The following is a 543748-nucleotide window of genomic DNA, read 5'->3' as shown; positions in this document are numbered from 1 at the left end:
GCAGAAGTCAAATAAGCTTCAGTTTCACCCTGTTGGCCACAGTCTTGATGTGGTGACAGCTGAAATCTTTGTAAGTTATTTTTCAGTAATCTCAGTGAGCTTTAAAACATTTGGGATCTGCAGCCTTTCACCCGTAGTGAACAGAACTACCCGTGCGTCTGATTTTCACGTCCATGCAAGTAATGTTCAAATAATTCTACCAGTTTGTTGGAATTATATCAGTAGTTTCATTTAAACCTGTAATTGTATGGCAGTTGCATCTGATTAACCAAACAGAGGTGGTTTTACGCAGAGAGAAAGAGAAATTCTTATTGCTTTTCTCCCGTGGAGCAATGTATATTAAAGGAGGATTGTCTTCCATTCTAGGGAAAAGAAAAAAAAAATGTTTAAATGTCAATGAGAGGAATGTTGAGGCAAAATGCCTTCCAAAATTCTCTCTGCAGACTCAAAAGGTGAGAATTTAACCTCTAATTTTACATATATTTAGAGTGAAGCTCTGGACAAAACAGTACTGTGACACAGCCTGTCAATGAGGTGTGGTCTGAACACCCAGTAGGGGTAAGGCATTTGGCTAAGGCATAACTATGGAGCCTGAGAGAGTTTTTCAATACCCATTTCTGAAATAATTTTCTAGGTCAAACCCCTTAACAAGTCTGTATCTCAGTCCCTTCACTGGTAAAATATGGATCATATTCCCCAATTGCATGACAAGTTAAATATCACATCATCCTTAACATTATAAATGCTTGCAATCATTCACTGTGAGATCATACGGTCTTGCAAGATAAAACATAATCCAAATACAAGGTAATAAAAGTCAAAGCCTTCCATGCAGTGCTAGGAATACTCCATACGACTCATTTGGAATAAATTTCCATTCCAACCTATTTCAAACATACTGTTATGCCATCTGAAGTTTCTCATGACAGTATTAATCTCCTGGCTTGATGCTACAAGGGCTTCTTGTCTAGAAGAGGGAACCTGTTGATTGTCAGGTCTATTAATCCAGTGTAGCATTCATGGCAAGGGTTTATTTTACATGGACAGATTTGGTTGTTACGGCAGCAGAGTTTGTTTGCTGTTGTCTTTCTGTGTTGTAGTTTTATGTTAGGTGGTGAACCATAAAATATTTCTGGACTTTCAGCTATATATTTTAAAGTTATTTGAGTTCTCTGAATCTTTTAAAGTAAGATGATTTTTCTCTAAGATGTCATGACATCACTTTTTTGAAGTTTTCAACTTTTCCTTTTTTAATTTTTTAATAACAAACGTAACAGGAGATTAAAAGCAAATTTCATTTGTGCGTTTTATTTTTAAATAATGTTTCTGTGTGGTGCTTTTGCAGAGGGCCTAGATATATACATTTTGTATATTATGTCCTTGCAGAATTCCCATTGTGTGGGTACATAGGGAGAAGAAATGGAGCATAGAGGACAGATTTACATTACTCTTTATTTTGTTCAGAGTTTTATCAACTTGTTTTTAGCTGCAATGCACATAACTCCATTTTATATGTCAGAAACATTTTGTTAAAGTCAAGTTCCACTAATTGTCTTGCATACTAAATTAGACAATAATCTTTCTTTCACTAACACAATTCTTTCTAACCCAGTGACCCAGACCCCAGTGAGTTTCCTTAAACTCAGAAACACGATTTCACAGAACAGTCTGTACATTGGTGCTAGTTCTACCTTTTGTTAATTGTTTTCCTTTTGTATGGTATTTTCATCTGTTTGGTTGCATATTCTTTCTGTTTGTTTGCTTCTGTTTCAAAGCAAACCTAAGATAATAATAATTTATAGTTTATCAACATGCCCTAGATGGTTTCTCATCTTCCTTTCATAAACTTTTCAAAGGAATTTTAAAATAAATTTGTTATAGAAAAATAAAATTTCAGGGCATCATCCTACATCATATGTAGATTTAAACTACATTTACCCAACTTGAATGAGCAGTGTAACAACAGGCAGAAGATATTTCATTGTAAATTGGAAGGAAATAAATGGAAGCTAATTGATTTATAAAATAAATTATTGGAATGATTTTTGAATAAATTATGAGCAAGTATAAGGGAGCTTATAAATAAACCCCATATTCCTTTAGATATTTCCAACAGGCTAATCTTAGGAATCAGCGTATCAGTAAACAAGTGCAAGGATGCTGTAACATTGCATGGATAGAGATCACCTGATGTTCTTGGCACTTACCAAATGTTATTTAATTTATGGAGACTAAATTTCAGCACAGACAGGACTGCACTTTGCATAGTGACAAAAGCCCAATGTGCCATTCCAGAAAAGATGCATTTTTAGACATTTGGGGAAACTGCAATTAGCCTCCCGCTCACTGGAGGTCAGGAAATCTTAAAGCTCATGGCAGTACTACAAAGCAGTTTGGTATTGGATCAGCCTTTCAAGAAAAGTTGAAACAGTAGGAGGTATCAGGGAGATTGGAATAGCCCCCTTTAAATCGGATTCTACTGCATAAATTTGCTGAACAAATTTTCACCAGTTTATCTGAAATTCTCTGTATTGATTTAAGTCACGCTCCAGTAAATGTTCAGCATGACTTCAATGGATGAGTGAGTTTACATTTCGGGTTGCTCAGTTTAGTAGCAGGCAGTGCTTCTAATCCCTGTGGAGCTGCTATTAGCCATTGCTTGACCTGAAATTCACATGAACTGGCTTTAATTCCGAGCCTGGGCTGCTCTGCATGGTTTGCTGCTTTGGGCTGGATTTGGTTTAAATTTTGACCAGTCACTCAAGCCAGTTTTTCTTGAGTTTTTCTTCTTACTCTTGAGAAAATCTGTCTTTAACAGTACTTTCAAGCAGTCCTTCATGATCATGCTATTTCTTATACTTATTGTCTTTAGGGGAGGGCCAGAGTGGTAGGGAGGGCCAGGTACAAGAGGATGGGCAGAGGGAAGCAAGAGAGTGCTTTCTGTGTGGCCTCTAACATCAACATGTTTTGTTCCTTGCCTATGAGGAATACTCTGAGTGTCCAGACAGTGTGTAATTAAATTCCAAAGTTACTGGAGGGAACATTCCACATGCTTTTAATAATGACCCTTAGAAATTTAATGTGACCTTTTTTTTTGGTATCATTTGGGATCTGGCAGTCTAACTTTTGATTAGACTGCAGAAGGGTTGCATTTTATATTAGAAAAAAAGTCTGTCCGTATTTGGCTTGCAGAAAAGTACCTGAAAGCTGTGTGCAATCCTCAGTAAGGAAAAATTTTTTTGAATGCAATGTTTAACAAGCAAATACATTTCCTTTGCTTTTTTAACAAGGGGAACATTGCTGTGAGTTAAAAGTCTGAGATATTTTCTGGAATAGGGGCTATTTCTCTATGTTTTTATTGCAGTTTTCTTTGTATTATCTTACTGGGAACTAGTAGGTGATGGGTCAAAACTGTGATTTGCAAGATCTTTTAGCTTTAGAAAGTCCTATTCAGTATTCCCCACGTGTGAAAATCTCACTAGCTGGCACTACAAGGGCAGAATCTTAATGCAGTTCTTCGGGTTTGTTCTGTAGAGCCTTGGTTTGATGTGGCCTCTGCCTTTTTACCAGCTAATCAAGGTCCACTGGGACTGGAGATGGGTAAGTAGCTATTCCACTTATCTTGTACATGTCCATATCCAAAGATACATGGTTACTTACCACGGAGATGGACAGGAAATAACAGTGAGGGGGAAGATCTTTACCTCATTAGTAACATTGCATTTCCTATAGTGAGTATTTTTCATATATTAAAAGTTAATAAGACGGTGTTGGCTTACAAGACTTAAAGAGAGATGCATTACTAAGGTATTTTAAAGCATATCCAGAACTCTACATACTTTTTCTGTGTCAAACAGTAGTATTTTTTATTCCTTGTTTAAAGTCTTAATGCCTGCAGCTACCAGAAGAAAATTAATGTTTTATATTATATTGGTTACTGCAGTTACACTTTGAGGCCCCAGTCTTGACTGGGGCTTTGGGATAGTAGGTGTGGCACAACACACTTAGCAGGATATATCCTCTCAAAAGACACTGAAATGTGCCTGGACAAGACTCACCGAAGTCCTGATGCATCCCTTTTACAGATAAGGAATTGACAGGTTTAATTATGCACTAAATTATTAACTAAGTTACAAGAGAAGTGAATAAAGTCTTCTTTGGAGAAGGCTCTGTTTATCATTCCTATAGGTATTGTGTATGTTTTGCAGTGGGCACACTGTCAAGCAAAGCTAAGTTTAACACACACATAAAAGGTACTTTGTTGGCATCTTTTCCTTGCCATTATATCAAAATTACCGTAGCTCAGCTGCCGTGGCTTCAAATTGCTTCTTCCATATATGAATAGAGTGCTGCTTGTAAGAACAGATAAGAACCATGAATATATTTGGCACTAAGTAATAGTTAATATTTTCATCCTTTTATAAATAACTCTCTTGCATTCTTCTCTCAAGTTTACACATATACCTGGATGAGGTTCTGTTTAGCATATGTGTTTTCTCCATTGTTTAGAGAAAATACATAGGAGAACTTTTCAATTAACTGCACATACTCCAAGAGTTATAAAGGTCAGTCACTTCTCAGGAAGCTTTGGAACTCCGGTAAAATGCTTCCACATATTTATGTATCTGATAATATGAAGCAAAAAAATAGAATAACAATGATATTGAGAAAGAGAATTGCTCAGAGAGTAAAAATATAAGGAAAAATCCAGTCATGAAAGTAACCGGCATTGTCTCAAGCCCAGCCCCGTGTGGCAGACCCACAGTCTTTGCACATTGACTGCATTGCAGACTTCCTCTGTGCAAAAGGTAATTTTTGGGGAAGTTTGTGAGGAAAATCCTGTGTTATATTCAGAGTATGATCAGCTGATGCTGTTTATATCTGTCAGTACTTAGCATTAAACGTACTTCTTGAAACTAGCTGGACTGTGCTCGTGCTCCTTGCACAGCATCTGACTATTCAGTAAGCAGCTGTAATTGCTGTGAGGGTGATGACACTACTCCCCTAACTGTCTCTCTTGCATAAAACATGGAGTAGAGACTAAGATATATCTCTAGTTATGTAGGTGAGTTTAGGTAGTTGGGCGTAGAGGCAATAGAGCCAATTTGTGCAAAACTTCAGCAGACAGATCAAGTCCCCTGGACAAATTTCTGATGAGATTTAAGATATCTATTGTAGCCTGTAGAGATGTTACTTTCACTGTTTTGAGATACACCTAGAAACTTTTGATTTTGATGCAATGTTTTTAATACTCAACAAAAAATAGCACTAAACTGATTTACTGAAAAAGGCTTTCTTATGCAATACTCATCAAATGTACAAGGACTGTAATTTAACCTTTTCTTCTTTGTGTTGACATTGTATCTTGCCTTGTTTTTACACAGTTCAGTGGAAGTTATGCTTGCAGCAGAATGCAGACTCTTTCTATGTCAGTTTTGAAACATTTTCACTAGGCAAAGCAGTTTGAGTCGTGAGAACAGGAGATACAGGCTCACTACCAAAGCAGCTTTACACAGACATTTAATTTCTTTTCTTTATTTTTAATTGTTTGGCCTGCAGGAAAGTACAGAAATAGCTGAAATATTTATTTTATCACCATGTTTTTCTGATAACACTTGCTATAAACCAATTTTTTAAAGGTTTCAAGAGAATCCGATTAATTAGATGCATATTTTCTGCTGTATGCAACAGATCACACCCAGCTGCACAGCTTTTCTCAGGTAAGTGAGCTATTATATATACCCCTTTCTCTTCCCTTCCCCATCTCCCTTAATTAATAAAGAAAACAAGACATCTATCTGCATGAGACTTGTTTTAAACTCAGTACATATGTCCATGGAAAATATAAAGATCTGGTTACTAGGATTTATCCACTGGGGCCAGACAGCACAGATAGCTCTAATAATGAATTTGAAATAGGATTTTCTTACTACTCTGAAAAAAAAAAAAATCCTCAGACTCAAAGATAAATCAAAGGAAAGTGGTGCCCCAGTGGACCAGACAACCCATTGGCAGCACAGTCACATGAAAGCCTCAGAGGTCACTACTTCAGTATCAGCAAAGCTATTTGTGGAGCTCACTGTGGAGTTTCACATCGTGGCTAAATCAGAATACTTAATAATCTGGCACCCAAATTTCACATGTTGCCAGGCTCAGTCCTTATGTATAAGAGCCTTCCTTTCACTGCTTTGGAATCTACCCCTTGAGTCGTAAAACATGGATACACAGTCCTATGTTTTGACAACTTAGAAAAAGTTAATTTGGAACCAACTTTAAGAGACTAACTGTGTTGACGTACAGGTAGGTGAATTTTATTGCAAAAAACTCATGATGGCTAAATCTACAGCAGATATTCAGAAATGAGAAGAAAAAGATTAATTGTAATGAAATCTTAGTTATGTGCTTTTTTTCCCAGCCAATGATACAACTAGGGCCATTATAGAATTTTCCTCAGAAGCCAACATGTTTAGATCATTAATTGTTTATGAGTAAAGTATCTGCTTTGCATGAATTTTCTTTTTTTTTTCTTTTTTTTTTTTTCCTTAGGATTCTTTGGTTTCTTTCGGGGGAATGGAAATGTAGGTCAGACACTTGAACCCATTCCCACACACATTCCCTCTTCTACCCATCCATAAATTTTGATTTTGGAAAGTCACAGTGGGGTTTCCTGAAATTTCTGAACTTGTGTCTCTTGTCCCTGTTCTAATGTAAAAAGAGTCTCCCCAGCCAATCCATATCTCCCAGAGGACAAAAATGCTGGAGTGATGGCCTGTCCTCACTGTGAAAAGAGGCTGTGGTGCAGTGCAGGAGATGTAGTTCGACAGGAATGTTCAATCTATACAGGAGATCAGGAGCCAAGAAATACTTGAATACAGCTCCCACGGCTAAGCAGGGCTCTGAGCACCTCACTTAATCTCCAGTGTGACCACTCCCCACCTGTAAATTGACATACACTTCCTTGTTTCACAAAGGCTTCAAGAGGATAAAAATCTGTGAAAGTTATGAGATTCTCAGATACTGTGATAAGTCCCAGGATAAACAAATGTTGAATGCAAAACAGCAGCTTACATGGTACATATTCAAGGGCATGTGGAATGAATTAGAAAGATGAAGAGAGGGAGCAAAAGAATGAGAATGGGAAGAAGCAGAAGGGAGGAAAGATAGACAGTAACAATGCAAGTCAGGCAGCGTGACTGGAAGCTATGGGAGAGTTAGGCAGAGTCCTGCACACTTTGAGTTCATGCTGCAAACAATCTTGTAAGTGTATCTAAAGCAAACTGAGCCAAGGGCTTACTAAATGGGTTTTTTGCAAAATTTTAATGCTGACATTTTTGTGAAGTGGCCAAAAGTAACTCCCAAAGAAGGGATCTTACTGTCTGCATTTAGAGCATGAGTGGACATATTAAACCTAGGTTTTATTTAATACCTCACAATAGTCTTTTTTGGAGGGAGAGCAATATAAGCAGGTTAAAAAAATTAATTTTGTGTACTGTGCCCTGCCAGTGGTTTGAGGGAAGAGGCATGTCTGGATACAGACATATGCACATCTGTAAATAAATAGGCAATAAGACCATACACTCTTCCTTAGCTGCCCTTTCCCATTCTTTTTTTTTTTTTCAGTGAGAGTCCATATTATGAAACTGTACTTCATTCTGGGAACAGATTAATGGATTATTTTTCTGACAATGGAATATAAAGATTAACCATTCACTCATTAAAAAAATCCATTTTTAGAACTGCACATTAAGCAACGTGGACTGGTTAGTTAGAGAAACTGCTGCTCCTTTTCAAAGAACTGAAGAGCGTGGTCAGTAAAGAAGAGAAAAAGCTATTTGGCATTGCAAGAAAGAAGTGACAAAATCCAGAGAAGAAAATGTAGGATTCATGTATAAGAAAGCTCTAAAGACAGTGATGCCAGGTGGATGATTTTATCTTACCTACTGGAAAGCTTACTGTTGGGATAAAGAGTTTATGTCCTTTTTGTTCCAGAACATATTGGTTGTGATATATTCCTGTGCAGAAGGATAAAACTCCCAGTTAAGCTTTCCAAAAAGGACTTAAGCAATGCACAGTAATTTATAGTGGCTTTCTGCACTAGAGGTTGTCAAAATTGCCACTGGTCATACCAGTGACAAGCCTCTGCTCGAGTGCAGTGACACAACAGTGGCTGCAGATTAGGTGTGCTGATATTGCAAAACATCTTTCAGCAGCAAGGAATGAAATGGCTTAATGTTAAATGGAAGGACCCGAGACAAATAGTTCCTCATGATTTGCTGAGGAATGTCTCAACTCAGAGTCACTCTAAGGTAATGAATGCTCATACAGTTTAAACTGAACCGGGCTGCCTCAGAAGCAGATGAATAGTTTTGTATTTTGTGCTCTTTGCAGTGATACACTTTCTACTGAAAACAATTGGTATTAAGAAATAACTCGCTTAGGTACTTCTCTGTGTCCACTTTGCATATACATGCATCGTAGGCATCTTTCTCCCAACAATACTCAAAGTCTCCTTGATACTTATAATCTTCAGAAGCAAATTTTAAAATGCAATTTAGATGCTGTTTGAAATCCTGTTAAGCACTTCATTTGCATGTGTGTGTCTAGATACCATTTAAAATCTGATGTTAGACTAGATCTATGTGACGCTTAAAATAGAACTTCAAAAATGTAGTTTTTATAGTCTGATCTTCATGAAAATGTCATATTTTAAAATTCTATAGGCAGAACTGGTATGATAAAAACAAACCACAGCTGAAAATAGTGACAAAAAGGGAAGGTTAGACTTCGTGTTGTACTTTGAAGATTCTCTGTCATGGGAGGTAAGATTATAAGCCTGCTGAAACTGATATAAGTACCCTCTTTGATTTCAGTGGGCTTCACCTCACACTCCTCAATGAAGTATACCCAGATGGCCTTACACACTGTTTACTGCATTTTATTTGAATGATAGTGAAAACTAATGCAAGTGTCAAGAGAAAAACAGCTAAAAATGAAACAGGTAATACAGACCCGCTGAACAACGGATGAAGGAGGTAGCCAAGTACCCAGAGGGCTTTGATATTATTTGAATAAACATATTTAAATGAATGAAATGTATCTCAGGTGTGTACGAGAAGTCCAGAATGCCAACGGAGGGTTTTAATCATAGATAAATTTCAAAACACAATATTCTGGAATTTGTCATCAAAATCCTTTGATACAGAAATTTATAGGTTCTAAATGGCACAATGCATTTTCTCATCACATGAAGGCAATACAATAAGGGATATACCTTCCTATACCTTATGACTTCTCTTCCTCACATCTGTTTTACACAGTGGTTTTAATTTTAGGATTTCATCACCACCACTGTTCCCCCTTTCTTCCTGAAGCAGGCAGTGGAAGATCACTGCCATCTACAGATAGAAGATAGTATCACTAATATTAAATTGTTGGAACCGTTTCATATTGGAACATTCTTCTCTCTTTCCCTTGAGCACTTCTCTGCTCAACCTCTCCTCCCTCTTAGGAAACCCCACAAAGTCACCCAACACACACTTGTCTCTGTGGCACCTTGATCATAATCACCTTCATTAAAGGAAAAGCATAATACTTTCAGAATCTTGGAAGCCCTGTAATGTTATAAGTCAAAGTTGGAGGGGAAAAAAAAAAGCAGGACTCACAAATGTGCTTTCCATTACCTAGTATATATGTCAAAATTTAGTATACATGTCAAAATTATAAATGGCTTCTTACAGATTTCTCAGATAGCAGCTGAGAGAAATAACAAACTCTGTGGACAGTTGTTCAGATGGATTGAGTAAGTGGGTACTTGCTTTCCATGTATCAGTGCTTGGGTCATAGTTTCAAGATGACCCATCAGAAAAACAAGCAAGTATGGCACTGTAGGAAGAGCAGAGCTATAGATTAATCTCAATTTAATCCCTGTCTTTTATTTTCTTCCTCCAAAGAAGGGAGTAAGAAAAGAAGAGTGATAAAACTTCATGCTATTTTTATTTATTGCAGAAGAACCACATATCTGCAATCTATCAAAACCGATTACAATTAACATAACTTTAAAAAGGAAAAATAATAAAATTCATCATTTCTCTCCTTTATCTTCTGTATTCAGATAGAAAGTTTTTAATTGTAAGGAAAACTTTTATCAAACAAGTCAGATAACATCCATTATTAATATACAATAGCATTCACTATTTTTTAATCTCTTCCAATACAGGCTGTTCCACTGAATCCTTTCTGACAATATTAAAAAATATTAGGCAGATTAGGCAAATTAAAAGCAGTCTGGTGTCTCCATTAAGTGATTTGTCAGCTTGAATACCATTTCTGCTGTGTTATACTTGACATAGGAAAGAAAATGGCAGGTGGACCCAAAAAGAACCTGAGTATTTACTGCTGAAATATCTAAGTTAGGATTGGGCTCACTGAAATTATTTTTAGCTATGACTTGAGAATTTATGTCTGCAGAGATCATGCAGCTGGAATAGTTAGGAAAAAAAAATAAGGGATAAGTTAAATGCAGTAGAGTTAAAGTAATGTGTGACTGCAGGGGCTTTCAGCTGCTGTCTGCCCAAATAGTCTTCTTCATGCACTGGAGAAATGCTTCTTATTTGCTTCCCCAGGTGAAAGAAATTCCCTGGCTTGTTTCCCCTGCTGTCTGTATATCATCCTAGCAGCCAGAGTAGAATTTTGCTTTCATTTGGGAGTCCAATACACCATTATAATATGATTGCTTCAAGGAACATATTCTGGTACAACCTGTACTAGCAACACCAAACAACTGTAAGTCTACTGGTGGAGAAGTCCAAGCAATAAAAGTAACAGCCAATCTGGTCTGATCATAGGGAAAGAGAGGTCTCTGACTCTGAAAACCTTTACCATCATTTTTTGCATGACGAGTTTCATCTTTATAATCCTGTGCCCACTAAATTGCAGAAGAATATGTCTGGTTTTCTTTAAAACTTCTGACAATTCAAACCCAGTTTATAAGAGTAGCTTTCAAAAAATACAGGCTGAAAGTTTGGGCCCCACTGAAGTCAGTGGCAAAAGCCCTGTCAGCTTCAGTCAGGTCAGAATTTCATTCATGATATTGATTCAGCTGCTACCTTTAAATACAAGAGTTTTAAGGTTGTTTCTGTCAATGTCAGGTGTGTTTATTATTTTAAGCTACACAATTTCTTTAGAAAAGTAAACATCTGAGTACCTTTACATTTCAACGAGCAAGATGGGAAGACTGACAGGAGGCATGTCTCTGTTTCACGCATTTTTAACATATAATTAATTGAAATGGTTTTCTGGTAACTATGGAATCAAAGCTGCTTTTCCCCCCTCTCTCAAAGGGCGTTTCTGTACGTAACCAGGAGGTGGCATTCCTGGGTAACAGTTAAAGGATTTCATATACACTATTTCTTCTTTGCATATGAGGGAGAAAAAGGTTTCTTACTATAGTGGCAGTTACTCAATTAACTGAGGCTTAAACTAATACAATAAATTTGATTTATGTATTCTGTGTTTTACAAGGAGTGGCAGAGTTATCCAGTAGTACACATTAATCTTCATGACAAGACAGCAGGGATCTGGCAAGTTGTATTCATCTTCCTGTAAAGTATTTGATAGTAAAAGTCCTTGTCTTCAGTTACATCATTTTGTTGCCCCAAATAAGCTGGTTTCCAATAATTCACTGACCACAATAATACCCACTATAATACTGTTACAAGAACAGTTAAGAAATTTAAGGAAAGAGACCAACTGAATCTTATCCAGTCAATGAATCTTAATCAGATTTTTCAAAGTCTGATCATTCCCATTTGTGATCCAGTTGGTCTATGGAGTATTGCCATATTTAACATCTGTGTCACATCATGCCTTTCCTGTTGCCTCATTGATCAACAGACAACATATGATGTTTCCCAGATGTTCAAACATGGCAGATCCCAAAAGACCTATTAAATTACACTAAAAGCAAAACAACATCTATGTTGTAAAAATTTTGTTAAAATTAGGTATGCCTGAATATTCACAAACTTGCTACAAGATACTTACTGATATTCAAATTGCTTTTAAACATCAGTCAGACTCTTTGAAATGTTCACATTGTGCATTATGTAAGGACTTGGTGTCTCAGAGTTGATACAACTTTCTACTCTGCAACACAAGTTAACATATAATTAAGCATATTTATACATGGAAAAGATAAACCACTAGATTTTTTACTTTATTTTACTATTTGTCTCCTCTTATTACATGCAATCTGTGTTCTTGCAGATTTTTACTCAGATTTCTTGCTGATTATATTTTTTATTCTCTGATAAAGCTGAATAAATAATTATTCTCAAGAGCTTCTGCACTGCATTCCAGGTGTGGCCTTTTTCCACTGAAAAGGATCATTATAAAGACCAAGACTTACTAAAATGTTACTTAAACCTTTGTTTTATACCTGAGTAACAGTTAAATTAAGTTCTAGATTGGATTTCAAAGTGATCCAGTTTACAGCATCATGGTACAACATTCTGCTTTGAAACAGAGTGATACAGTAGTTTTACCATGAGCATGAGTATCCTTTACACCTTTCTGAAGCTAGTGTTTACTATTCTAACAACTTTGCAACTTCAGATTTTGTGCTGGCATTGTCAGCAATAAGAATGCCAGCATTTTCTGATGAACAGCTGTGTGCAGAAAATCAGTACCTTGATTTTGTTACCTGTGAAATAGCAGCACAGAACTCAGGTGCAGTTTGTTTAAATCAGAGAAACATTTCAGAGAATGTTTCAGAGAAATGTTTCTGCACATTTCTACATTGACTCATTTAGAGTTGCTTTTGCCTTATCTTTAATAAGAAGGAACATAGCTATTTTAGAAAGGCCAGCAAAAAGAGGAATGTTCCTTATGTGGTTATTGCTGATACATCTACATTTGGTTTTCTCTTAAATAAGTTTTTAAAAGAGGTTGATTTTTCTTTCCCAGTGAAGAGGTTAAGAATTTTCAGTTTAGAAACGGACACATATTTCTTTTTGTTATTTTCCAATAGAAAAAGGGTTCTTTTTCCTTATCCTTAGTGAAAACATTTGTGGGTCCATTTAACAACCCTGCCTTTTCTCGTGGATTTGTTACCTTGCTGTACCTCCATGAACCAGCTCCACTTGGAACCAACCCCCCTCCCTTCCCTGGTGAGACTCCAACTCCCACAGTGCAGCTGCTGCTCCCTGAGCAGCCCCACATGGAGACCCCAGCACAGCACCCCCGTGGCCACAGGTGCATTTAAGTGATGGTTTTTTCCTATTTGGTCAGAAAACGGAAATATTTCCATTTAGGGCAATAGACCTACCCAAAAGGAAACATCTTACAGTTTTTTTCAGTCGTTTATCAAGTTAGAAATCTCAAGTGTGGAGGAAATAAAAATGCTCTGGGTATCCAGGATTAGCAGTAACTAATACTCCAGTGTTTCCAGATTTGTCTCCACTGTGGAGTAATTTTGGACAGTTGCATCTTTATTGTAATTTACACATGCAGCTCATTTTTGTTGAACAGTCTAGAGTTGTCTGAGAGCACCGAATGCCTAGGTATATGCTAATAGTAAAAACTGCTACCAAAACCAACATAGGCACCTAAAAGCTACAAGATCTCCAAGTTGGAGCTGTTCAGGAGTCCATCCACATGATATATTTTGGAAGATTAGGATTGAAATTTTTTACATGCTTCAGCGTGACAGAGCTGCATACACAAAAACGTAGGTTGTTGAGTTTTCAAAACCAGAATATCTTATAGTATACACATATCTCACTTTTAAAAAATATCTATATCTAGATTTTAAGTTGACCTAAGTTGTTTATATGTCTTTTTAAAAGAAATATGTAATTAGAGCAATCTTTATTATTTAATGGCATAAGACCTAATAAACTTTTGTTATTGACACTTGCAGAACAACAGCCAGAGATTTAGGAAAGTGAGGACAGAAGGTATGTGCAGGATCACAGGGAGGCATGTGGAATACAAATACAAGGAGACAAGAGAAGCACAAAGATCTGGAGGACAGTAAAGCAACACATATGGAAAGTCAGCTTGAGAAGAACAATCACATATGCCAGAAATAATTCACTGGCTACATGTAGTTAGAAGGTCTGGGGAGCAAACATAAGCATCCTAAACAACTGCAGTAGGTTAGCCAGAGTGTCTGCCGGCCCCAGGGCCACATATTCCCACTCTGACTGCCAGCAGTGTCCATTTGGAACAGGGAGCTTTCCAAGTTTTGGCCAGTGCTGGCTGTTTAGAGAAGGTTGTCTGTTCCTTTCCGTTTCTTCTGATTTCTTATGTAATCTATACTGCAATGCAAAGTCCTGTCAGAAATACCTGAGCCAGTTTATCTGCACAGAATGTGCTGATACGCAGAATTGCTTGGTTATGTTCTAGAAACAAAAACATAGTGTTAACCTACTCCCGTACATGATCATATTTTCATATCACCAACTTTTTTTTTTTTATTTTAAATAATTATTTAAGTTCATAGAAAGGGTGCTGAAACAGCCTCATGAGATGTACTTACTGTCTCAGGCATATTTTTTAGAAGGATTTTCTTTTGACTTTGTTATTGAGGTAGTTTGCTGTTGGCATTGTTTTCACAATGTCAGCTTCCAGGTGTGTCCTGTAACATCAAACCTAGGAGCTGACACCAGGAAATTAGCTAAATCAGTCCCAAATCCAGTGTTGCAGTCCTTTGGATTTCACTCTGGAACGCTATGTTATACATTAGTTCATTTACTTGTGTCAATACTCAAGTTCCAGTGTCAATTTAGTTTAGTAATCTCCTCTTTTTTTTTTCTTGAATTGTCAAACCAGATGAACCCCCACAATCTTTTATCTGAGCCTGCTTTATTTTTAAAACTTTCTCCAAGTTTGCACTTGTAGAGTGGGACATGGGCCAACTGTTCTTTCAAATGGCATAGTTTCAGAACGCTTGTTTTCTAAACACTAGTTTTCCAATATGTTCTTTTCCAGTGATCAAAAAACCACAGCCTATGATTACAGTTTTGACAACTAACATGAAAACTAACCAGGTAATCTGCACTGTCATTAGATATCTATAGTCCTTACAGACCATTGTCTGTAAGGACAATGTGTCTGAGAGTCTTGTTCTCTGTTGTTTGTAGTTACTCTTGTCCTGGATCAGCTGAGTACATTCAAGGTCTCCTAATGCCATGTATAGAAATTTATTTCATCATAAACTTATGTACGGTAACTTATTTATTCCTTAAGGCTTAAATATTCAAGATAAGTGCTTTACTGAGGTAGTCAGCATGGCCCAGAATCAAATACAATACAATTTCATCACAAAGTCATCTTTCCTCCCCTTTTTGACATTTACTTTTATGGCAGTAACCACAAAATATCCAGATTGCGTTTCACCAACATGTAGTTGCCTACAAATTCCTACAATTGCCATGTAGGCAATGTAGTTGGCTTCAAATTCCAAGTAATTTCAACTGCTAAGATGCATCTGGATAATTTTTTAAATATTTCTAGTTTTCATTCTGCTGAAAATCTAATACTTCATATGGCTGTTATTGCAATTTCAGCTGTTAAACATAAGATGATTTGTTGATTGAAAACCAAACACCTACAAGGTTGTTTGCCACATCTTCATATTGAGTTTCTGCTGATAGTGTTTTTTACATAGTATTATCCACACTGAAATGCAAGTGAATTATAAATTTAACCATTTATCCAGTTTAACCATTTGTGTTGTTTGAATTTCACAGAACCAATTTGCAAGCCCTGTTCTCCCATATAAGTAGGAAATGCATATTTTTTAGTCACTGCATTGATCTGAGCCCAGTTAGGAGCTCTCAGTTTGTACAAGTTTCACTGTCCATTTTAGCACACTCAATTCAGTAACATGTTGGAGCCATGATCTGTTGCTCTCATGCACTTTGAGATTTTCTAAGGAGTGGGACTGTAGTTATTGTTTAAATATCCAGACATTTAGAACTTTTGCTGTGAAAGTCCCCTTTTTCCCAGGCTCTATGAAACATTTTTCATTCTGCTCTTGTAATATTATCTCCTGGCCTGTCTTCTGCTTGTAACATTTATTTTTAATAGAAGCTTTGTTTTTTTTCCCATCATGTCAGCTTTTGTCTGAACCACTTCCCATACTTTTTGTACTATTTCTCATTTCTCTCATTTTATAGACTGAATCAGTAACTTCTCATAAAACTTAAGGATTATCATCCAGCAAATTACAATCCTTTTTTTCCATAAAATCTAACTATGTGATTATAAATCCTTTAGAAATCCCTAGCCACTGTGTATTACTGGATACAAGCTATAACTTTTGCTTATATCTGAATTGAATACTAGTGTCTTTTTCAGGGTGCCTCCACCAAATCATTAACACCTGGACTATTCAGGTTGGATCACTAATTAGGTTTTCTCCTTGTCTGTATCATTGAGCAATTAGGCTATGAAGTGAAATTTCCACACGGCATTTCCCACTTGCAAATTCTTGTATCACTTCAGCAGAGACAACATGGCTGCTATCCTTGGGTTACAAGCAGGATTTAAAAAAAAAAAAAAAAAAGGAAGTTGTAGACATACAGCTTTACTCAAGTTCTTTATCTAATCCAATTTTACAGCTAACAGCCACGGCGACTCCATAATCCATTCATTCCTCTCCACAGTGATTTATTTCGAACTCCTTCCTTCTTTGCTTCTGGTCCACCCATTCTTAAGGCCAAAGATTAGCCAAAGCCGCCTTCTCTCCCTAATTCTCTGGAACAGTAAGAGCTTACTTTAATACCTCTTACAGATCTCCAGTATCTTTGTTTAGGGCCTTATTTGCACACCTGAGATCTCTACAAATGTGTCACTGTTGTAAGCCATATCCACTTTGGCCTGCACAGTTAACATCGTGCTGCCAGTTTCAAATCGGAAGAGAAATTGGTGCTGAAATCAGGTGTCTGTGGTGTGATCCTGTTTACTTGTAAGGAGGCTGAGAATGCTCTTTCTCTACACGCAGATGGCATCAGATAGCATGGTGGTGGCAGGATTGTTTTCAAACATTTCCGAAAACCTGGAAGGGCTTCACCTTGCAGTTTGTTTTCCGGAGGGAATGCTGACTGGTACTGTCCTCTTTGCTTTCTCTTCTTCCTCTCCTGCACAGAGAGTCCTTTGTCAAGTAACAGCCAGTTCCTTAACTCAGTAATGTGTTTGTCTTTGCACTTTGTTTCACAGTGGTATAATAATTGTTTCTGACAGGTGCAGACAGTGATTCCTTTCTCCCAAATTACAGTATGACAATCACTCTGAAAGTTCTTGTATTTTTTGCCTCTTTGCTATTGTAAAGAAGTAACAGTAACACACCCTGGAAATGCCTTTCTCTCCCAACCCAATAAAAATGCAGTAAGCGTGACAGTGAGTAACAGAGAGCCCTGCTGCAGCCAGCAAGGCTTATCTCTAAACTGCTTCCCGGGTCCCTGCACAAGTTTCAGCTGAATCATAACTCCAGAGTGTCCTTAGAGCCAGGATGGAGCAGCATATCACAGAGCTTATCTTCCCCACAATCTAAGCGTCGCCTGGAAGTGCTTTACCACGCAGGCAGAACCACATCTCTTATTTATATCGGCACATTCCTGATACGCAGTCATGTTTCAGTATACGATCAATCTATCCATCTCATAACAACCAGACAAACAACTAACCCGTCCTTTCAGCAGAGCTATTTCTAGTCCATCTGCTCCTCCAAGTGGGAGACTGCGTTTTGGAACCTCGAGCAGGACCAATGCAGCAATGGAATCACACTACCGAGTGTAATTTGTTCCGACGCACAGCGCTAACCAGTCACGTTCTGGACCACTGCAAAAGCTTTTGTGTTTTAAAAGCTGCAATTAAATTACCGCCTACAATAACAGACCTGAGGTTAACGAGCTCAGCTAGAGATGCTACATTGAACCACAAGAAGTGACACGAATAAAGAGAAATGTTGAGCCTCGTTAGAAGTAAGACAGGTGGAGGCAGCCTCTGGCAGCCCGTGGGTGCCGGTGCCGGTGCCGGTGCCCTCCCAGGCAGGGATGCCCCGGCCGAGCCCCCCCCGCCGTCTCCAAGCGACAGCGCAGCGTGGGCGTTTGCCAGCGCCTCATTTGCATAGCACCGCAAAGTGTCCAATGGGCGGGCGGCTCCGGCGCTCTCATTTGCATGTACCGCGGCGCCGGCCAATGGGGCGGCGCCGGCCGGGCCCGGGAGGGCGATGCTCGGCGCGGCGCGGGCGGCGCAGCGAGAGGCCGGGCCGGCCGCGGGGACCTGCCGCGACCTGCCGGCCCTCGGCCCGGGGGCCGCGGGGGAACATGTCGGTGGCGGGGCTCAAGAAGCAGTTTCACAAAGCCAGCCAGGTAAGGGCGGCGGTGGCAGAGCTCTCCCGGGCGGGCGGCAGAGCCCCGAGCGCGGGTAGAGCCCCCGGCGGGCTCCGCTGTTGGTGGGTGTCTCGCCCAGCGCCCGCTCCCGCGCGGCGCGTTCCTGGACCTGCGGCGGCATCATCTCGGGAAGGGTCTCCTTCGGCGTTACCGCCGGGTCCTTGGCTTGTGGTGTTGCCTCTGAGCCTCTTGTGTTGATCCTCACAGGAGAGGGTTGCCCGTTCCCTTCTCTTGCTTGAGGCTTGGGGTCTTCTAGTTATTAGTGTTCGTTGTTTAGTGCTGCATTCGTGATCATGCTTTGAGGCCTCAGTTAAAGCTGCAGCCTGTAGGATAGCAGCTTTCCCCTAAATAGTTCATTGTGTTGATCTTCCACAAAGCGCTGGTTTATTATCCTACCTGGAATGCCACGTATTTGTCCTGCAGAGGGTATCAGATGTTTCTAGAGTTTTCCCTCTTTTTCTAGATGCTTTTCCAGGATGACCCTTCATCTTCTCCTGACCCCATTAACTCTTTTGTAATGTGCTTCGCTTTAATAGTATAGCTGATTTCTTTTAAGAGAGGAGCTCCTTTCTGTCAAGCAGGTGAACTGGCTGAACTCCATGGCACAAGAGTGCCCCACAGGGCTCAGGAAGTGGCCACAGTAGGATTCTTCCACTGAAGGTGTTTAGAAGCCTCAGCTGCTTTGCCGGCTTGTTCCAAGCCAAAGAGATCTGTGTTTCTGCTGTCTGTCATTAACGGTAGTGGTAATATTGAAATTAGTGTATTCAGGCAAATCCAGTAACTGCTCTTGTCTTGATGAGAGTGGAAGAAATAAAGGTTCATTGAGTGCTTAGCTGTCATCTTTCTAGGTCTTCCTTCAGATGTGCAGCTTGTCAGCAGCCCAAGTGCAGAATGTTCACTTTGTTTGGATATAGAGATGCTAAATATTTGTATCTAATGTTTCAGTAGTGTGCTTGCTTCATGGAATGTACTGATCCTGAGAAATGTCATGCAACTGTATCTTTTAGTTAACTTTCACTGTTCCTTTGAGAAAATGCTGGACTTGCAGGGTAAACAAATCCAAGGACAATGTATTCAAAGTTTTGGCTTGTTTTGCATCTGACTTATGTGGGTAAGTGATGAAGCCTTTGCTATGGTGAGCGTGTAACTCAAGAATCAGAAGGTATTTAACTGAGGGAGTTAGAGAGGTAACCACAACAAGTGCCATCTTGTCTAGCAGCTGGTAACAGTGCAAGTTACTTAATCCTGCCTAGATGTCAGGTAAACACTAACAAAACAAAGGAGGGTTGGAATCTGATAAAGTTAGTAGTACTGGCAAAAAGGAACAGTAGAATAGATTGGATTGGACTGTGCATTTATTGAAAAGTTGTGGTATGATTTTCAGTGTTCGTTACAGTAAGGAATTCTGATGCACAGTCATGGAATATTCTTCTCTGGATGGGTCAAAGGTAAAGTTTCCACTTATTTTTGATGGCAGGACTGAGCAAGGAATTAAAATCAGTTGATTTAAAAAGCCTTTCTTTAGGGAAAGAAATAATCTTTAAATACTCTTTAGGAAATTAACATACAGGAATAGGATACTGGAATTTAATTTTTTTTTTTTTTTTTTTTGTACCTGTGGTAACATAAGACACTTCTTGAGAGCTCATTCTGGAAGAATTCAGATAAGATGTTGGGCAAAACAGTAGTGGGAAAATAACAGAAGAAATAGCATATATATATGTATTAGGTCAAAATATCCAGGTCTAAATAACGGAAATATTTATCTCTTACACACAGAGACACAGTCATGTGCAGACATGTGAAGTCATTGAACTAATAAAAATAAGGTGGAACTTGCAAAATGGAAATATTGGGACTCCATCTTTTAGTGGAATTCTTTTACAAACTGCTAATCCAAGCAAATGCAGAGTGTAAAAAAGTATTTTTCAAAGATGGCTTGTTAAATCTCCAAGTGGATCACTGAAGGAGACATAGACCTTTGTGTATTGAATGGATGGGAGATGCCAAGGAAAAACTGTTAACAGCACTGAGATAGGCATTGCTTGGGGAAAGAATGAAATTAATTCCTTTAGTGTTCCCAAAGGAGAATGGGGGCAGATGACAAAAACTGGCTAATGTCCCAGAGGACACTGAGGAATACTGGAGGGAATGAGACTTGTGCCAGGACATGTGATTAAGGAATAAGAGTGATATTTGAATGCTGACAGAACCTAATGACAAAAAATCTGAAGGGTGAAGAAGGTGGATTAAAACAGTCTGTGTTTCATAGTTTATTCAGAAATGTGAATAAATATCAAAAAAGTGACAGATCTATATGTTTTCAAAAGATAGTATTTCCATGCTAAAATAGACTTCTGGTCAGCTGAAATAAACCACAGTTCTAAGTGAGATATAGAGTAGTATGGATGTATAGTCATAAAAAGGTAAATTAAAGTAAAATAAATGGAGTTATAGAATAACTCTATTTACTCTTAGTAAGCCACTGAACTGTTGCAGAACTTTTTTGCACCAGAAATGCATTTCAGTTTTTTTTCTGTAAATAGCCTGCCTCTTCTGTGTGTCTTTATGTACAGCTTTAGTATTGACTAGCAGTGATCACCTTTGTGTGTAGGCTTAAATTTGAAGTTGTGAGAATCCAGGAGAAAAGCAAGGAATACTTAGGATTTTATACATGCATTGGAGGTTTCTGGGACGTTTGTCTGGTGCCTGTCAGCTTGGTTTCTCTGAAGTTACAGTTAAGTAAATGAATGTTTGCTTTATAAAAGGTCAGCAGCTAACTTTTCATGGTCGCTAAAGACCTTGCCAAAGTCAGGCATGACACACTGTTGCAAACTTGGTTGGTGTAGTAAAAAGTCACCATGGTTCTGTTTGTAATCTAGTAATTCACAAGATGTGTTCTTGTTGGTTTCCCCCTAGAATTTTTTTACCCAACTGTATTTTTTTTTTCACTGAAAATAGCATGTGTGTATTGGTTTTCACCTCAGTGTCTGGTAGTGAGATCTAGAAGACAACTCTTGTGTTATGATCATTTGCTGGAATTACTGCAGTCAGGTCTGCACCCCAGAGTGAGTCATGTTTTAGCTGTTTTTCTATACATTCCAGTATATAAAACTGCAGTGCTGTGCATTATCTGTACCCTAATGATTGCTTCCTCTGGTGTCACAGAACTAATAGACACAAAGCTCATACGTAACTTAAAGTTTATGTATCTTTTACATAGTGATAATACCCTTCCAGTCCATTAGTGTTTTCTTTGCAATGCTTTTTATTTAGGTTGGAAGTTTTAAATTGTAGTTCTTTAAATTGAAAGTGGACTGGCATAAGGATCACTTCCATTCTGTTCATTTAATATCAGCAATGATCCCTTGACTATAATACATTTGGCTGATAAAATACCAAGCAGAACTCGTGTGGTGTCTGACCACATCTCACTGGCTGATAAGCGAGGGCAGACTGTTCCTCAGGGCTGATTAAATCGTGTGCAAGTCTGGTGGAATTCAGCTTTTCTTTTCTCTTCTCAGGTTTTTTTTTTAAATATAGTTTCAAATATAATTATTTTTAATTAACCTTCAGGAAGTACTGTTCATGAATTCGTGTCCTGTCACTGTCAGCCTCTGGCACATCTGATCTCTTTTCCTGTTTTCAGTTTGAAACCTTTTGATGTAGGTGTGTGTTATCTCTGCCTGCTGTTTTTGTAGGCCTTGTTCTCATGGTGGTTGTGCATGTGGGATAACCCAGATGGTGGGAGGACTGCATCTTCTGGTGTGTACTGGGAGTATTTTTAGAGTGGTGTTTCTGTTTAGAAAAGCAGGAAGCCTAAAGAGTGAAGAAGAAAGCCTTAATATGTGTCAGATGCTTTTGTAATTTCTGCTGTGCTCTGAAACTGCAGCCAGTTTAGGATCTCTGTGTAAAGATGTATGATTTTTCACAGTATTTGGAGGCTGGTGAGCTCAGAACCTTTCTGCCTTAGGGTGTTTTGAAAGCTCAGCCATGGTACTGGCATAGAAAATCTGCTGTTGACTTTGAATTCACATGCTTTTTATGTATTTTTTTAATTAATTGTAGCTGAAGGCTGTGTATAGCAGCAGTCTCATTCTCAACAGCTTATTCATATTGTGTTTCACAGGCTTAAATTCTCAGAGACAGTGGAAAGTAATGCTTTTCTGAGGAAACACATGACTGCCAATTATTGTGAATATCTTACTTGTGATGTGGTCATCAACAGCTACTGTAGCCTATGCAGGCTGATTTCTTAAACCTTCTCCTATTGTAAGGGAAGAAAGAGAGGCTCCAAGAGAGTGTGAATCAGGAGCTGGCTCTATTGTCTATACATAGAGCCCAAGGGGGAGCAGATTTTCTAACCAAACAACCAAAATCTGTTACTACTTTTTTGCTTTCTGAAAGTGATTTAACCTAGTGTAGTAAAATATGTGCTCTGTGCTTTCATTTCTTCCATATCCTGAATAACATTTGTCTTCTCAGGCACTGCTTTTTTTTTAGCAATTTTTTAAAAGCCTTTTTTCTATTTTTTAATGTTTTTTAAACTTTTGGCTATCACCAACAGTTGCAGGGGTACTGCTTCTTATCTTCCAGATTTCTGCTTTTGCTCCATTGATTTATGTGGCATTTTGGTCCAATCTGTTGGAATGAAGACCACATCAGATTCAAGACAACCTTGTTCCCAGATAGAAGTCATGTGATTGGATTTTGTTGTTGGGTTGTTTGGGGCTTTTTGTGCTCTCTTGACTATTTTTCTTTTCTCTTATGTAGTAGAAACCAGCCTAGACATAATATTTAAGCCTTTTTTAAAGTCCTCGTTGACATGAAGTTAATACACAAAAACTTTAATTACACAAGTGCTTGCTAGCAAAGGAAGTACTTTGGTAAACTGTATACAAAGAGAACCTGAATTTGACAGTATGATGTGAAAAGAAACTTTTATTGACTACATGCAGATATATTTATTTCCTCGGACTATAAGCTGTTATCTTACAGTCTGTTAGAGAGACTGTGCTTTCACATCCAGTCTGAATTGGGCATGATGAATCCATGACATTAGTAGAGAGAGAGCGCTTCTATCCTGTTCCTTGTTTTTATTAGATAATTGAATTTACTCGTCTGCAAATCTTACAGAATTGTGGAGGTAGGACAGTGGTCAAAAGGACATTAGAATTTAGTTTCTTGTCTGATATGTTTTGAAATGAATATTTCCCCTATGTGTTTCGAGAGTAAATCCTCAACCACTGGCAAGGACAAAAGATAACATCCCTCTATGTATATGTAGATATCTAATGAGACAGCATTGTTTGTCTTTATCTGTGTCACGGCTGGAGACTGTTGTTACTCAGTCAAGTAATTATAAAATTATAATGTAGATTATACACTGTTCATCTAAAATTCCTAAAATGACACGAGGAGAAGCTGAGGGTTTGTGTAAAATTATTGGTGTAAGGGAAATGCGGCCCTGTGGCAAAGATCAGCAGGGATTTGGTGGGGAGGGTGTGCAGTAATGGCACAGTCATTTGCAATTCAACCCCTCTTCCTTTGGCATTAGTAGCACTGACTCACTTTTGAATCAGTGGGCTGACGTGTGGTTGTGCAGCCCACCCTTCTTACACTGAAGCTTGTTTCAGGAGACCAGTGCTGGGCTAAGAGCTGGGAAATAGGAAGGCAGTTCCTGGTGGCATAAAGCTGATCTTCAATAGTAAAAAAAATATCTGATGGAGTTGGGAGGAGGGGAAAACTAGCTCTCAAGTTTTACGTTTACAGTCACATCTACAACTATATTTGTCCCTTGCTGAGGTAGCTTGCCAGCAGGGCATAACTGCAGCAAAAAGAACCTGTGAGTGCTTCAGTCAGCACAGGTACAAATTAGCAGAAGATGGTGGTCATGTGCTCTGCAGCCTTTAACAGCACAGCTCTCAAAGCTTATGAGGGATCGTAATTCAGTAAATTGGGAATCTAGCAGAGATGCAGCTACGATTTGGAAGGAGGTTATTTATATTTTACACATAAAATATTTATATATAGAAGTCCGAATGTTATTGCAGTAGAAAATAGCGTGGCATAATAGAAGGGAAGCTGAACTTTCTCCTTGAACTCATCTCCTTTTATAGATTGTTGGCTTTGCTGAAGAGTTTTGCACAGGCATCCTGAAAGTTCGAGTGAGAGCTGGCACTCCATGCCAAACTCCTGCTGCTGCCTGAGTCACTGCGGCACATGCTGGGTAATACATTGCAGTGCAGTCTCCTGAGAATCCTGCAATGCTGAAAAACAAATAGCCAAGTGAAGCACAGCAGCAGCACTGCATTGAAGTTTTCTTCGGCATCACTTGCTAAGAGTTACTTAAAGTTGCTTAGAACAGATATATTTCTACCAAGAAGCTGCATTCCTCTATAGAATTTGGGACAGATTTTATGATACAGGTATAGGAGGACAAATTCTGCTCAGTTATACTGATAGAAATCCTGGATGACTCAATGAAGGTCTCCTGTATAGGTGTGTGCAGCATACTTGTGTAACTGAGAGCAGAATATGGTCCACTCAGTCCAAGTGCTTGGCTTGCTTCCTGTTAAGACAAGAAAGATGTATATACTCAGTGGCAGAATACAGCTGCAGTTCCAGAACAAACTATTGCTGAAGAATAGAAGTGTTCTTAACATAACATTTTGTCTGTTGTGCCATCCAAACACCAACACTTTCTGTAACACATGTAATTCCAGTTATAAAATGAGTCCCATTCTTCATAGCTTCTGGTAAGACCCATGTAAAACCCAAAGTTGGTCTTATAATGATATTGTTAATAACAAACTGCTCCTGTTTATGTTAATGCCCCTTTCACCCCAGTTTATTGCAGTAGTCTGATTCTATATTGTGCTGAGTTCTCATTGTTGGTCTCTTTCCTGTTCCTGGAAAGGAAGGCACAGCTGGAGTTTTATGCCTAGTTGAGAGTTGAAGGTGCAGGTTTTAACAATGTTTTTAACAAGCCCACTGTCAGATTGCACCTTGAATTCTATTTTCTAGAGCCCTAGTGTCCTATCAGTGTGTACATGTTTCTGTTATCGAAGTTACTAAGAATTATATGCATTGAGGAGAGAATATATAATTTTCTGCAACATCTCAGATATCAGCAACTGTGTATGTGAAACACAAAAATAACTTGGCCTTACATGCTTTCTATTCAAAGGACAATGCCAAGCCTCTGATGAGAATCAATTCTGTTTCTGTACTACCCTAATTAAATTACATTTTTGATACTGTACTTGTGTTTAATGAACTGTAATGACTACAGTGAAATTAGCCTGGTTAAGAACTGAACATGACTTAAGAATCCAGGACTCAAAGAAAATCAAGGGGTTCTAAAATTCTGTTTTCTATGATCGGCAGTGTTTCTGTTCCTGTGTAGACAGGTTACAGATCTAAGGTGAAAAAGTGGGGAAAATATTTTTAATATTTTTTTAACTAAGCAAAAAAGAGATAAAATAATGAAACCAAGTATCAATGTTCCTAGATAGTAACAGCCCCTTTATTCCCTTGTGAGAGCATTGCAAATGCAAGTAGGTCTCACTGCTCCCATTCTTTTTCAGTGGCAGAACCAAAAGCAGATTATGTGTTTTCAGACTATAGATGCTATGTCCAGTCACTATATTGTTCGTGGGTTTTTAAAAATTTATTGTGCATAAGATGTATGGATAAATGGAAAATGAAGATATGAGTTTGGGTTAAAGTTTCCATATCAATGAGATTTGATTCCACTGACTGCAGCAGGGCTGAACATGCTATTTTCAATTAACTTTACTGTATTTAATACTGCTTTAGAATGGGCAAGGAGTGTTTTAGAAACTGGGATTTTCAGGCAATGGTATCTCCTTGCCTGAAAGGAGATTTCAGGAAGAGAATAATAAGTGTGTGTGGGAAATTTACTTAGTGCCATAAACAAAATGTAGTATTGGAGGTCAGAAAGTCAGTGTTTTGATTCAAAATTATGCATTTCCCTTTTGCAGTCCTGTTGAGAGAGCTAGAAAGTGAAATTTGGTGCCTGTGCCGTCTGTGTGGTCAGAGGATGCCACAAACATGGGAATGCTGTGTCCTCCTTTCCTGCAGAGAATGCAGCACCTGTCACCTTGGCATCTGGGTCACAATAGATGTGTGCATGGTGAGAGGGGAAGAAGACCCATTAAATGAGTAAATTTCTAATCAAGGACTATAAATTTCATCAACTCAGAACCAGCAGTTCCAGTCTGCTCTTTAGAAATTCCTTTCAGAGAAAATAATAAGATTTTTAAAGACATCAGGATGAATTCTGTGTTTGGTGTGAGCTGCTTGGATGTCTGCCTGAGGCACTGGAACATAGCAACTGTTACTTACCTTTAGGATTAACTGTTTATCATTATATGGCTTTAGTTTATGAATAATCCCTACTTGCTTTTTTCCCCCTGTAAGTTCTAGTAACCACTGGATTCAAAGGGCCATATCCACTGCTTTGTTTTGTATGGAGAACACAGGAACCAGGGCATTTTCACTGTGAGTTTGATGATTTAGGGTTTCCCTTCAGTGATCTCTTCAGCTATGGTTAAAGGTTCCTGTTTCATGGCACTTGGCTTGTTCTGCTACTGATGGATGCACTGCCTTCCTTTGTAGGAATTTCTTGCTGCAAAGCCACGTGCCCACACAGGAGGACAGAGCTGTTTGACCTCATTTGCACTTTAGACCTCACTGGGGAATTCTGTTCTGTGCATAAATCATACTTGGGATTTTTTTTCAGGTTTCTGTCATTTGTTTAATTTGATGACAATGGAAGTCAGTTGTGTGTGCATGGTGAGGGAAGTTCTTTTCTGTCCCCGTGGATGAAGTCAGCAGTGCATTTCTGCAGTGCTGCTCTTACTACTAGAAAGAATTGTACCCTGTGGAGACTCAGGATAGTGTGTGCCTTTCTTAGAGGAAGCCCTATTACCCCAACTGCATTTGAGTTTGTGGTGTTGCTGTAACAATGTCTTGCTGCCTAAAACCACTGGTATGTTTTGAAATGGAGTTACGAAAATGAGGCAAAAATGTACAATGACTTCCTCTCCAAACTAGTAGTGGTGAACAAAGTGATGAAATAATATTTTTGTTCTCCACTTTTCACTGTGTTACATGGAGTTTTTCTATTAAGTGACTGAAAGGAGCATGGATTATTAGAAACTTTCAGGTACACAGGAGTGTTTGTTTGTTCCATTTGGGTTTTGCGACTCCTGAAGAGCACAGGTTACATTAGCAGAGCAAAAAATATCTTAAGTCCTTTCTTTTTTCCCATGGGTAATGTTGCTAAGGGCCTCTCACGGATCCCAGAGAAGTCAGTAATGCTGCAGAGCTGCTGGGAGCACACTGATGGATTTTTAAAAATATTTGGGTAATGAGACTGTAAAACCATTAAAAAATTGTATTTGCAGTAGAGCCAGGAACAGGAAGCACATTGCTTCACAGTGCTCTGATGCTGAGTGTGAACTTAGACTTGGGAAAACTGAACTAAAATGGCTTAAAAAAAAAAATAGACAAGAAACCTTTCAAGCAGTGCAGACAAAATTCTTGCTGATACAGAGGGCAAGTGTGCACTCCGTGTACAGCAGGACCAGGTGGATTGCCTTGAGTAGCAAGTAACAGGGAGTGTGACTGTGTGGCAGAAGAATGTGGGTGTTTCACACTGTACCAAAAGCAGAGGCAACTACTGGAGTGGCTGCTCATATAAGTAGGAATGATGGCACTTAAATCAAAATAATATGCAGTAAAAAGTAAGGGTAAGAGAAGAAGTTCTCAGTCCATTTTATGGTGGCTTAAAATCCACATGGCTAGTGTAAGTGCTAAAAAATGTAAGCAGCAATTTAATAACATTGAAGGACAAAATTTTAACTTGATTATGTAGAATGGAATTGTGTAAGAATTACTGTGTGATGAAAACTAGTTTCTGAAAGAGCAATAAACATTATTTGTCACTTTTCATGCATACAAGGTAGACTTGCTGATAAACATGCTGAAATGTTTATGAGAAGTAGTATCCTGATGTGGGGAGAAGTTAATTCTAAACCAAATCAACTTAAAATTATGATTTTTGATGTCGGTGTGTCTTGCTTTATACAACTTCTGTTGACAGTCTTGTTCTGCTTCCCCTGCACAGCTCTCCTGGGGCTCTGTAATGGATGATCTTGACCACATCTTTTTGCTGATAATGGATTCACTAAAACTGTCACTTTAGCCTGTGGCACTGCCAAGGAACTTTAGATAAATATGTAGTTCTGTAGTAACTTTTAAAAACTAAAAAATAATACTGAATATTTGGAACATATCCTTTAGTGTTAACAGCTCTTGAACTGTGACAAATATAAGAATATTTGACCCAAATACATAAACTTTGAGCTTAAAGCTGTAAATCACTATTAAAAATGTCCACATCTTGTCTATGTTGTTTTTCCTGTAGTTGGCCTGCACTGATGCTTAAAAGTATTTGCCAGATAATTACTAGGATGCAGATTTACTGCTTGTGATGTTGAATGTATAATGAATAGGTCTGACTTCAGTGGAGATGAGGAAAGTATATTCTGGCTTTACAGAAGTCAGAATTACGTTAGCCCTGACTTTTTCCTGACCTTTCACAGGACTCTCTGACATCAGTTGTTAATAAGTGATCTTTTTAGTCTTGCATGTGGGTATTGAGGGTGTGTAGGTGCTTGGTGTCCTAATTATGTATTCAGCCTAAAAAAAAAAAAAATTGAACTTTTAAGTTTTAGATCGCAGCTGATTTTTATTGAAATGGGTTTTCAGTAAAGCTGTGGAATAAGCAGAAAATTCTGGTCATGGAGTTGCAGGATGGCAATTGTATAGTCATGGAATATGCAATGCAGTTAAGTGTTTTCAAGAAGAAAAAGTATTTACATGTTTTATGAATTTTAATTCCATATTCTGCACAGGCAGGCTGTGATTTATGTGTTGGTTGATCTCACTTGTTTGAAGAAGTAGGATTTAATTTTTTTGTTTTGAATGATGAAAAGAGATAACAATAGCATGTTACTCTAACAGAAAAATGTTGCAATTGGCTATTCTGCAACAACTCTAACCAAGTCAGACTTCATACAGGACCCAGCTGCAGAGTCACACACTGGGATGTGGTTCCATGAAGTCTTGAAATACACAGCTTCACATCAGTGACAGCTCTGGGACTGCTGATGTGTTGAAAGCTGGTGAGACCCTCCTGAGGTCAGGCCTGTGCTACAATCAGTGATGTATTTAATGTCAACTTTTGCAAGAGCCAGCGGGAGCCACCTTCTTGAATAAGCTCGAGTAATTTAACCTGAGAAAAGAGTGAAGGATCCACTTTCTGGGTTTAATTCCAGAGTATTGTGCTGGAACTGGTCACATAATGTTCTGGGAACATGAAGTGCAATCGATTCCTCTTAGGAGCTATGAATCAGAGTAGTGCTCTCATCCAGAATTATGACTGACAATATGCCAACATTTTCTAGAACGAGGCAAAGCACAGCTTTTCACTAGGCTGAGTGGCAGTTGTAGTTGTCACATGAAGACAACAGAAATGAAGAGGTATTGATGGACAAAGTAAAACTGGCTTAGGGCAGAGAGGTCATTACTGAAGTCAGACTACCTCAGTGGGTGGTTAGAGTGGTTTTTTACACACCCCTTCCCACTGCATGTGCAAGTACAATGTTAATGCAATCAGCTTTAACAGCTGGATGCCCTCATACAGGGGATGCAGTTCATGGCAACTTGCATCACCCTCAGTCTAGGCTATGGTGGCCTCACTCTACCCTCAGAGAAAGGTCCTGCTCACTTCCTTGAGTCAGCTCTGGGTGCCTATGTGATCACACACTGAGCTGTTAGAGGCAGCTTATCCATCTGAAAACTAACCCAGCTCAAATGTGTGAGTAGCTTTCAGGTGGATTAACTCACTGGAGCAGCTCACAGTGTAGGCACACAAGAGCGGCTATCAGTGCGTGGGAAGTGGAGGGAATGTCTCCACAGGGATGAAAAAGATTTAGAGAAGGCTAAGCAGCTATGCAAAAATACCTGAATGAATATTAGAATGCTTTGTTCACAGAGTAGAATAAGCTATGCTTTGTAAGAGTTGTATCTCATTGATATTCTGAATGATTAGCCAACAAGGAATCTCTGATACCAGCTCCCCCTGTGGTTAGTGGTGACTGTTGTGATTATGATAATCATTTGAGGGCAAATAAAGGAGTCAAAAAGATGTCTCTGTATTCCAGCAAGTCTGGAGTCCCAGCGGGACAAATGAGTGGTTTAAGTGAAATGGTGATCAACATGGATGTAAATAAAAAGAATGTTCCTGGTGAAAGCAGCACCTCAAGCCATGTAACCTACAATTCCTTTGAGTGGTAGGGCTTACACAGCACCATCTGAGAGGCTTCAGTCTGACATCAGTGGAAGACTGAGAAGGCTGTTGAAGGAGGGAGGAAACAACATTTTCCTCAGGGAAGGAAAGAATGCCTTTATTTCAACTGAGAGGAGTGTAAGGGGAAGGAAGTTCTGCTCAACTGGAGTAAGGACTAGTGTGACAAATGATGTAGAACAGAAACACAAGTTAAGGTGAAGGTATAAAAGGATGTTAAAGGTAGCAAGAGATAAGCTAACACAGTAAAGAATAAATGTGTAACTTCTCTTGTTCTCTCAATACTCTGGGTAAAACAGAACATTGTAGGGGACTTCTTTGACAATTACTTATTAACATCTGTGAAAGAAACCTTTAAATTCAGTCATGAGAACCATCCAATGTAGAAACATCTTAAATCACACAGGAGTAAGGAGTAAGAAGACAATGTGAAAGGTTCTCATATTACTTGGAAAGGAGGTGTGTAAAGGTGTTATTTAAATGTCTGATTTTAAGTGTTTTGGTTTACAGCTTAATCACTCTTTCTCATCTCTGCAGTGGGTATATATGAGTATCTCAAAAGGAAGCCACGCCTTCCTTACAAGCACAGAGAACAACTTCAGAAAGAGGGATTGTTTTAAGGCCAGATCAGGATGATATTACTGCCAAGTGAATTTTTGCACTGGGAACTTTGTGCAGGGAGGAAGAAGTGTTAATGTGAGAACAGCCAGTGAGAACACACAGTGTGTAACTTGTCATTCACAGCTCTAGCTCCTCTCCATGCAGAGAAAAGGGGGTAAAATATTGCCCAGTTGTACCTGAAACAAGCTGCCAGAAGAGAGGCAGGGAATGGTTCATGCAGGGTGTGTATCCAGCACTGAGTCTTGCTGCTCATCCTGGTCACCCCGAGAAGAAAGGACTGTGGATGCACCCACTGCTGCCACTTGCCTGCAGTGCTCAGGCACATTCTGTCTCACTATATTGGCTGGATAAGCAAGTGCCAAACAGATCATAGTTTGGAATAAAAATCCCGAGGTTTTGCTTTTCAAAGAAATTCAGAATGTTTTCTTTAACAAATTTTGGAACAGAGTAAGAAGTCAGTGAAATTGAAAAGCAAAGGAGGATGTTAATTACAGATATTTTTTTATGGCCCTTTTTGACTTTACACTTCTGGTTTTAGGGTATTCTAACATTCACAAGCAAGATTTTAGACAGATTAGGGAACAATATTTTAGATTTGAAAAATGAAATATGGAAGTAAAAGTTTGATTCTGTCTGTGTGGAGCTTTATGGTTTCAGGTATGTCATTGTTCTTGGCTACTTGAAATCTCACATCAATGAATTTGAATTACTGTCAGAGACTTTAGTGTAATCAGGTTTTCTTATTAAAAGCACTTGTATCTGCTCTTCTGAAAAGTGGACGGTCTTGAGTCTGACACTATTACAGTCTTTTAAGTAGGCTTGCAGAGCAAATAATGTGTCTGCATCTAAAAATTTAGATAGGTTATTTTATTACATTTGAATACTTACAAATATGTTTTCCTTTAGAGAGATGTACAGTAATGATTACTTCCAATTCACTAATTTAGAAATGCATGTGTAGGCATCAGTGTTGAGTTCTTTGGAAAACAGTGGAGGTTTGTCAGGAGAGCGTTCAAGGTTTTGCAAGACAAAGTAGTTTTTGTTGTACAATGCATGTGCTAAAGAATAGCTTTAGCAGACAAGTTTGACTAAAATACTCAGTAATAGTGTGATGTGTCACTGCCTGGTGCGAAATGAGTCACTCTCTATAGAAATGCAAAATCACATTATAGAGTCCAGAGTCTTGTACATCATTCATATATGGACAAGACTGTCCTTTGTCCATGGTACTGTTTTTCTTCAATATCTGTATGCATTTAATTTAAGCCTGTAGGCAGCATTGCATTGGTGTGCATACCATCTCATGCTAATGATGTGATTTGTTACCATTTGCCTTAGTTTTTTATGGGTTCAGTGTCCTACGGTCCCTTTTCACTGTTTTTTTTAGGTTTGATTGAAGAGGAGGTATAGTTAGCAAACTGGAGAGGCTCTTTGGTCATATATTGAAATACTGGCCTCAGAGCAATATTTATTTGGGCTTGTTTCAGAACAATTGTTTATGTTCTGACTGAACAGTTGCAATGAGTAGGAAAGGTCATGTAGTGGGACTTGGAAAGATCATGGCTTGAAGTCATCAAAGGGCAATGTGAAACCTTTCTATGCAGAGAACCAGAACAAGTCTGCAGAAAGTATGAGTAGTAGTTACTGGAGCTCCATGGTTTATGCAATGGCATGGAGTTGAAGGCTTTATTTAGGAATAGGATTTTACTTACTGGAAGGTGTCTGGATTTGGCCACAAGGAAGTTGGATTTATAGGCAAGGAGGAGTAGGTGGCATGTAGATAACTTTGCAAAACTACAAGTTTGCAATGAGGTGGATGCAGTTTCTGGAATGTACTTCTCATTGGTTTTGCTGCCTCCAAAGTTCAGTAGCTGCCAAGGGCATCAAGAATAAGAGCACTGTAGTTTAGAAATGCTTATGTGAAGCCCTTGTTTCTCGCTTTCTCATCCCACTGGCATGGTCAAACAGTTAAAGTGAAAATTGCAGTGTTAGTGGGTGCACTCAGAAATCCTGTCTGGATATGTGGGATGTTAAGTGTGATATGGATTTCCAGTTTAAAGCATTTGAGATGGTGGATCACCATGCCCAAAGGAAAGACTTTATATCACAATCACAATGTGTCTCAGAATTACAGCACTAGAAGCAGTGGCTGTGCCCAAGTTCAGCTGGTTTAAGAGCCTACAGGACCTAGAGGTGAAAGTCCATCTTCAGGATAATGGTATTACTGCAGAAGATTGCCTGGGTAAGTTAATAACAGGCTCCATTAATCACTGGGTAGTCCAGCTCATTTGTGAGAGACTGTGGGGGAGCAATGGGAGAAGAACTGTGTTTGAGTTGTTCTTTACTGGAGTTCAAGTCCTTTGACCAGAAGGACTTGGAGTAGCAAATGCCAGGCCACTGCCATTGAGATGTTGTTCTAGGTCTCTGTGGCTGGAATCAAGCTTCTGCTTTATGACAGCTGCTCTTTTTTCCTTTAAATGTACAACACACATTTCCTCTCACATTGTTCAGTGGCTAATGTTTGAGCTCTCTGTTAGTGGTTAAAAAGAATAAGGAATGCATGTAATTAGGAAGCTGAGAAAGCTGCCCTGTGTTAGGGGAAAGAAATAAAAGACACTTTTACAACTGCGGTTGAGGGTCTTGCCATAATTATCTGCATGTGATTACTGATTACTTAATATTTTTCTGTCAAAAAGCTTAGTAAGGAAAATTATCTCAAACAAATACTGTATGCATTATAGGAGAAAGAATGTAGCATTTTAGGTTTAGAAGTGCTGGAAACATGTTCATTTAAACATTTTCTGCTAGAATAACAGTAAACATTCTGTATGCTTCTAGTTCATGTATTTATTCTTACCTGGTAGAGCTGTAGGATCTCATCTGGAACTTAAAAAGTGTTTTACTGCTGACAGATCTGAAGGCAGGAGAAGACTCGAGTTTAATGAGTTTAATGACTTGAAGAGTTTAATACATTCTGGTGACAATTTGTCTGAGTGACCGACTTCTGACCAAAGACCTTCACTCTTGCAGGTGGTTTAGAACCAAGGTGTGTTGCATTTTCTGAGCTGGCACTGCAGTACTTTATAAGCCCTTTGGCAAGTAGGTGTTCACAGTAAGTGGTGTGGTGATGCTGATCTGTTGTGTTCTGCAGTTCCAGTGGCCACGATCTGTGGGAAAGGGCTTTTGCAATTTAAAGCCAGAAGGTCAAACGTAGTGAAATGTGGAGTCATGAAGGGTACAGAACTATGTGATAGAAAGCAAAGCTGATAGAAGGTTTTCAAGGAAATGTTTATTGCAACTTTCCTTGAAAGCAAAGATAGGTTTTATCTCTTTCTAGCTGTTTTCCTTCCTCTCCTTTTGTTATTATCTGTTTCTCAAAATAACAGCAAGTACAGGATCTTCTCTGGGATGTTCTCTACAACATTTCTGCCCCAGGACTCTTCATTCTTTCAACCTTGAGCTGAAATTATAAATTAACATGATAAACCAGTCTTGTACTTTGATAAAAGAACATGAGGGTGTACCAATAAATGACTCCTGAACAGAGTACTGAAAAGAAAAATAGTGTATGCATCTCTTGCTGGGAACAGAAAGCAGAGACTAGCAGGGAAAAAGGAAGGAGGAGCTGGCTTGTGACAGAGAATATTTAAGATAGAAGGTTGAATCAATTATTATCATCTGTAGATGCACAAAGTAACTGATCATTCTAAAATGTTTTGTTTCCTGCCTAAGTATCATTTTTCTGAACAATTTATTAAACCACTGCTCCAAGCTATGGGAATTTTTTTTTTTTTCAACACTTACATAGCAAAATGGAACCATATCTTGACTGCTCTTTGTCCCTCTGAGTTGGGCTTAGCACTGGAAATAACATCATGATTAGACCTTTTCCTGGCAAATTAGCTTTCAGTGGTATAATTATGAATTGTTTCATAGGACCAATATATACTGATGGCAAGGCCAGATGGAACTCAAGTCCCTCTTTATTCCATCCTCATCCCACTGTGATGAGGAAAATGACTTTAGTGGAAAAACCATTTCTTTTGAAATTACCGTGGTTGAGCAGTGTCAATATTTTGCATGTGAGAGGTGCTTTAGCATCAATGGAAAATGGGCTCTAGATGGTTTTAAATCTAAAATCACAATATCAGGGAATCTGTTTCATGAAACCAGTTATTTGAAGAGCTATTCATGGAAGAAAATTAATAAGGAAGTTTGATGGAAGAAAATGGAAGAAATTACCCCTCTTTTCTCTCCCTCTCAGGAGCTCTGAGCTACTTGCTGGCAGCTGCTGGAGGCTGCCAGCTCAAATGCGACTGCTCTTTTTTTTTTCCTTTGTCTTTTTTATTTTTCCTTTGTGCATGTGTGATTTGCTCAGGTTTTGAGCAGGGCCATACATACAGCATAGGTGGAGAGAAGTGTGTGCTAGGACAAAATAGCAGAAACTGAAACATAAAGCAAAGAGGGGTAAGTGATAACGAGGGTTGAGGCAACTGAGAGGAAATCAAACGAAACGGAAGCAGGGGTAGTGAAAAGAGACTAAATTGAAAAACAAGTGCAAGGGTACCAGTGTTTAACAAACGAGGAGAAAACATTTCTCAAGGTGCATTTCTCAAGCTGCCTTTCTGTGAGAAAGAAAAATCTACAAAGCTTAGATGAAATACTCAAGAGATGGGCAAAAGTGGCAGCTCTGCACTTGTGTGCTGTAAGGTGAGGTGAGCACACACAGAGGGCTGCCAGGAAAACCTGACGCAGGAGGTGAGTGCCTTGATAGAGCTGAGTGCCCCTGGCACAGAGCTGTGTAATACAATCGCTGTCAGTGCTGAAGTGATTGCCTTGCACTCCCCTCCCCTGCTTCTTGTTTCAGTTTTTGAGCACTGAGCCAAACTCCCCTAATTCTCGATCTGGTGAAGACGATGATCCTCTAACAAAGAGCAGGCTTTGTGCCTGGTATGGGAACTGTGGCATTGATTTAACCTCGATGGGACAGAGGAGCATCAGTTTTGCTGTCTCTTTCCCAGGGAGGCAGGCAGTGTTTATACTTCAGCCTTGCACCGAGCACTTCAGCAATCTTTTAGTTGTCACTAGGGCTCTGGGAACCCAGCTGGTGGTGGCTGCTTAGGGAATGCACTAAATTGCTACGTCGCCTCTTATCAGGGACATGTTCCATTCCTGCACCTCTTTTCCAGTGTCAGAACCGTGTTGGCTGTCGGAGGATGACTGGTGCAGCTACAGGCCACCTCTCATCAAAAGCTCTGAAAGTGGGATCCTCAGGCTGAAAGGAGAAATTGCAGCAAGCCTCTTCTGAAAGTAGAGCTAAATTGGAAAAGATTCACAAATGAAGTACAGAATTTAAAGTGCTAATGTTTTAAATAGGACTCAAAATTAAATTATTCTGAAGCTTTCAATGTGCTGCCCTTTCAAAAGCAGTAATTTCTGCCATGGTTTCCTTTACGCTTCCTTTTTGCAAACTCTGGCACTGGTGATACAGGTAAGAGAAGTGCCAGCTTGAGCTAATTTTACAAGTGCAGAGGAGTGGGGTTTAAGAAGTAACAAAAGGAGGTGGGTAGGGGACTCCTGGAAGAAATTACTGAATTCATTGCAGAAAAAAGAATGCTGTAAAATATGGGTCTTCTGTGTGTAATGTAATATTATTTCATGTACCTTTTGGGCAGGTGGCTACCTTTGAAAATAATCATGCAGTGTTTCTTTGCAAAAGTGTATCTGTCCATTTGAACTGGCAAAGTGCTGCCAAGACAGGAGCTGTCAATCTGAGCTTTGTTGTGCGAGTCTGCCTTCTTTCTGGAGTATTCAACTTTTTGTGTACTTTTTAAGCACACAGCTTATTTTTGTGAGAAAAGTATTTACTGATTGTCAGAATTCTTAATGCCATTTGAAATGTATTAGGCCACAGTGCTGTGGATCTTTCTATATGCGTGGTAGTTTGCAAGGAAGTGTTGGGTCCAGACATGCACAGGTAACTCTGTAGTCAAGCAGTAGTTTAAATATTGGTAAATTCTGAAGTGTTTCCTGGGTGATAATTGTAGACCATACACAGAAGCTGTCCTAAACTGCATGTGTGTCCTAAGGCATATGATGGTTCTGTATTTTGGATGTATAGATGGTTTAATAAAATACCTACCACCTATCTGGTCGTTATTTATGAATGTAAATAACAGAAGCCTTTGCTGTGTTGTGCTACAAGAAACACAAGGACAAAATATTGCTTGAAAAGCAGGCATTAAGTAATACTAATGTACTAGTAGTTAGTTTAGCTGCTATCAGCTGTTTAGGACTAGAACCTGAAATTAAACAGAGCTCATATCTTGGCAGTGTAGAGTCCTGTCTGCTTCTCTGATGAGTCTCTTGGGTTAGACTCTTAAGAAGTATTTACATGCCTAGAGATTTAGATAAACACTTGGTGGGGTGTTCAGAAGCATCCAGGTCTTTAATACCTCTTGGCTGGCTTAAGGGGATATGGGGATGTGTGTACACACATGTGCATGCATATAAAAGCTGTTGATTAACTCTATTATTTTGAAGCAAAATCATATAAAATTTAATAGGAGATAGCATTCCATCCTAGTCTGCTGAGCCACTGAGTTACTTCACAAATACTGCTATGCTTGTATCTTCTTTTCCTATAAATTCTAGCTTTATTCTTGTTTTCTCTTACTTGCTTGTATTTGTTGAATCATAGGGAAAAAGTTACTAATCCTTGTACCTGCTGACCTGCATGGAAGAGTATCCTGTGATACATATCAGCAGATTTAATTGCATGATGTTGTTAGGTGTTATTATTGTTATTGGTAAGACAACAATTTTGGAAATTCCAACTTAGTGTGGTTTTGTTGCTGAGTTCTGACAGGTTTACATTTAAAAAAGGAAAAAGAAAAGCTATAAATGACTGAAAAAGCATAAAAGTGACTGAACTAGGCAATATTTTGTAAAATATCGTCCTTATGTTTCTAATTGTCCATTGATCTCCCAATCAGCACAAGAGAGCAAGTTGTTTATATTTAGTTGTGTAATCTGTATTTTGAAATGTTTCCTCGCTGTATGTGATGCGATTTATGATCCTTATGGACGTTCTCAACTTCTTTAATAATACTCCTGTGGAAAACTATTTCTGTCGAATCAGGACTGCACTGGATATTGCAACACCCTGTTATTTTCTTTAAATTTAGTTTTAGCACAGTTTATTCAGTTAGTCCAGGATCTGTTATTAAAAAAAAAAAGTGAACAGGATTCTTCGGGGCAAAGAGTGTGGGACTGTGGGGATTGTGGGATTCTCATTTCAGAGTTACCAGTTGTTTACTGTGTGGCCAAGGACAAGTCAGTTTAACCCAAGATCAGTCAAGTATTTAGTCTTCCAGTTCCTCCCCTAAGTTACTGGCATATTGGGAGCTTGGCTGTGTGGTTCAGTCTGTACGAATTTGTTCCTCATGTTTCCTGTGGTATCCAAAGCTATAGCAGTGGCTAATAAATAGCTCTTGCTGAGAGCAGAAAGTCTGGAATCCAGACGTGTGAACAAACAGTATCAGCAACACAAGTAGCAGGGGTTTGCTTTTGAGACCTTTGGAGTCAAACTGTCTGTTGCATTGTGAGGATAAAATATTCTGAAATATGCTAAGACCTTTTAAAGGGTATGCTTACCTAGAGTAAGAGACAGCACCCTTCTCAATGTACAGACTTCTTTATAAATCTAGATTACACAGTCTATATTTGCACATACTTTGGCTGGATTTTGTTAATAAGGTTAATTTAAAAGGCTGCATGATTGTGTGCAGACTGGATCAGCTGGGTACAGGATTTGGAGTGTTGACCAAGCAACAGCAGGTGCCCAGCATTCCTGACCCTACTTAAAATTCTCTTTCTGGCATAGCCTTACTTGTAGAACAACTTGAAGCAGTATCAGAGCTAGAATGTAATGTCTGATGTTTCTGTTACTGAATTAATAAAAGAAAAAACCCAAGCCCTAAATTCTGGCAAAAAATTGCATACAAGAAATATAGTAGAAAGAACACAGAAATCATATGGGGTAAAACCTGAGTATTGCTGTCAAAGAAAGGAGATTTAATTTTTTTAAAACAGATACAGCAAGTAACAAATTGATTAATAAATGATATTTCACTGGGTATTATTGTTGACTTTTATAAGCTGCAGGACCATGACTGGCATAGTGGCCTGTTTTTACAGATGACTTAGTTGTTTAATGCTAGACACTACCTTGCTTCATCTTATCAGTGGCAGACCTTTTCTCAGAGCAAAAGGCACTGCTCTACCTTTTGCTACTTACTTGAGAGATGAGTTTTTAAAGCTCATACACAGAATCTTATAATCTGTCAAGACCTTTTATGTACTCATGTCTGTTTCTTTTTTTTCCTTCTTTTTCTTGAAAGAGCAGGAATCAAAAAAAATTTAATGCATCCAGAGTTATGTCACCAGAAGGAATTGGAAGGATGCTTGGAACTTACAGCACTGGTCAAACACCCCCATCATGGACATTGTTGGCAGATCTTTTGTGGGTTTTTTATGGCTTTGTCAAAATGACTGCCTTTCTCCTTGGAAAAAATTCTGTTGTGATAATACTCCCAAGTGGCAAAATCTTCTGTTTAGACTATGTAAAATCAGGTTATTCAACTAGTAACGCGAAATCTTTTTTTCTTCTATCTTTTTTTTGATTGTGTGAGTCCTTCCTGAAGAAAAGAAGGCATTCTTCAACCAGTAACCTCCTTTGTCATGTTCCTGGGCTCTGTGCCTTTTCCTTTTCCTTTGATGTGGTTTCCCAAGCAGAGGCTGTAAAGTTGATGAAATACATTTTGACATGTGCCTTGGTGTCTTCAGCAGTCCTTATTCATACAAACTGATTTAAGTTCGGAGAGATCCCACTAATTGGTACAGCAGAACTGTTTATAAAAGAGTTGACAGCAGCAGAAATTCTTGTCTGCATAGGTATGAGTCTCTAACACCATTGGTCTGAAGGCAGAACCTCTGGTTGATCAGTTGGTGAGGGGCTTTTGCTAAAAGACAGGCGTCTGGGATTGTCCCTGGGAGGTGTATCTGGAGTGCCTGCTGACACTCCTCCATCAGCAGGGAGTTCTGTCGTTGCTCAAATGTTCCTTGTATGTACCAGTGCTTTCCCCATCCCAGAATACATGGATTGCACTATTTGAGCTTCCTTTCTAAATCAAACTAAGCTGCCACTCCTGAACCCTTGCCAGAGCTGATCTGTGGCAGCTCAGCAGCTGTGGCTGTTCATTGATTCAGTGTGGTGGCTGCAGAGCTTACGGTCCATGGTGTGAATGGGCATTTTTCTCTGGATGAGCATATGGGGAGTTTTGATGGACTGGGTCCCTTCCTGCTGATACTGGCAGCTCTAGGCTTGACTGTAGCTGTCTCAGCTGATTGCCTGGCTGGACTTCTCTACACTTTGGGTCATGCTCAGCTGTGGAGTGTTTGCTCCATGTCAGAAAGTAGGCTGGATAATAATGCCTTACATAGATCTGCACATGACCCATTAACAGTGACGTGCTCGATGCTGAGTTCATGTTACACTGGCAGCTCCCAGAACATCTCTATGTGGGAAGGATGTGTTTGGGGACACCCTCACATCCACTTCCCAGACAAGCCACATTGAAACATCTTCCTCTTCTATTCCTCTTTAGCTGGTGTATCCTTTTATAGCTCAGTTCATCTGTCTCCCTAAAAATAATCTACTGTGATCTTGTTGCTCCTGTTTGCCTGAGAAGTTACAAGTAATGAAATAAAGGGTTCATAAATATTAGTAAGATAGGAATGTTCTTCATGAATATAAACACTCTGGCAGAACTTTCATGCATTTCTTTAACTTTGTTTGTATGATTCAGAGATCTTTTGGTAGAAAAAGTATGTTTTACTTCTTGAGAAACAGGCCCTTGAGATTCTTGGTGTCCTTTAGATGGCCTGGGGATTTTTTTTTTGTTATGTAAATGGAATTTCCTTCCAAAAACTGGGCTCTGAAAATGAGATGGGGCTCAGTGTTTATATTTCATAAGTTATGTGAAATTTTTTGAATTAAAAAATATTTAAGAAATATGTAATATTTATCTTGGTGTGTCCTTAAATGTAACACATTTCTACATCTATTTAATTTTTTTCGTATTTTACAAAAATTAAAGTCTTTTTGGTATTTTGATTTTGTCGGCTGCTGGGACAGGATTTGCTCTCGGATCCATCAGAAATCCCTAAGGAAGTTGATAGTGTGAGAATAGTCAGGAGCTGTCTTTGAAGTACGGGCATATCCTACAGCTCTTACTTTATGTTTCTACTTTAAACATATGAGAATAAACACCTTCAGTGAAACACTAGGATATAAATTACTATGGCCATGGATGTAGTTTTCTGGATTTCTGGTTCAGCTGCTTGTGATGGGTAATGAATTATGGGAGAAACATGCAATTTTTCCAACACTTCATCTCCCTGCATTTTTGTGGAAGTGTGCTCTGCCATGGGTACTGCCAGACTGCTGCTTGAATTTTTTTATTCTCAATATGATTATAATTTTAATGTATTTATACCTCCCCAAAATTCCAAAATATTATATTAAATTTTATGATGATGCCTAAATTGTTGGCAAAAAAAAAAAGCTCCACTTTCTTAAATACTCATGTACAAGTGTTGTTAAATTCAAAGGTATTTTATACCACTCATGTAGCCATGGAAACAATAACAAGTATTTGATTTTTAGGGCGCAGCTTCTTGCACACCATAATTTTGAATAAATAGCAGTAGGACTCAATTCAGCTGCTTGATTAATTTTTTCAAAAAAAAACCAAAACAAAACCAGTTCCCTCTGCTGCTGTCAGAAATCTTTTGTACCCTTTTTCCAAGTGCTTTGGGAAAATCTGTGCCTCTGCTGGCTGGAAGTTCAGTAGAAGAAAAAGTTACAAAGTGCTCTGTGAAGGTGATGACCCCCCTGAGCTTGACACCGTGAGGTGCTGAGCACTCCAGGCTTGATCCAGCAAAGCACTTTAGCACCTACTGAGATGACCTTAAATGTTTTGCTGGAGATGAGCCAGTGTTCTGTATTTGCATGACTGAAACATCTGCACTTTGTGGTGGACCCTTTATTTTTTTTGGGGGGGGGGGGGGATTAAATCTTTTTTTCTTTAAAGTACATCAGAGCAAGAGAATTTTTGTTTTCTTTGAAAACACAGCATACTGAGGTAACTAAAGAGTTCCTGACATCGTTTAGTGCTTAACCTCTAAATTAAGGGGCTTGGATTTTCACCAAAGCATTAGGATAGTGTGAGCTGTGTCAATATAATGAAAAGAACAGGTCCAAGTACTGGTACACTATTATAGTTTGGCTTTTTTCCTTATTGTTGTAGGGTTTTTTTAAAGAAGCCTGAGAAAAATCTCTTCTTGGGTATATATTACCCATTTGAATTTGCACATGATTTTGCAGTTTTAATGGCTCTGACATCCTTGTCTCTGCACAGCTCTGACCTCTGTCTTAGGACATTCTTGGTGCAGGAGGAGAGACCTGAAGAGGTGGCCATTCTCACACATGGCTGGTTTCACCACCCTCTGCAGCTGTTCCAGGGGCCAAGTGCTGTGTTTCTTTAGTCTTTTGTTTAGATCTGCATTTGAAAATGTGCATCCTAGTTTAGTTTCTCAGTGTGGAGCACTTAAATTTTCTTCTGACCATTCAGACCTTTATTAGATCTCTAGAACTCAGTGACGGGGGTACCTGTTAGCTGCCCATTCACCTGGTCAATAAAGCAGAACATTTTATTCTTTTTTTGAAGAATAGTTTTCTATCACAGTGGCAAACTTTGTGCAACTGGCTCTGCAAGTGTGTGCACCTTTAAAGGTGCACTAAGATGCAAGACACTGAGTAAGCTGTGTTGTAGGTTCAAGTTTTTGGGGGCCTGCACTACCTGAACTAGTAGTAACCTTTTGGGGTTACTACTTTTATATGAAATATATAAATCAGGAAAGGAGAAAAACTACTGATATACATAGCACTGTAGTAGAACTTAGAAGCACAAAAGAGGGAGTGACAGGTATTTGAAGTTAAACTGCTTCTGATCTAGAACAGAGGCTGACATTTTGGTCTCCAGTCTCATAGAGCATTCTGGAGAAGGACAAAGAAGAAAGTCTGTCCCTCCCGTCAGGAGGGTGAACACTGCAAGGAGATTCTTACCAACCACCTTATTCTTCCCTTTGTTTATGACAGGCTTAAATAAGATTTTTCAGAAAGCTGTTAGTGTTGTCACATTGCATTAAATCCTTTGTATGTAATGATTTAAGACAAAAACAAACAATTACATGGCTACAGGGAAATCACTGGAGGTTTTAATAATTTATTAAGAGAAGCATTAACTATTATGTTTTAACCATACTGGAATGTAGTATTTGTACTAAATACTGTATTTAAGATGTATTTAATACATTTGTGCAGTTTGGCCCAGTTATGTTTCTGTGGGAAAAGAAGCCAAACAGTTACATTATTTCCTGGCTTTCCATGTGTTAACTTTGGGATGAATCTATTAGTTTTCCCAGTTGATTGCTTACTTCCTTTTCTGAGAGAGGGAAATAAATTTAAATTATTTTCATAGCTTTCTCTTTTTTGTTAAAAGATTTTTCCTAAAATCTAGGCTTTGTCTCATGGGTTTGACAGTGTGCATATTTATGACAAATACAGAAATTTTCCATCCCATTAAAGTTTCAACAGATAATTTCAGCAGATACTCCTTCAGGACAAAATTAATGCTGTAACTTCGTGAAGAGTCATTAAAAGGTCTTAAGGCTTTAATAGAATATGATACCTTTCATTCAGTCATTAACTATTATGGGATGATTTCCTGGCCAGGAACGAGCAAAAGGGTTTTGGTGGCCAGTCACTTCTTTCAACAGTAGCTGAATAACAGCAAAAAACTGTGATGGTTCAATCCCAGTTAATGGCTGTTGCAAAAGAGAGGCAAAACAAGTGAAACAGAAGGTCAGAGCATGTGTGAAAGTATTGGCTGGCAGGAATCCTATTGACTTGTATTATAAAATACCCAGTGGATATATATAAAAAAAAATAGGGTAATTGTTTTGAGAGTTTTATCAGCTCTCTGTTGATCTGGGATATTTTTGGCAGTTTCTCATGTTCAGTAACCTTCCATACTGAAATATGAAAAAGTACTGTAATTCAGTGTATATGATGTACAAAACACTAGTAAACCAGCATTTTTCTGAAGATTTTTTTCTATAATCCATACGAGAACAGAAAATGTACAATTCCTGTGCAATAAGAAGGATAAATCTTAACATACATTAAATAAAAATACCAAAAAAATACATAAAAGCTTCAGGCTTTTTTAATTTAGAGTTTCAGTGAGCCATAGATTTTTGCTTTAAACTATAGATAGTTTGTGTGCTGTGTTCATGCTTAATTACAACAGAACACATCAAAAGAAAATTATATTGTCTGAAACAAATTAGAATAACAAAGAACTAGCATGAGAACAAAATCTCAATATTAGGTTTATAGAAAAGATGTTTTCTCAGAGAATTTTTTTTAATATAAATTCCTTTACAGATAAGTATTTAGTCTTTTAAGACTGTGTAACAAAACTACAAATTGCATTTTGAACTGTAGCTGGATATGAAGAATTAAAATAGAAATCACAATATCTGGAGGGTTTTCTTTCAAAGCCTATTTGTTTTATTCTAGAATTTTCTTCCTATAAAATTCCACGTAAGCCCACCAGGGACTTTCAGATTGCTTATAATACAATGCCCTATTTTATTTGTCAATATTAAAAAGAAGGGTAGGATCTAGGAAGAAGTAACAAGCAAGGAGTATTTGTGTACAAACTGCAACCCTTTTTCAGGCAAAAAGGTCTTATATAGAGCATGCAAGTTTTACAATAGAAGGTAGTTTGCTATCATGTGTAACTACAAATAAGAGGCTGATTTGGAAGTGTTTTCATGTTCATAATTTAGGATTTGGGTTTTTTTCTCCCCACTAACTCTAGTACATCAAGTGGGATGGAGGGAATTGTACAGACACCTGAGAGGAGGAAATCCTTCCATTTCACAGCTATTCTCTGGGTGTAGATTTTGATCCAGAGGAAACCTAATCAGGTCCAGCAGAAATATAACTAATGAAGGGCTTTAGCTGCTGACCTGGCAGAGGAATAGTAAAGTAATGGTGGCTCCCATTGTGGGAACTGGGTATTTTCAGAGTCCCAAATTCTAGCTCTGGCCCTGTCTAGTGAAAAGGTGCTGAATCCATGGCACCCAGCTTCTGAATTTGGAGATGAAGGATTCCTCCTTGGCAAGTAATTCCAAGCTCCACTGGAGTACATGCCCTGTGTGATGGTGGCCATTTTGTCCTCGATTAGCTGACTCATAAAACCTGATAGATATTGCCATGTAATTACACAGCCCCACAGTTGGGCATCTCTATTTATGTTCAAAGCATTTTGCAGCTTGATATAATGCATGTGAATGATGCTCAGCAGCTAGTCAGGGAACTAAAACCCAGCAGCTGTCTCCTTTGTGCATCCATTTTCAATAATTAATTGAGTATTCTGTGAGTTTTAATTGTGAGAGGGGTGATGCTAGTTTTACAACTCCTAAATTCAGTATGATTAGAACAAAAGCTTTTGTGTTTCTAAATGCAAGACTAGTACAGCTGATCCTGATTAAACCAATATGAAATAAACTGTAGTGGTGTAAAATTTAATTATAGCCATTAGAACTTTATACCTGTTTTACTGTTGGGAGCTCAGACAGTATATAGGCTGTAAGGAATCATTTTATGGTATCTCTCTTGGCACCAAGGTAGTCTGCCTTTTCAAAGGACATTATTGCTCAGAGTAAATATCGTTGAAGTGTCCTTGGGCTAGAAATTGCAGTATCATTAATGTTTGCATAGAACAGGGAAAGTGTGTGAATAAACCTTTTTCATGTGGTCCATCTTTTTGCTCCCAAATGTAGGTGTGTGTTAGGTTGTCTTCAGAGCCTGAATGAAACTGTGTCTGCAGATCCTGTGTCTGGCTCTGTGGAGTTGCATTCACAAGTTACTATAAATACAAATTTAGAATGGGAGTCAAGGGCCTTCAGAGAATATCTGCTCCACTTGAAGCAGGTCCTGTTAGAGCAGGTTGTTCAGGGCTTTGTCCAACCAAGGCTTGGAATGTTTTCAAGTACTGGAGCTCCATAGCTTCTCTGGACAACTCGTTCCAGTGTTTGCCCACCCTCTTGGTGATTTTTTTTCTTCTTTTTTCCTTTTTAACGGGTCCAAATTTCTTGTTTTCCAACTTAATGACTACTGCTTTTTGTTCTTCCAGAATATTCAGGCTTCATCTTTTCATACACTCGCACTAGGCAGACAAACCCACTTCACAAACCACTCAGCTCTGTTTGTATGCCCTGTGCTCCATTCCCCTGAGCATATCAGTGACCCTGCACCAAATTCACCCAGAATGTCAGTGTCTGGTACTGGGGAGCCCAAACTGGACACTTGCAGCAGATCTGGTCTCACAAGTGGTAAATAGAGGGGAATTACCCCTTCTCTGGACCTGCTGTCTGTGACGTTGCCAATAAGGGCCAGTATGGGGTTGGCTTACTGCACCTCAAGGGCACAATTCTGACTTAGGTTCACCTTGTTTTCCAAGGTGCTACTCTGCAGAGCTGTTTCATAGCCAGTTGGCCTTCAGCCTGTACTCTGCATGGGGATAATCTGTGCAGGTGCAGGACTTTACATTCGTGTTTGAGCTTCATGATGTTCTGTCAGCCCATTTTTCCAGCCTGTCAAGGCCCTTATGAGGAACAGACAAACCATCCAGTGTATCAATTACTCACCCCAAGGTGGTGTCTTCCAGACTGTCAAGGAGTGTACTCTATCCCATCATCCAAGTTGTAAATTGAATTACTTCATTAATCACTGCAGATTGTAGATGCAGAATCTACATTCTGGATCTAACTTAGATGCCTTCCTTACAGTGATTCCCTTGCAAGAAGTGACTCAGTGTTTCTGCAAATATTTTCTCCCTCAGTGAGTGACATTGAATTTTATACTTTCAAAGCATAGGGAAGAGTTTTGCGACGTTTCAGAAGAGAAACCAAAACTAAAGCTGGGTGGCAGCCTTTGGGCAGAGGCACAGGGGGCGGGCAGGGCGCTGCCCTGTGCCAAGGGGCATGTGTTGGCACTGGGAGTGCAGGCTCACACCTGGATCAGCAGCTGCAGTCCTGGAAAAACAGCACCACCACAGTGTGCCTGAGCTTCAGACTGTTCTTCAAGGGAGATGTGTGTGACCATGTATGGCCATCAGTAACCCAGTGAGAGCTAAGGGATGCCAGTCAATAAATAGTGTGTGCCCTGATACATTCACTGAAAACACACCAACTCCCAGTGTATCTGATGAGAAATTGCATTTTTCAGAGCATCTTTTGTCAGCAATAAGCCAGTGGCATTTTTTTTTTCTCTGTGGCATTACTGTTAGTGTGTGAGTTTTCAGCTCGTCTACTTGCGTTGCTTGTTGTAACATTCAGATCTGTTCTCTCCCAGTGTGGAACAGTTCATTGTTTTAGTCATTTGGGGCAGTAATTTATTATTGATTATGCTTTCACAGTCGAACAATCACATTACTTTATTAAATCTATTCTTCATCAGCACATAAATGGATTATTTGTAATGAGACAGCTATGGGTTGCTACTGAATGTGGGTTTTGCATCTTCAGCCTGAGAATGGTAATTCCCTCCCTGCACTCAGCCTTTGGAAAGGGATCACCATGAGAGGTTTCGGGAAACCACAAATATTTGCATTGCCTGCTGGAGAAAGAAAACATGTGTGAGTGAGGCTATGGAAAATGGCATTGATTATTTTAGGAATTAACAGTACACAGAAAGGAGACAGAAACTGCCAGTGTAGAGGAGCTGCACAATTCATGATAGGCTGCTTTTTGTGCAGCCTTGTCATGGCTCTTTCTCCATCTGCTCAAGGGCTCCTCAGACGCTCCTGCAGAGAGCAGGGCAGTGCCCCCCTCAATGCCTGGCCTCGGGTTACTTCTCTGCTGTGATGTCTTACAGCAGAAAGATGATGACCCTCAGGAACTCACTGGTTGTTGGGCTTCTTTGGCTGTTTTATCTGCTTTTGTGCTTGTTCTGTCAGTGTTCTGGAAGAGAAATAATCCTGACAAGTGTGTGTGCTGTTTGGCATATTAAGAATAAAGATTGTGAGTGCTGCTGTAAAGCCAATAGAAATAATTAGCTGTATGTCTCTCTTTGAACTCACATTTTCCCTTAAGCAGGACTGTTCTGACTGTGTGGTAGCAGTGATATCGGTGCAAGGTCAGCTGCCTCTGAACTCCCAGTTCTGCTTTCTCAGCTCCTTGCTGGATTTTGGCAGGGCAGTGCACTCCCTGCACACCTATGCAGTGCAGGCAGTGGCTGAGAACAGGGAGCCATTGCACTACAGAGCCCTGACCCATTTTCAGATTATGCAAGCCTCCAGGGCCCTTCTAATTCAGCGAGATGAATTCCCTTTTAGAAGATCCTGAGGACAGACAAAACACTTCATTGGGGGCAGGTTTGGGGAACATCAGCAGTCAGTGAGTTAGGCCTGGATTTCACATTGTGCTGTTAAAGATTCAGTGATGAAAGCCAGTTAAAACAGAGAAATGTTTAGTATTTTTGCAGGAATTATCCTAGGAATTTATGTTTAATGTTTGTTGAGTGTGTGTTAAACCAGTGTTTAGTGGAGTGATCCTTTCAAAGGTTGTTTCACACTGAGTGAGGATCAGGCGCTTTTCGTGCTGTTGCAGCACAGGTACAGTGCACTGCAAGAAGCAGATGGCTGAGTTCTGCCTGAGGGCTTATTCCCAGCCATGATTTACTCAGTGAGGACCAAACTCAGGTCAGACAGCCTGGAGTTCTCACACAAAAGTTGGGATAACTTTTCAGCCATTTCAGATTTACTGAAATCCGTGTAAAACTGATGCTTTGAGTTTTTGATGAACGCAAGACATTCATAAAGATGCTGAGTCACACAGGTGAGTCACAATGCAGCATTTTTCATGAGTCTGTTCTTTCCACAGAATTGCACACAACTCCCACTAGCAGGAATGGGAATTGTATTTCTGAACCTACTGGCATATAAGACCAGAAGGTTCTTGGAAATACAGAGCTGGAGAGACACACTTGAAAGGATTACTCTGGATTTACCTGCAGTCAGACTCTGGTTCCTGTGCCAAAGTCTGCAGTGTAGGTTATGCCTCTAGAGTACAGACTGTTTTAGCATGAGAAATAATTTTCTGTTTGCCTGTTCTAAATTCATATCAGGTACCTTTGTTTCTCTTGAAGTGACTTCTTCACTTCCAAGACTGTTTACTTTTGTCTTGCATAGTTGTCTCAAATGGTTGCTGCTTATTTTCTGATCTGGAGTCAATTCCTGTGACTCTCAGTGATATTTATTCTGTAATTAATACCTTTTTTCCCCAAATTTATCTTTTTACAGTTATTCAGTGAAAAAATAAGTGGAGCAGAAGGAACAAAGTTAGATGAGGAATTTCAAGAGATGGAAAGGGTAAGGAAAGTTACATTATGGTTTTCAGTATTAAGCTATTGCAGAATCAAAAATGTTTCACTTTTCAAGTGATGGAATGGTACTGTAGATTTAGCTGGGGGGGAAACCCCACGATGTGCTTCCAAACAGAAATACATAAGGATAAATGAAAATTTATCTTTGAGCCTTGTCAGCTCAGCCAAGGGAGAAGAGACATCCTCAAAAGCTGTTTGAGCAGAGGAACAGGTTCCACTGACACCTGTCAGCAGTGAAGAGAAGCTCCTCCATGAATGGTGCAGAGTATCAGGAGGCACCTTTTTTTTCTGTCTGGGAAATTAGAGAAATCTTCAGTGTTAGTGAGTCTTTGTATCTGTCACAAAGTCTTCCCATCTGATACTATTCATTATAAAAATCTAACTACTTAGGTGAGATTTTTCTCTTCATATAAAATTACGTTTCTTAGTATAAATCCTTTTTCAGAAATTTATATGAACTATGGAAATTGAGATGTTTGCCATCCACTTTTTAGTTATTTTGCAAATTAAACAATGCTACTGCCAGTTTCTGCTTTTACAGCTTTTATGTGCTTTTTTTTTTTAGTTGCCATTGCCTTTCTGTGTCTTTTTTCATGTTCACAGTAGACCTAGGTCACAGCTTTTATTGTTGGGAGATTGAGAAAAGAGGTCTTGAATTTGTCATCCAAACAGGCTTCTAAGTTCCAGTATCTTTGGCTATGGAATAATTATTTCCTTTCCCTACATTGTAAGGGTAAAAATATGCAGGCCTGAGGGGAGGAAAAGGGGAACAAACCAGAAATGTGATTTTTTTTTTTTTGTTTGCATTTCATAAACTATTAAATGGGAAGACAGTGCAAACTACTGCTTTAAATGACCCCAGCCCCAAGACTGTGAGGGATATATTCACTCTTTGTCATATGTGGAGAAAAGCAGTCTTAGAAGCAACTATTGAGCTGGCAGGAAAATTGTAATCTAAAATGTGTAAGCAGTCAAGACTGATGGGCTGGAAAGGCAAACCCACATTTTGATGTAAACTTTCTCTTGTTCTCAGTACTACCTGCCAATCATTGGGGGTTTTTTTGCAAAATTCTGTCATAACTGTGAAATGGATATTTATGTTAAGCTACAATATTTGTTTTATTTTAAATAACATTTCATAATCAGCTAGAATAGTATATTATGTCCAATAGAATGATCAACTTTCTCGTATGCAGTTTGCTTTTTGCTAACTGTTACTTTTCTGTTTCAGAAAATTGATGTTACTAATAAAGCTGTAACAGAGCTTCTGTCCAAATCCACGGAGTATCTTCAGCCAAATCCAGGTAGGACAGGTCCTGGATTTTGATGAACATTGTTTTATTACTTGGAAATTAATTCTAGGCAAATAAAAGCTAATTAGGTCATCATGGTGAGGCTTCTCTCTGGAGTTCTGCAAAGTTCTTCTAAGGAAGTGAGGGAGAGAGAGCAGGAGATTGGCTTTGGCTGTGCTTGTATCTACTCTGTGTTGGCTTTCTGCAGTATTTCTAATCAAGGAGCTCACAGGCAGGACTATTCAAAGGAATGTGAGTGTTGGTGAATATCCACAGATGACAACAACCACTCCCACTGTGTATTTGCCTGAAGTAATGATGCTCTTTCAGCTGGGAGTAAAAACCATTTTCATATGACCCATGTTGTTGAATGGAATCTTATTCCAACTTTCGACTACCAAGTACTGACAACAAAAACCTTACCAACCTGCACACCAGCTTAGTGACTTGCTTTGCGACTTTGCTTGTTAAATGATTAGTTTTAAAAGTGGTTTTATTCACTTTTTTTTAATGTCCTCCTTAGCATACAGAGCCAAGCTGGGAATGCTGAACACTATGTCAAAGATCAGAGGCCAAGTTAAAACCACAGGCTATCCCCAGACAGAGGGACTCCTGGGAGACTGCATGATACGGTATGGCAGAGAGCTGGGCGATGAGTCTATGTTTGGTGAGTTTGTGAATCTCCTCTGTGAATACTTCTGCATAAAGTTCTTTGCAAAATGTTACTCAGTGACATAACCTGTGTAAATAGCTGCTGCAGGTAAGAGGGAAAGTTTAAGTACAGGGATCAGGGGATGATTGATATAGTTAAGAAACATGATGCTTCTGCACATTTATCCACCTCTGTTGCAGGTGGGTTTGCTAACATTGACAACTGGTGCTGTCTGATCATCCCTATTATTACCATAACCATTTTATTTTCTAAGTTGCCAAACCTAAGTAATTTAGGGTGATTCTTAGATGCAGTGTATTTCTTTTAACCTTTAAATAAAAATGGTTATGCTATATTTGAGAAGTAAACTAAGGGAAACATTTCTTGTAGAAAAAAATAAACAGTGACTTTAGATAATTTTTTTTTTTTTTAAATAATGACCTGGGCAAATACAGTAGGGAAAACAGTAATTTTTTTTCCTTTGATGCCCTTCATGGAAAAAAAAGGTAATTCAGAACAAAAACTTTCCAGATCTAGTTTTCTGTATGGAACAAGCATAGCTTGAATTATTTTTTTTTACTCTTCAAGAGCCTCTGGCAGATACAAAGATACCTATTTGAAATGGGTATTGCATTAGACAGATTTTCTGCTTTTGCATATCTGGAGTTATAAGTAGCTTATTCTTTACCATAGGCCTTGCACTACTGGATGCTGGGGAGAGCATGAAGCAAATGGCAGAAGTGAAGGACTCGCTTGATATCAATGTCAAACAAAATTTTATTGATCCTCTACAGTTATTGCAGGACAAAGATTTAAAAGAGATTGGGGTAAGTTTTCCAGGGCAAATCTTCACTTATGAATAATGAGAGTCAATCAAACTCTACTTTCCTGAGATTTTTCTTGAAAGCAATAAGGCCAATAAATTTCACTGCATATAAGTTTCTCTCTCTGGCAAAACAGTGATGAAATCCACTTAAAATCAATGCCTGGCTATTTCTCACTTGTCTAACCTACTCCATTTGTTATATTGCTTGTAGAATCAGTACAAGGATAGTGAAAAGAATGATATTCTTTGTTTTTCTGCTATTTTATTTTAACCAACATTTTTATTAAATCTTATGAACATGTGAGTGGGCTGTGATTTACTGCTAGTGATTATCCTATCTTACCATCTCTGTCAGCCTAAAGCTGTTTTATAATAGAGAATGAATATAACTGTTAGAAAAGGCTATTCAGGGCAATCACAGAATGTTCTGAAAAGTGTCATAAAATGTTGAAGTGCCATATGCCACTATAGGAAAAATATAGGACACTAAGGAACACATTTTTAACCTTTAGAGTTAAGGTTTTCAGTGTTTTTGTTTACAATGTGACAATTCAAAGAAAGCCAGGCAGTCTTTGTTTGAGTCTGTTGATTCCAATGGAGTTGAGTAATAAGCAAGTTAAAATGATGAAATGCAGAAATGAAAGTTATTTTATTTGTTTACACATAAATGTATGTGGAAAGCATAGCAAAAAGATACTAATAATGTCTTGATGTCTCTAACTGTCTCCCATGATACATAACTGTTTTCACTTGTGGTTCTTCTGAACTGATGAAAAGAAGTTGTTTGACGTTAGTTTTAATGAGCATTTTGTACTGTCACTTTGAGTCCATTCTCCAAGTCTGTCAGTCCCGTGATTTTTGGCAACAGAAAAACTTGTGTAGGTAGATGGAAGTGTCAAGTTGATACCTAACAAGGAGAGCAAGAATACAAGATTTATTGAAGCACTGCTTATGATGGGAAAATAACCCTTTAACCTTTAGCAGTCGTATTGCAAGCAATTCAGGGCATAAAATTGAATTACATGTAGATTAGGGTGACACACACATATTTAGGTGGATCCTGCTTCTCATTCAGAGAATCTGAGGTGTTGCATATTTAGTGAACTCCATGAGGTGGTTGTCTAAGATTAGCAAATCAAAATAGCCAATACCCCACGTGGTAACAAATGGCTGTTTATTAAAATTTCATTCAGCCCTTGACTTAGCTGATGCTGCCTTGGATCAAAGGGATGGGTTGTAATAATCTCTGAGACTTGTATTTCTCTGAGTCTGCATATATTTGCATCCTTAACTGAAATTTCCTGTGTTTGTTTGGGCATGTCCCGTTTGGTCCTTCTCATAAATTAGCATCCTTCTCTAATTTAGCATCACCTGAAGAAACTGGAAGGACGTCGTTTGGATTACGATTATAAAAAGAAGCGTTTTGGAAAGATCCCGGATGAAGAAGTGAGACAAGCAGTAGAAAAATTTGAAGAGTCAAAGGAACTGGCTGAAAGAAGCATGTTCAATTTCTTAGAAAATGATGTAAGTCTGTCCTGCATTTTTGTTTGCTGCAGTACATCCAGGAGGGCAAATGTGTGGGACTGGATAAAGCCTGTCCCATCCTTCACAGAAGGTAAGGTCTGAGAACAGAAAGTGCCTCTTCCCGCTTTTAATCTCCTGTCAGAGAAGAACATAATGCACAGCATAAATGGGAGAACTCAAGAATTCAGGAATTTCTTCTGGAGATACAGTGGCTCAGACAAGGTTGCCACAGAACTAGCTGCGAGTAGAATGCAGTTTGGTCAGTGAGAGGGTGAAAGTTGGAAGATTAGCATAGTCATAGACCTGCTGCTGAAACTATGAGCAAGGGTGTATACCCTTTATGAATATTAGATCACTTACAGCCAAAAATTTGCTGCTGTTTTGGAGTCTCTGAATGATTTTACCTCTGAAAATCATTATTGTTACTATTTGGCTCTGAAAATTACTCCATAGAGTGAGTTTGTGGCTTGGGCTCAGGTATGTGGACTTTGGCTCAGTGTCCAAGTCCATCATAAATGATGTCTAAATAAGGAGCAGCTGTGGTCATTCAGGATAATCCTCTCTTCTGTCCACACACAGACGAATAGCAGGATGTGCTTTCTCCCGTGTAATCATGGAATTGTAGGAAAAGAGAACTGGACCCATTTGGGCCTATTCCAAAGCTTTCTCTTTTCCTTTAGGTGCAGCATTACAGAAAACGCACTTACAAAATTAAGAAGTGTGCTGTCTGAGCAAACTGCAACAAAGAGGAACTGTTAAGTGAGAATATTTAACTGCAAGCAGCCTCTCCCTCTATGCACACCCAGCTATAAACTAGTGTGTAGCTCCTAAACTGTTTGTAAATGGGACACATTTGTTCCAGCAGGGTATAGTGTAAGGCAGTAAAGCCTCTTGCTGCTTCACCAGTGCAAGTTATATGAGGGCAGCAAAAACTGTAATGTGCTCCATCAACAATTCCAGCACTGTCCCACTGTTGGCTCTGCCAATTGCCTGGTTGCAGTGTATATGTGTTTTACAATTCTGCCTTCCATCAGCAGCTGAGAAATGTTTCAGAGAGTGTTTATCATTAGTCAAAGCACCAAACTGAGGGTAAAACAGTACAGGAGTTCAGCTGGTTTAGCTCAGCCACTAGAGAACTTATGAGTTACGCTTTCTAGTATAACTTACTCTGCCTTTGGGAGGGTGTGAACTGGATGTCCCTCTGAGGTTTTTTCCATACCCATTTCCTATTGTTTCTCTTTAAAGAAAACTCTGTGCTCTTTCCCTTCCATTTTCCATGCTGACTCAATCTGTCTGTCTTCCTCAAACTTCTCATTACAGCCTTGTGGTCTAACCCCAGTCTAACTGGGTTTGCAGAGATCTTAACTGCAATCACTTCCTTATGATCCTTTCCAGTTCCCCAGGTGTCTCCCTCTCTTGGTCTTCTTGCCACGCAGTCTCTGCTCTCTGAGGTCTGGTTCCCAGCCACCTTGCCAGGTGCCTTTTCCAGACTCAATCCTGATCCACATCTTTCTCAGGTTTTTGCACAGCTAGTTCCAGACCTCCCACATAGACACTGTTGCAGGCACTTCTTATCAGATCCATCTTCCTGCCTTTCCCACTCAACCAGTCCCAGGCTCATCTTCCTAAGTGGCTTTTAGTCCCTCAAGTTTCTCTGGCTCTTTCCCAGTTTCTCTCTCTCTCTTCTAATACACAATTCCATATTTCTTCTGGCTCGTAGTTTTTCTTGTTCGGACAGTCTTTTTCTCTGACCACCCCATCCAAACCCCAGGCACTTTATGTGTTGTCCTCAGCTGTTTATATTACTCTCTTCTGACTGTGATGGAATTATATCAGCTGTTGGTTTGGTTCTGTGCATTTTATTTCTGTGTGCTGTGTGACAGTGTTTGGCTCTCTTGGAGTCCTGGCAGAATTTCTAATGGTCTTTTTAACTGAGTAAAAGCAGACAAAGGATAGCACAAAATTGTCATGGATCCATAAAACATTTGTAGAAAGCTTACTCAGATATTTTCTTGTGATCCAGTGTCTGAAGAAATCATGACAGAATGGAAACATGTTAGACTTCCTGGGGTCTGTCTTCTTAATGTTGTCTTAAAGGAAGAGGACAAATCTATTACTGCTCCATCCCCTCATACAGCTTGAACTTTTCTGCTTGTCTTAGGAGAATGAGATTATTTGTTACCTCATAAATAAAAATATTTTGAATTTTTTTTTTCTTCTTCATATTCTCCCTTTCCTCCACATTCATATTTTTGAACGATTGGCTGATGCTTTTAAAATCCAAATAGGTAAATCAGGTTTCATTTATCGGTTTATAAATGCTGCCATCTAGTGAGGTAAGTTCAGATCATTTCAGAACTGTAGTTTATAAACATTGCTAATCAACACTAATGGGTCTGAGTCACAAGAGCTGTCACGGTGTAATTTCTTCCAACATTCTGATCAGAAAAGCCCTATTTTCACCTGCTAAGGGGTCATGTCCTGTTAAATGTTTCGGGCTTGGGTGTTGACAGACAGCTGGCTTGGAAGTTGAAAGCAGAAGGGATTTGCACATTGTGAGAGGAAATGACTCAAGGACCCAGCCCTGAGTTAGTGAACTAGAAGTTACACCTCAGTTTTGTTCAGTTTCCAACTGGCAGTTTCTTTGACAGACTCACGTGCTCTTTTCCAACAGCCTCCACAAGGTACCGTGGTCTTTTGAGATACCAGGTCTGTTTTGAATGATCTGTTCATTTATCCTTCAGCTGAATGTACTGCAGGCTCCTTACAACTATTTTCCTCTCTGTATTTCAGATAGAACAAGTCAGCCAGTTGGCTGTGTTTGTAGAAGCAGCACTAGATTACCATAAACAATCCACAGAAATCTTGGAGGATCTGCAGAGCAAGCTGCAAAACCGGTAAGACTGAACCCCTCAGAAAGTTTTGATCCTCTTTTGCAGCCGAGGTTCACAACTGTGGAAGGTCACTGAAGCAGGAGATCCTGTAGCACCAGCTCACAGATGCACATTTGCTGTGCTTTGTGCTGTGCTGAACTCCACTGCTTTCAACTGCTGCCACCTGGCAGGTTTTTGCTGTGCTGGGAGACTTTAATGCAATGCAGGATCTGCCCAGGGAGCTCTGAGTGTGTGCAGTGTGTCTCACATCTGCGGAGGTTAATGAGGACAGCCTCCCTTTGTTTGGAAGTTTATTTCAACTTGCATACCTGGAGTTGTGTTTTGGAGGCTTTGCTGAGGAGTTGGCCTCTTTTCGTTGAGATTAAAGGTAGAACAACATTCTGCAGCACAGTGAGGAACCAGCCAGCTGGCTCGGAACACAGCTGTGCTGTAACACACGTGTGAAAGGCCCAGGTACTTTGTGTCATCCTGGGAGAAGTTAAAAATGCTGCTGCCATTAATGTGTTCTTGGAGAACCAGAGACCTAAGTGTCACCGTAGCAAAGGCAGAGTCGAGATAAGTGTCTAGGGCTTTCAGATCAGGGTGGGCACAGTGGCTGTGAGCATTGACATGAGGGTATCTGTGTCTGCAGACACCCTGCACCATCCCAGCTGGAGGGGGCAGGGAGACAAGGAGTTCTCAGCTCAGCCACATGCACATACAGGAAGGGGTATTGAGGCAGCTGTGGTGGCCAAATGGTTGTTTCCCATTTTCTCTAATGAAAAGGCAGTGTGTGAGATGCAGTGTCTGGGCCTCTGTCCTGGCTGTGTTTCTGCATGTGCCATTTGCAGTTGAGCTTTCCAGAGAGCTCATTTCTGCAACTTGTGCTGAACTCAGTGGCAGCCGTGGGTGCTTATCACTTCTCAAACTCAGACTGTTAAGTTTTATGCCTCTGTCAGCAGGACTGAAGTATTAAATAAAATTCTTCAAATAAAACAGGGACTTGTTGAAATTCAAGTATTGCATTAGAATTGAGGAGCCTTTACTAAAAACACATACTCTCCCCAAAAAACCCAACCCAACCAACCAAAAAACCCACCACAATAAAACCAAAACCAGCAGGAGGTTTTTTTACCCCACCTTTCAAACAGCAAAGCACTGAACCTGAGCTTAAGTTCTGCTAGTACTTCTTCCTTCAAGGTCAGTCTCTTGCCACTCTTCTCTCTGTTACAGAATAAATGTAGCATCTAGTCGGCCTAAACGTGAATTTAAGCCAAAGCCTGTAATAACTACAACTCTGGAAATTGGTGATAATCAGCAGCACAATGGGATTGCCTATAGTTCTTCCATAAAAACATCAGGTAAGTCTGTCACCACAGAATTACTGTGTCTATAGATGTTTTGCCAGGGTATTGCTTGAGGTATTCCTTGTACCATGAGAACAGTGGATCCATGAGACATCAATATTCATGCATTTGACTCCAGTTTGTTCCCCGGATTTGGAAATGGAATTGTGAAGCAGTGTTCCTCTCAACAGCCTCTCACCCATCTGAAATTTAGGTGTGGCATTCTGCTTGGTCTTTTATGTTCCCTGTATTGCCACTGAGGGTGGGAGGAGAGAGGGAGAGGCACTTGCAGAAAACAGTTAATTTCTTGCAGAGACAGATGCCTGTGGTGGGTGTGTTTGATCACTGTCTGGAGTATCTCCAGGTGCTAATTTTTCTCCACAGTCTGAGACCATAAATGATCAGTACAGGATATTAAATATTAGCTATGTAAAATTCAGAGAGATGACTCCCACCCTTACTGATTTTATTAACATTTTTTACTTTACTGCCCTCTAAATTATATGTGCATTAATGAACTGAAGTAGGTGTGGTGGTGTGGGCATAGGATCCCTCCTTGATTAGGCCCTGATTCCAGAAAAAAAAAATCAACTGTTGAAAATTGTATGAATAGTAATAATTAGTAAGGTTACACTACTCATTAAAATAGCTTTTCTTCATCTCATGAATAAAATTATTTTGTCCTATCTCCTTAATGACTGCAGTGCATGATGAAAGTTAAAAGACCAAACCAATAAAAAAACCAACCAAACAAAAAACTCAAAACACAGAAAACAACAATATGCAAAGAAAAGACAACCAAAAAAAGCCAAATTTTTCTATAAACATTTTTTGTAAAGAAAATAGAGGGGATGTAGGAAGCCAAAGGTTCCCTTCTCTGCTTGGCATGGTACTTAGGATCTTTTTCTGGATGTTTTTCTTTTTATTTTTTTTCCTACCTCTCCATTTTTCTTCTTCCCTCCAGTCTTGTTTCTTTTTAAAGGTTGTTGAGAGAGAAATGAGAGAACTAAAAGTGAAAGAATAAAGCTTGGAGCTGTAACTTCATGCTCCTTCTAATGTCTCTTTAATTTTCTTTGCACTGTGCTACAAGAGGAAGCTATTACACAATCCCATACTGAAGGGGATTTGCAGCAGTTTGGCAGCATAAATCCACCCAGCAAGATCTGATTCCTTGATTTGTTTGAAGCTCCCCTTGCTGCCTGAATGCTAAGAGTAGTTTTTGTGTTGCTGTCAAAAGTGGGCTGGAGGGAGACAACCCCCTCTGCACATTCTCCCAGGTCAGACCACTGGTTCCTAAGACATGTGATCCAAGGACACATTTCATTCAAAGCACTGGAGATGTTTGCATTGATCAATAACTTCCTGGTTATTTTATGAAAGTAGCAAAACCATAGCAACTTTATTAAAAATTCAGCATACAATTTCTAGGCCCCAATCAATTACTTATCAAGTTATCATAGCTTTTATTTTGTTCTGTTTTGCATGTGCAGTGGAGAAAGGAGATTCAGATTCAGCATTTGTATATAAACTAGTGTGTCAAACCACATTACAGTGGTTTATCATTGCCATCAAGTAATTGATCCAAGATGTCCTTTAAGGGTAATCAATCCTGCCTTTGGGAGGAAGACAGATGATGAATTCTCAAGGTTCCTTCCAGCCCACTTAGTTAAAGAAAAATCCCAGTTTTAATGAGCTGAAATTCAGTGAAAACTGAATAATAAATGAGCACTGACCACTAAGATAAGGAAGGAGTGAGCCACTTCCACTCATTGGCTCCATTCATGGACTGTTGCATGAACTGTTTGCATATCATTAAATGAAGGGTTGTCACTTACTGCTTCAGTCTCTCAGGGCTGTCAGAATGCAAAAGAACTAAAACAAAGATGAAAGAGATTAAAAGGAGAAATGGGATATTTGTAACAATTCTTGCCATTCTTAGTGTTGCTAATAACAGCAGAAAGACCATGTGTCACTTTTTTTCTCCTGAATAAAGTGTGAGTGCTGTGCTTACCTCCCCAGCAGGTACAATCACCAGTGAAATCACTGTTTATTCTCTTCTCTTTTCCTCTTCCTACTCAAAATTTTTCCATATAGATTTCTGTGGAAGTGCTGTGGGGTCAATATGCCCAGCTCATAAATGGGGAAACCTTTCTGTCCCTTTTTAAAATCAGGATCATGAAACAGATTAGATTTAGGTCTGTGATTTAGAGATGTGAACCAGGCAACTTTAAGCAAAACTGCTAAATGTCTTAAGGTCTCCCTATGGTAGGGGGATAGTATGACAATCATCCTCTTTTCCTGTAGAAAACTGACCTCTTCATCCTACACAAACAAGTATTTTCATGCTTAGTTTTTTCTGTTTACACACTGACCCTCTCAAAATATAGATGTTTAATTTCTCTGATACTGTCACTCAAGGTAAGTAGTATTGTGGTGTTAGAGAACCCCTGGAGATCGACAGGTCAGTTCAAAGTAAGCCATGATACTTTCACACAACTGCCACATTACAGATCTGAGCATGGAACTGACTTTTTCTGTGTTTCACAACAGTGTTTCAAGTTAAGTATCAGCTTCTTGGGGCAGAAACTGTATTTTCCTTTTTATGGTCTCTAACACATGGGGATTATTTACTACTAATGACTTGCACACATTTGCAGGGCTAGATTCACATAAACCTAATTTTTATGTTGTGATTTATTTGGCTGCTTTGAGTAAGCACAGATAAAAAAAAAATCTGTATTTTAGTTCTAATTCTTTGTTATCCTCATTAATCGTCTGCAGCTGTGAGCATCATCTGGCTCATTTTAGAACTCTGTAATTGCTGTATTACATCATGCCTTTCACTTGTTTTGTTTGTCAGGTTTGACTCTGATATGAAGTAAATGGATCTGGTTGCCACGTGCTGAAATTTAACATAAGCATCTAAGTGTTTACTCACTTCAGCTACAAGGGAGGCTGGGATTAATTATGTTAGGAAGCTTCCAGTTTGCAATTATTAAAGTACAGTCTTGCTATCTTATGTATACAACATGGTATAGAGGACAGAGTAGATGCAGGTACAGGCAGTAACCCCCTTTGGGGAAAACAAGCAAGTAAAAAACCAGTCTGTCATTGAATGGCATTCTGGCTTCATCCTGTAACACTCCAGAAATCACAGACAATTTCTTGCTTAACCTGGTGTTTGCTGTCCAGGCCTGAGTGGTGTGAAAGTTAATGACAATTCTTTTTTGAACATGACAGGAAAGTGTGACAGTTTTAACTCCACAACTAGAGAAATAAAGGAGATGTGTTTGGAGTTGCAAATCAACATAAATCCTGTTTGCAGAAATACAAGAGTGCAATTTCTTTAGCTGAAACCTCTGCAATGTATGTGCAAGTGTTTAATAGACAGCAAAAGGCTGGAGTGGTGCCAGCAGCTCTGTGATGTTAACCAGTGTGTGTTGCAGACTGTCAGGCAACACTGCTCCTGTTACCTTTGTCAGGGAAGCTTTGTCTCATTGGATTATACAGTAGCAGCAGCTGCCTGACTCTAATGAAGACTTTGACTGATCCTACAGCCTGGAGTGTAACCGGTTGTGCTGGCTGTGTCCATTATTTGAAAATCTTTCCAGGCTGCCAGACATCTTTTCAGTTCTTTGGAGCTTAAAATGAACCAAATGTGATCCATCTCATATCAGGTACCTTACTGTCAGAAATTAACAGGCCTGCAATAATAAATTAGCCCCATTGGAGCAGCTGGTGAAAGCGAGGAACTCTGTCAATTATTCTGAGTGCTGCCTTCTGCTGTTGACAGTTCCAGAGAGCTGGTACCAGTTCTACCTTGGCAAAGGCTGAAAATAGCTGAGCTATTTTTAACACAATCAGTCCTCTTGTGGTTTTAAACACAGTCCATTTTTGCTGGGCAACTGACTCCTCTTTATTTCTGCTTGGACTGTTTCAGCAAAAATAGGAGAACCAGGCTTTCCCCTGTACCAGTGTATTAGACCAGCCCTAATTTAGTTTGTCTCTGTAAAACTACCCTGAGCCTTCCACAGGCAGAGGACGAGTCTGGCTCTGTGACAGTGCTGCTCTGGGGAGGTTTGCTGAGCGGGATCTCTGCTGGCAATTCTCTCCCGTTGTTTTAAATAAAAGCTCTCTTCTGTCGCTATAAACCATAAAACATACCCACAAAATAGAAAAGTAATTCCTACTTGCCAGTTTTATAACACCAGATATTGCCCCAGTTGTATTATTGTCAATTAAAAAGATGCTTTCACCTGTCTGTTCTCACTAACTGATCACCAGAATAGTTCTCACCTGGTTTCCTTAAGAGACCTTCTCCTAATTCCTTTATCTAGAAAATGCTGAAAAGTTTCTTTTTAATAGTTTTCTGTGTATTACCATGATTAACAGATTAAAATGCATTTTTGCCACCTTAGCTACTCTATCTGTATTGCATTACTAGTTGTATGCTGATTTACCCAGTAAAAAATGATTCCTCAAGGGGATTGCATGATTAGCCTGTGGGATAGCTGGGGGAGAGAGTCCAGACTGGTATATTGGAAAATTGTTGCAATGTTCCAAATAAGACAACCTAAACAACTTACATTAGCAGTTAAACCTCTTAAATATTAAGTTCTAGTGTTCTAGAGGTGTCATGCTGCCAGGTGTTGCACTGCTGCTTACATGGCAACAGCATGAAATCTTTTCTCCTATTCTTCCTTTATAAATGTATTTTAAATTGCCAGACTTTCACTTGGATATACTAATATGTTTTTAAAAAATATGTTATGGCTGAACTTCAGTTGAACCTCTGGCTATCCTTGGCCATGGAGCTAAGCTTTACAATTTGAACATTAGATTAAATTTCATTAGAATAAGTTATTATTCGTAAATATGAATTAATATATTACATATATATCTTTACCACAAATCCAAGACAATGAACAGAATGCCTTTATAAAAGGTAACTGCATTTACAAGGTTAGCTTCTTTTGCTAATGGTGGTTCTGTTTTATACTTTATATTGTAGAATATACTTTATATTATACTTTATATTTACTTGTCTTCCTGTAAATAGATGTACTTACTATTACATTTGCATATGGTACCACTAATATTTTAAAAGAGTGATTTGGAATGAAGATCTTTATAGCAGGGCAAACACTTTAAGTCACAAAAACGGCCAGATCCTGTATTGGAAAACTGTTTTCATCCCTAAAATAGTTTGACAGGCACCGTTGTTCCCAGCATAACCTTTGCTGTAGTTCAGAGGGACGTGTACAACAAAGGATTTGAGCCCATGAACTCGGGGAGCAGTAGCCCAGAAGTGCCTGTCACTGCTCAGGTGAGGTGAGGGTGGAAGCCTTGCTCCTGCAAAGGCACAAGGAGTGTGACAATCCGGGTGGCTGCCTGCAGGCTGCAGGTGTGTGCAGGGAGAGCCCCTGCCCCCGTGGTATCCACACAGGAGCACTGGGCTGGTCTGCAATTTGTTTAAATGATTCCTTGTCATTTCCCCTGTTGACTGTTCTACTTCCTCAGCTCCTGCCCTTCCCATCCCTCTGTGGCAGCTGCTCCAGAGACCACACTGGTTTTGACAACTGATTACTCAAACCTTCAGTTTGAGATAAACATCCTTTTCAAAGGGAAGGCAGCTAGGAATGAAAATGGAGTAGCATCTGTACTTAAGGGAGGAACAGAATTACACTTTAAACTTACTGTAACTAGTCTTGTATTCTATATGCAGAAGCACCAGATGTTAGTGGGTAAAAGCAATGGAAAATCCTATCAACAGGACAGCAGAGCTACATTTTTGACCCCTTGTTTCATGCTCAGTGACTGGTGGGATGCTGTGAAGCTTGATTAATATGGTTGTTCTTTCTGTCACTGGGGCAGGTTCTTCTGTGCACATGGATCAGCCTTGCTGCCAAGCTCTCTACGACTTTGAGCCAGAAAATGAAGGCGAGCTTGGGTTTAAGGAAGGGGACATCATAACTCTGACCAATCAGATTGATGAGAATTGGTATGAGGGGATGTTAAATGGAGAGTCTGGCTTCTTCCCCATTAATTATGTTGAAGTGATAGTTCCCTTGCCTCAGTGATTGTGTCATTTGAGCTGTGAACATGATTTCATGACTGAAATGGATTCACAAATGTTCTGTCAGTGTGGCATTCTGTGAAAGCCTTGCTATTTGACTGACTTACTGACTTTTGTATGCGTCTTTTTAAAATGTATTTATTTTATATTCAAAAAAATTTCACCTTCCCTGATTTGTCAACCTGCAAAAAAACCCATACCTAGTTTTTTTGCTTTGTGCCTTGAAGATCACTGTATGAAGTGTTTACTGGTAGCTCACTGTTGCTCAAAAAATGCATTTCCTCGCTATTATTGTATGTGGATTTTTTTTTTACCTTTGGCTGCAATGATTTTACTATTGAAAACCATTTTTAAAAATACTGTTAGTGAAGCTAACTGTAACCAGTTCCTCAGTTACTGATGTCATTGAGCTCTTTTCATCTATCACACTGTAATTTATTGTGAACAAGTTAATACATCTTTCACATTGTATGTTGACAAAAGGCAAAGTGGTTGTTGTCAATATGATGATGATGTTGTACTAAGTACAAGTTCTCAGCATTGAAAATTCCTATAATTTACTGACCAAACTGAATAAATATTTCTGTGGGATAAGAAGAGTGGCTGCTGCTTCTATACCTATAGTTCTGGCACTTGTTTTTGAACTGGAGGTCACTTTTGTTGAATATATGAGCTTTCGGTGACAAAAACAATGCTACATTAAAAATGCACGAATAAAGACAAAGTATTAGTTTTATAACACCTCAGGCACTGAATTCTAATCATCTTGCCACCTCTCTACTGATTGTTTAGCATTTATAATGTCTAACTTTTTTTTTTCTAGGAGGAGGATAAGAGACAAATTCCTTGGAACTAAGTACAAACTGCTTCTAGTTCCACAGAGGTTGTATAGAACATGTAGAACACCTGTGAGAGAAATAGGTATCCCTGGTGCCTACTGCAAACAAATGAAAAATCAAAGCACTTCTACTTTTTATGTTTAGTTGAAAGGGATGGAAAGGAGAAAAAAGAGAAAATTAGGTGGTGAGGGAAAGATGTGATAACTAAAGATATGCTAAAAAAAAAAGCCTCAAAATTAAGGACAAATTTAGGTATCTTAAGTACTTAAGAACTAAATTAAGTTAGAATCACTGTGTTTCTCTATTAGCCATCTCTTGCATATTTAGTGATGGAGTAGCGACCAAATCAAGTCAGCAGCCCCAGAGGAAGGTGTGGTATTTTGCCAATTGCTCTCCATACAAGATAAATTGATGAGAAGAGAGCTGAACTCTTTTATGGGCAAACTGTCTTGAATCCACCTTCAGAGTTTCACTCTGTAGCCGGTTCTGTAGTGCAGTTGAAACAGCATTCCCCAGAGAGGAAAGAATTCCATGTGTATAACAGGTGCAGTCCCTTTTCCTTTTAAGAAGGATAAATGGCCCCCACCTGGCTCTCAAACCCATGGCTTTCTGATTTCCCTCACCTGGTCTAGACTTGTGCAATGGTCACAAAAGAAGAGGAGGGTTATCCTTCAGAGCTTCTGCTGGAGCCTGCTCCTTCAGGCACATCATTTCTGAATTACTAGTTACTAGAGCAACAACATGGAAAGAAAATTGCCCTGGCTGGTTTTTGAATGAAAGTAGCTATGAAGTTCTGAATATAAAATGCTTGAGACAACTTACACAGGTTCAAGTCTTTGGGATTCACAGCTGCTTTTGCTTTTCCTCCATTATAAGAGAGATCTCACCTACCTTACCTTTCCCGTACAGGCAAGAAATGAGGAATTGAAATCTCCCTTTTACCTCAACAGAATTCCCTAAAGGAAAGAATTATATATGCACAAATGTACATGCACAGATATATATATTTGAATTCTCAATACACTTTTCAATAGACAGCTTGCCATTTAGTATAGAGCTCCTGGACAGCTGCAAGAGATGCCTCATTAGAAGCAGAGAGTGCAAAATTAGTAACCTGGAAACAAATCAAAAGCTGTACACTGTTAGCAATTAGGGTTTCCTATGGTCTATGTACTTTACCCACTGTCATTAAGGTTTGCTGTCAGGAAGACAGTTTGCACAGTAGGATCCATTGCATAGCAGAGAATTGATTCTTCTATTTGTGCCTTTATAAAAAGTTGCATGCTAAGGAAAAGCAACAAACTACCCTGTAGACTGTGAATTGAGTAAACGGAAGCAGAACTTGTTTCCTGGACTGTTGCTCTTCCCTATCAACACTTGTGTACTACTTTAGCTCTTCCATGGCAGTTGCTTAACACCATCCCTCCCTTGTGCAGTAAAAAGGTTTTATTTGACATGCTGGAGATTCCTCTTAAATCAAGCTTTATTTGAAATATAATATAAACAGGAGAGCAGAGTACAGTTCTGAAGGTTTCTTCACTCTGCAGTCCCTAAACTTACCAGTTTATTCCTTTGAAGTCTTTTGAACCACTCAACTGAAATCAATGAATAAACAGACCTTTATTATTTAATTTGCAAATATTCAAATCCCAGACTTATATACATGACTTTTATATCCAAGACTTTTATATACATGAAAAATATCTTTAATAGTTAAAAAAGTTTTAAGAAATCAAGACAAATACAGCAATGTTATAGCAGCAGCTATTTCTATGGTTTCAGGTGGAACAAGAATTTGGATCTGCTACAATGCAAGTATTAAACCAACATCTACTCTTGATGTCTCAAAACTAGAACTTTCAAATAATGTAAAAGCTTAAGTTAGCATAAGCACCTTAACACCTACATCCTAAAACACCAAGGTCTTGAGTCTGGAACTGAGTCCTTTGGCAAGATAAAAGACAGTCAAAACACTATTCCAGCATCTAGATAAATCTGCAGGCTCAGCTACTCCCCCCTCCTGCTCTAAAGTAGAAGTGTACTTCCAGTGGCTCATCCAGGCCCTTCCTTTCCCCCTCAGGGCCAGCAGGTAAGTTCAGTGAAGAGAGGCAAGGAGTGACTGACTGCAGTGCCCCCAGAAGCTGAGTGCCTGGTTCTGAGGGTTACAGGACAGGCTTTTCATGGACCCAGAGCTATCAGTGATAGCACACTGACCAGTAGTCAAGTATTCCCCCAACTGGCCATTGGACACACCCCCAGTGCTGCAGACTGCAGAGAGTCAGTACATAAGCACTCTAAAAGCAGCTGTTTCAATGCATTTTTCACTACAGTTGGTGCTTTCTGGTTTTCATGTTTGTTTTAGCATGTTTTTCTTTCTAGCCCCTTAGAAAGTTGTTGTTGGGACTATTCAAACAGTGCCAACAACACTAGTCACAGTACCTGCCCTGTTGGAATGAGATGCTTTTTCACATTTACAGGATACATTTGTCCAAGTTAAGGTTGGCACAGCTATGCTGTGATATTCTGTGTCTAGGAATATACAATACTGAAACTGGGGGATTTCCAGGTGCTAGAATATAGAAACAGTATGTGTATTACCAGGCACAAATACTTTTTACAACTTGCTTTTAATTTTAAAAAGTGTTTCACTCCAGCAAGTGCTGTAGAGCAGTTTTCATATATTTCTGCATCAGGACCTGAGCAGGAAACATTTCAGACACTCATAACTCTTCAGGACAATGTTTTAACTTGCTCAAGGGGCAAGCCAGGGTGTGATCTGTCCCATTTCCCACTCAGGCTTAAAAGAGAAATTACCTTTGGAGAAACACCATATCAAAATATTGAGGCAGCCTCATGTTCATTGTCAAGTATTTAACATCCTTCTAGAGCACATTGAGAAGCTTTGTAAACTGTGTACCCTCCTCTCTTTCAGCAGGTCATGGAAACCAGATCCCTGTATAAAAGTAAAAATAAGTTCACATGGAGCTTGCATTCTACTGCTCTTTGTAACAGTGAATCCGAGGACAGGGTCCAGTATCAGAAGGTAGGAAATTCCATCATGTTCTAGACAATGTTTCTTACGAAGACATCAGGTGTGATGTGAATTCCAAGTTTCAGATATTGCAGAAGATACCAAAACACGTACAGTCTATGTCACTTGGGACTCAGAGATGTTTTCAGATGATTGTCTCTTTGTCCACATTACATGAGAGAACAGCTGGGATCCTCATTTTGCTGCAGCAAGAAAACATGAAGACATTAGCCTAATTAGCATGTGTACAAACTTCTTATTTCTTGCTGGTTACCTACTTGATCCTCATATAGCCATGGAGGGGTTTTAGTGTTCTGTAGATTTAGTTACTTAATAAAGCAAAGCAGATTTTCAAGAGAGGCAGTACATGAACTGTACTAGATGGTTTGTGGGTGGGGAGAAAGACTACAAACTTGTAAGAATTTGAGGCCATGCAATACATGAGCCTGTGCCTTCCTTCATGAAAGGCTGTCAAGCTCACTACCTCAGTTCTCAAGCATCAGAACTTCACTGGCATGCAGATTCATGCTGCCCTAGTTAGGATGGTAAAAGCAGAAGCAAAAGGTATGAAAACCCTGCCTTCTTTTAAAGCACAGCATGCATTCTTCTCATCATTTTACTGCATGCAAGAAGTTAACTGTTGTTTACTAAGCTGCCACTTCAGTACCACCAATGCAGCAGAAGCACACAGGTACTAATGTCAAAAGTTTAACAGGAGTTCAGCAGACAGGAAAGATATTAACATTTGATTGGAAGTATTAGAATTGATTCTTTACCATAAATGTCACACAACTGTATTGTAAAGTTGCTGATAAAACAGATTAGAGGTGTAAGGAAAAAAGTTACTTTTGCTTTCCCTCATTGAATACCAAACAAGCTATATCAGTGAACTCAAAAAAACCCACCTTTTAAAATAAAAAGCAGCCACCCTGGAGGAGAAGCACTACTCTAAATATGAAAAGAAGCTTGTTTTGGTAAATCTCTTCATGACCCTAAAGCTTCCTTCAACCATTTTGGTGTGTGCTGTGCATTAAGAGCCTAAAGGGCAGAACAGCATTATGGAACCTCTCTCAATAGCCTCATTAACAGGGTATCACCATCTTCAGTGACAGACTGAAAATATTACAAGAATGTGCATGCAAGTCAGGAGATTGATAAACATCCTTTAAGCCACATGGTATTGTAGGAACATATTTACCCAAATTTTCTGTTTGAAAAGATAAGAAAAAGAAACAAGCAGCAGGCAGTAATTGCTTGTTCTTGGGAACATTTTCTTAAGAAAGACAGCATGAAGGTGTTTTTGAGTTAGTGCAATAAGTCTTAAAGCTCCCACCACCATTTCCTAAATATTTTCATAATATATCTGTCTGAAAACTAAGAGGCAAATCCTCCTTTTAACTGTGTAGGATCAGTTTTAGGAAGAACTGTGGTAACTTAACATGTGTCAGCAGGAGGGAGGTTTTAGCTGGGCACAACCTTGCACTTCATGCCTTGAAGTCTGTACTAGCAAAGGGGACATAATGCTATTTCAGGTCAAGACACAAACCAATTTGGGTCAAGGACAGTTATAATTGTTCAGTTATAACCAATTTAAAGCCCTCATATTAGTTGTTTTAGACAACTTCAGCAATTAAAGATACCTCACTACCAGTATATCAAAGTGCAGTAGGAGCATCCAACATATATCAGAGGAGACTTGTAATATGGTTAATCAAGAGCCATTTGAAGGGGCTGTGGAGTCTTGCACAGGGCATTACAACATGTAAGTTTGTAGCCAGGGTTTGTAAGTATATTCAACTTAAATGCACACTGAAGTTATCTTAAGAGCAAGTCAGGGACACTGGAGTGTCAGATAAGTCACTTCATCTCACAAAAATAATGTTTGCATTCTGTTTGTGGGATAACAGCTTCAGAGTTAACACATAGTCAGATATTCAGATGAAATAGACATTAAAGGTTGTACCTTTCAGTGTGTCAGTAATAAGGTATTAAATATCTTAATGCATACTCAGCCAGAGAATAAGCAAAACATCAACTGCATTTCTGATGCAAAGCCATGCAAGCTACATCCTATGTGGGACAAGAGCTTGCAGCACCACTAATGAAGCAAGTTTTCCATGAGATGACAGGCATGATTCTCACCATCTCACCTGCTTAAGGATGCTCACAGGAACCACTATCATGAAACCAAACAACATTTCTTTTTTCTTCTTCTTTTGGTCTGACATCAAGAAAAACATTAATAGTTGAAGGATATGAATAGTACTTAAAGAAGTATTTTGATTTAGTATGGAAAAGAAGTGGCCATTGACTGACTCTGCTGATGGCATGCATTTAAACTTCAGGCAACTTACCTGAGATGCAAACTCCACTTCACTTCCAGTTATTTCTTCATAATCATCATCTTGCTCACTGCTTTCTTCTCCTCTGGGTACAAATGTTATCTTCCTCTCTGCGAGTTCCTAGAATACAATTGAATTGCCACCAAGGATCCTCGCAGATTAAGCACAAACAAATTTAGTATTAGGACAGTAGAAGCTATTTACTATTTCACTTACCTCACCATCATCTGTGATAAGTGTAACATCAATACTATCCCCAGTTCCCCAAGACCTCTGAGACTTCCAGACCAGATCACTTGGACCTGGGCTTACACCAGCAGCTGCACCCCAGATCTGCAATACATTTAGAGTGAGCTTCTGAAGAATCTTTGTAGTTAGAGGAGGATTCAGTCTAATACACGTAACTATCAAGTACTGCAATACCAAAGACGTCCAGTAACAGAAACTGAATCACTGTGATCCCTGGCAAGATCCCTGGCAAGTATTCTTAGGAATACTAAGAATGATGGTAAAGCTTTTTTTTTAACTGAAAACTAAAACACTTAGTGCAGAAAAGGCTGTTAACAGCTTCTACCTGCTGCAGAGGTAGCCCCGCTTGGCATGCGTAACATTTGAGTCACAGAGCCAAGCCATAGTCACAGACATGCTTGGGGCAGCAACTTGTGTGTACAAGAGCCTCTCTCCTGGTCACTCACAGATCTCTTGAGCAAGCTCCTACACAGTTTGGAGCAGCAAGTGTAGAGTTTGGCTCTTTATCGCTATCTAAATGTACTTAACAGTGCAATTTTAGAGCTAATGTTTAGCTTAGTACAATACTATACTTGGGGAACCCTGAGAATATACTACAGTACAATGATTCTGTTCACAATTAGAGCACATTCCAATCTGGGATGATCCAGGTTTCATCCAAGCTTTAAAGAAAATTTAATTGGCATTTCAGATCAAGTTGCTGCAAGGATTTTCCCCCATCTCCCTCACTACATAAAATAAGAACTTTAGTCCTTCAGGCACTTAAAGTATCAGTTTAGTTTTCCATATTACAGGAATCTCTATTGACAACTAAGACAGGAACAGAGCTGAGAAAGTTTGACAAAACCACTACCTACTGTAACTATTTGGCCTGCCTGAAGAGTGAACTGCGAAGGAAACTTGTAAGTAACATCTGACACACTTCCAATATGTCGTCTCAGCACCCATCCATGGAGTGATTGATCCTGTGGGACAAGAAATTTCACTCAGCACTGCAGATCAACACCATGTGATGCAAATGCAAGGTTCTTTCCAGACTCATGGGTCAGTTTTAATCCCACTCCTGTAGCATACAAGAAAGTGACCAATTTTGAGGAAGCAGGCAAGTTTCCATTACAGCCTCCCTATGTTTTCTCCTTGTATTTTAGGATTCTCCTTAGTCCCATAAGTTAGGCCACACCTATTCTTGCCTTCCATTGAAGGGGGGTCATGATGCTCTTTACCAGGTAGATTCTGATAAATGAAGTTTATCAGAACTGTGCCCACCTACCCAACTTGAGCCAGATATACATATAAAATACACAGCCTGTGAAGTTTTAAGGCATCTCAGACTGAAGAGGCTAGACTACAAGCCACATGTTTTGAAGCCCTGATGATTAATTCTAATAGCTCTGGCTTTGCAAACTAAACTAGTCAAAGAACTACCTAATTGGTCAGATAAATCCTCCACATGGATTAGATATCATCATCTCTATTCAATCTTTTAGCTGGTTTAAGTATTTTTAAGCAATAAGAGACTGTCATGATCCAATTTACTAAGCACCCTATTTAGTTCATCAAGGATAAGTAGTACTTCTGATAGTGCTAGCCTGAATCTGATGACAAACAGCTGAAGGTGTTAGATTTCTGCATAAGAGAACTCATTGCACCTCCACCCAAAAGCACCTCCCAGACAGCCCTGTGAACAGAACACCCGCAGTACCAAAGAAGTCAGTCTCTAGTCTGTCATTAAGCTACAAGTCATTCACAGTCACACTTGGCAATGAAGGCCATGAAAGCAAAAGTACCTCATCAGAGTTGTTTTTAACCCTGACAAATTTCCCATCTGCATCGATCTCTTCAATGGATACATTTCCAGAAGCTGAGGCATGCTGAACAGTCTTAAATGCAGCAGCACACTCTCTCTTTTTGGATTCTTTCACTTTCCTTTTCTTCCCATGCAGAAACCTCCGTCCTTTGCTTGTTGTTGGAGTTGCCATGCTGCGTGAAGATGGAGTGGGTGACAGCCTTAGCCTAGAGGAGAGTCAGATAACATTCACTTGACTGTCTGACATGCTTGATTTCTTGTCAGTCCTATCCTCCTACTATAACCAAGACTAACAGCTTCCTCTATCCAAGCTTTCCATGAATATAAGATTTTCTTTTTATTGGCAAGAGTAGCTAAGGCTTGTTAAGTCTGGAAGACAGCTCCAGCCCTGAAGTCCAGAGCAAGCTTATACTGATAAGAAAAGATTCCCAACTGCAGTAAGTATTCCTTTAAAGTCTCTACAGACACAGTCTTCAGTAAAAGTAATTTTAAGGGGTTTGACCCTTCTTATTGAGAGTTCATGTCTCTATAGGCAAGAGAGATATCATGTCTGGATAGATGGCAGTTGATACAGTTTCTCAGTTTCATTCATGGAACTTGAGCACTGTCTTTGATATATCTTTAAGATGTAGCAGAAAACTTTGAGGAAGTGGAGGAACGTCTAATGGACCTTTGAATTTTATCAGTTGGGTTTATCAAGCTACTTCATCTTACTACACCATGTGTTAGATGTGGGATATAAATACCATCTACAGAAGATTGTGCTTCATTAACTAAGTTACTGCACTAATGACATACTTAATGTTTGTGTCTTATCTCCTCCATGTTCTGAAGGTATACAGTTCGTGTAGATGTCCTGAATGAAGCAAGTCCTCATATGAAGATCTTGTCATAGCCTACCTCTGTTCCTCTCCTTCCAGCATCTTTCTGTAGGCATTTATTTCCAAATCCAGAGCCAGTTTCACATCTAAGAGATGCTCATATTCTTCCAGCTGTTCTTGTGCCTGCCTCTGAGCTTGTGCCATTTCTTCCTCCTTTTCAGCCATGTGCCTTCGATGGAGATCACGATCATAATCCAGCAAGTCCTGTAGCTCCTTTATCCTGCTCTCCAAAGCAACATTCTAAAATGAACAGAATGTAAAAAAAACCCCCACAACTAAGGATTAGAGAGAAGAGGCCAATATTTTCGATTGAATATCTAAATTAAAATAATTCTAAGGTTATACAAATAAAGACAGCACCTGGCTTTGATACTGATTAACTTGAGATACCAGAGTATCAATTCTCTTCTTTGTTTCCAGCAGCTCCTCCCGAGCAGCACTGGCAGACTCACTATTTCTTCTTGCAGTTAGCTGGGCATTCTCCATCTGCAGATAAGTCACTGTTAGTAATCAGTTGCACATTACCATATATTTTAAATACAGAAGGAAACCCAAGTAATTTTCACCTGTTACATCTGGAAATAGTTTTGTTTTACTTAAGTGTGCAGATATGAATGAAATCCAGCTCCAAGGTTTTCACTGCTTTCCAAGGAGGCTTACACAAGTTTGACATTTATGTCAGAAAAAGTCAGCAATAAGCAGGTAGTGAAAATGGCTGGATTAGCATATTTCAGTTAGAGATGCACGAAGTCTTTGTATAGACATTAAGTAAATTAATTCTCCAGAAGAACAATGGAGAATATATTTAGAAGCTGCTTGTCAGAGCATAGGGCTGCAGGACATTGGGTGTGCATATCAAACTATTATTGCTCTTCCCCAAAAGGTCTGTTACTAAAGAGTTCCTGCATCATTATAAGCAGCATTGAATTGCTCTACAAATAGCTCAATCTTGAGATTTTCCAAGAAAGGATAAAGTGCTCCTACAAGAGGCACTCAGAATTTCCAGTCAAAACAGAAACAGAAGCATCCAAAGGAATTCACTGAATTGGCACATAAGTTAGAGCATAGAAAAAGTTAGGCTTTATTCAAGACTGAAATCGCTTTATACACACCTTGGTCCCAAATTTGTCAGAAGTCTCAAATATAATCAGCTATTCCTAGTCACTTCCCAAAGGGACAGTATTTATGCTTGAACCAGTTTGGTTTGGGACCAAAAGTTTGCAGAAATCCTAAATTTGACACTGCTTTGAAATTTGAACTTATGCCAAGAAGCTCCACACTGAACGCAAGGGATCCATTGGATAAGCTGTTCTTGCTAGCATGACTTTAATTGTGTCAAGGTGCAGAGAACTTCAGCTTTGTTTTACTGTCATCTTTACAAACTCACCTTTGCACTGAATGTTCGCTCCAGCTCCTCTTTGTATCCTTGAATTTGTTCTTCGTGTTGTCTTCTGATCTCCTGCAGAGCTTCTGAGAGCTTACTCTCAAATTCTCTCTGACGGCCAGATTCTACTTCTGCTACCCTGCTCTCATGGACTCTTTTTGTCTCCTTGAGCTTCTAGAAGGAGAAGAAATTTTACAGAGAATAAACAAGCCAATACAGTTTGAGACTCGAAGTGTACCAGCTTCATGACTCCTTCACTCCTGAAGCACATTTCTCACTGAGTACACAGTAATTCATCTTGATTCCTATCTTAGATGTTCATCCATTAGGTCTGGCATGCCCACCTTGCTAGCTGCCTCACTATTGTTTTGCCATCTCACTGCCAACATTGCTCAAACTAATAAAAGTAATAATTCATATTTAATTGTAAGACTTAATTCTTTGCACTAGATAGATTGTTTATTTTACTTTGAACACATGCAGATACACTTCAGTTTCTTCAAGCACTGTTACTTCACCTATTCTTGTTTTATTCAAAAAGTCGTAGCAGTTGGTTAGAGAAATTAGAATTCTATCACTTAAACCACACACTTCAAGATTCCTACCAGCAAGAAGGAAGCTGGTTTACATTCACATGTTTCTTAGTTCTATGTACTGACTTCTCTCACAAAGGTTACCAGACACCGTTAAGAAGTGTTAAGGAAGTTGGGAACACAAGTTGCTTATTAAAGCAGATTTAATTTCTTCGCTTATTTCAGGCTTCAAGCAAACATCTGGAATAATTTAACAGTAACTGTAATATATGCACTTTCACAAAATAGTATACTGGGATTGTAGTTCAGAAGAGCAGCCTGAGAAAATTCTCTCATATTCCAGATATCTATTGGTACTATCCCAGTTAACATGAGGTTGTATACTTCCTTGAAGTCTTCCTAGTTAGGTGGATTCAATTAGGTGATGGGCTGCCATAGGTTGGCTCAGCTGGTTACCTTTTTAAGCATTAAGCCCATCTTAACCTTACTTTTAAGTGCATCCATGGATACTTAAAAAAAAAATTGCTGGTTTATAAGCTAAAACATACATCTTCATGAAGGCGCTTCTGGAACGTCATTTCTTCCTGCAAAGTTTTCATATGATTTTCTAGGTCCACCCTCCTCAACATTTCACTGTGGAGATGCTTTGTGGTATCTTCCAGTGACAGATTCAGCTAGAAAGGACAGACGACAGAGTTATCAAAATTAAGAGGTCATGTTTTCAAATTAAGGCAGCCAATTTGTTACAGATCATTCAACTTCACTCCCACAGCAACCAAAACACGCTGCTTGAGTGAAGTGGGTTATTCTGTTTAAGTTCTTATTTCAGTGGGATCCAGAATATTACCAACAGATAGAATCCTATTGAATTTTTATGCAGACCAGATTTCCCACAAGGCAAATGCAGAGCAGCCCTTAATGCCACCAGCTAAGTTTGACTCCTCAAAGTAGACTTCTGATCAATTGTACCATCCATATACATTCCTCCCCTTTTACAACAGCAGATATTTAGAACTTCTTCCTAACTCATCATATAATTTCTTTGACACTTAATGAAGTAAAATCCTCCAGATATAGCCTACCTACACTGACATGCTATTATACACTTCCAGTGTTGGAGTATGTTGCTTTAATGATACAATGCTGTTTGTTTTGTTGGGTTTTTTAAAGTTTTCATCCTTACAAATTTGAAATTAGCTTATTCAATGAACACATTAAAGCATGAAGATACTAAAGCTATGCTCTTATAAGTGCATTGATAGAGTAGCAACTCGAGCAGAGTTCATTTTAGTTGCACAAAAGCCTACAAAAAAAGAGTAGTCAGAACTTATTCTACCTAGATTTTAAGCATAAGGAAGCAGGGGTTCTCAAGGGCTCCCTTCCTTGACACATTACAGAATTCTTCAGGGATTACAGCAGTATTACAAATTTCAACTTGTTTTGACCTTAGAACAAGAAACATTACATACTGTGGTCACAGAATTTAAGGTGCATGCAACAGGTGGAAGTTTTAAGGAACTATCAGTAGCAATTGCTTTCAGCAAGATTGTGGAAATCTTTTTGCCTACTCTTCACTGCCATAGTTAATGGGCTTTCCCTGCTTTTAGATATCAAAAAGTAATTGGGGAAAACCAAGCAAAAACTGCAGGAATAGCAGCAAAGTTTAAATTCCAAGAGCAAGTCTTACCGTGAGTACTTCCTCCTTTAAGTCACGGAGCTCACTCTCCAAAGTGCGGTTCTCGCTCAGGGCTGTGGCTAAGTCAGCTTCCTTCGCGATCAGCTGGGCATCGAGGTCTCTCAGACGAGCCTGGGCCAGGTTCAAATCACTTTCTTTTTTGGAATTCCTGCAAGTGAAAGTTTTATACTGGTAAGTTGCAGCTGGTGAGGAAGGGTTTGTTTTCAACGTGTTTCAACGTGTTTGCCTTCAGAGGGGTCTGTGGTGAAACAGAGGGGAGGTTAATCGTGCTCACGGTGAGAGCACAGGTGAGCTGTAAAACAAACCGGACAGGCCCCTCGGACAAGCATCATTTGTTTAACCGGCAAGATTCCTGACCCATTTTCCAGCTCGTTCTGCGCGAATCCTATCCGGAAGCCAGCTATTTTCCACGGCATTCCCAACGGGAAAGGGAAGGGACGGCACAGGCCTCCAGCTCCACAGGGAGGGATGGTCACGCTCCGTGACCGAGCCTTCACGGACACTCCCCCGCAGCAAGGGCCGCCACCAGCCCGCCGGGAAGGCGCCTCACGGCACCGGGGGCTCCGACCCCGCACGGCCCTGGCCGGGGAGACCCGCAGGGGCTGAGGCGGCCGGGCCGGTCACACACGGGGCGAAGCGCCCCCTCCTCCGCGGGCTGTGGCTGCCGGGGGTGCCGCTCCTCCTCCCCGCAGCACAGAGGGAGCTTTGTCCCCCGGAGGCCACCGGCCAGCCCTGGGAGCTGCCCCGCTGGAGCTTTGCCTCCTGCAGCCCCTCAGCGAGGCTCGACAGCCGCCCTCCCTCACAGCACCCCTGCAAGGGACTGCCCTCCCTCGGGAAGGACACGCACTCCTCCCTCCACCGTGGAGATGCAGGGGAAGAGCAACTTTGCCTTGGGAAGAGGCATCTCCAGACCAATGCCCAGGCACTGCACCTCGGGTACCGCCTGCATGGCCAACAGGGTTATGTTGCCAGTTTTGCTTGGCACCACGGCAGCAAAGTGTTGGGCCCACAGCGAGTTCTGTCAAAGAACACAGTGATAACTCCCCACACTACTCCAACTTTTAAACTCCTTTGCAGTTGCCCTGCCCACTATCCAGAGTCTTGAGTTCCTGCTCAAAACTCAGACTTGAGCTTGCAAAGAGTAAAGGCCTCAATCTGTTTTGGCAAAATCTCTTCTGCCAAGTGGCAAAGTTGTGCTAGTTCATACAATGAGTTTTCCAGTGGATAACAGAGCAGAGTTGGAGAGAGTCCAAAGCAATTCTGCAGGACTGATCAGCTCTAGAAAGCCTGGACTGCAAGGAAAGATTGGAAAAAACTTAGGGTTGTTTAGTCTAGAGAACAGAAAAGTGACAGGAGACAGAACAGCCTTTACATACATGAAGGGAATCTATTTTCCATGTCTGCTGTAGAACAGATGGAAAGCTGCAAGTTTAAATTGCAGGGAGGAATATTCGGGTTAGATGTTAGGGGGAAAAAACTAACAGTAGTTCAACATGGAAGCACATTGCTTGGGGGGGATATTCTGGAATCTCCATCATCTGGAATTTAAAATAAGAGTTACACAAAATCTGCTAGAAGGGATGCAGGTATGGCTGCTTCCAACACAGGCCTGGGGCATCTGGTTACATCAAGTTCTTGTTCAAGGCCTTTTCTAGTTCTCCTCTACAGAGACCTTTGTTCATTGTGCTTTGCTAGCAGAGGTTATTTAGTCTTTACTCAGACTCTAGGAGGAAAGTAGCTCTACTAACTATGAAAAACAGATAATGTGCTATAGTTTTAGTATTTACAGGTTTCTTTCTTTTCTAGGTATTCACCTTCCTTTTGGGTCTCTCCTACCACTTACTGTATTATATATGATAGTAAGTATATCAATAACACTACATAGTAATAATATTGACTGTTTCATCCTACAATAATATAAATTTCATTCTGCAATCAAAGTGTTTACAAAACTGAAATTCCATTACTATCTGTGTTTTAGCAGTCCACTTTCCCAGAGTAAGCCTCTGACAGCCAGGCTGAGGTTTCCTAGATTCTTTCCTGACAAATATTTTCAAAGAAACCAGGACTGAGTCATTTCGTCTTTAAGAACAATAATTTAAAGAGTCTGACTTTGACAAGAGCTTTTATTATCCTTTTAAACCAAGTTTGGGGTTCTGAACACCACTTTATACCATCATGCAGAAAGCAGTGACAGTTACAGTACTCTGCACTATTCCATATACCAACCATTCTAGAACTAAGTGTGAGTTACTGACTATCAATTACAAGTAAAAACTTTGAGGCACTGCCAATCACATTCTCTGTAAGTCAGGATGTCACATATGCTTGATCTGAAGAATTTAAATAATTTTACCAGAATATTTCAGGTATGTGTTCAGACTCCAGTTTGTCAAGACCAGAGGACGTCAACAGCATGTACAGAATTCATTCTTATGGCCTCAGCTGCTACTCCATGTGTGTCAGTTCAGCAGTAAAATGCACATCTATACTCCCTGATGCAGAAAGGAACTGGTCTTGTCTCTCTCTGCTGTGTTACTGTAGTTGCTTTGACCTTCCTCAGGCTCTGAATTCAACCAACTGATATGCTTATCTACAACTCCTCCCCCCCAAACATCCTTGGCCTACTTCCAGTCACCACTGTAAGTAGTAAGAAAAAAACTGAAATGCAGTAAGTCATCACAAACTTTGAGTCTCTCAACTTGTGATTAGTCAGAGCCAATATTTAATGCTGTTGGGAAATTATCTGGTGACATTCCATACCATAAGAGTTAAACAGCCACCAGGTTATTTAAAGGGTGTATATATTAAGGGCACGATACCCTCAAAGTTTGTTCCAAGTCATCTGAGACATCTGCAGTTGGGCAGCCCAGATACAACACACATCAATATTAGGACCTCAGTCTAGTCTTTTCAGAAACCAGTATGTACTGGATATCATTTCCCATGGGATGTAAATTTAACCACTTCTAAGACCTAGTTAAAGTAAAGAAAAAACAACAGTCTAGAGGACTGCATACCTGCCAAGTCTAAAGCTTTATAAACAAAGTCAAAGTTATACAAACACAAAGAGTAGCAGAAGAGTTTTAGAACAGGCATTACCCCTCTCCTCACTGTCCAGACAAGTGGCTGGTTAGATTTATGAAACAGATCTGTGAGCCAAAACCCAGCATGACTGAGACAAGCCCAACAACAACTATGCAGATGAAAACAGAAGCTTAGAGTAAAAACACACTTTATTCCCAAGCAGAACAGCTACTGAGCCTATGAGGGGGCAGTACTTGCTCCATACAGGCATTAAAAGAAGAAGCTAGTGCCTAAGTTTGCTATGATTACATGTTTATAACAAGATGTTGGAGGCTTGTGGACACCCAAATTATTACAAGTCTGTAGGTGATTTAGGGGTACAATGGGTCATTAAAGTAATTAGCAGTGCTAGTATGCTGTATACATCCATAAAGGAAGCTTGTTGGGATTGGACACTTGTTTCCTCCTCTTCACTACACTCCTCTTCCCTCCTTCAAGAGGATGTGATTGCACTTATATTGGGCCACCCCTTTGTTCCAGGCTAGGCAAGACTAGACAACAAGATGATTCCAGGCTCAGGATACACATCTTACAAGAAAGTCTAGCTGAAACAGCAGGCAGCTTGTCCCAGTAGCATGTAAATCCAGACCCAAAAGCCACTAGGAAAACTCCTATGAAGTACCAACCTGGACCAGGTAAGCTATACTGCTCCCAGGACTGCCCTCTCTGGACAATGCCTGAGCAAAACAGCCCAAAAGAGATGTGCATTAACTCCATACAAATACTCCTTCCACTGCTTCCATAACTTTCTAGATACTTTCCAGCATCTTGAGCATTTGTAAACACAGGTGTGGTGCCAAACCCATGCAGCTTTACATTCATACTCTATAAGAGCACCCAGCACCCCAAATTTTGACAGAGCCCCATGCCCAACCCAGGTGCCATGCCACCCCATAGCACCACCAGAGGAGGCACTCCCAGTAGTGTCCCTACAGCTCACCTTCAGAACAGGAATCCAGATGTCTCCTAACCCAAGACACTCCAACCTCAGAGAGCCTTTGGGGTGTCACCCCTGCACGACCCATACACCCAACATCCCTGTGCACTCCCCCTACAACACACAGCTCTTGCCAGCAGCATCCCCTTCCCCTCATCCCGCAGGAGCCCCGAAGGGCCGGCTCTCCGGGGTGTCCCCAGGCAGGGAGGCCTGCTCGGGGCCGGGGCACCGACCGGACGTGCAGCTGCCGGTGATCCTCGCCGATCTTGCCCAGCTCCACCTGCAGCGTGGCCCGCTCGATGGCGATGTCGTCCAGCGCCCGGCGGGCGTCGGCCAGCTCCGCCTGGTAGTGCAGCCGCAGGCAGTCCAGCTCCCGGTCGGTGCCCGCCTCCTGCTCGCTCAGTCGCAGCTGCAGCGCCGAGTTGTCGGCCTCCAGCGCCCGCACCCGCTCGATGTAGGCGGCCAGGCGGTCATTGAGCTGCTGCAGCTCCTCCTTCTCCTGCAGCCGGCTCAGCCGCGCCGGGCTCAGCGGCGTCTCCGCGGCGCGGCCACCCCTGGCCGGCGTGGGGGGGAACTCCGTGGCCATGGCAGCTCCTGCCCGGGCCCCGCCGCCGCCGGGACCGCCCCGCGCAGGACACCCAGCGCCCGCCGCCGCCCCGGTATAAATAGCCGCCAAATAGCCGGCAGCTGCCGCCGGCCCGCGGAGAGGGTGGGCGGCTTAAAGGGCTCGGGCTGTGCCCCGCGGCCGCGGCGGCCCGGACGATCAGGATCTCCTGTAGAAAACCGACTTTTTTCTTTTTTTTTTTTTTTTTTTTTTTTTTTCCTCCTTCTCTTCCCTGCTTTATCTTTTACACGTGCCTTGCTGCATCTCATCAGTCCAATGGTGCTGCCCGGAGAGGGCGGAGGAAGGAAAAGCCTACCCAGCGTTCTCACAGACCTGTGCAAGCGGTCGGGGTGAAAACAAAATCGCAGGTTTAGGAAGATGCATGACAGCTGCAGTGATGCTCATACTCCAGCATGATGCTGCGTCAGTGCTCTGCCTGTTCTATCTGTTTTGTTTTTTGAAAGTGTTCAGCTGATGAAAATAACCTTTTTGTTCTGCTCTTGGTGATCATTTTTAGCTTTCCTGTCAGCCATCCCAGTGTGATAGAACACAGGTGGAAGGAGGACCTGCGTGAAGACAACTGTGTGAAGCAGTCTGCAAAGCCTTACACTAATTACATTTTATGAAAATCAGCGTTCAGTACTGATTGCTTCAACAATCAGGTTGCTTCAGCACTTCTTTAGTAAGTGATATGTACAGTGATAGTTGTCAGTTTCCTCCAGTAGCTAATTTATTTACGCTTGTTCGCTTACATTTTGGAGAGCAGATGCTGTAGAGATCTCATTCAGTATGAGCACCAAAATCTCTGAACATTACTCTAACTGTTAATTATTACGTTTGTTGTGGCAGTTACAAGAAATGTCACTTGAGAGCTTAGCTTAGGTTAATGTTATTTCCTACACGTAAAAATGACCTTGACATCCTCTTGGAGCTCTTCAGATAGCTTTTTAGATAGGTTTTATGAAGGTCGTAGGCATAAAATCAAGCTTCACTTTATAGGTGGGCAGGCAGGTAATATTGGAGACCAACATAGCTGGGCCCAAGGCTGTAGCTGGGGATTTTAGAATAAGGTGATGTATACCCCTGGATACAAAGTTACAAAGGAGATAAGGACAAAGAGGGAGGTATGAATGCTCATCAGGGGTTATTCTTCAGATCATCTTTACACATTTGTTTAAAAAGCAAAACATAATTTCAAGATTCTAAAGCTACGTGCAGCACAGTAATGACACATGGCCAGACTGAGCTCCTCTGGTTCTCGTCCTAGCAACACCACCAGGAAATTCTTTTCTGCAGAGTAGTTCCAGTGTTTTATTTTGATATAATGAGTACTTGTTTGTCCTTTATTGCCAATAGAAAGCTCAATTCAAGAAAAATAAAAACTATGATTTAAATCTGAACATGTAGCCCTAAGACCAAGATGTACATCTGAGGGTTTATTTCAGCTTTGAAACCTCAGTCCTCATCAAAGAATGTGATCGTTTGTTGTTGCCACACTTGATCGTTGCATGTTACTGGCCAGCTGTTCAAATACATTGTATGGTTTTGGAACAGATGCGGAACAAAGCAAGAAATCTGCTATTCTAAGAATATTTTCCTTGCCTGCCAAGGTTTTATAATAGTGCAAACAGAAACAGCTAAAAGAAATAGTTCAAAAATAGTCTGAGCTAGTTTTATCTTTTGGATTCTTTACCTACCCTTCCTGTGTGAGAACAGAAGGTGGCAACTTAAGGAGAGCATAGTGGAAGCCTGTTGCTGACTCTTCTTTCTGATATTTTTTGTGACTCTTTCTTTGATAGTCTGTACTGGTTAGACCACAAGCATAGCTGTAGAATTCCTGCAGGGATAAGCCTCTCCCATCTTTTTCTACTGATTCAAGGATAAAGATATTAGGAATGTTTCAGGATTAAGAGATAGGGAGGGTATCAGGAAAAATTGTGGGAAAAGGTATATGTCCTAGACTAAAACACCATAAAAGCTATTCTACAAATAGTCCTTTTACAGGAAAAAGGAAATATGTGAGATTTAAACAGTATTAACAGGTGCCATAAAGTTGGAATTAAAAAAAAGTGGATTTTTTCAAGTATTTTAATAAAGCTCTTGATATTGAGTTGGTGAAATTAGGCAAAAAAAAAGAATACAGCAATGCAGTGATACAATTAATCCCATGAAAAAGTCAGGTGAACTTTTTGCTATCCTTTTCCTTAGGTATCTGCTAACTGATTCCAGGCATGTGTAAGCAGTGTGTCTCTATTGCTCCCAAAGTGTTGCCAGCTGGGGCTCTGGGTGGACTAACATACCTTTACGACCTTGACCAGCTTCAGCTGAGGCTTCTGCCCACGCTGCTTCCTGTGGGTGCTGGAGCTCCATTTAAGCTCTGGCCTGGCTCTCCTGCAGGTTTGCTGAGCTGTGGTCTCTGGTAGCCTGTGGGCTGGTGTTTTTTCTGGCTTGATTTTGTTCCTGCCTGGTTACTGCAACTTTGCCTGGACTCTGCACACTCTGACTGTCATCTCTAGCTCCCCGTGTATTTTGCCTAGAAGCAGTGGGACAGGCTGCAGCTTGTGTGGCCCCTGCCCTGCCAGCCTGGCTACCTGACTGGGTTCTCTGTCCACCAGGAAGAAGCTGGACCTTGCCACTCCTTGGATGACAGTTTGTTAGAGCAATGACTGCTGAATACTTAGGTAAGGCCAAGTTTGTTGATAGTAATATCTCTTTCTAGACTCTTCTGTGACTTGATACAAAATGCTTGAATTCATATATACTTTTCAAGGGTTAAATGCAGTTGAAGCTCTGCGTAGTAAGTGGACTGGCTTGACTATTGTGACAATATTGTGCTGACAAATATAGGCATAGATGCAGAATTAGCATAAGCAACAAAAAATTTCATAGCATTTAGAACAACTTTTCTCTGGAAGCTGTTCTCTTCTGGAAGTCATGAGGGTTGTTTCCTACCCATTGGAAACAAAGCAAGGTATCACTGGACAGCCTTTATAACAGTTCAAGAAAATGATACGTAAAGCAGCAATATTGTTTCAAATGATATTACTCTGAGGCATTGGAAGGTATCAATAAATACTTTGCTAAGCAGTCTATTTACAGACAGCTGTTAGTGACTCACATGATCAGAGATAATGAAGACAAAAGGAGTTCTGTTGGCCTGATAATGGTTGCCATAGTACTACAGTAGGTATGGGGGCTCCATGAGAAAATTAGAGATTACCCCCTGAAAAGGTTAAAGGGCAGTTTCTGTTTCTGTGTCATTGGTGATGGTACACAGAGATGGGAAAGCCTTTGGAGAACATGTAACTGCACAGGTGATCCTCCTGTGTAGTACTCCAGCATAGGGCCCTACTTGCCTTATAGTGGGTTTTACCTGTGTTGGAACAGCCTTTTATAAGTTAGTAACTTATAAAAGGAAAGAAATGAATTTATTTGTGGCTTTACCAGGTGCAAAAGTAAACAATAGACTGTGTTTGGTAAAACATGAAATGTAGAAAATACATGTGGTAACAGCATTTTGTAGGTGATATTGGACAAGATTCTGGCTTAGGTTGTCCTGGTTTCCAGTTGCCAGTGACCAAATTCTCCTCTTGGGTACAAACACAGAGGAGCTGTTACTATGCATAGTCTGTACTGATACTGCTGTGACCAGCGTCTGGCTCGCTGTCTGAAGATGCGCCCTCTCTTCCAGCTTTATGTAGCACACATTCATCTTCATAACCCACATTGTCTGTGTCACTGGTATCCCTCCCAATGATGTATCATGTATTTCTTCCAACATTTTCTTTTTTTTAGTCCTTTACCCTGTTTGCTCCTTTCTTCTGTTCTCTTCTGTTTCTATATTGCTGTGCGTCTTTGGATGCTCATGTAGTGACACGTACAAGTCATCTTGTGAGACACAGGTCACCTACTTTGCTCTTGCTTTTCCCCAGTGAGCCATTACAGTGAGGGCAGTAATTGTCCTGCTGACCTTTGTCTATTGCTCATGACTTGCAGTATAATTGATTTCCTCAGATCCCCTGTTTATTCACCAAATGTTGCCTCTTTCACAAAGCACTCAATACTGTTTTATTTTTAACAATCACACAAGTAAGGGCCATCACAGAATGAGGAAAACAGATCATTGTCACTGTTGCATGAGAAGAAAATGCCAGACAAGTTCAGGAATTCAATATGGCATATCCACAGTCTCAGTGGGGTTGTGTTATTATAAACTAGGAAGAAAGTCTGTTAAAGAACACATTGCTATGTCTACATAAACTGAGGCTATTTTACCTCTACAATTATTTTTTTGTTTTACCTTTTCTGCATTCAACCTTTATTAATACAAATTCACATATTCTAATTATGCCCAACATAATCACCTAGATCCTTTTGAAAATATATGCTGCAAAACCACAAAATGACAATGTAAATGTATTATAAGTTTATCTTGAATGCCTATTCCAACTTTTTAGTTAGGGCTATGAACTGTGAACTACAACAGAAAGTTTGTGCCATTTGAATCAAGATGGGTTTGTTCTGCTCCTACTGTACAGGATCATAAATATGGTCCAGAAGTTGTAAATGAGCCACAAGTTGTTTTGCTTGAGGATAAAAACAAATTTGAGAGAAAAGAAAGGACAAATATTTACTCGAATACTTGAAATAGTGACCATTTGTATATATTGTTATTAGTTAATTCTAAAGTAATTTGAACACAAACTGAGAGGAAGGCAGTAGTTTTCTTCTATAATGTTTAGGTCTATACATAAGTAGTTTTTCTTTCTGTAAGCCTCAAGAATTTTTTTCTACTTGCTATATTGATGGAGCTGATTCCAAAGCCCAGGGCAAGGATCTACATGGAATGCAATGGGTTCCATAACACCAAGAAATGAAAGCCACAGCTCTGTGGCTGAACTTTATACTAATAGAGGCTTTCCTCTTTATAGGGTATAACATACTAGTGAAGTGTGACAGTGTGTGATTGCTCTCTACCCCGGAGAGCTTGTTATTTCAGAGTAAACAAGCACCCTGTGCAAATACAATGCAGGGCCAAAGAACTGATTAGACCGTGTCAGGGTTCTCATGACTTGTTACAGGAAATTTAACATTTTGCTTTCATTAGTCAATCAGGTGCAGCTCTATTACTGATAACTTTAAGGCCTTGAACCAAAATGCAGTTTCTACACAGGGCCTCAGCAGGATACTTCCAGTTTTGTTATTCATTAGTCAGAATGCTGATTTATGAGCCAAAAGTTGTTCTGCACTGTTCCAGTGGATTTTAAATTTGTAGTTTAGCCAAACATATTTTTTCCTTAGTAGTACAGACTTTTGTTGTGATGAAAGAATGGCCTTCATGATCATCAGATTTGTGTAGTTGAATTTGCTTTGAGGGAATATTTATATATACGTGGAATCTGCTGAAAAAGTATGTCTACCTGCATTTCAGGACAAAGCTAAATAGAGAAATGTGGGTTTTCTCTTTAGATGTGAAGGTTTTCTGTTAATGTTTAGAGAGTGAAATCTAGTGGTTATCATGTGATTTAACAGAGGTTTCTTGTTTGCCAGACCAGAGATTTAATTTTCTTCAGTTTGGCCCTTAGCTATATCTTTCAAAATCTTTTTTTCTCTGCCACTTCTGCCTGCACTGTTGAGTGTAAATTGAAATTTTCTGTTACATTTGAACATAAATCAAGAAATTACAAAACACTTCATGGCTATGTTTCATAGTGAAGACACATGGTATTAAGCCTGTGTAAAACAAAGGATAACACCATCATATTTCCAACCATCTTCCTCATGAGAGCCTATGCCAGCTGTCCAGATGGATGAGATTACAATTGTGTTCAAAGAAATAATAAGTGTAAATGTCCATATTTCACAATTTTATGAACAGTAAGGGCTTTACAGTTGTCGTATTTAATGTAATTTAAATGATGCATCACCTAGAGAGCAGCAAAAGCAAAGCATATATGGAATAAAGAAGCATTTCTTATAACAAGAGACAATACATCTGAACTCTGAGTGTTAAAAGCATTGCTACAGACTCCTATTCAAAAGTCTTACGCTGATTCTGCAGAGCTAATGTGGCATGAGTGGGAATTAGAAGACTGTGTGGTAAAAACCACTAATAAGGTAATACATAAAGCACTTGACACTGGCCCAGGGATGTGCAAACATGATATAATAGGCAAAGAACAAAAGCCCCTGTCTTGAAAAATTATAATCCATACAGACAAGGCAGAGTGAGCAGAAGAGAAATCTAATGTTTCCTTAGAAGAAGATTTATTTTAAACTTGACTGGTCAATTAGTTTTTGCAGAATTGCTGACAAACTTCTCCAGGGGTGAAAATTAGGCATCTAGAGCCTAAGTTTATGGCCTTTTAACGTTAGGGTGTGTATTGAAGGGGTTTGCCATGGAGTTGCAGGTACTGTGAATTTTGAAGTGGTTGTTGTCAATCCCATCTTACCTGAGTTTCATTCAGTTTTTGCAGAAGGGTTTATAGAGACCTCCAATAGTAGTCAAAATTTCAAAGCTTTCAGATTAACTGGAAGTCTAAAACCAAAAGAGTAAAGTGGCAGGAGTGTGGAGTGAGGCTGAGGTAAAGAAAATAAATTGGATAAAGGAGAACACAAATCACCATTTAATGAGAATGAGTTTCACATAGGAAAATGCTGTCCAAAACCCTGCATAGTTTGTAATAGGTGGCTAAGGCTATTTTTATGCTCTGAATACTGTCATTTTTTGTGTGCCCATCTTCCTTGCGAAAAACATGATTTCAGTGTAAGAAAAAAAACAGATGGTGGATTGTGGGGGAGAATGGGATTAACAACACCTAAATCATTTCAGCAGCTGGGGCAAGATGTTGCTGACTGCTACTTTATGAGGTAGGTAGCAGAAGGCACTTGTGTTATTTACCGTAATGCTGGTTTTGAAATCTCCTTGGAAGGTAGTGCTGGTTTTGAAATGTCCCTAGGGAGTTGTGTTGTGGGTCCTTAACTCCATTTTCTTACATACTGTATAAATTCAGATATAGAACCTCTAACCTGGGACCAAGATTACAAAGAATTAAGTGTGTGTATGTGTAAACAGAAGGCTCACTTCAGTTGCTGGATTTGTGACCTAATCTAGGCTACTTTCTAGTACACAACTTTTCTACATTCAAATTCATTGCAGATGAGCAAATGTTTCTACTTGTGTGTGCAATGTTCAATTATCCTTTATTTTTAGGATTGCACACAACCAACTGATCTGAATAAAATGACCAAGAGCAGCATTGAAGGAGTGTATCAGAGTAAGCTGGAAGGAGAAAGAGAACACAGAGATGCGTAGCAGAAAAAAGGGAAAAAGAATGAAATGCTGACCAGCATTCCAATTGGGAAACTTTGTTAGAATCTTGGAGCCAAACCTTTCCATGTAATCCATGGCTAATACCAGTGCTAGGAATATAGCCAGGGCTATTTTGTCTAAATATGCCCATCTAGCAAACAAATTAATAGTTCTGCAGCTTTTGCTTCAGGGATCCAAGAGACTGCTTTGCTATTGAAGGGTGAATGATTGTGAGAGAAGAGATAATCTAAATGAGGATGGTGCCAACTGTGTTCAGTCCTAAGTAGATGTCAGGTCTTGAGGGTCAGCTTCATCCTGTAGTTGTGAATCCCTGTGGGACAGGAAAATGGATTTTCTCCATCAGATGATCTAATGGCTAAATTCTGGCTTTAAAATCACCTGTGATCAGGTCTGAAGCATATGCTGACTGCAGAAGTATGTCTTTTTGGAAGATAACAAATTGCAGGGTGTAATTGAAGTCACAGTGAGAGGACTAAGGGTTTAAGTAACTGTAGCAACTGAAATGGACAGAAAGCCAAGCTTTCCAGAAAGTTGATACACTTTTAGCTGACCAGTGTTAGAAAAAGAGAAGATAGAATTTTTAGCAGCACTCTTGCCTGTTCCACAGCTTATTATCATGATAATGTACAGACTGGGAGGAACAGCTTTCCTCAGCTGTCAGGGTGAACCCGAGACGGAGCAGCCTGTGAGTTACAGTGGCACGGATGAGGCAGCCCGGGCAGGTGGGTGTCCCTGCGAGGTCTGTGATGTCCCAGCGAGCCCTCGCGCTGCTCCCGGCCGGTAGAGCGGCTCTCCCGCAGGCTGTCAGCTCCAGGTCTCTGGCAGGCTGGTTTCAGCAGGGGGCACTCTGTTCCTAACGATAGAGGAGGCGCCTTCCCGTGCTGGTGAGAAACCTAAACAGATTGGAAAAGTTTCCAGTGCAACATACTTGAACAAACTCTTCATCGGTTATGTTTAGTTCACTGGAGCATATTTTTAACTTCAGTGGCAGGGATCAGAGCCCTTTCTTTACGTGGTGCTCGTAGCGGACTCGACGAAAAGCTTGGGATATCAGTGGAAGCCGTAGCGCAAAGGTAGAGGATTTTGGCGTTCCTGTTTAACAGCTCGAAGCTCAGAGGGAGAACGAGAGCAAATCTGTCGTGCGAGACATACTCGTCAGATTTACAGTAGGAAACCTAAAAATATCGTAGAGGGCAGCATGATTAAAGACCTCCTCGGTGTGCGAGCAGATTTGCAGCTGTATTGTGAGAGTTACTTGGAGATGAGACACAGGATGGTTGCGGTTTTGGAAGCTGCTTTGCATCAGATTCGGAGGCTGACTTCACGGTAGCTTTTGCCCCTCGGGGGAAGACGAACCACTTGGTCCCGGGGCTGCCGGGGTCTCGGCCCTCGACATCGGCGCGTCGCCAGTGCCTCCGCGGCCGGGGGTGGGGGGGGACGGACCCCCTTGGCCGCCCGCCCGGCCGCGCTGGCCGGGGAGGCAGAGACTGTGCGGGGGGCGCGGAGCGGGAGCCGGGCCGGGCCGCGGCCCCGCGCCGCAGGTGGAGGCGCCCGGGCTCCTCCGGCCGGGGCCGGGCGGGCGGGGGCGGCCCGCTGCCAGCAGCCTGTAGGACCTTGGCTGGGGCGCGGCGGTGGGCTGGAGCCTGGCGTGAGGGAGGGGCCGCCGCCGGCGGGGCAGGATGCTGCATCCCCGGGGCCGTGACAGCCGAGGCTCTGCCGTCCGCCGGCCGTGCCCGGCCCACTCCCCGCCGCGCCGCTCCAGGTGGGTGAGCTCGGGGATGGCCCTGGGGCAGGGCAGCCTCTCCCGACCCGCTGTCCTCGGCGAGGCACGGTCGGGATCGGCCCGAGCTGGGGCGGCCGCGGTGCTGGGCGAGGGTCGCCCTAGAGGGGTCTCCGGGAGGGCGAAGCGACGCGGGTGCTTCTGCAGCCCTTGGGCAGCCCAGGCACCGGCACCTGGGAAGTACCGCAGCCCGGCGAGTTGGGCCAGCTGGGGCTCTCGGCAGTGCCCAGCCAAGGGGGGGAAAATAAGAATTTTATTTATTGCCATAGCTGATTGAAACTTTTCAATGGCAAAAGCATCCAGGAGTGCTAAAGATTTTAGGAGGGAGGGGAACTTTTAAGGTTTTGTTTGTTTGTTTGGGGTTTTTTGGAGGGAGGGAATAAAATACTTCTTTCTGTAAGGAATCTTAATTATGTTCAGTTGACAGGTGCAAGGACTGTTTGGATAGATGGTTTTCCTTTGGGATGTCTGACCTTTTAGGAGGGAGTGCTTAATTTGAAGGAGAAGTTTGCATTCGCTGTGGGGCTTGGCAAACCAGTGAGGGGGTGGGAGTGTTTTTTGTGTGTGCATGTGTATTGGGGTGTGTGTGAAATTTGCACTATTTTGACATCACTGTGGTCTAAGGCAATAAGATGCATTGACACTAGGAATTAGCACATGTAGCAGTGTTATTAAATGTTGGGGGTTTTGTTGGCAATTTTAAATTGAAGTTTTAGTAAAAGTGACGGACAATTTCATGTTGGCCTTGTAATCATGATGATCACTAAAATTGGTGGAACCTTTTTTTTATTTTAATTTTGCCCTGATTGCTTAGTCTCTGAGCTAAAGGCAGTGCAAATGACTGCTGAAATCCCAGGGCTGAGCGCTCAGCTTTGAGTGGGTGAAAGTGCTGGAAAGTACATCAGAAACCCTATGCTTCTTGGATTCTACCTTCTAGAGATCAAGATGGGAGGGGTTCCCAGTTTGATAAATTCTCCTACATCCAGGAGACAATCAAGTTTGTCCACGACTGCCAGCTTCCCCAAACCTTTCGTTTTCCCCCTTTTCTGTTCCCTAATTGGAACTGCCTCGCCCTGCAGGCTGTGCTCATGGCATGCGCTGCGCCTGCTCCTCTGGCCAGCGCAGCACTCCGGTGTTTGCATTGCATTGCTTCCAACGGCCGGCCCAGTTTGCTTTAGTCATTGAAATTCTGGCCGAGCCCACTTGATTTTGTTTGTAATTTGAACCAATTTCTCTCAGCAGAGCCCCAAGGCATGAGGATGGCCAGCCCTAAAGCCACCGGGCTCTCCTGGGAGTTCACTTGGCTTGCTATTGCCCTCTATGCTCATCTACAGGTAGGTAATGAACTTTTTGCTGTTGTCATGCGTGGTCCTTTATCAGGTGATGTTACTGCACACTTTGATTTCTGTTTGTAAACAGAAAACTGCTGAAGGAGCTGCACTGTGATTAAAAGACTCCCAATGAGGTTTTCCTTTCACTGAACTTTCAAAGTCATCCATGTGGAAAATTAATATTTTTTCTCTTACTAGTAATATTGTACCTGACTTTACAAATGGGGACCAAAGGGAGACCTTGCCAGATGTGTGATGCCATGGGTCTTTCTAGGCATCACAGCTGCTCTTTGGCCCTAAGAGTTTAGCACCTGATAAATGCTGAGATATTGTAAGTGACAAGGGTTTGGAAGTCTGCAGAAGGTGGTCCAAAAAGGTTTGTGCTTTAAGTGTTCAGTGAGTACAGGAACCATGGAGGAAAACCATAGCTGCCAACTGATCTATTGCCTGACACATGAGCCTAATCAGTTCCAAGAAGTGAGTATTTCAAGAAATATGGTGTGCTGGCATGCAGCAGAGATGTTATTATAGTATGTCATTCTCTGTACTGATAGTTCCCACAGCACAGAGTGTTTCAAGGATTCTTCAATCTTAAATACACCAAAATCCAGAAATCCTTAGAAAATGATGACTGAATAAACTGGAGAATATTTTTTTTTTTTATAAACAGCATCGGTTTTTTAAGCATTGTAGGAGTTTTTGACAAAAAAAATAAAGTCTTTATATGAAATTAATGTTTCTGTTTACTGCAGTAGTGTTTGCTGCAATAGTGTTGTGTACTGTTTGTACTATTGCAATGCTGAGAAATGGTGGTTAAAACTGGAACCTGATGTGCTGGGCAGCATATAAACATACCTCCTGAAGAATTTCGAATTGAAGAGCAATACAACAGGCAAAAGTAAATTCAAAAGGAGTATGAAGAACTGAGAAGACTGTATTAAGACAACTTAGTAAGCTATGATGAATTTAGGGTGGACTTTGAGGTTTAAGGTAGTGGGAATGGGGCTCCAACCCACCTCAGTAGCACTGCTGAGCATGCTGTGTGCTCTGAGTTGTTTGGCAGCTGATGAACACCTCCTTAATTTGTCTTATGGTTGCAGCAAGTCATGAAAATACATCGATTACTTGAGTAAAGGGCTTACCATGAAAGTAAAAGTTTACATTTGTATTAATTGTGCAGTAAAACAGTGCATTCAGCACATGTCCAAGCAGACGGGGCTGTAGTGGAATCTGCTTCTTGCCTGCATGTTTCTTATCCAAGGACAAAAAAGCTACTGATTTGCTGTGCTTGTTCAGCTTGTATTTTTGTGTGCAAGGAGATGAGTGATGCTGCAATAACCAGCCCTATAAAACACTCAGAAAGTAGTATATGAAGTTCCCTTAATAGTTCTGTTCAAGATAAGAATAGAAGCTCAGAGAAGGGAAATGTCAAATTCATGTTTGGGCCTCTTGGTTGTGAAGGGACCATTTTTTTTCTTTTACAGTATTTTTCTTGTATTTTTTCTTTTGTATTTTTCTTATTGTAGAACTGGAACCAGTAGTGGCATAGTTTCCTCTTCTCCACGAATGGTTTGGCATAGCTTCACTTATTTCTTTATAATAAAAACAACCCAAACACATTGTAGTAATCAATAGGCTATTGTGAGTAGCTTTATGAACATTTCAGGTCAATTTTTATGGTCTTGATTGTCCTTTAAAATATTGTAATCTGTTTGGCATATTTGAGTCATTAGCACTTAAGCCCCATCTTGTAAGAGGCCTTACTGCTCCTAAGTTTTAGGTGTTTTATCACAATTTTAGGCACATTAAAGATCTCTCATATTATTTAACATAATATTTTCGGTATCCAATAACCATTAATTCTTTAATTGGTTGCTTGGGGCCGTACTATATGGACCACACACAGTCACTTTACCCTAATATTGTACCATAACTTCCACTTGTGTTGGTTTTGGCTATTAAAGTGCTTATGTCTGGAGCTAATCAATTAGAAACAATTGGATGCTGGGCAGGGTCACAAGCCTGTACCATATCACTTCTGTGCAGTTGATTCATTTCATCCTGCCTGAGGCAGGTACGGAATAAAATAATGACCGTTTTAAAAGAATGTGGTGGAGATGTGGTATGAATGTAATGCAAAGAAAACTTTAACATGAGAAGTTGTGGAAAAGAGGTAGCTGTTCCTGAGAAGAAATGGAAGTTAACTTTGGTTATAGGAGCCCTTTCCGATTCTTCACAGCATGTTAATAAGCACAGCGTGGTGTTTAGGTGGGCTCCAAACTGAACTCTGCCCTTACAAATGGGGAATGTCTCAAATTTGACAAAATTAGTTTGTCAAGGGCAGATTAGTTGCTATACTGCTAGGTAAGTAAAGTTTCCTAGGATAACCCAGGGAATTGTTTAGCCCTGGGCATGGCTGAGCTGCCCGTTTGTTAAATCTGCTCTGTGACCAAGAGCAGTGACATAAATCACTCAGGAAGAGATCACTTATAGGTAAGCCTTACCTGTGTTCTTTTCAAGTATAGAGCTGACTTTTTCTTGAATGTGCCAATATAATTGAAATTATTGGAACTGCATTATTCTAAAGCTAATGGTCATACAAGCAAATTGTCTGTATGTTTTTCATAAAAAAAAAAGTACTCCTCCATCAAATGGTAGCAGCAACGTGGAATAATTCATTGTTTCTAAAGATTTAAATAATTACTCTATCCACAGAAGTTACTGTATTCTACAGATTATGTGTATTTGGGAATGTCAGCTATATCCTTAGCCTTGTATTTATTGCTAAATATTGTGTAAAAGGCTCATTTTTTTTCTTACATTGTAGCAGGATAGCTATCAATACTACAGATTTTAGGAGATGGTTAAGCTAACAAAGTAGAAGTATCCAAATCCAGTTTTGCTGTTTTGAAGTGGTGTCTTGCATACATATTGGTTCATATTTGTGATTGAAAAGGCAGAATGCTCAGCCTAGTAACCACTCTTTCTTAATCCAGTGATAACATTTTATTACACCATTTTATTGCATCAGCTAGATACTCTTATATTTGTTATTAAGTGTATGTAGGACTGTATATCTTTATATTCTTACTAATGGATTACTGGCAGGGAGAAATGATGGCTAGCAGATTTATATAGGCAAATGTATATCATCAAGAATTTTACACGTGGATTCATTTTAGATTTATTCTCTGGTTCGTTGTTTTCAAAACAGGAAATTTTCTTAGGTTCCTCCAGTCCAAATCAAACCCTCTACAAGTCAGTACATTTTGCCTCCAAAGACTGTGGGATTGATAATGTCTGCAGAGGGAATAACAGCAAAGACACCATGTCTGGATGTTTAAGAAGCATTAGCTCTGGGTTTCTATGGAAGGGAAAGTTTCATAGGTCACATATTCATTGAATAAGCTGTTGGTTGCTTCCATGATTTATGTTGCTGCAATCCCTGCCTGCATTATCATTTTTTCTAACTATCTGTGATATTCTGGATATGAAGGACATAAATGCTGAAAACATTATTGTACTCACAATAATTCTGCCATAACCAACCTGCCAAAAACTACCAACATAGTAAATGTCTTCAAGGCTGAGATTTGCAAGGCCAAAAATCTGATGTCCATTATATGACATAGTGGACTTGGAGAACATCTCTGTGGAAAACCTTTGGATTGTTCTTTTACAGTTGCTGAATGTATTGCACACTGATATGCAGAAAATACATGGTGAACTACATGCCATACGATAGTGAGGATCTTTAAGACTCCAGTAACTTTGACAGAAATATCAGGGTTAGATTTGCAGGTTCTGAGTTAAGTCTGAAGCTGTTTTCCATTTCTGTAGGCAGGTTGCAATTCTGCACCCATCTGGAGTTTTGCCATCAGCCTCAAAAGACCTGTGGTTTTATTCTTAGTTTGAAGATTAAGATGCTGCTTCTAAAGACAAATAACTCATCTGAGACTCTGTAGAAATATTCTGACTTAAAATATTAATTGCTATTGACAAGGTTGCAACTCAGTGACAGCATTACCAGAGAACTTATGTTTAAGTTTCTGAACTTGCTCTAAATTTAGGACTGATAATGATTGCTCAGCCAGTGCTCTTAGAATCTGAACTGCTATTACCCCCAATTTACAATCCAAAAGAATTGAATTGCCTAAAAAATGACTGTGTGTGCCTTGTGACTTGAGACACAAACTGTGTATGAATACTTAGTTTTTAATATGTACTCATAAGTTAAAGTCAGCTATGGGAGATGACCAACAGTACAGATGTCCTCAATGAAGGCATCCTTTTACTATCTCATTTATTTGCTACTATGATAATTTCTGATGAAGTTACCTAAAAGTTGGACAGAGATTCTCAAATCAGTTGTGTGTAGAGCTGCAAATTGCTATTTCCCAAACCAGATATCAAAGAGTCTGGCATGCTCAGAGAAGCCTCAAGTGTAAGAATAATCTCTGACAGCTGCCAGTGGCTTCTAATTTCTCTTGAAAGAGTAGTCAAGAAATGAGGGAATAGCTCTAGGATGATCTTTGATTTTAGAAGATTCTTGAACACTTAGTCACTGATAATTACTCATTGAGGTCTGCTTGGTGCAGTTGGATCTTTCATATTCCTTACCAAATTTGGGGCACAAACAGCACTGAGATGGCAGTTTTGCACAGTACATGAAATTCCATTCCTGCCTTTGCATCACAGAAAATGTACACAATTGATTGTGGTAATATTAAACCCCTTTTACTATTAATCCAGAATTCAAAATTCAGCCATCCAAAATAATGATTTTTACTTCAAAAGAATATACATTTAAAAATCTGAGTCCTTTTAATTTGCTTTTACTTCTAGAACCTGTAGGGTTTGCATATTTATCTGCAGTTTTGGGGTTTGAAGGTTTTCTTTAAACATTTCTCTGTACTCATCTGAATCCCCAGGAGCTATGATGTGGCTTGCCATGAAGTAGTAAAATATAGTAATTTCAGTGATAGTGGGGGCAGATTATAATTGTTTTTTGCCATACTTGTTTGTGTTGTAAGGGTATGCAAGAAGTCGTGGGCATGAGTTATATCATACTGTGCAAATGTTGTACTTTACTGTCCAGTGAGTGTATTAAGGTTTTATACAGTTGATAATACTGGTGATAGTTTTGTGGCTGTGAGCAGTCCAACATAGTCACTCTTGAACAATCCCAGTGTAATTTTTATTAGGCAAAATCCCTGTAAAGCAGAGAGAGTTCGTGCATGATGAAAGAATGGGGGTTTTTTTGAAGTACAGTTTGTTAGTGAGCACAGCATTCCAGAAAGGACACTGGATATAGCCATGGCAACTCTGGAGAGACTACAAAGGCCCACATAGGAACTGTAAAGCACTGCAGTTCTGATATGTCCCATGCACTCACTTTATTGTCAGTGATAGACAATAATTCCTTTAGGTTTTGAGAGCATGCATGTAACTTTCTTTCCTATAAGGGAGAACTTGTTATTAGATGAAGTTATAGACCATCAAGTGCTCTGGAATTTAAGGGTCAGATTTTCAAAATGTCCTCTCTCCAGCCTGTAGGAGGAAGGATGGTTCTATGAACTCCTTTTTTGATGGTCATCAACTATGCAAGGGTGCTAAATCAGTGCAGATAGAGCAGCATTTTCAGAAGGGTTTGTGTTTTGATGACTTTCAGTAAGACTTGAGATGTTAAACACAAACACTGTTAAGTACTCAGATGCATTTGTAGGTGCTTAGCTGGATTTTTCAAAAGTAATAAGATAAATTTCAATTAATCTAATGGAAGCCAGGCATTAGGTGCCTTAGGCACTTCCAAAAGTCTGGCTAAGTATTTCTCATCACATTTAGCTAGTTAAACCAAAACTTCCACCCTTATAATTCTTTTGAAAGAATAGGTTCCTGGTGTGTGAATTCTAGTCCTTGTGTGTGTGTGTATATATTTGATAATATCTGAGAAGTGCAAGTACAAGCATCACATGTTTATAAAGGGAGGGCAGTTTTTTGAGAACTTGGCCTAATAAATCCCTTCCAGACAGCATATTACATAAAGTGTTTAGCAACAATGTTATTTCTGTTTCTAATTTTGTATTTATTAGATTTAACATCATTATGGAGAGAAAATGAAAACAGTATTCTCAGTCTGTTTTGAGAAATGTGGTTTCCAAGAATTGTCTGTTTGTCATGCTTCTGGATGCATTAGAAACACAGTGAATGCAAGTCAGCTCAACTAAATTGTGAAACAATATTAAAACTACAGTTATGATTGCAGTTACTAGATTGTTGTTCTATGCTAACTGTTGTCATTTGTGTCATGGTGGGAGGTCCCAACTGGTTAATGAGGCTGATTTGTAGCATTAAGTAAGTGGAACATTTGTTTATATGTAGAGTCATGTATTTCTGTACTTATGTAATGTTGGTTTTTTTCTGTCATCAGGTGCTTTGCCAAAAATTGAAGCTGCTTAAAATTTATAGGATACAGTCTCCTGTTAGTGCATGCAGGCAGAACGGGGTAACATTTGCAGTGTGTGTACGTGGAAGGACCTGCAGAGGCTCCCTGTGCAGCAGATGAGGGTGTAAAGAGGAGAGCTTTAGCTGCCTCATCTCCTGCCCTTTAGAATCATAGAAGTAAGATGGAGACACCTGCACTGTCACAGAATGCAAAGAATAAGGAATTGTTTTCTCAAGCTTTATTTGGCAATAAGTATTTCCTGGCCTGCACCTTGCTGAAGCTCTGAGAAGATTGCAGAAACTGGCTTTATTCCCAGCTGGCTGATTCAGCGAGAGATTAACCAGCTCCAAAATATCCCCCCTTTTGTTGCAATTTCCCAGCTTGTATACGTGGCTGCTCCAGGCCATCTACTGGGATGGGGAAATGTGAAAGTACTGGTTCTGATAAATTCAGGTTTGCCTCTTCTGATGGGAATTTTCCTTGCTGTCTGGGCTACTGCAGCATTTGTTGGTGTAGCAGTGATGCAGAAGCACAAGCTCAGTGCTCTCTGTAGCTGTATAACCATTGAAATATGCTAAGATATGATTTCACTTCCTCTCCCAAGAGTCTGCTCTTATTAGATGTTTTCAAGGTCTCCCTACTCATTTGGTGTTTTGTTTTCTTGAGTCTCCAAATACTTTAAACTGTTATGTTAACTAACATGGATGTTGGCTGACCAACCCAGTAGCATAGTAGTGTCTTGAGTATTGTCTGCTTGGTAGATGATGTTCTAGTTGGAAACCGCCAGGTACATGCAACATGATACAGATTCTTTCAACTGATCTCATCAGCACTTTTGTTGAAAGCAGACAAGGGAATACATCTATCACTGGAGAGATGGGCTGTGTGTGCTGTTTGCTGTGTAGGGGGTTTTTCTAAAGCCACTAGCTGATAAGACTGCTTGAACAGGCTCTGGTTTTGTCCCCTGATTTTTTAACTTTATTTATATGACCATAAGGTGCTTTACGTGACTAACAGTTATGTTTCCTCTAGACTGGTGATTCTCAGGTAGGTCTTTTCATAGAAAACCAGCTGAGACCTTGGCAGCAGTTAACAGTGCTAATTGAATGGTAGGAAATACTGTGAAAGGAAGACGTAAAACAAAGCAAAGAGTATCATCCTTTCACTGTAAGCATTCCTGGTTTGCCCTCACTTGTGTACTATATATAGTTCAGATCCCTATATTAATGTGGTGGAAAGGCTGGGCAGGAATCAGCTGGTAACTTGTTTCTTTCAGCATAAAAAACTGCCATTATATAAAACTACTAGAAGGGAGATTGAAAACAGTGCAAGGTGGTTGTCCTCCATGTAATGATATTTAGCACTCCTTGCCGTGGTTCTTTAGTAGAAGGTTACAAGGATTTCAGGGGAGACAGGATGAGTATTGGGAAAAAGAAAAGTGAGTCCACAAAAGTGTTCCAGAGAAGTATTGTGAATTCTTTTTTCTGGATATGCTTTTTGTGTGTCCAGTTATTGGTTGCTGTTGGAAGCTGATAGTTCTTGGTCTGAACCAGTTCAGCTCTTATGTTATTTTGGTGTTCCTCAGGGCTACACTTGAGGATCATTGAACTAGAACCAATCCTAGACCTACTGTCACTTATGACTCATTTAAATAACTAATGAAGAAATAAATGCTCTGAACTCCAGAATTATCTGGAGGTTTGTCCTGGACACATAAGAACTCGCTCCAAACCTGCATAGGTGCCTACATTCTGAGCTTCTTCATGTTTGCCTGAAATATGTTTTATTTTTATGTTGTTATTAAATTTTCTCATACAAACATTTTTAGGATATGTCTGGTACTGGTACATTTTCAAATTTTAGAATGATTTTTTTTTTTTAAGTATGCAAGGAAATTTAGGCTTCATTGTTGGAGTAGCTTCTTATTTTTAAACAAACACTAGTATTTCCTTGAGTAAGATAAATAGAGAAATGGCTTGTGATATTTCACTAAATATGGCTTGGCTTAAATTCCACTTTCATTATGTGATCAGTCCTTCTGTAAAACACAAATATTCCAGGCGTTTTCCCTGAATGAGAGAGCACTTGCCTTCACCCCACTGTGAAACTGCACACCCAAATGCTTTTCCCGTTTCCTCTTCCTCTCTCTTTCAGTTAAATTTGGAACACAATAGCTTGGTTAAAACTATAAGGAAAAACCTCCAGAACACTATCTTAATGTATGGGGGTTCACCATACAGCTGTTTATCTCCTGCTAAGAGGAAACTAGGAATGTATTTTTAATGCCAGGAGCTGGGCTTAAAATGCCATTACTTATCTGGTGGGAATAGATTTGAAAATTAGTAAGCAATTAGATCAGTAGGCAAATACATTTTACTGAGTGCTGTAAGTCTCATGGGCCTTTCAAATATCCTGTTAACATCACCTGTTCTTAACAGGCAGCCTTTTAAAGCTTTTCCCTTAGCAGTGTGACTATGAAAGGGAAAAATTACTTTATATTTTTAGGTTTTATTTATGAGTTAATTTTAATTAAAACCCCCCCAACGTTCCTGGTTTCTCCAAGGGAAACAGAGATATACTGGGAACAGTAAGCTTTTCTTGGAGAAAATTTCTTCCTGTAGATAACTATCTTGAGAAAGGCCTTAGCTGGGATAACAGAATGTGTGGGTCTTGTTCTGATCTTTTGAACTTGCTTGAATTATGTCCTTAGCAAACACCAATGATGTATTTGTTTATAATTGATTGTTTTTCTTGCTGAATTTAGACCTCTATGAGCCATCTGTCATATGTCACATAGACACCACTATTTAGAAATGGGGGAAATGCAGGAATTCTAGACCTTTTTTTTTACTGTTTCAAATGTTAAGGCCAGTCCTTGAGAACACAGAGAAAAAGACCTTATCCTGTTCAACAGTAGTGTGGGAGTGTCCCATCATTCATTGTCTGCCAAAAGTTAACTTTGAATCTGTGGCAATGTGAGAACTCATATTCCAGGCACTACAAAACCTCAGTTCTGAAGAAGATGCAGGCTGGGGAGCTCTGTGGACTTCGTTAAGTTGCTGTGCTACAAGTGAGACCTTATTTTTTAGGATTCAGGCTTTCTACTTCAACAGTACAATATCCTACACTTAAGTAACAAGTGAAGTCTGCAGGCACTTTGCCTGAGATATCAGTGGGAGTTTTTCTGGAGTAAGACCTGCCCATAGCAAGCTAACTGAGGCTGAATTTTATTAGTGCTAACTAGTTGGTTATCCTATTTCCTGTTATGTGGTGTGAATCATTCCATCTCTTCTTCATGTAACTGCTATGGACAGATGGCATTTGAAGCTGTGTCTGCAGCTGTTTTCTAGAAAATTGGCTGTATTTGTCTCTCTGGAAAAAAACCCAAACAATAATAAAGATGATTTGCCTGTTGCTTATAAAACTTGCAATAGTTGAAGTGATTTCCATTTTTTTTACATGTTCCTTTTTTATTGTGTGTCACTGAAGACCATTTTATCAGGTGTTCCAGTCCATCCCTGTTGGCAGGAATTTCTCTGAACTGCTGCAGAGGGAAACATCAAAACTGGTCCTTAGAGCATGTACACTGTTTTTTTCAGGGGAACTGAAGCAGAACATGGGAATCTATTTTTTAAAAATCCATGTCCCTATTTTGTCAGAATTATTCTATTCAAAAGATGCCTTTCAGCCTTTTAAGGGGTTGCACTCTTGGCTGCATGGTGCAGTTCTGAGGACGAGAGCAGAGGGAAACACAAGCACACCACCAATAAGGAAGACAGAGTTGATTTCTACATGTAGCATTTTGTCTGTGCATATGAAAATTGACATCATGGTGTTGGAATGTTGACTGTGTTTTGCAGTTTGCTAGCTGCACTTACTGGAAAGCATGTGTTTCAAAGGGAGTTTTCAATTTTTATAAGTCTTTGCTTCCATAATAGCCCAGTCTTATTTTGAATATAGACTTCAGCTATGAATAAAATTTAACTCATGATGTAAGATTCCTCTGGCATGACTGGGAAGGAATTATGGAATTGTTAACCAGTAATGTTCATGTCTGGATCAGAATTGTCAAAGCCAACGTGTAGGTTCCACTATTACCACTCAGCATGGTCTTATTCTGTTCAAGAATGCCTTACTGTGAGAGTAAGGGTACTGAGTTCTGAGATTCTCTCAAGAAAAGCTGCCATAAGCATGTGGAAAGCTTAGTTGACTGCACAAAACCACCCCGTTGTGGGAAATTTTCACTAACGTGCTTTTTTAGCTCCAGATGAGTCTGAAAGAAGAGAGCTGAGGAGTGAAGAAAACAGTCTAGCAGCAATGAAGAAGTGGTACTAGCCCTTCAGCTAGAGAGTAATCATCCAGATAAAATTGGCAAAATTCAATTACATTATCTTTCAGTAATGGGCTGGCCTCTCTCTTCGACCTTCATAATCCAATTAATTTTCCCAGACTTTCAGTGTTATATACTCTGTAGAAAGTTGGCAACCCAAGTTTCCCATGTCATCAACTCTATCCAGTCTCCTGAGAAAGAGTTTTCTAGTACAACATCCTTGCACCTGCTAGTTCTTCCCCAGCTCTTCTCAAAACCAGACTGCTCTGAACACCTTCATGAAATTCTTCCATGTTACTGAAACAATTTACTGATTTTAATAATGTGATTCCCTAGCTGATTGGAAACAGATCCAGTTCCATTAGCCTGTGCTTGTGATGGAGGACCCTGTTCTTTTGATATTTTCAGTGTCTAAGATGGATGGGTTTGAAAGAGTTAGACATCTGTATTATTGTGAGAAATTACATCTGCATCTTCAAGTACCTAGTACCTGTCAGAGTGTATGCTTTTGTAGAGAAAAGTTAGCACATTGTTTCACAAGGAGCATTTAACAAACCTAGAAAAATACAACTCCCCCTTTTTGGTGGTGCTGTGCAGTGCTGAAAGTCTCAATTCATTGCTGAAGTTTTAAACTTTGTTCCTGTGTGCATGCTATATGGAAATCTGTGTGTAGCAGAGGTGATTGCACTATCAAAGTCTCTGGCAAACTGAGGTTGTCTTTAGTTAAGTTTCAGTTTGAATTGTTAGATGGTTGCAGGTTCTTGATGGACCCTTCCCTACATATAAGTTACAGGGCTGCTGCATAAAACAATGATTTACTCTGGCATTATGTTTAGTTGAGATATTAGACACAATCAGAGCCTTTTGCACAGCTAAATGAGAACATGGGTCAAGAAAAATGAGGAATGATGCTTCATGTTGAAGCATCTATGTTGAAGGCTGATGTATTTTACTAGGTTGAATACCTGCTTGAACAGGGGCTTGCAGTGGCATGATTGGTCTTGTAAAATATGGGCCTGCTTGCCTGATCTATTTTTTGTGTTGGAATTGACTTTTTTAATAAAGTAGCTTAGAAGAAAATCCTGTTCCAAATTGTATAACTGACTTTAGATAGGTCAGAAATAATATATGGAGCACTTGAGTTGAAATAAAATTTAGATTTGTGGGGACATGCTTGATTCTAATGGATCTTGCTTTCAGAATCTGTTATTACTCTCTGGAGGCATTTGCATTAAAACTTGTCAAGTTCTGTTCACTGATACTTGTTAAGTTCTCCTCAGCTTTTCGAATACTGGTGTAGCTCATCTACACCCCTTTTTCTATCTGGAGGGCTTTCCTGGCAGCCAGTGCAGTTTGTGTGGGCTGTTAGTACCAGAGGATCTGTGCTGTAGTAGTGATTTCCCCCTCTGTGGATTGCATGAGGGTTGATGTGGTACCAGCTCTTCCCAAGGCTCTGGAGCTGCAAAGGCCTCTCAGTGGGATCAGTCCTGGCTGTTACAGGGGGCACATAAGAGCTCACATTTTTTAGAGATGCGTAGACTGAATCACAAGGCTCTCACCTGTTAGTTTCCTATATCTTGATGGTGTTTACTTTTTTAATTTACCAACTGCGAAAAATTTAATGATTATTCTTAATATTTCATCGTAACATTTCCATGTAACCAGCTATATTTACATCTCAAATGTGCAGTTATTAATTATCATAATAGCTACCTATGACTTTTATTGGTTATTTCTAGAATCTGATTTCAAGTATAGCAAGATCTGTGCAAGCTTTGTTGTTAGGGATGAAACTTAAACTTTATTGGGATTGAATGTTTAATAGTATAATTTGCTGCACATGTTGCAAATACAGGCTTCTATGAATAGGTCCTCTGTAAAAAAAAAGGCATGTGATAAGTTATGTATGGACTTAAATCCAATATGTTGTTATCTTTAACTAAAGGAAAGTATAAGAAGAGATTTACAAAGAAGGGTTTATTCTATTAACTTCAATTTCTTTAAAACCTTTCTCAACTGAAGTTGAATTTGATATCTATGTTTCGACTTTGTTTAAAATGTGCTGTACATAACTTTCTCTGTTCCTTGAATATTATTCTGAAAATAGTACAAATTGACATTTTTCTTATACATGAGAAAAATATGATGATTAGTAGTAAGGGGATTATTTATTTAAGTGGAGTGCCTTGATTTTTTTGTTTGTCCACTCAGAGTAGACTTGAGGATTTAAGTGCAAGGTTTTCTGTTACATTGCTAGAATTTTTTATGTAATTTTTATACCTTGTAAAGAACTGGGAGAAAGACTCTTCCTTCAGGCCCCAGCCTCCCAGAAAGAAGTAATATAGAACACATTAATTTAGAATAGGCATTTGTTCGGTTTCTTATGGCTTTTAGGCATTTTGGAATGATTCTGTGTTTGTAAATGTCAGGAATGAAGAGTTTTGGCCTATTTGAGATTTGGGGACCATATTAAATCTTCTTGGCATAGGCATTTTGACTTGGAATTTAATTATTGTCCCATACTTCCCTTTAAAGTGTGTAGCTACTTCTCTGAGAGTTTTATATAAATAGAAAATCAGGATTTTTGTTGAGAAATAGGTTGTGGGGTTTTTTAATAGAACAATTTGCAGTCAGTCCCTTTGTCTCTTATTAAAGCTGGAGTAACACAAAATGAGGGAAATCACTACATGCACCATCCGAACTTTAAGAAAAAAGGAGCAGATAGGGAAGGGACAAATCTCATTCAGCCATTTTTGAGTGGTTTTCTGCAAGAGGGTAAGAAATTTTACGCCTTGTGTGGATGTGTAGGATTTTCTTCAGCCTTTTTACCTGGAATTACAGAAAGCTTGTGTAAAGGTAGAGAATAATTATGACCTGAGTCAGGCTAGCAAGTTGGCTTTTTTTCACTATAGTCAGGATAAAAGAACAACTCTCTTGGCCAAAAGGACTGGGCTCTGAAATAGAGATGTTCTGGACTGATAATTCCAAGTACAGCCAAACTTGCAGAGAAATACACAGGTAAAGATTGATATTTGGGTCTCGTTATTTAAAATGGATGCTGTTTAGGCTTTTTATAATAGTCTTTTACTCTGTGTAGGGTGCAGAGGAAGCCAGGCCTGTAAAAAGTGCAAATGAAAATAGGATTACTGCCACAGATAACTTCAGCACAGCTTAACAGTGAGAGTGAGACTGTCTTATTGTTTCCAATTTGCAAAGCAGTGGAAAATGTGAAGAAATGTATAATTAGGTGGGATAAAAACAGATCATCTGAATCAGTAAGATCACAGTATTTCACACCACTGCAAATTCACTAGATTGTGAAGGTTCTGCCTGTGATTGTAGTCTGAGAAGTCACAGATATACAGGGCAAAAGGAATCTCCTGCAATTAAAAGGGCGGATGAATTTATTTCCCTGCCTTTGCACAGTCCATTGTTCTTGGATTCTGTCTGTATTTTGAAAAGTCTTAGAATGCTAAAGACAAACATATGAGAATCTGGAACCATGCTAAAGCTTTAGATACTGAACTGTTAGGGTTGGCCTCCAAGCTCACATTAGCTTGTACTGGCAAACTAAGAGCTGACTGCGGATAAGAAAATTCAGGGGAGGTTATTGCCACAGATCCTTCCAAAAGTGCTCAGGAATAGTTGAAAAATATTCTGTAGGAATAGTGCCCTTCTGTAAATCTTTAAAATTAAACTGTACTGTCAAGAATTCTGTTTAGCCTTACCTACAAGTGGTGGTGGTAAAAGAACAGCTGCTAGACATAGAAGAGTAGATGATTTTGCACCACTGGTTAGACATGAGGCAGGTATTGAGGACTCCACATTTCCCCCTGCTCTTGCTGTTTTTAAAAGTAGTGAGCAGAGTATCACTTGTCCTACAAGAGGCATGACAGCTTTTCAGCTTGTCAAAAGACAAGGTCAAGTGGACAATCCAAGATTGCGTGTACTGTTTTGGAATTCAGTATATCAAAGATGCTTTTGAAAAGTTTTTCCTTAGTAGTCATCCTACATCTGACAAAAATAGTGGTATTTTCCACTAGACTAAAGCAGGGGAGGCCTGAACGACTTGCCATCTAAAGAGTGTCTCTGGCACTTAGAGCTGATTGCTCATTTTGCATGCAAGACAAATGTGTTAAGAGATTTGATTGTATCAGCAGCAATAATGAGAATCGGCCCCTCCACAACCTTTCCTGTAGTGGTCAAGGTAGGAGGGCTTTTCAGTAGCTTAACTACAGCCTCTGCTTTCTGTTCAGTTGTGTATCTGAGTTTTAGTTGCAGGTAGATTCAGTGAAATGCCAGGAATTAGGTACCTGCTGAAAATTTATCACCTCCTACAGTTAGATTCTTCAAACTGCTGGTAAAGAGAAGGAAACGACCATTTATCTTATCCATCTGCTCTGCCATCATAAACTCCAGTGTGATATTCTGAAGGAGTAAAATTATTCTGTTAAATTTCCTGTAGAAAGATAATCATTACTGGAAAGCAGTGCATGACTTATGACATGTCTCAGTTCATCTGTCCTGGGAGCTATCCATCGGACGGACACATCTGCTTCTGTACACCCACACAGGATGGGAAGATATTCCTCCACAGGAAGGTCTTCCGTTCCCTCAGCGTGCAGGTGGTATGTATTGGCAAGTCACATATGTGGATGTGGTAGCCAAGTTCCCAGAGTAATGCACAGAGAGTGAAGCAATTCACTCAACTCCAGCTGCTTGAATGAGAATGCAAGAGGAGCAGGTAGGAATACAATCACATGGACCATCTTTCAATGTTCCCTCTGTGATAACTGTTATAATCACTTATACTTGCTACTGGCTGCATTTGAAATATTGACCATTAGAAGAGTTAAAATGGTATGTTGGTGAGATCAGTCACAGAGAAGACACTTGGTGCTAAAAATACTTAAAGAACATGCAGAGCATTTAATAGGGCATCATACATTTTTAAATTCCAAAACATTAGACAGTGTTTTGCCTTTGAATAACAGATGTTCTTCAGTGCTGTCCGTTTTTTTTTTAAATCCTTTTCCTGTTCATTGAATGTCTTTCTGTAATCACATGGATCCTTTTAAAATTGCCTAATGAAATTTGTTCACTGGACATGGAAGACGGGTGGTAAAGTTGTAGTGTTGGAAAATATCCTGATAAGAGCAGGCACCCTGTTCCGAATTAGCAGTTTCTATTTTCATTTTATTTCTGACTTGCTCAGCTGTGTCTTTTAACATTTCAGCAATTGTGGTTCATTCAGAGGATTTATTTCATTCTTTCCAGCAGCAGAGCCTGTGTTTATCTTTTCTCACCTCAGTAAGAGCCCTTTCCCCTTCAGCATATCAGTCCTCCAGCATTACTGTACACATCGAATAGAAGAACAAAAATGAGTCATTAAACTAATGACCATTAGTCTTAACAGTTGTCAGAGAACAGATGCCTGCAGCATCTGTCATGGGAGCTTTTAATTGCTCTGGGGTTTGCTGCTGAAGCAGAGTTATCTAAGTAGTGGGTTATTAGTGAGTATACATGTGAAATGCTGTTAGTAAATGCTGGCAAATGAACTGGGACCAGGAAGGGGACAATCTTTGGATTAGTGGTGGGTCTTCTTTCATAGTTGTATTATTTCCTTTTTGTTCAGATACTGACTTTTTCTAGTTAGCATTTAATTTTTAATGTGGGTAGTGTGTCTGGCTCAGTACAACACAGAGTTAAAACTTTGCCCTGCTTGAGATGCTTTCACTGGCAAGAGAGAAAGACAAAATACACTTGAACAACCATCCTCTCTTCCCCCGAAAAATGAGAGGAAACTGGAAAATGGATGGATGGTAAATATCAAGGTTGGCATCACTGGACTGAGAGAGCAGTTAAGCTGAGATTTAAATGTGGCAAATTAGAGTGCTTGGAGAAGTGAGTAGCAGTGTTAGAGCAGCGGACCTCGGTCTAGGAAAGCATTTCAGCAGCAGCACATCAGGTGGGAATGATGAAGATACTGGAAGACATTGGCAATAATCTCAAAGTGGCAGGTGAACAATAAGACAAAAGTAATTTTTTAGGGAAAAGGATTTACTGGGAAGTAGTGTGCTTTGCCTAGTGACTGGTTTATCAGTATTCCTGACACCTGTAAAGCACTAAAAGCTTAAAACCTCTAGAGTATTTGCAGAAATGCATTTGAGACTTAGAGACTGCGTGCTACAAACAGTTTCTTTAGGGAATTTCTTTTTAAAATCATGCTGAAACAGGTGTGCACACGTGGAGGGTGCTTGGCTGAAAGGCATTCACCTCATGTGCCTTATTAATAACCTTAAACCAACATTCCTACAGCAGAGCCATGACAATTTAACTGCTTCCTTATTGTGAGAATGTGCCTGACTGAGGCAAAATGCAAGGCTGCTCAGTCTAAAAACCCTGCAAAGGGACTTATTGCAATGGAGAAAGAAAAGCAGACGAAGAACTTGGGTTAATATCACTAAAATTATCAGAAGCTGTGGAAACTAACAGTGGAAAAATCACGTTTTCCTCACCATGTGTTAGATGCATTCATGTGCTGAGCTGTTGTAAATCATGTCAGCCTGGGAGTGAACATCTGGCTGTGGCATTCTCTACAGTCTGGTTTCTCTCAGGTGAGAAAGGATTCCTCAGCTAGAGGTAACAGGGAGGAGAACCATTTTGATTATTTACACTCTTATTCAGGGTGGTCTGTCTTTTGTAACTCTGGGATACACCCCCCTCCCCAACCCCTCTTTGAAGAAATGCTGAGAAGATGGTAGCAGGTGCTCTTGGGGCTCTGCTGGTGAAGTGGATGAAGAGCAGTGTTAGCACAAGCTCTCCTGGGGTACTTACAGGACCATCCATTGAGAAGGTTTGTGATGGTTTGTGATTATCAGAAACTTTCTGTTTTCCTGATCTGTCAAAGTTGTTTAGTTGCATCCTTTTTGGGTTTTGCTACTTGAGTTTTGGGCTATTTGATCTGCGAAATGGTTGCACCAAAGATGTTTTTTCCCATTAAGAAATTATTCCAGTTCTTGGTGGCTGAGAGTTTGCCTGTTTCCAGGTCTTTCTCTTATGAGAATTTGTAGTCATTTACAGTAGCAGAGCAATTCCATCCATTTCATCTACCTGTTTCGTTCTTGACAAACACCACGCTGTTGCTGATGACAACATTGTATAAACAGTATGCAATGAAGAAAAATCACTAGTGCTAGGGCAACCTTTTTTTGGGGCCGAATACTTGCCAGTTTTTCCCTGGCACCTGAATCAGAAGCAGATGTACAGAGGCTGAGGGCAGGGAGAAAACTCTGTGTTTAGCAATCAAAGGCATGGCAGTGCCCTGCAATGTATGATAAAGAATCACTGTTCAGCCTTCCCCACATGACAAAAGTCTCTGGTTTTAATTGCACTGAGAACAACTTTAATGTCAAAATCTTCACTATTTAGCTCTGAAGTATATAGTGGTCTAGTTGTTGGGTTTTTTCCCTAAGTGCCGTGGTTTTAATACCATTCCATCACCCCACACATTTCCCTTCTTTGTGTTTTCATTATGCAACAGGAATTCTCTTAAAAGTCTGGATCTGCCACTAGTTCTAGCAGGTGTTTAGCTTCTGACTGCCAGAGGTTTTTTCTTTATGCAGCTTATGGATGAGAATTTCACTGCCCTTAGGCACCATTTCAACTGAAGTATATGAAAAGCATGTTACTGTGTCAGTTCAAATTATATCATTATTAAAGAAAAAACTAAAAAGGAAATTAAATATAAATAATCATACTAACATAACATAACATTAATAACATTAAGGTCATAATTTAAATTAAAAAGAATTGGGAAAATCTGAGTCAGGAGTCCCATGTCATTCTCAGCCAGACTCTCCTGAGAGCAGCCATTGTAAATGAGGATAATGACAACTTTGAGACATATGAGATCTCTTGATGAATGATACTATAATAATACAGTATATAAGAACTAAGTGTATTTTTTAGCTCTGTGTATTATACTGTGTAGGAACTAAGTATTGTATGAAGTCCTGTCTCGTACTTCCCCTCATCATTAGCCTATTTACCTCATAGTGACTAACACTTTTTTGCAGTACCCAGCAGTGTCCTAGACCCCATTCTGCTCACATATAAATATATGAATTGCTAGCCACCTGTGTTACCTTTCTTGGGGTGTTTAGATCTGCATGTGGAATGGTTGCTCATATCTAACTGCGGGTGTTGTTCCTTAAATCCTGAATCCTGCTGTCACACCAGTGTGGGCATGTCACTGTGACCAGGTGAAAACAAGGAAGCATTTTGCAAATGCTTGGCAGAATTGCTAACAAAATGGTGCCATGAAGTTGCACCTGCCCAGAATTCTTGCTTTATGTTAGTTTTTAGGAAGCTTTTTGTTTAGATGAAATATTTGGTTACCTGGGAGCACTCACACCTTCCTTATGACCTTTCTTTAGCGTTATTAGAGCAGTTACCCGGTCTGAATACTGGGGAAGGGGATGAGAAGGAAGTAATTTTTTAGGAAAGGGTGATGTTGCTCTTGCAAACCTATTGGGTGCTGTGTATCCCACTAGGAAAGGATTAGGCCCCTGCAGCCCATAGCCTGCTACAGCTTCTTGTTCATCTCATGAGAATTGTCATTTTTTTGTGGTGTCATGGAATAATCCCAAGGTCTCTGTTAATGCATGGCCTGCCAAAGCTATTAAGGTGTCTTGACCCTCCATGATGGAGGCTCCTACCACTCAGTAAAGAAATGACACTATATCCTTTCTCATTTCATTTTGTTTGCTCCTTAAGCAACGAGAATCGTCATTCAGTGCATGTGTTGATTTGTTGGGCTTTATAATCCCACTGCCTCTGAAAATGATCCTACATAGCCTTCAACTATGCTTTTTTTCCTTGCCTTTTGTAAATAAATCTAAAGATTATGCTTCAAGTCTCCCCCAGTGTGTTGTTGGACCTGTAATCATGGTCATAGACAAGTAAGACTGTCTGCTTCCTGCAAATGAATGCAATTGTCAGCAGCTTGCCAGTTTAACAACAACAAAAAGAAATCTTTCACCACATGGTGTTTGTGATAAAGGACTCTAACAAAATGTCCTGGTTTTGGCTGGGTGGAGGTAATGTCTACCTGGTATAGTGCTGTATTTTGAATTTAGGATGAGAATAATGTCGATGTTTTAGTTGTTGCTGACCAGTGCTTTCACTAAGTCAAAGACTTTTCAGCTTCTCATACTGCCCTGCCAGCGATGAGGCTGGGGGTACACAAGAAGCTGGGAGAGGGCACAGCCAGGACAAGTGACTGCAGCTGTTTTGTGCACCCTTTTATCATCATCATTACAATTGTTTTCTTTACCTTTTCTCTCCTATTAAACTGCCTTTATCTCAAGCAAAGAGTTTTACCTTTTTCCCAATTTTCTCCCTCATCCCCGTGTGGGGGTGAGTGAGGGAGTGGCTGTGTGGTATTTACCTGCCTGTTGGGTTAAATCACAACACAGAACTTTAAAAAAATATTACAGATTATCCTGGTTTCTTTGCTAAGGTTTCTGGTAGTACTTTTGTAGCACTTTTTTTTTTTTCTGTGGAGATCGTAAGAACCCTTAGAAACTTTCAGTGAATAAAAGATGGAGTTCCATGAGAATGTGCTCCAATAATGCTGAATGGACTTGTTTTATGACAAGATTTTTACCAATTAGTAGGTAACTAGATAAAGAATAAAAAGAGGGTTTTGTCTGAAATATTGGAACATATGGTGAAAGGAGGGATAAAAAGCCTTTTTAGACTTCACTCACCTATGTCTTTCTTGCAAGACTTTAAAAAGAGGTTTTAATGAAATAGTATTTTCTGTCTTATTTCTAGATATTCCTTGCCTTTCACTGTTTTTAGCACAGCGGAGAATAGATAAAGAGGAACTTAGTACAGATTCAATCTTAAACCACAAAAAAACCCACAAGCTTTGAGGAACATGCAGGTAGAATCTTCCCTCACCAGTATAGTATATGCTTTATCTATATGCTATAAAATTTCTTTTATGTTGTATCTAGGCATTGCTGTGCCCATTCCCCAAAGGCTAAACTAGAGACTATTAGGGAAATAATTGGGTATTGCATATTTTGAAAGCAGAATCTGATCCACAGTCACTAACTTTCTGACAATAATTGGAAATGAACTGCTCTAGGGTTATCTCATCTGAGTGCTGAATTTTTCCCTTTGGCTCTTATTTATACAAAACTAGAGAGAATTGAGTATGCAGTGTTATTCACAGACCTAATAAGTGGGATATTGTAAGGGATGTTGTCCTGCTGCAGATATATTTGGGCCCTGGTTCTGTAAGGATGATGGTGGGAACTTTGCCATTGATATCACTGGGAGCAACTTCAGTCTGTTACTGTGGCTCATTTTAGAGGAAATATTAGGCACTCCAAACAAATCCTTTGCAGAGAGGGTAGAGTCTGCTGAACACAGAGTTTAGAAGAAGCTTCATTGGAAGAAGGAAAACTCCAGGGTTCATATTTCTTTTAGAAATATGAAACAGAGTTGATATTTAAGCTGGGTTTTGAAAGTAAATGAGATTTTGGCTAAACAGTACAGCAGCCTTTCAGTGAAACGTTTAATCTTTTAGCCAGACAATAACAAGAGAAAACATAAGTAGTTGTTGATAAATATCCAAAAGCTTAATCATTGGTATAAATTTTTGAAGGCACAGAAAAAGATTTCAAAATATGTTGATCTCAGCCTGCAGCCCAAGCTATGCAAAAAAAAAAATGTATTTACATTTAATCAAGAAATATCCTTTTGAAAAGACTGGAAGATAATATCTTAATTTAAAACCAAAATTATCTCCATTATTCTTCCTGTTTCAGTGTTAGCTTAAAGTTGTACAAACCCACAGCCTGAAGGAAGGTTTAGACTGAGCACTATTGTTCTGGTGACGTGATGTTAAGCACATTCCAGTCAGTGGAATGACTCAGAGTGCTTGAATGGGTGCAGGATGGTTTGAACAGCAGAGGTGATGTAGGCAGTTGCTTTCTTGCAGCTGTGAATATGATTATAGTTACAGCTGAAATTCAGTTTTCAGTAGTAGACACTATTGAAACAATAGCTGAACTATCAGTTTCCAAATTGCTTTCTGACAGCATTTTACTGTGTTGTAAATAGGTGTGTTATGCAAAATACCTAAGAATTGTCTTTTGCTTATCTTTGTATTTATCTTCAACCTACAGGCACATTTTCCCAAGCTTGTGTCATTTCTTCATGTTCTAACAGGTCTAGAATGAGAGATGCGAGGAAAAATCATTAGATTTGAGCTTAAATCAGACATGTCTTCAGTCTGCTTTTGACTAACACAGATTATGCCACATGGAACAACAATCTTTGAGTCTCACTCTTGAGTTCTGTCTCCGGAAGAACTTTTGATTCAGTTTTTCAGGTTGCCTCCTTGTCTCACTTGTTATTTCCCTGATAAAATCTGACAGTCAAATTCAGTGTTTCAGGGTTCTTTGATGAAGAAGTGCTTGGCTTCAGTTCAGCCAAGTCCTCTTCCATTTTTTAGGAGACATGACATTTATACTTTTAATTCTGATTTCAAAAATGCTGGCCTCTTAGTTTAATATTAATAATTAACTCGTTGGCCTGGTCTGCAGAAATGCTGAGCTGCTGGCAGCTTCTGTGGAAACTCCCTTCACTTGCAGGGTCTTTAAATGTTTCAGAACGTCCAGCGTTAGGAAGCTGGTTTTGTAGGTCTTGGCCATGACAAAAGCTAATCTGAGTCTTACTAGATATTTATTCGTCAGAATTGCTTGCTCTGGAGATACCTGAAGTTCTGAACTGTTAATGTGACACTGTTTATCTGCTAACACGCTTTTTGATGTTGTGATGAAGCTGGAGTGCTGTGCTCTATCTTACATTTTGGTATTGGAGTCCTTGAAAATCCATTAAACTGAACTGCTATTTAGCTGGTATATTACTTCCCTGGGGCATAAATCATGTGCTGCAGCAGCTTAGGAGGCAGATATTTAACTTGAATTAAATGGGAAGGCACACATTTTGGTATATGATTGGACTTGCTGTGCATATTAATCTGACAAACATGTATTTACAAGTCATTAAAAATGCACGTAGTTTTTCTCATTTTATTTGCTTTTCCCATCTTTTTTCCCTACAACAGCGATTTTGGAAATGAACACTCTCAAGATCCTGCCCATTTTCCGCTTCCAGCAAGAACTAATAAAAGAGCCACAAAAGTATGGAAAGCAAACTGCCTTCACTGTGCTGGTCTTTTCTTTATAGAATTTACTTTGGGCAGGATAGTGCAGTTGTTCATAGCTATAAAGGTTTAGGTGGCTAGATCTTTTATCTTTCTTTCCTGTTCCTCTCTTTAAAAACAAGATTTTGAGGCAGTTTCAGGAGGAGCATGGCATTTTGTCATCTTTAGCATTTGAAACAGTCTTGTAGCTTTCATCTTCATTTCCCCAAACAGTTTGTTCTCATTATGCTCCCAATGTTAGCAAGTACACAGGCTTACTTAGGGAATGACTGATTTGAGTCTAAGTAATGTTGATTTATGTTAAGAGTACATAACAGCAGAGTTCTTACTTTTTGTGGTTCTTGGTGCCAAGAAACTCTAAAATTAATTCCTTTGTACCTGAAAGATTACTGTTCTATTTCTAATTATGTTCCAGTCATTTCTTTGAGACATTCCATTTGTTTTCTCATCTTCTTGACCTTCACAGCTCACATTTAGCAGAAATCTCTCTTTCTAAAGCTGCTGCTGTTTATATATAAATATGGAACAATTACTTTCCAGTCTACTGGTGACTGTGATTAAATAGAATGGTGGCATGTTATTATGAGGTTTGCTTGAACTTTGTCTTAGCCTTTGTATCAAGCTATCTACAAGAATTGTAGACTAAACTACATTTTTAATTTATCTGAAATTACAATAACATTTTAAATCCTTGGATTAAATTGTGAATCTGTAACTTGGAAGGAATGACCAGTGATTAATATTTGTAATTTTTAGTCATAGGAAAACTCTCACTTGATAATGACAAGTGAGCTGGATGGCAATAGTTAATGTGAGTCCTGGGTATGAAGGAAAAAAAGAGCAGTTAAAGTTCTTTGCGTTGTGTGGTGGTTTCAGAATGTGCTAATGGGGATTCCTTTGGGGTCAAAGTGAACCAGAAGTTGTGCCCCAGCAGCACACCTACTGTGCTCAGCCACTAAGAGATCCTCAGTCAGCAGGATCAACTAAAGCTAGTTGAAAATAAGCCTCTCTCCTTCACATGTGCTGTGTGTGGGCATTCAGTCCTACCCAGCCACACTCCTTGCTAACGTCAGCAGGGGCTGGGGTGCACTCAGTAACCGTCCCTTTTACTCTCATTAATAAAATAGAAAATCCTCAAATCCAGCAACTCCAGCTCAGGCAGATGCTTCCAGTCAGTGACATACAGAGCAGTGAAATGGGGCAGCAGGAAAAACGACAACCTGCAGCTCTCGTGCAGGTGGAAGGAGCTCTGAAAACCAGAGGTTTGGATACAGGCTGTTCATTGTGCCTTCTGCAGTTGAAAGTGGAAGAGTAATTTGGATTTTAAGCACTCAGGTGGGGAGTGATGAGTGAGGAAGAAATCACAGCTTGAGATCAAAGCTGTGCTCAAAGCATAAGCCTTTGAATAAATCAGTACCATTTCACACTTCCCAGGACCTACCTGCTTATCAGGAGAGTTCTCCTTGATCGCACAGGTAGAATGATGTAGCATGGAAGACCTTATTTTTCCAGTTTCTGACTAATAAGTTACATGTTCTAATCAGCTAGACAGATTTTCAAATACTGATCTGTTTCCAACTTACAAATTTTCTCTTTTTGTCAGTAGGTAGTGCATACTTTCTTGCTACGTGATATATTATTTTCAATGAATTTTATGTAGTGATTATTATTGTATCTGGCTTGGATATATTATCACCTTCTACTGTCTTCATACGCTTAAGAAGATCATAAAAGCTGATTTAAAATGTCTGTTCTAAATCTTGAGTGTACTTGTAACTTGACACATTTAACTTAAAGCTATTGAGATTAAACTGGCCGTTAAACGGACCTAAAACACTATCATGAAATGTAGTTGTTTTCTGAAATTTGCACTTACAGTCTTTACTTTAAAACATGAATTTATATCAGATTAGCTAAGTCATTCAGAGATGATCCCAAATATATGTAAAACCACAGACTGCTGAAATTTGAATTAGGTTTAAGCCAAAGTGCCTATAGAAATATAAAAGCCTCATAAGGAACACTGGTAGATTCATCAGTGGGGAATAAAATGGACTAAGTGGAAACATTACATTTTGTGTTCAGTACCATGTATGAACGAAAGTGCATCGGGCACATGCAGCTTCTTTGAAGGTACTTGTATCTAGAAGGGAAAAAAATGTTTAACTGCTGCTTTGGTGAGTGGATACGAAAGAGTTCTTTGAGATTTGAAGCTTTAAATTTTTTATAATTAACTTTTTGGTTTGGGTTGTTTATCAGATGTGATTACTTGGCTTCAACATAAATTTGCCATGACAACTTATAGTGTGTTCTTAGTAGTGTTTTGGGGTTTTTTTAATTAATTGCCTTATGCATTCTTTGTTACTTGAGTTATACTAGATAGGCAGCAGTACCTTTTGCTGCAGTTGGTAGATCAGTTTCCATTGAAACCTCCTGTGTAACTTTATAAAACATCCTTCTTTTACACTGAGTTTTTCCATGCTTGGAAGCTAGAATTTTGCTTGCCTGCATCTAGCAAGCATTCTCCTGCTTCTCCAGTGCACAGCTGCTCATTAGCTGTTAACAAGAAAATTGAATGTGTTAAAAGCCCTTAGTTTTTCTTGTCATGTTTATCAAATTGTTATTTCAGCTTCAAATATTGGCATCATTTATATTCAGAGCATAATGGTGGTTAATGTCCAAAGACTTCCTATTTTCCTTGTTAACTTATAAAGATGAGAAATACAAGGAAGTTAATTGCTACATATCCTACTGACAAATTTGTTTATAGGAAATTAGGCAGCAGTGTGATATATTCATTTACCTAAGAAATATGTGGTGGGCTAATTTTGATTCTCTTCTGTCTGTAATTTAGGCAGCTCTTTCAAAAATATTGTTATAAATCTAACTCTTCACAGTATTTTCTTCTGAAGTATTTTACAAATATAAACTAAACTTTACAATACACCATTAACACAAGAGATAGAAATGACAAATAGTTTAACCCAGGCCACTTGAGATTTGGAATGCATCTCTCCTATCCATTACCTTGTGCTGAAGTCATAGGATTACATCATTGCCATATTCCCTTGCAGAGGATCTGTCGATAGCCCATTGAAACCACTGAGGGAAAATGCCAGGTTGTGTCAGCCCAGTTTATGTCTGGGTTGTCCTTCACGTGTCAGGGCTCACAATGGTTGCAGCCAGCTTGGGTTCAGTGGGAGGTGTGGCTGTGGACCTCTTATGGGGAAACTGTTGTTATCAAATGAAGATTTATTCTCCATATTTTATCATTTAATTATGCAAAAATAAAGTCTGTTAGCTAAAGTGTGAAAGTGAAACCTGTGCTGCGGTAAACTTTATAGAAATGTCATGATAATATGATGTGAATGTGAATTACTCTTATGTAGGCCTGGTGAAAAAAATCCTCTTTAAAATCTTGTTCAGTCTTGCATGCTGAAATATGACCTTTACCCTAGTCTAGACATGTCTTTTGCAAGCTATTTCTAGTTTATATGAAAATTGCTTGATTCAAAACAAGTATGTTAATCTGATGCTGTCACGAGTGATGGGGTTTGCAGTGTGAGGAGCTGACAGCTTCTTTGGGGAACAGGGTAAACAAAAGCACTGTAAACTTCTCCAGACCCATCCTGGGAATGAGGTGCCATCTGCTTTATAGGAGATAAGTTGTGAGCTTCAGAAAGTGAATTTACTGCAAGAGACAAGCTGCAGAAGGTCTTGCCTTCCTTTTCCACCACAAACTGCTGAAATTATGTTGATTGCTTTTGAAATCTCTAGTTATCTGGAATTATTACACACCTATGTTTGGTACAGTTCTAGCCAAGAGCCTAGAAAATGGGCGATGGCAATTGCTAGCTTTCATGTAAAATTACTGTGCATATGTCAAAATATACTGTTTAATTAAACCCCTATGAATTAAGTTGACTCACTGGGAAATGCCCAGCAGTAACTTGTACATTTTGGGCCGCCTTTTCTTTCCTGAAAGGTTTCAACTTTTTGGAAGGTAATCTTCATCTCCTTGCCCTGTCCTCCCTACCACAGCTGAACTCAATATTTGGCATTCAAAAGATAGTTGCTTATTTTCTGTAGTATGCAAACCAGTTGGCTTCTCAGGGCAGAGTTACAGTGCAGAAGAATAAGGACAGAAGAGTGTGCAGTACATTTGCTACGTGTCAGGGATGCTTCAGACCTAAAGTGTAATGACAGGGTGTTCATCCAGTATGTTTTCAGTGTGCTAAGCACATTTCAGGTGTCTTATGAACATGAGTAGATCAGCTAAGCAAAAGCTATTTCTCTAATGAGGGCCTAGGTGACAGACAACCCAGCTGGAGGTACTGTGATTCTGACAGAATTAGCTCCTCTGTAGCTCGAAATGGATCCTGTTAGTCTATGATTCTATGTCTTTGTATCTTCCTTTGTAAAAATAAATACACTGTATTTACCCAAAAGCCTGTTATCTGCAGCAGCCAGTAACTCTCTGGTGAAGTGTATAAAGAATAAGAAAGTATAATGTTGCTTCTGCAATGTCTTTGAGCAGTGATGGTTGATTTGCCAGAGATGTTCTCTTTTAGTTTAATAGGTGATTCTGCTGTTGAGGCATCTTGCCTGATTTTGGACCCTTGTATTTGGCATGTCCTCATCACAGATCTCTGCAGCAAAGTATCCACTCAGAAATACCGTGCCTGAAAACACAGCACTTCCCCCCCTCCCTCCCCCCCAAGGAATTCATGTCTAGTCTTTGTAATTATATTCATAGAGTTTTTAAAGAACTTTACTTGTGTTTGTTGTAGCTGTAACGTGACCTTTCTGAATTTCTTGCAGACAAGAGCAGAGCAATCCCAAGGTGCATACTTCTTGCCTGAGTTTGCACTTTCTCCACAGGGGAGTTTTCTTGAGGATACCACGGGGGAACAGTTCCTCACTTACCGTTATGATGACCAGGTCAGTATCCCATATGTGAAAATGATAGAGATTGTCACATTCATGGAATTCTGAGATCCCAGGTTACTGTGAAACGGATTAAGATACAGAGAGTGTGTTTATCTTTTAAAGGCATGTCAGATTGAAAGCAAAGTGAATGATAACAGACTGCACAAAGTGAAAATTAAGGCACTTAATTGCAAAAATAATAAATAAAAGCACTTGTTGAAAATATTAATAGGATTTAGTAGAGAAAAAATCGGCAGTGTTTTAGTGATGTGTTGATGCTTACAGTTACTTCTGCAAAATGTGGAATTGGAGGTGGTTGTCTTTTCTGTGAATTGTTTGACTTATCCTAAGTTGTTCTATTTCATGGAAAAATCAGTGTGAGGCAGATCTTGCATTTTCCAGCTTTTGAAAAGTCAGCACATTATATTAGTTCATGAAGTTTTCATAAGGGAAGATTGGGTGAATTATAAAAAAACAAATGGGAAGTGTAATAATGGATGGAGCAGTGTTTAGAAAGCAACAAATTATGTTTTTTAAAGTTAAAACTCTTTAATGCTTTCTCCAGACCCATAGAAACATTATGTTAAACATGGAATATAGATATAAATGTAAAGAAAGCAACATGAAAGAAATGCTGTTAATCTTGGCAAGGGATCTAAAGTAAACCTAGGAAATGTGTGGTGTGCTGTGGAAATTTACTCATAACACAATGTGTTCCAGCAGTCAGTTGAATTTCACATCAAAACTGTCTGAATTACATTCATAGACACTTACAGTGCGTTTCTTAATGTAAGAGGAGGGAATTAGTTAGGAAACACTCCCTGTAGAAGTGAGAGAAGAGCCAAACTTTCCCTGCAGTGCAAGGTATGGTTCTGCCAGTGATGGGCAGTTTTATTTTGAAAGATGGTCTCCTTGCAGGAGCTGCTTTGAGAAAATAGTTTGCTCATCACTACTCTAAAGAGAAGGGAGAACTAAGATGAGTTTATTCAAGCTGAGAATCTTCTTAGGAAGTCAAAAGGAAGCAGAGAAGATACAACAGAAAGCATGCTGAGCTACTGTGACCTATTTGAATTTAGTTTAAATGTTTACAATAATTCATATTTTTGCTACCCTAGAGGGTCTTGATTATCAACAGAAAGGTACTTGGATAAGATGTTACCTGGACCAAACACCTGGGAAAGCAATAACTTACAGGACAGTAAAATGCAGCTGCAACTCAGGCTGCATTTAATGACAGTAGTTGAAAAAGACTATAAAGGTTATACACTTTGATCAAAATAGTTTCTATTTAATGGAGCACATTTTAGAGATGATGATAAATCAAATATAACAGAGACTTGGAGTCTTTGACTAGACTGTTTGGACTATATGAATACATAGCTGATTAAAAAACAAACAAATTGAATCCTCCTTAAAAAAAATCCTCAAATATCAGCATAGTTCTATACAGAAGCCATTTCCAAGCTCAATTCCATTTGATGGAAAGAATTCCCCTTGATGGAAAGCTTTCCATTAATTCCACTGGGATCTGAGTTGGATCTAGGATATGGCCAGCTTCTGTTCTATCAAAAATGTGATTTAGTTTTGAGGCCTGCTCTTCCCAGACACTTAGTGAGCAGTATGAAATTAAGTTTGAATTCTTGGAATTGGAAATGCTGCTGGAACATCAAAATATTGAAAATAAAAGCAACTGTATTAGTAGTAGTTTTTGTGAAAGGAAATTGAGTCCCTAAGCATTATTTATTAAAAATTATAAATACTTTGAATGCAGATGGGAACTGATCTATATCTTTAGCTTACCTTCCTGTGAGTAAACCAGAAATTCATTGGTAAATAGAAAGATTATTCTCCTTGGTTTTCTAGGGCATTATTCTTAGGCTTGTAATAACCTGCAGTTCTAATTATAGTTTTGATGAAATGTTAACCCAAAACTCATTTTTATCATGTGATAAAACTTGGCCAGAAAACTTGAATTTTTCTTGGTTTTTTTTTTTTTTTTTGTTTCATTCTACTCTTTCTTTTGACCTTTACTCCTATGAATGGAAGGAAGTCTTAAATCAGAGAGTGAAAATCCTTCATCAGATGATCTCTTGAATCTTTATAAGCTGGTATGGATAGGTTTGATACATGGTAACTGTGATAAGGATATGCAGGTGAATAGAAAGAGAGGAATTTATGTACAATGAAAACCCATTTTTAACCTATTCAACACAGAAATTGAGTCATTACAGGAAGGTTGCCACATAAATAAAAAATGCAGCGGCATCTTCTCACAGACCTTAATTCCTTAATTCAGTTTTAGCAATTCACTTTCTATCTTGTCCTACTGTTAAGGGATGCTGGCCTGTGGGAAATACACTCCTTCCTTTTCCCTGAACACCAGAACTGTCCTTTGGGCATCCCTACAGGGTCCTGGTGTTCCTATACATCCAAAGTTACATTAGTGTTGTTGAAAATTGGAAAAGTAAAACAACCTTATGCACTTGACTCGGACAAAACAGGAGATGAGTCTGATCTGATCTCCCATGGAAATGATACCTCCTCCTGTGTCCAGGGAAGGGAGCAGAGAGGTTCCTGAGACTGTGGCATGGAGGTGGCAGAAGAGGGTGGGTCACAACCTCTGTTCTTTTGGTTAACCAGTGTTGAGACACTTGCAGGAAGAGCGATCCTTCTGTATCTTCCCAAGTGTGCCCTTTTCTCCCTTGCACCGTTCCTTATATCCAAGCCAATGAAATTTCCAGTTTGTTGGGATAGATGGATATTATTTTTATGTAGCAGCATCCTCATTGTCATGATCCAAGATTAGTTTCCTTACATCTTCCAAAGGCAGGAATGTTTCAAAGGGGTTTTCTTTGGCTATTGTGTGTGATATTTTTCAAGCAGGGAGCCAGTTTAATCAGGATCATTCATTCCTTTGTTAGTAAGTAATCTCAGTAAAATAGAACTAGCTGTTACTTAAATATTCAAAAGTATTTGCTATCTGAAACGACAGACTTGCAGTTTGAAATGGAAGATGAGTAAATATTAATGGGAACATACTGTACTCTGCTCTAGCACAGCAAAATTACATATGGATTCATGTTGTACATGCAAGATAGTACATTTTGTTCTGGTTTAATCTGGCAGAACTGTGCTCTCATTTTTGTACAGGATTGCACTAACCCCTTTGCATATTCTGTTGCTATGTGTGTACTTTAGAATTACATGCAGATGAAATTCTTTGGCCAGATATTTTCAAAATTCACTGAATATCTTTTTTTATCACTCCTGTGACTATAGAAGGAAATACCTTATAAGACCTGATCAGTGCAGATGTCACCCCTGATTCACTGGGGTGACATCTGCACTGAATATAGTGCATTATAGTTTTGATGCATTTACTGCTTTATCTTCGGAGAAAAAGAAAAAAAAGTGATTCAAAGCAAATACTTTTCCAGGATCTGAAAGAAGAGAAATGTTTAAATTGAACATTTTCTTATGGATCCTGCATTGGTCACCAAGTCATGTCTTGTATCACTGCACTGCATCCTACATTTCTAAAATTCTACCGAGTCAATGCAGTCTAAATCTGACTTGGTACCAGATAGGTTTTGATGCATAGCCAAAGATGACAGTTGCTGTTAGAACACTAAGATTGAAAAAATATGCCCCTCTCCTATCATTCATGAATGAGTTTGAAATAAATACATAAGTAATAGCTCTTTCTCAAATTTTGAGATACAAGTTGAACCTTGCCATAAGAAATAGTTTCCTGGTTTTCTTGCTGATTTCTTTTGGCTTTTCACCTTTTAATCTACTACAAGGAATTTTTTTCTTTTCCAGAATACTAGTAGTACTGGAAAGCTTTCTTGCAGAAATAAAATGTTCTTGTTTTCTGACACTTAAGGTATTGCTTCCAAGTATTAAAACCATTCCATATGACGGACCACCAACAAGGACAGCAGTGAAAACTTCGTTGGGCTGACTGTGTTTGAAGTACATTTCCACTTTGATTGGCTGGCTGAAAGAGTGCTCTTGGAGGGGTGGGTAAAAAAAAGGAAAGAAGAAAGAAAAGGAGTTTATCTTTGAAGTGAGAAAATGTTTGCTTGACCAGTTAGCTTTCTACTTGACCTTGCTTCTTCTAAATTTTATGATGTCTACCAGTTTAAACTCACAACAAGGATAGCCTGAATTAGATATATGGCACTAAGCAGACCTATTCTGGCAAAGAAATCTAGTGTTTCTAAACAAATACTAATGAAAATCTGCACTGTCAGACTTATGAGTGTTTTAGCTATGTGAGGTAAGGTAGAAAACAGTGACTCTGTTTCAAGTAGATGGGCAAGTTGTAATACACAGGCTGCAGCTGTTACAGTCCTTTTAATAACTATTCTTTCTTTGGGTTGACTAGAAAGGTCTGTTATAAAGTGAATGCCAAAATTGGGAGAATGAATATTCTGATAAATGCCTCGTTTTCCACAAAGAGAAATATTCTGGCTTGGTTTCTGCTTTTAAGGGGGAAAGCAGCATGGCATTACAGTGTTAACTAAAAAAAAGGCAGAGAAAAAGTCCCCCGGGTAGATGGAGCTCGTTAGCCCTGTAAGGCCATCCATCTAAGAGAAGGTCACTCTATACAAACCTACGTCCTGAGGACCTCACTGCCACTGTCCAAGCTTGCTCGGCCCCGGCAGATGAACCTCAGGATTAAAGGGTGGGCTCAGCTCAGCACACACTGTGTCTCACCTAAAAAATCCACTGCGCAGGCTCGAAGGGCAAAGACCCTTCCCAAATCTTCGTTCGCGAAGACTGGCCATACATACAAAAAAAAGGCAGTAAAACCCAGGATCTGAATGACTTCAAGAATTAATATAGAAATAAATTGATGGAACCCATTATTCCACCTTTTTATTTGTAGTCAGACAGCAATAACTGTTTGTGTTTGTTCTGTAAGTTTTTTGTGTCATACCAAGGAAACTATTACGTGGACAGAAGTTGTCTTACGAGTCCAGCTGGACTGACAGGCATTTTTCCCCAATTTCTCTCACCTACTTCCCAATTCCACCTGCTGCTGATTGCCATCCTCCCTACTCTGCCTCTGGAACTGTGAGTCACAGCTTGGTTTTGAGTATCAGCTGCTTGCTGGCTTCTGCCCCCAGTCTGAGCCTTTTTATTCCATTGCCAACTAGTTTGCATCTAAATCACCAGAGAAATGGAGTGACACCTTTTCAGGCTCAGAGATGAGTCATGTAAGGGACAAACTTATTTCAAATTAACACATCAGTGTTAATTTTTAAGAATTCTAATTCTGAGAAGGGAGTAAGATCTGTAGTTAGTGCATGCTTGCTACCCATGTACATAAAACTCCAGTACTCTTCTTTTGAGGAACCTGAAACTTCTGTTATTCTCTGGCATGACGTTTTTGTTGATACCCTGAAAAAGCATCCAGAACTATTAAAAAGACTTAAGATCTTGAATCTCAATGTCTAGCTCTTCACTTAGAGATTATTTTTTGAATAAACAAACTGTTTTCAAGTGGGCATAAACTATTTCAGGCATTTTTCTACAGTGAAAACATTCCACTAACGAGCACTTAGTGGTTTCATTTGTGTATTTGGAGAGTGAACTGATAAACTTAATTTTATCCAAGCACCAGAAGTGCAACTGGTGATATGTGGCTATGTGAATTTCAGCATTGTGTTAGAAATATTGCCTTTCTACTGAGTAAAGGAGTCCTCACTCAGCTGATATTAGAACACCACAAATTTCACTGACTTGAATCCTGCAAGTTGTTCCGTTCTCTTAGCTGGGACATCTTGTGTAAGTAACAAATTATGAGGTCAGGTTTGTGGTACTCCATACTAATCCTACAGATGTTCATAACGAGTTTTAAATCACATTCAAAGAGTTTACAGCCACGTGTTTGTAAGGTTGTGTGAAGATAAAAAGCATCATTTGGTGTTTCTGCAGAAATTTAACTGAAGGTGATGTTAGGTTAGATTTTTAATTTTTTTTTTATATCTTTATATTTTTGTTCCCAGGTTTAATTTGGGCCTCTCTATTTTTAAGGGTGATTTTGTTTTGCTTTTTTGGGTAAGGAAATTAGTTCCATAATCAAGCGAAATGTGTTTCTGATTAGAAGTGGAAGGGGGGAAAGGGATTCAGGGATTAAGACCAAATGAAAACCACTTACAATTTCAGGCAAAACTACTCTTACAGAAACTGGTACTGCATAAGTCAGGCATGATCCTGTTCAAACAATACTTTTGTTTTGGCTAATTGCTGGCTGGAAGTGTGTGGCTAGCATATGCCCAAGTAATTATATCATTACTTGTGTGTGATAGGTTGCTTGGTGAACTGAAAACTGTTTTAACATACTTTTGTTTGCTGGCAAACTGAATGGGGAACTGGCACTTTTTAAAGCACCAACTACCATTTTAAACTCAGGGTTTTGTTCTTCAGGGAAAATAGTGGAAGTGCTGTGTGTAAGAATTACAGACTTTCTTGTTTTCTATTACAGCATTAATCCCAACGCTGCCAAAGGTCTCTGTGTGTAAATCATACTTACAGAAGCCAGTAGGTCTTCACCTTGTGCAGTACAAGAGCCTTCACAGGGAATCTGTAATAATATAGTTTCTGCAGAAAACACATTTTATATCATTTCAGTTTGGATCAAATACATTCTACGAGGCTGTAATCCTATTCCACCAAATTCTGTGGTGAAACTCCTTGGCCTGGGTCCTTAGTCCTTCTGTGGCTGTGATAATTCTGGCCTCAGCGGCTGGCAGAGGATTCACAAGTAGCAGAAGCAGCCCCTCATTTGTAAGGTTCTCCCCCAAAATGATTTCTCAAGGAAGAAAGGAGAATGGATCTAAGCTTTCAGGGGTTTCTCTTATTCTTGCTCCCCTGGCAGCTGGACAGATACTGAGGCTGCTCCAGAGGGTGATAAAGGGCTATGCATGTACTTATTTTCTACCTTTTTTCTTAGGCATATTTTTCAGGCCACAGATTCATGTTTATTCAGTATGAGGTTGCTCTATAGCAAAACAAAAAACTCTTTAAGTGCTTTGCTTTTATAGTGTCTCTACTGTGCTCATTTTTCATGAAAGACTGAATTTTTTAAACTCATGTTCAGTGTTTCATGTTCTGAGGTTTTCAACATCAGGTTTTCTCATACATATTTTTCAGTTTTTAGCAACTGTCTTAAAGTATTTTTATTTTCTTTCTCCAAGGAGCAGGCAGAAGGATGCGTACTTGGGCAAATACTGTACTGTAAAGTCTTTAGCTCAATTCTGCTGCACTGAACTAGTAACAGGACACCTGATGAAATGAATTAACAATATACAATATACATTCTTTACAGGAGATCAGTGATTAAATAATGAGAGGTTGATACAATGCAAGTGAATTTACCACTGACCTCTTCATGCCCCCAGTGCACCCCCAGCAGTTGGCACATGTGCTTATCCAAGAATTTTGACATTGATAAAGGCTTAGCTTCAGACTTCTAAATTAAGACTGAAAGGTCTAGAGGTAGCAGAATTGATCTCACACAGCTCTGATGTTCCACTGCTCTCATCTATCAATAAGAGTTCATTGAGATACAGTAGAGAAGTGCTTCTAAATCAAAAAGATACATTTCAAGTACTGCGGGAAATGCAATGCTTGGAACTGGGCAGTCATTCTTCAGATAGACATGGATGAAAGGATGTTTTAGGCTGATAAAGTCCAGTGGCTCATTAATCAGTTTGTTTACACAACACAAGTACATTTTGGAACTATATCCTTTCATTGGTCTCAGTCAAGGCAAGAGCAGATTTGGTTTAGTTTTTTGATAATACAGCTAAATTTATTGAACTTCTTGATGTTTGAGCTTCTCTTAAATTTTGGACAGATGAGAAGATAGAATTGTATTGCTGAATTTTTCATGAAGGATGGATGTGATGTATTTGATTTTTTTTTTTTTTTCCTTCTGTGCCATTTCTGCCACAGATAACATTTAAAGACCCATGAGAGTTTATAGCAGCTTATCCCTCTTAACATGGAAAGCCTTAGTGCAGAAATGAAGGAAACACCAGTTTATAGTGTCTCTGGAATAATGATTAGTAAAATGCCTGCTTGACAAAATGATTCTTTCTGTGTAAGGTGTTTCTGATAGAATTATGTTGTTTGCAAGGCAGTGGATAGTTTAAATGGAATTTACATTGTAGAGCATGTGGATAAACATCCCTCACGTGCTTGACAGTCATCCTTCCAGACCTGTCCAGCATGGGAGGAAGATTTATGGATGGCACAATGACCTTTTTAGTAGAGATGTACTTGAACCTAAATTTCTTCCAATTCGTATAGCACTAATGTGGAAGAGGCAGGGGAAAATCTTTTAAAAATCTGCATATCTTGGCTTTGTTTCTAGAAATACTTAAAACTGTGCTTGATTTCATTAACACTTGCATAATGAACTAGCCTTGGGACAGCTAAAGAACAATCTCTGTACCACTTCAAACAGTTATTTTACTTTACACTGTTTCAAAATAAGTGTCAGCATTGCTAGTAAACCTAATTTATTTCTACTATTAAACTTCAAAAGCTATTTCTCACAAGGAAGAAAATTACATACATTAATTACCAATTTTGGCAGTAACAGCAAAAATGGTAAATGTAAGTTCTTGAAAGGATCACTGCTGACAACTGTATTTATTATTTTCAGGGCTTAGAATGTGTTACAGGTTGTGATACTGTAGGATCTGAATCATGTTAATGCTCCTAATGTGAAACAAACTATGCCAGGCTTCACAACACACATTAATAATGTGCTTTTGATATAATGACAAAATAAGGGGACTGCCTCTTGTATTTCCCAGCTTTCAGCAACAGTCTCTTTTGATACCTCATTCAATAAAACTGTGTTTATGTGATCCAGCATAGCCAGGAAGGGTGGGAGCTCTTCTTTAGTGACTGGATTCTAAATCTTCATTGCTGTTTCATAAATAACTTGCTCAGTTTGTGAGGGGGAGTTATGCCTTTGTTACTTGGGTATGTTAAGAAACTGCTAAGGTAATGATTGGTGAAAAGGAAAGTAAGTCAAGCATATCTGAACAGAGGAAAATGGCATTATTCAGTGTTTTTGTCACAGAAATCAGAACTGATTTACAGAGCAGATTGTAGATGGGCAGGAATGATTGACCTTCAGGATCAGAACGATTCTAGGTAGCAAAAACACTACAAGAAATTTTCTAATCTTTTTAAACCATTACCCCCAAGAAAGCACTGAAAGTTTGGGTCAAAATTCCAGCATGCAGGATATCCTGTGAATGCCAATAGATTCTTTTTTTTTTTTTTTGGGTATCTGAAACTATTTACAGAAATAAGGGCTCTCATGTGATTTGAGGCAACAGTTGAAGGTGCTTCCTTGAGTCTTTTTTGCGGTCTTTGGTAAACTTGAATGCTATACTTGAACATTAGCCTTCAGTACTTTAATGTGCTTGACACAAATTGTAGGTTCCATGTTTTGTGGGGTGATTGGCAAATCAGACATTCTCCCCACACACACTTTTACTATAGACAGGCAACTGTTGTGCTGATTCTTGGTCTAGAAGGAAAGGCAGTGAGACCTCAGAGAACTGGAAACAATCTGGACTTTTTTTAATACTCTAAGACTATAAAAGTAGACCTCTTGCCACTTGAGCCTATGTAATCTAGCTTTATAAAATTATCTCATTGCTAGTAAATTTTTTGTTTGTGTTATTATGCTATGAGATATTTTCATGCTTTGATGGTGTAAGCCTTTCTTCAGTTAACATTTTTATGTTGCATAAGAGAAAAAGGACTTTTAAAAAGGCACCAAACCTTTAACTGATTTACAGGTTCATGAAGCAGACTAGAGTATTTACACATGGGTGAGAAAAATTAGTTGTAATAGGCTGCTGTATGATGTGGGATGTTTTTGTAGTTTTTAAAATAGCCCCTGGGAGATGGTTGCAATTGTAAATACAAGATATGTTCTCTTTTACCTGATTATTTAGGCTTTGGTCCAAAAATCATAGTAATTTCAATAGGCTTTGGATCAGTCCTTCATTTTTTAATGCAAAAGGAGATTTGCCATTGGTTCCAGACAGATTGGATTCAGGTACCCCAGAAGAAATACTATAGACTGTTCAACCAGGCCATTACTGGGAAATGGGATAGATGCTACAGAGCACAAGCATCACTGCAGCCTTGGTGTTCTGCAAAAAGACAAGTACAATGTTATTTGGGTTTTTACTGAATTTTCTGTGGTATATACAAGCAAACCTACTTACCACGAGTGTTGAAATGAATCCTGTGTTTAAAATATTTGATCTGTTTCATTAATTGTGTTGTACTGAAATCACCTAAAAAATACTGACAAATTGTGGTTTACTACTCCATTCTCATGCCCAATCTTTGCTAAAAATATGCACATCTGCTTATATATGTAGCATATAAGTCACTGATCTTCCTTTGTATAAGTAATATAGTTGTATATGGCATAAATCTGAAGAAACAAGGCGTTTTCTTTCAGACAGCTCAAATAATGCCTTATAACATCAACACAACATATGGCAAAATACCTTTTTTTTTTTTTTTTACTGTTTGGGAAAAAGTACTTAGCATGCATCAGTTTTACTTACAATAAATACAGTGCATTGGCTTGAATGTTTTTTGATATTAATAGATGATGTAAAATATTCAAATATGAGAATATAATACATGAAATTTTACCACCTTTGAGGGCTGACTTCAGTTTTAACTATTCAGGGCGAAGCATTCTAATGTATGAATCGGAATTATATCCTAAGTCTCTTATTAAAGTACTAGGGGTAAGTTTTAAACTCGTCCTGCCCTTTTTATTCCTTTTGAAAAAGATTTTGTTCTTTTTCTGCAGGTATTTTTATGCTTTACAGTGAACTTGCCAGTTAATGTTCATTCTTATCCTGCTTCTTCAATATTGAGGCTATAGGATAGTCTGTTTTTCTCATACTTTCAGTTCTGCATTCTAATGAATGTGAGTCAAAGAAAAGGAGGGTGAAAATATTTCTTATGAATAGTCCTTTTTCTATGCATTTATGTGACTTCCTTTTAATGAAGGCTATTGCCCCAAAATAAGTTTCAAAAAGGATGTCTTTTGGGTGTCAAAGGAGGTTATCATCCTTCCAAGATGTAATTTTAATTGAAAAGATCTCCTGTGCTTTGCTATACGAGAGACCAAGGTCCTGCATACTGAAGGGAGGCTTTGCTGGCAGCGCCACGGAGACTTCCTGAGAATTGGTTCCACATATGTTTGTTAATATTTTGGTGAGTGTGGACAGAAAATTTGGAACACTGTCTAGAGCAGATAGGACAGATGACTTCTTGCACAGACCTTACAGTCTAGGGCCCAAACACTTATGCACATGCATAACTTAATTCTTGTGAGGACTCCCATCTACGTCAGAACTACCCACATGAGTAACGATGCACATGTGCAAATGTGTCGGCAGGATCAGGACCTCATTTCCAGCCCTGCTCTTTGAAATTCCACGGTTAAACTGCTGTAAGGACCCCAAAGAGAGAGAGCACCTCCAGGGAAGATCTGAATATCTCCTGTTCATATTGCAGTGAGTGGAAGTTGAAATCATTTGTTGTAATACGATGGGGCCAACAGGTCTTCCTCTTCCATAGCTCAGATGTGCACTGATTTAATAACTCTCCCTACTCCAGCCTTGTCATAAAGCTTACCATGAATTGCAGTCAGTCTAGTTTACATTTTAACCACTACTTTTTCATAAATGAGGGACTTGAAACCATTTTTGCAGATTGACGACATCAGAAGATTTTCCAACTTAATGAAAAAATCCAAATGACCACATAATATTTTCAAAGAACAGGCTGATGGAGGCTGGCCTGTTGTCAGAAAAATAGTGTATGAATTAACTCTGCTACGTTATGATTTAATTTAAAATTAACTTACGGTTTGTTGACAACATTCATATTTTATAGAATAGGTGTAGGGTGCAAGCTTTCTGTATTTCCTACCATGAAGAAAAAAAACCCATTAACTCTGACATCTGTTTTTAGCACTTTCCTTCATATTTTTGGATGAATGCCTGGCAAAAGCTGGAAAGCGACTAAGAGATCAACCAAAGATGGCCTAAGGGCCTGTTCCCAGCTGGTACGACATCTGGAATGTTATATAGAGTGGATAAATTCAGAGTTGTAGTTTAATAAGATTGGTATTCAAGCGTTCGGCCTACAGCAAAGGAAAGGACAGTGAAGCTGACAGCCTGCATGGTGCATGATATGTCAAGGTGTCTGAAATATAATTTGCTGGGTTTTCACTTTCATTTTGGCAGATCCCTTATGCTTATGTATAAACTTTCATCTAGTATTGTTTTGAACCCTTTAAAAAATAAAGGGTGAAGTCATATTGGTATTATATCCAGAATCTTATCTTTTCTCTAAGCTTAGAGTATGTCTGGGTTTCTTTCTTTTTTTCCTAGGAAAAAAGTGCTAAAGACAGATTTTTATGAGCTGACTAGAAATAACTTAAGCTGCTACCTTTGCAAATTTTAAATATATGCAGTCTTTTATAGTGAAGATTTTACAGAATCATAAAGTATTCAGGAATCTGGACTTGTGCTCTATGGAACCATACTTGCAAGATTTATGTCTCAGAGGGCCTGGGGTTTTTTTCTGTTTAGGGTTTAATTAATCTTTGGACTGCCTAATCTCCAAACTGTAATTAGATGTGTTGCTCGACCAGCCCAGCAAAGTTACAGGAAGGGATCAGGGCAGGGCTGCCTCCTTACAGCAGCTCTGAGCACGGTGATGCTGGGTCACAGAATGAGCTGAAGGTGATTTCTGTTCGCAGCCCTGCAGCTGCACTAACCAGACAGTGTGCTTGTAGGTCCCTCTACTTTTGGATTGCATTTGTGTGTCCCAGTATAAGGCTAAACCTTGCAGATGTTTTGCAGTGCAGCCCAGAAGAGGATAAAGGCTGTGTGCCATGTCCTGCAAGGTTCAAACCTCAGGTGACTGAAGACAGTGATGCAAAGGAATTTGCTGAAGCATCTCTGTGTGGGGCTGTGCTGTTCTGCACGTGGTCCCTTTCTGTTTTATGGCACTATGGGCTTCTCTCTTTGATCTACTTCTTTCCTGTAGGATGCTGAACAGGGGGAGTCTGTGAGATTGCACTTCTGATCTGGGACAGGACTGGCAAGGGAGCGTGCAGTGGAGGAGGGCGTAGGGTGTGAATTGTGACTGGGCTGTTATCTAAGGCCTTATTCCTCTGTTTTTTTAAAAAGGACTTGGTTGATAATTCCTCAGCACATTGGTAATTTCTATATTATTTATTGCTATGCAGCATCTTGTAGATGAAGACAAGGTACTTGAATGTGATTTGGCAGGAGACCAACAGAGTGCAGGAGGAGGTGGACCTAGAGAGAGAGTAGAGATGACTTTTGCAGCTGCACTTTGGTAGAGGTTTGGGTCTGGAGGTGGGAAGGCCAGATCTGAAATGACTGCAGCTGGCGAGGAGAAAACTGATTTGTCTGCAGGGTAGTGTCAATAATTGCTGTTTAGCTGTTGGGGATGTCAACAAAATCTTGCTATAAACTTGTGTGTGTAGTACAACTGAAGCTTAAGATCATACAAAGCAAGAACAGCAAAGCCTGTTCATTCTTTGATAACACAATATGCAAATATTTAGTTGTTATAAGTAGCAAAACAGGGAAAAAAAGGAGTGATTACCTTGCAAATCTTGTGACTGTCTCCTTCTTGCCTTGTCTTGTGCTCAGTCAAACTTGCTCTGTCTTAGTGAGTTTGGGGATAGCTAGGGTACTACATTACCCTGGTATACAAAATAATGGTAACAAAATCTAATTCTAGGTAGTCCTTACAAAGGTAACATACTTGAACAGATACTCTTGGGAGAAGATTGTGGTACCTCCCATCACAGAATGCAAAGTGTTTATGTCTGCTTTATTCTTTTCCATTTGGTTTGATTCCACTTCTGTAGTATCTGCTGTTACAATACTTTCCATCTAGTAGTGCTCTGAGTATAGTGTAATATTTTTCCGTATATTTATTGGTTATAGAATATTTACAGTTGACTCAAAATTCTTCAAACTGAATATCATGAATATTACTTTGCCTTTGGAGTTGCATATTTTGATCTTAGTTCTCCCCTGATTCTTCTGCTCTTCTGCCCAAACAGACCCTGTCATGTACTTACATAGACAAGTCTTTCACAGGTGCTCCAGTAGCCTAATGGGTCTTCCCAATCTCAGGCAGCTGTTTTCCTACTAGAATAATTTTCACTTTTTTCCAGCCTATGGGTAATGCATTTAGAACAACAAAGTGGCCACCTAAACAAACACTGTGTTAAAGTGAAATGTGATGTTAGCACCACAGTTTTGAGTGATTTATACAGTAACATGTTGCTCAGTCTCACATTACTGTTAATTTAAAACTGGAATAATCTGATGAAAACAAGCCAACAAATATATAATGGGATTGGAAATGGGAGAGGAGGCTCTACTGACAACTTTAAGACAGGTAACTGTCTGCATAAACTGTTGTTTGTAGTGCAGACCAAAGTTGTTATGTTCCTGTTATCTGTACAGTTAGAGATTAGGTGAATAATATTAAACCATATGGAATAGATATTAGTTTACATAAATGGTGTGGATTTAGTTGGAGGAGTATTTTCAGACTGAAATGAAGGATGTGCTTCATTCTTGGTTGGAATTTAATAATCATGTTAAAACAGCTGTGTGCTTTCTAGAAGAGACCTGTGGTTATTATCAACACTATGTGTCTATTAAAGACCATTTTGTATACAATTTTGTTACATTTTATACTTTGGGTATAAACTGTTAGTACCAGGAACAGAAGGATTTTCTCTTTCATACACTCCCTGTGTAACTTCCCTGTGTAACTTCTTTGGTAAATGAGTTTACACCATGCAATATTAATATGTTTCTACACCTAAATAGTTTGTCCCTGCAATGACAGAAAGTATTTTTTTTATACCCCTTTGTATTCACGGCACACACTTCTGCAGATGTCGTTACTTTGAAGTGAAAACACTCTCCTATTTCTTAGGGAATACTTGCTTATTTTTGAATGAAACAATGCTACTAGCAATCATGTAAACCACTCTGTAAATGGAATTTTACCAGATTATGATGTGTACTTTTGCCTTCAGGAGGTTGATTATTATTTGTTATAATTCAAGAAGGTGTCAAAACTCCAAGAGCTTCAATGCAGTCACATTGGAGGGATCTTATAAGAATTCTGTATAGAACTTTGAAAGAACTGCAAATGAAATCATAGCTCTGATAGCAGGAATTTTTAACAAGTCTATCAAAACAAGGGTGGTACCAAGTGGCTGGGGAATAGCTAATGCAATACTGAAATATACAGAAGGGAAAGAGCCAGGAAACTCTGACCGTGTCTGTCTGATCTGAAGTGTATAAGGCTTTGGAATGCTTTTAGAGGAAGGAATAATTAATAACAGAAAGGTAAATGAAAACTAAAAAAAATGGATTTATCTGAAAGATCAAACCTATCTTAACTCATTTAATACTTTTGATGGGGTTGGTTTTTTCCTTTGTTTTGTTTTGATTTGGGATTTTTTCCTTAAATGAGAGGAATATAAGAGACCTCATTTATCTGGACTTCGGTAAAGCAATTTGATATGATGCCACACTGAATATTACCTTCGAGGAGATGTAGTATGATGTGTGAAGTGGGAAATGAATAAGGAATGGGAGAGAAAGATGATAACTGATGGTGCTGAAAGAGGAATACTAGTCTAGAAAGAAATTACACACTGGGTTGCTCTGGGACTGGAGCTGCTTAATGTTTTGTTAATGACTGGGACAAAAAAAAGATTAAGATTGGGCTCATTACACTTCATATAAATGAAGATAAGATAGAGTTGGGAGGAACTGTCACCACAGAGGAGTATGAGAACAGTACAGTAATAACTGGATGATTTTGAAGATGGGAGTAACGAAATCAAGTGCATTGTCATGCACATAGAGACCATCAGGAAATACTTCTTTGCGGAGTTAATAAATGGAAACAAGGTAGTGTAGAACTCTGTTCTACCTTACTAGTATTGCTGAGGTCTAATGTGGAAAATAACATTCAGAAAACAACAGGAAAAGTTTATCAACCTGATTGGGAACTGAACAGCTTATTTTATAATAAGTTTATTTTTTATAGTGGCTGAAGAAAGGTGTTGATGACGTGACTGCTGCCTGTCACTGTATGAGGCTAGAAAAGGAGCAGCAGTGGTATTTCAAGACACTATGGGCACACCAATAAGTGTATTGGCCTTCAGATACTCTTACTGTGGAAATTAGAGGGAGGGTTTCTGGCCATAGTGTGAGTAAAGTTCTGAGGTAGCTGCCCAGCAGCAGTATTGAGGGGGAACAAACTGATGTCCTTCATTAGGATACACAATCTTTTACAGAAATGTGATGCTGTCACAAGTCTGTACTTGGAGCCTCAGGAGCTCCATTCCAGAACTGCATTTTTTGGAGTACCAGTTGTGGGAGAATACATGCCATACTGGCCGTGCACACATATTTGAGTTATTTAATGCATTGGCAGACAGAAATGGTATCTCCAATATTTAACTAGTTTGTGCACATGTTATTTTGAGTGCTTTTATAAATATTTAGTAACTGATATACAAAATTAACAGTAGATTCAGGGACATTCCTAGCCTGTATTACTTGCTGAAGTATTTGTACTTTGTTCGTTTGGATTTTTATTTCCTTATTAAAGTAATTTTTCTTAGCAACCTTTATAGTTATTAACCTCTGTTTAAAATAAAATTCCTTCCATTAACCCAGAATTTCATGGATGACATGCAGAGATGAAGAAAATTTCCAACTGGTTTTGCCAGTGAGCAGGAATGCATATGCATCCATATACTGTTCAAGTTAGCTTGGCAATAGCACTGTAACTTTATAGGTTTATATGCTTATACTAGGATAGTTCCTGCTGTTTTAAGTATTGTCCAGAGGGTATAATTTCTTAAATGAAAATTGTTTGAAACCATTCATTTTTTGTGTGACAAGTGAAGGTATCAATTACTTATTGCCTGTATGGAATAAGAAATGTTAACAAAACTCAACTTCTGAACCTCCTGATTGGTAAATTCTTGGCCGCCGTGTTAAAAGATCATTGTTGTGAATCAAGAAAATGCTCTGTTTTACTCTTTCAATGTCACACACAGGACACAAAAATAGGAGAGCAATAAAAAGGAGAAGGTATTTGAGAATATGTACAATGTATTACAATTTAATTCCAGTTGTCATTAAGCATGGTATTATGGCAGATCTACCCACTCCCTCCTTTTGTCCATCTCTGTGCTTTTGTCTGGCCTTATGTTTTCTGCCTAAAGATTTGGTGCCAAACTACTGAAAGCAGAAGGACTGGGGTTTCACTGTGGGAATTCTTCTGCTTACTTCAATGAGTCTCATTTTAAATCATGATACAGCTTTCTCTTTCTTTACATAAAGGTGTGACATTTTATAGCTCACACATTGAAGGCCGTTGCACTGAAACTTTGATGTGTGTAGTGAGAGCAGGATTGTGCCCTCAGGATTCTAGAAACACAGAGAATTGAATGTAGATCCATTTTAACTCATTTCTGCCTCTGAGACTGAAAGAAGAATGGGGCACTGCTGATTTCCAGTGCAATTAGGCTCTATCTTACACATGATACTTTTTGAAGGATCTGGTTGATATAATGAAAGATTTATATCAGTTATGAGCTGTGTACTTTAAATCTTCTGCCCCATGTATCGTATGGTTGAATTTCACGTTTCCCTTAAGCCTAGGATTTTCATCCAGAGGGTCTCCAGGCTTTTCTTGGCCTTTCTAAGGTGTAGTTAAACACCAAGCTTCAGTCAGGAGGGTGACAGCTTATAGCTGTGAAACAGTAAAGTTTAGCTGTGTGTCAGTTGAACCTGACTTTTTGTAGAGAGTGATTGAAACTGTTCAAATATTTCTGCTGACATGAACTTGCTGGAGCCTGGACAATGGTTTTGTCTCATAGCAAAAGCCTTTCAGTTCTTTGGAGAGAAATTTTGAACAGTTTTTTTGAGGTGGAAGAGTTCCTTTGTAACACTGTGCAGGGAAACAGTGTTAGGTAGACCATGCAGAATTACCAGACAGGTACGTCCCATGCCTGAGTTGTTAGTTCTACTTTACCTGGCAATATTTTGGCCTAAAATCATAAATAAAATAAAAGGTGACACAGAAGCATGGAAGCAAAAAACTTTTGTTTATCTTAGAGGTATTTCCAATCAGTTGCCCTCAAATAGTTCTGGGAGTGATTTTGCTATTCCACATTTCTGCCAAGCAGAGAATCATATGAAAATAAACAAATTTTATTAGTCTGAATGCTTTAATATAACTTTTTAGTCGTTAAAATAACATTTGTAATTTTTTTCTGAAAATACTTACTTTTTTAATAATTTGTTAACTTACTCAGAAATGTACTGGCATGTGCAACACTTACCTTTCTGAAGAAAAAGGGTTGATCCACTTGACACAAGTAGCAAAGCTCCTCTGCACAACCTTACAAATCTTCACTTTGTAGATAAGGTCATTCGAGGATATTTTGTGGTTGCTCACATTTGAGCAGAAATCACTATTAACGTTGAATTGAGATAAGAGTTTGCCAGCCATAAAATGAATGGCTTAAAAATTGGCCAGCTATTATGACTACTTTTTATCTGTGGCCTGAACAAGGAGGATGTTTGAGACATCCTCTGTGTGTTTTGAGATAGTGGCCAGGACTCTGATAGGTGGTGGCTCTGAATGGACAGAACAATTAGGGAGCCCCACTGCTGTTTGGGTCTGGGTGACTTCTCTGGCTTTCAGGGTCTATCTGTTTAACTCCATTTTTAGTCTGGTTTCTTAATAAGACTTAGTTTCCCTCATGTATTCAGCATCATTGAGACAGAACTTTGAGAGTTGGATCCCTTGTCATATGAGAAAAACTAAGATTTCCAAATTTAGACCCAGACAATGGTAAAGTCTATTCTGCATGTTTTGGCTTTGCAGGGCTTCAGGGCAAGGGAAGATTTGTTAATCCGTATCTTCTCTCTGTAATTAGTGCTTTTGTAAAGTGCTGTAAGATACTGGGTTGGGTGGTGCTTCACAAAGCTAATAGATTTCTTACATCATTACAGAACACTTAAAGCATTCCCTGAACATGCCCTCTGAAGAGTTCTATAGGTGTATGCCCCACTAAACAAAAATACGGACAATGAAACTGGTTTCTGTAAATTTGTTATTTTGGCATTATTTCAAGATTTTTAGTAGGCTGTATCGTGAGAATACAAACTTCAGTGTATGTTACTCATAAATCTGGAAGCGCTGTGGTTTCTAAACAGCAGAGTAATGGACTTGGGAGGTCTTTAACTTTTCTGAAACTGGTATTTTAAAAGCTTCATGTGTATTTTGGTTGGGATTTTTTATGAAACTATATCAGATTGGTGCTAGATGTCAGTTAGAAATGGACATGGCCTTTAACACATCCCCTCCAACCAAAGTATGGTCTGATAACCAGAGAGTAGAAGTATCCTTGAGAAGAGTCAATCTACTTGGATACTAAGTTCACTGCAGGCTTGTGTTAGGAGTCCTTGATGGAAGACCAGAGGCAGGAAATGTGTGTGTGTGTGTTTAGGGATTTGCAGCAGTTTCAATGACAAATGTTTTTGTACTGCTCTTTTAAAAGACCTTTCTTTAATGCACATCTAGAAATGCAACTCATTGACTTTGATAGCTTTGTTTAGAGGATCCTTCCTTTCTTGAAAGATTATGAATTCATGGCAAACCTAAAATGGGGGGAGACTGTCTTTTCTTACTACTACGTGTTCATAGTAGCAAGCTTTTGTGGGGTACAGGGGATTACAGGGTAAGTTTTTGAGCTTGTTTTTGAACCAGTGTTACAAAGCAGAGTGCATATAATTGCTCAGGATTTCGTTTTAAATAAAATATTTTTCTTATCTCTGTAATTTTTTTTTTTTAAGCTATCACTTGGAGATAGTCTGGCTTCAGTTGGAAATAAAAATTTACTTCAAGGCAATAGTTGTTAATATATTTGTTCAAAGCCACTCGCTAATGGGTTTCAGTTTGATTTATAAAACAGTTCTCTCTTATCGTACAAACTTTAATAGTTAGCTTTTGTTCATGGAGAACTGAGGGAGTGAAGTCAGTTTTCACTGAGACAACACTACTGAAATAACAAAATGAACAAGCTATGACTGAAAAGAGCCTTAAATATAAATGTTGTGATTGTGACAGGGCTAATGTTTGAATTTATGAAAGAATTTAGATAAGTAATATGATGTAATGCTTTCAGAATTTAAAAGAAAATAATTTTTTTTCTTAGATAAAAGGATTCTGAGTAATTGGTTTGAATATGTGAACAAGAACTTACAAAGTTTATATATGAAGAGTAGTAGAACCCAATGTGGCAATTTTAAATGCTGAGTTGGGGAAGTACTCAGTGTGCGCAGGCTCAGCACAACTAAGGAAGTTTGCAGCCATTGGGGCTTTGATGACTGTGGTGCATTTCTGGATGCACAGATTATTTTCATGCTTGGTTTTCACTTGACAGTGGGATTGCAATGGTTTTCAGGTGTACACCTCCCCTCTCTAACTAAAAACCACTCAATTTGGCTTTTATTCAGTGGGGTGGATATTGGAGACTAAATGGAAGCACAAGTCGATGCAGAATGTTACTCTCAGGTCACCCACACTGCAGTGTACTGTGCATAGAAGGTTAACAGGCTGAGTTGGTTTCCTGGCCTTTGAGTTCTAAAGTCCATGTTCACAGGTTTGTAGAGGGTGGCTGCAGTTGGGATCAGCTCTAATCCAGCAGATAAGATCAGCTGCAATGCTGCTGTGGGCTGCACTGCATTTTGGATGTTAAAGACATGGAGGTTTCAGTGGAGAGTTCTCAACTGCTTTTTGCTATGAAAGGTGGTTTGAAGCTTATGAATAATCTGTGTGTGATAGATGGCTTGAGTAGGTTTCACTGGGTGGTGGTATCAGCTTGAGTAGATTCATATAATTTGCATATGTTCATGGTCTACATAAGAATAAGACTGCTAAAGATATCAAACCCCCAGAAATAACATCTAAGCTGCTATTTTTCTGCTTTCATAGGAAGAATTTAATACTGAGGTCCGTGGTAATAACCTTTAAAAAATCTGCCTATAGTTGATTGTGAAAGTGCTTTAAATAGCTACGTTGACACTAATAGTAAATATTGTCATGGTCATAAAATTGGTCCTGGTATTTTCGGAGACAGCAACGTATTTCTTCAAATTTTTATTCAGTCAAAATTTCTCTGAATAGCACAGGATGTTACTCAAGACTTTGGAGTGAAAGGAAGGAGTCATGGATCTTTCAGCACTGGTGACTCTGCTTTTGGAATAGTTGAGATTGTATGTAGTTACCCCCACTTGGTCCAAGGAGAGGTTGAGTTCTTGCTGCTTGCAAATGAAATACTTTTATCTACATTGATATTTAAGTAGGTGTTGAAATAAAGATTAACACAAGCAGGGTGGAAATGGCACCTCTTCCTGTAGGACAGGAATAGTTCCATAGCAGTAGGACTAGGGAGCTGATACTGGGGTTCCCAGCCTATAGGGTGGGTGTTGATGCTCCTGCTAGAACAAAAATACCCATTGAAATTCGTGGGAGCTCATATTAAAGACGGAAGTATACAGATCTGTATTTTTTGATACAGCAGGATTGACAGAGTTTCCTGCAATACAATATGAGAAGAAAGGCAAAACTGTTTCTCTTCTGAAGTCTATCGACTATAGAGGCTGGAGAACTGTGGTGCTAGTACACCTGTAAAAGTACATTTCAGGGAAAGGAAAAAGATGTAATCTTTAAAAAATGAGTAGGTTTTGTGGTACCTTTCAAAGGGACAATGGAACAGACTGACAGGAAAAAAATACAAACCATGTATTGCACCTAACTGCTGAAAAAAGTGGATTTTTTCAGTGTCTGGGATGACTCATACAGTGATAGGGATTAGAGTCTTTATTTTCCAGCATTATTGGTTCAAAGTGAGTAGCAATACTGTAGTTCTCTGAAAGAATTGGAGGACAATGAAATAGTGATTTCTGTCACCTTACATGCTATAAAAAGAATCAATTCTACATGATTTATATCATCTTGCATTTTGTAGATTTCTAAGTTAAAATAAATATACGTAAATATATATTCTGTTTGAAATTTGAATTTGCCAAGATTCTTTAGTATCCTTTACTCTTTTTATGTTTTCCTTGTTTATGGTGAAGGGTGAGGTAACATAATTGACTTCAGTTTATGGCATCAAAATCTCCTCATCTTATCTTTCCCTTTGGAGAAGAGTTTATGGTTTGTGTCTTAGACTCACAGACATATAAAAATGTAGTAACACTTTTGGTTCACTTCATGGAGCTCATGCACTGAGAGGCACACCCTCTACTCTAACAGATATCTATAACAGATCCCCACTCTGGCTGGGGATTCCCACTAGACATAGAGATAATAGACCCATAATGTGTAGGTGTGACAATGGAACAGAACGAAGGCAAAAGATCTCCTTGAGTCAGGTGATTCTGTGCATAGTGTGGAAAATTCTTGAATATTTTTACTTCATGGAGAAAGGACCCTTTGCTGGTATTCTGTCCTGGCTTACTGGAGTATCTCTCATAGGAGGCCTGACGCTAGGCAGGGCTGAATGCCTTCTCCAAATTCAGAGATGAAATGTGCTCATGTTTCACTCCTACTTTATTTTTATATATGACGTTATGTGGCTTCATAGGAGAAAACAAAGCAGGAACCATCACTGGAAACCTTTTTTAAATAAACTTTGTCCATGATGTCATAATTCACTTACTGGGGGGGTTTGAGAAATTAAAAACAAAACTAATGCCTAAAAATGCCTTTTCTGATGTGTGGGCAGTGATGTGATGAGAGCATAGTTTTTTTTGAAGTAATTTATCATGTAGTAATTGTCATCATTCCCATGCTACATTTTTCTCTATAAGATTAGGAAGCAATGGCATTCTTTATGCTTAATGGCACAAACAATTATAGTACTGACTTGGCACTGGTTTGCTGCTTTGGCTGGCCCTGATGCTGCTGGTTTTTAAATTGGCTGCAAAACAGCCCGTGGGACCGATGTATAATCGGTCGTCTGTTGGCGCGTGGTTCTGGATAACATTTTTCCTTTGACTCATCTCTGATTGCAGGGAGTTTGCTGTAGCATATTGGAGAGTATGGCTGTATGCAAGTTCCTTATGAGCTATATGCAAAGTCCCATTTATGGTAAAAGCAAATTGTTTCACATATAACAGGAAAATATGCACCATCTCAATTTATTGTTTCATTGCTCCTTGGGCTTTCTGTTGGAATTTAGCATTATAAACTATTTCTGATGTTCCAAGTTCAAAATATGTGTGACTGAGTTTGGCCAAATAGTGCTTATACTCTGCTTAGACGTTATGCTGCAGAAATTAAGGTTGAACCAAACTGAGCATCACTGTAGTGCTCTTTTGTGGCTGAAATGACATCAGCCTCTGTGAGTGTTTCTTGGGGAACGTAGTAAGAGCTGAAACAAGGAAATAGGAGGAGACAGGCCCGATCATTAATATTGTAGTGCCTTCCTTTGTGTAGTGTATTTAAGATTCCCCATAGGCAGAGACCTTTGGGGGATGGAGAGTTGATCAGTTTTGGCGATAGCATTGACTTGAGATAGTTGCTGATGGAGTTATGGAGCAGTTCAGTGTTCCCATTCAGCTGTCTCAGTGCTGCTCCCTGAAGTGGGCATGGCTTTATATGCTTCTGCTAGACCAACATTTATGCCCTTGAACTGTCTGTGTGTGATTAGAAGCCACATGGTGGCTTGTCAGACCTGTGGAAAGCACAGTGCCAATAGCAATAAGTATATTAATACTTAAAGCATAGTGAAAAAGACTATTTATTTCTGTGCTGGAGGTATGCAGGGCTTACCTCTAAGATGTAGGGCTGCATTTTGGGAATACTGCACCCTGACTTGGAGATCAGTATTCATGTTGTGTATTTTCTGAGGAAAAACTCAAAAATTTTATGCAGAATTGGAAGAAGTCAGAGGACAGATGCTGGTAGAGGCACAACATCAATCTATACAGTCAGCAGTCATAATGTCTTTTCAGTTGTAATTTTGTTACTCTGCACTTTGACTCCTGTCCCATGATATCTCCTGCCTGAACATGTGCAAAACTGGCTGACTTGGGCTGAGAAGCACAGTCTGCGTGTACCTATTGACATTCCAGGAAAAAAATTTCCTCTTCTCTTTCTATGATAACTTCAGTCAAGTTTTTAAAACCTTTAAAGAGTTGTTAATATGGTGGGAAAGATGGCTTTCTATTTGTACTCACTAACTTATCAGCTTCTCCAAACATACACCTACTTTTCCCTTTTTGAGTTTTTGTTTGCCCTGATAATGTGCTCTGCATCCATGCTGGGCTTACCAAGGAGGCTGGTTATGTTTTTTCTTTCTTGCTGTCTGACTTCTGCTGTATTTTAAAGTATTTTTTCACCAGTTTTAGGTGTTGATTTCTGTCAACTTAATTTTAATGAGTCTCATGTGAATATATTATGTCATTTTTTTTGAAACTTGTGCGGGTTTTTGTAGTGCATGCTTACTGCAGACACAATTAAAACCAAGCAAATAAAAACCTTTCAAATTTGAAGGATTAATTGTTTTTCAAGTTAATAATACTATATATTATTTTATGTTTGGAATAGCCCAGCTGGTATTACAGAGTGAAGGGGGTTGAATTAATGATATATTGCAGAGTGTTTAGGCAACCACATAATGGCTGAGGAGGTTCTGTGATCTCTGCTGTATCCAGAACTGTTCAGGCTCTTTGCACAGAGATGTCTGTATTGAGGCATAATGATTCCAAAGTAGCAATCACTGCAAAATGAAAAGATAGCCCTTTAGCATTATTTGGGTAGATACTTCTGGTAGATACTATGTGGACTGAGCTGTTACTACAGCCTGGAAGTTGTAACATGCACCACTATTTAAACCATGCTGTGTATTAACCAGCTTATTCTATCCGTTTTCTCCGAAGTGCAAGAGGAGCCAAGAAAAGTTTCATTAAAGAAATGATCCAACTAATTTAAGCTGGTGGTGGAAGGAACTACTGTGAAGTAATAATTTGGCTTTGGTTTGCTTTACAGTAGTACCTCCTGGAACGACCTGCTGTCAGGTTCTGCAGGAGCTACAACTGCTGGTGGCCATGTGATAAGTACTTTATTATAACTGAGTGGCAATGATGGAAGAATCAGTGTTTCTAATGTGTGCTTATTATTTTAACTCTCCAAGTGCCTTCCAGCACATGAACTGTTTCTGGTGCTGTCACACTGCCCACTAGAGCAACAGCTCTTTAATGATCTGAACAGAAATCATTCTGCCAGCTCGGTGCCAGAGGAGACTGTTCAACGTGGTTGCCTTCACCACTCTCTGACGTGGTGGGACAATGCTTTCTTGCAGTCAGGGATGTTTAAGATTTGAATCAGATCAGGACATTCTTGAAAGCAAAATGCAGGAAACCTTAATTTTTGCTTTTGAGACCAGAGATCAGGTTTCAGGTTTCTCTTCTAAAATATGCCTGAAGCATGTTGTTGTAGTTACTTTCATGTTAGTAAATGACAGTATTTTCAGAAGACCACAAAATTCTGAGGATACTGGAGGGGGGAAGCCCCAGTTCACATAAGATTTATTCCCAGTCAGAGTGCCTCTTCCTGCTAGCTGCTCCTTGATCTGACCCCAGGACAAGGCACAAATTGCATGTTAGTGGAATAGTTGTGCACCTCATCTCTTCTGCAAACACCTCCCATAATCCTCTGGTAACTGCTGAAATAGCTGGAGTAAAAGCTGCATCACTGCTGTGCTTAGGAAACCCTTGTTCCTACTAGTGACCCCCACATTGCTCAGTTGTAGAATTGAGCCCATATTTCTGTTTGTCCTTTCATCTGCACTGTTTTCATCTTCTATTGATGAAATGGGCTATAGCTGAAACTGTATTTCTATCTGGAATGCTGTTTAATTAGAATAAATGATCTTACGTGTATGTAAGGTTATTTTTCTTTAATAAATCTTTTCTCCATGTGTATATTCTATGACAAAACTAATTAGGAACGACAAACCTGTAATTCAATAGGTTAGAGGGGAAAAAATTTGTAGTGCCTCTTGTACTGCTTTTCATACCCAAATTGTGGACACTGTGGGTTCTTTGTTTGCTCTGTCACCTTGAAGTTCAGCTTACCAAATTTAGCTCAGCACTCTTGTGTTTTTGTAATTGTGCTGTTGGCCATCTCAGGGTTCTTATTTCAATTACGTTTTTATCACACCGGTTCTTTTTTATTAAGTAACCCTCCTTATAAAAGTTCATTTTAATTAACTCAAGTAATAAAGAAGTTATGAAAGCTGTAACTGAGATACGATAATGTAAATTTTCACCAAAATGTGCATCCGAAAGAAGAATGGAAAGTTTATTTCTCTTGCTATTTAATTAAAAGTTAAGAATCAGATATACAAGGGGAAAAAATATAAAATGCTTAATAGAGTTAAAATGCAATATTTTCTACTCTCTTCATACTTTTTTTTTAAAGTTATATAACTTTCCCCATCCGGTTTTTTGTTCTTGTCTGAAGTGATGCATCACACCTGTTGCTGAAGCCTAGGGACAGCTGTTTCTCATTTTTTCCTTTTAAGGAACAAATGCTGCTGTCATTGGAGTCAGTTGTGAAACTTGTAGGGACTTTCTGGTGTAGGTTTTTTGGGAGTCTTAGTCTAATTACACCATCATTTTCCTGGGCCCTTCATTATTCCTGCAAGCTTTAACAGCCATTGCCTTGCTGTGATACTCTGACCCAGACACTCCTCTGTCTCTTCTGTAGACAGTAAAGAGCTGTTGTTTACTGTTTTAAATACCTGTGTTCTTCTCCATCTTCTCACCGCTCACAATGGAAGATAGTTCAGTTTTTTATATAATACCCCTGATTTCCTTCGCTGTTCCCACATATCAGATCTAGGTAATTCAGAATGACACTGGAGTTGTTACTGCTCACCCACGTTTTCTAGCAGAAAGATGCTGTGTAGTGGTGGATGAGCAGGAGGAGCCCAGTGTTGTAAAAGAGATGCTCTCTCTGCTCTGCAAACAGCATTAGGCCAAAAGAGCTCCTGTGTCCTTGTGCCAGGACTGATAGTCTTCCCTCCCCTTGAGTTTCTTCAAGCCTTTTTTCCCCTCTGCCAAGAGCACCTTTGTACATTCCTCTGGAAGTACAGTTCTTATGATGAGACCAAGATACTTTTCATACTTATGCCTTAAAATCTCATGCAGGTAGTAAATCAGTTCAGCTACTCCAGTAAATTTCTCTGGAGAGAAGCCAAGGGAAGGAATCAACATGGTTTATAAACTTTCAAAATACATAGTAAGGGCTCTTTCCCTTAACTTGGTGATTTACTTCTATTCATTGTTAATAAGTTAATATAGAGAAACATTGGTTTTGGTGCCAAAAATCATCAGGAACATAACCCAGAGCAATTTTTAAGGGCACAGCTTTTAAACAAGCTTCTGGAAGAAGCATTATTTGACAGCACACAAGTGAAATAGCCCAGTTTGTTATTTTAATCTCATATCTCCACTTCTGGTGTTCTGTCTTGTGGATGATTTGCATTCTGCTGAGGCTTTGGCTGATGAGTTACCATAAATGGCTCAAAACCAGATTTGTCCACTTATACACAGCAATTTTGGTATGTAATTAGAATAAAGCCAGGGCAACTTTCTGAAATACCTCTATTCACCTGATTAAACTTGGAGTCATTGTTTGTGAAATAAAACAGTTGGTTTTTTAGAAGTCCGTGGGGTTTTTTTCCTCCATGAAAGATAGAAGTCACTGTTCTGTGAAGCAGGCAGTTCTTGAAAAAGAATTTTTATTTTTTTCTTTAATTTAGGTAAACTTGAGAAGTTGGAATTAACTATTTCTTGTATGTATGTTTTAAAAATAAGCGGTCCCAAAATATGCTTTGAAGAGTAGTGATAATTGTTGTAAATCAGAAAAAAAGGAAGGTTAGATTTTGCTCTGTGCTTATTTTGCTATCTAGGGAGAAACTTCATAGGCAATTGTATGACAATCCCAATGATTTTTCATTGCAAACTGAATAGTGTACTCGTACAATTTATCCTGTGAATGAAGAAAGCTTAGTAGCAACTTTGGAAATTGATGCAGAGGCTCAGCTGAAATTTTGAAAAAGGGGAAATTGTTAGAAGAGGAAATAATTGACATTTATTGTATAAAACCAGAAAAGTTTGTTTTCAAATTACGTGGCTATGCTGCATATAAGACAGCACATGGTTGTTTCCTGGTCTTTGCAAGGTAGCATTTGCTTTTCTTTTTTCTCCCTCAGTGTGAATATGTGGAATATTGGAGACTACATGAAGTGACTTTAAAGATTAAGAGACATATGTCAAGATGTCTTAAGAGACATATTGAATTTTAATCATAACTTGTACCAGAGAACAAATATTTGTAATAACTTCTAGCCTTGAGATCCCAATGATGTATCCATCTTGATATTAAACAAATCTAGAAATACACATTTATTTCTTAAAAATATATTACTTGTTTTACTAGAGTAATATAGCCACACACCAGAGTATTCCTTTACGTTCTAAGACAATGAGATAAATATTCTGAACTAAAAAAAACAAACACAAAAAGACTGAAAAACAAAACAAGAAATGCAGCTGAATGTTTTCTGCATTAGTTTGAAACACAATCACCTATTTTTTTGTGCTGCAGTTTACAGCCAGGCTTAATGAAGTCTGGACTGACATTGACCTGCATCAGTGTTTCCCCATGTAATGTTTCCAGTTATTATCTGTACAAGTGGAATCAGACTGATTTTATTGTAGTCAGACTGGTTTTACTGTATCTCAATGAGTTGACTTTCTTCACAGCAATCAAATTTTGTTCCCATTGTACCAAATATAAATTCTATCACTGAATCCACAGAGAGCAGGAATGGCCTAAATGTTGTTCTGGAGAAGATCCACCTTCCGTTATGTAAAATGGAAGAGGTAGTTTTTCTATTGAGTTTTAAGGGAATCTGTCCATACTGGTATGTGACATCTGCCAATAGTCCAGTGTCTTCAGGGACTACAATGCCTTCCCCATCAATGGCTGTGTGGCAGCCTTCTGTTTCTGACAAGGATTCTAGAATAATTCAGATACAAGAGAGTAAGGAAACAAATGCAAGACCTTTGGTATCACCAAAGAATATCTGAGAGAAAAAGTCATCAAATAGTCTTTAATTCTGGAGTGGTGCCTTAGATTACTCACCCTCTAGTGTGCTGGGTTTGAAATGCAGTCATGCTGCTCTTGATACTGTCTTGATTTCTTGATTGGAAACTAATATATTCTAGGTGTATGCAGAGTAAGAAAGCAAATACCTTTTTGGAGTAGTTTACCCTTGTCAAATGAAAAGAATATGCAGCAAACTAGTTCAACAATGTAGCCCCTGATCTGTGGCTCACAGCACAAGCACAGGAAGGATTAGTAGAGGCTTTTCTCACTGAGCCTTTCCCAGGAAAAGTGTCACTAGGGTATTACAGCACCTACCTCACACACAGAGAAAACAGTTGTTTTTTTCACCATCTTGCAAGACAATCATGGTGCTTTATTCTTTACCAGTTTGCCCCAAAATGTGCTGTTTGCCAAAGGCCTCCAGATGGGTTAAGCAGTATGGTCTAAGGGGCTGCAAATCTCTCTCACCTCATTATTATTGCAGAGTAAGATGTGTCTGAGGGAGAGCAGACATAGCTATCCTTTGAGTATGGTGTCTGAGAAATCTCCTTTTTTGGGCTAGGATCAGGTCTTCTCCTGACCCAGCAGCACAAGTTAGTGAAGACTGAAAAACAGAACAGCCAGGGCTTTTCCATGCAAAAGGCTTTCTACTGTCTCCTTGTTTTCCTACTATTCTGGTGAGGCCTCATAACAAAGTTAGTGACAGCTGCTTGTGTGCCAGCCCTCATTTATGGGTAAACTGGTATTGTATCACTATATGAAATCTAAAAAGTGTTTTCTCCACAGCCCAACAGCTCTGCTCCAGAGTTGTGTGAGCTTGCTCACATTGGCCGCAGGGTAGCAGTCCATGATTGGAGTGCTGAAAAAGGAATGTCAGAATAATTCATTTTCAGAAAACGCAGATTAATCCAAAACGAATCAAGTTCATGGAATTGAAATCTAGGTAGCAGATAAACTGATAGAAATTTCCGGTGGGATTCCAGTCTCTGTGGGAGGTTGCTGTACATTATAGCCATATATAAATGCTTTTTTTTGTCAGAAAAGCACATAAAAAAGAGGGTTGAAAACAGTTTGAAGAAAATAAGAAACATCTGTCTTCCTCCTAACCCTTTTTTGTGTAGGTTATTAGCCATTTCCTTCCGAAAACAAATTGCCATATTTTAATATTATTTTTTTTGTGTATGTGTGTTTAATATGGAAAAGCACTGTCCAACTGCAAGCTGTTCTTGCATTTAAATTTTTTTTTGTGCATGATAGCAGCCTTTGGAGATAAAGAATGAAGACAAGAAGATTACTCTTTAAGGATTATAACCACACTCTGGATCTCCAACTAGGTTACTCATGAAAGCTTTCTTCAAATTTCTTCTCCAGCTATATGCTTATTGACTATTTCACCTGCAGTTAAATTTTCCCCTTTAGCTAATGTTCATCTTGGAACAGGTGGAGGATGTTGCTGGAACATGTCTGAAGGCAAATGAGAAAAGCAATGAGGCCAGTCCACTCTTTGCAGCTCCCCAAAAGAAGTATTACGCACTTTGCTTTTGTGCCTTGATTTGTGAGACCTTGTGATTTGACTGTTTGGAGTGGTAAAACTCAATAATTTAAAGTACAACAGGGTTTGCATTGTGTGGAATGGACTGCCCGTGTTAGCTGTAAAGAATATATAGCAGTATATTATTTAGTGTCTTAATAGCATCTTTCTCTCAGAGGTTATTAGCCAGACTGTCTCCAGCTGTCTGTTTACTTAGATGAATGTTACATCCACATTAACTTTTGAAACACAAACCTGCCGTCTATGTTTGTCAGGATTAGTTGGATATAATCTCAATTATTAGTTGGCAAACTGAGTCAGGAAGTTATTTATCCAAATGCTTGTAGCTGCTCCTCATCAGACGTGGAAGTGGGTGCCTGGATCCCAGATCTGTTCTAGCCACTTGTCCATGCTGCATGTATGTTGTCACCTTTAGGCAGCTTCTCTTCACCGAGATATTTGAGCTTTACTATGCTTCGGTGCCCTCTACTGCTCCGTTAAAATACTGCTGTCTCCGTGCTGTCCGAGAAGAATGGATAACTTTGTTGTACTTCTTTTCCTATGGGCTAATTGGCCCAGTAGTTCCCCTGGTGAGAAGTTCCTAGCAATGATGAGTAGAGTAATGGACATAGACTGTGCTGAAAACTATCTTTTCTGAAGACATTTTTTTCACTTCTGAAGCTGTGACATGATTCAGACCGAAATCATGTGGTTTTCTTGTTTTATGGCAAAGGTAGATTTATATATATATGTGCATATATAAATGTACAAGCAGTTCTTATTGCTGCTTTCTGGAGTTTCTGCACATACAACACATAGGATTCAGAAGTACAAAGCTATTTCAGGTTCCACTGAAATTAGGAGCTATGAATTTTGATTTGGGAGCTTCTCAAAGTCAGCTATCAATTAAATTGTAGATTCTTAATCTTTTCCTGTGGTTTTTGTGGGGTTTGATTTTTTTGATGTGTCCTTCTTTCCTTGAATGCTTTTTGCTTTATGCTGGCTACCTTGGTAGATCTACCCTCTGATTACTCCTGTTCTCTGAAAGAAGTCCTAAGTCTGTAAGCCATTGACCAACACTTTTGCTGCACTCAGGGCTTGTTGTTACTGTATGGTTCAAGCTGCAGCGATCTTTTTGTTGCAGATCCCTCTATGGATGAAGATTCCTTGCTGCAGTTTTAACTTCTTCAGTGGTTCTTTCTAGCTCTCAGAAATACCCCCATTAAAATGTTACGTTAGACTTGGTTTTCTGTATTCTTAAGATATCCACAGATGTTGAAAGATAAAGTATTATCACATGATGTTTTTACCTTACGTATGTTCAGTTCATCCAGTTGACCTTTGCATCGAGCCAAGCAGTCATTCTTTGCATGAAAAATGTGCACCCAGTGTCTCATTTGAATTTGTTGAATTTCAACTTCTAATGGCTGGTTCCAGTTATAGCCTTCTACAATTCATAGATATAAATAAGCTCCCAGTAACAGTTATTTGCTCATGGGAGGATATTTGGAATACTATAATCCTACATTCTCTCTGTTTGTGAGGGTCCATTGTCTGAGGCTTTAGGCCATTTTTATTATCTTTTGGACCTTCAACTTTTCAACAATTTTTAAAAATATGGCAACCAAAATTGTGGAGGACACTTCAAAATCAATTTCACCATCTTTAAGTGCAGTTATAATTATTTTCTTATGATTAGTGACTACTGAGTGATCATGTTACTTTTTTAATTTATTGATTAGTAATTGCACCTACTTTCTAATTCCCTTTGTTGATTCTGTTATGAAAGTTACTTGAAATCTGCCACACATTTATGTTCATTTAACATATGCATTATTGATTGTATAAATCTTGGTTTTGAAATTATATGTGCCAGATGAAATACCTTGCAAAAGCTGAGTAGTTTTATAACTATGATTTAACCTTTTCAGCCACACGTGGTAGCACAGTGTGGCATCAGGTTTATTTGACAGGACTGCCTCTCCATTGGTGTGCATAACAAAGTTTTCTTGGTTCTCTGCTTATGCTCTTCTGTTTGTGAGAAGCACATGATTTCCCTTATCTGTATGGAACCATTACCTTGGCACAGAGAGCGAATGCAATTTATAATTCCATTTTTAAGATGGGCTGTCAGCAAATCCTGTCCTGACCACTCTTGAGAGTATCATATACAAAAAAATAATTGTTCCTAGATTTGTGATTGATGTAGCAGAACTGATAAAAGTTACATTGTTTAAAAGTGTTTATAAATCACCCTGTCCATACATTCATTTCCTGTAATCTGTCATTATGGTTTCAAACATAATTGTGAGAGACACAAAACTGGCTTCGTAACACTCTGGAATGAGGTTTGCTTCCATTTGGTCTACATTGAAAGGTGGCTCAAAGCAAAAATTATAATCCTGGAATACCATGTACGTTACAACAGGATATCTTTGCTCTGTGGTTTTGAATTACTGAAGGGCGTAGTCCGTCTTCTGAGTTTTTCCCCAAGCATTGCTGGGATTTATGCAGAGTAACTGGGCCAGTTACAGGGATTGCTTGGCAGAGAGGACCATGGGGGTTTTTTAAATACAATTCTTTTTCTCACTTGGGAGGTTAACATTATGACAGACTGGGTTTACAGTCGGTGTTGATTGGGGATTTTGGCTCTGTCTGACACAGATGGGCTACTAGAGCGCTGTGTGGTATGATCACAGGAGCAAAGCTCTCTGCTCTGTTCATGAAGATGCTTCCCAGTTTCTCAGCTAGGCCTAGAAGTTGAATGAGGGAGAGTTATTGCAGCAAGAGTGTAATCTGAAGCACTCTCTTTGTGCACAGGTGTTTGCATTGTGAGGGATGGAAAAATAGCTTTGGAGAAGCAGCCTGAGTTTTATTACCTTTTAGTTCTTTGTCAAACTCAGCCAGGAGCATGATGGAGGCAGTGGTTTACTCTGTTACGTTGTGCCCCTACTCTAGTGGCTTGCTAAAATTGGAGAACAGGTAAAGCACAATCATCTTCTGAACTCTGTCACTCGAGTACCCCACATGACTGCTGGCGACATTACCAGCCTTCAAACTGCACTGGTTTTCTTCCAGTGCATTATATTCCTTTAAAGAAGCAAGATAATGCACACAATATTGTTCTCTGAAGCTGCCACACATTCTTCCGGAAGTATTAACTGTCTACACATCCTATCCAATTTTTCTTAGTCACGAGTCTTAAGAAATCCATCCTTTGCCCAGCTTCAGCTTCATCAAGTTATATGAGCCTCCTCTTCTGTATTGTGGACAAGGATCACTTTTGAATTCCATACTGTAAAAACAGGAAAGTGGTTTTTTTTCTTTTTGCTTTTTTTATTTAGTACTCTTCCTTTCTCTGGATAAATTGTCAGCTCTCTCACTTTGTGTAGAGTTTGTACTGACAGACTGAAGTCTTTTACTGACATCTGTGTCAGTTAAGTAAAATGCTTCATTATTGCAAACTTGTTTGTAAGGAGCAGATTTGAATGAGTTCATAACTGTAAATACAAAAAAATGTGGCATTTAAGAGACAGATGCAAAGTATCTGTTCTGGGAGATTTGATTATTAGCTTGTGTTCTGAATTAGGGTTTTGTGATATAATAAAAACCGTTAGCTGTGCAATTGAAAAGTGTCCCTTAAGTCCAACTCAGGATGTGCTTCTTTCTCCCTATCTGAAAAATTGGGAAGAAATAACATATTTGAGTTCCATCGCTCAGTAAAGCAGGAAAAGTAAATTATATTGCTGCTGTTATAAGAGGTCAGAGTAGCTGCTCAGCCCATCCTTCTTTTCAGGAAATCAATGCTTTATTCCTGTTTTCCAAAAGAGAATTTATTAGCTGCTTCAGTTGTTGTATTTGTGCATTGTATCAAAATATGCTTGGTGTGATGGTACATTCCAATGCTTTTCTATTTGTCAATCCCTTTATTAGCATTTTAGAGTTACAATTTTAGCAGAGATTTCCTTTAAAAACATGATCAGTTTTGCTATTAGCTGAGGAACTTTCCCTTACTTGAAGAAACTGCCAGTAGCATCTAAAGTTATCTACCAGCAAAGGTGTATTTTCCCTTAATGCATCTCTAACTTAGATTTGTATTCATTTTGTGTTTATGAGGAAACACTTGAGATCTGCTTTTAATTACTGGATAGGATTTACAAATCAGAAATGTAAACACAAACACGCAGCTTTTTAATCATATGTAAGTCACCTTTCAAAAACTGTCAAGGAATCATATTTTTAGAAGCCTATTATTTGTGTAGACACAAGTAATGCAATAGCTCTGTCAGTCTTTGAGGTTATGAACATGCTTACGATGAGAATATTCTTGGCATAAGTCAGGAGTATTATATAATAAGGAAACAATGTCTTTTTATACTTTTCTTCCAAAACATTCCCTAGTGAGAACTAGGCGAAAAAAACCCCATAGGATTGCCTATGAATAGATCTCCTTGCAACATGATAACTTCAGCCAAATTACACAAAGTAGATTTAAAATCCCTCTCATGTTTTCATAGTTATATTTTTAAAACCCTTTATTGGCATCTAATGTGAATTCTGATTGTATAACTATAAGACCCAGACCAACAATGCATAGATGTATTAAACTGTCCCTCTGGCTGTATGGATGTATAAAAGGCAGGAGACCCAATTGTCAAAAGCAATAAACTCTTTGAATGACATGAAATAAAAGCAGTAGGACTAATCCTACTTTACGTGGTGCCCCAGAATGTGCACAAAAGCAGTGCTGAGGCTGAGGAAAATGTCTTTGGCTCAGTAGTGCTAGAGGTCTGTGACTGTGTACAACACAGAAATAAAGCCTAACAAAAGGTCAGATCCTCTAATGCAGCCTTCAGAAAGGTCAGAGACCTGCTGTACCAAGAGGTGTCAGAAAGGGAGGGGAGGATTTGGCCTCTGCAACAGTTCACATTTAGAAAATATGCGAGTGGTAGATGGTCACCCCTCTTCACTCCTTTTGCTTCCCCTGAGACTCTTGCAGCTCTTTGCAGCACAGAACACAGCCCAGCCTTCTATGTGACCACTTACAAATACTGAGAACTGAGGTGAAGCAAAACGAAGATGAATGTGGATGTAGCAGCTGTTGTCTGTGTTAGTGATGCTTCCTAGTGTTTTAGGAGGAGTTTCTAAAGAAAGCTGCCAATCCACGGTGGCCAGGAGGATGAAAAAATATCTGTGCAATAGGTGGTATTTATAGTGCAAATGAGGATTTGAGAGTTAAATTAATGATCTAAATCGGGCAGGAACAGTTCATCAGCAAGCTTAAAAGCCCCAAAAGAGAAGTAGTTTTTGGGTATGTGATATATCTGTCTCCAGACAGACCATCTGGGAGTAGGTATATATAGCCAGCCTCCAGAAGACAATGGAATGGTCTTGAGTAATCCAAGCTGCTTTTCTATTAAATAGGAAACACAAAGTTGATTTGTGATAAAAGAGTAGAGCAAAACAGTAGTTAGAGATGATTTTTGAAGGATGATACCTAATGTGGGAAGATACTGTGAAATAGTGTGTTTTGGGAGAGACTTCCCTCTGGCAGGCATAAACCAGGACACGTGTCTTGGAAATAACAGATAACTGAGAGATGGACCTTGTCTCCAAACAAAGTATGAGACATTCCAAGGTGTGTGGATTAAAATAGAGGTAGACATTTCCTTATTTTTATTTTCTGAATCTTGATTGCTTCTTTAGAGTAGCTGTATCATAGCTCTTCTTCTCTGCTCCTGCGGTGTCTGGTATAGATCAAACAGAAGATGGTTCTGGAAGAAACCATGGTCAGTACCTTGGCTCCAAGGCAGGATCAACTCCAAGTGAACTTTTCCTGATGGGTATTTGTCTAGCTTGTTTTGAAATGTATTTGTTGATCAGGATTGAAAAGCCTTCCCAACCCAGGATTTACTTATCACTGTAGTCCCTTATTGTTCAGTTATTCTTATCTGGCTGCTGCTCTGGCATTGAGCACACGAAGGGGAAAGGAGAATGAGATCACAGGCCAAATTTATACTTGGACCATTAGCCATTTGTCTTCTCTACAAAAGCTGAGAAGCTTGTTCTTTATTTTTCAACTCATGAGATGCTACTGAGATAATTTTTAACAGAGTTGAATGATGTGCATGGAAAAAACATGGAAGATAGTTACAGATGTAGTGCTCAGTGAGGGGAAAAAAATTGGGTGATCTCCCTTTGTGCTCAGCAACGTAAATATGATATACTGATTATATTGTGTTCTTTGAGTAGACTGATAAATGGTGAGCAAGATCTTTTCTCAAGGAAAAAAAAAGCCTCCTTCGAGGATCTATTTTCAGAAAAGTAAGTTACGCCATAAAATGTGGAAAATTGAAAAGTATTTGGAATCTGACAGTGGGTAAACTAGTTTAAATCTGTTAGCTGTGTGTGATGGACTGCATAGCTCATTGATCCCCTAGCACTCTGGAAAGTTTCACTTAATTAATATAGCTTTACATATTTCAGTGGAAAAAAAAGGTGTGTAAACAAGCAGGAATTAGTTTCAGGCTTTCAAAATAAATTTCTATATGGAATACAGGAAAAGACATAAAAAATATCTTTCTGTCATGCCAAAAAAAGGAACTTTACTATATTAAAGATGTTGAAAAAAAAACCCCAAACATTTAAAATGTATGTGTGGTGGGGAAAAAAAAAGATGGTGTTCTTAAGTGGATCTTTTTTGAGGGTTTTTGAAGAAGCATAGTTCTGGAGTCTGAGCAAATACCTGCTCCATAGCCAGAACACTGATAAAGGGAGATTGGTAAAAGAAATAAAGTTGAGAAAAGTATGTAGGAGTTTTTTCCCCTCTTCTTTGATCTTTATCTGCCCATATGTGTAAGAAATCACATCCACATCTGTAGTTTGGCTGTAGCTGACATGGAATTCACGGGGTTCTTATAGGTCCTGTACAAAACCCAACAAAGTGAGTGAGATACTTTCTATCAATTTCAATGGCTTTTAAATCAAGCTTTATGCAGTAAGTGCCTGATAGTGATATTTTGGTTATCTTTCATTTATTAGAGTATAAGGAAGAATTAAAAACAAAAAAGGGCTTTGTTGGTTAATTTATTTACAGAAAAATTCCTTAAGTCCAAATGCTAATATCCCTTTTAAAAATAATAAAAACCCCCAAAAACCGAAACACACCACAAAAAAACCCTAAAAACTCCTCCCTTCTCCAAATCCTTTAAATACAGGCAACCAGGGAATTTTATAAATAGATATTCTTACCTTTACTACAAAAAATTCATGCGGAAGTCCTATCTTGGAATAAGCTATTCATTAGTTGGCTTGGCAGAAGGAATACAATCCAAATGAATGAGCTGCCAAGAGTATTTTTAGTGGTTTTATATGTTGCCCATTCAAATCTTGGAAAATTTCTTTAGAAAATTGGACAAACTGACCACTCATTTTTATGGGCTTTCACAAGATCTAAAAGTGAAAAACAACTATTTTATTTAGCATCTGTTAATGGAGGTTTCAGGCTACAGAACTTGAGAAAGTACTGCTGGGAAGCTAATACAATAACCATAAAATACTGGACTGATAATAGGAAACACTGGCACTGAACAGATATGGAAAGAGTCATTCTAATATTCCATATCCAGGCCTGTGACCCTGTGCCGAGTGCTGAAGATACTGTAGGGAAACACACACAGTAGTAGAGATCTGGAATGAAATCAGAGTCAAAGTCAAGATAGATGAAATTGTCTTTCTCTCCCATGAATACTATTCGTTGGATAATTCTCTCTTTGGAGAATTAAAAGCCAGGAACTTGGACACAGAAGAGAAAGCAAGTTGTGCTAACATTTTTCCAAATGGAGAAATATGTCCTTACCCCACATATGTAATTAAGCCCTCATCTTCCTTTATTTGAAGTCAGTGGCTTTTTCTTTTTCTGTTGCTTCTTGGAGAATTGGATCTAGACCTGTGCTGCCATTGTAACTGTTCCCTTGACAGGTTTTTTTCCTCCCCAGGCTGGAAGCTAGAAAATCAATAAAAGGAAAACTATTCACCAGATATCAAATGAGTTTCAGTGGATTATATTTTATTTGACTCAAAGTGGAAAGGAATGACAAGAGAATATTACATTTTTAATCCCACATAAAATACATTTCTGGGAAACTGTTCTCTGCACATGAAGCTTTTTTTTTTTCTCAGCAACTCTGTCTTTTTTTAACCTGTACAAAATTTATATCCAAAATCTACCCTCAGAAGATGTTTTGGCATGCAACTTCTGCATATTGAGATCATCTGCAAGATGAGATATAGGTAGGACATTTTAATTTTTTGTTTTTAAATTATCTAAAAAAAAACTTCCTGAAGACTTTGAGTGTGTTTTGCTGTCGGAGAGGGAACAGAGCTGGAGGAAGCTTGAGATGACAGAATTAGTACAATCTTTTGACTATGAATAACCAGTGATCAAACAAAAGTTACATGCATGGCAGAGCAGAAGCAGCTTGAGGACACACTTCACCAGTGCAGGTATCCCCTGTGGAACGTTCCCAACATCTCCAAGTGAGGCTGCCCTTGTGTAAAGAGACCCCTTCCAAACAATGAATGAAACTGTTCTTCAAGGGCAGGAAATCAGCTGGAGCCTGTGGAGCTGAGCAAACTTAAATATTAAATTTATCTCTAAGTTAAGCATAAGTAATAAAAAGAAACACTGAAATTGTATTTTGATTTTGGATCAGTTATGCCATTGCTTAACATCACCCACAGATCAGCTCGTGGTCAAGGAGGCAAGAACTGTTTTCTCTGAGAAGAAAACTCATCTGGTTAAATTTGATTTATGCCACAGTAAAGAGGCACTGTAGTCAGGCTGACAAGTTTTAGAGTTTCTTTGGGCAGAATTAATTTCAGTCAGACTGCTTCTCAGTTATAGGCTTAATAAGTCTTCTCCTTTGATGTATTTAAGATGGCTCTACACTAAGTGATATCTACATTAAAAATCAGGGGTAAGAAATATATTAACATGAAATAATTCCTTTGAAATTCAAAATTTATAAATGTAGTTGTTCTACATTTATAAAAACAAAAATTAGGATTCTCATACTTGCTGTCAGCTAACAGTGTGGATTTAATGTTTTTCCTTTTGACATTTGTTCTGTTGCCAGGCTGTATCTGCTTATGGTCTGTGATCTGCTTTGCATTACTTTTACAGAAATATTACCATTAAAAGTGCTACATGTAGTATTAAATAGCAGGGTGAGTCAGGAGGCAAGAGTCGAATCACTTGTTCACAAATGAGGAGTTTGAATGCCTCATCTCAGTGAGAGGGTATAAATACCTATAACCAAATCATCAGTCTGGCACTAGGAATAATCTTGGCACTAAATTGAGGCAGGCAAGAGTGCAATATCCCAATACCCAGGGTTATGAATATTGCAGATTATGGATAGACAAAATGCACAAGAAAGACTTTCCTCTGCTGGCTGCTCTTGCCACAGTTTATTCTTCTGACAGTATTTCCCCTATAAACTCCTTTTATTCATAGGTTTGGCAGTTAGCCATAAAATTTTGCTTCTAGCTGGAACTTGGCAGACAGTGTCTCAAGTCAGGAAAATTATTTTAAACAAATTTTCAAAATATATGTGTTAAGGCTCTTTTAAATGTTAGAGGTGCAGTAATTTTTTTCTGAGAAAAAGGATTGGTTTCAATGGGATTTTTTCACTTTAAATTCTTGAAACATTTTCTTAAAAACGAAAAAAGATTGTTGTAACCAATTAGCGAAAAGATGACTTTTCTTTCAAAAGCATGTGTATAAAGGTACTGTACGTAAGTGTCAATGGCTGGTGTATTTTGAAATGATGGCTTTTAGAGTATTGCTTTAAATTAAATATGTAATGTATCATTGTGACAGGACAAAGCTTGTTTATGATGTTAGAAACTGTGAGGAAAATAGCATGCAATATATATGTAATTTTAAAAGCCCATATTCCCTCTTTATTTACTTTTCCATAACCCGTCTGTGGGTTTTGTACACAGGATTCTTGGAAAATCAACCCTTTAACAAGTTCAACGCAATGCAGTAATTAATGAGGTTGTGGGAGCAAATGGATCTGTTGGATGATCAGAACATATTCCAATTATGTGTGCATGTCATGTGAGCAGAGGAGCCTCTCTCATACTTCAGGGTTTGCAGGGGTAATGTGGGCAAGTACCACCTGGACCACCACAAAGCATCGGGAGCAAAGTTTGATGGTGATTGTGGTAACAGCTCCTGGCTTTGTGTCAGGGTCTGTTCTACATGTTCTTGCAGCTTACCTTTAGGCTGGGAAACAAGAAGTCCCACCCTGTGCTCTCCCCTGCCGCTTTTCTCCTATAGTAAACTGTAAGTTTGCTACCTTGTTGGTTAATTTTAATCTAGAGATTCAGCCATTGATAGCGTTCCTGCTGTAGCTCTCCTTACCCTGGAACGACTCCCTCAATTACTGTCAAGGGGGTCTCCATCAAATGAACACATCAAGAAGGATATGAGGAGTTCTAAACTGGCACAGGTATTTTATCAAGAAGAGATGAGTCTATGATAGGTACCTGACTCTTAGGAGAAATTATTAGGGTTTCTCTTTGGTTCGTATTGGTTTTTTACATGGGAAGCGTGATTTAAAAGCATTGAGAAATACATAATATCTGAAGTATGATTACAATTTCATATGGCATCAGGATATGGGAAAAAACCCTGAAAAATAACCTCAACAGGAAAGGTTTTGTATATTTTGACAGTGGCACCAATGTGCCACTGTATGATCTTTGAAAGCTGATGGAATCTGCTACTTTCCCAGGCATAATGCTCATCCTTTCATCTGTGTTACTCCTCTCTTTCCACTGCATGTACTGAAATGATGCAGTTTTCAACTTTTGAAACCAGTTTTAAAAATTGCATGGTAAAGTATTTAAAAGCACCTTTATTTGAATGTTTGCAAATACATTTAATAAGTTAATTCAAAAAAATAATGCCAGATATATTTCCCAGAAATTGGAATCTCCTTTTCTATTATGCACCTGAGGAATTGTGCACATTGGACTCTGGCTGACCCATCACACTGTTTGTGCTGGATGAGGAACATGTGGTGTGTTGTGTGAAGGTGGAAAAATCCAGTGTGTCCAGGTGCAAATTTTGAATATGCATTCAGTAAAGCTTTCATGAATTCTTACTACTTTTATGGACTCCTGGAAATATATGGAATGTTGTTAATGCAAATTTATAAGTAGGTCCAGAGATAATTAACATATCAAAATGTCTTGAAGATTGTCTTCCCCTTCACACTTTGTACCTGCTGTGGATACCCATAGTAGAAAGGACAATGTTTATAGTTGAAAAACAGGTGGAAGAGCTCTATAAGAGGCAAGAAAATCTGCTTTTGGGCACTGAGATATAATTCTCAGCTGTGCTACTCTCACAATGCACTTCATCCTCTTCTTCCTGAGATCAGGTTCTCATCTGTAAAATGGACATAATGCATAACCTTAAAAGCTGCAAAGAAAAAGTGTAAGACTGCTTATTGCATTTTCAATGTGAAAATGTTCTCATTATGTCTATGCCAAATTTTCTTTGCACAACCAAATGCAAGGACTGAGTATTTAAATACCATATAGTGGAGAATATTTTCTAATTTATTATAATTTTTGAATTATTTTCATACATAGTAGTTTATAACTTCTAAGTTGTTCCATGGGAATGTTAATATAATCAGTGATATTTTAAAAAGGAATATCATATTTCTAATAAACTTTTTAAAGCATCCCATTCCTTCTTTTTTGCTTATTTTAAAATTCTGCCTTTATCTGAAGTCCAGGCAAGTGTTTGCCTCAGGCTGGCTACTGAGAAGGTGGGCAGTGTGCTACACTTTATATTGCTTTCTTGGTTATGTTTCCTTTCAGAACTTCTGTGTGTTTTCCAAGATCTGTGGCTTTTGAGCTGTTTGCCAGCTACACATGCAAATCTTCAAGTTTTAATTCTCCAGGCCACTTAGAAATGGAGGGAATTGGAGTGATGCTAAGCATTTCTCAGTGTAGTTTCCATTTCAGATGTGGCAGATTCAGAGGAATGGATATGTATTGAGAGTTCAAATTTATATATTTCCATCTACATATTCACATGTACTTTTAAATCTTGGAAGACAACGAAATACTGGAAATTCAGGGAGAAGTTTTTCATATTCTTGATCCTGGTCAGCTGTCCTGGATGGCTGGACCTAAAAGCATTAAAGACTTGGACTGCCTGCCTGCCTGAATATCACTAAAGTTAATCAGTAGTCTTCCTCCCTATTCTCAGGACCTAATATCTTCTCTGTGTTCTAATACAGGAGAATGTGGAATAGTATTTGCCACTGCAGATAAGGCAGAAACAGAGCTCATATGGCTCTAGTTGGGCAAGCACAAATGAAGACTTGGGCAGCTAAGTCTGGATTTTCAGGTGCACTGTCCATGATGTAATGCATCAGTATTTGCAGGACATGCTTGTCAGGGTTTTAAAAAGGGTTTCTCTTTTTGCTAGACATTTTTCTGCAAAATACTAATTTATGGAGTATCATCCAAGAAAACAAAACAGTTTCCTATTGTTCAGAGGAGAGGACAGAAACAAGGGCTTCTCTTGTCAGAGTCAGCAATGGGATAAAAATATACCCTGGAACTCTGGTGTAAGTCTTCAAAACCTGTCAGCAGTGAGTAAAACAGAATTTGTGTGGAGTTTTTGTAGACTCATCTGAATAATGTAATTAACTCAGAAATTGAAAAATAACAACTTAATTATGCTTTAAGTACTTCAAGGCTGATTCCTTTTACCAGGAAGATATAGATGCTGTCCTCAGCTGTTGTTAGATGCAGAATAACTGGAGGAGTCAGGTTTACTAATGCAGTTGCTTTCTGCTTGGAGTAGTGAGGGTGGGAACCCACGATTCCCTTCTCCATGCCCGCAAATTCCATGTTTCCTCTGTTACTGCTCACAAAGAAGGAAGGAGGTGATGCAGACTCTTTTCAGTGCCAAAAGCCTCAACTAGCTCATAGGTGCCAAACAGCCAAGCAACATTTCATCCCTTCCTGGATGCCAGAAGCCTCAACTATCCCAGCTCCACCTGCCAAAACCTCCAGCTCTGTCCTGACTCCTGCAGTGCAGGCCTGTGTTGTCAGTATGAAATTTTGCAACACACTGACAATGGAAAAATCTGGATGCAGTATAATAGTGAAAAGCATGCCGAGATTCGCTTTTAGTTTAGTATGAAAATGAATTACACTGTAAATATTTCCTGTGTTTGACACTTGGGCATGGTTCATTTTCCAAAACTTGAATTTATTCAAAACTTCTGCAGAATTCAGCACCAAGCACTCTGAATACATCTGAGCCCCCATATGTATTTTTTCATGTAGCTGAACAAGTCCATCATTTGCCTTTTGACTAATTTCTTTCTGGTGATTTGCCTTATTGCTGAGCTTTACCAGTTTAGGTTTCTGAAATGTTGTTATGGGGCGCGGGTTCCATTTTGCAGCCAGTTTGTAGTGTGTGAACACCCCTACACAGTGGCAAGGAATAGTTAATGTGGCTGAAATAATGTTAGTAATTTCAAAATTAATTACTGCTAAACATCTGCTTAAAATAGTTGCATTTACTCCCAGGTGTTTTTTATCAATAACAGTGCATTATTTTTTCTCCAGGATTTTTTAATTCCAGATAGGTCCTTTTTAACATACAGAATAATATATAATTTACTTTGTTACGGATAAGTAAAAGATTTATTAAACTGAATGACATATACAGTGCACAATTAGGTAATACATTATGAACTCAACAATAGTAGAAATATATCAGGAAATGTCCTGAAATCTCTTGTAATGAAACAAGTGGAAGTTTTTAAGCTAAAACCAGGCAATGCAAAATCTCATTAATTCTTATTTGTCCGGAAATATGTTTTGACTGTTCTTCTATTTAGTTGCTGCCATGACTGAAATAGCTTTTCCTAAATCTGTAACCTGCATTCTACACCTTACTTAGATTGTACAAAATAGAGGTGTAAATCATTTTTGTATGTGACCTTAGCAGTGAAAGAGATTTCTAGTACAGTTTGTCAAAAAGCTCTAGGCATAACAGCCAGAGTTAAAAGTGAAGGATACAGTTCTGAGGCTCAATAGCATATCCAGTGATTATCTGCAGGTAAATACTTGTTCTTGCAGTTATGCACCCTGCTCATGGATACAGTCAACAGTGCAATTTGATACCTCTTCCACCAAGTGTAGTGTCTGGAAAGAAGAATCTGGGAAATGCATCACAGAGCTACTCAAGCAGGATGTTTTCCCTTCAGTGCCATAATTCCTTGTGCTACCTCTGTTTGGAGTCGTTGTAGGTATGAGGAGAAACAAATGGCACAGTGCAGTGCTGTGCATGAAAATTAGTGAAGAGCAACATAACATTATGTTTTGGAAGACTCCAAAGTCAGGATAGTGTTAATAGTATTTATGGGTTGTGAGAGTGGGAAGAAGCAACAAAAAGGAAATGCTTCATCTCTGTTCAAAAATACCATCAAGGATGAAATTTACTCCTGGGAGAAGGGCCAGTACTGAACTTTGAGCATTGCTTAATTTGGGCCTTTAGCAGTACTGAAGTTGTGTTTATACCCTTCAATAGGCTCTTTCCCTTGGATGAGTTTAATCTGAAGAATCTAAATCCTGTACAGAGAAATTTAGTTAAAGCGATGTGTTGTTAAATAGCAATATGCTATAGCTGTGCCAGTGTAACTCCTTTTGGGGATTCTCTTTTGGAGTTTGGCATCCCTTTGTGAATTAATGTAAACCGCTTTGATAAGAAGTCATGAGAAAAAGCAAAGCACACTTACCCAGAGAGCTGCACTGACACTGGCATCGTAGCAGATGTGTTGGTAAATATTCTTGCATATCCAAGTCCTTATTTGTAATGACAAAGTCTTATTTTGTGATACACGTCACTCTAACCTTTTTGAGCAGAGCATTTTGTATATCCCTCCAGCCCGAGGCATGATCTGCATCACATTGGTATATCTGCTGCCCAGAGGTTGCTTTGAATCTCTTCTAGAACCTGACAGAATTGGGCACCCTGCTCTGGGGAAGTGCTCAGGAGCGTGTCACAGGGCAGGACTGGTGTTGTGATAAGTACAGAGCAGAGGGACTGTCACTTGGGGACTCTTGCAGATAAACCTCTGTGTTGGATCTTAAGTTTTTTTCATTACACACACTGTTACAATAATTACCATGTGTCACATGCTATGTGGTTGCCTTATGTTTGTATTTAAAGCAAAAAAATATGCTAAAAACTCTGCAAAACAAACATTTAAGGTATCTGGTGTCTGTTGAGAAGCTGAATCTTTGTTACACTGAATGCTAAACATTTACATATCCAAGCCTTATGTAATGGATGTCTGAATAATAATAAAACTGCATAAACTGACCTTAGTTCTCTGGCACCACTTCTCCTTTGAAGTCTGCATGACCAAATTCAAGACAATTATGTCATCCTTCATAACAGCCAAACAAAAGTTTGGCCAAATAATTTTTTTTTTCCTCCACTTAACAGCACTGTGTTTGATTTTTGTAATGTGTGTCAGTGTAGCTGTTGTTATTTACTGGCTGTTACAAGTGACAGTAAAAATCCCCTTGTTTTCGATTAATGATCAGCCCTGGTAACATCTGGATTTCATTTATTTTACCTCAGTGCCCACTTCTGTTATACTCGGTTACTTTTAGTAGTACATTGCAAGGCAAGTACGGCCTGAAAACACACTCACATAAATAATTTGCAGAACATGGTGTTACAGTACGTGCCCATATGTGGCAGAAGCAAAACAGAGCCCTGGACAGAAGGCAAACTGGCACTAACACTTTCCCCTCTGTCCAAATCTACCAGTGCCACACTTCAGTGAAGTTCTCTGTGGACAAGGCTGTCTCTGTCAGTAAAGGGTTGTCAGCAGAGACTCAGATTGCACATTACGGGGCCTCAGACCTTGAGGAAACCTTGGCAGGCTGTCATCTCAGTCTTTGAGGCTCTGTCTGTGTCACCAAGTGCTTCAAAACTTGGAGTTTATTTTCCCCTACCCCCTGATTCAAGTGATCCTTGCCCAGGTCCCTGTGTAGTGTTGTAACTTTTTTGCTTTCAGAATGGATTACAGATTAGGATGAAATATTTTGAATCTACGTTTATCATATAAACTGGATTAATTTCTGCAGAAAACCTTGTATAGGTTTTAGCTATTGCTGTGTTTGCATATAACCCTGTTTGCATGTGGTACAACTCCCACTAGCAGAGCTGGATCCAGTGGAAGTGTGCTGCCTCTTCCCATCCAGTTCTATGAAAAGAGCAGCAAACCATCTAGGTTGTGTTTATAGCTGGTTTAAGTTATTTTGTCTGGGTTCACTACAGCACTTGTGGCTTCATCTTTACATTGTGGGTGCCTGTGCACATCCACACACACGTTTATGTTGGTTTATGCTGGTAGATACTTTCACAGTGAATATGCAAAATGCACGTGTTGCACTTCATCTGTTGCAAAATAAAACCACTAAAGGAAAAGCACTATTCTGATATGGTTCAAAGCTTCACTGCTGACCCATATCAGAATTATGACTGAAGACAATAAAACCATGACAAACTGAAGTTAAGAAGCAAGCCGTGAATGAGGTCCTGACGTACAGTAATACTCTTTTGTGTCCAGTTGCAATTAACTCTCAATTTCTAAACGAGTTTTCAAAGTTTTGTTGGTTTAAATCATGGTGTTGATGATATTTTTTTAAATTTTACTTCAATTTGGTACCATGGTGTAGACAAATGTAATATGTAGAGTTTATGAAACCAGACAGCTAGTAAATCAGTATTATTTTGCTAGTAAATTACTAAACCAGTGCAAGCTGCTTTTAACTCTTTCCCATGGGACAAATAGCTTGATCTAGCTGGAGTTTAAATCAACACTGTGGGCACTGAATTAGTCAATGATTCTGAAGAAGGCTTTGTTGGCATAAAGTTCTGCTTTGATCATCATAGTATTTACGGCTTTTTAATTAGATACAGTTCAGAACAATGGCTTTTATCAAAGCAGTTTGGGAAGTGAACAATTGGACTTTGTTTAAGGCTTTAGATGACATTCTGTCTGTTAATATCATGTGGCTGGTTTTAATACAATGATGAAGTTAGGATTATTTTAGGCATTGTCACTGCTTTGTCAAAAGAAACTAGCTATTCTGAAAAAGAGTGACATGTATTGCTTTTTTAATATAGTAAGTTTAATAATTTCTCAACATATTAAAACTCAACTGTTTGCCTTGGGCTTGCAGAAGGCAAACTAATTTTGCATCCATAAATTTGAAACATGTGATTCTTGCTCATCTTGACTTATTTTCATGTGCTGAGTGACTTGTTGAGCTCTTTTTGTTCAAAATTGAAGGCAGTTGTTCCATTTTCAGTGTCAGACATTTCAGAGTTGGCTTCTGATATAAAGTAACTCCAGCACCGGTGTGAAAATTACTCAGGGATCTTGGCAGAGCTGGGCTTGATCATTTTTGGAATGGTAGATTGGCCTAAGTTCACTTTTAAAGCTTTACAGTAAGTGTTTGTAAAATTGGTAAACTTATGAGAGCAAGAAAGTTAAGGAGCCACTGAAGCATTTAGACCAGCTTCTGCAATTCAGTGTTCAATTGGAGATGCTTATTGTCTAACTAGCAACTTTTTTTCTTTTTTTCAACAAGCTGACCACTGATTTCAATGAGAATAAAAAATTGGCTGTAAATAGTTATTTCATTAAAGCTTGGATTAGATCTTCATGTTCTCTCATTTGCAATGCTATTGGGGCAGAGTAAATATTGGTCAGTGTTCTCGGTCACCTGAGACAAATGACTCACTGCCTCACTTTTATCCACAATTTGACTTTGATAATGATGCCAAAAGCCATTACTTTATGTTAGTGGTAGCTTTATGTGCAAACTCTCCCCTCAGTGGTTAGAGAAATGGGTGCAATATAGGATTCTGAAAATCTTAATTTCTTTATAACAGGCCCATCGTATGCTTGACACCTCTCAAAGAATCAGTGCTTGACATTTTGGTAGAAAATCTACACATGCTTTTTCAAAAGAAATTTTAAAGGTTGCAGGGACAGAGGAATGAATGTAGGGTGTAACTGGAACAGCTGCTGTACAGTTGTAGTGAAATCAAAGAAATCTTGGGGAACTCCTGAATCTTGGCTTTTTTTATATTTTGTTCATGAAGAAAATCATAAACCAAAAGTGTTGTGTTAAAGCGGGACATTATTAAATAATTTGATGTATATTACTTTTTTGATATTGAGCTATTTTGTGAAGCTACCATGTTCTAGGATGTTTTGAGAATTTTCTCTGAGAAATGTCGATTTTCTTAAACAGTGTACATGGCAAATGAAAAAAGACATTTTTATGGGGTCAAGCAGAATTTTGGGCTTTGTCACAAATCTTCCATTTTTATATCTATGGTGCCTGGTATGAATGCTTTTGAAGCCTCTGTAAGTGAGCTTAAGCATCAATCAGTGTTTAATTGCTGTAGCCCAATAATCTCTAAGCCTTTTTCCCTGATCTCTTGCAACTTAACAGCACTTTTCATAATGAGGTTTTATTCTTGGTTTGCTTCCCTGATTGTAATTCTGGGCATATGCTTTACAAAAGATTTGAGGGGCTTAAGTTCTGTCTTACTGCTGAGAGCAGGTACACCTGAGGAGACAGAGAGACTTCAGTCCTGGATATGAAATTTGTTTGGTCAGGATTTTGGAAAGTCCAGCAGCCTGCTCAGGACATGGTGCCTGCTTGAGATCAGTTGTGTGGTTCCTACACAGCACGTTGGACATACAGAGGTTGGGAATGGCAGCGTGTTTAGGCACAGCAGCTTTTTGGCAGAAGTCAATTCACCAAAAACACTGTATCTTCAAAGACTCTGCTTTTTCCCCATGTAATTATTAAATATTAAAACAGTAAATTTTAGATACTCTAAATAAGCAGCAAAGGAATTTAATTGGTACTGTTAATGCCAAGCAGTAAAACAAATACCGAATAATTTTTTTTTCTTCTTTCCATCTTCCTTTTGTTTTTCTTCAGAACTCCAGAACTACCCGCTCAGATGAAGACAAGGAAGGTGCCTGGGATGCCTGGGGTGCCTGGAGTGATTGCTCACGGACCTGTGGAGGGGGAGCCTCCTACTCCCTGAGGAGATGTTTAAATGGCAGGTAAGCCACATGCTTATGTGTATATATATTCATTCTTCTGCAGCTCTGCCAGATTTCCTAATCCTCTGCTGGTCACTTCTCTTTCTGAAACCAAGTGCTGTGTACAGATAGATCAAGTATTAAAAAATACTGTTTTTAATATATGTTTGTAGTAGATAAATAGCTTAGGCTTCAGCTGTTATAGAACTTTTAAACATGTTACGAAATGTGTTTGTGGAATAGCAGGAGTGGTTTATTTAGAACAGTCAAATACAGAGAGGAGTCCCCATCACTGTAAATAAAGCAAATGGTGAGTTACTTGCATACATATTTACCTCAGTAGTAAAGCTGGACTAAAGCAGGACTTGTTGCTACAGTCCTAAAAGTAAGAGTAATGCACCAGGCCTGTAGTCAGGCAAGAAGAGATCCCAGCCAGCTTAGAGGCATCTCTGCTGGCATCCATAATTGCTTGTTTTGCTTGAATTATTCTTAAACATTTTTAAAACTGCTGATTATGTTTAAAGTTATGTTTCATTGAGATTTTTTAGGTTAAATGCAGCATCAGCCAGAAATTCAGATTTTCTTCAAGGCTTGTAGTATGTCATGTGCTATTTAAGTGCAAACTGTATGAAATACAGAGCTAAAGATGATTGAATAAAGCATTACCTGTTTCTTTTAGTGCAAAATGCACAAAGATCTTTGAGAAAAGTAATAGTTCCAGCAAGAAACTTCAATATTCTACCAGTGTATTAGGGACTGTGAAATGAGCTCAATAAATTCTAGCAGTATAAATTCCACTGTGGTTTTATTAATATTTTTTAAGTGTTCCCATGTGAAAAACATGTGTTTTCCATACCTTGACAAATGCATAGTTTAAAAGTTTTTTTCTGTGTTTGATTGTAGCAATTTCCAGGAAATGCACAATTGTGAAACAGAGTTTTCACGTTTGTATGTATCGTAAATGTTTTTAACTTGCACTCTGTGACACAATCAGTCTTGCAAAAGATAGGAAATTTGAGACTTGTAATATCTTGAGCTTGAAGAGTTGTACCTTCAACTGAGCTGGTTGAATTCTTACTCGAGGCATCAATTGGTTTTTCCTTTTCAAATGCTATTTTTTAATCCCTCTCACATTTTATAGAAAAAAATTTAATGTTTGCCATTGATTTTCATGCAAGATTTGGAAAATTTAGTCCTAGAGCTGTAAATTACCAGCTATACATTCTCACATTCTTTAATGTAAGGCAGGTCTTTCTGGTATGAAGGGATTATTCCAAAACACTATTCCTAATTTTAAAGACATCACTAATTATAATTTATTGTCCAGTCATTTGAAATATGTTCTTTCAAGGGCCTGATTTTGCCAGTCTTGAGATGAGGAATATCTTACACTGTGCAAAGTGCTCATTCCTTATTGAGCAGTTTGGCAGAGTGTGTCCCTAAAAAAAGTGTGAAACCCAACCCCCCTATATTTATGAGACCATAATAAATAACCATGACTCTATTATGTGCCTGTTATTTCAGCTATTAACAAAAGACCGAGGATCTGAATTGCCTGGATTTCAGGATTCACAAGCATCGGGCACCTTAGAAATGCTTGCAATCCATGATAATTATATTTAATTTAGAATTATTAATTAGATATTCTGATCTCCTTTTCCCTCTACATTACATCCCATTTATTGTAAATAACTTTGCTGCAATCAGCACAGTTCAGCTTAGAGATGCCTTGTAAAATCTTTTTCCCAAAATAAATGTGTTTTTCATAAGGTTTGCAGTAAATTGGGCTTACAGGGAAAGTCACACATATTTGCTGAAGAGAGACAGCAGTGTAACCTGTTGAATCCCCAGACCCCCTTTGTATTTAAACTTTGTATTTTGAGCTCAAATTATGGTAGGGCAGTAGCAATAAAAGTCTAATTTTCAAGAGAATAACTAGCTGTAAAACAGGTTCTGTTTGGCTATTATACAGTGTAACCATTTTTACTCTCTCTTTTAGGAACTGTGAAGGTCGGAATATTCGATACAAAACCTGCAGTAGTAATGTGAGTCTGGCCTTTAATCCTGTTTTACTTATTCAAACAATGTGTTAAAGTTTAAGAAATGCTGCTTCTTATTTAAAACCTTATGGTGCATAATTTTCTTTCCATCATTATTACAAGTTTTAAACATTTCAGTCTGCATGACACCATGAGGTCTCAGACTTCCCAAATGGACATTTTCTTTTGAAATTGCAGTGCCAATTGTGATTTAGGGTGTTTCATATCACTTCTTGGGAGAGTTACACGTTTTGGAGGATTAACAAATCAATTCTCATCTTAAACTAGCAAGTGCTTTTCCTGGGGGTACTGTCTTTTAGATGAAGCATTAAACTGAGCTCTGGATTGTTTGTGATCATTAATGGTATGGTGGCACTCTTTGTGTCAGCAAAGAGGTTAATTGCCTAGATCCCTTTCAGATCTTAAATAGCATAATTAGTCCTTATATTCCCTTTAACACTCCACTCCTCAGTATTGGATGACTTTTACACCACAGCCACAGTTTCTGCTGGCAGAAGCTAGTGGAAGTGATTAATGAATCAGACCCAGTGCATGCAGAAATCATATTCTAGAGGCAAACCCTGTTCCTTGCCCTTTCAGAAGAAAAGACTCAGCAACTGGGTGCACAGTGGCTCGAGCTCATGAATAAAAATGCTACCTGCAAAAAATACCACGATCTTTAAAAGCTGTGTGATAAGCTAAATTACAGCCAGTCAGGATGTAAGCAGTGAACAGACTGCCCCTGTAAAATCTATTTGCTGCATTGCTTCACTAAATATCTAGTTGTAGGCACTGTATGCAGTAATGTACCTCTGCCTGCCGGCTCCTGTGCACTACAGCTTCCTGCAATAGTACAGACAAATTATCAGAGTGCACCTTGGTCCTTCAGTAAAAGGACTGTAGAACTACCCAGTGTACAGAAAAGGGAACATGGTGACATCAGTTTAGGCATATTTTCTGCCCCAAGTCTGCATATTTAAGCAGAGATCTACATACTTTTAATACATTTGTGGACACTCTTCATTTTAAGGTTTGTGCAGTAAAACTCTGATGGAAATGAAGACCTTTTATGCTTCAGCATAGAGAAAATTAAGATGATTTCCATATCCTCTCTGAACTCCCAGGGAGTTTATCTGAAGTCACTGTAGCCTGTTTTTTAACTTTAGGGCTTATTTTAAAGTGATAAGTGGCAGACGTCTTGTATGTGAATCTGTTTGAATTTATGATGATTCAAATGTTAATTTCCAGACAGGAAACTGCCTTTTACAGTTCTGCTTTTGGGGCATGTCTGAAAGGGATCAGGTTTCCATTTCAGTTCAGATACAGTCAGAGTCTCTCAGGAATGGTTTTTCCTAGATTACGGATCAGATAATGAAGAACTGCCAAAAAAAGGTATATTTAATGAGATTTCCACTGTTAATAGAGTTGATCTTTGAGATTGGCGTCACTGAATTCAAACCCGGTCTTAAATCTGACTTAACCTTGAAACAGGGCCTTACACCTGATGTAAACCTGCGACTACTAGGCCAGTTTAGTTTCAAACTATATAATTTTCCCCAAAGCATTACTCCTAATGAGTGCTTCTCACTTTAGGAGTAAAATTTTAGTTTGAAAATTAAGAGTTTATACTAGCTTCTTTCCATATTAGTAGGTATTACTGGTAACCACATGAGACATTCAGTATAAATACACGGTGTAAAGCTGTCTGCAAATGTAATTTTGCTACATGATACATTACACCACTAACATCTATATTGGGGAGTACAAATGAAGCACAGCTTAATATGTGTGTCATTCTAATGAAAAGAACAAGAATCATTTTACCAGAAAATTGGTTTCATCTGGATTTGTAATAGAATAGTAGTAAGTTCATTGAACTCAAGCATGGTTCCAGAATAATATTAGTGATATTTCAATCAAAAAATTAATTCAAGATCTTAGCAACAAAATAATTGCTCAGATTAAGGCATATATATAGCCTGCTTATCTTTCTATCATAACTGAGGTGCCAGGTGCATGATTTCCTAAAACTGCATGTATGCTTTCAGCCTACAGAAACTTTGGAGAAATAAACTATTCATTGTATGTTACTCAATGAGATTTTTAGCCTTTCTTGCACCCCTTTTTTTATATCTCAATTTTTATATGTAGTGTTACATTCTAATGCTATGATGTGCACTATGTGGAAGTGTTTAAGTTAATCCTTTAGGGTCCTATTCATAGAACAAGTTATTTGGGCCATTTCCCCATAAATTTCACATTCTTATGTGCCGAAAAGTCACTTATACATTTGCCAGTGATTCCTCTACAGTAAGAAAAACCACTGTTTTGTAGAAGATATCCCCATGTTTAATTCCATTATAAACATTTATTATATGCAGATAATGCTCACACTTGTTCAACATATTAATCTATAATTGCTCCAGCATCCACCTAACCAGTTAACTTATTCTATTCAGAAGAACTTGGCTGAACCGTGTCTGCTTTAGGCTATAATATTTCACCTGGAGTTACATAGTTTCTAATCTGTTCATTTATTTATTTTATATTTATAATGCTGATGCACCGTATGGCTCCCTTGGCAGGGGTGGTTTCTAGCTCAGGTATCTTGATTTTACTTAGAAGTGACCTGAAAATTGTGTAGGAAAAACATAGAAACTGAAGCTAATTTCAAAAAGAAAACAAAACAATGACTTCATCAGTTTTGGCTGGGTTTCAACAAAATGAGATTCAAAGAATAAAACTAGACAAAGGGCTAGACTTTCTTTGGTGTCATCATTTTTACTGGGAATTTTCTTGCCTTGTCTATTGTGCTTTTTTTCAGTGGAGTAATTGTTGGCAAGAGTCACAGGGTCTGATGCAACCTTCATATTTTGTACATGAACATTGCCTACAAAGATACAGATTTCCCAGGTTAGCTTTGTTTTCGAAGGCTGAGAGCGCTCACTGCCAAAACTCAAAGATACATTCCGTAAGAAGCCAGTCCTTGAATGCAGTAGTTTTTAATCATCTATCACAAAACGAATGGGAATATATATATGTGTGTTTTTAATCTGCATGGTAGTCATGTCTGAAGCATCATTTTCAGTTCTGTCTGTCTAATGTGTTCATAAGTCATGTCATAAATACACTTCATTCCACTGCAAGGTCTGGATGCGATTATTTTTGCCAACATTTCCATGTCTTAGAACTCATAGATATGTCTTCAGCTCCTTATGTAGTAGTGTATGAACCTGAGAATGGCCTGGCAATGGTTCATTGGATTGAGTGTAAAACAAAAGCTATTGCTGAAATGAAGAAATCTGAAAAAATCCTGAATTGAGTAGCAAAAGTATTTAACAAATAAGAAAAGATGTGGAATATTTAGAGGAAAGAGGGAATGGTGGAATGACTTGATGTCTGAAATAGATTAAGAACAAAAAGACACACAAACAGGATGAGGGTTGGGGCCCATGTATCATTGTCTGGTTGTATGACCTTGCCCACTTCCTGAACATGTTTCGCCCTTGCCTACCACTCACATCTTTCCTCCACCTTTTCCTTTCTATTTTTTAAACACCCTCTCACTTTTCTGACCCACTCTAATGGAATTAAGCTGATGTTTGCAAGTCCTCTTTTTGTCTTGATTACATTCCTTTCTGTGCTTAGTCGTCTTTCTGTTTAAAATCCTTTCTTTATACAAATATTTATTGTTCCCAGGAAGACTGGGATCTGAACTTGGTTTCCATCCAAATTCTGATATAATGCAAATGATAATAATTTCAGCCCTTTGATATCCCTCTGTGATGCTCTTTTTATGCTCCTGCTTTTGAACAGAGCTCGAACATAAAGCAGGTGGAGCTGGCATGTGAATCGAGCTGCCATAATCACTTTGGGTTCTTTGAAGATGCCAAAAGAGAATAGGGAGATGAGAATTCACTTGCTCTCAAGCAGCCAGGAAGTGAGTGGAAGGAAGGAGCTGCATTGTGTTGAATCAATGAGAAACATACAGTAACCATCGATTGACATCCTGACATCGTGGTGTTTGTGTCTTGGCATTGCATCAACACCCAGTGATAATAGATTGTAACAACAGCCTGTCAAAGCTCAGCTGAAGGCCATCACTCTGCCTGTTTTACAGATCACTCTTTAATTCTTTGTGATGAAAATGTTGCTGTGCATGGCTGAATAACTCTACTCCTACATATTGCTACTACTTTACTTGAATCTAACTTCCAATTATTATTTTTTATCCTTAACTGCTTTTCTATTTGCATTGGTGGAAGGGAACCATGTGGTATCCATATGAACTCTGAACTCCTCTCTGCTTTTTAGACTTGCTATTGTGGAAAATGAGAGGTGACAGATGAGTCAGAGCCCAGTTCTGCTCTCATTTACACCAGTGCAAACTTGGTGAATTTCTTGGGAGTGACACCACAGTAAATATGTGTGGCTTCTCTCAGTATCTGCTTGATGTTTTTAGAAGCTCTCACATGTGGGATTTTGCTGAGGTAAAACACTCAGAGAATTACAGTAACTGTAATTTCTCTGTCTTATTCCATCATTGTATAGTTCCAAAAACTATGGCTCAAACTAGCATTATCCCAGATTAAAAATAATAGATTTATTAGTATCATTCCGAGTTATTCTCACTGTAAGGTGAGTGAAAAGCGTTGCTGGAAAAGCTCAGTGAATTTGTTCAGTGCTCAGCTGCAAAACCTCCACTTGTTGGTCAGAAGATAGAATACTGACTTTTAGAAGGTATTTTATATAGACTGCAACCAAGTCAGAGACAGTTCTAGGTTAATCTTTGCTATGGTGAAAAAAAAAACCCAAACTGAGCACCAGGCCACTGGACTGAAATCCAAACCTTTCTCCTGTATGTTTTAATCTCAGTCCTGTATAATACACTTACTATTTCATGAGCTTTTTTTTCAGGGAAGGTTCAGTTCACTGATAAGGTTGAAGCTGAGTTTGGGATCAGTGTTGTTAACTAATACTTACTAATAAGTTCCATGAGTTCGGCTGACACATCACAATCTTTCAGTCTTCAATCCAATGAAAACAAAACTTTGTTAAAATCAGCCTCACATCTGGCTTATATGTGCAGTTGGAATTCTTGGAAGAATATCCTTTCGGTCTGGCATATGGACTCTTTGACACTGGACATACTTTCAAATGAAGTCTGTAGTGAGGAATTGTTTGACACTCCAACTCCTTTGCCAGTACTTTACCAAAGTTATTTTCAAATCAATCAGTATTCATCTTCGTTCCTGTCACCATAGTTTAATATTAACATCATTATTTGGGTGCAATGCTTTATGTAGAAAAAATATTTTAGAACATTTTATTTCAAACAGTTCTCATATTTGGTCTTTCAGCTGTGTAGGTGCTGTGGGGGAAAAGGTACGGAACTGTCTCATTAGAACAGGGAGTATATAATCAGTAGTTTCCAATTTGAATTGTATTTTTATTTCAACAAAGTAAGCCTTACTGCTTCCATGAGGTGAAGGTATTTTGTAATTAGACTAAAGGATTAAGCGCTGAAAGTTCTGGTGTCTCCTCCTAATGCTCTTGTCCCTTTTCCAAGCAATAATGAACAATTAATTAGACAAATTTTATTTCTTTATTTATAAGTAGCATTAATACCTCTTTCATTAGTCTGACATATGCACTGATGAACAAGTATAAAGCCTTCAGAATTCCTTTAGTGAGAAAAGCTATTGAAAAGAGAAATATTAAATATGAGACATCTCATTGTAGTCACTTAAAATATATAGATTTCTTTAGAAGCTAATTCATGCTACAGAACCAGACTTTATCTGTACTACATAGTGTCATAAAAATTAGCATTTTGAATTATCCTCTCATATAGTTATGTTGTTGTTACTGGAATATATGTCATATTCTGTACTTGCACTGCAAGCCATGGATTAAGCAACATAAATTGTTTTAATATACACAGTAAAACTTTGCAATGTGGCATATTTGTCATAGCAGACCAGTTCTTGAACCAAACCTGCCTGAATAGCTTCTGTGTAATTCATCAGATAAGTCCACTGCAAGTGCGAAGTATTCCTTTCTTTAAAAAAAAAATGTTTCTTTTCTTTTGTTTTTTTTTTTTTTTTTCAGGACTGCCCTTCAGATGTAGGTGACTTCAGGGCACAACAGTGCTCAGCCTACAATGATGTCAAATACCAGGGACACTTGTATGAGTGGATCCCTGTGTATAATGATCCTACTGCACCGTGTGCCCTGAAATGTCAAGCTCTGGGGAAGAACTTGGTTGTGGAGCTTGCCCCAAAAGTGCTCGATGGTACTCGTTGCAATATTGAATCCTTGGATATGTGCATCAGTGGAATATGCCAGGTATGTTCATGGTGTAAATCAAAACATGACCTTTGTTATGAGGCACTTTGCTCATGAGTGGGCGCTTTCAGGTTATTTTTCATCTTTATGTATCAGTTTACTTTGGACATATCTGCCAGTACTGCCAAATGGATTGTAGATTACTTACCTTTTCCTGCACACAGAACTTCCTGACTGCTTTAGCCATGGATATTTTTATATATAAATAAAAGGTCAATAAAATTAATTTGCTCTTCTATTTATGCATGTAAAAATTAAATTGGTTGTTGTGGCTATAGCTTTCTAACCTTTAGTATGTCTGTCAGGGTGTGATGGAATTGCATAGCCTTCCATTTCATTTAATTCCTTCTCTGAGTCTTATGTGAACTCTGTTAAAGAGAATATTGGATGTTTTGTGGATCCAGCCCAGAATGGCAGGCGTGAGTGTATATATCTGCCTTCTTGTATGGGGTGAGTGAATATATGTTTTAATTGAATGAATTGACTTAATATCTTTTTACTGGTAATCTATATTTCTGGATATATTTATTATTTACTACAACTATGTTATTGACTTTACATAGTTGGTGTAAAAGCAGAGAGTTAAAATATTTGAGGCTTGCCAGCTTTGCCCATGTCTCACTGGCAAAGCAATATTGCAATCTTTTTTTATGAACAGAGCAATTTATAGAGAATGGATATGTTATTGCAATTAGTTTTCTTTCTCTGCAAGTGGTTGTTGCTCTGTTAAATGTCTGAACTGTGCATGACTCAAAAATGCAGGATATGGCCCAGTGAGAGAAATAGCTCTGTTATAGGGGAAAATTTGACACATTTGGCAGAAGACTGGTGCATGGATTATAGCAACATTAATATATGATCTGGACCTTGCTGTGGGTTTTATGTGACTTCCATGTGTACTGCAGTTCCAATACCAGTCGTGTCAACACACAGTGCATCTGCTGCCTCTGGAACAGAAGAATTCCTTACAGAGAGACTGCATTCATTGATAGTACTTTAAAGTAGGATATACCTCTGTAAACATTGGAAACACTTGCAAATGATATATTTCTTTTGCAATGTTCTTAGTGATGTCTCCTCTCCTGATAGAAGCTTTCACCCAGGAGAGTGTCACGGCCTCTTCTGGTTACATCTGCAGCAGCCTTTGCTGTCTGTGCCCATCACAGCATGAGTTGGATCTGACAGAGCTCTGGGTTTTTCAAAGGCTTGTTAGACTCTTGCTCAGAGTGCTGTGGGGTTTCCAGTGTCTCCCACAATGACCTCAGACACCTGCCATCTTTCACACGTGGCATAAAATTCACTACGCCTAGAAGGGATCCAATTTTGTGAAGAACAGTTGAGAGGTATATTTTAAAGGGCTACCTTTAATGTCTCTCCTTAGCATTTTGTAGTATTCATATGCATATCTGATATCAAATGCTTGGAAATTTAAATAATCCATTTTTAGACTAAATGAAGTAGTGGAGGAAGAAATTAATCATTCCACAAACGGGAACTGGAACACTTACACTGATGAGAATCAATTTCTTTTCTCCTTCTCCCACTTTTATTTTTTTCATTATTTCTTCTAATTTCACAAAAATATTTTTCAATGTGAGATAAATCTTCAGAGGAAAAAAACCCAACAAATGGGTTTAGAATGTGTCCTGTACTGTGACTTATGCAATTTAATTAATTTGTCATTTAAAGTTACAAACAGGTGTCTTCACTTTCTTTAAATCACTGGCTATTGAAAATTTCTGCTTTTTAAAGTATATATTTGATAATTTATTGTTGGATAATTTTATTGAGGTAAAAATTTGAATTCAATGAATTGAAATGAAAGGTCATTTGAATAACTGTTTTCTGTATGCAAACTCTTTTAGGGTCAGAGCGAAAGGTTTCTTCTGAAAGGGGCTGTGGGAGGCAGGGACTTGATTAGAAACCGACACAGAGTTTTGTGCTACTCCTGTTTGAGCAGGAAAAGAAAACAAATTGACATCTGATCTTTTCTGGAAAAATACGGTTATTTAGTCAACTGCTGTTAAAAGCGAGACAGTAAAGTCGTGATTCTCCACAATTGTTGCTGTAAGATCCATCTGTTGGGTTCTGACATATAATTGGCACAGCCTGCAAATAACTTGGCAAGTGTTTTTACAGTTAACTCATCTAAATGAGCACATCATACTGCTGATGTGGGTATCTTCACTTTTATGCCTGGGAGCACCAAAGAGTTAGTATAAGGAGAGTGGTGCTGGTTTTACTCATTTATTGTCTCAAAGTTGACTCAACACCCCCTCCTCCCCAGCATGATATCACTTTCATTTCTGTTCTGCTTCTTGGTAAGGTAGGGCTGCATCACTAATTCTGCCTCTTATTCAGACTCTCACCTTGGCAGCATATGAATTTACAAGCATGGCGAGTTCCTGTTGTCCAGCTTCTGATTCTTTGCATTTCCCTTATCAAGCAAAATGAAACTAAATAAGCTCTGTCGAAGAAAATGGGGAGATGACAAAGCTGCTCTCTGGACAGGAGGTGTGAGGCTTTACGAGAAGTGAAATCTGAAGATGATGGAGCAGGGAACTTGTGAATGTTAATAAGATATTTTTGAGTTGCTTGAGGCTTAACTCAGTCAAACCATTTGATCATGTTTGAGTTTGCTACTGCCCTGTTTCTGTTACCAACACAAATATCTGGGACTGTTGTGTTAAATGGGGACAGGTCAAAACTGCACTGCCAGGAGTATTTTCACACTTAACTTCTGATATTTTTTCAAGTTTCTGCACAACTCCCCAAACGTTTTTTCATATAATATGTTCCTGCTGTGCCCATCTGGATGTGGGTGGAGACATTCAAAAACATCTGCATGTCAGACATGTGTGGGCAACATTTACCCAGTTACTCCTTCTGCTTTGGGGCCCTGCCTCTCCTTGGGTTTTGGTTTTAATTCATGTAGACCTGCTTTTTTGTACCAGAATGCAGAATGGAGTATTACTTGTGCCAGTACCTGAAATGGTTACAGTGATAATTTTCCTAATATGGAGTAATGTGTTTGGACAATAAATACACACATCACCCAAAAAATCTGGAGTCCTAAGGAGCAGCCTGAGTAGTTCTGTCCTAGGCTGTCACAATTAGGTCAAAGATGATGTAAATCCTGCAGTGAACTTTCCATTTAGTGTCAGCAAGTTGCTTGTGTTCCAAAAAAGGCAGACACTACTCTGTGCTTTGTAGCATATGGCATAAATCTAGCTGACATCAAAACACATCCCACATGTCAAGTGGAGTCCCATCAACTTCTGCCATGCTAGTTCTCTTCTGTCACATGTCATCATATGGCGAGTAGGTATCACTCACCACCAAAGAACTCTTACACTTGATGTAAATATCTGTCAGAGTTTTCATTGAAAACAGTTTCTGTAAGCTCTTGGAAGACTGTTGCACTTTTGTAAGCTTTGCTTGTGCTTTAAACTTAAAATTACAGCAGATTACTAATTTCTTCTGAATCATGACTCCTTTTTTTCTGTGAGTTGCTTTCTCAAAGTGGTTGTTTAAGGTGTTTTATATACTTTCTCTTTCAGTTCTTTCAGATACGTTTTCTTGTCTGTAAATATGTTAAAGGACTGCCCAAGATGCACAGGAGATTTGGTTGTGCAGGGACTTAGAAAGGAAAGTTTTCTTTCCATCCGATGTTACTGGAGGCATGAAGCTGTGTTTCTAACACATGTTAGTCTGAGTAGTTAATTTCTGTTAAAAAAAGCACTTTTTTTTCCAAAATGAACATTCACAGTCTTCATTTAATATTTAAAGAGCAGGAAAAAATGTCTGTGTTACCTTTTTGTCCTTTTTAGCCTTTAAACCTTGATTAAGTGATTCATAGGAAGAATTGATTTTGAGGTAGCTCTGTGGCAAGCCAGCCTTTATACCAAACCTGGCATTCTTTCTTGGGTACCACTAATTAGCAAATGGACAGTGTAAAGTACATTTTGGAGCGTGGAAGAATCCCTACATAGACACCTATACTCGGTCTACATGTTACTGCACCAGAGCTGGGAGACTGGACCCTATCCAGAAAGACTGTGGGAGTTACTCATGTAGATCCAACAAAACTTTCTGGCTCTCAGAGCTGCCTATGAAAATCTTCATGTGACCACGTACACGTGACATAGGTCATAAAACTGGGGACAGCGGGGAGCTCCAGCTGCAGTTCAGCTGGGAGATGTTGGTGGCTCTCCAGAATTCCCACTGGAGTATGGGGCTGAGCTAAGCATGGGTTACCACATTCTATGTGACCTGGCAGTGTCACCCCCTGGAGCCTCAGTAGGTTGATTTCCTCGCCCGACGGAATCTCTTGGCACTGTCCAAGCCAGCAGATCATGGAGCTGCCCTTCAAGGGCTGCACCTGCCCCCCTTTTAATGTCACTGTCCACCTTGGTGTAGTGATTCCCTTGCAATGACAACTCAGAGGTGTGGTTTTACTGCTGGTAATACAGGGATACTCTCAGACACTGAAATGGTCCTTGGAATCACTTATTTGTATTTTGCAGCTGCCCAGTGCTGCTAGAAGCTGATGTTTCTTTTCAGGTCTTGTCTTATTCTCTCTCCTACTGTTTCTTATGAAGAAGTATTCCCTACAGAGTTTCTTACTGTGTAAGTTTATCCTTTCTTGTCAGATGAGTAATGACTTTTTTTCTAATCTCCAGTTTCTTATCTATATTTCTCTTTTCATAAATGATTCTCTCTGCCAAGTTTTGTTTTGTTTTGTTTAAGTGAGCTTTGTACAAATGTGACTTTACTTCCCAGGCTAGCAAGGTCCTAAATCATGTGAGCAGTGATAGCAGAAAAACTCATGATTTGGATGTCATCTTGAACTAGAGCCTTAGCAACCTTCAAATCCCCCAGTACTAACTTCACCAAGCAAGGCAGACTTGTCTGGACCCAGCCAGAAAAGGAGCAAAGTAATCTGATTTCGTATATTGATTGCTTTTTCAAAAGCATTCTCACAAACAAGAAGTCCAGTGGGAATGTGTCCTATCCTCTGACTGTGTGTATGTGTGTTTTTTAAAATGGAGACCATGTGGGAAAGGGTACTTGCTCCTACCGGGTGGTCCCATAATCTCTTAGCTCCTCTAACATGTGACAGATCCTGTAGTAAGAGTTAAAGGTTTTGGAAACGCTGTTTTATTTGATGGAAGTGGATTTACAGAGCTGTGGAACACTCTTTAGCCTTTTGCCTTCAGATATAAAATGTTAGCAGAAATATGTGGAAAGTCTTTTTAGGAGCCCTTTAGTATGCAGTGAATTTTATGCACTGTATTTTTTTTATTTTCTGGTTTAGTTTTTCTTTTATTGCTTTACATTCTTTTCCTCTCTGTGGATGGCTCAGGAATTTGAACATCATGGAGTGTTTCCTCATGCCCATCATTCTGACTTACTTTACGCCTCTGTGCTGGGGTTTGCATTTTGACACACTTTGTCTTTACTTCCTGATTTCTTATCTGTGAGCAATGAAAATCCTCACACAGAGGAAGTTTTCTTACTCCCACCACTGCTACTGCTCATTCATCTTGGCAACTGAGATCGTGGCTTCGATTGCTGTGAAGGGATGGGCTGGGACGCTCGCTGTTGGTCCTGAGCACATACACAACGTCCCTGAAGGGGCTTTATTCTGTTTATTAACACATGCTGAAGCCTGTGTCAGCTTGTCTGGGCCAATTCTGTCCTGTGCTGGTTTGATTCCAGAGATGTGAGAACTCTCTACCACAATCAGGCCTTTGTTAGCTCAGACATAACTGAAGAGTTATGAGACAGGACCATATGAGGACAAAATCATGACTCAGACCAAGATAAATCTTCAGTGAGGGTAAACCAGAGTTTGAAAGCAGTGCTTGAAAGCTAAGATTCACACAACTTTTAAAAGTAAATAAAAAAAAAAGGAAAGAAAGAAGTTACTTGCCTAATGGGAGGGATGCTCTGGGAGCTCTCCCTCTGCTTGTCAGAATCAATTACTTGTGGATGATGAGCATGGGAAAGAGACAGTGGGAGTTTTTTCTTTATATTCTCTCTGGGGACACATTTATTTTGTGTAGAAAGAAAGTGCAAGCTGAAGTTATCACAAAGCAAAGGATGTGAGCAGAGATTGCAAAATAATGAATAGATGGGCTTCGAATGGCAACAAGGTTTTACAGCAGGGAAAAGATACATGGAAAATACTAATTACAGGATTTTCACATGACAGGGTTTTTACTCGTGCTTTTATTGCCATTTATTCCCAAAGCCACATTTAAAATTAATTATTTGTTGTGCAGGTACAGACATTTCTGGCATCTGCCTGTGCTGTGATTCTGTGCTAAGACAGAGCAGGCAAAAATGCAGCAAATAGCTGACATTGATGCAGTGATATCTGTGCTGTGATAGCACATGCAACTGTGCAGTAAAACATAGCTGTAATTTCTCTGAGTTTTGGATTTTGCAGTGTGTCTGTGTTTTTGGAAATAGAAATCCCTTTTCTCTGAGCAAGACCCTGAGGATCTTAATTTTCCCTGTTGAGTGATTCTAATAAACTGCAAGAGAGATTTATCTTTTTGAGCATGGAAGGGTTTTTTACTATTTTCTTCTTTTACCAGTAAATGTTGAAATAAAACATGTGTCCTTTCCTAGTCAAGTCACAAGACTTGGAGAAGATATTTCTGCCAGAAGTAATTCTGAGGTTATCTTGTATTTTGTGCAATGCTGATAACCTTTAAAAGTATGTAGATGTTTTTGTTCCATTTTAATCTTAGTTCTCATCTCTTGTAAGGCTGAAATATATAATTTTGTTATTAAAGCCCAAATACTGCCATCCTGGTGGCAGAGCAGTCAGAGCACTTCATTGGATCTGTTTGGTGTAACAGCCTACTTTCATTCTATATTTTGCACATCTTGACAAATTTTGAAGGCAGTGGAAACCCACTTGCACAAAGGCCACAAAACCTTTGCTCAGCTGAAATACAGTATTTCTTCGACATTTTAAGCACACTGGGCACTTCCACATAAATGATTTGCTGGGTTTTCTGCTTCAGCTGAATTTCAGTAAATACCATCTGTATGTTTGTAAAATCCCACTAGCAGGTTATTCCATGAGTGCACGTGATTGTGCATCCTTGGAAATAGCCAGGCCAATGGAAGCACACAAATGTCAATATACCCAGAGTAGCCTTCAAGTGGGTTTTCCTGAGCACTGGGGGGATTTGCTCAGCAACTCTAGAAAGATGGTAATTATGTCATATTGAGATGTTGTTGAATTTATTTTCTGTTTTCATTTTATTAAACCAAATCGTATTAATAAAGGGCATCACTCCCTGATGAGCTGCCAGTCCCTCAAGTAAACATAGAACACTGCAAAACTTAGTTTAACTTATCATTTTAATGAAATCGCTGATAAATGAGAGTCTATATCAATAACAAATTTATTAGTCAAAGTAGAAAATTATTTAATATTTAATATACACAGTGCTGAATATTGAAATGGTGTGTCTGCTAAAGAGCTTAGTCTAAGGCCTGGTAGGTATAGAAATAATGGCACTAGTGCAACTTCAGTTTTAATGTTTCATAGAATTTATGTATCTGTCATAAATAAAAATAGCAGTGATTTATTCTTTTGTGGCCACTTCTGTTAGGAGAACTCAGCATGTTTGTTTTTTCTGGCTGTACCTGGATCTTTGGCTCCAGAGGACCATAGAAAGGGGAAACCCATTTCTAAGGAAAAATATGGTATATAATTATCTATCTTGCTGTATACAATTTCATGCTTTTGACAGTAATAATGACACTTAACACTTAGATGGTGACAGTTATGCACAGATCTCCGAGTTTACTCATGTTTCAGACAAGCATTTTTATTCCATAAGGGGTAGGTATATCTTTGCTTCTTTATTTGAAGTCTATCATCTTGAGTTGTTAGCATCCCAGAAGCATTTTTAGTAATTGAAATATAACATTTTTATAATTCACAACTCACTTCTGTGGAATGAATTCCCTGAAAAAATGGTACTGTGCCTGTTTTGGGAGTGCCTGCAGCTGGAAGTGAGTGGTCAGTTGAGGTAATAGCACAGTTCAGGAGGTCTAAAGCAATGGTCTAACTAGCAAAAGCTGAAATTTTAAAAGCTGATCCTCCATCGGGCTCTGCATTGGCAGTTCTGGTCCCTGTTTTTACTTATGTTTATTAAGAGAAGTCTGAAGAGAGGGCTGGGGTTTTCCATGCTTTTCACTATGGTGCTTTTTTGTTGTATTTGAATCGCACTTAAAGTTCTGTCTCCTTTAGCCCTGTCCATTTTCTCATCATAGTTAATTATAAACATCTTAAGAAAGGAAGATTCTTGAATTTAACAGATTATACTCGGACCTTCACAAATTGAAATTCACATGCTACATTAATTTCTTTGTTTAAGTCTAATTCCTCAGCTGGAACCCTACTATGTGAATATGACCTCAACAAACAGCTGTGGGAGCTTCTGAGTGATTTTTTGGATTCGTATTTGCAAAACTATTTGTGACGTTCCATAGTCACTTCTACCATATCAGCAGCAATTTCATTCTTGTCTTTCATCTATATTACTGTATTTTATACCCTGACCTTTTGCTCTTCCTTTGCCTTTCTGAACCTACATGAACTATTCTAAGCATGGTAGAAAGCATTTAACACCCTTCAGTATTGTCTTTCACAATAGCACTGCCATGATAACTTTTAGAAGTTTGTTGAAGCAGACAAGCATTTTGTTCACTGCTTAACCAGATGCTTTCTATTCAAGCTGCTTGTGAGAAAACAGTATTCTTCTTTGTCATATTTCTTTTTTTTCCTTTATAAGAATATAGGCAAATAACATGTTCAGGCTGTGTCCAAAAATAATAATGGATCAGACACCTGTTTCTGAAAATAATCTTGCCATATCCAAATTCACAGGTACCCCATCACGGACAGCTTTTTAAATGCACATAGTGCCCATTTCCTCAATGCTCTTTGTATCTTAAATTTCTACTTATAATTTATTTTGTTACATATTGTCCAGTATTCTCCCTGCTGTCTGAGGAGCTCACTTATAACCTAGTCATTACAATACCTGTATAATTTTTTGGAATTATGGTATTTATAATTACAGATTTCTTAAATTCACAGGGTCCCAATCCTTGTTGGGACTTGTTTCATTTATTCAGCCTATGTTAAGATCACCTAATATAATTTCTGACTATGCCCTAAAAGCCTGCAGATGTTTTCCCAGTCTGCCTGTAATATTTAGAGTTGATCCTTTTGCTCTGTAAACAGTGAGCAATGTGAGGTAAATTAACCCTAACAGATGCCTTAATTGTGAAAATCATCAGCCTCTTTGGCTGGCTGAGGTGCTGCGTGAGCAGAGGAAGGCTGTTGCCATTTATCATTTTTTTGTCCTTGTTGCAGCTTTGTTTGCAAATACAAATGTACTGTCTTCAAAATGTTTCATCAAACACTATGTTTTTCCAATACTTATTGGCTAAAACATGAATATCTTAAATTTATAATATTTGGTGTCACAATACTGTATGTGTTGGAGACCCAGTTTCCTAAGTTATACCTTGCAGCTTCCTCCTGTTTTGGTGATATCTGTGGTTGTCCAGCTTATCTGAGAAATACCCTATCAGGGATTTACAAACAGATAAAAAAGGCTAGCTGTGGGCACTCAGCTTTGAAATAAGTGCCATCCTAATGTTCACACCATTCTTGAATTAGCTCTAAATTTGATGTTTATCACATGAAAATCTGCGGAATATTTAGGTGCTTCAAGTTAAACAAAATCTGAAATTCTGTGCTCACTTCAGGCCAAAATTGTGATAATAATTTGAATTGTTTTCTAAATTGTGTTCCATGATATCATTTCTCATATTCCTAACAGTGATGTAAACATAATCTGGGAAGGAAGTCCACACAGGGTGAATGCATCTTGCTGAACACACCACCTTTGCTGGCAGGGGAGCTGTAAAGCTTTTCCCACATCCAAGTTCCTTGCAGTTAGCACTCCTGTTTTATTTCTGTGGCATTTGCGTATTATTAAAAAATAAGCAATAATACTTTATGAAACAATAGTCTAAAGTATGCTGCTGTGCTGATTATCCTTCTTCTTTCATTCCATGTTGGACACAATAGTGCTTTGTGTTTGCACAGTTGTGTAATTTTTGTTACATGCAATGAGAGTTTGTTTTCATAGGGACTGTGTGCAAGAGCTCAGTGTGGATGTTTGTTATTATCATATTGGACTCTAATGGGCTGGTGTTGCAAGTGCTGTTCTTGCTCAGTGCTCTCCTCCCAACAAAGACTTGCAGGATCTGTAGACTAAAAATATGCAACAACTTAAACTAACAAAAGTAGCACTTTTTCACACAGAGTATCCCAACATGCAGCTTAATTTTTCCTTTGAAATTAATTGATGAATGAATAAACAGGTTTTTAATAATTAGGAAATGAGATTACAGCATGGAATGGAAATGTGTTTGAGAGATCTAGGGAGAGATTACACTTGCAGTAGTTTAACAATTTGTGCTATTAGTATCTTTGTGTATCTTTTTACAACTAAGTTTCTGTTAAAATGATTTATTGTTGTTGTTAGACTGCTTATTTCTTTTTAAAACGAATTAGGATTTAGGATGAAGATCCCCTTCATTTGCAGGAATAAAATAATTTCCAGCTGCTAATGTAGATTTCTGTGGTAAATCTGAAGCCTTGAGTAAGGCAATATCTCTCAACTGAAGTACCATGAACTGTCCTTCTTAATGTCCTCCTCTAAAGGGAGTGCAGGATGTAGGGAATTGGGAAAATAAGGAAAAGGGCAGAAGGGGGAGGTGGCGCTGCTTTGTTTCCTTTTCTATAGACACGTGAAACTTTGAGATTACATTTCTCTGTGTTTGGCAGTGGATGTGCATGATTTGTGTGTGTCTGTGTGTGAGTGTTAACTCAGACTGGAAGACCCAACCCTGCCTCTTGTGTGTGGACTCGATCCTCCTCTCTCCAAGGGGGATCGTGTGTCAGTTTTGGCACAGCACAGATGCAGTGGATCTTGGCAGCTCAGACTGCCCCTTCCAAGCATTTTTATATAGGAAGAGGCGTGTGCTGGCCAGTTTCAGAATTCTAGCACTGCTTTTAACTGTGAGTTTCCAGAGTACTTTCTATCCGTTTGTCAGTTTGGAGTTTGGTTAAACACACACATCCGTGACAAATTAACTGCCCTTCTCAGGAATATGTGGATGTAAGAGGCTATAGGCTGACTTGAGGAAACTCGAAGCTGGAGATGAGCTTTTTACCACATTGCTCAGCATTTGGTACTTCCTGAAAATTTCTTCTATGGAATGGTGAAGAGTAAAATAGGTGAGACCAAATATTTACCTTCCATTCCTCAGGAAGGTGCTTTTAGTCAGTTTTGTCTATTCTTTTTTGTCTTCCCATTCTCATCCTTCTTGTGTAGTGGCTGGTATGAAGAAAAGCAAAAACGTGGAAAAATGTTTTCATTATAATTTGGAGAGTTTTCAGTTGACAGTTCTTCAAAAACTTTGCTTTTCAAATTTTTGGCAATGTTCAAGTTTGGGTGTTTTTATAAAAATCATTGGAAAGTTTTATAGATTGGGTCTCACATTCATAAACCAAAAAAGTCGAAAGTGAGAACTGAATCATCCAGGTTCCTTAAAACCTGGTTAGCAAATGTTTATGTGATTGACATTGATGAGAATGGCAAAGAGGAGATCTACGTGAGTGCCAGCTAATTTTTTAATGGCCAAGACACTGGAATATTAGCACTGCCCACAACTCCTTGTCTAGGAAGCTGAAGGCTGAGTGCCCTTTAAATTTTTAACTTGGGTTATTTCATTGCATTTATCCTTTCTCAGACATAATTAAACAGGTGATGAAAAGCAAATTGTAAATAACATAGTTATCCCTTGTGTTGGAAAGAATAATGCTCAATGGTATTCATTCACACAAGTAGTGGGAAACGGATTCATGTATTTCCTATGCTTGAATAACTTAATATATCAGTTGTTGTGGTTCATCATTAAAATCATGGAATGGCAGTGTGCTTTTAAAATCCTAAATAGCAAGATATGCTTTGATAGAATGAGGCCAACTCATAAAATCAAAAGGATAACATAATAAATAAAATTCCAGAAACCTGAGCATGTCTACTACAGCTTTGCCCTCCTTCTGACTGTGGTGTTGATGTTGGCAGGCAGTAGGCTGTGATCGACAACTTGGGAGCAATGCCAAGGAAGACAACTGTGGAATCTGTGCAGGAGATGGTTCAACATGCAGGCTTGTGAGGGGACAAGCTAAGGCACATGTCTCACCAGAAAAAAGTAGGTTGCAAATTGATCCTATGATAATTTGTCCTTGACTTTGTTTTCTGCTTGTATATTAGCATGCATATTGCAGAGTGACCTTTTAACTGTGTACTTGTTTGCAATTTTACAAAGCTACTTATTCTAAAGTCTGTGCTAGATTAGCCTATTGAAATTCCATGAGGGATACCACACATTAGGGTATAGCTAGGAAAGAATTTGAGATATGCATTTTTTTCCTAGAGCTACTCAATTCTTTCTATCAGGAATAACCATCAAGATGCACATCTTATTTTAGAGGGTATCCTCATGTTGCAGTATATGTGATGCTGCAGCAATGTTTTTAAATCATGGAAACATCTTATAGATGGTTTTATGGAAATTGTGGCCTGTGCATGAAAGTGCCTGCTTTTCAAATTAACTTTGCTTTTTCTTTTCTTTTCTTTTCTTTTTTTTTTTTTTTTTTGTGTCTGAAGACAGTTGAACTTCAGGGGCAAGTTAACTACTTATATGGTACAAAAAGCACAAAGTGAAAGGGAATAATACTTCCGTCTCTTTTTTGTGTGTTTGGCTCAAATTTTACCATTCTTTTTCAAAATAGTTAACATCTTACTACGAGTAACTCTGTAGATCCCAGTAGTATTGAAAATATAAAAGAGGAGGGGTATCAGAATTAGACCTTTAACTGGAGTCTTAAGAGTCTGGCTATTTGGATAAATGGGCAAAGTTTGTCACACAGAGGCTCACCTCTGACACTTGTGCTTCCCACCACCATAGATGATGCTCCCTGGAATTTCACAGCATGTGTCCCATGTGTTTATCATATGGGATAGTTGCCTCACATCATGTTTTGGACCTCACAATATGTATTTGTCATGTGCAGTTGTCACATGGGGATGGGCCCTTTGGGGTTTAGTACCTTCCTGCAAAGTCACAAGATGCAAGGGTGCACTTACAGTCAGTATGCAGAGTTTCACTTGTGGTGTTTTGGCTCAGGTAAGAGCTGGCTACAATTGGCATCATTTGGTGGAAGGTCTACCATTGCCTTGAAGAATGCCTGTGGTTCATTGTTTCCTCTGTCATAATTCAGTTCTTGAAGATTTCTTTAAATTTAAAGATCAAAAAAGATTATTCTGAGGAAAGATGTCAGTTATGCCAAGTTTTGGTTTTGTCTTGCACTGCAGGAAGGTGGATGATGTGAATTAATTACCATTAACATAAGCCAAACAGTACACATGTTACTAAAGTCAGAAGATTTGATGTTTTCCTTGGTATTGTGACAGTGCCAAAATCTTTTTTTGGGTCAAGTTGTTCAACACTATGGAAGCAGTTCCATATAATTGTCCTGTGTGTGAAAATAAAGCCATCCTTTCTTTGTCCTAATGTATTAGTGAAGGTAGATATAGTTATTTGGAAGCTTTCAGAACTAGTGTTAGGAAGTAAAATATCGACACATGACAGACATATATTTAAGAGGGAGATTAAGTTTGTGAGCAGGATGTGAATTTTACTATTCAATGAAGCAAATTAAAGAACTGGAAGGGAAGCAAGAGCCAAAGATTTTATTATAAAAAAGAGACATAATGGAAAATAAAAGTGCCTGGTTATCTTAGTCCTTACTTTAGACAAAGAAATTTAGGCATTGATGGCAAATGATTTCTCATAAAGGACTCACTTTGTTTTATTATCTTTTTTATATGTTTTTACATTAAATGAATGTCTTTGATCAGAAAGCTAAACAGCACTGAAAGGGAGCTTACTGTTTTGCAAATATGAAATGAATGGTCATTTCAAAGGTTCTTTATTTTTTCCACCAACACTTAATTGCCTTTGAAAGACAAAGCAAGTTAAACTTCTGCCAGCAAGCCAGATTCTAACATTCTGGTAAAATGATTAAAGGTTTGACTAATGATATTCAAACAAAAAGTGTAATAGGTTGTAAAATGTACTGTCCCATTGGGAAGTGAGATATCATGGACCTGATGTTTCTAGTACTATAGGCATGGAACTCCCATTAACTCCACTGCCCTTTTTGCACATGGAAAAAGTGTAGGATTGGGCCCTGATCTCTGCTTTCTGCACTATTATTGGCAAGAAACAGTAGGAAAGTGTTCTGATTCTGATATCAATGAAGAAGAAAAGAGACTGGTTCAGAAATTTACAGGGAGTGAAGTTGAAGGCACGGACTTGTCCTAATCTGATTTTACTTAATTCCCAAACTGCAAGATACTTGCAAGTTTTACCTCTCTTAACTTTTTGCTAAAAAGCTTCTTACAAGAGTTTTCACTGTTGATGGCTTTGTAACTGTTTGAATTTCCTCTTACCATGTGCTTTATTTCCTGTGGCACTTGTGTAACTAACCATTGGTCACTTTTTGTCAAATGTTTGTATACCATCATCCCCAAGCATACTTAAGCAGAAACCTAATTTCACTTTGGTCATTTATCTAAAGAGAGGCCTTTGGCCCAGCTACCTCTTGAATGTCATCAGCTGGCTCAGTTTTGTGACAACTTGCTGCCTCACGTTTTCTCCCCTCTTTGAAATCAATATATGTGGAGCTAGCAACCCCAGTTGTCAAGATTGCCTGATACTTCACCTTACATGACGGATTATTTGCCAAAATTCAACACTTGTGTCAGAAACTTTTCATGCCAGGTAAATGTTTTGGAGAAAATTCAGCCAAAACAACTCAGCATATTCCAAGGACACAGCGGAGAAAAATATGTTTTTTCCCACTGTCAAAACATTCTTGAAACCTTTTCTTTAATATGTCTTAACATCCCCCATTGTTGGACTTGATCGCAGATCAGGGATTTGAAATTTGGCAGGCAGTGGTCTTCTGGTCATGGACAAGTCTTTTGCAATGTCTGTGAACATCAACACATATTTTATGACAATCTTTTAAAAAACAAAAAAACCTCTACCTTTTCTTGCAGTTTCTGTAGATGCTTCTTGAATGTTAACAGCTGACATTTCTGAAAACTAATCCTTGTAAGTGTTCTCTAGCTTGTTACAAGTCCCAACTGCATACAGATCATATGTGTGCAGCTTCCTTAGAATAAATTAACATTATTAACAGAAATGAGCTGTTAAAAATTTTCCATGAGGTTGCTCTTGCTTTTCTGCTTTACTGCAGTGTAGAACAGGTATCATGGGTTGAACTCTACGATGTCTACCTCACATTCAGGCATTCAAAAGAGATTTTATGGAGAACTTCTAACTCTTCTGGGCTTCAAACTTATGACCAGGGCTGAGGAGATCACATAAGGAGAGGGAAAGACAAGATGAGACTGGCTGAACAGAAAGATTTGACATTAGTTCATACGCTGAAGGAAAGACAGATGTGAAAAGGTGGGTGGAGGATACAGGCCTGGCTGTACAGAAACACTGAGTCAAGGAAAATAGGAAGAGAAGACGACTGAGATTAGATAAGGAATTGCAGTGGGAGATGGAGTCAAAAACACTTGGAGAGGAAGGGTAAAAATCAACTATGTGTAAAGCCAGGAGAGGGAGTTGGGACTGATTTGGCATGAAAACTGTGTGTGTGGAAGGATAGATGCCAACACATTAGCATTTCATTTTGGATAAGGAGTGTGTTTTTTAAAGCAAATTTTGTCAAGGTCCTAACACGCTGCTCATCAGTTCACATCATGGAGTGGTCTTGGAGAGGATAAATTCGGATTGTGTTGATGAAGCTAAACCAGAAGATGTGTCCCAGAAAAGCACCTGATATTCTCCAATAGCTACTGACTTATACAGTCCATGGATCAGGCTGGAGTTAGTCCCAGTGAAGCACCTGCAATGTGTGCAGTGTGGATGCTGGGTCTTCAGCACCAGCTGTTTCAGTCTGCACATCCCTTTAGTTTGATTGCTTTACTTGGGGCTGTTATAGCTAATATGAAGCCTCCTTCTTTACTTTACTGATCTCTCTAGTCTTACTTGAAGAAATTCCTGTGTAAGAACACTGGCTATTTCATTACTAATTTTGCACTGCATTTTCTTGAGATCCATTCTTTTGATGGGCTGCTTACTGTACGTCTTTGTATGTTTTCTCCAGTGCATACAAAGTGGAGGTGTCCAGAAGTAGTAAGTATGTGACTGAGTTGAGGCCTTACTGTCTCAAAAGCAGGTTACAAGACCTTAGAAGTACTTGCTCAGCAATGCAGAGAAGTGGCACTCAGCTGAAGAGGCAGCTTTGAGTCATAAGGCCGGTGCACAGAGGGATAGAGGTACAGGGAAGTGGGAGAGTATGAGACTGGAGAGGGAAGGGCTCAGAGGACAGAAGGGATGTGCCCATACACATTTTACAATGTGACTTTTAATGTTAAGATATATAACTGCTGCTTTCAGTAGCACATACTTACCTAGTTCAGGTATCTATTAAAGAGCACCTGTTTGCCTTTGCCCAGATTGTTGTCAGTCGTAGGTCAGCACATATCCCAGCAGCAGTGGCTTCTGAAATCATGCCTCATGCTAGAGTAGATGAGGGAAGCTATGGCAATAAAACTCCAAATATTTTGAGCTTTTTAGTTCCCGTGTGCTGGTAGTTGTTCCTGGATTATTGTTATTTGTATTTTTCGATCAGAACTGGGGAACTAGCAAATAAGGACTGAGCAAATACATGGAAAGAAACAGTTTTTATAGACCTGAAATAAACCCTCTGGCCTGCTGAATGAGGAGAGAGGGAAAAATCCCAACTGGCCCATATGTGAAACAGTAAATGGGTCCACCATGGCCCACATGGAAAAATAAATAAAACCTGCTGAATTGGATTGAGTTTAGGAATGTGGCTCCTTTATTTTGATCCTAGGGATTAGCTCCCAGTCTTACCATAGCAGGGAGTCTGATCTTACTCTCATTGAGATCCAAAATCTAAATCCACATTAACACCGTAGAACCAGGATCAAACCTTGACATCTAAAGTAAAAGCAATCCAGGAGCTTAATCAGCAAGTGCTGTGTGTAGTGTGTGTGCTGAGAGTCCCTGGGTAAGAGCAGAAAGCCCATTTCAAGCAGGTGCTGGAGAAAGATGACTCACATGCCACTGGAATCCCTTCTGTGGAAGCAGTGTTAGAATAAAGACACAATATCTCACCTGTTTCTGAGTTTTTAAGGTGAGCCTTAATCTGAGCTCAGATTTTAGTCTAGTGTTTTTGCATGTTCCGGGTGATTTTGGGCTTATTCGTTTTCAGCTTTAGAAAAAGGTCAGCAATTAACTTCCAAAGAGACAGAAATAGTATAAGGGAAAGAAAAGATAATTGAAAATTCTAAGTATAGATTTCAGGGTAGCGATTTCCCTTTGTTTTTGTAAGAGTTCACTGCTTTTAACTGTGTAGATCCTACTGATTTAGTGGAAAATGTACAGCGTAACCATTTTTAAATGGGTTTACAGAGCCTTGTGTTTCTTTAAGAATATGAATTATATTCAACTGAGAATTGGAGACTTTTGGAATATATAGTTTTGGAGCCAGACCTGGACAAGCATAACTACTGTTTTATCAGAACTTAAAGCTGTCCTTATAGAAGGAGGAGTCCCTTAGGGTTGCTTATGTCCCTTTTTCTTCCAAACCCTCATCTTTGTTCAGAATTCCAAAAATCTCACTTTTAGTTTTTCCTGTAATTTACTTATTCTCATGGAAAGACTGCCCTAAGTCATAATTTTCTCAGTCAGGTTACAAAAATCTACTGTCAGACTTCTCGACAGGTCTGTGGGGCTGCAGAGGTTGAATGTTGCTGTGGCAGTGAACTTAGTCATCTCCTCTAATGCAAATAAAATGCTTTCTGGTAATATTGTCTCTGCTGCAGAGAAACACCAAATTTAGCACCCCCATGAGACTTTTGGACCATATCAGAGAGTGCTTCGGTGAGGGTGGAATGTCTGTAGTACTGCTAAAGGAATGTGAAGCATCCTGAAAAGGGATCAGCAGGGTCTGCTGAGGCGAGCAGAGCTCTCTGTGAGGAGGTGCAGGAAGCACAGCAGGACGACCCTGGTTGTTCTCAGGAGTATCAATCCTACACACGTCTGCACATTTGTAAACCTGGGCTGTGTCTGTGCAGCATGGACTGCCCTTGGTTCCACTTCAGAACAGCGGTTGCATGTGTTCAGAACTGGTCATAATCAGACTTTTATTTGAGGTTTTGCGCTGTGACTGCTCGTTGGTTGTCGGGATGGGATACGATCCTGACCAAGTAAGGACATATGGGCCCCTCAAACCTGCTTTCTCTCAAATACTGTAGAGCACATGTGAATTCAGTAGTTATTTCCTAACGTTAAAGATATACACACCCACTACCTTCTGGCTATCTCTAGCAATTCATCTGATGAAAAACCAAGATGCAAAAAGATATTAAGTGGTTCAGTAGTTAACATTTTTTTCCAGGACTCCTTAGCTGCATTATTGTTCTTACTGTAGTATTTTTCACCCTGGTGAAATACTGAAGTATGAAATTAATAAAGCTCATATTTTATTACATCCAAAATAAATTGTTGTATTTAAATGTCCTTCCTAGAAATTGACGATATAAAAACTGTAACATAAGAAGGTGTTTATTTCAGAAAGAATAATTGCAGCATTTGCTTGAAGTATCCTGAACATTTGGCAGGATTTCATACTTATGCTAAGGAGATGTAAACCAGAAGCTGATAATTTAGCATCTACTATAAAGGGGTCTGGTTTAAAGTGGAAAGAAACATTTTTCAACTATTTTTTAGTTAACACTAAACTCAACTGTTCTTCCTCTAAATATCGTATGAGTAATTCTGGCCCCAGTGTATCACTGACCTTCAAATCACGTTAGTTTCTGAATTTGCAAAAATGAACTTCTGCACCAGCCACTGGATGTGTGTTGGTGCCATCACTGAGCAGAGCATCTTGTGTGGGCTGTACCTGCAGCGGGCACATGTTTGCAGGTCCTGCCTTGCAGGAGATGTACAGTTGGGTGACGATGGAAATGGGACACAGCACATTGGTACTTTGCCCCTTGGATGTTTCCCTCTTCCTTTTGTGGATATCCCTGTGCGTACCCTTTCCTGCGAGCGCTGCTTTTGTTGGCATGAGAGACTCTAGTCTATTGATTTGACTGTTAACTCGGTTTTCTTGGGCAAATCACAGATTTCCTACATTTGAAATGGAAACTAATAACTTTCTGCCTTTGTAAAATGCACTGAAGTAAGTGTGTTGCACTTTTATGTATGAAGAAGCCTTTCAGGCAGCCAAAAGCTGTTTTGTATTGACATGTCCTGTTCAGGGCTGGTTTGGTTTATAGTTAATTTTAAATTGAGGCTCTTACTGGAAGAAATGATCTTATATGGTAAGTTAGATGCAGACACTCTTTTATAACATATCCCTTATAGCTATTATATATTTGCTCTTAACTGGTCTGTAATTGGTTAAGGGTTAGTGTTAAGTAGATGATTTATTTCCTGTAAGTCCTGCCACTTATTAAAGTTGTGACCTGCAGCAGGAAATGAGGTGTGGGCAAAATGAGACTGAACAGCTGCAGATTTTTGCAAGGGGTAAGGACTACTTAGCAGATTCCTTATGTCAATTCAGTGATTAGGAAATAAAACTAGGACAACAGAGTGTAAATATGTTCCTAATACACAACTGACATTTCATTTGTTATTGTTAATAGCAAATCATTTTCCAAGAGCAAGAAAGATTTGCAGGTCCATTTGTAGGTCTGAACAGTTGCAGAACATAGCAAACAGACTCAGTATACTGTACTTAATAAAATAACATACTGTTTTTAATAGAAAAATTGTGAAACCTGTGAAATATTTTCTTGGACACATTTGACAGTTTTCAGTGTAGTTACGTGATGTACAAATTCCCTGATGAAAGATAACTTCTAATACAGTTGTTTAATTTTCCTAGGGGAAGAAACCGTGATTGCTGTTCCACATGGGAGTCGCAGTGTGAGAATTACCCTGAAAGGACCAGCACACCTTGGTATGACTGAGCTGTTTTATGTATTTATACATAGGCAGGAGATAAAAACAGAACCTTGTATCTGAACTAATCCAAACTGTGGGAATATGGGTAAGATCATGACCTCGATACCTTGATTCCTCTTTCCATCTTTAATATCCAGCCTGGAGATAGTCCTAGAGAACGCTGGAAAGTCTGCCTAGTAAAAAGAAATAGTATGCACACTGGTGGTTTCTAAACTTAGCTAAACCAAGTAATTCCTATATAAGATGTCTCAAATACATTACACTCTTGAGCAACATGCAAAAAAATTACTTCCAAAGGGTTTTGTGTGGAATCGATAACACTGGTATAACTCGGCACCAGATTTCTGTTGAATCATCTGAGAATAGTGTAAATATTCCAGGTGAGGTCACACTTGGTCAGTGAGTGGTTTTCAAGGCTGAATAATCCAGGTACAAGTGAAGTACAAAGTGAAATAACTTCCAAATATACCAGTGACATCAACAGTGTATAAAGCTGAACTTATATTGAAATAAATAATATTCCTTTATTACCGTTGTAAAGGATGTAGGAAGGAGTGATCCTGACCAGTTCAGGTCAGGACTCTTGGTCTTAAGTAGTTCTGCAGAAGGAAGTTGTTGTTGCAGTTTTGTATGAGGAAAAAGTACTAGATTCAGTGGCTCCTGGGGGATTTCTGGAAAGCTCCTGAGGAATGCAGCAGCAACACGGTAACTAAGCACAGAGCGCTCCTGGCTTCCTACCCAGGGTGGTTCCATAAAGAAGCTGTGGCTTGGCATCACCTTTGTCAGTTGGCTCTCCAGCTGGATGAGAATTGTGAAATGTTCCTTTAACCACTTCCCCCAGCACATCTGTTTGCAAATCTGGGAGGATTTAGACTTTTTTAACCTAAAATTAAAATGACAGAGGTGAAAAACAACGGGGAGAGCTGGTGTGGGGAGAGGGGTGGCAATCGCTTCTGGTTTCATAGCCAGGTCTTGAAGAACCCTTCTTGGGGTGTGCTTTGGGACAACTTGTTTCTCCACCTTTCCATGTGTGTTTGTGGGTGTTTATTGCTTAACAGAAAATATCGAATGATCCTTTGTCTGCAAATTCATTGAATTCTGTGTGGATGTGCTGGTATAACTAAGGGCAGAATTTAAAAAAAAAACACACCTACAATTACAGGTTCCCTTTGTCAGAGATGTTCTTCCTGACTTGCAAGGAGTTGAATTTAACAGGTGAAGCAGGGACTACTTATTGTTAAAATTTATACTGCCTCCTGTTGCCAATATGCATTTGTTCTTCAGCAGCACCAGCAAACACTCGAAGAGCACTATGGAGTGTCTGGCACTTTTCCCTTTATCTTGTGTTCTGTTGTGCTTCATCCTGGGTTTATGATCTGCTCTTGTTCCAGGGAAACACAGCTGCTGGACTAATCAAAAATGGAAATGTAGTTGGAGATGTAGCATATAATGGATTTGAAACAAATGCTCTGAGCACTGTTTTGCAATCAGCAGTTACTGTTTGAGTAACAACTGCATTTCTTTGGTTAGAAAGTGTTTTATTTGTCTGTATGGGCACTTTAAAACAGACAACAGATTCATCAGAAAGCAAAGATGTTACTTTGTATTTTTTACAAACAGGTCCCTTCTGTACTTCTGTCTGCTTGGGTTTTGTGAAAGATTTGGTGGAAAATAACCAAGTAATTAGCACAAAAATGGGTCTGAATAAAATGTTTCATTGTGTTGGTTTTGTTTTTGATTTGGACTGTATTATGGCTCTTCTAGCAGCTGTTTTAAAAGCATTAAAATCAAAAGAAAGACTGAAAGTTCCCTGAAATTAATCCTCCAGCAGAAGAAACAGGAAAACCAGAAGCTAATATTTTTACAAGTGGCTAATGCTAGATAACTGAGTTCATGAACTTAGAGAGGTTATACACCACTAAAGGGAACTGATTTTTGTCATTTTTTTCTCTGTTCACAGTGATTTGCATTAGGTGACAGTGTTTAGCTGAGCATCTGTGCACTGCTCTGTTTTTGATGGATGCTGAGAGGAAGACAGTGCTGCTTGCATTTTAAAAAGAATGAATGTTTTGTTTTGGGCCCCTCTATTGTGCTGTCTACAAATTAATCACATGGAAAAGAAACAGCTTTTGGGTAGCAACTTGACTTGCTTCTTATTGCACTTTGAGCAGGAGCTATTTCCCTGGGAATTCTTCCATACATCTCTCTACACAGTGAGGTATCTGCAGTGGGTTCCTCACTCCATGCTGCCCTACTCCTTCCTACCACCAAGAGTATGGGAGCTTTTTCGTTGTAGGGCTTCCATGCACAGTTGGGCAAAGCATTTTTCCAAGGGGAAACATTCCTTTTGTTGAGGTAAGGGAAGTAACACGCAGACACGGTTACAGGTCTTTGGCACCAGTGATTGTCCTCTTAGGCACAGAAACAGGTGAGCACTCCAGAGAATTTCCTGTCCATGTGACTCTGCACATCTGGAGTCCTAAAGACCACTCAAGGAAATGTTTCCCTAACTTAGGATGGGGAAGCTTACTGCTGAAGTCAAACTCCCCAGCTCTCTAGGATAACAGGACCCTGTAAAACAAATTAATATTTGGTGAATTCTTTTCTAAACCTTGTCTATAAAAGAGTTGATGAAACCTTTGTTCTCAGTTACTGCTCCAAAACCAATGAAGTAGTTTTTTGGGAAGGAATTGCTCCCTGATAAGAATCATTATGTTCTGGATGTGTTAAATATACTAGATGCTTCGTTTCGCTCTGTTTTAGAAGCCTGTGATGACAAGCACTAGACACTACTGAGCAGGAGTGTATTGCATGAGAGGTTATCTGTTGTGCTGTGGAACAGCTCCTCATCTCCCTGTGTGACACACTTCTGGGAAAATCCGAGCAGCTGTTCTAAGCTTCAGTGGTGTGACCTCCAGAGTTAGCGACCATCACTCTGTAGCTAGACTTTGCAAATAAACACATGCTTTGGATCCACATCTAGCGTAGCTCTGATGTAAACATATGTCAGCTCTCAGGGAGTTATTGTGTTGTTGGTTGCTGAACAATATTCTTGGTTTCTGCTTAGGAAAACATGATTTTTTTTTTTTTTTAATTAAGAAAACTAGCAAAAAGACTGTAAGGAAATGCAGCTCAGGACACCAAATTAACATTTTTAATGAGTTTTTGCACCAGCTGGATGTCCCACTTTGTAATCTTAAATGGTAGTTTTAAAGGGGTCCTGTACTCCTGAGTATCCTACTGACTTTATGTGGAATTGGAAGTACTTGAGATTTGCTGATTTTACTCTTATTCAGCAAAATGAGAGGATAACAGACACCATGCATTATTACTCACTGTTAAGCAGTGTAAATTTTAGGCCAAAACTTGCAGAAGCCTAATCCAAGAATGCTGAGTTACAGATATTTTAACAGGTTATTTTTTAATGCAACTAGGAAAGAAAACTTCCATGAAAGTGACAAACAAAATTATGTAGTAATCATCTAAATACTTGTTTTTTCTGTGATTTATTTATATCTATTTTTTCCTAATGGAAATGCGTTGGACAGTGGGGCACATTGATTTCCAGAGATTTATTTTTTCTCTTTGACAAAGTACATTTGATTCACCACTAGATTCATACCTCATGATCAACATAAAGTCATTTCCTAGAAACATATCCTTCCTTAAACTTCCTTCCAGCCATGTATGTGATCTTTGTTATACCTGTGAGCATAGTGGAACCTAATGCTTAGAAGCTTGGGTTAATGTTGGTAAGGAAATTTAATTTATTCTATCATTTCCTTCCTTGCTTTGTTGGGGGTACTCCAGAATGCATGTTTATTTAAAAAATATGAAGGAAGAAAACAGTAATGATGGACTACAGCATTCAGAGTATGTTTTCAGTGCAGGTAAAACCAGATGCTTTTAACCTAATCTAGCCTGACTTTGGTAACTCTGTTTAAAGTACCAAAAAAGGCAAGGTAGTGGGAGAAAGAAAGTATTTATAGCTCATCAAAAGGTTCCTTTTAGCTTGCCTTGAGCTCATCTGAGATTCATGCCTTTCCCATGCAGTGCTCTGGTAGATTGTAACCAGACCAGTGTATTTGAAATCATGTATCTTGCTGTGCCTCTATGCTGTATTATGCAGAGCCCAAAATTCTGCCTTTGTTATGAATATCTTCCTTTAGCTTTGTCCACTCACAGTTCAGTCAGTTTGCTGGAAGTGATTTAATCCTAAAATGCTTCATCTGTCTTCTGGAGGTTGTGGACTGTTAGTTTAATCTGTTTCCAAGGAGTGCAGAACAATTCAAAAAGGGTTTGCATCACCACCTGTTCTGGGAAAGGGCCATCCCTCCCTCTGGGATGGCAGCTGCCCACCTCCTGGCCCTGCTTTTTCCTCACTTGGGAAATATTCAGAGTGGAGTTAATGACCTTGGTACAGTGATACAGGTATTGAATTGAGTGTCAGATGAGTTTGGCACCATTCAGGCTTCTGTGGAGACTGTTGAGATTGCTTGGCTTTTGAGTTGCATGAAAGTATGGGTTATTTTTCTGTATATTGATTCTATCAGTTTTGAGTTTCTTTCAGCTTTTCCTACTGAATCTGTTGGTTACACCAAGTGCTACAAAGCACCTGGTGTAGGAAAAGCTTTCTCACAAGTGCTTCTGGTATGAAAGAATAGTGTGTTCAGACAGATATTCCTCTGCTGACATGTCTTGCAGTTGATATATCAGACTATAACCCGAAGCAGCTAATATTCTCACAGATACTCTGGGTGCTTTTAATGCACATAGATACCTGTCACTTGCAAGGCAAAGTTATAAACATTACTTTGTGACTTCCTTGAAAACAAAAACATCCTGTTTAAGTTTACCAATTGCATGTTTCTTCTTTAGTTATAGAATCAAAAACGCTACAAGGAGAAAAGGGAGAGCACAGTTTCAATGCTCCTGGAACATATGTCATTGAAAATACAACTGTTGAATTTCAGAAGAGTACAGACAGGGAAATCATAAAGATCCAGGGACCTCTTGGAGCAGATTTCATTATCAAGGTGGGATGTGTGTATGTGCAAACTTACAAAGTATGTGCAGCAGGGTGGGTGGGTGTCCATCAGGTTGTAGCAGTGCAACAAAATCTTTTAGCTGGGAATTAAGGAATCCTAATTACAGTCCAGAGTTCATTTATGCTAAGTAAATCCAAACAATTTAAAATGTTACAAGATTAATGTCTTTCCTGTGGTGGGAAGTACCACGGGGTCTTTCATGGTAAAAATGGCCAGGATTTTTGTTTTAGTATTACTGAAAGAATATCAGCGTGACCCTGTGCAGGGGATTGAGTTAATCCAATTGCAGACTGCCACCTACTGAACCTGAGCATTGCTTCCAGCAGTGCCCTACGATCTCCCTCAGACATTGCTGATCCAGCCACTGACCATTTCTAATCCTTTTAAATTTCTTTCTACCCAGACCACATACCAATGGCTTGCATCACACATTAAGATATTTATATGCAGAAACATATCAATATTTGACAACCAAAGGAAGACACTCATGCAGTATGCCATTGGGAATGACAAATATTTCAATATTATCACACTACTTGGCTTTATTGGTTATTTTGCAGAAATAGGATTTCAGTAGTTTTCCTTTTGCACCTTCAGTATCCCATGTGCAGTCAGACTTGCCTGGCTGTGAATCAGTGTGCTTGGATCACTTAGAGACTTCTCTCTGCAGCCAATTTTAAAAGTTTTGCTAAAAAAGAAATAAAACCAAAGAATACCGTTGGGAACTCTGCCATTCCAGGATAGATGATTGAGTAGTCACATTAGTACCTTGAATAATGTGGGGGGAAAAGAAGCAAGATTCAAATGCTTAGCTATTGAGAACTTAAACTTAATGGTTACTGTAGACTTTCTAGAGATTTTATGCTTGTTACCATCTTACTCTCTGCACTGCTGTTATGTATAAACTATGTTTTGAAATGACATGAACTATTGAGTACAGTGCACAAATGTGTTTTAATGGAAATTTCTTCAGACCAGGTACTCTGGATCAAAAGAGAGCGTGGTTCAGTTCTTTTTCTATCAACCTATCAGTCATCAGTGGAGACAAACAGAATTCTTCCCCTGCACAGTGACATGTGGAGGAGGTAAGTAATGGCAATTCTTCAGGAGTGATAACAACTGAAGATCAAAAATATCTGATTTACAACCTTTACTCTGCGTTTTTATTGATTAAATGTTTGTGTTTCTTTGCACACTGGTAATTCTTCAGCAGAATAAATTACAGAGTAGAAGGTAAGTAGGTTGGTTAAGCCAGGGTCAGCATAGGGTTTTTTATATGTTATGTTGCTTGAAGTCATGTTCTTCCATAAACAATGTTCATTTGAGTAAGAATGTTGACTAAGAAATAAGGATGTGACATTGAAAATGGAAAATCGCAATCCATAAAGGATATTTCAGGAAAGTAAGCAAAGAAACAAACTGAGATATTTTAAAATAAGAATAATCAAGAAATGGAGGAAGACGGTATTCCTGGCCTCAGTAGTAGACATGAGGGAGAGTTTTAAAACGTTTTGTTGAGAAATTAATTACATAGAAAGCAGAATAAGTAAATAGAATTTAAAGAACAGCTACTATCAATACCTTTGGTCTTAGACATTTGGTCCTAATGGTAGTTAGAGCAGCATGTGGTGCACTGTAGCAGCTACTCCTGGTTTAAACACTGCAGCTTAGATGAAGTGTAGCTCAGCTCTGCTACAGCTCATCCAGCCCAGCCCACTGCTTGTTATGTCTGGTTCTGCAAAACTAGCGTGACCTCATGGTAGGAGGGGTGTGTGACACTGCAGATAACTATTTCCCTTCAGCCAGCATTACCCAGGTCACCTGCAAAACAGACCAGGATGCGAGTGATACTGATGTAGGGATTTTCTGGAGAGTGCAAATATGGTTTAAATAGTTACTTGGGACATGAATAAAGAGAGTGAGAGATGCTTAAAGTACAAGCAGAGTCTGGGGATCTTTTGATGGACCATCCGTTTTGGCACTTGCACCTCCCTGTAATCTGAAATGCAGACAATATATGTGGATAATATGTAGTCCCACAGGAAACTACTGTATCTTACGAGATACTTGGCCTCATGAAGTGTGATTCTTGCTGGAGCTGTGAGTGGCAATACATATCCTCTGATGATTCCATCGCACTGTGTTTATAATTTTTTTCCTTAACCTATCTGACAAGGGAAGAAGTATAAAGCCTCACAGTTACTTTTGAGGACTACATGTAAACACTGGATAACTCAAGGGACATATTTACCTTCAAAGGTATTGGCTCAAATCCAACCTTATTCAGACCAGTGTTATGGTTTGAAAATTATAGCTACATGTCAATCTCTTTGAAATTATCCAGGGTTTTCAAAGCCCTACTTTGTAGCTGCCTACAGTATGAAACTGGTACCTTTATCAGTGGGGCTTGGCAGTCCTCAGGGGGAACAGGGACTGAAGAAGCATGAAAACTAAGCTAGTCATGAAAGTAGTAGTGTTAGGAACAGCATATTACAGAGGCTTGCAGGAAAGTTGTATTGCAGCTGCCTGGCTTTAACCTGTTATCTGAAAGTGGGTTTAGTGTCCAGATTGTCTCTTTGGCATTTTGTACTGTCAGTAAAAAAAGAAGTTCCTCACAACAGAGAGTTGACATCAGAATCCATTCCTCACTTACTTCTTGCTGCTTCTGCCTTTAGTTCTCTAACCTCCCTGTGTTGGAAGGGGCATCTCAGAAAGCACAGTCAAGCTTTAATGAGCAAGAATGGCTAAAAATTGTGTTTCTTCTGTTTGCAAGTGGTATATCTTCTGGGTCCTTTCAGTACTTACAAGATCTGGAACATAGATGCTTTGAGCACTGGAACTGCTTAGTTCTTTATGGTTATCACTCTCATGCATGAAGACACTGGATCAGCCAAGAGACACACAACTGAAGCCATAGATATACAATACTTAGCATTTTTGGTAGACACTGGGACTTATGCTGTTAGTTTATTGAGACTATTTGATTTTAATTCTTGTGGTTTCAAACTTTTTTTCTTTGCACATACCAGAACATCCTCCTCCTCTCCTCGGTTTTAGTCCAAGTAAGCTTTTTTGAATGAGTCTTTTTTTCTTAGCCAAAAAAGAATCTAGTGGTTTATAAAATTCAGATCCCTTCTTATAACCAGTATCCACCAGAATTTTTTATTTTTTTTTTACCCAAGTAGTTCAAGTTTTCTTTTGTTGGCTCTTCAACTAGGAATGTTCTTGAAGCTATTTCTTGGTTTTCTGCAGTTTCTTAGCAATGTTTTTGGATCTCATCTTCAATTCCTCTGGCTTTCTGTTTTAAGTATTTATTTTTTTTAGCATGAATGACTGTGTAATATAGCTCTCCAACATACATGGTAACTCCTCCTCAGGGGAGGGAAGTTATAAGTTGTAGAACATGTACTGGAACCATATGGCTTTGTAGGTTTGCCTTGTGACAGGTGAGCTGGTGCAGTACATATATTCTTGTGTAATGTGACAATATGTATGTCTTTACTCTTATACTTAGAATACTATTAGAATAAAATGCCAAAATCTCATCTAGTGTTAAGACAGGTTAATATAATTGTTATGCTGAATTGCCTTAAATGAAAGTCTGGTCCTTCATGCTCCTACTTGCTGTTTCCTTGTTTAAAAGCAAGCAGAAAAAGAGTAATCCAGAAAATTAATTCAACGGGCATCACATTATTGAGAGCAGGGGGACAAGGCTGTTTAAATTTCTCTCCGTTACAAGATTTAACTTTGCTTCTGCAATAGGTTATCAGCTTAATTCAGCTGAGTGTGTGGACATTCGTCTGAAGCGTGTTGTTCCTGACCACTATTGTCATTATCATCCAGAAAACAAGAAACCAAAGCCCAAGCTAAAAGAATGCAACATGGATCCCTGCCCCTCTAGGTCTGTATGACAAATAAATCTGTGTGTGATATAGTCAGTTACTAAGGAACAGGCAATTGTATTTACTTGATTTCAGTTCTTTTCCTCTTGAGGGCTACTTAATCTTGGTTGATTATTGCACGTGTTAAAGGCTGATTCCACTGCCAATAGATTTGAGGCACTTCTTCAGTGTAGCAGAATAGAACACTTTGCTTATACAGAGATACTGCAGATATCAATTTGTTCGAGGGCTAATTCTGCGTTGTCTTTTGCTGAGTAGTACAGCACTAATATGAGGATTTTGTGAGGTTGTGTGAGGAGGACAGATTGCTTGCCTACTTTTGGATTTTTTGATGCTGCCATTCAGGATTTCTCAACAGCCAGACAGGAGCTCCACTCAGCGCACAAGTTTTGCACATGGTTTAACTTGGTTCATTCATTTACCTACCATAAACATTTGATTCTTCATTGGTACGGTAGAGTTGACACTTCAAGAATCAAAGCTTGGGGCTACTTGTTTGGATTTTTTTAAAGCAGGAATTAAAAAAAAAAAATCTTTCCAAGAAAATGTCCTTGTGGTACAAATGCCCCAGGATATTAATGCCGAATTATAAAGGCTGTAGTACACATAAATTGTATTGAATTGCACTGCAGTATTTAAAACTAACTTTTGGATTGTCTGGTGAGGTTTCCTGGCTGTGCTAAAGAATCTTAAAATAACATCACAGTATCAAGTCCCAGAACCTTGCATTAACATGCCAGCTGGCTGAGCCAGAGTTATATGCAAGAAGAAAAGGAAACACTCTCAATGGATTTCATTTCCTATAGCTAAACTGTCCATTTCCTTTCATTTCTGTTGAACATAATTGTTGATAGTGACCTCTAACATTTATAGATGTGTAGACTTTCAAGATTTTTTTTTTCCTGGAGAGTTGATCTCTGTATGGAGCAGAAGGACTTCAATAATGCTTAATGGCAAAGGGTGCCAAATGTTCCATAGCTGGAATGGGAAAATTAGGGAAAGAAAGGGTGTAATTATATTTTAACTTGCAAATTTAGTTTATACAGCCAGGAAAAGGGAAGTACTACTGGATATAATACCATATTTCTTAGCATTGGGAGTAAGGCTTTATGCTGTGTGGTTCAAATAAAAACAGCTCTAGAAGGGTCCTAAGCACCATTCAGGACCTATCTAGGATAAATCTTGTGATGTATTTGTTTCACTGGCACTCATGTTCCTCAGCAGTCTTTGTTACAGATATAAGTAAATATTTTCTTGTTAATAAAGTGGCACAGACCTAAAGGAACACTGATAATAAATTTCTCTGCTGAGAGCTTGCTCATTTAATATTTTATGGTGGTATGAAATATAGAAACTGTATGGTGAATAGTCCTCTATCCATACAGGAAAGGTAAGATCATACAAGTCATTGTTTGACATCAGGCTAATGTGTAATGAAGTAAGATTCCTTCATTTCTCACTGGGAATTGCTTACTTAAGGCATGATCACATAAAAGCCTGTACTTGATGTACAGTTTCGGGTATGAGAAATAATGATGCAATATTTATTTTTTTTTGACAGTGATGGATTTAAAGAAATCATGCCCTATGATCACTTCCAGCCACTCCCTCGGTATGTATAAGCAGCACATGTGTCAGCATCAGCACAATTTTCACTGCAAAGACACTACTTGAATACTAAGATAATGAAACATCTTCTGACTTTTTGCTACACAGGAGAGCAAGTTTAAAACAGTCCTGTAAACATTTCTGAAACCTGTGATTCATTCAGTATGTTCTGGATGATTAGCTTAGCAGTAAGAGGTTAATATGCTCTTCTTGAAAATACCAATGTGAAGTCTTAAAATAAAAGAGTTGTCCCCCTAAGCCACCTTCTGCTATAGTGCTGAGAAGAGCATGTTCTTTAAATTGCATATGTGAGTTCTTGTCTTGAAAGGTTTTTACTTTAAAGCTGTATGCAATTTTTTAGGACAGATCTCCTAGACAGGACTCCAGAATTTCTTTTTTCCTTGAGAGGTCTGATTCTTCTGGGTTTTTTTATATCTATAGTCTATTGACATCAAGACTGACATGTCACTTTCAAGGTACTGATTTATCTGAATATGTCTTGTCAAAAATGAAGTCATCAGAGCACAGCTTGTTGCCTTTTTTTGTTGTTGATTTTTTTTTTTTACCTGAAGCAATTACAAGGATTTAGAACTTCTCTGGAAACCTTACATGTTTTGTAAAGAATGTTAGGACTAAAAAGCATCGAGCCACATTTATTGTTAATGTAGTTGGTGAAGTTAGATGCATATTTATCTGAGCTGAACCTCTGCTTTACTAGGTCATGAAATGAATAATGTGTATTTTTCTAAAGAGGTAAAGATATGAAGTAATAAGAATGAAATCATAGACTTGCATGGCTCAGTGGAGCTACTGATTACAGCTGATATAAATGTCATAGTTTATTTCTGTAGCCATTTGTCCTTGTGGATCTGCTGTCCTGTGATGTACTTTGGCTTCAATACGTAGACTGAACTTTTTTTTCCTCTACAGCTTTATCCTGTAAAGTTCTCTAATTGTATTCGGTGCCTCTCCCCTTCCATTTCTTTTGCCAATTCCTTTGTACTTCAGATCTCTTCTGTAGCTCAGCACAATGTATTTACATGAGTACTTCATCTTCTGAACCGCTTAGGGCTTGGAGACCACTCGGAAGAGAAATTTGATCCCCCTTTCTGTGCTTTACTGTGCTCAGCACGTTTGCATGACACTGTGGTGAGATAGATTATGTCTGCGATAAAGCTGTGGGCAGGTTCTCTTATTTCAAACTCTAAGAACTACAGACAGAGCCCACCTCATTTCAGCACCTCGGCGTGTCCTGTCAGAAGGTATCATGGTCTTCCTGTGAGATGCTTCAAAGTAAGGACTGTAAAATAGCAGGCGGCCAAGCAGGGCTCAGAGTTGGTGCCAGCAGGAACGAGAGAGGAAACAGGCTGTGTTCTGCTGGGAGGGCTCATAAGGAAACACAACAAAGATGTAGAAACAGCTTTTCTTACAGGAATTTCTGAAAGAAAACAGCAGCTGAAGCAGACGGTTTGTTTACCTGCATCATGAGGCGACTCTGGTCCAATGCAGACGTAGGTCTTGCTCCCACGTAGCAGGATTTGTCTGTGCTGTTCCCTGTCAAGTAACTGGAATGCATTAGCCTGTGCTGGTTCTGCTGGACTTCTTCCACCTTTTCTTTTTGCTTTTTCTTTTTGCTTTTTCTTTTCTTACCTGTTTCTTACATGCTGACCCAGGATTGGTCTTGCAAAGCGGGCGGAAAACCAAAGCACTGTAGATACGCTGGAGCAAAGCTGTGCAGGCTCTTTCACCTCGCCCAGCAGTCCAACATCACACCTCCTACATAACACGAGGGCCATGTGGAGGGCAGCTCTGCAGTCCCGTGGTGTTTACCACTGCTTTCCCATTCACACGAGGAAGTTGTGGGAAAGTCGTGGTGCGCACCACAAAATCTTGAAAGGGTTCTCCTGTGGCTAGAGTTGTAAATGCCCCACTGAAATATTTTTACAGATGGAGAATTCTTTTGAAATAAATAGAAAAATTTCCCAGGATGAAAATTTTCTTTTAAAGCTTTTGGAATGCCTCCATTTGTTTCAGACTTGTTGGACTGTTGAGGATCCCCTGACAGCTGTGGGTTCTGGAAAGTATCTCCTTGACTGCTTGCCCAAGACCCCCCTTTTCCCCAGTAGCCACGGACCTCACTCCATCTTGAAAATGCTTGTGGGAGTATGGGGTCTGGAGTGTGTTTGAAACTGATGAGATAAAGAAAAACAACTATAAAACTTCATGCTATAAACACTTGCAAGCCTTGTGTTACACATAGCACAGTGAGCCTTACCTATATAAATCCATGAGCTGCTAATTCATTAAATAGTTAATTGCTCTTTGGTTCCTGAGATTTTTAAAGAAAATGAGTTAACACTGGCCATTCATTTAAGTCAAAGAACAGTATAACTGTTGCTCTTCAAACGGGTTTTGTATTTGTGATATGTTATCAGTATCTCAGCATACAGCTTTATTCAGAATTCTTTTGAATATATACTTCCATGGCTTGCTGTGCGTTTATATATACTCATGAGTATATATACTCATTCTTCCGCTGAGTTTAAGCATGATTAATATATTTTTTGTAGGCAGCTTAATGAATTGTTTAAAATAGGAAGTGTCCTTGATTTACCTGCTGCATCATAAAAAGTATGTAGTAGTTGCTTAAATTTACCTTTGATTTATAGGCTTTTGCTTCATCAACTCTGATATTATGACTTTCTTTATGATAGCCAAGTTACTCTTGATTAATTGATTTTGGTGGGATATTGTAGTACTTGCTGAGTCCATTGTTCATAATGGATATAATTATTTTCATGATCCTTTCTGAGCCCCTGCAGTTGTAATAGAAATAAGTTTTAACTGACAGGACATTGATGAACCATAAGATGTGATGCGGGACTCAATCATTTCCCAAGCCTTGGCTTTGATTTGGGTGGATGGTGAAAAGAAAGCAGGAGATAAGAGGTGAAGGGTGAGGAAAAATTGCGTGGGGGTCATTGGAACCTATAGAAAAATACTATGATAGAAGCTTGTTATCTCTAAATGTGTCAGGGGCAGGATATTATTGAAGTTAGGTTTTTTTGAGAGGTGGCTGCTTAAATGTACATTCATGCTAAGGTCCAGAGATAAATGAAACTGAGTTTGTAGCCTAAAAACCTCCAGATAATTCTCACTTCAGGTGGTGCAACATTTGCTGTTTTTATTGTAGTTAGGTCAAAGATTGTGGATAGATGTCCATTTTGAAGAGTTTCCTTTCCAAAAGGTTGTTTATTATCCCTCTGTTGGAGGCTACTATCCCACAGCTCTGCTGGTTCACAGGTTTTTCTTAATCTTAAATTTTCCTTAATCTGTGCATTGCCCTGCTTCGGGAGGAATCAGCTTGATTAGCCAAAACAGCTGGAATGGATGAGCAGCTGCCTTTTTGCTTGAAGCAAGCTGGAAAGTGGGAATACAAGGTCATTCAATGGCATTTTAATGAGGGTGGAAAACTCTTGCAGAACTGCAGTGATGACCAGCCAAATGATGCCTGTCACAATTTCTTCACAGTCCTTATGGACCAAGGCAGTTTGATATGAAATGTTCGGGTTTACCCAAAGTGTTGGAGTTCCCATTAAAATTACTTCCTGAACAGATTTTTTTAAGGGTAATCTGAATGATGTGGGCAGTGGTGAGCAACTGTGGATAGTAACACCCTGAGTCAGGACAGCCAGATCTGTCTTTGTCTTTGGACTTCATAGGATCTCAAAGTACCTGGGCTTCTTGGCCTCTGACATTGGTAATAAGGGTCTATATGACCATGTAAATTAAATAAAAAATATTCTTCTTAGGTGATCTAGACTATTTAGAAGTAAATTCATTCCAGTAGTCCAGCTCAGTATATTAATGGTCTTTAACTTGTGTACAAAAATAAGATTTTCAGTTATTTTTGGAAATAACTTAAATTTGTATTTTTGTCTTTCTTCTGATTTTGCACATGAATTTGAGCCTGGAATATTGCAATGTAGCTCTGTGATTCAATATATATGTGTGTGGTGAGAATCCAGCAAACAAACTATTAGTGGGTTTTAATTGACACTACGGATGGACTCAGTATTTTGCTCTTTTAATAGAGGTTACTGGAATAAAAAAGAGCCTTATTTTTAATATATCTGAGTTCTTTTTCCAGGTGGGAACATAATCCATGGACTGCATGTTCAGTTTCCTGTGGAGGTGGTATTCAGAGAAGAAGTTTTGTGTGTGTAGAGGAGACCATTCATGGAGAGATACTGCAAGTGGAAGAATGGAAATGCATGTATGCCCCAAAGCCCAAAGTCATTCAGACCTGCAATCTGTTCGATTGTCCAAAGTGGGTGGCAATGGAATGGTCTCAAGTAAGTTGAAAAGTAATTTGGACCTTTATTCTTTCTTTTCTAAAGGAAGCCTCCAGTCTTGTGTTACCATGTGTTTATGAGCACAGTGCTATTAAGAAAGTATAGCCCTGAAAGATAATTCATAGTTCTTGCTAGGAGACATTTGCATTAAGCAATTCTGCCTGATAATCAAAACGTTCACATGTCCGTGTGGAGGAAAATGCATGTAGAATTCTTTATGCCTTTTGAATTGCTGCTTTATATGGAGGAGAAGTTAGAGACAGAGGTGAGGTCCCTCTGCAATCAGGTCATTTATGTCTCAGTTCTTGATAAATGTGGTATTTCACTGGATATAAGAACTAAAGGCACGTCTGTCTTAGGGGCTGGCAAGTCTGCAAGGGTGATTTTCCAGCATTCTTGCCTTTCATTACAGTAACAAGAGCATAAGCCAACTTGTCCTGGCTGTGGTTATCTGATACAGCCAGATAGCTCAGCACTCCTATAATTCCTTAGTTCATCCAAATGACATCACTGACACAGAGTGTAGAAACTGCAGCACGCCTGACCCAGCTTTAACTGCAAATGACCACTGTGAGAGGGTGTATTCTCAGTGCACAGCCATCTCTGGTTCAGACTGTTGCCAATCAGATAAGCTTTATAGAACCCCAAGAAATCACTTGCATTCCCAAAACTTAGACTTTTTTTTTCCAGCATCAGCCTTTTCTTTACTCGCTTAGCAATGCGGGGACAAATTCATGCGTCTCCGTGGAAAAACTTAAGTGAGCACGTCGTCAGCACTTGTAATTTCCTTTTTAAGAGTATTTGTAAATACAATAAAGAAATAGGTTGAGGTGGTTGTGTTGTCTCCTGCAGTGCACAGTGACCTGTGGCCGAGGCTTGCGGTACCGAGTGGTGCTGTGCATTGACCACCGTGGGCAGCACGTCGGGGGCTGTAACCCACAACTTAAACTGCACATAAAAGAGGAGTGCATCGTGCCAATACCGTGTTACAAGCCAAAAGGTAACTGGAATTTTGTCTGGGTCTGTTATTGTTTTACATTTTTGTTCAGAGAATTAAAAGCCCCTGGTAACCTTTTTCAGAAATGCCAGAAGCTGGAATTTACTAGGACTTATTTCAGCCTTGGCAGAAACAAGCACTTTAATTATTGGTGCTAGGAGAAGTGCCCTGCTGTTATTTTTTGCTGATAATGTGGCCAGACTGTCATGAGGTGAACATGCAAACTGAATCTATACAGTCTGGTCAACTTGGGAAAACCAGAATAAATGAGGTTAACACGGGGAGGAGGAATTGTTCAATAATACTTAAAATGAAACTCCATATGTATCACCTGGGATCTTGTTTGTTTGCTCTTGTTAAATGTGTCAGCTTTCTCAGTGGGCCTCAGCAGCTCATTAAGTTGTAATCAAACTGGTTTCCTTCTCCCTTCTCCATTTCTGCATATTTAAAATAAAGAATGTAGCTCAAACATCACGAAGAAATTATCTAGTAAATGTTGTTCTATTATCCATTTTTATCTTTATTCAAAAGCATTAGATCAATAGGCAATATGAAGGTGAATAATGCTAACATCTACATTTTGCTTTGATATTGGAGGAATTACTGAATGTTTTGGGGGGGGTTTTCTTCTACCAGAAAAAAGTCCTGTGGAAGCAAAATTGCCATGGTTTAAACAGGCCCACGAAATGGAAGAGACCGTAACAGTCTCAGAAGAGCCAACGTAAGTACATTGTCTTTTACGGTGAAGGAACATTCCCAGTGTGTTTTGCAGATATCTGGAATGACTGTTGCTGTGCAGTTTGCTGTGACCGTTGACCCTCTTTGGGAGATGAGTTGTGTTGTGAGCTGTTCCTAATTTTCCATCTCAATTGCTTCTGGAGCTCCTGTTCTGTATGACGCGGAGCTACACTGTTACGGTGTCCTGATATCATTCGAGCAATTCAAAGGGATCCTAACTGAGCCTAATTAAACCTTAATTAATGCACGTGGAAACATTTCAGCACATATAAATTAAATAAATGCAGTTGTTCTATTCCGGTCGTAGCTGTTACCTCAAGAATGTAGTGGTTGTATTAAAACTTAAGAGGTACTTTGTAGGCTTGCCAGGATTTCCTTGGGGGGTGAGACCAATGCATAAAGCAAGTGAGAAAAACCTGCTGATCTCTGAGCTTAGCTAATCTGTGGGGGTAAGTTGTGCTATTTTACATGTGTATATGTGTGAAATGACATCTGGATTTTGTGAGTCCCCTTAAAAACTGATGAGCGTGAACCTTGCAAGTTCTAAGGATGAAAGCATAACTTAAATCCAGCTACACTTGTTCCTGACTCTCTTATGTTAGGACATCCATACAGTTGCTTATATCCCCTGTGTACATTTCATACATACATACATATGTATATGTAATATATTAATATGTAGTATTTAATTTTCTATAAGGTTTTCATGAGAGATTTTGAACAGTATTTTGTTGTGCTCTGCAGAATTCTACACTCTTTTGTAATAATGTCAGTTTGAAATAGTTTAGGTGATCTTACTGAAGTTCCTTTGGATTTATATTTCTCTGAGAGCGGAGTGTGCCCTATGCTTATTTTTCTTCTTCCATCGAGCTATTCCTGGTTTTTGGCACACATGTAGCAACAGGTGCGATCATGAGTAATAAAATCTTTACACCTGCACTGACTCACAGAAGAAACCTCTTGCCAAACAGGTGTTTATATAGTTATGGTGACTGTACTTTAAACTTTTCACTGCACTAGCCTCTCAAGTCAAGTGTCAGCCTACTGTGAGCAGTTATTTCACTCTCCAAATTGGTGGCCCTGAATGCAGGCAGGGTAGTAGCAAAGACATAAAAATAAAGTGTGATTGTCGAAAGGGGTGATGCAACCAAATGTGCCTGTTGAATGTCAGCATAGCAGAATAGAGGTGTATGAGGCCACTTCTAAAGAGTGTTCAGCACGAAGCTATAAAGAAAATTATCTCTAGCATTACAAAATCCTGCTGTGGCAACTGTGAGCTAATGCATTTTCTAGGTTTTTAGGGTCCTTCAGCATCAGTCTGACAGAACAAGCAAGGAGGACTGGCAAGGACACAGCATCTGTTTAGAGTGTATATAGAATATAACAGAAATGAGCTGGAAACTTTGTCATGGGTTCCCTTGTACCTTGTCCTGACAAAGGAAGCAGTAATTCATCCTTCCTAGTTATGACAGGTGTATTCCACTGCAGCCTCACCATGTGAATGGATCCACGTGTTCGAGTTCCCAGAGTGTTGTCACACCTGTGCAGTTCTGCAGTTTCCTGAATCTTTTTTCTTCTTCACTTATTCTGGAGACTGAGATGTTTTTCATCTTCCGTTAATGATCCTCATCCTGTCCTGAGACCTTCCTTCACATTTTCCAGAAGCATCTTCATCTAAGTCTAAAAGGTTCCTCCAACCACTTCTTGCCGATGACTCCTCTCGGCCATCCCCTCTTTCCTGAGGTGTTGCTGAGGTGCTGTGCTTTCCTAGTCTGGGCATTCTGGGCTCTCCTGGGACCCAGCTCTAACACTGCAGCCAGATTCCCCATTAGTTTAATTTTGCCTGTATTCTGCTGCCAACTGCTCTTACTTTAGTCTTCTAAGGAAGCTGGCAGGTAAGGGGAAATGAGAAATAACTGGTCCCTGACTTCATTCCTTTTTGCAGATTTTCTGTTGGCCATGTGGACAATGGTTTGCAACCAGAGAGTTTCTCCATCGATGCCTTAAACCTTGTGCTCTAACTGCTCTAGTCTTTTCCAGTTAGAGACAGATTTTTGGGTCATGGATTAGGTTTTAGAAACTGTAGCAGTAAGTTACTTTTCTCAGAATAAATTATAACAAGATTTTCCTCTGGTTTGGATCTGTTGAATTTTGTTTTCCGTAATTTACACATGACACAGCGATAACTCATAGCCCACCTCTGCCTAGCAGGACACTTATGATTTCCTTGGTAAAATGCCATCACTTTTAATTTTAGTTATTCTCTTGTCGTGCAAACTTAAACCACAATATGAAGTCTCAACTTCTAATACATCCTTTTACTACAACCGTCATTCTCTGCTTTTGTGTGATATTTTAGTTGATAATGAATAAGAGAATAAATGCAGCTGTGTTTTAGAACCCACAAGTGATGGATATGCCAAAAGTAGCTTGTGGAAGATAAATATTTCTGCCGCTGTGGTCTACCACGGCTGGTGTCCTGAATTTACATAGAGGGGGAACGTTCAAAAGCTTCTTTTTTTATTATTAGCAAAATAAAAAATGACTGTCCTTAAAGTGAGGCCAAGAAAAATGTAGGTCTGACCTTTTTAGTTTTTAGTTGTGGAATGTGATGACAGTTGATACCAATCATTATTTTAAATGTTCTTCCCTCGAGCCTTTTTAGTTACAGTGGGATTCACAGAGAAGATCAAGCAAGTTCTTGCATCCTTTTTATTAGTCCTAAGTTATAGAAACAGACACCTCAACTGCTTTTCAATGTCATGGTTTAGGACAAAGCTGAAATGGTTTCCAAAACTGATACTTTTTTTCAGTAATATGAGCTAAAAAGTGATCACTGGGCTTGTGGAGTTGTACTCCCTGGATGTGAAATGCAGTGTCTCTCACAATGGTTCACGCTCATTGTATTGGAGTCATTTTCACAGAAATGTCCTCGCTATGCCTTTGGCGACAGAGAATTACCCATTTTTCACAGCTCCTTCTCTGAAAATGGGCTGGTGATTTTGTGAAATACATTAGACTAAATGTTGATAAAACCAGCAGTGTGACTGTTTAGAGCAGTGGTGGTGCTCTAGGGAGGGGCAGGTTGTCAGTGTTGTGGAAGTTCTGCCCCAGTAACAGCCAGCATTTCAGATAATTCAAACTTTTATCCAGGCCCCTTGGTGCACTAGAACTGGAAATAAGAGCAGCCCTCTTTTTTTTTTTCAGGATTTAGGCATTTCCTGTCTTTACTGAAAGCAAGAACTACAGGCATGAGGGGGAAAAAAAAAAAAAGAAACACCCTGTTTTCGAAGTCTTTTGAAAGCTGCAGAGAGCTCCACTGAGTTCAGTTTTCAGTTCAGATTTGGTTTGGTTGTGTTGGGCTACTCTGTCCCAGTTTTATCATCAGTAGTTTAGGTCACTGCTTCATTTCCCAGGTCATCCTGCTTGGGCTTTTACAGCTTGCACCAGGTGAATGCACATTCTCATTAGCCTTAGGCTGGTAACACTGCAGCCTGACATACCCTCCACTGCATCTGTACTGTGTTCATTATTTATACCCGCACAAACAGAAGTATTTTAGTTCTGTATTGCACTGGGAAAAATGACTGAACAAAAAGGCTGGTTTTTGAAAAGTTGAACCTGCTAAAATTTGCATTTTTCCATGCTTTTCCTTTTTTTTTTTTAATCAGGTGTCTCATCTGCAAACTTAAAGATCTCAGAAAATTTTCGTTTACCACTGTCCTACTCATTATAAATTCCCAATGATCTGCAAGGCATTGCAGTACAAGTACTCTGATGCTTCTTAATCCGTACCTGAGATAACTGAGTGTGTGCCCACTGCAGGCAGACTGAGTTTACTTCAGGGAAGTATTGTGCCCTAAGCATTGCCACATGTATGCTGTGAATGCCACTGAGTGAAAAATACATCACTTCTGAGGCTGGTGGTGTTGACTTTAATGACCTGTCACAGGCTTTGCTTTTGCATGTTAAATATGAAGTAAAAATTAAAAAAATCATATGCCTAAACTAAAAATTCAGATAAAATTCAGTTCTCTCATTGTCCAGTCAGTTCCTACTCTAATTTTTTATTGGCAATCTTCATTGGCTTCTATTGAAGGTATTTAGTGTGACTTTAACATGATCATCCTTGGAGTAGTTCTATAATTTAGGATTTCAATAGTCATGTGACTGGTTTAGCAAATGCCAAGGTAGAATAGAAAGTGTTTTGTGCGTTGCATTTTTATCTTGCGCTTCACTGAAAACATATCAGACACTAATATTCAACAGGAAAAGCTCAATTATAATATAGCCTTGCTAGAAATAAAAGAAAAAAACTCTTAGAATTTTCTGAGTTTCTTTATAAATCAATTGGTTGCTGAATGAAGTGATTGCTAAGGTTCAAAACTTCTTTTAATTTTTACAGGATTTCAAAAGAACGTATTGTACATTATTGTGGAATGTTTTAATGCACTCAACTAGCAGTACGCAAAACTAACACTTATTTCTGGTATGCTGCTGTCATGCTTTTACCAAAACAACTTATGCTTTCAGACTGCAGACTCCTAGGTGTGGTTAGAACACCAACCAACTCTTTTCAACTATAAATGTCCATCAGTTTTATTTTTTCAATTAGGTACATAGCTACAAATGGACTTCGATTTTTGGGGTTTTTTTTTTACACAGAAGGAGAAGAAAGTAATCACTCTGTGAAGCCTGTGCACACTGGCCTTGATCCAATAAAGCACTTAAGCACAAGTTTCCCTCTGAACACATTATCGTCCCATTGACTTCAAAGCACAGCTAATATGCCTGAAGTTAGGCACATGCTTAAGTGTTTCATTGGATGAGGGTGCTTTTGCCACGCAAGCCTTAGGTAGTTTGCATGGGTGTCTTTGAAAAGACAGCTGAAAAGACAGTCTTTGAAAAGTCTGCTGTTTCAGGGTTAAGCTGATTCTATCTGCTGGAGTGAGAGAAAGCCTTTCTTTGCAGCTTTTCCCATTAGAACTTGCTATCCAAGAGCATCTGGACATTGACCCCCAGCAGCTGTGCCCTTGGACTCAGTGGGCTGTTGGGTTGTGCCAGTAGGGCATTTGCTCGGATTTGAGCACTGTATGACACAGCCATCCATCATTTTGATAGTACTCTTCCAATAAAAATCAGTATGGTCATCTACTTGGAAGGTAGTCAGATCTGTGAAGGATGAGCACTTGCAGTTCTCCTCGGTGTGAAGAGGAGCTGGAGACAGTGTGCCCTTTACTGAGGTCTGTTGAGGACTATTTAGCTCTAACGAAAATCCTGAGACTGTTCAAAGAAACGTTGATGGGCTTTTATATATTTATCTTTGTAGTAGAGTTGTATATGTATTTCTTTAACATCCCCTTAAAGAATAACCAGTTAACCTTGTAACCCTATTGGAAATGGGAATAGTCTTTTCCCCCAGAGAAAGTCTGTCTTGGGGTCTGTCCCAGTCACAGCCTGGGTGACTATCCCAAGGACTGAGTTGGAGCATCCTTACAGGCTATCCACCCATCTGTTCTCCTTTCTCCTGTTTGATTCTTCCTCTGTGTACACTGGCAAGAAGTTATTGGCGCAAGATGATAAACTGTCCACAGAATCAACCACACTGTTGACATTTTTCTGTGCTTGCTGTGTATGCAGAGCATAAATACTGATTTTTGTCTTACACAACTGTTCTTATATTTGTAAGGGCAGCTTTCCTGCAGTAAAGGAAAGATAATTCTTAATCCGAGATAAGGGGAAAATCTTTGAATACTAATTTGAATCTTTCCTCCCAAATGCATTTTTAACATTTGTCAAATATATCCTCCTGTATCTCCTGCTGGTGTTTTAATCATCAGCTGCATTTGGACACATAATAAAGAGCAACTACAGCCTTTTGAAACAAAATGTCAACTCTGTATTTGATTTCTTACAAAATATACCCCAGAGCCACCCAGCATGACTTTTATTAATGAAACTCAACCCCTTGACTCTTTTGCCATTTTGAAAATTACTGTCAGTGGCCCTCGAAGTCAGGGAATATTATAACAAAATCACAATCTGTAAAATAAGATTTTACTGTAGTTCATCAGGAGCATAAATGCTTTCTAATAAAACTGATGGATTATAGACTGTTCTGGTCAGACTTTATGGAAGATGAGAGGCTGCTTCCAAGATTGAAGAGCAGCCTGTGGTGGTGGGCATTGGAGGTAGCTGGATTTGAAAAGTGCTTCTCTTCTCTCTCATTGCTAATTATTAGTAAAACATAAGGTGAGGGCCTCTCAGATTTAAGCAGACTGCAAATATACTTTTGGCATATGCCCAAGTCTGTGTACCTGGGGAGCTATTTTATGTTGTATAGAAATATCTTCACAAGTTTCCCTTTTTTAGCACTGAAGGAGACTGAGAAGGAGACTTAGGTGATATCCTTTTTTCCTCAAAAAAGGGTACAGCTTTTCCCTGTTCCTCGTGATTCTTTCCTAGATTTTCTGTGAATTTTGGTAAATGGCTTGGAATGGGAGGCAAGTGAAAGACTGAAGACACTTGACTCTGCATTCTATTTAAGCATCAAATAGTATAATGTATTGTCTGCTCTGTGTATAAATACACAGTGCACACAGAGACACAATTACATGGAATAAAATGACAGTGTTTCTGCTGCACTGTGATTGTTTGCAGGTTTATTCCTGAGCCCTGGTCCCCGTGCAGTGCCACGTGTGGCAGTGGTGTACAGGTGCGGGACGTGAAGTGCCGAATTCTTCTCGCGTTCACTCAGACCGAGGTTGAACTGCCTGAGGAGGAGTGTGAAGATGAGAAGCCACCAACAGAACGAGTCTGTCACCAGGTGTCCTGTGACAGTGATCCTGTCCCCTACATACCAGAATTTTCACATGCTGAGGATGGCAATGTGATTTACGACTGGGAATACATTGGGTTTACTCCTTGTTCAGCCACGTGCCTTGGAGGTACCTTTATTTATTTATTTATCCTGAGTTGTAAGAATTTGGCATTGTTTGATATTGCTGGGTCTTCTGTTAGGGTTACCCTAAAGTAGCTACGTTGATCTGTAGGAAAACATGCAGCTACAAGCTTTAACATATTTCTTGGCTATCCATAGAGTATTTCAAACTACTGTGTTTCATTTATCAAACACTGACTTTATTTGGTTAAGTGACTTGTTTTAGTCTTGCTGCTGCAGGAGCCTCTGCCAGGCAGTCAGTGGTACCAGCATGTTTGATGCATCAGTGCTGGGAATATTTTAGATGATCTGTCCTTTCCTAGGAACTGAAAGTGATGATTACAGAGGTAAAATTCCCACGTTTATTCTTCATCTTCTGAAATGCTGTCATTTTCTGCAGTAAAGTAGGAATACAAAGTTTTAATTAGGGAGACTTGCTTTCAGCCTTATGAGCACGAAGATGAAACAGGAGTTAGTTTTGGTCTTGGTGCTCTCTATCCCTCCACAGGAACTCTGTGCCATACATCTGTCTGCAAGTAGTTAGGCACATTCCTTTTTGGATGTAATCGAATCTCCTTGTCGTCCTAAGTACATGTTACTAGACAAGGTTGCTACTACATACTGTACTTTGGGACCAAACACAAGTGAGTTATGAAGTGTTAAGTGGAGGCAGTGGAATTGTGAACACACCTATATATGACAGGACTGCTGACATCAGTGGGAAGTGAAGACAGTTGTACCCACAGAAGAAATAAAAAATGTAGAAAAGGGAAGAACAGAAACAATTGGAAGCAGAGAGCTAGATAGAGCTCACAGACAGCAGCCTCTTTTGTGCTGTTCACCAGTTCAAACCTGGAAGACAGAAGCTGGGAGGGATGCCCCAGAATGGGATCAACAGCATGGTAAGTGATGGATAGTGCCTCCTTTATCAGTTACTACTGCTGTTTACTGAGGGGGTTGATCCATAGGAGTAACAGCACATGTGATCGTAAAAGCTGTAACATCCCATCCCCTGCACTACCTGCAGTGGGCATTATGACTGGCAAGGGAGGAGAGATTGTAGTCCAATTAAGTAAATATGGAGATGGAAGTGACAGCTATTGTGACTCTTTTTTTAAAGAGAGAAATGTTTTTAGAAATAAAGAAATAAGGAGGTGTTCTAAAACTCCAAAGTTTTTCAACTTTGAGGACATCATCAGATAGCTAGGTTGAAATAATCTCTAGTCTTTTCCTGCTGTTGCACATGTGCATGTTTACAGTGCCTGCATCTTCATGGGTGTTTGTCCATGCATAAAGCATCCACTTGCCCTTGATGTGCAAGCTGATAGTAATTTAAGGAGCCTGTACTGAATACAGTAGTTTCATCTGAGGGAACTTCAAAATTACTGATGAGCAGAATCTCATGTTGACTTCTGACCCTTTCATGAATTTGGTAGGTTCTCTGACCTAGAATTGTCCTGTAGGTGTTCATAGTAATCTAAACCATTTGTTTGACATGCAGTAGAAATTTCCCACTTGAAGAAGTTTGAAAGACAATATCTGTTTGTGTTCTTAAGGCTTCTGTGGTGTCATTGGTACTGTGTCTAGACATTTTCCTTATGTGATGCTCCGGGGAAATGTGGGAAGTTGTCAGGGTGTTTTATCAATGAACAGCTTCAGCAGCCCCTGTGCTGCTATGCTAGTTAGGTACCAGTGATTTTTTTCCTTCTATCAGTTCTGGTCTTCTGGCTGCCTTGGCAGAGGCTTTCAAACAGACCAAAAATTACCTGCCGATAAATAGTTTTAAGGGAACCAGACATCTCTTCTGTTTCCAACTTATTGCAATGTACTGACTAATGATCTCACTGTCTACTATTTTTCCATTGTGTAGTTCAAAGGAGCTGATCCATTTCTGCTAAGTTTTATGTTCAAATTTCATTTCAATTAGATGAACTCTTTCGTTACAAGAAATAAATGTTGTCTGAGTTTGGAATATCCCAGTGTAATGTAAATTATATTAGGTACTTTTTCTCTAGTATGTACATATCTAGCAGTGGCTATTAAAATAAATTCCTGTGGATTTCTGTATCCTCAGAACTCCCTACACCCATTTCTTGGTGCTTAACTCTCTCTGAATGAGGGAAAAGTCTGCAGGGTCTGTGTAGGCTGGAAGCTTTATAGCCACTATTTGAGCAAGGTCCGAATCTCTGTTTCAGAGCTTGTCACTTGCACCTTTTTTTTAATCCTCATACAGACTAGACTTGTAATTCAAAGTCTTCTCTGGTCTCTCTGCGAAGCAGACGAAAAACTGCAGATGGAAACACTGGGGTTTTTCAGGTATTAGAGTTACAGAGCAATCTGCAAGGCAATATCAAACATCATCTTTCCAGTTCCAGAGCAGTAGTAACATGAGTCTTGGGTCATTTTTGTGCTTTCTTCACCAAACGTGTGTGCACAGCACTTGGAGTGCCATACAACTTGCAGCTTTCCAGAACAGCTGTTGTGTTATGGCTGTTAGCATAATTAATGCTTCTTTCATCACTTTTCATGAGTGCAAATGGAAGTTGCTGGATCCTGTTTGTCATAAGGCAGATATCACCTTTAATATTCATAGGAAGCTCTGTAACCATCCTGAAAGCTAAAGACCTGTTTTTCCTTCAGTGCCTAAAGAAATCCCAAACTGAAAGTAAGCCAACTATGTGCTTGGGGATCTCAGGATTTGCCTTTATTTTTCCAGAATGTTTTCGGGAGGTTCTTCAGTTTTGTTTTTGTTTTCTTTTAAATCTGAATAATTTTGGCCCTAGTGTGAGAGCCCCCAACATAAGTTTTATTTCTCATAATATCTTCAGTAGAAAATTGTTACAAGAATAAAGAGTACACCTGAAATGTTTTTGTTGTCTTGTATAGTATTTATTTAGTTTTGTCAATCATTTAACTACTCAACGGTATTTTAAAGGGATGTTTTCCATTTTAAAAAAAATCACTGAATATTTTCTTGTTTAAATATACCTCCGCAAGAGGCGGATTTTGGTTGTTAAAAGCAATTGTTATTATTTATACTCCATGTGCTTTAGAAATTATGATTTGAGCCCCCTTAAGTAATTACACTGGCCTAAAAATAATGAGATTAAATAATAAATAACATAGGCACTTCCTATTATTTCCTCTGTGGTCTGTGGCTTTGGAAACTTTAGGGTGCAGTCAAGTTGTGCTTTTGGGCTTTTGTCTGGACCATAAGGGCTAAAAGTTTACCATTTTATTTATGAGAAACCTGAGATTCTTAGAAAATTAATGGATTCTAGCCAAATTTAAGGGCTCTAAGAAAAACAATGACCTTTCTGAGACTCACATATAAAGCTGAGAGCATTTGCTCTCAACTTGTGTTGTAGTCAATTTGATAACTGTTACTCCTATCACTGGTTTCATTAATGGCAGATCCTGTTTACTCTTTTACAGAAGTTTAAAACAGATTTACAGAGAGGCTCAGGGATTGACATTTCTTCAGCTGTTAGTACATATTATTAAGCAGTCACCAAACTGAAACTATCTGTCCTTCCTCTTTCAGGTATAGAGAATAGATCCACCCTCTTACCTTTTGCACAGCAACTTTCGACCCCTGTTTTCTTTGTACTCTAAAAGAGGCAGAAACAAAAATTCTGGGCTTTTTTCAGGCATTTTGATCTTTTAACACAGCTTCGTGCACTGTGTATTTCAATGCACAGAAAAGATTGTAAAAGAATGTAAATGTATGTGGTTTGAATGCTGGGTTAAAATAGAAAATATTCTATTTCACGGAATAGTAGGGTAATTACTACAATAATGCATCAGATTACTGTAAAAATACTTAATGCTCCCTGCTGCATACATAATGTTTTAGTTAAATTATCTACTGTGTTTATATTATAAGCCAAGAAAGTCATACATATAAAACTTTGCTTGTTTGAATAATAGATTTTTCCACTTTCCAATTGATGTAGAGTAAGAAATTTATCAGTGATTGAAGTTCCCAACTGATGGAAAATTATAGTTTGGGGTGAGAAATCTGATTAATTGTGAAGACATTCAAGCAAATGTAACATCAAATAAGTGCAGCTATTTATTGAATAAAGCTCTCGAACTGAGAACTAAGCAACAGGAAGGGAGTGTTCAGTAGGTATTTAACAGCTCTTTAGTGTCTGTTTTGTACTTCCAGCATCAAAACAAGGTGTAAGTTTTCTTTCAATTAGGCCGCTGTGGGAAAGAATTGCTACTGCAGTTTGTGCTCTCTGCTTGACTCAGATGAAATGCACACCACATATCAACATTTCCTTCTCGTAATACAATTAAAGCTGCGCAGGTCGTGCTACAAGGCAGGAATGGCTTAATGAACTCCAGGTGGCAATTTGCAGTGAAAGCCCATCAGCTGGTATGACGTGCCTTTTGTTCATTTGGCTGGCCAATTTAGCTTATATAACACCAAGATAAAAAGTTCCCCCGGGATTATTGCCAATTTAGATGGTCTGAAAGGTATCTTGCTTCATTCCCCTCCTTTGTGTGACATATTAAGAAGATACTACCTACTGCAACCTGTTCCAGAGCAGCAGCATCACCTTAGAGTGCAGTTTTCCCACAGGATCACAGTGAGGTCAGCAAAGCTGAAGGTTGGTCACAAAGGGTAGATTTTGACCTAAAATGGAGATTATATGGATGCTTGACATGGTCTTGATTGCTCTTTGGCTAGTTCCATTCTGTTTCTACTGGAACACAGTTTCTAAATTCTTACTTCCCTCCTGTAGGCAGTTGAATTTGTATTTCCTGTGTAAGGGGAAAGGGAAGCTGCTCCTGTTTAAACAAACACATGGGGATTGACTGGACAGAAAATATTTGATTCTCCTCGTTGTCAGTGTGCAATAGAAAAAAAAATTATGTTTATAGGTTTGTCATCTTTGGGCATTTTCATGTCTGCATTATGGTCATGGTATTTGTTGTTAAGTATTTATTCTCAGTCTCGCTAGTAAAATAGTTTTTCCACAGTTTGTGTGTTCTACTTAAATGTAATTATCAATACTTTGATACAAGAGAACTGAACGGGTTGTCAATCATATTTAAGGTCAGGTCTTTTGTTCTATAAAAATTCATCACTTTGTAGATGTAGTCAAAACATTTATATAACAAGATCTTTCTGAACTGAAAATGAGTCCCAGAGGGGATCTCTCGGTGTACCAGAGAGCCTGAAAGAAATTGGAACCCATGTTATTCTGAAAATCACTGCTGGTTTACCCCTGCTGAAGTGTCTGAAGTAGCTGGACTGGCTCAAGTGTTGCAGGGAGGGATTGTGGCCTGGGCTGGCTGATACACTGGACTAAGTCAGAATTATTTATAGACAGAAGGAACAACTTTGGTTTATGAAAAGAATGACAGTGCTCGTGTACAGGAAAGAAATATGGGCCATTGGCATGGAGGCAGAACTTTGAGTGTGGGGTATTTCATGGAGCCCGCTGGAATCAGAATGGCTGATGGTCAGCGGTGACAAGAAACTGCTCATTGTGCATATTTGACACAGAATCAGGAATAGTTGTAGCAGCTTTTGTGGTGTTGTTTTGAGGTAATGTCATAGGCGATACTATGAAGTGGTTAGTGAAGGTTTCCAGTTAAAAATACAGCTCTCTTTGAAACCTTAGGAACTGGTCATAAGAAAAGAAGTATAACCTGCTGCTGAAAATAAGTTCCTTACAAAATCACTGGAGATAAGTGAAAGATAAGAATGAAATGGATTTAAATTCTCTGAAACTGTAACTCTTTTTACCTGGAAACCACAAAATAGGCATATTTTATTATTTCAGTGCTTTTTTTGTTCTGTAAGGTTATGATCATTAGCATTGCCTATATAGAACATCCCAGATACACAGAATACCCCAGGCACATCACAACCATCTTGTATTTCATGTGCATGTGAGTGAGCTTTGAAATTGAGCAAGGTTTTCATACTAAAAAATACGATATAGAAAATTGGATAATTACGCAGGTTTAAAATAGAAGTAGTTCACAAAATGTGTATTCACTAAGCTGACTTGTTCTAAAGGAAACTTAGATTACATTTCATTTTGACTCATAGAAATTTGAGTATTAGTAATCTTTCATGCTTCAGTAATAAGATCCAGGTAGCTGCAGATCAGAAGGTGCCAAGAATGGTCACGAGTGAGGAAAGCTCTAGGCTGGGTCAGATTTGCTGCCTTCAGCAAAACTGTTGCATCTCTTGGCCACTGTGAGAATGGCTGACTAAACACAGAACCTTTCTCCTGACTAGAGTTTTGCAGGTTTTCTGCAATTTTTAATAACAGGTTTGCAGATCTTTAGCTTAAAGGCAAGTTAAGTGAGAAGGAATCGCTTTTACCCTGATTTTGGCAGTGAAAGTAGTAGTTGGCTTAGGATCATTACAGAACCAGCAGATGTAGCCTCTGATAGTGTCTTGACAGACAAACCTATTTTCTGTTGTTTTTCAGAGAGATAAAATGTCAAATCAAGCCTTTTAAATATCACAAAAGTAAAGTTCAAGATATAATTCACAAATATCTTTTGAGCATTAAATACGTAAACCTTCTCTCTGTGTTCCTTTCTGAGATGTTACTTTTAAGCCTTCTATCTAGTTCAGTGTTCTGAGCTTTTTTACTGAGTATTATTCAAGAGTGAGATTTACAGGAATCTCTTCCACCTTCACTGTTTCATGAGCATTTTCCTTTTGAATTCAGGAACACAGGAAGCCATTGCAATGTGTCTGCACGTAGAGACAAAACAAGGTGTCAACGAAACCTTGTGTGACAATTCCAAGAGACCACCACCAATGACTCGTACTTGCAACATGAAGCTTTGCCCTCCGAGGTACGTTGTAATAATGAAACCATGTCGTGGCAAAGAAGTGGTTAATATGACTTACATAAACATTGGCTTTCTCAGAAAAAGTTCAGATTGCAGAACTGTGGTCATGCTTTGGGATGAAATTTCACTACTTCTGTTTTAAACGAGGTTTTGGGATTGGGGTGTTTTTTTGGTCTTGTTCACTCCTTTTCCACTCTTCACGTCCCACTAATAAAATAGGGGACATTTTCTGAAATAAATCTCTTCCGTGTTGAATATTTGCCAGAGTTGGAGAAACAGCCTTAACTCTTCTAGTGGTAGAAAGAAAATTTTGAGGATATTTCATGAAGAAACGGAATATTTACTTTCTGTCCTTACCAAATGATGAAAAAATTAATTCAGGATTAAAATGTACCTTCATTTAATGCTTCTTTAGTAGCCCCACAAAGTTCTTATGGCTTCTTATGTTTATTTGGAGATTCTGGGGAAAGAAGAAACCCATTCCAAATTCAAGAAAACCTCTAGTTCATTTGGTCACTTGAAAGGGCCATATGTGAAATTTTGACGTGTGCTGCCTTATTTACCCACTTTTGATCTCTGACATCCCTGATCCTTTGCATATTGTTCTATGTGTTTGCAGAAACCTGCTCTTGCTAAATAAATGTAGGCAAGAAGTTAACAGGAACAGGATGTTTTGTAGAAAACATATACACATTTAAAGGAAGTTTTGCAAATCTATTTACATATTTACGTTTATAAATGTAAACGTCAGCAGGTTGCCAACAGGCTGCTTTTTTAGAGGAGCACTCCGAAAGGAGATGTCAGAATTTGTCTGAAAATTACTCTTTATTAGTTAATAACTTCTGCATTTGCTTGTTACCTGCAAGTTTTTAAATCCAATTTATAATCCTATGTTTCAGCCAAACTGAAGGGGTGTTTTAGCCATCGATCAATAACTGTGCCTGCAGTTGTGTTTTTTTGCTAGGCCCTGTTTGGGCAGGATTACTCTTTCCCCAGTCTGAGGTGTGTTGCTGAAAGGTGATCCTTTGGCTGTGTTGTTGGAATAGGTGGCAAAGCGGCCCCTGGAGACGCTGCTCGGCGACCTGTGGCGTTGGGATACAGACACGAGACGTGTCCTGCCAGCAGCCTGGAGGATCTGCTGTTGCTGCTGAAGAGTGCAAAGACCAAAAGCCTCATTCATTACAAGCTTGTAACCAGATTGATTGTCCTCCTGTTTGGCACGTTGAGGAATGGCAGCAGGTATGACTGGGTTACGGAAGAAGTTTAAATGTGCTCCTCTGGACAGGGACTTGAAACGCTCTAGTACAGAAGGCAGTTCCCCACCTTCTGTATGAAAGTGTTTCAACTTATGTCCTTAGAACAAACTAACCCAGGGTCAAAAGTGCTGCTTTTGACTGTTGTGGTGCCAGTGGGTCGTCACAGGATGTCCTTTTTTAAGATTTCAGAAGGATATCAGTTACTCCAGGCATCATCTCTCTCTCTATGCTCTACGAATACAATAACCTGCTTTTTTCTTCTTTTTCCTTGTAACTTTTTTCTTTTTTCTCTTTTCTCTGGTTTTTTTTTTTTTTTGGTGTCTCAAGGGCAGTTTCCTAAGCTCCCACCAGATGTATTAACTGGTGAGGGACATAGGCATATCTGTGTGTAAGATGCATGTTCTTCTTCAAGATTTGTACTACTTGCTTGCATCTAGGTAGTAGATTTGATTTTTGAGCTCAAGTTCTCATCATTCTAATATATTAAATATTTTAACAGAAGAATTTTTTGTGCTGCTCGATTTTTTTAATTGAAAGTAGATGTTATTTTTCGAGGGGGGAGGGTGAAACTTGCAGTGTTTGAATACCACAGCAGTGTGATGGTGAGCACAGATGTCCATGCAGGAGTACGTGCTATGTTTTGTTCTTCTCCTCAGTGTTCACGTACTTGTGGAGGAGGGATTCAGACCCGCAAAGTGTACTGTAAGCAGCTGTTGACAGATGGAAGTTTCCTGAAACACTCTGATGACACCTGCCAGGAACCTAAATTGCCAACTAGTAAACCATGTGCAAAAACTGACTGTCCTCCTCAGCTGGTCTTTGGAGAATGGTCCAAGGTGAGCAAACCTCAGCAATGGTGAACCAAAACCCTCAACGGCAACGTGAGCCCTAAAGATTTCTGCTTGGGTGAATAAGCTGTTTGGAGCAATAAATTGACAGGGCAGCTGAAGGTTTCACAAGGCATGTGCCTGCACTAAACTGTTCATGCAGTTGCTGTTCATCCATGCCTACAAATCAGACTGATCACAGCCGCTGCCCTGAGTGGTGTTTCAGTGGCTGAAGGACAGAGTGTAAAGCACAGCATTCATTCTACCAGACGTGTTTACCTATCAGTTATTTCATGAGACAACTTCCAAAAAGCAAATCTTTGCATTATTCTGGAATGTGTCCTCCTCCTTTCACATTTAATGCAAGCTTGCTACCACTTCCCATTCAAGAAGATTTAGAAAAGTGAATTTAGAAGCTGCAATTACAGGTCAAGGCAATATGAGATCAGAGAGAGGGCTGAGAGATTTGACAAAGCCTGTTTTAGAACCTGCTGAATTGTTCCTCTCATACTAGATCTCATTACTCTGTTCTGCCCGTGGTTGGACATAAAGAAATACTGGTCTGTTATTTTAATTCCTGAGTTGCTTGCTGGAAAAACTTTTTTTATTCATATTGTCTGGAAAAGTGGAAGTAGTCTAATAACTATATAACACAAGGATTCATATGAAGCAGAGCACGTGCACTCCCTCTCAGAACTAAAAATTAAAAAACCCCACAACAAAACAAGCTAGTTTAAAATTAGCATGTGTGGCGTGGGACACCAAGCTTAGCTTGTCTGTATCCTTCCTTTCACAGTGCTCAGTAAGCTGCGGTGTTGGAATCCAGAGAAGGAAACTTGCCTGCCAAAACCTAACAGCAAAGGGCCAATATGTCACATTAAATGGATCAATGTGTAGTGGTCTGTCTCCTTCACTGCTTGTAAGGTCTTGTCAGATGAATGCCTGCAACAGTAAGTATGTTACTTTCTCTAGTTTCTTGCTGATTTGGAATGATCTATTTAAAAAGAGAAATCTGTATACATGTAAATTCACTCATGTGCCTACACTTACACAACATTACTAATCTGGCACAAACTGTCATAATTGCTAGGCCAGTAATAACATGATTTCTTTTTCCCTGCTAGTTAGAAACATAGGTTATTGTCTCAAGAAGCAGTTTTTGAATACATTTTAAGGTACATAGCTCTCACCTTCATATTTACCCATATTTGATCTGATTTTTCCTTTATCATTTACTCTATTCCAACTAAAAAAAAAAATCCATAAATTGACTATAAATTACAAAAGGCATTAGAAAAGATAAGAATCCAGTTCTGCCTTGTCTTTTCACTGTACATTTGTATTACACTGGACATTTCGCTTAGCATGGTGGAATTCAAAACCTGAAACTCTGTACCAGTGATTTTCAGTATAATTTCTATCTTTCCTTGTAGAAATTGGAGTCCCAGTCTCATGAGCTTTGCAGGAAGTAAGGACAGTACAGGAACTTCTCAAGTAATCCAATATTTTGTTGCTGTCTATATAAAACCTTTTTAGAAAGATTGTCAATAGAAATTGTACAATTTGGGCACAGTTGGGTTATGATACTAATGGTAGTTGCACTAATTGCATGTGTGTAACACCAGTGGAAATACCTCACTGATACAGAGTATGTTCAGTTACAGACACTAATTTGGAATAGACAGTTCTAAATGCAGGTTCCTTGTGTCTGAACCTGTGCTCCTTTTCCTTTATAAAGGAGAGCATTGGTTTGCAGGTTTGGGGAGCAGGGTGCTGAGAAGAAAGGAAGAACACAGAAGGAAGTTGAGGGAAAACCAAAAGCCTTCATCAATGGCCTGATTTTTGCTCACAGATCAGATAGATATGTTTTGACCCAACTCATAGTGCTCTCAAGAAATAGCTACTTTATACATTTTGAAGCTTTGCTTTAAGCATTATTCACAAAACAAAATAAGAAATAGAATAATTACTGATTCATACATAATATGAAACTTCTTTTCCTGGCCTGCATTTCAGATTAACATGCCAAAATCCTGAGATTCAAAACTCCACTTTAAATAAAGCCCTGTGGACTTTCAGGAATGTCCTTGGCATAAGGTTTAATAAAATATTTTGAGCTGCATATCTATCTGAATTTAATTAATTGTGGATAGTTGAATGGCAGTGTAGCTGATTTGCAAATTGCTTAGCTCAGACTGATATAAAAGTTACAATGTCAGCTTCCACCACGAGAGCAGGACAGTGGACTGCAGAGGGAAGCCGTCAAACTGGATGGGTGCAAATTGAAGTCACAAAGAGAATCACTGTCATCTCCTTCCACGTCCACAGCCCTTTGGAGTGAAGGAGCCCTCGCAGCTCAGATTTGCCTGGCAATTCTCCTGTCAGGAGGGCAGGGGAAGGTGTGAGGCATGTCTGTACCCATAGCTCCAGTTTGGCTCTTGCAGAAGGAGCCAGGGCAGGAGCAGCAGCAGGCTTTGGATTCACAGGAACATACAGGAGGGGCATCTCCTCCTCCTGCAGCTGTGGGTTCAGGTTGCCTTGAGGTTGGAGTGAGTAGAAGGCAGGAACAGAGGATGACCTTAGGATGGGCAGGCAGTGAGCTCAGTGAGCTCTACACGGAGTGATGTGGGCTGAGTGAGGAGCAGTGTGGGGTGGGGTGTGGGGGTGTGTGCTGTTGGGTGTTCTTGCCTTTGTGAGTGGTTTCTGAATGTGCCTCCTTGAGATGGTGCTTCTGTGGCTCTAATGAATGCCTTCTTTTTTACTCTCTCATGACAGTGCCGAGTCATTTTAGACTTATACCCTGAGACTAGTAATCATAGCTGTTTTCTGGCTTAATAGTGCTTATTAAGTAGAAACATTCCTGACTCTCGGCTCTGAGAAATAGGAAATAACAGCAGTCTAGCCCTGAGGTCACCAGGACCTGAAACCCAGCTGAAGCTGTTCAGGACTGTTGGAGGTCACAGATGCAGATGGATTTGTATCAGGTGCTAATGAGGTCCAATGGCTCCAGCAAGCAGGATTTACCTTTACTCTCGCCCTCTGTTACCTCAGCAGCTGCAAGATTGGATGACACTAAGGATCCAGAGAATGCACACTTATGTAGCCTCATACAGTCATATGACCTTATTTATTTGTATGGCCTGCCATCCACAACTCTGAACTTTGTTTCACACCGAGCCTTGCTCACCAGTCACCAGTAAAACTAAACACACCCTTTAGCGTTGAACTGCTAATGAGAGTTAGTGGTCTGTCTTTTTTTAAAAAATGAAATGGATGAGACTTGTTAACATATTTATAAGTATGCACTGGGTTTAATTCCATGTTGGAATAACTAGTGTAAACAGACCACAGCCTGAAGTATTTTAATTTGTGTGTTTAAAGTTACACTTACTGTGTCTGCAAGTTGGATTTTGGAAATGGAAGATCTAATACTGGAATGCTTCCCTGAAAGTAAATATTTGGGGTCCAATAACTTATTAAAAACAGGACGCTACTTTAATAATTTTTGTATACTGAGTGCCTAGAGCAATTTATTTGTTGTACCACGTGAAATGGTTGAGGGAGCCATGTATCTGGATAACAAATCCCAATTTAAAAGCTGTGTAATTTTGAAACCATGATATCCCCACAGGTCTGAACTCATTACCCAAAACATTGAAAATAACCATTTTGTTTTATAAGCATGAGAATGTACTCTAGGGTGTAGTTCCTACAGTGTACACACTTATTGAATGCTTGAAGCATTTAGCTTTTCACCTATTTCTTCACAATGTATTTGAAGCACATATAAGAGGCATGCAGCTTTTCAAATATCATTTGTGTGCCATCAATGTAGTTGTCTTTATATTTAAGTACCTACCAAATGGAATAGTAGTACTGATTTCAGATGCAGACATGCTGAGAAGTGTTTTGATCTGTGTGTCCATTTCCTGGCTCATCAGCTCATTCTGCAGGCTCTGAGTTTTCTCTCTGTCACATACCAAAAGGCTGGGTCACCAAACACAATTGGGTTGTTTTCTAGCACCAACATCAGTGTTTCCTGACTCTTCCCATCTGGCCAATGTCACCTTGCATGGAAGAGCTCAGAAGTTCATGCCCTTGCTCCACACCTCCTCCTGCAGTGCTTTGTTCCCTACCTGCCCGGTGCTCTCAGTCAGATTAGTTCTGCTGATCAAAGCAGGGCACAGTGGTTGCCAGCAGTGAGTCAGCACAGTGGTATCCAAAACATTGCAGTCCCCAGTGTACCTACCCAGGCACTGCTGGGAAAGCCTTTTTGGTGGTATTCATCCAGGCAGCTCCCTAGAAACCTTCCAGCATCCCGGTGCCTGCAGTACAGTGGAGGAGGAGCTTTGTAATACCCGGTGTCTCCATACCCAGCCTGCATGAAGCTTTGTGCTGTTATTGCCTGCTTTTGTCAGTCCATCTGATTTCTGTATTCAGCCTCTCAAATTTTTGCCTTATTTCTCTATTTCCTTGCTTCCCCCCCTCCTTTCTTGGCACAACAGTGTGAGCAAGTCATCTTTCAACCCAAAGAAATTACCCTCAGCCAGTGATTACAGGGCGGCTTTGCCTTCTGCATGTACTGTGTCTTCATTGACTGTTTCTGTCACCTCCTGCATCGCTATCAGTTTGACTTGACTCAGACAACCAGCAGGGCCAGCCAACAATTTGAATCACAGTCAAGGGGAACCTTGCTTTCTGGATAGGTTTTGTTTCATTTAGGTCATTCTGCACTCAACAGTGCTCAAATGTGGGGAAACAGATAATGTGTTCACGTTTTTTTTGATTCAGTTTTTTCATTCCCATCATGCCTAGCCTTTCTGAGGCAGCAATAGGAAGTATATAGGTAATAAAACCATAATAGGATCATATATGGAATAATATATAATACACGTATATATACATTTACGTATGTGTGCACCATCTACATCCTTCATATAGGTATATGTTGCCTGTATCCTTTCATTGTTAAGAGATTTGGGAAAGAAGCAATAGAATTCTTGGCTGGAGCAGCGGAATGTTATGGTTTCGTATTGTTCATATTTTTGCATTTTTGAGACTCAGATAAAAGCTCTGCATGTTGCAGTCTGACCTGAACAAAGTCAGGAAAAGCTCTGTGAAGTATTCTGTGAAAAGCAGATTTTATAAGCATGACTGCCAATGATTAGATGCTTTTCAACACTTTGTTTTCTTGCAGAGATTAAACCTAAGCTTCCAGGAAAGTTTTCTACCCATGGACCTCAGATTGTCAGTATTCATCGAGTCTATATTCAAACAAGACAAGAGAAGCGCATTAATTTTACCATAGGGAGCCGAGCCTACTTACTTCCCAAAACATCTGTTGTAATTAAGTGCCCTGTACGAAGGTTCCAGAAATCACTTATCCGTTGGGAGAAAGATGGACAAGTCTTACAAAACTCCAAAAGACTTGGCATCACTAAGTCAGGCTCGCTGAAAATACACTGTCTGGAAGCTACTGATATTGGTGTGTACAGGTGTATTGCAGGCTCTGTGCATGAAACTTTTGTCCTCAAACTCATTGGTACTGACAACAGACTGATAGAACCACCAGCCCTTAGAAAACATGCCAGTGAGACCAGTAATGCAGATCACAACGAGGCCAACAGCTTTGGGGCCAAATGGCATAAAATGAGCAAAATGTGGCAAATGTGGAGTAAGAAGAACGAGCTCTATCTGGGTGACAGGCAAGTAAACGATCAGCCGTTCCTTCGAACCCTCGAAAGCTTTGGGAGTAATTCAGCAGAAGATTTCAGCTCCCGTGAGTTCAAGAGCAAGCGCCTGGAGGCGGCGGTTCTGCAGGGCGCCTACAGCATGGACACCGTGCAGTTTGAGGAGCTGATGAGGAACATGAGTCAGCTCATTGAAACGGGAGAAGTCAGCGATGACTTGGCATCCCAGGTCATTTACCAGTTGATTGCTGAGTTATCTAGGCCTCCACAACCAACTACCGAAAAGTGGAAGGGGGCCCAGGATGAGAAACTTGCCTCAAAACTCGCAGGCAAATCGCCAAATGAATCTGAGCGTTTCGGCACAAAAACAGTTGATAAGTTAATGTTTGACCAGAAGGTTCCAGTTATTATGAGGCAAAAGGAAATTCCTCAAGTTTCCCTCAACAAAACAGTAACCGTAAGAATTGGAAATACAGTTTTTCTGACCGAGAATACTGGGACTGTCAATCTACTGTGTGAAACAGCTGGTACTAGTGAAGTGAAGTATACTTGGACAAAAGATGGCGAGACATTAAAAGCCTCTGAGAAGTAAGTAAATAGCTTCTCTTTTACTTTTGACTGACTTATGTCCCTTTTGACTGTGAAAATCCCCCCTGCTGTGCAATATTAGAACATATCTCATAAAAATGAAATAAGCATGACCGCTGGGCCTTCCATCTTTTTAGTAAAGTAATTTATTTTTGTTCTTTCAAGTGTCTGTCACGTTGTTTGGCTTTACTAACATCCAAGGGTTTGTCCTTTCCCTGATGTTACGTGAGAGGATAGACTTTTTTTACAAGGTGAAGTGTTTTGGATGTCCTGATTTTGTGATGTGCCTTAAGCATTTTATCTGTGTCAGAAAAAGGGCAGATTTATCCTCAAATTAGGAAGCCTGTTGGATTTGTTCAAATACCAAATACAGTGGGAACACATTAAAAACATCTGCCATGGTATAGATGAAAATAAGTCTTAGCTCCTAACCATTTTAAGAAAGAAAAATATCGCTGGTATCCTCACCATCCTTCAACACAGTAAATGTTTAGGTATAACTGGAACTACATAACTTCAATTGAAAAAGAAAAAATGAGCTTCTGTGGATTTTTTTTTTTCAATAGTTTAAAATGTTTCTGTTGAGGTCAGTGAAATACAAAGCAATAAAGAACCTATATTACCATCATGTTTGAGAACTATACCTGAAGAACAAATACATCAAGAGTGTGTAATAGTCAGATATTTGCTCAAGACTGAGCAAATACTTCTACTTCATTGCTGATAAATTAGAATCTCACCTGATAATATTAACATTAACTTCGTGTGTGAGCCTCTTGGAATTACAGTTAGCTCTTGAGTAATGAAAAAAACGATTCTGAAATGATAAAGGCGCTTTTGGATATTTCTCAACATACTTAACTGATTAAATGCACTGCCAAGAAAAATATACTTCTGCAGAGCTATCAATTAAAGCAAAGACACCAAAACCAAGCCATTTTGAAAAGTGAAAATGTTTTTGGAACCATGTAGCTCCCACCAGTTCTATTTATTTTATGAAATACGCATAATTTTCCATTAATTTATTGCAAATGATCCTTTGATTTTTTTGGATATGATGGTGTTTTGTTTATTCACAAGTATGTTTGCTTCCTAATTTTAGCTCAGACTGATATTCTTTCACTTAAGGCATATATTAGCAAAGTAGGTTTATTTCCTATTTTTTTTCCATTAAGATTTCTTGTACACAAATCTACATATATGTGTGTGGACTCAAAAGCCAGTGACATCAATAGTGTTGCATCTGAAAAAGAGTGCAAGGATGTAAATGGCTGTTTATGTTTCAGGTTTGTAAAGAGTGATGTACTTGAACCATGCACGAGGGGGTTTGTTTTTCTGAGATGCAAGTATTTTTAATTTTATTTTTTGTGAATCTGTTTTGTAAGTGTACTCAGTGAGGGAAAATACCAGATCTGCAGGGTTTTTTAGATTCAGTGAGTATAGGGTAAGTCATGAACTTTAGCACTGAGAAAGGTAACAAGAGAGAAATATTTTTATTTTCAGACTCCTCCCCAGCTTGTGATGCTCTCTCTAATATTTTACCCCTCAGAGGGCAGGCCAGGTATTCAAGACACCTGTGAGGTTTTGGTGAAATATTTTAGCTTCAATGAGGGTATTAAAAAAAGCCCCAACAATCCCAACCCCACAGTAATTTGAACTTGGACCATATACCTTTGAGTGTCCCAGTCCTGCTGAAAACCAAGCTTGCTGTGGAGAGATCGATTCCTTGCCAAGCCTAATACTTTTAGTTGTGGTATTCTGATTTATTCATGCTGTTGTTCCCAAGGGATCCTGGTTTGTAGTAGCAAACCCACTGTCCTTTCAAGGCCTGCAACTAGGACACAGCTTTGTGGAAGAAGGAGATCTGAAGAATCTTCCATGTGTGTATCCCTGAGCATCTCCCATCTGTCACCAAGGAGGAGGCAGATCTGTTACTGTGTGTCCTGCTCTAGAACAATAAACTCCTAAAAAGGACTTTTGCTGCTGTATCTGTAAGTCTTGCAAGAACATTCAGCGGGGTTTGACCCAGGGTAATAACCCCTGTATTTCCTTGATTATTCTGCAGAGTGATCCTGGACACCATTGGAAAAGTGCAGGTTCGGAATCCTACCCAAAGGGAACTTGGCACATATGGATGTCTGGTTGTTAATGACTTTGGGTTTGATATAGAAACATCAGTGCTACTGCGTGCAGGTAAGACTGTAGCATCTGCAGAACTGAGCTTTTATATATATATATATACATGTGTATATATACGTGTGTGTGTATAAATATAAATATATAAGAAATCATCCCCACTGCCATGTGAAATAGTTTATTTTATTGGCAATCCATGAAACTCTGCCTGATTTAACAGGCATCAATAAGATGGTCTTGTTGCTCTAAGTGCTCTAAAACCACAACAGGTGTGAGTTCAGTCTGTCCATATCTATCCCACCTGTATTTTCTGGCTGCTGCTTTGCAAAGTGAATTCTGTTCCAAACATAATGAATTCAAATACAGGATCTATATTTATAAGCCAAATAAAGCTTTTAAAATTTATTATCCCTTTAATTTCAAAGAGATTCCTGTCATCTTGTCCTCTGTGTTAAATGTGACAAATCTGGAAGCCAGAAGTTTCTCAGCAGTTGTTGGAGATACAATCATGGCAAGAATTGGAGCAAATATTATGATTGAGTGTCCAGTGAAAGGTAAGCAAAGAACTGCACTGACATTCCTTGTAATGTTGGAATCGGAAGTTTACCTTATATCTTGAAATAAATTACCAGTGAAGGCAGAAAATCATTGATCATTAGTCTTTTTTTATTAAGCATGTCACCCACACCAGACTTATTTCTTTTCTGCCTGTCACTTCAATTTACACACATATGTTCAGAGTTTCCTTTAAAACTGCTTTTCTTTTTATGAACTGGTCTAGGCCTCCACTGTGGAGCTTAAAAGCCCACCAGAGTGCAGGCCTATCTTGCTGCAATAGCAAGCATGGCCAGCTGACTTGCTCATCAGAGAACTTTCCTTATCCCTGTTTGAGATGCACATATGTCTAGACTATTGTTAAAACTGAAAATGAAATCTCCAGCCATAGCTTAATAGAACTTAAAACCTGACAGTGAAGTAAACTTACCTTTTAGAGCCATCAGTCTGCAGCTGCAGCAAGAAAACAAAGAACAGTGCTGAGCTGTGAGAGCATACAGATATTTTTCTAGCTCAGCATCTGTGGAGGAGCATTAATGTTGGTCAGAACTTATGTGCATTAAGCAGTTCACTGCTTCATTTCATTTTCCAGTCCTTTATGCTGGAAAGGTAGATATTTTCCCTTTAATCTTATCATTGCTGTCTTTTAAGTTTAAAGGGTAAGATTTAACTCACTGCGGCAATATTCTGTCAAATATTTAATAAGCTGAGCTCAGCCTTTTGTGAAGATGATGTGTGAAAGTGCTGATAATCACAAACATTGCAACTGAGTGCAAAGAGCAGCCTCAGAGCAGCCAGAGTGCCGCTCACATTTGTGCTGCTGGGAGGTGCAGATCAGAAGGGTGTTGATACTGAACCAGGGTAGTGATAGAAATATATGTATGCAAATAGCTCTGCACACAATAGTGGCGCCAGGCTGACATATATTAGGACATGTGGCTCTGCTATTCACCGTTGTACCAAGGCTAATTCTTTGATGAAGTAATATTTTCCAACTATAGTTTGGCAACTCCATGTATAACTGACCTACATCTCAAATTCAGCAGAGAGTTCATGTCACACTGTTAATATTAATATGGTTAGGATGGGTAAGCAGTTAGCAATTTAAATATAAATTAATATTTTCACATGGGACTGTAGATTTCCAAATGCTTCAGAATTGTGTATATTCGTGAGCCAAACTTTAGTTATGCTGAGACAACAGTGTTGACTTAAAAAATGATTTATCTAATTGCTTTATTTCCTGTCATTGCCAAGGAAGTAAGTATTGCTGTTTGTGAATAAAATAGAACTTGTATGTCTTAAAATGTCACTAAGTCTAGAAGCAGAAAAACTTTTGCAATGATGTAAGAAGATTTTTCCTGTTCTCCTTTCCTTTAATAAAAAGTAATAAACCACTGACTTCAGAAGATTGAACTTAATAGCACCTTATGCTAATACATTTGTCTAATAGATGGGACCCAAAAATGTGTCCATTTGCAGAGCAGGAGGATGAGAACTTTGTTGTGAATGCTGACAAAGCATCATGTGAATGATCAGACAAACAAGAGTTTGAATAAGAAAAGAATACTAATATTTCTATGCACTCCAAAAGTTCCTGCAAACAGGCAGTGTGAATGTTCAAGAGCCTTTTATCATTGTCATACATGTTGATTTACAGGAATGATCTCTTGCATCCTTGGAGGAATAGCCCACTGCAAATCCTTGCAAGTAATATCTGGAGTAAAAGTGCCATTGGACAGTGATCAAACGTGACTGTTTGTCAGCTGAGGATCTCTTAGAGTCACCTGTAAAAGTAATTGTAAGAGCCTTTCTTTTAGTGTCAGGGAGACCTTGACTAGATCTGGAGCACTTCTTTCTCACTGCCCTTCCTCCGGATTGCTCAGAGACAGGGATGTGTTTTCTCTGTGGATGACGACTTCTCTGCCTGTCCCAAGTCTTTGTGTTCTCCGTGTTCTGCTCCGTGCTTGTTCAGGGTCCTTCTACACAGACATTACTCATGCAGATTTCTCTGTGGTGTCATGCAGATACATTTGATCTTTTGGCCTCTCGCTATCCCACAAAACAGTTCTCCACAAGATGAACCATCTAATGAATAAGGTTGTCTGTGTGTGTGAAGAGTATTAGTGTCATGCCAGTAGCAGAATTCTTAACTTACTTTTGAATTTCTTGGCTGCAGTGACTTCTGAAGGTTGTTTTGTTTTTTTCTGCAGGATAAATAACCTAAAGTACTTTTTAGAGTTGTTCAATCCCTAGTTTCCTCTGGGAATAAATCTACACATTGAAGATGTAAAGATTAATATTCTGTGTGGTGTTGGCCTGTTGAGTAAAGGGTTTTTCTCTTTTTCATTGTTACTGATTTGATTCTTTTGTCCTTTTGAAAGCTTTTCTTGCACACTCCAAAAATCACATTGAGATTGAAAAAAGCCTTTGAAATGCTGAAGAGCAGTGTATCCTAATAAACAGAAGAGCATCAAAGAACAGACTTAGGAAAGTTAGCTGAACTGCTGAAGCTGATGGTATCGCTTTCTTTTCTCTTTTCAGTTTATAACTAAACTATTTTTCCACTAATTATAATAAACTCACTTTTATAGCTCCCACACGAGCATACACTAGGAGATATTCATGGCAGTCTGGATAGATTCATATTCCATTCTTACAGCCAAGAGCTTTTCAATCAACACACATGGTATAAATATCAATACTGATTGCTCCAAATTGCTCTTGGATAACATTTATTGTATTTGCAGAAAAGATCACTTTGTGATTATTGCGAAAATAAACTAAAACTGTCAGACTCCATTTATTGTAAAACCTTTGAAAGTTCTAAGTTGAAGTAAAATAGGGGAGAAAGTGGAATTACGTATAAAATGTTCGTTGTCTGCCACTTGCTGGTGAGAGAGTGGAAGTGACACACACTGAGCTGAGGTTGTTTATACTTTACATTGCAGCTCTGAAATATCTTGGCACAGAGGCCTTGAAGAGCAGAAACCCCATCTTCATCCAAATTCTGCATTCCTATGAATATATTTTGGCACTCTAATAATAACATACTGGTAAAAAATTGTGAGAAATACACAAAACCTGTTGTGTCTTTTTGCACAGAAGTTTCACAAAGGTGGACTAACTACTTGGTGTCAGTATTGGAACTTGAAACAGGTCCAGAAAAATCAAGATTTTGATTTTCCATCTGTTCCTTCATTTACCCACACTATTCCAAATGTAACTTTGATGCTATTCTTTGTCTTCTATGCTTAACCCCTAAGAAGACACCAGTGAAGAAATATAACAGTTTAATACGTAGGATTCTGGCTCTTCATTTCTTTTAGGTTTTTTGTGTGTTCTAAAAGATATTAATAATAGATTCCAAAAGTTTGAAGGGGTGAGTAGAGGTTTATTTTTTGAGGAAGGAATGACAGTATTTATAATATAAGGAATATATTTTCCTTTTATACTTTTTAAAGTAAGTGCATCTACTTTAGAGTTTTTGTTCAGATCAGACATAAGTGGGAAGGACTGACAGATGTACTTCAGAAGCTTAATTGTGCTTTGCTATGTGTTTTTTAACAGTCTGAGAACCTGAAAACTCAATCCCTTTGGATATACCTAAACTGAAGGGTGTACCTGGGGACTATGCCTGTCATTTTCCCATTATTAATGGACAGTATGTCCAAGGGTCCAGGCAAGATTCACCAAGTGGTCCAAAGCAATCCTCATCCCAACACTCATCAAGAGTGCTTTGGGACCTCGGTACCTACTGTGTCTCTTTAAAAGCACATTCCTAAGGTCCTTCACTACTTTCTGATGTAGATGTAGCCTACAGACTTCAGGGAGGAGGGGGGAAAACACAAATTGAAATGGTTTACAGCATTGCTTTTTTTTTCTCACACAGCTTTGCTGATTGGGGGAATTTCCTTTAAATTCCTAGTTCATGGGGGGTTAAGATGGGTTGCGTCAGAGTAAAATTTCAAATGCTTCCTACTTCAATTTGCAAAAAAACTGTCAAGAAGTTCCCTAGGCAAAGTTTAACATAATCTAATAGTGTAAAGGAAGAGGCAAGCTCACTGGTTAGCACCTGATTGAATGACTGAGAGGAATAAGTGGTCAAATTTACTGTGGAGAGAGGGTAGGGTGCCCCAAAGACTGTTCTAGTGTTTGTGATTCTCAGCATTTTTGTAGAAGTTCTCAAAAAGAATGTGAGCAGTTAGTTGACTACAGCTTTAAAGAATGAAGATTTATACAGGCTAATTGGATCTAAAGCTCTGCAAAGAGTTGCAGCAGGATCACACAAGTCATGCTTAATAGCTAAATGAGGGCAAAGGGTGTTCTGAATTGATATTGCAGAATAAATGTACACATAGAGCAAGTAATTCTAAAGACAGACATACAGACGTGTCTGTACCCGAAGACTGTCACTCAGAGAAAGATGTGTGGAGTCACGGTGGGTAGTTCCATGGGAACACCAGCACACTTGATGGGTGCTGGTCATAAAGGCAGATCAAAGCTAATGACAGAGGAAGGGATGGAAGAATAGAGAATATAAACTGGTCATTGCTTAAAGCTCTGGTGAATTCTGTTTGCAGCTTGTTAATCTCATCTCAAAAACTATATATTAGTGCTGGACAAGGCAGAGAGGAGAGCACTATCGGAGAAAATAGGCTTGATGGTCTGAGGGCTACTTCTGGTCCTGTAACATAGGAAGGTATATTGAGGAGGGGTCATTCAATAAGTGCCATGACTTTTGTACTCTGCCTACACATCCCCAGGTGCCCATCAATGGACAATAAGTGCTTTTAATTGGACTTCAGGTCTAACTGAGGGTAGCAATTCCTCTGTAGTTCTTTAATTTCTGATGAAATTATATTTTCCAAGTCCCTGCATGTGTATGTACTTTATGATGATAAATGTCTGAGTCCTTGGTGATATAGCACTGTTATTCAGTAAAGTGAAAGTATAATTTCCACAGTTGGGCAAAACAGTCTCTGCTAACAGTGCTGGATTGTGGAACTGCCCTAATGAACACCAACCAAGTCGTTGTTGGGGGTCGACTACAGAATTCAGTCTAGCAATCATTAGTTGCCTTGCTTTAAGTGCCTAATTTTGAAAAATATTAGCCTTAAACTTCTGCAGCTGGAAAAAAGATCAAGTTCTCTTTGAGATGACAGCCAGAGAACTAAACAGAACCCGACAGAGCTGTAGTAAGAGTGGGACAAGAAGGGGTCTTGTTGGGGAACCCCTCTAAGGAGGTCACCAGATGTCGGTAAGAATATCTAAATCCTGCCAGATGCTGCTACCACCTAGGAAGAGGGGCTGGTAGGAAGCAGGAGAGGTAATAGCTTTGAAAGATTGTGAGAGAAGGGGCAGTGTCAGAGGGCAGGTTGGGGGATCACACCGAGTGCCAGAATGTCTCATGCTGGTGCTCTATCCAAGGCTGTTATTCCTGGTGAAGTGGGCAAGATTCATACTGGTAATTTCAGTACCAGCAGGTTTTAGGCTTTTTAGGGTTCACTAGAAGTTGATTGTCCGACCATAATTCAGGTGAATATGAAGGCAGTTTATGAGAGAAAATATGAAGACATTTCAGTCAAAGCAATTGCTTTGTAAGTGCACTGGAGGTGTTAGTGAGTGTAGGATAAATAATACTCAGATGACATTCATTGTGTGTATTGCTGACACAGAAGTGTTTCCTCTGAAAATTGACATGCAAATTTAGCCTCTGAAATTAGGTAAACTTTTAGTGAAGTGCAGCAAAATATGCTTTGTGCCAGCACAGTTCTGCCTTGCTCTTGAATGGGAAATACAGAATACTTTATGAGATTCTACATAGCTGGGGGAAAAATTTTTGAAGACATATCCAATGTTTTAGAGCAACTAGTTAGTAGGCCAAGATTTTTATGGTGTGTAATATTTCACAGGGCTTTCAAGGTTGGAGGAAATTTGTTTTTGAACACTGAATATTTTAAGGGCACCCTATAGTGCAGATTCCTTTTTTTTCCCCCTTCTTTTAAACACGTGTTTTGCAGTCCTATCCGGAGCTGGACTTTTTTTCCATAACATTTGCTGTCCCAGGGCCACTCATGACTTTTTTCATGGAACATTGAGTATCGTAGATCTGCTCCAGTGCTAGTGGAAAATAACCTGTGTTTGAGGTCAGAAAAATAGATTAAGCTAATTTTAAAGTTTTATAGCCACTTAGGTCTATAGTAGAAATTTTTAAGAGGATTTAGATCAGTTGCAACAGTAAGATTTGCATTTTTAAGTTTTTTCTAAGACTAAGAAGGCCTGAGTTCAGGAATGCATCTTTGTCAGTGAAGGACAATAACAGCCATCTTTAATTTTGAGTATGTGTTTAATTGCATTCCCTGATAGGAATGGATTTAGTCTTATGCCTAAGTGCTTTCCTGGCTTGGAGCTGTAGAATATGATTGTTTGATTCTGTTATTATCTGAATCCAGTGATAGATCTCCCATTTGAATCACTGAGATCTATATTGCACTCAGGGACTCTGAACCTTTGGCATTTTGGGGAGTTGGTACCTTTGGGATCATACTCAGCTGCATCTCTGTGGAGATGGAGTAGAAAGGAAACAAAGGTGGCCACAGGCTATTTCCTACTTCTTCCCCTTTCCATTCTGTCTGGGCATCAAACCATGAATTCTTCGGCTTAAAAGTCTTCTTGCTACAATTCTGTGATGGAAAAGGCTCTCAAAGACAGGGTGAAAGTTATTTTTGTTCATTTAAAGTCCCTGTGGAAATCAACCTGTGTGTAAGGGAGAGTTAACCATCCACAGTAGAATTCAACCTTGTGCACAAGACAAACTCCTCTATGAAGTCCTAAAAATATGTCCCAAAGCTTAAATATAATTTCAGGTCCTTTAAGAAAATGAAAGAAAACAAAAACTTGGGTTTGGCTTATTTTTGCCTAGTTTAGTTTCTACTTGCATAAGAAAACAGTACTTAAAACTCTTAAGGTTTTATTTACACGAGTACTAAAGGGTAAAGAAGAGGTTTTAGACCTTTACTTACCTAGAGGAAAAAAAGTTTTTTTATTGTTTTGATGGTATGCTTGAACTCTGTCCTGCAGTTTCTCTGTAGGAAAATTGGTGTTTTTCACAGTGCTACTGTAAGAGTCTTGTCACAAGAAGAATGTGGGAATTGTGTACTTTGCCTGTTTTCTCACAAGAGCTGCTGGATGACACTTAGCTCAGTGTGCAGTGCTGCATTCCAGTAGGGAAGGAAAAATCTTATCTCGGGAGCAGTAAACATGGAGTCTAATTTCTAAAGGAGAAGCACTGAAAATCTGCACGATGGAAGTTTTTTCCACCTGAAGTGTGCTAATGGTGACTGGGGCTGTGCTCTGTGGTGGGTTATGAGATGGAGTTTAATGCGAAGCACTGTTAAACTAAAAGGTAAATGCAAACCTAAAAATATTTTTTGTAAGTGTCCTCCAACAGTAAGAGTTTCTCCTGATAGGAATGCTAGAAACGAGAGTATAAACAAGAACTCTGTTTCTCATGAGAGTTACGGCACTAAAGGATTTTTCACTGGGTGTATGAACACACAGATAAACTTGAAGCATCCAGAGACCTTGAAATGCATGTACTGCTTTGCCGAGGAGTGCAAAGGAGTTGGACTACAGGGGTCTCTCTTCTCTAGCTTTCTCTCTTTAATCCATTTTTAGGGTGTCTCTTAGGAGATGTGATAGCACTGTACCATCAGCCTTTTTTTTTAACTGATGTCTCTCTGGATGCACAACTCTGAAAGATTCATGTTGCGTTTATGCCCTGGAGTTTTGGGTTCCCCTGAAAGGTTAGAGGCCCCTGATTTCTGATGTACAGCTGTGTCCTAACTGCAGAGTGTGCAGAGTCCTGTCCCCCTCTCATCCCTTCATGCTCTACTCCAGCCTGTAGTCAGTCCCCAAACTCTTGTCTGAAAGGAATCTTCCTGTTATTCCTTAGCTCAGGGCTCAAGCTGAGGATTTGCTTTAATACTCTTAATGACAACCTAACCAAAAGCCCATGAAAAGGTCACAGAAGGAGCTTAATTGCAAATACCAGTTGTTTTTAAGAAGATAATCCAACATCTCTCAGTCTCACTTTCATAGTGATACTGTTTTTCTTATCCATGTGATAAAAAGTTTTTGGGAAAAAAATAGAACCATGAAGTGCAAAATCTTGCAGGGTCCTCAAAATTATTGTGAAGAGGCCAGCTCAGAGGGGCTCAGCACACAATTATTAGCTCCTGGATAAAAATCTTCACGATAGTTTTGGCTAAAATACCATGGAGGAGTGTTGTAATTATCTCCACTACGATTTTCAGCTCAAACAGCTCACCTTTATGGATGTACCCTGGAGGTATCCAGGTAACATCAACTCCACTTCAAAATGACAGCATGTGATAACTGTGTATAAAGCATTAGTGTTGGTTTTTTCTGTGATTTAACTGATCATTTTCCATGGGTTCCCCACACACAGGCTCTTTACCTGTAAGTGCCAGCACCCCGAAGATCACTTGGGTGGATTCACTGTGCATGACAGATGGACTGGCTGCTGGGCTGTTGTGCAGGGCTCTGGCTGCACTTCTGCTCCTCAGACCTCGAGTTTATGTTTATGTGCTCGCATTACTCACTTGAGTAAGGGCCTGATTTACTCGTGTGTGTGTGGTATTACTCGCTTGTTTCCCCTAAAGAGAAACATATACAGCTCTTTGGAGAAACAAAGAGGAATCGTTTGCTATAACTTGAGTGTGAGGTATGTGACAGATAGGCAATTTTGAACTTAAAATGAGTGGCAAAGCTATTCTGCAGATTTCTGCAAACTGAACTCCAGGTTTTAAAAGGCTCTACATATCTCTGAATGGGACATGGCTAGAAGAATAGAGACATGGCTATTTTTCTGGGATAAACTCTAGGATACAAACCATGTTTGGAAGAAAAATATTTTACTTTAGTTAAATCCCTGGAATGAGCTCCATTTCTAAATGCTGCTGTTGTGAGAGCAGAGGGAGGACTGTATCCTGGGGTGATACTGGGCTGATGTTTGATAGACACTCAGGTTGAAAGTTTAAATTTGAACCATTCCAAACATTTTTGTGTTTTGTGGAATTTGACTTTAAACCTTTTACTTTAGTCCCATCTCAACTGTGCTGCTTCTGGCTTCTTTTTGGCTCTGATTGCTCTGCTGGGTTTTGGTGCCGGTGAGGTTAGTCTGGCTGCAAACCTCTAGGCCTTAGATTTAAACAGCTCAGCATCCTCATACCACCTCCTCAGCCCATCTGCATAGTAACTATATACTCCTGAATGGCCATGGAAAGTACACTGTAAAGGAAAAATATGTCTGAGAATGATACACTTTAGCCAGAAAGCTGGGGTAAAATGGAAAAAAGACCCTTAAAACAAGACCTTGTCCTAATTCCAAAAGGATTTTTCAAAGTGGCATAAAGCTTTTTCTGGAAACTTGAAAAATAGCCTGGGTTTTGGACCCCTGTGCACTCTGCAGATCTGTACTTTGTTTTATGCAGCTTCCTTCAGTAAAATACAAATCTACATGGGTTTAAAAGCACCGAACAGCTGCTAAATTGTCTAGAATAAAATCTGTGATTGTGCAGAAGAGTGTTTCTCTCTGCTGCCTTTCTAGACAAAATGGTGAGGGGAGCTTTTTCCTTCTGTGAAATAGCAGATTCCAAAAAATATGTCTGGTTCCTATTACAGCAAAGGAAAAACTTGAGGTGTGCGTTGGAAGTGCTAAGCCAGTGATTGAAATGCTAAAGTTGTTCCTAAAGGCCATTCCACATCATGAAGACATCATCTGTAAAGTAATACTGCACAATGATCTGTGAAGAGAGGAGTCTGAATTAGCATTGGATATGGCTGGAACTTCCAAATGTCCAAAATTTGGGTCGACTTCTGTAGCAGAACCTGTTTTGGTAGTCTTCAGTGAGCACTGACCATTGTATTTAGCAAGAAAAAGAGTTCAAATGAAAGACAGTTTATCTGCTCTGACTTGTCTGTTGCCTGCACCTTTGTGCACCTCTGCAGCTGCTCACTGTGCCACGTACATCAGCCTACCCAGTGACTTCCCGAGGATTTTGGAACATGGAAAGAGTATTTCTGCTGCAGCAGCTCAACCAGAGCACAAGCAATGAGGTGTCTGATTTGCCAACCAGCAAAATATCTTTTTAAAGGCAAACGTTTGAGGAATGTAAAACAGTAGAAGTCCTCCCACTGGTACCGTGCCAGTGGAAAAATCATCTCATTAAAAATAAGTGTCCAGAGTACTTTGTTGATTAAAATTTAAAATGACAAGTTATCTGCAAATGCTGAGGTTCTCACAGCTCAAGAGTTACAGCAGGAATGATGATAGACCTTTGGTTTTCTATGCCACGATAACCGAGATTGCTTAACAGCTGAGCCCCTCTTCTTTTCTCTTTACACTGTTGTTACTTGGTGTATAGATCACATCTGCAACTTGGAGAGGTTTTCAGGAGTTTTTTGGCATAAATTGACCACATGTATTTTCTAATCTAATTGATAAATACATCCTTTTTTTTATCTTTAATAGAAATATTTTTCCCCATTTATTTTTTCTTTCTTTTTGATCAGAAATTGAATATTCATTTCTTCCTTCATGTATTTTGAGAGACAAGTTGAATGTAAAGGGTCTGTGCAGATCTTTGCATCAGCTGGTCCTGACTGGGTTTAATGGTCTCACATCTTGTTCAGCAGCAAGACACGTGAGCACATTGCTTTTGTAGAACTGGTAGCAGTTTTTAAAGCTGTCTGTGAGCTTGGCTTTGCAGTACTTTAATTTAAACCTTTATTCTTAGTGGGATGCTGAATTACTAGGAAGGCTCACAACTGAGAAGTTTTCTTGTGAGTGTAAAAAGTGCTTGTTTTGCTGCAATGTTGTTATTTTGGTTTTCCCCCCTGTGAAATGACAGTGGAAACCCGGGATTCTTGGATGTCACAGTATCAGTTAGCAATATAAACCCTACGGTTTATCTCTCACAATAAATGCCTTAATTACTTGCATTTTAAAGGTGTTCCGCAACCAAACGTAACATGGTTGAAGAAGAAAGACGTTCTACAAATCAATTCTTTCTTGGTTTTGAATGGCTCTTTATTTCTGAGGAATGTTTCCTATGAAGATGCAGGAATATACACCTGCAGAGCAACTAATGCTCTCGGAAAAGCTGAAGCTGCATCTGTTCTCCAAATAACTGGTAAGTGCTAAATGAGAATTCCTTACTGATAACAACAGGGAGACACTTTATAATCAGAATTTAACAATAAAATAGTTGGGGGGATACTTAGCACTTTATTAGGAATTTGGAATTTTTGATTGCATCTGACTCCCTGGGATCTGTTCTTTATTTTGTGTTTCCTGTAATATGGATCTATGTACAGACAGTTTGACTCTTCACTTCAAGGTTATTTCATCTTCTTGCTTCCAGGCAACAAATATCAGCCCTTAAACCAGCTGACACATTAGAAATTAAATCCACTGTCATCTTACATTGTTCCTCGTACTTTTATCTAGGGAAACAGGGCAGGCTTGAGTATTAAGAAAATCTGCAGGGAAATGCAGGAAAATGAAAGCAAAGACTGGTTTTGGGATTTGGTTTTTGTTTTGTTTGCTGTATTGGGGTTTTTAATTATAGAGGCCAATAAAACGTAGAGACATGGAAATAAAAAATCTGAACATGAACTGCTGACTCTCAGAATAGAAAATGTAAAGAAAAACTCCATATATAATACCCTATTGTAAGTAGATTAATAATGTAATACTGTATAATAAAGTCTTGCCTTGCAAATCAGTAAATGGATCATTTGGCTCTAGAGATGAGCTTTCTCACTATTTTGCTGTACAAAGAGCAGCACAGCTCCCCATGGCCAATCCTGCTACAAAGCTCTTTTTCTTGGGCACACACAGAGGGCAGGTTGGACATGTTTGGGTCTGTTGGCCGAGGAGGATGTTCCAGGGGCATAATATGAGTCTCTGTGTGAGGATGAGTGTAGGCTGAAGCTGCCTTCCTGGTTTCAGTTTTCCTGGAGTACATGAAAACTTGGGATGTTCCAGAGAGGATTATTATTACAACGACGTGACTGGAAGATTGCTCACAGGAGTCTGAACTTTGTTTCTATTCCTGGTCACGTGACATTAGTTTAAATAAATCTGGAGCAGGTAGGAGAGGGCCAAATTCTGCAAGTTTTTGGCTGTGCAGGACTGCGGTGAAATGGGAGGACTTCTGCTGTCAGGATTTGCAGATTGCACCGGCTCAGTGTTGTCTAAAACAACATCACTTCGGTTTTTGGTCTTGGCTACAGCATTTACTACCTGACCAAGGGCAGTCCAGCAGTAGCACAAAGTCTGTGCAGCCTTTCCAATAAAAGTTCCTAAGGCCTGACATGGCAACCAGTTTTTTGCCTGTCGGACTGGCATCACTCTGGTTTTGTGAACACTCGTTTTGTCCCAGTGTTTACAGACAAGCAGGAGGCTTCATACAGACATTACACACTGAGGAAAAGGGTTTAACCCGTGTAAAATAACCCACAGAAGTTAGAATGTAGCAGAAGATTTAAACTCTTCTGGAGGAAGAGTCATGGATATTATGTACATTCATTAAAAGAGAAGTGTTGTCTAAGTGGTAAGAACTGTGTGTTACTGACAGATTGCCCACATTTTTGGCAGTTATTCTGCCCACATATGAGAGAAAGGAGGAGTTGCTATAGTGATAGGCATTTGGTTCTGCATACGTTATGCTATCTGTGTGCATAATGAGATTTTAAAAGATTTTCTTCTTTTTTTCTGTTGTAGCACTTTGTCTGAATTCCATCTAATAGAACAGAGGAACTACCCTGAGAGAATTCCTCTGAGAGAATTATTTTTCTTATAATTTCTGTATGTTAGTGGCTTGTAATCAAACAATAAATAACATTGGCATGAAAACCAGGAAATGCATCCTGTAAATCTTGTTTTTACACTAAGTGTTACAGGCCTATTTTTCTGATAAATTCAATAAATTTGATTAATGTAGAAACTTGCATAAACAAGTAATTTCTATGTTTCCCTGCTTACATATCTGAAGTTTATTTGCTATATGGACATAAATGAAGTTGATCCTAAAGAATTGCAAAGTGCTACTATCCTGCTTCATAACTAGCATGCTGGATATTTTGATAATTTTTTTTTTTAGCATCCTGATTTAATTCTTGGTAAGGAGAGATCTTATGCATTGTGTTACAGAACAAAGATTTACAGAGAGTAGCACTCAATTATCAAAGGGAAGCAGAAGAAGGCGTATCATAATGGCATCTGGAATTGGTACAAATGTCACTGTGGTACCTGGAGATCCACTAAGAATAGGTGTGTTGTCTTTTCTACTTTGTCATTTATATTATTTATTTATTTATCTCATAAGTTGGAGGGGGCCCCATGGAAAAAGTGAGTGTAATTCCCAAGAATCCAGGTTTGGTGACCACCTAGATTTCCTAGCTCTGCCTCAGCTTTCTGTTATCATGGAGGAAGCCTTAGAGTAAGACACACGGTAATTTTTTTATTCAGCTTTCCAAAAAATATTTTACAAGGGTGACCTTTTAGACATCTTGAGGTGACTCATTGTGACACTAAAGCTGCATAATTACTCTTTGAGCTTCACTTGAAAAAAATGGGAGAGGATTCAGCTGGGCTCTAGAAATGTTTGGGGTTTTTTTCCCCCTGTCTAAATGAAGACCTCCGTTTGCATTCCTGCTTGTGCCCATGGAATAAAAATGCAGCAATTTCATTCAATGTGTTTATGATTCCTTTCACCAAACAGATAAAAACTCTTTAATTACAGACTTATTTGCATATTGTAGAGTCTGAGATTAAATCTTTGCTCTATTTAAATAATTGCTCCCCCCATCCACTTTATTTGTATACAAGTTAAGTTTATAAGAACCTACTGAAAGGGAAAATATAAAGAAGTGTGGTAAGTGTTACCACAGACCTGATATCCCTCCAGGAGCAGTCAGGATTTTGGGCCATAGTTTGGACTTCAGTGAATTTATGCATATGCTTTTTTTGTAATTAGAATGGTAACGTCTTTTATGAAGAATCACACAGTCATACATCCTTGTTCACAGTGTGAACTAGAAAAAGTGTGTCTAGAAAAACCTGCTAAAATCCTGTTGATTTTTAGGTTGCCCGGTGCTGCCCAGCTACAGACACACAGTCCACTGGCTTTTTGGAGATAGTCCAGTTGAGGAAGTAAAGACCTTGGAATACCGAACCCTGGTTGGGGGTCGTATCCTAGAGGTGAACACCAACTCTGGTCAATTTGCTGGACAATTCCAATGTTGGACTTCAGCTAGTGCAAAACTAATGTCAGTTTGGGTAAATGTCAAGAAGGAAGGTTTGTTGAAAATTATATGACAAATTCTTGAATTTTAAAATATATTCTTTCACTCTGTAGAGACTGTCCTGAAAACTAACCTGCTTTTGTGCATTGAAAGTAATTCACAAATACATGTTTAACTTCACATATGTGGATAGTCCCATTTAGTCAATAGACAATGCCTGTACTCAGAGTTGGATATGGGAATTAATGTGTATCCAAATATCACGTGGGGGTTGTGATTTCTTACTTGTGTATCTGAGAAGCTGAGAGAATGGGTTTTTCTGCTTAAACATTTTTAAGTCAGGCAGGCATTTCTCCTTCAACAAATGATACAAATTGCTGCTGTGATAGCCCACCAAACTGAAACAAAACTGACTTTGAGGTTATCTTTGGAAATACCTTCATTATGATCAAAATAATTTTAATATAATTGCCATAATCCAGCATCATTACAATCAATATGGTAGTGATCTTACTGCAGTCACCCTTAAACACATCAGCGTACCGGGGCACACTGCACACTCACTGATTTCCATGTTAAGTTTTCAAGAATATCTTGTAATGTTCTCCAGTGTAATGCACTTGCATAAAACCACATTAGTAGGTTATAAAATGTACAACTGAGGATTATAGATGAAGTTGAGAAGAATCTTATGTATGCACCAGCAAGACAATTGTCTGTATCTGCAAACATGTTATAAAGCTTTAAACATTTAAAATACTTTAGAAATTAATTACATTGTCTTTTTAAAAGCCCAGTTATAGTTAGGAACTTAGATCCTCCTAAGAGTCTGGCAGCAAAGCATCAAGCTCCCTTTGACATTAAAAAAAAAATAAAATTCTGACCAGTCAATTCCCAGGGAATGCAAATCAGATTTAAAAACAAGTGTCTGTTGAAATTCAAAGGTTCTGTATGTGTTTTTTCTCTTAACCTATGAAGATGGTTTGGCTTATGGTGCAAAGGACTCAGGCAGTAGGATCAGATCCCCTACATTGTGTATGAGGGCATTCTCAGTGACTGTTTCACGGGTGAGGATGGTTCTGGTATGTCTGGGGTTAGAGAGTCAGTTACATTTGCAGAGTAATTTCACTTAAACATATCTATGATCAAAAAATTTATTTTAAAAATAAAAATTAAGTAAAAGTATTAATGAACTGAGTCAGAAAATATTCTAGTAGAATTTATCAAAAAATAAGTCCAGTCCTCCTTGATCCTAATCTAGAGCTCACTACAGTTAGAATTTCTGAACAGGTCTAGCCAGGTCCTGAACTCTTCACCTGCCTTAGTGTTGTCCAATCCCCTTTCCCAGCCAGGTTGCTCAGTATTTTGAGGTGATTCCATTTTGTAGTTGTGAGCTTTAACTCTGATTGACACTTACGTATGTGTTTCATCATGACAGTACCAATGCATTTGTGAGACTGCATAATCTCCTTTGGTGGTTTTTGCACAGTAGGCATATTGAGGGCACTTCTGAGCAGTATCATCCTAGTTAAACAAACAATACAGTCTCTCCATCATAGCTGCAGTCAGTAAATTTAACTATTTCTACTTTGAAAAAGGCCCTTCTGTATTATTTTAAGAAACCCAGAAGTAATAAGGAAACATTGAAAAACAATAAGTTAAAGAATTCATTATGTGCTGGAAGAGTGAGCCTGTGGACACAGCTGGTAGCTATCAATTATTCTTGGTTATTATAGAAAAACCTGACTCCTTCTGTGATCACATAAAGATCTGTCAATATTGCATAGTACTTCATCTTTTACCAAGTGTCAAAAAAAAATTTTGGAGGAAGGGGTAAGTGTGGAATTGTGACTAAATATAAAGGTAGTAATTGTCAGAAGTGATCGGTTTTTAATATAAAACGCTCTTTAAAACAAATTCCTTTTTTCATCTTGCCAGATGCCTCAGTAGCAAATTACTTTTGCATTAAGTACTTCTCTGTAGTTTAGTACAGGATTTTCTTAAATCCTGAAATTATGTGAGGTGTCTGGAGTAAGATGAGTTCTCTTCAGAATAAACTTATTGTAGAACAGCAGGAAATCTAGAGAGCCTGATTTATAGTTTCCTCTTTTTAATGCTCATTTTATAAAAATGTTATGAAAGTTTTAAAAGAAGCTCCTCAGTTCCTACTGTGAGCTGGGTTCTGCCCTTCATATGCACATATGCTGATCCCATTTGCTTTTTAGAGAGCTTCATGCTCATAGGTAAGGGCTGAACTTGAGGGGAAGCTGAGTAGGACTAAATTCTACTTTGGCTCACGATCCCTTTTCATAATGCTGAAATATTTGCTTGTCTACAGAGGATGCAGTATCTGTCCAGCCTACAGTGTGCTGCCAAATTAATCAAAATGTGACACAGTTACAAGGTACAGTGCCTCTCTCACACTGCTTCCAATTGCATTTCTTAGATTATGCATGGGAATATGCTGAGTGGAGTCCTTGCTCTGCGAGCTGTGGGCATTCAGGAACCCGCTCCAGAGGGCTACAGTGCATGAATGCAGAGAAACAGAAAGTAAACGAATCCCAGTGCAGAGAGCTGCAAAAGCCAGTGATTATTCACCAGTCCTGCAACACAGAGGACTGCCCTGCCAGGTAACCTCCTTTGTACTCTATTTCCATGTGCTCTATGTGTATTAAAATGCACTCACAACCTCCTGAAACTGTGTTTTTCTGTGAAATTTCTGTGTTCATGCTCCAAGTCTGAAGTTTGGGGTTTATTTCATGAACCCTGAAGCATGAGAGATGTGGATCCACTAGCAAGAAGGGAAACATTTGATTCAGCTGAATAAGATCAGAGTGGGTCTTCATGCTGCTGCAGCAAGTCTTGCTGCTGTCACACCTCAAAAGCTAAGCTGGAGATCTTTCTGAGACACTGTGATGTGTTACTTCTGTGGAATCTGTGCCACCCTACGGAGAGAAAACTCTTGGTGTTTAGAGCAGCCAGGATACCTTGTGTTCACCTGCTCTCAGTTGTGCCAGCAGAGCTCTGAGTAGGATGTTTGCTGTGGAATGCTTCATTTCTCTCTAATACCCATCAGTACAGTGCTCCTTGCATGCCCTTCCCTGCCAGTTTTCTCACCAGATCAGCTGGGGTACCTTGTGATCATGGGGCTGAAAATATTTATATCGCAGACAAGTACACCTCAGCAACCAACGGCCAAAACCTTACCTCGAGACTACTTGAGTTGCACTGAGCATTCTGGCCCAACAAGATGTTGCTCTAGGTCATTAGCAGGAAACCCTACAGGAGTCCTCAAAACAAGTGCTTTCTGTTGCTTTAAGGAATTGACCATCACTGTCAGCAAAGTAAAAATCCGTGAGGGATGCACACACTTTGGAGTTGTCCCTCACTGAAAATTGTTGGGAGGGAAGTGTTAAAACCTTAACTGACATTGTGGGAGTGAATCTTGCCAGTATGTTCTAACTCTGTTCTAAATAGAGAAAACATAGCAACAGATTTATATCAGAAGAAATTTGTTTATATTTCGTTATTAGCAGCCAAAAAACAGATCATCTTAAATAGTGAGACTGAACTCCAGCCAGCCCGTAGAAAGCAAACATTTTGCCAGTGGAAAGATACTGAAATGGAACCAATAGTTTGAAACACAGATTAAGTTACAGGTTTCCCTCTCAAACTCCAGCCTTTTGGAGCAGATGGCAGGAGGATACAACAGGACCTGGTGCTCCCCTGAGCAAGGTCATGCCTTTCAGTGAATTGCAGGGTGTGACTTAATCACTGGACCCAGGGTATTCACAACAAAAACAATTCAGTTGTTTCATGTGGCTAAACAGAATGGGCACTGAATCGTCTTTTAAAATACTTTGATTTTTTCTGCTTTTATTTTGGCTTATGTATTCACCAGTGGAAGGGAATTGTGTGTATAGTAACATAATTAGCTCTGCCTTGAGTTACACATGTATGCTAACATAGACATTGCTTCTCTTTTATGAAGCATTCCATGCTTTCTATACAGGAGCATCCCAGATACCTGAAAAGTACAGAAAATAACCATGTGTCTGGTGCCTATAACTTCTCCTCTCCCTGTGATTACTGGCCTGGGAGGGAAGTGCAAAATGTCCAGACTTCCCTTCCCATTTCCACACTTACTGATTTCTGCACAACCTTCTCATCCCAAGGCAGCTCTTTAGAAAGTACCCATAGAATTATTAAGACTTTAAACATACAGTCAGTGCCATGGGCCCTTTTTATTCAGTGTTTTTCATGTGTTTAATGACTTCTTTCTGTCACAGCAGAGAAGTACAGTTAAGCAAATATAAGGGTTTGAGTGTGTAATTAACTTGTGCTTTGCTGTGCATGTGCTGCACCAAATGTTTGCAAAAATACTTGCACTTTAAAAGAGAGAGAAATGCAAGGGTGCAGCCTGTAAAAGATTAATCTTCCTTGAAGGGTATAGGCTGCTTGACTGTAAGAAAATTAAGTAATTGCTGAAGAGAACAGAACATTTTTCCTGTTATCACAGTTGTGCTACACATAAAGTCCCATTCTGTATTTCTAGCCTAGATCTATGAAAAGATTAAGTAAATACATTGTATTACCACCTTCTGCCTACCCAGTATTGTTCCTAGCTGCCAAGACAGACTAAATCTTTGCAACTTCTGATCAATAAGTAACAAGTTCTGCTTGAGCCATCATCTAGGGAGATCTCCATGCAATAAATTTGGATGAGTCATGACACTTGTCACCTTAGTAGTAAATAAATTGGTACCATTCATTTTATAAGTTATGGAAAAGTACACTGTCCTTCCTTCTGAAATGTCACATCCAGCGGGGTCTGTAGGGCTTACCTAGCATGGTAACAGGCAGTGTAATTTCTGTTAGTATATATGCTAAGTCATCAGTTAACCACATTTATAAGATCTTGCTTAACTGAATAAGCTGATTCTAAGTGTTCTCACATCCAAAACTTGCAATGACAGATTCTTTTGATTTTTTATTTGCCAGCAATTGCTGTGAGCTACCAGCAAGTTTGCACTAATTGCTATAAATTTGTCTGTGCCTCCTGTAGGTGGGTGGCTGGTCCGTGGTCTGAGTGCTCTGCATCTTGTGGCAATGGATTCCGCCATCGACAACTGACGTGTCAACAGCTAAAAGCCAACGGCAGCGTGCTGGCATTGCTGCCAGGAGCTTGTACACACAGGGATCGGCCTGTGGGACGGAAACCCTGCACGGGCCACTCGTGTTCAGTGGGGCCAATACAGACAAAGGGACAGGTAACTTACAGCACCTGTCTTGAAACTCCATATATTATAAAGGTGTGTCAGTGTCATAACGCCGTCGGCTGAACATCCGTCCTCTTGCACAAGGGAGGAGCTCTGTGGCAGTAGCTGTAATTACCTTTCAGAACCAGTCAATTAGAAATCCTGGTTTGGGTTTTTTGTTTGTTTGGGGGTTTTGGTTTTTGGTTGGTTGGTTGGTTTTTTTGGTTTTGTGTATGTGTGGTTTGGTTTGTTTTTTTTTTTTCATTTTGTGATATCTGAGCAACTTTTATTTGTTGAAGACTTGACCCAAAACCAGAGTATCAGCTTCAGTATATTTTACAAGCTAAGCCATTATGATATATTTCATTTTCCAAGCTAGTATATTGCTTTTATTGCAGTCTTATAAGAACACAGTTTGCATAGCTGTACTTGTGAAGTCCCTGAAAAAGACGTATAAATGTGCTTCAACAGCAGTTGCCACAATATTTAGTGCATAGAACATTTTTCCTGTATTTTCTGTTTCTTCCTTTATGCAGTAAATTTGTGTTCATATTGATACAATTTTTATAATTATTAACATTAAATGGCAATACTATTTACTATTTGATGTGAAAAGTTATGACTTAGAATTACTGATGCCACATTCCCGATACAGGTTTCAGCAAAGCAAGTTTGTGATTGTCAGAGGTACAAAAAGAATGTTGTAGCAGTAGGGTTATGACCTCATGAGAGCAGACAATGGATTTAGCTTTAGAAATAAGCAGGAAAGTCAGTGTCCTGGTGAAATTCTACGCAGAGAATCCAAAACATCTAGGCTTTATCTGAACTGAGGTGTGATAGGGCTGAAGAAGGAGAAACACGGAGCAAGAATTATGGCTGGGCTGTGTAGCTGTAGTTGGGTAGCTACCTAGAAGGGTAATTCTGTTGTTATTAATTGGGTTGTTTCTTTTTCTCTCCCCTCACCCTTTTCTCTCCATTTTCAGTGTTCTGGTCGCTGTGTAGGTCGCCCTGTAGGTTTACAGCATCGTCATTTTATATGTCAACTTCGTAATGGATCTTTGGTGCCAAACTCTTTTTGTGATGAAAGAAAGAGGTAAACAGTTTGACAGAGTTACAAGTTAGATTCTTTAGATGATCAAATTAAAAGTACAGGATTGTCAGTGCAGTATAAATATGCAAATTCTTTCATACCAAGTACAAGGAAGGGAGGTAGTAACAGTTATCCCTTTGTAGATACTGGATGAATTCAGGAACCCCTGAGTGCAGAGGTTATGCACTAAGAACTTGGAGCATCCAGTATGCAGTTTTCAGGGTCAGTTAAGTTTCCCTAAAGGTAAAACACTTTTTCTATTCCAGGATTGAGAAACTGATTTAAAGAAACAGGGCCTTATCCTTTGTTCCCTTATGAGTGAGAAGGCGTGATGAATGGGCACAAAATGAAATCCAGGGAATTCAACTTAAATATAAGAAAAAACTGGAACAGGTACCCAGAAAAGTTGTGGAGCCTCTATTCTTGGAGATATTCAAAACACAGAGATGATCTTGAGCATCCTGGTCTAGTAGGCTGTGCTATGAGCAGGAGGTGTGGGCTAATCAGTTCCAGTCACCCCTTCCAGCATCGGGTATATCATTCTGTGAATAAGGGTTTAGCAAAAAAGCAAAGATTTAACTGCCACTTTTTTCCCTCCACAGGCCTCCTGTCAGAAGAAACTGTTCTTCAGAGGCATGTGATGTCTATTGGAGGACAGGCCCTTGGAGGCCTTGCAGTGTGGACTGTGGGAGAGGATTTCAGTCAAGACGAGTGTACTGCGTACACAGACAGAGTAATAAACCTGTGGCTGATCAGCATTGTGGATGGAGGAAGAGACCAGTGACCTGGCAACACTGCAATGTCACATCCTGTGGCAGTATGTAAATGTTTATTTAAATATGAGCATAGTAATAGTTTGTAGCAGTTATATTAGAAAGTGACTCACAGTCGTACACTAATGATTCTGCAAGCATTTGATTGTACATCAAAGGTAAAACTATCCTCTCCAAGGAGCACTTCATAATCCTGGGGTTACTTTTCTCTAAGTAGGCCAGTTTGATATTAAAGCCTCAAAAGCACTTTTAGAAACAGGATATTTAGGAAGTTGTTTTTTTGCAAACTTCCCTACATGACTGTGCCAGTTGTGACTCACAGGTCTCTGAGCAAGCTGTTAATTCCTCCAAGATGGGTTTAGTGTTCTGAAGCAGACAATAAGTAAATGAATGCAGTGAGATCACACCTCTTGTGACCTTGTTTAGCTTTGAATTCACTGTTGCCAGGAATGCACAGTGAAATAATTACAAAGCTACTAGGAATCCATCAGTTGTTTACAAGTACAGTGACAAGTTCTGCTGTTTCTCTTTTGTTCATTATAAAGCCTTGTAATATCTAAATATATTTTTCAGAAGGCGAATGCAAGGATACAACTCACTACTGTACATTTGTAAAGCAACTAAAGTTGTGCTTGATAGACACCTACAAACAAAGATGTTGTCAATCATGTCAAGAAATGTAAGTCCTCTATGGCAAGTTCATGATGCTGCAGTGAAGAGATGAGAAGAGAGGTCCATTAATCTAACATGCTCGAAGTATATACTTGTAAAAGAGACATTAGTTGTAACAATTAAATGGAAACGTGGGACTAATGAAAAAAACAGTATTACAGATTGATGTGCTGGACGGGATATTTTTTCTGGGAACTTTTATTATTCACTCTTTGCAATGGAACTTTTAATGTTTTAAACATTTTCGTTTCTGGATTAGCAAGATAATATCATGGCATCTGTAAAATTTTACAGGCCATCACATTATAATTTTATCAGGGGGAAAAAAGCATTACCTAAAAACACCAGATAGGGCTTACTGTCCTTAACTTAAGAAAAAATGTCGCAAAAATACTTTGAGAAATTTTGCAGCAACTATTGACCCCTAGGTTTTCAATTTTTTTATTATATTTAACACAATTTTTAAATTTATAGAAGCTGTGGCTTGTAGTTGTAAAATTTTTGGCAGCAACCTCATTTTCATAAACAGCTTGAGCTGAAGGGTTGATCTCACAGGATACATTTTACTGATATTAGCTGTGAGAAGGATGCACAGAAGTACATTCAGTTTTTCATGCTTGTACTTATGTGTATGCAATAAAAGACACTATAGATGCTAGTACAATTTTCAAAGCTGTTTTGAATAAATGAGGTGTCATTTTTTATTGTTTCTATTGTAATTCCAGTCTCTGAAGTACAATTTAAGTTCTGGCACGATTACACTTCAGTACTGATAATAAATTAGACAGAAGACTTCCTTGTCAGAGCTCTGAAGGAAACTGTGATCACTGTTCTCTTGCACATCAAGTCAAATGGGGAGCCAATAACTGGCCAAACACGGCTGTCAGATTTCCTGTCTTGAGTAATCATTTTATTTTTCTCCATTAATGGGGAAAAATATCCAAGGAGGAATTACTAATTATGAAGATAAACAAGTGAAAGAAGTCTATTTTGAGCAGTTTTCCATCAAGATGACTTTTCATCATGACCATTGACCATCTGAGTCTTTTGCAAGTTGATAAATTCTTATTATGATATTCCTGGCTAAATTATTTTCCATATTGCAGATTGTCTGATTTGGGCTGTAAGCAGAGGGAACCCCACAGGAGACAGAAAGTAATGTTTTTTTTCTTTTGTAGTTTCCAAACTACTGCTCATATTGGAGGCCTGAGTGCTTGCATTGACTTGGCTCTTGTGTTACACCACTGAGCTGTTCCAAGCTGGTGAGCGGGTGTGCTGTTAGAGCAGTTCCTACACAGCATTCCTGCACAGGGTTTGCATCACTGAAAATTAGGTTAGCACTACTGTATAGAAAATGTTTAAGGTGGACTGTTGAGTCCAGGGCTGACTGCAAGGAGAGGATATTCCTGATCATTACCTTTAAAATCAGCAATGGGTCTTGATTGTTTAAGCCGTTTTTTTAAATTAAAATAAAACATTTGTAAGATACTTTTGTAGATATTTATTGTCTGATTTAAAAGTGCAATATTTTGTTTTGTACAGTGTTTAATAAAGATTTTTGGACGTATATTTTTTCTTATTATCAAAATTTCTTATTCATGTTTTCCCTTTATATTTAAAGTTTTCAAATGTTAACACATAGCATTTTTTGTTGCGTTAACTCTGATTAAGTATGCATGCTATACAGAAGCAGTGCTGTAAATGTTTCTTATTGCAGTTGGCATGACATTCCTCTGTAGATTATTTTATTGCTTCTCCAGTAACTGAAGATTTTAGCTTTCTTGAACGTAGTTTTGATATTTCCGAAATAAAGTATAGTTTGATTATTCAACACTGTGGTTACCCAGAGATTGTTTATTACTATTATTTTCATGGTAGCCATGCTTTCATTCTTTGTTATTTTATCAACTTACTATGTCCATAATTCTGGGATTTTTTCAGAGCCTCAGTTTGTATTTTTAACAGCTTATCAGACAGATTCTCGGCTTCACTACAGTCTGGTTTGCACTACTATTAAGAGATAACATAGATGTAACCTGAGTGAAAAAGAAGGAAGAGAATTTGCCAAAATTCAAACAAGTCAGCTCTGATTCACTGAAATCTAGAATCAGGATTCTGTAAAAGGTGGAATAAAGTTACATTTCTCTGCTGGGCCTTCACCAAGCAGGGTTCATTTAGATCCTACAGAACAGCTCCATGTTTTATATTTAGTGAGTGGTGAGAATAGCTACATGAAAAAGTTGTTTCAGAATATCCAATATAGGTAATAGTCGTTAGAAAGAAGAGTCTCATAAACAGTATGAACAATAAAAGCCTTAAAAAAATTTTATTAAATAGAAAATAAATGTCTAGCAGTGGATGGTGGTGTTCCATACTTATCCTAGATGGTAATATCAGCAAAGGTGCACAGGTCTGTTTAATTTTCCTTTGGTTCAGCAGTGCATTCCCTTTTTGCAGTCTTGAAAACGAAGTCAAGATTCTGTGCAGCCTGCTGCTGTATGGCAGAGTGCATGGAAAGCTCTTCTAGAATAGCAACTGAATCCATGAATAACTTAGCTTTTACATCTTGGTTTAGCATGACATCATAAAATGTTTTTTAACAGCTGTTATTTTGGAAAAATATTAGTTTTCCAGCCTGCTCTTCATTTGATCTGCATTGCAATAATATGTTGCTTATGAAAAAGTTGATGTCAAGTATTGAATACTGTCTGAAGGTTTATAGTATCATTTGATGCTTTTTCTGGAAGCACCATCAATATGTTGTGGCTCTTTCAACTGTAAAGTAATAATGACTTCTCTCTTTCGCTATTAAACTTAGGAGAAACCATTAAGGACAAAATGAAAGGCAATATGCCCCTCCACCCTAAAAGCCTTTAAACACATCTGCAGAGGAACTCTTAAATGTGTCTGAATATGCCCTCCACTTCCTCTCAGAATTTTTGTACCGTGCTGGTAGGTGGCAGCAAATTACTTTCTGTAACTTAGGGGAGGGAAGTGACTTCAGAACTGAAAAAACAGCTGTGTAAATTAAAAAAAGCATCTGGGCTCACTCACAGACTCAGAGGAAGAGCCACTTGGATCAGAACATGCAGGCACACGTAACTTCATGGATTCAGGTTGCATTTCTCCCTCCCTAGAAAAGAGAGCTGGAAGGCATTAGGAGCTTCTGTAAACTGCTCAAGAGGTACCAAGGTTGTGTGTAGGATATGGACCTGAGTAGATGTAACTGTGCAAAGGTTTGACTTTGTTGTTTCCTCAGCTGTGGCCAGACAGAGATTGACTAAAAGGAGTGTTCGTAAGTTTTTCTTCTGTGGTAAAGGCAGATGACAACGAGCTGGACTTTGTCCTACTTTTAGGATCTCACAGATTTACATTGTCCTTGTTCATTCACAATCTGAGGGACGTGAATAATCTTCAGAGAGAAAAGTATAACAATTGCTGTTTCATTAACAGAATAAGTCATATTACAAAACACAGTATGAAAAAAGAATTGTCTGAAAGTGACTGATGCTCTAATGATGTCTGGATCTCTCTCATGCAATGCTTTTGTGCACAGCTGATATGTTCAGTTCAGCTTTCTTGCTTTCATATGACCAAGTTCCTGCTTTAAAAATGTTTCTATCGTTGCTCTTAGCCCTTTTATGACTGATTTTGTTTATGAAGTACAGGCACATAATTCTGCAGAACTTCGTTCTACACCAATAGGTGTAAGATATGCAATACTGAGAAAAAAAATCATACTGGAGTACTGTGATAGAGCACGATAATACAGTTAATCATAGAACAATTAATTCGTTCATTTAGATTCCCCCAAATCAGCTAAGGATATATAGAGAAAATATTGAATATCTCATACAGAAGCATAGTCATATAAAATGTCTGTAAAAAATTTGGTTTCAGCATATTTGGAACAAGCAATTCTTTGAAGAGCAGACAGACTGAAGCCAGGCTGTCTACACATTTTTGCATCTTGGCTGATATTTCTTTTTTTAACTGAGTTTACACTATTTTCTGTTATTTCTACTTACACCTGTACAGTTTTCTGCCATTTTTTCCTTCAGACTGCCTCTGCAGTGAACTCTGGCAGTGATAACCGGCTGTTTAGCTTTAAAAATCAGAGAGCAGGATCAAAGTACAGCAGATGTTAACCTTTTGAGCCTGATTCTCTCTGCTTCCCCACCATCTACATTAGAAACTCAAAAAAAAAAAAAAAATCTATGCAATCTCATTGTGAAATTTGATTGAATTTGTACACTGGGTTTAAAAATTACTTAACTGCTGAGGACACATGCACTGAGGGTTTCAGTGTGGCCAGAGCTTTGCATCAGTTTTGTTACTTTAGGAAGTAAGGCTGAAAGAGCATGATCAGGGAAATAAGAAAACAGAGTCTAATGATCTGCTTTTGGTGTTTGAATGGTTTCAACTACACGTACAGAAAAAGACCAAGGTTACTACTTGTTGATTGCTACCAGAAATTACAGTGTGACCTTTATACTCACTTTAAAATGGAATGAAGGAAAAGTAACTATGACTAAAGCTAAACCCAGGTTTTTAGAAATGCCTAGGGTGTCATGGCATTCTATCTTGTGATTTGGGCAGCAAAATGTAAAGAAAAAGACTTTACCGGATTATTGAGATTATTACTGATTACTTAGATCATTATAGATAGCAGTATTTGCTTTCTGTAAAGGACATTACCATCAAAAGACACTTTCTATTTCACAAATACAATTATTTGGTTGCAGAAAATCTGGAAGAATTAAATGTGCAATACATATGCTTGAGATGGAGCATAATGATATCTGAGAATTCAAGGAAATCAGAATGTACAATCAAAAAAAGGACAGATACTATGTAAGATGTAGTATTCCTGGAGCATTTGGCAAACCTTTATTGGTCTTGTAATAAACTTCTGGTTTTGCTTTGATTTTCTTCAAACTTCTAAAAGCAAAATTTGCGTTATTTAATTTGCTTTCAGTGTTATTTAAAGAAAAAATGAACAAGTTGGATTCCGATTTTTTCACCAGGGTGCTTGAAATATTGCACTTCAGTATTATGTCACAGCTACTTCATTTGGAATAGGATTACAATTTGGCTCGGAGGGTTCTGGACTCAACCGGCGGAAGAATTGGTGACCCTGAGAATCTGTGTTCACATAGACATAACCCAGGTTCGAGGGATGATGTGCGGGGCAGATCTCTGTTTTCTTTGGAGTATAATCTATGCGATACATAGTTTCATCTTGAAAAGGAACTGCATTAAGACCTACAGCATGTACAGGTTTGCAACTTTGAGCTGGAGTGCCCTGATGTGGTATGTAGTGAGATCTGAATGTTGTTAAATCGGCAAATTTTCCCGTGGGTCTTTGAATTTCTTGTTCTTTCTTAATAAGCCCTCGCGGGGAGATACTCCAAGGTTTAAAGTCTTCTCTTGTAGTAGTGTTCCCTTGAAAAGGGGCGCTGATTCTTCTTCCATGAGGTGGTCTTATGGGGGCAGCAGGAGAAATCTTATGTGAAATGTAGTCAAGACGGTTCGTGGAGTTAAGATCCATCTTGTCTGTGGGTGGAACGTACTCTCTGGGTTTGCGGAACTCAGGCAAGGAAACCAGCACTGGCTGATAACGATCCTGGAATTCGGTGGTTCCATTAAAAGGAGCATCAGATCCAACTTTTCTGTGTTCGGGCTTGCAGCTTTTTGCCTGTTGCCCAGGTATCCCTTTGAAATCTCTCTGGTGGGTTGTGAGATCTTCAAAGGGTTGGTCGCATGGCTTGTACTCTTCCTTTGGTCTTACGAATCGTGGTTCCATCTCATGAACAACATAAGCAGTGCGATGGATGGTGTTCCCGTCGAAAGGCCCATCTGGCAGCTTGGCTGCAGAAGGTTTAAAACTTTCAGGGGGATTCGGTTCCCTAGGAATGTAGTCATCTTGAAACGTGGAAGGATTTCCAAACCTCTCTGTAGGTGGCTGGTACGTCCGCTCCACCTTACAAGATTCCGTTCTTTGAGCTTCCCATAACCTATAGTCATCTGTAAGGCAAAACCAAAATTCCACCATACAGGTGTTCTTAAGACTATTCCTTTAAAATTAAGACAAATTCTTCTGGTATTAAATCTTGCAAAACAAAGAAAATGGATGTAAGTGAGAATGATAATTTTATCTGCATGTTTGTGATATGGCAAAACTGTCTTCTGTTATAGTGTGTAATTAAAACAGAATTGTACACGATGCCTTGTTTTGACTGTTTTCTCAAGGAAAAAAAATGTTGCATGTGCTTATTTAGTGTGTGCTTTATACAGAAAATAGCCCTATACAGGTTTTATGTACAATATCTTCCATTTTACTTAGAAGTTTATGCAAGTATACAAGAGTGAAAGGAACCTTATAGGTCAATGGGTCATGTTCACTACTGCTTGATAGAATCATCTCTTAATTTCCATATCAACATTACATCCTTTTAAAGCTTCTTGGGATTTTTGTTTTCTTTGCCAGACTGTTCTGCTATAATTACAAAACTTACCAAACTTACTGCCCAGTCTGAACTTCTTCACAGGCATTTGAAATCAGTTTTTTGTGTTACAATTCCTGTACTAACTTTGAGTGTTTTTTCACTCCTTTGTCCTTACTCCCTGTTTCATGTTGCTAACATGCATTTTAAATTTTAAAAAACAATTGCATGCTGTTTAAGTTGTGTGCTGGGACAAGGCTAATTTATTCATTATTTGCTAACTTACTACTTATGTGCATGCTAAATAGAAATATTTACATTTCCTTGTAACTATTTACAATTAATAAATATAAATAAAATGTATTTACATAAATGCATTTCTGTCTAGCAGAGGCCTAAGCTTGAAGAAGCTAGTGCAGTATAACTGATTTTAAAGAGACTGTTTTCCCACATTTTATCCTTCCAGCTCTTCTGTCACTGCACTCTCTCCTCTGCTCATTTCACACCAAGAATTCTAATCTCCTGTTTTAATACCCATATCTGATCCTTATTATTTCAACTATCTCTTCGATACCAATGGTATCGTAACGTGGAACATCTTGATTTTCAGTAGATTGTATCTTGTAATTTATTTCTACTTACTTTTAACTGGCTAAAATGCAGTACATGTAACAAATTCAGTAACACATGTATAAAATTCTCTAGTGGTGTAAAGTATATCAAGGTCACTTCCCAGAATGACATAAAAGGAGATTTAGCTCCTTTCTGCTGACTGTTGTAATAGAATAGTTTGTGTCAAGACAGATCCTTACTAGGATGATATATACACAAGCTATAACATACACAAGCAGAAATCCAAAATCCACTTTTGACCTACTCTGTGGCAAAATATGTCACATGAACTAAAACTACCTGAAAGATGTATTGCACTCTAATTACAATCCACTTTTGCCTGATAGCCTAACCAAGTGTACGTTAGAATTTCCTTCTAGCCAAGAAAACCTCAGAGAGGGCTTTTTGTTTAGAACCAATGAACGTCACCCCTGAACAACTGGAGTGCTCAGCATTTTAAGGCATTATGACCTGCTTTCTGTTATGTCTTACTCTGTCCCAAACTAACAAATCCAGTTTCTAATGTAGATTATTCAGAATACTCCCTTCATCTTGGTTATTTCTCTTTCTGTAGGTGGCATATCTTATTACCTCGATAGGTTGGTATGGTGTCCAATTTTGCATCTGTAGTGTGTTTTCTCTCTCGAGGTCTTGCTAATGTCACTGGTCCTACTTTATGAGGATTATAATCTCTCTGGTATATGGTCCCCAGGTCAATCTTTCCCGACTTTGGTCTGTACTCTGCTGGTGCCCGAAAAGGTCTCTTCACAACATCATATGGTAAATAATCAGTTCTGAAGTGGGGAAAAAGAAAAGACTGGTTTAAAAAACTACTTTTTTTTCCTGAAGAAGTCAGGTTTTTTCCACTGTATGGAAAAATGACAGCTTAAGATGTTTACTCTGAAAAATCATCCTGATGTCATATGTTAGAGGGGTAGCACAGAGGGAAGCAAACTATAGTACATAAATTCAAGGGGCTCTGATGCATGATAAAGCCTTTATTCAAAGGTAGATGGTGAAGCAACTTTTTCAACACTCTGAATCTCATACACGGTTTAAAAATATTATTTAAAATATCTGAAAGGAGACTTTAAAAGTTGCTGTAATTTTGCAAAGAAATGATCCAGAAAGCAGAAGCAGAGCAAAGCTCAAACTACTATGAGGGGTAGCATTTACTAATGGCATGAGGAGAATGGAATATAATCAGAAACGTAATTCCACTGTTTTTATATGGGCACATTACATTAAAAGGGTGTATATTACATATACAGGTGTCTAAATAGTCCATACAGTACATGACAAATCTGGCAGAATGGCATTTGGGTTTTTTATTTATGCCTCTTTTTTAATAAACAAAGAAGTTTCACCCATTGCCCTCATAGCTTAAAAGAAAAATAATAATGGAAAAAGTAAAGGCTGGTGTGCCTGTCACATCACTAACAATGAATAAGAGATGTCTTTTTCTCTTTGAAAGATGCTCTTTAATTCTGTAAGCTTAACATCAGAGTCTGTGCACTGACAGAACTCCTAAACCTGTTTACAGCTTGCTTTCTTGAAACTAATAATTTAGAACTATGAATTAAAAAAAAAATCCTTTTTCTTAAGATTTCATTTTCCCACTATCTCAGATTCCACATGTGTATTACAGGAAGTTCCCCAGCTTGCCAGCTTGTCAGGCTCCACAAGACCTAGATTTCCTAAAGAGGCTGAAAACAAATACAAAAATTTTACATTATCTTTACAGGCTAAAGGATGCTGTAAATAACACAAATCTTTCTGTACGTGCGCTTTGCTATTTTTTACAACCTTTCTGTGGCAGCTGTACTTCTGTACTCAAAATCTACACCTTATATATGCAAAAAGCGTAAAGGATGCAACGGTTGCATTTTGAGAAGGCAGCAATGCCATGTTTAGTTCCCCCCTTAAAAAAAGAAAGAATGAAAAACCTCACGGAGTAGTGGTAAAACGCGTTGCCTCAAAATATTTACTTAAATATGGAGATTCCATCCATTTTGCCGCGGTGCTGTTGGAACTCAGGTTTCGGCTTACAGCTGCTGGGCGGGCAGATGTTGCCATAGCCGGGGTAGTTGTCCACATACTCGGTTCTGTGGCTCGGTGGCAGCCCATCGTCGTAAATCTTCGTGCGTTTATGGCAGCAGCGATGGCGCCTGGGCAAAACACACCGGGTGAGATCGTTCTGAATTGTTTCATTGCAGGGGAAACTCCACCTGGGAGTCTACTGGGAGTGAACAACAAATGGGGGAGATCGAACAGCGTCAGTAGGTTTGGTTTAAAATCTTAGTTCTGAGTGAGAAAACCGCAAAATGTTGATGGCTGATGGCCCAGGTGCCAGAGCACAGTACACTAATACATCAATAAAAACAGGATCAGATGTGAGTCAGTCCTTGGTACAGAGTACAAGGGATGGACAGAGTTGAACTCAGCCCTCTCAATGATGCTACCACCAGGACGGCTTTCCTCTCTTTTCTTTAATCTTTATCGATATTATTAGTTTTACTTGTAAAGATCACTAACTACATTTCTTGTCTCATATTGCCTCTTTTTTACTGTATTCCCTTATCACTTGCCTTTTTACTTCTGTAGGTCTCACCTATTTTCACCGCTATCGTTAATACTTTCTGACTAATATTTTAGTGGTGTGGAATCTCTGGTGTTCTGCAGACCATTTCTGACTTTTGACCCTTTTTTTCTCCAAGGACTGACTGAATTCTATCCAAAATCCATGTTTATTTAGAAATAAACATCTCTTTTTCTTAATAGGTTTTATTTCAATTACACCTGCTTGTCATCGATGCCTAAATCAATGACACTGTTGTGCTCAAAGGTATACCATGACAGTTCTTTACTTACACCTTGTTGTTTTGCATAAATGACTCATAAAATTAAAATTTACATGTTATTATTGTTTTGAAAATCTTGTTATATTCATTCTAATTTGCATAAACCCCATCTCTCTGGCTGAAGTGATTGTTGTTTGAGCTCTCCCTCAAGGAAATATGTAACAAAAGATCTTCCTCCTTCTGGCTGACAACTTGCAATACTGGTTCAGATAATAGCAAAGGGAAAAAACAATAAATAATTTTTCAAATAAAAAGTATTGTAAAATTCTGTACGTGAAAAGCAAAAATATCTAAAAACCCAGAAGGGTAAAAGTGTACAGCTCTGACTGAGTACAAATAAATTCAAGTCTCAGGAAGGTAGATATCCAAGGAATAGCTCAAAGGTATGTGGAGAAATTTAGCTAGCACTCACTACCAAAAAGAAAAACAATAAATTAAAGCAAGATAAAATGGAATACAGAAACAGACACGAAAGACTCCTGTTGGGAAAATGGAAAAATGAAAATGGAAAAACCACTACAAGAAGTTATCTGAGACTGGAGATCCTAAAGCTGGGATTAGTTTTGCTGCCTGAATTTGCCAGCTCAGTAGTTCAAAAAATGAGAAATGAAGTAGCCCTGTCTAAGAATCCAGATCCTTTCAAAGCCCAAGGTCCTTACTCCTTTTCAATCAAGTCAAGTAACAACTGAGAGACGTTTTCAGAACATAGAAGGAAAAGGAAAAAGGAAGAAGAGGGCAAGAACAGGAAAGGTAAGAAAACAAGGAGGTAAGTGTGTGCTATTTCTCAGCACAGTGTTTGCTTGTCATTACATTTGTCATGAAACTCAGTTTTCACCTTTGTAATGTTTTTTTCAGAAAGTATAAACAGCATATGCTGTGTCACAGAGCTTCTAAAAGTAACAGCTATGCAGAAACAAAAAACATTGAATGCTTTGAAAGCTAGTTGAAATATAGGTTATCAAATTATAATGTTCTTCATGTATTTTTTTGGCATAAAATTCAAAGGAGTTTGAAACAAACACTGCAAAAACTTCACTATGACAATCTTCAGTTTGCCATATGCTGATCCAGACCAGTCATCAAACAAAAACGCCTCCTCTGCTCTGGTGTCACCAGTCTTTAAGGACTTAACTCTGAATATTTGCAAAGCAAGGTTGTCAGTATTGCTAAATGGACGTGCTACAAACAGAAACAGACACCAGAAAAATAATTACTTGCAGAGTAAGCCTGTAGTTCTTGGTAGATTTAACCCAGAGGTGGAAGTTATCTACTCTCTCTCCAAGAAAAGAGATTTTTGCAATTTTATTAGAATTCATTGCTGATCTAAAAATGTCCTTCATCCCAGCCATTTCTAGTACATGAAATAATTCTGAGCAGACTCTATGTACAGAATTACTTTAAATCAGATGAGACTGCTCAGGAAGATCCTCCATCCTACTCTGTGTTGAGAAAGTACTTTCAGTGGGCCTAAATGGCAACGTAAAATTACCTTAATATCAATGTGAATTTGCCTTGGAGAAGAGATCAGGGTATTTTTGGTAAACCAATAAATCTACTTCAGGATGTTGTCCAGCAGCTAAAGTGAAAGTTTTCATTTAGATAATAACTCTATATATCTACAAATCGTCAGAGAAGACAGATTGCAGCTCTGATAAATGAAATATGTTTGGCCAGAACTCCTTGAAACACTGATTATTTTTAACTTCTTGTTCCTCGTATTTATCTTAATTTCAACCCCAGAGTTACTGATAATTCAAACTGATTTGGTGAGAATGTGCCTTTTCCCATGACTGACTGGTGCCTGCTTTGATGGATTATTATTCTTTCTCTTCTTTGAGGGAGACCAGCTAACTTGTGGCTTGCATAAAGTCTGAATAGAATCTCAGCTAACTAGAAGTGACAGTATATGAGCTCTCTAGTGCCAAATGCTGTTGTTCTGGTTATTTTAATAGAATGGTGGTGCATTTCACTTATTTAGGGCCTGGCATACATACATTTGTTTTTATGCAATGTTAGACAGACCCTTGAAATTTTCCCACAAATCTTTTCCTCCCAGAGAACTAGACTAATAATGAGAAAAGTGTAATGTTTATCATAATAAAAAACTTATTAACCCCCCCCTTCCAACTCAAAGCTTTTATTTTTTAGCTGCCAGTACACGTGCTGTGGTCTGAAAGACAGAAATGATGGATGGACACTATTTTTGGGAGTCATCTACTTTCCTAATGTTGACAGGAGATCTGGTCGGTTTTATTGGGGTTTTGTGTTATTTCCATGTGGTCAGTAGGATGGGTTCTTTTAGAGATATTTTAGAGAGATCTTCCTCTTTCCTTCTAACTTACATTTATTCCAGAATCTAGATTTTTATGATAATGATAACAAAAGCACAGTAAGTGAGGGGTAGCTGACAGATTGAGAAGATAAAGCAGTAGTTTATTTTTGTACCTCTAAACTAAATTTTTATGCTTTTGTAAGCACCTTTCATGTATCTTTTATGCTTTTGTATGCATCTTTGTATACATCTTATGTATCTTTTATAGCAGACAAATACTATTCTTGAGTGCAGAGAGGTCATCTCCCACAGAGGCTTTTTTCTTCTTTGGAAGCCAGATTTTACATCCTGCATTAGAGAAAGCAGAATAAAGTTCTGTTGTACTGGCTTTTCTCCCTGTATTTATAAGTTTTTTTAGTGTTTTTTTTTTTCTTCTGGGGAAAGCTAGGAAAGATTGTTTCCTGTTATTTTATTATTTAGAATTAAGCAGTAATTTTATGTCCACAAAATTTTCTGCAAATAGCTAAATGATAACTTGTACAAAACATTAGATCTTTATATTTGCTTTGAAATCTCTTCTAGGATGTTTATGCATTCCAATATCCAGGTAACACTGCCAAGTGACCAGCCTTCCCCTAAAAACAGAAACACTATACACTGAAGCAAACACAATGTGCTGCCTAAACTAATAATGGCTTAAGATTCTATTGACTGTAAAAACTTCAGTGATGTTTGTTTTAAACCACAAGCTTTCTGCATGTTTAATTCAATTATTTGTATTATTAAACTAGGTTTTTGGATTGAGAATTTTCAGTTGAGTTGAACCTTAATTTGTGCTCTCTCATTGTGTTATCTCACCATCTTTATACTTGAGCCTAAGCCAGTTTTGTTATCTCATCATGAAAACAATGCTTTCCAACTCTTCATTAATCTAGAACTTTTGAAACAATTTTATGGGGCAAAATTCGCCAGAGTCTCAGCCAAAAATAACGTGAGGAGCTTTGCTCACTGCCTGCCTCTGATCTCTGTCTACAGATTAGAAAAAAGGTGGCTCATGAACAGATAGACAGACTTCCCCCACAGAAACATATTAGGAGTGTGTCTGCTATACAGACCTTGATATGAAACCTGTAGTTCATGGTACCCTTTGCAGCCATAGGGTTGGCCCTGTACTCAAAAAAAAAATTGAGCACACTCTTGGGATCTTACTATGATTCTTCTTGTATGTAGTTGTTAGATCTTTTTTTAATACTGAAGACTGAATCTTTGTATCCTATGATGATTATTTTTCTGGTTTTGGTTTGGTTGTTTGGGCTTTTTTTACGAAGAAATTAGGAGAAGAAATTGAAAATATTAACAGTTGTGACTGAAACCTATAAACATATAGCTGAATTTTGTGAGGTTTAAGTCCCTTATTTTTTTTGGAAACCTGACTTGTGAATTTTTTTCCCTATCTTTTACCCCTACCTGATTTAAATGTAAACATACTGCTTCATATTTACTGAGAAGATCCCTTTCTAGGAAAGAGGGAAGCCAGAAACTGTTGAAATGGGGCTGTTACTCATTTCCCACCTTCCCACTGCTAAAAATATTAGCTGTGACCAGGCAAGGGACCCCCATGTAACACAGGGTGTGTAAGGGGAGGTGAGATCAAGAGTGACTTTTTGGGGTGGGCCCGGAGTGCTGAGTAGCCCCAGTGCCACCTCCTGGGGGAGGACCCCCACCCTGCTGGGGCCCTGAGGCCCCAACACCCTCCCCACTCCCTGGTGGCCTGGGGCACTGCTCACACAATCAGCCAGGTTGGAAAAGACCTCTGAGTCATCAAGTCCAACCTGTGGCCAAACATCACCATGTAAACTAAACTGTGACACCAAGTGCCACCTCCAGCCTTTCCTTAAACACCTCTGGGGACAGTGCATAAACTGCCTCCCTGGGCAGTTCATTCCAATGTCTAGTCATCCCTTCTGTGAAGAAATTCCTCCTAATGTCCAACCTAAACCTCCCCTGGCACAGCTTAGGGCTGTGTCCTCTTATCCTGTCACTTGTTGCCTGGGAGAAGGGAATGTCCCCACCTGGCTACAATCTCCTTTCAGGGAGTTGTACAGAGTGATAAGGTCACCTTGAGCCTCCCTTTCTCCAGGAAAAACAACCCCAGCTTCCTCAGCTGCTCCTCATGGGACTTGTGCTCCAGACCCTTCACCAGCCTCATTGCCCTTCTCTGGACTCCCTTCCAGCACCTCAGTGTCCTTCCTGAATTGAGGGGCCCAGAACTGGACACAGCACTTGATGTGTGACCTCACCAGTGCCGAGTCCCTGGTCCTGCTGGCCACACTATTCCTGACACGGGCCAGGTGCCACTGGCCTTCTTGACCACCTGGGCACACTCTGGCTCATGATCAGACGCTGTCAAACAGCACCCCCAGGTCCTTTTCTGCTGGGCCACTTTCCAGCCGCTCTGCCGCAAGCTTGCAGCGCTCCATGGGGTTGTTGTGACCCAAGGACAGGACCCGGCACTTGGCCTTGCTGAACATCACACCGTCGGTCTCGACCCATCGCTCCAGCCCGTCCAGGTCCCTCCGCAGAGCCTTCCTGCCCTTCCAGCAGATCGTGGTGCCGTCCGCGAATCTGCTGGGAGCGGAACCTACTCACCCGCAGGAGCAGATCTCACACAGGCAGCGCGGCGGCCCCATCCCCGCTGCGGCCGCCCCGGCCGGTAACCAAGGACGCCGCGTCCCGTGGCAACGGCGGCACCGCGGGAGCGGCCCCGGCCCGGCTTCCGTCCGGCGTCACGGGGCGGGATCGGGAGCGGCGCCGGGACGGGTTTCCGGGAGCGGCGCCGGAGCGAGCGCAGGTGAGTGTTCCCCGCTCCGGGAGGGGCGCGGGGGCAGCGGGGTTGGCTCGTCGCTTTCCCCGCCCCGGCCCCAGCGCAGCCCTCGCCCCAGGGCGGTCTGTGCCCCCCTCCCGAGGCACTGCGGGGCCGGGGAAGCCCCGGGGGCAGCGCGGCGGTGCCCGCTGGAAGGGGCGGCAGGGGAGGGCGAACCGCGGCCAGAGGGTGACCCGTGAGGTTTGTGCCTGTCCAGGCGGCTCAGTGTTTGTCCCCAACCAAACCTGACCCAGTCCAACCTCCTGCTCCGGGCTAAAGTCCAAACAGGCCCGTGCTCTCCGAGTTTCAGGTGTCCGAGGTGCGGTGCAGGTGGTGGCGCAGGGACGTGACGCGCTCCACGGGGTTTCCGCGATGAGCAGCGCTAATCACAGTTGATGTAATTAAAAAAAATCCAAAGCGTTTTCTCAGGTTGACTCCTAAATAAAATACTCTCCTCCGCTCACAGAATTAGCCGACCATGGTGCTCACCAGCGTGGAAAAGATGGTTGGCCTCCAGAAGAAGACGTCCGGCATCAGGAATATCTGTATATTAGCCCACGTGGATCATGGTAAGGGAGGTGTTTGTGGCTGGCAGAGACCCCCAGAGGAAACTTGTGTGTGTTGGAACGGTGGTGAGATGTTTTGGTCACTGTTTGAAAGCAGTAGGTTTTCATGGGTTTAGTTTTAAACTGTCTTAAACCTGATTCAGGGATGTAAATTTGCTTTATGCACCTTTTTCTTGGCCTGGTACAGCTTATCTTTAAGAACTTAAGAGAGCATTATACTGTAATAGTTTGGAATGGTTGAAACTGAATGTTTTCTACTTCTGTGATGGTGAATGTCAGCATGAAATATATGCTTGCAAGGTAGGCTGGTTTTTTTCTATGTTTACTTACTCCAACAAGTTTGTTATATAGGTGGAAATAATAAACACTTCTTTTATAACACAAATGTTTTTTCTAACTGCCTGCTATACTGAGGTTTTGATGTACTGTTTGTTATTTCAATTGCTTTTCCGGTCATGACAGGTAAGCTTGCATCCAGTCTTCAAAAACATGCATGTGTACCTAACAGGTGAAGCTGAATAATTGCATTTGGTTTTTTGAAAGTTAATTTATACTTTTGTGGCACTTAAAAGCCACTATTAGTGTTGATGTTTTAGAATACTGCGTGTTGTTGGCATTCATAATATTGTTGCATCTTTTGCCATTGTTTATATTCATTTAATCTGAGTAATTTATTTTTCTTTTCAGGCAAAACTACTCTAGCTGATTGTCTTATTTCTAGCAATGGAATAATCTCCAGCCGCTTGGCAGGAAAGGTAGAGTTATCCTGTCTTTTTTAATGAAATTCTGGGGTATGCATGCTGGGATTGTAAATCTGTGATGATTAAGAAAATTCCAATTCTAGACTTGCTAAACCTTGTTTTCTTGCGCTCATAGTCTTTGGCAGTTGATAAGAAATTGTGGAGATAATTCTACAGACTCATCACCTGTTCTTTTGGTTTTGTACTCAGCTGAGATATCTAGACAGTAGAGAAGATGAGCAGATCCGAGGAATAACAATGAAATCTAGTGCAATTTCACTGCACTTTGTGAAAGGTAATTTTTTTATGCTGGCAAATGTGATTTGTAATACATACTTTTGTTAGTTTTCCCTGTCTCCTTGTTGTTGCTGTTATGAACTTTTTGTGTGCAGCTTTTACTTTTGTATTTTTCTCTTTTGTGGGCTTTTTGTGTTTAGGCCATTTAGGAATTTGTGGATTCTGCAGAGACTTAATCATGCATTCAACAGCCAGCCAAGATAATTGAGTTTCAACTCAGCATTAGGAAAGCTATCTTCAATCCTATCTCTGAGTGGAAGCTATAAAAATAGTTACCTTTACCTCTTTATTTTAGATCTAAATACTTAAATTTTAATCTTAAATCTTGAATTAATGGCACTTAAAGGCAAGAACTTCTTTCAAAAAAACAAGTTCTAGTACAGTCTTTACTACTATGTCAAGTTGCCTGTTACACTGTGCTGTAAAGGTTTTTTTGTAATTCATGTCATGACAGTTACAAATAATAGCTGAAGCAGTATAACTAGGTGGCTGAAAGAAATATTTTTTGAAAACTGTTCTGAAATGTTGATTTATTGTTTGATCCTAGGTGATCAGGAGTACCTCATTAATTTAATAGACTCCCCAGGGCACGTGGATTTTTCTTCAGAAGTATCTACTGCTGTCCGACTCTGTGATGGTTGCATCATAGTGGTGGATGCTGTTGAAGGAGTCTGTCCACAGGTGAAATAAAGTGTATTAAACAGAGGAAGAGGGTAGGGAAGACAATAAGTGAAGTGTGTTATATAGAAATGAAAGATGAGCTGTTTAAGAAAGTTTTGTAAAACTTTTAATAAATGACAGTGCACTTGAGGTATGAAAGTAGTTGTGCTGAAAAGCTGAACAATGCTGGTGAGTGGGTGTAATGATGCGGGGTTGAAACAGTGAGTATGCAATTTTTCAGGTGATGGAATATTTGTATAGAGAATTCTTTAAAGAAGTAATTTCATATATTTACGTGGACTTCTAGGGTTTTGAAAGTGAAAAAATAGGCAAAATAAAACTGAGATAGCCATGAAAAAAAAAGCATGCTTTTCTAAATAGGGGGTTTTTTTGTTATTGTGGGTGTTTTTGCCATGAAATTCTGCCATTCTACAGAATTCTTCAATAACTAACAGTATACACCATCGGAGTCAGATTTCTGGTTTGTGTGTCAACCTGTCCTTTACTATATGTTTATTAAATATTAGGATTATATTTTTTATTTTTTAATATTCTATCTTTTTTTGTGGTGTCAAGCTTTCTGTAATGGATATTTTTTAAAACTCTTTCCTTCTTAGACTCAAGCAGTCCTGCGACAAGCATGGCTGGAAAATATACGCCCAGTGTTGGTGATTAACAAAATCGATCGCTTGATTGTGGAGCTGAAGCTCACCCCTCAGGAGGCATACTTGCACCTTAAGAATATCTTAGAACAGGTATTCAGGCCATAGTGCCATGTTCACACAGCAGATTTTATTTGCACTACAACGTTTAGTCTAATTTTAAACATTGGGATACATCTTATTTCTAATAGGTTTCGAGGTTCGTTCAGAAAGCCTGTGACAGAGAAAAGAGTGTTAAATGCCTCTTGACAGGTCATCAGGAAGAGTCTTCTTTTTTAGAAATAATATGCTGAATGTTTTGTTTTTCCTGTTAAATTGCTTAAGTTTCTTTGGAGGTAGACGAATTATCTCTTTGGACTGCTCCTGATATGGATGGGTTTATGTGGGAATAAAGTTGATTTATCTTTTGAGTTTTAAGTTAAGTTGCCCTCAAACTTTTTTCCCCCCCAGAGTTTACTTTTAAGCACTTTTCTGCCTGGCTTCCCTTTGCCCTCTGCTGTTTGTTGCCAGTAACAAGTTTCTGTTTCACCATTCCTTGTTCTGAGAGGCCAAGTGTGTTACACATGATCCTCTTTGTCTGATTCAGTCCTGGTGTGGCGAACTTTGACTTGAAAACTACGTGGTGTTTATGTCTCATATGGTGTTAGTCTCATAAACTTCTGTTGTCTTCAAATGTGCAAAATTAGATACACAATGTCTGTGTTTTAAATTGCCAGATGAATCATAGGCAATGCTATCTTGTTAACAAAACCTCTCTTTTTATTTTTTGGAGGGTGGGGGAATTGCATTTGAGTTGCAAGGGTTATGAAAGAGTGAATGAATCTAAAGATGTTTTTACATAATCTTCTGTAGATCAATGCAGTCACTGGAGCACTCTTTACCTCCAAAGTGTTAGAAGAAAGAGCTGAGAAAGAAACAGAAAGTGAAAGTGTTTCAGACACTGCACCAGGAGATCAGATTTATGACTGGAGCACTGGATTGGAAGATACTGATGATTCACATCTGTATTTTTCACCAGAACATGGAAATGTGGTGTTTGCCAGTGCAATTGATGGCTGGGGTTTTGGGTAAGTCTGGGATTTCTTTTTTTTCTTTTTTTTTTTTTTCACTTGATTACTGCAGTTGCTCCATATTTGTAAAGATGTTTTTTAGATTTTTCTGTGACATGCAACTGTATATAAATCAATTCTAATAGATTAACACTGAACAGCTGAAAGTACTACCAGCATTGTCTCTGTGACAGGGACCTCTGTTTTAGACAGCAGTTGCTGGGCCCACTGTGATGTCCAGCTTAGCCTGGTAAACTCAGTATTTTTATCAGTTGCTGGCATTTGATGGACTGTGATAGACGAGGCCAAAAACTGCAGCAGTGCAGGAGCTATTGCACAAGTAGATTAGTTTGGGAGGGCAACAGGTGTGTGAAGGTTGCACATGTTCTGGTTGCCACGAGGTGGAGTCGTTGTCTACATCATGAAAATGTAATTAGAGAGCTCCACTCAGTAATACAGTGAATGTCTTGAATATTGCAGAACCTTTAGAAAAATCTTCTCCAGGATTTTTAAGTCAAAGTCAAACTCTTAAATAAGGTGCCATGCGTAGCTTGTTGTTTAACACAAACATTTCTTGTCACTTCAGAGGAAAGGGAAAATAAAATCAGCTATTTTAGTTTAGTTATCTGTCACGAGTAATAGCAATTTATAAAAAGAAAAATCAGAGAAGTGTGTAAAGAAGTTGAAAACAAATTTTCCAATTCTGACATGCTTTTAAGTCTGAAAGAGATCTTTCATAGAGGATATATGTGAGGGGAGGCCTTTCCATTTCTGAAGGCTAGAGGGAGTTTTCTGATACCTGTGTTTTACACATTAACACATCTCATGGTAAGTTCTCTATTCCCATATGGTTCCCACAGTTACTTTCCTGTTTATGATGTGCAGGGAAACACTATTTTGGTACCTGTAGGCTTTAACTTTCCTGACTGGTAACTTTTCATTGAAATTTCATGGAGAAAATGGATTATGATAACAAACTATTCTTACACAGAGTATTCAGGCTGAAATTGTTAAGCACTTGTTTTAGTAGAGTACTCTGCTGTTTTTCTCCTGGATGGATAAAGAATGGACAATATGCAGCTTATTTTTGTTTTGTTTACTGATAAAGACTGTGCAAGGGCATACATGAAAGCAAAAAGCTAAGTTTTTGTTTTGAGAAGTTCAAATTTGGCCTGTGTTTTGCGTTTAGTATTCTAAGTGTGCCATAAGGGAATGTTAAACATTAAGAATAATGATTCTTCAAGGAAATGGTACAGTGGAGTACATTGTTACAATAAGTAGAAATATAAGCTCAAAAACAATTTAGAAACTGTTTTTTTGGATCAAGCTAGTTGATATTTGCAAGTAAATGATCAACTATTAAGATTTTATGGGTTACAGAACTACATTCTGATATAATCATGTGGTCATAAACACCCTGTGATCGCCTTTGTAATGAGAAAGCACGTATGTTGTTCTTAAGTGGTAGGTGAAAATAATGGTTATTTTTGTAAAAGTGAGGTTTAGATAGCTATTTTCCTTTCATTGTTTCCTTTTTCCCGATAATTTCTCTGCATATAGAATTAAATTTCATACAGATATGTCTGAAAATTGAGTTCTTTCTCTAGCTCAGAATTTCAGCAGAAGCTCTTGGTGTATGTTGGTACTGATATTTCTGCAGAGTGGAATGTGTGATAGATGATTAATGCTCCATGCAAGGGTAATCTGAAGTGGAATCATAACTGGTCAAGCTTTAGTTGTTTCTTTGTATTTGCTATGTCCCTGCCACTTGAAATGTTTGTCAAGTGCCTTGAACCTTACTTGCAGAGTTATTATAAGGCTGAAATCTAAATATTTGTTGTCATTTAGCTTCAGATGGGAGAAAGAAATGGGCTAGATATGACTTGTCCTCTTTTTATGATTGGTACATTGATATACTAAAGAGGGTTGGTGGGCCTTCTGTTTATTCTTTGCCAATACTAAACTGATTCAGGATGAACTTAAAAAACTTACAACGGTTTTTATTAAATATGGAACAAAAAATCGTGTTTGTTAAGATTCTCCAAATTTAAACCCTCTTCTGCTTTATATATCTTAAAACACTTTTAAGATTGCATTAATTGAACTATTCATGTACAAAATTATATCTCAGCCAAAAATATTTGTGCATCTAACTTAGGTAAGTGGTGTTACTGTTCTGCTGCTGGGTCTGGATCAAACTGTTCCCAGATTACACATTAGAAGATTATGTTAATCTAGTTTCTATCCAATAAAACGTTCCTACATCTTAGACAAATGACAGGAGTTCAATCTGCCAGATTTCTTATGCATAGCAGTCCTAATTCTCGATTCCTCCCTCACATCCTGAAGTGTTTTTAATGTATTTGTGGAAGGTGAATGAAGATTGTTGGTTTTCTGATACTGTTGTGTTTCTTACAATGAACTGGCAGACCCTGGCTCTTATAAATTATATAATGCAGGGGGGGAAAAAAAGAACACTTTTCTTAATTAGTTTCAAGAGATACTTGTGGACTGGCAGCAGTACTGTGTGGTGAAATATGGATCAGTGGAGCATGTTCTTAATCATGGAAAGCCTTGACTGCTGTTATATGGTTGTGGGTTCTTTTCCTGAAGGTATTATGACTTGTCATAGAAAAAAAAAATAGATTATTGGGCAGTGCCAGTCTCATCCAATGTAGTAAGTGCATGTGTTTTTCTCATAATCCTCAGGTGCTGAAAAATGCTATAAATGTCTATACAGGAGCTGTTGGTGCACGAATCTTGAATGTTCTCCCTGTATTGAGAGTTTAGGATAATTTCTGGAAAAGAAATCTCTTTGAGCTTAGTTGAGAACTCACAGCTCATGTCTTGCTGACATGGGCAGGCCTTTTTTTAGGTGTGTAGAAACTTAAGAATTCTGGATTCCAAAGAAAATATTGTCAAATAACATTATTCTGTAAATAGGATTGTTGCAATGATAAACATGTATTTTTCTTTTTCCTGTGTGCACAGGGAGCAAATATTCTGGTCACAGACTATATTTAAATGTGTTGTGGGACATCTTTCATAGAATAAGTTTGAGAGTCACCACATAAGTATTTGTAACTTTTGTATTATGCTTTTGAGTTTTTGCTGAGGGAATAGTACACAAATGTTTATTTCAAATAAACAAGTGCAGCCTTGAAGCTGACTTGAACCAAAACAAAGCCATTCAAATACTGCTCATGTTTTTGACCTGTTAGGACTAAATATTTTTGCAGGTGTAACTGTTAAACAATGCAAACTAAAGTGAGAACAATTGGAGAAGTGGGAGTAAAAGAAGGATTTGAGATTTTTGTGTGATTTTCATGCAAGCTGTCTGTCTGTTGTTTGGGCTGATAAGAACATGTAAACAGCATTGCACTTCTGTCAAGGTATATTTTGTTTCCTTTCAGCATTGAGCATTTTGCCAAACTGTACAGCCAAAAGATTGGAATCAAGCCTGCAGTACTTCTGAAGACTTTATGGGGAGATTATTATCTAAATACAAAAGCAAAGAAGATAATGAAAGGTGATCAGGTAAGGAGGTTGTCAAAAATATTACCTGATTTTTATTTTGGGACTTGTTTTTAGTTTTACATTCTATTCCTCATAGTGTGTTGTGAAAATTGACCTCAGTACCTGTTCACTCAGTGTCACTGCAGGTATAAAGTCACTAGGATAGCCTTGCATCAACCCTTGGAGCAGAGAACATTCCAAAACTGACTATTCAGATGCTACATGGAGAAAATCTCATCTTTCAGGGAGTTTCCTTATTGTCATTTAATCATGATTTTTTTTGGTGTTTACCTAGGTGAGGATTAATAGTTATAAATAGTTATAAATGTATAAATAGTTATGAAAAGAGGGATAACCAACCTCAAGGTAGTTATGTGCCATATTTATCAGGTCCTTTTTCTAAAATTGGAGCCCTTGTCCTCTACTTCTTAATTTTGTGGTTTTGTGCCTTATAGCATTTTTATAAGACAGACTGTTGAAGTAGTGATCTTTTGTGGAAACAGATAACTGTCCTGATTTTGAATAAAGATTTTACATACTCCTTAGGAAAAGTGCAGTCTTAAGCCTATTGTAAAAGTGAGGAATTGCTGGTAATGAGCTGTATGTTTGTCTTCTACCAGTCAAAAGGAAAGAAACCTTTGTTTGTGCAGTTGGTGCTGGACAACATATGGAGTCTGTATGAAGCTGTTATGAAAAGGTGAGAAGATTTATAAAGTTTTCATGACGTCTCTTTCCGTGTGCTGTGGTATTTTTTTTTTTTTAAATAGTCACAGATTATAGATATTTGTTACATATTGCTACTCTGTTTTATATCTATTTATTATTTTCCTTACAGGGACAAAGAAAAAATAGAAAAGATAGTCACCTCTTTAGGACTGAAAATTGGTCCACGGGAGTCACGGCACGCGGACCCTAAAGTTCAGCTTAATGCCATTTGTAGCCAGTGGCTGCCAATATCTGATGCAGTCCTCTGTATCCTTAGGAAAGATACTATTTTTGGTTTTATTGGCAGTTCTCAGACTTCAAAGTGCGCTCACATATTTCAGTGTGTGATTTGGTATGATGTGTTCCCTTTTTTTATGTCTGTGCCTATGGTATCTGCACCTGTTTTCTTGCTTCTAACATTGCAACTTACATATCTGCAGTTATTCTTATATTTCTACCAACTTCATGCTTTTGCATGCATGCTGTCTTTAGGAAGCTAAATTATTAAACTGGAGGTAATAAAACAATATACTTTCATTATATAGTTTTATATACAAATGTCAGTGATTTTCCTGAAGGAGGAACCGATCTCCTGTTTATAGAAGTGTCATAGGTCTTCTGTCTGTGAGGTTCTGTAAATGTCTGGTGTTATGTTTTAGGTATACAATTTCTTAATCCAAAATCAACCTTTGTTGTTTGTCTACTGTGCTCATCATTTATAATATAATAGGTATTATATTATAGTAGATGTGCACAAATTATTGATGTATAAATACTAATTAGTTCTATTAGTTCTATAAATACTATTAGTTCATGCCCCAGTTGTGCTGTTCTTAATGTCCCAGTTGCACGTAGGGTGGGCCACTCCTTCTTAACTCTCCATTCTGCCCTTGATAAGTGGCAAAAAATTGTTGCTGATTTGAGAGGAACCTGTATGCACTGTGACAGACAGAGCTGGATTTTGGATCTGTTGTTGCTGGCAGTAAGTGCATGAGGCTGAATTAAAGCATTGAAAGCATTTGTTTTGCTTTTATTTGCATTCAATAAGGAAATATAAATATGTATCCTTAGCAATGTGTTTTAGCCATGGTGTGTAATAAAGTTCCCAGTCCTCTTGACATCACGGCAGAGAGAGTGGAAAAGCTGATGTGTGTTGGAGCTAGAACATTTGATTCTTTGCCACCAGAAACTCAGGAACTGAAAAGTGGTGAGTAGGTGTTCTCCCATTAACAGGAAGGTCACTTCTGTCTTGGTGGTTTTGCCTTTGGATCTTAAGATGTGTAGTAGTCTCTACTTAAATTTATTATTATTTTACTTGTAATGTCTTTTTCAATGTTTGTCACTGACATGTCATAGTCTAATTTGATAAGATTATATTTACATATTTTTCTTCAATCCCATATATTCATGGTTTTTCAACAGCTCAAGCTGCAGGTGATGTAAAGCTAGGGTTTTACAAGGAGATGAGGTTAATATTTGGTTTTGGTTCTAATAGTAGAATTGAAAATGTAATTGAGAATTGAATATTTTACTAACTTCAATATTAAAATCATTAATTTTTAGCCAGTAGTGATTTGAATTTAGTTTTAATTTTTGCAAGTGTACTGATCAGCTTCTGGTAATTGGATATTAATTGCAGAATAGTATTTTGAGGAGAACTTCAAGAAATCTAAGAGGATGAGATGTTAATTAAAGGTGAGGTGTGAATGTCAGATTGACAGACTGTTAGGAGGTGTTTTCCCATGGTGAGGAAAGGGGCTTTTCATCCTTTATTGAACATTTAAAAGCATGGTGTTCTCCAAACAGTATTCAATACTGTGTCAATGTAAGTTAATTGGAAGAAGTTTGCCTCTAAACTTGGATCTTACTGCTCTTGGTTATGAAAAAGTAGTGTACTTCCACATTTGGTGAGCATCTTGCTAATTTGGAGTAGTAGTTTTGTGCTTTTGTTTGCCTGAGGACTTTGCTATGCAGTCTTTTCACATATCAGATGAAAGGGAGAAATGTAGGAGAAGATGATTCAGTTTCTACGTTGTTAGAAATTTTGAATGGAATTGTGTCTGGTTTGAATTTCATAATGTGCTCCAAGTTTGGATGAAAAAATAATTTATGGGAATTTCCTAAGTATTTGCTAAGTTTTGTGCAGATCTTTCATCCTTTGAGGCATATCTGTGCTTGCAGGGATGTTGGTAGGATTTCATGAGCACGTGGGCATTTGCAGGACTTCCTCCTTTTGTTTGAAAGGAGGGAGGGTACTTTGAGGTACTGAATAGACAGTTCAGTCTTAACTTTAAGCTGCTCTCTGGTTTTCATTCTAATCTAAATCAGCTGGTAAACTCAGGTTTAAATATCAAAGCAATACCTTTAGTTGGAGTGTATGTAGTTTGTTATCAAGCGTTGCATTTTTGCAGTTGTGCTCATTTTATTGTGAAACACACTTGAAGATACAGGCAGTGTTATCAAATGATTAGGCCAGAGTAATTTTCTACTTTTTCCTGTTAATTTGTCTGTAGCATATTACCCATTGTAATAGAAAATGAACAGTAATGCCTGTAAAATTAAGGTAAAGCCATGATCTGTTCATACTTTTGGGGGAAAAAAGTGAAAATAACTTTTTTTGTGTTTCTTCAGCTTTTATGAAATGCAGTAGTGAAGGGACAGCCCCAGTTATTGTCTTTGTTTCCAAAATGTTTCCTGTTGATTCAAAAGCATTACCACAGAATAAACCAAGGTAAGAAAATGTAGCATTTAACTTTCTGACCTACATTAGATACTTCTAGGAAAAAAAATCATGTTGAAAGTGTGGGTAAGTTGTTTTAGACCTGAGAAAATAATGGATTCTTGAGATTCAATAAAGTTTTTTCCTCAAGTAAAGATTTTCTGAATGACTTTAAAAGATGTTTTTTTAAATCATATTAGTTTTAGAAGGTACAACAAATCTATTGGAGAATAGTACTGTTGTCCAAATATATCATCTTACTGCATGCACTGTGTGCTGTTTCAGGATGTTTGGTGGAAATGATTGAGTTGTAATCCTTCCTTAGTTTTTCAGTGAGGTTGTGTTGGCATGACTATAACAGCTTGTGTTGTACCAAGAAACACTTCCCATCAAATTGGGTATAATATCTCAGTGATCATCCAGTTCATTGCAAGTGCAAAATAAAATGGGTTAATTAAAGTAGTCCAAACCTTGACTAACTCTGTTCAATGCCCTGAAAGGCACTAATGCACTTCAAAAGGTTTTCTTCTGGGAGGTTTGGGAGACTGTTTTGTTACAGCTTTTTATTGCTTAATAACCATATTATTTTCTCTGAGGAGTAGATCCTTCTTGATTTCATTTCCCTGGCACACTCAAGTGTACTACTTTTAGCTGAAGTCATCTGGGGTTTTTTTCAGAAGAAGTGTACTTTTCTAAGGACTTTATAAGAATATTCATCTTAATCTTTCATCTTTCTAAGCCTCTGGAGCATTTTCAGTAGGCAACTTTTGTATTAACTGGCAATGTTGTGTTTTTCTGGGATTGTTACTGTACAGTGAAGTAATACAGAAAATATAAGTTTTTCTGCTGAATTGGACTGAATGTGACTGTTAAATCGTTGTGCAAAAAAATGGTACTGCTACAATAGTAATATTTGAAAGCTTTACTACTATCCTAGGTTTTTCACACGCTTCCTAGATTTATTTTAGTTTTTTCTTGCTGAGCTTGTCTACAAATGTTCCTCCAAAAATCTTTCTTGCACTGAGTTGAGGGAAAAGATGCATTGCACTTCTGGATTGAGCAGACACTAGATGGTGCAGTTTTGCTGAGTATCTGAAACATGAGTTCTTCTCAGGTCCTGGTGTGGCACAGCAGCGCCATTCCTGCTTTGTCTCCCCTCCTGGATACCTACTCTAGTTATCAGAGAAGAGTACACTGAGGCCATCACTTTCTGGCTGTTCTATCACTAATAACGACTTGGTTTTTTATTTGTTGGGAAGATTGAGAGTCTTTTGAGGTCATGAGAATGTGACATAGGGGCAAAGTTGGCTTTTACATGCATCAGACACTGAATTTTTCAAGATTTTAGTTACTTTCCCTTCTCCCTGTTTATTCAGTATGTTGAAAATTGTAGTGTCTTGCTATGTAGTTATTTTGAAAAGTATTTCTTGCTGGGCTTCGTATTAAGTTACTCTAGCAGTTACTAGTTGGCTAATGTGAAAATGAAATCACCTGAGTGTTTTCCTTTGAGATAACCAATCATGAGCAGTACCGTGTGATTTTTGTGGATTAGGTACTATTAATGATTTTGTTTTGAGGTGACAGTTGGATTCCATTATTTGAAAAACAGTAGTATAAATAAATGTGTATTTTTTGATATTTTATGTGCTAAGATTCTACAGATCAGCAGTTCTTGAAGAAATCTGAAAAGGGGGTTAGTTCTAAAGAGTCGGAGGTATCTCCATGAAGCAAAATCTGAGTGTTTTAAAAGCACAGCACTGTGTAGATGTGGTTCCTGAGCACACTGTGTGCTATTCACAATTACACAGTGAAGACTGTACTTAACAGAATTGAGTGATGGTTGAGTGGAGCAAGAGAGATGCAGTATTTAAACTGACATTCCATGAGGGTGCTCCATAAGAGTGTCTGAACATAGGGAGGAACAAAGAATATCTCCACTATATTTGTTACCGGTGGTTTCATGTTTACCTATTAAAGAACGTGAATAAATGTTGTATGTTTTATTTATTGTTAAATTTGAGGAGACATAACTGTTCTTGTGTATCTTGATGTTTGACTACTGGACTGATCTGCTAGGGTTATTTGCATGCCTTGGGGGTGGGGGAGGGATTAATTTAAGCATGTGAAAGCATGTAAAAAATCTGAGAGTTTTTGTTTTTTTGCAAGACTTGTACTTTTCTAAGGTTTTTGTAACTTTCTTAGAAGATGCAAGTTGACTTTGCAGCAGTTTTTTATAGTTTGCCTTATTTCTGCCATCTGCTTGTAATAAACTGGGAAAAAGAAAAAGCTCTTCTAAGTCCAGGGTGTACAGTAAATGATAACAAAGGATGGATTTTTAATTAAAACAACCTCCTTTGAGACTGCTGTTGGCAACTAATATCTCCTAGAAGGTGACCTTAAAATTAATAGATTCTACATTAAAACTGCTATGATTTTACTTTTACTGGTAAAATAGTAAAGTTTATCAGCTGTTATTACACTAGAATACATGGGAAAATAATTTGTTGTCAAGTTGGCAGCTTGGATTTATCTTTCTTTGGAAAGGACTGAAAATTGACTTTTTGTATGGTACCAGTATGTCCTGAGTTTTTATCAGGTTTTCTAAAGAAACGAGAATTGTGCGAATATGTTTTGTCTTCCAGTTTCTTCTTTCTGAACTTCTGAAATTACTCCCTAATTCCAACCAAATCAAAGATGTAAACTGACGGTTGAGCAGAGTAAACAAATGAGGACTCCTCCTTCACTTTAGATGTTAAAATATCTAAAACCCAAACCAGTAGGAAACAGGCCCATATTGGCTTCTCTTGGAGCTGCTGGCTTTGTGTTAGGAGTCCATGGTTGTTTGTGTTGCTTATTCTTAAGTATTGCTGTGTGTAGAATTAGGTGTTCATTCATCATATGCTGTCTCTTTCTCTCATTCCCACTAGTGTTTTATGTTGAACTGCAGTCTAACACAGAATGGTTGAATGTAGGTGTATAAATAAAAGGTGAACTTGGCATTTAGATACAGGGTCTAAATGTTCCAGTTTTCCTGAGGTTCTGAATTCTGTCTTTATCTAAACCAGTGTAAAAGAGAAATATTTAGTAGTTAGTTGTGATTGCTTTAGAGTGTTGCTAGGTGTATTAAATGTAAAATGCTAAGAAAATATAAATTGAATATCAGATGTTATGATGAAATCTGCTAACTTCATAAAGCTTTATGTATAAATGTCACAGTGATGTGATGCCATGTCAGCAATAGGAGGCAAATCTTTTATGTTACTTCAAGGCCATCTTACAATCCTGCTGAATAATGTAAATAAATAGAGTACACTGAAGAAATTCCATTTCTGCTTTCTAGTGGTAATAAAGAAAAGTCTATTGAACAGATAAGCTGGTGTACTAAAATTATATTTCATTACTGCAGTGGGGGATATAAAACCTATAATACCTGTACCATTTTCCTCCAGATAATATGAAAGGTTCTTTCTCAGTCAGCTTGAAATCAGGACTGTTTTTTTTTCTTAGGTGTCACCAGGAAACAGACACTTTCCTGTACAATTCTGCATGAAATTATGATGATAGTTGTTTCTCTGTTTTATGCTTCAGCTTAATTGAATGTCTTAAACCAAGATGGTAGTGTATTTCTTTTCTTTGCTTTCTAATGTTTCCTAAAAACTGTATTGGAAAAAAAAAATCCTGTAATTTTCACCAAACCTTCAGCTGAAATATCATTACATTGTCTTGATCCTAATGAGAACATTTATAAAGCTCCAAGCTGTGTAAGGAATTACTGTCTTCTTGCAAGTAAATTAACTTATATGTTTAAAGGCAATATGATTGCAGTGACTTCAATGTGACCTGAACCCATCAGCTTCTGTTTTCAGTAATAATTTGTTCTAAATAGTAGTTTGTGCATTAGAAATGAGTCATCTGAATAGGCTGTCAGATTTGCAGGTTAACGTCTGAATTTGGCACACAGTTATGTAATTAATAGACTAATATATGCTTTTCAAAAATTAAAACCCCTATTACTGTTATCATGAAAAAGATTTCAGTGTAACAGTATACAGCTGAATCTGGCTAAGACCTCTGGAATTGATCCAAGGAAGAAATATGTAGTAATGGTTGAAATTTGGATCTCCGGGCATAATTTGGTTTGTGTAATGGTAAGATTAAGAGAGAAAAGCTTGTAACATTGTGGAAGAGTTTTGCTTCAACTTTATTCTTTTTTTTTATTGCACATTTAGCATGTGGAATAAATCAAAGGTCCATATATCATTCTAGAGTGTTTTTCAAGGCAGTATATGACAGCTTGGTATTGATATCTTATTCCATTACATATCTCAGAATGAATGAAAGCTGCTATGTAATATAATACAAAAGAGTTGTTGAGTGTTCCCTGTTGCAGGAGCTCTGGAAGATTGTTGTATGAAATTTTATGTAAATTCTGATTTGGATAACTTTCACTTGTTTGCACATTTGTTTCTACTGTGAATTGCATAGCACTTCCAGTTGCAACAGAAACAATAGTAAATGATCTTGGTAGATGTACATTAGTTTGTGAATGGAAATAGTTCCATAGACATTAAGTAGTTTAATACAGAAAGTAACAAACTTCAGAAGAATTAGCAAGACCACTGGACACAGGCTGTGCAAATAAACTGCATTTGACAGAGCTGTCCTTAGGGATGCTGTTGACAGAATTCTTTGAGTGCCAGATGAGTGGAACAGCAGCCGATGATTTCGCTAGAACTTAATTCTGAAGAGCAGAGCCATGAAGAGTAATCTGGAGGATTCTCTTTAAATTACTTGGATTTAAAGATGTTATCAGAAGTTACTCCCTTCACACCTTGTGAAGTCAAGTCACGTGTCCATGAGCTTGTGGAATTTAAACTGGTAAAACTGAGTGGAGAGAGGGTATTCTCAGCACTTCAGAAACATTGTCCATGGCACGGGAGATGCATCACAGACACTTGTTGGCAGTACTATTAATCCTTTGGAAATCAGTTGATGTTCTGACTGTGGTGGTTCCTTTTTAAAATGGTCTGAAGGTTAAAAAACATAACACTTCAATAATCAGAGGCAAATTTACCTTTGGGGGGTTTGTTTTGATGATTCACTCTGAATTTTTGAACTGTTTTGGACTGAAATCTCTCTTTGATAATGTGAAGGAGTAGAAAAGCTATCATGTTCAGAGGACTGATTGCATGAAGTTTAGTTGTCATTCAGTTTGAACTAAATACTTTATCCTGGGGGAATGAGGGAATCACAGAAGTAGCTGGCAGTAGCTTGCTTACATTACCTGGAAACTGATGGATTTGATCAACAATCTACTGAATGTCAGTAGTATGTATATTATACTCTTTCTCACATTATTATTTCCATAGCTTTTCTGTACCATGTGTTTGAGGTTAAGATGAGTTAGTAATATGTGGTCACCCATCTATGTCAGCTTCATTACTTGTACCAGCTTCCCATGTCTGGAGGCAGGGAATCTCTTCTTTCTCTTTCTGCTCCTGAATTTTCATTTGCTGTTTTTTGTGGGACTGCATGGTCCCTTTTTTTTCCTGCCGGTGTTAGGAGGCTATAGATCCTTTCTTGTGGAGTGAAAAAGGGGAAGGGAAGAAAAAGAAGAGACAGTCTTTCTTTTGGTTTGGGCAGCATTTGTTGAAAATTGATTTTGTCTCTGATTGGTTTTGTCAACTGGAGAAATTGAATAAATCAGGGTATAATTTAAAACTGGTTTTGTTGCAGATCCAGTGCCTTATGTGCATTAATCTTGTTCTGTGTTCTGCCTGAGTGTGTTACAACTCTATATAAGGATTTATTTGACAACATTATCTTTTTTTAGTTTCTAATGATACTACTGGGAGTGACTAATTTTATAGAAATTGATGCTGACAGAAACCAGGATGGAAGTTTAGGTTGTACCTACTAGCTAAAGTCCCACCTACACTCAGTCTGCTTTTTCATCAAATTGAGAATATAATTAACTGTGATTATATGTACTGCAACTGAAACCGGTGCATTCTAAATTTTAAGGTACCTTTAATATTTGTGGTTAGGGCTACCTGATACCTAAATATACTGATATTTTTAAGAATACCCTGTAAAGGGGAAAATGCAAACTTCTTTTTTTTTACTCTCAGTATTATTTACACAAATGAAAAGTATTTTTGGGCAATCAGATGTGTTGGAATGTGTATGTATGTCCTCATGTGTATACTATGCCATCATATATAGACTGCATTTATGACACCCTTGGCTGTCTCATCTGTATTTTCCCTATCAGTTTCTCTCCTCTTGGAATTTTTCTGACATTCCAAACCCTTAAATAACTTTGAACAGCTGCCTTCAGGAAAAAAAAAATAATGAAAAAGTTTTCATGTCCACCATCTACTTTGCGTTTTGTATTGTTAAGCCTTGCTCTCTTTTGCAATTAAGTAAACAGGCCAAACAGTAATATCACAGTATCTGCAATTTCAGAGTTACATATTCTTAATTCTGTCACAATGATTACTTAAGAAACAATTGGAAAAAAAAAAAAAAGAAAAACCCCCAAGTTGCTAAGAAGTTTGAAGTGGTGATTTTGTTTTGCTTTCTCCTTTTCTATGTGATGTCAGAACTCAGAACCAGGTTGATTTCTAAAAGTCTGTGCTCCAAATTCTTACATTTTATTCTGGCGGCCTCTCTTAGGCAATTTCTAGAGAGATTTTTAACGTATGTATAATTTTCTTATTCTTTTGAATTGGACATTTGGATTCAAGATAAGCCTGATAACTGTTCAGTGATTTCCCCAAGTTCTAAGAGAAATTTTGATAAAATGAAGGGTTTCAATTTTTAAATTAAGTCTCTTGCAGAATGTGTTATATGCAGTAAAGCATCCAGATTGTAATATTAAAAAAAGTCTTACTGGCAGTGAGTTGATCTCAGCCACATAATCTGTTCAAGGCTTCCTGCCCCTAATTAATCCACTTAAGAGCAGAGTAAGTGTCCTGTAACTACTTCTACTGACTACACATAAAAACTTTGACCTGTCAATAATGGGTTGTTTCCCTATTTAGGAGTGTGTAATAGTTGATATGGCAAAGTGAGTCAATGTTTTTGTGCTTTTTTTGGTGGAGATCATATTTACGTGGCTGTTCTGTAAACAGCTTCCTGTGGTTTTCTTCCTCTTATCATTCGTTATACTACCATTGCTATTCAGGAGATCTTGGCCTGTTTTTGTAAGTGTGGAAATTAAAGAGGGGAAGTGACTTGTCCAAGGCTACTAAACAAGCTAAAACTACTAATAGGAAAATCCTAAACCATCTAAACACTAAGAACTGTTGTTCTTACCTCCCTCATGTGAGCAAATGCAGGACACATTGTGTAAGTAGGGTTTTGCTGGGGGATTATGGTCACCTTCTTGAGTTGAAGTTGAGATCTAAGACTTGGTAATTTGTTTGTCCCATTGTGTTGTAGAAATGCATGTTTTTTGATAGAAAGACTTCTGTTTCCTCTCAAGTTAGAGTTGATTAAGAATATTCATATAATATGAAAAAGTATATTGGTTATTATTTTGGAAAGAATTATTTATTACTGCTTGAAAGCAATATATATGTCAATTACTCCCAATGCAAAAAACCCCAAACTAACATTGAAAGCTTTCTAGTTCCATTAGTAAATGGTATCTACGTGACTTAATTATTTTTCCCTCTTTTAAACCACAGAGCTAAAGATTACTTTTTAATGTAGGCACATAACAGCATGTTACTTGAGAAACAGTTGATACTGAAATTAGTAAGCAGGGTAGATTATTCTTAAGAGCATCTGTAATGATGATAGCAGGAGCACAGGTTCACCTCTTTTGCATGGGAAATTAGTAAAAACAGAGAAATAACTGGAAAGAAAAGATGACTGGTACTTGAAATCAGTTTCTTGCTCTGGAGTTCATTAAAATGGAAGATAACCTTATATCACAGATTTTTATTTAGGGCCAAATACAAAAATTAAGGGACAATTTCAGGCAATACTGTTAGATTTCAAATGTATGTTATGAATATGACTTTGCTGTTTAAAATGCTTTTATTTAATAACAAGTCTCTTTATATTGCCTTATGTAAGAATGATAATGTAATTCTTTATCTTTTATTATTTATTGATTTAAATCTTACTTTAAAGCTCTCTGCTTTAAAGCAGGGTGTACCAGTGAGTAGATAGATGCATCAGAATGTTAAAATTATTTTTTGTTGTTGTCTGGTTTAAGTGTTTTGTCCTTAATAAAGTTACTCACTATAGAAGGTAGGTTTAGCAAGCAGACTTTTCCCTGCATTTGAACACTTGCTGTAAAGATTGCCTGAGAATAATAAAGATACTACAAGTAATTAAAAATGGCAGTATTTGATCTCTTTTGGAAGAAAAGTCTGGGGTTTTTTCTAATTACCTTGATATGGATAAACTGAGATTAGTATGCTGTATTTGTCGTGTGAGCAGTCATTCTAGTTCAGGGTAACATATAGCAGGACATGGTGTAAAAAGCAGTTTTGGAAATTGTCTTGGATTTTTGTCTGAAAAAGTGAGAATTCACATGGTGAAGGAAACTTGATTTATTTTAGCAGAATAACAAAGTGGCCTCTTTCTAAATATGGCAGAGAAAGAGTTTTGCTAATTTTAGCTGACTTAAAATCTATACTGTCATGGGGGCAAGAGGCATTCTGTGTGAGTTTTTACTTTTGCCAAATATAGTATTCTCATTATTGTTATTTGTTTTAGAATAAATTACTTTTCCAAATACTGATGTTTTAAAATACAATGTAGGCCATTAACTCAAGAAGAAATCGCTCATCGGCGTGAACTTGCGAAACGAAGGCACGCAGAGAAACTGGCAGCAAGTCAAGGGAAGGAGCTGCCAGAAGAGCCCCCAAGTGAAAATTCATCTGAAGTAGCTGGGAATACCAGTGATAAAAAAGGTGGGTGGTGCCCTGCTACCTATTTTTCCTGGAGGGTGTTTAATAGTAGTGTCTTGGTGTTGCCAAGGGGCTGTGTACATCCACACTGTGAATCATCCACATGCCACTCCAGAGTTAACTACATGGAACTGGACAACGAGTGAGGAAGGATTTGTAGGGAAGCTGATAGTTCATAAATGGTATAATAGTGCCATGGATACAAGTTCCTATAGCCTAAAAATGTGCTTGGTCTTGGTACTTTGAGTCAGTGAAGAGAGATGATGCTTGAAGGAGATGCTCTGCTGAAAGTTAAATAATTTTGAGCCCCAAATGAACAGCCTAATAGTAAATGGTACAAAAGCAGTGTATGAACCACAGGAGTGGATTATGAGTTACAGTGGTGGGGGTTGGTCTTTTTTCCCAAGTAACGGGGAATGTTAGGAATAGGACAAGAGAAAATGGCCTCAAATTGTGCCAGGGAAGGTTTAGAGGAAACATTTCTTGACCAAAAGTGGTGTAAAACATTTGAACAGGATGCCCAGGGAAGTGGTTGAGACACCATCCATGGGGATATTTAAAAGATGTGGCACTTTAGGGGCATAGTTTAGTGGTGGACTGGGCAGAGCTGGGTTAAGGGTTGGATTTCATGATCTTAAAGGTCCGTTTTAACCTAAACGATTCTATGATTTGCCAGATGTGATAATATAATATGTAGCTGATTTTTTTCTCTTCAGATGATGAAGCAGAAACTGTTTTTATATTTAATATATTTTTTCTAACTTTGGTTAGGTGAAGAGCAACAGCTCACTGGTCAAGGAGACAGCATGACCTCGAAGGCAGTGAAAGAGGAAGCAGAAAACAAGGAATCTTTCATTGCATTTGCCAGAGTGTTCAGTGGTGTGGCAAAAAGAGGGCAAAAAATCTTCGTTTTAGGACCAAAATATGATCCTGCTGAGTCCTTGCATAAGGTAAGAGGTGACAGTGAACTGTTACAATAGCTTGGGATTCTTCTGAAGCATTGATGACTGAACTTCTTACATGTTGCTCACTCAAAAAATAAAAAAAAAAGTTCAAGTAAAATGTTCCAAAAAGTATGGAAGTAATTTAGGTAATTTTGCTAATAACTGATTGTGAGTGTAAGCTCATTATAAACCTTAACATTTCGGAAATACTTTTTAGTAGTGTTGTATTAGCTTACCATAAATCCAGTATGTATATATTTTGATTTAAAAAAAAAAAAAGAAGTGAAGGATAAAGCAATGCTTTTAGGGAACAGAAGATGCATAATAGTATTGAAAAAAATACTGTTAAATGTTTTGAGATTGTGATCAAAGAAGTTCATTGCTTTTGAATTTAATTCAAAACATTTGTTTTATCAGAGATAATGAAAACTGGGATGGGGTAGTACACGCCTAAAATTCACCAAAGAAAGCATTATTTTTTAATCTTCATTGTGGCATTTGCTCATTTACCACGAACTGGATTTTTGGAGGTATATGTTGATTTTTAATATTTAACTTTTGCAATGAAAATTCTTTAGAATGTGCTTTTTTAGCTTTGGAATGCAAGGAGATTTTGTGGAAGAAGCTTTTGTAAGTGACAAATATCTGATCTCTGGTTGTTCTACTCTGTGTAGCTGTCAGCCCAGTGTTCTCCTACCAGTGATCTACCAGTAGTACCTCATATGACTTGCTGTACACTGGAGAATCTCTACTTACTTATGGGAAGAGAACTTGAAGACCTTGAAGAAGTACCAGCAGGAAACGTTCTGGGTAAGATGTGACTTGTATTTAATTTCCTAGAGCTTGAATCCTTGTATCAGCCAATATACACTGAAATTGGTTAGATGTGATTAATAAATAGGAAAACCTATATCTTATGAATATTTTTAGGGATGTCGTGCGTGCAGAAAAAGGAAGGCACTTTAATTAAATGAGGATTTCTTTGAATAGGAGAAAATTAGGGATTACATTAGTGTACTGTCTTCAGATTGGATTGTTGCCAGGTAAGCATTGCTGCCAGGAATTGCTGAAGGCAGTAGTAAGTTCTCATATTTTCTAAATCTCAAGGATTATTTCTGTTTTCCTGATAGTGGAAATTCTATAATGTGACTTTTCGAATGATGTGGCTGATTGTGAGTTTTCTTTATGGGTCTGCTTGAACTATGGTGCTAAAAATTTCTTCCTTAACGACTGTGGCAAATTTTTCACTTTCTCCGTGAACAAGGTTCTAGTGATGTCATCATAATGACTGAGTTATGCTCTTTTGTGCCAGATTCTGAGCTGCTTTGCTGTAGAGTATGAATAGCATTCTTTGCTGGTTTTGTCCTTCATTTATCTTTTTTAATATCAAAACTTACTGTTTAGAATTTAGGAAGTGTAAACTCTAAAAATTACTTGGTTCTTCTTTTTTGTTTTTCATTGTGTGAAATGAAAATTTTTTAACTACAGCAAAATATGGAATTATTTTCGTATCTGTTGTATGATTTTTAGAAATTTATGGCAAATATATAGTAAATGAAAAATAGGTCTACTCTGTCAGGATTGGATTTTGTTAGTTTAGGCAGGTAACCATACTGATCACTTGTATCATGGGCCCAGCATTCAGAACATAAGCAGCTGGTGAATTAGTTTTATTTGGAAGCTTGGTATTTTAAAATTTTGAATTACACCTTACTGTTGTCTGATTGTAGTTGACCATTTGCAATATCAAAATGTATTAAGTATATGGTCTCTTTACTTCAAGAAATTATTAAGAAAAGAAACCCACCCCAAAACACTCTGGAGTACAAGTGAAAGGATATGGTTTTCATGTTTAGCAGACAATAAATACTCCTGGAGCTGCCTCCTGCAGAGAAAAATATATTGTGAGAATTTTATTATGTCTTTAGTGTGAAGAGTTGGATCAAATTTCTGTTTTGTACCCATCTAATTCTGCCAAAAAGTTGTGAGTAGTGCTGAAGGTTGCTCTTCAGTGGGATCTAACTTTTCCATAAAAATAATTACTTGAGTGATAAGAGTCATATTTAGAAGAATTCATTAGAATTTTAAGATCAGAATTCAGTCAGAGCTCTTAGCCAGACTGTGTTTGGTATTTCATCTTTTTTCATCAGATTACTGTAAAGTGATCACACAAAACAGGTCTTCATTTTTACCTGAAACATGCAAGTTCAAGTATATATGTTGGATTTTTTTAAGTCTGATTGCTAAAGATTTTTTTAAAAACTAAAAATCCTAAATACCTTTCCTTTGTTTCTCCCATTTCCCTGTAAAGCTGCATTGTTAATTTACATAAATTCAATAAACACTTTTACTAATTTGATGATGATTTATCACACTCAGGAGAAAATGCAAGACATTTATATGAATATGTAACAATGGTGATGCAAGACTTTTATTAGTCCAGTTAGTAACAATGATTTCTGTTTCAAAGGGCATTTATCTTCCAGCTTTAAAGCATACAGCAGTGATTTCTCTCCAGCCATATAAGGAAATTGCTTGTGGATTATCTAGAAAATTAAGGAAACTTTGCTGAAAGCTCTGTGGTTTTACTCTGTATAATTAAATTATTGCCATAAGGAATACACAGTTAGTCATGACTGCCTATTTCTGCTTTAAGACTTGTGGTATAAAGTTTCTTTCAGGTTTTTTTTTTCTTCAGGGTTTGGGGGGTTTTTTGCTATTATTTTTAGGTTGTTTCTTACAAGGAGGAATCTGCTTGGTCCTAGTGAGCAGCCTTTTTATCCTTTATACTGGCTTATGCAAAGGTTTAATGATCAAACACATGGTTGTTTTACTGAAGATGGAAAGATTTCATTCCCTGTTCCTTCTGTTCAATTAATATTTCCTTAAAACACTACTCTCCTTTTAATTGATAAAAATATGAGATTGCAAAATATTTTAAGAGGTAAAGGTAATGAAACAAACTGTGTTTGAACTGCAAAGCTGTGACACAAACAGAATTCAAAAATACCCAGCTGAAAAGTGTCGCTGTGTTCTTGTCTAACATGTAACCATTCTGGAAAGCTTTGGGAAGTTATTTTCTGGTATTATTCTGAGTTCCTGGAAGTAAGGAGAGACAAATTGCTTTGCATTAGTTAATTTGTATTGCAAGTTTGCAGCACAACTGTTTTGTCAAAAGTATTTGTCAAGAAGCTTTAAGCAGTGTGTCATTTTCAAGTAGTATGGCAAATACAAAATAGTGCCTCCTTCCACATAGCTGTTTGTACTTCAGAATTTTTCTTTACAATCTTTTGACTACTGTGCATTTTTTGTAAGCCTTGAGTAGGAGGTGAAATATGATTTAAAGCAAATGGAAAAGTTCTTGGGGACCAAAGATAATTAAGTCTTTGTAATAAAACTTCTTTTAAAAGTTATTTGTCAGAATATTCTTTGAAAAGAGTAAAATTCTTGTGTCAGACAAAACCCGCTTGGTTTGTAGAATTTGTGATTTAGAAGGACAATTGATTTTTCTGAGAACTAAGAAGGACTATGTGAACGAAGTGCTGTCTGAGGAGAAAGTACTCTCTCATTTTTCACCTTTTTTTTTCCCCTGCACTTCTGTTCGAGGTCCTGTGCCAGCAGACAGGATATTATACTTATTAACTGGCACTGTTATGGTCGTTTTGTAGTCTTTTGAGTGAGCAGAGACCTTGCAGGAGGTGAATCTAGTTAGTGAAGCAGCAGATACCGTTGTATGAGATTAGGTATGTGCCCTCAGATTCCAAATGCCACGTAGTGAGTTGAAACTGCTGAATGAAAACATGATAGTCACTGGAATAGGCCATGGATGTATCTTGAGGTTTAATTTGGAAAAATGTTGAAGTGCTGATCCAAAACTAAATCATGTGTCTCGATGCACTGTTTCAGGACCAGCTTATGTTTCCTCTGTCGTGTCACAGGCCTTTCCAAGGTGTGCAGCTGCTGAATTTGAACCTCCCTGTGGCCATGAGCTCTGAGAGCTCTGGGAGTGAGAGCCTGGTCTTGCAAATGGTCCTCCTGCTTGTCCTGGTTGCAGTGCTGGCTGCCTTTGTGTCACTCTGTCAGCTTCTGTAATGCCTTCACTTGGGCTGAGACCTTATTGCCTTAACAGAAACAACAAATTCTAACTAGGTATACCAAAATCATGCTTACATTCCAAATATAGAAGTGCTCTGTACTTGCAGACATTTAATGTCACAAGTAGGTATGCCATCTAAATCCCTATCTCAAAATCAGTTGATTTTTGGTACCAAGACATCCAGGGCATAGTTTGTGCTCCCCTTTTGAAAACTGCTTGAATACTCATTGGAAAGAAGGTCCTTTATCCTAGACCTTGGACACAAGTCTGTGTGCTGTTTTGACAATATTGTTCTTCTGTGACTTTAAGGAGAGAAAAGGTACTTAAATATTAAATTCCAAAAACTGCTTGACTGATATATTGTTGCCTGTTCTTTGTGACACTGTAATTAACAGACCTGTGTTTGCATAATCAAGTCTATGCAAATAGAAAGCTACTGAAACTCTCATTAAAGGCTTGTCCTTCTTTCCTATGGCAAAAATATAGTAGAGAAAGGAGCTTTGTATAGACAGTCATCTGGCTATCCAGACATGTTTAGCTTCTTTAGTTTATTGAGTATTAGAGAAGCTTGGGTTCTTGCTGGGACACTCCCCTTGTGCTACAGGGAATGTCTGTGGCACTGGAGCTGCCGTGCAAGCATCTTCTCCAGAGGTGTATTTGACAGGTGAACCCTGGCTGTAGCATAAAATCCATTGGTCTCCAGTTTAATTATCATAGCTCCTCTTACTAATGCTTAGTTTCTCTTATAAAGGAAAACAATAAATGGTCCAGTCACATCATGTTAATTTATTTAATTTGGATGCCGTGTGTAAGTTCTTCTGTTTGCCAAGCGGTGTTAAGCATTATTTAACAAGCAGTGGAGACTGATAATGTAGCTACACAAATAGAAAAATTAACACTAACATTTATATTTAATATTTAATATTTTTTTTGTTAATGAAAGTTGTGGGAAAAGCAGCATTTATTATGTCTTTCGATGAATGAAAAAATGTTACTTCTTTAACTGAAGGGAAAACAATAACTTCAATTGAAACAGTTTTGAAAGTTCCACCAAGGAGATTATTACATTCAAGTTTTAAATTATTTCCATTGTGTTTCTATGTTCAGATTTTTTAGTTTAAATTAAGACTATCTCTCACACAGAGACAGTTTTGAAGTGATAGTAGGTCTGTGTTATGGGGAATTCAAGAGAAAGTGGGGATGGTTGATTTGCTTATTCCCATGCAAGAATCTCTCTCCATTCGTGTATATATATAAATACATTTGTTTGTTTACTTGAACCAGTCAAAGAAAAATACAGTTACAGGAAAAGCATCACTTTGTAACAATTGTGAAATTTTTGTGGTTAAAGACTGTAAAAAGAACTAAGTGGGTGATCCCCAAAGTAACAAAGGAAAAATCATAAGACAATATGTGAGGAAAATGTAATCTGGGCTCATAAGTAAAGATTGAACAAGTGCATGCTCTCCAGATGCACAGAATATCTTCCTTTCTTTTCTCTGTCCCTTTTTGTTGTTTTATTTGGTGCTGTCCTATAATCGAAGGCAAAATGCCTTTTTTGTTCTATGCAGTAAAGGGGGGTTTGAGTAATGAAAACAGTTGTTAAAGGTAGTGTAAAAACGTATTTTAAAAAGGGGAAGAAAAGGTAGTAGTTTTTTGGTGATAATATGCACAGACGAAAGGCTTAGGATTCCCATACTGGGTACTGTTTCTTATTTCTAAGCAATTTAAGCAAATACTGATGTAAAAACCAAGGCGTGTGTTTTTGAAAATATTGGTTTAGGTACTTGTATAAGTACAAGCATGTTTAGATACTTGTATAAGTGAATAATGTTGTGGGATGTTTTTTAAGTTGCTTGAGTCATGTTTTTCCTTTGAAGAAACTGAAGGATCATTCAGTGGTACGTTTTTGTTTATTGGAATAAAATTTATCTCAAGGCATGTTGTGCACACACTCATGCATGTGCACACCCATGAGTTCAGAATGACATGCATCTTAAAATTATTGCTTTGTATACTGCTTTTTATTCACAAGTACCATAGCAATAGATTTATGTTTGCTAGTGTACAAACCTAGATTTTTCTTACGGCTTCCTATTTGACTATTTAAGTGCTTTTTTGTGTTTTGTGAAATACTGTTAAAAACAAAGCTTTTTCCTTACCACTAGATTTGTAGTGCTTTAGTGTAATGCTCATAGGAAGCTAGATGATTTCCTAAATGTTTTCAAATGCAGTTAGCTATGTGAGTATCAAGTGTTCTACCAAATTAAGAGCATTTGGGTTTTTTTAACTTACTGAATTACACTGTTAAAAGCAGGAATCCAGAAGTCACTCCTGTTGCCAACTCAATGTCTGACTTCCTACACAACAGACTGCTGTGTACCTTGGTTTTTCCATTTCTAAAATGCTTGTTTTCAGGTGTTCTTTCAGTTATTTATAACAACTTGTTATAAACAAGTACATATGCAACCCTATATGCAACTTATAGGTTCTTGACATGGGAGTAATACAACACAGGAGATGTGGGTGATTATGGATTCATATTTCTGAATTTTTTGGTACCTCTCTGAAGACAGATTGCCGTAGAGCTGCATGAAGAGCTGGTGTGAAGGAGTATAGCTAACCTCATTACAAGGTGTCTGACAAGCATTTTATTCCTTCAGGACTTCATCGAGCAATTTAGGAGCTTTTAATAAGCAGCCTCTGTTAAGAACAAAGAGCAGCTGTGAGCAGCGATGCCATTTTAAAGGCCCAGAATGGCTTTCTAGGCCTGGTGCCAACCAGCGAGCATTACCACCTTCTGTGAGAGCACCAGGGGCAGGCCTGCTGCTCACCAGCCTTGTATTCCTGTGCAAACATTTGGTGGGCTAATTTCACTCTCTGAATCACTAATGTGATTATTTAAAAAAAAAAAAAAAAAAGATAAAATAAATAAAATAGCCAGCTTGAAGTGATTCCAGCTGCATGGCCTGTCTCCTCCTGTGCTGTGGCGGGTGAACGCAGGAGGGCAGTCTTCCCCCAGGATGTTACTGAAATGGGCTGAAAATAGTGAATGAAACAAAGAAAACTCAGACCTTTGTCTTCACTTTTGGAATACTTACAATTTTTATCTCCAACTGCCATCTTATAACGCCCGTAAAATAGCCATGCCTTTTTAGCTAGTTTTTAGTAATCCAGCGCTGTTGAGGAAGAGGTATATAATTGAATGGATTTTGTTGTTGAATGACATCTTCTCTCTGTGGGCTGTTGCATTTACGTGACATCATTGTATCTATATTAATTTCCTGCCCAATTAATGTTTTATAGTTAAATTGTTGAAAAAATTAAATATGTTCAAGTCGTTTCTTTAAGCTAAAGACATAATAGTTAATCTGTTGTTCGGCCTCTTTCAGTGCTGGAAACTGAAACCATTTTCTTTAACTCTGTGTTTGCCATAGTGGATTTAGTCCCTTTGCAGTTCCTGCTCTTTGCTGTGTGTGCTTCTAAGGAGCAGGCTGAGTAATTTGTGTTGCTTAGTGGGCAACATAATGTAACATGGTGCACAGCTAATGAAATAGTATCAACTGAAATTAGAAACATGTTTTGATGATCATCTGATGTGTTTCCTTTGCCCTGTTTGCCTTACCATTTCATGTGGTTTATTTCAGGGCATTTGACTTGACAAACTTTATTGCAAAAGAAATAAGTGATTCACGACCTTGTTTTCAAATCAGTATTGACATATCACTGGAGAGAAAAAAATATGTCCTGTCTTAGGTCAGAGTTACAGCACTGATGTGTCTTTATTAATTCAGCTAATTTTTTGGGGGGAAGGATACTTTGAATGTTTAATAGTTTCCTTATAAAGCCTTTTTTGTTTGGAGGTTTTTTGTTGTTTTTTTTAATTGGAGAATTTAAATTGCATTTTGAGTAGCTTGGGTTTTTTTCTGTTTTTCTGACTGTAGCTTATTAAGACTATAAAAGGAAATCAGAAGTGTAGTAATTCTTTCTGAAGAAAACCACTTCTAAATTCTGTAGTGCTTCTGGAATGTTCTCTGCTCTAATTTTCAGGAGTTGATTACAAGGTCTTAAAAATGTGTTTAGTTTTGCCACTGGAATACAAGGGGTTTTTTTAATCATATTTGAAAAATTGAACTGTATAAGACTGTTAAAGCCCAAGTCTTAATACATTTGTTTACCCATAAATGTAAGTTTTCTCTTGACCCCTGTTGGATTATAATGTCAAAAAACTCAAATGATTAAGTTTTTGAGGAAAGGAGAGAATGCAATGATACATTCTGTGTCAGTTTTAAAGTAACTTTCAATTATTATAATCTGTAAAAACTGAGCTTTCGTGTAAATGGAAATTAGATTTCTAAATAATCTTGCAAATGTGAGGCAAGCACTCCTGATTCCATGGGGTTTGTATGCAGACAGCTACTTGCTGATGCCTGAGGTTTCCCAAATAGTACCAGAAGGAAAACTGCCCAGACTTGTTGGTGTTCATTGCTGCTACTTATGTGCCTGTGGGCAGCAGTGGGACTAACAAGAATCAAGACAATTTCATACCATTGCTGCTTGAAGGAACTCACAGCACAGCAGCAGGCACATGCTCTGCAGCTACTTAATATAAACCACCTAGAAATAGACTGGGAAGAGGGTCTGAGGTGCAGGCAGTCGTCTCTGTTTATTACCCCAGTGTTTACTTTAGAGAGAAGTGGTTCTTGGCCTTCAGACTTCAAATTTATTTGATGCCTATTATTACACTACTACTCATTGATCAGAATTCAGGGCCAGTGTTTGAGGAGACCTTTTCTTGTGGCAGAGTGGAGAATTGACTTCTGTACTCATTGCCCCTGGGCAGGTGTTACTCAGCCTTTCAGCAGATAACTTTTGTGGGTTTAGTTTGGAGATACTACCTGGCTTATCTCCAGAATCTCCAAATCTTCTATGAGAGTGGTTGGTTGGGTGTAATTTTGCAAGTCTCTTTAAAATGAAAAGATGGGGATTTTCCCCAGTATTTCACACTTACTGTCTTTAGCAAGCATCAATGTATTATTTTTAGTCTCTCCCTCTATGAAGTGACTGTGCATATATAAATAAAGGAAGAACAGTTATACAGAAATAGTAATATTTATTACTTGGCTAACGAACCTCTGATTTTTTTCAATACTCTAAGAGGTTAAGTAGTAATATCATTGATGTATAATGGTAAGAGAGTCTTAAGGTGAAGTTTTGAGATGATTGGCTGAGCTCACATCTGTAATGTTGCATTTGGGATTTTTTACAGCATACTGAGATACATCTCTGATGATTTGAGGAAATTACCTCATGTTTTCGTTTGGAGAGCCTGAATGCTATACCCTTCTTTAGTCTGCTTATAAAAATTACTTGGAGCATTCTTTTGTCTTTGGTGTGTTGTATTTTTTTTAAGACCAGTATCCTCTTTAAAACTAGAATGTGAGCATTGTTTAGTAGGTGTCTGTAGTATAGCCATGTGCCTGCTCCTTTCTCATGATGTGGGTTTAAGGGAAACCTCTAACTTGTCTTGTTTGGTGGAAAATCTGTAAACAGACTTAGATATCCATTACTAAATGAGAATCTATAATAAATCAACCGAAGTGACTTAGGTATTGTACTCAAACTTATTAGAATTCCATTTCTAAGAAAAACCTGCCTGTTAGTGCAGCTGTGAAATGCTGTGTGGAGAAGTGGGAAACATCAGTCCAGGGATGAACTTGACACACCAGGGCACTGGAGTAAATGTCTGAGATTCGACAAACAGGCTTCATTTGAGGAATTAGTGTTTCAGGTTCAGTTTTCAGCAGAGGTCTAGATTATTTGATGTAACAAGGATCTGTATTTAGACTATATAATTGAACCTTTTATCACTCTGTACAAAATGGCATTAGGCTTATTTTCTTGCTTCTGAATTGAACACGCTAGAGAATTCCCTTTGCAGAAGCATTTGTTGTAAAACTTTCAGAAACCTGTTTTAAAGGAACATTTCCTTTGTTTAATGTGACCTTGGGTTTTCTAAAATTCAAACTGAGAACATGCAGTGTCATTTCAGAAATGGGTGCAAAACAATTGCTTTAAGCACAAATGACTTTGTAAATATGCCTTACTACATGTAAATTCATGTATAACAATTCAGACATAAAAAAGACATCATAAATCAAATCTGTTTAGGAATATGTGCAATTACCAATGCAGAAGGAAATTCTATTCTAAAAGGATTTTGGGGTTTGCAGTGTTATTTATGGACAATACATCTCTCTTGCTACTGTGATGGTGTACATGAATCAACTAGTGACATCTATGAAAAGATGTCTGTACTTATAATCAGCTGGCTATTCCTTTAGCTACTTTTGTCAGATAAAGTTCAATTTCTATCAGATGAATTAAGTTGCAGCTCCATTGCAAAGGTTGTCAATTCACATACTTAAAGGTAGTTGTGAAATGTTGATTTTTTTAGAGAATCAAGTCACTATATATTTTGGGGCAGGTAACTAAATAAAAATGTAACTTGAATACTACCTCATGGGCTAGACTTTTACTCAAGTGTGGAATTGCAAAGACACTAAAGGGTGTAAAAAATTAATTAGGTCATGAAATTATCCATTTGGATAATTATTGCTTTGTGTATCACAGAGACATATTTTACTTGTGTGTACAGCTCCATTCCTAACGTAGCTTCTCTTGCCAGGCCTCGTGTAGAGTGCTGCTGCTTTATCCTTCTGCAGTCTCAAACAGGACAATGTCCTTTTCCCAACACAGCCTTAAATAACACAAATAATTGTATTCATGGTACAAAATATTTTCGGTTCTGATGTTTATCAGCGCTGAAATACACCACGTGTAACTTGAGGTGGGAGAAGAAACTTGGATCTAGAAATTAGTTTAGTTGTCTCAAAATGTCATCCTCTCCATGCTCTGACAGAGGCAATGAATGAGTGAGGGATAAACATGGTTTTTCTAGGCAGTGTAGGCTTTGTTAGTTAAATCTAGTTTGTCCCTACTTTTGCATAGTTCTCAGCTTCTGAGAATTTTCTTTTAAATCTTTCCTTTTTCAGCTTGAGTACACCAGGAAGTTGTTCTCTGTATATGTGGGTTTTAGCAGTAAAAACTTTATAATTCTCTTTATTTTATAATCTTCTCTGTTTCTGTATAATCTCTTTTCTATAGTTCTGCAAAATTGAAACCCCTTTACATGGCTTTGATTGAATAAGGCTTTATACTTTAAACAAATATCCTGAGAACAAAGCAGTTCTAAAGAACAAATTTAATGGTTTTCTTTGTTTTTCACTGAGTTTCAGTTTCTCATGATATATGCACAACTCTCTGATAAGGGTTATATTTTAAGTTCAATATCAAATGATCTCAATATTCAGAGCATCTGAATTATGATGATGATTCCTTGATAAATTAGGGTAGTCTGAGAATTGTCATGTAATTTTCCATATGTTTCTTTACAAGAACTGGCTATAGGAACCAGTTTTATCCTTTAAACTTTCTTATTCCCATTTTATGTGAAGCCAGAGGGCACTGTTTTTCATACAATACAAAAATGAGTAGCTATTTTCAACTTTGGGTGAAGGTCTCACGTGGATTCACAGCACCGTCAGTGTAGTGAAAACTTTATGGTTTTTAATGTGCATTTCTTCGTGCAGAAAATCTACAAATGTTTTGACTCTAAATTAAATTAATCTCACGGAGTAGTCGGAAAGCCAAAAATCTGCAGTCAGCATGGTTCCTAGTTATTAGCTCAGCTTGGAAATTTGCAGGTTTCAGAGGCAGTGTAGTGTTAAGTAAAGCCACTGCCATGAAAACATCTTGGTTAGCTTCTTTTTTTTTCTTTGACATTTTGTCCTGAGAAAAGCTACTGTTTTATATGAAAAAGAGCTCCTCTTGGAATGTTTCTTTAACTTTCATGGCTACACTAATTACCTTCTGCTCAGAGTAATAGCCAGGCTGTAGAAATTAGGCTGGACCTCCCTCAGCTGTCTTTGGAGTGTTAACACGGCTCTGAAATCGACCCTTTGTCCCCTAAGCTCCCCAACCCAAATCTTAGTGTTAACCTCTTGTTTTCTCTTTGTATTCCACCTTCCTCTCTGTCTTTCCATCAGGTATTCTACCTCTGCTTTTTATTTGGATTACATTAGTTATCTCATGTCAATAGACTATACCTGAATATTTCAGTTAATTAGAAACCAAACAAACGCAAAAGCTCTTCTTGTAACTGTCGCTGTTTATGCAATATAAACCACCAATCTGTGAGGGCAATTTATTTGAATGTGTTCTAAATTCCTGCTGGAGCACTTCCTAATCTTAGCCAGGCCTCCAGTAAGGGGGAGAGGAGCAGGATACGTTTTCACACCTGCATGTGAAGAAGTGTTTGTCTTTTTGTATAGTAGACCTAGTGCCTGTAATGTACAGATCCTTGCAGTAAATACCAGTGTGGCTGTGAAATGCCTCTACCTCTACATTTGAACCAGCCACAAAAGCCTTTATTTATTACTTTGGATGTTTCTCCTGTGCTTCCATTGTGTGTTGTTATCAAAATTTCTTCCAGGAGTTCTGAAAAAGCAGGGAGGGGGTTGCAGTGAGGGCATGGGAGTCTGAGTGAGGAAGACCAGTTTGGAATCAGTTCCCCCTGAAGGAATACAACGAACAGGGTCACAGAGAATCACAATCCTCTGTAACAAACGGAGAGGTTACAAAGTCAAGAGACTGTGAATAAAGGCTATGTTTTAGTGACTTATTTTCTAAATATTTTCCCAAAATTTTGATGTTGTTTCATGTTTCACATTAAATTGCCAAAGTGTTGTGAGGGTTGTTTGGCCTGTATCAGGCTGTGAGTCATGAAGCTGGCTTTGTCTGGGTTGTGAACTGTAGGGGGGAGTTAAGGCAGAGCTATATTTAGGAGTATCAACTGATGTCAAACTGTGGAGCACTGCTAAACAACAGTGTTAAAGGGGCAGCACTGCATAGTTTAGGCTCAAAGTTTAGATTGTTTGTAGTGGTTTTCCATTTAGCAAATAATTGGAAAAGTTGATATTTACTGGAAGTATTCTGTAGAGTTTGCAAGCCAAGCAGTGTGTGTCTCAACTCTGTTTGTACTTATCTGGTAATAAAACTATTGTAATTTAACTGTCAAAACAGTATGATTGGAAAATAGCAAGCCTAGATAAAACTTCTGGTTTCACTTCACGTTTAAGAATACAAATTGTTAAGAATGTTATTTATAAAGAAGTGTTTAATTCCAGTCATAGGTATCTAAGGGGAATGTTTGAGGGGCTGTTGCCATTGAGTTTTTGTCTTAAGGTGTAGAACAGCTGCTGACTTTACTTGATTGTATTTTGAAATTTTGGCTTTAATGCCCAGAACTAAATTCAGATACCTTTTTGCATCCAATTAAGACTAAAAGAAGTATGGTTATTTTCTAACATTTATTTCTTCCTACTATCTAATTCTCTCCACTGAGGTCTGTTATGTATATGGGCAAAATTCAAGACAGTGATTTTTAAAAATGAAAAGCTATATTTTCCAAAGTTGCTCCTCATGACTGTCATGGACTGTATCTAGTGGTTTTTTTGTGGGGTTTTGCATTTGATAACCTTCCTTTATGCATGCATATTTTGGTAGATAATTCACCAAATTTGGTAGTGAGAATTTTATATTGCCATCTTTGCTTCTGGTCCTGTCTGTGTGAAAGCAGTGAGATTGCAGTAGGAGAACTGCAGTGAGTTTAAGGACCCCAGGTGAGGTGTGAGTCAAAGCTTTTCCTTATAGAGTGGAGGTAATTTCAGTCATCCCAATGAATTTGAAGTGGCCAGGTTTTTCTCAGGCCCTTGGTGTTGGTTTAAGCACACTGTTATTGTTTTGAATGTAGGAAGACCTGCACCAAGACAATGTACTGGTGGGGAACAGAAAAATTCTGTATAAATTACACAGTTGTTTAAGTTAATGTATGGGGCATAAGTCAGTTTATCTCTTACTGTCATTTTAAGCTTCACTGGCTAAAGTATCATCACTGCCAGCTTTGATACAAGTCTGTTTCAGTGACTAATTGCATTTCTGAAACATAATATTGAGCAACAAATACGCATCTAAAGACTTGATGTTCTCCAAGTGTCAAATGTTAAGATTTGTACAAGTCATGCTTTATGCAATATTGAAATATTGGGTCAGCCAGTGTGAGGTGCATGACTGTGAACCCATTAATAAATGAAAATGCAACCTGCTGGTAGTTCTTGTTCCATCAGTTACTGCACTCACATCAGCAAAGTTATTCACACCCATTCCCCCCTCTTTATTCTGTTGGAGCTGGCAAGGGCAAGGAAGTTGAAAGCACAGGTGATGAGCTGTGAGGAAAGCCCCCACAGTTCATTGATGCAAAGGTGTGCATTGAGAAACTTTCAAAAAGGGATATAAAATGTTTGGAATCCTGATGGTTACATTTTTTGGCGCTTTTCCACCAGAGACTGATTGTTTTGTGATGTTCAAAAGGAAAGTTCTCTGAGCAGTGTTACTAACAAAGCCTGGATTCCTGTGGACTGGTGTCCTTAAAATCCTCAGCTTCCCTCCGAAGCTACGCCTCTCCTGGAGTTGTGTGAGTCCCAGTTGGCCAGCCGGGATGCGCATGCCGGTCGCCAGGGAGCTGCTTCCAAGCATGATATATAATGACCGTGTTTTGCCTGCCCTTTTTCTCAGTGAGCTCACCAATTTTGGTCTCCCTTCAGTGCTCAGCCGTTGATTTTACATAACTTGTGGAAACTTAATTACACCTGAACCCTCCCCTCTCTCTCGCTGGTAGAGTTAGTGGAAGTTGACAACATGTTTAAAAGTTGTTGAGGGGAGCCTGTGTGATTACAGGAGCTGCGTTTACTTTGGAAATGGGACTAAAAACATACTCCATTTTTAACAGATTCTTTTGTGTCCGCAATCCCATCAGGAAGTATGACATATTGTGTTGAAAGCCTTGCCTCTCAACCAAAAAGAGTAATTTCAGTGCTCAGGCGTTTTTAGCAGAAATGCTTTTCATTTTTAGTAGAAAAGGTACTACCTGGAAAAAAGAATCTACCTGGAACTCTTCCAAGGAGTTTAAAGCTCACACCAGAAAGTGGCAAATGGCCACATTTCTTCTGCTCAGAAAAGCAGCTGACTTTTTTTGTGTGCGTGTTTTAAGGTTTTGCTTTGTCTTGAAGCAGCAGCAGAGCCACTGCTGTTGCTTGTGGGTGATACATGATACCTCTGTGGGTTTTTCTGCTTAGGCAGCACAACGTCAGCCAGCTTGGTCTGATTTGAGAGGGCACAGAGGTGGGGAATGGAGACAAATTAACTTGTTTCAGGACCTAGAGGTGTTAGCTGCACACTCTACATGAGTGGGACAGGTGAAAAGGACTCTTAACTAGTGTTATAAGATGCTCATTGTTAAACCTGTACTTCTGGTTGGTCATCATGCTATAGGGGCTTCACTAGGAGTAATATGTTGATTTATGTGGTTTTGGACAACACGTCAGAAGCAGTGTCTCTTAGTGCTTTGTTAGTTGAGGGAGTGAAAACTGGGTGAGAGGGAAAATTGCTTTGTATTAGATCAGTTTTGCTCTGTTTATTTAGTATCCTGAATTGTCTCACCCAGAGTCTGACAAATGCTAATGCTGGTGCTGGGAAGCCAGAAGAGGGGACGAGCTCTTCTTGAGGGCAACTGGCTGCTGGATCATCCCAGCTGTGTTTGAGATGATGTTCTCAGACTGCCGTTGGGGTGGGGTCTCTTTTCTTTTTACGCTCTAATGCAAATGAAGCACTCAGTGACTGGTGTTATTCCTGTCCAAAAGGGAATTAAACACTAAGTGTTTTCCAAATGTGGAGATGTTAAAGCTCCAAGTTCCCTCCCTGATATCTTTTGCAAGTGTGAGGCTCGTGCCAGTTTGTAGCAGATGAGAGCAGTGTTAGGGATGTTCTCAATGCATGTAGAGTCATTTGATGTAAATAAAATGAAATCTGATTATAATGTTACTTTTTTTGCAGTGGGGCATTAAAAATCAAGATTAGTTCTATTTAATTTCTTCATTTTGAAATAGAGTAATATTTTAAAACCCCATTCAATTATGTGGCTTTCTACACTAGTCTTAAGAATTCTGCTATCTTAGGAATGATCTGTATATTTTTTCCCATTTTTTTCTTGACCTAGAGCTAATGAAAGTTAATGTGTTGCAATATTTTAGAAAGTCAGAGTAATATGGACTGCAAATTACAGTAATAACTCTCAATGATACATTAACTGAAGTAATCAGAAACTAGGGGGGAAATGACAGTCTTTTTTGCCTTGGGGAAAAAGATTTCAGGTGATAAGGAGGATAAGTAGCAGTCCTAACTTTCAGATTTTTTTAATTTTAAATATACATGAATTTGGTATGCTTAGTTTACACAGAAGCAAAAATACTTAATGTGAAGCTGACTTGTAAAATGTGTGATTTAAATATAGTTTTAATTTTAGGGAAAAATACTAATTTTTTTATTGCTGTAACAAAGGCCTGGTTTAGCCAGAATAACGAAGGGCTAGCAGAATGGTTTTCTCTAGAATTTTATTATTTTACATTTCTTGGATAGTTTTGTCAACAATTAATTTGTGTGTTTTGAAATAACTTTCTAGAATTCCATCTTTACTTTTCACTAAAAACTTGCTTCTATTCTAGCTAGATTTTTTTTTATGTGTTTAGAGCATCTTTTAATCTGAGATAAATATTAATGGCCCATTCATATGTTTTCATCTGGCAGCAACTTTTTTTTTTTTTTAATTTGAGTGCACTTTCTGTTTATTTGTGAATTAATTTTTCTGTTAAACTGGAGTGTGTGATAAATAACTCATTATCAGTAACTTCCTAGGCTGCTGATATAACAAGTGTGTTTAAGACATCCCCTGTTCCCTCTCATGCCATCTGTTTGTACACCCATCATGTCAAATAGTCCTAATCAGAGGCATTGGAAAGGTGCTTTGTTTGCTTAGAATCCTTTAATTATCCCCCAAAATATTATTGCTTGTATAACTACAAGTGAGCTATTTAAAGCTTTCTTTTAGCTTGGAGTCAGACTTTATATTCTTTCTTCTTTGTCCCTCTTGAAAATTATTGTATTTAAAATAAACATCAACTTGTGCATAATGCAGATTGAAACGGTCCATTATTCATGGTGCTTTGGAACACTCCAGGCCATATTTCCCAAGGCAACAAAGTCAGCAGGCATAAATCACTTAGAGGCAGATGTGTTGGGGGTGTGGGGAGGTTGCCTTTAAGGGAGAGCATTAGGCATTGGGTCAGGCCTTGGAAAATTGAATTTTAATTAGTTACTTGCATGTCTTACAAGTTAACAGGATAAATGGTCAATGACTCGGGCATTTCCCACAGGATATTGTACACATTTGGTAATGAGTGTGCAGCTTCTCCTTTGATGTCTGAAATATCCTCTTAACTGATCAGTCTGTATTTGCATTTACCTGATGTATGTAATGATAAAGGTCTCATATTCTTTTTTTAAGTGATGAAAAAGAGGTGTATTGGAATTCTGCAGTTAAATTCTAAAATCAACAGAAGGATGGACAAAATTTAATGAGCTTTTAAACTAACTGCCGTTGTCTTTTGTAATTGACACTTCTAATAGCAGATTCTAAATTCCCTGTACCTAGGATGTGTAATACAGAACTTGTAACAATATGTACATGTAGTTTTTTTCTAGGCAAACATGACAAAACCTCCAAGAGTTCTGCAGATTAAAATTAATTCTTTGCAAGATCAGTGCCTGAAGGCCTCATTAATTTTAACACCACTTATAATTGATTCTGGGAAGTAACAGATGTTACTTATGTTTTATAATCTTGAGTTTAAGAAAACAGTACATACATGAAGTCTGCCCATTTTCAGGAGACATTACTAAAACTGAATAAAACCTAAAATGGCATTTTCTCTTCAGTTAGTTGTTAGACTATGCTGTAACCAATCTGATATATGAAGAAATCATTTGATGTTATTGGTTTTTTTAGCTGAGATTAGTTATTTTGCTCTGTTGTGAAAAGCATTTGGTCAAGAAATTAGAAGAATTCAGTTTTCTGTTGTGCTCAAAACCCTAATGAACTTTAGATCTTCGCTCATTTGCATCTTGCCTCCAATACTCTCATAAAAATACTGAAATGTTGTATGGAGTTTTACATCTTCCCAATGTCTACTTAGAAATAAACATTGAACTTTACTACATTTTCAAATAGAAAGGCTTTGCCTCCGTCTCCTTTCTTCTAATGTTAAACACTTTTCATGCTCTGTCTGATAGAGCACAACTGATTCCATGCTTCCCTTCTCAGCCTCAGGCTGCTGCCTCCCCCTCCTCTGCCTTCTGAACATCTCTATACATTTCAATGTAGGCGAAAAACCATTGAGATAAAGTGAGAAGTGATTGCTTTGATTAATACTTCTGATACATAATCTGTTAATGATCCTATTTTAATAGATTTCCAGAACTGAGGATGTGTGCACAGCTCATGTTATTGATGGTGGTCCCACAAAAGTGTGGAATTACAATTGCTCTACTTTTTTCTAATGCAACTATTACAATATATTGGTAATATATCAATGAGCTAGAGAGGTTGGTTTTAAATAAATTTTTTTCTCCTTTTTATGTCCAAAATGTAAACAATATCAACTGTGTCTTTGCTAGAAAACTGCTGGAGATTTGTTTTTGCTTCTGCTACCTCGAGTATGAAGAAATGTAGGTCTTTTAGTATATGTTCCTTTTGCAAACTTAGTTATGTATTAATAGCCTAACTGTCAAGTATTCTACCAAACACTTCAATATTTTCTCGAGTTTTCTTGAAGGATGAGATTTATTATCAATTTATAATTATGTGCAGAACAGCTTTATGAAGGGTCAGTGGCCCTGTCTTTTTCTGTCTTTGACAAGTCACGTGGCAACATCATAGCTGAAGTCTGGGAGAATTTCAGTATGGGAATTACAAACGAAAGAACTTTTTTTTTCTTTTTTTGTTAAATACTTTTCTTGTTTTACCAAGAGGAATCATCAGTAGATGACCAGCATGTGTTTATCTGTGGAGCAATGGAGGGAGGCTTCTAGAACTACATCTGTGAAACATTTCCCATCTTCAGAAAAAAATACATATATACTCTTCAGAGTGTAGTTAATGCTCTGTTGTCTGGAACGCTTTCCTTTTCTTTGGAGGATTGCTGGGCAATTTTCTTCCTTTCATAGGATGCTCCATAAAGAGTAATCTGATCTGTTTTCCACTACAATATGCAATTTTATTTGTTTATTTATAAAGCACATTTACTATTACTAAATTAAAAAAAAAACAACCCAGGAACAACAAATCGGTGATTCAAAAGACTTGTAGATTATCAAAGTAAATATGTTGAAAGCTATTTATACCTAAATTCCATTTATTTGGGACAACAACTGTTCTGAACTGCCTCTGAAGTTCTGGTAGTAATTTGAAAAAAAAAAATTAAGTAAATTCAGATGTGTTGCTGTCAGGTCAAATTAGAGTAATTTATTCAAATTAATTATAAATTTAAAATTTGGTTTGTATTTTAGAAACACTTGAAGGGTTTTGTATGGTGCTAAATGGTTTCCACATGCAGTAATGGAAGCATTAATTTGATGTACAGGGTAAATGAAGTGAGTTCCAGTGCCTATGTGGTCACATTGTACAAAGATCTGTCCACATATTTTCTGTTGTTCAGTATTGCTGCTTTCAAGTGATGTCAAGTTAGGCTGGTGTGTGGAAAGGAGTTATATATAATATGTGGGCTCAGGCAAAATATATTACATGTATACTGCTGAGGACAGCTACTGTTAATAAAACCACAGAAGGTACTGTTTAGTGCCTTTACCAAGAATGCTTTACAGTTAAAAGATTAAAGGAACTTTAATTGGAATAATAATTTTTTTCCTTTTTTTTTTTTCTGTAGAGCTGCAAGTGCATTGATTTCATATGTAAAGAGACATGGGGGCATGTTACAGATCTAAGTATGAAATTTCTAAGTTCCTGTGCTAAAATGAAGCTTAAACATAAATATTTAAACATCAGGATCATTTTCTTTAGTCTTGAGCTCCAAAAATTAGTATGACATGACAAATGAAATAATTTTGTAGCATAAGAAGAACATAATTATTTCAAATACTTTCATCTTCTGTATTTATTTGTCTCATTAAGCAACTTAAGGAAATCAATATTTCATCTTGACTACAACAATTTGTAAATCCAGAAGCCAGATTTGGAATGTTAACTGATTTTGATTTCATTCTGTTTACTTTAAGGTAAATTTGTATTTTAGCAAGCAAATTTCTGACTCACCTTTGGTGTCAGCTTTTTCACACAGAAGAGTGAGTGCAGGTAGATCTCTAGCTGTTCACTGTGACATTTTAAAGATGTTACTATTTAATGTAAAGGATTTTTTGCTATAGTTTCCTTGAAATTGTTCATAGTCTAATCTGAGAAAAATATAGGAATGTTCATAATTACAATTGTCAGCTCAGTCAACAGTTAGGAAATGTGTGTTATCATACAGTCTAATTGCCTAATGAAATATGTGGGATTTTTTCCCACAGAGACTCAGCAGAAGATAAGTGATGCTTGTTTATATATGTTTGCAATCCTTTTTGAAGCTATAATCTAGTGATAGGACATTTTAGTGGAACACTGTGCCATTAGACCATGTTATTGCTTTCCTTGTAGTTCTCAAAACAGACAGCTTTGTTCTTTTTCCTTAAAGAACTCAGTGGGGTGCTCTAGCACTTTTTCATCTTTTACTCCTGGAACATTCAGTAGTAAAGAATTGAGTCACTTCTTGTGTCAGAAGTCACTTATTGCGCTTGGTGTCTTATCACACGATGGTGCCCCTCGGGGGGAGGGAATTGTGTAGTAACATCATCAGTAATATGCTGAGTTTACTCTCATCTGATCAGAAAGTTATGCTTAATTTCCCCTCAAGCTGCTGTGAAGTAAAGTAAAAGTAAAGTATTGCAATGAAATTACAATTTAGCACCTTTGTGTTGAGGAACCAAATTGATGTTAATCTCTAGCACGTACTCAGGTAGAGCTTGTTCCTTGGAAACTCATGAAGAATCTGGGGCAGAGGGTTCTACAGTCTGATGGATAATGGTGATTTTTAGAGATTCAGCTGGGAAAAAAAAAGCACATTGGGAAAAAGGAAGTGAAATACAAAAGAAAAGTTGAAATAACTTTTTCTGTAAAATGACTGGAAAGTACTGAGAGCAGCTGAAACCATGCACATACCTTACAATATTCTGTTTTCCACACAAGGAATTTCACTTGCCTCAGAAGCAAGTAAGAACAATTGAGGGGGAAGTGCACAATTAGAGATGAGGAGGCTCACCGGCAATCTGTGCTAACATGTGGTGTGTATTATGGAAAAAGCTGATGAAATCTCCACTAGAATGTGGTCTGTGTCTTGATTTACATTCCCTTCCCTTCTAGAAACAGTTTCTAATATAGAAAGGTCAAGTTCTGCCCTCAGATGTCTCTCTGCAGTGCCCGTGAGACTCAAGAGAAACACGCTCAAGATCTGAGGTGATAAATGTATAATACAAGGTATTCTTAAGTCATAGTAGCTACTTGTCCGAAGTCCCTGCAGTTACTGTCATTTAATTCCAGTGATTAGTAAAACATTTTAAGATTCCTCAAGTATGAAAGGCATACTGTTGTAACTGAGTTTAATCCTACCAAAAGCCAGTTTTCCCTTGCAAAATCTCTTCTTTCTTTTTTCCTTTTTTTTTTTTTTTTTAAATTAGGGATAGTAATGAAAGGATGGAGGCTGATGCTTAAAGTGTACATGGCTACAGAGAACCAGTATTAATCAGCCTAATAGGTAACAGTGTGCTAATGATATAATCGTTCCTAGTCTACATACTGGGGAAAGGAGAATTATTTGGATGGTTTTGAAGCAGAATGATGATTGACACTGAGGTATTTTTCTTAATTTTTTATTATTTTAATATTATTTGGCAAATATATTTTGTCCTTCTCTTTGTCTTAATTGGCTTTTAGCCTATTTACTCTGAGGAGAAACTGGAAACTAAGAGCCAATCATACTTTTAAGGTGGATTTGTGAATTTTTTTTTTATCATGCATGTTTTTTAAAGCACCTTTAAAAAATATTTTTTTTAAAATGTCTCTCACTAGGGAGGAATGAAAGTATTTGTATTACTGCTTAAAGAAAATTATAGAGGTCTTAGTCTGTTTGTACAGTTCCTTTGAAACAAAAGGCTCATGCTTGCTTTGAGATTTCAGATTGTGTAGATTTACAAAAGTTTGCATCACACCTCCTTTTCCATGAATTGTGGAGGAGCTTGCATGGTCTGTCTTCACTGATACACAGTGAAGTGCATGGAGCATTTAAACCAGGAGGCTTTAGGTATTGTAAGGTCTTAATCTTTCTAAACAGATATCATTGATAAGAAATGATAGATTTCAGTGGAGACAGAGCCTTACTGGGAAGATTAACATTGGCTTTTTGCTTTACTTAGTTCCTTGCTCTGTTAGTCCAAAGCTTGACATGTCTCCATTCCAAAGCAGCTAAGGATTCTTAAGTGGTGATATCATCAGTGAGAGAAGATAAAGATCGACTGAACTAATGTGCTGAGGCTAGTAACAATGTGGCAGAAGTTAAAATTTAAACAGCTTTCATTCTTCTTTGTTTGATTTTTCACACTGCAAACTAAATTATTCCCTTATCTGATTGAAAAACTTAAGCATGGTGGTGGTGTCTGCTTCATTTTTTTTGCAACTTGAAAGAACATTAAATGCTGAATCTTTCTACATCAAGGGAAACTAATTACACATACCTTGAAATCGATCTGTTATGTGTTCAGATCTTTATAACTGAATTCAGCTGGAAAAGCATATTTACCTTTAAAGGCAGCAAAATTATTGTCTAAGGTGTAGTGGTTGCTAGCAAGACATAGAAATGAAAAGTAAATTGAGACTTGTCTTAATACTCCTACTCCTTTTGAAAATTTCAGTCCTGATGTTCTTATCTCTTACCATTTAGTTTCTGTCATTTAGTATCTGGTGATACAAATAGGTGATACTTGATTTAGTATTCTTATCTTCTAGGGCAAGTAAGAGAAGGGACTCAACAAAAGAAGGACCTTTGTACATCTCTTATTTTACCACCTGTGTAAAAATTCTCCCTGAACCACTGTTTTGGTCTACTTTTAAAGGACAAACCACCAAACTCAGAAGGTCTTACATAACATTGTCTCAGAGGCTTTTAGTAAGTTCCTAGTCTGTTAAGAGGAAATCTTATTTTTCAAGATCGACAATTCCTGTTGAAATAATAACTTTAATACTTTGAAATATGTTTATTGCAAGTCACTATGCATGATTTTTTCAGAGTTATTTGAATATAGTCTATGTAAAATGTTAATACAGTATATATAAAATGTGAGCAACTGGTTACATTTACGTAAATGTGGACAGCACTCTTAATTTATGCTAGCAAAAATCAGTTTGATGAGCAGTTATGTGTAGGGTTAGCTTCTTTAGGACAAAAGAGTTAATTTGTAATCTTTTTAAAATTATATCTTCCCATTTGAAGTCTTGCCAGTTAAGCTTTGTAAAATTACCTTTATTTCAGCGAAGGCCTGGGTACAGTCAGAACCCTTGAGTGTGGGATTTTTCAGTGCCTGTTATTATTTAAGTCCAGTTGGGTTCAGGCCCTGTGTTTCTCTGACCAACAGTGTGTGGGAATGCTTTTAAAAACAAAAATGTTATTCTACAGTTGGAGCAAAGCATTTAGATGACGAATTTAAGAAAAAGTAATCTAGTCTCATACTTACTATCAAACCTCATATGGTATCCCTTGGTAGGCTTGACTTTTCACCATGAGTAGCTTGGTTTGTGGTTTTCTATGCTATAATCTCCTTAATTGCAACAGGACTATGCACGAGAAAAAATATAGTAGTAACTCTTTAGTAGTTATGGCTCTTTGCCTTATATTATAAAATCGGCAGAGGTGATTTGACTCTGGATGGGAAAGAAAAGTCTTTGCTACCGAGAGCAGTGTTAGGATTGGTGTTACACAGTATACAGCAAAGCGTGTGATATTTCTAATAAGGGGGTTTTAGTGAACTCTTCTGTCTTTGAAACCTACACACTTTCCCAAACAGTCAGATTTCAACATTTTCTTTTGTACAGAAATGAGGAGCCACACCACAGGTAGAGTTAATAAAAAGAAGCAATTTGCTGATCAAGTTCATACTTACATTTAAAAATTCCTACTGACACTTCTAACTCCAGCTTTTCTTAAAAATAAATAAATAAAAGCAATGTACAGCAAACTGCTGCCTGTCAGCCTGCATGTTTATTTGTGTGACACTGCATACTTTGTAGACTTGGTTCTTCTTAGAGAAATGACTATTCAAAAATACTTGCAATGGTTTTTAGTATTTCATTCTTTAAGCTAACCTAAAATAAAAGCAGTAGTTTGTCTCACCTTCCTTACTTAAGCAGTTTTTTTTTTTACCTTTGGTTCCTTTGTTTTTGAAAATTATTGCACTACAAAAATGAATGTGAAGTCAAATGTGTGTATTATAGTGATGCTTTCTTCAATGGTTGAACAGGACAAAAGCAGTCTTAAAAGGGGAGACATATTTATAAGAATTATTTTGGAGTGACTTTTCTAAGACTTTTCAGGTAACAAATTAATACACATTTGAGATCTGTGATCTTGAGTAGTTATGTGTAAATTTCAGTGGGTTGGATAATAAGTAAGTTTAAAATTTATGTATCAGCATAATTAGTAGAATTCTTCCACTGATATGTCATGTGGTACTTAGTTTCGTTACACCTTCCTCTAATATTATTCAGAAAACACATTAGCAGTTACTTAGTAATCATATTATGCAACAAAGTGTCCAAGAATCTTTATGGATTTTTTCCAACATTTGTTACTAAGAATTTGTAAATTAAATAGATTCATCAGGGCTGGACACTACTCTGTGCTAGCTCACATTGTTCAGCAATTAAAACACTGAAGTTGTAAGCCTAACAGGTTTTCATGAAAACTGACAATTTTTTTTTATTTTTAGCGTAGTATTGGTGCCAGACACCAGCGTATTTCATGTATTTGTACCTTCAAATGTGAAACAAAAGAGCAAATAACTTCAAGTTTTCTTTATGGCAGTCAAAGTGCAGTAATGTGTTAAGGAAAAAAGGGAGTCTATCTGAAGTAAGATTTGGTAACTTTATTTCTCTGGTTCACATTACACTGAAAAGAAGCTGTTCACCTCCCATTCTAAATCATTTTCCTTTTACCAGCTGGAGAAGATCAGAATAAAATGGACCCATCCCTTTTCTCAGTCCCTGGTGGTGATGATGATCCAGCATTTGTTTTTCATTCAAACCACATGTTGAATAAGTGAAAAAGAGGAAATACATGCTGGTCATAGGTCAGGTGCAACACAGAGTTTATACAGATTTATTTTCTTTGTAGCATCTGCAGTCCTGCATTTAAAGCCGCTGGATGTTGTCCTGCTTCCAGTTATTTTGAGGCAGGTTTTCTTATATAATGACATTTTGGGTTTTGGCATTCCCTGCTGGCCAAGCATCCAGCCTCCAGAGCTGGAGAAACAGCCTGATCCCACAGAGGAGAACTCTGCAGCAACTGGCTCTTCACAACTCAAACTCCCTCATGATCTCATAGGGTGGAAGCTGACCCTCTTTGTTTCTGGCATGAAATAAAGAAAGCTAAGCCAAAAAGAAGAATGTGGAAGAGTATTAGGGTGATAATGGGGAGCTGGGGTTAAGAACTTCTCCTTGGGCTTGTGGGAGAGAATGAGAAGGAAGGAGCACAAATGTACTGCAGTCTACAATGTGAATTTAATTTTTAAGCAGGTATAGATGATGAGCTAAAGGTTTCAATTTTCTCATAATATTGTAAGTTACATTTAATTTATACTCTTTTGGAAGTACTATAACTCTGATTGTGATTGAAGGAGCATCAGAAATAGTGACTGTATATATCACTATCAGCTTTACTTGTTGTCTTTATTTCTCAAACACTTCTAGTTGTGTTTTTATAGCTTTGACTAAATAATGAATGATATCCTATTGGCTAGGAATTTGAAGGCAATAATTTCAAATTCTCTTAAATGTGCCAGCCAGCCAAGACTAAATATGCATTTACAGCAGCTATTTTGCAGATTTATAGCTAAAATTTTTCTGTATTTTTTCTTATCACTACAATTTTAGCTCACTTTTCTTCAACTTGCCAGCATTATAAAATATATTAGGATGAGAATTAATAGCTTGCTATGTGATAAATTAAATTTTACAAGAATCATGTTGGAAAAAAAGGGAATCCCAAATGGGCATGAGGGGGTGGGAAGGGAAAAAAACCCCATTCTTCACAATAGTAATAATTGAGCACTGAAAGAGCTTGGCAACAGAGACTGTTCAGTCTCCATCATTAAAAGTTTTTAGAACTTTGATAAGTGTCTGAGCAACTGTGAAGTTAGCTCTTCTTTGGACTGGAAGTTGGACTAGATGGCCATTGCAGGGCTCTTACAGTCTAAATTTTTCTAAACTTAAAACACCAAAATTATCTCTGAGCTGTACAAAGACTTGGACATACTAGAAAGGGAAAAAGTCCTGTACAAAGGCTTGGACATACTAGAAGGGAAAAAAGTCCTCATGTCCTTTCTGTTCTTCAGAGCTATAAACACGCCTTTTTAAAATACTGAGGGACTGCAGTGGGAACTGAGAGACTAAATATCAAATGTCACACCAGAGACTTGAGAACCCAGTTTATGCACAGATATTTTAACAGATACTTTATATGAATGGTGAGGAGTTTTTGAATCTTATTTTTGTAATTAGAATAATTTTAGCTTTTTTTTAACGATGATTGTGTCTTTAGTCTCATATAATGAACATGGTTAATTTTTGTTGTTGTTTTGCCTTTTTTTTTTTTTTCCACTTACCATTAGGAATAGGAGGCCTGCAAGATTTTGTGCTAAAGTCTGCAACACTGTCAACATCACCTGCTTGTCCACCATTTACTCCTCTCAACTTTGAAGCGACACCGATTGTGCGGGTGGCTGTGGAACCAAAGCATCCAAGTAGGTTTAACAGAGAACAGGGATAGTAACACCAATTCAGTGTGGTAGTAATGCAGCTTCCCACCCTTAGTGATTTGTCTAGTTTATGATTTAGCCACTGAATCAGAGACTAGCCCAATATAAATTGAATATATATGTTGTCTAGAGGACTGTGTGTGAGTTGTTCCAGCTGGCTCGCTCATGTCTCAGTAGGTGAGGAGAAACAGGAGACCTTGTTGTGCCCTTTTGTGGTCAGACTTAGCTGTTCCACAAGTAAGACACCACATGGTGCTAAAAGCTCAGTATTCCTTTACTGTGAAGGTAAGTAGATCTGCGGGTTTTCCCTTTCTGCTGACATTCTTATATGCTACATCATTAAGCTCGTGGTACAGATTTGCAGTACTGCATCCCACTGATCCCTTCCTCCAAACCAGGGAGTGGTATATCTCTGGCTTGATTTGAATTTCAGCCCAATTTCCATTTGTTGTTGTGGTGTTAGTAGAACCAAAATAACTGGCTTTATGTTCGGTTGCAAAATACTCTAACACTAAGATTATATGGTTTTTTAGAAAATGATTGGACAGTTTAGCAGTTATTTGTTTCATGTGTTTGAGTAACAGATAATCATATATTGTACATCCTGCATTTGTTAAAGCAGTTTTGAAAGTATTGGAAATTACTGGTTCTGCTGAGTGCAATATTAAGGTAAATGTTAAAATGTTAAGTTAAATGTTAAAGGAATGTAATTCTAGAACTTATGACCAATTTGGGGGTATTTTTTTTCCTTAAAAATAAGTTAGAGAATTTTTACACCGTTACTTAGTTTCCCCTCCTTGGTAACTTCTGAGTCTGTGATTTGAACGAAATTTTTAGGGGGACAGAAGTCTGAGAGGTAGCTATACTTAGGAAAGTTTCCTGAAAGTTCACTGCTGCTTGCAGCAACAACAGGAAAACAAAATTTGGATTGCAGGCTCAGCTTGAAAGCAATCAATTGCCCAGTGAGCTGTATATAATCTTGAGGTGGCCCTAGCACATTGTCACCCACCATGTGGGTGACATTGGATTGCCACATCAAACTTGCTTTAAAACTGTGTCTACTTTTTGGAAGAATGACTCAAATAAATATAAATTATTTCCCTGGGTATGTTTTACAAAATTACTGCATATCTTCACGTTCATGTCAAAATCTCTCTGTATGGTTACCATAAGCTCTAAAAGAAAAAAATAGAAAGCGTTCATCACTCTGTGAGCTTAAATTCAGAAGGCAAAGTTTGAAGTCTTTGTTCAGCTCTGTTGACCATGTGAACTAACACTGGGATTTTTTCCCCTTTTGTTTATTCTTATGTTTGTTTTCAAGGATACTTTTTTATTACACCCTTAGCTTAGCAGTAAATATCCAATATCATTTTCTTTTAATAGTCTCCAAGTGAATGACAAGTTTAATGTCACTTTTCCTTCTGAATATGAATATGCATTCCTAGAAAGCCTGTGGGTATTCTTTAACATGCATGTAAAATAAAAAAAGGATTCATAATTAATTTTTTAAATTGTATTCATTATGAAAGTCTGCTGACATGAGGTGTTTATGCATAGCTTTGATGTAATCTAGCCAAATTTGACTCAGCTGTGGCTGTTCATTCTCCATTAACTTTAAAGCAACTCTTTTTAAACACCTTCATTTTAGGGACAGCTGTGATTTGTTTCACTGAAAAGCTCTCACATTCCTGATTTTTCCCCTTTTCAGGTTTTAATTGCTTTAAAGCTTTTCAGTGGCTTCCAGCTAATTTAAAATCCTTCCTGTGCTTCATTTGCTCTTATGCCTTATAAGTAATCCATATGGAATGCTTTTCAGTTTTATTTTAGTAAAGTTAATATGCCATTATTTATGTATTTGGAGCATTTTCAGCATTAGCAATTTAGAGGTTGCTACACTTGGTCATGAAAGATTGTAAGGTAATACAATAATTTACTGAAAGATGACATTAAACAGTTGTAATAAATAAGAAAGGTTATAATTTGATAATTTGTGAAAATGATGAGTGAAGTCTTGAATTTTTTAGTCACTTCATATCAATAAAATTCAGGGGGCTTTATTGGTTGTGAACTGTTTATGAGCTGTATCTGAAATTAATTGTATATAGGAAGCAACATAGCACAGTTGCAGTCAATAGCTGGCTTGTTATACTGAACGTGTTGTAAAGCTGCACAAACAAAAAACGTGCAAACCATTTAAGTGTGGATTGCATCATCAGTATCTAAATTGTTGGTGGCAAATTCTGAGTACAGCTTATGTTTTCAGTTACTGCTCTTAAACCCTACCACTCTGTGACTCATAAGCAGAAATTTGCCTCTCTGAAAGTTTTTGAGTATTCCTAAAATAAGTATGTATGTTTAGACTTCCACAGAACTGAGTTTTACTGTAAGTCTATCCAATTTCAAGTATTCCTTATCCAGTATTACTTTGTTAATAGTATCTTATTTTGCCAGGTGAGATGCCTCAGCTGGTCAGAGGGATGAAGCTTTTAAACCAAGCTGATCCTTGTGTGCAGGTTTTAATCCAGGAGACAGGAGAACATGTGCTGGTGACAGCAGGAGAAGTTCATCTTCAGCGTTGCTTGGATGACCTGAGAGAAAGGTTAGAGGGGCAAGTAGGAAGAAATATTTTTGGTTCAGTAGATGTCTGTTGTATTTCTCTGTCAGATGAATATCTTGATTTATATTCTGGCAAAATAGAGCTTTACCACCAGCAGTTTTTACCACTGGGTCATAAATGTACCTTTGTGTAGCTGTAAAATTATCTACAGTGAGGTAGAAACCACCAATTTATCACTTCTATACATCTTATCTTTTGGGTACTTTCTAGAAATTATAAATTGCAGTAGGTTTAGGAGTCCAGTTAAGAATGTAATGTGGTGTTTGTACAAAATAAAAACTGAGAGGCATCATGTCTTGTAAATGACCTCTCAAAAATTAGAAATCACCAAGACTAAAATTTTATGTGCACACTCTATCCCATTCGTTTTCTCATTTATTATTTTTTTCAAATGTTAATCTGTTCTCATTCATGAGCAATATTTTTTGCAAACATATGTGCATATATTTAGTATACTCTCTTTCTTCAAATGATAGAAGAACAGTGGTCTGAAACAGTCTTTTCCTATAAGTTCATTTCATAAAACATTCCTGGTACTTCTGCCACTGTCATTTTCGTTCTAAACCAAGAAGCAAACCTGATGATGTATTGTTGAATGTTGATGTTACTGCACTCATACTCATTTCAGGTTAATATCAGAGAATAGTAATTTCCTATGGAAGCTGTAAAATTGGAAGTATGTGTTAATGATTATCCTCGTTACAACTTAGTGCAACACATTTTTACCACTTCTAAAAACATAGTATTATTTATTAATACACCCTACTTAAATGTAATGTGTTAAAGCAAAACTGGTTGTGCCTATCTTAAGCTGCAGTTTGCATAGCAAGATTGTATAAATGCCTTTCTTCTTGGCAACGGTCTAAATTTGGAAAAAAATCCTAAAATAATAGCTACATGACAGGGAAATAGGACTGTAGTGAGCAGCTAGTAGCAGTCCCTGTATTTACATTCCTAACCTTTAGTTTTATGTGCATAACTTTGGGGTTTTTATGAGTTGTCATCTAATTTGGCTTTTAAGAGAATGATAAACTGTCAGAAGTGACCACTTTGTGTCCTTTAGCTGTGTTCCTCAAGAAAATGTTGTCAGTGTTCTAAACTATCAAAGCCCAACAACACTCTGTGCTTGAGGGATTGTCAGCAAAACCAAGAAACACTTGCAGACACAAACCAGCAGGGCTCCCACCATTGTCCTGCCTGACATTGATGCCTGTTTTTCTCACTTGGGCACCATCTCCCAAAAGGAGCTGGGAACAAGTGTGTTTACTGGCTCATGCTCCATCAAGTCATCCCTGAGGATTTGGCATCTCTCAGCTGCCATCCCTCACATACTGGCTTGTGGGACGAGAATTGTCCCTTCCTTCTCTCCCAGTTTTCTAAAAGGAAAAGCCCAGAATGAGATCCCTGTCTTACTCCATTCCTCGTGGATTCCATGTAAATTCTGACAGTGGTAAACTTGCACTAGTTAACTATTAAAGTACGAAAAGTTGTGCTCTGAAGTGTGAGCTGTGTTAGCTCTCTGTGTTTCTGTACTAATGTTTAAATTCTTCTAAGCTTGCATAATTTGGAATAGCAAATTGTGAACTAGGGATTGAGGCAGCATAGGATGACCTTAAAATGGGATCCACAAGTTTTTCACCCAAAATATTGGGAAAATAGTTTGTCACACCTGAAGTAGTGGTGCAGAATTCTGATGTTATCATCTACCATAATTGCATCAACTGGGTTTTGCAGAGTTGATGTTTTTCGACTAATTACAGCTGAGGGTTCTGCTGAATTCAAACTACATTGTATTGTCTTTGTCAAGATTTTAATCAGACTTGTTCAAAAGTACATACTTAATTTTAGCTTTCCCAGTGTGTATGTAAAAAATTATGTTCAAGTGATACTTATTGTCAAAGATGTGGAGAGACATGGAAACAACTAAAAGATCAGTCATCTGTGTTTATCTAAATGATTAAATATGTGTGTTCTGCTTAATTTTGCTAAATTTGTTTTCTTTTTTTCTTCCCAATTAGCTCATCTTCCCAATTAGTAAGAAATTATACCTTGTAACTTTGAACATTTATTTTTTACTTTTTACAATAGAAATTTTTAGAGAGCATTGCAAATACTAAGCACAAGGGGATTAAATTACTCTGTTCAGAATGAGAAACACAGAGAATTAAGGTAGTGGTTGCATGTGGGGGTGTTCTGTTTGTGTTTTTGGTATAATGCAAGTGCCTGGAAGAACTGCAAAAAGGACAGTTCTCCTGGTTTTGATTCCCATGGAAATAAACCTTACAATTGTATTTGCTTTTTCTCTGCAACTTTTTTTATCGCTCTGTCAAGATTTACCAGGACATAAAAATTTTCCTAGTCCTTTTGTTGTCATTAATGAATCTGCTCAGAACTTGAGTGGTTTAGAAGGATACACAATTCTGAACTTTGAGTCTGTCAGATAAATGTAATAAATAATTCTTCCTTTTTTTCTTGCCATCACTCATAACATTTGACATGCCTAAAATGTTTCACCTCACTTTAAAGCATCACTTTTTATCATGAAACTTTTATAACAGTGGTTATCAGACCAAAAAGACAAAAATATTTCTGTTAACTTTGTGCTTGTTGCTGTGCCAGGAGTGCTGAAAAAATGGGAGTATCAGCTCTCCAAGTGCTCCTGGCTGAAGATAGAGTGCTTTTACTGGGTTGACAGTTCTGGGTTACCTCTGTTCAGCTTACCCAGTGCTTCATCTTCTTGGGGCATCTCAACTGCATGAGCAGATGTACTGGTTGAAGTCCATCTTGCTCAGTAGCATGTCTGCAGCACTGTGGCCCACAACAGTTTGGGAGGAGTAAAATCAGAGTAACTGTGATGCTTTCCTGGGCCTCTGTCGATTGTAGTTGAGGGTCTTTCGTATTTTGGCTGTCAGTTAATCCTAATGAGCCTTCCCTGTGCCCCTTGTCATTTTGCACCCTCTCTTGTACTCTTTAAGCATCTGAAGGCTGCTGATGCTTGTGTCCCTTTGATTATCTTTATTCTCAATGTTTTTCTACTTCTGTTGTATTTCTTTTGAGGGCAGAGAACAGCAGCACATAGTTTCCAAGACGTGGGTGCAGTGATTTACGAAGAGGTAGAGCAATGCTTTTGCTTTTATTTTCTTCAGTTCCTTTCCAAATATTTTTGAAGATGTAAGAGGCAATGCTTCTTTTTTGAAGTACATAAAATTTGAGTTTGAAATGCATTATCTAGTAGTCTGTGTTGCAATCACATTTATTCATGAACATCTGTTCCACATTAAGGCCATTGCCCTACCTCCTGCAGGTTTACAAATATTTTCAGAATTTGAAAACTAATTTTTAAACTTTGTTTTACAGGTTTGCAAAGGTACAGATCAGTGTATCAGCACCTATTATACCATTCCGAGAGACAATCACAAGACCTCCAAAAGTCGACATGGTGAATGAGGAGATAGGAAAACAGCAGAAAGTTGCTGTCATACACCAAACAAAAGAGGACCAAAATAAAATTCCTGAAGGAGTTCAGGTTGATTCAGATGGGCTTGTTACGATATCTACTCCAAATAAACAAGCTACGCTCAGTGTAAGAGCAATGCCACTTCCTGAGGAGGTAACTCGACTTCTGAAGAAAACAGTGACTTATTCGAACTATGGAGCAACTCAACACATCTCTGAATGAAGATAAAAAAACCCATGAGATAAATCAGAAGACTCTCGATAGAATCACAGAATTTAAACAAAAGTTGGAGAAAAATCTGCAGGGAAGAAAGTGGAGAAATGCTGTTGATCAGATCTGGTCATTTGGACCACGGAAGTGTGGGCCTAATATTTTGTTATATAATTTTGAGGGCTATAAAAGGTCTGTGTGGCAGTGCCTTGGGAACACTGTGAAAGAAGTAAGTAAATACAGAGACTTTGACAACAGCATAGTAAGTGGATTTCAGCTGGCTACACTTTCAGGTCCCATGTGTGAAGAACCCCTCATGGGTGTTTGTTTTATAGTGGAAAAATGGGAAATAAATAAAGTTGGAGATATGCTGTCAACTAGTAGACAGGATTCAGGGGAAAATGATGCCACAGAACATCAACAAAATGAAGATAATACTCTAGGAAGCGCTGATGAAGGTCATAGTGCAAATGAACACCAGGACAGGAATCAAAGTGGTACAGAATCACCTGAGAAAATTAGTAAAGCCAAGGGAGAGTTGTCACTTGCAGATTGTTATGGTCCCTTCTCTGGACAGCTGATTGCCACCATGAAGGAAGCCTGTCGTTATGCGTTGCAGGCGAAACCCCAGAGACTTATGGCAGCAATGTACACGTGTGAAATCATGGCTACTGCAGAGGTGTTGGGGTAAGACCGAGAAATTAAACCTTTGTCAAGGATTTGCTTTCTGAGTTCCAAGCTGAGCTTTTATCAATGAGACCCGAATCAGAAAGTATAACTTGATTAAAAGCTTTGTCAAAAGTTTTTATAGTTCTTCAGTGACTTTCTAAAGCCTGTAGTATTTATACTGTTCTGAATGAAAATTTAGCATTCTTGCTTATCTGAAACATATGCATGAATAGCAATGCTATACCTTTTTGGAAGTGTAAGATACAAATGTTGCCTTTTTATGGAGTTTTTGTAATATCAACTTCAGTAACCATGAATATCAATATTGCCCATATGTTTAATCATTAACTCCATGAAGAGATGGGAAACCTGTCCTGTTGTAAAGTGAGTGCAGAATCTTATGCCATGTCAACATGTGTTGAGTTAATATATAAGTAATATAAAATCAGGAAAAGGAACATTAAATTATTGTTGCAGTCCAGTTGGTAATTTTGGTTTTTCTTAAGTAGCATCTGTATCCTTCTGGTATGCAAGTAGATCACTTTGCAAACCCAGTGCATACCAAATTGTGTCACTTACATTACCTTACCACTTACACCTACTTAAACTTGTTTTTATGACCTACTTACAACACCACTTAACTTACCCTAACAGTTGTTCTTGGAGTGTTCCATGGGAGTTGCTTGCACGCTGAATCCAATCCAGTGCACAAAGATTTTCTTTAAAACTAACCTCCATTGCATTTAAGCTATTGGCAAATTTACTTTGATCGTACTAATCATGACAGAAATTATAGCATATCCCATATACATAATAAAAATATTTGATTACTTGTCCGTAAAAATCTTAGCATAACACAAGCATAATGATTAGCAGTCCATAGAGCAAAATTTAAAATTGTATGTAATGAAAACAAATGCCTTTGAGTGAGCAATTGTTTTGTACAGATACATGATCCTGTTCTTTTTCTGGCAGTACTGGCCATCCTTTGTGATGCTCATCCTGTGGTGAGCTTATTAAGACATTCCCTTAAACACAACTGACTGGTGACATAGAACTTGGCATTTTTAAACTATCTTTTCTAGCATGTAAGAATGCCTATCAAAACTAGACTTTGTAGTGTTACATGTTATCTATACATCAAGCTATAAGGAAGATATCGATTTGAAACCACAAAAACACTGTATATATAAATTGCTGTTTTCCAAAATACACACTGCCCAAAAAGGCATGATTATTTGCAATCAGGGATTACATGCATTGACTCATCAATTGTGCATAAACCCAAATGGAAGCATGGCTTTATAATGCATATATATATTTTTAATGAGTGTAATTTAGGACTCAGACATGCAAGCAAATTAGTCCAATCTAATGATGTGAGTTGTGGGGTAATAGCCATGGACATGCACTTGGTTCATTACAAATTCATTGAGTTTAATTTTTATTATGGAAATTTAAGCTAATAAATTGCATCCTCATTAGGGGAAGTGAAAAGCATGCCTGCTGTCCAGTCAGGCTTGGCAGTTGACATGTGAGAAACCACTGGCTTTTGTAACTTTATTCTTCCCCTTGGCATTCCATACACTGATACCCAGTGAAGTTTAATATGTCTTCATATTGATCTGCTTGTTTCTAAGATGCTTCTGGGAGAGTTTTCAGTATATAAAGCTTTTCCATCAGACTTTCTGAACTGGAGCTGAGGAGAGGAACAAGGAGAGGGGAACACAGGGATGTTTACAAGCTTCTACATGTCCCAGTGTAATGGACCTTGGGTTTAGACTTGGGTCCTGCATACACCTGCTGTTTGATATACTTTGAACATCTCATTCCTACAGTTATTTCACTAGAAAAACCATTTTATGCACAGTCCTGCTTTATGGAAGTTCTGTGTAAAGTCTCAAAAGCTGAAGAATGTTCTGAACTAGTATCACGTTTAATTATTGTTATTAGCTTTTGCCTGCTGATATTCCTACCTTTTGAACTCTTCTTTCTTTCTTGTGTTCTGGATACTGAAAGGTAGACAGCCTTTTCATTTTAAAAGCGTCAGTGAAACATAGTTGGCACAGGACTTGACCGGTCTCTGTTGCAGCTTTAGTTTTTGGATTTTGATAGTATTCCTTAATGTGATTTTTTTTTTAATTAAGTTATTAAAATTTTAGATCAATTCATAGTATTATCTCTGACTCAGTTGTGTGAGTGAAGACATGCAGATCCAAAACAGAAGAGCAGCTTCCTTCTTCCCTGTTTGCAGAGTTTATGGTGACCCCTGGGGGCTGTTGCACATAGTGATACTGTTTCCTTCCACAGTCTTTCTGTCCAGTAGGAAGCTTTATTTTTTTCACTTACTTAAAGTATCCTTCAGTAAAGCAGTGAACAGGAACTGGATGTTTTAAGGAGCTGGACTTAACACATAATGGAAGTGAGTCCATTATGCACAGACTTCTGTATGTTGCAGGACCATGAAGCTGTTTTTGAAGCACTGTTGTGGTTTCAGAAAAACTGTTTGAACTGTTTTGAATAAGATCTTACAGTATTCCTTGGTGATTGATGCTGCTAAATCCATTAAACTGATTGGAGTAGAACCAATATTTCTTCAATATAATGCAGTCTGCCCATAGTGGTAAAACTGAAGCCCTTATATAGGTTCTTTGTGACACCATTGATTAAGCCAGCACTCCAGACCACTGGGATCAAATACATATAGCTAAAAACCATTTACTAAAGCTATAAATTGTCTTCTGGCATCAAAGAATAATCTTCAGTGAATTATGGCCAGAATGTGTGCTTTGTAGTAAATGTTACCTTACTTATTAAATATGTATGGAAAGTTTGCTACGTCCTACTAAAAACAGTAAAATAACCTGTAAACTGATTTTGAACTTACTTGCTTTAGCAAATTGCCTTTAATATATACTGTGTGTTACATACACAGTATATGTACAGTGACCATGATATGATACTCTTTTGAATCGTTTAAACTTGCATTTTAAAGCAGTTACTGAATTGTGAGCTGTGCTGAGACCTGACCCTTTCATATCTGAGAATATTTTGGACTCTCTGAAATTTCCATAGACTTGAAATTGCTTAATTATGTTAACCAAGGCTGTACCATGCCTGGCAAGGTCAGTGCCTTATCTTCAGAATGCCTTAATCTTTTTGTGATTTTAAATGTAGGCTCTTAAGTATTTCCTCAATTTTCTCATGAACATTAAGAAGACTATTGTGCACAGTAAAGGTGAAGTTCAGTCAGAGGGACAGTGAGGAGGTCCTGGTAAGGGCATGAGCAGATAAAATTACCAGTGATAATAGAAAGAGCACTTCAATCCACATTTTATTAGAGAACTGAAAACTCTGAAATGTTTGCTGCTGAATTGATGCTTCATTCCTTGCATCTGATAGAAAGATTTAATTGTACTGTGTGCTTGTGCTGAATTTCCTGAAAAAGGACCAGATTCTGTATTTTAAAAATGAGGGCAATAAACCCACTCCAACATTTCCTCAATATATATGCAAATCAGTGCATGTGGCTGTAGTATTTAATGATACCTTTCTGTCAAATCAGAATAGGTGGCAGTTATTACAAAGTAATGTATATTTCTAATTATTTCCAGTAAGAGTCAGTTTTGCCCAGCTATTCAAAAGGTAGCAGTATGTATTCATGTTTTTTCAGTGCAATATAATATATTTGAACCTCTTAGAAATTGTTATTAACTTGTTCTTCACAGCAAGGTACTCTTAAAGTTAATTTGTAGATCTAATACTTATTAACTGCTCACGTCCATAAATGTGGGCATTCCTAAACCATTTTTTCAGTGTGTAAGTTTTCTTGATCTTTTTATCTTGATCAACACAAATGTATTTGTTAGTTTTTGTCTGTAGAATACTTAATCATAAGTTAGCATAACTGATTTAAAAATTTATTGCCTACTGTAAAGTCAAGCATGGACATTTTCACAACTACTTTCATGATATCTACACTGTATTTCAATGGATTGAATATTAATTTGGGAAAGAGGATTGAAATTTTCCATTACTAACTTAAGACTGCATTTATTAAAAAACTAATTGAACACATTAAACATAATAAATATGTAGTATTTCAGATAAGCTAGTTTTTGGTGATATGGTAATCCAAACAAATTTCCAAAGGTAGCTAAGATACAATTCCTGAAAGAGAGTAATATTTTTCTTAGTAATGACTCAAATATTTGGTTGTGAGAAATAAAGCAAGTTAGGCACATAATCTGACAAAGTACCTTTTAAAATCAGTCATCTGATTGTGTAAAATGTACCTCTGTGGATTTATACATTAATCATAATGTATTAAATGTTACTCATATGGTTCTTTACATTGTACTGGCAGATTATGTCAGTTGTTTGAATTTAATGGATCTGCTTAATTGATCGACTCACAAGGAAGAATTTTAGCCAAAGAAGTTGTGCTTAATTTTACTTAATGCTGAAGCTTCCTGAACAAGTATTTATGTACTTCATGATGCAGAATATAAATGTGCTGGTAAGCTCATCAGAATTCTGTCTTTGCAGGTCGTGTGTATGCTGTCCTGTCCAAGAGAGAAGGCAGAGTGTTACAAGAGGAGATGAAAGAGGGGACGGATGTGTTTATTATTAAGGCCGTCCTGCCAGTAGCAGAAAGCTTTGGTTTTGCTGATGAAATCAGGAAGAGAACCAGTGGCCTGGCGAGTCCACAGCTGGTGTTCAGCCACTGGGAGGTAAAAATATCTATTCACTCCATCTGTTTTGGTGATCTATTTCCTGTAGATGTGGCAGACTGGAATAATAAGCGGAAAAGGTTAAGTTTTGGTCAAGGCATTTGATTAATTCTTTTTTGAAATGAAGAGGAAAAATGTAGCCTTATGTTAGTCTTACTTCTTTTTAAAGATATACTGTTCACAACTGTATTTACATTTTGTTTAGATGGAATGCTTTTTTTATTTCAGTTGAAAGTAAGTCCTTCATAATTGAAACTGATTCTTCATAAATGTGTTTTACTGAATTTTATGTGCCTTTTTTCATGAGTTCTCTGAACTTCTTTGGGAGTGGGAAAAAACCCAAAGCCACAAAACAACCCCAAGCTACCACTAACAGAAAATGTATCAATATAATGCACATGAAAGTTAACCTTTTAAGGGTTAACAGGCACTTAGATATTTTTTGTCCTATATATTCCAAATCAACATATATTTTCATACTTAAAGGCAAAGGGGAGATTTCATTCTCTTAAAATTAAGTGTGCCGATAGTAAGTGGAGGTGTCCTCAGAATCATTCCCTTTGGTCATCTTTGTAACTTAAATGAAGAGGTAAATGTGAAGGTTTAAAGGATTTTAACATGCAAGTGGGAAAGCAGATGAGGAGTGTCAACAGCTGAAAGTGCACTGTAGTTTGTTCCTGTGATGTGGACAGTAGGTCTTCAAGGAGAAATAGAAGAAGCTGTAAGTCAGAGTTCCTTCTTTAAGACAAACCACCTGCATTGTAGGGCTCCTCAAAAGACTCCACTGAAGGAGCTAAAAATGGGTTCAAGGGCAAGAGTCAGTATAAACTTTTCACATTAAATTTTTTAAATTAACTATGAAGTCTAGATTTTCCTAGGTTTGCCTGGGGTTTTTTTTTTGTTTGTTTGTTTTAGTCAGGTGTTCCTTTATTTGATGTTAGAAACCAGTAGAAACTTTTGTAAATGGATGAGAAGTCTTTCTCTTTGTTTGTTTCATCTTCTGATTTATTTTGTTACCTCAAATGTCAAGTCTCTGAGTACAACCAACCACAGATTTTTAAGGTCAGTAATACTCCATGAAGTTGCCAGCTATGGACTGCTCACCACTGTTTCTCTCTGAAATATGTGCTGGTTTTTCACATGGTGTGGGTTCTTCCTCAGTTTCTGTAGCTAAATTGTCTTGGTAGGTAGTATCTGTTAAATACTCCACTAACAGTATTTCTTTGTTAGTAATTGTTGTAACTGCCTCGGGAATTTTATGTGGATACCAGTGGAAAAGGAGGACCTCTGCAAACCAGCCATGTGCTAACAAAGGAGTTGGGAATCCTTGAAACAGTACACTTGGAAAAGTATCTTCTTTAGCAGTGGTACCTTCCTGGTGTTAGAAGATGCAGGGACCAGGGACTTGCCTCTCCTCCCTCAGTGCTGATTCATTTAATTTGTAATTAAGTTTGACTTCACAGAGAACCACAGAAGGGAAAACCAGCTACACAGAATGCAAAAAGGAAAAAAAAAGGACAACCCTCCATAGATGGTATACACATAAAAAATTGCCAAACTACAGCTTTTGAATATAGGGATCTTGGTGTAAGGCAGTTACAGGTCAGATACCTTAACCAGTGAGTGTTGGCAGTATTGCATACGGCAATCTTGTCAGTTAAGTGCAACTGGTGAGGTTTTGTGGCTTAACTGGTCTTTTGTCTGAATGGCCCCTGACATCAGTGCCCTAAAGAAATATCAGTCAGAAGGATGATAATTCCAGCTAACCACTGTTCTGTGCCAGCTTCTTTAGGGTTGTAGCTGCTGTAGTGCTCCAACACTAAGGTAAAACGCAAACCCCGTGTCTCTTGGCCTTCCCTTCCACCACAAACCTTGACCTGTGTGTTCACTCTCAGATGTTATGAACTTCACATAAGAGAATGTTCACACGTAATTATAGATATGCATGGGAAAGGGAGATTTGAACAACTTGCAACATTTTCTAGAATTGACCCTGAGGAGAGATTATAATTGCAGCTCGTATGTTAAAATGTAGTAGCAAAAATTATTGTGTAAGCCAGTCACCTCTCCACCTGGCAAATCTGCCAGTCAGGAGTGTTGGGATTTTTTGTCTCATTGAAAGCCATGCTAACATATTTTTGTGACAAAATAAGCCTTTACTAAGCTGCTAGTATGTTGGCTCTGTGCAGTGGTGGCAGAAGGAGTGCATGTTACTCTCCCATGATCAGCAGAATTGCTAAATAAATACAATTTTCAGAATCTCTAGTGGTGGCATGACAGGGAAACCATGAGAAATGGTTTGTGTCTCAGATCCTGTTTATTTTTCTCTCTGTATTCTGCACGACAGAAAACCCTCAAATAAAAAACTCTGTCAAGTTGCATCAGATGTTAGGCATGACTTTGACATTGCCACCTTAGTGATGAATTATAATGGTATATGTATATAAATGATAAACACCAGCATTTTATTTGAGTGCCTGTTACCTTATTTATCACTGTGTGAGATAATATGATGTGAACTGTGTAATCTTAAAGTATTTTTTCCTTAGTGTTAAAAATGGGAAGAAAATGCAGTAGCTGCTTGGTTTTGTTCTGCATTTTGTTCTGCCAGGGCATGGCTGCTGCTTTAATTGCATGATATCCAAACCTTTCCTTGACATTTGGAATTAATTCTGTGTTAGTGGTGTTTTCTCAGTGTGCTCACCTCATTAGCTGAGTACCTGGGACATGGATTTCTCTACACAGATTCCTTCTAACATGTTTAACCCCATTTTACACTTAGTGAAGTAGATGCTTTTTTGGATATTTGAACTTTTAAACACTTAATCTCATGGACATCACATACATAGAGTACATTTAAAGAATTAAGGCTTGAATTGACTCTTTTATTATATTTCATTAACATGATTTGTAGACTCTAAACACAGGAAGGTCAATGATAGAGCCTACATTTAAATGAAGCCATTTTGGTCTCTGTGGAAATGATATTACCTTTTTTTTCCCTTCAGTTAATGAACGTATTTTGTGTAGTTCAGGTTGCTCCAGCCCCAGGGGACAGAGCAGTACATGTATCGAGGTCTATCTTGTCACATACTCCTTTTTTATTAGTTTCTTCTGGCATGCTTATATAATTTATTCCTGCTGGTAGAGGACAGCACCAAGTAACCATTAGTGGGAACTTTCAGTTTGGTCCCAGCTTACACAAATTAATTTTTAAAGTTAGTCAGGCATTTTCCTCTATAATAAGCCTAGGCAATGTTAGGTGTGTGGGTTTACTTGGCAATATTTTCATAGATTTCAATATCAGCTTTTCTTCTGAATTGTTAGTTTAAAATGTTTAACTTCGGGATAATTATAACCTACTTGTTTGGTTTTTTTTAATCCTTGAATTAGTAATATACCTTCAGTTAGTATATGTTTTTGTTTGAGCCTGTTTCCTTTGTTGTCTCTATTCTTTGCAGTTCAGTCTTTAGTCATGTCATTTTATCTAATCATAAGGTTCTCTGAACAAGAAGATATTTATGGTTGCACAATGCTTAGAATAATGGAACTCTAATCCCATTGGGAAATCTGTGTTATAAGTAAAAATATAGTGCATGTGACTCTATACAGATGCTGATTGAATTTTTCTACTAGTTATAAGGTTGTGAAATGCTACAGTATTTCTGTTAATTCATATCTCTTAAATTGCATAATGATTGGCTGTTAGACACACTTTTATTCTTGGGGGGGCATGAGTGAGCTGCAAATGTGTTTAATCAGAATTCTTTTTTGTTATCCCTTCTAAAAAGAATAGCATCTATCAGGAGTCTGGAGAAACAGAAAGAGAAGGACTGCATGTAGTAATTGCTAAGAATGTGAGGAAGCATTCTGAATCTGGAAGTTTTATATTCTGAATTTGAATTCATTCTTTTCAAATTGTACGTCATTTTACAACTTGGAAGATGAGGCTTAATATAGAAGTTGCTGGATGAGATTGTTAGGCTTGAATTAAACAGGAAGCAGGCTAAAGTAATGAGAGAGACTTGAAGAATCTGTGAGTCTACTCTAGCTTTGAACTGTAACTTTACATGCATTATTGTGCCAGTGACAGTTCAGGCACATAAATGAATTCTAGGAGTAACCTGGAACCTTTCACATATGAGAAGCTCATTGTATTGGCAAGGACATTTGAAGCTAATTGAAGCAGTAAATAAAAGTGCTAGTGGTGTGGCTTTAATTCTCTCTCTCAATACATGTTTCTTAAGTAATAGGAAAAAATGCAGCAGTAGAGCCACATCTCTTTTTTTTATTTCCAGTTACCAAATTCCTGTTTGCAGCTACTGACTGAAGTCAAGGCTAAAGCTTAGCTCATTGAGACACAAACAAGGATGATGCTCTTGAGCCAAAATAAACTTGTATGAGTTTATTTTATAACTGTGTAAGTGTTCATTATTATATTATTTCTTGTAAGAGAAGTTCTTGTGTCTGGCAGGGCATTTTAAGGCCTTGGCAGTCCCCCTTATATATTGTGAATGGTAGCTCCAAATTATGTGATACTTTCAGAGGCTCATTTTGCCTGTAGGGAATCTACACTCCTAACACATACATGTAGGGTATTCTCTGTTCTGGAAGCACACTGCCTGTGTCCAAATGGCCTTGCATTTGTCTGTGCTCAGTGCAGAAGCACTTGTACAGCATTATCCAGCACATTACATATGCTGTTTTGAAAAAACAGCAGGTAACTATTCACATAAACCTCTGCAAAGTTCTGCCATTCTACCTGAAAGTAAGTTTACCTGAAAATTTTTGTTTTCTGGGCTGCTTCAGGCATTCCATACATGTATATCATCTGTACCTTTTAAAGTTGCAGAGTCTATGTCATTAGTAGGTGATGGACACCACTGGAGCTGCAAATGCTCTTGAAGTATCATTCTTGCATCAAGTTTTCAAAGGTAGAAGTGATTCTGATACACTGACACCTGTATCATCTTTGAAATTGTGCATAATAGTTTTGAATTTTTTTTTAAAGGAATTTCTGGCATAAGGTTTATCCTGGTGTGCTGAGGGCTGCTGTTGGTACTGACTTTAGTGTTTCTTGGGATTTCTTATTAAGTAGTTCACAAAGGCCATAATGTTGCTTGCTGATCTTAAAATCTCCATCAGACAGTGTTGCCCTGCTCTTTCTATTCATCGTCCAACTAAAGCATTTTCCACATTGATGATATTTGGCTCCAAAGAAATTTTCTGTCTTCATCAGGCAGTAAGGACCAGTAGAGGAAATGCTACTAGGAACATGGCCGTGTTCCCAGATCTGCCTGACCTTTTGGATGAACTAGGCAGATCCCTTCTGTTTGCTTTTGATGCTTCTCTCAACCTTGTTTTGCATAATTAGGCTGCCTTAGGCAGAGACTGTTTCATACCATCATTTTGTGAAATGCACTAGACAATGGGACCAGGATCAGTATTGGAGCCATCTGGGTGACACTGAAATGCAAATAATAAATCATCCTCAAATTAAGGCTTAAAATTCCAAGTCCTCTTGAAGTGCAAGTGATCTGCTCTAACTCATGTCTTATTGACAAGCTTGATTAGCTTACATAATCATTTGCAGGATTAGTACACACTGTCATCTTTCAGTATTAACATAGTATGCTCGTAGTATTTCTATTTTTATTGATTGGTTATTACAGGTATTCAGATTATGTCTCTGACAAAGATACAAGCATTTATTGCTTGAATAATTAATGTGTAGCTGTTAGCTGGAAAAAAGTGACATCTGTTTTGCCTGAGCTGCTCTGCATGCTGTTACTGAACAAGTCTTATGAGACTTCATTGTTTGGGTGTGTTGATTTGAATAGTGATATTTAATGAAACATCTTGCTTTAGAATGATTTCTTTTTCTCAAGAATACCCTTCATTTACAGTGTTTTAAGTAATGCATTCACTTCTTTTGGAATACCTAATCCCAGCTGACTACATTATAAACTGTTTTATTTATACCTAGAATGGGCTCATAGTTCTGCACTAAGTGATGGGACACACTTCAGAATATATTTGACTGGGTTTTTTTGATTTTAAGTCATAGTTTGAACAAATTGTATCTGAAAAATTAGTATATGGAAAAATCTAAATAATTTTAAATTTAAAGTGACGTACAACACAGTGTTTCTGAACATCTTTTCTGCTTTGATCCTGTGGATCTTTTGGGATCCACAGTAAATGCTATCTGTGAAATAACTACATCATATTCCGGAAGGATTGATCCATTTAGATTCTAATTAATCATTTAAGACTTTATCCAGGCAAAAACTCAATTTCTGTCACAAATTCCAGAGCCATCCCTGTGTGGTTCCCATGAATACAAACAATAGCTCAGGGCCTAAAAAGGTTCTCAGCTCTGATTCCAGGAAGCCCAGATCCACCATTGTGACAGTCCCTGTTGTAAGGAAATTGCTGACAATGCTTTGGGAGCGTTATAGGGAAACATTTTCCTCCTTTTGCTTGCTTGCACTGTGTTAACAGAGCGTGGGGACTGATGGATGCCACCTGCTATGAGCATTTGCTTTGATACATTAATATGATGTGAATAAAGGGGAACAGTCTAGTTTGTGTCCTCACCTTCACTTAGAGAATCAGAACTTTTAAAAAAAAAACTTCCGACTTATTTTTGCGTCTCTGTGGCAGTAGCACCTCTGTGTACTCATTTTAGGGTTACAGTGACTTCTTGAAGGAGATGCACAGCTGGTGCCCCAGATTCCAGCTGACTCAGCTGATCTGGCTTCCTCTTTCTCATTACTTACCAGGGTGTGGTAACACACGTGCTGAATAACTCACCTTTTGCAGTGTGTCTGCACCATTTAGGTAGCCATGGCCCTCTAACAGAAACTTCTGATGCCACCAGATGTTGCTCTAGGAGCAGTGTGTAGTGGCTGAATTATTTAAACAGGTTGAGAAGCAAAACTAGCTGCTGAGGTAGTTTTTGGAACCTAATTAACCTCTTCCTAGAGCAGCTGTGCATCATGTAGCAGTACAAGGTTCACTCAGGATTCCGTAGCCCTGTGCTGCAGTAAGTTTGCAGGTTTACCCTTGCTGGCTACTTATTAGTAGCCAGTACATAAATTTGAGCCTCCTGTTATGCTGACTTTCCTGAGGCCTGTTGAAGGATAAAGAATTATTATCAGTGAAAGAAGTATTCAGGGCAAAACTTCAGTACAGCAAGTCTTTCATCAATTATTGAAAGAGCCAGTCTGTCAAACCTGGGGATTTTCTTAAACATCCATCACTGCAGTATCTAAATATTTACAGGTAGATGAGATCTGTAAGTTGAATTTTGTATACTTTTGGACTCCTCTGTTGTATTCATTCTTCAAGAACTGCTGTTTCACTGTTTCTCTCTGGGCATGATTTCTGGGTGTTACATTTCTTGCTAATGTAAAAAAAATTTCATCAAAGGGGACAGTAACAGCCTTTTAAGTTATCATAGTTTTAGCTGTATGACTGCTCTCAGTAGTACAGTCTGGAGCAAATCCATTGAGCATGAGTTATCTTTTCTTTTTCATGTGTTCTTGGACTTTGAAATTTTTGTTTGTTCAGCTGTTTAGGCAGATCATGAACAGGGAAGTCCCTGGTAGCTTTACATTATTAAGATGTTCAGGATGAGCATCACCACAACTTCATTCAGTCCACAGGCAATCCTCACTGCCCTTTTTCTCTGTTTCTAAGGCATAAAATAATGGTAAAACTTTCAGAGTCTCAAAAAGTGGGGACCATTCTTTTTTTATTGGTGTAAGCTGTCAAAGAATCACCTTTAAGTTTCTAAGCATTGGTTATAAGGCCCTGTGCAAGATTCCAGAATGGGTATGACTCAGGCAGATTCTTCTGTGGTTAGACAGTCCCTACGTTTATGTTAAAAATAAACATAGAAAAATTTGGAAAGCTAAGTTTCATACTGTTTATTTCTGAGCTCTACTTGCTTTTGGTTTTCAGCCAGACAACCCAGTGCATAGTTATTTCCCACATAAATAATTGAGATTGGCTGACACTTTCAGCACGAGTAATACCCACTTAATTTAACAGGACTATGTATGTGCTTAGCTGTGACAAACTAGAACTGGTTTTCTTGGTTTAGCTTTACATACTGTTTTTGCAGGATTGAACCTTCAGTGTTACCTAATACAAACTAGACATCTGCCATATTCATTCTCCTAACTCCCCTGAAAATGTAATTGGTTTGGTTGTGTTAGGTGTTATTTAAGATGAAGTATTAAATTAGGACTCAAAATTGTTGATGTTTCTCGGGAAAAATGGCCATCTTAAGTCATCAGTTTTTAATTTGTCTTCTTGTTAGTTTGTGTAAGTTAAGCTTTAGGAAATTTTGCTTGGGTTGAAATATCATATGGCAATGGAAAGGATTTGTCAGAAGAGAAAGGTTGTAGTAGTAGAAAAGATATATAACGTTCAGCTAAAATTGGTAGTTTAGGGAAATTTGTTCTCTACTTGTTATTTGTTCTCTAGTTATTAGTGCTAGTGCTAATTTTTGGAAATTATTATAGAGTAATATACTCAATTATTGTTGTAACTATCATAATTCTTGCAGTAACTAATATTTGTCTGCACTTTTTTTCCATGAGGATTTTGTTTAAGAAATGGATAGAGTATTATCTTTATTTTTTTTAGTAAAAATGTGTTACTTATAACTGTATCTTTTGAGGAAATATACAGTGAAGTTATATAAGTATTTTTGAACTTTACAGTAGAACCTGTATAACAAAATATGGTTAATTCCATCCCTCCCTGGTGTTCATTTTTAGGGTTCTTGGAAAGTGATCTTGTTACCTCTCTCTGAGTTCCTTAATGCTCATTAACTACGGTGATTTTTTACTCTGCTCTGTTATTTGTCCTCTGATGGGGAGAAAAGTTAAATCTCAGGACTGTAAGGCTGTGCAATTTTGGTTGGACACCCAGACATCAGTTCTCTGGGGAGCATTTTCCAGATTTGATTACACGTACATGTTCTATGTGCTTAAGACTTGATGATCACTCTTAATGACTTAGGAGTAATTTCTGGTGCCTGCAGCAATTATACATATGGGTAGAACTGAGGTGGATTCTTAGGAGCTTGGACTTGGGGTGGGAGGGAGAACCCTTAATTCTTTAGGTTTTAAAACACTTGTAAAACTAAAACTTCTGAAAGTAATATGAGAGTCACTAACAGTAACAGATTAAATTGTTACCTTTGGTTAGCTAGTTACCATAAGCCTAGAAATTTTGTGATATTTACATAGTCCAAAGGTAGAGGGTAAATATCTCTTCTGACTTGGGGAATTAAAAATTTTGTAGCCTTGCTATGTAGAATGAAATGAGAAAAAACTTTAAAGACTTGTAAGATAATTAGATCTTTGTAAATACTCTCTGTGGTAGTCGGAGAAATGTGGGATATATAAGATGAACTGGGGTAATGATCCAATTATTGTGTGCAATCATTCTGTGATCATGTTAGATCTAAAATCTCTTCTAGATGAGGGCTAATAAGCTGTAAGAACAGCTCTGCTAAATATGTTAGAACCAGAAACAGTGATTTTTAAACCATCTGTCCAGCTCAGGATTGGGATTGAAGAACATAGGGCACAGAAATGAGCAGAAACCTTCAGTTCTCCTAAATTCTAATAAAATCATCGTGAGATAATATTCGAAGTTCCTTAATGAAAATTGAGGCTTTTCTGAATGTTATTTGGCACTGTTTGCTGACTGACAATTAAAATTGCTTTTAGAAAAAAATTCTATGCAGATAATTGCGACTGAATTTGAGAAGTTATCATGGGCTTCTTAGGACAAGCGCTACATAGTGTGTCTTAACTCTTTTCTGCTTAAATAGCTGATTGCAGGCTTTCCAGAAAACTTTATCTGCTCTGCTTTCATATTTCTCTACTTTAGCAATTGATTACCTGAAATTATACTAATAAACTTTTGCACTATTTTATTTTTTTTGTTGTTTCTTTTTATAGATCATTTCAAGTGACCCATTCTGGGTACCGACGACCGAGGAAGAATATTTGCACTTTGGGGAAAAGGCAGACTCGGAGAACCAGGCCCGCAAGTACATGAATGCAGTAAGAAAGAGAAAGGGACTGTATGTAGAAGAAAAAATTGTGGAGCATGCTGAAAAGCAAAGAACTCTCAGCAGAAATAAGTAGCTGTGTCTGCCTCCTTTCTCTCCTGACTCAGCTGGATTATTTTCTATGCAGCAGATTCAAAATTTCATCTGGACTTCGTTCTTTGACACCATTTTTCTTACATGCTATATCTGTGGCTTATGTTTTAATAAACTTAAGCCTTTCCAACTTTTATACAGAGAAAATAGTTTATTTATTAAAATAAAATATAGGCAGTTGGTATAAATTTTTAAAATTTGCTGCCTAATTGAACCTCTTGTCACAAGGATTAGGAACTCCAAATTTAATTTGTTTCTTTCTGATTTATCATGTGTAGTTATAGTTAGAGCTGGTTAGTTAGCTTGTTGCAAATAAACTATGCACTGAATTTAATGGTTTTGACTCTGTTTTTTAAATTGATTTCTGTAATGTATTTGTTTCTCACCAATACTTTCCATAGTTACCTGTATGCAAATAGTTCTAAGCCTATTAGGAGTTTCTAAACTGTTTGTTTTACTCTGTTCCTCACATAAGCAGTTAACCTAAAGCAGTAACGTATCTTCTTTAATTCAGAGGTCAAAAATAGCACATGTGGAAGACTTAAGCCCTGTAAAAAACCAAGCAAGATTTTTCTTTTTTCCTTCCTTCAAACTCATCTTATTAAAATTTCATAGGATTATCCTAAAGTGGGAGCTGCTGTCTCTGAACTAGACACGCAGCTACTTCTGCCAGTCCTGTGTGTGTGTTTACAGACTCTCTGAGAAATTCTGCCCATCACTCTGTGTTTTGAATTCAGTGAAAAGGGACACTTGCAAAAATATATAAAATATCTTGCTGTTTGCAGGTGTCTAAGATGCAGAAGGCTCCAAATGATTCAGACCAAGACTAACAGGAAAAAAAGTCCCCACAGGGGGTAAGTTTTAGTTAAGAAAAGTGGAAACCTTGGATAGGAGATCACAGAATCATGGAATATCCTGAGTTGGAAGGACCCACAAGGGTCATCAAGTCCAACTCCTGATAGATAAATATGATGCATGGATTATCTCCTCATTTGGCTGCTTAGATTTGTAAAAGGAAAGAACAAGATTTCTAGCAAGTTAAGGCTGAATAGATAGGTGTCCTTCAAGAGGTTCAGATATTAGCTAAATGAATTGGAAATAAGTCCTTAAATTTTGTGCCAACTGACTTTATGCTACCTCTTGTCTTTGCTAATTGCAGAAAGTTCTGTTTCAGATAACCATGTAAATAGGTTGTTCTTTTCTTTCCAGAATATAACCATTCCTTTAATTTGTGATTGCCTTGTACTCCTTTAGCACCTGCCTGGCCTTCCTGAATAATTATTCTCTGTGTGTCTGTTAATGCAGCAGGGAGAATTTACTCACGTCGGTTTTGCTTCTTATGGGAAAGAAAAGTGTTACTTGTTTCACAAGCAGAATGATTTTGAATGCTTAACTTTTATTTTAAATAATAGGCTTTTCTTTTCCAGCTTGTTTGCTTTCCTTGGGGAAATGTTTCCTTTTAAGATTATATTTATGAAATACTCAAGCAAACAAATATACTAAACATGTACTAAATGGGCTAAAACATGTTAGGTCTGAATACAATCTCTTGACTCCCTACTAACCTTAGGAACTAACTCTTCTTGTTTGAGACACCCATTTGGAAGCTTATTCTGTGGGTAATAAAATGTGTCACTTGTTCATAAAGTCACCTGCCACACTAACAAAACCAGAGAAACATGCAACCTTGGAACTGTGCACTGTTCTTCTGATAAACGTAGAGCATGGAAGAGTAGCTTTGTCTGTGATTCTGGAATGCTTAATTAGATTGAATACTTGCTTTGATACCAGAGGGGTCCTGGCAAATTCTTCACCTCCACATGGGCATTGTTTGAGTTGAAACTTGTCTTAACAATTTGGAGTGGTTAAGCAATCACAATTATAACTGTCCTTTGCATTCCTCAGAGTGCGTGGTTGAACCCTCTGCTTTTCTGTGTGTGATGTTTGGCTATAAATCTGTGCAGAAAGCTGTAATAATAAGTCTATAGGAAGGTTGTGAGCAGCAGAGTTCAAGTACCAGGCAACTTCTGAGCAGTCCTTCCAAAAGCATAAGAGGAAGAGGTGAGTCAAGACAGGCTTTACAGTAGATGGCAGCTAAGCAACAAGATTCCTCTCACGAAAAGCTGTGGGCGGGAAAATTCTGTAGTCCTACTTGAGGGATCTTTGGTTGATCTTTCAGGCAGCCTTATTAAAAGGGAACCCTAAACTAATGAGTTTGGTACAGCCAGACCTGGCCTGATTTACTGTCAAGCCTGAGAAAAACTGGTTTGTGTGTGCAAGGAGTCACCTGGTTGTGCAACTAACTGAGACCCAAAAGGATGAAAGAACCTCAGCTTTGCTAAGTGTTTGCTTGTTCTTTGTTTCCACATACCGGGGCAGGGGAGTGTCTCCAGTATAAATGAGAAACTGGACGTCAATTTTCTTGTCATAATTCACACAGGAAGTAAATACACTTTACTCGAAAATTCTGGGAGCAAAACAGCACTCTTGATTAGAGAGGGCTTCCTCAAATATATCTGTCTGAAACATTTTTTCATTTAAATAAACCTAGTGCCAGACAAGTACCATTTACAGATGGGACTAGAAGCTTAAAACCTCCCACACCGTGACTTGGCAGCAGAACTCGAATTGGAAACTCAGGTGAGTTTTCTCCTGGCCCGGGTCATATCAACCTAAATTCTTTAGACAAGGTATATGAAGGTTTTGCTTCTTCTCTTAGGGTTTCTCCTTTCTAACTTCAGTTTGGTTCAGAATGCTGTGTGAACTTTTCTGTGCTTTTTCCTAGTTTCCTTTGGAAGCAGAAATAGAAGAGCATGTGGAGGAGAGGATGTGAATGAGCTGGATTATTTTGTCAGCACCATTTTTTTTAATACATAGTTTGAATTCTCACATAGCTTATGATTCATTTTGATTCTTGTTCATACCAGACTGCCTGTGAAAACCTAAGAGTTGAAGCTAGGCAAGGGAGTATAATTTTCTTCATTGCATCAAGTAGAGGATACCCTACACATGTCCCCTTATAGGGATAAGGTCTTTTAGTACCTGTTGTAATGTTGGCACGTAGCCCTTTGGTATTTGTAAAATGTTCTGAAGTTGTTCCTTGAAGAGAATCTCTTATTTTAAACCCTGCATAGATATGTCAGTAAAATGATAAAAAGTGTTTACTTTTCTTATTGTGCTGTTCTTCACCAGTTTGCAGTTTTAATCCTTAAATTTGCAGTATCTCTGATGTGCTGCTTCAGTACAGCCCTGAGGAGGAAAATACAGTGTTAACATGAGTTGCCTGTGTAGTCCCAGCTGATCTTACTAGTGTTGAAACTAATAGTTTACATGCTAGATAAAATATTTACATGTAAATACTAATTTGATTTAGCAGTATGTCTGAATTTTGGTCTCTTATCTACTTGATGTGGCTTAGTCATATCCTCTGTTATGAGTGTGTGCTTTTGACTTGTTTTGTGCTAGTTTGGATCTACTCAAAATTAGATAAGATAAAAATTAATATTTATTTTTGTAATATTCATTAATAAACTGAAAAGCTTGGGGGGCATTGTTTTTTACAGCTGTATCATTCCATGATTATAAAACTCCTGCAAACCATGACTAACAGGAGGAAAAAATAGATACCATGAAGTAGTGTGGTTTGGGTTGCTTGGCAGAGACTTTTCTGTTTCAACAGATGCTGTTTTCCTACAGAAGATTTATTTATTTATTTATTTATTTATTGTTAATTTATCCTTTGATCTCCTCTACTAATCCCTCCTCCTTCATTTCCTATTTTACCAAGGATGCAACTCCATAACACCCCACTGATTCTTCAGAGGAATATTTTTATTATCATCTTACTTCTTTTTACTGAAATGCTTATCTTTGTAAAGACTTGCTGATTCTGGAATTTAAACAAAAAAAAAAAAGGCAAAATTCAGTAGTATTTTCCTGTTACCATTTTTCATGGCTGTGTAAAAGCCTTGTCCTTCACCTTTACAAAGTGACATGTCTCAGTGTCCTCCAGTGAGATATCTAGATGCATTTTTTTCCCCAGAAAAGCTATTAGTGTAAAAGGGTAACAATAAATAATAATTTACCCAGACAGCAAAAATAAAATTTTTGTCAGAAGAAGCTGTAGTCTTTTTAAGCCCTGCATTTCTAACATGCTCACACATGTTTGCTACCCTTTGAGAAGGAGTGGAATTCAGTACTGTTAAAATACCTTTTTTGTGAAGTGGCCACAGAGCACAGCTAAAACCTGCGTCTTGTCAGGTGGAATTACAAATGGGAGGCAGATTGATCATCATCACCAATTCAGTACTGTCTTTTTTCCCCATCTGTGGAGACCTCTTTCCAGAATTTTTTCATATGGTTCTTTTATACTGTAATAAATTGCCAGGTAATGAATAAATCACTCATTAAATTGCTTTCTGAATGATTTATGCCAGGGTAAACTGCTACCCTGTCGTATTTTGTCATTTGTTTTGCTGTAGCAGAGGCCTCAGAGTTAGAGACAGGCCTTAAGAAACTTTTGGGCTTAGTGATGACTCCATGACAGTTATGTGTTTATTGTCCCCTCTGCCATATTCTCATGAAAACAATAATTCTGGATTTTAATTGCCTAAAATGGAAGAAAAAGCCCACAGTGTTAAATCTTAAAGGTTGGCTATGGAGTAAGCAATGAGATTTTCAGAGGGGTTAGTACAAAATGATCCCTGGCCTTCTGACTCAGTGTAATATTTTTATGGCATTTGAAAAAGGGAACACTGAGCAGTCTTTTCATTATAGGATTCAGAAAAATAGTTTGGAATGGCCACCGTGCAAGGCAAGCCTAAATGCTGTCCTTCCTGTAAGAAGGTTGATCTTGATGAAGAGACAGATTTAATCATGCTTAAGGAGCCCTTGGCAAAGTCCATTACAGCTTCAGGAATCCTAATCCTTTGCTGCATCTGAAGGCAGTGTAACTTTTTGGCTAGACTTACTGCCTGAATACTCTGAGATATTACTCCTGCTTGGTTCAAAGGGGAGGATGCAAAGTCAAGGTCAGTCATGTAGGAGGAAGGACTGAGACAACACAAATCCCTCAAAAATTTTCATGGCAGGAGTGATACAACCATTAAGCAGTGGTTTCTGATTGCCTCTAATATATAGGACTAATTAAAAAGGACTGTAAGGACTTTCTAAGACTCCTTTAAATGATGATTTTATAGCAGTCAACCTAGTTTCAAAGTCTGATTTATTTATTCAGTGATAAAGATATATCCAGAGCACGCTGGCTCTGAAATATAGTAGCAGGCATGCTATGGAACATTTTCTGTCTTTCATCTCTTGTCATGGCAGCATTTACCTTTAGGAGATCAAGAGAAAGGCTCTTTAGTAGAAAAAGCTGGCATTGCTTCATGGAGTGAGTGACAGAAGGAGCTGTGTAAGCGGCAGCTGAAGCTGCTCTTCCCCTGGAGACTCGGCACAGAATGTTCATGACAAGTGCTGCTGCCACTGGTCTGAGCACTGAAAACTGATCCTATTTATGAATCCATGTCTTCTCCTTGTAATGTTGCTGTCTTGCAGTGTGAACAGCTTAGGAAGGTTATTTTAAATTAACCTTCCTGTGTTAAAACAATGTCTAGTCTGTTCCTATCACATCCAACATAATAAGCATCAAGGCCAGCGAGCAGTTCGACTGCAGCTGGTGTGAAAGGGGAAGGCTGGAAAGAGAAATGTAAAAATGTTGTGGAAAAAACCAACATCATCACACTTGCATAGATGCCTTTATAGGAACTGCTTTCATTGCATAATGAGATTGCTTTGTGCTCTGGAAGTGTTCAATAATAAATAGTGTGCAAGTGTGCTGTATGGAAGATGTGCTGCCTTGACAGGCAGAGTGTAATTACACAGAATATCCCTTCTGTGTAGCCTTGCCTCTGCAAAGGACAGGGTGAAGAAACAAGCCTCTCTGTCCCTGTCCTGTAGGTTTCAGTGAAAACCCCTTGACTGTGGCAGACTCATCATTTCAGAGAGCCAGGTGGAAGGGAGCTGTGCATTCCAGCTCCAGCCATTCCCTGGGTACCAGTTCACTGCCTACAGAAAGCAGCTCTGAATAACCTTTTTAATCCCTTTCTGCCAGGACCTACCAGTGAATCATGGCTTCTGTTGCATCCTGCTGCTGTGACAGGTGGAGCCTGAGGAAGTGAATGGAAGTATGTTTTGCAGGGATGTTGTTCTGAGACCAGCAGGGTTCATGAAGGTGGCAGGCCAGCATCATGAAATTAGAGAGCTTACTCTTCCTCAAGTAAGAGAATGCTGTAAGGGAAATTCTGTAATATCTGAAGAAGCCTCTGCTATCCTGAGCTGGAAGGGCTTGCAATAGAAAAGGGAAGTACAGTAACCATCCTGCTTTCTGATAGCTGTCACTTGTGCTTGAGCTTATCAGTGTAATTTTCCAACCCAAAGAGAAATACTAAAACTGTGATTAACATCACAGTGTCACTGTTACCTAACTGTGTAAGAAGAGTTGGTGGCTGACAAGCTGAGCCTCTGCTTTTGCTGCAGGGAGCTTACAGGGAACATATTTCTCTGGTCAGAAAGAATGAAACTGTATTCTTCGTAGGAACTAGAAAAATGGCAAACAGCTGCATCTTCTAAATATGTCTGAAAGGTGAAGTAACTAAGGTTCCCTTGCTTCTGTGTACAAACAGATTTAGTCTTGATATTAGCAGTTTGGACTTGAGCAATGTCATATTATGTGGGATTCACAGTCAAAAAAGAGCCACATTCCCCAATCCGTGGTATTGGCCGTGCTAACCCAGAGAGAATGTGTCCTGTGACAGGAAAACAGAGGCCAAAAGAGTTAAAGCTGGATATCAGCTTTAACAAACATCAGCTTGGAAGGAACTGTTCAGTGAAGAAAGTTACTGAGCAGTTGAAAGAACCATTGAACAGTATGAAAATCTTACATACTTTGCCAGGGACACCTCTCAGTGCAGCCATGGGACTGGAATTGGTTTGGAAATGGGCTCCCTTGTCCGGCCTCCCTTGGGGATGTGCATTTCCTTTGCAGCTCATTCCATGCAGGTGTGGTATAACACAGCCTGGGCCTCCATTTCTAGGACATACAGAGTTTTAGGACCAGAATCTCATTTTGTGTCATTTGTTGTTTACGTGACTTCAGTTGAGTTTTGTTTGATTTCTGCCAGATGAGGATCTGGGTTTTGTGCACTTTCATTTTGTTCTTGACTTACAAAGTGACAGGTATCTCTGATAATTGTTGCTGAGCCTTTTTTCTTCATAGGTTTATTACTGGAGAGCAGAAATATGTCTGCAGACTTGTGAGCACACCTATAAATAGCAAGCTACGGTACATAAGACTGTTACTGTTGCCAACTGTGGTTTTTATGACAAATCTTGTGATACTTTGTTTTTCCTAAAAACCTCAGGTCTTGTATTTCATCAGAATCTTGGTTTTCATTTTTTAAAAAAAAAGTTTCCAGCTTGATGTTGGCATCAATTAGAGAAAAACATGAAAATGTTTGCAACTTCACCATGATGGCAGAAAAACCAAATGCATACAAGAACCCCTAAATATAGTATTTTACTTTAAAAACAACAAACAAAAAATCCCAAACCACCAACTAAATGAAAGACCTGTGGTTTGAGGGACAGACTCTTAATGTCTTGTTGTGGTCTTTTACTGTAACTGTAAAAATGACTTTTGTATACTTTTTATGAAGTGGTGGTGTGTTTTTTTCATTGCAGATAAGCGTCTTGCAAATCCTTATTGAAAAAGAAAAGATGTTGCATCCTCTGGAAACATTGGTCACTTTATAAAACAAAGAGCTGTTTAATAGTCCCTGAACAGATGCCTTTTTCTCTAGGTCTAATTCTTGATTTGAGTCTGCATGATCCAAAGCAGAAGGGCTGGAGGCTGACAATAAATCTGACAAAATATCAGGCTGCTGTGGGGGAAAATGCTAGTCTTGATTCTTCCCTCCTTGCTCAATGCATGCTGAGTTACCCTGCTTTTTATCAGGGTAAATGTTTAAGGAATAGTTCGTTCTGTTTTGATATTTAGACCTTGGATTTCACTTTATAAAGATTCCCTCAAGGTACAGCCCTCTTTTAGCCTCCAGCTCGTAGCCCCAGCTTGTCTCAGAGCAACCAGTGTGTTGTGCTGTGCTTTTACTAGAGAAGTCTCAAGTCATCACTTCCACGAATCAAAGTGTTTAGGATAAATCTTTGTGGGTCTGGGCAAGGGATACCAGGTGGGACTGCAAACTGAGCTGGAGCTTTCCTTCTCTCACCGCTTCCCGTGAATTGACCGTTCTTTTCTCAGAGAGAGAGATAAATGTTTTAAGTCTTGCACAACATAATTATCCAGCACTTCAGTAAATGGGAGAGAAATGGTAATTGTTGTCTTTGATATTTCAGATGTAAAAATCAATTTGAAATTATTCCAGATCAGCTTAATCATCCCGAATAAGTAACGAAAGGGCAAAAAAAGTCAGAGTGAGCTTTTCACAATGCTTTTGTTGACAATAATGCTGCTGTAGATGAAGAAGTTATCAGGGCTGAAGAGAGAAAGACGATTACTGGATAAATGGGCAAACTTTACTTTGGAGAGTTGTGCAATAAGAGGTAAGATTATAGAAGAGAAAATAAGCATTGGTAGGGTCAAGGCCTTTTTGCTACAACAAATATTATTTTGGAATGTTTGATGGAGTTGTTACAGAGGAGGTTAGCAGAAATAATTATTCCTGATACTTAGACATGAAAATTTTGCAACAGTTGATAATTTCGAAATCAAAAGATATTTTCCATGACTTTGAGCTATGTTGGTTTTATGTTGTTATACTCTAAAAAGCTGCTTTTTGGATTATAGCAAAGCAAGGGGAGTTTTTTATTTTCTGTCACTTATACTCTGTGGATTTAAACAAATACTAGGAATTATAGGTATATTTTCAAGGCAAAGATGGAGCCTGCCCCTGTTGTGCTGTATTTCCTTTCTGATGCTGCTATATCAACTTCTGGTGATGATATTCATCACTGACTTATAATGACACTCCTGAGGAGCACCCTGCTTTTCTTTTGAGATACAAAACTTGGGGGGAACATCCCAAGAGCTCATCAAGTTATCAGAAAATTTATTTTATCTTTTCATTCTGCCCTGGCAAATGTGTTTTTGAGCACTACATATTTTGCTGTGCAGTGTTGTTTAAAAACCGAAATACACGCTTGCGGGAAGTGAAATGAATGATTTGTGGATTGTGTAGCTGTGAGGAACTGGTGGCAAGGTCTGGGGTTGTTTTTCTATGCTGATTGCTCAGGGATGTATTATATTATCTAATCAGAAGTCATTACCGGTTTATGCAGCATTAAATCAGACAGCCTTCCATACATACACTCTGCTGGGTCCCTCAGGGCAGGATGGTTCTTTAATGGATCACATTCCTGAGATCAGCTGATAGGGCTGCATCATTGCCTTCACTCACACAGATGATCTGCAAAGTGAGTGAACATTTAACTACCCCAGGAAAGAAGTCTGAAACTGAGTTTCCAAGCTCACATTCCTGCTAAAGAAACAGCCTTGGGTTTTGTTTGCTTGTTTAAAGAAAAAAAAAAAAAATTATCCTTCTAGAAGGAACACCCAGAGTCAGCAGGTTTCTTAGAAGAGTCCTTTCCTCATGATGGCCATTCTGCCAGCACACTCATATTAATCAGTAATGGAAAGACCTGATTTTACAAACTCAGTAGTCTGTGCTGATATGTGATGGCATCAGGTGGGCATAGGTGTGAAGTCACTGAATATCACTGTAAACTCAGAATGTGCCATGAAATGTTTGTCTGGCAGAAGTATTAGAGCTCAGGTACAGGGCAAGAAGGAAGATGAGGGTTGCTGCTAAGAGATTATGGAGGTTCAGAGGTGGGTCTGGTTTTTATTGATCTGTGTAAAAGGAATAAGTTAATATTTCCTTTATTTAAGAAGGATGTTTTGAAACTGAAAAAATCCTTTTCTACAGCTGTAAGATGCATTTAAACCACCCAGCAGGAAGCAGTGATCTATATTCATGTAAATGTGTGTTGATGTCCTCTTAGAAGTTTAAATGAAACACCCACATCCAGGAAGCTGGTGAGCTCATGTGGGAGCACAGTTGCAATTCTTCATTAAACTTACTAGATGGGACATCTTTTTCACTTCAGAAGCACTGAACTTTGGCAATTTATGTTTATTTGAGATGAAAGAGGCAAACTAACAACTCAACACTTACCTCTTCTAAATAAGAGGAGACCTAGGTTACGAATTCATCATTTTTAAAAACTTACTTAATTTTTGTTGAATTACTCATTCTTATTGCAGATGATTAGCACCACTCCCTGTTCTGTAGAAGCAGATTTTCTTTTTACCATAACACTGCAACCTTCACCCCCCATATCCACAGGAAAATGTTTCAGAAGATAGAACAACGAAAATGTGGATGTTTTCTCAGATGATATAAACTTGTGTAATTTTCTTGTCTTGGTACCTAAATTAGTTAGCTATTGTTGTAGCTCTTTAGATCAGTGAAGTTAAACTGATTTATTCTGGTTGAGGGCCTATGGGGGATTTTATTCTTGGTGCAGATTGGGATCTTAACCAGCCTGTAGAATTTTAGTGCAGGGAAGGAGCTGTATATTAAACCTTATGTGAAAGGTCAAAGGCAAACTCTCCTTTTTTAATGAGCCCCATTATTTAGTTCCACGTATGTATCAGTGCTGCTATTTGAAACAGAACCAGATCTTCTATTCATATGTGCTTATAACATTTTCTATGTAATGTTTTAGCAAAAAAAAAATGGGATTGGGACCTTGCAGAGTAAGCTTTTTCATGAGTGAAGCTCAGAGCAAATCTACCGCACTCTGCTGTATTATGTTGGGAAAGTAATGCCTCTGTAGCTTTTATCTAATGCTCAGCTTAGGCTTTACATGTAGGTCTGTTTGATTATTGCCCCCTTGGAGCAGATAAGTGTATGGAATGATCTCACTCTGTTGTTAAGATAATTTCTCTTTGGGGATTCTGACCTTCTTCACATTTCAATGACATCATCCTTTTTACAGACTGTAAATCACTAATGCTGACTCCTGGCCTTGCTAATAAAACTTGCAGAAATACAGTATGGAATAAGAGAATGCTTATATTAATATTGTTAGATGTGTAACTAACTTTTAGCTGCTCAAAACTACTTCTTTAAAGGTAAACTCAATTATAGCCTCATATTATGTTCCTAACATGTCTGTTCTCTGCTAACCCATATAGTACACACAGCTACCTAAGCTGTAACTGTAGTGTTTTTAATTCTGTAATCTAAATAACTTTATTAATCAACCTGAATACAACAGCAAAGAGAAATGCTTTCCACAGTCACCAGCTTTTAAATTGCAGAACACTGGAAAAAAAAAATCAAAATGTATCAGTTTAGCCACAGCAAATGGCCTTTATTTATAGAAAAGGCCAATTTTGCATGAACCAACAAAGACAATTTTCTCATTTAACACAGCAGGTTTTTGATGGATGCAAATTGCATGCTTGCAAATGGTTCTTTCAAAATACCTCTGAATGGTGCCTATTGGTTTCCCTAGTAAATACCTTCATATCAGCATCCACGGTGTTGCAGGGGGTGCAAGACTGCAAGAGCTGCAGAAGGGAGTCTGAAGAACTGAATATTCTTGCCACAGCCTTTGCTGGGTTGAAGCAAAGAAAGCCTCTTTCTTTTGTGGGTCCTTCCATGTGTTGTCTTATGTGCATTTTACCTTCTGAACAGCATGAGTCTTCTGTGTTATTGGTATAATGTTTAATGCCTAATTAATGCCTCATATAATGATATTAAAATCAACCAAATCAGAGCAGTGTTTTCAGATCACCGGTGTGTCTGAGAGCACTCTGTGTACAGTCACTTTCACTATTTCTCCTGCATATTCAAACAGTTTTCCTCTTATGTTGTGTGGCTTTTCACGTGCAAGAGGAGGAGAAGACAGTTCCTAAGAAGAAATGATTGAAGGTACACGCAATGGATAGTTTGGGAACTAGTTGGAAGAATGCAGAAATTATTTTTCACTGGTTTTGATTTTATTTCAGTGTGGCACGTGTCCTGTTTGGCTTGTTAATGTGATCTGTGTCCTATCCTAAACTAAAGGGCAAATGGACAAAACCTGAAGCTGCTTGGCAGTAGCTGCCAATGTGTACAGTGATGTGCAAATACAGTCTCTATGAAGCTCCTGTCTCTGGGGTACATTTGCACAGGAAAAGCATAATTTCACAAGCCCTGCACTTGTGACTGCTAATCACAATTTTTAATAACCACATCTCTCCTTTAAGTCATGTGTCAGTTCCAGGTCCCCAGTGATACCACAAATGTTTTTAAAAATTGACTGGAGTAGTGAAATCCAAGTGTGAAAAAGATCAGCTTTGTCTAGTTTTGCTTTCCTTCCTTCCAGTTTCCTGCTTTTTGTCTTTGCCCATTCTCCTTCATTCCTTGTTTTCTTGGGAAGCTCCATAGCTGTAGAATATAAGTCAAAATACCAGCAGGATTAGATGTGTTTGGAAGCAGCCAGTGCACCCTGTACTGATCATTTATTTTGCACTAGTCCCTCCAAGCTAAAACTAACCTGAAATCATCATTCTACCTTTTTATTTTTGATGTTATTCTTTCAGTTTCTTGTTTGAAGTCTTGTTTTCCTGTAAGAATCCATGGGAGGTATTTGCCATTTTTACTTTTTTAATGTTTTTAAGGAAATACAGCCTGTCTTTTTCTAAAAAGACTAAAAGGCAAAAAACAATGATTTTTTTTTCCTAAGTCCAAACATTCCAGTCAGAGTTACATTTCACCTTAAAGATGTATTTAAATTATCTGTGCAATTGTTTTCTTTGTGTTCAGAATTACGTGCTGTAGACAGTGACTTCAGGGCCTCTTAGAGCTGTGATGAGAGGGCAAATGGAAGAGAAATATTCTGAAAAAAGAACCAGGCTGTAGTCTGTGTTGTGCTCTTTATGTATTTTCCAGCTGGTTTTTCTTCTAACGTTCAGCATTCCTCGTGGGACACTGATGCAAATCTGCATTCACTTTTTTTTCCTCTTTGTATATAACACACAAGACCTAAAATAAAGCAGTGATTTGCAGTATTAGGAAATGTGGCTCAGTGTCCCTATCCCCAGTGTGAACGTGCACATTTAAATATGAATGAAAGTGGGCCAGAACCCCTTGAAGCTTGGAGTTGATGCACAGACTGCCTGTTCTTTCCGGTTTAAGTACTGTACTTTCTTTTTTTTCCTTTGCTGAACAACAGCTACCATATGGGCTGAGCTTCAGCCAGTCAACTGCTAAATTACAAACACTCTTTTGACTGTAAATTGAATGGAAAAGGATGTCAGTTATCGCTTTCCTCCCGTGGCCACACCACAAGAGCACCTGCAGTAAGAAAATGGCATTCATGCTCTGAAAGGCACCACATGCTGCTATTGTGAGCTGAGCAGTATCTAACCTTGGCTTTGCTTACCCCACTCCTGTCGCAGCGAGAAGATTGCAAAGATAAGAGCCTCACTTTTGAATACAAATTCACTTAGAGACACTCTCAGCACTTACCCACCAGAGTGTGTTTCCACTAAAGGAAGTAAGAATCTGCCTAGGAAGATGGCTATCTGTGGTATCCTTCAGAGAGGAGTCTTTGACTTAGGCACGTGTTCACCGAATTTATTTTGAAGTTTGTTATGAAATTATAACTCTCTCTGAAGGCTTCACACCGTGACCAGTTGAGCTCACCCACAGGATTATCTGTTTTCCAGCCCGAAGGCCAGAACAAAACATTCTGTTTCTCACCCAAGCAGAGATATCCTGCAACTGGACCGTTCCTCCATGCCCAGGGCAGGCTGGAACTGGAAGCCACACAAATGTGTGCAAAGAGAATTTGAGCAGGGAGAAACTGCTGCTGTCTGGAAGCAGTGAACTGGGCAATCCCTTACAGGAGACAGCTGTTAGACCAAGAGAGATTCCTTGTCCTGACATGGAATACGACAGCTGAGCTGGGGAGCAGCTGCTGCTGTCAAGGGCCTGCCAGCCCTTGGGTTCAAGGAAGGTGGGGAAACTCCAATCTGCTGTGTCCATTAACTGTTCCTTTCCTAGATAGGTACATGATTTGTTATTGAACTAGCCAAAATGTTTATTCACTCTGTGATTTAAAATTATTGGGAAGAATTGGCAGTTTAATAATTAGGATATTTTATCTTCTGAAACCTAAAGCTGCATGACTGGATAAAGAATTGGTGTTTCTGTTGAGTTCCCCAGTGGATTGTTTGATGCTGTCTTATGGCTTTTGTTCTAAGACTCCTTAAAATTCAGCACCATTTTTGAGTAACTGAGGGTAGTCATTACATCAACGCTTAGTGTACTGAAAAAGGTATAACAGTGCTAAGGAATTTATGGGGTGACCAAATAAATCCAGAATTATAATTTACAATTACTGTTATGAGTTGAAATTGCACTGATTTGGGGCCTTGAGCATTTCTGCCACTGTTAAAACCCACAATGCTTGAACACAACCAAATAATTCTACCATTAAGCCAGCCGTGTGATTCTGGTATTATCTGGCAGCATATAACAGCAAAGAAGTCATGTATTTTTATATATCACAATGTGTAATTGCCCTTCTCCCCAGAATTGAGTGGATGATAAAAGCTGCTGCTGTTTGCATAATCTCAAAACAAGATGCTGATGTTCAAAAGTAGGTTTTAGAAAATGCTCTGTATCTTCGGAGGGTTTTAAAATGCTTTCTTCTGAGATGGTAGGTGACACCTTACATAATGAACACCATCAGATGGTTCATCCTTGGTTCTCTCTCAGCTGGGCTGCCTTTTAGCATTCATGCATATTATGACTACTTTAACATTATAGTACATTTCATAAGCTTAGAGTTAGAGAATTAAATGTAATTTATGGTGGGTTTTAGGATATCCATTTGTGCCCTTGTTTCCTACCATCTGTGCAGTGCTTAAAATTAATAGCCTGCATTTCCATTACCTGGAACATTTATGAAGTTTAGCCTTCACTCTTCCTTTTTTAATGATTCTAATAGTTTCATAGGTAAATCAGACATATGTGTAATATTGTTACTTTTCAATAAAACCTGTAGCTGTTTTTATAATCTGTGTGATTTAAAAGAATTCAGAGAGGTGCTGTGGCATAGCTGGCAACTGGAAATCTTGTAGCTGCCTCACAGTGAAGGTTGCACCTTGTCTCTTGCGATGAACCTGTTTTCACATCTTTCCTAGGTTCTCAAAAAATAAATATGGTATGTCTTCTAGGAAAGCAAGTCCAAGTTTGGGAGAGGTGCAGGAACGTCTGTATTTTAAGCAGCATGTCTGTTGCTGGCTTTTCCATGTTGCCTTCCTCGCAGTTTCCCCAAGGGTATCTCCAGAATGTCTTGACTGACAAAATTCCAACTGTTTTTTCTTCACTTACCATGTCTAAGTAGAAACTTTGGTGAATTCTTGCAAAGTTGTCATCAGGGTTCACCTACATGATAACACCCTAGAGGGGAAAGGGAAGGAAGTGACTGGTCATCAGAGCAGAGAAAACTGGGGAAAAGAGGTTTGGGATTGTGCAGAGGCAAATGAGAACAGGACAACATGAAAAAATTTAATTGTGGCTAAAATGCATGTCTCCATTTCTGCTTCTTTCTGTCACCCACAGTCCTGGGCTTATACCCAGAGAATCAGAGAATGGTTGAGGTTGGAAGGGACCTCTAGATGTCACCTTGTCCAACACCCCTGTTCAAGCAGGGTCACCTGGAGCAGGTTGCCCAGGACCATGAACAGTCCAGTTTTGAATCCCTGCAAGGGTATCTCTGAAGCAGCTCCTTGCATTTATGCCTTTGCTAGACATGCCAAAGTCTTCCAGAAGGGAGATTTCTCCAGAGGCGTTGTAAGACCTGCTGGACCACAGAAGATCTGAGATGCCTGTCCTAACTGGCAGATGGAATGGGGCAGAATTCTAAATAACATGAAAAAAAATTCATGTAGGGAGGGAAATGAGGAAAGCAGGTGTAAATGTGAACTGTTAGGTCTGGTTGTACCTACAAAGAAGTTTCTCCTGCTCCAAGAATTTTTCAAACCTTTAAAGGTCTTTGAAACGTGCAGTTAGATTGAGAAATTCCTGTATCTGCTGGAGTCAGAGGTGGGAAGTGTGATATTTTTTCTTAAGTATGCTCTAGAAACTATTAGGAGAGACAAATGCTATTCCTGTCCAGTGTCTTTTGATAATCTCAGTGTGGGCTCTCATTAAGATATCCTCATTCTGAATTTGCTTTTGCTGAGAAGTATTTTTGAGTTACCAAAAATTGTTTTTTATATGTCGTGTGTGGCCATCACTTACCTTAAGTCCAGTAGCTGCTTTTATATCTGTTTTCCTGTCTCTTGCTAGCTTTGTGCCTGGTATGAGATCTTGCAGCAGTTCTTCTGCTTTGGACGTGCCAGTTATGTAAACAGAGTTGGGATAGGTGACTTCCTCTGGACAGTGTGAAAGTAATGCTGGCAACAGAGGAAGAGTTGGGCTGAAGTAACTTACTTTCATTAGAAAAAAAAATCTGAAAATGAATGCCTGAACTGCATCTAGAGGTAAGCTGACTGTTTCTTTCAAAATCTAAAATATGGATCCTTCCTTCTTTCCTCCCCAGAATTCCAGAAAATATGATTTGTCTTTGATTACGGATGGGTTGAGGTTTTTTTAAAGCAAATGTTTTTAAATGGGTGGTTTCTTTGGTATGCTGAAAGAAAACAAATACATTCAAAAGGGCTGAGAATTTAACCCCAGGGAAGTGCTAAAGAAACGCCAGACAAATTCTTGTGCTGACTCCAGGAGTCCTTTGAGTGACAGGTTCAGCACCGTTTGCCCATTTGCTTAGTGACACTAAAAGTCATCTCAAAGCTCTTTAAGCTTTTGTCAGGGCTAGTCTGCCGAGCAGTTACACAACCAGAGTAGTGCCTGACTGAGCTGAAAGTCAGAGCCACACTGATTCAGGCTCTGCTGCACGGGAGGAGTTGAAAAACCAAACCTCTTACCAAGTTACACCTACGCCGACAGTTCCCACAAGGCTTTGCTTTTACTTCTGTGCTCTCAGGAAGGCTTTTCCTGCCTTTCAGTCATCAGCCCCTGAACATTTTTCTCTCCAAAACACCCCCAGCTACCCGAGGGAATTCTAGCAAGTGAGTGAGTAGCCTGCAAGGGCCCCTCGCCAGGCAAACCCTCCAGCACCTTCTGGCATTTTAACCAGATGTTATTTACCTACATCTGCCTACTCACAATTATGAATGTTTCTCCAGTTTATTTATTTTTTTTTTAAAGTGTAAAGTACAGAACTGAAAGAAACACTAAACAGTTAATGAAATAATTTGTATTTAGTCTCTGCTTGGTACTGTGCAGCTCAAGAGTTGTCCTTAATGCTTTAAATAAGCTGATGTAGCTTTTGTTATAAAACAGAGATTTGGCCTTGGAAAGAAAGAAAGGTGGTTTGTAAAATATGGTGGTATGGGAGGCTCTAAGCTTCCATGTTTCCTCAAGTGTCTTCCCTTTGTGTTTACATTTCTCCTGATTGCTGAGAAGAAACAAGTTTCCAAGGGCTCAAGGTTCTTTTCAGCAGCACCCAGAAGTCTGGCACCTTACCCTGACCTTGTAAGTCTGCAAAACTGGCCTGGAAATTAAATGGAAACAGACTCTCTCTTGAGAGTCCAGCTCACTCCTACTCCTGATTGGACCAGAAACACTGTGAGAACAGACAGATTTTCTAGCAGTATCCTGGCACTTTCTTACTCAGTCCCGGCCAAAACCAGAAAGTGTTAAAAAAAAAAAAAATATCTATAGGAAGTGGGAGGAGAGGAGAGCACTGGATATTTTTAAAACACAAACCTTATCTGAGTTTTGAGAGGAGAGTTTTGGGTCAGTTACTTTGTCTGACTGGTTCATCTACCCTCTCCTAATCCCTGCGTTTACTGCAGAGCTTTGTGGTTTCCTTCCTCTGGTCCCCTTGGTTATCTGGGTTGGCACAGAGCCTGGGTTCTGCTTCCCTTCCTCACTGTGCACCTTCATGTCCCCAGCCACTGGATCCTGCAAAGGCAAGTCTTAATTCTTCACAGGTATTTTTTGTGATTTGCAGCTGCTTAGGGGTGCCCTTGGCAGGCTGTTGTGCTCAGCCCTCGCTGCTTTGCCTTCAGCTTGGCCTGTAGTTTTTGTTTCCTTTTTTTTTTTTTTCTGGCTGCCCTGAAATGCTCAGAGCTGCTGATAGCCCATGGAAAACTCACCAAAACATTCCACACAGAACACTTCTTGCCTTTACCATCTTTTCCTATGCCATGTTCATTTTTATTAGGGGTAGCTGAGAAACCTGGACCTTTAGGTTCTGGCTGATCTTTTTGTGCTGCTTTCAGGCACAATATGCAGGTCTGAACCTACCTGCTCTTACTGCAGCAGAACCAGCTGGAGCACCATCTCCACTGCATCCAGCCCAGCCTTTTAGTCCTATGACTATCCATTGGTTCCTCATCAGGAACTTGCTCTTCAATCAGCTGTATAAGCAACTACTTCCAACTTTCCTAAGTTCTGTCTCACCCCAAGTTATCTAGATAGATAATCCTTCTCTCTTAAGCTCCTACATTGTTATGGTTGCCACTGGCTATTTGTTCCCTTCATCCCTTGTTTTGAGAGGTCTGGAAGCAAAGCCTCAGATGTTTCAATACTCAGAGGATTCTTAGTAATGATTCAGTATGATTTTGTAGGGAAGTAAGGAGACACCTTCTGACATGATTATGGCTTGGTGTTTGCTCAGCTCCTCAACTTATGGGTGCTGTACCACCTTACAGGTGGTGTTAAGGACTTCAAGCCACAGTGAAAGGCATTTTGCAGCTCAGAAACAGGTGATCTGACAAGCTGCCCCTGCCCTATCTCAGACTGCCATGGGTGACAAGCCTGGAGACCAGGCTTCTTTCCTAGTTAAGGAATTTCAGAAACTCACTGGTCTATCTTTAATTTGCTAAAGTTTGCGAAGTTCTCTTTAGCTGCAGCTGTCACGAGCAGCTCAGTATGGCCACAGGCAAAGGCAGCATGTGAACAACAGAGCCCACCCCTTTGCAAATCCTAGCAAATATCCTGTGAGGCAATTTTCAAGAGCTTGCTCAGCATCTGTGTTTATCTCCTCCCATTGGGTGGAAATTTTTGTGTCGAGTAGGGTGCAGTCAGTGATTTCTTGGAACCACACCAACTGCAGGTACATGTGGATGCTTGTCTGTGCCACGCATCCCTTAGGTACCTTGCTTTAAGGTACAGGGCTGTCCCTTTATGTCATCTTAACACAAAAATAGCCTGAAGCATGAGAGGCCAATGTAAAGGTGCACTGGCAGTGATTTCAGAAGTAATTTTCAAAATGAGGAGCGCTTGCTTTGAAAGCCAGTTGGATGCTTCAGATACCAAACTCAGAACCAGGTGGCCACTTCTGTGTTTCTTCCTACCTAACAGTGTCTGCTTCATGCACTGGAACTCTGCCCTCCAGACTTCTTTACTACAATGGTATAACCTCCTTTATTCCATCATTAATAACTGTGTTGGATTTTATTTTGAAAATGTTTTCTCTGTGTACTCCCATCTCTCAGATTTTATTCCAAACCAGTTTTAAGGATTGCAACCCCTGCAGGAGTCCCTACAAATCTTATGACTGGATCTCATGACAACATCCTCTTCAATGTTGTTGATTAATCTTGTTCTCTTGAAGGTTAGGAAGTTTGCACAAATAAGAAAGCCTTCTCTGTTACTCAATAACCAGCCCAACTTACATCCTAACACTTCAGTGGAAAATCTGACTGTTGTGGGCCAAAAGAATCTAACCTTGTTACCAAAGACATTATGCAAGACTAAATGAAGTTATATTTTCTTCAGACTATTCAACTCTCTGCATAATTCACTTAGTATTTTAATCATCTTTTTGAAGAGTCCTTACTTTCTAAAAGGTCAGGAGTAACCTAAAAATAGTTACTATCGTCTGATGGCTGCTTTGCTGGATATGAGATTTGATTCCCAATAGACAAGATTTTCACATCATAAAACCATAGTTATCCTAGCAGTAATTAGCATCCTTGAGGATGGTCTGATACAGAAATGCAAAGCTTGGCTGTGTGCTCTTTGCTTTCAGAAAGTGCTATTTATATGGTAAGTTCTTTGGGGTAGGGACTGTCTCGTGTTATGAATGCTTCATACAACTGAATCTTGAATTGGTTGAGGCCTGAAGGCACAAATGTAATTCCAAGAATAGTATGATTAAATGGACGTGAAGACTAAGCAACTTCTCAGTTCTAGACGTGACGCAGAACGAGATTGAGGTGAAGTGGGAGAAGTTGTACTGTGTAAGCTATCTGCTGTTTGGATGGAAACAGGACTTCATTCTCTGAGTTTATCAATGGGTCACTGTTAGTGAGTACTAGTTCACATAAACTTTAAGGTCTCTCTGAGTACAGGAATTGCTCTTAAAATCTTGAAATAATCCATTTCCGTTTTTAAAATACCAGTGAGAGAAACCTTTTACTTGCTTTGATTCTGCAGTGAATGCTGTGGTTGCTTCTGGTTGTTAGTAGTGAGAATACATATAATAACAAGTGCCAAGCTTTAAGGTCACTGTAAGCTCAGGATTAAGACATGAGAAGACACTAAGTGAGCCAGATCTGTTCACAGGAAATGAAGAACTTTTTTCTATACTTGTTTTGACCAAGAGAATAAAATCCAATCTTATATAAGTCTTTGTTGCTCGATCAGGACACGTATGAGAAATTAAGATAGAGCTGGCAGGCAACCTTATAAACATTAATCTTAAAAGTCGAATACCCAGACGTTAACTGGATCCAAAAAAGTGATAAATATCTTCCTGCTTTAAAACTGAAGCATGGTTATTTCAGTTGGCCAAGGTCTTGCTGTTTACCCATTACTGAGCAGAGTACAGCACTAGTAACAAGGAGCTCAGGTATCCCATAAACTAGATGTTGGGTATCCACTATCATCCTCCTCATTCTTCTGCACAACTGCACCTCAAGATCTTATTCTTTGAAGATCTTTGCTGGTGTCCTCACAGGCTGGAAGTTGTAATAATGTTTCTAATATTTATTACCTAGCCTTCTTTTTCTAAAACCACTCTATTTCTTTCCCTTCCTCTTCCTTTTTGCACTCAGCTTCAAGGATGGTAGGAGGAAATCAGGAAACCCACCTAACATGTTTTTAATGCTGGCCAGATGGGAGAATTAATACCTGGCTCAGGCAGCTAACCTGTTTGGTTCAGAAATCTGGTCAGTTATGCTGCAAACACCCAGTGGAGCAAGGCACCTTTCAGCAGGGTGAGCACCTGTGCTTGCAGGCAGTGTGGAGAAAAAGGCAAGGATTGAAGTTGCTCAAAGCCAACTGCTCCTCTGCTCCACCAGCACAGCTGAACTGGGACAGGCCATAGGTCTGCCTAGACCAGCATCTTGTTTCTGATGGAGGACAACAGGTTTTATGTGGTGCTATATATGGAGTCAGGCAGAATTTTCCCTTCTGCCCACAAATTTTATATATAAATATACATTAAATATATATAAAATACATCTATATATAATATAGATATATACATATAAAGAGAGTCAGTTACATAGCTCTTTTGTCTTCCTTGTATCTTCTGAGGAGAAGGAGGAAAGGGAGATGATCTAGTCTCCCAGTCCAACCAAATACTAAGTGAGGACGTACACCCAGAATGAAGTTTTTAGCCGTAGGTGAGTTGTTTATGCAGTTTGGGTTGTGGCTGTTCAGTAATTAGAATGGAGTGGCTGGGGGAATTGCTAGCACTGATGGTGACATAGCTCTAACAGAGACATCACCAGTCACCAGGAGTGGACATAGGATGATAATCTGAGCATGTAGGGACAGTTGCTACTGAGAATGTGCCTAGTACAATGTGTGCATCCTTGAAATAGAAATTAAAAACTCATGTCTGGATTTGGAAAAATAACATGTATGTCTGTATGGCAGGAGGTTTGGCCTGGCTCTGTCTCCTGCTCACCTACACATACAGTTTCTCATACCTGCAACAACACTGTACAGTGTCCCTTGTGGTTCTCACAGGTGTTATTAGAAACACAGTGTGGACATTTTCTGTACCCTGACTCTGTAAAATGGGTCAGGTTTCAAAAGCCATTAGTACCTGTGGGTTAATGAGCCTCCCCACTCCTTTCCAGCCAGGTTCTGCTTTGAAACTCATGCTTTTTAGCACTTTTGGAAAATATCTGCCTACACCTGTCTCTTGGCTCCCTTCCTTTCTCAGGTGGATCACAGTACTTTAACAGAGCTGAAATAGCAGTACATTGGGCATAAAATTGGGTTTAATGCTCTGTTTGCTTCCATGTTTGGTTGTGACCTCTTCTAGTCTGGATGAGACCACAGTGAGAATGAAGTTTAATAATAGAGTGGAATCACAGAAAGATAGGGAAGATGCCACTATAGGTCATTTTTGTGCTACAGTTTCATCTGGGCAGGACTGAATATAACTGATTCCTATTCCTGACAGCCTGTTTGACGTTTCTGTCTTCTGCAGCAGTTGGATTCTGGTTTGCACTCACACGCTGGTGCAATAGCTTCTGCTCAGTTTGAAAGAAAAGGAAAGAATAGATAGGAGTCCTTGATATGCATCTAAGCAATAACTTCCTCTTGCAGCCAAACCTCCCTGGCACTCGTCGCTGTACCACGCTCAGAGTTGAGTCTTGCAGATGAGCAGCATTTAAATTTACACAGCTTTTAATATGCCTGGGCCAGCCAGTTTTAATTACATTCATGCCTGCACCTTCTCTTTGATATGCACTGGTTAACCCTTTTGATACCCTCTTACAGTGCTACCTGTGCCAGTGCTGCTGGGCACTGCCAGGAACAGATCATGCACGCCAACACACTTCCCAAGGCAGGAAGTCAGCCACACACTCAGCTGTTTCCCTTTTCGTTGTTCCTATTGTTTTAAATGCCATTAGTGAGGCATGAAAATATTCTTTTCTCGAGGTTTTTTCCACAGGATTTGTCATGATTTAGGGCACAGGGAGATTTTTTTTTTTTCCCTCTGCTCTGCTACCATATAAGTGGTACTTGCCCCCTTTCTCCCAGGAACCGTCTGACTGAATGGAACTATCAGCTCCTCTCTGGGCACTGGCACCAGCTGGGAGTTTATGAGCCTATTTATCTTCATTTGATGCCACTTTCACCCTGCCCATCCTGTGGTTTGTGCTTGTTTCCTTGTTAAAATGACCCATCCCATATTCTTAGAGGGTCTGCTGTGTCTTTTGTTTGGCAGTATATAGAGTTAGAAGGATCTGCAGAAAATGTTGACAGATGAATTAAGCTAATGATCCCTTAGTTATCCCTAGCAATCTTGACTCAATTTGGCAGTGGAAGCAATTTAAGGAGTGAACTGCTTATTAAAATGACCTTTACTGCATGTGTCTGTACTCAGTAATTGATACAGATTAGCCAGGAGTTAGTCTAGCTTTTTATAATGGATTGATCCTGGAAAGCTGAATTCATTTTTTTCTTGGGAGCAGCTCAGAACCAGTCTATGGTTGCTCCAGGCTTCTGTGTTTTCTGTCCTCTGCAACATCCCATTACTCAAACTCCTTAAGGAATCAGTGCATACAAAATCTCTGACAGAGACACGCACTGTGCAATTATAATGGTACCTTTTAGCAAATAATGCCCTCGAAACAGAGGCATAAACCCAACCGTAACTGTTTTAAGGACAAAACAGCTGTGATGTTTAGTATAAATGGGGTCTTAATTTCATTTTATTCTATATTGCATGTGGAAGCACACCAGGACAGGCACACACACATTGTCCAAGGAGCAATAGCAACTCTATATGTAAGACTATTCCATTCAGGAGCGTTGATGTTCTCAGGAATGCATGCCTGTACCAGCAGAGGGCATGCAGACTTCATTAAACGGGGACACGTGCTAATTAATAAATCTCAGAAGTAGGTAGGAGTCTACCTGCATCTGTATCATTCCCAGACAAAGCACTCATTCAGCTGTGCAGAAACTGCCCGTTCCGACAGAGCTGCGTTATCTCGAGCAGGCAGGAAGCGAGGAGGCATAAAGCATATGTTTGGAATTACATAATCTGTAGTCAAACTGTGATCATGTTTCATGTTCATGCTTAGTCAGACTGTGGCAGCGATTAGGGTTGGCTAAACAGTTCCATTTTTTTCTATTGTGTGGCATCTGCTTGCTCTGTTCATCATTAAAAGTCTCGATCCAGGCAAGTGACACGGAGTGTGGATCAGCCCATAATGAACTGGAGAAAATCAAGGAGTCAGCAGTTTTTATAGTATATTAATACAGGATTACTGGGAAATGTGAACTTAAAAGGAAGGCTATCTGCATTTTAGAAACTAAATCAAAGGTAAACTGTACAGTAGATTCCTCTGTTTTATCCTGCCTATGCACTTGCAGTACATTCATGATCTTCATAAAGGAGAAAATGAATTGGTGAAATAGGCTGGTTTATGATAATATCCCATATGTTATCAGATTCATGCAGGCAGAATCACACTAATGAAGAGAAATTGCAGTTTATATAGGGCTTGCAGGCCTTGCTGAGGCAGATTAACAGTGGCGAGGGTGAGAGGCAGCACACTGCCTTGGCAGGCTGCCCGAGAACTAATCAATGCAGATGGAGTCAAAGGGACTGTGAGTCTGATTCCCAACAGTTTCATCTCAAAACAGGAATGACTGTATCCATCAGTGCTCCTTGATAAGACAGCCTTTAAGCTTGTGGTAAGAATGAACCCATTTGGGGAGGCAGAGGCTGAGCAATACTAAAAGCGATGACTCCACATGCGGTGCAGGGGAGAGGTGGGTGTTTAATTTTAGCTGCTGACCTGATTTCATGCTGAATGACAAGTATCTATAGGAATCCTCAAGGGCCAATCAGTTGCTATGCTAGTGAGGCTTTTGGAGAAACGCATTTAATTTTATTCAAGTGATGCCTTTAAGGAAGCAATTATGATTTTAGCTCTCAGAAGTTCTGACTCCTTCAGGTTGATTTCAGCTAGTGCTACGCTGAACTTCTTTCATGTTTCATGTTGCTGAAACTGAAGTCTAACTCAATTATGGAACATGCTAATGTTCTGAAATACCCTGATTTTCCTCTGCTGTTCAATTTTTTCACCAATATGAAAGCAAATTTGGTGCAGAATCAAAACAATTGACATCCTTTTGCCATTTGCATGTACATCCTGAAGTGAAGTTTAGAAAATAAAGGAACAGCAGAGCCTTATCATCAAGGAACTCCTTTGCAGAGTGTTCTCCTTCATGGCTTTGTACTTGAGGAAAGTGTACTTGTGGTGACCCGGGAGAGAGCTTTCATTTTTCAAGAAGAAGACTGGCAAAGATCTCAGTCCACATATCATCGAGTCCTTTGTCATAGAAGACACTCATGAAAAAAATATGAGATTTGGGCCCACACATGGGGCAGATGCTTCACTTTTCACTGGTGATAGAATCCTGGCCACCACGAACATTAGTCACTTGGAGTACTTCCCTTGGCGTAGTGTGTTTCTAATCAAAAATGAAGGCTGCATTCAGCCAGGAGCTCAGACTCAGATTGTTCAGCATTATTGAATGTTTAAATATTAAGCAGTAGGGCTTTTAATACTGATAATAACATGTGGTTGGATGCTCAGTTGTTAAGTCCATGCTCCATTCCGCTGCTGTTAGTGGCTTATATAGGTAGGGTATGGATCCACATTTGGTTCATGCCCATCTTTCCATAGGCATATTGATTGATTTGAAAGTTTCTGTTTGAAGATCACTTTGCATTATTCCCTCACCGCTTTTGACTTCAGTGAAAAATGGCTGGACCCAAATGCCAGGCTTTGTGGATGGGATTTGTTTGTTTTCTGTGGCTAGTTGCTGACTGGAACCTCATCTGCACGTTTGTATTGGCTTTTTATTTTCACTTGTCTCTGAATCTGTCCAGTGATTAGTTTGTTGACAGATGGCTTTTCCCTTGAATAAGATACAGTGACTAGATGTTCTGAATGTCCCAGAAGGGCTCTGGCATTTGTCCTCAGGACAATGAAAAAACACCGTGGCATTTTCTGCCTTCTCTGAATTTACCTTTCATTTGTGTATTGTATGGATTCCTCTAAGGATATGGAAAGAAAAATATTAAAATGTGGTTATGCCAGGAAAAGTGACAGGTCAAAAAAGCCTTTTTCTCAGCATACCTGCAGTTTCTGTGTATTGAAGTTTACACTTAGTTGCTTCAGTAAATAAATATGGGGTTTACCACTGTTTCAAGCTAACACAGCAAAAACAAGGATAGATTTTATTCTACTTGCTTTGTTTTGACTTAAGTTCCCATCTCTTGCACCCAAGCAAATGGTTTGAGGCTCTGAGGTTGCACAAGCAATGCAGACAATACAGTAGAAGGACAGCAGGGTTTTCACATGGCTACAGTGGGAGCTGTGGGACGTTTCCTCAGTGGTGATGTGCAGGGAGAAGAGAATTGAATCCAACTCTGTCTCCAGTTTGAGTCTGGAGGGTTGGCACCTAAAGGAGAGGAGGAGCCCTCTCCCTATTGTCACTATGTTGCTCAGTTTTGAAGTGGAACTACTGAAATGCAATCACTGAAACACACTCAGACCAGGCATCCTGTGATGCCTTTTCAAAAGGGAAAAGAATCTCAAAATTATAATACTTGATATAATCTCTTAATCACAGCTTTCTTGAAACAAAAGCCTTCTAAGAGCATCCTTTCTTCAACAGTTACAGATGAAAAAGCCTCATCTGAGTAATGCACTTGCTGAACCCACTGTGCTGCTGCAGCTGGGTGCTGAGGACAAACTTACCCTTCTCCCCAGTGACAGGGATGTGCAGAAAGCCACAAATCCATGCTCTGCTTTTCCTTTTTCCTCACCAAATTCTTCAGTTTTGGAGCATGTGAGTCAACTTGTAAAAATGACTCACGAGCTCGTTGCAGCCTTCTGAATTGGGACCCAATTAAAATACTACTTGCAATGCACATATTGGAGAGAACGAAAAGTGTCTGTTCCTGAGTGTCAGGCATTAGCATAGCATATCTGAAGGCCTGTCTTGAGCTACTCTGATACTTGCCAGCAGGAAACTTTGTGTATAATTAAGATTCAACTAACAAAAAAAAACAACTTGGAAAATCAACTCAGGTAAAAAAAAATATAATTGAAATATAAATGATATTAATTATAAATCTGTAAAACTTTGTTAGTTTTAAAATATTGATTTATTTATATACATACAATGCCATTCTTGGATACAATGTTTTATTTATAAGACACTGAAAAGGTAGTTTTCCTGCAGGGCTACAGTACCTGGCAATCAGCTGCTCCTTTTGCTGGTTTAACTTTTGAACAGACATTGTCTGGGGTTTAACTTGGTGTCATGTGGGCAGGTGCAGGGGCAATTCTTCACAATCCCAGTCTTTGACCTTCAGCGAGTCTTTACATCAGCACCAGCCAATCTTTCTGACATTGCCACCCATGTACCCAAATCCTCTCTGGAAGGTGATCTCACACCAGAAACAACAGCACCAAGCCTGAAGTTGAGTGCACTGCAGGTCAGAGAGTGACTCAGTGCTGTCAGTCCCAGCTTTCCTGGCACGTTTCCTTTGTGGTGAGGTGAGGGCTTAGTCACGCTGCAGGTCCTGTTCACACGGTACTAGTATCGACTTAGAGTTTGAATGGTGTAAGTCATACACAGTCCAAAATTAGGCATTGTCCAACCAGCACCACATCAGCAATCAGATTTTTGCCAGCACACAAAGGTCTCCATTGAGAGCATGCAGGCTGAGAAACATGTCCTCCAAGCTCAGCAAGGATGATGTGTGTGGTGTTCACATGAAACCCTTTAACTAACACTACTTTCTGTTTCTGGCTTACACATCACAGCACTTTTACCTCCAGGATGTTTCTGTGGCATCACTGTGAACCTGAGGGCAAGAAGGTCAGAACTGCAGCCAAAGGAAAGGAATTACTCGAGGAAAAGATGTTTCAGAGTGTGTTCTCTCCCTGGTGTTATCTCCTCGATCTGGCCATGGCCCTTCTTTTCTCGGGCTTCTGTGTGACTGGGGCAGAGGAGAGGTCATACCCAGAAGCAGCACTTGACCCAGTTCTCCCCCCTGGTCCCACTCCACCACTGTAATTTATGCCCCATTTCCAGGGCAGTGGGTATGAAATGTCAAGGTCTGTAAGCCTGGTGGTACCATGTTACCAGCTTATGGATGAGCAATGTTACATTACTGACAAAAGCAACAACCTTAAATGGGAAGTATTTAAATAAATCCCTATTCTTGCTCAAGTTCTTATTGAAAAGAAGAAAATAACTAGTTACACATTGTGGGAACTACATCTACAGAAATATATTTTTCTTCAAATACAATTGTAATAGTAATTGTAAAGATGAAGAATGATCTTTGTTCTAGGAAAGTTTGTGCAAATCAAATGTGCACATATTGTTACCACTTATCAGTATGTAAATAACATATATGAATAATTGCCAGTAGGTGGTAGTGTGTGTTTTTCAGATAAGTTTGTGAGTTAGTACCACAAATGTTTCATATTTGAGGTGATTTAGAAAGATCCTGTCATCTTTAATGTATGATCTCAAACCATCATTGCTTTGAATTCAGTCCCTGATTTCTCTGATTTGATAGTTTTGTTTCACAAACATCAGCCCATCTCAGAGAGGCATATTTTGATTTTCTTTTTCATGCTTATGGACAAACCTAACTGGAAACATTTTGAAAAGTGCCAATTAGTGTGAGCCCTGAGAATTCAAATGCATGTATTCATTGGAATGATTGGATTGCTCTCTAGTGTTTCATTTTAGGAGGAAAGCTTTTGATAAATAAATGCATTATTTTAATGATTTATAAACCTAGAATTATAAGCTTAGTATTGCTCTGTCACAGGAGCTATTTTGAGAATTCCTGAAAGAGCTCACTGGTAAAGGAGCAATACAGTTACTGGACATCCAATTCTCTTCAGTGTCTCATTGTGCTTTGTAAAGAAAGGACAGAAGTGACCATTTGGAAGAGACCAGAGGTTTTGTTGGAAACCATCACCTCCTTGGCTCCTGTGTTATTCATTGCTGAGAGTAAGCTGTACAAAAGCAATGCTGTTCCCCCAATTCCTCACGCAGGAAGAGATGCCCACTCTCCCTCCTGTGCGGTATCACTGCTTCTCCTGTGAGTGTGTGTGGGGTGACACTCGTCCTTCCCCAGGTAAAGACCAAACTGCCCTTCCAGCCCATCTGGTCTCTCTTACTGCCTTTGCTGGGCTTTTGGGAAGGGACTGCTTTTTTGTTTGGCGGAAGAAGGGGATGCCAGTGGTAAAGATTCTTTCTGTGGTGGTGCCTGTCAGGAAGCGAGGCAGAGGTCGGGAAATGCACTATAAATACTTCTGCAGTAACTCAAAGGCAGTTAGTGTTTTGGTTGATTTGTTTTTCCTGGGGTGCATGAGACTGCTCTCCTCTGTGCAGGTGTCTGATTCATGTGGGCCTTCCTTTTTCTTTCTTTTCCTACTTGTTTCCTGCCTCTGCAATTGTTGCTTGCACTTGCAGCACTTTTACTCAGCCCGGCAGTCCCACGGAATGCAATTAGGTTATTTGTGCAAATGCTTTTCATCATGAATATGGTCTGCAGAGCCAGACCTTTTGCTTCTTCCTTCTGCTTCTAACCTGTCCCTCCCGAGTTTCCTTTCTCATTGTTTTTCCTTTCACTTATGTCTGCCTGCTGTTAGAGCAAGCTAGAAGAGAAGGAAGTGGGGGAGGGCTGTTTCTGCAGGGGTTTCAGTGCAAAATAGGGCTTATAATTTCTCTAGCAGATTAGGCTCCTCTTGGCATGCACTCAGGCTGAGAGAACTGCTCATTGCCAGGTGAAGTTAATGTGTTTGTGCCACCAGTGTCCACAACCTACACTGGCAGGAACTGTAGTGAATGTAAGAAAGGAGTACTAATTGGCTCTTCTCAGAAGCAGAACTGTAGTAACCCAGAGGAGCTGTGCAGAGGACATCTGTGTCTGAGTCAGGTTGAACAGATTCCCACTGATCTCAGGAAGCTGTGGTCCTCCTGCACGTGGAGGAAGCCTTAGGCATGCTGATGGCCAAACTTCCAAAACAGAAAGCTTCCATCTTTGGTGGTGAATGAATCCTGGTTCCACTTTACTGCAGCTTGATTTATATTTACTTCTTTACATAATTTTTTTTTGTTTCAAAGTAATATTTACAGTCTCCATTAATGAAAGAAAATGCAACATGATAGAGATAGGTGCTGGAGGTGATCACACAAGCTTGCAGCCTGCTTCCAGTCCCATGAAGCTATGTCCAACCACTCTAGAACAGAGGTAAAATGTAGTTAACCTGCCCTATTTGCCTTTCTGTGTTATCTATTGTTCTTAGCCTGTTCCCTTGGGATCTAAGTTGACTGCAGTAGAAGGTGCGATAAAATCTGATTTGTGAAGAAATAATTCCTATTGACTGGAAATGATATCAAGTCAGCCATCCAAAGTTGGAGTCCCTTTGGAAAATGCTGACCTTAATATTTTTGTTCTGCTTTCTCTGTTTCAAATGGCAACTGCTAGAGGCAAACTCAAGTAAGAGACACCCATGCTACACATGTGTGTCCTCCCTAATATGTAAATGTACCTGTGAGTATACTGATAACAGAAAACAGATTAGTGAGAGTTGGTCTCATGTTTGGAAATTGAGTTTCATGAGAAATGTAGACTATTGAAGGGAGGAAATCTCAGGGTCGGAAGCTGGTTGTATCATGTGGAAGGCAAGAAACCAACCACAAACTCAGTAGTAGAGAATTGTTGCAGAAACGAGAATAGAGATGTTGATTTAGCAATTGAAATCAGACATGCCAGAGACTTTTAAATTGTGTTTTATTTTTATAGAAAAAAATAGTCCATCCTAGAGCAACAGGATCTCTGCTGGATGTTTCTGTTTCTTCTTATTTGGTGCATTGGTGACATCATGATAAGTCTCAAAACTCCTTTGAGTTTTCTGTTCAGAATTAAGGAGAAGAGTGGGAGGTAGCTTTGTCTAAGTGCACACAATATATAGTCTATGAATGAATACAAAATGTGAGCTAGATGGGACATTGTTCCTGGAACAAGGCCAACACATCCATGCTACAGAACTCTAAAAAGATATTCCTTCTCAAACTGTATGTAACATGGGGTTGTGCTTAGGGATGTACCATATCCCATACACACAAATTCCCTTGAATGTGGCTGACCTGCCTTTTTCCTAGTCCAGACAGTCCTAGAGCGGGGCACATTGCTAAGGACTGACTTTCTGGCTTCATCTGACACCCAAAATGCTTTCCTCTGGATTCAATTTTCCCTCTTAAGTTAACATAGTCTGAAAAACAAAAACGAAGACCATAATAATTGTTATTTCCATCTTCCTTACAGCATTTTCTTTTTGCTAGGAAGCAGGAAAAGCATGAGGGTGACACACTTCAGTTCACACTCTCACTCCAGCTGCCAGAGCTGTAGAAGCTGGGAGGCTTTGACAAGGCAGATTTGGTGAGGCTGAGCTGGGGCTTGTTCCATTACATCTTCCCACGACAGCTGTGGGGGAAGTCCTGACTGGGAACCTTTAACAGTGATCCAGACACATAAGTCAGAAGGATATGAACAAACCTCCAGCTCACTGGCTGGAAGCAGGAGAAATAGTTCTAGAAATCCCATCAACTTTCACCCAACACCTTTGCTTCCTGATATAGGCAGTGCAAGTTAAAAGTACAATTGAGGGTTTGGGTTCTTTATCTGAAGTACAATTTTGACTGGCAGTTACTCAAAGGCAGTAAAAATGGAAGCATTATGCTTTTTTCAGTCCCTTCCCGATGATTGTCGTTTGAGGAATGAAGATGTCGAATTTGCCACGTTGCACAAAGTTATGGCAGCTGTTCCATACTGCTAGATTGGAAATTAAAATGGAGATCTATTCAAATTGTCTGACACTTCCAGCAAGCTTGAAAGCAATGCTTTAAAATATAACAGAACTCTAATTTGGGTCCTGAGGGGTAGCAGCAACATTGAAAGCAAACGTCTTTTTCCAAATGGTCTTTAGCTACTTCATGTCTTTTCCTCTTCATTGCTAAATTCTGCTTTTAGTGGTAGCCATTTGATCCAGCTGAAGTGAACAGGATTGCTGAGAATGTCAGAGACCAAATCCTAAGTGAGAACATTTCAGCAGGTCTAGTCTGTTATGACAATAAATATTTTCAGGAATGTTTAAGCTATGCTAACCTTTAAAAAACAATGGCTCACATTTCTATTTTCTTTCTTCATAAATGTCTGGTGCCTGAATATTCTTAACAGTTTCTTCATCTAAAGATAAGACTGGATTTATCTGTATCTGTAGAGGGTAATGCAATCTCTTAGTTTAGGAATTTGTAGGGGTCAGCCTTTGCCTGTCAGCACACAATCAAATCTGACTTTTGATCCTAGTGCTCCTGCTTTAGTAACACTAATTTTATAAAGACTAGAAAACTCATAGTATAGGAAGCTGTTCTTTGAATCATGTGTAATTCCAGACCTGTGCTTCAGAACTCAAAGTTAGCCAACCTGATTGTTGTGACCATAAAATGTTGGTTAAAGCATCAAAGTTTTTATCTAATAATTCTTAATCCACAGGAAGAATGCACTGTTGACATCTCTTTGCATTCTTTATTGTCCTGAATATGCCAGTTCATCTCACTCATAGTGAGCATTAATCACTACAGTAAATGTAGCATTGTGATCTTCAGGAAATATTTGAGGAGGGTTTATAAAGGGACTCCATTAAAAAAACAAAACAAACAAGGCCAAGTAGATTGTGTTGTTCCTTGTGGGTGAAATTCACCTGCCTAAAGCAGGAATAAATACATGACAGACTCTTCTGCTAATGCACCTCCAATTCCACTGCTCTCTGTTCTGTTTTGCTTCCCACACATCCTGTAGTGACGAAGATACTCTGTTCTAAAATACCATTTGCATTTTCAGGGTGGCACTGGAAATTATAAAGGGCTCAACAGGCCCTGTAAAGAGCAATGTCCTATTGATTAATCTGTCCTCTGGATGAACCCTGGTAGAGCTGTATTTCCAAAATTCTAAAATAATCTGTATACAAATAATGGCAGGAGGAGTGCTCTCTGGGATGATATGACTACATAAATAAGCAGTTCTTCAGTGCAGCATGTGGTTTTCTAATTTCCAGTAAAATGGAATGAGTCACACATGACAACAGCATTGCCACTAACCAGTGTGGCATGGCATCTGAAAAAGATAGCACTGGAAGGGTGTGAACTGCAGAGCAGATGATGGGGCTTGAAACATCTTGTTTGCTTTGGCAGAGCAACCAAAATCTTGATGCTTTCCCACAATCTGCTCCAAGGATATAGGTTTTGCTGTGCTGTATCAGATTATTACCCTGGGAATTTGTGTGTCCTGCCTTTGCCAATGGACAGCTCTTGATGCTCCAGATAAATGCCCAGACTCCCCATAGGGAAATTCCAAAGTTAGATGATGTTTCTTCAAGTAGGGTTTACATTACTGCAGAATTACCAGGGGAGATTTTCTCTCTCTGGTACCAAATCATAAAGGATACATCTAGTCAGGCAAAAAAAGGCCCAAGACAGCTCTCAAGTCAAGGTTCACATACCATACATATCATTTATATGTAAGTACATGCACTGGTATGGGCCTTAGGGTGAGTTCACTCTGGAGGGAAAGTCTAGCCATAGTCATGTCCTAGCACAGGCCCAAGAGTTTCTTCCTCATGTCTGGAAAGTTGCTGCTTGGCTGCACAGGAGCAAAACTCCCTGTGACTGCTGCTGCTGTTGGACCCTGAGTCTGAGGAGATGATGCAGAGTCTCAAAAGATGAGGCCCCAAATTAAGGGGGTTAAAAGCAAGTCCCTCCCCTTTATTTCTGCTCTTGGGACTCTAGAATGGGGGATCAAATCTTCTGGTGTTAATGAACTGGAAACTCTGAAAATTTTCTGTTCAAAAGCAAGCTGCAATGATCTAGCACATACACTTGGTCCCTATATCAGGGCATTAAGGTTGTCAACTTTGTAGTCATGAATGACTTCTGCTTTCTTGGATCTCTTATATGAAAGTGGTATCAGACACGTTTTCCTTCAAATGTTTCTCTGAATGAATACCTGTTAAAGGCGGGATGGGAGGAGGATGCAAGTAATTCTTTTTCTCCTCCTGACACCTCCCCAAAGACAGCCATATTTAGGCAGAGTTAATGGTGATGTTCTAGGTGCCCAGCATTATATTTTCATTGGTTTATGTTGCTTCCTCCCTGTACGTATTGTCCACATTAAGGGCTCAGGAAGTAGAGTAGTTTAAGCTGCAGTTTAATTCCCTGTAGATGGAGATTTGCTGTGACAGAAATGCCTGCCATCCTGGCAGTCTCTCACATCTGCTGGAGGCAAAAGAGTATGTCAGACAATAACTCGGCCAGCAGATGTGGTTCTGTAGGGACAGTAGTGTCTGTGGTACGAAAATTCCCTCCCAAAATACAGATCTGTGGGGACAGTAAGAGTCTGTGTCAGTGACAACTTTACAGCATCTGCTGGGACAGTAATGCCTGTGATACATAAATGCATCTCTGCATCTGCTGGGTCAGTCAGAGAGAGATGTATTGTGTATATCCAGTTTTACATGTGAAAATCTCCTTCACTTTAATTTGGGGGATTTGTTTGATTCTTCTTCCCACAGAGCTAATAAGAACCATTTTATGTAGAGAGCTAAAGGTAGTCGTGAGTCTTTTGCACGTAGGACAGACATTGCCACATTTCAGCTGCCAAGAAATACTGCTGCATTTTCTCCCACCATAGTATTAATCATTAATGGCTTTGTTCTCAATGAACAGCCCGAGTATCTTCAATGATGCTCTTGTGAGTGCTAATGCTTTGTGGTTGCAGTGAGAGCATCACATGAGAAATGTGTTTGTTCAAAGAGGAGATGAACCACAAACACAGCATTCTGACCCAGACCAGATTTCAAACATTAGTAAGTACAGGTGTGCACAGATAAAGATTTTTAATTTGGCCTTGTCTCTAGCTTAGGTACTGGACCCAGGTTAGGAAGGATTGCAGTGGAGACAGTCAATTTTCCAGCAGCAGCAATTCCATTCAGATGTCAGGGTATTTTGCTACAACAAAGGCTGATGTTGACATTTTTTCTTGGATAGAGACAGATGCAAGAGCTTCTGCCTCAAGGTTATCCATTATACTGTATATTAACTAGATGTTTTAACACTGGGCTTCCTGCAGAGACAGCAATGAATGATGATTAATATTTATCAATTAAAATCTAATCTTTTCCCTTGTGTATTTATATGCTGAACTTCAACCTACAAGGCAATTCTGTGACAGGAATTAGATATTCTTTTGTTGGAGAGCACTGGGTTTATGGTCAGGGATGTATTATTCACTCGTTTATTGTGAGTATTGCATTTGTGCCTAGATTTTGCCTAGGCATTGTATATAAACATAGTCTCTGTGCAAAGGAGTTTATAAACAATTACCATTAATGGGACAATTATTTTCTCCCCCTCCTTGTAGCAGTACTGAGTAGGAGGTGAGGGATGCAGGAGAGAGGAAGCAAAGGTTGTACATGTTTTATGGCCATAATTATAATTAACTATTTCAGCGATTAAAATTAAATTTTAATTATAATTTACTATTTCAGAGATTAAAACTGATTAAAAAAGACTCAAGGTTATGAGCTACCTCAGAGATCTATGAGTTATCTAGCTCAGTCTAAACATACAGATATAAATCTTTTTTTTTTCTCTTTTTTAATCTAGCCACAGTTTAACAGACAGTGCCCACAAGTGTGGTGTGTGCCTTACAGACTGGAGACGCCAGTGCTGCATCGCAGACGCAGTGCTGGCCCACGGGCCATGGTAACAAAGAGCTCCAATCCCGCAGCCGTGCGGAGAGGAGCCGCTCGCGGGAGCAGCAGGGAAGGCTGGACTCCGAACACGGAGTGGGAGAGCAAAGGAGAGGCAGAAGGGATTTGCATTTCAAACTCCGGTTGGCAGGGTTGTTAAGCGCCATTTAATTCAGATACACTGTGCGATAACCCTGGTTCATGAGCGAGAGGCGGAATGGAACAGCAATCCAGGTGGAGAGTTTTAAAGTGGGCAGGTGGTCTGGCTGGTTAGTTCTGACTTATTACAAAGGCATCTTCATGCTTTTTGATTTGCTTTCCATCACTCATGTTAAACAACTACATTCTTATAAGGCACTTCATCCGCTACATGCGAGCACACACTAATTGCTCATGTCACACTAATAGCACAGGCACATGAAGAAAGTGCAGTAAGTGATGCCTCTTACAAAATTTTTTTTTTGTTTATCATACTGAAAACAACCACTTTAATAAACCCATTAGCAACTGGTTTAGATTTACAGCACTCTATCAAGATTTTTCAGAGGCATGGTGACTGTTAAAGGTGTGAGACTTTTTCTGGTTTGCAGCAAAATTGCTTTTCACAAGTTGTCCCAGAAGATCTTTGTTCTTAAAAAAATATTTTGCAAATGAATTCTGTAACAGGGAGAGGTGTAGAATTATGGGGATGAAAGCACACGTGGGGAAAATCATCAGCATCATCTCTCTGTTTGTATTTTTGATGTGATGTTTCTTATCACAAGGGAAGGAGGCACTCCTGCAGCTTCCCTACCCCTGAGCCTCCTAGTAGCTCAGAGAGGCATCACAAAGCCACTCACTACTCCATCTTCATTTTATTTCTTGTCATTTATTTAACACAGCCATACTGTTTTGAGAGCTCTGCCCATTCCTAAGTAAAAGCATCCAGAGTGGCTGGAACAACTGGTAAAAAAATTATAAACATTTTCAGCTGCAGTTGTTCAGATTCTGGATGAGTTGTTTATGAACATCCTGTCTAGAACTGTCAAGAGGTGGAGCTAACATCATTGAAAGATGATAAATTCTGACACGGTGCTCTGAGATTTCGCTGTCACTGAATGTAGGTTAATATGGGATTCAATAGGAAATCTGGCTTGTGTATTGCTGCATATTACAGGAAACGAAGGAACTTGTCATTTGTCTGCAGATTGCTAATTGCAGTTTATTGCACATGCAAAAGGTTAATTTGGGTATGTTATCACAGTAATCACATGAACTGTCTCAGAATAAACTATACCCCTACTCTTACTGATGATCTGACCTATGGGATTTGGGACATTATTTTGTAAGATTATGGCAAATAAGAATTTTGAGTAAATGCTGTAACAGTGGGCAGCAGTGTCCTTGGGTGTAAACAACTGGGCTAGAGTGGAGGTGCAAGTCTCTGGTATGAAATACTTTTCCTTGACCCCTAATTTAATTTTTCCCTGGGATGCCTGCAATTTATTCTTTGTGATAACACATTGAAAACAGAAGTCTCATCTATTCTAAATGAAAATTATGTTCTATTCTTATTATTGCTACTGCTTTGTATTTACAGTAGTATTTAAAGGCCTGAGATTAATTCATGACCTCTTCATGCTAGGTGCTGTATATATACACACAGTAAGCTCACTGCCCTAAAGACCTTACACTTTAATTAAATAAAGGTTGGAGGAAGGAAGTTTTATTACCTCTGTCACAAATGGGAAATGATAACAGAGAGAAACTAAAAGGATTGAGAATTACACTCCTCCTGCAGTGAGTCCTGTATTTGCCTGTAATATATCCTCCCTTCCTGCTTTTGTTAAATTGCTGTAAATTGGTAGGTAGATGGTTGGTCTCTCCCCCAGAGATGGAGTTTAATTCTGTGCATGTTTCAAGGTTTTATGGAATGAAAGGCATTACGTAGATAGGTAACACTTTAATTTAGACTAGATTAAGTTATTCTGAAGAAACATTTCCATGGAGGGAGTAAATTCATATAAATCTGGTGTGTGTTGCTTGTTGCCATACGAGCACGCCATTGCATAGATGCTGTGCTCCCTGGGGGCTGTGCTGTTGGTGCATGTGGGTTTTAAGGTACATCAGTAGAACTTTTTGTTATTATTCCCTGTAGCTTGCTCTTAAATGTTTTCTAAAACACTAAAAAAAGTCCTCAAGATGTGGGAGCATTCCACAGGATTCATGGGACTCTTGGAACACCAGGGCATGCTTAGTCTCCCAGAAATGCATCTTCTTCTCCCCCTGCCCCCTGAAAGGATCATGCTTATTCTGAAATGCATTTTAAACATTTTTAATTAGAGCGTCTAACTTGACATTAGAAAACAAAGGTAGATCTGCCCGGGCTCTTGCTTTGGGAAATTTTTTCCTATAGAGGAACATAAACCTGAAGATAACTCATTTTCCTTTTTCTTCTTAGTCAGTACATGGATGTTCAGCACAGTACAGTGATCTTGGGCAGAAACACAATCATAGTTTAAGCAGATGGAGTGGGAAGGGGGAGGGAGAGAAAAAGGGATGAGTCAGATGAAGAAACAAAACAAAAAACAGGTAAAATCCAAGCACAACCCAACCCCTCTCCTCATATCTTTGCATTTACAGCATTTGTGACTGTCGCTGTTGGACTTCAACAACACCAGTCCTCTACACTGATGTATCTTTCCCTCACCTCTGTCCTGTCCTGCCTCTGTCTGGTAAATGGGTACAGTTATGTTCTCTCTCACAGGTTTTAGAGTCCTTGAGTTAAAAATACTGCAAAGAAGCAGACTTTTAATTTCTATTTTATTTAATAATAAAGAGCATTATTTTGTTGTTATAAGCCTTATGGATCCTTGAGAACTTATAAGTAATCTCTCATTTACCCCGTGGAAACCACTGCTGCTGCCTATGGAATTTAATTTGTAAAATAAGTAATCTTTTAAGTATGAAACTTAGTTGATGGGACAAGCTCAGCACTTAGGAAAGCACATCATCAGTGTATACCCTTGCTAGAAAACAATCCACTGGAGCTTTGTTATACAACATGCTAACATCCTGAGGAAGTGACAGTAATTTGCAATAAACACTGTGTGTAAACAATTACCTGTGACTTGTTACACTTGTTTGTACAGGCAGCTGGCTAAACAGATCCGGGTGCACTTGTAAACGTCTGTCCCCCGTCATACCTGATACTGGAAAACAATTACTTATTATTTGATTTCTCTGAAGTACGAAAATGTCAGTGTTTTGAACCTGACAGCTGGCAAGGACTGAGTATGAGTGCTTATAGATACAGGGAGAAGAGCTGGAGAAATAAAATGTGATGGTGGCGTTTTTATGACAAAGGTGAGGACACTTTCATATCTAGTCACCAGACCGAAGCAAAGTTTTTGGGACAGGGTACTTGAAAGCAAAAACAACTTTCACTGGTTGAAGGGTCCTTTGGCGGTACAAGGTCCAAGGAAGAGGCGGGGTGATCTATTTTCTAGCGGTTTAGCAAAAGCCCTGGGATGCTGGTGGCACTGCGCTGCACGAGCGGCCGTGCGAGAGGCGCTCTTCCTCTGCGGGCTCTCTGTGGTCCGAAACGCGGACGCTGCGGGGCCGGGGCAGCCGTGGGAGTGTCGGGAACCACCGCAGGGGCGTGAAGCACCACAGCAGAGGGGCGCAGCGCCGCCGGTCCCGCTGTGCCCGCGGTGTCACCGCGCTCCGTCCCCGGCCCGCCGGGTCAGCGCGGCACGGCCGGGCCGGGCAGGACGGGGGCGTGGCTCCCCCCGGCGCTGACCCCGCTCCCGCCGGGGCCGCAGCGCCTGCAGGGCGGGCCGGGAGGCGCCTGGGCGGCCGCAGCGCGGTGCCCGCAGGCGCGGCCTTTCCGCCGCCGCGGCCGCAGGAGCCGCGCCGGGTGTGTGGGTCGGGCCCGGCCCGCGCGCGGCCCCGCGCGGGCGCAGTGCGCGCGCCGGGGGAGGGAGGGCGGGCGGGGGCAGCGGGAGGGAGGGGCGCGCGCAGGCGCGGGGCGCGCGCCGGGCGGGGCCGCGCGGGAGCCGGCGGGGGGTTCCGCGCGCGCCCGCGGCCGCCGCCCGCGGGGCCGGTGAAGGGGCGGCGGCGGCGGCGGCGGCGGCGCCGCTGCTGGTGCGGGGTCGGGGCCGCGGCCGGGGGGGGGCCCTGCGGTGCCGCCGGTAGCGCTGCTGCTCCTCCCGAGCCCGGCGGGAGGCGCACAAAGGGCACCCTTCCCCCCCACCCCACCCCAAGCGCAGCCCCCTCCGCCGAGCGCTCAGGTGGGGCTGGCGGCGGGCGCTCGGGGGGACGGGGAGGTGGGGGGGGGGGGAGGCGCGGCGGAGAGGGGGGAGCAGCGGCCGGCGGGGCCGGGGGGCCCGGCATTGTTGGGCAGCCCGACAACAAAGAGCCGGGCCGGGCCGGGCCGGGGGGGCAGCGCCGGCCCCTCGGCGCCGCCCCGGCCAATCGCGGCGCGCGGCGGCGGCGGCGCGGGGCTGACAGAGGGAGCGGCGCTGACGCTGCGGCGGCCGGCGCGGCCCCCGCTCCCCGCCCCGCGCCCGCCCGCCTCTCCAGAGCCGTCTGGCTGCAGCAGAGCCTCAGACAGAGGAGGGGAGAGCAGGGGAAAAAAAAAAAAAAAAAATCGCTGAGTGAGTGGAGTGGAGCCTGGGAGGGGCTCCTTAAAGAAACGCTGCCGCCGCTTGGCATTGTGGCCGGCGAGGAACTCGAGGGGGGGAAGCCATCGGAGCTCCTCTCGCTTATCCTCTTCCCACCCCCCCCCCCACCCCACCCCCCAGCCGACAAAAAAAAAAAAAAAAAAGGGGAAAAAAAAAAAAAAAAAGCCAACCCAAAAAAACCTCCGGGGGGGGAGTCGTTGGGGGGGGGTCCTGAGAACATCTTATAAACCGGATTGCACTGAGAGGAGGAAAAAAAAAAAGCAAAAAAGATACAAAATATACAAGCAAAAGGCAACAATTCCCCGGTCTGCAGCAGTTGCCCACCCTCCCTTCCCTTCTCTCCTGCTGGCCATCTGCCTTGGGTTCTCCTTTGTGTCTGATCTCTTACTACTGAGCCGAGCGCAGGCGGAGGGTGCACCACACACAGGGACTATGCCCAGCTCGCTTTTTGCAGACATGGAGAGGAACGGGAGCGGCGGCGGCGGCGGCGGCGGTGGTGGTGGTGGCGGGGGAGAGACCCTGGATGACCAAAGAGCCCTTCAGATCGCCCTGGATCAGCTCTCCCTGCTGGGGCTGGACAACGACGAGACGGGCTCCATTTACGACAGCGAGCCTCGGAAAAAGAGCGTGAACATGACTGAATGCGTCCCGGTGCCCAGCTCGGAACATGTCGCGGAGATAGTGGGGAGACAAGGTGGGTGCCTTGCATGCGAAGGGGTGTGGGGGCGCGGGTCTCCCCTCCGCGCTGCCGGGCGGGCGGCTCAGATGCGACACTGGCCATTCCCAGGAACGCTGCAGCCGTGCGGTGGTGGCCAGTGCCGGCTTCTCCCAGACAAAGAAAGTGCAGCAGCAGACGTGATGTTTCCGAGGAGCGTTATGCATCACTTTCGAGAGGCACTTTCAGCTGCCGGGTTGGGGAAAAAAAATCACGAAAATAATAAAAATCGCTCCTTTCCTCCGGCTGCAAAAGTTAAGATTTGCAAGAGGAAACTGGAGGAAAATGGGAGCCTCGGTGCTTCCCCACCACCATCCCCCCAAAGTTAAAAATCGTGGATTATTTTTAAGGAAGAGAAATGGAGTGGAGAAGTGGAACAATGGGATTGGAATAAAGCATCCGCAGTGGGGAATGTGGCTCATTCGGTATAGCCGCTGCTCCTCACCTTAAGAACTGATTTTATTTTTCCAAAAGGAAAGTGCTGAGCAGGAATGTGGACTGGCGGGTGTGTTGATTTGTTAGGTCTGCTTGCATTTTATCTTATTTTATTTCTGGCCGTGCAGTGCAGTTTTTCTGCACGCGGTTTTTTTTTTTTTTTTTGCCTTTTTTTTTTCTTTTTGTGTTGCCGTCTCTGTGAACTGCACGTTGGTAGTTTTGGGGCAGTTTGCATGGCAGATGTGTCGGTGGCCACTTGCGCTGCCTTTGGGCGTGTGCCAGGGCTGTGGGCTGACATTACTTTACACCGTGACCGGGGCTCCCGGACGAGATGCCAGCGATCACCTGGGGCTGGGGGCAATGTGTTTCGGGTGGGTGTGTTTTTTTCCACCTCCCTAGCTGCACCCAAACAATGGGTTGTAACCGGTTCTACCCCACCACCTTCCCTTCCTCCCCCTCCCCTTCGCCCTCCATCTCCCGCATCTCGTTCCCAGGTTGTAAAATCAAGGCTCTGCGGGCAAAGACCAACACCTACATCAAGACCCCGGTTCGCGGGGAGGAGCCGCTCTTTGTTGTGACGGGCAGAAAGGAAGATGTGGCCATGGCCCGCAGGGAGATCATCTCTGCGGCCGAGCACTTCTCCATGATCCGAGCCTCGCGGAACAAGAATACAGCCCTGAACGGCACCGTTCCCGGCCCCCCGAACCTGCCCGGCCAAACCACCATCCAGGTGCGGGTGCCTTATCGCGTGGTGGGCTTGGTCGTGGGGCCCAAGGGGGCCACCATCAAGCGCATCCAGCAGCAGACGCACACGTACATCGTGACCCCGAGCCGGGACAAGGAGCCGGTCTTTGAGGTGACGGGCATGCCCGAGAACGTGGACCGGGCCCGGGAGGAGATCGAGGCGCACATCGCCATGCGCACCGGCGGCATCATCGAGCTCACGGACGAGAACGACTTCCACGCCAACGGCACGGACGTGGGCTTTGAGCTGAACGGCACGGGCAGCCTCTGGAGCAAGCCCACACCGCCCAGCATCACGCCCACCCCGGGCCGCAAGCCCTTCTGCAACTACCGCAACGACAGCTCCAGCTCGCTGGGCAGCGCCTCCACCGACTCCTACTTCGGGGGCGGCACGGGGGGGGGCGGCAGCGCCCGCCTGGCCGACTACAGCCCCCCGAGCCCGGCGCTGAGCTTCTCCCACAACGGCAACAACAACAACAACAGCGCCAACGGCTACGTGTACGGCGGGGGCGGCGGCGACGTCCTCTCCTCCCCGGACTGCTGCTCCGAGCTGCCCTTCGACTCGCCGCCCGGCTTCGACCTGGCGCCCGCCCCGCCGCCCGGGGCCGCCCTCCTGTGGCCGCAGTTCGAGCGCGGCCCCGCCGCGCCGCCCTCGCCCGCGCCCTCGCCCGCCGCCGCCGCCGCCTTCCCGGGCGCCGCGCCCGCCAATGCCAACCTGGCGCTGCTGGTGAGCGGCCCCCGGCGCGGCGCCGCCCCGCCCCCGGCGCGGCTCTCCCCGCCCCTGCACGGCAGCGCGGCCGGCACCGAGCACCCGCTGGCTCGCCGGGTGCGCAGCGACCCCGGCGGGCGGCTGCTGGCCGCCTCCTACCCGCTGTACGCCAACGGGCTGGGCGCCCACCTGCCCGGGCTGCCCTCCGACTCCTCCGCCTCGTCCTCCTCCTCCTCCAGCTCCTCGTCCAGCTCCTCCTGCTCCTCCTCCGGCGTGCGGCGGAAGGGCAGCCGCGACTGCTCGGTGTGCTTCGAGAGCGAGGTGATCGCGGCGCTGGTGCCCTGCGGCCACAACCTCTTCTGCATGGAGTGCGCCAACCGCATCTGCGAGAAGACGGAGCCGCAGTGCCCCGTGTGCCACAGCGCCGTCACCCAGGCCATCCGCATCTTCTCCTGAGCGCCGGGGGCAGCAGCGGCCGGGCCGGGCAGGGCAGGGGCGGGGGGGCCGGCGGGGCCGGGGCCGCGCCCGCCAGGGGTGCGGGTGCGGCCGAGGGAGGGCTTGGGGGGTGGTGTGACAGCGGGTGCATGCTATAAATAATAACGGGCGACTCCATTCTAGTGCTAGGCTAGTTTTTACACTGTACTTTAATACGAAGCTTCCAAAACTCCCCCCTTTTTTTATAAACAAACAAAACAAAAACCAGAAAAAAAAAATTGAAAGTAGAAGATGCTTATGATGATGACAATGGTGTGTGGACTGTTAGTAAAACGTGCTGGTAGTTCTAGGATGCTTATTACAAAATAATTAAATCTATGGGTGGATACTTTTCTGAATGTTCTTGAAAGGGCAAGAAGTTCCTGTGAAAAACCATGATACTGCAGCTTTATCAGACTTTAAAAAAGAAAAAAGAAAAAAAAACCAACAAAACTGTAACATATCTCTTATATATATTAAAAACGTTTAAAGGTTTTAAAGATAAATTGCATTAATACAGATTGAAGTATTTTATTCTTTTTTGACTTGAAAAATTATATTTCATATTGCAAAGATGTTTACAAGTATTTTAATTTAAGTTCAGTGAACTTTTTGTAGCTGGGTTAAATCTTTTTTATTTTAGTATGGCCTTATGGCAAAGAACACTGTATTATTTTAATATCACACAATTGTGAACGGAATTACAAACCATAAAATGTGTAATGCTTTGAACAGTATTCTGTTGGGATGGAGATTTTATAGGTTCAGAAAAAAAATCTTTTAAATCTGCTTCACCCAGCATATTTTCTATTCAGTGATATAAAGCATATTTTATTCTATATTATTACAAAAATGGAAATGTATAAACATATGTCAAAAGGAACTGTTGAAGCTTTCTAACATTTGTATAAATAGAATTCAGTGGAAATTACAAAAATTCTGTTGCACCACTATAGTTTTAGTATTTCTATTTTAATACATTTGTTTACCACTTGTTTATGTATATGTAGGTGACGTTACTTGAGCTTAAATGTACTTTACTGAGCAAAGTTTAAAAACAAAGTATATTTTATTTTATGATAAAGGGCCTTTAACCTCATGGTCAAATACTAATATTATATTTGCTGAGACAAGATTTGAAATTGTATCAAGAGTTTTATTTTTCTGACATTTAAAGTTCTACATAATAAAAGTAAAACTTAAGTAATGGTGCTACTTCATGTTTTTTTAAGTATTTCTATATAAATAAAATAAAATATTACAGAAAAAAAGGTACTCTGTGTGGTGATTTGATTTCATGTACTGAGAGTTTCTTCTGGAATTTTTGTTTCCCGCTTGTAGCAGTGAAACATTGGGAGCTTAAACTGTGTCATGCTAATGTTGCTAGAACTCTTTAGCTTGTGCTGGCTTCCAGAATAATCCTGCCAGCAATCATACCTTATAACATGTTTTTAAGGGAAAAAAATTTATTTATTTTTTTTAATATGTGGCATATTGCTGGAGTTTTCCACATAGAAAAATACTATTTATTCAGAATTTTTAGTCATGAAAAATCCTTGGGTTTGTGTGAATTGTTACTTTTAGCAGATAAAACATATTGTAAGAAACAGAGCTGACAGCTGGCTTAGCTTTGGGAGCTGGAAGCAGAGAGTGGGGGAGGCTCCTTTGCTGCCCTGTGCTGATGCAGGGCTGCATCCTGCGGGTCCTGGCTCCGCCATGCCTGGAGGCCTCAGGGCCCCACATCCCAAACTTGGTGTTTGTAGAGTGGAACGAGGGCTGCAGCAGCCTCCCCGAGTTCCTCACAGTGCTTCTTGGTATTTGGCAGTTGTGGTTGTGGTAATTGGTGTTGACAAGCTTATTTGAATAAAAAATTTATTGCCGTGTAAAGTTGGTTTGCTTTTGATGGTGCCCGCAGTGGTGTTGGGGTGAAGGAAGTGCAGCCGCCCTCTGCCTGACGAGCCCAAGGACCCACCAGGCAAACCCCGCAGGACTTGTGCTGCTGAGTGTAGTCAGTGTGTTTGAATGAACTGGCTCTTGGCTGAAGTGTCTTAGAGCAAATTGTGGAAGGTGCTGCACATCACTCTAAAATGTTTCTCTTTGAGTTTGCCATTGCCCTTTCCATTGGGTGAGTGAAAACAACAAAGCAAGCACAAAGTGTGTAGCGTATTTCATATGTTTTACTTTGTGCTTAGCAGTGTATGGCAGAGCTGCTCTCCTCCGATCTCCTTTATGGACTAAAGGAGCTGCTGGCTGGGTGGGAAGGGGGAGGAGGGAGGATGCGGCAGGGGATGATGGGATCTCTTTGTTTGATTTGATTTGATTTTTGCTTCTTTCATTGAACTGTGATTGTGGTATCATCTGATTTACAGAGTTAAAATCCCTCACTGAGTGTTGCACTTGGCTCAGGAATCTTGTCATTTTGGATGGGGGGAAAAAAAACCCCCACCCCAGGGCTGTGGAACAGCTTCCAGAGAGTGGCAGAGAAGGTGTGCTTAAATACATATGTGGTACAGACACTGAAAAAAACCCTTGGCAAAATTGGTCACTTTAAAGGGATCAGGACGTTTAAGTCTATGTGTATATTTTTTTAATGATGAGTGTTTAGGAAATGCACTTAAGATGCATCAATCAATTTCTCATTTCATTGTAAACATCCTGTGCTGTTTTCTGGGAAAACTTGTGAAAACGGCTATAAATAAAAAGGTGAATTTGATCATCACTTGGCTTGATTTTCAAGCTTAGTGAAACTGAAAGGTAAATAAGATGAACAAAAAGTGAAAACTCAATTCTCCTCCTTTCCCCCCCCCCCCCCCCATAACGTACAATCCTGTATATCTCCATGGTGTTTGCAGCAGTGTTATGGATGACTGTGAGCAGCCAATGTGCCTCTGGAGAGCAACCCCTGTGCAGCAGCTCAGCGAATGCCCCAGCCTGGCCCGCTGAGTCTGTCAGTGAATGCAACTGGCCTCCTCATCCACAGTTATCTTGCAGGAGTTGTTTTCTTTACCAAACTGTGGCTGAAACAAAGGCACTCCCCTCCTGGTCCATGGCTCTGAGTGCCTTTCCAGCCTCTCTACGCTGCTTCGCTCCCTTTGCATGCTCTATGTGTGCGTCGTCTCGAGATGGGAAGATGGGCAGGAGTGCCTTAAAAACTGATTGTGTTCGTTCCTCTTTGTGAATTATTTTGTCTACAGAGGGACCAATCTGGATTACTCTTGCTTTGGCATCCAGTGATGCAGTGAGTGCCTTTTGCCCTGCCTTCCAAGCTTGCACACCCTGTGGTGGTGGCAGAGCTGGTGGGCTCAGCACCACTCACCCACCTGAGGCACCTCAACTGCCCAGAGCCTCCAGCTGCCGACAGGGCAAGCGCATTCCCCTTTCTCTGTTGGAGGACATTTCAGGTTGTACTGGCACTCGTGGTGTCCATTGCATTTGGTCTTATTGCTTGCTGAGTTGTAGGGATGTGGCCTGAACCCAGATCTGCTCCCAGTGGTAGGGTGTAAATCCCTCATCCTTGGCTGGCAGAAACGAGCACATGGGAGCAGAGACAGCATGGGGAAGAACCTGCAGGCTGCCCAAGTGCGCTGCCCCCCAGATTTATACCATAGGTCAGTCTCTTGGACCGCAGAGGCCATAAATCAGTGCAGAATTTGTCCCAGGGTCGGGGGCCATATGGTGTGTGGGAGCAGGAGAGGGAGAGTGATGCCCACGCCAAAGGAGAATAAAGGCCTGTGTTTGGGGCCGGAATATTTCAAAGCCTGAGAAAGGGGCAAAGTTCAGTTTCTAATTGAGTGCTTTGAAATATATAGATGTATATGGTCAATGTTTATCTTCCAGAACAAAGCTCACTTTGTTTTTCAAATGTTTGTGTGTTGGTGCTGAGAACTGTTCCTGGGGGTCTCCAGCACGAGAGGCTCCTCTGGGGCTGCTGGGGGTGTGGGTGCCCCCGGCGCGTGTCAGCAGCCTGGCCCTGCCGTCCCAGACGCCTGCTTGGAGGCATTGGTGAGTATTTGTGGGGTTTCCTGTCTTTGCTAAGGTACTTGTATGACTCCCAGTGCGTGTACACATCATTATCTCAAACCAGTGTACATTTACATTTGTAAGAATTATTATATACAAAGTCCAGAGCTTAATTATTCCTCTGTCCGTATCTTGTACTCTACAGAATTTGCATAACAATCAGACATCAAAGCCAGAACCCTTTACTGGAAGAAAGGTCTTTCAGCTATATTATTTTAATAAAATAAATTATAATGATCAATTTAATCTAAATTTACTCTTTAGATTTTTTTCCTGCAAATCCATTGAAATGAGAGTTAAAAGCAAACTTTAAATTTAGTAGCAAGAATCTAGTACAATAAGGTATTTAAATTAAATTGCTTTTTGTTTGATATTTTTTGCTCCTTTCTGCCAACCCCCTCACCCATCTTTTTTTCTCCATTCTCCTTGTCTTGCCATTTTGGAAGTTGAAATGATGCTTTGCTGTCGTTGAAGTGAATGTGGATTCTGCTGCTGAAAGAGCACACTGGTGAGTATTGCATTTAATTGATCTAGAAATAGTAAAAAGGAATTATTTACCCTGGCTCTGCTTATTTGTGTTTCCTGTAACTCGAGTTGTCTTTCAAGTAGAGATGATTTAATTAGAGAAGAAAGACTGTTTTAAATTTAAAGCAGTTAAGAGATGCTTCAATCTGTATAATCATTTGCATTTCTAGTTTACCTGTTTATGATAGTCTACCTGGCAAATGCCAAAGGGCCCAAGTTTGCAGGTGAATACACACTCTATCCAACGATGAGTGATGTGGAAAGACACTCATAACTACTCTGTTCTCTTGCTTTGTACTCAGAAAAATATATAGATATATACATAGGTGTGACCATATATTCAGTATGTACTTTTGTATGCAATTGACTGCACAAAATCCTCCAGAAAAGTAAAAAATTAGAAAGTCTTTTTCTTTTCAGTGCATTAATGTTAACAGCAACTTGCTGTAATACTACAAAAACTTTTATTGTATTACTTAATATTAAGGATTTTAATGAAGCTTTCACAGTTGGATATGTAAAATAATTACATCTCATCTAATTTCTAACCTTGATTAAAAAGTAAAAAGCTTATTCAGTTTTAATTTTAGTGAATTAGGTTGTATCACGATGTGCTTATATAGTGATGAAGCAGTACCAAAAATATTTAAGCATTTGGTATCTAGATTATTCTTTAATGTTATCTATACATATGTAGCACGTGAAACTCTGACTGTGCCCCAGGTATATACATGCATAAATGGACAATATTGTGAGCACCATGTAGCCCTGATCTTTTAAGATTTGTGCAGTCTTTGTAAATAGCATCTATCATGTGATGTTGAATTTTTGGCCTTAAAGAATATCAGCTGGGTCTGTGGCTACAGAAACCACCAGTATCTGCCCTGGGCTGCATTTTTCTGAGCTTGGTGCTCCATGAAACTAATAGCAGAAGCCCCCCTTGATCAGGATTTAGTTCTCCCCATAAATGAAACTCTGCCAAATAAGGTTGGTTTGCATATAGAAGCTTATCCAAGGCACACAGGTAGTATTTCTCCCTAATGTGGGTTTGCTGGTTCTTTTTGGCAGGGAATTTTTTCGCCATATCTTTTGTAACAACTTATAGATCTCCACTGGCAAGACGATCATCGAGTAAGAAAATCAGTCAGTTAAATGCTTTCATACTAAATGCATCTTGTGCCTTTGCCACAACAAATGTGATTGATTAGCTGTCTCGAGAAATTTATAGCCTTTGATAAGATTGCACCAAAGGAAGTGCTTTGTTAGTTTTAAATGGAGAACAAAAAGAGATTTTTGATGTTCCTCGTTACTAGTTTTCCACTTGTGATGGAGATAAAATACAGTAAAGTGCTTTTTCCTCTTACGTACAAGGGCTCTTCTGCCTTTCATACCTGGTAGAATTGTGTGGCCCACTTTGTATTAGTATGAATGGCAGTTGCCTTGTAAATGTGATGGCCGTGAATGGGTGAATAGTCTTTAGTCTCTTATTTTGTCCTTTGTCTTTATGTTTTATTCACTTTTACCCTCTACAAAAGAGCTTTAATTTAGACCTGAGACAACAGTGGCGATGCTCCAGTTCATTATAGATCTAGTGGCAGTTTTATTTCATTTTGATGTTCTTTATATTTTGATGGGTGTACTAAACAGTAGAAGCTATTTTAATCAAAAGAAAATTTCAATGAGAGCATGACCTATAAATAGTGGCTTTGTAAGAGTCACAAAAGTTTCTGTTACACATTTGGAAATTATTTCCACGACTTAACTGCAAAGGGCAAGTAAATCACCCCCTTTTAAGAGTTAGAAAAAGGAGTGTTTTTCAGGATCTTTAGTTCTGTTACTGAGTCATTGTATCATCTCGGCTAATTAATTTCACCTTTTATATGCTTCAGGATTTCCATCTGTGAATGAACTAATGACATCTACTTACAGCCAGTATTGTGAAGATTAATTAATTGACATTATTGAAGTATCCTGAGGTGGAAGTCCTAATGTAAGTACAAAATATGATTACTGATACTTTCTAATTAATCAGTTCACAGTAGCCACCATGTGGAATCATATTAGTTTAGAGCAAACAAACACTGGATTGTATTTGAAATCTCTGGGTGTTTTCTTCAGATTTCTGTTTTTACATGTTATTTGAATCATCTTTCTCAGCAAGTGTAAGAATCTCCCTTCCTCCTGTGGCTCTTACAGGGGATGTGGGCTTGACTTAGAAGAAATATGTGATCCTAGCATTACATGTATTGTCCTTGCAGGCTTTGTTGCAGATACAGAAAGGCAACTTCAGGTTGCAATTTTCTTGCCTCCTCTGGTGTAACATTACTAACACTTTAAATGTGATGCCCTTTTTAAATGGAGATTAAAATGTTAGTGTTATGAAGGAGCAAACAGCATGGATCTAGTAATCCCTGTGCATTGGCTGGATGTTACTGAACATGAAGAAGGAGGGGAGGAGCAATGTCTTACGTCATGAGGCATCGGAAGGGAATTTATGTTGTGAAATTGTTCATAATTTATACGGATAATAAGATCCATTCTTACTCCTCATGGCTGGGATGCTGTTTGCACAATGATATGCCTACAACTGTGCAAATCTTAGGCCATGTGTTTAAAAATGGCAAGAATAGCTGGAAACAGTGGAATTTGTCTGTACCTAACTTTTCGTAGTTTTGAGTACAGAGTTGACAAAAAAGGTGAATGTAGTTGCTGCCTGTACTGCTTTCCAGAGACCAGTCACATTACTAAATGACTTGATCCACCTTTAGTTGGAAATAGAAGTCATAAGATATTTTCTGGAATTATTTGCAACTGTTGCACAAATGCAGACAGGGAGGTTTAAAGTTTCACAAGCATTCATATTTCTTTCTCCTTATGTCGTTTCTTTAAAGAAAAAAAGTCAATCACATGCAATTATGAAACTGCTTTGCGTCTGACACAGATGAAGATGTTTTCAGGCCACAAAAATGTAACTTTCTATGAGTAATTTTAATTAAAAACCCACTCTGGCAGAACATGTCCTCAATCTTTGGAGTCACATGGTTCTTGGAAAGCTCTTCCTTGGCTGTGCAGGAGGTCACTCTTTTAAGGAGAGAGTCTGTGCACAAACGTGCAGTGCTGCTAATGAGAGGAATTTCACACTTCTCCCCCCGACACAAGCTCTGTGTTCATCCTGCCAGCTGCTGTCTCTGAAGCCTTTGGTATTAGATGTTATAATGAGTGCTGGGCTTTCACCAAGCCAGTGCAGCAACGTGCCGTAGCTTTAGCTGCAGAGGTGGCTTCCAGAAGGTAGGGTCACCCACTCTGCAAAAATAAAAAGTATTTAAAAGTGGGGTCTCCTATTTGTCTCCGGGAACATCTCTGCTCTATGGATGTCCTTCCTTTCCCCAATGGCGATTTTCAAGCCAAACATCCCTTTCATCATCGCTCTGGCTTAGCAGCAAAAGTTGTCTGTCGATAATAGCAGGCTTTACTTCTTCCCCAGCTAACTGGTAGTCAGGCAGCCAAAGAATGGCCTATCCAAAATTAGGATATGCTCAATGTACCATCCGCTGGTGTTGTTCCCATCAGCCTAATTACATGACTTTTGGGTCAGACAATGTCTCATTGTGTGGCCCTTGGCAGCTACGGGACGCCTGATGCTGCATGAATGTCTAATGTGGAGTTTGATGGCTATGACTGAGGCTGCAGTTCCACGCTGGAATTGAAAACATCCGTGTAGTTTCCATAGAAAACCAGGTCAATGGTGCTTCCATAAACCATTGGCCCCAGGGAAAGCTGTTGGTTGCCTGTTGCCTGTACAAATCCATGCAGGGTGAGCAGTGTATGGTGCATTTCTCTTTCAGGTAAATGACAATTAATGAGTCAGATTGATTTAGTCTTTATTGACTTGTTTCAGAATCCTAATTTATGGCAAGAACCATCCCTTATCAATTTATCTCTATCTTTTCTTCTGTTTTGTGCATTTAAGAACACTTGTGAGGTATCTTATGAACACTGCAAGCATAATGAATGTGGCTTTGTATCGGTAGGTTAAAAAAATCTTTTTATGTTGTCTTTGACTGCAAAAATTTTTGGTAGAACTACCCTATCTTTACAATGCTTCCTGTAAAAATCTGCCTTTTTTACAGGCAAAAAAGAGGTATGAATGTAAAAGGCAATTCATTGTAGATGAAGGCTGTAATATGCTTGTTCATTTCAAAGGAGGATGTATAACTAATTACATTTTAATTGAATCTCTAACGTCAACAGCTGTTTTTAAGGGATCTTTTTAAGCTACATTTATTTTTAGTATTGTTTAAGATCATCTTTCTTTGCACGCATCTCCCTTCATGCATTATTGCCCTTTAAAAAGTTTTTCCTCTTTTAAAGTATCAACAAAAGCTAGCATATATTAAAGACTAAGCTGGTAAAATTTGGTTTTAAGATGCTGGGTATCTTTTCTGTGTAGCGAGGAAAAAAATATGACACCACCAAAATGTCCTTTGTTCTCTTTTTCTCCCAGAAGTAAAAGGTTCCAGTTCCAGACCAAACTGCCAAGGCCAGTTCTCAGCTGCCGGTGGTTTATGTTGGCTGGCTGTTATCAATTCTTCTTCAAGGCAGCTGCTAATTACAGTAACAGCACAACTATATCTTCAGACTGAGTGAGCCACACTGATTTAGTCCTTCCCCCACTAAATTAACAACGGCATCAGTGAATCTAACTGCTTTTCACATGAAAAAACATATCCAAACTTGGGCTTGGTTCTGCTGATTTTCCCGGAACTTGTGTGAGCCCATAAAGCTTCAGGTGCCATTGTGGCTTCTTAGTGTTCTTGGTTTTTAATTTCCAGCCTGGATCACCCAGAAGCAGGGGTGAAGGAAGAAGACTTTGCTCAGCCTGTAGAAGCTTGGAAACTCTTCCATGGGAACCACCAGTTCCTGCTGTCTCCCAGCGCTGCAGGACTTTGGGATGAGGGTCAGAGCCACACCGGTGAGCTCAGTCCTTGGCCTGACAAGTTCCAGCTCTGTTGCTCACTGTCTCTGCTCCAAGGGGACACAGCTGTCCCTGCTCCAGTCCACTGTCACCAGAGCAGCTGCACTGTGCCTGTGGAGGAAGGAGCTGAGTGCTCACTGCAGAGCAGCTCCCCACAGTCCGGCTCAGTCCCCCCAGCACCCTGTAGGCATGGCTGTGCTACTGCTGTGCCTGTCTCATCCACGGTAAAATCCTTTAGGGGCATCTCCCAGCCCTGTGAAGCAGTGAAACCCACCCTCTGCTCTGATCAGAGGGTTTGGTTCATGTCACGGTGTGTTTGCAGGAAGCCTGTGTCTTGCTGATCACAAGCTGTTCTTTCCCTACACTTGCTGGGATTCCTGCAGCTATAGGATTAACCCAGAGAAAAGATACCCTCTGTGATCTCCTCTGCCCCCCCCATCACCTCTCCTCTTGCTGAACTGGATGTTTTTGCATGATTCAGAGTCTTGAGCACTCCAGAAATGGAGGGAATTATTTGAGAGGTGATTGCTGTATTGCTGTGCAGGAATATGTAGCTGATATTCGTTTACTATTTTCTGTATAATTCTGTAATTATTTTGTATTCTGTAAGTTCTGCTCTAATTTTCTGTAAACATCAAAGCCCAATAATCATGAGAGCCTTGTGTTGGTTTTGGAAGGTAGTTCTATTAGGGATTGGAATAGTAATGTAGTTGCTAAAATTGCATAAACAATAAATAAGAATTCATTATCTCTTGCAGCAAACTAGCCAGTAGGTTCAGAAAGACTTGACATCTGAGGGTAAGGTAATAATGGATGTAGTGGCAGTAAAATAATGGCAAAGCACAAAAATGGGTGAATCTTCTAGTTAACACCTGCAAATGCACAGTAATTATGTTTTCAGTGGGAAATGGAGCTTTGTGAGACCAATGATTTGCAAGAGCAGAGTTGGCTCCTTGTATTTTAGTGTTAAATTTTTCTTCTCTCCTTATAAGTGGACTGCACCTAATTTTGATTATATTAGGCAAGTGTAAATCACAGTTAACACTGGTGACATCACTATAATTGCAAAGTATTGGAGTCAGTGTATTTGAGAGAAAATCAGACCTGTTTGGTCAGATTCCTCAGAGGGGGAGCCTCTGAAAGCAGAGCAAATTCACATCAGTGATAGAAACTATCCCAATCCCAACACTGCTGTAAATGAAAGCTGAATCTCACTAGTTTAGTGCCATGGCTGGAATAGGATTTTTGATGGAGCATGCAACAGCTCTTACAACAAAAATATCTTTTATTTCAAGAGTGCAAAGCAGTCAGAAACACTGAAATATATGGTGTTCCTTCAGTGTGGTGAAGGACACTCTGATGTCCACTTCTGATGGATGGGTCAGCCATTCCTGGAGCAGCTCAAACCATTTTAATGAACTGATGGGGTAACTGAGACTAAAAATAATCCTTGGGGAGCTTGATTTAGCTATTAAATAGGGAATTAGTCTTGGCTTGCTGTATTAGGGTGCTGTGAAGATAAGCTGACTGCCATTAAAACATGCTTAAAATTCTGGATTGGAGAGCACAATAGAAATGTGAAGCATCTTGTTATGTTAGATGCTGTGAAATTAGCACCGTGGGTTATCCCTAGCATTTATCAATAATTTCTCTGTACTGGGGCAGAGAAACAGATTCAGTAAGAAACATGCCACAGTTGGGCTGACAGAGCCTGCAGTGAAACAGCATTTTGATTTGTTAGGCTCTCAGAACTTTGCTTAATGTGTTACTACTTTTTTGTATTAGGGCTGATTGAATCACATAAAACTGAATTCCAGGAGCTGAACAGCTACATGGCATTGTATTAGGAGACGTACCCATCACTCCAGGATTGCTTTCCTGGTGTCAACAGCTACTCTGTATCAGGGATGCTCTTCTGTGTCTGGGAAACTGCACTACAGTTTGTGCAAGATAAGCATGTCTTGCATGCTGGGTAATTGAAAAGTTGTGTAACTTGACTGGTGTAATTTTCAATAATATTTACCAGTGGATTCCATATATTGACTTTTAGATCTACTGTCATGTTGGATTACTATCAGATAATAATTTCAATTTTTAAATTTGTTTTTGTGTGTTTTCACAGGTAACACTTGTTTAGCAGAGAGGCATGCAGAAAAGTCCTGCATGGTGTTTTATCCAGCCTCTCTCCTACCTTTTGCCTCACCGGTCACGATCGTGTACAGAGAAGCTGCAGCAGATGAATTGTGCAGAGAGATGGTGAGGATTTGCCCTGATGCATTGAAACACTCAGAGTATGAGAAGTCATGCCAAGCTATCTGGCCAGCACGTGCCTTCTTTCTGAACTCAGTGGATCTAGGCTTTTTCTGCCATGTGCATTTGCTGACTGACAGCAAGGAAATGTTTTGTTGCCTGTGCGCTCACACACGTAAAGCTTCACAGAGCAGGTGTGTTCTGTGTGGCTGATAATTTGGGAATATGTGTTGTCTCCGTGAGAAACATGCTTTTCCTGCTGTGAGAGCTATTCAGGTTATCTGTGTATAATACCATGAACTGGAAGAGAAAGGGAATTTGTGCCCTTTGAAGAAACTCCTCCAGATTCTCTTCTGTCTCTCTTCAGTGTGATACACTACTATTTACATTCTTTATTATCTCTTTTCCCCAGCTCTTGCTCCAATCTTTCAGGCAGTTGAGTCTGGCTTTGGGCTTGCTGGAGGATGCAGGTTTTCATTTCAACATGTTACTGGATTTTTTGGTTCTGGAGCAGAAACCAGCCTGTCTCACAGCAGCTCCTTTTTGCATTAGACCCTGTCAGGTCTCTCCTGCACTGATGCACTGATTAAAAGCTTAGTTATTTATTCATTTCCTCTTCACTACCTTTAGGTATATGCCTGGACTTAGGAATGATCAGTTATGTTTTTTTCATCTTGCCTCGCTCTTTTTGTTCTCCTATATCAGGATGGGAAACCGTGGTGTAGGTACTGGATTCACCCCTGGAAACCAGTGTTTTTGACCCATTTATCTGTACAAATTATCTTTCTGGATTATCTTTTCTGATTTTCTGGTTAAAACAGGCTAACATTGAAGACTCCATGCCCTTCCTTTTTTCCTTACTGACTCGCAAAATATAGCAGAACTTTTCCATTTGCAGGCCTGACAAGCAGCTACCTGACTGTGTGAAACACTTGCAGGCACAAAGTGAGAAGTGGAGGTTGGGGAAGAGAACTGGGTGGAATAAAACTTTTGAATCCAGATGTTCCAGTCACACAGGGAGATGTGTCTTGTTTCTGAGAAATGAGCATTTGCAATCACTGGGATAATCTGCTGGTACCTATCTAGACAGGTGCTGCTAAACCTCCTAAATTCAAATAGTTTAATTTTGAAGGAAAACCTACTGGTACAAACCAGTCTGAAGACACCTTTCTGCATGCAAATGGGAAAGGGGGGGCCTTATTTCGAAGCACAAATGTAACAGACAGAGCAAAATGGGGGAAAGTGAAGATATACTGGAAAAGCAACACAGAGGGAAGAGCCAAGTGTCAGGTAAAGAGCCTTTTTTGGAGAATTTGCAGTGTTATGGCTGCACTGAGGACCACTAGCACTGCTCTCTAAAAGCTGCTTGGTTATTGGAAATGAAGGGGAAATTCCCTGTCAGATCAATTGGTGCTTTAGATGGCACTTTCCGTGTTGTAAATTTAATTTGCTTTCTTTTTTTTTTTTAGCATAAAATTTGATTAAACTCCAGGCAATTCCTTAGAATTTGAAGAGAACATATGCAACACAGCACTGGGACATGGTATGTTTTCACAGGTGTTGTGATCATTAATGAGGGGCTGCTCATGATGCAGGTTATCACCCGGTGATATAAATATGATCTGAATCAAGACGCACGGCGCAATCACACTTCTGTCAAATTAGCCAGGATGAATGATGCAAAGTTGATGCAGCTTTATGTTTTCAGATTAGCTTTATGCCTGCTGTGGGAGGACAGCTGACAGTGAGCCAGGCAAGGTTAGCAGCTGATCTGGTGTAAAGTCTTCCAGTACAGAGTCACCCCATTAAAAATGTTAAAAGAAGTATGCAAAGTGAATTTGATTGACCCAGTGCTTTCCATCCAGTGGTCACAACATTGTGTAATGCCATAAAAGCAGATTTAGCTTCTCTTTTGGTCACCAGCACAGCTCCCTGAGGTTCAGTTTTCCTAGACCTAATCAGGGGCTTGGGCAACCCCAGTCTGAGCTCAGCATGTCGATGGGCAGCCTGGCAGGTGCTGTGTGGGATGAGGACTGGTTGTGGCTATGTGTGGAGAGCCCCAAGCTGCACTTGTACCTGAATTGTGGAGAAGCAATTGTTTTGGGGTTGATGTTTTTTCTAGGTAAGTGTATGCAAGTTATAATTCTGAAAAGATACCTGTTTCCAGTACAAGCTGGAGAAGAATGAGCTCCCCTGAAATGGCAGGTTAATATCTGGATTTTTGTTAAAGATAGTTGCATTCCCTGGAGCCAACTGTTAAAATCTCTGCTGATTTCCAAATGGGCATTAAAGGCTTTCTTCACCCAGCTCTGTCTCCCCTCTGTGCCTCCTCCCTGCACCCTCTGGCTCCAAAAGAAGCCCAGAGCTGAGAGAATGGATATCCCATGTGTGATCACTGAGCCCAGCATGTTACTGTTCATTCTCTCAAAAATGAAAAGTCATTAAAAGTAAAGATGATGGATAAGTGGTGTTTAATCAAGAGCTGTCTTTAAGTGGGTTCAATTGTGAAGTAGCAAAGGGTTAGAGAGCCTAATTTCCTTATAATAAATGGGTCCACTTAAATTTGGTCATCAGAAAAGGGTAATCCATGTGTTGTGGAATAAGGAAACATCACTGCTTAAGAACCAGAGCATTGATTTCCAGTGGTTTTCCCCAATTTTAATATTTGTGTCAGGAGGGGTAGGTCTCCTTTCTACACGAAAGACAGTCTGGAACAAATAGAGAAGTTAGAAATACTGGTGCAGTTTTGGAACCCCCTTGAATGTGGCCTCGATGCCACGTTTCTCTGTAGTTTCTCCCCTCAGTGCTCGGTCAGTCAGGATCTGTGATCACCCACTGCTGCACAACAGGCTGGTGGAGGCCACGGGGAAAGGGACTGCTCTGGAATTGCACCTGAGGTACTTTCCATGTTGTTTATGCTTATTACTGATAGGAGTGAAGAGGCTTCACAATCTTCTGTTGCTGCAGCTTTGGTCAAATGGTTCCATATGTGACTGTGTTAAAAGTTATTTAACATGAGGTTTGGGGCTTCCCCCCCCCCCCCCAAGAAAAAAAGCAGTGGCTGCAAGAGAAATTTCTCCTTAACAGTTTCTCCTAAGAAGGTGTATGTTTGTCACATGGCTGCTCTTGTTCAAATCTATAAAGAAAAGGGGAAATTGTGGCCAAGGAGGCTCCTGCTTGGAGGTATCAGTCTTTTCTCTTGGTTAGCTGAGGGCTGGGGAGGACTCTTGGTGATTGCCTTCTCTTTCATCTTCGTCATGTCACAAGAAACAACTGCTGGGCAAGGCATTGGTAGAGGAGATGTCAGCCTTGTGTTTTCTCAGTACAGGATGGTGTTGACTTCCAAGTTGTCTTTTTCACCCAGAACAATACAGTAACCACTGGTGACAATAACTGAGCTGTATAGAAGCCAGCTCCTTCCACCTGTCTGCTGAGGAGTATCTTGCTCCAGTGGAGCTGTTCTGACTGTCCTGGGAGTCTACATGACATCAGTGAAGTTTTCAGTCATACTGGATGAAAATAATTCTGTGAGAGCATATTAGGCTTGCCTATTAATCTAGAGATGAGCTTTTGAACTGATGTTTAAACCTCATTTTCTGCCCTCTTCGAAATGGAAGGAAGTCACCCAAGTAAGAGATTGGAATTGATTCAGTTGTATTTTCATTTTCTTTGTGATAAATGTAACTTTCCCTTTCCCTCTCTGGAGAATGCATGCCCCTCCTCCCGCTGGAGTGGATCAGCACTGGCATCTGTGCAAACCTTCTTGCTCGGGTTTCCCTACTGGGAGTTTTCCACCCTTGCTGCCCACACTGGCTCTCTAGAAACCACCTTTCCTTCAAAATCCCTCAATTAACTGTGAATGGTGCCAGGAAAGAGCCTGACCCCATTATACTTTTTCTGTGCCAAACCTGGTTGCTGGCAGAGGAACTCTCCAGATGGTTCAGCTTTTGCCACTTTTCCTGTTCTTCCCAGATAAGCCGACTGACCCGGGAGTCCACTTGGCCGTGGAACAATTTAAGCTGTACGTAGTCACATGAGAAAAATAAAAGTGAAAAGCCAGTAAAAGTGTGGTTTCTGGGCCAGGCATTAACTGGGCTGTGGCAGAGCTGTTTTCTGGTCCCAGATCTGCTACAACCATCATCTGTAATTTTAGGCAGGTCCCTTAAAGCCTCCGTGTCTGCCTTTCTGGTTTGGTCAAATGGAGGGAGCAGTGCTCCTTGTCAGTCTGATGGCTGTGCTTTCTGTTGTCCATCCTTTGAGGCAGGGCTTCTCTTTGTTTAGGGGTTACCCAGCATGATGGTGAGCTGATCTTGCTTGAGGTCCGTGCAATCTCCAGTAATAGTAACACAGACAATCAGTTAACTGACTCAGAAACAAGTATTCAAACAATATGCCTGTGAGCTTTCTCTCTTCATTGGATTTTATTATGATGTGTTCTTGTTTGATTTACTTTATACCTCTAGGAATATTTATTTAGTTTATTTATGACATTACGGTATTCTTAGAAAACCAGGACATGGTTCTGAGTGGTCAGAAGGATAATTCCTTTATTCTTGTTGCTTCTCGTGTAATAATCATAGCCTTTATAAATACCTACTTCAGGCACTGAATGTATTAAAATTCTTGCATAGTTTTTCCTCTCTCAGATATGATGAAATACCTACCCCTGGCTGGCTGGATTCGGACCCTCTGCTTGGGCTGTGACAGCCACATTACTCCACACTCAATGCCACTGTGACTGCCAGACTTCCAGCACAAATAAGAGAACCTGGTTAACAGCAATAGTATGCACTTTATTTTTCCCTTTCAGAGGTTATATCTGGTGACTGTGTGACTGGAACAATGAGACTAACCTCAGTTTTACAGTAACAAAGCTTTCTGGGTAAAGTATATCTTGACTGACATACAAGTAGCTGTAGCTTTGCTGCACAATGGAGAAAATGACTTCATTTAACAGCTTTCTGTGCCAAGAAAGAAATAAAACAGTTCTGAGAATGTTGAAGATTTTTTTCCTGTTTTAATTTTAAACCTAAAAGAAAAAGCTGTTGCCATATAAGTCCAAGTCAATGGAATATATAAATCTTTAAAAAGGTTTCATAAAGTAATAATGACTTTAGTATATGTACCAAATGAGATTAAAGAGCTACATTTGGTTCTAATACAGAGTTTCACATTCAAAAGGACCATCAGTTTCCTGTTTAAAATCTACTTATATTGAACCAAATGGAGTTCAAACATAATGCCATTGTATTTCAGACATTTATCTTAATTTAAAACAGCTGAAAAACATTAATAAAATAGCAAGGAGATGTAGAGGTATAGGCATTTCTCCCCTCCTCTTCTGCTTTTTAAAATAATGAACTCAGATATAACATGCCCCTCCTTACACTGTTCTACCTGTCTGCAAAGGACAAGGAGCACAGTGTCAGCCCCTTGGAACTGTAGCACTAACAGTGCTTCACAGGAAGGGGTGAAGAACTTGACTGAAACTTGCTTCACCAAGTGTCCATTTCTGAACAGGGGGGTTAAACAACGATTTGTTGAGGCAGTTTTTACCTCGAGCATCTTCAGGAAGCATTTGCAGTACAAGCACACCAAGCTGAAACTCACCAGCCTGAACTGTCCCACCTTATGGCTTTGATCCCAGTCTCCTCCTTTCCACTGAAAATTCTCCCTCTACCATCACTGTCTTTAAGCACCTAACATCACAAATCATACCACAGTGCATTTTACGTGTCCTTTGTGTGAATTTCACCTTCCCTGTTGCAGTTCCACAGAGGATTGCTAACTCTCTGCCAGTCGAGCTGTTCAGAATTATTCAACTTCTTGAAGTTCTGAATTATTGCCAATAAAAATCAAAGCTGATTTCTGTTTTCCTATTTGGAATGTTTTCTCCCAGGAGGAGACAGTGAGTGAATAAAATGAATGATAAGGGCAGGAGAGGTCAGTTTTAGCATATATGCTTGAAAGGTGCTAAGGGGGGCTGGGTCAGTCTTGTGCCAGGTGCTGTACAAACACAGAGAGGAGCCCAGTCTTGCTTTTGAAGGTCTGTAACATAAGCAAGCTTTACAATAGTTTTCCAGTGAGTTTTCACAGTAGAATAAATTACCTCAAAACCCCTTCAGAATTATAAAGGAATCTTCTAGTTTGATGTTCCACTTATGTGGGAACACCTTTTCCCCAAAGACGCCCGATATCCCACCAATCAACATATCTGTCTAATGGAATAATGTGAGAATGTAGCTTTTATTATCAGGCTCTTCCCAGGGAACCTGAGGTACTTTGTAGTGCTATATTCTTTGCAGTTCTCAGAATCATGTGCATTAAAGGTTGCTTAACAGCTGGTGAGTCACACAGTTTGTTCTTTGAGCTCGAATGCTCCATTAGGACACATCCACTAGAGGTATTTTAACCTTTGAAAAAATCAATACAAGTGGCTTAAGCATTCTAGGTTTTAAGAAAAAAAACATACATCCCCAAACCAACAAAACAGAAGATTCTAAATAACAACAAACTGCCTGTATGATATTTCATATATTAAACTCTGTTCTGGTGGGTGTGTCTTAGGGGTGTAGCATTTGCTAGAGAGCAGCAGTTCTCTAAAAAGTCACTGTCCTTGGGCACCAGACAAAGCTGAGTCTGGAGAAAGTAAAATGTTTTCTGAGTTAAAAAAATCTCTAGGTAATTTTCTCAGCATTGCATGGGGGGACAGACATAGCACTTGGAAGAGTACTCCCTAATTTCGCTGGGGAGTTGGTCCTTTCCTTAAACCATAAACTGTATTTACTGCAGATAATTGCAAATATGGCTTATGTATACCAATCCACAGTGCTTGACTAAGTAGTCAGAATGAGAGAAGAATTCTGTGGGCAGTATGTATTTCCCTCTAGTTTAAATGTACCCAATTTTAAATGAGTTGAACTACTCCTGCTTTAGCCAAACTTCTTGAGGAAATGAAGTATATGCTCCCACTTTGCTGGTCAGTGCCAGGACTTCTCCTCTGTGATATAACGTGGTGGAGAAACCCTGATTTGAATCAAATTTGACTGTGAGATGAAGGGCTGAAGGATATTGCAGTCCTCCAGATTTCATAAGAAGAAGCAGTCCAGCAGAGGGAAAACAAATCAGTGCTCCCTTTAGGGAAAATGCTGCAGGGTTCGGTCAGTTGCATTATTAGACACCTGAGAATCCAACCCTCTGCCACGCACACACACGACATAACTGAAGAAAACCAGATTTCTGAAGTGCAGCCTGTGGAATGATTCCTTTGCATGAAAAGGCAAAGTGGTTTGATTTTTCTCTTACGCTATAACCTCGGCGATTTTATTCCTCATTGTCTCCTCGGGATAACTAAACTGGCTCTATAATCACCAGCCCCATATCATAACTCCTGGGTTGCCTCTGCTCTGGGCTCTTCAGCATCAATTTTATCCTCAGCATGAGGCAGAGGTCTTGCAATGCCTTCTACCCTCTGAGCCAGCTGGCTTGGGATGCGGCCACAGCTTTTCTCCTTGTGTGTGGCTGAGGGACACGTTGGTGGCAGGGCTGGCTGGGAGCAGTTTTGGGTCACCACCCCATGCTGTGGGCAGCATCTAAGCCAGCAGGGAAACCCTGGCCAGACCAAGGTGGGTTCTGGATCCTGCTGAAGCCTCTGGATGGTGAGCAGAAGCAACGACAGCCCAGTCTGAGGCAGAGACAAGCTGCCTCTTTTTAGGATATGGTCCAAAGCTGCCAGTCAGGCTCAGTGTCCCAAGTCTTAGGTGGGGCACAGGGTATCTGTCTTTGCTCAGGGTGGAGCCTGGATCTGGTGGGAGATCAGCCATTTGGCTGTGCTGGAGGATGGGCTGTGCTGACCTCCCCGCGATGGTGCGTACGACTGTGACACACTGCTGAAATCAGAGAGGATTGCTGTGAGGCAGAGCACAGGGACAGGAACAGTGCTCTGTATGAGGAGAATTTTCTGGTACTTAATGCCATGAGAATGTCAGAAGAGTTAATGGCAGATGTGGTTGTGAAAATGTTCTGTATTTTTAGACAACCTTTAATTAAGACACTCTGTATGTAGCAGCGACCAAATAATATGCTGCCACTTGAAAGCTGTCAGGAGGGAAAAGTGTACAAAGCTTCTAGATGCAACCCTCTTTATTTTTATCTGAAAGTGAATTAGGAAACCTTTCCAGTAACAATAACTGTCCTTTCACGTGAAATGATTTATTTAATGCATACTGTAAATACTTTGGACATCTATATGGATTTATACTTAACCCCTTTCACTTCATGTTGTTTAATCTAGCCTCATATTAAAAAGATTACATCTGAGAGCTGAATGGGTTTTGTGATCCCAGCCTTTTCTTCTGAGGCTAATGTTTTATATAATTATTTTGATACAGCAGATTTTTTCCATCCTCTTGTAAACCTTTAAAAGGGGTGAACAGGCCTTTCAGTGTTTTCGTTTGGATTAAATGAAGAGAAAACAAATGTATAGTGTACAATTCAATTTCAAACTTGAAGATGCCATTATTAATAGATTATTTATTTGCCTTTAGGGTTAGAAAGATGCTAAGATGATAGAAGATTCTCCAATAGAGCACTAATTCTTGCTTTGATATCACAGAGAGATAAAATTTATCACATAAGCTTGAGTTTAGATGGAAAGCAGTGAGGTTTCAATAAATCAAGACACAGGAAATCTGAAAGAATTTTATAAGCATCATTTTGACATTTGTAAAATTTTGATACCCATCACTGTTAGAATAAACCCACTGTAAGTAGCAATTAAATTATTAGTTAGCCAAGATATTGTGCCCACTTACAGAATTAAATTGGTTAATGTATGTAAACTGTTCCAAGCCTGCCTCACAAGCTGTGTTTGAGATAAGCTGAGCAGTGTGCAGAGGATGACCAATACCCTCCCAGGCTGGGAGTGGAAGGCAGTCTTAAAAATTGCAACACCATTCAGTTTTCTGTGTGCAGGTGGATATTCATTTACAGACTTGCTCTGTCGCCTCTGGAATTACAAAACCTCCACAAGGCAGAATCAGGCCCAATTTTGCCTTCTGCAGGACAATTTATGTTCAGCTGAAAGGGCACCCAAGTGGAAAACCTGGCAGGTGTGCTTATTTTCTGGCTTCTCAATTCACTTTCAGTGTGTCTCCTTCATTCTTCGTGTTTTGTTAATTTTGTTGTCGGTGGATGCTTTGATATGCTAATGTGGAAGGAGAATTTGCCAGCAGTTGCACAGAGGGGGCAGTCCCTAAGCCTGGAAGGCTGATCAGGGTGTTCCTGTAAGTCCACACCACTCTGCATCACAGCTAACAAATGCCATGCTGCTTTCTGCTCTGTACCTGTCCCCACCTCACTGATACCTTCTGTAACAATGTCTTGCTTACTGAAATTGTTTAAAGCATCTACATAATGCTATTAATATGTATTCTATAGCAATAGAATTAAAAATGCTAACAATATCTGTAGTCAGGGGTAATGCTCAGAGGAATTTTTCTTGGGTTTTCACATTCTAGCTCTTCTAAGGTCATGTGTAAAAGCTCACTGAAACGCTCTCCATGTGTGGGAAGAATGGTAAGGAAAGAGGTAAATGTCTATGGGTTTTCAGGCTTCAGTTTGTGCAGGTGAGTTGGCCCTTGTGCATATGGGTATGGATTGGTTTTGGTAGTGTCCTTCAGGTGAAGAACACAAAAAAGCATCAGAAGAACATGTCCTTTTGCTAAAGCACAAAATTATTATTATTTTTTAATTCAAGAGCTCTCTGTAGTTCAGTAAGCTTTTTGTACTTCTCACACCCTTATTTCTTTGGCAGGCAAAGGAAAAATTACCTGATTACTCTGTCTCTTCAAGTGCTTTCTAGCACATCAGTATTTTGTGGTGGATCAGAAACCAGAAGAAGAAGAAAACAGAGGATCCATTTCTCATGTTATTTTTCAGAGAATCTCTTCTAATACCTCTGGGAATGGTGCCACATATCTCGAATATCGGCATCTGAACCAAATTTGATGTCTTTGCTTGCACTGAATAGCACTCGATTCTGCTAGTAGACTACAAAAATGCTTGAAAGCTGTTAGTCATAAAAATGCTACCTCCCAAAATAGTACTTCAGGCAGTGACATACAGGAGCCAGAAATCAATGGGATTAATAGTAGTGCAGGTGATAATGATTGTTACCAGAGGCACGAGAATTTGTTCCTGAAAGGCTCTTTTTGAACACCATATATTGGTGGTTAACAGCGTTCAAGTGTCAGAAAGACAAATTTTGCACTGAAGGTGATGTCTTCTGTTGGACTGGCTCCTACAGTCAATTCCATGGTCACAACTGTAGGCACACAAACTCTTCTTCAGGGCTGATACTTCAGCCCTAGAAAAAAAGAATGTATGAAGTATAGTACTTTCATTTCAGTGGCAAAGTGCCCAAGCTGGTGTGCCTGGACCAGTTACCCATGACACCCGGGCTTGATCAAAATCTGTCCTGGAAGAACAACCGGCATATGGAAAGGGGAGGGAAAATACAGACTCATCAAAAACTGGAACAAAGTGACACTGTCCCTGCCAGTTTTGGTAAAAATAAAATAATAGGGCTGTCAGTGTCCTGGGTTGCTAATGAGCTGTGATAGATTGAGAGACCTTGATTAATTTTCTGTGGAGGTGAATAGAGGAGACCAGCTCCTGACGTGTTACTCCGGTGTAACCAAGGGGTGGGCCTGTGCCTCAGACACGTATTCATGAGCTTTATTAGAGATATTTTGACAACGAGTTCACTGTGGCTGTAAACCCCACTGAAATAGCTGGATAAAAACTTTGGTGATTAACTTGTATTAAGTTGTTACCAGCAGTCTCAGAGCTGGTTTGGAAGGAGCTGTGATAACATCTATAGGAGTGCTGTGTGCAGCTGTATGCCTCATTTGAGCTATTACCACTTATGCATGAATATACATAACATGATAAAGGCAGGTATTTTTCCTGTTGTCACCTGAGCTGTGAGAGCAGAGCTAAAGGAAAGAGGTGTTAGTTGGTCACTTGTTGTATTTTGGCTTATTTAGCCAGCAGACAGCCAAATAGCTTCTTTGAAGGTAGCATCTGCTGTAACAGCCTCAATTACCTAGTTAAAAATGACTTGCAAGCTAGCAGGCAAGTTTAGCCTGGTAGTACTGTATAAAAAAGCTGTTTATGCTATTTTTCAGTATTTGTTCAATATCACACAGTGCTCAGGCTTGACTCTAATTACATTTCTATGCACCTGAATATCAAGGGGCTGTGTGGCAGCTGAAGGTGATCACTGCAAGACCCATGGCTTGATGTGCTTCAGCTGCTAAGCTGCTGGGTGGGGCTGTACAGGGATCATTAAAAGCCCCAGTGCTTACTGGGTGGGTGCTAGAGGTGTGTTTTTTAGGTTTTGTTCTGGTTTATCTCCCCACTCCCCCACTTCTACCCCCTGTCATTTTCTTCTTCTTAGGGCTGTATGGTTTAGTTGGGTTTAAAAGTGATTTGCCATGTCCTTTCTGCCTTTATTCTGGCTGCAGTATACCTCTGAGGACATGCTTTTTAGTTGCTCTTTATTCTTATCTTCAGGAATTCTTTTCCTAAAAGAGAGGCTGTAGTGATTTTTCTGGCAGGATGTTGCTGTTGTAGCAGCAGAGGGCTGTGGGCCCTCACTAGAAATGTCAACCCTTTGCCATGAGGCAGTGTGTCTGCATCTGCAGTGCTTCTGATGTGTGCTATCATGACTTAGTGAAGAGATTTTGACAGGAGGCAGCACTTCAGAGGGTAAGTTAAAAGCATTATGCACTTGCTTCACTAAACTGGAAACACAATTTTACTTACAGTACCTGCTAACAAAGAATTGCAATGACTAATCTTCATTTAGAGGCTTCAGTCTTACACTGCACACAGCTCGTCATTTGAGATACGTCTGGGGAGCCTGACTGTGTGCTCAGTGAGTGCCTCTGTGATGCCAGCCTGGCGCTCAGAGATGGTGTCTGTGAGCCTCACAGGGGAATCCTTGTGCTGCTGTCAGGTGGGTTTGGAGAGCAGGCACCTGGTACTGCTGTTCTTGGGCAATGAATGTTTTACAGACTCACAGTGAACTGAACTGCTTTTTGTTAGAGGTTATTGTGCTGGGTTTAGGGCTGGTCCTTGCTGAGCACAGCTTTGGTCTCTGCAGCTCTTGGACTCCTCACTCCACGAGTTGGGACTTCAGTTGACATGTACCGGTGGTCTAGGTCTATTGATTACTCCCACTGTTACCATCTTCTCTTCCACGTTAAACTTTTGAAATTTTCTCTAATAAATACTGCATGCCATCTCCCAGAGTCTCTTCCAGTAAAGCTGAAAGAGCTTGGAAACCAGTTCCATCAGGCTCTCCCTTGACTCACATGGATAGGAGTACACCTTATCTCTAGGTGGAAATAAGTAGACCTTTGCTGAACCAAACAGTAGAGGTCTTTTGGCTCTCTAGGGAAGCAACTACTAAGAAACTGCACAGTATCTATGTGGAGCTGGATGTATCTTCACCATAGCTCTGTGTTTTTCATGAACATGAGGTTGCCCATGTCTGCCCAAGGGACGGTGACATGTACATGGTGAAGAGGGGACAATCAGTGTAGCCTGTCCTTTTTTACCTTTGAATTTCCTTCTTGCCTGCATCTGGTCAGCAATGTTTTCTGTTGCCTTCTCACCCCTTCAGCAATCTTTTTCTTCTGTTCATGCTGCATTTTTTTAGCTCTTTTGACCCTCTGGTCTCCTCAAGCCCTTTTGGGAAGTGTTTAAGAATAGTTTGCATGATGCTGTATTGAACTTCCTATCTTGCTGCTTCCAGAAGAGCTCCACACCAACCTCCAAAGCACTGTGGCTATCAAGCACTGTCATTCTCTTCTGTTGTACTGAGTAGCTTTGTGTTGTGGGCTCCTTGCAGCAGCGAAATTCCTTGTCGTTACTTTCCTGTCTGCCGTGAGTCGATGTTTACACCAGCGTGCTGTATCAATACCTCTTAGCCTGAGTCACAAAATGAGACATGCCTTACTTGACATGGGAACACATGCTCTTCCATAAGCATTCATTATTTGTGGTCACTGTCAGGCAGATCAAGATTAACCCTGATAACTGCCAGAGGAGAGGAGTGGAGCTGTGCTCTGGCTGCTGCTCTGAGAAGGCAGCAACGAGAGGGGAGCAGCCACACCAAGGCTCCCTCCTTGCCTTGGATGGCCGGTGTTTGCCTGTCATCTTCCACTTTTGTCCTTGGAAAGGCAACACTGGAAAGGAATTCCCATTAACAATTAATGTTTTTTTCAGTTAAATCACAATAGGCTGGTAGCTAGTAGCTGGATTACTGAGACTACCTCTCCAAATGAATGAAAATAGATTTACTGGTGCATTTGTGTTCTTTTTGCTACCTCTTCCTCATTCAATATGTATTCTTTTTTTTTTTAATGAAAAATCATATTTTTTTAATTTTTTCCCCATTTTTTGACAGTGCCTAAACACCCCACACATGGACCTGTGTTCTATGCTGTAAAGACAAGCAATAGGGCAGATCAGAAGGACTGATGATATCTGTTACATATTTCTTAACATGGAATGAGCTTTTTGGGGCTGAAGCCTCTTTCTTTTGTTCATTTATAGGGTGCTAGTTGCAGTGGAGTCTCAAGCCTATGTTTTACAGGAGCTACTGGATATGCATCACAGCTCTGTTTTGTTTCATGGGTCTCTTGATACATGAGTTGCTGATTAAGACTTTTAAATTCATTTCAAAGAGCTCTTAGTGCTGTGGTATCTATCTGTGTGACCTTTTTGCTTGCAGGCAAAATATCTGTTATCTCCCTTTAAAAAAGCATCAATTACACAGCTAGGATTTTTAAAGAATTTTAATTTTTCAGCTGCAAAATTCTCCTTTAAGGATAGTCAGGAAATGGGTATCTAGTAAGAGTGCTTGGGAAATGCCAGCATTATATGGCTTATAGCCACCAAATGGATTCTGTAGAAACCATATGTATAGAATAAGCAGTCTGTGACTTACAAGCTCAGGAATCACGTTTGCAGTGGGATTGTTTCTGGGAGATCTCAGTCATCTTTGAGAGGTGACCACTGATGTAAGTAATTAGAAATTTTGTGTTGCTTGGGGATGTTAAATGAAAATGGGTTATTAAACAGGTTTTACTGGAAACTATTTGTGGATAACTATCTCCCAACTAATCTGAAACATTAAAATAAAAAGAATAGATATGTCATTTTTAAAAAAAGAGAGAGAGATGGGATCAAAAGGGATCTGGAATTAGCATTCCTCATTATTTTAATGCCAGAACATGCTTCTGTACTATTAATAGAAGTTAAAGCTGCTGCAGATTTTTCTGACTACAATTCTACAGCTTGAAGAATCATAATCATCCTGGGGCTGAATATCCCTTTCTTAACAATGGCACCTGTTTTACCTTCCTTAGTTTGTCTCACAGAACAAAAAAGGTCCTGTAAGGTCACCTTTGGCTCAATCCAGAATCAGGGTATTTTTCTGTAGTTTACTCATCATAGACCAGGCAGACAAGCTCTGAAATCTTTTGAAAATGGAATAGTCAGATATTTTTTCCCCTCTTACAAGCATTTCACAGTACAGCATTTTATTTCTTACCTCTTTTAATGGTATTTCCTTCCAAATACATTTTTCTCCCTATGTAACATGTCATTAAACTACAGAGCATTTCAGCCTGGACTTTCCCCAAGTGTTATGGCCAATTCCCAGCCAGCCCTGTGAAGTTGGCTATTATTCCTCATAGCAGGGTTTAAAAATAATTGCCCAGCTCCATTTAAAAAAAGGCAGTTAGATAATGATTTAGTCTATAAGGTGTATTTATCTGTTACAGAGCTCGGTAACGATAAAGATCTATTTGTCTATCAGGTCAGAATTGTGAGCGTGGTTATTTCCATGTGTGTGGATGGGCTGGCAGCACATCCAGGGGTGCCACCCTGGGGATGATGAGTGGGAGCACCCTGTGTGCCCATCCCCAGCCCTCCCCTGGGCAGCTGGCACAGGTGAGCCCTGATCTGGGATGTGCTTGAGCAGCAGGGTGGAAAGGTGGGGGCAGTCATGTATCGACCTGTCTGAGGTAATTGCTTGTAAAGCGTTTTTGGGAAGGGGCCTTCCCAGAGATGCACTCCTGAAAACCTTGTAAAAGGATGATGAAAAGGTTAGGGAAACCAACCCTCACCTGTATGAATGCTTCTGGGGTTTTTGGGGGTTGCAATTTAACAGCTCTATTATATTAGAAATAAAATGACTGCGGTTTGGATCTGATATGAAGTCCATTGAAGATGATGGAAAGGCTAACAGTGCATTGAGGGAGTTTGCTAATGGCTGATTTAGAAGACTTCCCCCCCCCGTGTATTAATTAATTCCCTTTGTTTTCTTTGTAATTGCTGAGACAGAAATTCGATGGGGTGAGTGGCACTAAATCATTCAGAAGATATTTGAAAATGGTGTTTTCATGGAGAGGTGTGGAATATTATCCTTTCCAAGTGCACTGAATTAATCCTGGAAAAATAACAGAAATTAATGTAATAGAGGACATAAGCAGGCAGCCACATTTGAGAACAGGTTATTTTACTTAGTTGCCTTGTGATTCTGTGGTAGAAATATGGGGTCAGGTAATAAAACCAGAACACACTCCCACTTAAATGAATGGAGCCATTCATTTCAAGGACAGCTTCAGGGTTTTTTAGCCTAGCAATGTAACTGACTGAATTCCCTGCAGGCAGATGAACCAGTGGAGGAAAAATGCTCAGACTAAGGATTCCAGGTTATAAGCTTTAGTCTATTGGTTTGGTGTGGTGATTTTTTTGTTGTTGTTTTGATTTGTTTTGTTTTTTCATTTTCTCCCTAAATGCTGAGGCTGATTACTCTGGTAGGGGTGGGGAGGTGATGGAGAGGGCAGAGCTGGGTTTGTTAGAGACAGGATGGTCTTTGTGACCACTTCCTTCAGTCTGCAGAAGCAGCTGAACCACCAGAGCTCTGCAATTCTGAAATTCAGCTAGATCCAGTAAAATGTTGACTGTCTTTTTCTAGGTGTTTCTTGTTGGATTATTCCAAACCTCTCTGAGTGAGACCAGAGTTCTTGCAATATAAGTAAGGAAACAATCTTATTATGTTTTAATATAATAATATTTTAAGAAAACAATAATGAGCTCTTTTCTCTGCTAGAAGCAGGTCATAAAGATAAGGGCTCCTGGAGCACTTCACTCCTTCCAAGTGCTGCTCTGAACAATAGCATCTGTGATGCTGAAAGCAGATATAGAGGGCTCTTAACTTCTGTTATTTCTGCAGAAAGCTGGTCTTGACTGTGGGAAGACTCCTGCTAAAGACTAGAAGAGGCTTTGTATGACCCTTTTCCCCACTCAGGATAATGGTCTCTTTCTCAATAGGTTTTGAAAGGAGGGGAGAACATACTCTGTGTTCAAAAAGAACCATTACAGGAAAATAAAGGTATTTCAGATAAGAATATCTGAAGGATGTATCTCTCCTGTGGGAAAGTCGATAGCAGTGCAGAAACATGGCATTATACTTAGCAAGCCCAAAATGCAAGCAGTGCATCATCATCTGTGCCCTGTGGGACCTTACTTAAATTTGCCCCTGTTTGTGATTGTGGGGAGTGGTGGATAAGTGGATACTGCTTCACATTTTTGTCTGAGTCACGTGGTCTGTCCCCTCCAACAATGGAGAGCAGAGGGAGATAGCAGGGTTTTTTTGGATCATCTAGAATGTGAATCAGGGATAAGGCATCACACTTCTTTTTCCTGGAGGAAAGGAAAAGATCATCTCGTGCAAGGGAAGCAGAGAACAGGAGCTAGCAGATGGGCTCTCTCCTGCTGTTAAATATCACTGCTACTTCACCAGGCAAGGGAGACACTTGGAGGCTCAGCATATTTATATTTTTTTTTTTTCCCCCACATCATAAACTGAGTGTTCCCAGCTCTGGTTATCTCAAGTGCTCACTTTGTCAGTGAAGAGGTAGAAAGTGTTCTTTCACAAATGGAGGGGATTGTGTAGGACATCAGCCCTGCCTAATGTGTCACAGGTCTGTTCCAGGGCATTAGCAATGGCTTTCCTCCTGCTGGTCCTGCTGTCATCTGCTTTCCTTCTTCCTGCCAGCCCCTGGGAGAGCTGTCTCTCCATGCTTGTGTGCTGCACGATCTAAGGTGGACTTGGAGCATCTTTAGCATTTCCCAGGAAGTTCAACTTGGACTTTGGCAAGTGCTTGGCTTTTTATGGGAAGCTGAAAAGACTGGGGGAGGGGGTTTTCCCCTCTGTTGGGCACGTTTTGTTGCATATGTGATCCCTCTCACGGAGCACCCAAGATAGCTAGCTGTCTGGAGAGGTATCATTACAAAAATTATTGAGAATGTGGGTAAAGGGGCATTTTTTTCTTCTGACTATATTTCTGAGTGAGTTTAAACCTGCTCATTTTGTACCTACAACCACCACAGAAGAGCAGTGATCCCAGCCCAAAACTATGAGATAATGGTGACACTCCTGGAACCAGAAGAATGGGAGAGAATTGCAAGAGCATGGAGCTCAGCCTCCAGCTTCAAACAGAGTCACTTATATCTAGGTCATGCCTAATAAATGTTCAATGTGTTTTTGTAGCCGTCCAATCTTGGTGTCACTCCGGCTTTTCCAGCAGCCTGTCTCTGAGTTTCCCTATAGCTGTGTCCATAGAACTTGTTTCTGTAATATCTAATGTTTTTCCTGCAGTATGAACCCATTACTCTTTGTTTTATCTGCTGCACATGTGGTGAAAAGATGCTCCCCTTCCTCTTGGAAACATAAAAATTGTATGTATTTATTCATATCTCCATTTCTTCTCATTAACCTCCCTATTCTCAGCCATTTTGACGTCCCTCCCTTCGTTTTCCTTTGTCTCCTGAAAACTAAAATCCTCTTTTCATCAGAAGGAAAATCCAGCTGGAGGAAAGAACCCCCTGAATATCAGATGAGTTTTGCAAACCTTCGCGCAGCGTCTCAGCCCTTTGTCTGTCTCCTCTGTTTAGACAGCAAGCTCTTCAGAGGAGGGGCTCCTTTCCTGTGTTTGTACAAGTGCTTAGCAGGCTGAGGCCCTGATATAGCTGGGTTCCTTAGGGGCTATCGTAATGCACAATAATAATGAACCATATGTTGGTTTAGCCAGGAAAATACTAAAGCAGTAGGCAGATTTTTCCCTTAATGAACCAGGTATTGCTGAGACAATACAGACCATTTCCCCTTCTATCCCACTAATAATACACTTCACTTCTAGAGGAAGTAGTCCTAGGGATGATGACGTATTTTAAACTTTGTGGGCCTTATTGTTAGTGTAAATGTCTACAATATAATTAGAAGAGTGTTTTTTTCTGGAGTATTTTGGAAAGCAGACGCTCAGGAGTTATCTGTGTCAAATCCTTCATGGGGCAGCAGTTGTGGTGTCAGTGTGGGGACAGCCCTCTCCTAATGTGGTCCAAGTGGTGAACTATATTGGCTTGGAGTCAGTGTCCTGCCAAACTACTCAATTCATCGAATTTTGGATTACTTTTGGTTTGGTTCACAGGCAGAGCAAGTTTTTGTCAGGCTGTGAACACTGCACAGGTGTACCCCTAATAGCTACACACAATTATCAGCCCATTTAATGTAGGGAGCAGCCTTAAAGTGATCAGCCTGTTTCAGAGGGATCTGTCAGGTGTCAGCAGCACTGGTTAGTTTTGCAGCTAGATGGAAACTCCCGATTTTTAATTTTTTCTTTTTCTTTCTTTCAGATCCAGAGAGATGTTATCACTCTGTTTTATTTCACTCTTACTGGTTCTGTCTTGTTATCATCAAAATATTTTGAGCAAAGTTTTGGTTGTGTAACAACACTTAAAAATCTTGACACCAAGATGAAGCATTTTAACATTTTTGGAGAAAAAAATGACTTGGAATTTTAATTTCATAAATGTTTTTCAAATTGTCCTGAATTAAAGCAAAAGGGATACAAGGTCATGTTTAAAAAGGCCATGTTTAAAAATACTGGAAAGGATACTGGAAAGGATACCAAGATGCCCCAGCTTTCAGCCAGAGGCCTTGTAGGATCCTTCTGGGTTGTTGCCAGCTCTGGGTGAGCCTGGCAAGGTGATGGTCAGTGCTGGTGTGGTCACCAGGGCCACCCTGCTGTGGTCTGGCTCTGCAAGGACATGGGTGTAAATCTACTGGAGCTGTCTGAGATTGCACCTCTCTGCTGTCAGAGCTCAGTTCAGCAGGAATCACTGGGAATAGGGGGAGGGAAATCGAGGATTTGCTGCTTGGTAAATCCTCCCACTTTCCTCCTCCCAGCGGAGGCATTTGTGATAATCATGGAGAACGGTACCACTTCAGCCTGCAATAATAACCACGGAGCAGAGCGCTCGCCCGTAATTGCTTTGTGCCCAGGGGAGGCAGAGGACTGTTTTCCTTTTATCATTGTCTTCGGTGTTGGCCTCGGTTTTGCCTTCTTCTGTCAGTTAAATAGTCCTACATATCATCATCTTGATTTCCCTCACCAGGCAACACATGGGGTTATTTTTAGGTGGTAGAAGGGATGTGCGGGGCACCATGAGATGCTGGGGTTGGTATTTATGAGTAAATTCAAAGAGAGCATGATGTGCATGGTCCTGTAAAGCGCAGATCTGTTTGAATCAAAAGAAGTATTTTAGGGAATTTATTGTTGCCTTTGATATGCTTTTTATATGTTCTTGTCAGAAGCTGAATTAAAAAAAAAAGGTGCTGTAGTTCAGTGTTAGGCTGTAAAAACATAAAAATCTGGCAGAGAAAGACCTGTCATCATAACTTTCATCATGTTACAAATCCTTGCTTAGCCACATCTGCTCATTACATGAGACAGGCAAGAATTCAGAGCATCTGAGCTTTGAGAAATTCTGTTGCAGAAGGTAACAACTGATTAAAAGGTCAGGAGATGGCTTCAAAAATATTCCTATGGTCTTTTAGCTTCATGAATTTCATAAGTGGGATGCTGATAGACTGCATTGCTGCATATGTTTAGATACAGATTAGGCTGGGGAATGAATTACAGTGAGGTGTAAAATAAGTGAAATGTAAGCTGTGCAGCAAATGTACTTTTTAAAATGGTTGGTGTTTTTGCACAATGAAAGGAAAAATAGACCATGGCCATTTTGAGAGCACGGTGGGTGAGATCAAGCATGAAGGGGTAAAGTTAATGGTGCTGTGGAAATTTTTCTTAGCTGATGATCTTGCCTGTGGGCTCTAACTCTTCTACTTGGTCAACAAATGGGATTGCAGTTATGTTTAAGAGTAGCTATGGATTTTCAGTCAGAATGATCTTTGCTTTTGTTTTTACCATTATTTTCCATCTGAAACATATTCTTCCTGCAAAAGCACCGTTGAGCTGCACCTCCCCTCTGTCGTAAGTGGCCTCTGGAGGCAGCAGGGCAGACCCTGGGGAGGTGGGTGGGTTCTTCCCTGTGCAGGCTGTGATCCCCCTGCTTGCCCCTGGGAGCAGCAGGATGCTGCTCCCAGGGGCAAGCAAAGGGCTGTCTCCCTCCTATCACTCTACCTGAGCAGCCTTTCCTGTTATTGGAGGCTGGTAAATTCTCTGCAACAATTCTGATATTAGAGAATAATAATTTTGTTTTGATATGTAGTTTACTCTTGTAGGGAGGTTTTAAACAAAAGAAAAAAGTAAAGTATAAACATAATCCAAGGATTCCAGAAGATGGGTATTTAAAAAAAAAGTTCCAGTCGTTGTGCTACTGACTAGTTACCATAACAAAGAATGGAAAACAAGGTGTTAGTTGTGTTTTCATCTGGTCAGATGATTTTGGAGGCTTCCTAGCTTGTGCACAGAGGGAAGTCTTTCTTCAAGGCAGTTTGCTGGCAGGATTTTTAACCTCTTTGGCCTGCCTGAGTCACCTGGGCAAGTAACTTCACAGCTGGATGGTGTCAAGGCCACTTATAGCCCTCCTGTAGCTCTTAGGTTTTAAATGGTGCTGTACATAGTCCTTTGTAGCAGTTGCAATATCCCCTAATAGATAATGTTTTAAAATGTACAAAGATACATTTGGTATAAATATAGCTCACAGCATGAGGCACTGAATAAAACATTTCTCTTCACTCATCGGGGAGGATCATGCATAACTTACTCTTGGATCTGCTTCATCATTCAGGCGTTGGAGAGTCACCCCTAATTTGTGAAAACATATGGCTTATTCCACCCTTCCACACTGAGAATTCGTTCAAGGCATGGTTGCCTGCAGTCTTGTGTTCACCATCTGGATCAACCTTCTGCAAGTCAAGGTAATTGGGAGTTACGGCAAGGGGGAGCAGGGAAGTGAGCTCTTCCTTCTCTGCTAAAACTGGAGGACATCTCTTCTAAATCTTGGCTTTGTTACAGCCTGATGGACTGGATGAATCTCAGGAAAAAAAACATGGACCAGGCAAATAGCCAGGTTACTGAAAACACACTTTAACCAATAACTATGAACTATAGAATGATTTAACTTTTTTTAGACTACATTTTGATTAACTACCTAGCAACAGTGAGTGAGGGAAAACTTGCTGTGGATCCAATAAGAAAGTATCTGGTATATCACAGACCTATTGTCTGTTCTGAACCATAGATCATAACTTCCATCCACCCAGAGGTTTGAACTCCCATTGTTCCTGTTCAGATTTGATGGAATAGGCAAATCTTAGACTACATATGCTACAGTTTGGCAGGAGTTTGTCTCGGAAAAGCAGTGTGTGGCTTGTTCAGGTTTTCTCACTTCGCTGTTGCTGGATACACAGTTCTGGCTCCTGGAGGGAGCCTCAGCATGTGGTCAGAGCCCTGCTGGGTATGTGTTGGACTGGCTGCATCCCCAGAGCATGCCTCAAGCTGGGCAACCCGCAGAGACCTATGATGGGCATTGTCACTGCAAACCACCAGGGTTTTACTCACTTTTACTTCAGTCCTTCAGATTTTTGTCCAAAGAAGTTGAACTAGTAGCTCATTCTATGTTGAAATGCAGAGTCTGAAGTGTTTAGTTTTCTCTGAGGGCTTTGTAATGCCAGTGGTACTTTATCGCTCTGCTGTGGACCTGATTGTAATGTGGTGTATTTCCAAAGAGACAAGAAAGTAATACTGGCTGAAGGCATCCTTATGCTGTGGGAGCTGGTTGCATACTGGGTTATTAGCAATGGTAACACTCGACAAATTTTTTTAGAAAACCAGTGGCAACTTTATCCTCCACTGTTGTGCTTGTACAGAGCCTCTGTGATACAGACTCTGTTTCTTTTTGATAATCATAACTTCATCCTATTTCTGAAACAAATTAAGTTAGTCCTGGATTGGTAATAGAGCCATATGTCCATCAAAACTGAAAACTAAGAAGCTGTCTTATGATGCTGTAAACCCCTAATGGTCCATTTACTGTCTGTGTGTGAAGCACAGTTTGCTGAATCAGTTAAAGCTGATTTCTCTGTCCAACTTCTCCAATTTGTGTGCTTTTATCACCCTGAATTACCAGGAGCTCTTCCCACCTACTGCTCAGGTAGGAGAACACTGTTCATCCAAACTATCTGCATGTGAGTTAAACTGGAGTTTGCCCACTGCCTGTGAATCCAACCAAAATAGACATTTAAGCAGGTAATGGGTAATACAGGGCTACACTGGGGTTGAGGTTTTTCTATCACCTTCCAGATAGGTGAATTCCTGTTTTACATTTTGGAGAGGGTTCTCTGTGGCCATGTGCATGTCAGATGACTTGTCAAGATCTATCAAACACAGGAAAGTGGCCAGCTTAACCCTAAGAGTCCCTCTTAGTCAGTGCCTCTGGTTCCCTCTCTGTCACAGCTGCAGGAAGCCTGTCCCAGCTGTCCTGGAGGCCACTGCTGTGGGCTTGCTTTAAAGATTTCCCGTTGTGTTTCCTGGGCAAGTCTTTCACTAATTCTGCCTTATGCTCCACTCAGATTTAGCTCTTTCAGGGCTGGCTTTCAGGTCCTGCTGGGTTTGGGAACACTGAACATACATGAAGTAATGTATTACTTGTTTCAAAGTTGAGAAGGATATAAAAATATTCTGCACTGGCAATGCCTCTGAATAGCTTTCACAATTTCCTCTCCTCACCACCCCCACGTATTCCATCTCTCCTGTGCATTTCTGCAGGAATTCTGTGCAGGGTTTTGCGTTGGCTGCAGTTGACTGTGTCCTCTATCACCCAGCTACTCCTTCACACTCTTGTGTATCCCAGGGAATCACCCACTGCAGTCTGAGCTACAGGGTGGGAGAGAGAGGTGAGTGGAAGTATTTGGTGCTGCAGGACAGTGAGATCTTTTTTTACTGTCTGGGGATACTTGGTATATGAGCATAGTTTCAGCCTGGGATGCTGACTCAATTTAGTTAAGGGTATGTATGATAAGATTCTGTCTGTCCTGATATACCCTTTTTATTTCCTTCTCTTTTAATCACAGTGTTCAAAATTATTAAAACAGATGAAAATGCAAACTAGCACCATAATCAAGCAGAATGTAATAGCTAGTTTTCATGAGATAACATTAAAATAAAAGATAAATAATTTATGACTAAGTCCCTCATCAACTTTGAATGGCCATAAACCAACACTAACAAGCTGCTACCTAAACATCAAGAACTAGTGTAACCAGGCTCCCCTAGTCTGACTCTCTTCTCCCAGCCCCAAATATGTCTGAAATGGCAAGATGCTCCACATGCTTTTCTTAGACCATCTTATCTTACAATTTTTATGTGTGTAGTTTCAACTTTTAAAATAACTTCCTTTATATGAATCGGAATATTTATAGGGGTACTGAAAGTGTTCATTATTTTACAAATGTAAGTTTTAATTAATGAACCCTCACAAGCCACCTGTATGCCTGATTAGTCATACCCTTGGTTTAGAGAGAGATGTCAGGGGGAACAAGAGCTCAGGTAAGGCAGGTAGGAAAACTCCAGCATGGCTACACAGCTCAGGTTACCAAACATGCAGATTCTGGATTACTGGTGTTTCTGAAAGGTTTTGGCACCAACATTTGCAGTACTTGCAGAATACCTCTGAGACAGGCAGATCATAGCAATTTAAAGATCTTGGATTTTATTTTTTATTAAAAAACTTAATTGAGCTATAAATAAGTGTATGTACTTCCAACATAGAAATGAGACCAAATATTTTTGATGAGCCTAATGAATATTATCTCTAAAATGGCATAAGCACGTTCATAGATGTAAATTTGATGGGCTGAATAGCCTGAGAATACTCTGGGAATATTTGAGGAGCTTCTTTCTTTTGAGATTATCAGGTTTTTTGCCATATGGATGGATGTAAATGGAGATTGATGGGAGGAGCTGTTATTGTAATGTGCCTGTTAGGATGGCTCCTTTGTTTCAATATGTAGATTGCATTTTCAAGAAGATGTGAAGCTAGTTTAAACAAAATGAGATGTATAGAAGCTTTATGTTCTCCTTTCTTTTCCACTTCTGCTCAGGCCCATGTAATTTTCAGGGAAAGGTTAGTAGCTTGCAGACATTATAGCATATTGGTGCAGAACAGAAGTTCAGTCTTCACTCATGTTCTAAGTGGCAACAGCAATATCTGATGAAAACATATTTTAGTGAGATGGGTGAGGAGATCATAATTTGAACACTGTACTTTGATTTGAAACCTTTTGTTTGGGTTTGCCTGTCAACCAGCATGTGATACTGTTCTGGGACACAGGTGGAAAGCCCACACCTACATGTGCTGTTTCAGGTTGCTTTAGTGATGCTCTGCAGGGTCTGACTGCAGTGCTCTTCTTCACTTCTCCAGCCACCTTCCTCCTGCTGCAAGGAAAGGAGATTCACTTGCTTAAGCATGTTTTGTGAAAGAAGGTTTTATGAATTGGCTGAGGCAGTCAATCAGATTCAGTTTTACTCTTATGGGTGGTGTCTTGTACAAAACAATATTCTGGACATTCAGCTGAAATGGGGGAAGTTAGATTTTTTTTTTCTTCCCCCCACTGGACATGTGATTTGCTTCAATCTGCATGCTATTTATATTTGTAGAGTTTAGTGTTTGTGATTGGTTTACTTTCCCACTCCAGCTCATTGCAAGCTGACACAGGATGTTGCATTCTAAGTTGGGAAACCGTTTGATTTTTATGCAAAAAGTAGATCGATTTTAATTCCCAGGTTGAAGCAAGGTTGCTAGTTCTATTGTATATCTCAAAGCCATTTCTTGGTAGTGAAAGGCTGTATCTTTTCTATGATGAATTCCCTCCATTTTAATGTCTACATGTGTAAATTTTTTAATGCTAATTTTAAAAAAACATTATACCTCTTATAAATTCTTTTGAAGATACTGATTATCTGTGTTGGAGCACACCAACTAGTGCTAGATTTCTTGGCAGCAAAACATTATTCATGCTGTGTACATAAGCTTCACGTTGTCTTAAAGACTTTGCAGGTGGCTGGGAAAGACAAGACAGGTATTTGTCCTGTGAAAGAAGCTTCCTATGTGATTTCAGCTGAGTGCTGGATTTTTGGAGCCAACTTAGCATTTAAAGGCTAGGCATACTTTAAAAATCTAATTACTGTTTAGAATAAATGAGAGCATTAATTACAGTCAATTCTCTATAAAAGGAATAAACTATCACTTAATTGCATTTAAATGCAATGATACAAAAAGATTCAAAAATGAATCTTGATTAGAAAAAGGAATAGATCGGGTTAATTCTTTTCTTTGGTAATGAGTGAAATTTATACAGAAAAATTGCATTATCCTGTGGAGCTGTCATTGGCTTCTTCCTGTAGTTGATTCTCAGTCTTCAAATAGATATTCAAACACCCGTCTGTCATTTAAGCTTGGGATATTTTTCCTTCTCAGACAATAATTCTCTGCACCCAGTGTTGAAAGCCTTCCAGCTTTATGCTATCTCTGGTCTGTGGGGGTGCAGGTAGGAAGCAAATGTATAAGTTGGCAAGTATATTTCTTCATGGTATAGTTTGCAATCAAGTGAAGATGAAACTATTTCAGTTTTGGTTTGTTTTTATTTTTCTTTTTTACGAATGGTTCAAACCTTTGCTAAAAAATTCCAAGTGTTAATCCAGGAGGGGGCAGGAAAGAAAGGACATGTGTCCCAAAACCCTGCTAGGGAATGAAAGGTGCTGAACAGAATTATTTTCTGAAAGATTGAAACCTGGTGTGTTGTGTGAAGTCTAATTTTAGACCACATTATGCTGCAATATGGTATCAGATTCAAAGAGCAGCAGGTGTCAGAGAATCTGCTAGCTGACACTCCATGTTACAGCAGAAAAGCTTTATTAAATTCATTTTCTAAGCTGCAAATAGGACTCTGACATGGTGTGAAATTCAGCTAAACTGAACTTCTTCAGCTCCTGCTCTAGCATGTCATGGATTTTCTGTAATCACCCACTGTGATCTGGCTAGCCCAAGTTTGGAAATGCTGGCTATTAGCTTTAGCAGGAAAATTCTTTGCTTTCGAGCACTGTGTGCTTCCCACCTGCCACCTAATGAATCCTCAAGGGGGTCTGAAATGAGACAAAACCCAATACTGAACCAAGTGAGAACAGGAAAATCTATTTCATGCCTTTCCCACAGGAGATGGGTCTAATTCACTGAGAAATATTTTGTGATGTGGCCAGGATTTTATGGATGAGATGGCTATTTTTACTGTGAATATTTGAAATATGGCTATATGCTAAATTTCTGTGTATAAAATGTTTTCCTGAAAATTTAAAAGGTTTTTCAGGGCAGAGATATAAGTTGTGTGGACACAAACTACAGTGGCGAAGTTTTGGGTCTTTCTAATGCATGCTTTCTACATCAGTACTGTGAACAGCAAAGCCACCCTGGCATGGGGAAGGGTTCTGCTCCAGCTTCTCCACCATGGGCTTTGTGCTGTCACCTCTCCTGACCCAAGTGGGAGATGTATGTGCTGGGTTGAAGTTTCAGGAGAGCTCTGTCTCATGCCTTTGTGGCACTTGCCCTGCAGTTCTGTACTTCTGCTTGAGCAAAAGGCTGCAAAGCCTTGGCTTAGTGACACATAGGCTGAGAAAGTCTTCCAGAGATGGATAGAAAAGAGAGAAGAAATACTTGGAACACTCCTGACTTTGACTGTGTGGTGCCCTGATTTACCTGTGGTGGTTGTGTAAGGGGAATTCGGGGCCTATAGCAATAGTGACAGTGTTATCAGAAGAGTTGCCGTTCTCTGACTGGCTTTAAACATCCCTGAAAGTGTTGAGAAGCAGCAGAGAAGATCAAAAAAGAACTGTCAAAGCTCTAAGCCTGTGGAATTAATTTAGAGAGCTCCCCTCAGACAAAACAGTGTCAGGTAAAGATGGTGCTTTATACAGATCAGATGTGATCAGCTGGGCATTGCTGGCCATCCTGGGGAGCAGCAGAGCACAAATAAAAGAGAAATGTTCAGGCTGTGAGCTAAAGCCCTTTCTTTCTCTTTACTTTTTTTTTTTTTTTAATGTTGTGGGAAGGATTCTTCCCTGCCTCTCTTTTAGAGGTGATTCCATATCTAACCTCATAAAGAGTAAAGATATAAAATGCACAGAAATACTTTCTAGGGATGCTTATAGTTGATTGGTGTTCTCTTCACAGTTGAGGTCCTTGTCCTTGTTGGGAGTCTGAACAGCCTTTAGCCTATCAGGCTGCATTGCTCAGCAAGCAGCAAAGGAATGTGGATAAACATAAAAATATGCAGGGAAGAACTGGAAGATTTAGGGTTTGCAGACCCCCTCCACAATCTGGCTGCCTGGTTGCTCCCAGGTTACAATTGTAAGTTGCGAAACATTGTGGCTTTGGGCAATGCAAGGTGCTGTTTTTTGCTGTCTGGTTCAAATTCTCACCCAAAAGCCTGATGATGTAAGCCGTACGCTCACGAACTTTGACTGCCGAGGCTACAAAAAACCCACGTAATTTTGGCCATCTTTTGAAATGCAGTAGTTGATTTGATATAGAATTGCTTGTCATAATACATACAAGGTGCAGCCAAGCAATGATCTGATCCAGGGCTGGAAGGTTGGCTCCTGGGCAAGCAGGTGCATTGGGACACCTGAAAGGTGGCTTTGGCTTTGTGAGCGATACAGGGATGGGAGTGGAGCTGTGTGGGGTCTGAAGGGTTTGGAGTTCATTCGAATGGGAAAGTAAGGCCAAGTGGCCTTGTTGGTTTGTGGGCAAACACAAGGAATAAGTTTGTAATAGTGCAAGCCATCCAGAAAGACTTTGAAGCTAGTTTCAGTATAACTGTTTTGTTCCATATGAATTATTTAATTTCCTTATTTAAATTAACATGAAATTCTAACCAAAATCTTCATCTGAGGCTTTAGATAGGAAGTTAAAACCAGTATTTTTGGGCCCTTCAAATTGCTTTTAGATGTCTTTATTGAGCTGCTACACAAAGTGCACCTGGGTACTTCTAAGAAGTAGTAGCCAAAAATGCCATGCAAGGGGCTGGGTTATCACTTCATGTGTGCTGTTAGGAAGGGTCTGTGCAGGGCTAACACAGCATATAGCTGTATTGTATTCCAAGCAGTAAAACTACTTGTATTTGGGATAGAAATTTTTAATTTGTTCATGTATTTTCTACAAGAAAGCAAGACTTCAGGCTGGGCACTTCAACATTATTTTGGGGAAGGAGAACTCTAATTTCTGGCACGGATGGTTTTGCACAGAAACCATCAATATCATCATAATGAGTTTTCAGACCATGTTATGTGGAGGAAATCTGTGACTTCAACTCAAAGGCAACCTGTTAAGGAAACTTTAAAATTGGCTTCTACTGCTCCTTTTTGTTTTGTTTTTCCCTTTGGGTTTTAAAAATGTTGTACAAAGGTCTGGGAAGCTTTGAATATTCCCAGCTTTCTACTTGGGGATTTTTTGTTATTATATTTAAAAATAACAAGAATGCTAAGTCTGCTGTTGCTGCTCTTCCCCTCCCCCTTCTTTCCCTAGACAACTCCTTGGGGACTTCAAGGACAGGAAAGTGAAACGTGGCTCAGAGTCAGAAGCATTTAATTTTTAGGAGAGCTTTCTTCTAAGTGCTTGGATTCAACAGGTGTTAGTGCAACAAGCAGGATATTGGACCTGAACCAGTCTGGCTTGACATTGCTTCTTTCATCTTTTACAGTCATAATTACATTAGTTTTCACATTATTTTTTTTTTAAGATAGACAAAGTATTAACTTTTTAATATTAAAATATTTTTCCTCCTTTATGACTTATTTAGTATCTTTGCAAGTTGTTTTATACATCACAGATAAGAGAAAAAACTAATTATTTTTTAGAAATAATCATTAAGAGAAGTCTCCAGAGAAGCTCTTGGTTAAGAGCAAAAGGGAAATGAGCAGAAACTCCACAGCCTTCAGTACAAACACAGATAGATGTATGTGGCCTCCTAAGCTACGGCCCTGGTGTTGTGCAGGATTTGGTACGGGGTAGCCACGCTAAAAAGGAAATCATTGCTGCGTGACTGCAAAGGAAAGGTGGATGTTTCTGTGCAGCAGGAATTTTACATTTTGAATCAGTTCTGAGTGGTGGTTTGACATGCAAACGTAGACAGAGCAGTAAAAGCCAATTGTTATTCCAGCTGTACCTGAGTCTCACATCAGTGAGGAGCAGTAGGTCTGACTTACTGCTTGATTTTTGGATCAGCCCAACTGTGTGTGCACAGGAGGCTCTTACTGGTCTCAAGCTACAGCTGTGCTTGAGGTGCCTTCTGAAAAGGTGCTGGCTGGGAGACGTGTGAACAGAAAAGCTCATCTGGCTCAGAGCCTGCTTTGTGCTTACGCCTTGGGGGACTTACGGAGAAAATGATGTCTGGGAGCAGACTGACACGCAAAGCCCGTGGGTCGTACCTGGCGGTCCCTCTGTGTTGCTTTGGCTGCCTGGCAGGGATGCTAACATAATGAATTTTAATTGAAAAAGAAAATTTTTTTTGGTGGAAGCATATTCTCAGATGGGGGAAGTATAAATTACAGAATAATTCATGGACTATTTGCAGCTCTTGAGAATTCAGCTGGTCTAAATAATGTATGTTTATACATACAAATTGTGTGTGTGTCCCTGCATATTTTAAATGTTTGATTGTTTCACATTAAGAAACAAGTCCTGACTGTAGAATACTGGAACACTTGCCATTTTGATTTTAATTTTTTGCTATTACTATGAATCTTGCACATATTTTTTTCTTGGGCTATTTTTCATACCTGCAGTTATTTCTAGCCTAAACCAATATAGGCATGGCAGGCAGACAGCATCTATTTAAAGCCTGAAGAGTGCCAGTAGAGACAGGGCAGCCATCATCCCCCTGCTAATTAGGGGTAAGAAGCTGTGGAAGATCTAGTGCTGTCTCCTTCTCTGCCTGCCTATCTGGTGGGTTTGCTCCACTGCAGTGAGAGATGCTTGGTACCTCACTGAGAATTAAGTGGCATGATGGATTTGCAGTGCCTGGTGCTCTGGCTGCGCTAATGACAGTGTGGTCTCAGTGTGCTGGCACAGCCAAAGCACAGCCCAGCTGCCTGGCAGCAGGGGGGCTCTTCTCCAGCTCCTGCAGACCTTGGCCTCCAAAATCTGTATTCTTGTAAGTGAAGGAAGAGGTCCTCTCAGCTGAAAGAACAGGAAAATACAACATTGTTTTGCAGTGTATGTGCATGTGCGTGCAAATGTCGTAAAACCCACACTCTGCTTTAAACTGAGTGTGGGGAAGAGTTAAGCATATGACAGCAAATATTTGGATGTGTGAGTGAGCTTCTGGATGGTGGGAATCCAGTCACTGGGATGCTTGGGCTGCTAATGGTTTGCTTCTGTGGATATGTTTAAGCTTCAGGCTGTCATTGGGTTAGAGAAGGAGACCTTGAAGATGGAAGAGGATTTTGGTGTACAGCTGGGTCAGGATTTCAGAGGCTGCTGCAGTGTCTAAGACCTCAGCCCTGTCTTCCTGTGCTGCCTGGCCATGGCTGTGCACATCACTGTCCTGATCAGGAAGGACAGCACCTTCCTCTATACCTATACCTACGTTGTGTCAATCTGATATCTTATCCAAGTAGAATATGTGACAAATCATGGATTAATAGAAATTAATTGGAAAATCTGAAATAAAGATGAAATGAGATTGGCAATTCTTGACCACTACCTGCGGGTTACAAGCGCTCTCTGAGAAGGCCTGAATGAAGCAATGATAAATGATGAGCAGCTGGCAGGGATCTCCCTCATGTAGGTAACCTGCACATCTCGCTGCCCTGAGAATGTAAGCAAAGGAAAGCTGCACCAAGCACAGAGGCCAGAGTTGCAATGCAGGGGCAGAGCACATCTGTGGGGGTTCAGGCTGCCTTTGAAAGATTAGGAAAGAGCCTTGCTGCAGAAGTTTTGCTTGGCCAGCATCATGTGGACTCAGAAGTTATTGAACAGATTGAAACCAAAATGCACTCCTATTGCAAAACCCTGGGTTGAAATGTGGGAGCATGGAGGCAGCTTTGAGGTATTTCAGGTTCAATATTTTGTAACAGTTTTGGAAAAGGGGTCATGGTCCAAATTAAGGTTAATTCACTTACATGTCAGGATAGCATCTAATTCTAACTGTAAGGACTATGTGAAAATGGGTCCTGGTGAGACCCAACTGGCAGGGCATGGGCAGGTGACAATTGTGTTTGTGCCGGTGTGGGTCGCAGGTGCTGCCCAGCCTGGGCACACCATGGGCACAGTAGAGGAGGATGAGTGGAACAAATTTACCTTTGGGATGGGGTGGGGAGAAGTAGGACTTGTTTCTCTTGGATGAAATATTAGGTTCATCACAAAGAAACTAGTTTCAGGTCATTTCAGACTCAAGCACATGGGGCAAAGGTGACATCAGGCTAACAGGTGGGTGTCCTGGGTGCTGGGGTGGTGCAATGACATGACTGTGCTAAGGGCAGCCCTGCAGATGGGCAGCAGCCCTGTGGCAAGATGTGCAAACCATAACAATGCTGTACCTGTGAGCTCAGGGCATACAGGTCACCGAGCATCCTTGCGGAGTGACTGGTTTTGGTCATTACTGATTTGAACAGGATGCAAAGCAACAGCCTAGAGGCAATAGCTGTGACTTTTATAGGGCATGATGGCTTATTTAAATGCAAAATTCTGGCAATAATGCCTTTATCTTGGGATAGTAAACTATCAATAGCTGCCTATTAAATAGCCTTGTATTTTAAACAAGATATTGCTAGTAACTGGCATTTGCTATTAAGTGTAAACAAGTCCCAGAAGTGCTGCCAGCTCCGTGGGCTTTCTCTAATCTGCGTAGCTATTAAAGCTCCTTTTTTTGCAATCCTGTGTATCTGTATTTTAGGGTTATATTTCTGTCACCCCTCCTGTTCCTCACAGGTGCAGAGTCACTTCCCAGAGAGACAGGTTTACCACAGCACTTCTCGTATTGGCGTACCTGGTACCAGCACTGCCAGGGCCCCACGAGGTCCCAGTTTGAGTGTTGGCTGTGGCTGTGTGCAGATTGCACACAGAGTTCAACCACCAGATGGGGGACACTAAATCTGCTTTGTCTAGCCAAGAGCTGGCAGACAGAGCACCACTGCTGCTGTCAGCCAGAGAAATACTGAAAATTGCTCAATCAACGTAATTCATGAAGCTTTGTGGCAGGTCTGCAGCTCTGCAGGCCAGTGGGGGAGTGCCAGGGCAGACATGGAGCTCTGAGAGCCCGTGGCCGTGCTCCCTTAGTTGAAGGACACACAGCTGCCTGCTGCTGCCCAAGTGTGGTGGCTCCTGCAGAGTACTTTCAAGGGGAAAAATATTGTGAATGACACTATTGCTCAGTAATTCCTGCTTTGTTTGCAGAGAAGGGTCATGGCTAAGAGCTGTGCCCCTGATCCCTTTTATGATGTTGCCTTAAAGCACTCTGAGGACCATCGAGTTACTGGGCTTGCCCCCACCCTTCCTACCATCCCTGCTTGTCATAAACTACAGACTCAAGGTGAGGGGGAAATAGCAAACAAGTTTAAATCTTTATGGACAGAGCTGGGCAAATACTCTGGCAAGTCTTCTCAATCATTCTTTCAAACAAAAAGAGCTTTGATCTGTGGGATGGTATTTTCAGCCCTTATTTGCTCTTCATGCTCTGGAGCAGTGGGGTTTCCAGTGAGAGAGCCTTGAGCAAATGGAGCCTTCAATGGTCCTGGCATCAGTAAGCTGAGCTGTGGAAACAGGCTGCCTTGTGGTGCTGGGCAAAGTGGGCACTTGTGTGTTGTGTTTGAGTATCCAGCTGAAACATCCTCTTTGGTTAAAAAGTGGAAGAAGGGGCTGACTATGAAGAGCAAGCACGTGTTGTGCAAAGGAGGCCAGCTCACTTACATTGTGACCAGAGAGTCAGTGCCCCTGCACTGGTGATACAATCAAATAGATGCAGACCAAACACTGAATCAATTTAAAAATAAATAAAATTGTATTTTTCAGTAAGTAAGCAATAATATAGTTGACTTTTCAGAATCTGCCTGGAATTTTTTGTCTTGGACTGTAAATTATGTAAACTGGTCGTTCCTTTTCCAGTCCTGGATCCTCCTGGAGATGTCTATCTAGCATATAAGTGTAGGGGTGTAAATGTTTGTAAATATGCAGGTAAATTTGCATATATGTGTTTGTATTTTGGTGCAGCCCTGCTAAGGTCTAGCAAAATTGTGTTTAGAATACTGTGTGGAATATATCTTGCAAATACTCTAAAAGAATCAATTACAGACTTAATTCAATAGCTATTAGTAATGAAACATAAATGCAACTTTACATTTCTGCCAGCTGGCTCAGGTAAAATGCTCTCATCATCTACAGAAGCACAGCATTTTTCAAATCTCTGGCTGAATATTAAAATCCAAAATTAAACTATAATTACCAAAGGGTTCCATGGCAATCTGTACCCAGACCAATGAGGGCTCCTCCCTCCTGTGTGTCCTGCAGGAGCTCCTTTCCGAAGCCCAGATCCGCAGCTTGTCACATCTGCTCAGGTGGGGCAGGCAGCTGTCAAGAAATCTGTGTTTTTGCAGTACCAGCAGGAAACTGGTCAGGAGATCTCATCAGCTGGTTGATTTATATGAAAGAATGTAGATGTCCATGCTTTAAATTATGGCAGTAGTTTTGAATTTGTTTTGACCTTTTTTCTGCTTCTGTCAATGGCAGCAATTACTGTTTTTGATCGAGATTATATTTTTAGACTTTGTCGGGATATAATATTTTTGTCTCGTCCTGTGTAAGTTGCTATCCCCACACACAGTGTAGTGTACTATCTTTCTGTCACCTGCATGTCATGCCTATGTTTTCCATAATGTAGTGCATCCTCAGTAATCGTCTACTTGATGCCAAAAGTGGCACACAGTGCTGTTTTATAAGTAGCAGTCCAGAAAACAACAGACTAGTGCCATATTAATAGAGTAATTTCAGTACATAGAGTGGTAGCACAGTGTATTTTATTAGGTGATTTGTTTCTGTTAGTGGCCACTGGGTGGAGGAAAAACTGAAAAAGAAGAGAGCAGGAGCACAGCTGAAAGTGGCCTGATTTCCAGGGCATTCAGGGAGCCTGCAAGTCCTCTTCTCTTGCTGACAATAGTCAGCAGCTCCTGGAAATCAGATGATTTGTTTAGGTGTCTGATTTTGAAATATGGAACTGGGCATGTGATAATTTCAAGATGCAGTTTAGCAAAAAAGTCAAGAAAAAAACCTAGTAACTGAGCGAGCAAAGCTTGGGCAGCGTGAGGTGGCATGCTGAGCCAGCACCAGTGGGAATAGGGCTTGGAAAGGAGCTCTTCAGGAGGTGCTTGCTAAGAAAAGGCAACACTTATGCTTGCTTTTCCTTTATAATTTTCCTTCCTATTATTTTAAGATCTAGGGAGCAGAGGATTTGCACAAATCAGTGGGAAAGTAACTTGGCCATACAAATACATTTTCTGACTGTGTCGTGTATTGCATCTAGAAATTAACTGTGGGCACAACTATTTAAAATCCCGTTCCTTTTGATCGCTCCCGTTGTATGTTAATCTGAGGTTATGTGCAAGAAATGACTGTTTCTGGCCTAGTTTCCTCACTCTCCTGCAGGCTGGGGATGAGACTAGCCCCTTAAGTTCCTGCTAAGACTTCTGCAGCATGGGCTTAAAATGAAAATGAAGCAGTTGCTTGGAAACCCTCCTCCTCTTTGTGCCACTTATTTTACTTTCTCAAGATGTCTTTTTCCAGACTATTAATTGTAAGTGGCAAAAATATTACAGGCAGAGCTGCTGGTGTTTCTTACTGTGAAGATTGTGTAATGTGCCCCCAGTTTGATTGGCATATGCTTTGCCAGACTTGAACCCTTCTAAACAAAATTTGGAGGGAATTTGCTGTGCTAGGCGTCTCCATAAACTCTTTAGGAAAATGTCACCCAAACTGATGGCTGAGAACATAGCTAGAGAACAATATACTGGGAAAAAAATGTGATGAACTTTGCAAAGGTAAAATATCTGAATGGTTTGAAGCCAGGATTGAAATTCAGTGGGGAAGGCTTGTCTGGCTCTTTACTCAGGGGTATTTTTCTTACCACTTCTGATCTATGAACATTTGGCTAATTTGTAGGTGCCTCCATACCTTACAATTTACATGTGTTACATAGGGACAGCTTTGGTATATTTATATATTTAGCAGCTAAAACTAGAACCAATTTCAACCACACTCTGGACCTATCTGAAGTCAGCCCTCCACAGGATATGACTTATTGAAGGGATATGCAGAAATTGTGTGCCAAGAAATCCTAATTCTAACATCTGAAATTCTGAGTACTTTGCTTTACGACCTTAATGTTCTTATGGGATAGTTTTCTTGTGCAAAGTATTTATTTTTAAATTGGGCACTTTAAACACCAACTGCATATCTTTTAAAATTTCTGCGGCACTTTTGGTATGAGAAACTAATTTTTTCCATACAATTTTTTTACTGTCTATCTGTTGGGAATTCCAATGGGCATGGGATCCTATATCTTTGATAACAGGGATGCCAGTGCAAAAGGCTATGTGTAAAATTTAAAGTGTATGGATCCATAAAATGCCTCAGGGTTACCTCTACTATCTATAGGAAACAGTCCTACAGAGAATACCCGGAGACTGGATAATACTGAGAAGGCAGTTTTCCTGACACTGGATCAATGATTTATTTTATTTTGGAAGTCTCTTCTGAGCAGTGGGGTGGGGGCAAGATAACTCTGGAGGGTTTAACAGCATGAGATCTCTTGTGCAACTAAGCAAATAGCTGGGCAGTCTGGTTACACAGAGTTTCAAAATACACCAAGCATGCAAATATTTTTTGAGTAAAATAGTAAAATGCTGTTTGTTTCACTGGCATGAAGAATAGGATACATACTTCAAATTTTTTGAAGTGGAAAAAAATATTGGTGGGAAACCCTGGATTGTAGGAATGAGACAAATTATTTGCCTCCATATTTTTGGATGTTACTGCAGAACATTTCCCCCTGCCATGTGCTAATGGCAGTGCAGTGTAACTCACTGTTTGGAGGCACAGAAGAACTGTTTTGTGTTTAGCAGACTTTTGTGTCTTTTTGGGTCTTGCATCTCTAAATAAGGCTGGGATGATGAGTGTGTGTAGGCTAACGGGGCCATGAGACATCATTTGTATTGAATCAAAAAGAGTGTGGGGAGGGAAATAGATCAGACACATTTTTTTTTTTTTTTTTTTTTTTTACTTTTAAACCTGCTTTAAAACAGGTGTATTGCTTTATAGTCAGCAAAGGGCTACTGTCTACCTGAGCTTCCTTGATCCTCTTTTTACACCTGAAAATTTTGTTTGGAATTTGAGGACTTTGGTGATTTTTTTGAAGGTTTTAAATATCTGGAGATCCTGGAGATGCAGTACCTTGCACAGACCGTGTGCCCCAGCAGTTATACTTGGCCCAGCAGCCCACGTCACTGAGCCTGCTCTCCTCAAACCATCCTGGTTAGAAGTGCTGCAGCCCAGGCCTACCAACCTGAACTCACACAGATGCTATGTCTCAAATTTCCATATCCCAGAAAGCTGGCAGAAACTATATATCAACAGTGCTAAAATACAGCTGAAAGCTGTGTGCATCCACTGGGAGCTGTGTGCTAGCATTCCCTCGCTCAGCAGGGGGGTGATGAGTTCTTCATTAATATTAGCTCTCTGGAAGGAGCAGATGGTGCCAAGATCTTGTATCTCAGAGCCAGAATTACAGTTTGGAGCCAGCTGTGTTGTTTTCATTAGCTTGAGCTTCACAGACCCCTTCTAGACTTCATATACCTTTGTAAGTGGGAAGAGAGTGCCAGCTCAATGAACTGATGTGTTAAACATGAAGAACATGTTGAATGATTATCCTGAGCAGCAGTACTGACTGATGAGGGAGTGCCACGTTCCCAGCCTCTCTAGCTTGCAGCATATGTTGCTTTCACCAATAAAATCTGTAGGCTCTAGAAAACTGACTCTCAAGTTGCCTGGAGAAAGCTCCAAGCCAGAAGCAGGAATGTTCAAGGGCTGGATGGCAGGAAAACCTCTGGCAGTTCTACGCAACTGCTCCCTGGATGGTAAGACTGGAGAAGTAGTGGAGAGGCAAGCTGGGAAGAATATATTAGGTCAATATTTTGTACTTGCATTTTGTGTATTAGATTGGTGAGTGCTGCATCAACACACATGTTTCATAATACCATGACATAATACCATACAGCATTTTTAATGCTGTAAAGGGCAATGATTAAATGAAGGTAAAGACACTGTGGTGCACCAGTGAAGTGGAATCCTTACAGGTAATGCAGAGAAGGAGAGGAGAATTCAGAGGATTTTGATGCAACTTACTCAAAGGCTACTAAAATAGAAATAGCAAATTCAAGTTGCAGTGGTGTGGTAGGCTTCCATAGGCTGATTAAATTAACTATACTCTGCTTAAGCTCACTAGGACTGTGTTCATACACATAACTGAAGACATAGTGTGTGTAGCTTGTACCAATAGCAAATGGAATTTTGAACATTTGGCTTAAGTAATGCAGTGTGTCATTTGCTTCCCAATGTACTCTAATCTACTTTAAAACCCAGATGGGTCTTCTCAATACCATAGAGTTACAGACTTTGAATGTCCTGTTCATGGCAAAATAATGTAACTCTAAGAGTAAGGATATCTCCATCTCAGTGTGCATTCATTTGTCTAACTGTTCCGACTCTGGCATACAACTTCTCTTTTCCAGGATCTGATCTGCATACAGAAGTCAATGGGAACATTGCTTTCAGCTTGGCAGGGGCTGTAACCCGTACTGACAGAGATTATTGCTCTTGCTACACTGTAAATTTGGACAAACTAGCTAAACAGTGCGGTCTTTTAAGTGGATGGTTGTGAAAGGTTTTTAAATCTTGTCTTTTGTTCCTTAACAGCTTTTCCCTGTTTGTTTTTTCTTGTTGATCCAGTTGGTTTGATGCAAATGCAGTGAAACCATCCAGGAATACAAAAAAGTATCAGAAAATAACTTTCAGAACACTTAAAAAGGACTCTCTAAGACTTCAGCTAAGTATAAAGGGCTCTTATGGTGGCTTATTTTTTTTTTTTTAAAGAACTTGTTGATTATTACTGTGCCTGGATTTAGCAGAGTAGTAATTTATTCCCTTCCCTAACAAGTGGCAATTAAACACAAAAAGGTGAAATACATCCCACTGAAGCGAAGGGCAAAACTCCCACTGGCTTTGGTGGGACCAGGAATTCACCCAAAGTGTTCATGGAGAAATACTTTGAACACGATGTTATAAGCTATGCTTTGTGGTAGTAAAGAGCTTTTATTGAGCTCACAGCTCCAGCTATTCACATGATGCATTTGAGTGGTCTTTGCTGCACTGCTGTTTTTCTAACTAAAGGGTGTGCATAGCTAACTGTAAAAGGGGAGTTGGTGGCTCTGTGAACATGGTTCTCTGAGGCAACAGGTGCTCCAGGTATCAGTCCATGTCTGTAAGGTGGAGGAAATGTCCCTCTTCTAAGAGACAGAAACCTCCTCTCAGCCTGTATTTCTTTTTCCTGGGTCAAAGGAAGGCTAGAACCAGATCTACCAGGTTTCTGCTCCAGCATTAGTTATGGAATCAACAGACACTGTGACCACCTTAAGCAGGTGGGTCAATGAGTCCATGTATTTTGACTGGCTGGTACCTACTCCCCCCCTGCAGTTACCTACCTTGCAATAAGACAGTTACTGTGATAGTTGCTTAAAAAAAAAAAAAAGAAAAAACCCAAACAGCTGTCCAGCTACATCACTTGTTTGCCGAGGCTTCATTCAGAAAAGAACTATTGACCTCATTAGTAGACTGAAAAATGTTGGTCTGGGAACATATAAAATATAGTTTGTGGGATCAGAGGGAGGAGGAGAGTACCCAAGGTAGGGATTAATAAATATTTTAATCCAAACTGCTCTCATAGCAAAGTGATTTTCATTTGACTCCACCACCTTTACCTGCTGCTAGGGTCTTATCTGCCCCTCAGCCCCTTTTCTGCTTGCATCAAGGTCTCAGGAGGAGGGAAGAAGGACAGGAGAATTCACCAGGAGTAAATAAAACACAGTCAAGCGGGAGCAGCACAACTACTGCTCCCAGAACCGGGGAGGTCTGACAGATCTCTTGGCTGGTCACTTCTAGGGATGTGTAAAGGGCAAAAGAAACACTTAACAGCACTCGTTTCACCCCAGAATTGTACTGTAACTTCCTTCACAAGATAACCTGAGATAAGAAATGGTGTGATGAATGTCAAACGTGCCTGCACAGAGCCCCTTCCCAGGGGCATTACGTGTGTGCTGCACGGGGAAGGTATTTGCATGTTTGAGCAGCGGTTGTTGTCCATCGCACTTTGGTTCCAAGAGATGAAACTCCCACAAAACCAGCTTCTCCTGGACTCACCAAATAAGTTTTGTGGTTGGCAGTGGAAAGCAGGGTTTGCCAGTGTGGTTTGCACAAACAAAGGAAGGTCTGAAATGGGAGAAACTGTAGCTTCCTGTTGATGTTTCTTCTAAGGGTATCTCTGCTTCTTGGGGTTAAATGCCAGTACCTTGCAAGTCCTTTCTTTGCTCCCTTTGACAGAGTGAAATGAAACCTCTTGGTGGTATAACTGAGTGTGTGAGGTAGTTCCTGGATATTCCCCACATTATACCTATATTCCCCACATTATACGTCCATGCAAGGAAGGGATGTTGGTCATGGGGCAGAACAACAAATTCCCTTCTTCCCCCCGTATACATTGTGTGCTTTATTGATTCTTAAAGAGCCTTAGGTTTAATACTCATTCACACTACATCTACATGTGGGCTATGGTTGTATGAGGACTCAGAGTCTGTGGCTTTGGTCTTTTTTTCCCATGTAACTGGACATGAAGATTGACTTGAAGACATTCTTCTGGCAGAAACATGAGCATCACTGAACATGCACTGCAGGTTTTTGTGTTTAAAGATAGATTTGCTTCATGAAACCTACATAAAGAAGTCACCATTTAGAGAGGAATATTAACAAAGGATTGTTTTGTTTCCAAATCATACCGTATATAGTGAGTACTGTGGCTGTTAAAGAGATTTCCTGGGTACAAAGGGCAGGACATGTGGTGGGTTGTCCCTGGCTGGATGCCAGGTGCCCACCAAAACTGCTTTATCACTCCCTTCCTCAGCTGGCCAGAGGAGAGAAAATATAATAAAAGGCTCATTGGTCAAGATAAGGGCAGCAACTGGGAGAGGTAGTGGACAAAATATCAATTGAACAATGTTAGAGAGCAGAGTGGTGGTGGGGAATTGGTTATTCCAGTTGTGGAGGAGGGATGAAGGGTGTGTTGTGTGTCACTTGCCCACTTTCATTCTGTTTTGTGATGATGTTATTTTGATTTGGATGTGGGGAATTCTTTTTTGTTGATGTGAGTGAAGACTGAAGATTGTGCAATAAATGTGTATTTTAATGGTAATTCTTACATACATGTTTCTCAGAGGTGAGATGTGGAATATATTGGGTCTGCATGACGAGGTTTTGTGGTAGAGGGCTACGGGAGTGGCTTCTGTGAGAAGGAAGGGGCGGGGGAAGTTGATTTTTATGCTTCAGTTTTATTTCTCATCATCCTACTCTGATTCGATTGGTAAAAAATTAATTTTTCCCCAAGTCAAGTCCATTTTGCTTGTAATGGTAATTTCTGAATGATCTCTCCTTGTCCTTGTCTCAGCCCAGGAGCCTTTAGTTATATTTTTCTCTCCCCTGTGCAGATGAGGAGGGGAGTGACAAAGCTGCTTTGGTGGGCACCTGACATCCAGACAGGGTCAACACCCACAGTACAGTAACAGGTTTTTCATTTAGTATAATATTAAAAATATACAGTATAGTTGTAGACAGCTGAAAAATGGAGGTTTTGTGATACAGTCAAGGGACTAAATGCATTTTCATCTAGCAGGACTTGACATATGCACCCACTTCAGATTTTGTTAATAATGTTCTTAATTTGCAGTGTGTCATAGGAGGGCAGCATTAGTTATTGTAATGCTGTGTTTATGATGTTATCAGTAGCAGAGCTGCAGTACAGTTTTCACCACAGAGCAGAACACAGATTACTGGGGATTTAACATGAAAGTTCAATAACAATAATTTAATATGTACTATGTACAGTCAGAATGCCAGTTTTTTTCTTTCTCTCAGCAGGAAATAAATGTGTTGGATCATTAAGCTTTGCTACCCGATTCCCCATTCAGAAGATAATTATACATAAAGGTCCATATTGTTCTATGCAGTATCATTTCATTCTATGTAGTTCTATATGGTTACATTGGCTTTAGTGGTGTGACACTGATTTATGTCAGGAAAGCATGCAGCCCAGCTCTCAAAGTTAGTATCTTTAGTGGCCATAAAAGTCACATCAGGATATCAGAGGTATTGACTGTATTTTAATATACTTTGGCAAAAAAAGAAACTGGAGGATTGCAAGTAAAGTGTGTTTACTTTTTTTGTCTTTGACTTTTAACTTCTGGTTCAGAGCAAACTGTCAGAGACCAAAATTCCAGTGATTTCTAAAACTTTTTCCAAGTGAATTTATTGCTCCTGATATTGCTGAATTAACAGCCCTGGAGGCTGAAGCCTTTTAATTTGGGTGGATTTCAAGATTCCCACACAAAGCCTGATTGTTTCCATTTTTGGGAAGGGACTCTCTCTATTTGTCCCTTGTACAGTCCCAGGCATGCTGTTGATGCTCAATAAATAATCATAAATAACAGTAAAGTCTGAGTAATGTGATCTACACAGCTGTCTTGGACAGGGATTGGAAGATGAGACCCACCTTGTGCTGGGTCCCAGTGCTACTGCACCTCTCCAAGCTGCTGCTCCTACACACTCTGCTTTATGGACTCTGGAGCAGCTGCTGCCTATGCCCGGCTCTGTAGGGACTCTGTAGCCTGCTCTCTTTGTCTTTTCTCTGGCAGATTCAGGAATCCACAGCTTAAAGAAAGGGATTGCTTTCTGCCTGTTGCTAAAAGCAATTTTTAATTGTCCCTTCTGGGGTCAGGCTGCTCTTTCTGCACCTGAAGCTGGGTACTTTTTGAGCCAAACCAGCTGGAGTTGTTGTGTCTTTCCTATGGCTGTGAGGAGCAGACCAGTTTTCAGAACAGAGTGCAAGTGTTGACCCTTCAGCAGAGCTGCCACCACGGGTAGTTGTCCGTGTACTTGATATGAATTAAGAAAGAAGGAATGGAAAGTTATGTAGAAAAATTCTCAAGCTTAGTAACACGTAACAATTTGAAGCTATTAGGAGATACAAAAGTTTCCCATCTAGTTTCCTCTCAGACTTAAGGATCAACCCTGGGCTGATTAGTGAGGGAATGCTCTGCTCCTGCAAGGTGTCATCCCAAATGCTGATACCTCACGCCACCATAGGAGCAATGGCTGGTAGCACCTTGCAGGAAGCACACACATCTTGCAGGATTGGTCTGCGAAGTCTTTCTGCATCCAGTAAATTCACTGGATGTACTCAGTGAGTAGAGTAACAGACTTCAACAATGCCTTATATAGGGGATATATATTGGCGTTGGACTTAGCTGTGTGGCTTTGCTACTAACACTAAAGTCAGGATGTGGGAGAAATGTGAAAAAGCTGAGCCAGATTTTTGCCCTTTGAAGACAGGGAAAGGTCTGTGCAAGAAGCTACCCTTTATACCAGGCTAAAAAGAAATCATTCTTCCTTATTGTTGTCAAATTAGCCTGAAGTATTACTCTGAATACCTCTAGCTGTTTCCAGTTGCCTTTAACTGAGCTAGATATTGAATATTTGAGTTCTTTATAAACAGAAGATGAAATTATCAACATTTTCCAGAAGGCTCACAATGCAGTATAAACAATTCAGCTAAAGTAAAGTATTTATTAATGATCTCTGAAACACTGTAAAGATTATTTTCTTGTCTGTAGCTACCAAATGCCAGTCTCTACCTCCCCAGGAACAATCCATTGCTGGTTCACAGGCACTTCCTACGGAAAGACAAAGAGCTGTTCCTTACAGCATTCAGTATCCAGGGTCTGCTGCTTCTGGGGATGGTGATTTTGGGTAGTTGTTGATATCTGGCTATTTATCAACGGCCAGAAAACCAGACATTAAACTTTCAAGTCCATTAGCAGGACTTGGGCTCATGTGCTGAACTGATTGATGCTGCTGTATTATCAGAGTTGGCATCCTTCAGATAAAATAAAGGAGGGTTTTTTGACTCACTTAAATTACAGCTCCACCTGCAAAGAAATGCCTCGTTTCTCTTTTATAAATGAAATTCCAGATTTTTTTTCCTCATTTTCTCCCCTCTGTTCCCTCAACCTCCCACCCATTGCCCTGCCAGCTCAGCATACTTCTGATTAACAGGAAAAGATTGTATCTCTCTCTAGTGTTAAGCTGGTCTGTCTCTTTGCCCTTGTGGGAATCTTGTGGGAACGAAAAAAATCCAGAGGCATTACAAAAGGAACCATGAAGACTCCCAATGTCATCCTGTTCAGCATTCCCCTTCTTAGTAAAACAAGCTTTAATATTCAGGACATTGAATAAGCTGTAGTGAGTGCCAATTTCTTGCTTGTGTACTTGTTGCATTGCCAAAGTCTCTTTGGCTCTCCAACGGGGATGCACAATAGTAGAAATAAGTAAAGTGAAATACCAGATCCAGCTCTGATCAAACTCCAGAGGAGTTTTTATTTAGATTTGAACTTTCTCACACCCATGTCTTTGCAATAGTTGCTGGGGCTTGGTGGCTTGCCACAACATAAATGTCATATACTGGAATGTGTTTAGTTTTAGAGGATTACCTGGGAAAAAGGCCTTTCCAGTTGTAATGCTTTAAAAGGTCTGTTTCAACTATGCCTTCCCTCACCCCTCCTTCCTTGCCTTTTAACACCTGCATGTGAATATAACAAAGTGCAGATTGAAGCTGGTCATTTACAGAGAAGGAAGAGCACTGGCGTTGTAATTGAGATGTTACCGCCTGCCTCTATGGCACATATTAGCTGAATAAAACATGCAGTCAATAAAGTGAAACAAAACAATAAAACTAAGCCCTTTGGTGCTCCATTATAGGGTGTTATGCAACATAGAAACCTGCAGTCATAAAACTGAGAATGAGAGAAACCTTACACTCTCAAGAACAAAGGCATCCAAGCATCGAGTTGGAAACAGCACTAAGCTTCCACTCTCTCTGCACCTGGAAGCAGTTAGTTTTAAAAGCCATACTGGTTTATACTGTTCTCTTCCAATTTAAATAGGGCCTTCATGTGTTCTTGTTAGATGCTTACACAGAAACATGGTTTTAATTAAGGCATGCATTGATCCAAGTCCAAAAGATACATTTATTTCAGGAGATAAATTCATTAGCCATAGGCATAAAAAACTGGTGTTCTGACTAAGATGATTCCAGCCTTGGGAACGATGTTCTGTGTCTTTTCTAAGTGTATTGTGTGCCATACAGCTCTGGTCTGTATGGCATCAATCAAATATACTGTAACCTTAAGCTGTTTGGCGTAGTTAATTTTGAGAAATAAAGACAAGCTGAAGGAAGAAAATTAAGATGTATAAGCATGGGAGGACAGATGTTTTCAGCTGTCAGATTTCACTAGCATTTATCAGTAATTTATGTGTGATACTTAGTAATGGAAAATAAATCCTAATGAATAATTTATTGAAATATATGAATTTCAGTAAATTACCCAGACACAGCAGCAAGTTTTCTGAATATCTTTGTAGATATTTATAGATTAAAAATATTTTTTCAATACTACTTGGGGTGTAAATGACAGACCTCCTAGGGGCATGGTGCATTTCTCATCAGATGGGCATAACTCGTTCCCTGGTCTTAGAAGCTGAAAAATGTGTAACATTTTTCATAGCTCTTTGTTTGTTCAAATCTGTTCCCCCCAGTATCCTCCTATGTGTATTCCTGACACTTCTGGGGGCCCATGGAAAGCATAAAATTTAAAAAGTTGTACAAATCAAAATGACTGTTTATGACCGTCTCTTTATGGTGGTAAACAATGAAGATGTTTATATAACGTATATAGTTCTTGTAACTACATAAAGAGAAAGACTGCAAAATATAATGTGAAAATCTAGGAAGAGTCAGAAATCTGGAAAAATTATGGTTTCTGCTTTGCTTTCTCTCTCTTCTACTTTTACAAGAAATCTTCTGTAGTGTGTGATATTTAATTGATAGAGGTGCTCAGAGTGATGCACCATTTTCTGACAAACTCTTTACTAAAGTCTGGCTTTTTTCCATTAGCTCCTCAGGCTTGAAATGATTTCAGGCAAATATATTCTTGACTGTCTTCATTCACAGGAAAGGCCCCATCTGACTCCTGACCGCTTTCATGCTTGATGTTTTTTTATGGACCTCATTTAAAGTTAGGGCACATGACGGATGTGCCTTGACATCAATGAACTTTGAACATGGCACTGCCGGTTCAAACGCTCGCAGGCCTGGGTCGTTACCGCGACATCTGCTTTCCATGGGGCTGCAGGACAGACCTTATTGTGCCAGTTAAAGGGACTTGCCCTGCATGATCAGAAATACCCCTTGGTGACATGGATCTCTTCTTTGATTGTGCTGTACTAAGCTAAAGAAAAGAGTGCTTTTCCACTTTATTGCTTGCTAGTATGGTGTGACTAGACCTTGTCATTTGCACCTTTCCTTAATGTGGATTTAAATAGTCAACGCCACTTTCTCTTTCTTGCTTTGTATAAAACTATTAGACTCTCCTAAATCTGTGAAGTTTGAAGGGTTCAGCACCAAGATTTTAGTCACAAAAAACCGAAGAGATAAATGTACCTTCAGGTATCTTTTCACTGGTGTCTGTGAACACAACCATCACGAGGCTGGATAAATGCCTGAACTCAAAACATTAAGTTGGTCTAGTAACATCGATTAAACACACCATCTTCAACCTGATGACATTAATTTCTTCTGTCACTTACCTTCCTGGCTCATTTGATGATTTTTTGGTGGTGTTTTGATGGCAATTAGAGGACAACTAAGCTTCTGCTTAGGAGATATTTTCCATATTGTCCCGTTATTTACATCCTTAGAGCTTTTTCACGTTCAGGTAACTCTTCATGCTCTTGTCTGTCTGAAAATTACTCTCTCAATTCATATAGATAAAAATAAACATACTATATACAGTGTACATTCATGTTCAGCATTGAACATGCAGCTACCAGTGAGCATATAAATGAAAGTTACAGAAAGTGAACTATTAAAATAAGATACTATGTAAAATGTGAAATCAGATAATTTGGATGGTTTTCCAAGATCTCTTTTTAAGAACTCAACAATACACAATTTACTGAATATTAGAGAATGATTTTATAGACTAAATAACAGTTATTCGTGTACTTAAGTGCCAAGATGCAGATTTACTGTGGTGAACTACAGCATTTCTTCCTTGGAGAAAAACACAGCCTTGCTCAACATCCTCCAGTAAAATAAGCGTTTTTAAAGGACTGAAGTTACAGTATAATTTATAGTTATCATTTTAAGCACTGAATTTTCAGACCATTTCCCTCTGTTTTCTCACTGGTGAGGAATGTTCAAGGACTGTAATATCAGCATGTCTCCTATTACAAAGTTAAACTCCAGAAACATTTAACAAGGTGAAAGTTCTAAAATTAGCCTGATTTCTCCAGCCCACCCATCACACACCTGTGAGAGAACGTGGCCATGTACAGTATATTCTACATTTTCTTTCCTCGTTACAAATCAAAACACTCTAACCTAGCATACAAAACATGCATTGCCTATTTTCATTAAGTCAAGAGACCTATTAATTCCAGATGTAAACCATTCCACTTATCCTTCTCAAAGCTGGAAAGGGTATTTTTCCTATACCCATGTCTGGCTTTCAGCATGTGATCTCTTTCTTCCACATTTCCTGGCTGCACAGTGCACACCCTGAAGGTTTGTTGCTTCAGTTGTGCAGCTGGTGCAGAGTAAAGGCATGTCTATATGTGAGGAGTTCAGCAAGTTCAGAGTTTTTAACTTTCTCCAACATCCTTTCAAGCTTTTTGATTAATATCTTTCTATACTTGAAGTGTTCTACCTGACTGGTGGTGCCTGAGCTTGAGGCTACAAACCCCTGATTGTCAGTGACTGCTTTCAGGACATATATGACAGATATAACAAGAAAAAGAAACACTACTATTACTGTATGGTACTGGGTCTTTGTTACAACTAGAAAACATTTAAATGTTAAAAAAATGGAGAAGGATAGAGAACCACTGGCTCAGATGATTTGTTTTCAAAGTAAGGATCAGCTTAATCCTGAACCACTATTGGGCGTTTGTGGATCTGGCTTATTTCTTAGAAACTATGTGTTTAATGATGGGTTTGCTGTTTTTTAGCAGGTTTTTTTGGTGGGGATTTCTTTGTGAATAAAGATAATTTCCCAGGAATCACTAGAGTTGAAAAAGTTTGGGGCATAGGTGGTTAGCCTGTAGTAACTAACAAAAATGACCACGCTGCTTCATGTGCTCATGGTTTCTGTCACAATTAGTTTAAGAGGGTTTTTTTTAAGCATTCTTGTGGTGGAAAGAATTGGATCCTTTAGTCAGTTAAATATGTGTGGATTTGAATAATCTGATTGACTGCCAGTTGACAGTAAATTTATCTGTGGTAAAGGGTCCATGGAAGCTGATTCCAGCTGTAGTCCTTCTGAGACAAGAGGAAGAGAGAATGCTGGTCTTTTGTGAAATGGGCACTGGATGTGCCTTGGCAGCCCTCAAATCTTGCTAACACTGCTGGTACATGACTAAGCAGCAGTGCACAATAAATATATTGCTGCTACTACTGAAATTTTATACTCATGTTGATCTGCACAACAGGAAAAATTGATTTTGATGCTAACATTAAAAAAGGGGAACAGAATTGGGAATATATGGATAAACTCACAAACAGCTGGTCCTGGGCATAAATTTTAGAGGAGAATTTTTCAGGGCAGGGATTGCTTCTTTGATGTGTGTTGGCGTCGTGACTAACACTGAGGGGTTACAATCTGTGCCTTGGGCTCATAAGTGCTGTGGTAAGACAAATGACTGCTAAATTGCCCTCACTGCTGCTAGGTTTGTGATATATCTGAGTACATAAGTGTGTATAAAAATAATGTACTCCATATCTTTGCTTTCCTTGTATTTCAGGATAGTGCTTAAGCAAGACAGTGAAGTAGGCTTGTGAACAACCAAGTGGAATAAAATTGTCACTGTACTGCTGGCAGACTTTAAAATTTAAGCGCCATATAAAATTTTCTCCCTGTTTTGCCTTAACTAAGAATAAAGAAAAAAAAAAAGTGTGTTTAAGGCATAAGTCAAGTTGAAAATGATAATTGTTTTTGTCAGAAACATGATGGAAAATAGCAAATTAGAGACTGATGAGTCACGTGATTCTGAGGTATAGACCAAGCACATGAAGCTGGGAATGAACTTTTGACATTGCAGCTGAGAAGTCCTTTAATTTTTTTATGTGTTTCATTTGGCACAGTGAAGTAAAAGGAATAGAGGAAATCAAATTTTCCCAAGTCTATGGTATACATAGTTTGGAGATAGTAATCTACAAATATTTCCAGTAAGAATTTTTGTTGTGTTGCTTTGGGTCTTGTAAAAAGTGAGGATTTTATAGCATTTTCCAGCTATCTGTTCTCCAGTGGACCTTAAATGCAAAGACTAGGAAAAAAAATGCCTCTCCTAAAAATTATTTGTTTTCATTGAAACACTGAGTGTTAATAAATTAAAACAAACATTCTTTGTGTAATTTATGACTTGATTGCTTTCAAAGCTGGAGTGTGGTGCTTGCAATAGGACTTAATTTTTATTTTTTTTTTGTCTTGCATGGCTTGCAATGAAAAAAGGCTTCATGTTAATCACAGGAAGGAAACACAGGTTTCTTAAGAGAGATAACAGTGCTATCATTTTCCACTGTATTACTGTAATACAGTAAATTGGGAAAATCCAAGCTGTCATTCATTAGGAGCCTTTTTTGCTACAGGCTGGCTGTCACTGAACATCCCCACCCAACAGTGCCCATGAACAGTGGGATTAAAAATAACCAGTGGGGAAACAATAAGATGAGGAGGAGATGGATGATGATGAAGATGTCTTGGGAGCGAATTCCATCTGCATGGTGCTCTTGGAGAGCTGTTGACTATATACAGTGTATTAGCATGTTAAAGTACCTCAGAGAGAAGCCTTAAAGCAGGAAACTGTCTTGCTGATAGCTCCATGAACTGTATAAAGGTTGTGAGGGTCCAAGTGCTGTGCCCCTGCACAGCTGGTGTTGGATGCCATTGCTCAGAAATCTTCATGCTATTTTTGAGCAACAAGCAAGTCTCTATTTTGAATATGAATGAGTGAAGTCAACTGCCCCTTAATTTATACACATTGCCAGAGACTGTCCCAGGGTTTGGAATTAAATACTCCAGCACAAATCTCTTTAAACCTCTCCTAAATAAGAAATTATGCTAAAGCTCTTTAGTAAGGAGGTTCTCCCCCCTGTTGAAATAAAAATCAATTATGTTTGCTCTGCTGTGAACAATGTCGCTCCGTAGCCTTGCTTTCTAATTGGGTAATGCCTTAATGACCTGCTGGGAGGCTATGATGCATTGCTTTGGACCCTCTCTGCAGGCTCTTAGGCTACCAGTCAGATGTCAATGAAGCTTGACTCAATAGGGGTTCTTTTTCTAAAATTCCATTATTCATCAGGGTTTATGCACTAAAATGATCACAAAATAAAACCTTCACATCAAGCAGAGTTAAATAGAATTATGGATGCTTTACTTCATTGTTAGACTCTGAGATTGTCACTGGATTAAAATTAGGTTCTTTTTTATTTGTTAAATTTGATGAAAACATTTTTCTCAGTTCTGGGTTTTTCCGTTAAGAAGTGTTGAAAGAAGTAACTTTAAAGGTGGTGATTCTTTTTTTTTTAATAAGGAGGTGTATATGTATTTTAAATGAGTTTTATCTATTTCTGTTTATTTTAAACCATGAAACAAATGTTTAAAAAAGTATCGGCCTATTTACTTCATTTAATAGCTGTGTTGAATCATTTTGGTTTTCTATCAGAATTGGGATAAAAAAGATAAAAAAAAAATCCCACATTTGCTTTATATTTTCTTCTTAATGTCTAATGGAGATTGGTAAAGTGGAATTTTAAAAAATCTTCTTAGATGTTTTGCAAAGCTAGTGCTTGAAGAGAGGAACTTCTGGGTCTGGAGGACTTTTCTTCCAGAGCAACAAGGGCCATCATTTCCTTTGCATGGAGAATGTGTTTTCTACAATTATAGACTGAAGCTACATAACTGCAACAAAGGTAAAATTAAGCTGGAAAAGCATCTTTCCTATTCAATACATACATATATACAAACAGATACAGGTATTCAATTTGAAAAGTAAAAGGAAATGACAAATGGATGTTTTTATAATAGCCTCAAAAAACGTTTTATAGCTATTTAAACACAAGCAATCCAGTTATGCAGGAACAAATTAGGAGTTACCAAGGCGACTGCAGGAAACAGTTTATTCATATTACCTCTGGAACATATACCACCTTCTTAACGCGACTGACGGATGTGTTGTGTGAAATACATGTATTTCCAAATTAGTAAGGAAGTCAGTCAAATCATTACAGTAAAATGGCACCTTTCCCTCAAGTTTATAAGCTTAGTGAAATGTAGAAAAATACCATTAGAAATAAGTAAAATGTATAAATAAGTGAAAATTTTTTTTGGCTTTACTTTTTCAGGTCTATACGTTCTGGAAAAATCTCTGAGTTTTAAGTTTTAACCTTGTGGTTTATAAATAAGGCCTGAATTAATATGTCTTAGGATCCACATTGGTGAGATATTTTTCATCTGAATACTCCTTCTTCAGAAAGACAAGAGATCTTCTGCAGGTGCTTCACCTTCATCTCTCACACTGAACTCACATTTTCATTTCCATGTCCTTGTCTCCTGGTTAACCATCACCTTTACCTTTAGCAATTTTAATGCTGTACTTTGTATACTTGTCTAGCATATAGGTACACTCCGTCACTTGCAACCTACCAGTAGTAACATATAGGATCTTCTCATCTTACTGATTTTCTGTCAGATAGAGAAAAATGAATTGATGTTTCCCTTCACACATGAAGGAGATTGACACAATCGTTTTCCTAAAACCTTGAAAAGTTGCATTGAAACCATCATCCCAGTCATTCAGATAATGCGTCTTACTCCAGTATTTTAATAATTTTTTCACATTTATGAAGGATTCACCAACATCTGTATCTCTTCAGTTGTGAACTAGGTCATGGGAGGTAGTCCTAACTAGAATTTCCTGCTAGCAACTTCTTTAAAAGCCCTTTTTCTCCTGTGTTGTTCTTTGTTTCAGCAGTCTGCCCCAAAATGCTATGTGTTAAATTGTCTCCAGGGATGAACACCCACCACAGTTACAACTGACTACACAGGTTTCTCAAACCAGCATCACCCAGCCCCCAGATCCGGTCTGCCCCTACGCCTAATTAGAATGATAAGTGTTGAAAACTCAGAAGTTTGCAGTTTCTTAATATGAAAAGCCTGTAATCCTCACATAATATATTGCACCCTGTCAAGAACAAAGCATATTTAGAGTAATTGGAGGCTTCATAGTTTATTATTGATCAATTACTTAAGGAGAGAGCATGAGCTGGAGATTTGGAATTCTACAGGCTCACCAAAGGCTGTTTTTAGGAATTTAGAGAGGCTTGTTATGGATTCAGCCCTCATTTTTGATCAGTAAATGCTAAAAAGCTGTTCTGTTTCGTAACACCATGTCCCCACCCCTATCATGCAAGAACCATTCTCTGCACATCTAATTTTAATCAGCAAAGTAAATAAACTCGAACTTGGAACACTGTCAAGACCACTTGCTCATGTTTTCATAAACACTTAGGAAAGGACCCAAGTTTCTTGTAGCCAATATTAAAGGCTTAGCTGAAATACTCCTTCCGGCTGTCCCAAACTAGAACTTCTTCCAGTACGTGCTTGGAGAATTATGGGACCCTGGAAGGTGACAGGACACTCCACAGGAAACCATTAAGTCTTCTGGCCCTGACCCACAGAACTGCAAAACTCATTAAATTTACGTTATCCATAATCCTTCTGGAGGTATCTTTTCTACTTCCCTTTTCTCCCCCTCCCCACCCCTCCTCCCCTGCCCCACAAATACCTCTGTATATATATTTGGTTGTTGGCCTTAAACAGTTGCATTTCATTGTTTTATTAGGCATGGCAGGAGAAAAGCCTGGTTTCTGTTTGAAATGGTACAAATTAACTACAAAAATCAATATATAAATTATATGTTTTCCAGGTATTGAGCTACAGTTTTAATGATTATAAAAAATTAGAGGGCTGCCTCCCAGTGCAGAGTTATCTACTCCCCAGGGAATGAAAGGTTACATTCAATTTTGAGATACACAGAATTTTATGGTAGACTACTATCTTGCTAATGGCTGATTAATGGCAGCTGTTTGAAAAAGCTGGACTTAGGGCTCAGGCTTGGATCAAATCTTGAGATAGAAAGATTTTTTCTTCCTTCAACACTTCTGGGTGTTGTATTCTTAAATGCACCAAAATGTCATTTTTTAATGCTTGAAGATTTGTTTTCTGGAACAATAAAACTCTGAGGGAGATCACCCCAGTGTATGATATTTGGCCAAGCTTGTTCAGTTCTGAATTTCTTAGAGTGATTCTTAAATGTTATCTAGGCCTGATGCTGTTCTCTTTGTAAGGAGCTGGGTCCCCCTGAAGGGCAAGGTGCTTAACTTACCCTGCATGAAGAGATACATTTATAATTTAGGCAGCTTTTTATCTACCTATGGGGTAGTTCTTTTAAGATTCCAAAGACAAAAAAAATAAGTTTCAATGAGAAAATCTGTTAAGTTCCAACTTAGATTTAAACATTCTCTATTTCTATCTTATAATATGGTAAAAATAAAAATTAGAAAGTAACTGCTAGTTTAAATCCAGTCATATGTGTAGAAGAAAATCTCATAATGATAACAGTGGGGTTGATACTGAAGAAGATAATCTTTTGCTCATCAGGTGTCCAACAATAGCTAGAATTATCTTTACACTGATTCATCTGTACATACACATTCTTTGTGAGAGTAAAACTCCCTGCTCCTCTCCTCCTCTAAGAAAGTAAAACAACAAATTTCTGGTATAGTAGATGTTCAGCTGAGAATTTTGACTCCTCCACTTATCAAAGACAAGAAGTGAAATCTACAGAAATAAAAGGACTCTTGTGGATTTTCAGCATTTACATGGCTTCTGTCTCTTTTGTTCCACAGTCCCAATGACTGGGAAATACTACAGAGAAAAGTAATTTGAAGTGGCAACTTTTTCTCTTCTGAGCAGGGAGGTTGGACCAGAGGACTCACTCTGGTCCCTCCCAACCTCTTCCACTCTGTGATTCTGTGATCAGCTTTCACATGTTGTAAAAAATGAGGTTTAGGTATTTAGTGGTATAAGGCTTTCAGGATTTGCTTGATGAGCCATAATCTGAACTGTCAAAGATTGTCTTTTCTACGGCCTGACTGCTGCACAGTCTGTTCCCCGCGGATGTCCACCGGGGTTACCCGGGCACCGCCCGTGAACATCAGGATTGTGTTACAGCAAGGCCCACTATGGTGTGTCTCATTACATCTAGACTGAAAATTCTGGATGTAGCTAGAATGTCTGTGATGTCTCACCCATTTGATCTCAGATTTTTATCAGGATTTCAGCTGATAACTCTGCAGACTTCTGCAAACTTCTCTAGAGTCTTAAAGACATGGTTTCCCTTTTGTGATAGACTTAACTGTGATAGAAATGTTTTGGCTTGGAGCTGAATGACAACTTCTTTTAATCTTTACTTTTCTTTGCTTACAGAAATGTTGACATTATTAGCATATGGCTCCAAAGGGTTTGGGTAAGTTTTCAATTAGTGGATTTGTAATGAATAGTTTACATATGACACCATAGTTTTTTCCAGGCCAAGACACTACTATGTGAGGTCATATTAAAAATACTAAGCTGAAATCATAGTCACTATGCTAACCTTTGCAAGAACATTTATAGAAAAATAACACTTTCCATTAGAGTGCTGGCATTTTCTGTGTCTCAAATACAGTATTTGGTTTTGCAATCTCTCTATTGGTAAAACTCTTGGTCATATAAGTTTGCTGCAAGGTGTTTTTCTATGAAAAGATTGTCTAATGTCACCTAAAAGTGACTGGGATGCCTCTGCCTTTGTACTAATACAGGAGATGTCAATTCGTGCCTTGACCAAGAAACCGTTGTGAAGAAATGTAAGCTCAATGATTTCATGAGCTTACTGCTGCGTCTTTCCTGTTTTCTTTCAATTCATCTTGCAAATTGCTCTCTTTTATTGCTTTTAATTTCAGGAACTGTTTGTGATTTGATAGTATTTTCTGAAGTTCACCATGAGATGTCCTATGCTATGGCTACATTAAGAAATAAATCAGCACAGTAGTGGCAGATTAGTTGACTAAAGAAGTTGGTGGTGAGGCTTCTGCATCCACACAACATGTTCTGTGGAGATTTTTCTTCAGAATAAATTCAGTCTGGTCTCCTGAACTGAAAGTCTTTCTAGCACTAAAGCTATTTGCTTTGTGCTGTCCCTTCCCGCCCTTTGTAGGCTCTCCTTGGCCCTGTGATGAAGCAGGACAGACATCTACCTGCTGTCTGCAGTTCAGCCTGGTGTCCAAGTGCAACCCACTTTCTTTGGCAGCTTATGCTAAAATGTCAGTTCTAAGCAGGAAATCATCTCCTGGTGCACAGCTCTGGATGTGAACACAGGGCAGGGTTCAGCTGCTGATTGCCTTCTCAGGAGCTCAGATATTGGCAGCCTTAATTCAAGCATATGAGTGCATCATTTGGCATCTGCAGTATCCCTTTAGATATGTATTTTGGAAAAGTTATTTTGTAGTATACCGTACAAAGTATTGGAATGTTTAACAAGGAGCAACTCCTACACTGTTAACTTGCAATCCCTGAACTGGAAATCAAACTAAAAACTAATTCTCCCTGGTCCTTCAATATTTTCTACACTTCCAGCAAGCTCCATTGTTAGAGGATATTGAAGTGCTTTGCCAGGGGGATGCTTCCTTTCTCAGATCTGGGTTTGAGAAGGTTGACTGATTTGTCCAATATCACAGTTTGGTGGCAAATTTAGCTCCCAACCCCAGGCTTAACCAATAGTTATTACTACCTCTCTCAGGGATTAGTTGATTTAAGTAAAGTGTCATAAAGCTGCATTATTTGAATGAGCTAATAATTCTGAACCACGCTGGAGTAGCTGGCAAAACTGCAGCAAACAAAGAAAGAAGCAACGGAAAAACTCTTGTCACAGTTTCACATCTGAATAGAGACATGGCAAACTACACCAAGCCAATGAAATGGCAGAATTTCACTATGCAATCCTGTTTGACATAATCAGTGCTCCTGGATTTTGTGGGAGCTGTTCCTGGATTTCATCTGCTTATGAGGAGACAGAAATGCTGTGCCCTAGGGAGAACAATTGAGGGGAAAAAGTGTTTCTTAAAATCCGCGGTAAAAACCTCTCTGCTTTATCTAGAGCTCATTAGAGAGTTTAAAGAAAACTCAATGTCGTGTTTAAATGCTTTTCCCCCCTCAGTTTTATAGATAGTTAAAATGGCACACAGGTTGTGGCTGTCTCAGCCATCAAAAGCTAAGAAAGGAGGTTAAAAGACCCCAGGGATCCTTCACATTAATTACTACCTCTGTCAGTTGGTGTGAAACCGTGTTTGGGCCTTTTAGAAAGAGTGTAATTTGTGCTTTCAGTTAGGGCTGAAACAAATCCTGCAGATACCGATGTATATACTCACGTGCAAAAATGACTAATTTGTTTCCACTGAATTCTTGTAGTTAATCTGGAAAAAATTTATGGGAAACCCCCTCACCCTACCCCAATAACTCCAACTGAATTTTAGCAACCTGAATTGGCAGTCTGTAAAACTGGCTTGAATTAATTGGAAGCCTAATCCACGGAAATTAGCTAAAAAATGCATTATTCACTCCAGTGTAGCAGCAGGGAGGAGAAATGAAAGAAGCAGAGAGGAAAGGCAGAAGCAGCACCTAAGGCAAAGGGCTGTCATTTGAATTTCATAATCGAGGGTGAGACAAAGACACCTCTTTGTCCAAATAAGCTACCTTCTGAAAAGGAAAATCTGAAGAAAACACAGAACTATGCAGTCTGAGCATTGGGGCTGGTTGGGCTCTGCATCTCCCATCATTTACAGTGGTGCACAAGAACAACCAAAGTGAAATGAAGTTTCTATAGCATGGCAGAGCAGTGTGTAGGTTGCATTTGCTCCACAGTCTGCCACTCAATTTTATCTCATGTTGACAGTCTGCTGAGAGAGACACATACAAAATAAAATTGGGGTGCACAACAGACCTGGGAAGACTGGTTTGAAATCTCTTCCCATACCCACGTGATGGCAAGCCAAAAAGAGACATTATATGCAAGTTACACCTGGATATATGCGGAAAAGTGGCAAAGATTGAAAAGATGGTTAGAAATTTTCCAGAGTACATAATGACAATTATCTTGACAACTGGTGATTATCCTGCATTACCTAACAAATATATCTCAGAAGGCCAGAGAAAGAGAATGGGAGCTGGAAGGAAAGCAGATGAAAATCTGTTTTTCATTTTTAGCTGAAAAGCCATGGACTATAGCACAGTCCCATCCCTTCTAGTAATGACTGTAGGTGTTGTAACTAGGAGAGACAACTTCCAGTTAAGTCCTCTCCTGAATAGGAAATACCCAGAGAGAAATGTTTGAGGCTGTTTCATTGAACAGCCCCGGCCCCGAGCAGGGCATTGCTGCTAAAACCACACAGCAAGATGGGAGAATGGCTCTTTGCAGGTCGGGACAGCTGAACTGGTGTCTGGGCTGAGACAAGTGACAGGGCTGAGCACAGGAAGGGGACCGGACCACGTGCTGGGCAGAGAGGGGCAGGGTTAACCCTTTTGGTAGGAGTGAGTTGTAAGATCAGCCTAGTTGTCATCTGAATCCTCATCTTAAATTCTCCCTACCCCTGTAGTTTCTCTTGGCTGCATTATGTTTGTCCTAAACTCTTTGGTACTGTTTGCACAGTGCTCATTGTTTCTTAGAAGTTACCACCTTAATCTACCTCTGGGGAGGTCTACAGTTTGTCTACCAGAATTTGGCACATGGACACACGTTTATCACAGGAAAAGCAAATAATGGAAGCCTTCTTTAGAGGTGGGGAAACCAAGAACAAAGTGGTTTGCAGAAACACAAAGTCTTTTTATAGTCTTCAGCAGCTGCACAGAGAAGTTAAAGCACGGAGCTGGCTTATTATTTTTAATTAGTGTTGCATCCCTGACACAGTATGACCTGGTTTTCGGCTTTGCCACATATGTGTTTTATGACGTGTAGCATCCCAGTCTCTGTTTCCATCACCTGTAAATTGTCTATATGCTGCAGCACTGCAGGGTTGTACACAGGCTTGGGGAGGAGGAGGTGGAGGCTGTGCTGCCTCCCAGCCACTCCCTGGCACTGCTTGCAATTCGTGTGTAAAGCTGCTCCTCTACTTATATGTGCATATGTCACAGAGGGGACCTGGAGGTTAATTAATTGCTGTTTGAGAACTACTTTTGCGATCTTTGGATGAAAGTGCAACTGAACATAAAATGATTACATTAATTTTTGGGTTGGTGTAATCCTCATAGAAGCAAGCAAAGATTATCAGAGCCCACCTCTACTTCTGTGCTGACCCTCACACACAGGTGAAGTGCTTCTTGCATTCCTCAAGGGGAGCAGATGGTGCAGAGGGCAATTTTGTTATGTCCTGAACTATGTGTCTCTTGGTGGACTCTTTTGGAGAAGGTACGTGCTTCAGAAAGGCTTAATATTTTAAGGACTACAGCTGACTCTGATAGAAGTAATTCACCATGCTGAGCACAGGTTATTTGGTGTTGGGTGATGAGGTGGGACACAGGTGTGTCAGAGCAGCAATCCTCCCCAAAAAGCTAAGGAAGGGCCTAATTGCTGAGCCTGAGTAGCTGACTAGAGGCAGCTGCTACAGCTCTGACCACCCCTATTAAAAAGGGACATGAGGCAGAAGCACAGGGTAGTCACAGGAGTCATCAGAGAGAAAGTGGAGGAAGCAGGACAGAGCTTGAAGGAGAGGCTCAAGTTTGTGCTGCTCACCAGGTATTTGTGCGCAAAAGTTGGAAGAAGTGAAGGGTGGGTTGGCATGGTGTCTTCTCCCCTCTCAGTCTGGATGAGAGGTAGAGAGACAAAGGATGAGTGAGGGCTGTAGTGGGGTACAGCCTATGGCTCCTAGTCTTTGGTATGTTGAAATAATTATTTTTGCTCTGTGAAGGGTGAGTCCTTGAGCTGTGGAGATAAAAAGATTTGTGGGGTTTGTGACCAAAGTATGGTATAAAGAAGGTTACCCGTGACTGCTCTTACAGCCCTTTTGAAGTTTAAAACTCCTTTTCTTTTGAAAGCTCTGTAATCTCAAACATATTTGCTTAGAAAAATTATGTATGAGTAATGATCTGAGAACCTTTCCGCGTGCTTGGTTACTCTGGAAAGTAATATCTGTTCTAGTTTACAAACTGATATCAACTGGGAAGAATTTTACTTCTTCAGTCTGACAGTGCACAAATTTCTCTTCTGTAACAATATTTCTCTCTTGAAAATAAGCAAACTGCTTTTCAGAAAGGAAACGAGGAAATTAATAATACCGTGGTCCTAGTTCTCCATTTCTGCCATATTACTGTGCCTATTGGGCCTATAGTATTAAGACTTTAGGAAAGCAAGAGGAATGGCTTCATCAGCCACCTGGATGGGCTTCTTCTTATCAGCAGATACAGTTGTATCCTGGTTCTTCTGATCAAAAAGCCAAACAATAACATCTACTTAATCCAGGTTTGACTGCTACAGCCTGTGAGTCTCCCACCAGTTTTGTATGTGATAAAAGCCTTGGATATTTTTCCAGTCTCTACATCCCATTGCTAAGGAAGATTGAAGCTTTGTTTTTTTACTTAAAATGCTTGGGCAAAGGAAAGACTGATTCATTTTCAGGTGTCTTTCTGGTGATATGCTGTAATTGGGGAAAACCTTTCCTATCTCCCTATAACTGAAGTGGGTGGCCTTTATACTCTGATTTCATGAGAAGCCACGTGCTAAATTCTGTCTCAGTTACTTAAACTTATATAACCGAAATTTTGTGTAGAACTTATTATTCCAAGGAGAAATGATACCACTATAGCATTTAATTAATTGTGTACCTTCAAGAGCAATATAGCTCACAAAATGCTCAGGCAACTGCATAACTGCCTGTCCTGTAAATGCAGCAGTGAAAGCTGTGATGCTCCTCCTTTCCTAAGCATGGTCAGAGACTCCAAATGAGTTTTCAGAGTGACATTAGACACAAACAAGAAACACATGTGCAATTGTGTTGGACTGTAGTTTTGGAATGCCTGGTTGGGATCCCAGGACTTTGCGTTAGTTTTGTTAATTTGAAGCCTATCTTTGACCTTCTTGACTCTAATTGCTAATTTATAGATGTGAGCTTAGCATAGTGCTAAGCCTACCATCTTTTTGAGGAAGGAACATAGGCTGTTAATTTTAGTTCTGCTGGACAGTAAGCTTAGCTCTTGACATTAAGCTAAATAAGTAGTTCATTCATCATTTATTGATATCCCTGTTCATAGCTCAAATCTGGGTCATTGGGCCTTGTACTGCAGATTCTCTCTCACTCCAGGACCTTTCCAGCTGTCTGCATCTGGTACTTGGGGCTGGGGTGCAAAGCAGAGGGGTGCTGATGTGCAGCAGTAGTGCTGCTCTGTGCTGTAGCATCGCTCTGTGAATTCCCTCTGCCACTGCAGGGACCAGAGGGAGAAACCAAGTGGAGCCTCATGCAGTGGGCAAATAAAAACATCAGAGATCTGAGGGGGAAAGAACTGCTAATGTGGGTGATCTTGTGGGACTTTCCCCATCCCCCGAGGAAAAAGGAGCCCTTCCTCTTCGAGATGATCTACAGAATAAATGTTTTGAGATTCCTTGTCTCTGTAAGAAAAAGTTAAGGCAATGAAAAATCACAGCTAATAAAACGGGGTGGTGGTGGTGGGGAGAGATACGGAAAGGTGAACTGGTGAGACAGAAAGGGTGAAAGACAAAAGGTGAAAACGGAGAGAAAGGTGTCAGATTTCTTTTGGCATTCATGTGCTCTGTATGTAGAGTTTGAATATATTTTCCAGAAGAGGATTTCCCCTTGCATTTGCAATTCAAAGCTTCTAGCAAATTCCACTGTTTCCCTTGGCACTTCTTCAGCCTCTGTGGATTTTCCAGTTCTGCTTTTCAGATGCAGTGCAATTGTCAAACTGTGTGGGTTTTTTTTTCTCTTAAGTAATGTGGCTTAAGGTGTACTGTGGCATTCCTTAAGTTTTCAAAACTAAAGAAGTGTAGGGACCTTGTTCCCTTCTTCCCTTCCCTTTATGGTTTAATCTGTAGATGGTTTTTAGGACTCTTTGGATATATGACAATGTTGCCTGTCTTTCTTCACTTTATTCCCTTGCATGAATAAGAGGATAAGAAGATTTGGGATCCTCTATGGTATGGGTAGATGGTGATACACAGCTATTATGTTCAAGTGAAATACCAGTAATGGGGCGGTTTGGACATGCTCCTAAAGATAAATAGTATCAAAGGGGATGATATATTTGGGATCATAAGTAGAGAAATAGAAACTTGCTGTTTTGCTGTTTTGGGCACAAAAAAGCTTCTACCCCACATTGTAGCTAATTCCATCTCCCCTGTAAGCCTGTCCAAAGCATTCTTTTTGGCTAATCATTTTGAAATTGCATCAATAAGAGTATAACAAATGTTGTCGAACAGAAAAGAGTACAGAGGGTAGTTTGCTTTATTTTTTACTTCTCCTGGTGTATTAAATTAATGATTTTTAACAGAGCCTTGCTTTACATTTCCGTTAAGTGGAAAATATTTAATATTTTTCAAAGCAGGACTGCAAAATAAACTGATCTCTAAAGCCTGGATGTCTGGGGAGAACCTTTATGGTAGAGAGCAGAGAAGTAACTAACATGTGGCCCTTTCAAAAGCCCACATGCAGTGAAGATGTGTTAAGAAAGTGAAAATTGTTTCAACTTGTTCTGAACTGAAGTAGGATCCTGCTAATGGATCCATTACAGACATGCAATAAGGTTTTTCCTAATCACTGCTGTGATGGGCTGGTGAAAGTATTTGGGATAAGCTGCAGTAATAGCTAATTGTATGTAGAGGCCCAGCAGCTTGACCAGGCAAAGGGTTTCAAAGGGCTGCATGGGAGAATTCACTTCACAAGAGGCCCCTTTCAGATACTCTCCAGGTTTGGAACTCCTTTCCCTTTTAGTACACATTCTGGGAAAGCACTTTTATAATCCTCCTTTAGAGTTATTGCAAGCGAATGCGGTGATGGTTCAATGAAAAAGCATGAAAACAGTAATGGAATTTCTTTTCTTTTTTTTTTTCCTTGCTTTCCTAATAGGCTCTTTAGAAAGTCAGACCATATGTGTAGAAGCCTTATTAACTAGAGGCCAGGTTTGGAAAGAACTGTGGTAAATTACCAAGATGAATTTGAAAATAAACCTAGAAAGCACAGATTTGAGTCCTAAATTGGCACTTAAAAAAAAAATAATCAGACCTATAATTATTTGGTGTCTTATGACATTTCCAGTAATGTTTGGTGTAATTTTATAAGACTGAAATGGATTAGGGAGAAAAATGTTAGAAAATTATTAGAATGCTGCATATTTCACTTTGAAATAGCTTTCTTACAGAGAATGTAAAATTATAGTTCTCTTATATCTTAATACATTTATTGCAGAAAATTATTTTTGGTAGGCTATGTAAATGTTCTGCATGACCTACATATGAAATGCATTAAACTGTTTTATGTAGCTGAAACTTAGAGGAAGCTAAGACTGGGGGTGGAGGGAGGAGGCATTATTTCTTCCTCAATGCACAAGGACTTTTTTTTTGATAATTCTAACATATACTTGGTCTGCAAGTGTTTCTGTTTATACTTGTTCCTAACTTGTTACAGGCATGTGCATTGTAGGGCTGTGTTTTGGGTTTTTCTTTTTTTTTTTTTTTTTCCTCTCCTGTGACAGCATAAGTAGAAAGGATGAATAACTTACAGGAAAAAAAAAGGCAAATCTTAGGAACAGTTTTATGCCCAATTCAAATAAAGGACCATTCAGATATGATCTGAATTTCCTGTGGATTGTGTGACTCTTCTGTTTTAAGGTCTCCAAAAACTGTAACTTTCACCTTCTCATTCATAGTAAGAATCTATCAGCTGGTCACTTTGTGGACAGGGGAAGAGAAGAACTATTAATTCTCTATTTAATTGAAATAGATATCGGAGTCTTGGTGGTGAATTTGGTGTATTTCAGAACACATGTGCATTGTGTATGTGGTGTGACTGTGTCCTTTGGAGAGAACATATTCATTGTTTCCCTCCTCAAACTGTCTAGTTAGTGACAGCGTGGTCTATCTGGTTCAAGTAATCTCTTTTCTTTACTTTCCATTAACAGGTTAGCCTGTGATCCACCAAACTATTCTGACAGAAAACCTGCACAGTGCAATTTTGCAGAACTGAAGTGCATCTTTAATACAAAAACTTTGGAGCAATTTAAACTTTTTTAATTAATTACCGAATTAAATGTTGCTATTACTGAAACATCTTGGAAATTGCCAAATAGACCATGTTTATATAAAGTAATATGAGAATTATAAAGAAGCATAGGAGAATTTTGCATATTATACAATTTCTCTTATCTACTATAGAATGCACATTAGTCTTGCTTCTAGATTATAAAATCCCTCAAGTTGTTTCTTTTTTTTTTTTTTTTTAAGTAGTGGTTTCTCATGTTACAGTGTTTAAATGACTGCAGAAGGGCAATGTTGGCTGTTACATTTTAACTGTCTCGATAGGTCAGGGTGGGAAAACTTTGTCCTGTTATGAGTACTTTAACTTTGGGATTAAGATTTTCTAAAGGTTTCTGCAGACAGTGATTAAGAATTTGAAGTGGTTTTGCACATAAGGATTTGGAAAAAAAATTTAAATTGATAAGCGTATTTAAGATGGCAAGAAATATCTGCCCTTTTTTGGCTAACTTCAGGTAGAAGGAAAAGAACAACACAGAACATAAGGAAAAGCAAAATACATTTTTTTTTTTTTTTTTTTTTGGCAGGGGAGGTGTTTCAAGCCCTCAACCTTAAGTGCAAAGGGTCAGTCAGTGAAAACAGGGTCGACTTGCTATCTTTGTGACTGGTCAGAGTAGAAATAGTTGCTATCTGACAATTAAAATTTGCCATTTTAAAGAAGCCTGAAGCAATGTGGCATGGAAAAAAAGCTTTGACTGGTAGCCTCCTAGGCTGAGACATACTGTGCCACTGTTTCACTCTATGAAACAGCAGCTTTGTAGGAATAAAGGACTCTCCTTTAGCATCCTTGTCTTGGAATGTGTCTGACTGCAAATATCCGAAATTACTGGAAAATGACATCCCTTCAGTGGATAAATTAATTTTAGGCATGTATTCCTGCTTAATAAAAGGCAATGTTTATTTAGAAATGTATTTTCTCCTATCTTGATAGCTTACTGGACACGCTAATTGAGCACAGCTCTGGTTTCTTGTGGCATCATGCAAATTGGCTAAAATTCTACTGTGAACTAACACAGCTTTGGCTACAGATGGAACTGCAGGCGAGTCATCATCATTATGGTTTAAGCCTATTGATGTTTACAACTGTTGTTTTAAATCAGATTTGTTTTTAAGTAGGATGATTGTGAGAATCCTTTTGTGTTTCAAAGATGAGAGAACATGAGCAAAGAGTTGGTTAATTGTGGCACAATATAAAAAAAAATAAAAAAAGATTGCAATATAGAATCCCTGCTCTAAGATTTCAGTCATGCTGGTGGAAAAAAGATTGTTCCTATGATTACTTTTTGTAGAATTATTAGTGTAAATCCCAGTAGTACTTGCTGCCTGAGCTGCTGGAAAAATTGGATGTATTGAGTTGTTTATTTGATGTGGAACATGGTACACTCACAGTGCAAAAGCCTCTGCTTTCTCAATTACTTCCACTTTATCTTAAACAGGACACCTATTATTGAGATCCCAATTTAAACTATTTAGTCTGAATATCTAGTCTCTTACTCCCTCCTATATGTGACTGAATCCTATTGTATCAATTTCTTTTCTTCTTCAAGAAAAATCTGATTACAAATGTGGGCTAAAGAGCATGCTGAAAGGCCTGGGCAGCTGCTGGAAACTCAGGATGTGTAAGCCCCATGTGTTTTGCCACTGGTGAGATAATGTCACATTTGGCAAAGAGCTGGATATAGGAGGAAGTGAGGTTTAGCCTTGGCATATATATCAGATGATAAAGTTGTGTAATGCCCCACCATTCTGAGTACTAACATGCATATTAGCTTCTGTACTCAAATTTTTTTCATGGACTCAACAGAAATTCTCCTCTATGCTGTTCTTGTTTGTATTTTACAAGAAATAGATAAATGACTGTTTAAAAAATAAACAACAAAAGTCCCCTAGGGTACAGCTCCCGAAGAGATTCTTCATTTCTGAAGAGGGGGATTAATGAAGGGTAACTGTTTATGTATGAAATGTATTTTTACTTTCTAATTAGAGTTCCAATTAAGTAGCAGAATTATGTCCTCTTTTTTGCCTACTGGGGAGAGCTTAGGACACTAAATTTATTTTCCTTTCTTCAACTATGAATTTTCATCCTCCTCTGAAGTGAAATATTGACAAAGTGAGAGGGGTTACTCACAGATCAAGTGCATCTCAGCAAGCAGTCCATGCTTTCTATAAGCTTTGATTTGGGACTGATTAGTGCCATGTCTGAGAAACTAATGCTAAGTAAATACCTCTTCTGTTCTTGACCCCAGTCCTCAAGAGTTTGTGAAAGGTACCTGTTGCAGCTCCTGTGTTTGCAATGCAGGCACATACACATTAGGAAAAATTTCTGAGCACCAATCAGCAAGTAAATAACTTCTGATCTGGTCTGATTGTTGCCTGTAAAGAGTTTTTTAAAGAAGAAAGAACTGAGGCTTTTGAGAGGCCTTGATTGATTAAGAGCTTTCTTATTTGTATAACAGCAATAAATACAGGATTGCCTCAAATTAGGCACTTACCTAGTCATAAGGCTGGCATTTGAAACTTTAGGACACTTTGAGGTCAGCCTTCAAAGGTGATGCATTTGGTAAATATAACTGCTGTTCAGTATTAAAATGTCAGAAATGTAATACTGAAACAACAGGATAGGCTATCCTGGATTTGCTGTGTGACCTATATGTAGCAGCTAATCCCGTCAATCCATTCGTTTTATTGTTTTAGGGAGCAAAGTCACATTTGACAGGTTTTGCTTTTGGAGGTTTTTTCCACTATGAAATCTCTAACATCTGCCGTTCAACTTCATTTCTGCCTGGCCAAGAAATCACAAGGAATTTTGCTACATTAGAGAAGTTACATCACTGCAGAGCGAAGATTGCTGAACTTGCAAGCTGCTTGTTTCTGCTGTGCAAGCATGCAGTGTTTCATATGATAACTTTAATAAATTTCATGTTTCTGTTTAGAGATGAGCCTAATAATGAAAGATATTTACAAGTTATTTTTAGTGAACATTTAACATGGCCAAGGCAAGTTTTAGGCAGGTTAGTGGGAGGTGAGAATTTTGTAATGTCCTGAGGCATCCAGTTCCACTGATCTTTCATATGTGATTAAATTGCTGTTTCTAGATGTAAATCTTGCAAATAGCTGCTGGCTTTTTATATAAATTACACAGATGTAACACGGCAGAATAAACTTGATAAGCTGTATGAAGGCAAAGAGCAAGTTGCTTATGCTCTTCTCTTGGCTAATTGCTTCTATTCACTGGTTAGCAAGAGCTCTCTCCTGTCTTTTTAGCTGCTATGAATTGCTTTGCTCATAAGCAACTAGAGCTTAAAGAATACTTTTTGTAAGAAGATGCAGCAAAACACTTCTGCTTCTATTCTTCCTCCTATTTTTTATTTATTTTTTTAAATGCAAGAAAAAATTTTGTCCTATTCCCTAATCATGGGATTCTTTTCCTTGTAAGGCAGTCTTGGCTGATGTGTGGATTCATGTTTCTCACTTGTCAGACTTTTGGAATAGGGAAAAGCAGGCTAGCAGGTAGCAATGGCAAATGACAAGCAGTTTAAGCAGGAGGGTCAGAAAAGCTGGAGAAGAAATGGAGATGCTATCCCACATCCTGCTGTGTAGGAAATATGGTCACAAGGAATGGGTGTACATTACCTTCCTGCAGCAGTCTTGCTTTTCCCTGCCATTTCTTTGGAAGAGTACAGAAAGGGACAGCAGGGATGGAGCAGAAAGAAAAAGCTACTTTTTCTGATATGGAGGGCTGTAATTTTTTCCTTCCCCATGATGGTGGTGTGTTAGCTGCTCACCTCTGGGAAACAGCTAAATGCTCAGCTTGGCCTTTTTTTTGGAGGTGATCTTGGAGTGTGTGGTAGCTCTGTGCTGAAGCTATTTAGTCATAATGTCATGCTAACAGAGGCAATTGCCTTGAGTGCTGTAGCAGTGCCATGTGAAACTGGGTAAACACAAACAGACCTAATAGGACTTAAGTTATTATGAATAATTAAAACATAAGCAACATGCATTCATGGCAAATTTTTAATTCTTCCACTCTGCCTTTTCATCTCCATGTTGTGCAGTACTCTGAGAAAAGTGTCCTCTGGCAGCCTTGTCTTGTTGGCCTTCCCCCTTCCCTTGGGAGGTGAGGAGGAAAGGTGGCTGCTGTTCCTCCTGGGGCTCTGCAAAATGTGATGTGGGTGAATGCTACTGATCCTCTCAGGAAGTGGTTCCATGAGTGGACCTGTACAGGTGGCAAGCCATGGCTGTTTTCATACCCTGAGAACTCTATACAAGTTTTCTGGTGTTTTCAACCCTCTTCAGCAGTGATGTGAGGCAGGAGGGCTGTGGCAGCACTTGCTGTGGTCATTGAGCTGCTGACTGGGGACTGTGTTTTGCAGTGTCTGCTTCCAGGAATTTGCATCAGAAGTTGACCCTAAGCATTCTGTCAAATCCAAAGTGGGGAAGCGCTGCTCCATAGGCAGCTTTGCTTTGTTCCTCCCTCTTTTACTTCAACCTCTTGCCTGCATCCCCTTAGGAACGCAGGTGTCAGGGCCAATTTCAAACCATTTTGAGTTGTCAGAACAATTCTACTGTCTACTTTTTTTTTTTTTCTGGAATTGTTGTGTTACACAGGTTCATATCACTTGGGTCTGAAAAGGAATCTGAAAGTAATTCAAGTCTGTGCCAGTTTGGCAAGTGTCCACCTCTCTGTACCCCAGCACAGTTGTCCCAGTACAGTGCAATCTCTTATTTATCTCAACCATTTGCTCGCTCTTGCTGAAAGAGGACACTTTCTAAAGGTACATCCCCTATGCCATCACACTTTCCATTCTAATCTTCCTTCTTCATATTGTAATTCTGATTGGAAGAAGTCATCGACCTTCACTGGTGTAGATGATGAGCAAACTCAGGTCAAGGCACTGGGGTCTTCACAGCCTCAGCACACAGGAATAATGCAGGCAGGATAGTCAGCCCAAGAGTGGGGACTGACAGAACTATCTGAGAGGTTGGTATGAGAGAAAATACGGAACTTGAGACATGGCTGGAACATACAGGTCTCTGCACAGATCTTGAACTTTGTATTTTCCTGCTGAAACATGCCTGGGGTATTGGAATGTGAGTATGTGAATAAATAGTTTGATCTATGTTATTGCTTCTTGATGTGAGCCACTTCTTAAAGAGTGTTCTCAGAGGCAAACATACACTTGAATTCTTCTCTGGTGTACCTTTTAATGAAAAAAGTTTCCATGTCTGGCCCTCCTTTGTCCCCAGGAATAAATTCGGGGAAAATATCTTCAGTTGCTATTAGGTTCTACCACAATCTTGTAAAACAACCCTAAGGCCCTTGTGTTATCATCTCATTAGAGGCTTAAATAAAAGGAAATTCAGAGTTAAGGTTATATCTGATGAGTCATTGTCTCAGACTTACATATTTACAACCAAATGTGGTATACTATGTCTTTAAGGTTCAAATGCTCTGAGCACTTTAACTGTTGAGCTCTTAATACAATATAGGAAATATAATGCTAAATCTTGACCCGTAAGTGTAACACCTCCCTATGGTGGAGGTGCCAATACCCTTATGCTTATCCTCTTGCCAATGTAGTTTCTAATGCAATAACCATAATAAGAATTCTCTAACTACTCAACAGTCATATTGAAATGATTTATGTTTAGTTATAGTTGAATTCTGGTTTTCCTCAGTCTTGTGAGTCTTGTGAGTATTCATGTTTTCTGGAGAGTAGGTTTCTGTAACAGTTCTCTCACTGAAGATATTAAATAATTAAAATGGGTTCCTCTGGCTATGATTTAAGTTGAGCCTCCAAGTGCAACATTGTAAAGAACTAATGGAGAATACAAAGATCATTCTAATTTCAGAGAAAGAAATCTAACTTTGATTCTGGAAAGCATGGGGAAAATGTTTTCTTTGTGAAACTGCATCGTTTTGTCTGTGTGTCCCTTTGCAACTTTATCTGAAGAGACACTTGTAATGTTGGGTGATGTTTAACAGCTTGCTCAGTATGCTTGCAGTTGAGGAGATATAGAGTATATTATGTCCTGTTATGATTGCTGGTGCAGGTGAAACCCCTGGATTTAACTGAGCAGGCTGCTCTGCAGCTTGCAAGGAAGGAGGCATTTGGGAGGTGCCTGCAGCAGTACTTTAGCCAAGGAATTCCTGGGTGGGAGGAGTAACCCCCAGACTAGTTTCAGAGGTGATAGAAAGGAGGACGACCTCCTGAGGGCTTGGTGTATTTGCTGTGAGACCAGTAGTTAGACTGAAGCTAAGTACCAGTCATAGAATCGTTTAGGTTGGAAAAAACCTGTAAAATCAAGTCCAACCTTTCCCCCAGTTCTGCCAAACCCCCCAGTATACCAGATCCTCAAGTGTCACATCTATGCATTTTTTAAACGCCTCCAGGGATGGTGACTCCACCACTTCCCTGGCAGTCTGTTCCAGTTGCTTGACAGCTCCTTTGGTCAAGAAGTTTTTCCCAATATCCAATCTGAACTTCCGCTGGCACAGCTTGTAGCCACCCTCTTGTCTAATCACTTGTTACTTGGGAGGAGAGACTAACCCCTACAACCTTCTTTCAGGTAGTTGTGGGAAGTGATAAGATCTTCCCTGAACCTTATTTTCTTTCTGCAAGTATGAGTCAGGAGGACTTGTATTCAACCCTTGAGTTCTAATCCAGCTCACTTTGCACACCTTGAAGAGGTAACAGTCTTAATGAGTCTGATGTGCCTTTGGCTGTGTTTATTTTAAGGAAAATGGGCATTTTGCTTGGGGTACATTCACATGCTGATTGTGTGGGGCACTTTCAAGTTAAATAATTGAGACTATCCGAAATCAGCCTTTTTTTCCCAGCCTAATTGAGTTTCATGAGGTTCCTTGACAGAAAAGCTGGGATTTGCCCGTATTCTGTTTTTCATTGCTGTTGGGCTAGCCTGTACTTGGGGAATGAAAACAAGAAAACAGCCATCCCACACAATCCCCATGTCTCACAGACTGATTCTCCTGCAGTTTCCCATTGTCTTCATGCACCCAGCTATTACCTCAAAAGCAAACAGATACTACTGAGGAAGGGTAGGGGGGAAAAAAAAAGAAATTAGAACCAAAAAAACCCAGAGATACCAAAGCTTGAAAGATAAGACATGCAAGTTCCAGATTTGGCAGCCTAGTCTTTTAGGATATTGTGCCCCCTTTTGTGCTCTTATACCTGGGAGTGTTGTCTGGGCCCCTGCAAAATAGGTGTTTGGGATTCCTTTCTGTCCACTCCCCCAGGGGAAGTGCCTGTCCCTCTGCCCAGTACCTGCACAGTAGGTGGGAATCTTGCTGATGCGTATTTTTGTGTGTACTGCATGCTGTCTGTCCTATTTCTGACCAAGATCCTAGATTGATTATTAGAATTTATTGTTTAAGAAGGTACAGATTACTTAGAGTGAATATGAGGCATGGTCTGCCTTAATTAAATCTCAAGAACTGATTTATTAAAAAAAAAAAAAGCTGAAATTTGCAGGGTCGTAGTCATAAGGAAAAAATGTGTGATTTGTTTAAAAAAAACACACCAAACAAAACCCCAATTGTTTTCCCGAAATTGATTGCAAATGTGCAAGTATAAGTAACATTTGGGTTTCTTTAACAAACTCCCAAGCGATTTGGCAGTTGCCAAGGTAACAGTGCTACTTTTAATAACAATAAAGAAAGCATATAAAACTTCCACACTTCTCATTGTCTAAGATAATGCTGCCCTGATGCTGTAATAACATTATTAGCATGTACTTTCTTCTACTCACTGAGAAGCATGTCTGGTTCATAAATTGGCTGTACAGTAGCATCTACAGCAGTGGGGTCTGTGCTCATCGGGGCTTCGGGATACCACAGTGATGTGAAGAAATAATAAGGTATTTTGCAGCTCCCCATCCGTTTCTTAAAATGACCTTTTTGATTTTTGCTTTCTGAAGCTTTCATTGTAGCATGTGGTTGCTCTATATTAGTTGAATATTACTGTTGCATTAAAGAGATCAGTGTCAGTATATTATAAGCAAATTCTGCAGATAGTTTTCATGACTAAGCTGCAATTCATAAAACATTGAGAATACTCTATTATTCATGGGAAGTTGTATATTGCTAAAGAAAATTCACTTTTTAGTGCTAGAATATTGTTGTTCTTGCACCTTTTAGAGCTGCCCTTTTTATGTCTAAATGGATATCTTCAGTTTGCTGCCTTTTTTTTTTCCCCCTGAAACTTGAGCTTCAAGTGAACTTTGTCAGATAGCTCAGTGTGGTTACTGTGGATATAAACTCCTAGGTCTGGGTGGATTATTTGCATTCTGAATACTTGACCTCATGTTTCATTCTGACTGAGTTTTCCACCTTTCTATCAAGATTTTGGCACCTCACAAATGAGAGAAAGCTGTTTTCCTGCTTATTTCTGCAGTCAAGTCTGTGATTTGAAGATCATTTTTCTTTTGGTCTGTAGTTGTGGCAATGAGTCTTTTTATTAAAAGTCAAACGTTCAAGTGCCTTTCACTGGAATTGTGAGCTATGTAATTTGCTTTTAAAAAGCCCTCCAATAGCTTTTTAATATTTTTATTTTGAGAAAATTGCACTGAAATTTCATGAATAGTTGTAGTCAATTCTGTGCCTCCATCTAGGCTTCTTGTTGCATTGGAGATGCTAAAGTTTAATCTATGTCTCTAAAGGCAGACTACTTCAAATAAAAGAAAAAAAAAAAAAAAAGAAAAAATCCCTCATGGACTGAAGATGTGAGATGAGGAATCACTTGATCATTTGCAGTCTTTGCCAGTACGGACTCCTTTGGTCATCTCTCACTACCACTTAATGGCCTCAGGGAGGTTTATTGAAGGATTAGATGGTAGTTTCTGAGGTATCACCTATGGAAGTGTCTAATTCAAAGTGACAATGTGTTTTTTAATTTGACAGTTAGCTATGTGTTAGTGAGGATCATGGAGTGCTCCCAGTCCATGTGTATGTGACTCCTTTCTTCTAGAAATAACATAATTGTTCCCAGGACATCTGCCACAGCTGCTCACTTAACTGCCTCCAAACCAACCCTGATGTGGACACCAGACTCTGAACCAGTGTCCTACACTCAGCAATTTATCCAAAGTGTGGCATCAGTGAGGGTTGTCTGAGGATGTGCTGCTCCTCTGAAGATCTTGAACAGATCTTCATGTAGGAGTGCACCCTGGAGCACACAGAAGAGGGCATAATTCTTGACCTGCATCTTTAGATGTCACAGACTACCTTCTAGAGATGAACATGTACAGGGACATCTCTTTGGCCTACTCAGTGCTGCCGTCAGCACTCTAAATCCTCTGTTATGTTATAGATGTGACATTATTAGTACCAACTCTGTGTCTGCCTTGATTGTGCAACATGAGTTGTGTCTATATTGGAAAGTTATGGTACTTTAGGATTAAAATTGAGTGCTTTTAAATTTGTATTTTTAACTTTGTCTAGTGGTTTTCATTAGATGAAATAAGTCTACTGATATAGTTTTATGGGCATATTTTATCCATGACAGCATCAGGTATCCAATATTTATCTTAAAAGTTAGCGATGTTAATAGAGAGAAACCTCTGCTAGGGAAGAAAGTTTGCTGAGGACCTTTTGACCCAATGAAATCTTCCTTTTATTTGGCCTATATGCAAGAGTCTGTTCCAGCTTGATTTTTGTCACTCAGATTCTTTTTCGCTTAGGTTAAGATGCTTCAGGGCAGGGATTGTCTTTTCTGATTTGTTTGCATTGTACCTAGGGCAATGTGGTCCTTGTCCCTGGTGGGACCATCTGAGCCATGTTGTAAAGCAGATAATAGGTTACTGCAATTGAGAAGCATAGCTCAAGAACAGCTTATTTACTGATTTTTTTTTTTTTTTTTTAAAGAATTGTATTTCCAGGCATAGAGCAAAACAGTGGTGACCATTAATAATGATCTATTATAGGAACAGACTGGAGCAGATATAACTCAGTTATATCAGTGTCAGTATAACTGACACAGTTTACAGCTTGAAATACAACAATACCGATTTAAGCTCTGGACAACATAAAGTGTTTATAAATCTTTTCACCTCTATGCTGTCAGAACTCATCATTAGGATAAGTATCTGGTGGGTTGTATTTCAAGAAGTGCAGAGTAGTTGTTTCTTCACTACAATTTTCTTTCCTTAGGATTACAGTAAAGAGAGTGTTTGTGCTTAAAAAAAAATGCAACAAAACACTCTAAACCAAAACTATATCACATTCTGCCTCCCTGGCATTCATATGCCAAAAGTGAAAATTTGCCATTTCCAGATAAAATGATTGGTTGTTAGTGACCAAAGACAGATGTAATAGTAGACTGATGAATTCAAGATGTAATTTTCCACATCTTTATGACTTCAATGTTTGGCTGGCACTCATCCTCCTCTAATCTGCTTTTACTTCAGTGACAATATTATGGATAATATTCCTAATATAAAAGAGTCAGTCCCAAGTCTTCCATTCTTCTTATCTATTTCACTGCAATCGTCTATTTGGAGCTTTAACACAACAAAGTCTGTAGGTTGGTGCTGGCCTGTAGGAAAAAGGGAAAGCGTGTTTTAGGTTATTTTTTCCCTTTGGTATTTATTGGTAAGGAAACAAGTATTTTAAAGTATTTTGAGTTGTCTGATTCTGCTTTGTCAATGTGCCTGATTCCTGTGTTAAGCACTCACCTTCTGAACAATGGCCACATTTCTTTCAGCTCTTTGCTGAACACATCTGGGAGTTGAGCTGCTAAGGAGGTGTCATTGGGTATTTTATCTCCTAATGTTTATGCCCGTGATCAGCACCCTGTCTGCTGAGGGCAGACACTCCACATCTCATCTCGAGATGCAATACGGTGTCTGGACTCAATCAAGTGATGCTGGAAAAAAATGTTCAAACAATGTCTTGGAGAAAACGGGGTTTGAAGGCTAGAGGGAAGGGTTTAAATTGGTGTCAAATGCTTTTGAGTTTTACTTGGATTGATGGGCTTCCGCTGATTTGTTAGTGGATCTGCCAGCAGGACTGCTGCTACATTAAAACAGCCCTACACAGCCTTGGATGGAAAAGCAGGAAAAGCTTAAATCTGATTAAGGACTGAATTATTACAGACTTCTGTCCTGGCCTAATTGGGGGTAGCACTGGACTGCAGGCTAAGGGTGTGTTTGAGCCTTTCCTGGACAACTTTATGTTCAGCAGGAAAAACAATTGTGGGAATTACTATTTTAAATTACAGTTGGCTGTGAATGAAACGCTGATAATACTTAGGTGTTTTATTGCAGATGATGTATAACATACTTTAATTCAAGAGATGCTTAGGTGACATTTTGATCAAGTTTCAATCGAAAGTGATGCTGCTCAGGGCAAGAGCTGATAAATACTGTGTATTTATTTTTCAGTTGCAAATGAAACTTGACTGCTACTATCACAGCTGATGTTTGCTGCTTTAGTCAAGAGCCCATTTTGTTTATTTTCACCATGAACTGCTTGTTAACTGTTCTCCTTTGCTATCCACTCTTTGCGGTGGATGCCTTGACACTTGGCTCATGCTTATTTCTGTATGAATGGCAGGGGTTTTTCTCTTGGCTGCTTGATTATTTTTCTAAATGACCAGGTACAAATAGGTCATTCAAACCATTTCAAGTTAAATTTAAATAACTGCTGCATCTTGTGGTATATTGATATCAGTAGAGCTTTTCTTGTTTGGAAATACTTCAAGTATCCCGTCACCAGCTTACCAATGGCTAACAAAGAGCAGCAAAGCTGCTGCTTATATCATTGAAAACACTTGCTAACAATTGATTCTAGGGTTTGATCAGGTCTATCAAGCAAACAAAATTTTCATAATAGTTGAAGGTAGTTGTTTTTATGAAAAAGCTCAAGCAGGTGTAAACCAACCTAAGATATTCTGTGCCAAAGCATTTGCAGTCTCATGAATGTGTGATTATGAAAGTAGCAACCACTTTTACCTAAGAAGTTAACTAGAAGAAAGGATGTGCTGGTCAAAGCGTTTGGATCTGTGCCAGGAGCAGGAAGCTGATGTAATTCAGCTTTCACGGTGTTGGAATATGGAAAGGTGCTGCTGCTGAGAGGTGCTTAGTATGTGTAGACAACAAACTACTTAAGGCTGTAAAGTATTCAGGAGGAAAGATAGGGTTGAAAAAAAACTGTCTAGCAAGTTGAGATTCTTGAGGTCCATTACTCTGTCACTGAGTGGTGGAGTCCTGTTTTTCAAGGTTTTTTTAGAAAATATTTTCTATGACATGCCACTTATGGTCATGCCAATTGCCTTAAAGAGTGCCTGTGACTGGAATATGTGCAGTTGTGAATTTTGTCTGATCATAAATCACTTCACTAAACATGGTGTGGCAATTACTGCTTAAGATCAAAGATCTTTGGCAACTGCATGTTGTTCCTGCCAGTAGGTTTTTCAGTAATATTACGTATTACTTTAAAAAAATGAAAAAGGAATTAATGGTAACCCTTCCCACCATTTGCTCTTTAACTTGGTAGTAATTTAAAAACCAATGTACATTCAACTTATCCAAAGAAATGGTTCAGAAGGGCATTCCTTTTAATCAATTGAATATGATGAAACTAGTTAAGTGAAGCTTTTGTTACAAAAATGGTCATGATTGGGGTAATAGTGTTCCTACTATTTATTATTACTTAAGGATTGAAAAGGCAACTTTGAAACATTGATTGAACTTTAGGAACAGTACTGATAAAGCTTTGATTTATAACTGGGTTTAACAAAACTGTATTCCTGGCAGTCTCACGTGTAAGCAAGCAGACGGATGAATTCAGAAGAGGTCTGAGATTAGCAATGGAGAAGAAAAACTGGCCTAGAAACATTTTATAAGTCATACTCTGGAAATGGGAACTCCATGGCATTAGTATGTGCTGTTCAAGATAACTGCGTTTTCTGGAAAATAACACGGTGCAGAAACAACATCTGTGATGAGACTCTTTGCTGTTCTGCTGTCTTCTATAACTTGCACTAGTTATGTTCTCCCTTGCACTATTAGCATAGTACTTGAATACCAGTGCTGAACTTTAACTCAAAAATAGCAACCCATTTGGTTGGTGGAAGGCTGCCTTTTCTCAGGTGGCTTCTTGGAGACCATTGAAACTGTCAGGGTAGCTGTTCTTATTTCAAGATGCCCTTTCTAACTGTTCATCTTTGGATAGTTTCTCTAAGCAATGAATGGATGAATACTCTGGATGGAGAGGGTGAAAGTGCTCTACTGAACTGCAGTCACAGGAGAGATTTGCTGACTGTGGCACACAGTGGGTAAGGAGTGGCAGAAGAGGGTACTTAAGAGTGAGGAGCTTATGCAAAGAACAGGGATCACACAGCCGAGCCTCAGGCATAACAGGAAGGGCTTGTGAAGGATGAGAATGTTCTGGGGAGAACTTGCTGCAACTCAGATTCTATTGCTTGCTTTGAAATTCAGAAAACAGCTAGAAAACTTATTTTTAATAAGTTGCTTTAGAATTCAGGCTTGCTTCTTGGTGGAGTTTCACGCTGATGACATGGAAAAATGTTGCATTGCTTGCTCTTTCTTTGTGTGACCCTTTGTGAAAGTGCGTATGTGTTTTACATAAAAGTGATATCTTCTACAAGCAGTGTTGTCAAGCCAGCTTGTCATATTGTTAGGGAATTATGAGCTGGATGGTGGGTCATCCTGGTACTACTTGTGTCTTAAAATCTTTGGGATCTGACAGAACTGAAACATGTTCATCTCCACTAATCTGCAATTATTTGTGTGCTTTGATTTTTTTTTTTTTTTTTTTTTTTTTTTTTTTTTTTTTGCGTAGGAAACCCCTGGGTACAAAACAGATTGCCACAGAAACATCAAGTGTGCTTCTATGGCTTTCTTCAGCCTGTGATGTTTTTCCCAGGCTTGGGAGCAAGCCAGTGTCTGTGCATTGCACTTATGGCAGGGCTGTGTCTTGCTGGCATTTCACAGAAGGAAAACTGTGCTCTGTCCTTTATTCTGAACTCAAGAGACTCATTTTGTTTGGGGTTTTTTTGTCCTTTAAGAGAAGAGTTGAGCTAGCCCTCAATGTACCTGAACTCTAATATCACCATATCTTTCTTCATAGATCTGGTTGAATATGACACACAGTTTCTTCCCCAGTATTGGTACTTGCTCTTAACAAGCTGAACATCCCATTGGAGAGTTGGGTTCATGCAGGCAAGGGGTGAAATGGAATTTATAGAGAAAACCAATAAGGAGCTTTTGAGGTCCTTTATAATGAAGTGTGTCAAAGACACCATTTTAAAGACACCTAGAATTTAAGCCATATTTGAACTTTCTTTCTGCTCTTCCTTTATGACATTCAGATCAGATAGATACCGAGATTACACCAAAATGCTTGTTTTTATTTGTTATTCCAGTGTTTCTTGAAAGGCTCATACTGTCAAGTGTATTTGTGTGTGAACTGTTTTGCTTTTCTTTCACTTGAATGGAGGCTTTTGTTTCAAAGGCCAGCAAAAGTATGACTTGGGTATCTCTTTGTGAGGTATTATTGTAGATGAAATTTTTTTCCTAGGAAACAGCATGTCTTACTTTCATTTTCTGTAAATAAATTTTCTGGGCTCAAGGAAGAAAAATCTGGGCTTTCATTTAAAAGAAAGCTTTATTTCCATAAAATTGCACACCTATAATTATCAACCAGTGTTGTAGCTGTGGAAGCTTTTATAACTAAAATGTTCATGCCCTTGATTATCTGACTTACAGTGGCAGAACAGGCTATTTAAATCACTGTGATAAAATGAATTGAGCATCAAGACACTTAAACCTCTTGAATACTAATGGATTTAAAGCACAGACTTTTTGAAATGCTGCCCACTCATCCTCATGCTATTCATCGTGCTTCTCTGGCTCCATTCTCTTCTAACCACTGATAGTAATGCTCAAACATCTGGACATTGAAAAAGCAGGAGTGAAAACACAAGTATTTGATTTAAATGATGCAGTATCCTCTGGGATGAAAGGAATGCCAGAAGGATGTAGTATGATGTTATTTGCTTTAGATACTTAAGGCTCTCCTGGAAAATTAATTTAGTAGCCAATTTTCAGGAGAAGTGTGTTCTGAAGAGGGGCTTGAGGGGTGGTGAAGTTTTTCTACTTTTTCACCACACTATGGAAATCTTTAGCTGCTGATAAATGTAAAGCTGTGGATCTCTGTGTCAGGCTTACAGTCTGCTGTTGCTTTGCAATACTCTCAGCTCTCCACTGCCACTCTGCTCATGCCTGTCATTGGGAACAGCTTGCATATGAATTTTCAGGAAAAACTGCATTGTATTGGGAGGATGGGCACAACTGCTTTAGACCTCAAACTAACACTTCATTTTCAGGGAGTTCTCTGCAAACTTAATGAGAAAAGTATAACCACGTACACCTTTTAATAATGTGACTCGAGTAGGTTCATTGTTTGAGATAATTACTGTAAATAGGACAAGGAACCAATATTTACTTTTGCTTTAATCTTTTCTACATGATTCATAGGAACTGGCAAAATTAAGCAGTAATTAAGATATTATTCCAGTATAAGAAAATTTCTGTCACTTAGCATGTGGTGTTTGTCTGGTTAGCAGAAGGAATCTGGCTTAAAAAAATGCTTTACCCTCACCTCTTGGAGAAAATGGAATATTACTTCTGACTTTGATGTGGCTGCATCTGTGAGAGACTATATATGAGTATGTAAATTATCCTGGATGTATGGCCTATAAAGTGGGTTTGGGATCATAGGATAGAAGTTGCTGTATGAATGTGAATTATCTGATAAACTGTAGCTCTAGGGCAGAGACGAGGGTTTTTGGCTAGGGCAGCTTATTACACCTCTTCTGTAGGCACTAGAGTATTGTGTATCCAGTTCTTCCTTGTTGATGGACTAAATGCTGATTTATCTTGCTGTGTGACAGACACTTCTCTGAGAATGTCACTGTGATAACTCAAGAGATGCACATTCGGTGACATCTAATAGGTTTAGATTTTGCAAAAATAAGTGGTGTGATCTTGTCTAAGACTAAATGATAAATACTAAGGGGTGAAATATTTGGAGCCCTTCCAAGCAGTGATTCCAAGTGCTCTTCTAGGGTAGGTCAGGAGAGTGCAGAGTCAGAAGCAAATATTGCTGTGTGATGGAGCCACTTTTTTTTTTTTTTCCTAGAGAAACCCTCTTTCACTTACTCCTAGGATGCAGGACTTCTCCTGAGGGATGATTTCTGTACTAATTCTTACTCATTTTCTTTCCTATTCTTCCTTGTTTTAGTCTCCCCTCTGGGAATTTATCCATTCTCCTTTAGAACTTGGATCTTACAATCTTACCCTCTTCTCCTTGTTCCTCTCTCTTTTCCACTAAATATCTTCATTTCAGTCCTCCAGTCTTCCCTTGCCCTTAAAGGTCTGACAGTAAGTTTCATGGAAAATCTAGATTCCAGCTCTTCATCTGGGCATGTTTAGGAAAGAACAGCTGCATTAGCAACTGGAAGCTCTCCGTGTGCTGTGCTCTAGGGAGATGATACACACAAAAAGCATGCCAAGAAAAGATTAGTCAAGGTCAGGGGCAACCGAGCCTGAACTTGCCTGGGTCAAAACATGCCTTTTGTTTCTAAATGCAAGTGAAGTATCTATTTGTAATGTTTTTCTAACATTTTTCTAATGTTTTTCTTTGATTTGCATCATTCCAAGGCCATAGGTATAGGTAGATTCCTCTGATCAACCTCTGCTCCATAAAGAGGGCAAATAGGTATCACCTCCAGTCCCCTTGCTGTATCCATCCTCAAGCCAGTGGCATCATAAGCAGCTGATTCTTAGGACTGTATAATGAGTAACACTTGTGATTGATTTCCTTCTATTTTTGTGGAAGGCTGATGTATAAAATTTGTCAGCTGGGGAACCCTGGAGCTAGGAACATGTTTGATCACATCTGCTGGCAAGCAGAGGCCAGTGGGGTGTGTTAAGTGGGAGTCTGGCCATGGGTTCAGGTGACTGCTTTCCCTGGTTATTTGCTCTGGCAGTGCCTGAGATGAGAAAGCAGGGAACTTCTGAAAACCTGTTTTTCTTAGTCACAGGCTGCAGGGGAAAGGCATTCTCTCCCAGTCTTCCTTCCCTTTCTCTGACAGTCTTCACCTTCTATCTTGCCTTGGAGCTAAAAGTGGGCTGGAGAATGGAAAGATGTATGTGGGGTTAGGGAGCAATTAAAATGGGATTGTCTAGAAGGTGGAAAGAAAAGGAGAGCAAAAGGACTCTCATTATCCCAGTCCTGGTCGTTTTATTAACTCCATCTATACACTCAAGAGCAGGAAGCCAGCAAATATTAGCTTTGAACACTTGTACTTATTTAATGGATTACTAATTGAGGCCTAGGAAGATTTGTCAGTCAAGATTGTTGTTTCTTTGTAACAGCATAAATGTATTTTGAAAGACTTTTTTGTAATTTTTCCATTGCAACATGTATTCCCATCCTCTCTCCTGGATATCTAAATATGGAGGCTGTTACAACTGCAAAAGATGTAGCCCTGTGGATCAAGGAATAGCAAGCCAATTTGGATAAAATTATCAACATCCAGAGGAGAATATGCAGGATATGATTTATTTATTGACTTTTAACCTTATTTTCTCACTTCTGACTGCAGATAACTTGCAATTTGTTTGATGCTAAATAAAATCTTTAAACTGGTAGGCCTCTTATTTGGACAAGTACAGTTAGTTGGTCAAGTTGAAATGGAATATTATGGTTTCATTTTATTAGACATACAAATAATTTTTTTTTTTGGTTTTCCCAAAAAGTGTTCTGATCTGATGTTTCTACCAATAAACTCATCAACTAGATTATTCCTGGAAGACGAACAAAATAGTTTATAAACTGTTTATGTAAATTACTTCCTTTAATTTGAGCAGTTCTGCATGAAAGAACTTTTTTTTTTTTTTGGGTAGTATTTAACCAAAAAACAGCTGCTTGCCAAGCTCCACCTTGACCTCTGTTTACCTTTGAGGGCAGCCAACTTCTCTTTTCATCATTTTAGGTATTGAAATTAATGGGTTCTGGCTGGTTCAGCAGAAAATGTCTGGTTTCCTGAAAAGCACCCTGAGAGGTTGTTTTTACAGTACCATTTGTGATTGAACAGACATGGTGAGTACTAGAAAGTCTCACTCAAGCTGTTCTCTTGGGACTTCCCGCTCTGCTTTGCAGACAAATGAATTTTCTGAACTTTTGGGTTCCTATTCTAAACCAAACCTCTGAACCCCTTTTGAAGCCTGCCTGTTCTTACAAGAAACCTTAGTACAGAGGAGGTTTGTTTATGAAAGGATATATTTGACTCCTTCATTTGCAGCCAACAAAAGCAGCTCTCTTTTCCTGGCTGTTCTAATTGATTTTTATTTTTTATTTATTGTTTTGAAGTTAAACAAATCACAGATTAAAACCTCTTCAACCTACGCCTCTAGATATTTTTACCACATAGTAAAAATACAAGTGCTAGTGCAAAGAAAAAAAGAAAACCACTGAAGCTGGGAGTATAATGCTCTTGCAGACCTTAGTCCATGCCTACTAACTTGTTCATGACTGCATCTCTTCATGGGCTCTGCTGCCATTGCTGTGGGTTTGTGATGTTGGAACCCGTTGTCATAGTCTCAGTTCAGATGCAGATGGACTTGATTCAATATTCCACAGGAAGGGTTTAAGTTAGAATACAGTCATGGCTCAGAACAAACAGCTAGTTCTACTTTTGACCCCAATTCCTAAACCCTATTAGCAACCTAAAACTTTGTATTCCCTCTTAAACTTCAGCACAAACTAATCCTTGTATGTTTTCCATCTGGTTAGACCTCAGCTAACTGACAGTCTTTATCCTTTGCCCTTCTACTGCACTACTGTTGGCAGTGCTTAATGAATTTTTAAATGTATGTCATGAATAGGTCAGGTCACTTAAAACATCTTTATGAGAGAAGAAGCTTTTTCTACAATCATGATAAAGCTATTAAAACCAGTGACTTTCTTTGTCATTCATTTTGGGCCACAACACTCCTATAGAACATAACTAAACTTGCAACTAGCAAAGACAGTTTATTCCATAACCTGTGTCTGTTTACAGGCCTCTTCACACATTTGTACATGAGTCAAACTATAGATCATGTTCTGCAACCTCAGCAGTTCTTAAGGTTCCTGTGTCCCTCTGGCCAATCCAGTCCTGGCACTGGGTCTCTGTTCCCTGTAGCCTTCATTTAAGGGTCATTATTGACCTACTGACTGACTTCCCCCAGCGTAGGGAGAGGTAGAACTGCTGGATGTGTCCACTGTGCTATGCATTCTTCAAAAATATCAATGAGTCAGATCCAAAGCTAGGTGAACTCACATTGAGTCCATATTTATTCCTTATTTATAAAAGAATGTTTAAGAACTAAAGATGGCAAGAAGCTATAGATCTTTGTGAGGAGACCAGAACAAGTGGCTGATCAGGAAAATGAACGGAGATACTGTTTGTGCAGAGATTTCTCTTTGAGCAGATAACATTTACTTCATTCTTCTGAGCCCATAAATTTGTCTAAGTTTGGAAGGGAGCAATATTTTTTTTTTTTTTTTTTTTTTCATAATGAAAGTTGCCCAATTTATTAGTAAGGAGATAACTTTTTATGTGCCAGGAGCCTGTCTTTGGAAACTATACAGTTCTCTGTATTGTGTGTCGCTAGATAATGGGATTATATGAAATTTAAAATATAACCACCACTTTTGTGTATTACAACACAGTGAGATTCATAGGGTATTGCTGCAGTTTGTGTAGTATTGTGACCGTAACTGTGGTATTTTACTAGCAGTCACTTACCTGAGCACTTTAAAAGACATAAAACAGCACTGGTGGGGAAAAATTGTTTTACCTAAATGTTGTTTGGCTTTTGCAACACCTAATGCTTTAAGGAGGTCTTATATCACACACCACACCACACGTAGCTTCCCTCCCTGAGCACTTTCCCTGGTAATATGTGAGAAATATCTATTTACAGGGTTCAGGTAAATGGCTGAGCTTTCTGAAGGAACTCATAAAATCATATGGATTAAAATTGATAAGAACTGTAATCTGAGTTAGTTCTACTGTAGAAGTGGGCTGATGCAGTGCTGAATCAGTCATTAGCTTTGAGGACCGAGCACTTCGAAACAGTCCATTAAGGCAAGAGATTGCCCAATTAGATATTCACGCGGCAGTTAAAATTGTATCAGGATGTTAACCACTTCCAATTTTTAGTCAAATGCCTTTTTAAACTTTGGCTGAAATGTTCTTAGTTCTTGCTGCATGGCAAGAGAGAAAAAAGTGCTTGAAATACTTGTTAAAAATAACCAAAGCCCCACATCCACGTTAATTTCATGCCAAGTTTTCCTTTGTGTAATTTGGAAGGACTGGGATATTCAGCTTCAAATATAGAGAAATTTAAGGGGAGTATTAATATGTCCTTATAGTACTCCCATATGCATGAAAATGATGCAAAGATTTCCTTTGTAACCTGAGATGTGAACAAATGTTTTGAACAAACTGATTGTCAAAATTTTTGATATGTTTCAGAGTTTGGAGTATTTTTTTTATTCCTAAGTGAAGGGAAACAAATTGTAGTGAGACATTCCAGTTTAATTAACCTTATTTTAAAGAAATTTAAATGCTATTTGTACTTCTTTTGAAGAAATTACAGCAATCACTTGAGGGGGGAAGGTCTTTACTCTGTGGTCTACAATTGCTGTTAAATTCAGTCTCCTGAGAGCTCTTGCATTTGCGTGTGTGGTTTTCTTTTTTCTACCTTCTGGTTGTTTTTTCCTTTTTTAAACATTGCTTCAGTAAATAGACTGTTGAAAAGTACCTTGGGCTACTGGAGCCATGGATCCTCCAGAGCGACACATCAGTGGAGTTGTGGTGTTCAGTAAAGTTGATATGAATAAATTAGACATTATAACACTAGAGTCAGACATTTGCAACTGTCTAGTGGAAACTAGACAAAAAAGGCACAGGTGAAATTACCTGGAAGCTGCATTAGTGCTCTGTGCTCATGTACATGCCACACAAATAGTGTCAAGTATATTAGAGCAATTCCTTCAGGAATGACAAGAAATACTGTAATTCTGAGGCTGTGCTAAGAGATGAATGCTTACTGCTCGTGGGGATGGCTATTTTAAACACAGTGCCCAGGGCTGTTTGTTTTTGGAGTTGATCAGCATCTCCAGATAGTGCTAGGATCTGGGCTATGTTTAGAAAGCTTGTTTTTAAATGTTTCTAGGAATATCCAAATTTAGTTAATTTGAAGTGTCTGATATCTTGGAAGTTTGTTCTGCAATGGATTAACCTAAGAATGGCTTTACCCCAAATTTGTTTTGTGTGTGTTTTTTTTTGGTTTTGTTGTTGTCTTTTCCCTACACCCCCCCCCCCCCAAAATGAAAATTGAAAATTTGCAGACAGTCGATGTGTTGGTATAGATGGATTATATAACACTTCATGATATTTAGATACAGATGCTTGCTAGGGTAAGGCAGGTCCTCAGTGTGGAGCATGTGCATATTTTGTTTGGGTTTGGTCTTTATATGTCAGAGTTTAATATGAAAAAATTGAACCAAATGGGCCGTAACAACACTCTTTGTGCTTATTCTGGCATGTGCGAATGAGGTTACTGTTCTTAAGAAGTCATAAGGAGAATTGAGTGAGAAAGAACTGTGTATGATAAGAGCTGTCACTTTATTTCTATTAGAAACAAAACTTATGTGTCCCTTTACTAACACTGACATAAGTGCTCTGATACAGTTTTCTGTTGTGCAAGTGTTGCTCAGCAGGACTCCTTGGTACATAAGGAGTGTTATTTCTTTCTATGGTACTGTGGCAAAACCCAGACAGTACTCTGTGGTTCTATGTTGTGTTGAAAAACATAGGAATTAACAAGGAAAATGTGTTTAATAGCCTTGTTCAGCCCTTCTCTCACACACCTTTTTTTTTTTTTTCCCCCAGGGTAAAAAGGTATAACTTATCCCTCTATGCCCTGCTCTTAATAAAACTGAAAATGGAGAATCTGTGCAGTGCTTTGGTTCATCTATTCCTTTATCAGTCTTCTCTAACATGTGTAGCTGTGTTACTCCCTCACTTGAGCAGAGAGCTTAAAAGTTAGCCTCTCATAATTTAAATCTTCTGTTGCTTTAGAAAGTTGGCAATACCTCCTTCACCAAAGAGGTCTAAAGAAAGTATAGCTCAGTGCGAAAATGGCAGGTGTGGTGTTTTTGTTTGTTTTTCTTTTTTTTTTTTTCTGTAATTTTTAGTACAGAGGATTAGAATGCTGTTTAAACTCTTTCACAGTTACATGTGATGTATCTTGTGAATCAAATTCTAGATTGTTTGGGTGTGAGCACAGGTTTGTTTCAAGTTTCGTATGTCTGTGATAGCATGAATGCATTAAGCTAAACATCATAGAAGAAAAGTAGTATGCCAGGGTAGGATATGTGAAAGTAAATATTCATAAGCTTTTGTGATGTCTGACTTAATTATTTTATTTTTTCAACCTTATAAAATAAACTAAACTCGTTAAGGAACAATTTTTCTATAGTATAACTGAAAAAGGCATCTAGTATATGGTTTCAATTTAATCACTGCTAAAACAAATTAATAAACAGAGGATGTATTCAATTGTGGGACTAAGGAAGGCCCTTTCCTGGGCTACCTATGGAAGTCAAATAACGTTCTGGTTACTTTAGATTTAGAAATCCAAAATGTAGTACAAGGCACTCTAGTAATTCTTTCAGTTAGAAAGTAATAATTGAAAAATATGGAAAAATTATTCAAACTTACAATGAAAGACTTGCAGGTGCAGAGACTATACACTACAAGTGCAAAGATGTCTTTTTAATCATTATTCAGATATGTTTCTATTAGAAAAACAACACAGGAACTGTTTCAAGATAATAGAAATGGTTAATAGTATGTGGCAAGCATAACTGGTATTCTACCAGTATTGCATAGGGAAATGGAGATTAAAAGCTTCAGTCAGACTAAAACAAAACAAAAATGCTCAGTTTAAGAGATTCCTGAGGTCTAGAATGTGACTAACATGTAATGCCTTCATTTGAGGGGGTCAAGTAACATACTGGAAAACTTTAGACTGCACTGTTTGATGTCACTCATGTGGAAAGTCTTAGAAGCTGTTTTAAAGTTTAAGTGAATTTTAATGGCCCAAATGAGAGAACACTTGGAAAAAATATCATATGATTAACTGTTTACCTCCTGAAGTACAAACCAGTCCCATTGGCAGTCTGCAAAGGAATATGAAAAACCAGAGAGATCCTTTCAGAATCATGAAATCTGTGAGGAAAGTTGCGTAGAGATGATGCTGGACATTGCAAAGTGCTGGCAATTCTTTTGCCATCAGTGTCTTGCTGTTCTCAATAGAAACCAGATGACAAAAATCTGGGCTTGAATATATCTTAAATATTAGGACATATTTTCATCTAAGCAATCTTTATAATTTTAAAAAATGGAGTGTTAGTTTAACAAATACCTTTCCCCCCCCACCCCTGAACAACCCAATATACTTGGGGAGGGGAAATTACTTAGGGCCAACTTCAAAAACTAAATTGGAACCATCAGTAAAGCCTTACAGGTTCTGAAGGGACTCCATAGTATAGTGGGAGATTTTAGGATCTGTGGTGGAATCCGGACTTTACACGTGTACTGTAATTGCCTCTAACAATGTTGTACAAAGCAAAGATTTCAAGGCTAAAAGTCAGTGAAAAGGCACAATAAATGATGAGGCCTCCCTCGCTCCAATTAGATACAGGAGATTCAGATCATTTAAGTTTCTGCTCATAAATTGCAAAGCAGTCAGTTAGGAAGCTATAAAAGGAGGGGAGCAGTTTAAGGCATCATATATAATGGGTGAGATTCCAGAGCATGCTGCCTGGGAAAGACACTTTCAAGTGAACATAAAAATCCTTGAAGTGCTGATCCCAACATGCACAGCTGCAGCAAAGAAGGCAAACAGTGTTACTGCCAGAGGACTGCAGTGTAAATAAGGGAGCTGCCATTCTCGTTATCTGCTGGTTAGAGCATGAGCACAGGGTCTGCTCAGTGTATCTTTGACAGGAAATAGCCACTCTTAATGGGATATGAGGGAGATGAATCCAACTGGCACCATAAATCTTGGAGGTGTTAGTAAGCGTAAGGCAATTAGGATCCTTTTCACTGCAGAAAGGTGACAGTTTTATTACTTCTTTTAAAGTGTATTTCTTTCCTAAGTGATATAGGTGCCTACTTTGAAACCATTTCATTTAAATACAGGAATGAGTGAGAGAATGTAATCTGAACAGGATAAGCAATAGGAGGTTTCGAGTGGGCTATTTTACACAAACATGATCTGAGCCAGCTGTATGATAGTTTTAAATAATTTAAAGTAGGGTTTAGTGTGTTCACCCATAGTGCAGAGTGCAAATTCAGGCTGATCTGCTTGGTAGATGAAAATTAGCAGCTCCAAATGGCGCATTCCCTATTCCCCACTAATCTTGGCCTCCAGCATATCTCACTTGCCAAATCCAGTGATAATCTTTTGGTTGCAAGTGGCATCTCTGATTAAGTGGTCCTGGGTAGTGAGTGGCTCTCCAGGCATCACAGAATGAGAGCTGACATTTGCATCTAGCTTAGAAGAACTTGGTTTCCAAACTTCAAACTCCCCGCTTCCTCCCCCAAGATTTAATGCCATGGCCAAAGACAAGTTCAAAGCTGTAATTAACAAGGCAGATGAGACACTCCAAAGGACTGAGCTCGGCACCTCCGATGCCAAGAGATGCTTTTCCTGGGGTTGTGTTGGTGTGTGGGGTTTTTTTTGTTGTTTTTGTTGTTTTTTTTTTTAAACAAACTATATCCATGCCCATTTGATGGACAGTTCTGTAAGAACCTTTTAGTCCATAAGTTGGTACTTGTTCTTTGCTTTTATGACGAGCTCATCACCATGCTATCTGAGCACTTTGTTCTGTGATAATAACTTAGTGCACTGTTAATGCACAGAATCATGGGAGTTTTCTCCATTGCTTTTCCCAAAAGGCTGTTGCCTATTTTCCTGTGTCAGCTGGAGACTTCACTACAGATTAACACCCATCCCCTACCCTGCACCCCAGCTGGAGGAGATTGTTTATTCAGACTTCCTCCTTTCAGAACTGCTCAAATTCCTCAGTAAATGGGCTGGCACACACGTGAACACCATACAGCAAAGTGTTTGTGGGGATTTGTTCATATATCCAGACTATGAATGTATGACTATCTGCAAATTGTTTAAATTTGTGCCCTGCCTTGGAAAGTGTGTTTTAGAACTTTTTATGTGAAATCTGTACTATGGCTCTTAGTTTTCCCCCACCCTCTGTGTTACAGCTCTGCATGCAATCCAGATGCTGAACCATTATGGATATCCAGTCAGATAATAGTGGAAGAGGAATTTAATGTGATATGCTGAGAATTTCTTATTCTGAGACTAAGATTAAAAAAACTTTTTCCTACTATACAAGATTCACCTGAATCTAAAAGACATTTCTTTTCTTGTTCACATTGCTAATAGTGATTTCAGTAATTCCACTCTGATCCTAATATCACTTGTTCTTACTCTATTGCCTACATATTTCTGATCCTTACTGTATCATCCTAAATGTTGATGCTAACAATAATGAGGGGTACCTATCCATTTAGGCATGCCTGTAGGCATTTTTGGTATAAGTGATGTCAATGAGATAGCTTGTGAAAAAATTATGACAGTTTGTCAAGAAAAAGTAGTTTCTAATATCCATGGAATTGCACAGTGTAAATCAGCTATTTTATTTGCTGAAGTTACATGGAATGATCACACTGACAGCTCATTTGGCTGGTGTCTCTAGTTCTGACTGCTCATATAATCTTGTAGCATGGTCAGTGAACAGAGCTTTGAGCTGCTCTGTGCACTTCCTCATATCTGATTAGGGCTCTCCCCATGAGAAAACCAGGGTTATAAACTATTAGTTAAGGAAGGGCTTTACGAACCAGAAATCGAGAAAACTAAGTAATAGAAGAGTGATACCAAATTCCCATATAACTTGAGGGAACCTCAGAGTGGAAAAATCCCAGGAGCTGGGGGTATCTGGGTTATGGTTAACTTTTTTTTTTTTTTAGAAGAAATGCAAAGTTGCACTTAGGAAATGGAAGATTCAGAATACAGTAATACAGACTTTGGGAAATGATCAAATGGAAACTTGTCTGCAACAAATTGCTTTAATGATCAGCATAAATGTGTTTTAATTTGGATTAATTACAGCCTGGGAAGACTTTGTTCCTAAATAAACTTCAGGAAAATGTCATCCATAATGAATATACTAAATAAACTTCAGTATAAATAAATGGGTCACAGCTCTCCTACCCACTGAAGACTTGCTGTGTTTATAAAATCTACACAAAGCCCTGCATATGTACTGTACCTTAAGGTATTTACGTAATGACAAAAGATCACTTTTTCATTTTCCAACCATCACCAAGGGATTGCAAAGCAATCAAACTTTAACAGCCAATTAATCTCTCTAGATGATGTTTGTGTAGCACTTAACCAGTTTCAGTAAATTAGATCCCTGTGGGCTGGGCTGTTACATTGATAGAAATGTTACTGCTAGCTGGAGGCATTCATTTACTAGTTTGTAAGAACAGCAGTATTGAGAAATAGTGAGCATATGGAAACAAACTCTTTGCACCTTTTCAAAAGAAATGCTGTTTGTAAAGGATAGGAGGTTCTGGGACTCACCCAGCATGGAGCCTCGCTAAACTAAAGTAGTTTGTCAGTTCTGTTGGATTGGAGAGACTGCTGTGAAATTCCCTGTAAGAAACAGAAGAAATCCATTGGGAGGCAGCTGTGGCTAAAGAAAGATAATTCATTGCAATAGCATCCACTTAAGCAAACAGTTAAAGGAGCAGGTTTATTTAAAGTATTTCTCCTGAGCGTGTAAGCAAAATACATGACAATAATTCTAAACAAAATCTCCAGGAGAGCAAGAGCTTTCAGTATGCATAAGATAAAAATCTATTGGAAAAGGATCATCTTGAAATTAAGCTGGAAACTTTCAGTGTGTTGGTTTGAGGCATCTGCAGTAGCTTTCAGGCTCCCTGTGTGCCAGTTGAAGCCCCACAAGCACAGCTGCAAATCTCCAAGTGTGGAGCTGCACGACTGATGTCTGTGTACCCACGGCAATACAGCTGCAATTACTGAGTTCTCTGTATGTGTTCCTGGAGGATCTCAATAGCACCATGATTGCTATACCAGGTTGTTGTGTAAGGATTCCCTTATGCATTATATGACTCTGGAAAAGGGTCTTGGGTATGAATGGATGAGTTCAGGTCTGCCTGCTCCTTGCTTTGGTCAAATCCAGCTGGAAGCAAGGCAGGCGAGCTGTTCTTGCTTGCAGCTGCACTGGTGTTGCATTCAGGATGCAAACAGGGAGAAAGGACATGACTGAAAGTGTTTAATTAACAGTTTCTGATCCATGGAAATGTCAGGAGGGCCTGAGGGAGAAATTAACTCCTGGCAGAATGAAGGCATTTGGTAAAAGTCACAGTTTAGATTGCTGCCCTTGAAGCAGGTGCATAGACAGTGACACATGGCTGGCATTACTTGCTGATGGCACAGGGGATGTAAAATTCTGTGTGTGGCTGGACTTTCCTGGTAAGGGTCAGGAAGCCTGTGGTAATATAGAACTTGCTGTTACCTGGGAGATATCAGCCCAGGAATGTCATGGCATAATCTGTTGGTAAGCCAGTTGAAGAGGCACTTGTTTTATAGATATTTTAGGCTGGTGAATGTACTCAGTGTAATTGGATGCTTGCCTTTGAAAGGACAGGCTGCCCAAACACTACTCAAGCCTATGCTGACACTGTGGTTCCCAAAATTAATTTGCTACAAGGTGTGTGTGAATATTAGAAGACTATAAAAGCTGTTCACCCTTCTGTGGGTGTTTGTTGAGGAAAAAGCAGGGCCATGAGCACCTGCTGAGAAAGGCAGGTGGTAGCAAATAGGACTTGACCTTTTGGAAATGACCTTCTGCTTTCTGATAACTTACACTATCATGCCATGGCTCATAATGTGACCTTACCATATGGTGTTTAGCAGGAAAAGGTTTAATTAGATTGTTAGACAGGCAGCACAGACAATTGCAAGGCCAAAGAAAGAGATGATAAAGGAGACCTGTTCCTGTATCATGTTGCCTTTGCTGAACTTGCTGATTATAGCCTGGAAGTAGCAGGATGATTGAGATTGGAAGGGATCTGGCCCAACCCCTTTGTGCTCTTTTAGTCTTAACTGACCCTTATTTCTACCAACCTCTTGTAGGTGTTTTTGTTCCTTTCAAACACTGTTCAGGATGTCAGTAATGAATACAGGGGGATGATAAGTTTATCGAGAGTTCTAGATTGTTCCTCAGGCAATTGGAAGAATAGTGGGGAAATGCCATGCATTAATTCGCTTAAACAACACAGCAGCTTTCATCGAAGGAAAGAGATGGCCATTAACCAGGTAAGCAGAAAGTAGCATGTGGTAGGTGGATACAGTGAGAACAAATGTATAGGTCCTTGTGGCTCTATCTCCCAGTATTTTAGCAGGATTTATGCTGCAAGTGTGTACGTTCAGAAATTTTAGTTGAAAGCAAAATAGGAATTTCACTCTACACTGTAACAATTGTAGCACTTGCAAGAGTGGACTGGAAGGTTTTTGTGGATATTGTGGTCAAAACACAGTTTAGAGCATAAGGAAGCCTGTAGTATAAATGTGCTATTCATTAAAATTTTTCAACAAAGATGTGGTCTGAATGGCTGATAATGAAATACTTTCTCAGTGCAATGATTTTGCTTACTGTTTAGATGCACAATACACAAGTTTGAATAGAGGCTCCTTTTTTTGAGAACAGAGAAAAAAACTTCATGTATTAAATAAAATTACAACTTCCTAAAATGACATGCTGGGAAAATAAATGCATTGAAGTGATACTTGGCTCTAGGGGTGAAATGAAAGTACGAAACTACAGGACTTTCTCCAGCCAAGTGAAGTTCTGACAAGGTCATATAACAAAAGCATAATAATATCACTCTGGGTTTCTAGTTATCATTTCAGTATGTGCTCTGACCAGTGAACACTGTGCTAATTTTGTTTTGCACAGCTGTCCTCCATGTCATGAGTTTGTGTTTTTTGTATCATTGGATCTTGCACTCTTCCAGATATTCATGTTTTCTGTTTCTTCCACAGTAATAAGCAACTTTGAGACTGTTAAAATAATCCTCTGTGTTTCAGCTAGAAACAAGAACAGAATATTTCTCTGCAATATAAGAGCTGGATATAACTCTGAAGGGTTATACCATGTATCTGCGAAGTATTTTTACTCTGCAGTGCAGGCAAGTAAATGCATTTTATTTTTACACCGTAGGTTATAATCAAGCACTGTCAAAACAGGAGTGAGTGGTGTAAAGATTCCAGAGGTGATGTTTCCTCCTGTTCAGACACTAGACCTTTGCAGAGCATGTTAATGGGGTGGAAAGCTGCAGGAGGAAAATGCTGGGACACTTTACTGACTCCGAGGTTGGTGGCTTGGGATACTGCCAGCTAGAAGAGTACAAGTTGACACACTGCTTCTGTCACCTGTGGGCCTCTTCCCGCTGTTCCCCCCACCTCCATCTCTGCAAATCCCCCCAACCCCAAACTCAAATTTATTAAGTTTAATGATGTGTGGAAACCTTAATAGCCTTTGTTATTCAAGACAGGGCAGTTGGTGTTTCCTGGAAGAGGTCAAACATACAAAATCTAGGTATATAGTGCAGGGTGCCTTAAGGAGCAACCAAATTTATGCTGAAGTTTTGTCAACAGGACCAGTTCTGGAGCAATGAGCTGGTAACTTCAAGCAACCTTTAAGCTATCCTTCTATTGAAGCACTGCTCAGTGGCAGAATTAGCAGATACATTTTATACCAGCAATTGAAACGTTTACTTTGTTTTCTTCAGACTACTATGTTGCAATTCTCTGAGTCTTAGAGCTGATTCTCCTATGAACTAGTTCTCGGGTAACAGTTTCCATGCTCACGCTCATCTCTATTCAATTCACTATCAGTTTAGTTCTGGTGGTGTGTGTGCTTCTGTCACTGTTGTTGCTCTTACGCCAGTGGACGCTGGCTCTGGTCTCTACCTGTAGCAACTTTCTGACGCAAAGGCCTGTTCACTGTGCCCAAAGGCAGTCACACAGAAAAGTGCTGGATTAAAATGTGGAATTTGGTATTGCACTAGAGATGTGGAAGGGATCCTGCTTGTATCAGGAGCTTGTGGGTCAGGAGGCAAAATTTCTGGCTTGGTGAAAAATGTTGAAGAGTTTCTTGCAAAAATACTCGGTTTTGAGTTTCAAAGAATGAGGAGGCTTCTTGCATCAACTTACATGTATGAAAAGCCTTCTGGAATGGGACAGGCTGTATTATAGGGAAGTATTGATTGTATTACTTCTGGACTGTATTTGTCTGGTCTCGATAAGACCTATTTGAAGGTATAACACCACATGTTCGTCTTGATTTGAATCTGCTGCTTAGGGATTGAAGGGAGTTAAATTTATTAGAAGAGTTTTTAAGAAGGTATAGATTTTTCTCATCCTCTTTTTTTCTCTCCAGACTACAGTGCATCTACAGAGGGGGGGAGTGGGAAAATACCCAACAGCCCTATGTTTTCTGGAATAAAAATTCTGCACTAGGAAAAACCACATTCAATCTCATCTGTATGTATGTATGTGTGAACAAGCAGCAGTACTCTATGCCCCTGGGACTGGCTCCCATCCAGAGGCTTACATACATTGCAAGGGGGAGCAGGTGGCATCTTTGCACAATCTCCAATTTCAGATTGCATGTTATCTTTAGGGCAGCTTTAGCATCTAGCCAGCGCTCTGTGGGAGCCTCTTGGCACACACCATCTGGTAGGAACACTGAATCAGCCTGGTTTGGTCCTGTCCTCTGGCTGAGGTAATGGTGAAAATACTTTTTTTTTTTTTTTTTTTTTTTCCCCCTACTGCTGTGTGCAACTTCAAGTGACCTTTTGGCTGGAGACTCTCAGGGATTTGCCCCTGGCAACCTGGATCGAAATCGAGTCTTCAGTAATGCTTTGAAGAAGTGTTCTAAACTGAAAAGAGTTTTAAACTCTGAAACTGTATTGTGATACTTTATTCCCATCTAAATCACCTTTTTTCCCCAGTCAGAAAGTATTATAGTTCTAGTCTCTTTCAGTGTTGGGGACATTTTCTGCCTGTAATCATCCTTTTGTTCTAGAATTTTCTTGTCTGCATTGTTCTTTTGGGATTAGAAGGCAGAGCTGAATGCAGTTTAAAAAAAGGGAAACAGAACTTGGATGCCACCATCCAGGTTTGTAGTGACAAACACATGAAGGTGTGTTAGGTTTCATTCTCTGGTCCTTACAGGGTTGCTCGTCTGACTTATTTCTTCTTTTGTTTATGATCACTGAGCTGACACTTCCACAGACCTGTTCACAGGTTTCTTTTCTGAGTGGCAATAGCTGATCTAATAACTGTGTATCACAGTTGGATTGATTTCCCCATCATGCCTGCAGAGCATGACTTTGAAGTTACTGATGTTGAATTCCATCAGATAAGGCCTCCTGGTCTCAGCAAGAACCTTTGAGGGCTGGCCAAGGAAACTTAGACATCACAAGTCAGGGAATAGAGTTATTTTAGTATTTTGAGTTGTTCGTTTCTGCTGTATTGCTTTCATCTCTTCACACCTCTGGGTTATTAAAGGTTTGTCCAGCAGAAAGAGTGTGTGGGGCAGACTAGATTAAACAGAGTACTAGCTGTTCACTCCTTGGGGCTCATAGGCACCACTCTATGGGTGAAAAATGATAAATTTAACTCCTAAGCCCAGAGGAAGTCTGAGGATATAGAAGTTTAAGCAGTGTTCCACCCTAGTGTGATACAGGGGTTAGGGGAGAGCAAATGGCCATCCAGTTTGGAAAGGTGGACCAAATGCAAGTATTTGGGCACTAAACCCTCTTAGAAAAGCCTGGCATACTCTACACAAGTGAAGAAATTTTAAGTCATTATATAAGCCTAATGACCTCATTAGATCTCACTGAAAATGTACGACAAAACAGCAAGAAGCTAAAAATTGTTATTACTGCTAATATATTTTTAAAAGTTCTTAATTTTGTTGTGCTTTCTCATTGTGCGTGGTACGTAGCCAACGCAGTGCCACAGGCTAAGATTTTCATTAGTGTTCCTATTTATCTTCAGTAAAAATTAGTTACATCTGAAAAAGCATGTGCACAGGATACATATAAACTGTGTCCTGGTGTTGGTAATTCTGTTGTTCATGCTTGTTAACTTTACTGTGGCCTTAGGGCTCTCATGCTGACTCCGTTAAGCATAAAGTGCTGTAACTCACAGAGTACTGTTTATGTGTTAGGCCTTTAAACTTATCTTGGCAAATATTTCTACTAGTTTTACTGTGTTCTTTATCTTGTAGCAGTTCTAGGTGTTCAAACCATCCAACCAACACTCCCTCGCTTGTTTACTCCTTTTCCCCACTCTTCCTCTCTTAAATATTAACAAAGCAAAGGGAAGCAGATCAAAAAGGAAGAGATCTTATACAAGAACTCCAAGGTTGGTAATGCCCACATAAAGTGTTTCAGCAGTTCTGCCTAGGATGGAGGAAGGAGAGGGACAAGTATCAGAAAGAGGACAAAATCTGTTATGGTGATAGTGTATAACAGGGCCAGGAGGAGAAACAAAGATGTGCATTAGCTTTATTTCAGCAATGCTGGTCTTTCAAATTGACAATTTGCATAGGTTCTCAAATGAAAGTGCATGTTTGCTCTGCATCACCTGAGGCAATGTTGGGATCTGCAGAGTCAGGGAAGAGGCTGAGGAAGGAGCACAGATGGGCAGGAGGTGAAAGACTTTGTGGTGGGCTGGGAAGATAGGGCTGTGGTTTCAGGAGTGGAGGAAAAGGAGTATGCTGTTGAGACCTTGATTGGAGATGGCAAGATGTGCCATTAGGGAAAGGAAGAGGCTGGAGCTCAAGTTTGAGGATGATGTTTGGGCAGATAGACTTGGAGTTAAATAGAAGTAGCAGAGTAACAGAGGAGGCTTCTGCTTCTCATCTCTATTTGTGGCCTTTAATCTAAGACCAGTTCCGTTTCCAAATCATACTTATCTTTAAAGAACAATAGAAATAAAATATCAGTGCAGCTGATCTGCTTTATTTTCAACTGTTTGTATACTCATCAGGAAGTTTTAGGGAGTCTTTTATGGCATATTACTGTAAATTACACTTAAATTTGTAGGGCTCTGTTATACTGCACCCTGTAGAAGCTTGATGTCAGTATGTCTTAGTGAACAGATTTCATGTTACCGTGTGGGTATGCAGTTTTGCTAGTAGTACATGTGCCAGGACATTCAGCAATGGTCAGTGGGTGGAAACCTTTGCTTGAGGCTTCAATTTTGACTTATTTAACAGTTGTGATTTGATGGATTAACAAAAAAAATTGCTACCAACCCTGCTCCCCTCACTTTAAAAGATACAGTTCTTGGTAAGCCACCTTTGGAGGGACACACAGCAGTTGGGACTTGTGTCATCAGTTGATTATTGAAAGCCCTGACTCCTGGTTCCTAAACTGACAGGATACTGAGTAAGTGAAATGCCTAACAAAAAGGAAAATGTCTGTCAGAAATACTGCAGCTTCCCCCAGACGAGGATGTTTTAAATGTATAATTTCTCCTTTAAACATTCTGTGTGAAAGCTGCTTAAAAAGGAAAATGTTGAGGTAATATTGCTGTCTATTTTTGAGTATTTCTCATCCTTTCAGTTCTTGGTATGCTGTTGTCTGTGTGTGAGATCTGCACTATCTCAGAGAACGGCGGTGGAAGGCTGAATGTATGTCCATTTCTATGCATCTAGGGATTTAGTCACAGGCAGCATAGACAGTTATGTAAAATATATCCTGGGGAAAAGTATCATGGTGTAACTCTTCCTATGATGAAATTCTTTAAATAAAAATTTAAAATGTTTAGTTGAATCTTGCTGGTGATAGTGAGCTCTGCACCTCTTTCCATGAACTCCAGAATCCTTTAATCTTTTGCATTTGCTGCAATTGCACCTACTTCAAAGCATTGCTGCAGGCGTTGGAAAGGATCCTGGCACTCGGTGGGAATAGGGCGGGGATGTGAAATTCTGTCATCACTTGGAAACAGAGCCATTTCTGAAGTGCCAGTGTGATCTATCTTTACAAAAGGGCACCAGCATTATGCAACTAATTTGGGAATGTAGGGAAAAGTGTCTGTATTGGCTGTAGTTTTAAAATATTCTTTTAAAAAAAACCCCTCACTCTTTATACTGAGCAGTACTTGTCAATCTAAGGAGGGAGCTGAAGACAGTATGGTAATGATTACTGGGCATTTTACCTTGTGATTTTGAAACCAGCTGTAAGATGATGAACCCTGGATGTGATCCAGCCATTGATATGTGGGTCTGGTGGCACTGGAATGTAACAGAGGGTCTTTGAGATGAGCTGGAGAAGAGGGAGTGGAAGTGTTAATTTGAAGAGGCAGGGCTGTGTTACTTTTAATAAAGAAAGTAGTCTGATTTTTAGCTGTTATCACTTGTCTGTCAACTGATATTTTAAGAAATAAAATCCACTTTAGGGCATGTTGTTTTAGGTGAGCTGACTTAGTGTGGTGTAAGCTGAGGGTGGTGATGCCTTACAAGAGCCAGTCCTATGCTGCTGATACCAGTAGGAACAGTACCCCAAACCTTCTGCTGACTGCTGTGAGAATGATCAAACTTGTAATGAAAATATTTGCCCTCTTTCAAGACCGATGTATTTGTATGAATACACATAAAAAAAAGCATGTAATTCACAGACACCTTGGTTTCATGTTGGCTCATATTTGGGGGGGGGGGGAAAAAGGTTCAGTCATAAAAGTCTCAATCATTAATGGCACCTGCTTATGCTGAATTGTGCTTTAGCATATACAACTGCTGCTTTGACTTGCAAAGCTGCAAGATACTGCTTTTCATTCAAGGAACTTAATTGTGGAAGAAGCTGTAAGGTTTTTATGGTACTTAGATTTGTTTTATTTTAAAGACCATATTAAGAGCATTCTACAATTAGATTTCAAAAGAATTAGGCACTATAATGCATTTCATGCTGCCACTGTTGTGAAGAATTACAATTCTTGGGGTATATAAAGTGCCTAAACTGCTCCTAAAAGTGAAATCCAAGTGCAGTATAGCTTTTTGTCATGCAATGCACTTAAGTGATGAATTCACATGGTGTTAGGAATAGAAGGCGATTTCCAAAGTGCTTCCAAGTTTGGAGAAATACATTTAATTTTTCTATACTGAATAAGTTTTCAAATAACCTTTACCACCAATCTTTCAGTAAAGCTGAATCAGTTGGCAGAATATCTTGTGTGGTTAAAACACATTTCAGAATAATGTTCAGACTTCTAAGTTTTGTATTATTGCAATAATTCTGTTAGCTCTATGTGTCCATGCTCCCAATTAACAAACACCTTAATGTCAGGGGAAGAGCAGGAATTTGCAAGTTAGAGCTAGGAGAAATATGGGTCATAGTGTCCAGAAGTTGTTTTTAAATTAGGATAGCACTTGCTATGATTGAAAAAATAACCTATAAATATATAAATAATTTTCCCTAGAAATTCACCTCCAGTCTTTAATTGCTGTTGGAAAGGGAAGAACTAGGCTTCACTTTGATCTGTAGTTAATAAACTTGATCTTGGTTTACACTTCCTTCTGTTATGGAAGATCAAAGGACAGTTAAAACTGAGACCTTGAATTTTGCATGTGTAATGTGATGCTATTTTGTGTTTGGTGTTGGAGACAGTGCTGTTTCCTCAAGGCGATAAGCTCGGAATAGGTGGCTATTATTGAGCCTTTGTGATAACCACTCTGTGTTCACGTTATAGATGCCCAAACAGAATATAATGTGTTCATATCACATGATTTCTCTTAGGCCAGTTATTGGCAAAGATCAAACAAACAGGGGGAAAAAAAACCCCAGCAGAAAACCAACTCGCTCTTGTCTGGTAATTTTATTTTTATAAAATCTTTCTACAAAGATTGTAAAATTCATAGGCAATCTGTAGCAAAAAATAATTTTTTAAAAAATCCTTTACCTAAAAAAGAAATAATCATGACACAACGTGGCCAATGCTGACATGAATTAATTTATGTATATTACTAGACATGACATCATTCATGAGGAACACGTGTTTTTTCTAATTAATCTTGAATAGTACACAGCCTCTTACCTGCCCAGGCAAGAACAGATTGAGAATTATTGTACATCTGTACAGTAAGAGATCAAACTACCGTATTCATTCCAGTTTTCTAGTTTTCTGCATAGATGCATTTTACAATATTACCGTGGATTTTTTAGTTGCATGATTAAAATAGGATTTTAATCAGTTAACTTTATTCTACAGAAATTCTGCTGTATAACCATCTGCAATATAACCATGTTTTTGTTGCATGAGTGTATGAATTGTGGAATTACTAAGTGAAGGATTCTATAGGCAATAATAAGCATATGGGGGGAGACAATGCATGTAAAAATCAAGTTGAACTCCTAGGTGATATATATAACCATTCTCTAGTTTTTAACTTGTGTACATCATCTTCAGTTACTTTAGATCTGCACATCCATTGGATTGGCCTTAAAATTATATATTTTTTATAAAGCTTTCTGGATATAAAAAATAGATGCCACTTTGTCTGGCATGATATATGGTGAAGATGAGTTGGTCTCATGAGCTGATATATTAGATAACTAGAGGAAACAAATACAATTTTTCCACCTGTTCATATTTGTTTTTCCTTTTTTAATTTTCCAGATTGCTGTGTTTTGATAAGAATTGCTTTCTTTCCCAAAAACTGCGAAACCTGATCTTACTGGACTGTAAGCAGAGAATTGGAAGAGTCTAAGAAACCATCAGTGTGTAGGGTTTGTTAGTATATGCTGTGTCAACAAAACATGGCTTATGGCAGATTGATTCTGCAGGCTCAGCAGTCCTAAAGTAGGCTAATGTTTGGCTGGGAGACCACCTGGGAATCCTGGGCACAGTAGGCACAAACCAAGAGGCCAAGATCAAACCCTTGGCAAATATTAAACCACAGATGCTGAATGAGCAGAAAGACTTCGTTTGGTACCGTTGCTGCTGCTGAGCTGACAGATGGGAATGACACCCGACAAACAGCCCTTCCCCCAGTGAAAGCTTTCTGTTGATCTGCAAATGGCTGAAGGACATCCAGGCAGCAGCATTCAGTGTAGCCTCTTTGGGGCTAAAGGGACCATGTATTATCTGTCTGTGAAAGCAAAAAGGTTTTGAGGAAAGTCAAAAAATTCCCTTTTCTTTCTTTCTCGTGAGGCAGTGTAGGAACAGCTACCACAAGGAGACAGGGAAGAAGAAGGAAATGTGGCCTCTGTGGCTGAGAAAAAGACTGGGACTTGGGTTTTGCCAATTCCAGCCTAATGAGTGGATTTGAAGCAAAATTGTTCTGGGGAAGGGTTGATAATAGAAAAATGTATCTGGTAGATTTTGTTTTTGCTGTAGATCTATGATAGGAACAAAAAGGAAAAAGAAATGTTACCACTGTAGGACTGCTGGAAGTCCAATTTTCTGTCTCTTGGCTGTCTTAGCAATTTAAACAGATACTCTCTTCTAAATGTCTGGCATTCCTAATTATTGCTGTAGCTAATTTGTCTTGTCTTTTTCATGTTATTTTATTACTTTCTATCTGATAAAGTGTATTTTTGTATTTTAAAAACAGTGATGTATAGCTTTTTATCATTCAATTTTTAATAACATTTTTTGCAGATTTACCAGGTGAATCGTGCCAAGAAAAACAATTTTCCTCAGTTATTTTCCTATAGTTGAGTGGTGTCTCTCCTTTCTTGATACTTTATGACCTCAGAAGATCTTTATTGTTGTCTCAGAAGGTCTGGAAGGCAAAGATTAAATTTTGCTAAGGTCTAATCAGATTTTCATAAAGTTGAGCCATAAGATGAGGTTGTTTCTGTCTCCATTTTTGACTGGTTTGCACTTTATTTTTTTAAATTGCATCTCTGACTTCCCTGCTGTGGTGATTTCACACTGGTAGTCACAACACTGTCTCCTTCTCAAGAGAGAGGAAAGCTGCAGAGAGTGGGCTGCTAAGGAGCTCAGTGCGATGGCAGAGTTCTTGATCCTGTTCCCCTGAAATTTTTGTGATGCTTTTCCACGTCTGAATTGGAAGAGCAGGGCATATAAGTTCTTGGCTGCTGTTGCTGATTTTCTTGGTATAACTGTAGTGATACTCTGTAAACATCTCTGAAGAACCAGTGCCATAGCAGACAGGAAAAGTGAACGGCAGGTCTGTGTCATGTCCATAGACTGACCATGGGCAGGTGGTGGGAGTTTTCCAAATGGTTGTAACATGCAATGCAGCTTCTCTTGGTTCAGCACTTAGAGTAGGGTAAGGTCTGTGCTTTTGGAGAGCTCAGAGTGTGGGTCCAAAGTGCAAGACTTTGACAGCACCAGTCAGAACCTGCTGCTCTGCGGTTGACACTTACCTGACTGTGTAGACCATAATTTGTTGATTGCCCCCTAGTTTGCTTCAGTCCTACTTTTTGCAACTGATCCAACAGATAAGAAATGTGAGGTGCTGGCTTCACCTGTATCCATGCCACAACTCCTACTTCCTTTGAGAGAGCTCTCTTCCTTTGAGAGAGCTCTCTTCCTTGTCATACTCTTCTGCTTGTTTTTCTTGGGTTCTCCCCTCAACCCTTTATCTGCTAAAGGATTTCTATAATGCAGGCAGAAAAGGCATGGTGTCTATTTTCTCAAGGTACTTAGTAGGTGCAACATTGATGAATAAAATGGTTGTGGGAGCCAAATATGGGATTAATAGCTTCTATTATATTTAATTACCCCTTTGACCACCTGCTTAGTGGTATGGGACTTTTGGTGGATGGATAAAATGGATATGCAACAGGAACAAAAGGTGAAGGGAGGAGAATTAAAAGATAGAACAATATATTTCACTTTTTTCAAAGATTATTCTTGCCCTGCTAATTTGTGGAAAAGAAAACCAATTGAGTAACATTGTCACCTAGTCTAGAGTCATGTTGTTAAAGACAGTCATAAAGAAGAAGAATTAAAAGATGCGTTTTGTAATGCTGGGGCCAAAAGTCCACCTGTATGCTGTGTGCTAGTGCTTAGTACTGAGTTATTTGCCCCCTTGGATTATGAGGGCCAAATCTTGTTTACAGTTTGCACCCATTTTAACCCAAGAACTATTAGTTTTTCTGGGATGAATCCTCGCATCTGTGCACTGAGGTGATAAGTGTGTCACCCAGCAGGCTGGTGGTGAGAGCTGTCCTGTCTGGGAGGGCTCAGTGCCATGTCCTACTGCAGGGCAAGGCAGTACAGCTGGAATATCCTGTGTGCTCTTAACATCCACCCTGCTTTTAGCTGACTGCATCCCTGGGAGCAGCTTGTGTGGATAGCTGACCTGCATCTTAGTGTTTGTTTCCATCCTTATTCTTCAAATACTGTCGAGTTAAAATTATGAACAAACCAGCCTGGCAAACTTGGCAGATTCTCACTTTATTCATGACAGCAGATCTAATGTTCCTTGACAAATTGTTCCAGAGAAACTGTCTTGTAAAATACAAAATCTGCCAGTTTCTTAATACCAAACTATATTCCTATTAGGACACAGTGTTAATGGTTCAATAGAAAATACAATGCTTGCTGCAGAGTGAATCTGAAATCATCTAGCATACTTGATTGTTAACTGAGCTAACTATCCAGTGAGTGCATCGGCTGCCATCTGTCCATTTACTTGACAGCCTTGTCAGGGGGGAAAAAAAAAATAATCTTGAGAGCTGGCAGTGGTCCAGTTTGCTGCAGGTCTGCTTTCTAGTGTTTTTGTAGCAGATGTTGTGCCACATGCCCAAAGCTGCTGCATGTAAGCTGCTGTGTGCTCAAATTTTTAATTTTGGGGGTGTCTGACTGTCTTTGACACAAGATTTGCATTTCTCTAGCAACCCCTTATGGGGTGCCTTTGTTATAATGATAATCTGATGAAAGAACCAGAGTCAAATCTTCTAGGCCTTTGTCACAGGTTTTCTGATGGCTTCAGTGGACACTGGATTGGACCCTGACTTGCTAATTGTTGTTTGTTTTTTGGTTTTTTTTTTAATATTTTTAATTTAATTCTGTATATTTTAAAGTTTGGCATTTATAAAACACTTACTATGGAATTAGGGAGCCCTCGAGTTTGCACTGTGCTTTTAAGGAATTCATTATGCTTATCTGAGATTCTCCAAAACTGTTTATATACATAGATATGTATATGCCTCTAATGGACAGCCAAACTAGAAATGATGCCAAATTTTTCCTTCTGTTATCTTCCACATATAACATAATTCCACCGAAAGCCAGTTGATCCTAAATTAATGTAAATCAACCAAGGTGAGGTGAAGCTTTAGAAACTGCTGTGTTTTTCAATTCCATGATTAAAATGCCTTCCTCCTCCTGTGCAGCTCGGTGGTTGTCAGCGGAGTAGCAGGAGGGAATTATCATCTTCCTGCAGCAACCCCTGCTGCAGCTGATAGGGAAGATTTCTTCTCTCCTTCCTTGCTTTTCATTAACAAAAAGCAAAAGGAAAAGAAGTCAATTAGGGAATGCAACATGATATATCTCTGTACATTTTCTACATGTCATCCACTTCAAGAGATTTGCTATATGAAACTGATAACATGGTTATCCACAGCATCTTTCTTCCATCCTGGTTTATGTTTCCACTTGATCACTTTGTGGTGGACTGCCTGTATGAGTTCTTGGAGGATGAAAGATGGTTTGACTGTGTCTGTTCAGCTGTAAAAACAACAACCAGTAGATTTGCTTCTGACTGTATGTGTAAATAAAATACAGAACAAGAGGTGACCTATTTTATGTGTTAGGCATGGGAAATTTTCCAATCTCAGTAATTAATTTGTCACCTTTCAGTGGAAAACTTATAGATTGTTTCTTCAGCATGTGGCTTAATTTGCTTTTGTACATTGTCCGTGCTTCTTTGAGCTTAAAATATGTGATTCAGAGTCTCTGCTTCTGAAAATATCAAAGGTGTACGAAGTAAAAATGTGATTACAAGACTCAATCTTCTTAATTAGTCTGTATTGTTCAGTCTGTTAAAAGCCATTTGCCTGTCAGGGAAATGCATCCCATGTGCAGGGAACACTGCTGGAGTGCTGCAGAAGTGATATGTTTTGAATATCCTGAGTTTTGGGAAAGGCCTTCGTAATATCTCTAACTAGAATACCAACTAGGTAGTTAATCATAATCTAGCATCTGAGGCTGAGAAATGCTCCTAGTTCATGCAGACATCTGTTACTCAGCAACAAACGTCACTCTCTTTCCACATGAATTATTAGCAAACATTAAAAAGACAGGTATACAGTAAAAGTTTAATGCCTATGAAATGACCTGTGAGGCTGCAAATGTCTTAGCACATGGAATATAATTCCGAGTAATAAAGAGATGAACATTCCAGAGTATTTATGATGATTTAAAAAAAAAATTAAAAAATACTGCTGCCATGTAAAAATGAAACAAAGAATTCAATTTACTGTTTCAACAATGCATGCTTTACAAATGTACATGCTATGGTTTATGGAGGCATTTAGCTGAACAAGGCAACAAATGTTTTCTGGGAAGTATTTGTCTACAGTTGAAAATGTGTAGTTGCTTTCCTAAGGATTGGAAGTAATCTTGCTAAAGCAGAACAAGGAACTTTTACAATATCAAAATGCCAGTAGAGTGGACAGAAAAACTGAAGTCAGGTGAAGATATGGCATTTATTGATCTTATCTGATAAAATATTTCACCTTTCTGTAACTACCAGTACAAGAATAGAATTAGAACAAGCTGTAGCTATCACAAGCATTATATTTCCCATACAATGCATAATTTAGGTTACATACAGGCAAGTGTCTGCAGTATTTTTCTAACATAGACATCAAGTTCTATAATATTTCCATCAGGACAGTTTCTCTTGTTCTTACCTGTTTAATCCAGAGACAGATGTTGACAGTTCTGGTGCCCAAGTGCTTGTGCCAGTGCTCCAGGATGCAGCACCTATCTGTGCTGGGTGTGCATTGGTATAGATACTGAACCAGATATGATTTAATCATGGTAGAAATAGTTTGGAAGACAAGCAATAGAAACAAAGAACTTGAAAGTTCATATAAATAAGGCTGTGTAGAAACCTTACTTTTTTATCTTCTCTCCGTCCTCCTAATCCTAAAGTCAGGCACTCTTCCTGTCACTCTCCTTTTCTCCATTGCTTAGCAACACTCATGGGTGAACTTACTTAAAGCAGAGCTTTGTTCCCAGATGTGATTTTGGTAATATTTGCAGGCTCAACAGTTCTAAGATGTGAAAATCAACCCCCTTCCTCCCCACCACTATTAGCCTACTTTGCTAAATAGTCTTTCTTGTTCTCTCCTGCACCCCAGGCATGTTTCAGTTTTTGTCTCTACTGTTTTGATCTAACCAAGAGTCTTGTGGAAAGAGGGGGGAGGTTCAAATAAAGCTTTAATTATGGAGAACACTCATACAGTGTGCGCAACAAAGCTGCGTGTTGGGCATAGAATTTGAGCGTAAATGCAGAATAGGTCAAGAAAAGAATTGTTATTTTTCTCAATTTGATTTTTTTTTTTAAGTTGAGATAGAATAAATGGCATTTTTCACACCAACATTTACATGCTGAATTGGTATGACCAACTGCATATTACAATATAGCCTTGAACAATCACTTTAAGTGGGGAGAAGAAACAGTAGCTAATTGCTTCCTACATAGTTTCTCTAATTTTGGCAATACAGTGACATATCAGCACTTCCTAGAAACATTCAGCTTGCCAGGCTAATCTGTATCTTTATTCAGTCCTATTTCTGTAAGATGATCTGGTTTATCCATTTGGTTTCCTCTTCCTTTGTCTGGCTGCTTTTCTGTAGTTGACTATACTTTCGGTTCTGGGTGGGTTTTGTGTGTGTTTTCTGCAAGCCAGAAGATGTTAATGTACATCTCTTTGATCTTAGAGACAAGCTAGATCACTCACCAAGGAGACTTGTGTTGAAATGCAAACATTTTCTATTGAAGTCTCTCTCAATTTATGTGTAGAACGCTGTGTTTATATGTAAAAGCTGGAGGTAAGTCTTCAAGAGTTCTATTGCTTCAACAGTGCCATAACCATGTTCTGATATTCCATTGAAAACTCCCTGTGTTTTGAAATGGAAGACTTCCCATTTATGGCAAAACGTAGAGCTTTTGCCAGGCAGAATAATCTAATGTAAAGGCTTTTATATTTCAGCCTGTATTGTGGATTTTGAGGTTGACACTTGACTGAATTACCAACCTTGTGAAATCAGTAATTTTGGGGGGCCTGTTGCTCAGAAGGGATGAGGTTGCACATGTGCTCCCTCAACTCTAAGACAGTTAATAAAATGAGTAACCCTAAGAAAAGGCAGAGCAAATAAAATGCAGTGGCCAATTTCTAGCATACCTTTCATGATAGTCACAAAGAAGATTCTGGGAAAAGGCTGCAGCATTTTTCTTTGACTTGGAGAATTGTATTTTATCTGTAATCTACTTGACTCAGTTTGTCTGGATAGAAACCAAATGAAATTCTGAGTTACTGTGCATTCTCTCACTGGGTTTTGTATCACAGAGCTTCGTTGTAGCATACTGTCCTTTCAACAGGAGGATGAATTAATGAGGACCTGTGTATCCCTACATGAAGTCATTTATAACATAAGAGAATTCCTGAAAGAATTCAAGACAACTTTATAATTCTTTATTCTGTCTTCTGTGTACTAGTTAGTGTGTTCCTACTGCTGCACCTTGTTTCTCCATGGAAAGTGTGCTATTCCCTTCATATTCTTGCATGGTAACTATGTAGTCTCTTTAGTTAAGTGCTGGATATTATGAGGAAAAGATCAAAAAAAAAAAAAAGGAAAAGAAAAGGACAGAAGGTGCATTTGTTCCTTTGTCTGAGGAAAGCAAGTCAACTTTTTATCATTCATAACATGTCAAATTGATACAAATACACTTTCTGAATAAGATGCTAATTATTTAAATGTGTAACTAGACTGTGTGAGGTTCCTCAGGTGTGTTCTGCCTGTTACCACAGGCTCAGACACTTGCCAGGTGTTACATGTGCACAGGTTGTGTGCTGTGGGAGCTTTCTCGCAGTTCCAGTCTCTTTCCCCATGTTTGCTTCCATTCCCAAGCTTTTTCTTTTGCTGACAAAGAACATTGAGTTTTGCCTGAAAGCAGATGAAGGGGTTGAGTTGTTGTTGGGTTTTTTTGGGGGTTTGGTAGTGATTTTTTTCTTTTTTTGTGTGTATGGATAATATAATGATTTGGCTAAATATTCAAGTGAATAAAGGTACACTGGCTCAGTCTTACCATCTAACCTCTTCAAACTACTCAGTCTACTGATCCATGTGGAGCCTGGCCATGGTTTTGCAGGAGGCCATGCAAGGATGGGGAACCAGTTCTCCATTGTAATAGCCCAGTGTAGCACCAGACGTTCACAAGGTGCCTTGCACCGTTAGGTAGGATTAGGCATAGTGGTGGTGATGAGGATGAAGATAACACAATTTATGCTTTTCATGTTCAAAGCACTTAAAAGACAGTATCAAATTAATCAGGCTGTGGTACAGATTAAATATTCCAAGTGGTTTTCCAGTTTGGTTGCTGTCATTATCAGCACTTTGCAGGTAATGGGTTACTCTGCCTTTACTCTTCAAATTCCTGATGCAGTTCATAAAAATCCTACTGATTTTGCAATTCTGACAGAGACCCTGAAAACCACTGCTTTTATTTGGAATAAAATTAAATGTTTGACTTTGAGCATGTGTAGAAAACCAGGGCTAGAAAAGTAAGTGGAGAATCTTGAATACTGTTGTGACTGAATGTCCTGGAGGAGTGCACTGGAGTATGTATCCCTTTTGTTCTTTGTACTGAGGGCCTGGATTAAGCAGGCAATAGTTGTGAATGAAGATTATGCAGCTTTTTGGGGAAGGATCCTAAACACCTAGACTGTAAATTATGTTGGTTATACCAAGTGTTTCCAAAACCTCTCTTCTTTCAATCTTGGAGTCCTATTGCTTCTGTCAGCATTTGAGATGTTTGTTGTAGTTCCCCCTACCCCTCTCTGTTTTTTTTTTTTTTTTTTTTTCCAATGTAAAATTATTCCATGAATTTGAAAATTGGTTGGAAAAATCAAGTACATGAGGGTTTGTTTCTTTTATTTTTTTCGCCAGAGAATGCATTATACATCTGGAACACTTTGCTTGATGTTAACTTTCCAACTCTCTCACCCTCGTGACTTCAGTGTTTTTCATATCTTGTCTTATCTCTGTTCTTGGGCTTTATGGCAGAAAATGTGTAATATTTGCGTGCAGCTGAGGACAGAGGATGGACTTGGACTGAGCAAAGACTTAAATGTTGTTCAGATATAAATGGTGTATATTAACTGTGCAAAACAGATTTGCTGTTAGACATCAGCCTTGGCGCTGCACACATGAAGTCTCCTATATGACATCTAAAAGTGAAATGTTACCTTGCTTTTGCAGGCAGTTATAGATAAAGGTAGGCCAGGACACTGATCTTTCCTGTGTTTTAAAATTGAAGAACCAGTGAGTGTGACATGTGAAATCCTTCCGGAAGTTGCTTCTGTGATTAACTGCAGTGTGGTATTTCAAAACTTTTAACTCCTCTCCTGATGAAGCTTTTACGTGTCGTTTAAGTAACCCTGCCATGCGACTGTGTCATTTCCAATTCGAACCACCTACCTTTTGTGCCGCATTCTGGGTAGCCCGGAACGGGCTGGAAGCACTGGCAGAGCCCTCCTGTGGCTTGTTTGGTATGCGCAGCTTCCCAGGAGTGGGCTAGAACGGTAGGACACTGTCGGCCAAATCTTGCTGGGATTACACGCCCCTAGTGTTATAAAGGCATTGCGAAATCTCGCTCATTTCCCAGTGAAGAGGTCAGTACACCTGGTGTAGACAAGTTCTGATTCTGTGCACATACTCTGCTCGTGCTTCCATTCCACTCCTTGTAGCTCTAAGGATGAGAGTTGGGGAAAGCGACACTGAAAAGCCACTCAACGATCTGGGCTCCAATCCTACAAGTCCTTAGACACTTGCCAAACTTTATTTGCAAGCAGTTGTATTTATGCTCTTCTGCAAACTAACTCCTTTGTGTCTAAGAATTCTTAAGCATCAGGGCTTGAAGGGATGATCTTGTCCTATTGCAATAGATGGTTTTGTCAGTCTTCAGTGGGCAAAAGAGTGTAGCTTAAAACAGGTGAGGTTTTTTCTGAACATGGCTGCTTTAATAAGGGCATGTTGTGTCATCAATTTTTAAGCTAAACTCCCTATAGAAATCAAAGAAACTTTCTGCTGAAAAATCAGTTGTACAGTCTGACCCATAGTTACTGCCTGTCATACAAGGCTGAACTGCTTTCTTTGTAATTTGGCCTCTTTCTTGCCTCCAACTCCTGCTTCTCTTTTTTTTTTTTTAAGTATTAAAGCAAAGCATGTGCAATCTCTTTGGAGCATGCATTTAGGTAAGCCATCTGATGGCTGAAACTGCTTCATTTCCTTTGGCTGTGGAGGATAACTTAGCTCCACGTGAAGCTATACCTCCTGCAGACAGCAGAATAGTATGTGAAATATTTAACATTTTAATTGTGTGAGGCTTCATTGAAAACCTTATTTTCCTTGCTATGTGTCATTTAGAGAGGCAGTGCTGAGCTACTGCTGAAAATAGGAGCCCTGACAGACAGGGAGTATGGCGCTTGTTTAACAAAGAACAGCGTGCAGACTCCATAATGCTTAAGGCTATATAATTCCATTTTCTTCTGTAGATTCAGTCTCATTGCTTTAGTGTCTGCAACACATGAGCTTTTAGTATTCAAGAAAAAAATTCAAAGCCTGCCTAATGCGATGTCACGTGCAGAATAATTTAGGTTTCGCATAATAGATGTTTACTTTTTTATTGTGTGATATACAAAGAATATAGAACTCTTAAAAAAAAACCAAACCAAAACCAACAAGCAAACCCCCTCAGGTTTCATGTTATCACTGTTCATATAAGAAAACATGTATGTTTTCAAGTATTTGGTTGCCTTTTTTTTTTAATTTCTAATCCAGAGGAAAATTATCTTTCCACACAAACCCTGCCATTAGTTCAATAGCTGATGTTTTTATGACACAGTGAAAAAAATGCAACCTCCAGGCAAGATCATTCATTTTTGCTTAATCACCATACTGGGAAAATTTGACTGTTTCACATGGGTGAAAAATGACTTTTCATGGCAAATTTGTTTGTTATACTCCACCCTTGCTTTTAGTAATGAAAAAAATCCATCAGGAGAAGAGGATATTTACTATTTGTGTAAATTAAATTTTTCATTGCTCCAGCTGATAGCCCATATCAGTTGTCTTGAGCATTCATCCATATGAAAAGTTACAATAGCTTAATTATCCAAAAATGTGGATTTATGTTTGGTTTTTTTTGCCTAGTAACTTATTCCCTACCCTCCAAACCTTTGGGTCCCTCAATTTATGGTTGTGTTCTCATTCTTTGCAGGGACTATTGCACATTCTACAGTACATTTTCAGACAAATAAATTCTGTTATGTTGAGTGTGAATTAGCACATGGCATCTCTATCCTAAATCCAAAATGTTTCCTTAACTTTCCTTTGCTTTTTGTCTGCGTTTTACTTTGCAGTTTCCAGCTTCAGCAGCGACAAGAAGAAATACCAAAACTCTAAAAGAATAAGATTCCTAGTATTTTTCACCTGGATGGAATGCTGGGAATGGGGTTGAGATAGACAGATGCTACTTCTGTGTTCACCCGTTTCAGATTTGTGTGGTTTTGTATAAAGCTCAAATAAGACCCTTTGTGAATTGAACCTGAAGCTCTTCTTAGATTCAACCATCATCACTAATTCCCTTTCCTACTTTGACATGTTTATAATACATTTTGTGTCCTGCACACTTTATACGTGCAAGACTCTTAATTCATTCTGACTAGGTAGAAATTACAGAATAAAAATAAACTTTACCTGTGTACCACCAAGAATAGAGAGGCAGCATTTAAGAATGAGAATATCAGCATATATCCATCACTAATAGGAATTTTCTTCACTGGTTACCTGTGTATAGCTGTAAACTAGATAAAACTATATCTAAGGCCCACAGCTAAGGTAGAAATGTGCTGGAAAATAGTCAAAGCTAAAATTGCTTTTGTATAGTGTTTTGGTGACAGGTTGAGCCAACTTGTTTTGTGTGGACACTTCACAATAGCTTTTTTACTCCTTTTCTGGAGAAGTTGGGATGCCAATAACTGTGTTCCTTTCTGGTCAAATAACATGAAACATCCTCTTTTTTTCTACTGTAAGTAATCTTTGAGGCTAACTACATGAAAGCTCAGTGGCATAGGGAAAAAGAATGATTCTATTTCTGTGCAAAAACCTGGTTATGTTCTTTCTGACTTCGCTTAAACTAAGAAGAATGGAGCATCCAAGTAAATTGTAATCTTAGAGCAGTGGTTTCTGTGAGAGCATGTGAAATGCAGTTCTCTACCTAAAAGAATAGGGAAGTGCCCACAGCTGGGTGGTTTTTTTTGTTTGTTTGTTTGTTTTGTTTTGGTTTTGTTTTTGTTTTTTTTGTGGTTTTTTTTGGTTTTTTGTTTGTTTGTTTTGTTTGTTTGTTTGGTTTTTTTTTTTTTTTTTTTTTTTTTTAGGGAAAGGGAAGATACAGACAGCACCAAGAAATGTTTCACTGTTCCTTGGAAAGTGAGAGACCTTTGGTGCAGTCTGTACAGCAAAATTCTTGCCAGCATAGACAAAACATACCAGAATGCCATTGTTATGGACTACTGTGCTGTTTATAAGAGCTCTGTTATCTATCAGTGCTCAGCTTTGCCTGCCTTTCCCTTGAACTGGGGGCAACTTGCACAAATAGAGTCAAATCCATTTGTGTTGAGAATTAATCACTAGAGCTGTGGACATGGATGGGAAGCAGAGGACACTGCACCTTCTGTACCACTTCTCCTTCCTTTCTGGTTGAGGACGTGCCCAGGGGGTTGAGATGTGCTGCCTGATGCTCAGGGTGCCTGTGTTGTGCCAGAAATGGAGAAGGTGCCAAAAGGACCCATGTGGGGTTTTGCTTGTTTGTTTGTTAAAGACAGTGGAGAGCAACTTGGGAGAACATCTGAAGTACTTCATTTATTTAAATTAAATCAGTTTGTGTGAAATAGGACATAGCAAGAAAGATTTCTTCTAGTTTCAGATTAGTGTCCACTGCTGTTTGTTGTGTAGTGACTTTTCCCAAGTAAGATCTGTGGACTGGGACTGCCAGCTCAGCTCCTCGGAAGTAGTTTTCGTGCTAAATAACGAGAAATTTGAACTGCAGTTTTCATACTTATGATGAGGTTTTAATCCAATAAGTAGTTTAACCAATAGGAGAGGAAAGAAGTTGTTGGGCAGCCAGTGACCTTGTTTGTCTCTGTGTAGTCGTGTTACCAAACGTAATCAGGACATTCAAAGGATCTCATGATGAAGATGAAGCTGACAATTATCCTTACAGTATTCAAGAGTTTGTCTTGTATTATTATCTCAATGGTTTTTTTCCTGCCCTTATCCTGAGAAACACATATCTCTTAGGGTAAAAAGTCCCAACCCTTCCATAGCCTTTTGAGTTCTTATCTTTATGCTTTTGTAATAATGTAACTATGGGGGCTGTCACATTGTGTACCAGGCTCTTATTCCAGGAGAAAGCTTATGCAAAGGTCTTCAAATTACTGTGTAGTACCAGTTATTCCTAATGTGTCAGGCTTTATGCTGTGGTTACAGTGGTAACAAAAAAAGAAATCAAAGGCAAAATATTATTTTTGAAACAATAAACTGTAAAAGGGGAACCAAGTGCAGGTTTGTTTTTCTGTTCAAAGAAAATTAATCAAGAGCCTATCTGAATTCAGGAAGGGTTTGGACAACACTTGCAGGCACATGGTGTGATTCGTGGGGTGTCCTATGCAGGACCAGCAGTTGGGTCCCTTCCAACTCTGTATATTCCATGACTTCTGTGATTTCACACTCTGGTCACCAGTATTTCAGTAACTTATTTTCACCCTATTCAGTTGTCTGTATTTTGGTCTTGGCTTTGCAAATGATTCTGGTGTATATACAACAACAAATATTGTTGTATTCCAAGTTGACTAATGCAATCCAGCTTGCCTTTTAGTTGATCACCTGAATCTGTAGAGCCTGTTTTACAACAACTGAAGGGGCAAAATATATGTTACAGTCAGTGGAGGCTGAAGGACTTGGGACTTCTGAAAATGAGGCAGCTCCTTTTACATTTACATCTATACTTCAGTGACTGGTCATATGTGCTCAAATGTGAAAAGCATTGCTTGAACTTTTTCATACAAACTGTATCTGTGTGAAAAGATCACCAGAAATAAGGGGAACAGGATGCAGTAATCTCATGAATGGAGATAATATTGTAACTAATAAACAAATACATTGGCAAAGCACATTTGGGTAGAGAAAGTCCCGGGACTGAAAAAAATGTAAAGATTAATCTTTGCACAATGTGGTTAGAGGTGGAATGTCTTTGGGAGCATATCAGGCTAATAAAGCATTGATTATAAAATTGGAGGGAACACAGCATTTTATAGGTAAACAAACTTACTTATTTAGCAGACGAGGAAGGAGAAAGAACAGGAGAGGAAGTGAGACTCAAAAGAAAAAAAGAAAACATGTGAAACTGAAAGAAATTTATCCAAAGGGTTTTAATACTTAAAGAACCCCAAACCCCTCTTCCTACTGCTTAACAGCTTTCTTGCTTTGAAATAGTATCTGTGATAGTATCTTTGAATACTATGAAAGGTTCGTATATAGTAACCAGCCAGCTTGTGGGATTTCCAGAATGACTGGAAGTAATCTTGCAGGGGTGGTATAAATATCCATGTTATATGAGGTGCTGTTATCAGCTAACATGGGTGAGGAGGTTCACACTGCGTAGCCCACAGAAATGAACCCTAGTTCCTTGCCTGGCCTTGCCAGAACCTTTCAGAGTGTGAACTGTGTAGTTATGTATCAATAACTGCACAGCACTGCTACCTTCCAGTGATGAGATGATTTGATTTGTGATTGACATGAGTTGTAACAGTGATAACTGTAACAGGAGCTCAGAAGAGTTTATGCATATATGTATACACTTAAAACATGCAAATCAAAGAATAATTATTGTAACACTTTGGAAACAGAAGAGAGAGCTCCATATAACACATTAATGCACATGTTTCAGCAAGATGTGTAAAACATCTGCAATTATGAATGAATGGACTCGTTATTCTACCATGTGCTCACTGTGCTGAACAGAAAGTAAAAATAAATCTTTGAGACACTTCTATCATTTCCTTTTTCGTCAAGAATTTACATCTGGAATCCTCATGGGATCTTTCAGAATATCCAGCAATGTAAAATGATCTGCCTGACTAATACAACTATTACATTACAGTGGTTATGGCTTTCTTATGGTTTAATTGTTGCAGCCCCTGTAATGTTAGCCACTGGAATGGAGAGATACTGATCTCTGTCAGGTGACAGATATTAACCTTTTGTTAACCTGGGTCCTTGGCTTCTAAAGAAGGTCCGTTCTTTTAAAGAAATCAGGCTGCTGTTATCAAAGACCTCAAATTGAAATATTTTCTCCCTTTTTTTTTTGTTTTTTAAACTAACAAATGATATGGATTTATGTTTTTTCAAGACTATTTAATATGAAAAAAACCATAAAGCTGTTGTTTTATAGATCTGCTACATTTTCATCTTGAAATCCTGTTTAACTTTGAGCCACATGGATAATCCTGAAATAGCTTTCTCTGCTTCCTGTCAGACACATGCTTTCATTCTGCAGAAAGCAGCAGGAGGCCTTTGCTTGTTTAGAGTAGTGCTCATAAATATAAAATTGGACTGGACACCAGAGTTTCAGAATGAAGGATAGATGTTAATAGATCACACACAGATTGGTCTCTGGAAGCTGCAGAGTCCATAGCATGAGGTCTACTGATTGCCAGGCAAAGAGCTGTACTATAGTGTAAGGCTGACTATTTTGGCAATTTAGATATTTCATGCAAGTGTACTACTAAGAAAAGAAAGTTTCTAGAGTGCTTGATGACAAACTGGTGGGTAGATTCTTCCAGAGAATGAAGGGATTATCTTCAGATCTAAGACTGTAGTGTTTGTCCAGTACTTTGTATTGAGGATTTCAGCAAGGGTTTGAGTAATTACTCTGTGTTACTAAATCTAGTGTATCTTAAAATTCATATATTTTTCTCAGTATTGAGACTTGGAGTATGCAGATTTGTTAGGGGCTGAACTGTAGGTACTGATTTTAAACTTCTATTTTGGAAATCAGGATAGAAGTTCACATGTTGAACACAAACTACATCTTCTGTTGTTCCTCAGTTTGAGGGACTGTGTGTGTTGAGCTTTGGAATAGATTGTACAAAGTCTACCAGTTGATTGTTAGTGCCCACAAAAACATATTAAGTGTCACTTCCTTTTCTCAACCTGAAAACTGCTTTTTCTGATAGCGAAACAGAACGTGAAGGTAGTGGCATGTACAAGTGTATGTAAAAAGCTTCTATGAGATACTGCAGTTGTAAAAAAGGGAGAGGTACATAAGGAGAAATATGCTTTAGATGCTAAAGATTTGAAAAGAAGAAAGGAAAATATTGGAATTACTGTGTTATTTTATAGTTAGCCTACCTGTTTGATTAGAGCAAAGGAATAGCCTTAGACCAAGATAATCCAAAAGGACAGCAAATCAGACTGTACATATTAACAGAGCCTCTCCGGTGGAAACAAATCTCCAGAGAAAAGTACTACTTGGAGAATTTTTCACCCTTTAATAAGATAAAAAGATAATTAGGAAGTGTTTCAAATTTGAAATAAGATGACATGTGGAACAGTGGTCATGCAGTGAGAAATTAAAGCCCTGTGAGAGAATTGTGCCTGAAGTTCACATTTTAATGAGAATTTTTCTGACACTTGGGAAGACATTCCCCACGTTCAGATTCCATGAAAGAGCTCTGATCAAACAGGACTGAGATGGGGTCTGTCCTGAAGGAATAGTACATGTAGATCAGATTAGGTTGCTCCTTTGGAGGTGCTCTAGAATTATCTCAGTGTATATTAAGTGTTTGCAAGGCCTTTGTAATTTAGGTAAGAGGCCCTTATTAAGGGTAATATACTTAATGAATGATGCAATAAACATGTTGATGTCTAATATAAATTCATCATAAACAGAGATGAATAGTTACCTTGTTTTCTTAAGGAAGGTCTCATTTAACCTGTTTCTGTCTACGTAAAACTGCGTGTAAAGTCTTTAAAGAACCAAAACATTGAAATTACTTTGTTATGTGATTTGGGTATATATATTTTGAGAGCTGATATGCTTATTGAGTTAAAGATACGCCCACACTGCTTTTCCTGAGTTTGCTTCTGATGTGTACTTTTAATGCTTTTGTATCTAGTTATTTAGGAGGCCTAATGGATGATAAAGTTGGCATTCCTTACTATTTTGAAATAATTATTTTAATCTTAATAACATCTTTCCTTTATTACTGTCATGTACAACATCAAACATGCTGTGATTTAGAACCTGAAAACACTTATGCACATTGTCACTATTTATTGAACTCTCTTGTTTATGCCCTTCAAATGTACTTGTCTTTTTACATATACTTTTACTGAGATGTGCGGATTTTAAGTTTTATGACAATCTAGAAATTTTAGTGGTCTTGCCTTTGAGGCAAATATTTAATAAGTTGCACGGGAAGAAAGTTTCTTCCAAAAATGTGGCAGGAGTTTGAAGATGGATAGTTCTACAGATGAAAGATCTTTTGGGATAATTGATTTTTGTGATAGTTCAAAATAAATTGTGCAGTAATCTATATAAAAAGAACTATTCCTGCAGGTCCATTTGAAAGAACAGTAAGAGCAGCAAAACCTGTATGTCTGAACTCCCTGAATTTCAGCAGAAAAAAGCACTCACCAAAGGCCTGAGCTAAAATTTGCTAATTCAGTTAAAAGATTCCTGATAATTAAAATCTGTACCAGATGGTGGATACTGAGGAAAGGTGAAGGCAGCAAATGTGACTGCAGGCCAGATTTGTGGCCCCAAATGCTGAAGCTGAGGACTGATCCAGCGTGTTTGCTGACACAGGCTAGATGTGTCTAACCGTGTTATGTGCACAGCCGCCTGTGACCACAACAGCCGCAGAAGACGTGTATTTTGGGAGAATTTTTTTGGCTTAGTTTGGAGCCTTTTACAGGGCAGAGAAACAAGAACCAAAGTTGAAATCATAGAGGCTGTGTTGGGGAAGCGATGTGCTTTGTTAGAAGTAGGATTTAACTTCAGATTCGGCTAAATTTGCTTGTCGGTTTAAATGACAGATCTTTTCCAGTCCCTTAGATAACTGCATACCTGTAAGACAGACCTAAAAGGAGAATTGTCTTTTTCCAACAATTAAGTATTAACTTAAATTTAAACTCGGATCTAAGTTCTAGCTCAGAAATAATTTGAGCTGTGTTTTATGGCCTGCTTTCGTCCACCTCAATTTCACCAAAATCCTCATGCTCTGTCAAGTATTTCCTGTGATGAGGTAAGGGGGAGAGACTGGGGTGAAACTTGGGAGTAGTGGGTCTGAAACTAAGATAAAACGAAGAAATTGTGTTCTCAAAAGAGAGTCTAGCTTTCATGGTGCTAGCTTTATGGCTGAAATTCCTGAAGTGGTTACAACACTAGAATGGGGGAAGGCTTGCAGTGGAAAGTAACCTGAGCAGTCAGGACCTGTTCAGTAAGGTGTCTTCATCTGAGTGGATTTTTGTCCCCACTAGGTTTATTAACCTGGCCTTAGATCTAATATTAATCTATAATGTAGCTTCCCAGTTGGAAAGGGTGACTCTTGAAGAAGCATTTAATGAAAAAACCTTTTTAAAATTTATTTACAATCCAGTCAAAATTCTCCCATGAGAATACCACTTAATGTCTTGAGCATGGGCATTGGACTAGAACACGTTTGTTCGGAAACAAAAACAAGTCAAGCTTGTGTTGCCCCCCTTATGAGTGTTTATAACAGGTGCACTATTCAAGATTTCCTTGTGTGTTTCTTTTCCCTTTGGTTCTGTCTTTTTTTAGTGCTGTGGCACGGGAGCTGAAGAGGTAATTTTAGTGCTGTGCTGTCTATGAATGAGATGGGCATCTATTTTGGTTTCAGTGAGGCAGAAAAGGTGCTGTATTTGCTGGAAAATAAGCAATGTTTATGCATCTCTGTCACCCCACAGACCAGGAAAAATGAAGTATGATTGACTCAAGAGTGTATAATATTCAGTGATTCTGTACTAGAATAGTTTGTGACTGTGACGTGTGATTGAATATATTTTTTTTTCTCCTGGTTGATAAATCTGCATTAAACTTCAAGCAGTTGCCAGGGCTCCTGGGGAAGCTTTTTAATGTGTCCGAGAGCTTTTACTGTTTCTTTGGACACAAGGAACTGATAACTTGCCTGGCGTCAAAATAGTCTCTACTTGTGTTATCCAAGATACGTTCCTTGAGCAAGGAAAGCAATGTAGGGAAAGAAGAATGGGGAGAACATGAATAAATGTTGTAGCTTTACATCTTAATGTACTTCCAGTGTACTCATGATAATATAACACAGAGCAGACAAACAGGGAAATCCAGTTTATTAAGCTGGTGTTTAATCAAGGCCAAACTCGCTTCCCATGCTTCACTCTTCATGAAGGTACAAATTATCCTTTGAAAAATTCAGGTCAGAAAAGGAATGATTTAGCTTTAAATGTTCAATAATAGTATTGACTTTTCCTGTCCATTCCTTCTGCCTTGCACAGGTGACCATAAAGTAAGATATTGTCTTGAGTTGATGTGCAATACCAGAATAGTCTGGAAAAAGATTTTCAGGGGGCCCATTGAGCTCTGTTTGAACATGTACTTTGTTTATTTTTTTGTCTTTAATTTTTGGTGGGGGAGGGTGTTTTGCTCCCCTGAGTACAGAGGGATTGCTCCTTTTCACTGCAACTTTTTCACAAGTGTGTAGCTGCCATTTTTTTCTCTGTGAAATAACGTGCAGCAGAAAAATGAATCCTTGCTTCCCTTTAACTTTGGTGCTAAATATTAGTATGCTGTGTGCAGCATTAGCAGGATGCAGACTAAATGTGGATGTGGCAACTACCTCAAGTGGCTGCAGAGCACCACTGTATCATGTGCTGTGTGGTGTAACACAAACACCTTCAGCATTAACTCTCTCTTCTGAATATGATGCAGAGGCTCCTTTAGCAGAATGAAGGTGGGTGAGTGAGATAATGAAAGAACAGGCAAAGAGTGAGGCAGAGCTGTGCTGGACCAGGATATTAGACTAGAAATTCTAAAATGAAACCCTACTTAAAGCTTTTTATCAGGAATGACTATAAAAGACAAAGCCTTTCCCAAATGGTTGCTGATGCTTATTGGGAAGACACAGTACTTATAGGAGAAGGCTCAAATTGCAGGGCAAATCCTTGAAGATCATTCAGTCATAGTTCTTAAAACCCAGTTTGCCTCTTAACTTATCAGCTTACCCTATATTGTGAGGCAGAAACAAATGACAGAGTTCTTTAAGACATAATTTTTTCATATCCTTTCCTGATCGTTTTTGAAATGAAATGGCAAAAACCATGAGAAGTGACTTGAAAGCACAAAGGAAGTAAAAGAGACAATGCTAAGATTGATGGAACTGAAACATACAGAAAAATACAGCAGAATCCTTGAAATCTTCTCACAGGTGACTCTGACAAGCTAGAATCAAGAAATGCTTTGGATAAGTTGAACTAATCATACTCTTAGGAAATTTTGAATGATCTCCTCATTTTATCTTTGGGTTCTATGAAACCCACTGGGTAGAATATAAAAGAAGAAGAACTCTTTTGCTGGGGTGTTTTTAAATTCTCCATTATGAGACTAACAAACCATAGCAAAATGATCTGTATTCCAAACATGCCCAAACAATGGCTTAGCACTTTGAATATTCAATAAGTAAGTTGTCTCTTTAATAGTTATTATGCTTAGTATCAATGCCTGACAACTGCTGTCACCCCATCGAATTGTGCTAAATCTTCCTAAACAAGACACCCTTGCAATAAAGCTTGACTTGTAATCATTTTTTGGCAAGCACATCTTACAATTGTTCTTATTCTAACTGCTCACACTCGCATACTGCATGAGGTGCCAATGTTTTCAGTTCCAAACATTAGAGATGTGGTGATAGAGAAGGCGAACCCTTATTAATTCTGAGAGATTTGCTTAATTGGGACACAATGTGAAGATTCTCAACAATAATAACAGATGATGGGGAATAAATAGGCATGGCAGGAGAGAGGCAGTTTCTAGTGTGAACTTCCCTTTGCTTCTGTTTAATTGCATTACATACTGTGGGAAGTATCTGGAGTATGCATTTTCTAGTTAATTTTTCTTGACTGCATCCATCCAGCTACCGCTCCTGGACATTTTAATGTTTGATAATACTCTATTTGCATATGACTACACATCAATAGCTGTCATTAGAACCAATTTACATACATGATTTGCTTCTTAAAGTGTCAACGTCTGAATTTCATCTAGAGACAGGAATAGGGTCAGGAAAGTTTAATTGATTGTATAATGCAATTGAAAAGGCTGGCAGGAATCTAGGGCAATTTTGGAACATCTGTCTTTAAGTCATCAAAAATAAAGCACATAACAGCTGTGATAACAGCAGGATTATGATTAGATATACAGCATTCACCATCAGCCTGAGCAAGGACTGGAAAACTAAAAGGAGGTAAATAAGTCAGTTTGGATAACATTACAAGAATTTTCAATAGGTCTTTATTTTTTTACCTTGTACAAGTGTGTATGTAAATATAAAGAAAGAAATATGAAGAAAATCTCGGTTTCTTCTAATGGAAACTTATATTTATTCTTTGAAAATAGAACTTGTTGCTCAATAGCACAGTAATGTATCTAAATGTTTCTTCCTGCTTACTATGTTTTGTGTTATCAAATCCTGCTTCAAAACTGCAGCTACTGGGTCCTGTTCATGATTTCTATTTAAAGGAACCATGCAACATTTTTGACTCATTCCCTTTGTAACGTGGGATCGGTTTTGTCTGTCTCTATTACGTCTTTGTTTATCTGTTATGAAGTACAGTGAAAACAATTATTTTGGAAACAAATTCAGTGAGCTGTACCGTGTTCTTTAAAACGTGAGGACTTCTGTATTTTATTTTTTTAAACATACCTATTGTGTACGTTTATACCTATCTTTATTTTATCTGTTTCAGATTTTGCCCTGCTTGGCACTTATGTTTGTTATTTTGTATGTGAATGTCACCTAACTCGAGACTGATGTTGTTTTTGGTGTATAAACTACTACCTGGTTCATACTGTGCACTCCTAAGAAATACTTCAGCAAGATTTCAAAAAATTAAGTTAATTGTTTGCTATCTGAAATTTTTTCTTATTTGCAGGACTAATTATAACACATGAGAGATTGTTAGCTATTCATGCAATGTATTACTTTATATCATTTCTAGTTAAGTTTGTAATTTGATGAAAGCTGAAAATATAAAAAGTACCTAGTTATGCAAACTTATTTTAGAATTTTTGCATCTGTAACTTTTGGATGCCTTTCAGTTAAGCTTGACTGTATGACTTTACAGCCAGAACTGAAATACATTATACATTCTGTAGTCACCATATGAAATAAAAATAAATCTGAAGAAAAATGTACAACTTCAGCACTCATTTGTCTTCTACTTAAACTTTAATTCATGAAAATTGGATACATGAGTAATGACACTTTCAAAATTAAAACACTGGTTTGTTCTTCTGTCAGTATGAAAAGTCGTTATGCTACAGCAACATAGCGAAAACTACAGAATGCTTGTAAAAATATGCAGCCCAGAGCTGCTTTCTTGTCCGCAGATGATTGTTTGGTTAACAAATTCATTTCAGTATCAGACCAGAAGACTGACATCAGTTGAGTTAAGATGTTCTGTGGCTGTCTAACTCCACACTGTGCTATTGGCTTTGCAAGAACGTTTTTGTTTCTGAGATTTCTCAGCAGCTGCCCCATGTGGTAAAAGGCAACTTGGAGCCTTGGAATCTGTCACTTATTTATTTCAGATACCCAAAGCACTGCTTCATTTATAAGTGTGTTTTGGCACAGAGAAGTACCAACTGCAGAGAAGTATATGCTTTATGCCAATTAGTTTTTTTTCTACCCATAAGTGTCAGTGCACTAACTATCATGTCATAATCAGTGTTTAGGAGATGCGTTATTGTTTTAATTCCTGCAAACTCTGTGGAGTTTTCTCTCAGATCTTTCATACGACCACAACATCCTCATTTACCGCAGCAAGTCCACGTAAAATTTCTACAAGGAAAAAATATATGCTGCTTCACTGATAGCTAAGAAATGTAATTGTCTAATCAGTGCTCTCTAAAAGGTACTGAGACAATGTAGCTCAGACTCCTTGAAGGCTTTGGATTCAAAGGGCCCTAAAAGAGCATCTAGTCCAATCTCCCTGCCATGGAGATGCTAGGGTTGCTCAAAGCTCCCAATCCAGAATGCTTCCATGGATGGGGAAACACTCAAATAATAGTCAAGAACTGGTGTCAGACAATATGGCAAGACAGTTTGAGAGCAACTCTTGGTTAGTTTTGATTGCAGTGATTTAAAATCTGTAGTTTTTTTGACTGATCTGTCATATACCAGTCAGGAGTTGTTTTCTAGTTCAATTTTTCCCCTATCTTAAGACTCCTTAGAGCTGGTCTGATTGTGAACTACAGTAAAAAGACTAGTGAATCTCTCATTTCCTGAAATGAAAATGAAATGGCATATGGGAACAAGTAAAGTATACTCATTATTTTTCCCTGGAGAGCTAACATCATGCTAGAAGATGCTGACATCAGCAATTTGCCTCCCCAACATATAAATATTGTACAAGTTTGTTTCCCTTAATGATAATGGTTAATGGTTTGGGGAAAATACGAGAGGGAAAGGCAAATTCTTCTGATTTAGCTTAGCCTAAGTTTGGGTTTTTTTTTCCCCCCAAAAGTTAACTAAAACACTACTGTCTACTTGAATTAAAATGTCCACACATTTTATATTCACAAGTTATATTCATTAAAGTACAGAAAGTGTGCTTTCACTGAAGTAGAAATGGTAGTAATCTTCCCGAGCTGAGAAGTACCTGGGATTCATCCAGTTTGGAAAAAACATACCATGAGGGTAGATGTAAAAGAGTTTTTCTCACCAGCTGCTGTCTTCAGATCTTTCTTGTATATTAGGACTTCTGTGCTGCTAAACCCAAGGATGTTCTGGAATATGAGAGGCAGACAATTGCTGACCTAGTACATATTGCTAAGCCTGCTGTGAGTCTGTAGTGACGTGTCATGATATAACTAAAGACAGAGAAAGAGGAAGGGATTTTGAGGTTTGAGCTGAAATACTTTGGGAGTAGAAGGAAATAATGCAGGAAATCAAAGTGTGTGCAGCTGGGGGCAAAGGAGAGTTCAGTCAGAGGGAGGAGAGGTGACTGGTGTGTAGTATTATGGAAAGTAAAAATATTTTATAGGAAACATGGCTTCACTGGCAGTGCCTCAGCAAGGAGGAAGACTTTACAAGAGGAAAAGATTTCCATTTCCTGGAGATCTGGAGTAATTTAGTCACTTCATCTCCCAAGTAAGCAACTGCAACTTAAGCTTCTTTCCCTGGTCTGTACCTCAGGATCCTGTGCCAGCTGGGATCACCCAATGCTGAGGAGCTTTGTCTTAAAGCTGGTCTCTAAATTCTTTCTTCTTGCAGCCTGGCTCTGGGCAAACTTAGCACTAATGGCTGTTCCCAGGACCCAGCAATGCTGAAGGTTCTGTTGAACACAGGGTCTTACAGAAGAGGTTATGAAGTGGGTATCTTCATTTGCACTTTTTTACTCAAGGAGAACAATTCCCACATGTACATGCAGGATGTAGTAATCAATATCCATTCAACTGGGGTTAAAATTTCAGGCACTTTCTGGCAACGCTTTCAAAATTGAAGTCTTTACCTGTTGTAAGGGTCTGGTGTATGATATGGTAAGAGGAAATGTATCACTCTACTCTTCCAAACTGGCATTATGTGTTTAGCTAGAGTGGGCCTTCATAAAAGAATATCTTCATTTCTTTTTAAAGGATTTGAACGTTAGCTCTCTTCAGCTTACCAAGTACACATGAGTGGCAGATAATCAAATGATTTTGATTTTACTTCATAAGTCTTGGGAAAGGCTTGTGTAAGGCCTAAGTATCATTGACAGCTCTGTTCAAAACACAGCAGTTTTGATTCAAATCAAGCCTCATAAAAGATGGCCATGTTCTTGGCACAAGGATAAGACAATCGAGTGAATAACTACTTCGCTTGTGATATTTGTGAGCCCGTGAGACAGTTTCAATTTTCTTTCCCTTCAAGAGAACAAGGAAAAAACTTAGAGTGATACAGCACCAGCTAGAGAAAATCTTATTGCTCAGGTGGCCAGAAGCATAGATGGGCAGTACAGGTTTTTTTTTTCTTGTTTGTTTGTTTTTTTTTTTTTTTTTAGGGTTTTAATCTGCTGAGGACACATCCTTATACAGAAGCTACTCTTTCAAATACGTACAGTAGTTTTTCATTCTCAGGTTGTTATATGTGACTTTGGCTTGCAGAGAAGGATCAAATTGGTAATGTTTTCATGGTTCTGTTTTATTAAACCATGAATGTGAGTGTAGTGTTGGTGTACTGGGGCTCCTGTTGTGTCAGCATAACTGTGAGCTTCAATTAAAACCTGAACCCTAATATTATTTCAAAACAGCCAATGTCACTTTTTGCTCTAAAATAGATATGATGGTGTAAGGACCTCAGCTGGCTGCCAGATCTGGTTGTTCTCTCACTCCTCTTTCTCAACAGGGAAGGAAGATAAATGATGGATGAGCTCAAGGGTCGAGATAAAAGCAGTTTAATGAGGGAGGTAAAGGCTGCATAGACAACCAAAGCCACTCCACTTCTTTTTACCAGGCAGATGTCCAGTCGCTCCCTGGGAAGCAGAGCCCCAATATGTGTAACAGTTGCTTTGGAAGGCATGTCTTAACCACAGTGTCCCCAGGTTCCCTTCCCTCAGCTTTTTATTGTAGAATGCAATGTCACATGGTAAGGAATATCCCTTTGCTCAGTCTGGGACGGCTGTCCAAGCTACATCCCTTTCCAACCTCTTGCCCTGCAGCAACTCGCTGGCCTTTGGGAAGAGTGGATGAGGTTGGAGAGAAAGCCTTGCTGTTGTGTGAACACTGCTCAGCAATAGCCACAACACTGGTGCACTATCAGTGCTGTTCTATCACAAATGCACAGCACAGCATGGGCTGCTGTGAGGAAAGTTAACTCCAACCCAGTAGAAGTGCTACCAAGAAAAAACCGCTTGATCTGAAAATTCCTGCTAATCAGATCTCATTTTCTCCTCCCTTCCTTACATCCACTGCAGTGTTACTGGTTGCCTTATAAATTCACCTATGATAATGTCCTCTGGTCCTGAGCACAGTGGGCCTTGAGGTAAAGAGAACATGTCAGGAAGCACACTGTGCTTCGCTGTTCATGTTAACAGGGATGCTTGGATGTGTTGCAAGCATATGCTGGAGCAGTTCTGAGGATATGGCAACTTGTGATTTTCAGATAAACCAAATCAACAGTGAGACCAGCAACTCTTAACAGTGACTTTTCCTAGGTATATTGGGCAGTACTGCCTTGAAGCCAAAGCACAGGTACTCTGCTGGGACAGAGCTAAAAACAGTGTGTGTGATGTTGGTATGCATGACTTTCTCGTGAATGCATGTGATGCATATGTATGAATCTTTCAAAGTTTTTAGAAGTTTGGAAATACAGGTGTAAATTAAAACAACTGAAGGTGTTGTCTGGCTTGATGAGAAATTTGTCCGTGAATTTGGTTAATGAACTGTGCTAGCAAGTAGACTTATACTATGCATTTGGTCACTTTTAAGCTCTGAATCTTGCCTTATCCAGACTCATGCAGGTTATGCACTCTGCCTTTTTTGTTGAGCTTAAAAATGCAAGGCTTCTGAAAGGATTAAAATGTTTTGGAATGAGTTTCTCCAGTGATTGTAGCACTAGTGCCTAAGAGCTCTCCTGTATTTATGAAGATTAAAGCATCTACTGATTAGTGCAACACTTTGGAAATTGCATAAAACTGGCCATGAAGGACTCTTTCAGATTGAGAGTCTGATCCAACAGCCGCTGAAATTGATGTAAAGACGAGCATTAGCAAATGCCACTTTTAAGTGCTTTAGCAGAGGAACACTTCATTAAAATCGGTGTTTTTGCCACAAGTCAAATGCACTGAAACAGGATAATTTTGTCTGCTTTTACATAACTTTGTATGTGGAAGAGATTTGGCAGAGAGCGCTCAGCAACAAGCTACTCTCTTTAGTCTGTAGCATAAAGGCAGATGTATTCCTTCTTGCTCTCTAAGGACCAGAGATAAGATATTATTCTGGATATAAGGTGGAATTGATTTTCATAGAGTGGAAAGAAGAAAATACCAGAATGGGAATTAGAATTGGAATTCCTTTTTTCTCCAAGTGTCACGTCAGCAGGGACGTGCTTCTAAGCAAGACACATTATCTAATAACTAGGAGAACTTCAGCTGTGCACTGCAGAGGATGCTTTGTTGGCTCTTACTTGTGAGCTGTTCCAATTGTCTTTTGTTGTGGTTTTAACCTCACCAGGCACTAAGCACTACACAGACATTTGCTCCCTCCCCTCCCCACTGGGATGAGGGAGAGAATCAGGAGTGCAAAAGTGAGAAAACTCGTGGGTTGGGATAAAGACAGTTTAATGGGTAAAGCAAAAGCTGTGCCTGCAATCAAAGCAAAACAAGGAATTCATTCACCACACCCTGTGGGCAGGCAGGTATTCAGCCATACCCAGGAGAGAAGGGCTCTATAGCACATAATGGTTACTTGGGAAGGCAAAAACCATCTCTCTGAATGTCCTTCCTTCCTTCCCTGGCTTTATCCACTGAGCATGATGTTATGTAGGTTCAGTTGGGATCAGCTTTCCCAGCTGTGTCTCCTCCCAACTCCTTGTGCACCCCCAGTCTCCTCGCTGGTGGGGGGGGGTGAGGAGCAGGAAAGGCCTTAGCTCTGTGTAAGCCGTGTTCAGCAGTAACAAAAACATCCCTGTGTCATCAATACTGTTATCAGCACAGATCCAAAACACAGCCCCATATCAGCTACTATGAAGAAAATTAACTCCATCCCAGCCAAAAGCAGCACATCTTTCTATGAAGTGCAGTTTGGGTGTCTGAAAGATAGTGGAGTAGAAAGAGCAGCTTCAATGCCATGTATACTAGAGCTGGCATAACAGCGCTAGAGTCTCAGCAGACAGAGATTCTTAAATGCAGTGTTTTTCCCAGCAGGAGTGCCAAATGTCTCTTGATTACCAGGCTCTTGACAGCCTGCAGATGAGGGGCAGAATGCACTTGGCTTTTGAAAAAAAAAAAAAAGAAAATGGTAGCTAAGCCTTCTCTTCTCCCTTAGTGCTGTAACTCTTAGATGTTCTCAGACTACATAGACGGATGCTGTGCCTGAAATTTTGATCTTGTTTTAAAATATTTATTTCCTGAAACGCTGCTTAGGCATTTATTATTTGACAACAGAGGAGTTATTTTAATACTCCAAATTGTACAGTGTCAGGTTTTCACTCATAAAAATTCAGTCCAAGTCTTTAAAAAAAAATAATTCTGAAGATATGTAAAATGTTCTGTTTGAAAATGGGAGGGGGAGAAGAGCAATTAAAAATGTAAGAATAGAAGCTAATTATGAGCAATTCAGGCAGAGCTTTGTTTAGAAAATGTATCAGTATAAAATGGATAGGTGAATAGATTAGCGCTGATTGCAGTTTTTACATATAATAGTCTCTTTTTCATGAGTAATCATTAGCAATTATAATGTAGGCTTTAAATCAGCTTGGGATGGGACTGCACTGTAATATGAATACTAAATAATTGTATGTTTCCAGGCAGAAGAAGCAAATAACTTTGTGATTTGGTGATAAAGTCCATAGTGCAAGTATTTCCTTGGACTGTGTGTCATTTATTCTCTGTTTTTTGACTCTGAGTTCAATAATGTCACCACTGAATGCCAAAGTTCATCACTCAAATGATTGTTACCTTGTGTTAGCTGGGAGTGGAAATTGCAATTATGCTTTTAAAGAAGTATGACTTCATGTAGTAATTACTGGCATTATTAATTGCTAAGAGAGGAAAAAATGATCCAGGAGATCAAGTGGCAAAAAGTAATGGTGTAACCCACTACATGGCAGTAACAGTGCAAATGTGTTTGGAGAGTGTCTGTGCCATTGATCAATGACAAGTTACTTCCTGAGCCTGAAGGTTTTGTGCAGCAATAGTTACACAGGACTGCATGAGAAGATTTTGCTGATGATGCCTGCATATGCCTGGGGTGCTGCTTCCTTGGTTGCTAGTTGGGATTTTTGGGAGTGCTATAGGCAATAAAAAACTTGTCCTGACTTGTATCTGCATTTCTGTTCAAGATTGTGACCCTGGTATTTCAAGTTCTTAATCTGTTCCTGAAAAGTTTCTAAAGGATACACACCTGACTAAGAATGAATGAAATAGTTCAAGTAAAAACAGCCAAGTGATCTGTGAGAATTACAGGCACAGACTCAGTTTCCTGTTTTCCTGAATTTGTTAATTTTTTTTTTTTTAATATGGAAATAACTTGAGATTTTCCTCTGTCCCACTGCCAGTTCCTTGTCCTACATCCTACCTCCCTTATTGGCTAATTTTAATCATACTGGACAGATGGGTAGAAGTCTTCAAGAAGATAAGCTTCTATAAGCTTTGTGTAAATTGGTGACTGAATAAGGAAGAAATTAGAGCAGCCTGCATCTTTATTCTCTTAATTTAGAGTAGAAGAGAAAAATGGAAGGGGAAGAATTGAGTAAAAAATTGTGGGAATAGGCAACCACAAGCAGAAAAAAGGAAAGGCTTTGCATTGCAATGACTGACATCCAGGCTTAAGAAAGGTTTATGACTAGAGGGACAGGAGTCCTGGTTTGATGCTGCTTTAATGTTATGTTGATGCTAGTTGTTGATTGTTGCTATTTTACCGCATTTCTGGTTCCAATTAAGAATCATCTTTTTATTCAGAGTTTTTAAGAATGTCTTGGATACAGGAAGCTGCTTAGCTTTTCTGTAGGCCTAAACAGAGTAATTAGATGGAAGTAATTACTGGAAGTAATTAGATAGAAAATTTACATAAAAAAATCTGTGAGCTGATACCCAGATATTTTCTAACTGCAGAGACTTCTCAGAGGTGTAGAGGCTTCAGTGCCTTGAGAAACTAAGAAAGGCTCTAATATATAAAAGCAAGACAGGTGCAGGTTTCCTGTTGGCTGGTGCAGCCATCCTTGCCCTGCTCTGCTTGGAGCAGCATGTTTCCTTGCTCCCAGGGTTGTCCCCCAGCATCCTTGTGCTGCATCTGCACCTGCTCTTGTTCGCAGTGTTGTAAATACAAGCAAACAAAGACAAGCTGCTCTTTCACCCTGATGGTTTGTGGAAAGGTTTGTCTCACTGACAAAATCAAGATGTAATTCTGAGCTTTCTCTTTCTGTGCTGAGCAGGGTTTTACAGGGTGTCAGATAACAAAACTGCAAGCATATCCTTTTTACAAGTTTAGACCTACAAATTTAGGTAGCAGTTATGGGAAGCAGGCACGTGTTTTATAGAAATGTACCTTGTTGTGTTTTCTTCTACTTTCAGTTTACACTTGGCAAAAAAATTAAAGTTACAGCTTAAATATCCATCAAAACCCAATGCCAGCTAACAAAAAAAATGGAAAAAATAGGTGGAAAAATAAAAGCACCAAGACAAAACTCAAGGGTCCCATGCATATGTGTGGTCTCTCCCTCCAAGAAGAGAGAGAATGTTTTTGCTTACAATACAGGCAATCAGGTATATATATTGTGTGTGTGTATGTATATACATATATACCCTTTCTGAAGGGGAATTAGTCAGTCAGTGCCTCCATGTTTTAATTTTTTAGCGTTCTCTGTTGTCCTTTTCCTCCCTGGGGAAGACTAAGCTCTAGAAATATGGGAGAGGGAGACTATACTGCAAGAAACTGCATTCTAATGTGTTGGCTCTACCCTGAGGAAATGCCCTGCAGGTATAAAAGCACTGCACATGTTATATTTGGCCAATCCAAAATGAATACTACTTCTCCTAACAAGGTCTTCTTTCACACAAGTCCTATAGATTTCTATAAATAACTGTGTTTTTAATAGCCCAACCAACACACTCAAAAATGTTTTGGGAAATGTGGAATTAATTACCTTCCTTCTCCCTATTTAGTGATTTACACGTCTTCTTTTTCCACATCCCTGTTAGAAGGGTATGCTGTCATTCTTTACCCTGTAAGGGCTGATACAGCCACCATTTTTGCTATTTGGTTATTAGAACTGTGTTAATATTTGACTGCGAAAAAAAGAAGTCTTATTTTTGCCTGAGCTGAAACTTAAAAAAAGTCCAGAAACATTTGAACTTTAAAGAAACTGTATTTGAAGGCAAGTAGTTTGTTCCAGTTTTCATTTGTCCTTTTCATACTTAAAAGCAACCCCTTTCTTTTGGTTATGCCTAAAATCTTATATTAGAAAGTATTGAAGTAGAGAAATTTATCCTTCCCCCAGCATTAAATATTCTTTTTGACTGCAGTGATTCAGAAAGTTGTGAATTATTCTGGTGGTTAAAAACTGCTGTGTCTGTAAATGTCCAAACGTCTTGTGTGGATCAGCCCTTGAGGGAAGAAATACAGAGGGCAGCTCCAGCTGCTGGCCCCCCTGGAGTTCCTGTGTGTTTAGTTATGCTCCATAATCACCTTTCCAAACCTCCTGTCCTCCTGGAATGTGCTTTTGGAGCACCAAGTTCTTTCCTGCTCTCCATACCTGCCTGTTCCCACTAACACTGGGTGCTCACACACGAGCTTGAGTCTTCAGAAACCAGATCTGGTTGCCCTCATTTTGGTCTAATAGCTTTTTCTTCTTCAGATATCCCACAGATATCAGTAATGGGACTAGGGAAGTGAGGTGAAAACTGTCTGATTCTGCCTGCTTGCAGAAATCCATGATGGCTCTGGTAGCTGCACCTTTTACTTTTTAGTAAATGAATTGAGTCGCTGTGGGATTTGATTTTGAATCCCAGAAACTTCTGAGTCTTTACCCTTTCCATTGGCTTTAAAGGAATCTGTGTCTATTCTTAATTTTTTTTTTTTTCTTTCATTGTGCCCAAGTGCCTCAGCACTTGAAGCAGGGATACTCTATGAAGTGAAAGAAACAAACTGATACAGAGTGGAGAGAGATTGAGTAAAGAAGAGCTATAACCCCTTCCTTTCCCCCCAGCTGCCACAGTGTAATGTGAACGGTCCCATTCCCCACCACCCGCCCAAGCAACTCTGCAGTCTGCGAGAGCAGCAGGAAGGCATTTGGGTATGAAAGAAATGATAGATCAGGTGCTGAAGGAGAGGTTAAACTGTCTGTTTGCCCCAAGTCAGATAATAGTGTATATGTTATGGATAAACAGATGCCCAGCTGTCCTTAATCTTTCATCGTTTTGTTTATATACAGAAATAAATGTGTTTCCTCAAATGTAAAGTTACTGTACTCATTTAAACAAACATTATCTGTGTATGGGAAGCCTCAGCCTTTATCTAGTCCATAAAGGCAATAGATGCTTTATTTTCTCCTCCTAAAGAGGAGCTTCTGGAAGAATGATCTCTTAGCTTTCCTTTAAGGTTTTGCACTGTCCCTTGAATAACCTCGTGAAAGTCTGAAACAAATGGAAATTCCTGTGTGAGCAAATAGCAATATGCAGTAAGATGGGGATTAAGCAGAACTCGTGTCATTTCCCCAGTAATAGATTGCCATTAAGGAATGTGAGTAGCAAGGCAAGCTCTCCACCTGCACTGAATCAAGGAAGTTGTGCCTGCTGTGACCCTCTGATGTTTTTTCACCAGGGGATTGAGTTTTAATTTCCATATATGATCGAGGTTTATGACAGCTGGAATTTCTGTAGTGCTGGAGCTAAACACCTCTGAGAGTGCTCTAGCTTGCACTCCTGCAGTCTGTGCTTGCAGACAGGTTGAGGGTTTTTTGTACTTGAATTCCACTCACCTCAACATCTGGCTTGTCTGTAGTGAGCTGATAAGATATCAGCATATCTAAGGGAAGAGCACGTGAATGATCTCTTCTTGCTCTATTCTTCCCCTCCTGTGATTTGTAAGTGTTAAAGCACTCATCTGTTCTGGCAGTTAATGTATGCAGCCTCTCAATAGCTAATATCCTGTCATAGGCAGTGCAAACCGGCTTCATCTGGTTCACTGCTTTAGCAAGTAGTTGAGAAAATATAGGTGAAATGAAGAACTCAGCTACTAGCTGGGAGACTGGCGCCTGCCCTGCTGCAAAGTGATACACAGATATTACACGAAAGATTGTGCCTGTGACAAAAAGATCTGCACTTTGTTGCTCACAATATATTGGCTGTAGCTCTTTGTCCCACTCTCCAGCTCTGAAGTCTATTACTTTGCAATATGAACACTTATGTTTGAGAATTTAAAATGCAGATGCAAAAAAATCTACAGTGAATTGTAGCTTGGCAGAAGTGACCATTAAAAGGGAGAAAAATTGATTTTTATGTCTGCAGAGGCCATCCTCCTACATTTTTGGAAGTCTTGATTCATTTGCTTTGGTAATAAAAAATAAATAAATTGGCCATTTGGGCTCCAAATGCTCTTCTGCCCTGATATGCTGAGGAAAGAGTTAATAACAATTCGAAACCCAGGCTCTCCCAGGGCTGAACAAAATCTTTTGCACCTACAGACAATCTGGCAAGATTAAGCTCTGTCATTTTACTGTCAGCTGCGCCTTTTCCTCTGCGTTCCCCTTAACGTTTTCACAACTTTCCCTCCCACCTTCCCCCGTGCTTTAACAATACAGGGAATAAGAACTGAGTGCAAACCCAGATGAGCCTGCATTTTAAAGTTCAGCATCCCGCTTTGAACTTGTCATCTCCGGGGTTTTGTTCTGTGATGGGCCCTAAATTGTACAATGTCTCATGGATACAGTGGGAACTGGAAGTGACTTGTAGTGCGTGTCTTGGCTCCCCTGGAAAAAGCAGTGAGAAGAGTGCTTTTGGGAACCACTGTTAGATCCAGCTCTCACTGTGCCAGTCAGTGACTTTTTTGGGGGGATGGATGGTAGAAGTCTCCAGAAGTACTCTGCAGCAAGGCAAGAGTGAGGCTCTACCTCTTTAGGGGGCCAGTCAACCGACCTTTTTGTAGAGAGGTGTGACAGCACAAGAAGGCCTATACCGTGTTGTTTTGTAATTATTATTAACTGCATAGTTCTGGATCTTAGGAGATGTGTTTTGAAAAGGCTGGGAGTCTGCTGTAATGACTATGGACTGGTGTGGTTTGTGTTTGTGTGGTTTTGGTAAGCACCTCATTACTACCTACATCAGTATGAAGGTCCCGTAGGGCTGTGGTACCCTACCCCTTCTCTGCCTGCTAGAAAAGCCTTTAACCCATGCTCTGCTTCTCTGTCAAGGGAATAAACTGCGGGCAGTGCTTTGTCACAAAGCGAGAAGGTCCCCTGTCTCAGGTTGAGATGGGTCCTTCTGACGTGCAGAGCTTTGTTGTTCTGAGGTGGTCATGCTGTTTGTTGTTCTTTTAATGATAAAGAAAGGTATGGCTTATTGATTTTTCCTTAACATTAATTTACTGCCTTTTTTCTTTTTCGTTGTCCTTTTTTTTTTTTAAATTTTACTGCAAATAGAGGTGACATGTAAACCATTGGATTTTCTACCATTCTTGTCAAGTTATAACTTGTTGCAGAGGGGAGCTGGCAGTGACCTCTCTGAAGAGACTTCTTACCACTTTTCTTTAGGATGAGTTTTTGCAGTACCTGGAGAAGCTCAGCATCTCTGCTGTGTGCATCTTTAGACTTTGGAAGTCAACAGAGGAAAGCCCTAAGGCTGTGACAATGCTATTTCTTTTTTGACTGAAATTATGTTCTGTCTTGACTCAGATGTATGATGGTGATAATCTTAACTTCCTTTCAGTTACTTATTTTTGTACAATAAAAATGCTGGCATCAGACCTAACTGTAGCTTCAGTGGTAAAAGTTAAAAGCCAGTTTTTGTGATACTGCCAAAGTCTTGGATCTGGCTACTTGGGGAATGAATGCCTGGGGGAGCTCATAGGGCCAGTTACAGGGATGGACATATGATAGACCTGCCTCCTGACTCTTCATAGATCATTTCCTGGGGAAGTTCTTTTAGAGCTTGTGTACCCTATAGCCGTGATCCTAGAGGTTTTGAATGTTAACCACCCTCTGTAGCCACCATCCAAAAAGTGATATCTCTTGCTTCACACTCTGATTTCACTGAGACAGTCACCTTGGCAGACTCACTTAGTCCTTGTACCTGTGGAGACAAGCCAGATGTTCTTTGCTGCCTCAGGGAGTCAAATTCAGTCACCTTGACCCAGTGATTACTTAATTTTTGTTCTTTTTTTGTTTGTTTGTTTGTTTGTTTTCTCCCTAGGATAATAGCTTTCTGCTGCTGCCAGCAGCTCTGTTTAGTCTTGTGGAAGCGTGGTAAATATGCAGTGTGATAGACATTTGTTTGTAATCAGCTGCCTTTTGTTACATGATACCCCTGTGCCCTGAGCAGACACAAGAAGGTAGGATAAAGATGGCACAAGTTTCTCTGAATCCGAATCCCCCAGCGTGAGTGAGCATTGTATTGCCTTGTAAATAACAATCAAATAACGTAGCGTTTGGAGCTGAGCTTACAAGCAGGGTTCCATTTTGTGTACTTGTGCTTTCTATAAAATTAAGGTCTTTACACTGATTTCCTTTTAATGCTCACACTTCCTCGCTAGTGTTTCACTTAAGGAGTGTCCTCTCAAACTTATTCCTTGTTGTTTGTAAGGGAGCTGTGGGGATACCATTACCAGGTTTGCCTAATCCCCTCTGTGCTTGGCATTACTCACTGTGGAACAGGTAGTGCATGCTGAGTCTAGTGCTTCTTAGGTAATAAGTATGTGAACTTTATTGATCAAAGTGGGATCTCCTCACTCCTGGCCTTGTTCTCTACCTCTCACATAGATTTTTATGGTGGTGTGAGTTCACTGATCATACTGAATTTCATACCATTAAAAAAACACACCCAACAAACCATCTGATTTGGGGGTCATCTGAACCCTGTCCTACAAAAGGGTTGATTAGGCCTGTAATATTTTCTGGGTTACAGGAATAGCATAAAGACGGTGAAAATATATCAGTAAGACATAAATCAGCTATAAATAAAATAATTTTCCTGCTGGTAACTTTAATCTTGAGCACTGCTTTTAATGGGGCGATTATTTTAAAAAATAACGCCTTGTAAAAAAAATCTAGAAGCTATAAAGCATACTGGAAAGTTCCCAGAGAGGAATGCTTCTCAGCCTTTAAAATCTGTGCCACTTCAGTGTGCTGCAGATCCTTTGTGTGCCTGGCCATGCTGCGAGTCACACACATGTACCAAAGGTCCTCGCACCTTTCCTACGTAAAGGCACACCTTGGAGCTGAGGGAGATGACTGCTCTCAGCTTGACAGCAAGGAGCATTTTGTTCTCTCTACAAACTCTTAGAATAACCTGATAAGTATATCACTTTATCCCTTTATGTTTAGTCACAATATGCAGCTTTAGGAACTCTTGTTACCAACTCTTTGCAGCAAGGAGAAGTGGGGATTATAGATTGCTGCTGATTTTTCTACCTGTGTTCTTCTGCTGCAGGCTTGTAGTGTGGTAAACATAAACTGAATTGTGCTGTCCACCCCTATCAGGTATAAATCTTTATGTGGTAACTAAGCATGAAAGCTAAATGAGGTGTTATAGGTCATTATTTCGTCATTTTCTGATATCACCCATCATTTCATAATGCTGCTGTGGTGATAGCAAAGATAGTGAGGGTAAAAACACATACTACAATGGAGCTTCTGCTTCACTCTAATTAAGACTTTTTATATTTATTAAATGCTGTTTTCAGTTTGCTAAGGACTTGTGCTTTGTTGATTTGCTGGTATAGGACAGATTGTGAGGGAACCAAGAGTAAATATGATCTGGATTTGTGTTTGGTTTTTGGGGGCTCCTGAGAGACGGTGTCGTCACAGAGAACAAACATCAGAATCAAATGGTCACTGCTGAAGGGCTTGCAGTATTTCATATATGTGTTCTGACCTGAACTGTAAATTCTAACCACAGCTTTGTTTATCCTTCTTCATTTATCTCAGTCACTAAACAATTACAGCAGTTCATGTGTGGCCCCTATAGCTCCTTTAACAAAAACTTGGGAAATACTTGTAAGCGACTATAACCTGTCTCCATTTGTATTGAATTTTTATTTTGGGAAAATCAGACTGTTCACAAGGAAGTGTAGCTATTTATGGATTATTAGACATTCATGTTGGATGAGGACTAAGGATGCAGACGTATTCACCCCAACTGTTTTTCTGTCATCATCTGATTGGGATGAATTGTTGTTGTCTCCCAAAGGTGAAATCTCAGGTTCTGCTGGTGGTTTATGCCTGTGGGAATGTGTGCTGGTCACTTCTTTCTTTCATAGGCTTCTCAGCCACAGGTACTCCTTTGTATTGATTTGTCCTGCTGTACTCAGCAGATGGCCACACATGAGAATCTCTGTGGGGAGGAGGCAGACACTGAGCATCCACTAGTGAGGTGCCCAAATACAGGTAATGAAAGGAGAATGTGGGTGAAAATGGGCACCGCTCTGTGGAACAAGCCCCTCTTGTTCTGTATAGTTCCAATGGCACACAGTGTGAATGGGGAGCTCAGCCAATGTGCTCAGTGTGCCCATGGGTTTGCATCCCTCCTCTTAATACAGGGGTTGCTCCTAGAAAGATAAATCTGTGTACTCAGGAGGAGGAGACATGTAAACCCCCTTTGTTATGATAGACAATATTGGGATTTTTACAACTTTCTCTAAAATTCATATGATATTCCTTATAGAGCAAAGGAACTGGGTTGATCAGCTGGAGATTTCTGGGAGGAATGTGCTTCTTCATGGGACCAGTTGGGCAAGTGCAACTTTTCAGAAGCTAGCAGGCAGGGGAAGGAGTGGGAAAAACATCCCTGGAGCCAAAAGTCTGGAACATGGTAGTGAAGAGTATGGACCAGTCAGGCAGGTGTCAGGGGATATGTTCTGCTGCAGCTCAGTCACCAAGTTAACCAAAAATAGACCTGGATTTAAGAGCCTACCTGGAAGGACACAGCAGGCAGAAGGAGATTTGCTAAAAGCCCTTAACACACTTCTGTTGTCTTTTGTCCAATGAAATGAGTTTAGAGGGATGCCTGTGCTCCAGATAGATGGTGGAGTGTTTTAAAAAGATTAAAATTGAAGTGCTGCCATCTTTGGATAAAGATACAACTTCTAGTTCAGTTTTCTGTATTTAGGTAGCCCACATTTCTTTGCAAGGCTAGGTTGTTTGAGATTTCTGTTACTGCCCATAGATTTTAAAACTTCCTTGTGTAGATGCAGAACTTTCCCACAGATCTCTTTTTGTGTGCTTGTTCATTTTACAATGAAATTATACAAAGAACTTGAATTTTCAGTTTCCCCCATCTGAATTAGTGGTATCCAACTGCAGCAGAAACACACTGAGGAAGGAGGAGAGAGTTTATACTTCCATCTCTTGTTTTGTTGGGTCTTCAGAATTGACCTCTCTGCGCTGGGTGCAGCTGAATTTCATAACACAAGTTGAATGCAAAGGCCAATGTTACGGTCCACAAACAAAACAAGAAGCAGACTGTGGAATTTGTTTGTAGGAATTTGAAAGAGTCAATGAATAAGACTTAATGGAAGCAATTTTTTCCAGTCCTTTCTATTTGCAAATACTTTTGTTGAATTCCTGCAGAGTGCTTACATATGTCATAGCTTGTGACCCTGTGATGTAAAACACTTTGATTCCGTCTAGAGGAAGTGGTGTGGTTAGGAGTCAGCCCAAGCATAGATGAAAACACAATAATTCCCAGAGTCTGACTCCAGCTGTTACTTAGTTAAAAGCTACTTTTCTGGCACTACAAATGCAACAAAGCAACACAAAGAAAAAGAAAAATCCATGACATTCAAGTGTGACTGAGTTACTCTTTTAGTTGAAAAAAGTATTTTCTTAACCAAATATGAATTTTATCAACTTGTAAAATAAATTTTTCAATTTTTTTTTTTGTTTGTTTTTTGTTTTTTTGGGGTTTTTTTCCCAATTCAGCCTGACAGATTTGAAATGTGATTTCCTTGTCAAGCTAAAACATATCCACTGTTTTTTTTTTTTTAAGGCTTAAGTGTTGATGGTGTTTAGGAAAGCCATATTTGGATGTTGTGGAAACAAGGTCTTAAAAATCAGTCCCTAAGGCTTTTTATAATCCAGGTTGAGCTAAGTAGTTTGGCAGGACAGAGAGGTGGGTGCTCTCACCCTCCATGTGAGCCCTCTGCTCCTGGGATGGAGCAGTATCTCTCCTTTAGTTCTGTGAAATCACTGGATTTCTAAGCAAAAGACAAATCATGTGTCTTAAACATCCCTTCCTGGACTTTTAAGCTATAAAAATAGAGATCAAGGCAAAACAGGAGCAGGTTTAAAGTGAAACAAGTACTTTAAGTTCCTTTTTTTGTTTAAGTTAGATGTGGGACTGAGTCAGTGCTTCATGATCTAAACAGTCTTATCTATGTTGGTTCTGTACACTGTCTGTGACATAGAGGAGCAGTAAGGGAACCCTTAGCCTGTGATGAAACTTGTTATGTATGATTACCTCTGGTCTTTGCTTTGCAATAAACCTTCTCCAGATGATGTGATGGTGCTGGAGGAGATTTCAGTTATAGCCAAGGCCACTGCCTAATAGTTTTGTACTGATGTGACTCCTCATGTTTCCATGGTTTGCAGGAGAACTGGGTCCCACCAGCAGTCAGGCACCTCTTGAATGTTTCATAGTGTTTCCTGCCCTTCAGACACACTATCAGAGTGCCCTTGGTTGATAGCTATTGTTGTGAGCAAAATGAAGGAAGGAATAATTATCACACTAAAATAGGAATATTTGGGACAGGGAGTTATAGATCAAATTTCTTAAACTCAGATGATGTTTAAGAGAAAAAAACCAAAAACACTCCCCTCCCTCCCCCCCCCAAACCCAGTCGATTTTGGTTTTTTCAGTTGGATCTATTGCTATCTACTCTGTCAGCAATACAGGTAAGTGGGTGGTCAGCCCCCGTGACGTGAGGGATGCACGTTGCTGCATTGCCACCTAATGGTGAGGTAGATATGGAGTGGTGCCATATCACTGTCCATGTTTTGGCAGCGGCAGGGAAGGAATTGAACATAAGTGGGCAGCTGAGCACCAGTCTCCTGTGACTGGGTCATAAATATTAAAGTAGGAGCTTCTGATAGGATTGAACATGAACTATGAGAGATGACTGACTGTGAATCACTTGTTGGCCTTTCCAAAGCAATGCCATGGGGAATGAGACGGTCATCGCTGATCATCCACTTGAATGTTTTACTTTGAACTCTTTAGTCCTCCTGGTTTTGAATTCTGTGCAGAGTAGCTGATTTTGCAAAGCTAACTTGAGGGATCAGTGCATCCTTCATATATAAATGTATGGCTGGAGTACCTCCAACTTCATGTTTTCAGTAAAAGTGCAGCTGCAGGAGTTTGGCTTCATAGGTTAAGATATTTCTAATGCTATACTCCCATAAAAATATTTTTAAAATCATAAACTGCCCATATATATGAAATATTTTTAGCTGAAAGGGGCATATACCTTATGTGCTGTACTTCTAAATGAAACGTGTTCTAGATTTAAAGAGTTAGGATCGAACGTTCAGTGTCATCTACCCTTGAAAGTATATTCTGACATTTCTACAACTTGCAAGACACACTTTAGAGGT

The 543748-nt window shown here is 39.2% G+C and overlaps 6 protein-coding genes and 2 long non-coding RNA genes across 23 annotated transcripts; 4 read left to right on the top strand and 4 right to left on the bottom strand.

Moving 5' to 3' along the window:
* The first annotated feature begins 3551 nt into the window (after window positions 1-3551).
* SH3GL3 (SH3 domain containing GRB2 like 3, endophilin A3) lies at window positions 3552-65188 on the top strand. 2 transcript variants are annotated; one of them, XM_032700380.1, is made up of 10 exons: window positions 3552-3600; window positions 5640-5720; window positions 49920-49988; window positions 51234-51306; window positions 51818-51961; window positions 52640-52773; window positions 54138-54296; window positions 57090-57193; window positions 58403-58530; window positions 64390-65188. In XM_032700380.1, exons 3-10 carry the CDS (start codon window positions 49980-49982, stop codon window positions 64593-64595), a joined length of 957 nt encoding a protein of 318 aa, XP_032556271.1. In that variant the 5' UTR covers window positions 3552-3600; window positions 5640-5720; window positions 49920-49979; the 3' UTR covers window positions 64596-65188. The 2 variants fall into 2 exon arrangements, with proteins under 2 accessions (XP_032556271.1, XP_032556270.1); XM_032700379.1 differs by lacking the exons at window positions 3552-3600; window positions 5640-5720 and adding an exon at window positions 18258-18377.
* Window positions 65189-67031: 1843 nt separating this feature from the next.
* Window positions 67032-81963, bottom strand: LOC116792911 (lamin-L(III)-like). Of its 4 annotated transcripts, XR_004359301.1 has the most exons (13): window positions 81611-81963; window positions 77345-77501; window positions 76206-76331; window positions 75128-75298; window positions 74101-74226; window positions 73760-73980; window positions 72840-73065; window positions 71910-72017; window positions 71020-71136; window positions 70816-70923; window positions 70612-70682; window positions 69238-69269; window positions 67032-68664 (listed from the first exon to the last, which is right to left on the bottom strand). XR_004359301.1 is itself a non-coding variant. In XM_032700374.1 (12 exons), exons 1-11 carry the CDS (start codon window positions 81961-81963, stop codon window positions 70641-70643), a joined length of 1755 nt encoding a protein of 584 aa, XP_032556265.1. In that variant the 3' UTR covers window positions 67032-68664; window positions 70612-70640. The 4 variants fall into 4 exon arrangements, 3 of the variants coding, with proteins under 3 accessions (XP_032556265.1, XP_032556268.1, XP_032556267.1); XM_032700374.1 differs by lacking the exon at window positions 69238-69269; XM_032700377.1 differs by lacking the exons at window positions 69238-69269; window positions 81611-81963 and adding an exon at window positions 77711-77970.
* A 2624-nt stretch (window positions 81964-84587) lies between these two features.
* On the top strand, window positions 84588-264574 carry ADAMTSL3 (ADAMTS like 3). 9 transcript variants are annotated; one of them, XM_032700359.1, is made up of 31 exons: window positions 84588-84662; window positions 92337-92428; window positions 120269-120388; window positions 170376-170503; window positions 172482-172527; window positions 178633-178869; window positions 191073-191199; window positions 199058-199132; window positions 204016-204173; window positions 205159-205270; window positions 207948-208086; window positions 209649-209699; window positions 213846-214050; window positions 214903-215050; window positions 215684-215768; window positions 222446-222732; window positions 229433-229562; window positions 230606-230798; window positions 231472-231651; window positions 232439-232592; window positions 236840-237920; window positions 239986-240113; window positions 240482-240610; window positions 251648-251830; window positions 253855-253974; window positions 254789-255001; window positions 257395-257578; window positions 260014-260218; window positions 261190-261299; window positions 261899-262113; window positions 262643-264574. In XM_032700359.1, exons 1-31 carry the CDS (start codon window positions 84644-84646, stop codon window positions 262750-262752), a joined length of 5364 nt encoding a protein of 1787 aa, XP_032556250.1. In that variant the 5' UTR covers window positions 84588-84643; the 3' UTR covers window positions 262753-264574. The 9 variants fall into 9 exon arrangements, with proteins under 9 accessions (XP_032556250.1, XP_032556258.1, XP_032556254.1 ...); XM_032700363.1 differs by lacking the exon at window positions 84588-84662 and adding an exon at window positions 88777-88851; XM_032700365.1 differs by lacking the exon at window positions 84588-84662 and adding an exon at window positions 89981-90036.
* A 3022-nt stretch (window positions 264575-267596) lies between these two features.
* On the bottom strand, window positions 267597-277708 carry SAXO2 (stabilizer of axonemal microtubules 2). Its single transcript, XM_032700378.1, has 4 exons — window positions 277582-277708; window positions 271788-271967; window positions 270391-270593; window positions 267597-268768 (listed from the first exon to the last, which is right to left on the bottom strand). The coding sequence occupies exons 1-4, from the start codon at window positions 277620-277622 to the stop codon at window positions 267795-267797; spliced, it is 1398 nt and encodes a 465-aa protein (XP_032556269.1). The 5' UTR covers window positions 277623-277708; the 3' UTR covers window positions 267597-267794.
* On the top strand, window positions 277670-348036 carry EFL1 (elongation factor like GTPase 1). Its single transcript, XM_032700369.1, is given in 21 exon segments — window positions 277670-277783; window positions 278262-278364; window positions 279049-279116; window positions 279312-279396; window positions 279946-280079; window positions 280676-280813; window positions 281573-281787; window positions 285183-285306; window positions 285906-285982; window positions 286121-286257; window positions 287075-287197; window positions 288622-288721; window positions 297491-297642; window positions 298411-298589; window positions 299258-299393; window positions 325678-325809; window positions 328276-328423; window positions 331799-332077; window positions 332079-332795; window positions 337327-337510; window positions 347497-348036. Coding segments are annotated over 20 exon segments (3408 nt in total). The 5' UTR covers window positions 277670-277783; window positions 278262-278273; the 3' UTR covers window positions 347686-348036.
* Window positions 348037-384524: 36488 nt separating this feature from the next.
* Window positions 384525-387419, bottom strand: LOC116792953. 3 transcript variants are annotated; one of them, XR_004359324.1, is made up of 4 exons: window positions 387109-387410; window positions 386792-386879; window positions 386309-386399; window positions 384525-386161 (listed from the first exon to the last, which is right to left on the bottom strand). It is a non-coding gene; the product is annotated as an uncharacterized LOC116792953 (long non-coding RNA). The 3 variants fall into 3 exon arrangements; XR_004359325.1 differs by having other exon boundaries at window positions 386309-386460; window positions 386792-387419; XR_004359323.1 differs by having other exon boundaries at window positions 386792-387406.
* Window positions 387420-387836: 417 nt separating this feature from the next.
* On the top strand, window positions 387837-392564 carry MEX3B (mex-3 RNA binding family member B). Of its 2 annotated transcripts, XM_032700459.1 has the most exons (3): window positions 387837-387959; window positions 388807-389046; window positions 389997-392564. In XM_032700459.1, the coding sequence occupies exons 2-3, from the start codon at window positions 388809-388811 to the stop codon at window positions 391409-391411; spliced, it is 1653 nt and encodes a 550-aa protein (XP_032556350.1). In that variant the 5' UTR covers window positions 387837-387959; window positions 388807-388808; the 3' UTR covers window positions 391412-392564. The 2 variants fall into 2 exon arrangements, with proteins under 2 accessions (XP_032556350.1, XP_032556349.1); XM_032700458.1 differs by lacking the exon at window positions 387837-387959 and having other exon boundaries at window positions 388242-389046.
* Window positions 392565-506756: 114192 nt separating this feature from the next.
* LOC116792989 lies at window positions 506757-509060 on the bottom strand. Its single transcript, XR_004359335.1, has 2 exons — window positions 508598-509060; window positions 506757-507169 (listed from the first exon to the last, which is right to left on the bottom strand). It is a non-coding gene; the product is annotated as an uncharacterized LOC116792989 (long non-coding RNA).
* Between the last annotated feature and the right edge of the window lie 34688 nt (window positions 509061-543748).

This window comes from Chiroxiphia lanceolata, chromosome 12 (genome assembly GCF_009829145.1).
Source record: "Chiroxiphia lanceolata isolate bChiLan1 chromosome 12, bChiLan1.pri, whole genome shotgun sequence".
In the NCBI taxonomy this organism is placed as follows: domain Eukaryota; kingdom Metazoa; phylum Chordata; class Aves; order Passeriformes; family Pipridae; genus Chiroxiphia; species Chiroxiphia lanceolata.
This window is presented reverse-complemented; position numbering and strand designations above follow the sequence as displayed.

Bases quoted from the DNA above. Each gene is read 5' to 3' on its own strand.
- SH3GL3 (XM_032700379.1), top strand. From the start codon at position 18,333: ATGTCGGTGGCGGGGCTCAAGAAGCAGTTTCACAAAGCCAGCCAG. The intron at 49,989-51,233 runs GTAAGGAAAGTT...TTTCTGTTTCAG, and splicing joins AATTTCAAGAGATGGAAAGG to AAAATTGATGTTACTAATAA. The intron at 51,307-51,817 runs GTAGGACAGGTC...TGTCCTCCTTAG, and splicing joins GTATCTTCAGCCAAATCCAG to CATACAGAGCCAAGCTGGGA.
- LOC116792911 (XM_032700374.1), bottom strand. From the start codon at position 81,963: ATGGCCACGGAGTTCCCCCCCACGCCGGCCAGGGGTGGCCGCGCCGCG. The intron at 76,332-77,344 runs GTAAGACTTGCT...TGTCCTTTCTAG, and splicing joins TAAAGGAGGAAGTACTCACG to CTGAATCTGTCACTGGAAGA. The intron at 71,137-71,909 runs GTAGGTAGTGGT...AATGTATTGCAG, and splicing joins AGGCAGGCCAAATAGTTACA to ATCTGGGGTGCAGCTGCTGG.
- ADAMTSL3 (XM_032700359.1), top strand. The intron at 208,087-209,648 runs GTCTGTATGACA...TTTTTTTGACAG, and splicing joins ATGGATCCCTGCCCCTCTAG to TGATGGATTTAAAGAAATCA. The intron at 260,219-261,189 runs GTAACTTACAGC...CTCCATTTTCAG, and splicing joins CAATACAGACAAAGGGACAG to TGTTCTGGTCGCTGTGTAGG.
- SAXO2 (XM_032700378.1), bottom strand. From the start codon at position 277,622: ATGGGGCCGCCGCGCTGCCTGTGTGAGATCTGCTCCTGCGG. The intron at 271,968-277,581 runs GTGAGTAGGTTC...TGTTTTGCCCAG, and splicing joins TGTGAGATCTGCTCCTGCGG to GCGCCATCGCTGCTGCCATA. The intron at 270,594-271,787 runs GTAAATATTTTG...TCCCCACTTCAG, and splicing joins GATGGAATCTCCATATTTAA to AACTGATTATTTACCATATG.
- MEX3B (XM_032700458.1), top strand. From the start codon at position 388,785: ATGCCCAGCTCGCTTTTTGCAGACATGGAGAGGAACGGGAGCGGCGGC. The intron at 389,047-389,996 runs GTGGGTGCCTTG...TCTCGTTCCCAG, and splicing joins GGAGATAGTGGGGAGACAAG to GTTGTAAAATCAAGGCTCTG.